Consider the following 496,600-nt stretch of genomic DNA (forward strand, 5'->3'; position numbering starts at 1 on the left):
TTTTTTTTATTTTTTATTTTTTTTGTGGTACTGGGGTTCCTGGAAGCCCTTCTACCTCCGGGCTACACTCCCAGACCTATTTTTACAGTTTTTTAAATTTTGAAACAGGGTCTCCTAAACCAGCACGCGGGGCTGGCTTCGAACCTGCGTGATCCTCCTGTCTCTGCCTCCCAAGCGCGGGGATTACAAGCGTGCGCCACCACGCCCGGCCTAATGGAACCCAGGAGCATTCGATCTCCGAGCAACACCCTCTGCCCTATTTTTTTTATTCTTTATGTTTGAAACAGGGTCTCACTGAGTTGCAGAGGGCCCCACTAAGTAGCTGAGGCTGTCCGCGAACCGCGATCCTCCGGTCTCACCTTTAATTCTTCCTTGTTTCTAATCTACTTTGCTGTGATCGGAGGACACTGGTTCTACGAGGCCGAGCATCCCAGGTCCGCAAGACCGACTTATCGCCTAACAAACATGTAATTGATTTCATGTCTCTGTGCACTTAAGAAGCAAGCATGCGCTCCTAATACTGCTCACAGAATTCTGTAAATATCCCATAGAGCAAGTGTGTCACTTTGTTGTTCAAATCTTCTAAATCCTGACTGATTTTTTATCCGCTTGTTCTGTTGATGATGGAGGGAGGTGCGTTAAGATCACCAGCGTGCGGTGGGTCTGCCAATTTCTTCCTGCAGCAATTTCTTCTGTAAACTGTTTTCTTTATAAAATTAAAGTTATGCTAAAAGGTACAGACAAGTTCAGAATTATGTGCTTCTATTAGCTTGAATGTCACATTATAGCATGATCCTCTTTTTTTTTTTTTTTTTTGGTACTGGGGATTGAAACCGCAAGTGTTCTACCTCCATGCTACACCCTTAGCCCTTTTTATTTCTTTCTATTTTGAAACAAAGTCTCTATAAATTTCTGGGAGTTTTTCTAAGTCGTCAAAGCTAGCCTCAAATGTTCCATCCTCTTGCCTTAGCCTCCCAAGTACTGAGATTGCAAGCATGCACCAGCATTGATTAGAATAGTCTTCCTTTTACACCCAGCGAATCCCTGGACTGCAGTTTTAGATGTGTCTGTTTATTTGTTTATTTTAGTGATCTTGGGACATTCTACCACTGAGCCACGCCCCCAGTCCTTATTTTACTTTTTGTGGTACTAGGAATTGAACCCAGGAACATTTTACCTCTGAGTGAGCTACACCCCTGGCCCTGTTTTATTATTTTTATTTGGAAACAGGATCTCGCTAGGTTGAAGAAAGTCTCGCCGCTTGCTGAGGCTGTCCTTGAAGCTGCGCCATCCTCCTGCCTCAGCCTCCCAAGCACTGAGACGACGCCAGACCTGCGCCGGCACGCCCAGCTTATTTCAATTTTATGTTTTAATGTTGAAACGGGGTCCAAGTTGCTGAGACTGGCCTTGAACCTATGATCCTCCCGTCTCAGCCTCCCAAGCGCTGGGATCAGGGCTGTGCGCCACCACGCCCGCCAGGCGTGTCTTTGTTAAAACTGGAGGTGTGTGGGTGCCTGTGGCTGCCTGGGCGCCGGCTCTGCGGGGCCTCCGGCTGAGGTCGCGTCGACCGCTTCCCGTCTCCCCTTCTCTCTCCACTTTCCTGACGTGTTTGATCTCCTTCCTTTGTACTCTGCCTTGATTGAGAGTTGTGGAGGGGTTTTTTTCCCCCTTCTCCTTCCTTTTTTCTTTTTTAATGTGCTCTTTTGTTCATTAAATATGTATTCGTTCAGGGGGTATTCTCAAAAATGCATTCCTGCTATAGAAAAATATAAAATTGACCAAAATTTTATCCTTCTCCAAAACTTAGTCAAGACCCTGGGGAGCTTTAACAGCAACCAGTGCCTGTGGCCACACGGTCTCCTGTGTCGCTGTCTCTTGTATTTTATTTTTTTATTTTATTCATTTTTTAATTTTTTTGGTGGTACTGTGGTTCCTGGAAGCCCTTCTACCTCCAGGCTACACTCCCAGACCTATTTTTTACATATTTATTTGGAAACAGGGTCTCTTAAGCCAGCGCGGCTGGCTTCGAACCTGCGCGATCCTCCTGTCTCCGCCTCCCAAGCGCGGGGATTACAAGCGTGCGCCACCACGCCCGGCTCTTGTATTGTTTTGAACCCTACTAAGCAAGTATTCCCACTGTGATATGGACGGCCACCGGCCCAGGCATATCTGTATTTGTTGCAAGGTACTTATGGGTCTGCCTGCCTGCCTGCCTGCCTCTCTCCCTTTCTTGTTCTCTCCTTTCTTCTTTCTCTCTTTCTATACCAGGAATTGAACTCTACCACAGATCTGCATCCTCAGCCCTTTATTTATTTTATTTGGAGAATGGCTCTTCCACAGTGGCTGAGGCTGGCCTCGGACCTGGGATCCTGGCTCGACCTCCCAAGTACTGGGACCACAGGTGTGCACTCCCACCCCGGCTGTTACTTCTCTTTACTCGCTGTTCCTCCCAGCACTTCAGACATTCTGTAGTTACATTTCTTCCTCATTTTTACACAATAAAAAGAGCTTTACCAGATACAGTTATATAACTTCAACAACAACTCCTCCTCCTCCTCATCCTCCTCCTCCTCCTCCTCCTCCTCCTTCTTCTTCTTCTTCTTCTTCTTCTTCTTCTTCTTGGTGGTGGTACTGGGGTTCCACCTCTGGGCTACACTCCCAGACACCTATTTTTTCTATTTTTTTTATTTGGAGACAGGGTCTCTTAAGCCAGCGCGGCTGACTTCGAACCTGCGCGATCCTCCTGTCTCCGCCTCCCAAGCATGGGGATTACAAGTGTGCGCCACCACGCCCGGCTATATAACTTTTATTTAACAGTTCTTTTCCATCTAAATTCAAAAATAAGCTGGGCATGGTGGTACATATTTGTAATCCCAGTACTTGGAGGTGGAGGCAGGAGGATTGTAGGTATGAATGAAGACAGCTAGGCAAGTAGTGAGGATCTCAACAACTTAGTGAGACCATTTCGAAATAAAACTAAAATAGGGTTGGGGTTGAGGCTTGGAGGTAGAATGCCCTGAGGTTCAATCCCTAGTGCCACAAAAAAATAAATAATTTTGAAGATAGAGCCAGGTGTGGTGGTGCATACCTATAATCCCAGCACTGAGACAGGAGGCTCCCAGGTTGCAGGCCAGCTGCAGAAATTTAGTGCAACCCTGTTAAAAAAGAATAGAGCCGGGCGTGGTGGCACACGCTTGTAATCCCAGCATTCGGGAGGCCGAGACAGGAGGATCGCGGTTTGTGGACAACCTCAGCTACTTAGTGAGGCCCTTTGCAACTCAGTGAGACCCTGTTTAAAAATAAAGAATAAAAAATAGGGCTGGGGGTGTAGCTCAGAGGTAGAATACCCCTGGGTTCTATCTCCATTACTGCGAAAGAAAGAGGGGGGAGAAGGAGGGAGGGAGAAAGGCTTAGGCTACTTTGGATTAAGGTTGCAGCCCTGTTTGGGGTGAAAGGAGAGAGCTGAAGATATTCTGGCTCTAGGGGTCGGTCTTGCTGACAGCCCGGAAGCTGAGATGGCTTGGATGTAGACGAGTAAACTTTGTTTTAGGATTACAGTGAGGATGGACACTTGGATTACTTCAAGATGAGCTTCCTGATGCCCAAACTAACTAGCAAACAAGAACAATAAACTCAGCAATAAAAAGTACCAAGAAGCCGGGCGTGGTGGCGCACGCTTGTAATCCCCGCGCTTGGAAGGTGGAGAAAGGAGGATCGCGCAGGTTCGAAGCCAGCCGCGCTGGCTTAGGAGACCCTGTTTCTAAATAAAAAGTATAAAATAGGTCTGGGAGTGTAGCTCAGAGGCAAAAGGGCTTCCAGGAACCCCAGTACCACAAAAAATACTACTAATATTAAAAAAGTACCAAGGAGTCAGACGTGGGGGTGCACACCTGTAACCCCAGTACTTGGGAGGCTGAGCTGGGAGGATGGCGGGTTCGTGGCCAGCCTCAGCTACTTAATGAGGCCCTCTGCAACTCAGTGAGACCCTGTTTCAAAATAAAGAATAAAAAATAGGGCTGAGGGTGTAGCTCAGAGATAGAATGTCCTGGGTTCCATCCCCATAAACCATAAAAACAAAGTACTGTGGAAAAGGTTCTGGTGCTCAGGTTTGGGAGAGACGAGGATCCTGTCTGTCTGCAGCTAGATGACATCCTGTCTAAGACCTCTTCTGGCTGCTGTGTGCCTGGTAGATATGGACCGCACTCCAGTTTATACCCAATTATTTGGCATCAGTGACAGTCTATCTACGGTGTTTTTCTTCAATGGGCAGCATATGAAAGTGGATGATGGGTCTCCAGATCGCTCTAAGTTTGTGGGACGTTTCAAAACCAAACCAAAAAATTGGAATGAGAAGTGGGGAAAACATATTGTCCAAATCTCTATCACTCCCAAGAATATCCCCCAATGAGACCTTCACTAGCAAGACATCTAGCACATTCGCTGCTGCAGGAGATGAAGAGCCTGTGTTACACAGTCCCCGAGTCGGGCTGGGTGGTTTTTCTGGGGCCCCTCAGCGCCATGTGCAGTGTCTCAGCTGGAAGAGTTTGACTTGTGTGTTAGACGCGGCCCCTGAGCAGAAGTCTCCTCCCAGGTCGGGGTGCAAGAGCGCCTGCTCCCTGCGGACCTCACGGCTGTCAACACAAAGTGGTCCTCTTCCCCGGGATGACAGTTCCTACTTTATTTTATACCGTGATGTTCTTTATCTCTCAAGATAATACAGATCCAGTTTGCTTTAACTGTGTTTACTGATGCTCGTGTAAAATGGGAAGTCAGTCCCCTAGAGCAGAAATTCTATCTACCCTAGATCCGGGCACGCTCATGCCTGGTCCTCCTTCTGCGCATCCTGCCAACTCTCCCACCCCCAGGCTTTATCATTCCTGCTTCTTTCGGAATAATTAATTCTCTACAGTAAGCAGGCAAATGTGTTTTATTTGTTTTGGGGTTTTTTTGTTTTGTTTTGTTTTGGTTTTTTTGGGTGGTACTGGGGTTCCTGGAAGCCTCCTACCTCCGGGCTACACTCCCAGACCTATTTTATATTTTTGAAACAGGGTCTCTTACGCCAGCGCGGCTGGCTTCCAACCTGCGCGATCCTCCTGTCTCCGCCTCCCAAGTGCGGGGATTACAAGCGTGCGCCACCATGCCCGGCACAAATGTGTTTTATTTTGGAGTCTTTCTTAGACTTTGAACACTCTCGAGAGCCAGCCGTAGTTGCGTACGGCTGGAGCCCCAGCCCCTCGGGAGTCAGCTGGAGGGTCACGTAAGCCCAGGAACTCAAGCCCAGCCGGGCAACAGTGAGACCCCATCTCAAAGCACGCACACAAAAACACACCATCCTGGTGAGGCTGGCCGCGAACTGCGACCCCAGATGCTGGGGTTACAAGTGTGCGCCACCACGCCCGACAAAATGCCACCTTCTTGAGTCTTGCCGAAGTTGAGGACTTTATGAAGAACGCTTGCTCTTCCAGAATCCTCCTGGCACAACGCTGGGCAAGTTACAGCTTCTCTCAGAACTCACGGCAGCTACCAGTACTGAGTTTCTAGAGAGCACAGACCCTGAGCGGCAGGATGGCGAGCCGAGCAGCCTGCGACCCGACTTCTGTGCCAGTGGACGCCCCGTTCTGTTCAGGGCACTTGCCACTCATCACGGCAAGGCCGGCCCCTCTGCCAGGCGCCTCTTTCCAGGGCTGTCTTTCGGGGACGGCTGGCCAAGAGACCTGGGTCTGCCCAATGTGACACAGAAGAAAGGATGTGAGTTCTTTATGTGTCTTTTGCCCATAAAAAGAGAGCCAGTCCAGGAATAAAATAAAACCAAACCAAAACCTTTCACCGCCACCTCTGTCTCCTTTTCTCCACTTTCCACTTTTTTTTTTTTTTTTTTTCAGTACTGGGGATGGAATTCAGGGGCATTCTACCTCTGAGCAAGCAACACTCCCAGCCCTATTTTTTTATTATTATCTTTATTTTTTATTTTGAAACAGGGTCTCACTGAGTTGCAAAGGGCCTCACTAAGTAGCTGAGGCTGGCCACGAACCTGCGCAATCCTCCTCTCTCAACTTCCAGAATGCTGGGATCGCAAGCGTGCGCCACCACGCCCGTCACTTCCTGCTTGTTTTTTTAGTCATGATACACAGCTACTGAAGCCACGTTAGACCCGCGAGGCAGCCAGAATCACCATGAGAAAACAGTATGCCAAGAACAATCAGAAGCCTGGTCCCGCCGGGCGTGGTGGCGCACGTTTATAATCCCCGCGCTTGGGAGACGGAGACAGGAGGATCGCGCAGGTTCGAAGCCAGCTGCGTGCGCTGGCTTAGGAGACCCTGTTTCCAAATAAAAATAGGTCTGGGAGTGTAGCCCGGAGGTAGAAGGGCTTCCAGGAACCCCAGTACCACCAAAAATAAATAAATAAAAAATAATAAAAAAAATAAAAAATAGGTCTGGGAGTGTAGCCCAGACATAGAAGGGCTCACAGGAACCCCAGTACCACCAAAAAAAAAAAAAAAAAAAAAAAAAAAAAAAAAAAAAAAAAGCCTGATCCCTGGAGATGTTACCGAGCCCCTGTGTGAACTCTAAAACTGCCTCCCTTCAGACTCCTATAAAAGAATAAAGCATTTGGGAGGCTGAGACGGGAGGATCACAGGTTCATGGCCAGCCTCAGCTACTTAGTGAGGCCCTCTGCAACTTAGTGGGACCCTGTTTCAAAATAAAGAATAAAATAGCAAGTTAGGCCGGGCGTGGTGGCGCACGCTTGTAATCCCCACGCTTGGGAGGCAGAGACAGGAGGATCGGGCAGGTTCGAAGCCAGCCATGTAGGCTGGTTTAGGAGACCCTGTTTCCAAATAAAAATATAAAATAGGTCTGGGAGTGTAGCCCGGAGGTAGATGGGCTTCCAGGAACCCCAGTATCACCAAAAAAATAAAAAATAAAATAAAATAAAATAAAATAGCAAGCCTCCAGCGTGCTTGGGTCTGCAGTGACCCTGTGCATTCCTACAGTGCTTGCCAGAACAATCTTGAAATGGTTTGAGGCCTTGTCCTGCTCTATCCAGAGCAAGGTTATAGAAATTTCAGACACTTAAAAAAAAAAAAGAAAGAAAATACCAGAGATTCCGGGTGCCACTACGCCCGGCTACAATGCGTGTATATTTAATTATATAAAGATTAATATCACAATAAAAAAATAAAGAACAAATAATAGAACTGGAGGTGTAGCTCAGAGGTAGAATGCCCCTGGGTTCCATCCCCAGTACTGCAATAAATAAATAAATAAATAAATAAATAAATAAATAATAAAAATAGGGTTGGGGGTGTAGCTTGGAGGTAAAATGCTCCTGGGTTCTATCCCCAGTACCACAAAATAAATAATAAACATAAATAAATAAATTATAAAAGGATCAAGCATTCTTTGCCTAAAAATGAAATAAAAAATAAAAAGGTCTAGGGTGTACCTTGGATTCAATACCTAGTACCACAAAAAAAGAAAGAAAGAAAGAAAGAAAGAAAAAAAGAAAGAAAGAAAAAAAGAAAGAAAGAAAGCAAGCCAGGCACGGTGATGCACATGTGTAATCCGATACTGGGAAGTTGAGACAGAAGAATCACAAGTCTGAAGCCAGACCTAGCAATTTAGCAAGACTGTCAGCAACCTAGCAAGACCCTGTTTTAAAACAAAAAGGGCAGCCTAGCATGGTGGCGCACGCTTGTAATCCCCGCGCTTGGGAGGCTGAGATAGGAGGATCGCACAGGTTCGAAGCCAGCCTCAGCTACTTAGTGAGGCTCTCAGCAACTTAGTGAGACCCTGTTTCCAAATAAAGTATAAAATAGGGCTGGGAGTATAGCCCGGAGGTAGAAAGCCCCTAGGTTCCACACAGTATCACACACACCCCAAAATAATAATAATAATAATAATAATAATAATAATAATAATAATAATAATGGGCTGGGGATGTAGAGTGCCCCCGGTTCAAGTGGCACAAAAGTTAATAAATAAATTTAAAGCCGGCCTCTTGTTGCTTGTCTGCTCACCCTTTTGTTCCCGGTGGGAAGTTGGACTTGAGTCTGTGCGATGCCGTGGTCTCTCTCCTGTCTGACTCCCCTGGTGCTGGATTCGTCTGCGCCCTGCCGCCCCCAGTTCATCGGAGTGGCTGCCCAGGGATCAACCTTCTCCTGAGTTTTGCGGCCATATATTTCCAGCTCCACGCCCTCGTCTCAGTCCAAACCCACAGGAGTCAGGCGTCCTGCGGGGCGGCCCTCCACCTGCACGCGTGCACCGGGCCACCGCACCGGCAGGGGGCGCCCCTCCAGCTCACAGGTGTAGCCGGGCCTGAGGAGTCACCCCAGCCCTGACTGGCTCTGCAGGTCTCCAGGAGCCACCCAGGGCACACAGTGCTTCCCGCAGCCTCCGGAGGCAGCCTCCAGGAGCGCAGGTCTCCTCGCAGTGCCTCGAGTTAGTCTGCCATCTTCCTCCTCCTCCTCCTCCTCCTCCTCCTCCTCCTCCTCCTCCTCCTCCTCCTCCTCCTCTTTTCATTATCACCACAGAGCATTCTATCTCTGGGCTACACCCCTAGCCTTTTTATTTTTTATTTTCAAACAGGATCTCACTGAGTTGCTAGGGGTCTCACTAAGTTGCTGAGGCTAGCCTTCAACCTGCGATCCTTCTGTCTCAACCTCCCCAAATTAAGAGTACAGGCATGCACTACCGCACCTCGCTCCTCTGAACTTCTGCATGCCTGGCGCCCTCGGCCTGCAGCTGGCAAGCTCTAGCCCACCTGGACTCCAGAGGGCTGCTCCTGCTCCCCAGGGACCGTGCTGCAGGGCTCGCCCAGGGGACGCAGAAGCCTCTCACCAGCCAGTGGCCGCCTCCCACGAAGGCTGAGCCCTCCCCGCCAGGGCAAACTCCAGCACGTGCTTTTAATCTTTACAGATATCCTCCTGTCCCAGCTCGGTAACCTTTTCATATTTTGTATTCTGTTATCCCCGCTTAATAATGCTTTATATATTTTATAATTTAGTATAAAAATGTGGTGGTCTTGTCTGCTGATAGGGTCCAGATTGCAACTTGAAAGACAGAGGAAATGGCCAGGCTTGTGGGAGCCTGAGACAAGAGGACCACAGGTTCACGGGCAGACTCAGCCACTTAGTGAGACTTGTTTCAAAAATAAAAATGACTGGGGATGCAGCTTGGAGGTAGAATGCTCCTGGGGGGGGGGGGAGAGGAAAGAAAAGAGAGAGAAGAGAGAGGGAGAAGAGAGAGAGAATAGAGAGAGGGAGAAGAGAGAGAGAGAAGAGGAGAGAGAGAGAGAGAGAGAGAGAGAGAGAGAGAGAGAGAGAGAGAGAGAGAGAGAGGCCAATTAAATCCAAAGCAAGCCGGGCGTGGTGGCGCACGCTTGTAATCCCCGCGCTTGGGAGGCGGAGACAGGAGGATCGCGCAGGTTCGAAGCCAGCCGCGCTGGTTTACGAGACCCTGTTTCCAAATAAAAAATATAAAATAGGTCTGGAAGTGTAGCCCGGATGTAGAAGGGCTTCCAGGAACCCCAGTACCACACACACACACACACAAATAATAAATTAAAAAAAATAAAATGGGTTGGGGTGTAGCCCAAAGGTAGAATGCTGGTAGGTTTAATCTCTAGTGCCACAAAACAAACAAACAAACAAACAAACAAAAATAAAAACCAATGAAGGTGTGACTTCCTGTGCCTGGTCCACGTGAGGAGTACCCGCTAGTCCTTTCGCAAGGAGTTTGGAACTCGTGAAGCGCTGGCAAAGTGGATGATCAACAGCTCCTCTTAGATCCACCACAAAAGTGAGGTCACGGGTCAAACACCGCCCCCAAACTGGGGAGCGGCAGCAGGACACAGGGAACCACAGCTTCCTGAGTGGACCCTCGCGGGAGCCCGGCCAGAAGAACAGCCCACCATCCTGGATGCGCGCCAGAGGCCCAAGGCGGAACAGGGCTGAGGCGGCCCAGTCCTGGGCTCCACGCGCTGGGCCCACCTCCAGGGGCTGGGCCAGGTGAGCTCTGGAGGCCCGGGCCCCGTGCTTCAGCAGGCGGAAGGGACGAGGAGCCACTTTAAACTATACCAGCCGGGCATGGTGGTGCACACTTGTAATCCCAGCGTTTGGGGGGCTGAGACAGGAGGATTGTGGACTGAGGACAGCCTCAGCTACTACTTAGGCCCTTTGCAACTCAGTGAGGCCCTGTTTCAAAATAAAGAATAAAAAAATAAGGCGGGGGGTGTAGCTCAGAGGTAGAATGCCCCTGGGTTCCATTCCCAGTACCGCCAAAAAAAAAAAAAAACCCACAAAAAAACTATACCAGACAGTCCTTCTCCTCCTCCTCCTGTACTGGGGAGGATTGACCTAGGGGCATTCTATCTCTGAAGTACATGTCTAAGCCTATATTTATTTATTTACTTATTTTAGTTATTATTATTGTCATTATTTTTGTACCGGGGATTAAACCCAGGAACATTCTACTTCCAAGCTACACCTCTGCCATTATCTTAATAGTACTATTGAGGATTGAATCCAGAGGTGTTTTACCTCTAAGATGTATCCCTAGCACTGTGTGGATTGATTGACAAATTTGATTTTTGGTACTGGGGATTTAGTCCAGGGGCATTCTACCTCTAAGCTACAACTTTAACCCTTCTGATTAATATTATTATTGTTGTTGTTATTGTTGTTATTACTACTATTATAGTACTGAGGACTGAACCCTGCAGCATCCTGCCTTTAAACCACGTCCCCAACCATGTATATGCATTATCATTGTTGTTGTTATTGTTGTTGGTACTAGGGATTGAACCCAGGGGCATTCTACCTCTGAGCTACACCCCAGTCCTTTCATTTGTTATTATTATTAGTATTAATATTATTATTATTATTAGTAGTAGTAATACTGGGGATTGAACCAGGGACATTCTATCTCTGAGCTATACCCTCGGCTCTTTTTTATTCATCACTTTTGGTACTGGGGATTGGACCCAAAAGCATCCTACCTTCAGGTTATACCACAGTTTATTTTATTTATTATTTTGAAACAGGCTCACGAGATCCTAAGTTGCTGAGGGTTTTGCTAAGCTGCTGGAGCTGGCTGCGCACCTGTGATCCCCCTGGCCCAGCCTCCCAAGGCCTGCATCAGGAGCCCGCCTGCCGCAGCCTCGCCGGGGCCCACCTGGGGAAGGTGAGCAGTAGGCTGGAACAGGCCTTCAAGAGGAGGGGATCACGCAGCCGGCATACGGAGAGGGTCTCCTCCTCACTACCCGTCCTTAAACACAAACTAAAACCACGAGATACTTGGAGTAAGACCCTGAGCAACTTAGTGAGACTGCTTCAGAATAAAAGAGGGCTGGGGGAGTAGCTCAGAGGTAGAACGCCCCCGGATTCAATCCTCAGTTACGAATAACACCAAATGACCATAAGACAGGACCCTTCGCTCGTCGGAATGGCGGAGATGGGGGGGGGAACCAGGCACTTCAAGCTGCTCCCGAGGATACGAGGGTACGGGGACGGAGGAACGCCACCCACTCCAGAGGTGCTCAAGCCAGGCCCAGAGGGGACACGGGCGCCCTCTGCCCCAGGGGTTCCCTTTCCAGATGTGTACCTCACAGAGACCCTCACATAGGATTCCCAAAAGACAGGACCAAGCCGGGCGTGGTGGCGCACACCTGTAATCCCAGTACTTGGGAGGCTGAGACAGGAGGATCACAGGTTCAAGGCCAATGCATGGTAACTTATCCAGACCCTGTAAATAAAATAAATAAATAAATAAATAAATAAATAAATAATAAATAAAAATGATAAAAGGGACTGGAGGCGTTGCTCAGTACCAGTACCACCAAACCAAATCAACACGGCAAGAAGCAAGCCAACCCTTCTTCGCCCTGTCCAGCCACTGGCCGCCACCCCAGGGTAACTTCCATCCCTCTCTGTGCGGAGTTCAGTAATTAAGATAGTTCAGCATCAGGACCGGGTTAGACACTGTGACCTAAGAGATAGAATAAAAGCCCGCGTCAGACCCGTTCCATACGTGGAAACCTGATTTATGGCCGTACCAGCTGCTTGGGAAAGGAGACTGTTTAATAAATGCTGTTGAAACAATTTGTTATTCATGTGGAAAAAATGAAATTGAATTTCTGTCTCACATCATAAATAAAAGTCACTTGAGGACGACAACGTGGGAGATGATTTTTGTGTCCTCACTGTGTTGGGAAAGCTTGCTTAAACAAGACGCAAAGAGGGCCGACCGTGAAATGAAAGATCGATACATTTCTCTTTGTTAACACTGAAAACCTTGCTAACCAAGAAACAGGGGAAGAGGGCAGAAGAGCGTGTCACGGGGTGAGCCGAGACGTTTTTCATACATAAATCAGCAGAGGATTAGTATCAGAATATATAAAGAACCACTCCCCAGACCAGTAAAAACAAAACAAAAAATCAGATAATGGAGAAAAATGAGAAGAGAAGACACAAGCAGAAAATAAACAGATAAGCCGGGCGTGGTGGCGCACGCTTGTAATCCCCGCGCTTGGGAGGCTGAAATAGGAGGATCGCGCAGGTTCGAAGCCAGCGTCAGCTACTTAGTGAGGCTCTCAGCAACTTAGTGAGACCCTGTTTCCAAATAAAATAGAAAATAGGTCTGGGAGTATAGCCCGGAGGTAGAAAGCCTCTGGGTTCCACCCCCAGTACCACCAAAAAAAAAAAAAAAGAAAAAGAAAAGAAACAGATAAAGTCAGGCATGCCGGTGTGCGCCTGCGATCCCGGTGTTTGGGAGGCGAGACAGGATTCCAGGTTCGAGGCCAGCCTCAGCAACTTAGATTCTCAGTAATTTAGTGACATCCTGTTTCAAAATAAAAAGCAAATTAGGGCTGGGGGTGTAGCTCCGTGGTGGAGGACTCCTAGGTTTAGTCCCCAGCACCACAAACCCCTAAACAAACCACCTATGAAAAGATATTCAACTCCTATGATTCTCAAGGAAATGCACGTTCAGATCTTGACATCTCCCCAGCAGGACCTCGGACCTCGGGGAGTCTGACAGCACGGTACGGATGTCCATCAACCGCGAGCTCCTGCACCTTGTTGGTGGAGGGGTAAACTGGTCCAGGCACTTTAAAAAATAATATGGTTTCATCTTGGAAAGCTGAATCTTCGCAGGTGCTATGACCTAGCAACTCTACTCATAGTTAAACCCAGGGAAAATGTTTGTACATGAGCTCAAGGAGAGATGTACCAGGATATTCACGACACACTGTTTTTAGTAGCAAAAAAAAAAAAAAAAAAAAAAAAAAAACCCAAAACAAAAAAAAACCCTGGACGCAGCCCAAATGTCCATTTGATGGATGAATGGATGAACACATTTTCTGGTATATTCGTACAGTGGAATTTTACACAGTCATGAAAATAAACTGCAATCCACAAACAATACGGACAAATCTTATAAATATAACATTGAGTGAGAAAAGGTTAAGTTGCCTAGGATTACATAAACTCCAAAGTTAGCCAAACCAAACCATATGTTGCTTAGCATTTTATGTGCGTGACAGATATGAATAACGTTAAAAGAATAACAATGGCCCATACCTGGGATCCCAGTACTTGGGAGGCTGAGACAGGAGGATCGGGCGCCCGAGGCCGGCCTGGGCGGTGTCAGAAGCCCCTGTCTTCAAATAAGACAGATGACCGGGCTAGGGGTGTCGCTCAGTGGTAGAGTTCCCGGGTTCACTCTCCAGCACCGAAACAAACAAGAATAAACCCAGAGACTGCAGGACAGTGGTTGGCTGGGGCTGGAGCGTGGAGCTGGCGAGGAAGGCGCCCCAGCTCCACAGGCCGCACGGGAGGGGGAGACGAGGCGCGCTGGACCCCCACGCCCGCAGCACGGGCCGGAGCGCAGCCACCTAGCTCGGATCACAGTCTCCAGGACACACGCAAAGGACAGCAAGAATGTGGCTTCTCGTAGGCTGGACGCCGTGAGCAGCCCAAGCCCGGCATGTGTGCCTTCGTCTTTCAAGAATGATAACCATGGTTCATCGACAGTGAACAGGCTCCCAGGCGCGTTTAGACTCAGTTCTGCTGAGTTTGATGTTCTGTTCCCCGTCCTCGGCTTTGATATAGCTCTTAAGTTTCCTGAACATTCTCTCTCTTTTTCTGGTACTGGGGATGGAGTCCAGGGGCATTCTACCGCTGAGCAATACCCAATACCCAGCTCCCCCCCCCCCCGCCCACCGCATTACTGGGGATTGAACCCTGGGGCATCTACCTCCAAGCTATACCCCCAGCCCTATTTTTTATTCTGTTTTTTAATTTTGAAACAGGGTCTCGCTAAGTTGCAGAGGGCCTCACAATTTGCTGAGGCTGGCCGTGAACCTGCAATCCTCCTGTCTCCGCCTCCCAAATACTGGGATTACAAGCATGCGCCATCACGCCCGGCTTCCCAGCTCTTTTAAAAAAATTTCTTTTATTTTGAAACAGGGTCTCACTAAGTTGCTGACGCTGGCCTTGAACCTATGATCCTCCTGTCTCGGCTTCTTAAGTACTGTGGTGTGCCGGGCTGGACTACATCTTTAAGGACAGCTCTAGAATGGCTTGCTTTCCAGGAGCCTGCAGAGCCGGCAGAGCCTGTGCCTGGTTTTAGTGCCAGGAATACAAGGTTTGAGCTTGATGTCTCCGACTCAGGGCCGGCCCCATCAGTCCTGGGCACTGTGCTCCACGGCACCCCATTCTGGAGCGCGGGGTCTGCAGCCCACGTGTCCCTCTCAGCCTGGGGGGCTAGGGGTGCTTGGGGTGCTGTGGTAGGGGGCTGCGGGTGGTGTTCTCTCTTTCCTTTACATGGCGTCCCTTGTAAAGGGAGGCAGCGACTACTCCTCCCATCCTTTGGGACACTATGGGGTGCTGTCCTTCCAGCCCGTCGTGTCTCCTCCACCCTCTGTGGGTGTCTAGGGTCTCTGCGCCCCTGTGCTGGCAGCTCCCATTCACCATTTGCCAGCTGCAACAGTATTTCTTTTTCTTTTTTTTTTTTTTTGGTGGTACTGGGGTTCCTGGAAGCCCTCCTTCCTCCGGGCTACACTCCCAGACCTATTTTATACTTTTGAAACAGGGTCTCTTACGCCAGCACGGCTGGCTTCGAACCTGCGCGATCCTCCTGTCTCCGCCTCCCAAGCGCGGGGATTACAAGCGTGCGCCACCACGCCCGGCGCTGCAACAGTATTTCCATTCTTCTCTTGCTTTTGATTTCCTGGAGTCCTTGCCTCGTTCCCCCCAATTTCCAGCTTGCCACACTTCTTTCTCGGGGACCTGGCTTCTCCCCAGATTGTTCCCTTGCTGGGCTGAGTGAAGATACCACGCCTGTTGCCTTGGGTGCTGTGAGGAGGACAGCCCCCCAGCCAAGCCACTCGTGCTGGGTGAGATGCGCAGAGGGGCCAAGACCGGGGCTGCGTGCACCTGAGTGGAAGTTCGGGCTGGCGGGAGCCGGGTCTGTCTGTAGCGGGAGGCTGTGTGTGTCGTGACGGAGGCGCACTGCCCAGCCAGGCTCCACTCACATGATCCCGGGGACAGCGCTGGACGAGCCGGATGTGGAGAACCCAGGTCCCACAAGGAGCGCGCGTCTGGGACTCCACCTCTCTTCTGTGCACATTTCAAGAGCCGCTCACTCCAGGTCAGTCCACAGTGGTAGGAGGATGGAGTCCTTGATGCTGATGAAGCTGAGCAGCCTCTGAAAGAGGAGGGTGAGTGCTCCTGCAGTCGCCCGCGGTGCTCAGCTGCCATCAGACCCGGCCCCAGGCCTGGCCTATCGGGAAAGGAAGATAACTCAGGGTGGAATCAGAGCAGCAGGTAACAGATGCCGGTTCCAAGCTTTGTAGCTGGTCTCAGTGCAGGCAACCCGCACAGCTATTCTTTCTTTTTTATTGAGGTACAAGTTACAGGCAGCTCAACTCGCCTTTTATAGTGTACCACTCTACTGTGCCTTTTGATAAAAGCTTTACATCATGTGCCCACTGCGACCCTGCCCCTGAAGCCCTAGCCTCTCATGCTCTGCGTTCCAGTCTTATAATCATTTCCATGCAGAGTTGATCTGCCGTCGGTCTGCGGCAAAGTAATGCAAACTAGGTGGTTTATTTTTTTAATTTATTTTTATTGGTGCATCGTAATCATATATCACATTGGAATACAAGACTTGAGAGGATATACAAGCACACATCATCCAATTAGCCCTCATCCAGTCCCCGTCCCATTCCCTCCCTCTCCCTTGATCCCATGCTTGTTTGGTGATTAACTTTGATACATTTGTTTATGTACCTCCTGCATTTTAAAGAGGCTCCATCCTCCCCTATTCCATACCCTCTGATTGGTCACCGTAATTGATTCACTATAGGGCCCTTTCTATAGCTCGACCTCTTCCTGTTGCCCCTTTCCTCCTAGTTATTGCTGATTAGGGGAAGCATCTGGTTTTTATTTTCTGCAATATTTCTCTGTGCATGCCACGTTGCAAGTACTGATCCCACTCTTGACGGCCCCAGTAGTGGCCTGGCTACCCGGTGCACTGATCCAGACCTCACTGGCGCAAGCAGCAGCCTTGCCTCAGGGGAGGCTCCGATTCTGGTCTCGCTGGCCCTGACACTGGCCTAACCCCTCAGCTGGCTCCAATCCCGGCCTTGGTGGCCCCAGCACAGGCCTAGCCTCAAGGCAGGCTCCAATCCCGGCCTTGGAGGCCTCAGTAGCGGCCTTGCCTCATGGAAGACTCTGATACTGGCCGCTGGCTCCGGCACCGGCCTAACCCCTTGGCAAGCTCCGATCCCGGCCTCGGAGGCCCCAGCACTGGCCTTGCCTCACGGCAGGCTCCGATGCCGTCCATTGGCCCTGGCACCGGCCTCACCCCTCGGCAGGCTCCGATCCCGGCCTCGAAGATTCCAGCACTGGCCTTGCCTCACAGCAGGCTCCGATCCCGGCCTTGCTGGCCCCGACACCGGCCTAACCCCTTGGCAGGCTCTGATCCCGGCCTCGGAGGCTCCAGCACCAGCCTTGCCTCATGGCAGGCTCCAATCCCAGCTTTGCTGTATCTGTCGCTGGCCTCACCCCTCGGCAGGCTCCAATCTGAGCACCCTCTTCGCTCAGCCATTTGTCCCACGTTCTCAAGGGTGCGTGGTGGTAGTATTTTGCCTCTTGTGTTATTACTTCAAAAGTTCCAGGTGTAATGCATCAGATCTCTGCCTCCCCTGAGTACTGGCCACTGCCAATGCCACTGCCTCCACCATTTCAAATCTTTCCCAAGCTCTTTTTCCACTCTGAATGTTGTCCAGTGTTCCTAAGCATGTGTGACAGTAGCATTCGACATTTGGTATAATTTCTCCAAATAAATAAGGTTGGTAGGATCTGATTTCTGCTTCTCCTGAATACAAGTCTCCATCGCCATCGCAGAGACTGCTTTCAACACCTCCTTTCTCCTAGGTCTTTCGCTAAACTCTCTCCTTATAGGTGATGTCCAAGATTCTTAACAATGTAGAGAAGAAGCAGTCCTCCTTCGTGGGGAATTTTTCCAAAATTTCCAGTTCATTTAGGTAAGTTTTGTCTGCATCTCCAGTATCCTGGCATCCGCCACAGCCTTCTTGACCCCTCTTTTTTCTTTTTCTTTTCCTTTTTTTTTTTTTTTTTTTTAATAAGAGAGGACAGTATGTGTGGTTTGAGGAGGTTGTGGGATCAGGCACTCAGTAGCACTGTGACCTGGGCCTGGTTTTCCCAGGGGTCCAGCGTGTTCCGCACGACTCCGCCTGGGGCCCAGAGTCCTGCGACCGGGGCCTCGGTTCTTCCGGGGTCCGGCGTGCCCCGCCTGACCCCCGCCCGGAACCCAGGGTCTTACGACTGGGCCCGGTTTCTCCAGGGTCTGGCGTGCTCCGCGCAGTCCGGCCCTGGGCCCAGAGTCCTGCGACCCGGGCCCCCAAACTAGGTGGTTTATAAACAACAGAAACACGATGCACAGTTCTGAACACTGGGAAGTTCCTGGGCGTCCAGGACTCTTTTATGTGTAGTACTAGGAATTGATTGAACCCAGCAGTATTCTACCTCTGAGCTTTACCCCCAGTCTATTCATTTATTTATACATTCATTCATTTATTTATATTGTTACTGGGGATTGAACCCAGGGATGTTCTACCTCTGAGCTATACTCCCAGCCCTATTTTATCTTTTTGCAGTACTAGAGATGGAACCCAGGAGCATTCTACCTCCAAGCTATACCCCCCAGCCCTATTTTTAATTCTTTATTTTTATTTTTTATTTTTATTATATTATTATTATATTATTATTATTATTATTATTATTATTATTATTATTATTATCTGGTGGTACTGGGGTTCCTGGAAACCCTTCTACCTCCGGGCTACACTCCCAGACCTATTTTTATATTTTTATTTGGAAACAGTCTCCTAAGGCAGCGCGGCTGGCTTCGAGCCTGCGCAATCCTCCGGTCTCCGCCTCACAAGCACGGGTATTACAAGCATGTGCCACCACACCTGGCTAAATCTTTATTTTGAAACAAGGTCTCACTAAGTTGCAGAGGGCCTCACTAAGTAGCTGAGGTGGTCTGCAAACCACGGTCCCACCCATCCTTATTTTTTAATTCTTCATTTTGAAACAGGATCTTGCAAAGTTGCTGGGACTGTCCTCGAACCTGTGATCCTCCTGTCTCAGCCTCCCAAGTACCGGGATTTACAAGCGTGCACCAGCACGTCTGGCTAAAAGATAATCTTGATGAGAGGAAAGATCCCAACAAGGGGGGATCAGCTCCCTGAGGCGCACCACGGAGCAGCCCGCAGCCAAGAGATGTAAGAGTTTGGAAAGATAGCAAATTATGATTTCTAGCGAAAGCAGAAAAGATTCAAAACAGCACGGGGAGGGTTGTCCAACGCCATGAGACGTGTTTCTGTCCTTATCAACGTGCCTATGTATTATCTTTATCATATAGATACATATCCGTCTGTTTATATGTAAATTATATGTACATGTTTACACATTTCTCTTAAATGTACATATATATAAGCCGGGCGTGGCGTGAACAACTATACAATGTCCCTGCTGAGCTCGCCTGGTGGCCGGCTCTGTGGAGGACAGTGACGGCGCTGCGGTCCTCCCGGAGACTCTGGGGTGGTGGGAGAGGGAGACCATGCTGGACCTCAACCCGACATCCATGTGAAAGGTGGCCAGGCCCCCCACACCTGGGGCTCTGAGCAGTTTGGGCTCCACCTTCGCCGTGTCACAGACAGCGGAGTCCGAGAGGCCCCGAGAGCAGGGAAGCCATGTCTGCAGGGAAGAGCCTGGGCGCTGCAGGCCCGGGCGGGCCGATTCTGCGTGCATGCAGTGCGCACACGTGTGCACGCATGCACATACACGTGAGCCGGGCATACAGGACAGAAAGGTCCAGAAGATTATATATCCAAATTATGCAGAGGTGACCTCGGAGTGGTGGAATCGAAGGTGATTTTCCTTTTCTTCTTAAGACTTTCCTACACTTTCTAATTTTTTGCCATGACTGGGTATGAATATTAGAAGCAAAGACATCCCGGTACATGTTTGTTTTCTGAGTCAAGCCCGCCTGGCTGCCTCTGGGCTCTGGATACGAAGGCTGAGAGTTTCCCGTTCAGCAGCTGCTGTGGGCCGGGCCGGGCAGTGTCACTAGGTGAGGAGGACGCGGTCACCGGGGAGGGGCTGCGGCGCCGGCACACCTCAGCCCCAGCCCTGGGCCTCGGAGAAGCACTGGGTCTCTGGCCAGCTCAGAAGGGGTTAAGATGCCCCGCCAATGCAAATTAGATTTAATTAATCCTTTTCATCAGCTGCAAATATACCTTCTGAACCCTATTAAAAACATGAATATGCAAATTCGACCTTTTTTAATTCTCGTTTTCAAGGACTTGGTGTTGGGGTTTGATTAGTGAATTCTGTTAACAGCTTGTAAACCTGGTACAAAATTTAATTTCTATTTTAAGTTAAAAAAAAAAAAGAGAGCCAAAGGTCCCACAGTGCTGGGTGCTGCTGACAGAGCTAATGTGGGCCTTGGGGTACCCTCCGCTCCCGCAGGCGCCGCTGTCCCCCCACTTCCCAGATGTGGAGACTGAGGAGCAGGAGACCTGGCCGCGGCCACCTGGGGTTGGGGCCAAGCCAATCTGACCCAGGCTCCCAACAGCCAGACCAGCGCTTGCGTGGTGGGGCTCTGGCTCCATCTGGGGGAGGGGGCTTTCCAGGCCCCGGACCTGTCCATGGTGGTCGTCACCCCTTGTCCTTCAGCCCAGAAGGGAGCCAGGCCTGGCTTTGTCACTCGTGTGGGTGACCCGTAAGGATCGCTGCTTCTTTTGGGGTTCTGTTTCTCTTCAGTCAAATGGGGAGAGAGTTCCATGAACACTATTAACAGGTAACATGCTGTTAATAGGGATCCTTTGCACAGCTGGGATGAACCAAGATGGCTGGTGCCTGAGCCTCTGGTGAGCAGACAGCCCCCCCCCCTCCAGGGGCGGCCTCCGGAGCCGCCAAGAGCTTGGGTGTGGCTGGAACCCCTCAGCTGGGCAGAGTGGAAGGACACCTGGATTTCTAGGACTCTACCCCCTAGAAATTGTGAGATGTCTCATGAGCCTTGTACAGAGGTGCACACCAGTGATCCCAGTGCTTGGGAGGCTGAGACAGGAGAATGGTGGCTTGAGGCCAGCCTCAGCAACTTAGCAAGACCCTGGTTCAAAATTAAAAAAAATAAATAAAAAGGGCTGAGGGGTAGCTCGCAGGTAGAAGCCCCTGGGTCAATCCCCAGTACAAGAAAAAGAGTCTCCTTAATGTTTATATTAATCATATGTTGCAATAATAAAAATGTTGGATATATTGGGTTTTATAAATTTATTCATTAAAGTTACTTAATTTCTTTTTTTTTTTTTGCAGGTCTGGGGATGGAACCCAGGGGCATTCAACCTCTGAGCTACACCCCCTGCCCAAATTTTTATTATTTATTTATTGATTTATGTATTTATGTATTTATTTATTTATTTATTTTGGTGGTATTGAGGTTCCTGGAAACCCTTCTACTTCTGGGCTACACTCCCAGACCTATTTTTATATATTTTTTATTTGGAAACAGGGACTTTTAAGCCAACGCGGCTGGCTTCGAACCTGCACGATCCTCCTGTCTCTGCCTCCCAAGCGCGGGGATTACAAGCGTGCGCCACCACGCCCGGCTAAATTTTTATTCTTTATTTTGAAACAGGGTCTCACTGAGTTGCAAAGGGCCTTGCTCAGTAGCTGAGGCTGTCCACAAACCGCGATCCTCCCGTCTCAGCCTCCCGAATGCTGGGATTACAAGCATGTGCCACCACGCCTGGCTTAAAGTTACCTACTTTCAATAACTTCCTGCTTCTTCATGTGGCTACTTAAAAAGTTCAAATTACATATGTGACTCGCATGATATTTCTATCAGACAGCACTGTCCCATGGGTGAGAAGACACTAAACCGACCAAAGTTACTATATATACTACAGTATACGTGCAGTCTATGTATATTATACATAAATTATGCGTTAAACAAAATGTCAGGTACTGAGAAATGTCATAGGGAAGAATAAGGCTGGCCAGGAGCGTGGCGCACACCTGCAGTCCCAGCCCCTCGGGAGGCTGGGGCAGGAGGACAAGCCGAGGTCCGAGGTCCGCCCGAGCAACCACGGGAGGCCCCGCTGCAAAATGAAGGGCGCCAGGGCCGCCCAGAAGAAGGAGAGAAGTTTTGCGAGCAGGGCATTTGCCGAGTTGATCCTGGAACTTAGCTTTTTGTTTGTTTGCTTTAAAAAATAGCGACACAAACGGCTCGAGCTCCGGAAGTTCTGGAGGATGCTGGCGTCTGCGCTTTCACAGGAGAAGCCGGTGTTTCTGTGCGCCACGCTCTCAGGAGCGCCCAAGTGCCGTGGACACAACAAACCCCACGGAACAGATCGGCGGATGCTTGTGTGGCGAATTTCCAAGACATATTGTCAAGTGAGAAAAACCGAGCTGCGGAACAAAACACAGTTATTTTAAAAGCCACGCACACAATCCAATGAAACAAAACCAGGCGTCTTCGCAACGTCCATATGTTCAGCGGGCACACCCGCCCACGAGGTGGGAGAGCGGGAGGGGCCGTGCAGGGGCTTTTTACTCTACGTTTCTCCTGCGCTGTTAAGAGGTTTGCTTTGTTTTACTGTTGAAAATGCATCACAAGTGTGCAGTTGGAGATAAAAACAAGAGAAAAAGAAAACCACCCACACAGTAGACCTAGCCAGGCATGGTGGTCCATGCCCCTAGTCCTAGTACTTGGGAGGCTGAGACAGGAGGATCACAGGTTCAAGGCCAGCCTCAGCAACTCAGCGAGACCCTCAAGCAACTTAGCCAGACTCTATTTCAAAACAGAACACAAGCCGGGCGTGGTGGCGCACGCTTGTAATCCCCGCGCTTGGGAGGCTGAGACAGGAGGACTGCGCAGGTTCGAAGCCAGCCGCGCGCGCTGGCTTAGAAGACCCTGTTTCCAAATAAAAATGTAAAAATAGGTCTGGGAGTGTAGCCCGGAGGTAGAAGGGCTTCCAGGAACCCCAGTACCACCCAAACAAACAAACAAACAAACAAAACAGAACACAAAGAGGGCTGAGGGTACAGCCCAGAGTTAGAGGCCGCCTGGGTCCAATCCCCAGTACCAAATAGATATGTACATTCTAATTAAAATGCTAACGGCCTTCCTAGGGATAGAGGTTGTGAAAACCCAACGGAAGTCTGGGTGAGTCGGTGCCCGGTGTGTAAATCTGTGCAAGGTCCTCTCCCTCTGTGGGCTGAAAGAGAAGTGTAAACAGTCTGTCTGCGTGGTACAAGCGTGTATGAACACACATGTGCACACAGTTGTTCATGTGCATCTGCATGGGCACATGTATGCACACACCTACACGTATACACACAACCACACACGGATGCGCATGTGTGTAGACACAAAACTGTACACACATATGCAACTCACACATGCACAGTCACACAATCATATGGCACATACACGTTCACACACAAACGCATGGATGTATACTCATGTCGCTCTTGCATGTACATGCACACACATCGTGTGTCCACAGTCACATTTGTACACAGGTGTGACACTGTGTACACACTTGTGCCTACACACATGCGTGCACACACTTCTGTTTAGACTCCAGCCCCTGGGCCTCCGAGTCACCTCTCTAAGGCTGTTTCAGGACAGAGGTCCAGCGTCTTACTGGGCCCTGGTGTCCGGGGATGTCAAGCAGGAGGGAAACGGCCGCGTGTGACTCAGAGGCTGCGCTTGCGGCTGGCTGGGCGCGCTGGGTTGGACCTTTCTAGCCTGGGTCTCCGGCCCCGACACCAAGCTGCGGGCGCGATGGAGTGGGGACGGCTCATTTACGGGAAAGAGCCCTGTGAGTCAGGAAGCTTCGATCACATCCCTGCCGCCCGGGCTCTGCTCAAACAGATGCTTCTATTTGAGGGTGGTCCTGAAGATTGAATTTAGACAGTCTCCTTTATTTTTAATTTTGAAACGGTCTTGCTAAGCTACTGAAGGTCTCTCTCAATTGCTAAGGCTGGCTGTGAACCTGTGACCCTCCTATCTCGGGATCACCAGGCCTGGCTATCTGATGGAGACTGGGCCGCAGGGTGGCTCCTGTGACTGGCGTTCCCGAGCAGCCTGGCTGTGGTCCCTTGACAGCACCTTAAGGAGGAGGCGCCACAGAAAACCCAGTAATTTACCCCTTTCCAGAGGGCCTTGTGCTCCACACAGGGCCCTGCCAACGTCCGGCGCTTGCTGGGTGGGCACTGGATGGGCAGCCCGGGTCCCTGGGAGTCCCCGGCAGGCGGCACTGTCCTCCGGCCCAGGGGAGCTGGAGGAGCCTTGGGCTCAGCAAATCCTGTTACATCCTGGCAATTACAGTTTATCGCTGCGGCACTAATCCCTTAAAATTAGTCATTAACGGTTTAAGAACCATTTAGCATCGGGCGCCTACTAAGGAACTGGTGGAGGCTGCGGATCTGGCAGAACTGGAACTCTCTCTGGCCTGGGCTGCAGGGCGGGTGGGAACGCGGCCCACGTGTATCCACTGCGCACTGTTTCGTGTCCGTCCCGCCTGGCAGGTGCGTGAAGAGGATGCAGTGAGCGCCACCGGTGGGTGGACTTGTGCAGCCCCACAGACACACGGACAGAACCTGTGGCCTCCTGCCTGCCCAGACATCGTGAGCCACCCCACAAGCACGCACAGAGGCCTGACAGCGCTCCCCGGGCGGGCCTGCTGGGGACTCTTGGGGGGTAGGCGGGCAGGGGAAGGCCAGCCCCTGGAAATGGAGACATCCAGGGAGGAAGATGGGGAGACTGAGGCAGGAAGGGGATCTAGGCTGGGATGCTGACAGGAGACTACTTGGGGAACGGGTCTTGAGGCCCGTTGAGCTGCCGAGCGTCCACCCGATTCTACAGAAGCTGGGGGTGAGATGCAGGTGGCCAGGTGGCCCAGGCCCAGCCGGCTAGATCTGACCAGGGGCCCTGGCTCGGGGGAGCCCAGGGACATTCCACCACTGAGCTACATTCCCCAGCCCTTTTTATTTTGAAACAGGGTCTAAGTTGCTGAGGCTGGTCTTGAAACTGCGATCGTTCTGTGTTAGGCTTTCAAGGACTGGGGGGGCCGTGTGGGCCACCATGCCCGGTGGCTCTTGAGGTGACAGTATGGCTCTGGGGCAGTTGGTGGGGTTCTGCAGCCATGTGGCCAGGAGGGTCCCTGCCAGGAAGCTATGTCCACAGCGGTGCCTTGGCTCTGGGCAGGGGCAGAGCCGGGACCCTTCCACCCCCAAGTCTGCTGAGTCCCAGGCCTCAGCTTAATCCTATGGATGAATCCATTCCTGCCTGGGTTGGCTGCAGTTCGGCTGTGGCCATGCCTCCCAAGACAGCAGCCTGGGGCGCCATCCGAGCCAGTCCCTGGAACAAGACATGGGCATGTACGCGCACAGGGACACACAGGGACCTGGCGGGAGTCCTCTGCACCTTGTGACTTTGTGTCAGGACTGACCTGGGCATTTTATTACTGCTGCCCACTCCTGGTCTCACAGTGGGAGGGCTGGGTCCAGCAGACACCTTCACCCCCCAGCCTGGCCTACTGCTGGCCCCAGGCTCAGTGGCTTCTCACTGAGGGGTGGGGGGCTAGTAGAAGGGCTGGCTCCCCAACACGCTCCAGCCTGTGGCTCTGGGGCTCCCAAGGGAGGAGAGTGAGCCAGCATGGAGCTGGGGTCTACGCCAGCCTGGCTGGGACAGAGAAAACTTGTTTCTGTCTCTCTACCTGGAACAAAGCTGAGTATACAGCAGGGACTCAATAACTCTCTGTGTCAATCCACTTTGATGCTGGCCTGAGGTCCCCCAACGGGAGGTTTCTTTGCAAGCTGCGGGACCCCTGCCTCTGCTCCATACCGCCAAAGCCGCCTCATCCAGGAGTGAGCCGGCGTGGTCCTGCGCAGCTCCACGGCCTCCCTTGGGGTTCAGTGCTGAGGGGATGGAATGCTGGGGCCCCCTCAGCCCTCTAAGACCCTTGCTAGCTGCATGGGTACCACAGCCAGGTGCTCCCCCTCGTCCCCTGCACGACAGACTTATGAAGGCGCTCCTGGCCCCTCCCTGGGTCCTGGGAACCCTGACTGGGTGGGGCCCCCTGCCCAGGCGCCAAGACCGATGGAACCGAGGGGTCAGGCACCCTGCCAGCCACAGGGAGAGGCCTGGCCAGAGCCTGCAAGAGGGCTTCCTCAGCAGCGCTCCTCACACGGGGCAGGAGCACAGGGTGCGGGCATCACCTGAGTGCTTGCTGTGTGCTGGGGACATACCTTCCACTGCCTGGTAAGGGACCGTGCTGGCTCTGCCGGTGAGGGGGCTCAGAGAGGGTGAGCTGCCTGTCTGAGGTAGGTCAGGGACCAGGCCTTGGGGTGTCTGGCTGCAGGGCCTGTCATCCCCATGACACCCAAGCTTACAAGGGCCCAGCTGCGCAAGGCAGCAACATATTACTGACAAAACCCCTTTCCCCTGACCAGGCTGGCTGCTCCCAGGCTGCTCGACCATGCTCCCCACTTTCCTCCTGGTCCTGACCGAGTGGTGGCTGTCCCTGGTGTCCAGGGGGTAGCAGAAGTGCACCCCATGGCTGGGAGGCAAGCAGGCAGAGCCTCAGATGCAAGAGCCAGGCGAGGGCAGATGAGGGAGAAACTTTATTTCACAAGGCTTCAGGATGGACAGCTCAGCATGTGGGGAGGGGCGGCTGCAGTGGGGACAGCCCAGGAGAGGCCAGGGAGGTGGCTCCGCAGAGCAAGGAGAGCCAGGCCTGACTCCAGAGTGGGATGGGGGAGGGAAACGGGGCCCAGGCAGCCGCAGTCCTCTCCTGGCCCGCGTGGTGATGGAGAGGGAGGGGGCGGGGGAGGTCCAGAGAGGACGAGGCTGAGCAGTTTCACGTGGCCAGGGGGAAGGCAGAGCTGGCCACCGGGCCACGGCCTGGGTCACACCGCGATGCTACCCCGACTGGCCAGGGGGCCGGGTGCACTTGGGGCTGGCAGTCAGCGCTGGGGCCGCGGCGGCCAGCTAGGCGGCGGTCTGGCGGCTGAAGAGGTCAAGGGTGAGCGAGCTGAGGAAGGCCGGGATGCTGTCCTGGCGCAGCAGGTGCAGCTCGATAAGCTCGGGCACCGAGCGCGAGAACTCCGTCTCCAGCAGCTGCATCTTAGAGCCAGAAGGTCCTGTGGCCTGCGGATGAGAGAGACAGGAAGGGCGGTCAGTGCTGGACCCAGGCAGGGCCCCGGATGCCCCTCCGACAACAGAGGGAGAAGAGAGGGCTGAGGTGGACAGCAGAGCCTGGTTCAAGGTCGCCAGCAAAGGGGATTAAGATGCATACCAAGCAGGCCAGGCGCCGGGCTCCCCCAGGCTTTGAGGGAGGGGTCTCCATGGTCTGGACGGGCCGAGGTGAGAAGAGGGGCTGCCACTGGAGCCAGCATTCCAAGCCCCAATCCCATCTCCCTGGCTAGGTGGCTGTGCCCATGGAATGGTGTGGTAGTACCTACCCAAGGCTTGGCCGAGAAACCCCAGCTCGGGGCTGCTGAGTGCACAGGACCCTGGGGAAGCCCAGGTCCCACCCCAGTTCAGAAGATACACCGGACCCTTGTGCTGGGGGCCTCAGGGGGGCGGGCCTTCTGGGGCATCCAGGGGGCTGGTGAATCCTGGGCCCCCACTCCCCTTCTCCAGCCGGTGACCGTGCCTGGAGCCTGAGGACCCCGAGCTCCTTGGCCTAGGGCAAGCCCCAGAAACCTTCCAGACTGCATGGGACCTTCTGCCCTTGGAATGGGTAGCGCCCCCTTGTCTGTGCAGCTGGGGTGTGGGGGAGGGAGGGTGCCAGGCAAGTTTAGTCCTGGCTCCACGGCCTCAGGGTCCCTTCTGCTTCCTCTGTAGCTGGGAGAAGGGCAGGTGGGTCTGTCATCGGTGACAGGGGAGGGGGGTGGCAGCCTCATGAGCCAAGCTGCAGTGGGGACCGGAGGAGGGAAATGGGGCCCGGGCAGGCGCAGTCCTCTCCTCAGCCACGGATGGGGAGACTGAGGCGAGCGAGCTGGGCCTGCCTGGATTACCTGGCAGGTGTGGTCAGTATCCTGGGGTGCAGGCCAGTGGAGAGTCTGGGCTGGGTGGAACAGACAGAGACCCCGTGCCGCCAAGGGGCTCTGAGGCGTTGGGGATTTCTAACGGGGACCAGCAGAGCCGGCACCCCGCCGCCCCTAAGGCTGGGATGAGCACAGGCCACCTGTGGCCCGGGGTGAGCACAGGCCGGGGCAGGCAGAGTGTTCTGTGTTCAGGCCAGCAGGCCGGAGACCCACCCAGGCTTCCCCGCGAACCACACGTCCGCCAAGGAGCGCGCCCAGTGTGCATCCAGGGCCTTACGACTCCACCCCAGAAAGACAAATGACCCAATTAAGAACTGGGCAAGCGGTCTGAATAGAGATTTCTCCCAGCAAGACACAGGGATGGCGAGAAGATGCAAATCGCTCCACACACAGGTCTTGAGGGAAACTTAAAGTCCTGCTGCCGTGAACGCCCACACCACACCCACTAGGGTGGCCGCGGTAACACGCACGCACGCACGTGCTGGCGAGGAGGGGACACGCAGGCACATTTTGCGTTGCTAGTGGAAATATAAGTGATGTAGCTAGCCAGGAGCAGTGGCACACGTCTGTTATCCCAGTCCTGAGACGGAGGATCGCAGGTTTGAGGCCAGCCTCTGTTAACTCAGTTAGAACCTCAGTAACCTAGTGAGACCTTGTTTCAAAATAAAAATTAAGAAGGGTTGGGAAGCTGGGCATTGGTGGCTCACGCTTGTAATCCCAGCATTTGGGAGGCTGAGACAGGAGGATCACAGTTCGCGGCCATCCTCAGCTACTTAGCGCGGCCCTTTGCAACTCAGTGAGACTCTGTTTCAAAATAAAGAATAAAAAATAGGCCTGGGGGTGTAGGTCTAAGGTAGAAGGCCCCTGGGTTCCATCCCCAGCACACACACACACACACACACACACACACACACACACACACACACACACACACACACGGTTGGGGATGTGGTTTGGAGGTAGAACACCCCTGGGTTCAATCCCTAGTACCCCCAAAAATCCTACCTTCCCAGCACCCCGAGTGTGCCCCCTGCCCTGGGGGCTGCATAGGGTGGCCAGCTGCCCCCATGGGTCCCGCAGGTCCCTCTCTGTGTGCACCCGCCAGTCCCAGCCCTGACGGAGGGGGACACCCTTGCCGGCTGGCTGCCCAGCAGGGGTGAGCGTGGCCCTGGGCGGCCCAGACGGGCAGCCCCTCCCCCGCCCGCGGCTCCCTGGCTGCAGCTGGCCGGATGGCCACCTGTCTTCCTCATTATCGGTACTTTCCTTTCTCACCTGGCCCGACCCCAGCCCCCTCCTGCTCCTGCGGCCTGCTAATACATTTAGCCTTGTCATAGTTCAACACAAACCATTTTTAAACAAAAATAAGAGAAACCACTCTGACCTTTTACCAAGAAAATCCTTTCATTTCTGCCTTCTGCTCTTGATTCTGAATGTTTCCCCTAAATGTCAGAGGGGCTGCCTCTCCGGCAGCTGTCGGGGAAGCGGGGAGCCGGCGGGCCGAGTGGGGTGGGAGCAGGTTGAGAACAGGCTCCGGGCCGTCCTCCCAAGGACCCGCGGTGGCAGTGTCCTCCCTGGGGCCCGGACATTCCTTTGTGTATGTGTTTGGTGCTGGGGATGGAACCCAGGGACCTTCTATTTTATTTTTTATAAAGGAAGAGGGTCCTCCTAAATTGCTGAGGCTAGCCTTGAACCTGTGATCCTCCTTTCCTAGTCTCCCAAGTACTGGGATTATATGGGTGCACTAGTACGCCCGACTCATTCTGTTTTGGGGTGTGTGTGTGTGTGTGTGTGTATGTGTGTGTGTTACTAGGGAATGAACCCTGGGGCATTCTATTTCTGAGCTACACCCCCAGCCCTATTTAATTTTGTTTTTTTTGTGTGTGTACTGGGAATTGAACCCAGGGGGATTCTACCTCTGAGCTATACCCCCACCCTATTTTTTTATTCTTTATTTTGAAACAGGGTCTCACTAAGTTGCAGAGGGCCTCACCAAGTAGCTGAGGCTGGCCACAAACCTGTGATCCTTGAGCCGGGTGTGGTGGTGCATGTTTGTAATCCCAGAGCTTGGGAGGCTGAGACAGGAGGACTGCACAGGTTCAAAGCCAGCCTCAGTTACTTAGTGAGGCTCTCAGCAACTTAGTGAGACCCTGTTTCCCGATAAAATATAAAACAGGTCTGGGAGTATAGCCCGGAGGTTGAAAAGCCCCTGGGTTCCACCCCCAGTACCACACACACACACACACACACACACACACCAAAAAAACCCTGTGATCCTTCTGTCTCAGCCTCCCGAGTACTAGGATTACAAGCATACACCACTGGCCCAGCTCATTCTTATTTGAAACAGACACACCCTTAGCTGTTGGCACTGCCTTCGAGGAACCAGCAGAGCTGGACGCCCTGAGTTTCCGGCTCCACGGGCTGCGGCTCACGCAGCATCTCCCTGTGGGCCCGGGAGTGGGTCCTGGCAGCTCTTCTTAGTGCCCGGGGAGAAGGAGGTGCCTCCAACACAGCCCTGCCCTCCGAGCCAGCGCAGAGGAAGGGAAGGGCAGGAGCCATCAGTGCCACCCTCTCACCCTGAGCCCCCAACGAAGGCAGAACCAAGTGTCGGCACAGCGCCAGCCCCCGACAAGCCAGGCCTGGACAGGTCCGAGGCGCAACTTCCACAGATGCCCAGGGCGCTCGGCCCCACTCTCCTGACTCGGTTTCCCCCGGCGTGGCCCCATCCCCCTCCACGCTGGCAGGGGGCCACCTCCCCACTCCGATGCGCCTGAGCAGCCCCGTGACTTATCAGAAAGCGCAGATTGAATTATGCCCCGCCGATCAATCTCTGCTCAGCCTCTGCCGTGTTCAAATGCCACCCGGTCCCCAGGTACCTTGTAAATCACCATAATTAGGGGCTGTTCACTTAAAACGAGAGCGCAATTTTTTAAAAAGCAAATTGCCCAGTAAGACGTGTTGGCTGCGTCTAGAAATATTTATGGGCTGCCTGCGTGTGCCGTCTCTGGCTTCCTCACCCCTCGGTGTTTGGAGAAACAAGCAGTCAGCTCTGTGGCCAGGGGCTGCCCGCGGGAGACTGAGACACCTCCGCCTTAATGAAGACCTTCTGGCAGCTGGGGGCTGCAGTCGGGCCAGACCCGCCTGGCTGGCCTCGGGGCTCCGATGTGCGCCTCTGACTGCAGAGCGGGCGCACCCGAGGCCGCCAGCCCGAGCCCTGGAAGGCCGAGGTCTAGCTGCCGTTAGCACACAGTGGGGCGGCGCAGAAGGGTGGCGGGCAGTGTGCCCACATGCCTCCTGCCACAGGGGCTCATGAAGTGCCGTTCTCACCCCCCCAGGCCTGGCAGTGCCCCTGCTGATGTATACAACAGGCGCTTTAATTGCTCTTTCGGCAGAGGGAGCACTGAACAGGAAATAGTCGAGGTTAGGGCCAGGCGTGGTGGCGCACGCTTGTAATCCCCGCGCTTGGGAGGCTGAGACAGGAGGATCGCACGGGTTCGAAGCCAGCCTCAGCTACTTAGTGAGGCTCTCGGCAACTTAGTGAGACCCTGTTTCCAAATAAAGTATAAAATAGGTCTGGGAGTATAGCCCAGAGGTAGAAAAGCCCGTGGGTTCCACCCCCAGTACAGAGAGAGAGAGAGAGAGAGAGATTCTCCTGAATCCCTCCCTCTGCTGACTGCAGGTGAGGTACTCAGAGGCCCCAGTCAAGAACAAAGCTCCCTAAGGGAGAGCCCCAGGGAGGAGGAGCTGGAGATCAAACCTCAGCAATGTATGGGGTCCCGAACCCTCACTCAAACACGCAGTGCTGAAATAATGCAACCGAATTATAGAACATTCAGGAAACATAACCCTACACTTCTAAGATACTGGGTAGTTATTTTGATATTATTTATAAATGACGGCAGTACTATGGTTGACAAAAAAGTCCCAATTAGCCAGGTGCGGTGGTGCACACCTGTGATCCGAGTACTTGGGAGGCTGAGACAGAAGAGTTGCAGGTGTGAGGCCAGCCTCGGCAACTCAGCGAGACCGGTTCCAAAATTACAAACAAAACGGGCTGTGAGTGCAGCTCTGTGGTAGAGCACCCCTGGGTTCAATCTCCTGCGCTGCTCACACACGCACAAAGACGGATGGTGTTCCAGGAGGACTGACGGAGAGAGACTGCCAGTTCTGGAAAGAACAGGGGAAAACTGCAGGGATCTCGAGGCTTTTAGAAGAAAACCAAGGAATTTCTACAAATACCCAGATGCTCGTGAAGTTAGAACAAAGCTAGATTCCTTGAAAACTACAAAATGCCAACACTGAACCAGGATGAAGTAGATAACCTGAGTAGTTCTATAACTGTCAAATAAATGAATTTGCAATTAAAAAGCTCCTTGGAAAGACCTCTCCAGTCCCACATGGTTTCAACAGAGAATTTTACTGGACGCTTAACTAAGAATTAATATCAATTTCTACGATCTCTTTCAGAGGACAAGAGAGGGAACACATTCTTACTCACTACTAATCCAGTGCTGAACCGGCAAAGTTGGTACACAACACACACACACACACACACACACACACACACACACACACACACAGAGAGAGAAAGAAGCAGACCGCCCTCTCTCGTAAGATGTGAAAATCCTCAACAAATATTAACAAATTGAACCTAGTGATAGATTACAGAGAATGCGATACCATGACCAAATGGAATTTATCTGAGGCCCATAAGGCTAGCTCGGCATCTAAAAATCAGCCAGTTGCAACCCACTGTATAAATTAGTTGAGGAAGACAAACCATGGGATTCCATCAATTGACGCGGACAATGCATTTGATAAAAGCCAGCCGCCATTCATGAGTAAAAACTCAAAGCAGAGTAGGAACCGGGGGGGGGGGGGGATTTCCTCAACTCAATAAAAAGCTTCCACATAAGCCGGGCGTGGTGGCGCACGCTTGTAATCCCCACGCTTGGGAGGCGGAGACAGGAGGATCGCGCTGGTTCAAAGCCAGCCACGCGCGCTGGCTTAGGAGACCCTGTTTCCAAATAAAAATGTAAAAATAGGTCTGGGAGTGTAGCCCGGAGATAGAAGGGCTTCCAGGAACCCCAGTACCACCAAAAAAAAAAAAAAAAAAACTTCCACATATAACCTACAGCCGACATCCAACCCTGGGCAGGAGGCTGGCTGCTCTCTGTGAGATCAGAAGTCAGGCCAGGGTGCCTGTTCTCACCGTTAAGATTCAGCCCGGTCTGGAAGTCCCAGCCAGGGCACCGAGGTAAGAAGAGGAAGCCCTACACAAATAGATTGGAAAGGAAGAGGTAAAACTACCTTTGCTTGCAAATGACACGGTTGTGTGTGCAGAGAATCCCACAGAAAATGCCTGGAAACAGGAGGTGAGTTTGGCAAGGTTGCTGAAAACAAGAGTAATACACACAAATCATATTTTTATAAAGTAATGACAAATGAGTAAAACGCAAAATAAGAAAGGCAATACTATGCCGGGCGTGGTGGCGCACGCTTGTAATCCCCGCGCTTGGGAGGCGGAGACAGGAGGATCGCGCTGGTTTGGAGCCAGCCGCGCTGGTTTAAGAGAGCCTGTTTCCAAATAGAAATATAAAATAGGTCTGGGAGTGTAGCCCGGATGTAGAAGGATTTCCAGGAACCCCAGTACCACAAAAAAAAGAAAGAAAGAAAGAAAGAAAGGCAATACTATTAGTAAAAAAAAAAAAAAGCCTTAGTGATAGCTACAAAATGTTAATAACAGAAATTGAAAGAATAATTGAATGTATATGAATTAGAAGAATTAGAAGGCTCAACGTAGAAAATAGGATTTACTGTAATTCCTATCAACATCTTAGTAAGATTTTTTTTTTTTTTTTGTAGACAGAGACAAGGCTATTCTAAAATTTCTAAGAGAAAGGAAAAGAGTTCCAGGAGAGCCAACCAATTCTGAAAAAGAGGAAGAAAGTGGAGGGATCGCCCTTCCCAACATGAGGACGACTGTAGCTACAGCACAGTACTGGGCAGCTGTGTGTGGGACACGCCTGGGACAGTGGGAGGGGACAGACTCTGACCAGGGGAGAGGACAGAGGAACTCAGCCGACAGCCACACAACGGGCCCTGGCCAAGGGCGTCACGGACACTCAATGAGGAGGGACAATCCTTTCTTTCATTTTTGCAGTACTGGGAACTTGGTGAGACCCTGTTTCAAAATTAAAAATAAAATAGGGCTGGGGATGTTAGAATGCCCCTGGGTTCAATCTCTGGTACTGCAGATACACAAACATAATAACAAAAAATAAAAAAGGAAGAAATCTTTAGGATCTAGGACTAGGCAAAGAGATTTTAGACTTAACACCAACAGCACGATCCATTAAGTAAACTGAAAGTGGATAATCGGGGATCTCACCAACATCAAAAACTTGCGTTGTGAGAGACCTTGTAAACGGGTGAAAAGTCAAGATACAGACTGGAGGAAATGCTGGTAGATGCGGCATCCGACAGAGGACTGGCATTCACCGCCCTTGCGAAGATCCCCGAAGTGAGTGGTATGCTGGGCGCCGAAAAACACACACGTAAGAGAATGCACGAGCGTCACCGCATCTTCGCTTACCTGCTTAGAGAGGCTGGTTCACGCCTGTAATCCCAGGCCTTGGGAGGCTGGGACAGGAGGATCATGGGCTCAAGGCCAGCTTCAACAATTGAGTGAGGCCCTCAACGATTTAACAAGAGCTTTCTAAATGAAAAAATACAGTAAGGTTGGGAAAGTAGCTAAGAGGTAGAATGCCCCTGGGTTCAATCAATGCAAAATGAAATAAAAAATAAGAAGCTACATTTCCAGGGGAGGAAGGCACTAATTATTATTATTATTTTTTTTTTTGGAAAAGCGGCGGTAAGCCAAATAGGTGTTTGAGAATCTACGCAGAGTAGAACGTAGGGCCGCGGGGATTCCCGATTACCGGCCGTCCCTGCCCTGTGCTCTGGTCTCTGCTCTAGTCCCAGGAGGCCTCACTGGGTCAGTGACTGGGGTGCCGCGGCTGCTGTGAGGACGGCAGCCCGTGGGCGCATGGTCAGCGGCTCCGTGCGGGTCCCTGGGCCCTGTCTCGCCCATGTGTCCCCGACATGCTTGCTCATGGAGGCTCCCACTGGTTTTCGTGCAAGGAGTTCCTCCGGGGAGAAGCTGCAGCCGACCAGCGGCCCCAGCCTGGTCCCAGGGGCTGTTCTTCTGCCGCCGGTCTCCGCAGCCCTGAATGCTACGCCTGGCATAAAAACACCCCATTCTGGGAGCAGAAGCACAGGAGGCCCAAGTGCCTTCCTGCCTGCCAGGACAGCACACCCCTCACAAACCCAGGAGGAGGCGGGGAGGCAGCGGAGTCCATGGTAGGGGAGGCCGGGGCAGGGGCTCGGAGCACAGGGCTCCGGTGCGAACGGGCCTGCGTGGTGCCCAGCGTGGGAAGGCCGGGCAGGCTGACAGCAGCTCGGGCTGAGTGGAGACCAGCCGAGCTTGGGAACTCACTTGCCCAGAGGGGCTGGCGCTGAGTGACGGGAGGAGCCAGGCATGGAGAATGATGGAAGCGTGAGGTGGCTGCATCAGCCCCTCTGGAGAAGGTCTGACTGGGGGCCTGTCACTCCTCCATCCTCGATGGTGGCTGGGGAAACCCCGCCGAAGGCCCTGGGGCAGCCAGGAGCTCAGCCACAGGTGAGCTGAGAGTCCGTGGTGGCTGAGCATAGGTTGGGGCTGGAATCTGAGTAGTTCAACGGCGTCGCCATGTCTAGAAGCTGTAAAATGGAGCAGTGCTCAGGCAGAGGGGACCTGGTATGGTGATGGGGGCAGGCCCTCACCTTCCATGACCACAGTGGGGTCAGATGAGCGGCCCTCAGACCCCCGACTCCTCTCCCCAGATCCAGCCAGTCCTCCTGGGCTCCCCAGCAAGGCGGCCTGGTGGAGCTGTCAGGACCCTGTGGTGGCTGCCGTCCACGGTGGGCCAAGATTTGTGTGTGTGTGATGACCACGTGAGCCCCGGGACACCTGTGCAGTTCCAGGTGGAGACAGTGACCCTCTTCTGCAACCATGGCCTGGTGTCCCCCTTCCTGTGGCCACTAGAACCTGTGTCCTAGTGACTCGCCCACCACATCGCTCCTCCCTCAAGGCCCAGGTGGAGCCATGGCTGGGTCCAGGTGTGTTCCCAGCACACACGGCGCAGTGTCTGACCCTGGCTCACATCTCCCATGTGTCCTCAGGGAAGGGGACATGGCCAGTCCCACAGGAGGCCCCGGCAGATGCTGCGCACGAGGGGATGAGCAGGGGACACAGTGGTGACGGGTCAGGAGAGAGAGTACACCCAGAAAGAAGTTTCACAGTACACACTTGTGATCCCCTTAGCAACTCAGTGAGATCTTGTCTCAAAATAAAAAATAAAGCCGAGTGTGGTGGTTCACGCTTGTAATCCCAGCATTCGGGAGGCTGAGACGGGAGGATCGCGGTTCGCGGACAGCCTCAGCTACTTAGTGAGGCCCTCTGCAACTCAGTGAGACCCGGTTTCAAAATAAAGCATAAAAAGTAGGGCTGGGGGTGTAGCTTGGAGGTAGAATGCTCCTGGGTTCCATCCCCAGCACCACACACACAAAAATAAATAAATAAAATTAAAGGGCTGGGAGTGTGGCTCAAAGACAGAATGCCTCAGGGTTTAGTCCCTACTACAATAAAATAAGTATATAAATAAACCAAAAGTTCCACAGAGTGGAAGCAAGCAGAGGCACACGCGGTGGGGGACCGCCCATGCCACTGAACCATGGGAGGAAAGTCCCAATGCCCTGGCGTGCGCTGGTCACGCCACGGCTCTGGGAATTCACTGCCCAGCTAGGGGTGACCTTTCCCTCCAGAGCTGTGTGCCAGGAGGGCAAGGCCGGGCACCTGGCTGTTGCAGATGAATCTCAAACCAGCAATTATTATTATTACCTTCTATTTGTGCAGCGAGCCGCTTGCAGCTGTTCCTGGGGCCACAGGACAGAGGTGAGTGGAGCATGTGCAGTGGGGCGGCCAGAGCCTGCTGGTCCTTTGTAGTGGACATAGTGGCTCAGGGCTTCTGCCAGGTCCCCGATGGGCAGGTACGTTCCCATGACCAAAGATGTGTTAGAAGGTGGGTGAGAAGGGGAGGCGGAGAGAGCTGCCTCTCCTGGGGGCTGGTTCAGCAAGAGGGAAGCCGAGTGGGGAAGACAGTGGGGGCAGAGGGGCCAGGGCTGAGTCTGGGTGGCCAAGGTGGCCAGAGTGCCAAGAACGGGATCAGGACAGAGTCCCTGTGCACATGGGTTAGAGAACCCAGCAGCGTCTGAGCATCTGGAAGCAGGAAAACCCAAGAGGACTAGAGAGAAACCCTGAAAACAGTGCTGCTCACATGAGACTGAAGACAGAGCCGTCTCCCCAGCCATGCCAGAAACCCGATGGCTCACGGGACCTTGGGGAGACACGAAGACGGGCCTCACCTCAGGAGACGGCAAAACGAGCTGCACCTGCCACTCAGTCCTACCTGGCAAATCTTACACCAGGGCTGGAAATCGTCAAACTGCTTCAAGCAACATTTTTTTTTTCAGTACTAGGGATTGAATACAGGGGCATTCTACCTTTGAGCTTCACGCCCAGCCCTATTTTATTTTTTTATTTTGAAACAGGGTCTTTCTAGCTGGGCGTGGTGGTGCATGCTTGTAATCCCAGCATTCGGGGGCGGCTGAGACAGGAGGATCGTGTTCGCGGACAGCCTCAGCTACTTAGTGAGGTCCTCTGCAACTCAGTGAGACCCTGTTTCAAAATAAAGAATAAAAAATTGGGCAGGGGGTGTAGCTCGGAGGTCAAATGCCCCTGGGTTCCATCCCCAGACCTGAAAAAAAAAAAAAAAAGAAATAGGGTCTAAGCTGCCGAGGATCTCACTAAGTTGCTGAGGCTGGCCTCAAACCTGCAATCCTCCTGTCTCAGCCGCATAAATACTGGGATTCAAGACATGCATATCCCATGCCTGGCGCCTCAGAGTGACTTAGAGCATCCCTGAGCGAAACTAAGAATATTTATAGGAATCCAACGACATGCAGCACCCACAACATTCAGCCCATGGTGCGTGGCGCCAAGCGGTCACCAGACTTGAGGAAACGTGACTCACAGCAAAGAGAGAAGTCGATGGACCACGATCAACCCAGAATTGACACTGATGCTAGAATCCGCAGAGGACGGTAAGTTATGTCACACACACACACACACACACACACACACACACACACACACACACAACCCCCCCCCCAAACAAAAAAACCTGAGCCGGGCGTGGTGACGCACGCTTGTCATCCCAGTACTCGAGAGGCTGAGACAAGAGGATTGCAGGTTTGAAGTCAGCCTCAGCTACTTGGTGAGGCCTTCTGCAACCTGGTGAAACCCTGTTTCGCCAGGCGTGGTGGTGCACGCTTGTAATCCCCGCGCTTGGGAGGCTGAGACAGGAGGATCGCGCAGCGGCTTTCAGCAACTTAGTGAGACCCTGTTTCCAAATAAAATATAAAATGGGTCTGGGAGTATAGCCCGGAGCTAGAAAGCCTCTGGGTTCCACCCCCAGTACCACCAAAACAACAACAACAAAAAAAAAAAAAACAACCCTGTTTCAAAATGAAGAATTAAAAAGAAATCTGGGGTTGTAGCTTGGAGGTAGAATGCCTGGGGCTCAATTTCTAGTCCATTAGAGAGAGGGGGGGGGAACCCCCCGAACTGGCCCACAGAGGAAAAGGACAATGTAAGAGGTATGAGGTGCGGGGGGCAGAATGGAGGGCGGATCAGGCATTGCAGAAAAAGGATACTGAGCTTGAAGATATACAAGATAAGCCAGACTTCTTATGCCACAGAGAAAGATAAGGGCATCGGTGGGATGGGGCCGCCATCGGGTGGCCTACCACGTCTGTAGCTGCAGTCCCCAAGGAAAGGCAGAGATGGCTCCACCCACCCTGCCTCCGGGCACCAGCCCGTGCCAGCCTCCTGTGTGGCCAACGGCTGAGGAGGACACGTGGCAGGGGAGGGGGTGCCGCCCTGAGACTCTGAGGCTGCGCTGCGCTTGGGGCTCATCTGTCTCGCGTTCACGTGGAGGCAGCCCCGTGCCGACAGCCGTGCCCGAGCCTGGAGCCTATCGGTCCCCAGAGAGACCCCAGGTGACTGTGGCCAGGGCCCCTGGGCAGAGTCACACTCAGATCCCAGCCCGCAGAAACTGAGGACAGTGCGTCGGCCTGATCCGTGACTCAGCGGTACATAACCAACACGGGGAGTGGAAACATTCTTGAGAAAATAACGGTCCTAAACTTTTTGTTTCGGTGTGTGGTGCTGAGGATGGATGGAACCCAGGGCCATTCTACCTCTGAGCTACATTCCCAGTCCTATTTTATTTTAAACTTTCAAACAGGGTCTCATCTTGCTAAGTTACTGCACACTGGCCTCAAATGTGTGATCCTCTTGTCTCAGCCTCCCAAGTACTGGGATTGCACATGTGTGCCCCCACGCCTGGAAGCTCTAAACTTTTGACATGTGAGGACTATTAGAGACTAAGAGATCTGGGAAATTCCGTGAACCCCAAGTACAAAACACAAATGAAGAAAACTACATTGAAATACATCATAGGCGAACTGCTCAAAACTAGGAATCAAAAATGTAAGCCGGGCGTGGTGGCGCACGCTTGTAATCCCAGCATTTGGGAGGCTGAGACAGGAGGATCAGGTTCACAGCCTCAGCTACTTAGTGAGGCCCTTTGCAACGCAGTGAGACCCTGTTTCAAAATAAAGAGTAAAAAATAGGGCTGGGAGTGTAGCTCGGAGGTAGAATGTCCCTGGGTTCCATCCCCAGCACCACAAAACAAACAAACAAACAAACAAACAAACTTAAAATTAGTCACAAGAAGCCGGGCACAGTGGCACACTCCTGTAATCCCTGTACTTGGGAGACAGGTTTGAGGCCAGCCTTGGCAACTTAGCGATAACCTCAGCAATTTAGTGAGACCCTGTTTTTTGTTTTTTTGGTGGTACTTACTGGGGTTCCTGGAAGCCCTTCTACCTTCGGGCTACAATCCCAGACCTAATTTATACTTTTTTATTTTTGGAAACAGGGTCTCTTAAGCCAGCGCGGCTGGCTTCGAACCAGCGCGATCCTCCTGTCTCTGCCTCCCAAGCGCGGGTATTACAAGCTTGCGCCACCACGCCTGGCTAGTGAAACCCTGTTTTAAATAAAAAAGGGCTGAGGGTGTAGCTCAGAGATAGAATGCCCATGGATTCAAATCCTAGTACCACCAAAACAAACACCTACCAGGGGAAAAAGAGATACCCTCTCTACAGAAGGAGGAAAATAGGGGTGATCACAGATTTTTCACCACAGATGAGTGCATGGGAAGAGTGGAATTAAAAGAAAAGCCTGTCAACCTCAATTTTAGACACAAAGAGGCCGAAAGAATTGATCACCAAGTGACCTGTACTGCAAGAAACGTTGAAGGAAGGAAGTCCTTTGGACAGAAGAAAAACAAAGATGGAAATGAGGTCGACACAGAACACCTGAGCCTCTTCCGTGGCTAACAAAGTCCTGGCTGCGTTTATAGATATGTAAAAAAATGTAAATGACTACTTAAGTCTTTTTAAGAGATAAGTGACTAAGCAGAAAGAGTAACACTGTATTACAGAGCTTTAATATTCTGTTAGGAAAATGTATAACAGGACTAAGACTAAGGCAGGAAAGAGAAAGACGAGTCAGAGTGTAATGTTCTTAACTCTACATGGGGTGTTAAGTCATTTGAAGGTTGACTGTGACAAAGCTTTGTACTGCAATTCCCAATCAACCTGTAAAAGAGCAGGAAAAAATACAGCACAGGGCGTGGTGGCCCACGCCTGTATTGGGAGGCTGGGACAGGAGGATCACAGGATTGTAGACGGGTTCAGCAATTTAGCGAGATCCTGTTTCCAAATAAAAAGCAGAAAGGGCTCAGCTCAGTGTATAGCCTGGAAGTAGAAGCTCCCTGGGTTTGATCCCAGTTCTAACAAACAAACAAACAAACAAACACAAACAAACAAAAAACAGAAGAAACAAAAGAAACTTAACACACTTTTTACAAAGTAAAACCATACGGTCACAGAAAAACCTAATGCACATTTCTCAACAGACACTCTTGGCAAACTAGGATTAGGAGAGGCTTTCCGTGGACTGGAGGAGGATGCCCTGGACCACCGCCCTGACTGCTTCTCCTTCAGACTGGAAACAAGGCAAGGAAGGATGTCCACATATCACTTTTATGTAGCAGTGTTCTGGAAGTTCAGAGACAGACAGAAACAAGAACAGAGAAAGAAAGGAAGGAAGAAAGAAAGAAAGAAGGAAAGAAAGGAAAAAAACAGAAAAAAAGGGCAAAAGCACCAGCTTGGGTAGATAGGAGTATAATTGCCTTTACTCACAGACATCATTGTTTAGATAGAAAATCCAATTAAATATACCAGGAAATTGCTGGAACAAGTACACAAGGTTAGCAAGGTTGCAAAATACAAAGTCCAATATACAAATGAGTTGTTCTGACATACTAGCAATAATAAAAACCAAGTGTGGTGGTGCATGCCTATAATCCTAGTACTCTGGAGGCTGAGACAGGAGGATCGAGGGTTCCAGTGCAGCCTCAGCAAGTAGTGAGACGCTCATCAATCTAGTGGGACCCTGTTTCAGAATAGAAAAACAAAAATAGAAATGGAGGTATCGTTTGGAGGTAGAATGCACCTGGGTTCAAACCCAAGAAACACACACATGTAAAATACGCTGTTTGTTTATTTATTTATTTATTTTTTTTGTGGTACTGGGAGTGGAACCCAGAGGCTTTCTACCTCTGGGCTATACTCCCAGACCTTTTTTATATTTTATTTGGAAACAGGGTCTCACCAAGTTGCTGAGAGCCTCACTAAGTAGCTGAGGTTGGCTTCGAACCCGTGCGATCCTCCTGTCTCAGCCTCCCAAGCGCGGGGATTACAAGCGTGCGCCACCACGCCCAGCTAAATACGCTGTTTAAAATAACATCACAATATGAAATACCTAATAAATGATGCAAAACACCTGCGTGCTGCAAGTGAGAAGATGGCACTGAGGGGGAGTGTTGGGAGATCCATCCCTAAGATGCCAATTCTCCCCCAAATGACCTAGAGAGTCGATGCAGTCCTAATCAAAATCCCAGCGGGCTTTTCGTTTCCACAGAAATTGAAAAGCTGAGTCTCAGTTCATATGGAGATTAAAAAAAGCTAGACTCCGCAAAGAACGCTTCCAAAGAATAAAGCTGGTAGGGCGTGGTGGCACAGAACTGTAATCCCAGTATCTGGGAGGCTGAGGACGCAGGATGGTAGGTTTGAGGCCAGCCTTGGCAACTTAGCGAGACCCTGTTCCAAATAAAAAGAGCTCAGTGGTAGAGTGTCCCTGGGTTCAATCCTCAGCCCCTCCCCCACCCCCCACACCACAGCGGGACAGCTAACACTACCTGAGTTCACAACAGTAATAAAGACACAAATGCAGACAAATCAGTGGAAGATAACAGATGATCCAGGGGCAAACTTGCATTCATGGACGACAGGCTTTTAACAAAGACACAAAGTTAATGTGAAGAATGTTCGTCTCAGCCACAGATGCGGGGCAACTGTACAACAGGGGAGAAAGTCAATACAAACCTCGTACCATATACAAAAATCAACTCAAAACGGATCTCAGACATACATGTAAAATTCCAAACTATAAAACTTCTGGGAGATAAAAAAAAATGAAGAAAATCTTTGTGACCTTGAGGCAGGTGAAGAAAGCCTACTGAGTAAAAGGAAGACCGCTTTAAATTAGACCTAATCAAAATTTAAAACCTCAGCCGGGCGTGGTGGCGCATGCTTGTAATCCCCGCGCTTGGGAGGCGGAGGCAGGAGGATCGCGCGGGTTCGAAGCCAGTCGCACTGGCTTAAGAGACCCTGTTTCCAAAATAAAAAGTATAAAAAATATGTCTGGGAGTGTAGCCGGAAGGTAGAAGGGCTTCCAGGAACCCCAGTACCCCCCCCAAATTTAAAACCTCAAAAGTACCTTCAAAAGACGCATTAGGAAAATGAAAAGACAAGCCACACAACAGGCGTTTTGGGAGATCCGTCATATATATTTTTTCTGGTACTGTAGATCGAACCCAGGGGCATTCTACCTCCAAGCTAGATCCCCAAGCCCTTTTACTTTATTTCTCTTTTGAATTTTGAAAAGAGGTCTCGTTAAGTTGCCAAGGCTGGCCTTGAACATGCGATCCTCCTGTCTCAGGCTCCCAAGTACTAGGATTAAAGGCATGTGCCGGAGCCCAGTTGGAAATGTATACATCAGATAAGGTATTTGTATCCAGGATATACAAAGTGAACAGTAACAAAATGCGCAACTCAATATGATAAGGAGCAAAAGATGTGAGCAGACACTTCCCCCAGGAATGGCAAACAAGCACAGGAACAGGTGGATGCCCAACACCGTTAGTCACTAGGGAAATGCGGATTGCAGTGGAGTGAGAACCGTGCCTCTGATCAGAATGGCTGAGACAGGAACGGTGACCGCACGGGATCCTCCTCAGGGCGAGGGACACTGGCTCTCTCGTCTACTGCCGATGGCACTGTAACTTGGTGCAGCTACCTTGGAAACAAGCCAGCAACTTATAGAAGAGTTAAACATGCACCCATCACATGATCCAGCATTTCCCTTCTACATATGTATGTACCTAATCAAGTGAAAGGAAATATGTGTCCGTACAAAGACTCCATGCGAATGCTCATTGCAAATTTTACTCGCAAGAGTCCAAACATGGAAACAGCCCAAATCTCCATCAACAGCTGGAAGGGCAAGCAAATTGTGGTATATCCATACAATGGAATACTACTTGGTAACAAAGAGGAATAAACTGTGGCTACCTGGAATGACATGGATGGATCTTAAACTAATTATGGTGAGCCGAAGAAGCTCAGAAGAAAGACTGCACACTATGCTGGGCGTGGTGGCGCACACTTGTAATTCCAGTAAAAATAATTTTTTCATGATAAAAAATAAAAAAATAGGGCTGGGTGCCCTGGATGCCCCTGGGATCATTCTCTAGTTCTGCCAAAAAAAAAAAAAAAAAAAAAAAAGAAGAAGAAAGAAAAAGAAAGACTGCTCGTTCTATGATTCCACTCATAGAAAACTCTAGAAAATGTCTATCAGTCTACACTGACAGGAGACAGGAAAGATCAGTGGTTGTATGGGGAAGGGGCGGCTGGACGGGGCAGGAGGGGCCCACAAAGGGGCCCGGGAGCTCTTGGGGGTGATGGTACGTTTGCTACCTCAATTGTGGGGATGCTTTCACAGGGGCCTACACAGTACACAAAACTGCATCCATAAAGCAGCCTACTGAAAAACGCAGCCAAGGCGAAAGTGTGCCTTCCACGGGGCGAGTGGCCTGCGCAGGCCACCCCTGGGAGGTGGGGCAGGCCCTCCCAAGAAGGGAAGCCAGGGCTCCCCCATCCGGGAGTCCATGCAATGCCTGCTTGAAACTTTGCATTCAAGCTTTAAGAGGTTCAGGGCCACTCTGACCCTTCATCGCCCCACACCCACTAGGACGGACATAATCGGAAAGTGATATCCAGCGAGCGTCAGGCACAAGGAGGGTGGGAACCCTCATCACCGCTGTGGGAATCTAAGTTGCTGCGGGAAATGGGTGAGGGCTCCTTTAAGAGTTCAGCCTAAAATTACCATAGAATTTGCGATTGCTCTTCTAGGTTTTTACTCAAGAGAAATGAAGCTGGGTGGAGTGGTGCTACCTGTAATCTTGGGGGGGGGGGCTGAGTCAGGAGGATCACAGGTTCGTGGCCAGCCTCAGCAATTGAGTGAGAATGTCAGCAACTCAGTAAGACTTTGTTTCAAAATAAAAAATGAAGCCGGGCGTGGTGGCGCACGCTTGTAATCCCCGCACTTGGGAGGCAGAGACAGGAGGATCGCGCAGGTTCGAAGCCAGCCACGCGCGCTGGCTTAGGAGACCCTGTTTCCAAATAAAAATGTAAAAATAGGTCTGGGAGTGTAGCCCGGAGGTAGAAGGGCTTCCAGGAACCCCAGTACCACAAAACAAAAACAAAAACAAAAACAAAACCAAAATAAAAAATGAAGCAGGGCTGAGTGCATGGCTCAGAGGTAGAGGGCCCTGGGGTTCAATGTCCAGTATCTCTCTCTCTCTTACACACACACACACACACACACACACACACACACACATGAAAACACATTTACACAAAAGCTTACATGCCCTTGTAAGAGCCACATGGAAGCAACTCAAACGTCCACCAAGTGCTGAATGTCTCAATGCACTGCTCTGTCTGTACAGCAGAACATTATCTGACAGAAAGAAGCAGCACACTGACACCTGCTACGGCGTGGAGAAGCCTGAGAAGCCCGTGCGTGGAAGAAGCCAGCCACAAAAGGCCACATGTGTTCATGATTCTCTCTCTCTGAAATATCCACAATAGGGAAATCTAGAGGCAGGGAGCAGAGTGGCTGCCTCGTGCTGGGGTCAGCAGCGGCTTGGAGTGATGGCCAAGGGGTGCGAGACTGCCTTCTGGGGTGATGAGAACATTCTAGAACGGGCTTCGGTGACGGCTATACAACTCGGTGAATTACATCTCAATAAAGCTGTTTAATGAAAAGGCTTGACCTCCAACCAGGGGCGAAGGTCCTGCCGTCTGTATTCCCCCAGGAGGCGGTGGCTGGGGGGCCAGGCGAGCCCCTGGGGTGGCCGTGGAGCCCCGGATACATCTGTTACCACACAGCCATTCACGGAAAACGGCTGATAAAACACCACGCTACAGGCATCTCGGGACAAGTCTCAGCCACTCGCGAAGGCTTTCATCCTGGGACCTGACATTTGTCACTCTGCCACACAAAGCCCACAGGGGGAGGTCATGGGGGCATCCTCTGTGGCCAAACGCCCATTCTAACCTCCCTGCTCTACGACGGGAACCCTGAGGCCTGCGCAGGGCCCGGGCGCAGAGGGTCCTGCCTTGTCACTAGTGCAGGAGCGGGTCGTCTCCCTGCTGCTCCCCACGTTGCCTTCCTCCCCGCCCGTGCTGGACGCCTGCTGGGCCTGAGGTCCCACGCTGGATGAGACAGAGCGGTCCTGACCTCAGGGAAGGGACCATCCAGAGGCGGGATGGAGGACCCCAGGCCGGAGCGACTGTGGGCCCTGGTGAATCTACATCTTACAGACCACAGACGTGGGCATCTCTGGACCAGGCTGTGGCCTCCCACGGGGCAAGCGGCTGGCGAGGAACGGACGAGGCCGCGGCGGCTCCGGAAGCCTTGCTGCAGGGCGGCTCCGGCTCAGGTGGAGGCATGGGGGTCCTGGGGGACCAGGGGCCCCCAACAATAGCTTGGCTGACTATCCACTATCAAAGCTGCTGGAGCGCGCTACCAGCACCACCAAAGAGCGCATGCTGCTGGTTCTGGGTTAAAAATATCCCCGTGAAGGACACGACTTTCAGAGGAGGATTCGCGGAGCTGGGTGCGGGTGTGTGCTCTGCTCCGCTTTGCGCTGACAGGAGGCGGAGGCGCCCGCCGGGCTGGGCTGTGTGGCACTTCTCAGCAAACAGACTGGGAGTGACTGGTGCCTGCTGGCACCGGGCACAGGACCCGGATGTCTCCCACCCGTTCGGAGCCTCTGTCCCGGCACCTTGCATCGGGCGGCAAGCACACAGCTGAGCAGGGCGGAGGCAGACACCTTAGTTACTCAACGCGGTCCACCCCTGAGCCTTCTGGGCCAGCTGCTTCAAAGACTTTGGTTGACTTTGGTGCAGTTCCTGGCTGGGATGAGCGGCTGGGGCTGGCGGGGTGAACTGGGGCCGGCTCTGCCACGCTCACGCGGCCCCTGGGGCAGCTCCCGAGGAGGGGTTCAGCGTTGCTATTGCTGGAAGGGCCTCAGGCTTAAGGATGACCAGGCTCTTTAAAGCCACTTTTCTCTGCTTTTCTCCATTCCTCAGAGTCCCAGTAGGTGGGAGGCTGAGGCAGGAGAATCACAGGTCTGAGGCTAGTCTCAGCAACTTAGCGAGATCCTCATCCTTGGTGAAACCCTTGTTTCAAAATTAAAAAAAAAAAAAATAAGGCTGGAGATGTAGCCAGAGGTAGCCAGTCCCTGAGCTCCATCTCTGGGGCCCTGGGGTTGGGGTGGAGAAGCCTGTGGGGCGTTCTGACAGCCAAGAGGCGCAGAGCTCTGGGCTCACCTGTGACCGGGCAGGACCCACCTGTTGTTCCAGGCAGGTGACTGCATCCTGCCGGCGTCCCCTTTAAAGTCGGGCTCCCGGGAACCGCAGGCGCTCCCTGGTCAAGGACGTCCCGGCGACCTGGCTGCCCTCGTGTGCCCGCCGCTCACCCCGGCGTCTGCATCATCCGCAAATTGCCTTGTTTTTCATCTTTGGCAGGGCTGAAAATCCGATCATGAAAGGGAATTTTCTTTCTTCTTTTTTAATTAGTACTTGGTAATATCACCAAGCTGTGAGTTTATGGCTTTGTAGATCTTGTGTTTTTGACACTAATTACTCACAAAGGCTTTTAAAGCTGCATTTCAACTCTGCAACTGCCCTGCCGGTAATTAAGCAGGAGAAGGAGAGGCAGAAGAGTCCACGCCTCACACCCGGCCTTTCCCACCTGGGCTTCCCTTCCGCTGGAGCCTGTGCAAACACAGCCGCGCCGGGGCTCTGGCCCTGGGCCCCGAGGCGCCCGCCTCCCGGGCTACAGCCCTCAGACACAGCGCTCCTCTCCAAGCAGGGTCTCCACGGCGGACTCCTGACAGCTGGGAAGCAAGCTGGCGCGCCACAGGGAAGATTCTCCAGCACGGGTGCCTGCTGCCTGCTGCCCGTGGCCTGTGCCACCGCCAGCTGGACACCTTCTGTAGCCAATGCGAAGGAGCACACATCCCCGCACAGACTTGCTGGGCTGACCACGCAAAGCCTCCATCCAGTTGTCCATCCAATAGTGAATGCACACGTACCATGTGTAGCAGCAGGTTCCTGCCTCTGTCCTCCTTGCCTGAGGCTCACCTGGCTCCCAGGTGGGCTGGGACAGGGCAGGCCCTGCGTCAGGGTGGTGCGTGCACACCTGGCCCCCGTCCATGCTTGCCTCTCCGTGGCTCAGGACATACACTGACTTGGGGTGTCCTCCTCCGGCTGGGGAGGCCTTGGCGGCTGGCTGCGGGTAAGTCTAAGATGCCCTGGGAAAAGGCAGATTCATGTATATGGCTCTAGCATAGCTTTCTGGCAAAGTCTACATAGGGTGCCTAAAGTTACCAGAGGCCCCGGCAAGTCCTCTGTTAGATTTCTACTCGAGAGAAACGGTGCGGTGGTGCACACCCATAATCCCAGTACTTGGGAGGCCGAGGCAGGAGGACTGCAGGCTTGGGGCCAGCCTCGGCAACTTAGGGAGACGCTTTCAAAATAAAAATATAAAGCTGGGTGTGGTGGTGCATGCCTGTAATTCTGGAACTTAGGAAGCCGAGACTGGAGGACTGCAGGTTCGAGGTCTGCCTCAGCAACTTAGAATCTTTTTCAAAGAAGACAAATAAAAAAGGGCTGGGGGTTTAGCTTGTCCCTGGGTTCAATTTTCAGTGCAAAAAAAAAAAAAAAAAAAGACAAATTAAAAATTTCCAAACTTCAAAAGCACGGACCCCTCAGGGATCCTCCCGCAGGGCGAGGGCTGGGAGATGAGGGTTTGGTCGTTTTCTACCATGTCCATCGGCGAGTCTCTGATGGCGGTTTCAGGATCTTTCTGAGGGTCTGCTTACTTCCAGCTGCCGTGTCCCCTATGGAGCTGGCTGGCTTTGCTGTGAGCAGGCAGGACAGTGCCTTCCTGGTCTCTCTGTCTGCCAGAGGTTCTCTGGTGATAAGTCAACTGAACAGGAACGCTCCCCCCTCTTGTTGGGGAGCTCAGACAGAGCAGATTCAGGGGATCCCTGCAGGGTCGTCCCACTCAGCACAAGGCCAACGGGAGGGCACCCAGGCTGGGGCGTGAGAGCTACTGTCCCCAGGCACCTTGCTGCGCCCGTGACTCCAGGAGCAGCAGATTTTATGGGCAGGCTGGCCTCTGACTGCGCTAGGGCTTCCTTAAATACAATTGGTTAGTCACAGTTTAATGTTCTTTATTGCAATGCTATTTTGAGATGCAATTAAAACAACTCATTGCCAGGGCGCCTGGCTCCTACTGGGAGCTTTTTTCTTCCTAATATGAAGGAGTCAAAAACAAAGACCGGGGAGGAGACCCAGGCTCAAGGCTCACTTCTCAAGTGACAGGTGTCCAGACCAATCTTCCTGGAGAGAGCCAGGGGCGCGGGGTGGGGAGAGGCCCTGGACTCCACTGGAGAAGCCAAGTCATTTCCCGCCTAGATGGCCTGGTCTCGAGACCCTGAGATGCTCGCAGACTCCCACTAACCCCAGGGAAGCCTCGGCCTCCCGTCAGCCTCTGATTCCTACCAGTTTCGGCCGTGGCCACCGTGTGGCTATGGGTGGCGCGGGGACCGTGGGAAGTCATTTTCTCTAAGGGGTTGTGCGTGTGCCACTGATGGGACCCGGGTGCCGGGAGAGCGGCCAGCGGAGTCTGCTGCTGGAATGTTCATGAACATCAGCGCAATTTCACCACGATTAAACAGCAATTAAAGAAGAAAGCCGGCAATTTCGGACGCGTCTTGGCCGGTGTCACTGAGCTTCCCACGGAGCCGACCCTGCACGGTCCACATCCTGTCACAAGCTGTGTAGATGCGGCGGCCAGGCCAGGGCTGTCAGAGCTCTCCAAGTGCTCTAGGAGCGGGCGTGAAGGCTTTTCCCCGGCCCCCTGACCTGTGGCTGACACGGAGCAAGGTGGCCTTGTGACCTTGCACTCCCCTGTGCACCTGCTTGACAGGGCAGGGAGCAGCCGCCAGGTGGTCAGGAGGCATCTCAGAGAGGCAGGCTCTGGGGAGGGAGCCGGGGCGTCTGCAGCACACCTGAGGTGGGAGGAATGCGCCAGGGCCTGGTTCTAGACCCCGTCCTGCCCAGAGAGCTTCTGCAGAGTTCCACAGAGGGCGAGGGTGGGCACAGCCTCCCCCTTCCCTGGAGGCGGGGTACAGGGCTGGCCCTCCTCTCCCAGGGCTTCTCCAGATGGCCTGGTAGGGTTCAGCTTGCGCTGGCACTGTGGCTGGTGACACACCTGTCTCCACAGACCATCTCAGTGTTCCTAGAGGAGGAGGTTGGGATGCAGGGTTGGTCTCAGGTGATATGGGGCTCAGCCCCACCGGGTACCGTGGGCATGTCACGGCACCTCCTGGGCCTCCGTCTCTCTCTGTACATGGGGGATGACAGCCTGCCCTGTGAGGCTGCTGCAGGATGGTGGAGGGCAGGGATGCTCTGGGCTGGAGCTCGCGCTGGGCACAGGATGCAGCAGCGGCCACGCTGCCTCCATGCTCCCCCCAGGGCAGGGGAGGCGAACTCTGTCTGCAGCGGGGAGAGCGGGAAAGGGCCTCTTCCTCCCTTCCAGGGACCCTTGCGGCCCACGTGCTGACAGCCACTTAACGCCCAGGGTATCGGGTCGTGGTCACGGGAACTCGTGCTCCTCGGCTCCTGTGATGCTGAGGCAGGGCCTCACACTCCAAAGCGAGCCTTGATTGCGTGCACTGTGCAGAATGTTAATGCAGAGGAGGCCACGGCTCTGACCTTGGCCAGTTACACAGACCTGGCCACCTCCCTCAGCTGGCCCGAAACCAAACAGCACACTTAGCTCTCTGGTGCACAGAAAGGAGCCTGCCTTCTGGGAGAAAGGAGATGCCTCTGGCTCTCCGTCCTCAAGTTTTGGACATAGGAGGGCCAGGAAATGATCCTGGCAGGCTAAACATCCCCCACACGTGAAGAGAAGGCTTCTCACACAAGGTAGAGCCGTTTCCTGCCACCTAGCCTGGCTCTTGGCAGGGGCTGGGAGACGCCAGGTTGGCGCCCAGCACCAAGGGGGTTGTGTCACTGCAGAAGTGAGTGCACAGGCAGCCTCAGGCTGTGGCTGAGATCCCAGAGCATCCAGAACTCCAGGGAGCTCCCGCCCCTGCAAGGCAACAAGCCACCGATGCCTTGACTCTCATGGCTGACCCTCCCTCCATTTGCAAAGACACAGCATTCCAGTGGGGGTCAACGGTGTCTGCCATCGAGTTTCAGTGGTGGGCACCCGGGCGGGCAGTGCCAAAGCCAGTGGCAAGGAGCACCCGCACCCCAGGGTTCCCATAAGACTCCCAGGCACCTTCCAGAACCAAAGAGCTGTATGGACCAGGAGCAGCTCTGGAGGCACGGGGAGATCCAGGCTTCATGGAGCTGGCGCAGGAGCTACTGCCTGTCTTCGAGGGGTCATTGGAAGCAGGGGCTCCCCCGGCCTCAGGAAGACATGCCTCAAGCGCCCCTGCAGGTGGAGGAGCCCCTCCCCCCAGCAGCCAAAATGTGTGGGAGGCACCTCATTCTTTGCAAAAAAGCCTCCTCGCCTGATGCAATTTGCGTGTGCAAGATGTGTGAAGTGCATTTTCCATTTCATCAGGACCCTTGCCCGTAAGAAGCTGCTGTTTGCTTTCATGGGGCTCGAGTTGTATTACGGGATTTTCTTCATCTTGCAGTGGGGGATTTCGTGTCCTACTGATAGCGCTGCGTTTTCATTGACCACGTTCCTTTAAAAGAGAAATTTCAAAACATGTTCTGCAGTTGATTTGCTCCTTGGCCCCAAGAATAGAATACTAATCATCTCCTCACATCCGGCAGGTATCTTCCTGTGATTTAATTTCGGAAATGATTTGTTATAGGACTCTTAATGTTCCTATCTTCCCGGAGAGAGGGAAATTGCCCTCCCCCCCACCCGCCCCCACCCCTCCTTCAGGGTTTGCAAAGACCACGTATCTTCTCTAAGTTGAGTTTGTCATTTTCCATTTAGTAAGCACCATTTTCTTTCTGGACACATCTGAATGTGCTGGGATGGCAGGGGCTGCCTGGCTCACGCAGCAGCAGGCTAGACACCCAGCCAGCCCGCAGGGGCCAGGCACCAGGGTCTTGGACAGCGGGCGTGCGGTGGGCCGGTGAGTTAAGAAGCTTTGTTGGTGGGGAGACCAACAAGCTACCAAAAGAGGTGCCATCTGTCCCCCACGACCCAGCTCTGAGTGGGTAGGTACAGGCAAAGCTCTAAAGGAGGCTCCTCTAGACGCCCCAAACCCTGGGATGCCTTTGACATCCTCCAGCCTGTGTCCCCAAAGCACCGGATGGCATATGGCGCCAGAAGCACCTCCGGCTATGGACCACAGACAGGTCACATGACCTTACAACCATAGTTCCCCCGACTGGGAAGTGAGGGATTGCAGGAACCAGCTATTATCACTTCCGTATCCCTGGTGCCTGAACACAACACATACCCAATGAATGCTGTGGGGATTTTTCAGTACTAGAGATAGAACCCAGGGGGCATTCTATCCCCAAAGCACATGCCCAGCCCTATTTTAATTATTTTGTGGCACTGGAAACTGGATGTTCTATCTCTGAGCCACACCACTAGCCCTATTTTAATTTCCTTCGTGTGTGTGTGTGTGTGTGTGTGTGTGTTGAGGACTGAATCCAGGAGCATTTTACCTCTGAGCTACACACCCAGGCCTTTTTAATTTTTATTTTGACAAAGGGTCCTGCTAAGTTGCCGAGGGCCTTGATGCGTTTTGCTGAGGCTGGTCTCAAACCTGTCATCCTTCTGGGCCAGCTTCCAAAGTACTGGGATTACAAGAATGTGCCACTGCGCCCAGCCTGGAACACTGTTTAAATGAATGAATGAACCAGCTCTTTGTGCCGGCTCCCAAGTCAATGCCTAAGCCTGACCTTGCACTCCGGGCAGCTCTGGACCTGTCCCCACAGTGCCAAGAGTGGCTCCCATGTCTGGGTGTAATTGCCTCGCCAGGTGGGAGGTGGCCGGTCTTGTGCTTCCCTCTCAGCCATACAGAAGCACCTCTCCTGCCACTGGCACTGCCGGCTTCACCAGGGCTAACAGTTTCACGAATGCTAAGTGCCATGCTTTAACCTCACGGATTTTTTTAAAGGGGGGAATTGTACCTAGGGGCGATTCTATCTCTGAGCCATATCCCTAGCACTTTTTAATTTTTCATTTTGAAATAGGGTCTTGCAAGCCGAGCATGATGGCGCACACTTGTAATCCCACCATTCGGGAGGCTGAGACCTGAGGATCGAGGTTTGCAGACAGCCTCAGCTACTTAGTAAGGCCCTTTGCAACTCAGTGAGACACTGCTTCAAATATTAAAAGACTAAAAAAATAGCATTAGGGATATAGCTCAGAGGTAGAATGCCCCTGGGTTCCATCCTCAATACCGGAAAGAAAAAAAAAAAAAAAAAAAAAAGGGTCTTACAGCCAGGTGTGATGGGCACACCTGTAATCCCAGTACTTGGGAGGCTGAGAGAGAAGGATCACAGGTCTGAGGCTAGCCTTAGCAACTTAAAGAGACCCTATTTCAAAATGTAAACATAAATGAATGAATAAATAAATAAATAGGCAGTGGTGTGGCTTGGAGACAGAATATCCCTAGGTTCAATTCTCAGCACCAAAATAAATAAATAAACAAATAAATAAATAAATAAATCAGGGTCTTGCTAGGTTGCTGAGGCTGGCCTTGAACCTGTGATCTTCCTGTCTCAGCCTCCCATGTGCAGGTGTGTGTACCACACTATGCCTGGCAGCACCTTACAGATTTTTAAGTCAACTGTGGGGGTCACGAAGGAGCAGCTGCTCGTTGTGAAAAGAGAGAGGCCGGGAGCTCCCCTTGGGGAATGGTGGGCCAGGGCTGGGGCCTGGGCCAGGCTCTCTGTGGCCACCAGTGATGGAGGAGGGGCGCCTCAAGCCAGATGCTCCATGCTCCAACCTGGCGGCCCCTCTCGACTAGTCCGTGCGCCGACCTTAATCCTGCCCTTCCTGCCTGGACATTCTTCACGCCTGTGGCAGCCTGAACAGGGACGCTGCTCCTCAGCCGGTGGTCAGCCAGGGGCGTGCTGGACAGAGGTGTGGGCAGTCTGTTCACACACATGTGGAGATGTCCTGGTGGCTGTGGCTGGACCTCAGACCTCACTCTGCGTGTGTTCTGTCTGGCCTGGAGGGTTGTCTTAGAATCTGAACCACTGCTCTAAAGTCTGAAGACAACTGAAATGGGAGGTTTCTGGCCACTTCGGACACCTCCCCGCTCTCACCTGGTTGCAATGAACACAGCCTCCCTCCAGCCCTAGAACAAGGGCTGCACTGCACACTCTAGCTTCCCCCCCAATACTTGTATTGGTATAATGTAATAATATATCACGGTAAGGTTCACTGTGATACGGACATACACGAGCGTACCAAGGCGCATCTCTCTTCATATGCTCCCCTTCCTTTCTCCTCCCCATCCACGTTAGTGAGATTGGTAGTGAAACCTTCTTGTATAGAAATAGCCTTCCTTGAACCCTTTCCTTCCTCAGCTCTGTGTTCCCCTCCTCCCCGAGCCCTCACTAGCCTACCATTTCCTCTGCACGTGGCTCAAGTCCCTTTTGCTTCCACACGTGAAAGAAAACGTCCAACCTTTGACCTTCTGAGCCTGGCTGATCTCACTTAGCGTAAGATGCTCTATTTCCATCCGTTTCCCACAAATGACGTGAGTTTGCTCTTCTTTAAGGCTGAGTAAGGCTCCATTGTGCGTGTACCACATTCTTGAGAGCCACTGTCTGTGGATGAACACCCAGGTTGGTCCCATAATGTGGCTCTTGTGAGCTGTGCTCTATGGACGTGGATACATGGATGCGCATGCATCTCCATGGTATTCTAACTTCAGTCCCTTTGGAAAGATGCCGAGGAATGGTGTGCCCGGGTCGTACCGTGGCTTGATTCCTAGTCTTTTGAGAACCTCCACACTGGTTGTCATGGGCTCTGTCCTTGTCCTGCAGGCCCCAGAGGAGCTCAAGACGAGGCCGGTGGGAGGATGCTTGCAGAGAGTGCCGGCGAACTATCGTGCATCAGCCCACCAGGCAGTCTTAGGCTCTGCCTGACCCTGAACTCTTGCCCTTGGCAACAGAGGGCCCAGGGCCCCGTCTTGGGGCTGCCTAGGGCTGGGTTTTTGTGGTCTGGGGGGGGGGCAGTGTTGGGGCCTGAGAAGGGGGGGTAGGATGCCGCTTAATTCTGAGTCACTGGGATAAGCTCAGGGACCTTGGAGGTGACCTTGCTGTCTACAGCACCTCAGAGGACACCAGGTCCCCAGAGCAAGAGCCAGGTCACACACAGGACTGCTGCCTGCCAGGGGCGAGTGGGCGGCAAAATCCGGTCCTGACACAGTGGTTAGGCCTCAACAGGACAGTCAACTGCTTACACTTTTTAGTAATGTGAAAATAATACTCTTTATCGTCAATTTGTTGCTCTAGAAAAACATAAAGATGAAGGCAACAAACATCTGGTACCCACTGAGAATCATGTCAAGTGGCTACAGCAGGGACCCCGGTCCCCTCTGGCCCGTGTGTGTGCGTGTGTACACGCAGACACTCTCCCTCACACACAATCACACACCCCCGGGCGACTAGGGTGCATCCTGAGAAATGCACAGTTAGGAGCCTTTGTCGCTGTGCAAACATCCCAGCGTATGTACACACAAGCCGATGATGTCGGAGGCCACGCAACCTTAAGGGGCCACTGTCGCACGCGCAGCCTGTCACTGGCCCAAATGTCACACAGGACTGGATAGACATCTGCGACATTGGCAGCTAGTTCCATGCAACCCCACGTCTGGCATTCTTCCCCTGAGCAGCACTTAAGAAGTACCGCTCTGGGTCAAACGACTCATAATCATCCTTTTTATTAGCAGCAAGATCGTCCAGATGAGGATATGCCACATTTACTCCCCCACCCTCTGGCGTAGATTGCTTATGCCTTTTTAAAGTTCCTCGTGGTGACACGGTCACGGCTCTTCACACTCAAAGATGCCCTGTTACAAAGTGCTGCCCAGGCTTGGACTCTGGGGCCTGGGGCGGAGACGGCGGGTGGCGGAACTCAGCCTGGGCAGGTGGGTGTCAGGGCCTGGCCAAGCCTTGCTGGCTGGGCGCAGTCCTCCTCGGCCCAGGCTGTGTGGACGGGGCCTGTTTGGAAACTGTAGTACCTTGGGCAGTACCATGAGAAGACGTCTCCACCTGGGATAAAGTGGAGTCTGCGCAGAAGAAGCCAAAGGGGCCTGAGGGGTGTGAATAGGAGTGAACAATAAACCCAAGGCTCCCTGCCGAGGGGACAAGAGGGGCCCAGGCAGTGTGGGTGGCAGCAGGACAGTGCCACCACTGCAGGTCCCCCTGCCCTGGACGCCAGTGCTCAGCCCTGGGACACAGAAAGGCTGCCACCGGAGACTGTATAATGTACATACACATACACTGGGGTTGGCCCCAGGGTGCTCTAGCTCTGAGCTATACCCCAGCCCTTTCATTATTTATTTATATTTTTGGTATTAGGATTGAACTCAGGAGCATCCTACCTCTAAGTTAGACTCCCAGCCCTACTTATTTATTTATGTATTTATTTATTTTTGTGGCATTGGGGCTGGAACCCAGGAGCATTCTATCTCTGACCTACACCCCCAGCCTGAATTTTTATTCTTTGTTTTGAAACAGGGTCTCACTGAGTTACAAAGGGCCTCACTAAGTAGCCGAGGCTGTCCATGAACTGCAATCTTCCTGTTTCAGCCTCCCAAATGCTAGGATTACAAGTGTGCGCCACCACGCCCGACTCCCTATTTTATTTATTTTTTTATTTTGAAAGAGTCTAAGTTGCTTGAGTCTTGTTAAGTTGCTGAGACTGGCCTCGAACCTGTGATCCTCCTGTCTCAGCCTCCCAAGCACTGGGATTACAGACATGTACCACTGTGTCCAGCTGAGAGAGATTACTTAATAAAACTAGAGCCCGCTCAGGAGCGGCTGCCTTCCAAGACAAATGAGGAAGGCTGGACAGGCAGCCACCTCTCCTCCCAGGAATAAGCAGCCTCGTTTGATTAGGAAAATATTAGTTAATTTTCTAGCAGAGAATGTGACCTTAAGGGGGAAAATCTAATTTCCGGAACAACTCTGCCAGGCGTGTTCTCTCTGGACTCCCATTTGCCTCGATCTGAGTGGTGGCCGACGAGCAGCGGCCAGCGCAGCGCCTCCCTGGGCCTCCGCCGGGTCCCGGGTCGTGAGGCATCTGTGTAGTGGGCTTGCTGCTGCAGCGTGGGCTACCCTTCCGCCTCCCCCGAGCTGCAAATGTGAACACAGGATGGTGCTAGGAATGGTGACCTTGGCCTGGGGCCAGGTCCAGGGACTCCCAGAATCTACGGACGTCCACACTCTGGGGAGGCATTCCGGGCGACTCAGTAGTAAAGGGACGGGGAGGGCATGTCTCGGGCCTCAGTGAACTGTCTGCCTCTGACACTGGCCACGTCTAGCCTGGGGTCCGGTGGCCGCGCCAACAAGAGAAACTAATACTCGCAGACAGGTGTGGTGGAACACATTTGGGAGGCTGGGAGTGTTTAGGATAGCCCCGGCAACTCGGCAAGACCTGTTTCAAAATACAAAATAGAAAGGGCGGAGGCTGTAGCTCCCACTGTGTGCTGAGGGTAGACTCCCTGTGTGTTCATTCACTAGTCACCCGCCAAAAATAGACATGCTCTTCCAGGTACGGTGCTGCATGCTTGTAACCCCAGTACTTGGGAGGCGGAGACAGGAGGACCACAGTTTCGAGGCCAGCAGGGCACAGTAACTTAGGGAGACCCTGTTTAAAAAAAGAAAGAAAGAAAGAAAGAAATAGGGCTGGTGGTATAGCTCAGTTAGAACTCCCCCTGGGTTCAGTCCCTAGTACCGCAAAAACCCCACAAAACGAACACTCGTGAGTGTGACATGTGCAGATCCCACATGGAGGCCCAAACATGCCTGCAGCTCCTAGGCGGACCAGTTCCACCTGCGAGGGCAGTTACTGCCATCATGTCAAGCCTGGAGCTTCTGAGGCTCGGTCTCCACCTCCCAGCCAGGTGGGGGAAGGGTGGCGGGAGGGGAGGAGTGAGCCCGCCGCGCATGCGCATGTAGACTTCCACCTGCACTGACTCCCTCCGCCTTCCCAGCCAACTCTCAACCCACATGGAGACCAGCACAGGTGAGGACTGACAGGTGTGGGGGGACCGACACTCCTGGGGAGGCAGAGAAAACCAGGGCCACCAAGCCCCGCCTGGCTGCTGCATGGATGGAGATGGGAGAGGGGCTGGAAGAGTCGACGGCACCTGAGTATCAGAAGCACAGACAGAGCCCAGGGCACCTAGGGGAGGCCCCGCCAAGGCTGCTCAGATGCCCAGGGCTCAGCGGCCCCAGGGGAAACCGCCTGCTACCACACTGGCCAGGATGTTCCAGTAGTCACCAGGTGCTGATCACAGTGCCCGGCGCACAGTAAGCACCCAGTAAATGCCAGCTGTCGCCACCGCCACCGCAATTATGCCGAGCTGCCAGCACTAGAGCAGGAACCTGCTCAGTGTGTCCCAGATGAAAGCGCATCTGAAGCCTGGAGACACAGATGCTATCCTGTGAATCGCAGGTGACCAGCACCAGCTGCCCCGAGAAGCAGAAGCTTGAGTGGACCAGTGAGCAGAGACAGGACAGGAGGGTGAGGCCATGCTGGGCGACCACCTATGCTGAGTAGGGCCCATCTTTTCAGGAATGGGGTTCCTGGCCCCCTTCTACACTTGCACATCCTAGAAAGAGTCAGAAAGGAGCAGACGCTGGGGTGGGCCTCCCGGATGCAACGTGGGGATGGGTGGGGCCTCACTTGTCCAGGACAGGGCCAGGTGCACAGAGTCAGAGGCCACCGGCCCAGGCCAGGATCTTCAGTGGTGTCAGAGTGGAGGCTGGGTACCACCAGACTGTGCCCTGGAGAGCCTTTCCATCAGCTATGTGGAGGGTGCCCTCCGAGGCTGAGCTCCCAGGGTGGGATCTGACATTCACCCACCAGCTCCACCGGCGTCCTGGCTGCGGTCGGGCTGGGTACTGTGGGAAACTCCGAGATGCACTAGTGTGCTGTCTAGAGCTGGCAAGCAAGCGAGGGAGGGAGGCCTCAGGGACTGGTGCTTCTCTGGGGAATAGGGCTCCACTGCATTCAGGCAGCGCCAAGCCGAGGTGCTGACTGATGCTGTGGGCACTGAGCAGAGAGGGGTTCCCTGGAGCCACGTTCTCAGGAATGGTGTCAACTTACAGGGCCCCCGACCCCTGGCCTCAAGAAGGCGCCCTGGGAGCCAGGCATGGTGGTGGTAAATGCCTGTACTCCCAGTACGTGGGAGGCTGAGGCAGGAGGATGACAGTTTTGAGGCCAGCTTCAGCAACTTAGCAAGACTCTTAGCAACTAAGCAAGACCTTGTTTCAAAATACAATAGGACTGGGGGTATAGCTTGGAGGTAGGGTACCCCTGGCTTCAATTCCCAGTACTACAAAAAAAGAAAAAAAAAAAGGAGTTTCCCTGGGGCCAATGTAGGGTAATGGAGGTCACTGAGTCCCCTGAAGGAGAGAGGCCCAACCCAGGGCCTGGTCTCTGCCACCGGCAAAACCCAGAGCACCCAGGCGAACTGAGATCCATGAGTAGCTGGCTGGGGGAGGGGCTCGGGAGCAGCCGCCGCCCTCGGGGAGCCCACCTCACCAGACCTGGCCCTGGGGAGTCCACTCTGAGGCCCCAGAGGCTGATGATTCTCCACTCCTTGGGCAGAGACATGGCGGGGGAGGGGGGCAGAGCAGGCCTCTCCTACCCTGGCACTGAGCCCACATTTGAGAGAGGTCCGGGTGACATTATGTGATTTAAAAGTTAATTAAAATGAGTGGTATAAAGTATAACAGCCCCAGGTGTTTACTTCCAAAGAGCATTTGGAAGGGAAAGGGGGGGAAATCTAATAAAAAGCTTTGTGAGGTATAGCATTAGGAAGTAATCACGTCGCTAAATCACCCTGCGTCTGCGGCTGGCTCCTAACGACTCCTGCTGTGGTTCCCTGGCCCCTGCACCCATCGAGCACGCACGCCCTCGCTGCTGCCCTCGGGAGGCCCTGGCGTGGAGGCGCGAGTGAGGCCACAAGGGGCAGAGAGCCTGGTAGGCAGGACACATGACGTGACGGCAGCTCGTGTTCACCTAGCAGACAGTGGAGATTAAGATGTAGATGGACTAGTCCCATACCAAAGCCACCCCTCAAGGTATGCAAGGTCTTTTGTTTGTATTTGTTTTTGGCCCTGGGGATTGAACCCAGGTGTGTGCTACCACCAAGCGACAGCCCTAGCCTCTTTATTTTTAATTTTGAAATAGGGTCTTACTAAGTTGCTGAGGCTGGCCTCCTGTCTCAGCCTCTAAAGTACAGGGTGTGGGCCCTGGTGCCTGGCTAGACAAGGTCTTAGTGCATACTTTGGAGCCAATTTGTGGCTTGCCCTGGCCCCATCCCACCGCGTGCCTGAGCAGCTGGACGTGCACTGCTTTCCTGCCGCAGAGCTGCGCCACTCTCTCGAGGCTCCCTGTTCCCCTGCAGGAAGGTCCAGCTACTTCAGGTCCCCTGGCTTGGCCGGGCTCCTCCCTCCTAGGCCTACCTTCATCCCAGGCCAGTGGCATAACAGCTGGGACTCACCATGAGCAGATGGCCACGGGCACACCTGGGAGCGACCACCTATGGCTTAGCCCCAAGCAGCCAGCGTGGCACGGCAGCCGAGGACGGGGCCGCCTGACAGGACTCAGCTCAGCCCGGTTATCAGAGCCCCCAGAGAACTCTGCCAGGAGCCGGCCCCAAAGTCTATCTTTTGGCACTTCATCAGGTTAATAAATGGCTTTTCCTGCCGGCAGCGGCTCCTCGCCCAACACTCGTGCGTGTGCTGCGGCCCCTCTGCGATTCCTATCGCTCACCATGAAGTGTAATTACCAGCTCCGTCATGGTGCCAGGCACATTTAGTCACTCCGTCTACTCACCGGTGGAGGCCACATCAGTCACCAGTGGCCACCGGCAGGGGGGCCTGCCCTGGCCCTCCACGCTGCCGGGCGCCTCTGAGCGCCTCCCGCAGCTGGGCAGCGCCCGGCACAGCCGCAGCCGCTCAGAGGCCCCTGCAGAGCCACGCAGGCTGGCGGGGGCTGCGATGGACAAGCTCAAAGAGCAGCAGGGTGCCACCAGGGTAGCCCACTCCCCAGCGGGCCCGCGGCAGCCTCTGCCACTAGCGAAGCCCTTCAGCTGCTACAAAACACCACAGGCTGGACAACTTGCAGGGGACAGAAAGGGATTCCTCACAGTTCTGGGACTGGAAATCTGAGGTCAAGGCCAGCAGGTCGCTGTCTGAGGCCTGCTTCCTTGAAGATGGCTCTCTGGGCCCTTCATAAGGGCATGAATCCCACTCGTTAGGGCTCGACCCATCACCTTGTCACCTCCCAAAGGCCCCATCTCCTAACACCTTCATACCGGGGAGCAGGTTTCAGGGGACAGAAACGAGTCCACAGCTCCCTTCCCCACCCCTCCGAAACTATGTCCTTCTTGCACACACAAGACATTCATTCCTCTGGGTGTGGTGGTGTATACTTGTAATCCCAGCACTTGGGAGGTTGAGATAGGAGGATCGCAGGTTTAAGGCTAGCCTCAGAAACTTAGCAAGGCCCTGTTTTAAAAAAAAAATGCTGGGGGCAAGAGTAGCTCCATGACAGAATGCCTGAGGTTTAATACGCAGGACCAAAAGACAACAAAAACCTCACAAAAGCTCAAGATGCATCTACTCCATCCTCAGGCACAGAGACTTCACTTACTTTAGTAATGATTCACAAGTCTCAAGTCCAGAGTCCCAGCTAAATGTCGTCTAAACCAGAAATGGCTGAGACTCAAAACAGTTTAATCCAGTGGCGAGTTCTTTTCCAGCACGAGGAAGTTATGCTTCCGGAATGCAGTGTTTCCAGGCAAGTTTTGTTTCTAAAATGCAATGGTGGAGCAGCCACGGGATGAACGCCCACGCTCCAGAGGGGGAAAGAGGGAAGAAAGGAGCGGCCGTCCTTGAGCAAACCCGGAACCAACAAGGCCAGGTCCACTGGACCTCACAGCCCAAAGTCTGCCCCCTGGCCCCAGGCAGAGGTCGTCTGTCATGAAGGGTGTGGAGGGTTGTGGGACAGCTGAGGTACCCCGATGACCTCTGAACCTTGTTTCAGGTCCAGAGATCTTGTCTTAAAGCACCTGCCAAGGTGGGCATGGTGGGGCACACCTGTAGTCCTAGTACTCGGGAGGCTAGGACAGGAGAATCGCAGGTTCATGACCAGCCTCCTGTCTTGCAACTTAGAAAGGCCCCCAGCAACTTAATCAGGCCCTGTTTTAAAGTAAAAAATAAAAAAGGACTGGGGGTATTGCTCAGAGGTAGAATGTCCCTGGGTTCTCAATATTCAAAAGGGAGAAAGAAAGAAAGAAAGAAAGAAAGAAAGAAAGAAAGAAAGAACTGTCAAACCCAAGAAGTCCAATTTCCTTATGCCCTTTCAGCTGCTTGCCCTCTGCCAAGCTGACTGGTTTCCACTGGGGTCTACACCCACACAGAGCTCCCATCTGTGTGGCTACAACCTCAGTGTCTTCCATACAAAGTTTTACAATAGCGCCATGTTTGGTGGCGCACGCTTGTTATCCCAGTACTTGGGAGGCTGAGACAGGAGGGTCTGAGTTTGCAGCTGGCCTCAGCTACTTAGGCCCTCTGCAACTTAGTGAGACCCTGTTTCAAAATTAAGAATAAAAAAAAGGGCTGAGGGTGTAGCTCAGGAGTAAAGAGCCCCTGGGTTCCATCCTTAGTACAGCAAAATAAATAAATTTAAAAAAGGGCTAGGGGTGTAGCTCAGAGGTAGAGTGCCCCAGGTTCCATTCCCAGTACAACAAAGTTTTACAATAGTGAAAGGCTGAGGATTTCTCCAGTCCTTAAGCTCTGCTTCCTTCTCGTCAGCAGCTGTGCATGTAAGCCGGGCCCTCTGCGCAGGTTCCCTGTGTACAGGGGGAGCCAGGCTGCCCTGTTGACGCTTGGCTCTAAGGAGTGTCAGCCGAACACTTGATCTCACTGTGGCAGGTTCTATGCCCACAAAGCCCTGGGTGCTGACACACTCAGCCAAGGCCCCTGGGCTTTAGGGCAGGGCAGCTTTCCCTCCCTCACCCCAAGGCGGCTCCACATCACTGGTAAAGGCCTCGTGGTCGTCCCCACCGGCGTCTCCACCAACAGCCCGCTCAGGATCGCTTCTCATGAAACATTTCTTTCCCACATCTCCCTTCTGGAATGGGGGTGTTCATCCTGTGCCAGCCCACGTCGCATTTTTTTTTGGGGGGGCACTGGAGATTGAATTCAGGGGCATTCTAGCTCTGAACTGTAGCCCCCACTCTTCTTTTGCTTTTAAACGGTGCCTTGTTAAATTGCTGAGGCTGGCCTCGAACCTGTGTTCGTCCTCTCAGCCTCTCAAATACTGGGATTCTAGGTGTGTGTCACTGCACCAAGCTGAACTTTTCTTTATTAATGACGCTTATCTCTGCTCACACGGAGCTGGGTCGATACAGACGGTGGGTAACAAACAGACAGCAAGCAGACCAAGATGATAAATTATCTGCTCAATAATTAACAAATTAGTCGACAGATGGCTGGGATGTGCTTTGCGCGTGGTGACGCTCTGTGTGCGGGGTGCCCGCCCCTCCCGCGTCTTCTCCAGGAGGCCACGTGGTGGAGTGGGCCCTGCAGGTTCTGTCCCCGCTGCGCTCTGTGGCCTTCCCTGCTGGGTTGGGCAGGGGTGAGGCCTGAGGCAGGGCCACAGGAGGCAGGGTGTCCTCCAGCAAGGCTGGTGTGCGGGGACTGGCTGGTTCTGCCCTGAGGACTTGCTGAGCTGTCCAGGGCGCAGCCCCGGGGATGACCAGTCCCACAGGTGAGCTCCCGTGCTGCCCTTCACAGCCTCAGTAGACCCTGGCTCCGTCTGCACCCATGGCAGCCTCTAGCGGAAGACCGGGGTCTCAGACAAACATGTCAGATGTCACACGGCAGCGAAGGAGGCCTGGTCAGGATCCAGCCTGGGGCTGGAAGTGGGATCAACCCGCTTTAACCAGAGTTGATGTGAGAAGTCCTTTTCCTTCTGTCCCCAGCCTCACCCTGTTTCTACCACGCTCTCAGCCCCACTACCCTCCTCCCAGAAGTGGCATTTAAAACCACCAATGCTCCCTCATGACACTCAGAGGCCACGAGACTTCCTGGGCATCAGAGCATGGTGGCCCTATAGGCTCACAGTAGGCCCAGCTCAGCCTGCCGTGGACAGCAGGCCATCAGCCGAGAAAGCTCATAGGGGGATCCACCCCAGCACCTACCACCACAACCCATACTCCTGTGGTTAGCGCCTGTCAGGTATGTAGGCAGCAGGGGCCTGGCCATAGGTGGATGCCTGTGTACCCCAAGATTCACATGCTGAAACCGTGACCTATGAGTGATGGTCAGGAGATGAGGCCTTTGGAGCGGGAACCGCAGCCTTATAAAAGGGGCCCAAGAGAACTCCCTGTTCCTCCCACCATGGGGGTGGGGCAGGTAAGGAAACCTCGTAGCTACCCAATCTGTGGGCACCTTGGACTTCCAGCATCCAGGACTGTGAACAAGTCCTGTTGTTCATAAGCTGTCCAGTGGGAGATGTCTTATTAGAGCAGCCCAAAGGGACCAAGACAGAAAACTGGTAATTACTCCTCTAAGTACAAGGAGGGAGGCTAAACCAGGAGGATCACAGGTTTGAAGCCAGCCTCAGCAACTTAGTAAGACCCTGTTTCAAAACAAAAAATAAAGTAATAAAGTAGGGCTGGGGTGTAGGTTGGAGGTAGAGCACCCTAGTAAAAAGAAAAAGGAAAAACAGGAGGAAGAGAAGGAAGAAAAGTTCAGTTTTCCACAACTCTGCCCAAGCCCATCCAAGTCGGGGGGAAGCAAGCTCAGACCTCCTGCAGACAAGCCCGGCCCCACTCCACAGGCCTGGCACACAGGTGGTCCTGGACAGTCCCAGTGTTGCTAGAGCTCAGATTGTGGTGGCTGGAGGGAACACAGAACCCCTCGCAGGGTCCCTTTACCCAACGATGAGTGGACCGCGGGACGCTGGCCCCCTCCCTGGAATACCCCCTGGCCTGGCATGCAGTGGCCTTAGGAGTGAGCAGATGCTAAACACCCAGACGGCAGCTCCTTCTCTCCTTCTTTATGGTCACACAGGGCGCCCGGCTGTCTCCAGGCTCTGCAGGTCACGTGACCGGTCACCACTCTGTGGTGCACAGGTGTCCTCCAGCGAGGATTTTGCCGACACCCTCCGAGTGGGCCGTGGAGAAGGAGTGGGACAGGAGAAGCAGAAGCCGGGTCTGGACAGAGCTGCAGTTCCATTTTAGGGCCGGGACTCCCTCTGGGCAGACAGGCCAGCGTCGCTATCATTGCATCTGGGAAAATCTACCCCATCTCAGGTGGGGCCCAAGTTTAAATTTCCCAAGACACAGACTAAGTGTCCTGGCCCCACCCTGCTGTGCCCCTGTGAGGCCTGGGGCAGTTGGTCCTGTCATGGCTCTCGGCCCTGCTGGGCAGCAGTTTTTCATGCAGAGGAGCAAGGGACCCTCTGGCCGCCCCCTGGCAGGGAAGAAGTGTGTGCAGGCCCATGCATATGGCTGAGCTGGCCCAGGACCCTGCCTGGGAGAGGAGGGGGCAGGACGAGCAGTCAGGGGGGATGCACAGGATAATGGCCAGGGCCCTGGGCAGGTCGGGTCACAGTGGGAGCGCACACCCTCCTCCTGGGCTCCCAGCCTCCCTCCATCGCTCGCCTCCTTGGGGTCCAGGAAGGCCAGCGGAGCAAGGACCTCTGGGTCAAGAGAACAGATTCTCAAGCCTACCACACAGCCCTGCCAACGTGTCGCTCCTGCTGTCCTTAGAGATGACGGGGCCATGGACCCGTCACTGGGCCCTGCGCTGCAGCTCTCAGGAGCCGACTGCCCTGCGGAGCCCAGATTCTCTCCCTCGCATACATTAATTATGACAGAGTAAACAACGCTGTTTTGAAAAATGCATGTTTCCGTGTGATTGCTTTTTTTAATTGGTTGGTTTAACATTTGAAATTTGATTTAATTTCCACTTGCTTTTCCTCAGCACGGGGTCGGGCTGTGAGTAGGGGAATCATTTTACCGGAGTGCCACCATTAATGGCGGGCGGGGGTCCCCGTGCACGCACACTGTCTCCCGTGGGTACTGCAGCTCCCTTCTGCAGCCCGAAGGGAGGTACGGGCCACAGTGGGTGGGGCAGCTGCTTCCGAGTACAGACTCCAACGCAATTCTAGCCCACACTGGGCCAGACCAAGGGGGCAAATGACTGGTGTTTCATCTTGGCTCAACCATGCACCAGCCAAGCACCCGGGTCCCCCTTTTTTGGGAATCACTTTCTGTTCTAGGGTAGTGGATGTGGGATGCCAAGGGCCTAGAGTAGAGGGGATGCAGGCCCCAAACCCTTCCAGAGCCTCAGCCTTTATACGCCGTGCCACGGGGAGGATCGTGTGACACGATGCTCCTGCTGCATGAGTGCTCCAGGGATGGGGTGGTCCTCCTGGAGTGCTGAGATGCCCCAAGCGGCTGTGTCCCCACCCCAACTTCCCAAGCCTGTCCCCTGCTGCTGGTGCTGCCCTCACTAGCACCCCCTGACTGCCTACAAGAGGGGTGCCTCAGTTTCCTTCTTTGCACACTGGCATAAGCATCACAGCCTGACAGTCCTCCCCAAGTCTCTGCTCCTATCCCAGTTCAGACCCAGCTCCTAGAAGGATGGGCTCAGGACCATGCTCTGCGGCAGCTGCGCGGTGCCCCTCTTCATGACTCTGCATCCCCGGGCCAGCCCTGAAGCTCCGCGGGGCCGCTGCTTACCGTCCTGACCCCTCAGGCACCAGGACCCCACGCCTCACCCTGCCGGTACAGCCTCGAGTGTCAAGTCAGACGCCGAGCCCCACAGACGCTGGAGTTGACCTCAGGGTCCACGAAGCTTCGGGCTGTTGCAGGCATGCTTTCCACACGAGCTTTCGGGGGACAGACCCAAGCCAAAATCAAGTGCTCCTGACACTGTGTCCCACAATAAGGCCCTGCGGTTGCTGTTCTCCTCTGGGGACCTCAAAGCAGCCTTTTTGAGGCGTGTCAGCAAAGGGGGCACAGGATGCTGGCAGCAGCCCCTGTGGTTCTCCTAGGCGAGAAGCCAGGGAACCCTCCGAGGCTCGGAGGACTCTGCAAGCCCCTTCCCATCTTCAAAGCAAAGGGCAGTATACCACACTGTCAGGGGCCACAGGGCCTCCTGAGGCCTGAGCTGTGGAAACCAGAGTCATGCGATGATCTGTACCTGCCTGGGTGGTCCAGGGACCTACTCTAGTCAGGAGTAAGAGCCCTGGAACACTCATAGGAATTCAGAACAAACACATCCCAGCTTCCGAGTCACCGTGTAGCTTCAGAAGGAGAACTTCGGCTCTTCTACTCTGCTATCGAGTGGTCTAGGGCAGCTTTGTAGTTCCACTTAGAGTTTTGCTGAGGGGAGAGGGGCTCCCAGGGCCTCGTGAGGCCTCCTTCCACCTAGGAGCACTCTGACACGAGTCCGTGCATGCCGTGAGCCGTGTGCACCCACCCAGAACAGCCAGGAGGTGCGTGGACCACTCAACCTTCTTTTCCCCTCTTGGTACTAGAATTTGAACCCGGGAATATTCTACCTCCAAGCTACACCCCTACCCTATTTCTTGTTCTGAAACAGGGTCTTGCTAAGTTGTTGAAAGTTGTGCTCCACTGCTAAGGCTGGCCTCAAACCTGCTATCTTCCTGTTTCAGCCTCCTAAGTACTGGGATTAGAGGCATGCTCCACCATGCCTGGCCACTGGACCATCTAAAAGTGTCATCGGGGCATGGCTGTAGAGCCGGGGGTCAACAATGGACACAACAGAGTTTCTGCCCTCAAGAAGCCTGGAGACCATGGGGCAGAGGCAGAGCCATCTAAGTCCAGAGCTGAGGGGAAAGGGTCAGCCAGCAGGTGGGAGGGAAGCTGTGTTCCAGGCAGAGGGCCGGGCAAACATCCTGGCAGCACCTTGGTGGCCCACCCCCACTTCCACCCCGCCTCCACACTCGGGCTTCACTGGTCTTCCAGAAGCCCCTAGAACTTTCTGGAATGGCCTCCCCGGCTCCTTGCATTTGGCTCCTCTTTACCCTCAGAGTGACTTTCCATGCCCTGGTCCTCACATCCCCACACGTGCGGTGCTGCGCGTACCAGCTATGACAGCGACCCTGGCTTCTGTGTGCTGATCTTGGGCGCGACACGCAGAAGCACGTGTTTCGGGATAGAGTCTGTAAGGGGTCACGGGGACAGGCTCTCTTCCCTGGGCCATGTGGACCCCATCTCCTTCCCCAGGCCACCAACACCCACAATTCTGCCTGACAAAGAACCGCTTCCTGGGAATGGTGCAGTGGCCAAAGCCATGAGTGGCACAGATGTACTGCCAAGCCCCTTGGCCCATCGCCCGGGAAAAGTGATGTCTCGTGGTCTGGACGAAGAAAGGCCACCTGAGTGCACTGCTCAAACACCAACATGCAGGAGGGGCTGGAGGGCCAGGCAGGGCGGGAAGAGGCCCTTCAGGGCGTGGCACGTGAGCGTCGCCAGCCACGGGCCCGTCTGGACCAAGCGTGTCTTCTTCAGGGAGACAAGTCAAAGCAAACAGCACCCTGGGCCTGTCCCCAGACGTTTCCTCCCCGCCTACAGCTGCTGTCATTAACCCCCCGCGAAGAGGACTGTGCGGCCTGCACTGCTATGTGTCACCACAGCAGCTTGCTGTGACACAGGACGAGCCCAGGAGGCTGTGGCTGCAACTAGCAACTGGCTAACAAGGACAGATGCAAGATCCGTGGCAACGTGGCCTGGCCGGCTGCTCCCCGGGGCCCTCTTACTTGTACAGCCTTCAGAGGCAGCACGGACAGAGACGGGACCTGGTGGACGCTCCCCAGGACAGGCAGAAACAGGAGAGACGATGAGGCACCTGGGACCTGTCGTGAGCTGGTGGAGGCAGCAACCATATGGGGGACTCTGCACTTGGAGGCCTGGGACAGGACCGGCCTCAGATAGACTCGCTCTGAGATGCCGCGGGTGGACTGCGGGACTCTGTCCTATGGGAATGTCCAGCAGTGGGTGTGATAGCAGCTGGGTGGGCAGGAGTGGGGCCTGGCTGCCCCCACCGCACCAGGGAGCTCCAGACACAGCACCATGACCCCGCACGTATCCTCTGGGAGGGAGAAGGCCCTAGCTGAGAACTGCTGCCCTAGAGAAGAATAAGGCTCAAGATAGCAACCCTCTGCCCTCCCGCATGTCCCTCTTCCCCAGGTTGTCTGGGAGGGACCCCCAGAGCCAGAGCCTGCAGGATCTGTCCCCAGAGCACCTGGTTTGCAACAGAACCTAGCTTGGAAGTATCTGCGTTGCTTCACTCTGCTGGATGGATTTCTCTGCTCTTTTTCTTTCCTTTCCTTAATTTTTTTCCTTCTCTCCCACCTTTCTCCTCCTTCTTCTTTTAATGGTACTATGGATTGAACCCACAGGTATTCTACCTCTGAGTTACACCTGAGCCCCTTTATTATTATTATTATTATTTTTTATTTTGAAACAGGGTCTTCCTAAGTTGCCGAGGCTAGCCTTGAACCTGAGATCCTCCTGTCTCAGTACAGGGATTACATGTGTGTGTCACTGCACCTGGCTATTTCTCCACATTTCGGAGTGTCAGGATCTTTGTACAATAAAATCAACCAGATCCTCTGGGCAGGGCTTTGCTAAGGAGCTGGCCTGGGCTGGTTTACAAGCAGAGGTCACCGGGTGGCTCTGCCTGCAGGCTATTACTTGGTGTTTTTCTTAAAGTCATTCTCTTTATTAATGTAAATAAACTTGGTGTAAAAGGAAATTTTATATCACCGCCGTAAAATGAAACAAACATTGCTTGCTATAAATAGAGAGTAACTATGAAAATAAATTTAATAGAAACCAAACCAAACCCTCCTCCACTGGCCTGAGGCGGGCTCTGAGCCCAAGGCCTCTCCAGAGCTGCAGTCAAGGGGAACCGCTGGGGTTCAGCCAGGCAAATGGCAGCAGAGTGAGTCCTGGGGTTGGAATAAGCCCTCATTCTGGGGGGAGGGGATTCATGGGAGATAGTCTTGCCATACTCCTCCCTCCCCCATGAGAAGAGGGAGCCCCTGAGACAGTTAGCTTGGTGGGAACCCAGACTGGATGGCCTCATATGAGGCTGCTGCCACAGGGCAGGTTAGCAGAGCCCCCAGATAGGTGATCGCCTGCTTGGCCAATCAGAATGGAGAAGTGGGGAGGGAAGGATGGGGCTGGATATCTAGTTAAAAAAATGGGTCAAGGGTCCATGGAGAGCCCATTAGAGAACAGCAGAGGCAAAGGCGGCTGACGGCAATGCCCACCTTCACCTTGGCCGGCACCTGCCGGATTGTGCCTCTCAAAGGGTGAGCAGGGCTCCAGTCCTGGGGAGGATCTGTCACGGCCCTCACATGGCCTGCCCAGCAGCCCTGCCCCAAGGGAAGCCCGAGGGCACCAGAGCTGCTGCTGCACGACTTAGGAAGTGCTTCTTCTGTGCCCTGCTTAGTAGGACCTGCGTAGTTTATAGCAAGTAGACTACAGACGGCTGCATGGTCCCTGGGGCCAATGTTCTCTGCTACCCTCTCCCACAGGGAAACCCAGCACCCCTGAAGGGCTGTGGGGACTGTGCATTCCTACTGGCTGCACTAGGTACCTAGGGACTATGGGAAGAGAGCCAAGGGAGAACCAGGTATAACCAGATTACAGGCGTGGTCTGTAACCCAAGTACTTGTGAGGCTGAGACAGGAGGATAGGAGGTTCGAGGCCAGTACCAGCAACTTAGTGAGACTCTGTTTCAAAATAATGGGATGGGGTTGTAGCTCAGAAGTAGAATGCCTTGGGTTCAATCCCAAGTAGTATAAACCAAATTAAACAGCAGGGAGGGAGGAAAGGAGGGAAGGAGAGGGAGAGAGAGAGAGAGAGAGAGAGAGAGAGAGAGAGAGAGAGAAGGAAGAAGAGGGGGAGGGGGAGGAGGAGGGGGAGGAGGGAGAGGAGGGGAGGAGGAGGAGGAGGAGGAGGAGGAGGAGGAGGAGGAGGAGGAGACGGCGTCGGCATTGACAGGCTGGCTCAAGGGAAACTCACGGGAGAAAAGAGAAGGGCGCTGGGGCGCAGTGGGGCAGAGGGCCCCAGGAAGGGAAGCTCTTGCCCACAGCCTGCCCGAGCCCAGCAGGGCGAGGCTAGGGGTCTGCCTTTTGGGAGCTCAGGGAGCCTGGAGATCAAAGGCCTGGCCATTCCCTTTGATTGGGCCACGCTCAGAACAGGATGTGTCATTATCCAAATTGCTTCTGGCTTCTGAACACCCCTCCTGCTGGCAGAGTCTTTAAAGGGTGGACTTGAAACGTCCCCAAGACATACCAGTGGCTGGGCAATTTGTAGAAGAACAAATGTTTCTTGGCCCCTCGGAACGAGCTGACTGGGGGAGTCTGATTCAGGATGGACAGTGCCTCTGCTCTCTGGCGTCTGCTTCACCACCAATCCCACGGTTCTTTTCTATTCTTTTGATTCTAGGAATTGAACCCAGAGAAATTCCACCTGTGAGCTATACCCCCAGACCTTTATTTTTCTTGTTTTTTTTTTTTTCTTCTTTTTGATACTGGGGATTGAACCCAGAGGCATTCTACCTCCAAGCTACACTCCAACCCTTTTTTATTTTGAAACAGGTTCTTGCTAAGTGGCTAAGGCTCTCGCTAAATTGCTGGGTCTGGCCTCAAACCTGTCATCCTCAGCCTCCCAAGTAGTGTGGGAATAGAGCGTGTGGCACTGTGCCTGGCTAGGCCTAGGGGTCTTGAGTCCCTGCCCCCATCTTCCTATCAAGCTCCATGACCACGGGTCAGGGCAGCACCCTCACAGCCCGAGGAAGAGCCCCTGCCAAGGCCTGCCCTGTTGGTTTCCAGTGACCCAGCGCGGCCCGCCTGCGCCTCTGGGGAGGCACTGGGTGTCCTCTTGTCTTTCAAGTCGGAGCTGACCTCAAAGGGCAGAGGGCGGGGCCTGCGGACACCTCACCCACTCCCCTTCCCTCCAGTCTCCTCAGAAGAAATTGCTTTAATATTATTTACAAGAGCGGCAGACCAGAGGAGTTGGGGGAAGATGAGTCTTTTTATGACCGGGGAGGAGTGGAAACCCGAGCAGGGAATGTTCAATATTAATACCATCGCCTCGGCGTGGAATCCGGTCTTCTTGGTAACCGGAGGCCGTTCACACAAGCTCCCTGGAGGAATGCCTTCCACAAACTTGGATGTGAACTAATTAAGTTTGCACAGTTAATCAGGACCGGCTGCCTTGGAGACGCAGAACGCACAGACCAGAGGCGGGCTGTGGGGAGCTGTGGAGCAACTGCTCTTTACCTCACGGCAGCCCTCCTGCCTGCAGGCCGGCTCCCCGCCTGGCCTCGGCCTCCTCTGCCGGGGCCCCGCCCCCTTCTGGTTATGGAGGCCCAGGCTGGGACAGAGCCCTGAGCTCATGTGCCTGGGGCCTGGCAGCTTGGCGAGCCAGACAATGGCTCTAGTGCCCTGTTGAAGTCTTAGGGGGCCGATGGTCCAGCCCATCTGTGTGACAAGCAGTGTCCTCCCAGACTGGTCCAGACAGTGCTGCACAGCTGAACAGCCTCATCCTGTGACACAGGGTACCAGGCTTGGTCTGGGCTAGGAATCCAGCTGGTCACGAGGGTCTTCTAAGCTGAGCTCTGGGGAGTCTAGGGGGGTACCATGCCAGGCACGGTCTGTGGCTGAGGACTGGGAGCCAGGTGCCTAGGGTGGGAGGCACCCAGGTGTCTGCTGAACCAGATACCAAGGTGAGAATACGGACACCTGCGCCCAGATGCAGCGGGTCCCTAGCACTCTCACCCCTCAGGACAAGGCTGCCAGGGGGTGGTCCTTTCAGTGCTCGCCTGGGGAATCCCTAAGTGATGGTGACATCATTCTTTTTGATGGTTCTAGGGATTGGATCTAGGCATGTTCTAACTCTGAGCTATATCCTAAGACAGATCTATTTTATTCAGAAACAGGGTTTTGCTCAGTTGCCAGCACATGATGGCCTTGGACCTACCATCCTCCTGTCTTAACTTCCCAAAGTACTGGGCTAGGAGGCGTTGGTGGTATAGTGGTGAGCATAGCTGCCTTCCAAAGTACTGGGCTCCCAAATGATTCTTTGTTTCTTTTTTAAAATGTATTTTGTTTTGGTACTGGGGATTGAACCTGGGGGCATTCTAACTCTAAGCTGCTTTTCACAGTTTTTTTTTTTTTATTTTGAAACAGGATCTTGCTAGGTTGCTGAGGGGCTCACTAAATTGCTGAGGCTGGCTTTGAACCTGCACTACTCCTGTCTCAGCCATTCCAAGTACTATGACTACAGGCATGCGTTCCTGCACCCAGCTCCTAAGTGATTCCTTAAAGCTCTTCCGAGTATCCACTGCTGACTAAGCTGTACCTCGTCTGCCGACGAAGAGAGAGCTGAGTGAGGAAAGGGGCGACAAGCAGTGGAAGAGGCGCTGTTGCGACTGGCTGGGTCTATCCCAGGGGACAGTGGGGGACCCTGAGGGCCGCCACTCAAGAAGCACCAGGATGGCCCCCAACCAGGAGGCAGAGGGTAGCCGTGCCCCAGGAGCAACAGGTACACACACAGGCGGAGTGACGGAGTGAGCGTGCGGAGACAGTGGGAGCCAGGTGTTAAGTGCTTGCTGAAGCCAGCGCTGTGCCGGGCATGTAACCCCTGTCACTCAGCCCCATCTAATGTGACAGCATCCTCCTGAATCTCCACTCACCAGAGGGGAGAAGAGGCTGCAGAGGTAGGAGGCCAGAGAGGAGAAGAGGCTGCTGGAGCAGGAGGCCAGAGAGGAGAAGAGGCTGCAGAGGTAGGAGGCCAGAGAGAAGAGGCTGCAGAGGTGGGAGGCCAAGAGCATCGGCGTGGCATTCAGCAGGACCAGTTGCCTGCCTCCTGCTGGAGTGGGTTAGCCCAGCACTGGGTGGCCCAGTGATGGAGTAGCAGGGCTGGAGCAGACCACAACGGTGGAAGCTTGAGACCCAAGGCCTTGGCCAGCGGGGTGGCAAGGAGAGCCCGGGGCAGACTGGAGCCCGCAGGGCTGGTGGGAGCAGTCAGCACTGCTGACAGCATGGTGTGGTGAAGGGCTTCCTCTGGTCGCTAGAGTAGCCAGGACTGCTGCCAGGGATGAGCAATGCGGCTGGCTCCCGGCACGAGGAGGGAGCGTGAGAGCTGAGGCCAGCGGGTGCTGGCTGCGGCGGGCAGATGGTCCCAGGAGATGCAGAAGGGAGCAGCTTCCTGCATAGAAGCGGGGTGCTGGGCCTGCGCTCCAGACCCTGAGGGGAGCGCCAGCAGTGGTACCTGCTCCTGGAGGCCTCCCGGCAGCTCCCACAACCAGGACGGAGCCTGGGAGCCTGTCTGCTGGGTCCTTTGCAGAGAGAAAAGTGGGAAGCGCGTCTCCTGCAGCATGTCGCCATCCTCGTCTCTGCTGCGCCCAGCACATCTCAGAAAGGCCTGATTGTAATTCTACCTGCTGCTCTAGACCAATTCTCATTCCGGGCACCTCCCTGGCTGAGGCTTCCCGAAGGCAGGAACAGAGGGCGGTGAGGCCATTGTTCCTCTGCCTCTAACCAAGGTTTCCTTCCTCGGGATGGCTAGGAAGGGGACATGAAGGGCGGCCTCGCATCAAAGGGATGGGAGGGCTGGCACGGTGGGCCTAGCTATCAGCTCTGGACATTAACTGGAGCTGAGCGTGTTTGAATGACTTATTAAAAATAGATTACGATGCATTTAAGAGAGTCTCTGCCCAGATAAGGATCACATAATTAAAATATCGTCCTTGCTTGCCTCTCCCTTACCTCTTGTAATGAAGAGCGACACTGGGCTCTAAGAAATCCTGTGTCCCATCTTTCACAGGGCTGCGCGCCGCTTGGAATACAGCAGGAGGGAGGCCGTGAACGCCATCTCCTGATTCATGTGCGTTTGGTTGCTGCTATTTCCGAGACCCAGGGAAGGACCTCGCTGCAACCCACTGAGAGCCCAGTATGAGGCGTGCCTGGGGGCCTCCTACCCGCGGGCACACGTGGCCCCACAGTGGTCCTGAGGGGGTGGCCGATTTGCCCCAGATTGCATGGCAACACGGTTGGGACCCACACTTCGTTTTTAGTTTTGTTTTTTATTTGCTTTTGTTTTGGGGCTAGAGATTGAACCCGGGTATAGCACCTCCAAACTACTCTTTTTATTTTTGAAAGAGTCTTGCTAAGTCGCTGGGGCGAATCTTCAACCCGTGATTTTCCCAAGTACTGGGATTACAGGCACGCACCACTGTCACAGCCCCCAACTCCACCTTTTTCTTCTTCTTTTTTTTTCTTGTGGTACTGGGGGTTGAACCCAGGAACCTTCTGCCTCTGAGTTACACCCCGAGTGATTTTTAATTTTTTATTTTGTGGCAGAGTCTCACTAAATTTTTGAGGGTCTTGCTGAGCTGCTGAGACTGGCCTCAAACTTGCAATCCTCTGGTCTTAGTACTGAGATTATAGGTGTGTGCCACCACACCCGGCTCCAAACTTCCATTCTTTTCTTTTTTCTTTTTTTTGGGTGGTACTGGGGGTGGAACCCAGGGGCTTTTCTACCTCCGGGCTACACTCCCAGACCTATTTTATACTTTATTTGAAAACAGGATCTCACTCAGTTGCTGAGAGCCTCACTAAGTAGCGGAGGCTGGCTTCGAGCCTGTGCGTTCGTCCAGTCTCAGCCTCCCAAGCATGGGGATTACAAGCGTGCGTCACCACGCCTGGCTCCAAACTCTTATTTTCTGACAGCCTGAGTTAGCCAGAACTTTCCCAACTTGTGCAGAGTCACCACAGATATTGTTACTCCCTCCCCAGCTCCTGAGTAGAGGGGCGGCATGGGCTTCTCCAGCCTCTGGTTCTGTCCAGCACCCGCCATCAGCTGTGCCCTCCTTGGGCCAGGACTTCCGAGCTGCGAGCTGCTGGGTGCACTTTCAGGTTTGTCTCTCAGCAGCTGAGGCTGATGGCCGCTCTCCGGGGCGGCCTCCCTCCTGCCTGCAGCCCCCCGTCGATGGTCCATGCATATGAAGAGCTCGGAGCCCTCTCTAGCCTCAGCCAGGAGCAACAGACAAGAACACGAGACCTGGAACCACCAGCGCAGCAGCAGAGGAGGCCCGCTGGCACGCCTGAGGACCTGCGGATTGTCTCTCTCCAGTGTTACACAGACGTCTGAGGCCGACCCGGCAGTCAGCACAGAGCACACGCATGCAGGAGCCCTGCGTCCTGAGCACCGCACCCCTACCCGGTGGTGTCCATTCCTACACTTGGAATGCCGCAGAACGCTGAGAGGTCGAGCGGGCTCGGAGGCTGCAAAGACTCATGGGAGTGAATCCACGTGCAAGGAGCCCAAAGAGAACCGGCCCCGCAGACCTGAGAGCCAGCCGGAAAGGACCCAAGACGGGAGCAGCGTGCGGAGCCCCGCACACGGACGCACACAGGCCGCACAAAGCCGCCTCCTGCCACCGCTCCTGTCATCTGACCCAGGCATGCCTCTTTGTTCTATTTAATTTTGTGGTGCTAGGGATTAAACCCAGTGGCGTGCTACTTCAGAACTATATCCTCAGCCCTTTTTATTGACTGATTTTTATTTTGAGGCAGGGTCTCATTAATTTGCTGAGGGCCTCAATCAGTTGCTGGGGCTGGCTTTACATCTATGATCCTCCTGTCTCAGCCTCCCAAGGCCTGGGATTACAGGTATGTGCCACCCAAGTATGCCTCTTCTGCTTCCGGTCATGTCATTACCACCATCTGCAGGGTCTGCCCAGTGGCTCTTGATGGGCTAATCCCTACACTCCAGTGACTTCCAGGACCCTGAAGGGAAGCACAGCAATGGCGTGCCTGTATTAGATACTGTTCGTGTGTTTCCAGGCCTCTGCCTGTGGGTCCTTGTGGTCCAAGGGCAGGCTGAGGACTGGTCAGTCCTGCTGACAGCTAGTCAGACACACACTCTTTATCGCTGGTGCTTTTGCAGCAGTGAGCCAGGCCTGTATGTTCAGAGATAACACACAGATGCCCGGCTGGCAGCTGAGCACGACCAGCACGTTGTGTAGGAGCCCAGTCGCAGATGGACAGACATCAGGGCTTGTTCTGCAGAGCTGTCCAGCATCCCTGACACGCGCGGGATTCTCCACACCCCCGTGGTGGCACCAGTGGGCAGGTGACATGGTGCTGAGTGTGGTCACCTTGTTCCAGGATGTCTTTTCCTGCAGATAAGAATGGTTCCGTGGGCTACCAAGCAGGATCCGCCAAGACACAACAGACCCGGGCCACAGGCCTGGCTGTGTGACCCCGGTACGCAGGTCCAGCAGCGTGACCCTCCCAGCGCACCCAATAAACAGTGACCTCAGCACATGAGCCCAACAGTGAGTCTGCACCTCCGGACTTTAGACAGGGACCAGCCACGGACACAGTGGTGTGATGCCACCCATGATGTTCGCATGGTAACCAACCCCAACACACCCAATACACAGTGACCAGCCACAGGCACAGTGCTGTGGCCCCCAGTACATGCCCCCAGCAGTATGAACCCCAGCGTGAGGCTCGGTAGTGTGCCGCCTGGGCACAGTCTTCACCCCACAGGGAGGACACAGGGCCTCTGCTCCATCACATGCTGAGGCTGAGCAGCGGCAGCAGCTGCCCACCAGCCTGGCGCTTCCCAAGCTCTCTTCTATGGATGACTCCCCAGGACCCTGCTCCATGCAGGCTGGGAGCCAGCAGGCCTGGGGTGGAGCTGACCTCCACATCCCTGACGACCCCACGGGGAGCTGATGCTGCAGATCCATGGGCAACACGTGGAAAATCCTAAGGCAATGGTGGGAGACACGGTGCTAGCACCCACCTACATAGCTGCTCAGGGTCAGGGGCAGGAAGTCCATCAGGGTGGCTTGTGGGCCACAGATACCCGGGAGACCCTTTAGGGGATTAGCCATCAGCAGTGTGTGTGAGACCTCACATGTGCCCCAAAACTCCCCATGCAGACTGAGCCCCACAGTGTTCACGGAGGACACGTCCTCCTGGGGTCCTGGGCTAGCGTCTCCTGCTGACCACCCAGCACGCACGGCATTCTCCTGTGTGTGCCCGTCCAGTTCCTCTGCTACTCATCTCTCAAGGGCAGGGACCATGTCCTGCATCCCTTAACTCCTGGAGAATTCACAGCCCAGGACTAGGTACACAGAACCGTCCAAAATACTGCGGTCTGCTCCCACCGCGAGCGGCGACAGGCTCTCAACACCCTCCCCTTCCCGCCAGCCTTCGTCACTACGGCGACTTAAAAAACACTGAAAAATGTGACAAGAGTAAATGTAATCATGCTCTAACCTGGTTGTGCCATTAATCTCCCAGCCACCGATGGGTAATTTAATTAGAGTGAGTTTGTAATGAGTTACAATCATCAATTAGCACCATCACAGCGAACACGAGCTGAGGGGAGCCACGAGGACTACGGTCCATCGTGGTAATTAAAGAGCTGGCTCTGCCGTGCGTGGTGGTGCACACCTGTAATCCCAGTACTTGGAAGGCTAAGACAAGAGGATCAGAGGTTCGAGGCTAGCAACTTAGCAAGGACCTTAGCAACTTAGATCTTCTTTTGAAATAAAAAACAACAACAATAAAATAGGGCTGGAGATGTAGCTTAGAGGTGGAATCCACCTGGGTCCAATCCCCAGTACCAAATACACACACACACACACACACACACACACACACACACACACACAGCTCTGTGTATCACTAGGCCTCTATGTGACTTCACTGGGCTATTAGTATGGGGTATGATGTCTAGCAGGCCTAACCTGGCCTCCACCAAGGTGCCCCTGGTGGGGCGAAGAAAGTCAGGCTGACTCCTGAGGGAGCTGGTGGTGCTGCCCTGGAAGGAGCAGGCTCATCATTTCAGGCAGCGATCTACACACACAACACATAGACAGAGGTTTATTTGCCCATGGGTCTGGAGATTTCAGTCCATGTATACATAGTCTGTTTGTGTTGGCTGCCAAGCAGGAGCCGAGGCTACAGGTCTTTAGGGCATGGTGGTGGGGATCAGAGAGAGCAGAGGAGGGGCCCCAGGCCACACTCCTGGGGACCCACCTCCAGCTGAGCCCTGCCGTCAGAGGCCACAGCCCCAGGACCTTCCTCAGAGCATGGCTGCCTCCAGAGCACGAGGCTGGGGGGCCTTTTTACTTTCAAACTATAACACTTGCCCTGCTGGGGTCGTAGGGCTCCCAGACAGCCAGTGATGGAGCCGGTGACCAGCAGAAGGCCCTGTGAAGGCCAAAGTCTCTAAGCCAAAGGGCGCCCTTCATACGCTTTTCTGCCCCCTCTGCCACCTGGTGGTGCTGGGGCAGACCCGGAGCCCAAACTTGGCTGGTGAAATGTTAGACGGAGGTCCAGCCTGGTGATAGGCCTGACTTGAGTCGGCAGCGTGGGAAAGAGCAGGAGGACCTGTGTGGGCAGGTGGGTTGTGGCTCCATCGTGCACACCTGGTTCAGATGCTGCTCAGCACACACCCAGCATGATGAGGCCCTGGGCTGGTGACGACAGAATAGCCTTCCCCCTTCCCCAGTGGTCCAGTGGCCTGGTGTCCCAGCCTGACATCTGCTCTTGCCATCTCAGGACAGACCAGGGGTTCTGGGACTCCATACTTTCCCATGAAGCAGCGGCTCAGAAACCTCTTCATTCCTTGAGGAACTAAGGAGCTGGGTGCAGTGGTGCACACCTGTAATCCCAGTACTTGGAAGGCTAGGACAAGAGGATCGCAGATTCTAAGCCAGCCTTGACAACTTAGTGAGGCTTACTTAAAAAGTAAAGAGGAGGTTGCCGGGCGTGGTGGCACATGCTTGTAATCCCCATGCTTGGGAGGCAGAGACAGGAGGATCGTGCAGGTTCGAAGCCAGCCACGCTGGCTTAAGAGACCCTGTTTCAAAATATAAAAAAATAGGTCTGGGAGTGTAGCCCAGGAGGTAGAAGGGCTTCCAGGAACCCCAGTACCATCACAAAAAAAAAGAGGGCTGGGTGCAGCTCCGAGGCAGAATGCCCTTGGGTTCAATCCCCTACACCAAAAGAAAGAAAAAAAAAAAAGTAAGAAGTAATGAATGCTGCAGACCTTACCCTGGGGAAGGTTACTCACACATCCACTCAGCCACAGAGCTGGCCTGAGCCAGCCTAGGCCATGCAAGTGGGGTGCAGGCAGGGCCCCTCCTGAGACCGAGTGAGAACAGACACCATACCTATCAGCTCAGCACTGGGCAGGGCTTGGGGGCGAGTGGTGGGGCCAGGCTCGGGACCTGGACAGTCTCTCTGCATGCTCCAAAGGAGAACCAAGGCAGCTAGCTGTCACTGATACGATCAAGGGCGGAGAGCAGAGCACCACGCTCTGTGCTCTCAGGGCCTGTGGGGAGGCGAAGGCTGGGACGGAGGGGCTGTGGGAGGATCTTGGCATGGCCTGGGTGGGGAGCAGAAATCAAATACAACAGAACCCAGGCTCTCCTGCCTCAATCTTCAGCCTCTCCACAGAGGGAGAATGGCGTCCAGCAAAGAAAGTGGAGGCGGCCACTGGCTGTCACCAGAGGTCCATGTGACACAGCGGTCACGGCACAAAGAGGGTGAGACCCAGTGCCCCCTGCAGGTGCTTTTGCCTGGGGGAAGGGGGCGCGCATACACACACACACACACACACACACACACACACACACGAACAATGGCACTGCTGTGAAGCAAGGACCAGGCCACCATGCAAAGGACACAGAGGGCTAATGCAGCCAGGAAGGTCAGGGAGGTGTCATGGTTGGGCGCCCTAGCACGTGGCTTGGGGAGCGGGCGGAGGCTGCCCTTCAATCTTGACCATCTCACAGTGTTCTGCTCAGCATGGGGCTAAGTATGGGTCCCATAAGAAAAACTAAAAGAGCCAAATGTAGTGGTACAAGCCTGTAATTCCAATACCTGGGAGGCTGAGATAGGAGGATTGCAGGTTTGAGGCTAGACTCTGCAACTTATCAAGGTTCTCAGCAACAAGATCCTGTTTCAAAAAAAGAAAGAAAGAAAGAAAGAAAAAGAAAAGAAGAAAAGGCTGCCTGGCAGGCAGTGTAGCTTGGAGGTATAATGCCCTTGAGTTAAATTCCCAATACCATATACACAAAATAAATAAAAAAAAGAAGTAAAAAATAAAAAGGGATATCGAGCTGTTCTCACAGATCCGCACTACCTAGAGACGGGCGTCTCTTTATCGATTGCCTGGTGGGCTTAGGAATTGACCCAGGAAGGAAAAACATCTTATAACACAGCACCTGCTCCCTGTTCAATTGGGGCCTTGTGCAGACCAGCGTGGCCCGGGGCCTCCTGCCTGGCACTCATAGCACTCAGCGGTCAGCAGGAGGGAGGGGCAGGCAGAGGGCAGGCCAGGGCGGGCAGGGCTGGAGATACGGATGCCTCTGACCATCGGGAACAAACCCCAGGCTGCCTGTGCCCACTGGAGATTGGGCAGGGCATACTCAGAGCCGGGGCTGAAACTACGGAGACCTAGACTTCCCTCTCCTCTGCAGGACGGGATGAGCAGGACTACCAGGCCAGGTCCTTAGGGCTCGATGCCCCAGGGAAGCCCCTCCAGCAACTCCCTGCCACCCTGAAGTCCCCACAGAGGAGCGCCAGCCCCTGGCCCTGTGGCACGGAGCGGCCTTTAATTGCACTACAGCCCTGCTGCCCATTAAGGTCAGCAGAATGCATGCTCGGGAATTGGCTGGAGCTGCCAAGATTGTGGAAAGCAGGAGCCGGGGACCAGAAGGAAGCGTCCCTCTGTAGGTAGACAGTCTGCCCTGCCTTGGACCAGAAACACTTCTAGAGGCCACTCGGGGAAAGAGGATGTCGCCTTGTGGACAAGCGTTAAATGTGGACTCTGTGCCTCCTCTGCTGGCTGCTGGCCAATGTCCTGTTGGTCAGAACCTTCCAGCACGTGACCAGGGAGGAGCGCAGAGCGGGCAGCTACGCAGGGGAGGGGGCGGGGAGAGGGCAGCATGGCAAGGTTCCCAAGCAAAGACAATCCTGTTATTCTAGGAAAAGCTCCAGCAGGTAAATATGATACTGCTTACGTTCATTATGTGCGCTCCATATAACAGATAGCTCATACAGATGGACAGGCTTGTGTGTCCATCCGTGTTACCTAGAGTGGAACGGGCCAGGCGCATGCGCAGCGGTTACTAAGGGCTGAATTGTGTCCGCAAAATTCAGATGCTGAAGCCCTGTCCCCTACTGTGCCCACGTTTGGAAACAGGAAGTTAAATAAGGGTGGGGCACTGACCCACAGGGCTGGTGTCATTATCGGAAGAGAAAGCCTGTGTGTGTATAAAAACAAAACAAGCCCGGCGTGGTGGCGCCCGCTTGTAATCCCAGCGCTTGGGAGGCTGAGACAGGAGGATCGCACAGGTTCGAAGCCAGCCTCAGCTACTTGGTGAGGCTCTCGGCAACTCAGTGAGACCCTGTTTCCAAATAAAGTATAAAATAGGGCTGGGAGTATAGCCTGGAGGCAGAAAAGCCCCTGGGTTCCACCCCCAGTACCACAAAATAAATAAATAAATAAATAAATAAATAAATAAATAAATAAGGTTGAGGATAGAGCCCAGTGGTAGAGTGCCTAGCAGGTTCAATCCCAGCACCCCCCAAACACATAGTGGGGTCATAGGTGAACTGTGTGTGCAGGCTGCCGGATGGACTTTCCAGCCATGGTCCTGGGAGGCATATGTCAAGCACAACACAATAGTTGCGCTGAGTGGAGGGGACAGATCTGCAAAAGATGAAACCCAGCAAAGAAAGGTTTCCAGCGGCCTGGAAAGGGCCTCTCTGATGCTGCTCTCCATACAAAGCACGAACCCCATGAGGAGCAGCCCCCAGGGGGCACCCAGAACTCGGAGACATTGAGTTCTGACTCACTGGGGATGTAGCTCAGAGGTACAACAGCCTGAGATTCAATCCTCAGGACCAGAAAGAAAATCATTCAGGAAATAAGAGACAAGAATTCCACAAATTTGATTAACTATGAACCCAGAAATCAAAGGAGTTCAACGAACCACAAGCAAGATAAGGGCGAAGAAAATCTCAAAAATCAGCCACAGGAAGAAAGCTCCGTTACAGGCAAGGGACAGAGATGAGATCGCCGGCGGCCTTCTTGTCAGAAGCCATGCAAGTCAGAAAATGAGACCAAGGTCATTAAGATGCTAAGAGAGAGAAGAAAAGACTACCTTGGAGTTCCATCCCCTGTCAAAATGAAGGTGGCTGGGAGGCCGAGACGGGAGGATCTCGGTTCTTTGCAGCCAACCTCAGCTGCTTAGCGAGGCCCTTTGCAACTCAGTGAGACCCTGTTTTCAAAGAAGTGAGACCCTGTTTCCAAAGAAAGAATAAAAAAATAAAGCCGGGCGTGGTGGCGCACGCTTGTAATCCCCGCACTTGGGAGGCAGAGACAGGAGGATCGCGCAGGTTCGAAGCCAGCCGCGCGCGCTGGCTTAGGAGACCCTGTTTCCAAGTAAACATGTAAAAATAGGTCTGGGAGTGTAGCCCGGAGGTAGAAGGGCTTCCAGGAACCCCAGTACCACCAAAAAAAAAAAAAAAAAATAGGGCTGGGGTTGTAGTGCGGAAGTAGAACGCTCCTGGGTTCCATCCCCAGTTCCGGGGGGAAGAAAAAAATTAAGGTGGGAATACAGATCAAATCTACACTGAGATCCCATTTAACTCCAGTGAAGAATGGCAGCCATCAAGAATACAGACAATAATAAATATTATGAGGATTTGGGGAAATAGGAAATACAGTGTTGATGGGATTGTAAATTAGTGCAGCTGCTATGGAGACTGGTATGGAGGATCCTCCAAAGTCTAGGGATAGGAAGCACCACACCCAGCCTCATACACCTCTCCTCAGCTTCTTTCCAGAAGAATTAAAGTCGGAACACTACAGAAATGCATGTACATGCATGTTTATAGCCCCACAATTCACAATAGCCAAATTATGCAACCAACCAGAGAAAGACCAGTAGAATAGTGGGAGGGAGGTGGGGAGAAGAAAAAGGGGGATTAAAAAAAAAAACAAAACAGTTCAGCCGGGCATGGTGGCGCACGCTTGTAATCCCCGCGCTTGGGAGGCGGAGACAGGAGGATCGTGCAGGTTCGAAGCCAGCCTCGCTGGCTTAAGAGACCCTGTTCCCAAATAAATATATAAAATAGGTCTGGGAGTGTAGCCCGGAGGTAGAAGGCCCCTGGGTTCCATCCCTAGTACCAACAAACAACCAACAAACAACCAGTTCAAATAATGCCACATCTCTGAATGAAGGCCGCACTGTGATCTCACTAGCATGAGTGGGGAGGGGCAGGGGAGCGGGGCGATGGGGGAAGCACACTAAGTGCTTGCATGGCTTTTTTTTTTTTTGTACTGGGGTGAAACCCAGGGGCCTTCTACCTCCGAGCTACACCCTTAGCCCTATTTTTTATTCTTTATTTTGAATCAGGGTCTCACTAAGTTGTGGAGAGCCTCACTAAGTAGCGGAGGCTGTCCTCTAACCGTGATCCTCCTGTCTCAGCCTCCCAAATGCTGGGATTACAAGCGTGCGCCACCGCGCCCGGCGTGCATGTGTGTTTGTGTCACTCTGAATCTCCCAAGGATGCGTAATTACAATGCACCAGTAAAAGTTTTTTAAAAGGCTGGGAGTGGTGGTGCACACCTGTGATACCACTTCTTGGGAGGAGAAGACAGGAAGATCGCAGTTTGGAGGCCAGCCTCAGCAACTTAGTGAGATTTTGTTTCAAAATAAAAATTGAGATAGGACTGGGGTGTATAGCTCAGTGTAGAACACCCCTGGGTTTCCCTAGTACCACCCTTCCTCAAAAAAGTATGTAAGAAAAAGATGAAGATGGAAGAAAAACATTTCCAGACAAAGAAAAGCTGAGGAAGTTTGTTGGTAACTGGCTTACAATGTAAGAAATATTAAAGAACTTCTTCACGCAAAAGAAAAATGATACCAGATGGAAATTTTTATCAACACAAAGACAGAAAGTACCAGAAATAATCAATTATGTGTATACATTTAAAAGTAATCTTGAATCATTTAAATTGGAAAGATAATGATTTGATAAAGTCAAAATAACACAAGTATAATAAAATAGCACAAAAAACTAGAAAAATTCAGTTGGCATTTTTTTTTTTTTTGAAGTTGCTAAGGGTCTCGCTAAATTGCTGAGACTGGCTTTGACTCTGAAACCCTCTTGTCTTGGTCTTCTAAGTACTAGGATTGCAGGCGTGCCACCGTAGCCGCCTGGCCACTCCAGCTGCCATTTTCTAGCGTGTTAAGTGGTTATAATATTATTTGAAGGTAGACTGTGAAGCTAATCGTTCATATCATAAACCTAGAGCCGGGGTCGGCAAACTACTGCCCACGGGCCGCTTCTGGACCACTGCCTGCCTTGATAATCAAGTTTCACTGGAACACAGCCAAGGCCACGAATTCATGCGAAGCCAGTGGCTGCACAGAGGAGGGCGGACGCGAGCAGCAGCGTGGCCCAGTGCCCCTGGGTGGCCCCTACCATGGGCCCCGCCTCCCCGGCTGTGAGGGCAGGCACTGCCCCCAAGCCTCTGCCTGGTGCTGCCTATGTGCACCCCTCCTGCCCCATGGGGAAGGTCTGGAAGTAGGTTTGTGGTGCATTTGCAGGTCCAGGGACTGCGCTCACCCTGAGCAGAAGGTGCACTCTGACACCCCTACCTTAACCCTCTGCCATCACAACCATCTTTCTTAAAAGCTCTCAACTAGGTTTGTGCTGCACTCAGGATGAAGAGACAACCCCTGTCCCAGCAGTGTTACAAGGCCTGACAGTCCCAGCCCTGCCTCAGACCTTGCTCCTCCCAAAGCCCCTGGGTGTCAGCCCAGGGCCTTATCTCACTACTGAAGGTGCCAGCTCCCTTGACCACAGGACCTCTGCACGAGCCAGCAGAACCCAAGCTAACTCTTTCCATTGTATCATACTACCTTTCATGGACAGGGCTGCCGACCACTGGAAGGAGACAGTGCATTTGCTTGGGTACAAGCTATCATCTGGTTCAACCCTAGCCTCATTCTGTTTTCTGCAAAGAAATCATGCAACCTCTACTTGAACACCTCCATGACAGGAACTCAGCACTTCCTATGCGCCACGTCAGCCTGTACTTCCCCCATCTGTGCAAACTGTTACCCAAGACCACCCACCTCTCCCTCCTGCACTGGAACCCTGCTGCTGACAGAATACTAGCTCTAGCAGGCCAGCTCCCCAAGGAAGGACCCAGTGGGCACTGCTTGGGAGTATGTGGGCAGAGGGGCCATGTGCAGCAGCACGCCCCGACGTGAGCATGCCAGGGTCCTCACTGGAGTTCTGGCATCTGCTCAGCCTGGCCAGCTCAGCTGAAGGAACGAGGCAGAGTTGAAGATGCATGCATTCTAAGTAGACACTTGAAATTCAGGAAACCGGAACAGCAAAGCCAAATGAGACTGTCTATGCAGTTAGGAGTTAGGAGGGCTCTGGGAACGGGCCTCTGCCGACGGGGGCCAGTGAATGCCCTGTCAGGGGAGGGAAGGGGACAAAAGTGAGCCTCACCTCCCTTTGGCCTCACCCTCTCTGAGCCTCCGGGAGACTGGGAGGTTGTCCTGTAAGCTAACGCTCTTCCTGGCAAGACTGCCTGCGTCATGATCTGGCTGGCCGTACTTCTGCAGCCAGGCCCCTACCACCCAGGTCCGTCATGTGCGGAGGCCGTGGCCTCAGCCTCCAAGGTTCCCTCTGGCTCAATCGGGGACTAAGGTGAGGAACCATGGGCTACGCCATCCCACTGAGACATCCATATGGAGAACCTGTAGTTCTGAGGAGTGCTAAGTTTACCATCACAAATGAGACCAGCTGCTGGCTCCTCTTCCAGAAGCCTGGGGACACGAATCGTGCGAGTTCTCCTCACCAAGGGGGCCTGTTCCCCCAACGCTAAGCTCCTGGCCAGTTGGCAGGGGTGAAGCAGCTTCAGTCGGGAGCAGGGACGGCTCCCAGTACTCCAGGTTAGCAGGCAGTGCAAGACAACTTCAGCACCACAGGTAGGGACAGCTCCCAACACGCTTCAGCACCACAGGTAGGGACAGCTCCCAGAACAGGTCTATTCCAGCTGTTGCCCAGGGCAGGGCGCACCAGAAGGTTGGTGGGGAGATCCAGGGTCAGGCCCACTCAAGAGAGTTCTGTGTGTTCTGGTTCCTTTGCTTCCAGAACTCAACTTGACTCTGTGTGAGTTGAGGGGCTGTCTGAAGATCAGTCTCGGGACACCTGGCCCTCACTTGAAGAATGAAGGGTGGAATGAAGAATGAAGAGGTCTCTGAGGACCCCTGCAGTCTTGCTAACTCTATGGGAACCAAAAGGTGCTAGTCTGCACCTCTGTGGTAAGAACCACAAGAGCTGGGCCCAGTCAAGAGGAGGGCGGGGGCTCAGTGGGAAGAGAGGAAGAGATGAGAGAAAGGTGGCCCTGCGGGGAGCAGCACCGAAGGCACGCACACCAAGCCCACGTCTGCACAGGTCTGGGGCAGCAGGGCCACAGGCAGGTGGGTATGACGGAGACCCCAGGCCTGAGCCCCTGGCCCAGCCACTTATCATTCATGGCGCTGGGGAGTGTCTGCCAACAAGCAGGGTCTGCTGTAGGGCTACAAGAGACCAGAGTGGGAGCAGGGCCTTCAGTCTGAGTGGACACCTGACCCCTCCTAATTCCAGGTCAGCATTGCTGTGGGGCCATCCGGGGCGTAGCGCCACCAGTGGGAGGTCCTGGAAGATGACACCAGGAAGTGTTTCTCTGTCCTTGTGTCCCCTGCTGAGGAAGCTCTGGGGTTGTCAGTGGCCGTGTGGGTGATGCCTGGCTCCTCTGTGCTGGAGGAAAGGCAGAGGGAGAACTGTGGTTACTTCCCCAATATCAATGCCTTGCACACATGGAGGCTCCCTCGGGTCCCACGTCACCCTGTCTCACTTCCTGCCTGCTTACCTGGATTCTGATTTCTCAGAAGGAGGTACCATGAGGGAAGCCCCCCATTAGGCCAGGCAGAGGCCATGTGTGAGCATGGGTCTGGATGTCTGGAGTGTGGACAGGCAGGAACTCAGAGCTAGGAGATGGGGCCACCTCCGCCCCCGATGTGTAGCACCAGGGCCTTCCTAAACGCCCTCCCTTCACAAAAGTAGTCAGGACTCTCCTCCTCTTCTGGGAGACGGCCTTGGTTTGACTTGCCCGACGAGCACCTAACTTTCAGAGTGCCAGGCCTGCACAGGTGTGGCCAGTACCAGGAAAATGAGGTCACCCGAGCTCACTGTGCATCAGCTCCACATCCTCCAGGCACTCGAGAGGTGTGAGTTTGGGCCCGCGCTGTTCCAAGGAAACCGAGGACAGAGTAATTTGTCCCAGGCTGACCTTGCAGCTAGGGCTGACGGAGGTCCATAATATTGCTTTTCTGTGACTGGATAGTCTTTCCCTGTAGGAGTTTCATGACAGGAGCAACAATAAAAATTCAGGAACCCGTCATGTGCCAGTGGGACCCTGTGCAGTGCCAGGCCGGACTGTTGTCATTTAGGGATGGTGGGTGCAGCGGGGATGAGGAGGCAGGGGGCATGGCAACATCTGGGCACACTAGGATGAGGACGAAAGATGCTGGGGCTATTTTTGCTTCCTACAAATGCCACATGAGGGTCGGTCTGACATATAGAAATGCAGAGAGAAGATGTTCTGGGTAATGGGGCAGCTGGAGACAGGCTGGCAAATGGTGGAACATGGGTCAAATCCGCCTCAAGCCTGCTTCTCTGTGGCCTATGATCGAAGAATGGTTTCCACTTTGGAAGGTACCAGGGGCGGGACTCAGGGGCACTCTACCTCTGAACTACACCCCCAGCCCTATTTTACTTTTTGTTTGGAAACAGGGTCTTGTTAGATTACCATACACTAACCTCAAACCTGCACCCCTCCAGTCTCAGCCTCCCAAGTACTGGGATTACAGGCAAATGTCACCACGCTCAGCTCCACATTTTTAAGTTATTAAGAATTCAAAATCTGTTTATAAGCTGGGCATGGAGGTGCATACTTGTAATCCCAGTACTTGGGAGGCTGAGACAGGCAGATCACAGGTTTTCAGCCATCCTCAGCAACTTAGTGAGGCCTGATTTCAAAATAAGAAATGAAATAAGGAGGGAGTATAGCTCACACCCACACCCACACATCTGTTTATAGTAAATTTACTCATGATCTCCACAAACTGGACACCCTCAGTAGGCAACTGACACACGAGCTGTGGTCACCTAGGCAGTAGGGCCACTCATGATGGAAAGACTAGAGCCATGGAGCCAGGAAGACGGAGGCGACCTCACATGTGCACTGCTGAGTGAAACGGCCAGTCCTAAAAGGCAGCAGCGTAGAGCTCCAATGACTGAACATTCTGGAAAAGGCAAAGTGATGGAAATGGGGGTCTGCGGGAGGTGGAGGTGGGGAGCAGGGGGAACGCTGTGGATTTGGGGGCATGAAGGCAGACACGAGTCACTGCTCATTTGTGCAAATCCTGAAAAGGTCTACACCAGGAGGAGCCTTCACATAAGCCACACACTTCACAGTTGAGCATAACATGCTGGTATCCACAGGGGGAAACTGTGCAGTGGGGGAAGAGTGGGAGCCCGGGACTCTAAATTCAGCTCAAATTTTCTATAAACCTAAAACTGTTCTAAAAAAAAAAATGAATGTATTCATTTTTAGTAGGGAGCAGTCATACACACTTACATAATCCTAGTATTTTGGAGGCTGAGTCAGGAGGATAGCAAGTTTAAGGCCATCCTAGGAACAGTGAAACTCTGTCTCAAAATTAAAAATACGAAAAGAGCTGGGGATGCTGTTCAGCGGTAGGATATCCTTAGGTTCAGTCTCCAGTGCTACCAAAAAAAAAAAAAAAAAAAATCAGGTGGTTGGGAGGCTGAGATAGAAGGACTTCTTGAGACTAGTATACAGTAACTTAGGCTACTCCTCAAAATAAAAAATTAAAAGGGCATGGGATAAACCAGGCATGGTGGCACACACCTGTAATACCAGTTCTCGGCAGGCTGAAATAGGAGGATTGCAGGTTTGAGGACAGCCCCATCAACTTAGCAAGATCCTCAGTGACTTAGCAAGACCCTGTTTCAAAATAAAAAAGGACTGGGGATAGAGCTTGAAGGTAGAATGACTCTGAGTCCAATTCCCAATACTACCCAAAAAAGGAGAGGCTGGGGGTGTAGCTCAGTGGTAGAGTGCCTCTGGGTTCAATCCCCGGTACAAAAAAATTACATATGTGTAATTATATAGAGAGATAATTTTTAAATCCCAGAAGGAAAATTTGTGCTCTAAAGAAATGAGATGAAAATTTCAAAGTTCAGTTAAAGTTTTATTGGAACACAGCCTCTCTGTAGTCATGCCTCGTTCATGGCAGCGAGGCCGAGTTCTGCAGACTGCAGGCCCCAGGGTAGAGAATGACGTTCCCACCGTGGCCGCGTAGGTTCAGAACACACACTGGGAAGGAGAGGCAGCGAGAACCACGAGGCAGGCCTCATTTTCCCATGGGGGGACCTGGCTCTTGCCCACCAGCCTCAGGTGTCCTGCACGGTGGGCAGGCTTCAGCAGACACATGGTCCTTTCTGTAAGAGGCATGCTTGAGGAAATACACAGCCCTTCCACAACCTGTTCCGTGGCTGCGACACCCAGGCGTTGCGGCGCACTGCCTAGCGGTGCCCACGCTGCTACGGGTTCCTCTTCCTGCTCCCACACCTGCTGCTCCCGGCAGTCCCTGCGTGGTGGGTGCAGGTGCAGAAGCCCGCACTTCCTCGCCTTCCAGAACAGCAAGGTAGCGGGAGTCCTACAATCCAGTGCAGCATCTATGTGGAGATCGGTCGGGCTGAGGAAGTGTCGCCTACACGTGGGCCTAGGGGTGGGGAGGGCAGGGAGCGGGCCCTGGGGAGGTGGGTCAACGCTGGCAGTCCGTCTTAATGCCACCAGTGCGCCCTGGGTGCAGAGCCCAGTGGGTATGGAGCCATATCTCTACGTGGGGCTGAATCCACAGAACACATTTCCTGCTACCCCACTGCTACCCCATGTGCGGGGAGAAGCAGGAGTCCTGACGGCCGGCAGGTCCTAAAGCCCCCCGCTGGCATGGGGCAGGTTCTTTAGTGCTGCGCCCAGACATTCTACTGCCCCAGGCCCCTCACTGTGTGAGACCCCTCCCTGGGCTCAGGCCTTGGAAGGCGGGAAGCCAAGCTACTTGACAGGGAAGGATGCATAAGTGTCACTGTCGCCATCTCTACTGAGGACGCACTATAGGGCCAAGCGAGGCCAGGCCGGCCACGCTGGGTGGATGTGTGATCTTTACATTTATGAGATCCTCCTTCAGGAAACCCTTCGGCGGATACCACTGCGGTCCCAGTCCCCACCCCTGGAGCCTGCGCATCCACAACACGCAGGCTGCAGCTGTGCTGCACCTGCACTGGTTTATGCAATCCCTGGTCTTATGTCCAGTCTTTGCTCTCTGGCCCTGAACAGATCCTGCAGGCCCCAAGCTATGCTGGGCATGGGATGGTCCCAGACTCAGAGCAAAGGGGGCTGCATCTCACAGTCCTCTCCTTTCCTCTCCTCTCTTCTCTCTCTCTCTTTCCCCCTAATATTGAGGATTCAACCCAGAGGCATTCTACCATTGAGCTACCCCCCAATTCTTTTTATTTTTCATTTTGAAACAGGGTCTCGCTAAGTTGCTGAGGCTGGTCTTGAACCTGTAATTCTCCAGTCTCAGCCTTCCAAGTACTGAGATTACAGGCGTGTGCCACTGTGGCCGGCATGTCAGATTTTGTTACAAGCTGTACCTGCCATGTGTATGCTCTGGCCTAGCGTTCAGCCTCACACGGTCACCGTCACTCTGCTCATTCCTGTGGGAGGAAGTGTTGTGGCGCGCGTGCGTGTGTACGTGTAGGCGTGTCCTTGTGAGCCACAGGGAGTTAGATCAGCAAGGACAGACGGCTCTGTGGATGTCCATGCCATGTGGGGCGGTCCAAAGGCATCGCCTTGCAAGCCCCTTCCTCTGGGCCAGCTGGCGGGGGGAGAGGCAAGGCCTTTCCCAGGGACCACGGAAGACTCTGGGATCTGATTCTTCCAAGGGAGGCAGAGGAGTGGGCAAGACGCCAGGCTCCTGCTGGGAGGAGCCGGAGCTGAGATCTTTTGCTTTCCCCCAAATGGCAGACCCCAGGAAAGCAGCTCCTTCCACCCACACAGCCGCGAAAGGCTGGTCCAGGCTGGGACGGGAGCAAACCCTCAATTATCCCAGCACACATCTGCAGAACCTGCTCGACTGGAAACGGGGCTCAGCTATTTCTAACTCTGCCTCAGACCCCTTCCTGCCTGAAAATTCATTTCTGGGAAAATAAAATAAACGAAAGCAGCTAGGGGCCTGTGGTTTTGTACAGCACTTCCTGCGCCTAATCTATCTGCTACCGCACTGATCTGTGTGTGCCAGCTCCCAGTGGGGCGGAGGGGGTGGAATGAGATGCTGGCCCTAGTGCCACCTGATTGGTCCCTATTTATTTATTTTGGTACTAGGGATTGAAACCCAGTGGTGTTCTACCTCTAAGCTATCGCCCCATCTTTTTAAATTTCTTTTTATTTTGAAAAAGAGTCTCGTTAAGTTGCCGAGGGTCTCACTAACTTGCCTGGGCTGGCCTCAAACCTGCAATCCTGTCTCAGGCTGCCAAGCACTGAGACTAGAGGTGTGCATCACTATGCCTCTGGCTACTTATTATTTACTTATTTAGTGGTAGCCAGGGGTACCCTACTAGTGAACTACATTGCCAACCTTTTTTTTTATATATATATTTTAAGACACAGTCTTGCTAAGTTGTCTAGGCTGGATCCTCTTGCCTCAGCCACCTGAGCCACTGGGATTACAGGTGTGCGCCACCGCACCCAGTTCTGTTTATCTTCCTTCTTGCTCTCCTCCCTTCTGTCTGTCTATCCGGCAGATCCTGGGAGTACCCTTCCATGACCTGGACCTTGACAGGCAAACACACGTCCTCACCCAAGGCCCCAACGCGATCTCTCGTGTCACTGGGCTTGGGGTCCCAGAGGGTACGAAGTGGCCCAAGATGACAGACAGGATGGGACAGACCCAACTCTGGTGTCCCGGTTAAACATTTCCTGCTGGCAGAGTTGCCAATGCCCGACTGTCGCCTCAGTTTCCAGGGGGAGGATTTGCGAAGGCGCCAGCCTGGGGCTCGGAGCAGGACTGAGAGGCATCAATGTACAGAGAGGAGCCTGGTGCCAGGCGGCCTGGGAGGGGACAAGTGCAGGCTGCCTAGAGACCCACAGTGGCCGGGGCTTTAGGCCTCTTCCAGGGGCCCTGTGCTCTCTGCCAGAGAAACCGAGTGCAAACCCCAGCTTCCTCCTCCATGGGCCCTGCCTGCCCAGCCACTGGGGACAACACTGGGAGAATCCCTCTGTGGTCTGCAGGGTTGGAGAGTTGGGCAGGACCTGAGTGTCAGGAGGCAGGGTGCGCCAAAGACCCAAACCCTTACTGGGTCCCAGGGGGCCAGGGGCTGGGTGCACGGCAAGCACCTCATAAGCACAGTCTCCTACCATCCCGCAAGGCTGAGCCTGTGTTTCTCCTGTGACAGGTGAGGCAGCACAGATCAGGCAGGTCTCCTGGCCTGCGTCAGTTGGCATTCGGATGATCTGAGGTCTGAGGTGCTTCCAGTGTGGGATGCTCACGCATGTCCTCCACGACTGGGCAGGTACGCTAAGGTGAAGAGAGGTGGTGTGGGACAGGTGCAGAGGGGGGGCGGGTAAGCGACAGGCAGAGAGGCTTTGGAAGACAGCGGAGCGAGGAGCCCAGCGACGGGGAAGTGACAACTCTGACAACTTCTTGGGCACTGGCCTTGCCACCATCCATGGCACGGGAGCCTGGGCTGGTAGAAGGTGGGGATTCAGCTGGCTGCCCCTCCCTCAGGGCTGCCTCAGACCTCACGGTGTGGGGGCAGCTACCCCAGAGTCAAGGAGAGGAAGGAAGCAGTTTGCAAATCACTGGGCTGGCTCCCCTGAGATGAGTCACCACATCTGGCTCCCTCTGAAGGTCAAGGGACACCGCCCCTCACCAGGCCACTGGCAACATGTGGCACTCACCGGTCACTGCGCAACAAAGCCCCTCCCCAGGCCCAGCCGCTGTCTCGCGGAGCTTGTACGCATTCTAGGATGTGTTGAGTGTTGGGCCGGGGGGCCCCTGCAGCCACATGGTTCCGTAGTAAACGCAGGGACAGCTTCATTGGGCTGCACAGGCAGGGACCCTAGGCACCCCTGGAGGGAAGGTGGCAGCCTCCTGGCCCCTAAGGACTGGAACCGGCCACAACAGGCTGACAGGGCTGTACCAACACACTGACCCGGGCCGGAGCATCAGGATGCTAACAGTGGCTACCTTTGAGAGGCAGGAGCCTAAGTGAACTGCTCTCTTCTTTTGGGTTTTCTGTATTTTCAATAATCTATCAATACAAATGTTTCCCCATCGTCTCCCTGGAGGTAGTTGTCATGAGATCACAATCACTTCACTCAAAGAATCTTCAAGAATCCAGAGAAAACTATGCCTTGTCACTTAAAAATGTCAATACGGTAAGTGATATGTTAACTAGTGACTGTTCTCAAGCACATCTTTATTTGCCTGATCTTTAAAAGAACGCGCATTTCTACAATGCATTAAATTAAACACCCATCAGTGATCCTGAGTTATTCGAAAGCACACAGAATTATACAAAAGCAAAGAAGTACATTTCTGATAGCTTATTTATCTAAAGACTTTGAGCGTTTGAATATTTATTTACTTATTCAAAGGTTTGAGTTTCAAGAAGCATAAAAATCGGATGAACGTGATCTGAGAAGCCTAGATCTAGAAGGCCTGCCATGAAACCGGGGGACAGCAGGCGCCAGGCCTGCAGAGAGGCCCTGACCACCAAGACGGGGAGCATCGTGCAGGGGGAGGAGAGTGAGCCACCCGCCTAAACAAGACGAAGATGGGGAAATGTTTTGTGTTCCACTAAATTCCACTCAATACTTCGGCCACACAGAGGATGGCTGTTGGATAAACATGAGTTTCTACAGATGTGCAGAGACAAGCGGGTTCCGGCGGCTCAGAGAGCGCTGCCACACCTGAGCAGGCCCATGTGCACCCATCTCTGTCTGTCCGGACCTCTGCAGCCACTGCCAGGCAATCCACGCCAGGGCCATGTGCCACAATGGGGTCCCAGGACTGTCCCCATGCACTGAAGGTCAGAATGCCAGGCTGGCGATGAGCTGGCCCTTAGCACCCCAGGTTGCTAGCTGCCTGTGGTCTGTGTGGGGCCACCAACCTACACCAATGTGACAATACTCCACTTCTGCTGCTGGAACCGCTTACCTTAAGGACATGTCACCCCCATGCCTGGATTTGCCCTGGACACAACACATGCACAATCCCACTAGGCCATGCTGCTCCTGCAGCAGTGAGAGGGGTCCGATCTCTGGGAGGCCTGGCCTTCCCGGTCTCAAGCCAGTACTGGCATGGAACTCGCATAGGAAAGCACTGGGCCCACTGTCTGACTCCTCCCACTTGCTGGGACTGGCCCATGTGACTGTGCACTCCGTCCTGGCTTCTTTCTTAGAAGTTGGCCCTTCAGCCCCATCACTGGCTAGCTCTGAAGGTGCCAGGCCTGCCCATGATCACCGTAGTCCTCCAGGATGCTGCTAACTCTGGATAAATTTGGGCACCTAGGCCTCAGAGTGGGGCCAGGTGGAGATGTGAAGACAGGACGCAGGGCAGGTGAGGTCGGAGAGCCAAGCAGAGGTGGCCCGGAGCCATTCAAACCAGGGTTGAAGAGAACATGGCCAGCATGCCCCTTCCCACACTGTGGACCTCGCCTGGGTGACATGAGGCTGCTCCAGCCAAGACACGCCATTTGCCCAATGAGAAGGCCCGTGGCGAGCAGGCCCGTGTGGTGGTGGCAGCGCGAGTCGGTGGGCGGCGAAGCAGGGGCCTACCTTGAAGATGAGGCAGTCGTTCTTGTGCTCAGCGTACTGGGAGGTGAGCCGGTACTGGCTCTCTGTGGTCACATCGATCTGGTAGCCGGTCAGCGTGTAGCAGACCTTGCGGAACTCCTGGATCTTGGTCTGGAAAACTTCTTTGAGCCGCTGGTTCTTCAGCTCGGCGCTCTCTACCTGCTTCCGCAGCTCTGTAGGGAGAGGGTGGGAGTGTGTGAGTTCACCAGCGCACTGGGGATGTGACGGAGACAGGGGCAGGGACATGGAGGAGAGCCAGGGACTAGGGACAGCTGAGGCCAGCACATCAGCAAGCTGTGTGCTGAGAGGACACATCTCAGCATCTGTGTGCTCAGAGGAACCTGAGTGAGCAGGGTGTGGTGGCAAACACCAGCAATTAGAAGGCCGAGACAGGAGGGTTGTTAGGTTTGAGGCCAGCCTCAGCATACTGGGAAAATCTCAGCAACCTAGCAAGACCTTGTTTCAAAACAAAATAGATAATGCCCATGGGGTTCAATCTCCAGTACCAAACAACAACAATAACGACAAAAGGAACCTGAATGAGAAGGAGCAGCTTAGAAGTCGCCTGACTTTCTGGTGAATGACAATAAAGTTACTATATTAAACATCAACCACTCAGAAGAAAACAGTGACTCCGAAGCTAGATGTTGGAGCCAGACGGCCCAGGTTCTGAAGTCTCGACTCTAGACCTGGCCTGGAGCCTTTTAGAATTTTAGTTCTCAGCCTGCAGAGTGACAATGGGAACCACCCACAGCCACCCCAAGTCACCAGTGGGCAGCTCTGGGGACTGGCCACGGCGTGGGGGTGCAACTGCTCCAATGCACTGGCAGATCGCAGGGGAGAGTGTTCTGGAAGAGGAGGCACTTCCTACAGGAGTCCGGGTCTGCAACGGAAGGCCGGGGCCCTCCATGCACCCTCCTCCTGGGTGATGTTGACATGTCAGGCTGTAGCCAAGTCCTTGCCAGGGGCTGGACACCTGCCCGCCAAGCAGGCATGGCATCCAGCACGTGGCAGATGCCGAGAAACAGGAAGGTAACAGGGGCTGGGATCACTTTACGCCGAGGGGTTCCATCTGCCAGCCACCTCTGGATAAGACCACCGGTGAGGAGGGCTTCCCCTCAGCAGGGTCTGGGTAGGCTCCAAGCTCAGCTGCAAGGTGACAGCCAGCCCCACCCAAGCCGTTCTGACAGGGCCATTTAGAGTCCCTACCCCCTGCCATGGTTTACTGCTGCTAAGAGAGCCACAGACTATGCAAAGCCACCGGGAGGACGCACTATTACCATGAATCTCTCACCCAAGGTGCCTTCCGAGTAATTAAACCTTGATTTATCCCCTTGTTAATTACTGAGCCTGGCTCTACTTAAACTTGCCTGGAGCTGTCTTCTGAGCTGGTGCTTCCAGGAGTCCTGCCTGGAGCCCAGGAGGGGGAACCCCGCAGGCCCTGGCCCACTGGCCCCTGGGTTGGCCACACCCAGCTGAGGCCTGCCCTGCCCAAGGTACAAGCTAGGGCTTCCACAAGCCTCCTGCTGTGGTGATGAGAGTTGAGGGTCCTTCCTCAGGCTCAATCACGGCACAGGGCGGCCAGCAACATGGCTGGGTGGAGAGAGAGAGGGGGCTGGTACCAGTTGCAGCAAGTGGTGAGGGGGCACAAGATTTCTGCTCCAAGGAGCCTGACCCCCGGAAGTGCCCAGGGAAAGGTGCCCCCGAGTCGGGATGGAGCGTGAATCCCATGGGACTCCATTCACCAGGCCCGGCACGAGTAGAGAGAGAGAAAAAGCCCAGGCCCACATGCCTGCCGGCTGGTCCACGGGAATAAGAAGGAACATCACAGTACTACAGGTCCAGGGGCGTGTGCAATCTGCCGGGTGGTTTCCTGGAGGAGGAGGGTGGGAATGAAGGCAACCAAGTGGAAACCAGAACCCCCTGAGTGACTGACGGAGAAAAACAGACCCGGGCAGGACCAGCACCCCATCCTGGCTCTGCCGCCTCCACGTCCCCACTCTATCCAGGGTGGCACAGGCAGACAGCTTCAGATACTATCTCAAGAACCTCCCGCCCCCAGCCATCCATAGGGCTTGCGGATATCTGCATCGATGATATGAGCTCAGACCTCCCATGTCACGTGTACAAACTCCCTTTACCACCATGGGGACGAATGTGCTCCCTGTTTTACAGAATCAGGCTCAAAGAGCTTCACCACCTGGCTGCAGGCTCGGAGGGCCAAGGCAGGCTGCTGCTGCCCTTGCTGCCTCTCGTACTGTGGATGCGCAGCCTGCCGCAGAACCTGGTTCTGAGGGAGGAGTGCTGATTCCAGGTGCCGTGGGGGGAGATGCAGCCTGACAAAACCCAGAAAGGCCGTGTGATGGCCATCTACCTGCGGGCCATGGCCCTCTGCCCGCTGGCCCTGCCCTGGCCGCGCCTCCATTCATCATCTGGGCACCTGGCGGACACCGCTGCCTGTAGCTGAGAGCCCCTCCGACAGGATGAAGCTCAGAGCTCTTGATTAATGGAGTAATCGGACTATGAAATCAAAAGGTTAATTGGCAGCTCTGACCCAAGTATTCTTCCCACGGCCCTCGGCCAGTCCTCCCTAAGGTAGAGCGGTCAGCAGGAGCAAGCCCACATACAGAAGGAAAAGCTCACTGACCACACTCCCGAGGCGATATTTCAGCCCTGTCAGGGACCGCACCGCCTTTAATCTATCTCAGATATCCAATGGGGAAAACTCAGTCTCAGTAATAAGTGCGCCTGACCTTGGAGAGGGAAATGGCCCCCTCTGGTGCAGTTGACAGACCCCTGAAGCAGGCTGAGCTCAGGTGCGCAGGAGGCCCATACCCACAGCTGGTCGGTGAGCATCCCCGGGAGAGACGTAGGTGACCGAGTGCAGGGGGAGGTGCCAGCCCACCCCAGGCACCTGCTAACGAGGTCAGCCCATGGGAGGCCACACCTCACAGAGGGGGCCTGGCCCCACTGTACTGGTGTGCGGTGAGGCCCTTCTCACCAAGCAGGTCTTGGGGTGACTGGGGGCGCCTGAGATTGCTCGCTCCCACTCGGGGCACTGCAAAGTCAGTGTTCTGACCTCTCCGCTATTCTTGTAGTTCAACAGCTTACATAAACGCGAATGAATAATTCACACGACGGTCTAGATTAAATAAATAAGAGATGGGTTTCCACCTTGGAAACGTCACTTGTTGTCTTGCCTGTGGCTCTCAGGCAGCCTCATTTTGCGAGACGGGGAGCCAGGCTTCCCCTGGGCTGGGCTCTGCGGGCTCTGGATGGCCTCCTCCCAGACCCAGAAATCAGGAGGCCAGAGGTCCTGGGGCCCGTGGTGATCTCCTCCTGGCCCTGGGGAGGCTGTTTGGTGACATGAATGTGGGACAGCCTAGGTGGCCCTGTCAGAATCATCTAGAAGCTAGAGGGCCCAGCAGCCTTGCCTCTGCGTGCACGTCCAAGGCCATTTGCTGTGCTGGGTAGCAGCACAGACAGCCTGCAACCAAGACCCCAGCTACCGGCAGCCCTACTGCGGGGAACCCCTCTCCCCCAGCCTCTCAGGCCAGGCCCAGGCCCAAGTCCAAGTTCTTGGAGGAGGCCGCTGAGGCCCTCCCAGCCAGGGCTGCTCCCCACACCATTACTGGCCATTTCCACCTGGAACCCAAGCTGTAGCATGGCCTGTGGAGATGGCCATGAGATGCCAGTTGCCACCATCCCCTGGACCTGTGCCCAGCACCTCAGATCCTGTTCCTCCTGACCACCGGCTCCCTCCCTCCTACTGTACTTTGCAGGGGCAGGCCTGGGTCTGAGCGGCTCTCAGCGAGTCCTGGGGAGGACAGCAAGAGGAACGAGTGTGGCAGGTGACAAGTGGGCTGTGGAGAGGAATACGACTGCTTTTCCACGTCCAGAGCCGGGAACCAGGGAGGCAGCAGCTGCTCAGGCTGGGGAGGACTGCAGGTATACCAGGCCTGGTCCCGAGCCCTGCCCTGGAAGCTCGGCCCAGGCCCGCTGGCTGTCCTTGACCATGCCTCGGGAGGTTGTGGGCTAGCTCTGACTTGCCACCTTGCCACCACCTCTTAGCCCCACCCGGCCCCTCCTGGAATGACAGAAGATAGCCGTGAACATCCTGAAGGACACAGGACAAAAATAACCCATACTCTGTCAGGTAAAGGCTAGCGGGGAAGAGCGCTCCTGCTTGAGAGTGGAGATGTCAGGATAAAGGAGCGTTTACGTGCTCAAATCTCTGGAGACCCTGCCCTCAGCCTGAAGTCTGGCTGATGCTCGTGAGGCAGGTAGAGGAAGCGTGAGGCAGGCAGGTGCTTGGAGAGGAGCAGGGGCTCGTGGCCACCCCATGCGCTTGGGCCCTTCACTGATGGAAGGACTGGATGGGGGGGGGCACTATCTCCTTTGGCCTCACACCTGCCCGCATCTGTTTGTGCCTGGTCCTGGGCCATCCTAGCTGTGTCACCTCCGGCTCTCTGCTGGCCACTTTGACAGGCTCTGGGGTCCAGCCTTCCAGCAGGAGGAAGGAAAGACCTGGCACTTTTCTCCTTGGGGTGCTGAGGACCAGGCAGACAAGACAGATGTAGAAACACTTCCAAAAACGCAAATGACAGCTGGATACAGTGGCTCAAGCCTGTAACCACCACTTGGAAGGTTGAGACAGGAGGAGAGCAGGTTGGAGACCCACCTCAGTGACACAGCAAGACCCTCAGAAACTTAGCAAGACCCTGTTTTAAAAAATATGGCTTTTTCCGGGCGTGGTGGCGCACGCTTGTAATCCCCGCGCTTGGGGGATGGAGACAGGAGGATCGTGCAGGTTTGAAGCCAGTTGTGCTGGCTTAAGAGACCCTGTTTCCAAATAAAAAAGTATGAAATACATCTAGGAGTGGCCCCTGGTCCTAAGGCCTCTATGAGGAGAGGCCTCTCGAGCCAGCCCCAGTACCCCCACTCTGGGCCTCTCAAGGAATGCTCCAACAGGTGGGACTGGGTTGACCTATGTCTGTGCTCCAGAACAATTCCAGTCAGAGCTGAGGCACCTGCTGGTCATGCGGGCACTGCGGTGGGTCCCGTAACACTGAGGTGGCTGCGTGGGCAGGGCCTCACTGAGAAGGCCCCAGACGATGCTGCTCCGTGGGCTGAGGCCTGTCCCCACCACAGTCACCCAGCTCTGATCAGGCTCTGCACAGCCGGCCTGGAGGCTGAACCAGGCCACCGGTCCCAGCTTTAAAATCAGTGTGGTCTCTCCTTGTGTGTGCTGTCTTTGCTGTTTTCTTCACAGTATGCACCTTGTCACCAAGAAAGCAACTTGTAACAAGCCTTTGCTTAACAGTTCAAATACTGTTACGTCCACATATGAAAGTTATCACTACCAATCTCGCTAACTTGCGTGGGATCGGGAGGAAGGAGAACAGGGCGGGGCAGGGCGGGAGCACACCAAGTGACCTGCACACTTTGAATCTCGCTGTGTTTTGTAGTTTCAATGCACCAATGAAAGTATAAAAAGAAAAGAAAAGTATAAAAAGATGTGGTGGTACACACCTCTAATCTCAGTATTTGGGAGGCTGAGACAGGAGTGCGAATTCAAGGCTAGCCTCAGCAACAGTCTGTGATTCATGAAAAGGGGGGGGGGGTGCAGGTATGTAGCTCAGAGGCAGAATGCCCCTGGGTTCAAGCCTCAGGGCCACACACACAAAATCAATCCATCATAGTGGATCGGGTTCCAGGAGGTAGAGGACACCGCAGGAGGCAGGTCCTGGGTGAGGAAGGGGGTGACAGGGCGTGCTCTGGAAGGGTTTACCTGGCCCCTGGCCCTTCTCTTCCTCTGTCTCTGCTTCCTGGTCGCCAAGGGGTAAGCAGTCTCTGCTACACCCTTCTGCCATCATGTTCTGCTTCATCTCAGGCCCAGCACAAGGGAGAGAGCTGACCATGGACCCAAACCTCTGAAACCATGAGTGGAAATAAATCCTCCTTCCTCTAAGCTGTTTTGGTCGGGTGTTCTGGCACAACAGTTGATTAACATACCAAGCAACACGGTGCTCCAGGGAGTGTGGTGAGTCACCAGCCACCAGCAGACTCCGCACTGTCACCTGTGTGGACAGCAGCGAGGTCTCCGCAGCCCTGGCCAGCCCCAGCCTCACATCCTTCCCTGAAGGGGCTAGGAAGCCTACCCAGGGACACCCACTCAGATGTCATATGTCCTCCTCCAAAAGAGAACCAACAGGACAGTAAAGAACGACTTCTGATAGGAAAGACGGAAAGAAAACACGGAAAAAAAACACATCTTGGAGAAGAAAGAAGACTCAAACATAACAGCAACAAGCTCTGCCTCACTAGAAGGAGAGAGAAACCAGGCTGGGAGGAGATGATGCTGACAGGAAGAAGGACATACTGTCACAGGTAGAAACCTCTTGATAGAGGATCAGAGGGCAAAGGAAAAACAAAACAAGACAAAAACCAGAAAGTGCCCCCTCATAGGAAATCAAAGGAAGAGAGAACAGCAAAGAGAAATAAGACAAAGCCGAGCATGGTGGTGCACACCTGTAGTTCCAGTACTTGAGAGGCTGAGACAGGAGAATTGAGGGTTCAAGGCCAGCCTCAGCAACTCAGCAAGACACTATTTCACTTTGTTTTTTCTTTGCAGTACTGGGGATGGAACCCAGGGGCATTCTACCTCCGAGTTACACCTCAGCCCTATTTTTTATTCTTTATTTTGAAACAGGGTCTCACTGAATTGCAAAGGGCCTCACTAAGTAGCTGAGGCTGGCCGCGAACCTGGGTCCTCCTGTCTCAGCCTCCCAAATGCTGGGATTACAAGCGTGTGCTACCACGCCCGCCATGCAAGACACTATTTCAAAACAAAAATTAAGAGGGTTGAGGAAATAGTTTGGAGGTAGAATACCCCTTGACTTAATCTCTCCCCCAAAAAGGTACAGGTAGGGGTAGGCTGAGACAGGAGGGTCACAAGTTAGAGACCAGCCTCAGCAACTAAAGAGACCCTGTTTAAAAAAAAAAAATAGGCCTGAGGGTGTAGCATCAAGCCCTGATTTCAACTCCCAGTTCTACACCTGCATGTGTGTGTATGTGCGCGTGCACGCACGTACACACACACGGGGAAGAAGGGAGGAAGAAGATAAGATTCAAGGAGTGCAAATATTCAAATAACAGAATTTCATGAAGAGATTATAGAACATGGGAAGGAAGAAGTTACGGATGGGATCATAAGAAAAACACGAGACTGAAGGGTGAGGATTTCCAGGGCACTGAACTCCCAGCACAGTGAGTGCTGGGGCCAGGCCAGCCGAGCGCTATACACCTCAGGACATGCGCACAGAGCAAAGCAAAAAGCGTCAGAGAGAAGGGAACAAAATGTATCTTCCCAAGGGATGGGGAAGCCAAGCTGGCTCTGGCTGTCACTGACAGCGGTGTTCATAGGCTCCAAACTGAAATGGTGTACTCGCTGCAGGCACAAGTCTGGGCTAGATGAGGGCACCCCAGAGGGTCCTGGACCCTTAGCCTCTGGAAGATGCCAACAAGGGGAGGAAGGACCCAGAAAGAGAGACCTACAGGGATGGTGAAGTTACTGAACCAAGGGTGAGGATGATCGCGGCAGGAAGTGCGGGGAAGGTGCCTGGCGGGCGGCGAGGGTCCCCCAAACCGCCCTCAGAGCGGAATCGGTTCTGATCCTGGGGCCAGGGCCCCCAGAGGGCACAGCTGGGGAGAAGAATCCAGGGCAGAGCTGACAGCCTGCGTGTCTCCAAGCACTGAGAGGAGTCTAACAGCTCCTCCAGCATATCAGACATATCCACATGGAAACCCAAGCAAATGGAAGAACGCAACACAGGTTAATCTAGGACCTCATCCCCCCACCCCGTGCCTCAAATATGAGGAAGGAGGACACCAACACCCATGAAGTCACACACCTCAAAGCCTCAACACTAACCCCACCAGAGGCGCCAGGGTGGCTGTGGAGAGGGAGGACAGTGTGTAGCTGCAAGCATGCTCACACTGGAGAAAGAGCGGACGCTCCACTTCCGCCTAACGCCCTGAGAATGGCTGCAGGGCTGGCTCGCTGAGGATGGATGGGCTGGACGCCATGGGCGTGGGTCCCCCCCAGCAGGGTGCCGAGGGTGCTTCCTGTTCGCCTGTATGCCTGTGGCAGCATGGCAATTTCTACTGAACACTTAGGAGGAAACAATGTAAGCGTGAGTGGAGCCATCCTGAGGAGAAAGGATCAGCAGGGTGAGCTTCCTTGTGCCTGGAAAGGGAGAAGAAAAACCTGCATGTCAAGGCTGGTAGGAGGCGCTCACGCCCACCCTGGCTATGGATAAGGAAGATCTAAGAGTGAGCGCTGGAGCCAGGCATGCGGGGTAATGCACGCCTGGAATCTGGGGTGGTGCACACCTGTAATCCCAGTACTTGGGCAGCTGAAACAGGAGAATCACAGCCTTCGTAACTTAGCAAGACCCAGGTTCTTTAAAAAAAAAAAAAAGGGCTGGGGATATAGCTTGGAGGTAGAACACCCTTGGGCTCAACGACTCCAACAACCCCCCCCAACACACACAATGTAAGCACAGACCTAGGGGCTCAAAAGAGCATCCCTGTAGCCAGGCGTGGTGACCCACGCTTGTAATCCCAGCATTTGGGAGGCGGTGACAGGAGGATCCGGGTTCGTGAACAGCCTCAGCTACTTAGCGAGGCCCTTTGCAACTCAGTGACACCCTGTTTCAAAATAAAGAATAAAAAATAGGGCTGGGGGTGTAGCTCAGAGGTAGAATGCCCCTGGGGCTCCATCCCCAGTACCGAAAAAAAAATAAAAAATAAAAAAGAAGGGTATCCCTGTAAGAGGACAGATGAGGATGCCATGGCACAGGACCTACCCCATGCCTTCCTCCGGGTCTATGGGCAGAAGCCATGGGTGAGGAATCAAAAGCAGGATGAAGACCAGCAGCTCCCTGTATGCCAAACGTCTCAGGCTCCTGAGAAGCTCCCTTTAAGGGACTGGAAGCAGCTTTAGAAATGTCCCTTTGGGGATTTGGGACAGAGCCATTTTTCTTTTTGAAAAGTGAATAAAATCCACTTAACCAATGCTGTGATTTTCAGGCTTTCAAAAAGCCACTAGCAAGACTAATACTTCACTATCAAAAAACGTAGCCCTTGCCAAGCGCGGTGGTACCTGCCTGTAATGCCAGCTACTTGGGATGCTGAGACAGAAAACCTGTGAGTTCGAGGCTAGCCTCAGCAATTTAGCAAGACCCTGTTCCAAAATACAAAATAGAAAGGGCTAGGGGTGTAACTCAGAGGTAAAATTCCTCTGGGTTCAATCTCTAGTACAAAAAACAAACAAGAAAAACAAAAAACCAAAAAACACAGCCCTCTAAGCCCAGGATAAATAAGATAACTTTTTTTTTTTTTTTTTTTTTTTTTGGCAGTACTGGGGATGGAACCCAGGAACATTCTACCTCCAAGCTACACTCCCAGCCCTATTTTTGGTATTTATTTATTTATTTATTTAGGGTCTGGGAATGGAACCCAGGGGCATTCAACCTCTGAGCTACACCCCCTGCCCAATTTCCTTATTTCCTTATTTCCTTCCTTCCTTCCTTCCTTCCTTCCTTCCTTCCTTCCTTCCTTCCTTCCTTCCTTCCTGTGGAACCCTTCTACCTCTGGGCTACACTCCCAGACCTATTTTGCCAGCAAAGCTGGCTTCAAACCTGCGCGATCTTCCTGTCTCTGCCTCCCAAGCGTGGGGATTATAAGGGTGCGCCACCACGCTGGGCTTTCTTCTTTTTTTTTTTTTTTGGTACTGAGGTTCCTGGAAACCCTTCTACCTCTGGGCTACACTCCCAGACATCTATTTTTTATATTTTATTTGGAAACGGGGTCCCTTAAGCCAGCGAGGCCGGCTTCAAACCTGCGTGATCCTCCTGTCTCCGCCTCTCAAGCACGGGGATTACAAGTGTGTGCAACCACACCCGGCCCAGCTTTATTTTTCATTTTGAAACAGGGTCTCACTGAGTTGCAGAGGGCCTAAGTAGCTGAGGCTGTTCGCAAACTACAATTCTACGGTCTCAGCCTCCAGAATGCTGGGATTACAAGCGTGCACCACCATGCTCGGCTTAGATGACTATTTTTAAACTCAGCACCTGCCCGACATCGTGGCAGAGCCGAGTGGCCAGACAGAGGGGTGGGGTCTGGACTCTCCCTAATCCTGGCTGTGTTCCCTGGATATGTTCTACTTTCTATGTTTGTCTTTTGTTCAAGAGCTCCCTGGCAGGTGCCAGCCACAGATGGGGTCGTGGCCTGGGCACTGTGCCCAGGTGGGCTGGCCAAGCTCTTTTTCCTGGGCTTGGTTGGGCAGTTAGATAAGGCTTTTCTCTGCAAAGGGAAGTGTGAACACAGACCCAAAGGAAAGCGCCCAGGGTACACTTGGCTAAGCAGGACCTGCCTCAGGAGAGCCTATCACAAACAGGCAGCCTGGGTGGTTACAGGTGGGGGGATGCGGAGGCCTTCACATCAAGCCACAGCCTGACCTCATGCCAGAGAGGCTGAACCTCGCCCCTTGGGCTGTGGGCCCAGGGAACCTATCCAAGGTGCTGCTCCTGGGTGGAGGCAGGGTTGTTGGGACTGAGGAGTCCCTGGGGTGCTAGCAGGCACTGGGAGGTGCCGGCCCGGCTCAGACCCAAAGCTGAGCTGCACTTCGAGAGGCTGAATTATTCATGACTCACTAACTTCTAAACTATTCCAGTTTTACATTTTTAAATATTTAATAATTAGGCATCAAATATTTATGCAATTTTATTAGCAGCTGTGGAAGGCGGGTGCTGCAGTGGTGGTGACGGCAGGGTCCGCATCCTGCTCCCAATGGCTGTCTACACAGTGGCAAAGAAGAGGTGCCCAGGCAGGCCAGCGGGTGCCCCAGGGAGACTGTGGTGGGTGCAACCCTCAGGGGCCCTGACATGGCCTGGAGCGTCGAGGCCGCCGCCTGCCCGCCCCGGTTTCAAACTCCAGGAGACAAGCCCAAGTGGGCGGCAGGCGCGAGATGTGCTTGTGCCAGCTGGGGCGCCTCCAAGGCCCTCCCTCTCCACGCCCACCAGGCACAGCGCTGGGTGGGACTCCTGTCTCCCCACGGGCTGTCCTCAGCCATAGGTGATGGGCCACCACTACCCACCAGCCGGGCCCCCTGCTGCTCTGAGGGAATGGGGTCGCTTCACTCTGCTGGCACCAGGGCCCCAGACTTGGTCTCCATCTCGAGCCCGCGTTCCCCTGCTGGGCCGGAAATTGCACGTTTTTCACCAGAGAGGAGACGCTCGCCCTGGAATTACATGCAGATGAGCGGCTCCTGTGCCCACCGCCTGGCTGCTGGCAGACGCCCCCTGGGTAAGCTCTGCGTGGCTTTCAAACAGGGCACCTCTGTGTGATTAACTGCTCACTCCAGCAAGCAGCTTGTCAGCTTGCACAAAAATGATTTGAAAAGACACCAGCAATTACAGCCCACCAGATTATGGGGTGGGAGAGTCCCCGGGTGACGAGCGGGCGCTGATATCATATTCACAGGAAGACTCCCTCCCCCATCCCTGAGGACAGAGCAGCCGGTCCCAGGGGATGGCCCTGTGGGGTGCCGGGCTGCACAGACCCCGTGGCACAGTTGGCGAGAGGGACCAGCTGCGCCCCAGTGGAAGGGGATGAAGGCCCCTGGAGTAGGTGGAGCCTCCAGCTGATCCTGCATGGGAGGGATACTGCACTGTGTCGCAGGTGTGGAAACAGATGTTGAGGGTGGGGGTCGGGGGCGCTCAGTATCACCCAGTTCAGGTCTATGGGGTTGGCCAGTCACAGAGACTATATTACTAGTCAAGGGCCACCCCAGCAGCCCCGGTGAGGGAACCTCCCCCAATATCTGCCAGGTGTCAGGCAACAGGGCCATAGCCTGTGCCACCTTGGACGCCATCCCAGGGTCTGAATGGTGGCCAATATTGGTTACCAGGTCTTGGCTCAGAAGGACTCCTTGGTCTACCCAGTAGCGCGGCTCCCTGAAGCTATCTAGGTGGCACTTGACTTCATTTGTGTGTGTGGGGTACTGAGGAACAAACATACGGGCATTTTACCTTCAAGCTACACTCTCAGCCCTTTTTCCTTTTTATTTTTTATTATGAAATAGGGTCGCACTAGCTGGGTGTGGTGGCACAAGCTTGTAATCCTAGTACTTGGGAGGCTGAGACGGGAGGATCGCAGGTTTGTGGCCAGCCTTAGCTACTTAGCGAGGCCTTCTGCAACTTAGTGAGACCCTGTTTCAAAATAAAGAATAAAAGGCCAGGCGTGGTGGCGCACGCTTGTAATCTCAGCATTTGGGAGGCTGAGACAGGAGGATCAGGGTTCGCGGACAGCCTCAGCTACGTAGTGAAGCCCTTTACAACTCAGTGAGACCCTGTTTCAAAATAAGGAATAAAAAAATAGGGCTGGGGACTGGGGATGTAGCTCGGAGGTAGAATGCCCCCTGAGTCCCATCCCCAGTAATACATACACAAAAAGAAAAAATTAGGGTTGGGAGTGTAGTTTGAAGGTAGAATGCCCCTGGGTTCAACCCCTCAGTACTGTAACAAACAAACAAACCCCAAATAGGGTATCACTAAGTTGCTGAGAGTATCACTAAATTACTAAGGCTGGCCTTGAACCTGCAATTCTCCTGTCTCAGCCTACTAGGTACTGGAATTACAGGCGCATGTCACTGGATCTGGCCACCTGACTTCATTTTATGGCTTTATCAGCTGACTCAATGCTAGCCTTCCTCCACCCTCAGCACCCTTCCCAGGGCAGGCCCTCATCTGCCATGTGGCAGCAGGTGCCTGACGGAGGCACGCGCAGCAGTGGGTAAAGGGTGTTGGGTGCATTCCCTCATCATGCTCGGAGGTCACCAAGGAGAAACAGAGAGTCAGAGAAGTTGGCAGCCAACTGTCTGCAGCCCCCATGTGGGTCTGGATGCTGGCTCTGACTATGCTGGTGCTGTCCACCAGGGAGCCTCCACCTGCCAGCCCTGTAGGGCCTCTCTCCTTACCCTGCACCAGCTCCTGGACCTGAACTCCGCAGGGCCTTCTCTGAGTATATTTGCCCTTCCAAGTGACCCCAGCTACAGGTGCCCATGACTACCAGCTGTCACGCCCTGAAACTCCAGGAATGCCCGAGTCCTATATGCCCAACCTCCCACTTCCCAGCCACACCCACACCAAAACTGAGGCCACCAGACTCCTGCAGACACAGGTCTGGTCGGTACTCCACTGAGCACTGAGTTTCCAGGCAGCCCCCCAGCCTCCCCACCTCCACCAATGCTCATGTCCCCCTTCACCAGAGTCCACTGTGCTCCTCCTCAGAAGTACCCGTGGGCCCTTCTTCCATTGGGGGCAAAACCCACACCTCGAGAGCTGGCCAGGCCTTCTGCATAGGAAAGTCACACTGCAGGCAGAAAATGCACTCAATGCTTGCTCTTGGGGCATGTGATTCTCATTCTTTGCCTCCTACCAGGGAACCACCTCCAACAGTAGACTTTGAGACCCAGCTCTGACATCACCCTGAAAACCTACTCCCCTGGACTTCCTCGACCCTCTGAACCCCCAAGCTGGAGCTACACCTTGGGCAGGTGTATAAGCCTCCTTGCCGTGGGCTCACCACCTCCATCACACACATCTCTGGAGGCAGTGGCAGGGCCTCAGCCATCAAACCCCAGCACGCCATGGTGCCTGGGAACTGCAGCCGGAGATCAGCACTGACAGGCAGGCACCAGCGCGTCCACCGTCTCTGTGGGGCCTGGTGGAGGTCTCCGGCATGCGGGCCATGGAAGGGCAGGGACGGGATTCAAGAGCATGGGGCCAATAGGACGGCTTCCTTCTGTCCCAGAAGCAGGAAGGGTAAAGGCCAGGTGGGGACAAGTCCTGGATGGCAAGGGCGCTTGCATTCCAGCTGACTGCTGCTAAGAGGCACTGCGGACAGAAGGAGGGGAAGCCGCCCCGCCAGCAAGTCCTGGAGCACACGACACGAGCTTCCTTTGCAGCCCGGGTCAACTGCACAAGAAATGGCTTCTGACTAGAGACTGGCCAGCCCAAGAGGGACATTTTCTGGGGACATGTCTTGGCTCAAGAAGGCAAGCACAGCCTACCAGCTTCTCTGTTTAGGGGCTGGGACTCGGGAGACTCTAGCAGGGCAGCTGGTGACGGGAGTGAGGGAGGAGGAGGGTCAGAAGCGAGCCACATCTCTGTCAGAGGAAGCTGAGAGAAGAGAACGGCATGATCAGCGACAGCCGCTGGCTGCGAATGAGTCCCTGAGGGTGAGGGTGGCGTCCTTTCTGGGCAGGGCAGCCCCTGGCTGCTACACCATATGTGCTTCTCATTGGTACAATGCAAGGCTGCACCTCAAAGGTGTGAGCTGCGTAGTCAAATACCCAAGAGCAAGCTATGCGCTTTCTCCTGGTGGATGCTAGGGGCCCCTCTGAGAAGTGCTGGATGCTGAGGGGCTGTGCTTTCAGAACACTTCTGGGGAAGGTCCTCTTTGTTCCAGGATGAGCAGAGGGTCTCGGGACCTAGAGAGATGCCATGATCCAGCAATGGGGCCACATGCCTGCCCTTGGCAACAAACAGCTACACCCATAGGTGCAGGAGCCCAGAACTGACCTCTGACCTCACACTGGTCCTGGCTAGCTGCGCACACACCCACGCAAGGCTAGTGCAGCTGGTAAGGTGAGCACTATTGCCAGCCCCACCAGCTGAGGGCGTGCAGTCTACTCAGGACTGCCCAGTAGGGGCACCCATAGAGAGCCTCCCATCTGTTCCTACTCCCCAGCTGGATGGAAGGCCTGGGGCTGCTTCTGGGAATGCACATCACGGCCTCTGGGGAGGATGGGGGAGATCCAGGGAGGGTCTTTAGTGTCACCACCTCAGGACACACAGGAGCCCATCATGTGCACACCCTCCAGAACCAGAAACACCTCGCGAGACAGAACCGTACGCCCCCTACATCATATCACAAAGTGAGATGCAACCCGTAAGAGCACAGCTGCCTGACCCAAGTTTCCAGAAGCTTCCTTCCATAGAAGCACCTAGCAGGCGGCCTGCCGAGAGCAGGACGGGCAGACGCGTCTCGCAGTCCACTGGGCAGGGCGGAAGCGCCAACGGAGCCGGAGCTGGGCTGGGAGTCGTCACATCCACTGGGCTGGGGACGCGTCTGTGTGAGCTCAGGAGCTCTCGATCCACTCTGCGCGCTGGATGTGTTATTAATTTCCGACAGTGGGCTTACAGAAACTAATTCCCTGGAAGGCGAGCTCCCTTTGAGAAGAGGGAAGCCTTTCCAGAGCTCATCTTTTATTGACCGAGTCATTTTCGAGTCAATCTGTCTGCTTTCGGCAAGACAAGAGTTTTAAATCTTCTTTCCTCCTTTTCGGGATGTGGCAGTCTATTAAAATCCACTAACGCATGCAGTGGCCTTGGACTTGAGATGTCACCAATTCTGTAGGTGGCAGATCAAGGAAGAGGCCAGAGAACGGGTGTAGCAGTTGGACGAGCCCGGAGAGAAGGCTCTGGAAGGAGAGCACAGCCGAGGGCGGGCTGGGGTGGGGCAGCGAGAGGGAACTTGAGATCAGTGGGCTTAGGACCCCCCCAGCTCGCCCCAGGTGGAGCAAGGACCAGAAGCCCCAGGGACCAGAGGCAAATCAGCTACGAGGTGGCAAGGAGGAGTGTGCCCGGCCTGCAGAGGGGAGGGGTGCCCAGGCGGGCGCTGAGGGGGAAAGCACTTACAGAAACGGAAAAACAGCAACAAGGTCCTCCTGCGCCCACTGGCTCGGGGCCACCCTGGCATCCTGGGGTCTCTGTGGGGTCAGCAGCCTGGGACTTTGAGGGGCACTCTGGCTCTGGGCTGGGAAAGAGGTCAGGGAGTCCTGGCTTATTACAATTTGAGTGAAGCCAGGCGTGGTGGCACACACCTGTATTCCCAGTACTTGGGAGGCTGAGACAGGAGGATCACAGCCTCAGCAACTTAATGAGACCCTCGGCCACCCCGTGAGAGCCTGTTTCAAAATAAAAAAATAAAAAAGACTTAGGGTGTAGCTCATTGGCAGAGCACCCCTGAGATCAATCTCCAGTACCAAACAACACCACCACCACCAAACAAAATATAACATGAATGAGCCTGTTTCATAGTTTACAATTATGCAGAGCGGGCCCTGTGGTGGCCTCAAAGCTGAGGCTCAGAGGGCGTAAGTGACTGCAGAGGATGTGCAGCCGGAGCGTGGCAAAGCCAGGGCTGAAGTGTGGGTCGCCCGGTTCCGTTAAGCAGAACAGGCGTCGGGCTCCCCAGACCCGTGATCCCCACCACTGGGGATGCTGCTCACACTCCTCCTAGCCCCCGTCAGATCTTGGCGTTTCAGCAAGGTCCACCTGAGGCACTATGGCGGGAGCATGCTTCACACCCTGTTGCCTGCGACACTGGACAAGAGGGCAGGAGGCCCGAGGCCGGCAGATCCATGTGGCTCTGCTCCTCCCCACACAGACCTGCTCCAGGCCATCCCTGTTATACTGTGGCGAAGGATAGGGCAGCATTCTGCCCAGGGCATGGGTATTCTGTGGGAGGCTGAGGATGGACTAGTTTATCCGAAGGAGGAAATTTCAAAAAAGTACAACATTCAGGCTGTGGCATGGGTGTTACTGGCCACTTTTAACCAAATTTCCAATGGGAATCAGGAGCAAAGAGGAGCAGAGCAGAAAGATTTGGAACATTGAAGCTTGGCCAGAATAGGAGCAGCCAAGAAGGACTCAATCGCTGGCACCAATAAAAAAGAAGCCAAGTGCTCTGTGCCCCCTCGAGGGCCCCTCAGAATCAAAAGACCACTGTCATACAGGCTCAGAGATGCAAAAAAAAAAAAAAAAAAAAACCAAAAAAAACCCCACAAATCTTTTTCAAAGACTTTTCAGGACAGAACTTTTCAGAAGAGGACCCCGGGGCGTCTTGCATGTCAGGAATGTTTAAGAGATGGCTTCCCCAGGATTCAGCTGGCAACATACTTCACAGGCTGCTGCAGCCCTTGTTCAAGCAAATCCAGGTATGAACAGCTCCTGCTGGCGATAGACCTTGGCGTCATCCGATGCTGGCTCTGCAGGAGTTAAGGGCTGGTAGCTACCATGCCCAGCTGTAACTTGCTTTTTAATTTTCTACAGGGACTCACAGTCCTGAGTCTGCCTTGGATCTTAGAGGAGAATTTTCACTGGACTTGGAGTAGTGCTGGAACAGTTACTACTCTGGGCTCTTGGTGACTGAACGAATGCCTTTTGCACTGTGGGATGGACATGGCCTTTGGGGACAAGGGGTGGGATGCTGTAGTTTGGATCTTGACTGTCCCCCAGAGGCCCATAGATTGAAGGCTGGTCCTGGGGGGGAGGGGGAGGACCCACGTAGAGGTGGAGCCTGATGGGAAGCACTTAAGCCTTCAAGCACCGTGGGGTTGTGGTCCATCCCTCACTCTTCTTTTGCTCCCCGGTGGTGAAGTGAGTGGTTTTCCTCTTCCACATGCACCTGCTATGATATACTGCCTCACTCAGGCCCAAAGCAATAGACCCAATAAGTCACGGATAAAAACCTCCCAAACTATTACCCCTTCAAAACCTTCTCTCTTTGTAAGCTGATCCTCTCGAGTACTTCATGATAGTGACGGAAAGCTGACTCACGCACCTGGGTTGGACTGCACCTTCCCTCAGGGCAGAGGGCTTTATCGGTCTGTCCACAGATGAGGATGAGGCAGGCACAGTGCTCTGAGTGCTTTATTCTGGGGCACATGAGTGAGGAATGAATCTGTGTCCTTGGCCTAAGGCTGCCTACAGTGGGAACTCGGTAAATGCTGCTGCTGGGACCTGGCAGGAGAGCTCCGTTCTAGAAATCAGATGCAAACTACAGTGAAGGAAAGGAGAGAGAAAATAAAATACGTAAAAGAGGTAGATTTCAAGCTTGACGCAATGGCACATGCTCGTAATCCCTGTACTTAGGAGGCTGGGGCAGGAGGATCACAGGTTCAAGGCCAGCCTCAGCAACTCAGGGAGGCCCTCAGCAACTCAGGGAGACTGTTTAAAAACAATACAAAGGATTGGGGGTATAGCTCAGAGGTACAATGTCCCTGGGTTCAATCCTCAGTACCAAAAGAAAAAAAGGGGGGGGGAAAGAAAAGAAAAAGAAGCAAGAATGGCATTGATAGACTGATTTAGAAATGTACTTGGGAATGCAAAGATTAAAGAGAAGGCTGGAGGATTCACACTGTCTAGCTCCAAGTCTACCAGGAGGAATGTATCCACCGTCAAGACTGGATGGAACTGGAACCCAAATGAGCAAACAGATCGTCAGAACAGAACAGAGACTCCACAAAACCTACATCATCGGTAGGCTTTCAAAAAAGAAACCACAGCACGTCAGTGGTAGAAAGGCAAACCTTTCAACAAAGGATGCTACGATGACCGACACCTAAGTGGAGAAAAATGAAACCAGGCCAGGGGCATCTACCTCCGAGCTCCATCCCCAGCCTCCCCCTCACCCTCGTTTTGGGGAACTCGGGATTGAAGCCAGGGAGGTTCGACCTCTGAGCTACACGCTAGCTTGATTTTTTTATTCTTTATTTTGAAACAGGGTCTCAGTGAGTTGCAAAGGTCCTCACTAAATAGCTGAAGCTGTCCGCAAACTGTGATCCTCCTGTCTCAGCCTCTCAAACGCTGGGATTACAAGCGTGTGCCACCACACCTGGCTTCTCCAGCCTTTTTTACTTTCTTCTTTTTCTTTTCTTCTTCTCCTTCTCCTCCTCCTTCTTTATAGTACAGGGGAGCAAACCTAGGGATAGTCTACCTCTGAGCTACACTCCCATTCCTTTTTTAAAATTTTTATTTTTATTTTGAAATAGGATCTCACTAGGTTACTAAAAATCTAAGTTGCTGAGTCTGCCCTTGAACCTGCAGCCCTCCTGCCTCATCCTCCCAAGTACTGTGATTGCAGGCATGTGCCACAATGCTCAGCCTGTGACTCCGTCTTCTTTTGCCACATCCCAAACTAGCTCAATGGGGATGGCAATACGAACAAGAAGCCTTTTGGGGGAAAAAAAAAAAAATTAAAAGTGTGCTGCTACGCTGGGGTAAGCAAAGGTTTCTTAGGACACAGTACCAACCACAGAAGAAAAAGCTGATAAATTACACTTTGTCAAAATTAAAAACGTTGCTTATCAAAAGAAAACATTAAGAAAATGATTAGAAGACAAACAATCCAATTAAAAACTGGGCAAAGATTTAAGCAGACGTTTCACTGAAGAAGATATATGAATGGTTAATAAGCAATAAAAGTGTGCTCAACATCATTAGTCAGTAGGGGAAGGCGAGCACAATAAGATACCACTTTGCACCCATTAGAACGGCTACAATCAAAAAGACAGATAGAGATGAATTGACGTAGGACGCGAAGCCTCGGGACCCTCCTTTGGGGAATGTAGAGATGGTGTGGCCACTTTGGGAAGCAATTAGGCAGTTTCTTAAAAAGATAAGCAAAATTTTAGCATATAACTCAGAAATCCCACCACTCCCCAGGAGAAATGAAGGCTTCTCTCTCTCTACACACACACACACACACACACACACACACACACACACACACACAGGGTGTCCAAATGTCCTCAGCAGCACCATCCAGAAGAACGGGAAGTCACAGCCACCCAAATGTGCACCAGTCAAGGGATGGAGAGATGGCAGGCCACCCATCCGCTCAGTGGATGCCATCGGCCGCACGAGGGCATGAGCACTGACCCGTGCTCTGCTACGGCTGAACTTTGAAGATACTCTGCTCAGCTAACGAAGCCAAAGCAAAGGCCCATACACTTCAAGACTCCACTCTTACGAAATGTCCAGAAAAGGCAAATCAATCAAGATGAGAGATTGGTGACTGCCGGGCGCTGTGAGTGGGATCAGGGCCTGACTGCCAGCTGCCCAGTGGATGGAGTCCTTCTGGGCCATGAGATGTCCTAAAGTTAAGATCATAGGCTGGCTGCACGGCATTGCGGATTTACTAATATTGCACTATGCACCCAAGAGAGCGGAAAACTGAGAGGTCAGGGTTTTTTTTTTTTTTCTCTTTCTTTTAATTACCCAGGCCTTTTTATTTTTTATTTTGAAACAGAGTCTTGCTAAGTCGCTGACTGAGGCTGGCCTTGAACTTGTGATCCTCCTTTCTCAGCCTCCCATATACTGGGATTACAGGCATGTGCCACCACATCTGGCCAGCGTTCAGTTTTTATTTTTAATTAATTAATTTGTTTATTTCTTGGTGGTACTGGGGTTCTTGGAAGCCCTTCTACCTCCGGGCCACACTCCCATACCTATTTTATTTTGTTTTTGGAAACAGGGTCTCTTAAGCCAGCCCGGCTGGCTTCGAACCTCCGCGATCCTCCTGTCTCTGCGGGGATTACGAGCGTGCGCCACCACGCCTGGCAGCATTCAGTTTTTAAACACGGTAACTCTATAATGCAGAAGTGACACCCAAAAGAATGTGTCATGCACAGTTGGACAAACTTACTTCAGGATTCTATGTAAACTCTAGTCAGGACGGGCCCTATTACCCCAGGACGCCACTTCGACCCTCTGTCAGGACCGGGCCCATCACCTGAGAGCCCCAAGTTGGCCCTGAGCCAGGACTGGGCTCTGTCACCTCGGGGCAGCCATCTAGATTTCGCTTCCCTGTCCCCTGCTCTCCAAGTAGCTCAGCCTAGCACAGGAGCCCAGCTACTCCCAGCCAGCAGGCCTCTGGGGCGGCACGTCATGCTGGGAGGCCTGGGTGGCACCAACGATTCCCCAGCACAAGCACAGCCCCCGGGGACCCACCCTAGCCTCAGGATACCACACAGAAGCGAGCATTTGCTCACAGACTGTGAGAAAGGGCCAGGAAGGCTGGAGGGAGTTGTGGGAAAGTGGGGAGTGCCCCGAGAATGACCTGCACGATTGTAAGGGGAACCCTGGGGGCGGGGACGAAGCTGCCCCCTGGCCACAGAGGCCCTGGAGGGGAGCGGGAGGTGCCCAGGGGCACTGGATTTAGATCTTGCCCCTCTAGGCGGGAGCATTAGCTCACCTTTCAAGGTCTCCCTTTCCTTGCCTGTGAACTGGAGAATAAAAGTCCTCAGGGTAGCGCTGGGGTCTGTCGGGTGGCAAGTGAAATGTTCACCCAAAGCTCCACACGGTGAACAACTGAGCGGCGCCCACTCACCACACAAGACACGTGCTGAACTCCCAAAACCAGCAAGAACCAGGCGGTGCGGCACCAAGGCCGGCCGAGGACTGCCACCTGTCACAGACATCCTTCTCACGTCTGTGGTCTGCCTGGCCCTCCAGGATGGAGAAGCCCACGGCCTCCTTCAGGGCAGAGGCAGGGGTCCCATGACCTTTGATCTCAGCAGTGTCTCAAAGAGCCAGTCATGTGACCAGGCGCCCACGCTCTTTGCTCCCAACAACCCTGGTCATGGTGGAAACCTTCCAATGTGCCGTCTCTGGTCTCCTGGGATGAGGCCACACCCAGGAACAGGAGCTGGGCAGAGAGGGCTGCGTGGGTCAACACGGGCTTCTAGGAGGGGGGGGTCACTGGTGGCATGGCGGCCACTTCCATGGTGGAACTCCTCCAGTTTTGGCTGCCCTGCCGTGGAGTACAGACAACTATGACACGGCCAGGGAAGATGCAGGCTTTTTCACATAGCTTTGTGGCAGCGCAGCACACAGGTGGGCCAGCCACACCCTCAGAGATAAGGACAGACAGGAGGGTGGTGACCCTGGGAGGTGCTTCTGGGCCATACCGCCAGCTGCCTCAGTTTACCTCTCTCTCCCCGCAAGGCAATCCCACAGACCTGAGCTGAAGGGCCGCCATCCCCTCTACGCCATGGGGAGCTCCCGGCGGTGCCTTTACTTCTCCAGCTGGCCTGGACTCTCTGGCATCTGACAGCGGGAAGGTCCCCGGCTGCCGCCCTCCATCCTGGCCGGGGGTTCCAGGGCGAATGTTTGCACACTGTCAGGCACTAAAGAGCTCCCACTTCAATTAATGATTAAGTGAAATCGTACAGAAATCCCTAATTGGGTACTTGGCGTGAGTCGCCCAGCGAAGTTTACACACATGCCAGGAAGGAGAGGAGAACGAGCCTCAGTGAGACAGCCTGCTTGCTCCCGCTGTGCGAGGGGTGGTTGCTCAATGGTCAGGGACCCCACGTGGGCCCCGGGAGCGGGCAGGCTCGGGCCTCTGCTGCAGGGATTCAGAACACCAAACAGAACATGGGGCTCAATCTCAAACACGCCCCAGAGCTAGGGAGGGTGGGAAGCCTCCGTTTAAGCGACACAGAACGGTGACCGTGGAGGGGCTCGGTGTCGAGGGGACAGGCATGTGGGGGTTGGCCTGAGGCTCACGAGGAGGCCTGGGGGGGCAGAGGCAGGGCTGCTCTTGCTCTGGAAGCGGAGCCAGAGGGATAGGAGCCTTCAGGTTCAACAGAGCCTGGAGACACGGTGACCCGGACGGAATCCACTCCAGAGGTGGCACACAGGCTGCCTGCCTCCCCTTGCAGACCAGTCCCTGCTCCTCTGACCCACCCTGCAGTCCTCCGCTCTGCATCCAGGGCTACTCGCAGGTTATGTGACAGGGATGAGCCCAGATGCCCGTAGCACCTTGCCACTTGCTGGAGCTGTACCTCTGCCTGACCCAGCCCTGGCAGCAGTCCCTCCCCACCCTAGCTTTGCTGACTCCCGTGGGGGCTCTGGAACTGGTTCTGGACCCACCTCTCAGAACCGTTCCTTCAACCCCACATATCCTGGGGGCTGGCAGTCCAGGGTGCCTCTCTACGCTGGCCTGGGGACTCCAAGGTCTTGGCTGGGCTTAGATGCGGTAGTGCCTGTTTACAGGGGTGGGGTGGGAGGTAAAGCCGGCCAGAGAAGCAGAGGCAGAGCAGGAGCTGCCTGCTGCTGCCCTGCAGTGCAGCCTCCAAGGCTGGCGGCTAAATTCCCAGATTCCTTTGTGGCTCTAGTTGCGGCCCTGGCAGACGGTTCTGCCCGTTGCCTCCATCACCTGATGGAGAATAACCTGTGAGCACCTGGCCGCCTCTGGTCATCTCACGCTCTCAAGAAGATGCCACATTGATAAAGGTAGTCCTCTCCCAGCAGCTCTTGGCAGTGGGGTGTGTCCCCACGCCCCAGGCCTGTGGTCTGGACTGACTCAGCCAGAATGACAGCCTGTTCCCATCGCGCATGCTGGGGGCCCTGCACAAGCTCATCTGTCTCTCTGACTCCTGAGCAGGTCTCAGCACTCACCGTGCACATCAGGGAGGAAAGCTGAGGCCCCAGAGGCAAGTGTCCCACCCAGGTCACTAGTGATTAAGCGGTGGGTGTCAGTTCAATCCACGCCCCTGGCCTCAGAACACCTGCTCAGCCTCAGTGGCTCCCAGGCCACGGTGCTAGAGGAAGACATTCCTTAGCTTGCAGGTTGCTTCTTAGTCTGCCCTGTTTCTTGACATAGGATCTGGGCTCCCACCACTGAGGCCACATCCGTAAGCCCATGTGCCTGGCCATTGTGTGTGGCTGGAAGAGGGCTCACTGAGGAGTCACTTGTGTTCCCTGCCCATGAGCCCAGCCAAGCTTGTCCCAAACAGGCTGCTGAGCAGGTCCAGGCATCCGAGCAGCCAGTGTGGGCACCATCATGGGACCACATAGTGCCTGGGCTCAAAAGTAAGGCATTATAATGTACCAGGTATGGAGCTCAGCCTCATGTGAGAGCTGCGGAAACCAAGGTCAGGGACTGGAGACTGGTCCCAGGTCACACAGCGAGGCGAGTGTGGAGCTGGGCCCTCAGGCCTTCTGAAGCCAGGCCTTCTGAAGCACACGGCTCTCCCCTCCTCCTCCCTGCCCTACTCATCTTTTTTTTTTTTTTTTTTTTTTTTTTTGTACTAGGGATCGAACCTACTGGCATTCTACTTCTGAGCTATAACCTCAGCCCCTTTTTTTTTTTTTTTAATTTTGAAACAGGGTCTCACTAGCTTATTGCGGGTCCTGCTACGTTGCTGACGGGCCGTGAACCTGCAATCTTCTTTGTTTCAGCCTCCCAAGTATAGGGGTTATAGGCAGATACCACTGTGCCTGGCTTAAAGTCATCATTTCTGAAAATACACAGATAAATGAAATACCTTCCCTCCAATCTGAGAATAGAAGCTGTTATGTGTAAGTGGTAAAGTGCTTGCCTTGCATGCACAAGACCCTGAGTTCAATTCCTAGAACTAAAAAAGAAGAAGAAAAAAAAAAGAGCTTAATAAGCACAAGACAGACACATCATTGAGCCTGTGGGCAAAGAAGGACCATCTGATAAATGGCACCAGGGCAACTGTTTACTGATATGGACAAAGATAAATTTAGAAGATGATCTTACACCACATATCAGTGTAAGAAGATTAAATCTTTAAATATAAAAACAGGGCACAGTGGTGTACACCTATAATCCCAATAACTTTATTTTATTATTATTATTTTTTGGTGGTACTGGGGTTCCTGAAAGCCCTTCTACCTCCGGGCTACACTTCCAGACTTATTTTTTACATTTTTATTTGGAAACAGGGTCTCCTAAGCCAGCGCGCGCGGCTGGCTTCGAACCTGCGCGATCCTCCTGTCTCTGCCTCCCAAGCGCGGGGATTACAAGCGTGTGCCACCACGCCCGGCTAATCATCCCAATAACTTTAAAGCTGAGACAGGAGAATCACAGGTTCCAAGTCAGCCACAGAAATTTAGTCAGACCCTCAGCAAATTAGTGAGATCCTGTTTCAAAACAAAGAATAAAACTGGGCTGAGCGTGTAGCTCAGATGTAGAATACCCCTGGATTCAATCCCTATTACCACAAAATACATCAATAAAACAACCTTTCAATATAAAAAATAAGCCCCCAAACCCCAGAAGAAAAGTTATTTACCAAATTACTAAAGAACTTTCTCTCTCTCTTTCTTTCTTTCTTTCTTTCTTTCTTTCTTTCTTTCTTTCTGGTATTGGGCATGGAATCCAGGGGCATTCTACCTCCGAGTACACTCCCAGTCCTATTTTACATTCTTTTATTTTTGGAGGAGGGTCTCACTGAGTTGCGGAGGTCCTCACTAAGTAGCTGAAGCTGGTATACAAGTGTGTGCCACCTCGCCCAGCACTAAAGAACTTTCTAAGCTTAAAAGTAACAAAACTAATAGGTAGAGCCAAAAATTGTTTAAAACTGTCTGTACAAAATAATCATTTAAGAAACCAGCCGAGCATGGTCGTGCATGCTTGTAATCCAGCATTCGGGAGGCTGGGACAGGAGGATCGTGGTTCGAGGACAGCCTCGGCTACGTGATGAGGCCCTCTGCAACTTAGTGAAACCCTATTTCAAAATAAAGAATAAAGAAATTGGGCCGGGGGTGTAGCTGGAAGATAGAATGCCCCTGGGTTCCACCCAACAAAACAACAAAAAACCCTCTAAAGTTGGGTTTCTATGTAAACAATATAAAAGGAGATAAAGACACAGTGGTCATAATGAGATCATTCTTCATCTTTTTGATATAATCTAGAAAAGAATTATACTGTCCAGTCTGGTCTTGAACTCTTGGGCTCAAGTGATCCTCCATCTTAGCCGTCCAAGTAGCTGGGGCTATCGGTGCACGCCACTGTACCCAGTGATGAGATTTTTTTTTTGTTTTTGTGGTCCTGGGGATTAAACCCAGGGGTATTCAACTATTTTCACTTTTAATTTTGTAACAGGGTATCACTAAGTCATCATGTGATAGCCTGGAACGTGTGGCCCTCCTTTCTCAGCCTCCTAAGTACTAGGATTATAGGCGGGTATCACTGTCTGGTACTATGAGACAATTTCAACAAGAAGAGGTAAAAAAAAAAAAAAGTGTTCCTTATGAGTAACCAAAGAAATGCACATTCAAATGAGATATTTTAATTTAGAATTTAAAAGAATTTAGAAAGCTGAGCATGGCAGGTTATAGGTTTGACAGGAGGGTCACAGGTTCAAGATCAGCCTCAGCAACTTAGCAAGACCCTGTTTCAAAATAAAAAACAGAATAGGGCTGGGGATGTACCTCAGAGGTAGAATGTCCCTGGGTCAATCTCCAGTGCCACACAACCACACCCACAAAAAAACTGTGCAGAAAAACGACACTTTTGGTGAACGTCTCTGTAAGGACTAACACAGGCACAGATTTGTGTTAACGGGCCAAATCAAGATTTGGAACAGGTTCACCGCCCTGAAGAACAATTCCCCATCCCAGCTCCATGGCATGCCTCGGCCCCATGGCGACTAGAGCCACTGACTCCGTAGCGCACGCCTGTCTTGCAGCACGCCATCCCAGCTGCCACCCTGCATGGCTGGGTGTCAGCAGTCTGTGTGCCTGCTGGGCGAGACCCTGCCTGCAATGTGCGCTGGTGTGCATTTTCTCACAGCGGGGCTTCCGTGGGTGACGACGCTGTGGAGACGCGGGGTTCCAGTTCTGAGAAAGATGAAGATCGCAAATCCAACCTCATCTTCTGCATGAACCCTGGGGAGACCAGTGACAGCCGGCTGCAGGCTGCAGAGGAAGAGGCTGAGGCCTGCTGAGGTGCAGTGTTGCCAGGCTGGGTCCAGCTGCTCCCATCTGCACAGGACCTGCGGCTCGGCTCGGGCAGAGCTGGCATCTGCTGAGTACAGCCTTCTAACCTGGAGCACAGCAGGGCCCTTGGTCCATTTACACCTCTGGTCTCCAGCCGCGGCATTTTGTAGCTGTCAGCACAGCGCTGTTAGATTTGTACCTATGTATTCCATTTGGAGGGCAGCGAACAGAAATGGTGCTGGGACTTTAGTTTGGTGGTTTGGCACTGGGGATTGAACCCAGGGGCCTTCTACCTCTGAGCTACAACCTCAGCCCTTTTTATTTTTTGTTTTGAAACAGGGTCTTGCTAAGTTGCTGAGGCTGGCCTCGAACCTGCCATCTTTCTGTCCTGGCCTCCCAAGTACTGGGGTCACAGACATGTGTCATGGCACCCACTCGGCTTGCTTTTGACCCAGGGAAGGCTTTCTCTGTTTTGCACCATCAGTTAAAGGTAGATCCGAGTCTCTCATCTCTTCCTGGTTTGCTGAGTGTCACAAATGAGTGCTGGATTTTGATAAATGCTTTCATGTGATTTTTTCTTTTTTAGATTATATCAGCTGACCTGGGTACAGTGACCCATACCCGTCATCTCAGTATTTGGGAGGCTGAGATGCAAGGATCATAGGTTCTAAGTCAGTCTCAGCAAATTAGTGGTACCCTGTTTAAAAATAAAATATAAAAAGGGCTGAAGGTCAGAGATAAAATGCCCCTGGGTTCAATCCCCAATACTAGCCCCTCAGAAAAAAATCAACTGATGCTTAACACTAAACCAGCCTTGGGTTCCTGGAATAAATAAGTACGTTATGTGGTTTTGGTTTTCTTTTTTAGTCTGATCATCTGCTTTAGAATTAGGTGAGCAGCTGCTTCTTAAAGCGTATTGGGAAGGCTCCTTCTCTTATTTTCTTATTTATTTATTTGGTACTGGGGATTGAACCCAGGGCATTCTACCTCAGAAAACTACACCTCCAGTCCTATTTTATTTTTTATTTTGAAACAAGGTACTGCTAATTTGTTGAGGGCCTCACCAATGAGTTGCTGAGGCTGGCTTCAAACTTGCAATCCTTCTGTCTCAGCCACTCAAGTACTGAGATAACAGGCATGCATATACCCACATCTTATTTTCTTAGAGTTGTGCAGGATTGCTGTTCCTAAGCTGTTTAATAGAATTCACAGGGCCATCCGGGCCTAAAGACTTTTTCTTGCAAGCTTTTTTTTTTTTTTTTTTTTTTTGCGGTACTGGGGTTCCTGGAAGCCCTTCTATCTCCGGGCTACACTCCCAGACCTATTTTATATTTTTTATTTGGAAACAGGGTCTCTTAAGCCAGCGAGGCTGGCTCCGAACCAGCGCGATCCTCCTGTCTCCGCCTCCCAAGCGCGGGGATTACAAGCGTGCGCCACCACGCCCGGCTCTTGCAAGCTTTTTGATCACGGGTTCAGTCTAGTCCTGCGGTCATGCTGAGCCAAAGAGTTTGCTGCTGCCAGCTGTCTGTCTCTGGCTCACCAGGCCTGGACATGGAGGTACCAAAGCTTGGAAAAAGTGGGGTGCAGACAGGAATCAAGGGCAGCTCTCACTTTCAGGCCTGAGACGCAACATGGAGGAATTCAGTCGTGTTTCTTCTTTCTTTGCCAGTATCCTAGCAATCCGGAGGTACTGCTGGACAGACGCCTGGAGCCCCTACAAAGAGTGGGGGCGAATCCCGCTGGTTTCCTTTCTCCACTCTATGGCTGGCGCTGACCATGAGCACTGCCACAGACAGTGGGCCACACACACAGCAGGGCAAGCAGAGGTCTGAGAAGGGAGCTACTGGGTTGTGCAGGAGCAGCAGCGATGAGGCCAGGGGACTTCCCTCAGCTGGGCACGCCAAGGGCTCTGCAAGTGGACACTGGGCGAGCTCACTTCCCAGGACCCAAACTGGCCCACCCAGAGCCCAGTAATGGAAATCGGGAGAAGTACGGCCTGGGCTGGCCACCATCACCAGCAGCAACCAGTGCTCTGCCTAGAGCTTAAAATGACCGCGAATAGTGTAGCATGGCATTCAAAATGCTCAGAATACAACCCAGGGTTAAGCTGCATGTGTGGGTCCAAGAAAATACAGATGCACTAAGAAAAACATGACGACCAAGTAAGATTCACAGATGTTCCAGAAGTCAGTGACAGAAAACACACTTCACTTTTCATGGCCCACTGACAAGTACCACTAGTACAAGTACACCAGGTCTCTGTCAAGGTCTCTGCTCTGTAGCCATCATACACTTACAATGACATATATGAGGCCAACCAGATTTGATTACACAGGGCACATATTTCTGATTCTCCCCACCCCCACCCCGTACTGGGGATTGAACCTAGGGATGCTCTATCACTGAGCTACACCCCCAGCCCCTTTTTAGGTTTTGAAACAGGGTCTCACTAAGTTTTCCCAGGCTTGCCTTGAACTTGCGATCCTCCTGCGTTAGCCTCCAGAGTCACTGGGATTAAAGGCATGTGCCACTGTGCCGGGCACATCTTTCCCATACTTGACTTTGGACTTAGAAATAACGCTGTACAATCGACTTAGTGAGATCCTGTTTTGAGATTTTAAAAAATCAAAAAGGGAGCTGGGCGTGGTGATGCATGCTTGTAACTGCTGTACTTGGGAGGTCGAGACAGGAGTATCGCAGGTTTGCAGCCAGCCTCAACTACTTAGTGAGGCCCTTCACAACTTACTGAGACCCTGTTTCATTCCCAGTACCGCAAAAAAAAAAAAAAATAAAAAATAAATAAATAAATAAATAAAAAATAAATAATTGAAAAGGGATGGGGATGTACCTTGGAGACAGAATGCCCCTGGGTTCCATGAAAAAGAACAAAGAGAAAGAGAAGAAAAAATATCACTGTATGGTCAGTGTCTGGAAATCTCTGCCTGTCATATGGAGGTAAATTGTAAATTGCTGGTGACTACGATTTACTCATCAGAAACCAGGGAGACCAGAAGACAAGCAGAAAGTATTGATTTTTTTTCCTTTTTTTTTTTTTTTTTTTTTGCGGTATTGAGGATGAAACCCAGGGGCATTCTATCCCCGACCTACACCCCCAGCCCTATTTTTTTTTTATTCTTTATTTTGAAACAGGGTCTCACTGAGTTGGAGAGGCCTTACTAAGTAGCCAAGGCTGGCTACGAACCGTGATCCTCCTGTCTCAGCCTCCTGAATTCTGGGATTATAAGCGTGTGCCTCCATGCCTGGTGAGAGTATTGATTTTAAGGAACCAAAAATTCCATGCCCAGCAGAGAAACCTCGCTGCTCTGCTGGGGCTGCCTGGGACCTCAGCTGGTGTCGCCCTGGGGGCCCGCAGAGGTAGGGTACAGGGGCTGGGGCTCAGAGCACAGTAGTAGCGACCACCTCCTCAAAGCAGGTCACAGTGCACCAGGAAGAGTTGTGCAGGACCAGCAGTGAAGAAGCCCACCCCAGCCCCCGGGGCCTCCAGTGATGAAGCCTGCACCCATTTGCCCAACCTGCACCTGTGTATGAGAATTTGTGTATGAGCAGACCTGGAGTGGTGGCTATGCCCCAGGGGGTGCAGGGGACCATGACCTGGGGACAGGCCTGAGTACTAGGCCTGCCTGGCCCTTCTCTGCCACTGTAGCTGGGCTAGCCACCACAACTAGGGCCACAGGAATGGGGTGCAGATGGGTCCCAGTCTGAGAGGGGGTGGTCCAGGAGGAAATGGAGCCAGGAGAAACCCTGCTCTCCCCAACTCAGCACCAGGCGGGAGCAATGAAAACTGAGCTCCAAGCCGGGCCCCCTGAGGGTGCCCTCCTCCCTGGGGCAGAATGGGGGCTGCAGGGAACAGAGCTAAGTGTAGCCACCCCCCTCCCCCTCCCCAGAGACACCCCTGAGATCCACTGTGCCCACACAGTCAGGCAGTGACAAATGTGTTCACCTTCGACGTGTTGCCTTGACAAGACTGTATTGTCTTAATATTAATGCATCATCTAATCAAACTGCAATTAATAATCTCCCCAGCACAGTCTGGATACGCAGGGGCCCAAGCAGGGGACCAGACAGCAGCCTGGGGAGGCTGGGGTCTGGGTTCCTGGAGACAGGGTTATACCCTGGGTCTGGGCCATGCTCTTCTCCAGACCAGGAGAGACTGTCTACCAACCCAGATCTTGGCAGTGACAGGCCTGCTGCCTGCCAAGCCCCTCTGAAGTCCAAACACAGAGGCCTGGGGATCCGGGAACACTGCCGGGCCCGACTATGTCCACAACTCAAAGCTCAGCCTCTACAGAGGCCAGCAATACACCAACTGTCCAGGAGCCAGGACGAGGTGCCTGGGCACTCTGACGAGCTCCCAGGGAGAGAGGCTGCCGGGTGGCTGCCGTGTGGCTGCCGTGTGGCGGCGGTGGGGGCTGCGAGCAGCAGGGATGAGGCACCGAGGCTGGATGCGACCTCTGGGCCGTGGCCTGTGACTTATCTCCTGGGCCTCAGCTTCCTCACTTGCATGTAGTAACAGGTCCAGGTAGGCAGGGTGGCCATAAGGACCAACAGGATGGAGGTAGGTATTCTGCCAGCAGCCGGGAACCAGGTGAGGCCGTGCACAGGGGACCCCTTCGTCATGTCAGGAACCATCTTCCACTCTCTGCGACACACTCGTTTCCAGCCAAGAGCCCCCAAACAGTCTGGGGAGCTGATCTGGCCCAAACAACTGAGCATGTCCCTGGACATCCCCCTAGGTACCACACTGCTAGATGGCAGCTCTGCCACCCTGGTGTCCCCAAGAAGGGAATCCAGGCTGACTCCTCCCACTGTCTGCCAGTGCTGGGTACAGCCAATGTCTTCCTCCCAGATACCTGGTTGGTGCCTGCGACACCTCCAGAGAATGGGAGCCCCTGGACCAGGCTTCTCTGAGTCTGAGAGCTGAGAAAAAGCCTGAGCCTCTATGAAAAGAGCCTTTAGCGCTTTTCTTTTTCAATTTAGACTTTGTTTTCATACAAAACTCACACTTTAAAGATTCTAGTGAAGCCAGGAGACTTGTCAGGAGCAACGTCTCCCACACCTCCCTCCTGCCTTTCCCCTAGGACTTCGGCTTCCACCTCTTCCAGCCACTCAAGCTGGTACTAAACAGCTCTCCATCCTCTAAAAGCACGCTTGGATTGCCTCTGCAGACCTGACAGCCTGGGCCTTATCTGTCGCCTTCTGGCCAGGCAGACAGGCTTTGGCTCTTCTTCCCCCGTGCCCCCTCCCCCACAGACATCCTCTGGCTCTGTCCCGCCAACACACTGGCCCAAGACTCTGCTCAGATCGGGCCTCAGTCCCTTAGGATGGTATAAATGGTCAGAGTTGGGCTACATAGAAAACTCTTGGTTACTTTTTGTTTCTTGAACGGATTTTAGTTGTTCCTGGAGCTCACATTGTCTGGGTTTTCCACTCGTGTAGTTTCTTATGTACTCACTGCTAACTCGATGGCTCTTTGCTAGCCGTCTACACCAGAGCTTTCTAATCTTTTCTGTGGGGCAGAAAACATAAACATGATAAATGCATTTGCCACTCGGGAGGCAGCTACGTGCTGCCAGAGGCAACGGTCCAGGGACCAGGGCACCACGTTTACAGGAACCCACGCTAGCAAGTGACTGGGTAAGACTCTAGTCTGCACCCCCTCTGACCAGTCGCCATTTGCCTCTAAGTCTTCATGCCTGGGGGCCTTCCTCCTGCTTCCAGGATGCCACATCTTCTTTTGTGGTTTATTCCCTCGTTTTATTGGGGCACATCCTCAACTAGCTTCTGGAGAAGGATACATGGGAGGGAAATTCCATCCCATTGGCCTGCAGTGTCACGACGGTGAGGATTGGATGGCCTGCCTGCGCCTCTGCGCAGGACCTCTGAGTGTGTTCTGCTGGGCTATGGGGGCAGCTCCTTGGTCTCTGGGAAATGTCCTTCCCCCTTTCTGTCCCCTGCAATGACCTGCATTTCCTCTGGACCTGCTGAACCAGCCCTCTTATCTTCTCTCTTTTTGTTCTATTTAGAGGAGCTTCCTCAATTTTAATATCTTCTGTTAAGATTTCCATCTAGCTGGGTGTGGTGGCTCATGCCTGTAATATTCCAGTACTTGGGAGGATGAGACAGGAGGATCGCAGGTATGAGGCCAGCCTCAGCAACATAGAGAGACCCTTTTTCAAAATAAAAAGGAGCCGGGCGTGGTGGCGCACGCTTGTAATCCCAGCATTCGGGAGGCTGAGACCGGAGGATCACAGTTCGTGGACAGCCTCAGCTACTTAGTGAGGCCCTCTGCAACTCAGTGAAACCTGGTTTCAAAATAGATAATAAAAAATAGGGCAGGGGGTGTAGCTCGGAGGTCGAAATGCCCCTGGGTTCCATCCCCAGAACCCCCCCCCCCCCAAAAAAAGGCTGGGGGTAAAGCAGCTTGGAGCTAGAACATACCCCTGTGTTTAATCCCCAGCAGCCCCCCCCCCCAAAGAGAAACAGATAAAACAAAACTCAAGACCAAAAACAACTCTTAAGCAAGCGCCCTCGACCTCACCACAGCCATCCACCCGTCCTCAGGGCTGTTTCTTGCGGTCCCTTCCTGGCCCCCAGGGAGTCTCGTGTGAGCGGGGCGGTCCTGTTCGACATGCTGGCTCAGAACCTTCCTTTCTGAGTCTGCCTGGCCGTCAACTGCTCAGGCCCAGTTTTTCCAGATTTCAGATTGCTTTTGCATTCTCACCCTGTGCATTGAGCCGTATGCCAAACAAAACAAAAGACGACTACTACCCATGCTATGACCTCAGGGGCCTGGGGAGGTAGCACATCCTGGAGTCCAGTCGGTCCCCTGCACCCAGGTGCCCACCCTGTGCCACACGCCTCCTTCCCTGTCCTCCTCCAGCCAAGCTCCCAGCAGGCTGCCCACGCCCGGCCTGGGCCTCTGACCCTCACCTGCCAGCTTCCAGGCAGCCTGGGACTTGACTTATCGTCTAAGGTCACCTTTGGGGTGGGGACTCTTGGAATCTCCCAAGGGTGTCACAAAGCCTGTCTTTCAAAAAAAAAAATTTTTTTTTTGTACTAGGGGCATTCTACCTGTCTGAGCTACACTCCCAGACCTTTTCATTTTTATTTTAAAACAGGATCTTGCTAAGTTGCTGAGCGTCTCACTAAGTTGCTTAGGCTGGCTTTGAACCTGCCATTGTCCTGTCTCAGCCTCCCAAGCACTGGGATTAGAGGCATGCACCACCATGCTCGGCCTGGTCTGGATGCTCTGACCCACAGAAAATGGTATGGGACTTAATAAGGGTCCACATGAGTTCTGTAGAGAGATCTCTTAGAACAGCAGTTCTAAGAACCTGAGATTGGAGAGGCCGACTGAGGTATGAAGGGGAGTGTGCGCACAGGGTGTGTGTTACATGTACAAGCTGGGTACGAGGTGAGGGGCAGAGCAGCCATGTACACAGATGCGACCCTGTCAGGTGCTGAGAAACCTGCCTTCCATCCTGTGCACCCTGCAGCCCAACCCCATGGCGGTGCACGAAGCCCCCGCTTCACAGAGGATGCTGATAGACTGGGGACTTGCCAGAGGCTGGGGGGGTCCCAGACATAGCCACAAGGACCTGAGACCAAGACTAGGGACAACAGAAAACAGGCGGTAAAGTTAATAAGCACCTGCTGTGTACCGGGCTCCCCGGGAGGCACTGAGGCAGTCCTCTTGCAGCGCTATTACGGCCTCAGTTTGACAGTGGAGACGCAAGAACTCTGGGAGCTATCATGATGCTAGGAAGGGCAGAGATGGCCGTGCCAACCCCGGGCTGCAGCTCCCAGGGTCGTCGGCTGATATCCCAGTGAGACGCAGAGGCCTCCGAGTGCCAGGCTCTCTGGCACAGCCCCACTATCACACGTGCAGGGCCGCGGACCACGGTCCCCAGGTGCCGTGAGACGCTGTCTCCAGGTTCCCACACGAGGTTAGAAGGAGCAGAAGGCACACATGAAGAGTGACCAGGAGAACGGGAGCAAACATCCTGACACATCGGACAGGCTCTGCGCTGCAGGAGGGACATGAGAGGACAGCCACCCCCTTCCCAGCTCCAGGACCCTCACTGGGGAACGCGAGCGCCTTCACAGCATGACAGATACGTGAAAATGAAGTAGGAGAGGGAAAGGGCTTTGCAGGATGGAAAAGCAACTCAGAAACATGTGAGGCACAAACAGCAGGAGAGCAGCAGCCCACGGCAGCTCCCACCTCAGTGCACAGAGCTGCGGACATGCAAGGGCCGTGCTCAAGGCCACTGCGCAAGGACCAGAAGGCGCAGGCTCCTCCCAGGCCACCCTGAGGTCCTGTGCAGTCTAGCACCGGGTACCCGTGAATACAGAGTGCTGCTGGGTGCCTGGGGGCCCACAGCCTCCCCAGGGACTCAGGTTGCGTGGTGACTCTGGCCTCCCGGGACCTCTCCTTTGCACATCTGGACGTCCACTTCTCTGCATCTGCAGAGCGGACACGGCCGGGACAGGACTTGGTGACCCGGAGGCCCTCCTGGGCCTGATGTGAACGGACTCTAGCTGTCATTTTACCACGTCGGGGGTGACAAGCGCAAATTCCAAGGTTGCTCCCCTGGGTTACAGACTGGAGACGGCGGTGAGAGGTGCTGACTTCGTGGCTGGCCTCCCTCTATCCAACAGTGCAGGCCTCTCCCCCTGGGCTCCGAGAAGTGTACTTAGACCAGTGAAAGATGGTCCCCGCTCTCGTAGAGGACTGGATTTACTCATGATTAATGGGCCACATACAAACTGATAAATGATATTAATTTGTTTTAGGGGGTCTGAAAAGATCTCAGCCGCTTACTACTCCAGTGCCGCCTGAGTTATTTCCTGCTGCCTGCAGCCGTGGATGACTAAGCCCTGTTTGCACGGCCCTGTGGGGAAGCGGCGCGTCTCTGCGGGCAGCGGGGGCCAGCGTGCTCTATCCGCGTGCCTGGCTGCCCAGGCCAGGGCTGGAGCTGCACTGCCCCCGTGTGATGGGTGCTGGGGGCGGGGGTCCGCCCACTGGGTGCCCCAGGCCTGCTGAGGGGGCCTACCTGCCACCTCCTTGGATGAGGGCAGGCTGGCGGCGGCCTCCAGGTCTGCGGGGATGGGGCCCCCTCTCTCCAGGGCGCGCACGAGCCCCCGCAGCCGCTCACATTCCTCCTGCAGCTGGTCCCGGTCCTCGCGCAGGCGCTGCTTGGCCAGGCTGGTGGGGTTCAGGCTCAGGTGCAGCACTTTGGTTTTGCTCTGGTCGTAGTCGCCCTGCGGGACCAAGCACAGCACAGCGTCACCTCAGTCTGGAGACTGGGGATGAAGAGAGAAGAGACGAGGGGCTCATAAGCACTGAGGGCGAGAACTGAGGAGTCAGTTGCTGGTGTGTGTTCTGAGTGTGATGAGGCCTGGCCCACAGAGGCTCACAGCTGGCTGAGTCTCAGCTCTAGGTTCCGCTCTCTGACCCGTAGGGGGATACAGTGTCACCTGCCTGGAAGAGCTACTGAGTTAAGGGGAGAAAACAAATCAGCTGCTGGACACAGTGGTGCACACTTGTAATCCCAATACTTGAGAGGCTGAGACAGGAGGATGGAGAGTTTGAGGCCAGCCTCAGCAACTTAGTGAGGCTCTCATCAACTCAGTGATACCCTGTTTTTAAATAAAAAAATGAAACCGGGCTGGGGGTGTAGCCTGGAGGTAGAATGCCCTGGGGCTCCATCCCCAGTACAAAAACAAACAGGCAAGCAAACAACTCAGCTGGAATAGCCCTGGGGACAGTGTAGGCCCTCTGCACATGAACCCCTGCTAAGCCTCCGCAAATACCAATTCTGAGAACAAATCATGGCTAGGCACAGTGGTGCCTGGCCAGAATCCCAGCAACTCCACTGTAGGGCTTTCCAGTGGCATTGCCCGGGCCCCACAGAGAACAGGCACCCAGGTTGAAGAAAGCCCTGTGACCCTCCCAGGTGCGCCACGGGCCAGGGTGACACCAGCTGTGTGTGCCTGTGGCCCAGGGACACGTTCCACCTGAGGAGCCCGGTGCAACTGGGCCTGGGAGCCCACCCCTCAGGGATCGCGCAGCCCTTGCCTCTGCATGAGACCTGGAGGCTCCGCCCTGCTCCACACACGGCCTTCCCTGACCTCACCTCCCATCGGCCCTGCCAACTGCCTCCTGCCTGCACGTCCCTCTTGCCTCCTAAGCAGCACGGGAAATGACATCCCCTGTCCAGACCAAGGGCTGAATGCTCTCAGGAAAGGGGCCGGGGACACCGGTAAGTCAGATGGCTTGCGCATGGGGCCTGTGCATGGGTGTCCAAGCTGCTGTGGGACAGTGTGGCCTAGTCTGGGCGGTGCCTCTCAGGCACCTCAACATGAGCCCCAACATGACAGGCCTTGGCCAGCCACCCACAGCCCCCAGTCCGTGCCCCCCCAATAGCAGGGGCCCATGAGAGCAGAACAAGATCCCATCCCTGGGCGCCACCCTATGGAACAGAACATCCTGCTGTCACCTCACTCAGCAAACTGCTGGCCTGAAATCCCCAGTGGGGACAGAAACACTGCCGTGGGCCAGAGACTCCTGGGCACACCGGGGTTGCACAGGCCACCTGCAGCGAACAAGCTGGGTTCGCAAATGCTGCTCCAAGGCGGCCTCCCCTGGAGCAAGAAGACAACCTTGGCGGGGAGGTGGGAGCTGTAGGACCAGGACAAGATTCGGTGGCTTTTTATGAGAACCTTGTAAAACCCTAAAGGATGAAGAGACTCCTGGAACCCCAGCTGAGTCACAGACTGTCAGGGCTGAGGGGATTGTTATTTCATCCAATTTCAACAGTCCGGGGAGATAACCACGTGTGTGAAATCCGCCGGTGCGAGCTGACAGTAGATGCCAGGGCCTGTCTTCGGGGACCATGGCAGCCAGGGCTTGTGAAGCTCCCTCACCATATAGAGCATGAGGAGCCAGACCGGGTGCAAGACAGACTAGCCCAGTGCTCCCCAGAGTCAGACTATACCTGGGCTTTGCGAGTGACCTGTCTGTACTACCCAGTTCTGGGGTGGTGACCAGAAAGCAGCCAGGAACGAGCAGGGCTCCATTCCAATGACGTGTTGTAGTCACAGAAATGCAATCAGAAACTCATCTAATTTTCACATGGCCCCCAACTATCCCTCTTTTGATCCTTATTTTAAAATGTAGCCAAGCATGGTGGCACACACCTGTAAAACCAGTACTTTGGAGGGTGAGATAGAAGGGTTTCAGGCTGGTGGCCAGCCTCAGCAACTCAGTGAGACTGTGCAACTGAGACCCTATTTCAAAATAAAAAATAAAATAGGGTTAGGGGTGTAGCTCAGAGGTCGAATGTCTCTAGGTTCAATCCCTAGTACCAAAAACAAACAAACAAAATCTGATGAATTGTTGGAAAAGGGATGATCCTGTTAAATCTACAGGTATCAAGAGAAATGGGCGAGACATCGGAAGGCTGGACCAGGCACAGGGAATGTTGGCTTCCAGATGTCCGTGTGACTGTGCTGGCGGGCTGGGGGTGGAGCTGCAGAAGCCTCCCTCGTGGCTCTGGCTTCTGGTCCTGGGTCACCAGCCCACCCAGGACAGTGTGGCTGACTGTGATGCTGGCCTGGCTGGGCACCTGGGTTTGGTCTGTGCCAAGCTAGCAGGTGCAGGCTGGGACTAAACCCCTGCCTTTGTCCTCGTGAGCACCCAGTACTGGCTGTGTCCTGCTTTCCTTACAGCTGCAGGGGTGACAGGAGAGGCAATGAGCAGGGCCAGTGCTGGGGTAGTGGGTCCCTGCATCCTGGCCTCAGCCTCCAGTGGGAGGCTCAGTGCCTGAGGCCGGCGCGAGCCAGTGGACCTCCTGCTGGCCGTGGCCCTGAGCAAAACTCCGCTCCACAGCTGGGCAGCCTAGTGACCCATCTCAGGAATGCGGAACACTGACACCAAAGCACTTTGTAAAGTTTTGTATACTTATCAACTATTTTCTCTAAGTAGATTTTTTTCTTCTGGAGATTGAACCCAGGAGCTATACCCCTGTTTTACTTTTGAACCATGTTACCAGGATCTACTAAACTTGAACCTGTGTTGCTCTTATCTCAGCCTCCCAGGTACTGAGGTTACAGGCACACACCTGTGCCTGGCTCAGATGGATTTTTTTTCTTTTTGTTTACCTGATGCTGAGAGATTGCAGAGCCCTGGAAAGATGACAGGGGAGCTGGAAAGGGCAGTAGGGGGGGGCAAGCGGGGATTTTCAGGAGGTGGCCTAGTGCCACCCTCCCTCTGCCATGTGCCAGGGGTCAGAGTGGGGCTCCTTGGCAGAGTGACGTGGGGGGAATGGCGAGTGTCTGCCAGGAAATGAAGGTCCTCAGACCTGGCGCTCTCCAGAGGCACCTGCCACAGGAATCTTCCAGAGACCTTGGACAGGCTGAGTGTGGATGCAAGGGGTGCAGGCCAACATGGGCTGGGCTAGTCCTTCTCTAGGTGCCCAGGGCAACCGGCACCCAGGTTTCTAAGGATCACATGACTATCTGCCACCTCACAGTTGGCCAAGCTGAACAGTTAGGTGTTGGGAGGCAGGGGGTGCTGGCCAGCACACACGCCGGGCAGCGAGGCCCGGGCTCTGCTCTACACCCCACCACAGTGCTCCCTGTGCCGCCGCCCTTTCCAGAACAAGGAGGGCCCATTTCTGTGACTCTGCAGCCCCCATGGGAGCCCTGGAGAGGAAGGAGACAGCCAGCCCAGCTGGGGGCCAGTACTCTCAGCCAGGGTGTGCTGCAAAGGGGCCAGAGAAGCAAGAGGCTAACTAGACGCCCCATAGAAACAGGTGCCCAGCTTAAGCCTACTGCAAGGTTCCGGAGAAAACATGGTGGTCCATCACCCCGCAATGCCCCACACCTTCACCTTAGGACAATTTGTTTTAAACACTCTTCATTTATTTGGGACTAGGGATTGAACCCAGGGACACTCTAGTTCTGAGCTGCACCTGCAGCCCCCCCTTTTTATTTTGAAAGAAGGTCTTGCTAAGTTGCTGAGACTGGCCTTGAACCAGTGAACTTCCTGTCTCGGCCTCTAAAGTAGCTGGCATTACAGGCGTTCACCAATACCATATCCAACTTAAACACTTATTTTATTAGCTGTCTCCCCACCAGGTCAGCTCCAGTGTACAGGAACTCTATTTTGTTCAGCGCTGTGCTGCCGAAGCCGAGAATTATGCCTGACACATGGTGTTGGATATGTGTTTGCTGAATAAATGGGTGACAGGAATATAACATTTCCTAAGCCAGAATGGGCTCCCATGGGCTGAGAAAGCAGAATGTCAATTGGCTAAGAAAATATGTGAAGCCAGTCACAGCGATACACACCTGTAATCCCAGTACCTGGGAGGCTGAGACAGCAAGATCACAGGCTTAAGGCTAGTGTGGGGTAATTTAGCAAGACGCTGTGTGCAAATACAAAATAAAAGGGCTGGGGGTGCAGCTCAAAGGGAGAGCACCTCTGGGTTTAACCTCTAGCACCCTCACGTACACACGTAATGTGTTAAGTAAGAAAGAGCCGGCAGGGTGTGGTGGTGCACGCTTGTCATCTCAGCATTTGGGAAGCTAAGACAGAAGGATCGCAGTTCGTGGACAGCCTCAGCTACTTAGTGAGGGCCTTTGCAACTCTGTGAGACCCTGTTTCAAAATAAAGAATGAAAAATAGGGCTGGGAGTGTCACTTGGAGGTAGAATGCCCCTGGGTTCCATCCCCAGGACCACAAAAAAAAAAAAAAGAAATAAAGAGAGAAGAGGAAAAAGAAGAGGAAGAGAGAAGAAAGAAAGAAAGAAAGAAAGAAAGGAAGGAAGAAAGAAAGGAAGGAAGGGAAAAAGAGCCTCCCAGGACAGGGCTTGGCCTCTCCTCCGCTGATGGTTGCAGTCCCTCAGCCGCCTTCCCCCTCACTTGCTGGCCATGGCTCTGCACCAAGCACAGTGGGGGCTCCCAAGGGCGGGGTACTGTGGCTCCCTTTCTAGGGCAGCCTTATGCACAGGCGGCACCAACAGCCCCAACCCCAGAGCCCTCCTCCTTTCATAACCAGCCTGAAGCCCAACAGAAGCAAGATGAAGGAAGGGGCCATCTGTGGATGGGGCCCCCTGGGCCGCAGGGCACACTGCCTGTCCCTACAACACGTTCTTAACTCAGCACCGGGCAGGCACCCTACCGAGCACACATGGGCACCTACTAGAGCACATGTGGGCACCAGAGCTTGGCTCAGGAAGCACAGCTAGGGATAGAAGGTAAACCCTGCCGGTGTCACCGACGGTTAAGGCCAATACAGCTTCAAGATCCTTCCACCGAAACACCTGAGTGCCAGCCAGCCCTGGACACACCAAGGTCCCCGCTCCAAGGAAGAACCAGCAAGAGCGGTGTCCCAGAGATGGGGAGGCCGGGTGGGTGCAGGATGGCCTCCGCAGCCCAGGGTGCCAGGCTGAGGTCCTCCCAAATGCGCCCACTGCCTGCCCCTCCTCGCTGGGGTCTTGGGTCGCCGTGCTCTGAGAGGCCCTGGCAGCTACGTGTTCTCTGCCCCGAAGCAGAAAAACTGGAGAATGAAACCGCCCCACCCCAAGTGGAGGCCACAGGTCCAGCCTGCGCAGCTCTGGTTGCCAGAGGAAGAGAAAATACCCTCCCTGTGCCCAGCCCCGCTCCTTCGGGGCGCACACACCACAGGCTGCGGACCCTGGGGCGTTCGCGGCAACACGGAGGAGAGCTGTGCAGGGGGCTGGTGCCGCTCAGGACGAGCAGATGGGAGAGCGCGGCCGACTCTGTGAAATCTGCTGCGAGATGACAGCGCTGAGGAAGAAAGGGGAAAATGGCTGTAATCTTCTGCTAAAATTTGTCGCCTTGTTTGATTCACAGCTGAGAAAACTGTTGAGACACTGACAAGAATCTCAAAAGGAAAGCTTTGGAACCTTCCTTTGATGTGATGGTGAAATTATTGACTAAACAAAAACATCGTGCTTGCCGGGCGGGCGCTGACGTCTTCCGTTAATGACCGCAGCTAAAGAGGCACGCGGTCAGTGGGCAAGGGGGTCGCTGGGGCAGGTGTCACATTCCAGCCACAAGTCCCTGGTCAAGTCTCCTGCGGCCGGGCTGGTGAGCGGCGCCCACTGAGGAATTTGCTTGGTGGCTCAGGGAACCTGAACTCATATCCCAGGAGTTGGGGGCTCCCCTGGGGCCTGGTGCAGACTCCCTGGGGCTGGGGGTCCCAGGACAGACCCGAGCTCCTCCCGCTTTCTCTCTTTCTTCAAGGCAATGTGAACTTAGACTAGGAGCCACCGATAGTCACCACCCTCAGCATCTGAGAACTGCTGCACCCTAAGTCCTGCAGAAGCCTGGCCAGGCGGGACTGGTGTCTGCTGCATTTTTATTCGTAGACTAAGTTCTGCACCTGACTTGCTAGTTAGGAGTGAGTACGGTGATGTGGATTTTTTTTCTTTCTTTTTTTGTGCTACAAGGGGGATTGAACTCAGGAGTGTTCTACCATCAGCTACACCCCCAACCATTTTTGTTTAATTTTGTTTGTTTGGTGCTAGGGATTCTAACCTCTGAGCTACATCTCTAGTCTTATTTTAATATTTGGAAACAGGGTCCTGCTAAGTCGCTGAGGCTGGCTTTAAATCTGCAATCCTTCGGTCTCAGCCTCCCAAGTCCTGGGGTTACAGGCGTGTGCCACCACACCTGGCTGATTATTTGTTATTTTGAAGCAGGGTCTCGCCAGGTCGCTGTGAGGCTGGTCTTGTACCTGCGATCCCTCTGGGATTACAAGCATGTGCCACTGCCTAGTGGTAAGCTGGGTCTTCCTGGACCTCCCTTCCTTAAGGACCAGAGAGTGAAGGATCCATGAGCGCCAGCCGGGGCCACACGTGGACCTGCTGCTCTACGGAACCCTCCGCCCGCTGCCGCCTCCGTGAAGGAACCGGCTCCGAGGCGTCCTCTCCCAGCATTCCTGCCGGGGAGGTGGCTGCCCCGGGTCCAGCTGTCCCCGGGAAGGTCCCAGGCAGTGAACGGGAGGAAAGGCTGCTTGCCACCCTGTGCCTGACTCGCATACTAAGAGACCCTGCTGGAAAGAGGCAGCAACGCGAGGAGAATTAAAAAGCACAGTTAAATAACCACCGATCCTTATGCATATTTATAAATCACCCGGCCTCAAAACTAAATCAATACCTCTCCTGGCTGAAAGAGACACAGCTCAGCAACAGGGGCGAGGCAGCTCTCAGTGGCTGCTGGGTCGGGGCAGAGCTGGGCTCCGGGGACAGGGAGCAGTCAGAAGTGGGGCCCTGCCAGGTCCTTTACCAGCCACTGTGTGCCCCACTGCTCCGCCAGCCTGTGAAACTTGTCTGCACCCCAAGTTCAGCCTGGGGTCACACCTCTGACCTGCCCTTAGCAGCTCTGAGAGAAAGGCAGGAGGAGAGGGTGTAGGGGGAGGTAAGGGCTCGTGGGGCCCAGCATAGGCTGGGGCTCTTCTCATGTCACCCCTCGGATGACAGTCTAACTAGGTCCTGGTGACCATCTGGATCAGAACACGGGGCAAGCTGGACATTGGGAGGCTGAGACAGGAGGATCACAGGTTCGAGGACAGTCTTACAAACTAAGTGAGACTCTCATCAACCTAGTGAGACCCTGTTTCAAAACAAAAACAAAGAGTGTCTTATTTTCAAGTCACTGCACCACGTCACTTTCTCTGACGTGGCGCTTTAAAATTTCTGTCCCTTCCTTCTGCCTTTGTAATAATAAAAACTGCCTAAGTTTAAACAAACAAAAAACAAGACAAAAACAAAATAAGGTTGGAGGTGTCGACTGGAGACAGAATGCCCCTGAGTTCAATCCCTAGTACCACACACACATAACACACACACACAACATGGGAAGAGAATGTTTACCTATCACTGACCTTATCTGGACCCCAGACCACCAAAATGGGCCTGACAGGCAGAAGAGGGAGACCACCAGGGCCAGAGGGCCGAGGCAGGGCTCAACGCTGGACTCCACTGCCTCGGGAGCCGCTGCCCTGCTCCCTCTCACCTTCTGGCTCAGGTCCTCTGCCCTCCTCCAGCCCTGAGCTGGGAGCTATCAGAGACAAGTCTCGTTCAAAGAGGGACAAGAGGGATGGACAGGTGGCCTTGGGCAGGAGGTTTAGGAAGCCCCTGTGGCCCTCCACTAGTTTACAGGCGGGTAGGCGTCTCCTTCAAGGTTCACTGAGATGGAGATCTGGCTGCACTTCAAGCCTCCAGGAGCACTCCAGCATTCACACGACCAGCCCAACCTACACCTGGCTGCCTGCTTGGGGCAGAAGACGGCCCTGAGAGGGGCAGGAGCAGGCTGCTCTTCTCCTGCACTGAACATCAGAACGGCCTGTGCCAGACACTTATACTGGACCCAAGGAAAAGGACAGACAGCTGCCACCCAGGACAATGCAGAAGTTACGATTAGATATAGCCTGTTCCCTAAAGAGCCCGTGTATTAATTAATGTTGAGCGCTGATATGATTAAATCACGAGAGTCGCGATGGATTTCCCAGGTGGCAACCGAGGCAGGTGGGGTGAGGGTGGAGGCGCATCCCTGGGGGTGTGGCTTAGGAACTGTGTGTGTCTGTGAATGCCCTTGCCTGCTTCCTCTCTGCTTCCTGTCTCTGTGATGTGACAGCGGAGCCTTGTTTTCCCTCTTTCTACCTCCCACCAGGCCCTGGGCTCCACAGACCTGGCCTGACATGGACTCAAGTTCTTGAAATCTCCAAATCTGTGAGCAAACAAATCTTCCTTCCTCTAAGTTGGGTGGTCAGGTTTTTTGGGTCATAGCAGTAAGGATGCTGAGACATCATGGGAACCCAACCCCCCCGCCCTGACAGCAAAGGCTGGCCTTGGAGTACTTCCAAATAGGCACTGCTTTGTGTGCAATTTGAGACTGGCCAAGTCACTCTCTCTCTCTGAGCCTTGATATCCTTGTCTGCAGTGGGCATGCAACTGCGTGGACTGCCAAGTCCTCGAGAAGAGCAACAGGCCAACAGATGTCAGTGTTCACAGTGGCTCTGTGGGGGCACGGGTCCTTCCATGCCAACTTCAAGGCCCATCCCTGACTGCCAGATACGCCTAGGTGGCTGTCACCCAGTTTAACTCCACTTCCATTTCAGCCTTCCCTGAAACGTCTCAGCTCCAAGGGGTGTGGGGAGGCTGGCCTCAGACAAGAACAGGTATAAACCAGGTCCTGGTGACAGAAAGAGGTGACAACCACCCTTACCCAGCCATAGTGGGGGTGGGGGCTCTGGCAGGGAGAGGGTGAGGACAACCAGCACTGCCCTGGGCCCCACAGGTGCCACAGACCTCTCATCCACTTAATACTTCTGAAGCCCTGGTTACCACAGGCTACTGGTGTTTTCTTTCTCATCCTTAGTCAGCAGAAAGATGATTCTGAGTTGAATGTGGCGTTTCACCCCTGTAATCCCAGTACTTGAGAGGCTGAAACAGGAGGATTGCAGGTTTGAGGTCAGCCTCAACAACTTAGGGTGATCCTGTTTTTTTTAAAAAAGGGCTGGGACTATAGCTCAGCACTAGAGTGCTTGCCTCTCGTGTTGTGGTCCTGAGTTCAATTCCCAATGCCACAAAAAAAGAAAACACAAAACAAAGCAAAAATAAACCTTTAAGCTGGGCGTGGTAGAACATGCCTATAATCCTAGTACTTGGGAGCTGAGACAGGAGGATTGCAAGCTCGAGGAAAGCCTCAGCAACTTACTGAGACTCTTAGCAACCTAGCAAGATGCTGTTTCAAAAACAAAACAAAACAAAATAAAAAGGTCTAGGGTATAGCTTAGAGGTATAATGCCCCTGGTTTCAATCCCCAGAATTATACACATGCATAAAGAAAAAAAGTGTGTGTGTGGGGGTATAGCTCAGAGGTAGAAAATCCCTGGGTTTAACCCCTAGTACCAACAACAACAACAACAACAAAAAGACACACAACAAAAAAGCTGGTTCTGGTCCATTTTCCCTCCAAATGGGCTTAGAAAACAGAAGGCTGCCAGAGCCGGCTCAGCCTAATCACTCCCCAGACCAGGGCAGCAGGCACATCCATTGTGGGTGTACTAGGCTATGAGCTACACCAGCACAGCCACAGCAGGGTTTGTGGACAACACCATCCTGGTGGAGGCCATGGACAAGCTCAGGCCAGCGTGCTGCGGCGCGGCCTGGAGGGGCTGCTGGGGGGCCGTCTTTGTCTTCCCCTGTGCCCCTTTCTTCCCCTCCACTGCCAAGGGGAGGTCCCCCCATCTCGCAGGTCACACCTGTAACCATAGTGCTTGGGAGGCTGAGACAGGAGAATCACAGGTTGGAGGCCGGTCTCAGAAACTTAGCAAGACTTTTTTTCTTTCTTTTTTCTTTTTTTTTTTTTGCTTTGCAGTGACTGTTTCAAAATAAAAAGTAAAAGGTTTGGGTGTGTGGCTTGAAGGTAGAACATCCCTGGCTTCAATCCCCAGTGCCAACCAAAAAAAAAAAAAAAAAAAAAAGAATGCCTGGGAGGTGGGGTTAAAGAGACGGGTTGAAAGCCAAGATGTCTAGCCCCAGCCCCACCTTAGAGGGATGGCTGAGACTCCTGGTGGCTTCTGAGAGCTCTGATGCAGTCCTGGCTGGGCAGACACGTGAGCCTGTGGCTGCCACCAACTGCCAATGCTGGGGACCCAGGCCCCAAGCTCCCAAGCTCCACGCTGCATGGCTTTCTGGCCAGGTACGGAGGGAGTCATCCTGACCCACAACTCCTGAAGAAGGTGTGCCCAAGTGGGCATGGGAAAGAGCCTTGCCAAGTGAAGGGAGCCCGACCCCCGCCACTGGGCACCTGAGTGTCTGCCATCGTCCCACACAGCTGGGCCACCTGGCCACCCTCATCAGCGCTCTCCTGACCTCCGCTCTCTCCAGCAGACGAGGACTGAAGCACAGCCAATTACAAGATGCTGTAATCCCTGCGGACTTCTTGGGGCCCTTCAGACGGTGATCTCTACTGGAGGCAGCTTGTAAACAATTTGGAGGGAAGAGATGGAGACAAAACCCTGTTGCAGCTGGGTGTGCTGACGCATGCCTAGAATCCCAGTACTTTGGAGGCTGACACAGGAGGATTGCCAGTTTGGGGCCAGCCCCTTTAACTTCATGAGACTCTCAGCAACTCAGCAAGACCTTGTTTCAAATTTTTAAAGAAAGGGTTGGGTGTGAAGCTTGGAGACAGAATGTCCTCGGTTCAATCCAAGACAGGCAGGCAAGCACACCGGAAAGGAGAAAGTTAGTGTGTGAGAGCTGAGTGGCGGCCATTTGGGGTTGAGGGTGAGCTTGGATGGCCCAGACCACCACCAGGACTATGCCACTCCTCTGCCCTGCATGATTCCCACTGCCTCCACAGTCCCCTCAGCCCCTGCAGGTGGGTTTGCTCTGGTGGGGACTTCAGCAAATGTATGCATGGCACCGTGAGTGAGTGGCTGAGTCCCTGACCAGGTCCTGGCCCAGTGGCCCACATTCCCGCCTTGGCTCCCAGGGCCATCACCAGCCCATGCAGGCCACGCCTGTCTGAGTTTTGCCAGCCAGTACAGCCAGTATTGGGACACATGCCAGAGGCCCCATTCTTTTTTCTTTTTTTATATTGGCAATTGAACCCATTCTACATCCAAGCTATAGCCCCAGCCCTATTTTATTTTTGATTTTGAAGCAGGGTCTTGCTAACTTGCTGACTGTCTCACTAAGTTGCTGAGGCTGTCCTCAAACTTTTGACTCTCTCGTCTCAGCCTCCTAAGTACCGGAACTATAGGCACGTGCCACCACGCCTGGCCAAAATGTCCTTTAAAATCAACACAGCCCCACGAGGGCCTGCTGAAGGCCATGTGAGACGTCTCGTTTCTATTCTGGTGTTCTGTCCACAGTGCTTGAATTGTTTTTGTCCCTGCCAAGCCCAAGTTTTCTAGTCATGGAAACCCCTTCACTTAGGCGGGGCCCCCAGCCTGAGAATGCCGGGCTGCCATTCCTGCCCAGGAGGCTCTGGGAAACCACACGGCCCCTGGAGTGGGACGCCAAGCAGTGCCCTCCATGCACGGCCCTGCTCCTTGCCAGGTCCTGTGGGAAGTCACTCTCCCACAGAGGACAACTGGGCTCAAGGTGGGCATCCACCCAGTCTGCCCCCTCTTCCTGCCCCGCACCACATCCTGTCTCTAAGGCAGCCTGTGATCTGAGGACAAATCCAATTCACCTAAAAGTGAGAATCACAAGTGAGGTTTACCGTGCCTAATTCCAGGGTATTAAAAGTACTGGAAAAGCCGGGCGTGGTGGCGCACGCTTGTAATCCCCGCGCTTGGGAGGCTGAGATGGGAGGATCGCACGGGTTCGAAGCCAGCCTCAGCTACTCAGTGAGGCTCTCGGCAACTTAGTGAGACCCTGTTTCCAAATAAAATATGAAAATAGGTCTGGGAGTATAGCCCAAGTAGAAAACCCCTGGGTTCCAACCCCAGTACCACCAAAAAAAAAAAAAAAAAGTGCTGGAAAAGTTCCTAATGTCTTGAGGACCACATGGAGATAAAGACAGCATGGACGCTGAGACGCCGGGCTGAGTGGCCTGGGGTGCTATCCTACCAGTCACTGCACCACCTGCTTTCTGGGTCTTGAGCTGCCAGGACATGGGAGTCCTGAGCACAAAGGGAAGACACTGCTCCCATGTGACGGTACCTTGGGCATGTGTGACCTCAGGGACCTCCTGTTTCCCCACCCATCTGCGAGCCTGTAACTTCAGGGGCTGGGCCAGCAGACTGGGTCTGAGGGTCCCAGCGCTGGGTCCATGGGGCTGTGCGTGGAGGACACAGCCCAGTGCTCCAGCCACGTGAGGCTGGTGGTCTAGGGTCTGTGCGTGCTCCTCGGGAAGCAACACCCAGGAAGGAGCAGGGGCTCAGCATGCACGGTGCATTCGTTCCTCTCATGAAAAATCAAATGAAATCAGAGCCTGTGGAAATCTCACCACGCAAATGCACATCAGCGAGCTGGCTGTTTTTAGTCTTCAGCGTTAATAAACATGAGCAGCCTGTGCTCACCTCGGTGAGTCTGGGCTTTTTTTTTTTTCTGCTTTGTAAGCGTCTTATTTTACATAAACATTCAGCCAAGCTGGCCTGGGCTACAAGGCTAAGATGAGATGCCGAGCCCAGCTCTGCCCATATCTGGCCCTGAACCCTGGTGCGTGGCCAGAGAGCTGGGCAGGGTGGAGCCAGGATTGGGGCACTCCTGTCCTTGCCCCAAATGTGCAGGTGCCTACAGAATCACCACAAGGATCCACAAGCTGACCAGGCAGCATCTAGTGTTCATGCGTAAACGGCGCTCAGCAAGGAGACGTAACTGAAGATAAGACCCACTGACCTCCAGGCAGTGGCACCACCTGTGATCCCGGTATTTGGGAGGCGAAGACATGGGATTGCAGATTCTAGACCAGATTCAGCCGCCTAGTGAGACTCTCAACAACTTAGCAAGACCCTCTTCCAAAAGAAAAAGAAAAAGGGCCAGAAGTGTAGCTTAGAGATAGAGTTTGACCTCCAATGCTAAAAATAAAAAATTAAAAGACCCACTGGTCGTATAAATGTGTGAAAAGAAGACACCTGGAAATGAATTCACAAGAAAGGTGAAAATGTATCTCTAGTGTATTCTAGTGAGATATGAAAGAGGCTCCTGATAAATGGGTCACCAATGTCTTCATGCAAGAGGGACACATATCACATACTCAATCTCCACAAGTCCATCTTCTCCTTTTTACTTTTTGGTACTCAGATCAAACCCAGGGCATTCTACCTCCGAGCTACACTTCCAGGCCAGCTCCTTTTGTTTTTCATTTTGAAACAAGGTCTCACTAAGTTGCTGAGGCTGGCCTTGACTCTTTGATCCTCCTCTGTCAGCCTCCCAAGTACTGGGATTGTGGTCCCGCACCATTGCACCCAGCACTGAAGTCCATGTTCTTATTAATGCAATCAGGTAAAGACATCAAGTTAGCAGTGGCAGGCGTGGCGCTGCATGCAAGGTCCTGGGTGGCCTGGGGGGAGTCACACACGGAGGCTGGCTGAGGCCTAGGGTGATGCTGGCCAAGAGGCTGGGTGGAGGCCAGCAGGATGCCTGGCTTCCTTCCCTGCAGTTCCAGCTCGGTGGCATGGGCGGGGGTGGGGTGGTGGCTCTCTGGTCCTGACATTCATTACAGGCCTCCAGGAAAGAAATGCAGAGGGGTGAGCTGGGGTGTGAGTGGGAGCACAGCTTGGGGGTGTGAGTGTCTATAAAATGGCTATGTCACCTTCTCACCTTGTGGCAGGTTAGGGGTTTCTGTGGCCTTTGGCATTGCAGAAGCAAGTATGCTTCTCCTCTCGGTGCCCTTGGGATACACCAGTGGGAACACCCAGCAGTTAGGCTGGGGATGGGATACAGGCATAACGCGCTGGCACAGCTCCAGGGCTCGAGGGGCCTGCTTCGAGCCAGGGAGCAGTCTTGGGGACTCACCTACACCCGGGCATCCCCCAGCACCATGGCCTGCAGGGAGCGATGCCCACAGAGTGTTCCAGAAGTGTGTGCAGTGGGCCATGCAGAAGCCAGCTGTCCTGGTCAACAGAAAGGGATCCACAGTGGAACTAGAGATGCCAGAGCTCCTGGGGCTGTTGCCGATTTGGGCTGCTTGAGCAAAGGCTTGGCGGGTGAGGCAGGGGCGGGGAGCAGGGGCTGCCCTGGAGCCACACTCCTGAGAGGAGCCAGCCAGGCTTCAGGAGGGGCCACAGTGTGGGAAGTTCCTGGGGGCTGTGGGGAAGGTGGATCCAGGACACGGGCGGCATCGATGGGGGCAGGCTCCGGATGGATGGAGGTGCGGCTGGGAGACCAGTGCTGCCACCAGTGACGCTCACAGGAGCGGGGACGTCTCCAGGTGCTGGGCGCTTTCTGCTCACAGAAAACCCAGCAGTTTTCTACCCACTCCATTTCCAAAAAAGATATCCTTATTTTAAATGTCACTGGGCAGCTCGTCTGGGATCTTTCCTGAGCAGTACTCAGATGGGCTGGGCAGCGGCGTCACCAATGACCCAGCCCAGCTTCCCCTGGGGAGAGAAGCAGGCCGGCCGGGCAGAGATGTCAGCCCATGGGCCTGAGCTGCAGGGCAGGGGGAAGGAAGACCAGGGGAGGGGTCCTTCGGCCCCTGACCACCAACCTGCCTGAATAAGCACCGTGATTAGGCGCTGCTGCGGAATGGTGGGGGCACGGGCTTCAGAATCCCACAGATGAATTCTGCTTAATTACATGCATGCTCAAGTATTTAGAGAAAGTGTACAGATGTCTGCAATTTACTTTAAAATGCATCAAAAGAATAAAATGGACTGATGGATGGCGGAGGGATGGGTGGAGATGTCACAAAGCAGCCAGCAAAATGGCCCTAGCAGGATGTGAGTGGTGGGTAAACGGGTGTTCGCTGTCATGGCCTCTCCACATCTCTGCATGCTTGAAAATGCTAATAAAAAGCTGGGGGGGGGGAATCCAGTAGGATTGGGTCTGAATGCTGGCTCCAGTCACTCTTGGGTGACACAAGACTCAAGAGAGTCCCAGGGCTTGGCCTGCTCCGTGTCCCCCTGGACGCGTGCTTGCACCAAGTGGGGACACGGCCTGCCCTGCTGGGAAGTCACTGGCAGCCCAGCCAGATCCTCTGAGCCCTGGGTGACCCTGGTTCTAGCACATCAAAACCACACATGTGGGAAGCCACACACCTTACCACTGAGTTAAGACAGTGAATGCCACCCAGGCACAGTGGAGTACACCTGTACCCCAGTACTTGGATGGCTGAGACAGAAAGGAAGGAAGGAAGGAAGGAAGAAAGGAAGGAAAGAAGGAAAGTTCATCCTCCACATGCCAGCTACCCAGAGGCCTCAGTTTCCCATCTCCAGTGGGGCCTCCCCGCACCTGTGACAGCAGCAGTCTGGGCACTGGGCTTGCCAGCCTCCTGGTGGGCTGGTGAGAGCTGCTTGTATGCGAGAGGCCTCAGTACGCCCTTCCTGCCCCCTAGGTGTTAGGCTTATGTCTGCAGGTCACTCCTGGTCAGTGCAAATAGCCAACGACTTTCAGGAAACCAGAATGAAGGCATCCCCATGGTCAGGCTCCATGCAGGCCACAGGCCAGTGCAATGACCTGTCCCCCCTTGGGTATAGGAGCATGCCCACGCACCCAGTACCAAGCGGTAACCGGAGTTCGGCTTCCGCGCCAACCAGCTGTGTACTAATTGCAAAAAGTTCTAACTAGTTGAGCTCCCTCTCCGAGCATATGTTCCCAATTAAGTCACACTGCAGCTGATTTTAATCAGTCTTCCTTGAGGCCCTGACTTGGAGATGCTCTTCTTCTCCAGAGGGAAGAGAAGGGAGATGGTGCTGAACACACACACACACACACACACACACACACACACACACACACACACACACACACACACACACACACGACTGGATGCCAACTGACTTGTGGTCCTTATGTTCCATCCCAGCATCTCAGGACACAGGTCTGGCATCTGTGCAGAGGAAGTCTGGGCACCCAGGAGTGGTCTACAGTCAGGCCACCTGGAGAGGCCTGGCATAGGGCCCAGGATGGCATCAGTGCTCTGAGGCCGCCTCCCAAGGACCTGAGGTGTCCAGGCTTAGACAGAAAGTAGCCTTTGCCCTCAGTGTTAGAAAAGAAAGAAGGCCCGGGCAGATGGACATGGGCGTTTGTTGAGCACCTGCTGTGTGCCAAGGGTGACGGCGAGGCCCTGTCATGTGATCTCCCCAACGTGTGGGCATCACCACCCAATTTTATAAAGGACCTGTAGGGGGTTCAGATGGAAAATCCAGCATGACCAGGTCCACCCAGCATGAACCCGAGCCCTCCACTTTCCACGAGTCTGAATCATCTTCCAACCCACTTACACTCTGCCTAGACTGTGCCCGGACCATCGTCACCTCTGCTCAGAGGAACCGCCCCTTCCACGCCTGCACATAGACAGCGCTTCTTCATACACCGAGTGCACGGGAGACGGGTCTGGCTCTGCATGGGGCAGGATGGAACAGTGGGCGGGATTAGCCAGCCCCGGGAATGCACTTCTCACCGCCCTGGCACGGTGCAGGGGTGGGGGGGGGGGCTGAGAGAGCAGCCCCAGCCCCAGGGTCCATAGCCTGCGGCTGGCACGGGGTCCTCAAGCTGAGGCTGGTGACAGAGTTGGGCTGCCTGGGCCTTGGCCAGCTACCAGGCCGCCCATCCCACGAGGGGGTCGTGGAGGGGCAGGCTTGGAGCATGGGGAGGGGCTGTGTCTTGGCCTTTGCCTGCCTTCCTGAGCAGAGTCGCGAAGCCCCGCTAGCCCGGGGCTGCTGGGGAGGAGGTGGAGGGAGGGCACTCAGGCAGTCACTGGAGGCCTCCTGACGCAGCCGCCAGGTGAGGGAAGAGAGTGAAGCTTCAGGCCTGCGAGCCGCACGTCCTGGAGCAGGTAGAGTAAGGCCGCACAGCCAGGAGCCACTTGGGGACAGGAGTGCTGTGCACCCCACATGACTCTGGAAAATCCACTCCCAAGAGTGTAATTGCAGCTGTTGGAAGCTGCAGGGGAGCCTAGAAGCTTCCGCCGCTTCCAAGGCCAAACCCGCAGCCGCACCTCCATGCCTCAGAGCTTGGTTCCTCCGTGCTGACCCGGGACGGTCATCCCTGCACTCCAGGGCTAGGCTCATGGTCACCACTTGTGGCATGAACGCTTCGCTCCAGGATTACAGGGCCCAGCCGCCTCCTCCTCTCGGCCACGCTGTGGGTATCACTCACACACATGCTCAGCACTCTGTGCAGCCCGAATACATGCAGGGTCCTCACTCCTTCACCGCAGACAGTGAGGAGTGCAGAGCAGGTTCTGGGACCCATGCAGACGGCAGGTATGGCACCCAGAGAGGGGCCAGCCACACCCAATAAATGTCCTCAGGAGCTCAGAGGTCACTAGGACCTCACTGGCCAATCCAGGTGGGCAGAGAGCACTAAGCATCTCCCAGATGTGCCGCCCTGTGACTCCTAGTCAGGGATGCTTATGGTGCACCCGGGGCATTCTGTACCTGCAGGAGGGTGGTACCCCACATCCATCGGGGCTCATATGTGCCCAGCACAGCACTCCTGTGCCTCTTGTCTCATTTACTTTACAATAGCCTCTCCGAGGCACTGGAGGATACTTGTGGAAAGGCCTGGAAGCCCAGCAGGAAAATGAGGATGAGCAATTCTGCTGGGGACATACTGTGTCCAGGACACAGGAGGCTTAGAAGACATCCAGCCACGAACTCAAACCCTGCCCAATCAGCTATGCAGAAAGCCATTTAAGCCGGCATGCAGGCACACACCTATAATCCCAGTGTTTAGGAGGCTGAGACAGGAGGATTGTAGATTCAAGGCCAGCCTCGGCAACTTAGCAAGAACCTCGGTGTTATATACAGAAACCCTGTTTCAAAATAATAATAATAAACCGGGCGTGGTAGCGCACGCTTGTAATCCCCGCGCTTGGGAGGCGGAGACAGGAGGATCGTGCAGGTTCGAAGCCAGCCTTGCTGGCTTAAGAGACCCTGTTGCCAAATAAAAACATAGGTCTGGGAGTATAGCCTGGAGGTAGAGGGTTTCCAGGAACCCCAGTACTACCAAATAATAATAATAATAATAATAATAATAATAACAACAACAATAATAATAGTAATAATTGTGTGTGTGTGTGGGGGGGGGCTAGGGATGTAGCTCAGAGGTAGAACGCCCCTGGTTCAATCCCTAGTATCACACATACACACACACAAGGTATTTTAAAAAATCCACCCAGATTATGTACCACCGCCAGGTGGCTGGAGAGCCACCCAACAACAGTCCTGGCTGAAGACCATGGTCCAGTTAGAACAGCAGAAGAGGATGAGTGAGGAACACAGTCCAGCTGGGGCCCAGAGTCCTCGCTTCATCAGAGTGTCACCTCTCCTGCCATTAGGAATGGGTAGCAGAAGAGAGAACTAAATGCCTCTAAGAGGTGCCAAAATACAACAACTGCCAGTCTAAAAACCAGGTTATCTACAACCTGTGGGTTTCCTGCTCTAAAACAATTTTTTTTAAATTGGGGATTGAACCCAGGGGTGTTCTACCTTTGAACTACATGCCCAGCCCTTCTTCTATTGTTAGGCTTTGAAACAGGGTCTTGCTAAATTGCAGAGAATGGCCTCAAATCTGCAGTCCTCCTGCCTCAGCCCCCCGAGTACTGGGATTACAAGTGTGTGCTGCTGTGCCTGGTTCTGAGAACAATTTAAGTCAGAAGGGCGAAAACTCATAAAAGAGCTGAAACAGTCCACCTTCACATGCACAGGGAATCGGGAGCACAAGGAACACCTCCTGGCTCTCCACCGGTGAGCCGTCCTCACACCTGATGTCCTGGACCCAGGCTTTGTGACCGGCACAGAGCAGGAGGCCGAGGGCACAAGGACCCCCGGATAGTGATGCTGACCAGCGATACAGGCCTGTCGCTCTGCAGGACCCCGTACCCAGCCCCAGCCACGGGAGGGCGGAGAGCTGGAGAAAGCTCCTGATTTAGTTCAGACTGACGAGCCAGCAGGAGGGATATTCTCTGGGCATAGGAACCGGAGACATTAAAACGGAGCGAGGTGGCGGCAGAGCGCATCTCGCCCGCGGCTGCCCCAGCACCCACCTGCAGGACGCGCCGCTCGAGCTGCGTCTCCAGCACCATCTTCTCTTGCTCCAGGCGGCTCCTTTCCCCCTCCAGCTCCTCGACCTTCAACCTGTGGGGAGAGCCAGAGGCGTCATGGCGGCCGCGGCAGCCCACGGGCTGATGAGAAGCTGAAGGTAAGGGCCTCCGCTTTGATCCCAAATGCGCCTATGTAAGAAGTCCAGTGAAGACATGAGAGAGAGAGCGCACAAGCGCACGGGTGCAGGGTGGGCGCGGGGTGGGCGGGCACCCGTGTCAATGGAGGCTGCTGCGGCGGGGAGTGCTGGCTGACCACAGTTTGGCTGGAGGAAGCAGGTAAGAAAAGGCAGGACACCCAGGGCCAGTGTGCCCTGTCCAGTGGGCCAGCCCTGGAGGGTGTGGCCACACAGTGGAGAGGACACAGAAACGGGAAGCCCTCCAAAAGGATGAGAAGACAGAAGTGAATCCTAGTGCAAGTCACTAGGGGCCGACGGCGGGCGCCACAGAGAGAGGAGAGGTGACTGAGGTCCAGAGAGGAGCACCCGCCCGGGCCAGCAGGGAGGGCAGGAACAGCGGAGGCATCGTCTTGGTGTGAGAAGCCGGGTGAGGCTGGTGTGGAGGCGCATTCCTGAAGCCCAGTGCTTGGGAGGCAGAGACAGGAGGCTCACAGGTTTCAGGTCAGCCTCAGCAACTTAGAGACCCCACTTCAGAACAATAAAATAAAACAGAGCTGGCGGTATAGTCAAAGGTAGAGTGCCCTTGGGTTCAGACCCCACTGCCAAAAAAAAAAAAAAAAAGGAAGGAAGGAAGGAAGGAAGGAAGGAAGGAATTATCTGCTTTTGTCTTCATGGTTGGTTGGTTGGTTTGTGGTACTGGAGATTGAACCCAGGAACAATCTACCTCTGAGCTACAACCTCAGCCGTATTTTATTTTTTACTTGGAAACAGGCCTCACTATGTTGTAGAGGGCCTCACTAAGTTGCTGAAGCTGATCTCAAATCTGCGATCCTCTTGTCTCAGCCTCCCAAGTACTATAATCCCAGTACTAGGATTATAGGCATGTGCCACCAAGCCCAACTTATCTTCACAGTATTTGACTGGAAGCATAGTCACGTGGCTTAAAAATCAAAATGTCTGTCCAGGTCCAGTGATGAAACAGCACCAAAAGAACACAGGTGGGATGGACGGTGCCACTGTTCCTCCAGCCTGACAGAGCCCTATAATTCAGGAAGGTCCTGGCTTGCAGGGCGGCCATTATTCTAGGCTGCGACCTGCTCAGGACGTCCTAGAGAATCACAAAGTAGTGGCTGGGCTTGGGGGTGCACGCCTGTAATCCTAGTATTTGGGAGGCTGAGACAGGAAGATCACAGGGCTGAGGCCAGCCCCAGCCGCTCGGCCGCTTAGCCAGACCCTCGATACAGGAGAGGCCCTCAGATCCCAGACCCACCTGAGCCTCTGCAACCAGCAAACCGAGGGCAAGAGAACGCGCTCCCACGGACAGCTCATATTCCTGAGGCACTAACAAACCTTGGCAAATCGACAGAATTGAAATGATAAAGACTATACTCAGAGACCATAGCCAGATAATCAATAACAACAAGGTAACAGGAAGAGCACCAAACATCAGAGAAGATAACACAAATCAAAACAGTATGTTGTTTAAAGAAGATAATTACTGAAATTAGAAAACACCACATATCAAAACTTATGAATGCAGTAAGAACAAGGCTTAGGGGAAATTTGTGTTTATATTAGAAAACAAGTGCTGGCCGGCGGCGGCGCACTCCTGTAGCCCCAGCTTCTTGGGAAGCTGAGGCAGGAGAATGGCAAGTTTGTTTTGTTTTGGTGGTACTGGGGTTCCTGGAAGCCCTTCTACCTCCAGGCTACACTCCCAGACCTATTTTTATTTTTGGAAACAGGGTCTCTTACGCCAGCACGGCTGGCTTCGAACCTGCGCGATCCTCCTGTCTCCGCCTCCCAAGCGCGGGGATTACAAGCGTGCGCCACCACACCCAGCGTGAGAATGGCAAGTTTGAAGCCAGCCCTGGCAGCTTAGCAAGCCCCTGACTCACAATACAAAACTTTAAAAAGGCTGGGGAGTGGAACTCGGTGATGGACATGTGCGTAGCATGCGTGAGGCCTTGGCTTCATCCCCAGTTCTACTCCCTGAAGAAAGGAAGGGGAAAAAAAAAGAAGGAAGGCTACAAGAAAGATCTCAAATCAGTAATCTAAGCGTCCACTTTGAGAAATTAAAAAACAAAAAGGGCTGAAACCAACTCAAAGCAAGATGAAAGAAGGCTACAATAAAAAGCAAAAATCAACTACAGGTTCAAGGCCAGCATGCGGTAACTTTGCAAGACTGGTTCAAAATGAAAAAATAAAATAAAATGGGCTGGAGATGTATCTCAGTGGTAGGCCACCCGTGGGTTCAATCCCTAGTACCACAAGAATGAATGAATGAATAAATAAATAAATAAATAAATACCGTTGTGTGTGTAGCTCAGTGGTAGAATATCCTTGGGTTCAATACTTAGTACCATAAGAAAAAAGCAAAACTCAATAAAATTAAAAACAGAAAAACAATAGAAAAAATTACAGAATCCAAAAACTAGTCTGTAAAACACACCAAATATGTACCACATGTGGTGGTGCACACCCGTAACCCCAGCACTTGGGAGGGAGGAGGATCACAGGCTTGAGGCCAGCCCCAGCAACTTAGTGAGACTCTGTTTTAAAATAAAGAGATTAAAAAGGGGTGGAGATATAGCTCAGAGGTAGAATGCCCTTGGGTTTAGCCTCCAATAAATATATATAGTATATCGTAAGTCCCGGCAAGACAGAAGGAAGGAGAGAGAAAGGGAGGTAGGAAGGAAGGAGAAAGAGAAGATAACTAGTACAAAGTAGTGACATCAGGACTGAAAGACAGGTTCCCACCGCAGATTGCAAATGAAGACACACAATGGCCAACGGGTGTATGAGAAAATGTCCCACATCAGCAATCATCAGAGAACTATAAATTCAACCACAGAGACACTGCCTCGCCCTTTAGAACAGCTATTATCAAAAAGACAAAGAATAACAATGGCTGGTGAAAGATGTAGAGAAAGGGAGCCCTTACGCACTGTTGGTGGGAATGTAAATTAGTATAGCCATTATGGAAAACAGGATGGAAATTCTTCAAAAAAAAAAAATCAAAACCAGAATTACAACATGATCCAGCAGTGTCACTCCTGGGTACATGCCCAAGGGAAAGGAAATCAGAGCAACTCCTGCACTGCCGAGGAGACCCTGCACTTCCGTGTTCATTGCAAGGTGAAGCCCGATGGCCCAGAGATGGACGAATTTCTGGGTAAACAATGATGAGTGAGTGGATAAACAAACAGGATACGTCCCTACAACGTAAGAGTATTCAGCTACAGAAGAAGAAGGGAAGCCCGCCATTTGCAACAACATGGGTGGACCGGAAAGACACGAAGCCAGGCACAGAAAGACAAACATCACACAGTGTCACTTACGTGTGGAACTGAAAGAAAGTGGAACTCACAGGAGCAGGAAGCAGGACTGTGGTCCCCAGGAGCTAGGGTGAGGGCATGAGGACTGGGCAATGGACACAAAATTTCACTTGCACAGCAAGTTCCAGAGCTATGTTGTATATCACGGTGACTGCAGTTAATAACAACCTTGTCATATATGTGAACACTGTTGAGAGGTACAGGCCTATAACCCAGTAACTTGGGAAGCCGAGACAGGAGGATCACAGGTTCAAAGCCAGGCTCAACAAATTAACGAGACTCCCAGCAACTTAGCGAGACCCTGTTTCAAAATAAAAAAGGCTAGAGGTATAGCTCGAAAGTAGAGTGCCCCTGGGTTCAATTCCCAGTAACAAAATCAACAAATAGTTAAATAAATATACTAGAACATACATAGAACATTGCCTGGCAATAAAAAGGAGTGAATGATAGCCAAAGAGATTAATAATAAAGCAGAGAAACTAAATAATACTATCAAACAGTTAGACCTTAAGAAAGAGCAATGCTGGGTGTGGTGGCGCACGCTTGTAATCCCAGCATTCAGGAGGCAGAGAACGGAGGACTGCAGTTCTCGGGCAGCCTCAGCTACTTAGTGAGGCCTTTTGCAACTCAGTGAGACCCTATTTCAAAAGAAAGTAAAGAATAAAAAATAGAACTGGGGGTATAGCTGAGAGGTAGAATGCCCCTGGGTTCAACCCCCAATATCGCAAGAAGAAAGAAAGAAAGAAAGAAAGAAAGAAAGAAAGAAAGAAAGAAAGACAATACGCATTCTTCTCAACTGCACATGGAATCATCTTCAAAATGGATCATAAGACCACAAAACACACTTAGGGTGAGTTTATTAATGAGATGGAGTTAATGCAATGAATGAAATCACCAAAAGAAAACAGAAAGTTCACAAGTAGGTAGAAATTGAACAACACTTTTTCTTTTTTGTCATACTAGGGATTGTACCCAGGAACATTCTACCTCTGAGTTATACCTCAGCCCTATTTTTTATTCTTTATTTTGAAACAGGGTCTCACTAAGTAGCCTTGCGATCCTCCTGTCTCAGCCTCCCAAGTACTGGGATTATAAATAAGCATGCACCACCCCATCTGGCTTGAACAACACCTTTAAATAACAATGGATCAAAGAAGAAACCACCAGGGAAATTTCAAGATGCCTGGAGACAAAAATCAAGAAGGAAGCTTATAGCTGTAAAAGCCTGAGTAAAAAAAAGAAAGGTCTCAGATCAGCAATCTGACAGTGAGCCTTAAGAAAAACTAGAAAAAGAAGAGCAAATTCACTCAAGGCCAGCAAGCAAAGGAAGCGACAGTGGTAAGGGCAGGGACACGCTAACCAGGAGCAGTGAAGGAGCAGAGGGAAATCTACAGGACCCAAAGCTGAGGATTTGAAAGATCTAGACTGAGGAAAGCGCACCCAGACCGATTAATAAAAAGAGGGAGGAGGCCCAAATCAGGCAAGTCAGAAATGAAAGAGGGGCCATTCCTATAGATCTCACCAAAGTAAAAGGATTGTAAGAAAATATGAGAAACAACAGTATATACAAACTGGACAACCTGGATGACACACAAACTGCCAAAACGGATCTAAGAAGAAACAGAAACTCTGAGGAGATCCATAACAAGTCAGGAGACTACACCCGTAATAAAACACTTCCCAGGAATGACCAGAGCATTGGATGGCCCCTCTGATGTCTAACCCGCGCTTCTCCAAATCCTCCAAAACGCTGGTGAGGAGGGAGGGTTTCCTCATTCAGGCTGATGACAGCATTATGCTGACACTGAAGCTGGAGACACAAAGAACGTGAGACCAACAGCCAGGAAGAACGGACACCCAACATTCAACCGCACCACAACAACCTGGGCCTGGCAGCCTCTGGAAGACTTCTCTACCATGATGATGGGAATGTCACCGGAATGCAAGGCTGGCTCAACGTTGTGAAACCAAACTTTGATGGAACGAACCCCATCCGCACGTTCGTCTCAGTTGAGGCAGAAAAAGCATTTCACTAAATTCATCACTCCTTCACCATAAATATACGCAATGAACTAGAAAATACCTCGACAGAATAAGGGAGGAGGGGATCTACAGTTGGTGTCAATCCTCAAAATAAAAGACTAAAGGCTTTCCCCTTCAGGTTAGAAACAAGACAGGAAGACTTGCTTTCATTACTTATATTTAGCACGGCCAGAGCTATTAGGAATACACAGAAATAAAAGGCATGAAGAACGCAAACAAAAGGAGTAAACGGCTCCATTCACAGATGCCATGCCAACACGCCAAAGAATGGAAAAAGGAAAGCAAACAAAACCTCCTGCAGCACGTGGTGGCACCCGCCGGTCACGTCAGTACTTGGGGGGTGGAGACAAGAGGAGTGCAGGCTCCAGGCCAGCCTCAGCAACCGAGTGAAACATTTGGCAATTTAATGAGACCCAGTTTCAAAATAAAGAGGACTGGGTGTGTGGAGCTCGGAGGCAGAAAGCCCCTGGGTTCAAGCCCCAGTACCAGAGCAAAGCAAAAACCCCAGACCACAGAGCTAGGGAACCAAGCAGTGGTGGGAGGGGTAGGAGTGTGTGGGGTGAGCCAGAGAGAAAGCAGGGGGCTTGCATTCCCTGATTGTGCGGTGATTAAAACTCATAAAACCATATACCATAACAAATAAGGCAATGCGCAGGGTGTGATGGCACACATCTGTGATCCCAGTATTTGGGAGGCTGAGACAGGAGGACCACAGGTTCGCACCCAGCCTCAGCTATTTAGTGAGGCCCTCCGCAACTTAGTGAGACCCTGTTTTAAAATAAAGAATATAAAATAAAGCTGGGGGTGTAGCTCTTGGGTTCAATCCCCAGTACTGCAAAAAAAAGAAAAAAATAGAAAAAAGAAAGGTCAATGTTACTACAGAGTAATAGGAAATGTAAAGAAGCTCCTGGGATATGCACTGTACGCTGTGAGGATCATGGGCGTGTGTGTGTGTGTGTGTGTGTGTGTGTGTGTGTGCGCGCGTGCACCTGTCAGACGGTGACTGTGTCCCGGGTGGGGTGGAGAGGGAGGGGTCCTTACTTACTGGTGGTCTTTAGAACTGCAAGCACGTGGTGATGGTGAAGGCTTTTGCTTTTATCATGGACTTCTTTTTATTTTCAGTACTGGAATATGAACCCAAGGAGCATTCTACCGCCGAACTGTACCCCAGCCCCATTTTATTTTTTATTTTGAGATAGGGTCTCACTAAGTTGCTGAGGCTAGCCTCAAACCTGCAATCCTCCTGTCTCAGTCTCCCAAGAACTGATATTATAGACATGTGTCACTGTGCCCAAGTTATCCTGGTTTTATTTTTATTTTTATTTTTTTTATTTTTGGTGGTACTGGGGATAGAACCCTTCTACCTCTGGGCTATACTCCCATATTTTTTTATATTTTATTTGGAAACAGGGTCTCTTAAGCCAGCGAGGCTGGCTTCAAATCTTGATCCTCCTGTCTCTGCCTCCCAAGCGCAGGAATTACAAGTGTGCACCACCACACCTGGAGTTATCCTGGTTTTAAAACTCTGAAGATGGTGCATGTCTTAAGCTCTTTTCCTTCACAGAGAGCTGTCACCAGTCCCCTTCATGCCACACTGCAAACACTGCAAAGGGCGCCCTTCATTGTATAAAAAGCAAGCCTCCATAAAGTGAGCTGGTTTATTTATTTATTTAATTGTGGTAATCGGTATTGAACCTAGGGGCATTCTCTCTCTCAGGTACTTCCCAACCCTTTTTGGTTATTTTTGTGGTACTGGGGATGGAACCTAGGGGCATTGTACCTCTGAGCTACAACCCCCAGTCCTGTTTTTTGTTTTTTGTTTTTTTTAGTATTTTTATTTATTTATTTATTTTGAAACAGGGTCTCACTGAGTTAGGAAGGGCCTTGCTAAGTAGCTGAGGCTGTCCGCGAACCCCGATCATCCAGTCTCCGCCTCCCGAATGCGGAGATAACAAGCGTGCGCCACCACACCCGGCTTCTACCTTCAATTTTTACCCAGCCCTTTTTATTTTGACACAGGGTCTTGCTAAGTTGCTGACACTAGCCTTGAACCTGCGATTCTCTGGCCTCAGCATCCAAAGCACTGGGATTATAGGCATGTGCCACCACGCCCAACAGTGAGCATCTTTAGAACCCTTCCCGGGATCCTGCGAGAATTCCCTGTGAGAATGCAGAGCATCACAGTGCAGGCTCTGGCCCACGATAAGCGTGAAATAAACATTGGCAGCCTTTCGCTACCGTCTCGCTGCCGGCTGCTACTCCTGGAGGAGGCCCACGCCTGCCAGGCCCAAGTCTCCAAAGAGTGCCAGGCCAAGAGAACAGACCAGAAGACAGCAATCCCGAGGGCTCCCCACTGAAGCCACGGGGAGGACACCCACCCAGGCAAAACATGTTCAGGCGGCTGCCTGGAGCCAGGCTCCTAATGAATCAAGAGCATCCTCCAGCGGGGGCGAGCACTGCGGAGTGCCACGCTGTCCAACAAGGGGGGTGAATGTCTCCAGCGCCTGGGGATGCCAGGGTGGGCTGGGGCCCGGCCAGCACACCCACGGGACTCGGCAGACGATGAGTGTGGCTGGGAAAGGAGGGGCCTCTGGCGTGTGACTAACATTGTTGGCACAGCCGCGCCAGCCTCTGGAATTACTGGAAGTCTACCCAGTTGCTAAATCCACAGACAACATTAGGATTTGCTAGAGCTGCTATTTGACAGCAGAGAATAACGCACCTAGATTTGTTCCACTTGAGAGGGCGCAGCGGCTGCCGCTTCAGTCTGCACTGACGCTTCGGCTTTCTGTGCCGAGGCGATGAGATGGGAAGGGGTGTGCAACCCACACGCTACGGACCCACGCGGCTGCCTCGTGTGCAGCGCAGAGGCCTAGGTCAGCGCGCACGTGTGCCAACCCACCGGCTGCCTTGTGGCCAGCTGGCTGGCCCTCAAGTCTGCTCCGTCTTCCTCTAAACCACTTCACAAGCTGTGCCTCACTGGGTTTCATAAAAAACCTGAAGGAAAGGCACTTCAAGCTCAGGAGAGAGGAACAGGAGAAATGGTTTGCCATTTTTTTTTTTTTTTTTTTTAGTACTGGGATAGAACCTAGGAGCATTCTACCTGTAGGCTACACCCTCAGACATTTTTATTTTGAAACAATCTTGCTAAGTTGCTGAGTGTCTCACTAAATTGCCAAGGTTGGCCTTGAACCTGCATTCCTCCAGTCTCAGCCTCCCAAGTACTGATTACCAGTGTATACTACTATACCTGGCTTCAAAGGTAAAACACTGATACTCATGACTATGGCTATGGCTATAAGTCAGTGCTTTACTGGAGAGGGAAGCCAGTGTAGTACAGAAAGAAAAAGAAAGAAAGGAAGGAAGGAAGGCAGGCAGGCAGGCAGGCAGAAAGGAAGGTAGGAAGGAAGGAAGGAAGGAAGGATGGATGCAAGAAGAAAAATAAATGAAAGATGTATGCAGGCGCCACTGCACCTGGATGGATCTCTTCTCCAGGACTCCACATATCTAGAGTGTAAAAGGAAATAAGAAAGTCTGGGAAGATCCCAGCCCATGGCCTCTGCTTGCTGAGAGGCATGGGGTGCTGGTCAGAGGAGATGACAAAACACTCCAAGAAAAATGCAGCAGCCCTGAGCCAGTAAGCTCATACAGAAACACGGAGCAAAGGTGCCTGGCTGACATGCTAGACGCACGTCTGGCCCAGCGGTTGCTTCTGCAATTTTCTAAAAGATACTTGTCTATGCCCTTCCACACACTGCTGCCCACAGGTCCCTGGCTGCCTCTGGAGCTGCGCGGGCCAAGGGGACAGGCCTGTTGCTTCACACTGCTGGCAGCAAAGGCAGGTCTCAGCAGATGCTCTGACAGGAGTGTGCGCTCTCTCCTGAGCACAGATGTCAGTGCTGGCCCAGAAAAGGATGCTGATGGTAGAGAAGGCCCCGCGTGGCAGTGATGGGTGTCTCTCCAGAGACACCCAAGTGGACAGAGTGTGACTGAGAAACAGATGCCCTCCAGAGAAGGGGTTCCAGCAGACTCCCACTGCACAGGGACTGGTGTGTGGGGCGGCCCGGGAACCCAAGCGAGGGGTGTACCTGAGCGTGTCCACCTCCTCTCTGCAGAACGGGAAGTTTGGCTCGGCAGCGGGGGGCTGGGACTTAAGCATCTTCAGCTCCATCTCCAGCTATGAGAAAACACAAGGTAAAAGGTCAGCAAGCACGGGGATTCTGCAGGCCCTTGCCCAGCAACACCCAAGCATCCCTCTGGTAGGAGCCTAACCTTATGCTAAGAGGGGGGGCTGTTTTCCTGGGAATTCCAGAAGCCGAAAGCTCCAGGCCAGAAGGCATTCTAACCTGTACGAGCAAAGCCTTTTTTCTTTCTTAGCATTTGTGCCTTCAGATTAGTTATCAAGACACACAGTCCTTTTAGGAAGGCAGAGAAGAAATATCAAAATCTCTGTGGTAAGCTGGATGTGGTGGTACATACCAGTAAGCCCAGGATTTGGGAGGCAGAGACAGGAGAAGCACAGGTTTGAGGCCAGCCCCCCAAAACTTAGACCTTGTTCCAAAAGAAGAAAAGAAGCCTGGCATGGTGGTGCATGTCTGTAATCTCAGTACTTGGGAGGCTGAGACAGGAAGATCACAGGTTTGAGGCCAACCTCAGCAACTTAGCAAGACCCTATTTCAAAATCGAAAGAAAAAAAAAAAAGGCTGGGGTGCAGCTTGGAGGTAGAATGCTCCTGGGTTCAATCTCCAATACAAAAAAATAAACAAAACAAAATAAAAAAAAGTGAAAGGGCTGGGGATGTAACTTGGAGGTAAAATGGCCCTAGGTTCAACCTCTAGTACCAGAAATAAAAATAAATAAATAATCTCTGGGGCAAAAAAGGACACAGTAAGTTAAAAAAAAAACAACAACATTTTAAATTTACCACTATTGTGACTGAGCAGTATTTATTTTGCTTCTTGTGATTCCCCTACAGAACGCAGGAGCCGCCTGCCTGGACCTGCGCCGGCAGGCCTGGGTTGGTGGGGGGGTGGTCTGGAGCAGATGGGCAGAGCCAGACAGCTTGCAGGCTCCAGAGAGACGGGCACTGTCAATGGACAGCCACTGTCCAGAGGGCTTCCCAAGCACCAGGGCGCACACCACAGCCAGCCCTACTCCCGACGGTTGCATCCCTCCTTCCAACCAGACATGGGCGCACTCAGCAGACCCAGCGCTGCCAGTGCTGGCAGCTGTGAAAGCACACGAAGCCCGGCCAGGGATGTCAGGCAGCGTGGTCGCAGCTCAGGCCAGCCCTCGGGCCTCCTCATCTCCCATGCCCTGCCAGACCCGGCCCCTTGACCTTGACCTCCCAGACTCCAGAGCTAAACATGAAATAACCTTGTTTTCATGATAAAATCTCTGGCTTTGGGCACGTTGTCATACCACATAAGACGGCCAAGGGCTGTATGTTTTAACGTGATTCTGGCATCCATTCCTCGTCTGTTCACACGGACATTCACTAGCACGGCTCCTCTGGTGTGCATTCACGTGAACCACAGGATTGTGCAATCTTTGGCAGCTGTGGATACGGGGCACAGGGATCACTTCCAACGAGTCCTCCGTCCTTTCTCATCACTCTGTGTCATATCATATACTTTGCAGGTGTCTATATTCTGAGATCTGGCGGTTTCCCCTCATCTGGCTGTGTCTGATGCACGTTCCGTTCTGTTTATTAGGGGGGGGGGCAGCAAGGCAGCAAAGGACTTCTTTGTGACAACTTCACTCTACAGTAAGTGGCCTGTTTGGAATTCCTACCTCAGACAGGCACCATGGCACATGCCTATACTCCCAGTACTGGGGAGGCTGAGACAGGAGGATTGCAGGTACGGGGCCAGCATCTGTAACCTCGTAAGACCCTCAGCAACTAAACAAGACCCTGTTTCAAAACAAAACAATGTGCTCGCTTCGGCAGCACATATACTAAAAACAAAACAAAATAAAAAGATCTGAAGATATAGAGGTAGAATGAACCTGGGTTCAATTTAAAAATAAGATTTCTATTTCTTCTCGAGTCTGTTGACGAATAACTTTCTAGGAAAATATAACTTCTTTTGGTTGTTTTTATTTATTCAAAAGTGTAGAAATGCAGGAAGAAAAGTCTTCCCCAGCCTGAGGTTTTAGTTAAGGAAGCCCTTCCCTATATTAGAATTAAGGGAGTAGGATATAGAAATAGGGCATAATGTAGGATGTTAGAATATAAGGTTAGGATAAGAATGTAGCAGTTTGTGTAAGCAATGAATTGAGTAAACGGGGCGAACTTCTTTCTTCTGTTATAATCTGCTTAAAATCCTGGCTTCTGTATACTATGGCTTAGGCACCGGAGATAGTGTGGCCTTTGTCTTAGATATGGGTGGTATGTAGAGAATGTTGGGAGCTTGTAAAAGTTTATCTGTCGGGCAAACATTTGCCAGCTAGGGGCGGCTCCTGAAGCACGGGCCCACATCCCCCATAGGGAAGATAAGGAGACCCTTGGCGGGCAATGACGTAGGGAGGCAGCTCTGTGAAACCATTTGCTATAATTCAAATGTATGTGTGATTGCTTTTAAAATTATTGGTTGTACCTGTTTACCAGTTTATTTGATTGGATGTATCTTTGGCTATCTTTGGCGGGCTCTGACGGGCTCCTCTTTGGCGGGCTCTGACGTATGTACCCACTCCCTACTCCGGCGATAAAGTCAGAGCTGTCCGGAGGCTGGGGGTCGGCCCTCGACCGAACTCCCTCGACTGGTGAGTGACGTCTGGGTTTCGACCCCTGGCTAGCCAGGAAAGAGCCGCAGCACAATAAACCCTGCTTGATATTACATCTCTTGTGTGTCCTTCATTATTTGGGTCGGTGGGCGAATCTCGAACTCTTCAAAAGGAGCTGCTCTAAACTTGATGTGGTAGTACACACTTATAATCCCAGTACTTGGGAGGCTGAGACAAGAGTATCACAGGTCCAAAACCAGGCTCAGCAATTTAGTGAGTCCCTTAGCAACTTAGACCTTGTTTCAAAATAAAAAATAAAAAGCGTTGGGTATATAGATCAGGGGTAGAAATGCCCCTAGATCTGGGGTTCAATCCCCAGTACCAAAAATTTAAAAATTAAGAAAAAAAAAAAAAACACGCAAAAGGGGTAAGAGCTAAGCCCTGGGCACAGGGCTCGAGAGCCTTCTCTGCACAGCCACACGGAAGCCACGGCGCAGAGGCCTGGACGCCCGCGTGCTCTCTCGCATCCCACGCCGGCAACTTCAAAGTAATGAGTCCTGCTTTTTATTTTGGGTGATGATGTCATTAATTTTTTACTAGAATCGTGAATAATTCATCTATTTTACTGGCGTCATTTCAAACAACAGGCATCGGAACTCATTCATTAGTTGCACTATTTTTGCTCTCGGATTAACTTTGTCCTTTATGGATTTCTAGCTTTTATCCTACTGAGATTTTTGTTCGAAGTTTTTTGTTGTTGTTGTTGGTGGTGGTGGTGGTGGGTTTTGTACTAGGGATATTTTTGTACCCAGGGGCATTCTACCTCCAAGCTACACCTCCAGCCCTCTGAATTATTTTCTTTTATTTTTGTAAACAGAGTCTCACTAACCTGCAATCCTCCTGTCTCAGTCTCCCAAGTACTGGGATTGCAGGCGTGCGGCCACTGTGCGCGGCTGGGGTTTCTTTTGCTGCGTCTCTCTGACTTCTGCAGCTGGAGGTTAGTCCATGTATATTCATGGTTTCTTGTCCCGTGGTATAAATTCTTAGACTGTGAATTTAGATGTTTCCACTGGCTCTGATGAGGAGTGCCTTCAATACAATTGTTTTCTAGATTCTATGCGCTTCTGAATTGCATTTCTTCTTTGAACCAAGAATTAAGACAAGAGTGTTTTGTTTTGTTTGGCTTTGTTTTGTTTCTGAGTTTCCAAGCATTAGCCCCTCTTTCTTTTTCTACTTTTGATCTCAGTTTCAAATTGCATGGCATTGCCATCAGAGAAGGCATTATTGGCTCCATTTATTTGGATTCACAAAGGTCTATAAAGGGTATAAAGCTTTATTACCTAATATGTGACTAATCTCTGTGAATGTTTTCTACGAGCACTCTGTAAAGAGTGTATTCTCCAGTTCTGGGAAGAAGGAACACACATCTACACTTGCTACACCGTGGATTAGGAAGTTAAGTCCTGGGTTACTGGTGTCCGACAACTCCCCCCTACGACTCCGCATCCTGCAGGCTCCTGGACAGCAGCGCTGTACCCGGGCACACCGAGTCCACCTGCGCCTCCAGCACTGAGACACGCCCACCCTGTTTTCTACAGCTCCTGAGGCCTGAATTCACACTTGGCCACCGTACAGATGAGAGACTGCTTCTGTGTTTATGACTGCTGGATGGCCTTTGCAGCCTGCGTGTTTCAACTTTTCAGTTTTCTTTTGTAATTTACCAGAGTCATTTCCTTTTAGTAGAAGAGTTTAGTCCACGAAACAAGGTCTCATTATATCGCCCAGGTTGGCGTCGAACGTGCGATCCTCCTGTTTCAGCCTCACGAGTGCTAGGATTACAGGCAGGTGTCATCACACCTGGCTATTCTCGCTCTCAGCCTAGATTTCATTTTCCTTTCTTTCCCCACCCCCTTTCCTTCTTCTTCCGTTTTTTGAGGGGCGGTTAAATGCAAGGGCATTCTACTTCTCAGCTACTCCCCTAGCCTTATTTTACTTTTTTGTTTGGTAACAGGGTCCTGTTAAGTTGCTGAGGCTAGCCTTGAAACTGTGATCCTCCTTTCTCATCCTCCCAAGCACTGGGATTACTGGCTCACACCACCATGCCTGGCTAGCTCGTTATATTTTGATAAATGTGTGTATTTATTTCTGTGATAGTCTGCTCTTGTAGTTTCTGTTCTATAGTTTTGAAAACTACGCCTTTCTGTGGCGCTCTGCTCTTGTTGCCTGTTTTGTGTGTAGTCTCTTGACAGGTCAGTCTGTACTCGGTGCACAGGTTGCTTTGCTAACACTCGGCTCATATCACGCCCGTGCTTTCCTGAGTTAGCCTGGACTGATCCCATGTCCTGGTCAGTGTCTGACTCGAGGCGCCTCGGCGTGGAAGAGCATTCGAGCCAGTGGACGGAGAAGCCCGCCCTCTCCAGCATGGCCGGTATCATCCAGCCCCTGGAGAGCGGAGGGAACAAGGGGCGGAGGAGGCGAGGAGCCCCCTTCCTGCCGCGCAGCCTGAGCGGGGCCATCTCAGCTCGCCTCCTGCGTGCGGGTGGGGCTTCCCACCACCAGCTCCCCAGACCTCCGGCTTCAGACTCAGAATACATTTCTCCACTGGTTTTTCTTGGTCTCTAACTTGTAGATGAAGATTGTGGAACTTGTGGGCCTCCATAATCACATGAGCCAATCCCATTGTAATCCAGCAGTCTGTCAATGCCTCTGGGTAGACAGATGGACAGACGGGTCACTTCTACTGGCTCTGCTCCTCTGGAGAATACGAGTACAATTAAATTCACTCCAGCAACTGGACGCCGTATTTATACCCTGGAGCCTATGTGTTCATCTTTAGCTAGGAATGCTGAGAAGCCATTCTTAAGTTTTTCCACCTCTTCTATCTCAACACTGTCTACTAAACATATAAATCCCACATTAAAAAAAAAGGCTTAGTGCATACCTATCTTTCCAATATTTGGGAGGCTAAGACAGGAGAATCACAGGTTCTAGGCCAGCCTCTACAACTTAGCAAGGCCCTGTTTCAAAATGAACAGGGCTGAGGGTGGAGCTCAGAGGTAGAGAGCCCCTAGGTTCGACCCCCAGCACTAGTACAAATAAATAAATCAATCCTACACCACCAGAACATACGGCATTTGCACAGCTGCCCTCTCGCTTGCTTGCCGCTCTCTCGCCTGGCCTGTTCCGCTCTGCGGCCGTTTCTCCGGGTGGCTCCTCCAGTTCACCTTCCCCGCCTCCTCTCTGCCCCAAGGCTGCGGGCACCTGCAGCCTGCAGCCTTCTTCTCGGGCTTCACGGCCACTTGTGGGGCACACGCACTCGGCGGGGATAACTAACTTTCATTTCTTGGGAAAATGAGTGGATACGCTCTTCATCTGCTCCAGGTCTGTTTCTTTTTCGGTGAACTTTTCTGTCCTGTTTTTCCTATTCCTAATTCTGGGAATGTCTTCCTTTTCTTCTCCTTTGGTCTCATAAACCCGGGCCAAGAGGCTTCTGTTGCTCATCACGGAAGGTGACTTTAGCAGATCCAGCTTCGCGCACGAAGTCAAGCTAGGGGGTGGAAAAGGCTGTTTTCTTTGCTCCAATCCAATGGTTCTGTCGCGAATTCAGTCCATCGCTACTTCTCTCCGGCGGAACAGAGGGGATGCCATGAGCTCTCCTCTGAGCAAACTGTGCTTCCCCGCAGGGCAGGACCCCTCAGACAGGCCCCTGTTGCGCCGTGAGCCACAAGTCTGGGGACCCAGCTCCACGCCAGGGCTGCAGACTGGGCTCAGCACTTCGTGGCCGGCTCCTTCCTGCTGCACCACGCCCGGCTTCGCGCTTCCTCCGTGTGGGCCATCTGCCTCCTGCTCAGGGATTGGGTTTAGCTCTATTTCTGCTTTGCCAAAATTTTAGCTTGCCATTTTGGTTTTCATTCTTGTTATTTCTGGATGGTTTCCGGGAAAGAAGTGGGAAGTGCTGACTTATGCCACAATGTTCAAAGCAAACATCAAGCCCTTCAATTTCAATTTGTAAACTTAGACTCATAACTAACACATGCTGGACTATATTCTCACTGGGCCAATTCCCAGCTCTTCTGAGCTTGCGCCTGATGCCCCTCCCAGGCTCCAGCCTGACACGCCCACAGGCCCACCTGCTCGGGCCTGGCCCACTCCTCAGGCCCGCAGTGCAGGGCAGCGGCCATCACAGCACACCTGTGGGTCAGCCCGCCTCCTGCCCAGCTCCCAGATGCACCGGGACGCCGGCCCCTCCCAGGAGCCGAGCTTGCTCAACTTGTGCACACGAACATGGTCTCTCTCTCACACACAAACGTATACTGAGGAAGAAGCCAGCGGTACTTTACCACCGAGCTACATCCCTAGTCCTTTATTTTTTATTTTGAAACAAGGTGCAACTAAGTTGTTGAGGCTGGCCTTGAACTTGCACTCCTCGTGTCTCAGCCTCTGAAGTACCGAGATTATAGGCATGCGTCACTGAGCCTGGCTTAAATGTGTGTGTGTGTGTGTGTGTGTGTGTGTGCGCGCGCGCGCGCGCGCGCGTTTATGTTTCTGGGGAATTGAACCCATAGGCATTCTATCTCCTAGCCACACCCCAAGCCATATTTTATTTGAAAACTGGGTCCCACCGTGTTCCTGAGGCTGTGTTCCTCAAACTTTAGTGTGTGGGGAGGGAGAGTTCTGGGGACTGAACCCAGGGACAGTCTACCTCTGAGATACATACCCAGGCCTATTTTATTTTTTATTTGGACACGGGGTCTCACTAAGTTGAGGATGTTGGCCTTGAACCCGTAACTTCCTGTCTTATCCTCCTAAGTCCTGCAATTACAGGGGCGCACACCCTATACCCAGCTTGAACATACCAGATTTTAAAGGGAGGGTGAGCCTAGACAGGGTGCTGGAGATGGAGGAGGGAGGCTCCCAGGCACCTGGCAGAGAGCTCTCAGCACTCAGCTCTCAGCACTCACTGCCAACAGCCACGGGCTCTGCGGGCTGCACCACCACCCAAGGAAGCCTTGAGCAGCCACGGCCCCTCCTACCTGGCCCTTGATCACCGAGATTAAACAACAAGCTGAGGCTCCCCGGGGTAGAAGAGGTGGCGACAGGGCTGGCTGGACACCACACCTGGGCAGGTGGGCACAGGGGAAACATAGGTCCCTGTGACCACTCACAGGCAGATGTGTCTCCATTCCTAACCCGCAGGTAAGAACCCTTGTCCACAGGTTTCAACCTGGAGTGGAAACCTGGAACACAGCTTCTAGCCCCGAGCAGGGCGGGGCGAAGGCTGACCCTATCAGCCCACACCCGCACCCTCACCCACAAGCACCTGCAGCCTCACACACTCACACTCATGCACTCACACACCCACCATCTCCCACTGCCTCCCACACGCTTGCTGAGTGTGGCTGCGGCTTGTGTCTCCCCCTTGGGGACCCGGTCCCCCTCACACTGGGAGGGACAGGCCCGGGGACCTGCCCTCACTCTGCAGGCTGGCCAGGCCCTGCTCTGTGCCAGAGCATCCCTTCCTGACAACGAGAGCTAATCCACAGCGCTATTAGTTGGCCAAAAAGAAGGGCTGGGAAAATGGGAAATGCATTAATATTGCAGCCTGCAACTACCTATTTCATACTTCACTGAGAAAAACCTGTGTTTAGAGTCGGGTTTAAAAGAATGAGAACACAAGGGCTAATTGGATCGTGTCTTCTGAGAGACCCTGCAGACTGCCTTGAACCACGAAGCCCCATTCTAGCACTCACCGCCCAGCAAAAGGGACTCCAAACAAAACGATTTTCTCAGGGCTGGGCTTGCCTGCGGCTGAGCACGGGGAGGGGATGGGGGCGATGCACGTGCCGCCAGGTGAGCGTGGACAGGGTACGAGGGACAGGGTCACTGCCTGCTGCTGCTGCTGCTGCAATGTTTTGTCTCTTGTTTCATTTATGCTGGGCATAGTAGTGCACACCTGTCAGCCCAGGGTTGAGACGGGAGGATCGTAGTTTTGAGGCCAGCCTCAACAGTTTAGTGAGATGCTGTCTCAAAATAAAAAAAATAAAATAGGGCTAGGTTGTAGTTCAGTGGTAGAATGACCCTGAGATCAATCTCCAATACTACAATTTAATAAAAAATAGGAGCTGAGCCTGGTGGTGCATGCTTGTAATCCCAGCCTTTTGGGAGGCTGAGACAGGAGGATTGTGCAGGTTCAAAGCCAGGCTCAGCTACTTAGTGAGGCCCTTTGCAACCCACTGAGATCCTGTTTCAAAATAAAGAATAAAAAATAGGGCTGGAGGTGTCGCTCGGAGGTAGAATGCCCCTGGGTTCCATTCCCAGTAGCATAAAAAATAAGTAAGTAAGTAAATAAATAAATAAATAAATGGTAGGATCGGGGATCGCTGTCCAATTCCAATCTCTGACGCTAACGTACAAATTGGCATTCCTTTCTCTGGCTCAATCTCCTAGATTAAGAGGTGCAATTACCAACACAGCACCTTCTCCAAAGGAATGGAAGGCTGGGGGAGAAGGACTGGCAGGCACAGCCTTTGGGAAAAGGCCAGCCTGGCAGCAGCGAGCCCCTTAACTGGCCGTGCTCAAGCATGGATGGGGACAGCTGTGCTGGTGGTCTCTCCCAGGTGCCCCGCGGCTGCGGAAGACCATGGCTCCGCGTGAGCGGGCTGCGGGGAGAGAGCGGAGCTCAGTCAGTTTAGGAGGCAGCGCAGGCACCAACGTGCTGCGCTGCTGGGCTCAACGCCCCTGGCTGCTGGCCTGCAGGACGGTGTGGCCATCACAGGCCTGGCTGGAGGTGTGAGAAGGGAGACGCTCAGACCTATGGAGGGCCCTGTGAGCCAGCCGGGCTGTGCTCTGAGGGCCACCAAAACACTGAAGTCACAACATCCTGGCCCCACCGCTTGCATACAAGGCTCTCGGAACCTCTGCTTTCTGGATTTCCTAATCCGGGTCAGAACAGCCACGACACAAGATTGCTAAATGAAGAAACCAGATGACACGCCGGCAAGGCAGGCAGAAGAACACATCTGCCAAAATCCGTGGCCGTTACACTCGCGGCCACAGGAGGAGCTGGCAAATCGTATTGGTGATAAAAAGTCCATTATTTGGAAATATAAAGAACTCTTAAAGCTCAACAATAGAAAGACAGCCCAACTTAAAAATGGGCAAAGGACCTGAACAGACATTTCTTCAAAGAAAATCTACAAATGTCACTAAGCGCATGTGGAGAAACAGCGTCGCGAGCCCTCGGTGACCCGTGGCGAAACACCACTGCACACCCATGAGGCGGAAGAGGTCTAGGCGGCATGCAACGGGCGAATGGATCACAAACCAGGGTATACGCACACGCGGAATCTTGCTCAGCCGTAAAGAACAAAATGGTGTCATTTGCAGGAAAATAGATGGAGCTAGAGAGTATTATGCTACATGAGATCAGCCAGGTTCAGAAAGCAAAGGGCGATGGAGTTTGTTCTCATATTTGGGACCTAGAGAGAATAAAGAGATACCAGTAGACTAGAAGAAAGGGATTTGGAGAGGGCTTGGGGAGGCGAAAAGAGAATTGCTGAAGGAAAGCGTTTAAATAATGCCATGTGCGTATATGAAGGGACGGGTACCGTTTCAGTGTCTTGTACAGGGAGTGGGGTGGATCGAGGCAAGCGCGCCAAGTGCCGTGCGCGTGCACGTGCCTATCACTCTGGGATGTATAATTGCAATGCAGATAAGTGCATATTAAAATAAATAAGAACAAGCAGATACCAAGTGTTGCTGCCACTTCTCCAATCGCTGGTGTTTACATCTTTTTAAATTTTTTTTCTGTTAGTCAGGAGGTTGGAGGCTTATCGATTCTGTTGATCTCACAGACCGGGATTCTACCCTCATACATAGAATTCAATGCTAAGCATGAGTGATATGAAAACAGCTGAATTTCAGATGGAGACGTAGGGCCAGGAGGGTCCAGACACCTGGGGAAGGGGACCCTAACACTCCAGACGCAGCTCCCCCAGCAGCTGGAGATGGCACAGCTCAGAAGGCAGCACAACCCAGCACCAGTTCAGTCAGGCTGCACCAACACACAAGGCGTGGCCCTGCAGCGCCCTCCCTCACTGCGGCCGGGCCCCGAAGCCCACGCGGTGTTCTCTGTCCACAGGCCCCCACTTTCTGCGCAGGCCTGGATGCCAGCTCTGCTCTGAGCCCCAAAGCTTCATGGAACTTTAATGCTAATGGTGCCTGTGGCCAACTCCCCAGCATGACAGACCTTTAAATAGGGACCGTGCATCTCGGTTATACTTGAGGATGTACAGCTTGGTCCCGGAGGCCATCCCTAACTCCACAAAGTAATAACCAGGGGAGGAGCTGGGTAACTCGTTCTCCCCACTCCTCAACGTCAATTCTAATTAACATGGCCTCTGCTGGGCCCTGGAGCAGGCATACTAATCCATGCACACACCCATACAGTCTCATCCTTCATCCACTCGGTGACCATGAGTCTTATTTTATTTCATTTTATTTCGTGCTGGGATTGAACCCAGAGACATTCTACCTCGGAGCTATTGCCCCAGCCGTTTTTATTTTTATTTTGAAATACAGTCTTCCTGAGTTTCTGAGGCCATCTTTGAACCTGTGACCCTCCTGCTTCAGCCTCCCAAGTACTGGGATTACAGGTGTGCGCCTCCATACCTGGTTCCCATGAGTCTTTATCTATGCCGCGCACCACTGCCGAGGACAGTAGTGCTGAGGTTCAGGCCTTAGAGGCTCTGGGGCCGGGAATGGTCTCCAAGGCCCAGGCTGGGCAGATGTCTCAGGTTTCCAAGAGGTGATGCTGAGACAAGCGTGGGAAGCCCAGCCAGAAGCCGCATTCTGCTCACCTCCAGACCCACTGACACCCAGGAAGGGCTCTGGAATGGCTGCTGCGTTTTGGTGAGGGGAGGGAGGGTCAGTTGGCTGTGCCCTCAACACCACGTCCATGCCAAGCTAGAGCAAGACACCAGGTGCCAGAGGCTGTGTGGCCAGCAATGGCTTGCCCAGCTACCTCCTGCTAAGCACAGCCGGTCACTTGCGCTGGGAAACGGGTGGAGTGTGCAGCCAAGTGGGGTTCCTACCCCACAAGGCCAGCTCCTCGGGTGACCACAGAGGAGCGCCGCCGAGCTCCAGCGCGACGGTGCTGTGTTGTCAGGGCTGGAGGGGCCCGTGTAGTCACACAGCAGCTGGCAGGGAAGTGCTGAGACAACTGTGCCTTCATTCTGAGGCAGAGGGGACAAGGAGGACCTGAGGGGAGGATTTGGAGGAATCCAGCATTTCAGATGTAAAACATGAAAATAAAGCCAAAACAACGCAGGTACCGCAGTACCTAGAAGCAGTACCAGCAGCTGCTGCTACCTGGCACGTGGAAGAGCACCAAGGCACTTTAATGGGGGGGTCTGCCCCCCTAAAACCAGCTCTCCCTGGGCATACGCCTGGCCCATCTACCCCCACAGACCCTCCAGAGGAGATGCTCTGGGCCTGGCGGGCCATGTCTGTGCACACGTACTTCTGCCAGCCCTGGAACTTAGGGGACCAATGAGGCCTCCTTTGCAGGGCAGGAGACAATAAGCCAGTCAGAAATCCTTGAACCCACCTGGACGAGGTGGTGCATGCCTTAAATCCCAGTGCTTGGGAGGCTGAGCAGGAAGATCACAGTTTCGAGGCCAGCCTCAACAACTCAGCAAGACCCTTAGTGACTTAGTAAGACTCTGTTTCAAAAAAAAAAAAAAAAAATCTATATAAAGGGCTGGGGGTATAGTTTGGAGGCAGAAGACCCTTGTGTTCAATTCGCAGTGCCAATCAATCAGCAAATAAAATAAAAAGTCAAACCTACAGGAAGACTACCTGAATGAGCTGAGCCTAGTGGCCCATACCTGTAACCCCAGCGCTTGGGAGGCAGAGACAGGAAGATTGCAGGTTAGAAACCAGCCCCAGAAATTTAGTAAGACCTTGTTTCAAAATAGAAAATAAAATAGGGCTGGGGTATAGCTTGGAGGTGCACCTGGATCCCACTCCCAGTGCAAAGCAAAACAAAACAAGCCTTTGAGACCAGTGAGAGCTGCAGCCCCTCTCTTACAGGGCCTGCCAGGGCCTCATTGATACTTCCTGCCTGCTGGGTGCTGGATAAAGAAACCTGCCTGGAAGAAATGACCTAGCAGGAGGTCTCTGCAAAGGCCCTTCCCCTCCACGCAGCCACTCCAATCCGGGCTCCCTTGGTGCCCTGCGGGACTTTACAGGTACAGCTTATGCTGGCAGGGGCTTTCTAGAGCTTGGAGGCAGCTGACACGGGCAAACAGGTGGCCCCCTGCTCCCTGGCTGGGGGGAAGCCCTCCGGGCATGCACATCCCCCAGAGGAGCAGGGCAGCTGCAGAGGCAGGACAGAAAGGTACCCCAGGGAAAGAGCCAAACGGCAAACTCTGGCTGTCCAAGAAGGGGAGCTTGCCCCAGTTCCTGGCCCACACCCACCTTCTCCCCTGGATACCCTCAGGGGTGCTCAGGATGGTGAGTGGGGCTGTGGGTTTGAGCAGCATGGCGGGGCTGAAGCTCTGGCATGGCCCAGCAGAAAACCAGTAGCTGGGACCTAGTGGGCCACTGCAAAGGTGTGGTGTTTACATACAGAAATGGACCCACGAGAACCGGGATAAAGGCAAGACTTTCCCCTTTGTGGAATTACTCCCATTACTTTTTTTGGGGGTTGGGGGGACTAGGGATTGAACCCAGGGTCATTCTACTTCTGATATATATATATATATATATATATATATATATACCCCTATATAGCCCTATTTTGTTTTTTCTTTTGAAATGAATTCTCTAAATTGCCAAGGCTGGCCTCAAACCTGCAATCCTCCCACCTCAGCCTCCTAAGTACTGGGATTAGAGGTGTGAGCCACCCCAGGCAGCAACGCCGCCCATTTTAGAGCAGAACGAGGCTGGCCAGGCCCCTCATCTGCTGAGGCCCAGGCCCTGCGGGGGGACGGACCCTCCACAGCGCTTCCTGAAAGCGAGGAGCAGGGCGAGGAAGACGCATAGGGGAAACGGGAACCGAGGGAAATTCCCGCTCTTCAGTGCCTCTTACACAGAAAATAAATCTTCAATTCTCCCTCTTGCATGGATATAAAGTATTCAAGGACTTTTTTTTATAGTTGTAATCAAAACCCTCGTTTCTTCAGCCATTTACGGCTGCCTCTAATAGGGCGAGGCGTGTTAATGACCATGACTATGGCCTAGGACTTCTTTCCTTGTGATATTAATTGCAGCAAAAGAAAAAAGCATGATCCTTGCATATGCTTTCTAATTAGTACGGACTGCTAATTTATAACAAAAAGTCAAATGGCCTTTGCTTTGTCGTCTGCAATTAGATAGAGATGTTTAAAGCGCTCCTTTCCCCCGGCGACGCAGGGTGAGAAGTAGCAAGGCGCCCATGTCACCTCTTTCCAGGGCCCGGGTGCCCCTTGCCAGTCGGCATCCTCGCACAGACGTCTCTGCCTCAGGGACTGGGGCCTCGGAGGCAGAGCTGCCACGCCCCAAGCCCTGCCGGTCCCACAGAGGACTCTGTGGCTGTGTCGGGACAAAGAGCTGGTCAGACAGGATGGGTAGGGAGCACCCGCATCACTTTCTGTGGTTTTACTTGTGGTCCCAGGAGAGAGGGGCTCTGGTGTAGCCCGAGGAGGGGAGAGCCGGGCCTGCGCTGCAGAGGGGATGCTGTGGCTGATGCTGTAGACCAGGACCGAGGCGGTGAGACAAAGCTGCTGAGCTTCCAGGGCCTCCTCTAAGGGCATGGGGGACCAGGCTGACCACGCACGTCAGCTTCATCCCCGAGAGCCACTACTGAAGGGACCCCAGGTCAGAACAAAAGAGCAAGGCCAGGACACTAAAAGCCCCAGAAGGGGTCGAGCTAGCCAGCAGCAAAAAGACCTAGAACAGGAAGAGAGAGTCCACAAAGAGTCTGCCCATGCTGGCTGGGGTGGTGCACTCCTGTAGCCCCAGTACCTGGAAGCCGAGTCAGGAAGATCGCAGGTTTGAGGCCAGCTTCAGAAACTTAGAGGACCCTCAACAACTTAGTGATACTCTGTTTCAAAGTAAAAAATGCTGGGGCACACACACACACACACACACACACACACACACACGGTGTGCCCATGAGCCAGGGTCTGGAGGAGGAAGAAGGACACAGAATATTCTGTGAGCCAGTTACTAGTTCACATGGGGACCACCTGCTATATGTGGCTACTTAAAGTAATGAAAATTGAGCAACCAATTAGAATGTCAGTTTTTCAGCTGGCCTAGCCATAGTAACCCAAACGCCCAGAGAACCCAGTGCTGGCCGGAACAGACAGAGCACATTTCCGTGGGGCACAGCGTTTCATGAGGTGGTGGACTGCCTGGGCTGGGGTCCACGGCTCAGGGGGAAAGCTCCCTGAACAGGTTTAGTGGGGTCAGGAGGCCCCTGCAGGTGAGGAGCCTGGGGCCATCCACAGGCCTTGGGAAATGGAGGCGGAGTGAGGATTTGAACACAGCTCACTGGGCCCGGGGTCCCCGCTCCACCACGAAGCTCGCCGAGGTGAGGATGCGGGCCGGCTCGGCCAGCAGACACCCTGGGCCCAGGTGTGCTGGCGGGAAGGACAGAGGCCCCCGAGTCCTGGCGCAACACGCCAGCCACTCCCCCGCCCCTAGGCACTGCCACCTCCTATTACTCTCTTAACTGGGAAAGAGAAGAGAGAAGTGAGGCCAACAAGAAGAAATAAGATATAGATTAGGCAATCAGAGGCAGAGACAAAAATCTAAACCTAAAACACGCCCGAAATAAACCTCCACAGTCTCCCACAGCGCCAGTCTCCCAGCCCCCTGCATGGGAGGGGCAGTGGTTGGGGGATGGCTGGCTGAGCTCAGGGACCAGGCCCTGCAACCTCCACACAACCCCACAGGGTGGGAGGACCACCACTCTTCAGCCAAAGCTCTGGCTGGGCAGCGTCCCCAAGGCGCCAAAGCCTGGGGGAGGGTCTCTGCATGAAGGCTGGGTGTAGGGCCTAGCATGGGGCTTCCCGACCTGGCTGACACCAGTCACCTGGGGAGAGGCAAAATCATTCCTCTGTGTGGGCCCCCAAGCACTCAGCCCATCTCTGCAGACAGCCTGATGCCGGCACTTCACTGATCCCAGGAGTTTCAAATACGGAACAGAAAGTGTGCGAGCAGAGCTGAAAAGAACCAACCGAGCCCGCAGAGCACCCTCCCAGCACACCACAGCCCCCGACACGACAGAGGGTCCCCGCCAGGCCAGGGCCCCAGGAGCTGCCAGCACCTATCCTGGCCTGAGGGCTCGGGACCAGCCTGTCCTCCCGCCTCCGAGAAGGACCCAGAGCCAGCAGCTTCTCCAAGGCCACATGGAGACAGGAAAAGGGAGGAGTCAGGGTCAAGGCACCCATGCTACCAAGGAAAAATGGAGAGTCCAAACGCAAGGCCAGCCGTGGGCGACGGCGAGCTGCCCAGCTGTAAAGCCACTGGCTGCCGTGCTTAGCACTCACTGCGAATTCCTCTTGGCCTCGTGTACATCATGAACACAAGGCCCTGGGGCAGAGTTCGATTCAGGTCAACACCCAGGAAACCATGCATGGTGACACACAGAACATCAGGGTCTCCCCAGGGCTCGGCAAATGGATGCACGGGTCCTCAAAGAACACCCCCACCCAACCCTCACCCATGGCTTCCCGAAGTCAACCAGAAACAGGCCCTTGATGACGGAGCCTGCAGGCTCAGTTAATGAGGACAAGTCACAGAGGTTCCACAGGAGGGGAGGCGAGAGGCAGGGCTGCCCTGTGGCCCTGAGCACAGTGGGTGGTGGCCAGAGTAGAGGAGGAGGCTCCACAGACTGGAGGGGCATGCTCCTACAAGGAGAGCGGGAGAGGCCCTGCAGACTGCGGAGAGAGGTGACCTGCAGGGAGAGCAGGAAGGGCGGGTGGGAAGCCCTGCAGACCCGTGGAGGGAGGTGCACTTGCAGGGAGAATGGGGAGGAGGCCCCGCAGACTGTGAAGTTGCTGCCTGGGACCTACCAGACGACTGAGGGAAGGCGCCCTGCAGGCTGGAGAGAGGTGGGCCAGACCCTCCACACACTGGACCTGCTCCTGCCACCACCAGCCTCACGTTCCCTGGGACTCCTGGATCCCCTTGCAGGCCAGCTGTGGGCCCCCATCCCTGCTTCCCCGGCCTCCCCACCACAGCTCAGATCACCAGGGTCTCAGCTCAAGACTCCTCTGAAAGAGGCTTCACCCAGCTGACATCTTGCTGTTTACTTTCCTCATTCGCAGTCTGACCCCTGCGGTGACAGGCAAAGGGGCCAGGAGGACAGAAACCTGTGTAGCTGGCTGCAGCATCCCCAGAGAGGACCAGAAGGCCCTTCAGCGCTTCTGAGAGGACGGCGAACACGCCGAGCCTCTGCGCAGCTCCCAGGCACATCTCTGGCCCTGCCTGGCCCCGCACCTATTTCCCAGCCCATCAGGACTCAACTCAGGTCCCCAGGGCTCCTTCTGCTCCTCATGGCTCACGTAGGCCTCATGTCTGTGGCATCACATGTCTTTGAGCCCCCCCTGGTGCACACACAGGGCAAGTGAAGGCACCCGACAGGCCCAGAACCGAGAGTCCCCTCCAGCCCACACCCCTTCCACTCTCTGCATTGTTCCTGACAACAGAAAAGGGCAGCGGGGGCCACGGACTCATACTGAAGGACGAGTCCTGACAGGTACAGGACTAAAGTTGCTGCCTGGGACCCAGGACCCAAGGTGGCCTAGGCCCCAGGCTGGCCTCTGCCGCAGGGTGCCAGGCCAGTACCATTCAGAACTCACCATGTCAGCTCTCTGCTTCTGGCCCCCCAGCTCCTCCAGGGCTTGTGACAGCTGAGCCTGCAAGACAGAAGGGAGAGGGTCAGGGCCGGAGTAGTGCTCCTCCCAGGGCACTGCCTTCAGTCTCCCCTCCTGTGGAGGCCAGCAGCCAAGAGGCCAGGCCATCCAGGGCTGAGCTGCCGCCCCCATAGGCAGGGTACCTGTTTGGAGAAGGTAACCGAGTGGATAGCCCATCAGCCTCCCAAATGCGAGTGCTCAGGTGTAAACGGAGACAAAAGTCCTGGGGATGGGACGCTTGGTACCTCTGGGTGATGGAGGAGGGAACCGTCTGACAGGCTCACATTCTACAAGAGCTGGCTGAGGTGGCTGTACTGACACAGCCACCTCTGAGAAGGACCTTGGAGAGGCAGGTTCCATTGCCCTTTCTGTTCCCCAGGAGCACCTAGCCTGTCCTCCTCTGAGGGCAGAGAAGCGAGGGAACAAGTGAGCCCAGGGTGGCTGTGCTGGCCAACTTCTGACCAAGAGCCCCACAAGCATCGCTTCTGTGCCGCAGCCTTGGGGCCACTCTCAGCTGAGAAGAGTATCTTTGGGCTGCCTGGCCTAGCTGGAGCCATCCAGCGACAGGGAACCTGCAAGCTGAGAGACCCAGGAAGCTTCCAAGACACCTGTTGGAGGCCACGAGGGAGTAAACAGAGGCGGAACTCCAGAGCAGCAGGGGGACCCCAGAGTCCAGGTGCGGTGAACCTGCCCCAGTGGCACAGCGCCCGCCTTCCCCAGGTCCATGGGCATGGCCGATCTCCAGAGTCACCTGGGGAATCCTGCCGAGTGCTTCAGCAGGCCAGGAGCGGATCACACAATGAGAACAGGTCACAGCCCCCTGGGGCCCTGTCTGGGTTGCCTCTGTGGGTAGAAAGTGACATGTGGCCTGCAAGGGAACACCCCCAACCCCCACCCGGAAATGACCACCCTGCGCTCAGACCATAACTCCACCACACCAGCAGGCAGAATGCACACAAACATGTCAACAGAGGATGCAGTCGCTCTCAGGGTCAGGGAAACGGCCCATCCAGGAGTGGGACAGACTCCTCTACCCGCAGTCTGCGAGAGGCGAGACTGACTCCCACGCAGCTGGCCTCCGGGAGGCCACACCAGCTGGACCTTCCCCTGGAGACCCACAGCCACAGGTGCCCTGTGGCCCTGGAGGGCAGCCCAGCACCTCCGAAGGCTCCTGAGCACCACACCGTCCTCCTGCCTCTTGGAAGGTGGCTTTCTTACTGATCCTACCATTCACTCATTTGTTCATTTACTGGTGATGGGGATTGAACCCAGGGATATTCTACCTCTGAGCTACACCCCCAGCCCTTTAAAATTTTTATTTTGAAATAAGGTCTCATTAAGTTTCTGTGGCTGGTTTTGAACTTGCAACACTCTTGTCTCAGCCTCCCAGATACTGGGATTATAGGTGTGTGCTACCATACCAAGTTTAGAGCAACTCCTACGTGGCCAAAGGCCTCACTAAATTGCCAACGTGGCCAAAGGCCTCACTAAATTGCCAAGACTGGCCTCCTATCTCCGCCTCCCAAGTATTGGGATTCCAGGCATACACCACCATGCCTGGCCTGATCCTACTTTAGGAAAAAATTATTTTATATACTAATATTAATATATTTATAATTAATAATTATATTTTATATTTTATTATTTCCATATTTTCTATTTTATTAACATTTATAAATATTACTAAAGCCGATAAGTCGAGCCCTGTAGACTCCGAACCCAAGGAATAGTTAGTAGCCAGTGGATGGGATTTGAGCCCAGCTCTGCTCTGACCCTGGGGTGCTACCCAGCCTGCCATTCTCCAAGTCAAGTGAGGCAGGGCCAGAGCCCCACCGTCTGCACCCTTCCATGCTGCCCGCAGAGGATGCCACCAGGCACTGGCACCCCTGCCTCCTGATCGGTCTAGAGCACACACGGAACACCTACAAAAGAGTACGAAAAAGTAAACGTGACAGAAAAGTGGGCAAGGGCGCAGACAGACATCTTCCAGAAAAGGAAATGTACGCGGCCTGCAAACACACAGAAAGGTAATTAACATGGGTAGTAATTAGAAAAATGCAAATCAGGACCAACAAGGGACTATCCCTTTGCGACCATTTGGTTGGCAAAAATTGAGAACTCTGGCAATAAAACAAGGAGAGGAAAGGATGTAAATCAGTGGAGTCCTGTCTGTGTTAACAGTGGGAATGAAAACTATTTTGGAAGATGGTAGTTCTTTCAAGGTTAACAGCCGTATAATCTATACTCAGGATCCCACCCCTGAGTACTCAGCCACCTTTTTTTTTTCCTTGAACCCAAGGGCATCCTACCACTAAGCAATATCTCTAGCCCCTTTATTCATATATATATATACACAAATATATATGAATGTTAACATATTTATATATAAGCATATAATATATAATATATGGATATCTGTCAATATTAAACATGTATTTAATATATTCATATATATTAAAATATTTATTTATTGGTACTGGACACTGGGTCAAGGGGTATTAAACCTCCAAACTATACTTCCAACCCTTTAAAAAATTTTTTTTTATTTATACTTTGGTACTAGGGATTGAATCCAGGGGAATTCTACCTCCAAGCTATACCCCAGGCCTTTTTTTTTTTTTTTTTTTGAAACAGGTCTCCCTAAGTTGCTGGAGCTAACCTCGAACCTGTGATCCTCCTGTCTCACCCCTATGTGCCACTGTGCCTGGCTCAACCCTAGGTACATATTCAAAGGAAGGTGAAACACGCTCTGGCTGCCCTGGCTCTGCCCACTGGCCTCTAAAGGACAGTGAGCAGCAGCTGCCTTATGACCGTGGGGACCGCATCTGAAAGATGAACAGGGCACCGCTGGGACTCCACGGGCACCTGATCAAACATCAGCATCGGCAGATGCCAGAAAGCTTCCCCAAAGGGGCCATGTTTCATCATTTCTACCAACTCCACACAGAGCTGTGCCTTGAAAGGACAGTCAAGCAGAATCAAGCCCTCCTGTATGCACTGTTCACTCCCTAGCGCCCGGCATGGATCAGCTGTGCAACCCTGGAGAGTCTCCTGAGCACCTGGCCTGGGTGAGACGAGGAGTCTGTCAGGGGGAAGGAGACCTGGGTCTATTGTGGCCCTGCCTATGACCTTCACTGGGACCCTCTCAGTCCTGGGTCTGAGATCCGCACACCTGGACAGCGAATCCCTTCTGCGGACTAGTCCCAGGCTTCGTTCACTAGAGACTGGAGCAATGGGCCCAACAGCCCAGTGGAGTCTATGTTCTTATAGCCGAGAGGCAACTCCCAGCAGTCACTGGGTCCCTCCCAGAGGGACAGACAGGGCAAGGCCTCTCCTGCTGCCCAAGCAGTGTGCCCCTAGCAACGGCTAGGCCTGTGAAGTGGCGGGACAGCAGAGTTAACAGCCTGGGTCTCACCATACTGCCCCAGAGCTGAGGCCAGGGCGGCAAGGCCAGCAGTTGGTGGCAGAAGGGCCCAGGGCCCAGTCACTGCCTGGATCTCCTGGTGGCACAGGTGGCACTGTGTCCTGCTGATTTTGCAGTGACTTCAGGAGACAGAGCCAGCCAGGCAGCCCATCTGCTTCTGCCCTCCCACAGAGCCAGGCTGCCTTCTAAGCAGAAAGCTGCTGCCACGGTGTCTCAGCCCGCCAGCTGCCCCTCGTGTGCCCACAGCTGGCCCACACACCTGAGCCAGTGGCCTGGTGCAGGCGGTCACGCGTCAGGTCCATTCTGTTCATGTTGTACAAGCTCCGGGCTCTGCCGAAGATATCACTGCCATGAAGAAAGCAAGACCTAGCCAGGCATGGTGGCACACACCTGTGATCCCAATACTTGGGAGACTGAGATAGGAGGATCCCAAGTTCAAAGCCAGCCCTAGCAACTTCATGAGACTCTCAGCAATGTAGCAAAACCCTGGTTCCAAATAAAAAATAAATAGGGCTGGGAATTAAGCTCAGAGGTGGGGGGGGAGGGGAGAATGAAAGGAAGGGAGGCAGGGAGGAAAAAAGAAAGAAAATAAGACCTAACCTCAAGGCTGCCCTGGAGGAGAGGAGGACAGGGCCAGAGACGAGGTTGCCGGAACCCTCAGAGCTGGCTCACAGACTGGGGAGCAGGGCGACAGTCTCTAATTAGTTTCTACAGGGGTAGTCAAGCAGAGTCTCTGGGGCAACGTGATTGGGTGGTTAGGACAGCACCCCTGCAGAAACAGGCACGGCCAGCCGGGCCCAGAGGCTGTGTGTGCTCGGACACGAGCCCTGGACACACACACAGTTTGCAACCGTAGACGCTGCACGGAGACCTCCGCAGAGCTATTTTTATCCTGAAGTGCGAAGTAGCTGTCTGATGATCTAGCACCCCTGCCAGCTGCAGCAGGCCCAGGACGCGACAGGAGGACGTGCAGGTGGGCTCGAGCCAGGAAAGGACGCCACAGAGCCCCAAAAGGCGCTGGCAGCAGCTTCTGCCCAACTGCGGATGGCTCGGCTGGGCGGACCCTGAGAGCAGAGTGCGAGCGCCATGTGGCGGCTGCAGCCCACCCAGGCAGGCCCAAGGTCACTGTTGACACAGAAGAGGAGGAGACACAAGCCCCAGGACCACTGACCTCCCTAGTCCAACTTACACGGGCTTATGACTATGTGCGTCAAAAAGGAGGAGAAGAGTCAGTCATAGTGGTGCACGCCTATGATCCCAGTACTTGGGAGGCTGAGACAGGAGCATCACAAGTTTGAGGCCAGCCCTAGCAACTTAGTGAGACTCTCGGAAACTTAGCAAGACCATGTTTTTAGGGCTGGGGTTGTAGGTGGAGGTAGAACACCCCCTGGGTTCAATCTTCAGTATGAGAGAGACAGACAGACAGACAGACAGACAGACACAAGGAAGGGAGGGAGGGAATTGTTACTGGGAATTGAACCTGGGGGCATTCTACTTCTAAGCTAGAGTCTAAAACTTATTTTTCTTAATTTTAAAATAGTTTTACTAATTTGCTGAGACTGGCTTCGAACTATCATACCCCTGACTCAGCCTCCCAAGTGCTGGGATTACAGGTGCCAGCCATCATCACGTCTGGCTAACACCTGACAATTTCTGTAATTTTGATGACCTCCTTCTCAGAGCATTATTTTTTCTCATTCTTTTTCTTTTTATTTCTTTTATTTTATTTATTTTCTCTCATATCTCTTTTAGCTTTTGTACTGAGAACTGAAGCCAGGAGCATTCTGCCTCTGCGCCATACCCAGTCCTTTATCAATTTATTTTTATTCTGAAACAGTCTCTCTAAAGCTGTTGAGGATTTTGCTAAGTTGCTGAGGCTGGACTCCAGCCAACCTCCTTTCTCTGCCTCCCTAGCACCTGATTCCCAGGGCATTATTTACTCCATCTCTAAGACAGACATACAGTCCCTGCCTCTCGGGGTGTTGTGAGAGTCGACAAGAACCTAACACGACTAGTCACAACAGTGTCCAGCAGCCCTGGTGTCCTCGCCAAGAGGTGGCGTGGGGGGCCGCCCTCCGCCTGTGGAGCAGGACCTGCGACCTGCACGCAGACCTCCCACGCTCCGTGCGGTTCCCCTCCTGAGCAGAGAGAGCCTCTGTCCCCGGGCTCTGGTGTCTTCTACCTCACACTGCCCGGAAGGTCATACGTGTGGCCCAGCATGGAGGCCGCTCTCGGCCGGAGGCCCCTGCTACGTTCTGAGTTGTTTCAAGGTCTCCCGTCACGCTTCTGTGTGCTCTGCACGGTGCCGTCTCCCAAGTTCTCCACGTAGCAGAACAGGGAATAAACAGGACAAAGGAGAAAGGAGAGCACTTGGCTGGGTCAGCGGCGTCACGGGGAGGGAGGCGGGCAGGACAGGAGAGGTCTATTTTTCCTAAGCTGGAAGTCAGAAATGACTCCAGCCCCACTGCAATCTGAAATTGGGATTTTCCACATATCATCACGCAGCCAGTGGCACTATAATCTGTTTTAATTAAATAAACTGGAAACACAGATCGGGCCGATGTATGGAATGAAGGTGCCAAAAGCTTGTATTTATAGTTCCGTCGACAGAGGATTCATGACATCTGCTACTAGCTTCTGCAGCCGCTTTATTAAATGGAATAAATAAAATCCGTGCAAAATGGCACAAACTCATCAGAGACGGGCTGCTGGGATTCTCCCAACTCGACGCTCTAGTTTGTTTTGCTGAAATGTTTTTGCCCACGTTAGAGCTGACGGAGGAAGCTAAATGGGTGGGAAGAGACGGGCTGAGAGAGGAGGGGACGCCAACTCCCCGCAGTGGTCTGTCTGCCTGTGGCCGCCCAGGCCTGGAGCCGGCACCTGCCCTGTGCCTGCCAGGCCTCCCCAAGGAGCAAGGCCTGCTGCCCCTGGGTGAGAGGAAACGGGAGCTTGGGGTTGAGGGGTGGGGTGGGGAGAGGGACAGAGAAAAGCAATCAGACATGAGGAGAGAACAGAAAGAAAGAAAGAAAGAAAGAAGGGAGAAAGACTGCAAACAGAAGAAATGAAGTGGGAGAGGTGAGAGAGGCAGTGAGCGCTGGGGGAGAGCAGCTCTGCACCCATGAGGACACCCCGGATCCCGCCCGTAAGCAGCATCCTTCACCCACTTCTTTGAAGCCCTCCTCCTGGACCACAATACTGTGGAGTGGGGGCACAGGACCTGTTCCTTGACAGCAGATCCCCACATGCACATCAGCCACACTATGGCGGTGTGTGTGTGTGTGTGTGTGTGTGTGTGTGTGTGTGTGTGTGTGTTACTGACGATGGAACTATAGAACCCAGGAGCATTCTACCTCTCGGCTATACCTCCAGCCCTTTTTATTTATTACCCTGAAATAGTCTCCTTAAGTTTCTGTGTGCTGGCTCCAACCTGCAATCCTCGTCTTAGCCTCCCAAGTACAAGGGTGCGCCACCAAGCCTGGCTCCTCCGGCTCCCACGTACTGTGGGAGCCCCTTGCAAACCGCCTGCGCCTTGAAAGGCACTGGCACCTCAGCCACAGTGGCATTCGTCCATCCGGGAGGCTCAGGGCCCTTCAAAGCATGAGTTCCATGAAGTCACTTGACTTTTTTTTTTAACCATGGGTCAATATAGGAGCCTCAACTAATAATCTCCTGACACGCAACTTAGAGCAGCTTTTGCTTTTTTTTTTGTTTTTTGTTGTTGTTGTTTGTTTGTTTGTTTGTTTTGTTACCAGAGATTGAACTCAGGGACATTCTAGCTCTGAGCTATACTCTCAGTCTAGTTTTTTTTTTATTGCTATTCTTTATTTTGAAACTGGATCTTGCTAAATTGCTAAGAGTCTTGCTGAGTTACTGAGGCTGGCCTCAATTCTGCAATCCACCTGTCTCAGCCTTCCAATCTCAGAAGATTACAGGTATGATGGTACACCATGCCTGGCTCAGAGCAGCTTTTAAAGCTCTTCAGGTGTGGGTGGTTTCCAGAGCTTGTGATATAGGAAACGCTACTATTTAATAAATAACTGAAATAACCCACTCACTAAACCCACCCAAAAGCGGCAGCCCTGCACCAATGGCCATCAGCGAACTGTGGGGTGAAGTGCGCTGAGCCTTCTCAGGACTGCACGGTCCCACTGCTACCCAGCAGCACACTCTGAGAAGCCACCCAAGCGGCGTGCACGCCCTGCCCTCTGGGCTGTCTCTGAAGGCTGAGCGGCGGGTAGGAGAGAGGGCACCTAAGAGCTCCTTCCTCTGTGGGCTCTATGCTTCCAAAGTTGCCTAGGCAACCATACCTGAAGCCAAGCTCAGAAGGGGCCCTGCAGGTCGGGCCCAGGCCTCCATGGAATGCAGTCTCTGCCCGGAGAGGGTGCAGGCCGGCAGCTCGGGAGTGGATGTACCTCGGGCACTTTCCTGTCTTCCTAATGTCTACGTCATATTTCCTCGTAGAAATGTCCCACCCCTGTAATCCCAGAACTTGGGAGTCAGAGACAGGAGATCACAGGTTGGAGGCCAGCCTCAGCAACTTAGTGAGGCCCTAGTTCAAAATAAAAAATAAAAAAGGCTGGTAGTAAAATGTACTTGGGTTCAATTCCCAGGAGACAGACAGTCTCAGTCTCAGTCTCTGTCTCTCTCTCTCTCTCTCAAAAGTCCTACCTTCCACAAACTATAGGAAAACAGCTGGCCACCTATGTGTTGCTCTGCACGTGGTGTTTCTCTGGTGGTGCCCGATGCTGAAAGAAGAGACCCCCCCAGTCCCCACAGCACTCATGCTGCCTCACCCCTAGCCTGCTCCTAGCAGCTGATCAGCCCTCTTGGAGGATGAGGCCATCACCAGAAAGTGAGCAAATGCAGAGCCCAGGAAGTTCAGATATCTACAGAGTCCTGACACCTCACCTGGTCAGTGCTAAGTCAGCAGGAACTGCCCTGCTGAGGGGTGGCAGCCACCAAGTAACTGGTAGGTGCCTCTCAGGAGCCATGCTGGGCCAGGCAGGGGCCTAACTGGGAGCTCCTCTAGCCTGGCCCACCTCCCATGAGATGCAGCCCAGATGGCTCCTTCCACCAGACTCCCCAGGAACAGCTCCTCCCTCTGCAAGCACAGGGTCTGGCACCTGACTCAGCACCACTGCACAGGCCGGGTCAGAGGGTGATGGACCCAGGGGATCAGGAAGAGAGAGAACAGGGGGTGGGGGAAGGGCAGCCTTCTCTCCTGCACAGGCTTCCAGATGGGACAGGGAAGGAGACAGGGGTCCACTGGACGAGCAAGAGAAAGCAAGGCCAAGAAGAAACCCACTCTCCACTCTCTGGAGGCTCTTCCCCAGCCCTGGGCCTTCAAACCTGTCCACCCCACCCCAAGCCACAGGCCTCTCTGCTGCCACCTAGTGGAGTAAGGAGGCGCACAGATTCCCACCCAGCATGGATAAAGACACCGGACGGGACCACTGCTTCTCTATTCCCACGGGCTAGGGTGCTGCCACCCTGGGCTCTACTCCCGTCCCCAGGGAGCAGCACGGCCAGGGAGGAAAGTTTCCACTAGGGAAACCTGTGCTCCACTAGGAGGAACCCTGAGGAAGACCAAGTGCCCAGCCAGAACAAGTGGCCACTCCAAACTGCAAGGAGCCGGAGGCACTATTACTGGCTCCAGGCACAGGAGGGCCTGGCCAGGAGGGCTGGGAGGTGCGCAGAGCCACTGTCCACCAGGGGCATCATCTGCTGGTCTCCATTCCAACACAACCGTGGGCCTGGTGCAGCCTGGGTCCAGAGGAGGGAGGCCTCTGGGGGGCCCATGGGGCCTAAGCACAGGAGGGATGGCCAGATCAGGGACCCAGGCTCCACAGCCCCGCCTGTCCCAGAATGCCCACTGGGCCCCTCAATGCCAGCAGGTATGGCTGGTGCTGGTACCAGCGGATCGGACTCTAGCTGGGCCTCCGAGCCCCATACCCACCAGTCTGCTCGTGGCTCTAGGAGCCAGGCAAGAAGTAGGGCAACCTGCCCTTGCTCGTCCCATGATACAAAGGGAGGAGGAAAGTCCCCCACTGCCCCCCAGGAGCAGGGCAGTGGCTGAGGCCCACCACACTGCCCCAGTGAGGCGCAAGGCAAGCGTTATCTGGTCGCCCCGGTCACGCGACATGGAACACCAGAACATACGGCGCTGGCTGTGCCCAAATGCTGGGCTCGTAATGACCTGCGTCGAGCGCATATGGCCAGCACAGACGGGGATCTCTCAATGTGAAAAATGGCAGGGACGACGGAAGGTGTCAGGGGGCGCTCCCCGCAAATCTTCATTAATGTTTCATATGGCGCCAAATGTGTTGTAATAAGATGGCTATTAACGCAATCGGATTCACGATGATTTCGCTCCGTGCGGCCAGAGATAACCTTTCAGAGGAGGATGGTGGATCTGTAAGCAGCAGTAGCGTCAGCGGACCTCAGACTGAAGTGTCAGCACAGGGCCCAAGGACCTCCCTCACCAAGGGTGCCAGTGAGCACTGTCCCCCAGGTGGGGACACAGCGCGGAGCCCCAGGGGGCCTTGGCGTAAGCACGAGGCTGAAAGGATGCTAGGACATCCTGGGTCACAGCCTCCCTTGGCAGAGCTGGCCATTCTCACCCAGGTCAATTCCAGACCCAAGCCTCTACAGCCCGTGCCCACTTCACCGCAGGGTGACCTGAACCTTCTTAGGTATGGCTCAGGAGAAGCTTCCTCTTCTCCCTGGGCTCACCAGCCCCCAGGACAACCTGTGCCTGTAGCTCCTGGCCCCTACCCCACAGGAGCCTCCTCCGCCTCATGGCACCTCCCAACATCAGCCAGTGGGTGTTTATTAGTAAACGTCAGTTCCAAAGGGTGTGGAGCCCTGCCGGACGCTCACTGGAATGAGCCTGGGCCAGGGAGAGCCCGCTACGCTTCCTGGGGAGTAACCGTGGTCACAGGGTAGGTGCCTCTGCCCTGCTAGGCCCTGGCCATCTGTCCTGTGGGACGTCACAGGTGATCAGATACTAGGTGAATGAGGAGTCAGGGGCCTGCACGTGTGATGGGCTATGGTACCTGTCTTCATCTCCAGCACACTGTGGGTACAGGCCCAGTGTGATGACTGCGAGCACCAAGGTCTCAGGGCTGGTGGGCTGCAGGCCAACAGGCAGCGGGGCCATGCAGAGCATGTGCCGTGGCCTGCGGACCTCCAGCATCAGCCCTACAGCTCAGGGACCTGGGCACGGCCCTGGACCCCTCTGGGCCTCCGCTTCGGCCTCAGGAAAACCAGAATAACAACAGCACCTGCTTCTAGGGATAGAAGCAAAGGGCCGGTGCAGAGCAGAGCAGGTGCCGGCAGGGTCAGCCACTGTGGCATCAACCATGACGCCCCACCCCATGTCCACGGGACAGGGACCACGCCACACCCGAAGGACTGTGCTGTCCCTACCAAGAACTGCAGTGAACCCCTTCTCTTCTCCCTGGGAAGACACATTTCTCACTCTGGCTGTTTTCCTGGGGAGCCCTGTCCTGCTGGAGGGAGTGGGATGTAGGCCCCTGCCAGGGTCCTATCACACATGGCCACACACTGAGCCTGGAGCCCACAGTGCCAGAGGAGCCGGCTACATGCTCTAAGACACACTTCCCTCATTCACAGTTCACCAGAGGAGGGCTCGGGGACATCACACAGGGCACGTGAGGTGACATGGTGTCCGCGGCAAGAAAAACAGACACTATGGCTGAGGCTGCCCTCTACCTGGACCCTGCAGCTCCCCCAAGAAAGGGACACAGGCGAGGAGAACCTGCCCGGCCAGGGTCACCGCACGCAGGGTGTCGGGCCTGAGTCCTCTCCGTGCGCCAGGCCACCTATGAGGCACCTGGAGACAGCACTATTCAGGGGAGGCCATGCCTCCTGCCGGCCTGCGCCACCTGCCTGGGCGAGGCTGTGTGGGTCCCTCTGACTGCCCGATGCCATCACCCATGCAAAGTGACCAGCCCTGGCCATCCGGATCCTCCCGCGATCCCGGTCCGGGGAGGACGGCCATTGCCCACCGCCCGCAGAGCGCACTCACCTCCATCTCTGCGCTGTGGGCGTGCACCTTTTGCACCATGTCCTCCGCCTCCCGCAGCCGACGAGTCAGCTGAGGCGAGTACTCGGCCTGCGTCAGCTCGCTGTCGTAGGACCCCAGGATGGCGCGCATGCCGTCCCGCTCCTGTGGGCAGAGGACGCTGGTCAGGGACCGAGGTGCAGGGGGTTGTGATGGGCTCAGAGGAACAAGGAGACAGGAACCTGGGGGGCTCCCTCAGGGACACCTCAGAGACTTCAAGGACACAGACCCACCTCCAAAGAGCCCACCCCAGAGAGCCGCCGGACCCAAGAACCCACCCTGGTCTCGGTGCTCACTCAGCCTGTGCTGGGTTAAATAACCCCTTGCCATGACGTCTGACCAGACCTCTGACCGTCATACGTGGAGCAAGGACAGGAGCCGGCAGTCTGGTGGGGGACAGGGCAGTGGCCCATCTGAGCAGGGTCACCGCAGACCCACTGGGACTGGAAGCAGCGTGCTCTGTCCAGCTGGCCCCAAGCTTCTGAGTGAAAGGCCGGGGCGCCCCCTAAAAGCACTGTGGTCCCAGCGAGTGCCTCATCACAGACGCCTGAGGTCGCCAGGGTATCACCGTACCACCAGCCACACCCAGCACCCTGCCTCCTGTTGGCATAAAATGGGAGTCTGTGAAGCAGCAGCCCAGGTGTTCTGAGTGACAGGCTGACCGCAGGCAGGAGGAATTCTCAGAGCTGTAACAAAGATTACTGCTCATTTATTCCCTGCTAGAAATGCTAATAAAGGTTGACAGTATCAGCCAGGAAGTCAGGGCCCTGGGAGATGTGGGTGGTGCCTTCCCCGGTCACGGTCACGATTGGGGCAGATCCCTCCATCAGATGCCGGACTGAAGGCAAAGCCTTGCCCTAAGCCAGCAGGGAGGCCTGTGGAGACAGAATATGCCCCTGGGTCCAGAGTGAGCTGCCACAGAGGGCCAAGAAGGGCAGCGACCTTGCTGGGGAAGCCTGGTCCTCCCTTATGGATGCCTGCTGCTTGGGGGCTGGCTACCTAGCTCTCCTCCTCTCTTTAGAGCACAGGGCTGTTCAGTCCTTCTGGTCCCAGACACTGCACCTCCGTGGAAGAGCTCACCCCCAAAGTCCCAGGCCCAGGCTGAGGATTCCTCCACCTGGTCGGCCTCTCCCCAGCCTGGTGGGTTATACAACTATAGACAACAAAGCCCTCCTTCAGAAGCCCAGGAGTGTCCGAGTGCAGATTCTCCACCTCCTGTGCATGCAAAAACCTGAGCTCTTGCACGACGTGTGTCCAGATCCTGCAGGTTGGGCGTGCCTGATTCTAAGTGGGACCGCAGACATTCTGCTGGTGTGCTCCGGGGCCTTCGCCCCACTTCTGGAAGCAGCTTTAAGGATTCTGGAACCCAGGGCAAAAGGGACGGCTTCTCTAAGCCCCCAGCTCAAACACCAGCTCTGCCTGGAGGCTGGCTACCTAGTTGTCTTGAGTCTTAGCTCCTTTCTTAGTAAAAAAGGGTCATTAAGGATGCTGTGCAGATCAATACTGTCATGGAGAAAGTGTCCAGCGAGATACCCTGTAAACAACTGCTGCTCACAAAGTGACAGGAGAGTGTGAGAGTGTGTGTGTGTGTGTGTGTGTGTGTGTGTGTGTGTGTGTGTCTGTGCGCACACACGTGATACTGGAGATTGAACCCAGAAGCATTCTACCTAAGACACACGCCTAGCCCTTTATATTTTTTGTTTGTTTGTTTTGAAACAGGGTCTCACTAGGTTGCTGAGGGTCTCAATAAGTGCCAGTCTCAAACTTGCCTCAATCCCATTGTTTCAGCCTCCAAAGTACTAGGATTACAGGCATGCTCCCAGCCAGAATTGTGATAATGTTGGTAATACTAGCCAGTTATGGAGCCAGGAAGCAGGTTCTATGTACTCACTGGTATATTCTATTCCCAACACACACACATCCTGCGGAAGGAGAAGGAGGAAAGGTCTGACCAGCCCTGCACAACCTCAGTGTCCCCGGTGCAGGCAGACCCTGCAGCTCATCTGGGCGGGTCCTGCTGGCCAGGGATACTGAGGTTGTGCAGGGCTGGTCAGACCTTTCCTCCCTCTCCTTCCCCCGGCTCAAAGGATTTATCTGTGGCTCCGATGGCCACCTGCTCAGTCAGACCACCTGGGGAGCAAAAGAAGGGTCCAGACCATCCGTGCCAAGGCCCCCTTCCTCTTGGTATTCTCTTAGCTTGTGCTGCGCGGGCTGAAGGCCTGCCATGTCCCCCAGGAGAAACCAACCAGCAGGTCAGGGGCTCCCAGCACCAGACGTCTCCCACCCTGCTCTCCTTGGCCCTTGCCTTGTGGGGGAGCCCAGCAGTGCCAGGACACAAAAAACCCTGCCTTCTTCCTGGGTGGATGGAGCCCCCGGAGCCTCGGGCTGCTTTGTCTGGCCTCTCCTCCCTCACAAGCAAGAGACGTGGTTGTCACCCCGGCGTGGTCTCTGTAATTAGTCGACGACAAAAAATTCAATAAGTGAGAAATTAAAGTTACAAATCCAACTGGAACTGGTCACATATCTGGGGAAAATTTGTTTCCCTGGGAAGGTTTATGGAGTGTCATAATTTTATTGAAATCCTATATCTTCCCATTGACTTTTATCGTCTCAAGCTGGTTACCCGAGTTATCATTACCAGGGTGTCGAGGCCGCGCGGGGGCCGGGGCGGGGGATCTCCTATTATAAACAAGCTGCAATTGTCTCCTTTATTGACCAATAAATCTCCAAACTGCTGCCCTACACGATGGTTCTCTTCTATTACGTCTCCGGGCAAGCAATGGCTGGCAATGGCAAGTTTGTTGCTTGTACCTTTTCGAGAAATTGTTTTGTCATTAGCAGAAGAGCAGGCGCTGTGCTGGTGTGATTTGGTAACGACTTTTTAATGACTGATTCCACTTGTGGTAAAGTTCGCTTCATTTCCACTCGAGCAAATGCAGGCGATTCATCGCTGCACAAACAGGCACCCGGGCTGTGCCCACGGAAGGCTTCAAGACTGCGTGAGAGGTACCAAACAAAGTGATGTTTTCCACTGGGTGCTTCTCCAGGTACAGAACAGTCCTGCTTGTGAGCAATGGAGTTCGCGCATCATGGAATTAACGGCAATGAGAAGATAACAGAGACCGCTCGCCCACAAAGTCAGCTGAGGAGCTGGGGCCTCTGGACCCACCTGAGCCCAGCAGAGGGGGCGTGAAGGGCACCCCCATGCCTGTGGTGAGTGCTCAGCGGCTCGGCTTATCCCTGGGTCCACTGTGACGAAGAAACAAAGGGAGAGCCAGGCTGAGGCAGGAGGAGCTCAGGTTTGAAGCCAGCCTTATTAGCAACAACCTAGCAGACCCCGTTTCAAAACAAAAATATAAAAAATGGCTGAGGGTGTAGCTTGCAGGCAGACTGCTTCTGGGTATGTTCCTCAGCACTAGACAATCAATCAATGGAGGGACGAATGAGGCTGGGAGTATACCTCAGAGTGTCTCTGGGTTAAATTCCAGTACCAAAAATACCAAAACAAACAAACAACAACAACAAAAACAAACAAACAAACACACACTGGAGGAAACTGAGAGTGCAGAGCAGAGTGCACAGTGGGGGAAAGAGCCGATCATAAAACGGGGAAGAATTCCAAAACCAAGTCCAGGTGTGTGTGGGGGGGGTCCCCAAAGGGGAAACTGAGGCACAGGCCACAGAATCACCAGTCCCCAGGCATCCAAACCCACGGCCTGAGCCCGGTGCCTGGGCCTCTCGACAATCCCTCCTCCCACAGCAACAGGCTGGCCCTGCGGAACCTGCCCTGGAGCAGCAAGGCCAGCAGAGGCCACAGGTGTCCATCACTGGACAGACAGCAGCAAACAGGGGGCACAGGCATCGGGCAGGCGCTGCGAGCCCTGGGAGGCGGGGAACTGGGGCTCAGGCAGTGGCGTGGGAGAGCCGAGAAGAACCCAGAGGCCAGCGCCGCTCTCACGCCAAGGAGTATGAACCAGTGTGGCGGCGCATGCCTGTAATCACAGTATTTGATAAGCTGGGGCAAGAGGATCGCAGATTAAAATAAAAAATTAAATAGGGCTGGGAGTAATAGTTTGGAGGTTGACTGCCCCTGGGTTCAATCTCCAATAGTTTAAAAACACACACACCTAGAAAACAGTGGGATAAAAGTCAGATGGGTGGAGGGGTACAAAGCAGAGTCTGAGCCCAGCACCACTCATTCCTGCCCATGAGATCCAATCTCTCCTCACAACTCTGCCTTAACACCGCCTCCTTCATGGCCCCTCAGGCCCAGTTCCACTGAGGAACTAAATCTTTATTTATTTAATTAATTAATTAATTTATTTATTTATTTTTAGTGGTACAGGAATTGAACCCAAGAGTGTAGCTCAGAGGTATACTTTTTTATTTTGAGGCACGGTTTCAAATTGTTGATGCTGGCTGCTACACTCAGAGATATACTTTTTTATTTTGAGGCACGGTTTCAAATTGTTGATGCTGGCCTCAATCCTGTGATCCTCTTGTCTCAGCCTCCCAAGTACTGGGTTTACAGCCACGTACCACCATGTCCAACTAAGGAATCTTAAACGGCTAAGAGGCAGCTCAGGAAGCCTGTCCCGGACAGCAAAGATCCTGCGGGCCCCATGCCACACCCCACGGTGCTGAGTTCTGGGAAGTTTCTCCTGTGGGAAATGACAGGCCCCTCCTCACTGTAGCAAGCACCTGGCCTCGACCTGCGACCCTGCGGCATGCCCTGCTGCCTGCTTCCCCGCACCCCTACCCAGAGCCTGCACCCACTCACCCGTGGCCCTCGCCTCCCCACCTCAAACAATTCTGGGCTCATGGGGGCCTGACCAAGGACCAGAGGGAGGATTCTCCTCCTAGATTGTGGGGCTGCTACCAAGGCATGGAAGAAAGACTTCTGTCTGCTCCAGGCCTCCCTGCAGGCAAAGGAAAGGGCTCAGGGCTTAGGGCTCTGGGCCAAGAGGCAACGCTGCTGGAGAAAGAAAAAGTCCCAGGCAGGTGACAGAATAGAGACAGAACACAGGGAAGGTGGCAGCTTCTCTGCAGAGAGCACATGTCACAAGTGCATGAATGTCTGTCGCGTATGTGCCGGTGTGTGCGGTACGTCTTCGCCACTCCAGGCCCTGGGTGTTCTACTACCCAAAGGTGGCTGGTATGTTATAGGAGCCCACATGGGCCCACCTTACTGCTGCCCCAGAGCCCACCCGGCATGGCACCAGGGTGCAGTCTCCCAGAAGAACCCTGCAACCACCAGGCGCCCTGGGAGCCCAGTCCAGTCTCTTCCATGGCTAACCAGCCCGCTGGGTTCTGCGAAGCCAGGAGAGGTGCGGAGAAGGACGCACAGGCCTCCCTCCGGCAGGGGCCCAAGCCAGGCCTGCAGCACTAGAGTGACACTAGGTGGGGACAGGTGACCACAGCAGGGGCATGGAGAAAAAGTGCCAGAGGACACAGCCTGGTGACAAAGAGAACCTTTGTGTCAGAGTAACACAGACAACGGCCACCTGCCAGTCTGCAGGGGGGCTTTTTAAGGGAGAGGGGATACTCAGATTTGAATCCTGGGGCATTCTACTTCTGAGACATAACTCAGAAGGTCTTATTATTTTTTTTATTTTGAAACAAGGTCTCCCTGGATTGCTGAGGCTGGCTTTAACCTGAGATCCTCCTGTCTCAGCTTCCCAAGTATTAGATTACAGATACCTGTCACCACACCCAGCTTCCAAAAAGGCTCTTTGATTCTGAGTTCTTGAGGACAAGTCTCATAATACACTGAGAGTCCCTTAGGAAAAGAAAGACACTGGCCCCGGCCATGCAGCAGCAGAGGACGGCCAGGGAAGGCCTCGTGCAGCCGCGCCTGATGAGCCAGCCGGAGGGCTGCTGTCTGGGGACAGGGCAAGCGTCCTACCTTGGCCAGGACCAGGCAGAGCAGAAGAGTAGAGAAGCCATAGCCCTCAGCCTGGGAGATTAGCCTCAAGGAACGCACCCACGCAGCAACGCGGGGAATACAAGGAGGCCGGCCACGTCTCCAGTCCCCACGGGAACAGAGGTGTTGGCACGGGGTAGACCACCGCTCTGCGGCCTGCTGTCCATACAGTGACATGTGGTGTGTGGGCCAGCTCTCACAGCACAGAGGCACAGTGGGACCAAATTTTGGCTGGATGTTAACTTGCTGTGTGACCTTGGAGAAAACAATCGGCCTCTCTGGGCCTGCTATTCGACTGTGAACTGGAAGAGGTGATGCGCCTGGTCTTCCTGAAGCTCACCCACAGCCCCACGTGTGAGGCTCCAGCACAGAGCAGCACTCACTGGGTGCACGGTCAGTGCTGGTTACGGTGGCTGTCACTTCTGTCCTCACAGCCCTCCCTACAGCTTTTTTTTTTTTTCTACGCTAAACTTCCTGGAAGACAGTATCAAGCTCCCCTAAGACAGGGCACGTGAGATAGGCCCACTTCATGATTGCTTAAATAGAAAGACAGGCCAAGATCACAAGCTGCCATCCAGTCCCGGGTCCCTTCCAATCTCCAGGAGGCAGGGGACACCCCAGAGACAGCTGGGCGGGGCAGTCCCGGCAGGCAGGGCGCCCGGCCCCTCTGGGAGAGCAGGACGGCCCTTCCCTCTCTCTCTCTCGCTTTCACTGCTCCCGCCTCTGCTGCAGGCCTGCCGGTCTGACTCACCCGCGGCAGCCCACTCTTTCCCATGCTGCTGAAAGGCCTCTGCGGCGGCCGCAGGATGCTGAGCGCTCTCTGCGGGATCTCCTCCAGTTCTTCCGCCGCCCCCTCGCTCTCACCTGCTCCGCTACCTCCATTCAACTCTTAGTCACTCCACAAGCTTTTCAGAAGAAGAGGAGATTATGATCGCCAACAGCTGTTCCGGGCACCTCCCATCACACGGAGTCCCACTGGCTGAAGGGACCCAAGGGGAAGCTTGAGCCGGACTCTCTGCGGGGTGCCAAGCCCTCAGTCCCCAGCTGTGGAGACTGGTCCACAGGGTCTGCGGCAGTAGGACGGGCAGCAGCATCCAGAGCCGGCCCAGAAAACAGAGTGCAGTGGGGCAAGACACCCCACAGGAGCCTCCCCAAACGAGGAGGAGCACAGTCCTCTTGAGGGCCACGGAGAGCAAGGACCCACAGACTGGCACGGCGATGGTAAGCCACAGAGGACTGGTGCTAGGGACAGCGCTGAAATCTGAGGATGCCGCCAAACAGCTGTGCGGCCTGGGGCAGGTGTCCTGGCCTCTCTGGACTCACCCTTTCTGTGCAGATGTGGCATGCCCTCACAAGGCAAGGCAGGACTACCGAGTGTACATAGAGCCATGCCTGCAGCCGCAGGCTCAGGAAGGGCTGTCCCAGATAGAGAGGGACAGGGGACCCCCCCAGCCCTCAACAAGCGACTTTCCTTTTTGACAACTGACCATGTGTGTGGGGGACAGGGGGGTACTGGGTTTTGAACCCAGGGCATTCTACCTCTGAGCTACAACCCCAGCCCTATTTTTTTTTTTAACTTTTTAGTATGAATCAGAGTCTCACTACGTTGTGGAGAACCTCACTAAGTAGCTGAGGCTGGCTGCAAACCTGTGATCCTCCTGTCTCAGCCTTCCAAGTACTGAGATTACAAGCGTGCGCCACCACGCCCGGCTGACTTCTTATGATTACATTTCTCTAGGGCAAACTCAATGCTATTCACATCAGGATGGCTTTAATGCCACAAATCCCTTCCACGGTCCTTGCTCGACCGTCTGCACCGAGGCATGCACAGAGCCCCGAGAAAGGACCTTGGGTGCTTCATAAAACTCTTGGGAAGAGTCTGTCTAGACACCACAGAGGGGCAAGAGCCCCGCCAGCACCCTGGGCGAAGGAGGAGCCGCCTGGCTGAGGCCTTGAAGTGTGGGGAGTCACAGAGCAGACGAAGGAACATGCTCACGGGCTGGCAGACCTGGCCCCTGAAACCCTGAGACCCACTGGCTGCACAGGAAAGAGTCACCTGGAACTGTTCCCATGACCAGGTGGGGTCCCGACACTGACCGCTCTGCGAGGCCAGGAAGGTGCAAACACAAGGACAGGAGGCCACTGAGCCTGCGCCAGGGCCACACCTCACACACCCCTAATGCGCACCTGGCCCCTCAGCACCACAGCCAGGCCCCTCCCTGCGCCTGTCAGCCGAGTCGAACTGCAAGTTGCGGTTAACTTGGCCAAGGCTGCTCACAGCGGCGCGTGGGGCAGCCACAGGGCAGGGGGGGAGCCACGCCCACAGGCGGGCAGACTCCGCCCCAACCAGGCATGGGCAGAGCACGAGACCCGCTGGCTCTGTAGGAAGAGCCAGGTCCCGGCCGTGCCTTCTGCGGGCCCGAGGCTGCAGATGGCAGGGGAAGGTTTCCGGCAAGGCAACCAGTTCCGTTAAAGATAAGCAAAGGCCAGGTACCCTGGTGCACACCTATAATCCCAGTATCTGGGAAGCTGAGACAGGAAGGTCACTGACTCAAGGCCAGCCTCAGGAACTCTGTGAGAGCCTATTTCAAAACAAAAAGGGCTGGGGGTGGAGACACCATGGTTCAATCCCTAATACCCCCCAAATACAACACACACACACACACACACACACGCACACACACACACAGAGCATTTTAGGAAGATATAATACCTTGAACTGTTCCACTACGGAATAAAGACATGGAAAGAAAAAAAAAATACAGTGTGTCGGGGCAGAAGCAAAAACTCCTATAAATTCAAAAGGAAGCAAAAAATAAAAAGGGACAAGTAAAAAAAAAATTGGACAACACATCTGGGTGTGGTAGTGCACAGTTCTAGCTTAGTACCTGGGGGTCTGAGATAGAACCACAGGTCCGAGGCTGACCTCTGAATCTTAGTGAGGCCCTCAGCAACCTAGTGAGACCCTGTTTCATAAGGAAGAAAAAGAAAACAGGGCCAGGGGTATTGCTCAGAAGTAGAACGTCCCCGCATTCAAGCCTCCGGTACCACAAAAAGGCGGGTGGGGAGAACAGCATACACTATTAAACAAGATGAATTAAAATAAACCAGAGAAAAGATGCGAACGGACTAGACATTGTGATTAAACAACAAGAATGCTCATGCTGTATAAGGAAAATGATGATCAGCTGTAGACTATTTACGGGAAACAGAACCACAGAGAAATTCAGAGAATACGTTAAAAAAAAGGAACCAAAGAAAGCGGGAGCTGTGTCCCTCTTTACCAAAACACAATGTAATGCAAAAGCCTCCGCAGACAGAGGCTCAGAATGCAACCACCAAGGGCTCGATTTGCCAGAGCTATCTGGGAGGATTAAACTTGTAAGACTGAAATGCCAGCTGGGTATGGTGAGGCACACCTGTAATCCTAGTACTTGGGAGGCCGAGACAGGAGGATCACAGGCTTGAGGCCAGCCTTATCAACAGAGAGACCCTGTTTCAAAATAAAAAAAGGAGTGTAGCTTGGAGGTAGAACAACCCTGAGTTCAATCCCCAGTACTGGGGGTGAAAAAAAAAAAAGCAGCAGCCAGCCTGAAATATTAAAAAAAAAAAACACAGTATCTCTAATAGCCATTGATATAATGAGCAAATGAAGAGGAGTAAGAAGTAAAAACTCTGAGAAGTACTGTTAAAAAATCTGACCAAGCCGGGAGTGCACACTTGTAGTTCCAGTACTTGGGAGGCTAAAACAGGAGGATTGCATGTTCAAGGCCAGCCTCGGCAAGCTGTGAGGCTCTCGTCAACCTAGTGAGACCCTGCTTCAGAATAAAAATAAAATAGGGCTGGGGGGTGTAGCTCAGACGTAGCACATCCCTTGCTTTAATCCCAATACCAAAAAAATAAAACAAAAAATAATAAAGTTAAAAGGCCTAGAGGTGTAGCTCAGAGGTAAAAGGCCGCAGCTTCAATCCCCAAAACAGCAAATACCCCAGAAAAAAAAAATTAATTCACCTGGTTCTTTGTATTCTCTTTAAACATAGCTACAAGAAAATGTAAAATCAAGCCAGGTCGGGCATAGTGGTACACGCCTATAATCCTAATACTTGGGAGGCTAAATCAGGAGGATCATAGGTTCAAGGCCAGCCTCAGCAACTTAGTGATACCCTCAGCAAGTTAATGGGACCACTTCAAAAAATAAAATAAAAAAGCGTTAGGGATATAATTGGGAGGTATAGAGCCCCAGGTTCAATCCCCAGTATCCCCCTAAATATAATCTGCTCTAAAAGGTATTTAGACAGCCACCCGAGTGGCATACTGTTTTGAAAGCACAAAGAACATTTATAAAACTTAGCAAATGCTGTGACATAAGACATGTCATAACAAACTTCAAAGGAAAATCATACAGAACTAATTCTTAAATAAAAAAACGACTAGGCTGGTGTTACGATTTGGATCTGAAATATCCCCCAACGGCTCTTGTGTTGAAAGCCAGGCAGGGTGGTGCACAGCTGTACTCTCAGCACGTGGAAGGCAGAGGCGGGAGGATCGCGGGTTTGAGGCCAGCCTCAGCAACTTTGTGAGGCCCTATTTCAGCATCAAAAGAGCGGGGTGTGGCTCGGAAGTAAATGCCTGGGTTCCAGGCCCAGAGCCACACACGTGAAAGCTCTCGCGTGGACAGCGCGGCCCCCGCGGCAGGGTTCAGAGGCGCTGTTTCCGGGCAGCGCTGGGATCGGAGGCTCCGGCCTCGGCAGCGGGCCTGCGTGGAGGAAGGAGACCCGGGCACGGGCCCTGGACCGGCTGTCTTCTCCCGGGGCCTCTCCCCCGCCTCCCGCTTCCCGGTGTGATGAGCTGAGCACCGTTCCTCCGCCGAGGCCTTCCGCCAGGATCCTCCGCCTTAGCTTAGGCCCGGGACAACGGGGTCGGCGGCCATGGAACAGGACCTCTGAAACCTCGACCCAGATGAACCTCGCCTCCCCTGGGCTGTTCTCGGGGACTTCGGTCACGGTGACAGAAAGCTGACAAATCCAGTGGATTTGTGAAGTTTAAGACACTTCGAGTAACAGCAGGTAGAATAAAACATATGGTAGTGTGATAACGACAATGTCCACTAAAACTACGGTGTCCTTCATGGAGATCCCTTGACCTTTTCTGCATTTTGTACAACAAATAGGCAAGTTTTGTGTGTGTGTGTGTGTGTGTGTGTGTGTGTGTGTGTGTATGTGTGTGTGTTTGTGTTGTTGGGGATGGAGCCCAGAGGCTTTCTACCTCCGGGCTATACTCCCAGACCTTTTTTATATTTTATTTGGAAACAGGGTCTCACTAAGTTGCTGAGAGCCTCACTAAGCAGCTGAGGCTGGCTTCGAACCTGCGCAATCCTCCTGTCTCAGCCTCCCAAGCGCGGGGATTACAAGCGTGCGCCACCACGCCCGGCTCGAGTTTTTTTTTTTTTTTTTAATTAAAAAAAATGGTCATGGTCTATACTGCATACATCTAAACACATGCTGTGCACACATATCCATGTTATACATGTGCTACATGGCCCTACACAAAGGTACCTACGCTTCCCAACAAACACGTACCCCTCGACAGACACACTCCCTTGCACACATAAACATATTCTATATCTGAGCTACACCCCGGTGCTATTTCATTTTTTATTTTGAAATAGGGTTTTGCTAAGTTGTTGAGGCTGGCCTCAAACCTGCAATCCTCTTGTCTCAGCCTCCAAGTATGAGGATTAAAGGCTTATGTCACCACACCTGGCTGCTGCGTTTGGTTAAACCGAACATTTCTAGATTTAGTTGCTTTCCTCTCTTACACATCTTTTCTTAAAAACTTCAAATGAGGGTGTATTCATTTCGAGTCACCCCCCCATGCCATTTTGGCATGGGGCTGTATTTCTATTTTCTGTATTTCAATCTTTTAATAAGCTTCTTTAAATCTTCACACACACAAAAAAAAACTTCAAAGATATCTGGGCATGGTGGTGCACGCTTGTAATCCCTGCACTTGGGAGGCTGAGACAGGAGGATCACACGGGTTCAAAGCCAGCCTCAGCTACTGAGTGAGGCTCTCAGCAACTTAGTGAGACCCTGTTTCCAAATAAATATAAAATAGGTCTGGGAGTATAGCCCAGAGGTAGAAGGCCCCTGGGTTTCACCCCCAGGACCACAAAAATAAAAAATGAAATTTCAAAAGATTACCCAAGAGTATGGCCACACAATGTGCAGGACCAATGTATGGTAGTGTGAACAGCTAGCTCCACAGCCCTTTACACATTTTTAAAGTTAATTATCCTGCTACTTTCAGCTCTTAGTTGTTTTTTTTTGGGGGGGGGTTGGGTGGTACTGGGGTTCTTGGAAGCCCTTCTGCCTCTGGGCTACACTCCCAGACCTATTTTTTATTTATTTATTTTTTTAATTTGGAAACAGGGTCTCTTAAACCAGCGCAGCTGGCTTTGAAGCTGTGCAATCCTCCAGTCTCCGCCTCCCAAGCGTGGGGAATGGGATTACAAGCGTGCGCCACCACGCCCGGCTAGCTCTTAGGTTTTTGTTTTCTTCTCCTTTTTGGGGGGAGGGGGTACTGGGATTGAAACCAGGGACATTCTACCTCTGAGCTACATTCCCCAGCCCTATTTTTATTCTTTATTTTGAAACAGGGTCTCACTGAGTTGCAGAGGGCCTCGCTAAGTAGCTAAACCTGTGATCCTCCTGTCTCCGCCTCCCAAATACTGGAATTACAAGCATGCACTACCATGCCCTGCTGCAGCTCTTATCTAATTACACATCAACTAACAAATTTCCTCATAAGTGCTTTATTCTTTCATCCTAATAGTTGTGCATAGATGTGTGTTTAATGAAACCTTATCTCAAAACAAGGCAAAGGACTGGAGACACAGCTCAGCTGTAGAGTGCATCTCTGTTCAATGGACAGTAACACAGAGACGGAGTTTTTAGAGAAAATGGACTAGCTTAGAAAAACTAAAGAAAAATCTCAAGTCTAAAAACTAATCCAAGAAATGAACCCTCAAGTTTAAAAATCCCCTCAACAAGAAAACGCTAGACCCAGAGGCCTTCGTGGCACATTCCACTAAATCCTTTAGGAAGAAAGAGCGCCGATCATACACAGAGCGTTACAAAGCGGTTCCCAGCTCTAAGAAAAACCTCAGTGCCAAAACGCAAGGAGGATGCGACGGGAGAGAAACGAGCGGCCCGCTCTCCAACAGCCACAGACACACAATCCTCCGAGTTCACCGACAAACCTTGTCCAACATGACATTCAAAGCAAGACTCGCAGGCCAGGTTTGCTTATTCCTGGAATTAAGTTTCACATAATATTTGAAAATCACCTAATTTAATTGGCATTAACAAATAAAGAAGAAAAACCACATGATCATCTCCAGAAAAGCATGAGATTGAAATTCATTATCTATTCACAACTGAAAACAATAAAACCAGAACCCTCCCCCACCCCAAAATAAAATAAAATAAAATAAATCCCTCTGAGCAAATGAAGCAGGTAGCACTTGTTTGAGTCGGTAGATTCCCTCAGGTGGGCGCCCGATCTCTAGCTGTGAGGTGTTGACAGCTCGTCTGCCGAGGCCGGGAAGGAAGGAAACGTCTCCCTTCAACATGTCTGTCCCGAGCGAGGGAATACAGCAAGAAAAGACAGGCAGGGTAGAAAAACTGAGAATCCAAGGGATCCTAATAGATGAAAACTGTGAGCAAAAATAATCCAATATAACCTACAAATGAATTATTAAAACAAGTTAGCTTAGTAATATTGAGGGACCAAGGCCAATATCAAAGTTCAATTATATTTCTACCTGACAGCGCAAATGGCTAGAAATGAAATTTTGGAAAAGATGACATCTCTAATATGAAGAAAAACCCTAACAGATGGCTACACGGAACATTTGATGGAACATTATTGAGAGAAAATAAAGACCACTCACACGTGGCATACGGTATGTCCGTGAACTAGAAGATCAATACTGCGGCGACGTCACTGAATGCATACGTTCCCAATAAAACCCCAGCAGGAGCCGGGCGTGGTGGCGCACGCTTGTAATCCCAGCACTTGGGAGTCTGAGACAGGAGGATCGCGGTTCGTAGCCAGCCTCAGCTACTTAGTGAGGCCTTCTGCGACTCAGTGAGACCCTGTTTCCAAATAAAGAATAAAAAATAGGGCTGGGAGTGTCACTCAGAGGTAGAATGCCCCTGGGTTCCAAACCCAGTACTGCAAAAACAAACAAACCAACAAACAAACAAAAACAGCAGGCTGGGCCATGAGCTGTGTATAAAAGAAAGACCCTCGACAGCAATGGCAACCCTGCAGGGGCAGAGAGGGCCCACTTTATCCAATAAGAGGACTTGCAAAAGTTACAAGTTACCCGGGGTGGTGGCGCATGCTTGCAATCTCAGTACTTGGGAAGATGAAACAGCAGGACTGCAGGTTCGAGGCCAGCCTCAGAAACTTAGCGAGGCTGATGTAGCTTGTAGATAATGCACCTGGGCTCCATCCCCCAGGCCGAAAGAAGAGAGAACTGCACACAGCAATGCAATTGTGAGCAAAAGAAGACTAACGCAAAAGATTATTTGCTGCATGATTCTAATTACAGAAAGTTTAAAAAAAGGCAAGGCTAAGTGGTGTTGGCTCCGGGGGTGGCAAGGAGCTTTGAGATCCTGGGCACGCTTTGTTTCTGGGTCCTGGAGGGGCCACAGATGCACAGACCTCATCTCAGCTCCCAGAAGGTACTCGAGAAGGGCGTTTTCTGTACCTGTGTTGGGCTCCAAAAGACAATGAAGTGATAAACATTTTTTTGGGGGGGGGGTGGTACTGGGGTTCCTGGAAGCCCTTCTACCTCCGGGCTACACTCCCAGACCTATTTTTACAATTTTATTTGGAAACAGGGTCTCCTTGAACCTGCGCGATCCTCCTGTCTCTGCCTCCCAAGCGCGGGGATTACAAGCGTGTGTCATCACGCCTGGCAAGTGATAAACATTTTTAAAAGGTGTCTGTGCCCGGCACTGTGGTGCACACTTGTAATCCCTGCGCTTGGGAGGCAGAGACAGGAGGATTGCGCAGATTCGAAGCCAGCCTCGCTGGCTTAAGAAACCCTGTTTCAAAAAAAAAGAAAAAAGAAAAAAGAAAAAAATATATATATATAGGTCTGGGAGTGTAGCTCAGAGGTAGGGAAAAAAAAAAGAGGTGTCTGTGGTTTAGAAGCATGCTATGGCTGCAGTCATGTTTACAAAAAGATTCAAAGACCAGCTTCCTGCTCCACCACCCAGCCTAGACCCTCAGCTCCAGACCCCTGAAAAGACAGGATGCCTAGCTTCACGGAAGCATGCCGATCCAGAGAGGGCCCGGGAGAGGAGGGAGGTGGGGCAGCGTGGTCCATGCCAAGGTGAGAAAATGGGAGCCAAGAGGGTTCTGGGCCGGGAGTGGTGATCAGAGGTGATAATCTGAGAAACATCAATCAAGGGGCTGCGATTACGATGACATGACGGTGGGGGCCAGGAGGGACGAAGCAGAATCGCCTGGGCGTGGTGGCACATGCCTGTCACCAAGTACTCGAGAGGCTGAGACATGAGAACCGCAGGTTCAAGTTCAACTTATTGAGGCTCTGTTTCCAAATTAAAAGGGTTGGGGGTGCCGGGTGTGGTGGCGCACGCTTGTCATCCCAGCACTCGGGAGGCTGAGACCGGAGGATCGCGGTTCGCGGACAGCCTCAGCTACCTAGTGAGGCCTCTGCAACTCAGTGAGACCCAGTTTCAAAATAAAGAATAAAAAATGGGGCAGGGGGTATAGCTCGGAGGTCGAATGCCCCTGGGTTCCACTCCCAGACCAGGGGAAAAAAAAAAAAAAAAAAAAAAAAAGGGTTGGGAGTATAGGTTGCAGGTAGAATGCTCCTGGGTTTGATTCCCCAGTAGTGGAGGCGGGCAATGCTACTGCCAGTGAGTTCTGAAGACACTGGGCTCTTGATAGATGTAAAACCCTCAGACGGCAGACACCCTGGGATTCTCCAAGGGGGATGTGGGGAGTGAATCCAACTCTGGCAAGTGGCCCAAATCACTAACTGGACAGCCACGGTTCAAGCCCAGTCCTGTTTCTGCAGGGGACCTCAGCTAGTTTGAGGGACCGAGAAACACTGGTTTCGGCAAGAGACCAGCTCCTCCGCAAGGCCCGCTCAGCAAAAGCTGTGCGAGGACGGCCCCAGTGACGGTGTGAACGCAGGGTTCAGGCGATTGTCTCTAGTGACCGAAGTGCCCAGAGTCATCAAAGCTCATTAACTGCAGTTAATTGGGCAAGGCCAGTTCCATTGATGATGGCTGAGTTAGAGGATCGTTTTAGGAGAATGCCGTCCTATTAATTTCTGTAGGGTAACCTGAACAAAGTGCTAACAAAGTGTTACCAAGTGCATTTCTTGCTTCACTTCTTTCATAAGTAGATAAGGCTAATTTGGAATTAACACTCCTTTTGCTGAGACCAATTAGAGCCTATCAACAAGGTCTTCTGATCCGCCTTGTGTGCTTAATTTCTGGATGAACCAGGTCTCCCAGGAAGGCAGCCCAACCCTCTAAAAGCAGGGGGCACTATGCCGGGCCTACGACCCCAGCACTTGGGAGGCTGACAGGAGGAGCAAAGGTTTGAGGACAGTCTTCAACTTAGCGAGGCTCTCAACAACTTAGCCAGACTCTGCTTCTAAATAAATAAAAAGGCTAGGAGTGTAGCTCAGAGGTAGAATGTCCTGTATTTAATCCCCAGTATCTGCCCCCCCCCAAAAAAAAAATCAGTGAGTGCTAGCAACCTGCGCTGAATAAAACATTTTTCAAACAAATCAGACATCACTCTATCTGGGGAAATTAAGAACTGTGAGGAATTTTAACCTTTTTTTTTTTTTGTGTGTGTGTGTGTGTGTGTGTGTGTGTGTGGTGCTGGAGAGTGAAGCCAGAGACATTCTACCTCTGAGCCATTCTCCCAGCCCTACTTTATCTTTTATTTTGAAAACAGGGTCTCGCTACCTTGCTAAGGGTCTTACTAAGGGCTAGCCTCAAACCTCCAATCTTTCTCTTGGCCTCCCAAGTACTGGGGTTACAGATGTGCGCCACCATACCTGGCCGAACTTTCTTACTGGCTTGTGGTGATGGGTGTCATTCTCCTTGTTCTGAAAGGCCGTCCTGGCAGGTCAGTGGGTGACCGCAGCAGGGTTCTTTCTTGGGCCTCGCCAAGGGCTTTGCCATCCCACCTCCGCTACCCACCACCACAGCCTAGTTGGGTACCTGGTGCCACTCCCTCGACACCCTTCACCGTTTTAATTCTCGCCCCCTTAATTTTCAAAGTTTCATCGTGAGATGATCTTATCTGGCCAATAAACTAAGCATTCTGTTCAGCTAAGCTCCATTTGCCAGGGCCCCAGCTCCAGCGGACGACACACAGGAGGAGCAGTCTAGCTCCTGGCTGCATCTGCACTGACTAAGGCAGCCGCTCATTCATGATTGGGGGTGGGTGGGTGGGTGTCGGGGGCTTTTCCCTGCCCAGTTCTGCTCCCCGGCCTCCAGTCGCTGTCTGAGTCACCGTGGCCCGCTCTGCCCCAGCTCCATGCTGTCCTGCCCGCCCCGCCGCCCCACCACCGCCCACATCTAGCTAGAGGGACAGAAGGACGAGCATGCTGTTCCGCGCTTCTCACCAGCAGGCCACGTTCTTGCAATTTCAACCTCCTGATAAAAAGCTCTACAACACCTATTGTAGGAGGAGTGGGAATCAATTGAGATTTCCCGAAGCAATTTTACTTAGACTTCACACTGCTCTATTACAAATTCCATTTCATTTATGTTAGTTGTATAATACAATCCCAGCACCCACCCTGCGCTTCCTCACAGCAGCCGTTCCTCACCCCTGGGTGGCTGATGACGTCGGCGTCGCGTTAAGAACCGGTGCTCCTGAGATGAGGAGATCAGCCAGGGGGCTGCCAAGGCCACCCTGTCGGGGGAGCCGCACCAGCAGGCCCCTCCCTGGGGTCCTGCCAGGGAGGAAGAGGTGACACAAAAGTGGTCTGCAATGTGTCCCCACTGCAAAGGTGCAGAGACCATGGGCTGCAACAGGCCCACACTAGCATGGTACTGCTTAGGCACCATTTACCCAACAGATCACCGGAAGGAGAGTTCGGACCAGGCCCACGCTGCTGCAGAGTCCAAGCCCTCAATGCACAGCCCGAGCCCTTCAGCCTCTGCTAGATGCTGTTCCCTCTTCAGACCTCAGTTTCCCTATCACCAAAGCAGAGATTGAGATGGAAGGGCTGGTCTACTATGGCTCTGTGTCACGATGCCGTGATGTCTAAGCAATCACTACACCAGGGCAACACTTCAGCCTGTGTCACGCATGCGCTTTCCACCATAGGCTCCACCTGGGCGGGCACACCCGACCCCCAACCCAGGGCCCAGAGAGCAACGGGCACTCAGTAAGTACCAGTGCAACTGAAAAATGAATGACACGCTCAATCGGCCTTCAGGACACCTCAGGAGGCAGGTCTCAGCAGCAGCAGGGCCACACTCAGCTTGAGGCTACAGCCTGAGCTCTTGGGATCACTCTGAAAAGCAGGATGGGCATTCTGATGACAAAGGGCTCAGTAAAACAAAGGGGCATCCCAGCTGACCACAAGACAGAAAAGGGCAGCAGGGACCCCAACAACTTCATTCACTACAGCTATGCAAACTCCGGTTGAAGTAGATGTGGTACTACTCAGATAACTACTGAGTTGCAAAGGCCTGATCTCAACTCTGGAGCCAGGTGCCCATGGGGCTTGGCTCCCCACCTTGCATGTAGCGCAGCTCCCAGAGCTGAAGGGCTGGCTTTGGCCTGTTTCCCTTTGGAGACTGGCGGGCTGAGAGAAGCCAGAAATCAGCACAAGAAGGACACAACTTGCTATTTTCAGTAAGGCTAGAAGAAAGCCAGGGGCTGATTCAGAACAGACAGGGAGCTCAGCCTGGGCTCCAGCTCATGGTCAGTGCTGTGGGCTCCCAACAAGGAAGAGGCTGGCTCTGCAGGAAGAGTCAAGTGAGACAGAGTAAGCTCTCCAAGACCTCGCTCTGGGGAGAGAGCTACATGGAAACATTTAAAAAAGAAACAAAAATCCCAGGCATAGCGTGGCCTATGTTGGTAATCCTAGTACTTGGGAGGCTGAGACAGGAGCATCACAGGCTCGAGGACACCCTTAGCAACTTGGTAAGACCTTCAGCAACTTATCAAGACGCTGTTTCAAAATAAAAAATAAAATAGGGATAAAAGTGTAGCTTGGAGTAGAATGGCCCCGGGTTCAATACCCAGTACAATAAAAAAAAAAAAAAAAAAGAGTCTCTGGACAAAACATCTGGTTAACTTAGAAAGCTGCACCCTCCCTGAGCACTACCTTTCTGACAGAAGAGAAAGGGTACCGTGTGCACGACACCATTGAAACGTGAAGACCTCACGTGTCTGCCTATGCCCAGAACGACAGTTAACACTCAGTGGCCACGGTGGGCCATCTCCTCGCAGAGGGGCAGACAACTGAGATGCAGGAGGGTGAACAACACCCCAAGGAGGGCCCAGCCCACCTTAGCCCAGCATGCAGATGCAAGCCCCAGCTGGACAGCCCTTGCGTTGGCTGCTCCGCTGGATTGAAACCCACAGGAAACACAAGTGAGTTCTCAATGGCCCTCAAGGCCATGACTCCAAGCACAGGCCCAATAGGGATAAGAAAGAGAAGCTGAGGCAGGAGAATCCCAGGTTCAAGGCCAGCCTCAGAACATACAAAGTAAAAAGGACAGGGGAGTGTTGCTTGGAGATAGAATGCCCCTGAATTCAATCTCCAGTATATATAAAAAAAAAAAATAGTATGCTGACCAGCCACCTGCCGATGAACTATAGCTTCAAACATCAAGACCCCAAAATCTGTTTCATCCTTGTAGACAAAGCGCCCAGTCTCTCAGCGCTTCTCCTCACACACAAATGTACATGTATCCGACTAAAATTCTGTAGAAACCCACACTGTCACTGAGGCTCCTCCGGGCTCCATGTAGCAGTAAATCAAAGGCCTGAACCTACGACTGTCTGGGCGGAGGCTGCAGCCAAGAGCTGCCCCTGGAGAAACCTGTACTCCCCTAGGCACATCCCAGGGACTGAGGCTCCCTGGAGCCATGCACACGGAGCAGCTATCTAAGCAGCTACTCCGGTGAAAACACATGCCCTGGCTGGCAAATGAGACCCGGGTACATGTTGGAAGTGTACCTAGAAACCAGAAGGCAAGTGTGCCTCGAGTGGGGACCAACCTGGCGGGAGGCTGTCAATGGAACCCAGCCCACTCCACACTCACCTTCTCGCAGCCAGCACGCTCAGGAGCAGCCTCCTGGGCTCCCCTGCCTGCTCTCGGCACCATTCACCTTTGAGGGCAGCAGAGTGAACACAAAGAGCCAGGCATGGTGGTGCATGCCTGTCATCCCAGTATTTGGGATGCTGAGACAGAAGGATTGCATGTTCGAGGATGACTCTAGTAACTCAGTAAGGCCCACAGCAAAATGACCCTATTTCTTCTTCTTTTTTTTTTTTTTTGTTTATTTTTGTAGGGGGGAGGTACTGGGGATTGAAGCCAAGAGCATTCAATCTCTGGACTATACTCCAAGCCTTGTTTTATTCTTTATTTTGAAACAGGGTCTCACTCAGCTGCAGAAGGCCTCACCAAGTTGCTGAGGCTGGCTGTGAACCTGTGATCTTCTTGTCTCAGTCTTCCAAGTACTGGCATGTGCCACTACGCCTGGTTTGCAGCACCTTATTCCAACATAAAAAAATAAGAAGGGCTGGGATGTACCTCCAAGAGAGAATGCCCCTGGTTCTATAAGGGAAAGACACACACACACACACACACACACACATACACACACACAGTTGCAGCTATTTTCCAGACTGGTTGCCCATTTTACACACACACACACACACACACACACACACACACACACACACACAGTTGCAGCTATTTTCCAGACTGGTTGCCCATTTTACACACACACACACACACACACACACACACACACACACACACACACACACACACAGTTGCAGCTATTTTCCAGACTGGTTGCCCACTTTACATCCCCACCAGCAACAGACAAGAAATCCACTCTCCTAGTCCTTGCTGGCACTGGGTGTCACTGTGGTTACCAGGTGACGTCCCCTGGGTTCGACTGTGCATTCCCACCCTGCCAATGATGCCAACGCCCTTGCAGGTACTTATCTGGCACATGTGTATGTTCTCTGCCAAAAATGTCTGTAAATGTTTCTGTTCATTTTGTAATTGGGTTTTGTCTCTGTGTTTTTACTACTGAGTTTTGAGAGCTCTTTATGTATTATAGATTAAGAGTCTTTTGTCAGATACATGGCTTGCAAATATTTCTTCTAATTTTGTACTTTGTTGTTTCATCTCTTAACAGGGTCTTTTACAGAGCAAAAGTCTCTAATTTTGATGAAATCCAATTAGTCGGTGTTTCCATTATAGATCATGCTTTTGATGTCTAGCCTAGGAATTCTGCCTAGATTGTGATACTTTCTCTTATTTCTCAATGAAAGTTTTATGATGTTATATTGCACATTAAAGACTGCGAGTGAATTTTTGTGTAAGGTGTGTTTTCCTTTGCCCATCGATGTCCAGATGCTCCAAGCACCATTTATCTAAAAGGCTAGTTTTGCCGGGCATTGTGGTACACGCTTGCAATTCCAGCGCTTGGGAGGCTGAGGCAGGAGGATCGCACGGGTTCGAAGCCAGCCTCAGCTACTTAGTGAGGCTCTCGGCAACTTAGTGAGACCCTGTTTCCAAATAAAGTATAAAATAGGTCTGGGAGTATAGCCCGGGAGTAGAAAAGCCCCTGAATTCCACCCCCAGTACCACCCAAAAAAAAAAAAAAAAAAGGCTAGTCTTTTCTGCTGAACTGCTTTTGCACATTTCTTAAATATCAGTTGACCCAAAGCAAGCAGGGAAAAAAATGATAAGAGCAAAAGTAAATGAAATAGAGAAAAGAAACACAGGAAGGAAAATCAGCCCAATCATAAATTGGTCCTGTGAAAAGACTAATAAAGCTGGGTGTGGCTGTGCACACCTGTGTTCCCATTACCCGAGAGACTGAGAGAGGAAGGATAACAGGTTTGATGCTAGCCTCGTCATCTTAGAGAGGTCCTCAGCAACTTAGTGAGACCCTGTTTAAAAAATAAATAAATAGGGCTGGTGGTATAGCTTAGAGGTAGAACGCCACTGGGTTTAAGCCCCAGTACCACACACACCAAAAAACAATAATAATATTAATAATAACTAAATAAATAATAACTGACAATAAAATCGACAAGAACTATTCTATTAGGTAGAACAACCAAGAAAATTCAGCTTACTGCCAGGTATGGTGGTGCACACTTATAACCCCAGTGCTTAGGAGGCTGAGACAGGAGGATCACGGGTTCGCAGCCAGCCTCAGTAACATCATGAGGTCCTCTGCAAGTCAGTGAAACCCCTTTTCCAAATAAAATAATAATAAAAATAGTTCTAGAGGTATAGCTCAGAGGTAGAATTCCCCTGAGTTCAATCCCCAGTGCCATATCAAAGGAAAAAAAAAATGAAAGAAAGAAAATTCAGCTTACCGAATCACTGAGCACAGGAAAGGAGACACTACTACAGACCTCACAGAAAAGATCATAAAGGAATATTACAAACACCTGGATGCTAAACACTAGAAATCCAGGGGGAAAGAAACAATTTTCTAGAGAAATAAAGTCCCAAAACTACGATAAATAGGAACTCTAAACGGACCTAGACAGCAGATATAGAAACTAAGCAAGAAACAAGAAGCTTCCGGGCACCCCTGAGGTGCCCCACCCTTGCCCTGATGGAGTTCCCAACAGTGCGGTGCCATAGACTTTCCTGCCAAGGACGGCACTTTGGTCCCCTTTTCCCTCTGGGATCTCTGCTCTGTCTCTTAAGTTCTCTGCGCCTTCCTCTGTTCCCTCCATTCTATCACCAGCCTCACTAACTAAATCTGCATTCCCATGTCTTGAGTTATTGCAACGTTTCTGGCCCTACGGGACACTGCTTCCCTCGTCCTCCAGCTACAGAGCTGGCACCTCTTGGCTTTCTCTTCTTAAGCTGCTGGCATCTCTAGGCTGCATTTCCTCAGCTCCATGCCTGAGAGGGAACAGGAGAGTCTGTCGTATGTTCTGCCAGGGTCTCCAGACTCCACCTGTCAGAGGATTTTCATGTTTACTTTTTTTTTTTTTTGTGGTACTGGGGTTCCTGGATGCCCTTCTGCCTCCAGGCTACACTCCCAGACCTATTTTTACATTTTCATTTTGGAAACAGGGTCTCCTAAGCCAGCGCGCGCGGCTGGCTTCGAACCTGCGCGATCCTCCTGTCTCTGCCTCCCAAGTGCGGGGATTATAAGCGTGCGCCACCACGCCCGGCTTCATGTTTACTTTATAAATAGGGTCCAGAGTTTGTACTTGTGCTTAAGGAACTAGGAAAAATATGCCTACTATCCCTTCCTGCAAACAGCATTTGCTGTTCTTTAAGAGAGGTCCTTCGGGAAGTGATGGCTATTGGGTGCAGGGCACCACAGCCTGGCTCTGTGGACACCACACGTGTCCACAGAGCACATGGCACATGCAAGTCCGTCTAAGCCAGAGACCTGACTAGCTCTCAAAGTCTTTCTTTTTCTTTTCCTTTGTTTTTTTTTGGGGGGGAGGAGTACTAGGGATTGAACTCAGGGAAACTGGTTATACCTCTGAACTATACCCTGGCTCTTCACTCATTTGTTTGTTTGTTTGTTTATGTATGTATTTATTTATTTATTGTGGTACTGGGGATTGAATCCAGGGGCATTCTACTTCTGAACTACAGCCCCAGCCTTTTTATTTTCTGTTTTGAAACAGGGTACCATTAGGCTCCTCAGGCTGGCCTGGAACCTGTGCTCTTCCTGTCTCAGCCTCCCACGTACTGGACGGCAGGCATGGGCCACCATGCCCAGCTCTCCAAGCCCTTTGTTATTTTGAAACAGGGTCGCTAAGTTGCTGGGGCTCTCACCAAGTTTCTGAGACTGGCCTTGAACACTCAATCCTCCTGCCTCAGCCTCCCAAGTATTGAGATTGACAGGTATGTGCTACTGAGCCAGGCCTCTGGAAGGCTTTCTGAGGCCAAGGTAAAAGCCCCACACACATACCTGGCCCCCAGCTCCTGCCTGAATAGGCTCAGGGCTCAAGAGAACTCTGTGTGTGTATGTGCATGCATGTGGTGTGTGTGTGTGTGTGTGTGTGTGTGTGTGTGTGTGTGAGCGCGCACGCGTGCATATGTACATGCATGATAGTGGAGATTTAACCCAAGGGCATTCTACTTCTGAGGTACGCCCCCCCAAACCCTTTTCTATTATTTGTTTTGAAATACGGTCTTGCTAGGAGAGTCTCACCAAGTTACTGAGGCTGTCCTCAAATCTGCAATTCCCCTGTCTCAGCCTCCCAAGTACTGTGATTACAGGTGTGCACCACCTTTTCCAAATAAAATAATAATAAAAATAGTTCTAGAGGTATAGCTCAGAGGTAGAATTCCCCTGAGTTCAATCCCCAGTGCCATATCAAAGGGAAAAAAAAAGGGGGCTAGCTCAAGAGAACTTGCCCTTTGTTCTAGACAACACCTGAGGACAAGACCCTGACCTCTCCCTCTTTCTTACAGCACTTACTAAAAAAGAAACCAGCTTACAATAATGCATCCTCCTTTTATGTGCTGAGATGGATGTGCATGTAGCCCTCTCTTATGGCTAAGAGCATTTCTTTGAAATGCAACCACCAGGAGGCAGGGGCCGCTGTCTCTTGTTTCAGTGAGTGGGAGGGCAGAAGCCTAACTTCTGGGACTGCCGGCCAGCAGGCACAGTCAGCCAGTCCCACTGACAGGGCCGACGATTCCTCACTTCCTGACTCCAACAGGGCACCAATTCCCTCTTCTCCCTTGAAAAGGGCCAGCCGCTGCTGCGTGGATCAAAACACGGCTCGGCTCTTCCCGCCGGTCAGGAGTAAGGGAATAAAGCCTCCCTTCTCCACGGTCACCAACGTCCGGCTGCGAACCCTCCAACATGCTTTACAAAAGCGACACTCAACATACGTTGAGCGAGCCCGGAGTTTGGAAGACAAGAGTGCGGAGTACAGAACTCCACCCGAGGAACTCCCAGGTGACCTGGGTTCCTTCCAAGACCCAGAGTGCCAGCCCTCATCAGGGTGGCCCACAGCAGAAGGGCCAATCTGCCATTGGGAGGCCAAGCTGAGGCCAGGGAGAGAATGTCTCTAGAGCAGCAACAAGGGATTGCTGGCTACTGAGAATGAAAAGACAAGCGGGCACAGAGTGCGCCTGACAGCCACCCCCAGCTCCTCATGCTCTCAGCATTCCGACATCATGGCTTCTCGACCCCTGCAGCTACAGGACAGCATCCGTGGTCACCTACTCACTCAACAAACACTTGGTTTGCTGACCTTCCGCCTAAGGCTGCTGTTCCAATCAGTCTTTTCTTCTTGAGGACAGGGTGCTCTGGGCCAGAGGACACAGCCACAACTGACCCATCCAGCTGACACCTACCCTTACCCAGGAGGACAGGCATGTGGGAAAGACAGCCCCAGACCTGGAAAGTTTGCTTCCTCCTCTGGGCGTCCTCTTTATTTACAAAATTGCTTATGCAAAGATATTACCATGCATAATGTGTTCAATTATGCAGTGTAAGATACAGCCTTAATGGAGAGATTTCAAGTCCGCCACGTAGACACTTCGGGAAGCACAGGGTGGGTGGGGACGGGGGGGGGGCTGCTGCGCCGCAGACTTCCAAACGTGTGTGCGCAGGGACGGAGCTTAGCCTCATCTACTTTCCCCACTGCTTTCCGGCAGCGGCAGCGCGAGGCCCGCCGCTGACACCTTCCTTGGCCTCCGTGGCAGGTCAGCATTTGCATGTAAATAGCTGACAGATACAAGGAAATGAAAGCAAGGAAGAGCCATTTAATTAACTTTAATCCTCTGAAAATCCACAGCCATCCTTTCTGAAGTCCAATCTCCTCAGGAGGCCCTGGGCTCAGGATGAGGGGCCCTAATGGCTGGCTGGAGAGGGACAGGCACTGTGTCATGACCAGCCCCTGGCAGCCTATGAGGCCCTGACATAAAGTCTGGGGTTGCATACTTGCCGGGGGCCTATCTTCGCCCCTCCTGAGCCTTGCAGGGTTTTGAAGGTGGGCGGCACTGCCCAGGCCTCTGACCAAGCCCTAGGGAGCTGAAAGGTCCGGGTTCCTGTCCAGCTCCAGCTCTCCGACACCAGCGCTACCCAAGACAGAAAGAGGCCAAGGGGACAAGGCCACTGCGTCTGTCCTGGAAGAGGCCGCCCTCATCATCCTGCAGGCAGTGGTGGGTTCAAGAACAAGCTGAGCAGACGGGATCTAGCACAGCTAGCTGAGCGGCGGGCAGGGAGTGGGGCAGGGCCGCTGAGACAGGCACAGACGGCAGTGTGGCAACCGTGGTGACCAGGAGCAGGGTAGGGAGGCGGGGAGAGCAGCAAGGCAAGGAGCTGCCGGACCAAGCCCTCTCAACAGGCCGCAGGGCAGGGACTGGAGTTTATGGAGGGACACACAGCAGAACACGCTCCTGAGATACCACCACAGCCGCCCTGCTCAAGGGGGACTCCCGTTGGTACCTCTGATCCTGCAGCATCCAGAGGAAGTGCACCTGCAGTCCTCAGTACCTCTGAGGATAAAGCTGTGAGAACTCGACCGCTTTCCACGGCAGCGACTGCACAGCCAGGACACGTGGCTCACGAGGAGCCAAGGAGCACCTACCAAAGGGCCCAGGCCAGAAGCCAGGGAAGGAGCCAGAGCTGCCCGTGAGCATGCTGGAAATGGTCTCTGCAAACAAGATCCCTGAGCCAGGCATGGTAGCACCCAGTACCTAAGAGACTGAGACAGGAGGATCACAGGTTTGAGGCCAGCCTCAGCAACTAAGGAAGACCCTTAGCAATGAAGCAAAACCCTGTTTCAAAATAAGGGGCCAAGGGAGTTGCTTGAAGGCAGACCACTGTTTGAATCCCTAGCATATATATATATATATATATATATATATATATATATATATATATATACATACACATATGTACATACATACACACACAACCCATGGCTTCTGCATCCCAATGCAACTGAGCATATGATCAGACCATAAGTCAGGTCAAGGAACACGGTTTAGTGGCTTCAAACCAGTGCTGGGCATGGAGGCCGGGGCTCAGGTCCAAACTCGTTCTAAGCCACTGGGCACCTTAGGCAGGCAGGCACCTTCTTCCTCCCGAGCAGCAAGAGGCTGTGCAGTGCCCGCTTCCCCTTGGCTCAGCTATGCTGGGCTCAAATAGGATGAAAAGAGGTGAGCTGGGAACTCCCACTTCCGCACAAGAAGGACCAGCGAGAAGGTTTGGACCTTCCAGGTGTAGACATCAACCCTGAAGTCCCTGGACTATAGGGCGGGCCAGAGGAGCCCGGGAAGGACAGCACCCACAGGAACCGAGCATCTGTACCAAAGGAGCTGCTGCTTCCAGGAGCTGGCAGTTACGCGGAAGGATGCCCTGTCCAACCCGAGTGACTGCGCTCCGGGGTCAAGGAGCGTGGGCCTGGCCTCTGGATCTTTGCACTGAGGCATCGGGCTACAGGCTCTGAACTGTACCATGAGATCATCGGGCCCCTCCCAAGGGTCACTACTTGAAAAAAGAAAGCACCCCCTCCCCAGCACGCTCTTACGCATGCTTCTCCTGTCAGCCTAGGACTTTGCCTTTATATAACACCGGCCCTCTCGGCACTGCGCAGAGGCTAAATGAGGCTGGCTCCTGCAGGAATAAATCACGCTCTTATAACCAGCAATATTTCTTTAACCGGAGGTTAATAAAAATCACCGACGAAGGCTAACCAGTGGGTCTAATTTATTTAGAGACTTTCATAAGGCTGTGGATAAAGCCCTTTATGAAAGCTTATTACAGCGCTAGAGGAAGCCCCAGAAAAGCGACAGTCACTTAGTGGGATTTGCAAGCCCCAGAGCAAAGTGAAAAATTTAACAGGGCCCTCAACAGAAGGAGAGAAGAGAGCGAAATGGGAGCCAATTTGTCCCCTGACGAGCTCAGTCTCAGCCAAGGCCACTTCAGGGACTTGTCCCAGAGAGAGGTCCAAAAGCAGGTCCTGACGGTAGCCAATTACAAGCCCACCTTGGGGCATGAGGAACCCAGGCAGTAATCAAGGCCACGCTCTCCTACGTCCCCATAGGAGACCAAACTATCATAGCCCCAGTGTCACCTGGCCAACCACGGCTATAGTTTGCTCTTCCCTATTGAACAGGACAGGGCAAGGCCTGGGAGGGGTGTCCCATGTGAACCCAGGCTGTAGAACTGGCACCATCAACTGAGGTGCTGGAGGTCCACACCAGGCACTGTCCCCAGATCTGGGACCCTCTCTTCCCAGTCCTGCATGCAACCATGTCCCGAGCTCTTCTCAAATGGGGCGGAAAGGGGACTAGGCCAGGAAGCTTGTCTTTTCCACCACAAGAATGCAAGACCACCTATCTCAACTGCAGAACCAGCTGGCCGGAGCTAGAAATGCATGCCCCCTCAGAGGCCCCAAGCATGCTCACAGCCACACCAGACGTACTGGCTGCATACAGCCCCCTCCTTGTCCAGAAGATGAGGAGGAGAAAGATGCTGTCAGCATGCTGGAAACATCTAGTCTAAAAGCTCTGAAAGAAGCCTGGCATGGTGGCACACTCCTATAATCCCAGCACTTGGGAGGCTGAGACAGAAGAATTACAGGTATGAGGCAGCCTCGGCAACTTAGTGAGGCCCTCAGGTATTTAGCAAGACCTTATTCCAAAAGGGGGGGGGGGGGCTGGGTACCTTAGAGGGTTCAATCCCCAGTACCAAAAAGTAATAAATAAATAAATGTCTGAAAGAGCTATGGAAGGAGAGGATGCAGAAACTAAATTTCTCTGGCATTTTTCCAGAGACAGTCCTGTACGTGGAGAGTGTCTATACAGACTGTTGGGTCATCTTTCAGAAACGACGAGCCCTATGTGGCTCTGGCACATCCAGCCTCGCTCTGCATGCCTTCCGCACGCTAACCCCAGACTTCGTAGAAGGCCACATTTCTACGTGCTGCTCAAGTGGGGAGCAAGTTCCTCTGACCTGGACCACGGACTCCACATCCCACCTCCAGCCCCTCATACTCCCAGATTCCACAAGCACCTCTGGTCTCTGGACCTGGCCAGGTAAACGACCCCTAAGTCCTCAGGCCTTTTGGGCAAGTATCAGGTCCAGGTCCTCCCCAGCTCTCCAGACACAGCAAAAGCAAGCCACTGTGAGCATTGTGGAGAGAGACCCGTGGCTGTGTCATACGGCACAGACTGACAGCTGGCCCTGTGACAGCACTGTACACCTGGAGCATGCTGGCAAAGCTTTGGTCGGACAGGATTTTCTCTCTTCCTCCCTGGTTTCTTTTTCTTTTTTTTTTTTTTGTATGTGTGTGGTACTGGGAATTGAACCCAGGGGTGCCTTCCGTTTAAGTTATTCCCCCAAAGCTATTTTAATTGTTAATTTAGAAACAGAGTCTGACTAAGTTGCTGAGACTGGCCTTGAACCGGCAATCCTCTTGTCTCAGCCTCCCAAGTACTGGGATGGCAGGTGTGCACCCCTGTGCCCAGTTCCTCCCTGATGTTTTATTGGGGGCAGTCAGGGTCTTTGTGGGCGAAGGTAACCGAAAGAACATCAACTCCAAGCTGCTGTTGGACTGCTTTCCACTTGATGATGGATGATATTTAATACCCTCCACTTGAAGCACCCTGGGTCTGTAAATACTGATCCTGTTTTATTGCTATTTAATCACTATTACAATGGTGAGGGCCGGTCCGCCTCAACTGGGCTTAATGTTCCATGAGGGTCTCGTGGGAAAAGCAGCCAAACCGCATAAAACTAGATTTTGAGAATGAAAATACACTAGCTACTGTACACACGCACATACAGTGCACGCATGTGCACGTGCATACAGCCCGCGCTCACCCGTGCATCCTCACGCACACGCCATCCTGGGACGCCCTCCTCCAGGACATGAGAGGGCACTGACAGAGTGGAAGGAAGGAGCTGCCACCTGGAGCCACGGGCACCTGCCTGGGAGCCACCTACATGCCAGGCAAGCTCCTCAACCTTGGCCCGCTGCAAGTCCCTCCTCTGTAGAAACGGGACTTGGCAAGTTCTAGTCAGACAGACAGACAGACTAAAACGTGTGTGTGTGTGTGTGTGTGTGTGTGTGTGTGTGTGTGTGTGTGTGTGCGCGCGCGTGCGCTACTGGGGATTGAACTCAAGGGTATTCTGCCTCTGAGCAATATCCCTAGCACTATTTTCTGTTTTATTTTGAAGTAGGTTTTCCCTTAGTTGCTGAGGTTACTTACTAAGCTGCTGAGGTTGTGCTCAAACCTATGATCCTCCTGTCTCAGCTTCTCAAGTACTGGGATTATAGGCGCACACCGCTACGAGCGGCTTAGCCGTGGCTTCAACATGATTTTGAGTGGGATTATTATAACAACATTAATGGAAACAGGTCAGTGCGGTGAGTGCCAGCATTGTGGTTGCCTTGGCTGGGGCCCCAACGTGTGGCTGGGCCTCTGCAGCAACAGAATCTGGCTAGAAATGTGATTCCACACCTACAGAGACCACAGTGAGCCACTCGACGGGCCCTGGAAGGTCTCATCCTCCTGCAGGGCAGGACTCTCAGAAGCTCAGAGGTGGTGGGACAGAGACTGCCACGCACTGTGGTCAGGGACCTTGCTAGATTATGAGCACAGGAACCTCCCCACATGTTGGCACGGGAACCACCCTGACTGTGGGCCTAGGCCCATCCCACACCATGGTACAGGGCTCCCCCACCCATGGAGCCAGGTGCAATGGCACACCACTGTAATACCAGTACTGAGGAGGCTGAGACAGGAGTATTGAAGGTTTGAGGCTAGTCTCAGCAACTTACCGAAACCCTGCTTCACTAAGGGCTGGGAGATACAGGTAGAACGCTCCTGGGTTCAATCTCTAGTACCAGAAAACAACAACAACATAGGATTCTTGGGTACCCATCAGTGAAACTCGACGGGTGCTAAGGAACAGCTGCCCAGTAATGCCACAAGTGCTGATGTGGGCACCGGCCAGCCAAGGGCAGACACACCTGCTCCCAGGACAGCAGGGGCGACGGGTGGCATCTTCAGCATCTTTGAAACAGTCTCCGTGAGGAGCCTGGCTGCGGTTCAAGCACCACCAGGACGCTGTGGCTATTTTTGGAGCGCAGCTCGAGAGGCTCCTTGGCAGGGAACCATGCCTTTGAGCACGACCATCAATTTTCACCTGCAGCCAGTGCCTTTCCTTTCAGGATCAAGGTTATTCAAAGATTTGGATTTCTTCGAAATTGTGTTAAAAAGGGAACAGGTCTCCACTGAAGATGAGAGGGGATTTTACAGCATGAGCAAGGTCAATGCAGGCTAACACGAACCAGAAACGGGGGGCAAGGGCTCTAAGCTGGTCCTCCACACCCAGGAGGTCCCGCGTGCCCCCGCAGCCAGGCAAATGCTACCTGTACTGGGTAGACAGCCTGGCCCAGGTGCTGCACCCCCCCCCCCGAGTACCTGGTCAGGCCTGCTACTCTCTGCTTGGTCTCTTCTGTAAGATTAGAGTCCCTGGCTTGGGAATTCCACAGCCCTGTGCCAGTAAACACAGCAGGCTTCTCCACCAATGACCAAGTGATGCTAGGGTGCCCAGAGAGGAAGGGATAGGCCAGGGGCATGATGATGCTGGAGGAGGTGGCAGGCTTGGGCTCAGGCTCTGAGGAATGCACATAGCTCTATAAATGAGACTGGCGATGTTTGAATGTGGTATTTTAGACACTCGGAATTCATGCAACCAGGCGCGGTGGTGCACTCCTGTAACCCCAGTACTTCAGAGGCTGAGACGGGAGTATTGCAGGTTTGAGGCCAACCTCAGCAATTCAGCCAGACTCTCAGCAACCTAGCAAGCCCGTTTCCAAGTAAAAAAATAAAAGTAGGAGTGTAGCTCAGAGGTAGAAAGCCCCAAGGTTTAATCCCTTCTACTATGAAATAAAAATAAAGACAAAAAATGTCATGAATGAAAGTATAAAAACTGCCCCTGAAGACAGGACCTGCCCTGCACTTGTAAGATTCGCTCCACTGCTCCGCCCCAGCCCTGGTCCCCTGTGTCAGAGCCACAGGTGGGCTAACACCACCAGCATGATGGCGTGGCCTGCTATACTAAGCACTTCCCCTGGAGAAATCTTTCTGAAAACGAAAAAGACCCAGTGTCCTTGGGGACAGCCGTTGGGAAGGGATACACCGAGGAAGAGAAGAGCAAGGGGGAAAGAGGCCGTTCACGCAGGGAGGACACCTCCAAACACTGTCTCCCCAGAGCACGAGCCACAGCAGGCTCCCCACGCCAGATGCATCCGGTGACCTCAGAGAAGGATGCGCAAAGGCAAGAACAGTGCACGCTGCTTCCCACCCAGCCCACCCCCTCAGCTGTGCGCCTTTCACTGTTAGGAAAGTTAAGAGACAATTAACACCACTGTCCATGTTGCTAATTGTAAGCCATGGCATCAAAACCAGATTCGCCTGTATCTGCTACCTGTTAAGAGCACTTTCAGATGTCCTCAAGACCCCATGAGCCGGCAGCCACGGGGCCACCCGTCTCGGGAGCCAGGGGCGGTACCCGCGCACCGAGCGCAGCGGAGGCAGAGGGGGCAGCCCTCACTGCAGGCCAGGGTGCCCGGCCCTGCATGACCTCGGCAGGTGGCCCTCTCTGCACCTCGGCTCTTTACCCCGGAGATGAAGAAGCCCGACGCTATCAGAGATTTACTACTCCAGTGCTTCCTGCATGAGAAGACAAGGGAGGAAAGGTCCCTGCCCTCCCCCAGGGGACAGAGGCCTGACAAGAGGGCAGGGCAGGCCTGGTGAGCCAGAGCTGGGAGGGAGGGGTGAAGCCAGGAGTGGCCAGAAGTGCGGGCAGAGGTGGCACATGGCAGCGGAGAGTGAGCTGAGCGGAGAGGCCCTGTTCCCTCGCGGCACTGTCTAGCTAGGATATGAGGGCACAGGAATTCCGGGGCACCCCAGCCAGACAGGGTGCAGGGTTGGAACAGTACCGAGGTATGAAGCAACTATATAGTGGCACCCACATGCTAAAGGCACCCACAAGCAGAGGCCGGAGACCTGGGCCCTGTGGCCTGTGCAATGGCGACGCTCCTCAAGGCTACCTGGTGACCATGAGAGGAGGACATGGGCCATCACTCTCAGCAGCAGAAAATGGGAAGAGCTGAAACGGGGCCTCCCTCAGAAAGCTTTGACTACAGACAGCTGCCGCCTCCAGGCCGAGACCCATCAGAAAGGTCTGGTCTCAGAGAAAGCACTGAGGAGCTATTACAGTTCCTGACAACTCTCACACCTTTAAGACTGCTGGGGGGAGAGAGAGTACAGTGTGGGGTCCACTGCTACTCCTACCCATATCTCCCTGCGGGGCCTGGCAGGCCTCAGCTGGCCCAGAAGGGCACAGGGAGCCCTGCCGTGGGCGGGCAGCTGGGCCAGCCAGGATCTTTCCTGGGGGTGAATCAAAGTTATCAAGAAGCTGCGCTTGGTGGCACAAACCTCTAACCCCAGGACTTGGGAGGCTGAGACAGGAGGATCGCGGGTTGAAGATCAGCCTCGGCAACTTAGTGAGACTTTGTTTCCAAATAAAAACATAAAATAGGGGCTGGGGTGTAGCTCAGAGGTAGAATGCCCCTGGCCTCAATAATCAGTACCAAAAAAAAGTGATCAAATGTAAAGATGGGCCCACTGGATCCAGCAGGAGGCAGCCTTCAGCCTCTGCCCACCCAGAGGCACGGAGGGAGCGCTTAGAGGACACAACCCGGCCAGGCCAGCACCGCCTCATAAGCAGCGAGCTCTAAAGTGGGCCCCTCCTGCCGCTCTACTGTGGCCGGCTCCCCCTGCAGGAAGAGGCCCGCAAGCACCTCTCCCACACGCCCACAAACCCTATCTTAATAACCATCTTCAAACTGGAAAGGGATAAAAAGCATTTTGTTTTATTTCAGCTTATTTCTTAAAATTGCTTTTCTCCCCAGAAAAAAATTTTTGTTTCCTGCCATGACCCAGTTCTAGCTGGCCGCTCGGTGGGACAACACAATAATGTGGTGACTTGGTTGGCGTTCTAGTATCTGCAAAGGGCACCTTCCCACAGCACAACAGGTGCGCCCTTCCTAATGGACACCACAGGGAACCCCGGCCTGGAAAGGCCCAAGCAGTGACCCACAGGGAACAGGAAGTTGTGGCTCAGGGCACAGAGGGACCCGCTCACCGCGGAAGCCAAGGGCCAGTGCCAAGCAGAATGCCCTGGATCTGCAACCATGGCTGGGATGTATACTAGCTTCCTCCGGGTAGTCTACCGATGCCAGCCAGAAGCAGAAGGACATGCCACATAAGAAGCAAGCAGGCATCCAGGTGTGGTGGGGCATGCCTGTTGTCCTAGTACTTGGGAGCCTGAGCCAGGAGGATCGCGGGTTGGAGGCTAGCCTCAGCAACTTACGGGAACCCTCAGCAACTTAGCTAGACCTTGTTGCAAAATAAAAAATAAAATAAGGCTGAAGGTATAGTTCAGAGGTAGAATGCCTCTGGGTTCAATCCCTAGTACCAAAAGAAAAAAAAGAAAAAAGAAAAAGTCATCACTAATACTGGAAGAGTAAATACTGAATCATTGCTGTAGGGGAACCATGGGGTCGAGTTCCTGATAGACTCAGCCTTGGTTCTCATCAACTGATCAACACATAACCTTCAACATACTGTTGAAGCCAGGTATGATGGCACATGCATATAATCCCAGTGCTTGGGAGGCTGAGACAGAAGGATCACAGGTTCGATGCCAGCCTTAGCAACTTAGTGAGACCCTCAGTAACTTACCCTGTTTCAAAAACAAATGGGTGCCAGGTGTGGTGGCATATACTTGCAATTCCAGTACTTGGGAGGTTGAGACAGGGGAATCACAGGATTGGCAGCCAGCCTCAGCTACTTAGGCCCTCCGCGGTTTAGTGAGATCCTGTTTCAAGGTAAAGAATAAAAAAATAGGGCTGGGGATGTAGCTCAGTGGTACAATCCCCCTGGGTTCAATCTCTAGTACAGCAAAAATTAAATTAAATTAAAGAGTTAGGGCATAGCTCGGAGGGAGAATACTCTGGGGGTCAATCCCAAGTACCAGAAAAAGAAAGGGGAGAGGGGAGGACAGACAGACAGATAGACAGACAGACAGACAGACTTGGGATTCCTGTACCATCATCACAATTTCCTAGTACTCCAGGACTGCTCCAAAAACAAACCCCTCTTGGCCGTGGTCTAACCTTAGAGAGACTTCCACACACCATTCCCTCTTCTAGCAAGCCCCTCCCCAGCTTCCCTGAGGGTCAGCAGGGCCATTTTTAAAACAGGTTGCACACCTCCCCCTCTGAGGACACACCCCCCCTTCCAGAAGCCTAACCTCATCCCACACACACAACTAGAAAAGGCTTATCCTCACCTCCACCACACACACACACACACACACACACACACACACACACACACCTAGAAAAGGGCCCTGGAGCTCAGCGCTTGTTTCCACCAGTACCCACACGTGCAGCAGATGCTGGACAAGAATTTGTGGGATGAGAAATCTAATAAGCAAGTGAGTGAAGGAGTCTGGGTCTTCCTTTCAGCTTCCCAATCTGCCTACACGACACGCCTGGAACATGCCAGAGCCTGCTTGAAGGTCGGCTTTCCCAGGGAGAGTTACAGAGAATATTCTGAACTAAAGAAAAACAAAAATAGCCCACATCAAAATTCATGGGGCAGGTATTGGTGATACAAAATCCTTTACAACAACAAATGGGGGAGGACTTCACAAATTCAGCAGGGAGCACCCGCACGCGATCCGGCACGCCCAGCAACAAACCCCTGAAGCTTCTAGAAAATCGCACGAGGTGGAGCGATGGAGCACCCTAGGGCCAGGTCACAGGCTCCGGGAAGGCTGACACGCTCGGATCATTCCCAGAATATGGGGCATCACGGAAATATAGTTACATCACAGTTGCTGGAGACAGGGTCAACTCACAAGGTCGACTGCAACCAGCAGACTGAAGATAAGAGTCTCATAAGACGCAATTAAAAACCATCCCGAGCCGGCGTGGTGGGGCATGCCTGTCACCCCAGCACTCAAAAGGCTGAGACGGAAGGACCCGAGGCTTGAAGTCAGCCTCTGCAACTTAGTGAGACCCTTTTGCAAAACAGAAATAAAGCCAGTCATGGTGGTGCATGTTCTTAATCCCAGGACTTGGGATTGGGAGGCTAAAACGAGAATCGCAGGTTCGCGGCCAGCCTCAGCTACTTAGTGAGGCCCTCTACAATTTAGTGAGACGCTGTTTCAAAATAAAGAATAAAAAATAGGGCTGGGGGTATAGTTCAGAGGTAGATACCTCTGGGTTTATTTTACCACATAAATAAATAAATATATTTTATAAATACACACACACACACACACACACACACACACACACACAGAGAGAGAGAGATGGCTAGGGGTAGCTTAGAGGAAGGATACCCTTGTATTCAAACCCCAGTATGAAAAAAAAATTTTTTTAATAAAAATAAGCTTGGCATGGTGGTACGTGCCTGTAATCCCAGTAGCTGGGAGGCAAAACAGGAGGGCCACAGGTTTGAGGCTGGCCTTAGAAATTTAGCGAGCCTCTCTTCCACAAATAAGATTAAATAGAGCTAGGGGTGTAGCTCAGCAGTAGAGTGCCCCTGAGTTCAATCCCTGGTACCACAAAAAAGTAAAACCTATCTCAAGTAAAAAATACCAAAAAAATCTAATATGCCTTCTAGTCTAAAGCCATTAAACTTACTAAAGTCAAAGGCCATCCCAGTAAATAGAGGACATATAAGATTCATGATTTAGAAGATGGAATGATGTTAAGATGTTATTTCTCCCCCAAAATGATTTGTAAGTTTATTACCATCCTGATCATATCCCAGCAGATTGGTCTGGGGGCATGAACAGACTCTGCATTAAGGATAGGCAGAGAGCCAGAGCGGCCATCGTGAAGGGAAACAAGAGATTTGGAGATTTCCCTAGGAGATAGCCAAATGTATCCTGAAGCCGGGCGTGCCGGTGCGTGCCTGTCAGCCTGGTACTTAGAAGGCTGAGATAGGAGGAGCTCTGGTCTGTGGCCAGCCGCAGCAACTTAGTGAGGCCCTCTGCAACTCAGTGAGACCCTGTTTCCAAATAAAAATAAAATAAGGCTAGGGGTATAGCTCAGAGGCAGAATGCCCCTGGGTTCCCTCCCTATTACCAAAAAAAAAAAAAAAAAAAAAAAGGAAGGAAGGAAGGAAGGAGGAGAGGGAGAAAGGAAGGAAGGAAGGAAGATAGAAAAAGAAAAGAGAGAGACTAAAGAAAAAGGGCTGGGGGTGTGTAGCTCAGAGGTAGACCGCATCTAGGTTGAATCTCCAGTAACACAAAGAAGGGAGGCAGGGAAGAAGGGAGGAAGGGAGGGAGGGAGGGAGGGAAGAAGGGAGGACTAGAGATGTAGCTGGGAGGTGGAATGCCCTTTGGTTCAATTTCTACTACAAAAATACATAAATAAGTAAGACACACATTGATGCAAAGCAAAACACAGATTAGGAGAGTCCCAGCAGTACCTAACTTGAATGGAAGGGCTGTGACTAGAACAGAGAATTCCTGCACCTTGTTGAGAACCAGAGGCAGAAGGTGCTGAGCCCTGGCGTGAACCAAGAGGAGCCAGATACCTCCAGCCTCCGGCCAGCCCGCAAGTGTGCCCCGCTGCTCTGGCAAACAGACAGCAGCAGGTGGTCTCCACGGAAACTGAGGGCGCGGCACACCCAGCCTGCCCTGCTGAGTGGTCCGAGAGGAAGCCAAGGATGTGTGCGTGTAAAGTGCTCAGAGCAGCAGCATCTAGAACTCCCTAAACTACAGAAAACCTGGAGGTCTTTACAACCCAAGTATGAAAAAATATATTTAATATTTACACAGTGGAAAGTTCAGAGCAATTAAGAAAATTAGCCCTTTTCCCTTTCCTCTGAAAACACTTGCTGGCAGCACCTGAGGCTGCAGCATCTCTGGTTACCCCAATATAACTCCCAGGCTAAAGAGATTCATCCATCAGAAAAATGGTTAAACACTGGTTATTACTCTATTTTTGTTACAATAAGATTAGAGACAAGAGCTGGATGTGGTGACACATGTCTGTCATCCCAGCACTTGGGAGGTTGAGACAGAAGGATCACAGACTAGAGGCCAGCCTCAGCAACCTAGTGAGACCCGGTAGAGGTAGACCGCCCCTAAATACCATCCCCAGCTGCACACACACACACACACACACACACACACACAAAAATGACTACAGACAAGTTCTGCCTAAAAATTACTCCAAGAATAGTTTTTATATTTTATTTTCACATTGAAAACCAGATTTGCTGCTTCAGTCTCAAAGCCCATGTTTATGGAAAATGAAATAAATGCAGCAGCAAGGCTGCACTTTCTTTTTCTTTTCTTTTTTTTTTTTTTTTTTTTTTTTTTTTTTTGTGTGTGTGTGTGTGTGGTACTGGGGATGGAACCCAGGGCATTCTACCTCTGAGCAAAACTCCCAGCCCAATTTTTTTTTTTTTTTTGAAACAGGGTCTCACTGAGTTTTAGAGGGCCTCACTAAGAAGCTGAGGCTGTCCTCAAACCCAAGTCCTCCTGTCTCAGCCTCCTGAATGCTGGGATTACAAGCGTGCGCCACCACGCCCGGCTTTGCACTTTTTTTTCTAAACAGGAGAGGGGTTGGAAAACTCCAGGCACACACAACACACGCCTCGCCCATGAATCTCACACAGACAATGCTGACTAACAAAAACCAAGCACAAACCAGCACGGCCGGGGTGCTCTCCTTTACCGCATCCATACCAGTGAATTAAAGTCGGCCAGGGGCTCCGGGGAGCAAGGCTGCGGTAGAGAAAGCACTGGGGCCCGGGGCTGCCAGCCACATGCCCTGTGATCTGAATGGTGCACACAGACTTCAACACAAGCACTGCTTGGAAGAAAACACCTGTGATGGAGCTGAGGCAGAATAGAGACCAGTACACGGAGTCACGTTCCTGAAGATTCCACTGCACCGCCGGAGCTGGCAAAACCAGAAAAAGCTAACTGTGCACCCAGAGGAGAATGGACATTTTTGGAGGCAATGGTGGGGCTCCTGGAAAAGCACAGGCTAAGCTGGACCTCCTTAGGATGGTCTCCAAAGTGTACTCAGGAGGCTAAGGCAGGAGGATCAGAGGTTCCAGGCCAGCCACAGCAACTTAATGAGGCCCTCGGCAATGTAGCGAGAACCTGTTTTCAAATTTTAAAACGTAGCATGCCCTGGTATTAGAATGCCCCTGGGTTCAATCCCCAGTACCCACCCCCAAAAAAGCTCCCAATGCCGGGTAAACTCAAGTGGGTATTCTACTCGTCAGAGACTCTGAAAATGAATGAATTGCATCAATAAGGACCAAAGTTATGGTTCCATTTTTAGAAAACCCAGACGCAGAGTCAGGCGAGGCGATTCAAGCCTCCAATCGCAGTGCCTGAGAGGCTGAACCTGGAGAAGGGCAGGTTCGAGGCCAGCCTTAGCAACTTAGCGAAACCTTGTTTCACACTCAAAAGGGCTGGGATGTAGCTCCGAGGCAGAACAGCAGAACACCGCTGAGTTCACTCCCCCATAACAGGAGAAAAAAAATACACACATTTAAAAAAAAAAAGTTTGACCACCGTTTAAGGATCTGGACACATGATGCACGAGGTGAAACTGGAAAACACCCAGACGCGAGGCAGGTGGGCCAGAGGCTCCTCAGCAGAGCTGGCTTGCTGTTTCTGAGGCCGGGGACTGACCAGAGAAGAGTCTGTTTTATACTCGCCCGCTTGTTTTTCACAAGTACGTGTGTCACAAGAGAAAGGATGAAAGGTTGGTAGACAGAGGCGGTGGTGGCCCTACCCGATTCCACTCCGGCTGCCAGGGTTGCTGCTTGACTCTAGGACTCGTGGATCTGGGATCTGACAGCCACGAAGCCAACCACTGCCGCCGAGCTCACCCGGAGGGGCAACCTCGCCCAGCGCCAGGAAAAGCTCTGGCTGAGCTGGGCCGCCCCGTCCCCAACGTGTGAGTTCCCGACAATGGACAGAATCCATTTCTCCTTTGCGTGCACAACTTACGGCAGTTCAAAGGTGTCTTAAGATGTGACTTCCTTGCACTAGTTCAGAGGAGGGATAAAAATAACTTGTTCACAAACAAAAACATTCCAGAACGTGGACCACCTAATCCCGACCACACACAGCAGCAGCAGCAGCAGCAGCTCAGCGGCGCCCAAGGGGCCCTGCATCTCCTCAAGGCCACACCCACCCCTGCAGGGCCCAGGGGCAAACACAGTAGGGCGTGGTGCCTGTTTCCTGCTCCATTCCTTCCAGGACAGCACTCACTCACTCACCCACTCATTCATTCATTCATTCATTTTTGAGGTACTCAGATTGAACAGAGGAAGCTCTACAGCTTAGCTACATCCCCAGCCCTTTTGATTTATTTTGCAACAGTCTCACTGAGTTACTGCATGCTCGCCTTGCAATCCTATCTCAGCTTCCCGAGTATTGGGATGACCTGTGTGCACCACAGTGCCTGGCTCAGGTAGGCACAGCAGACATTTCAGCTACTCCAACCCAGAATGGCCTGTGGTCTCCAGCTCTCATGGGATCAGGCTGCCTCCCCTCTCCTTCTGTCCTGACAACACCTGGATTTCTTCCTCCACGTGCAGAGGATGATGACACTTTGGGAAGGAGTGGCGGGATCTCACTGAGCCACAGACCCGGAAGAACTGCAGAGGTCCAAAGGTCTGTCCTCTGCGTGTTATGCACAGAGGAGGCCTGAACGCTCCAGCATGCCGGCCGGCACCCAGAAGGCGCTGGGACACAGCAGGGACTGGGGTCACGTCTGCTCCTGACCACTGAGGCCTGCGCCTCCTGCAGCTGGCGGAGAAAGGAATCCAGGACAGGGGAGGCCTGCTTGTGCTTCCTGCCGTGGCGACCTCCACCCAACCTCCAGACATTTCTCATGTAGCAGCAGCACTGGCCATCTGCTGACCACTCTTCCTTTTTTTTTTTTTTTCTTTCTTTTTGGTACTGAGAATCGAACCCAGGGGCATTCTACCTCAAAGCTACATCCCCAGCCCTTTTTAAATTTTTATTTTGAAACAGGGTCTTGCTAAGTTGCTGGGGCTGGCCTCAAACCCAAGATCCTCCTAGCTCAGCCTCCCAACTACTGGGATTACAGGCGCGTGCTGGCATGCCCAGGTGCTGACCAGTCTTATGTACGCCTTGGCCCTCCTCTGAGATCAACACCGGCCACACCGTGCACTGCACACAAGGCACCACCCTAAGCTCGGCACCTCCCTGGCCTCTGGGGATGAACCGTGTGCAGAGGGGCCTCTGCTGGAATGGGGCTGCAGGAAGCAGTGCCACTTACCACAGCAGCCTCCCAGATCAGTGGTCTTGAACTGTGGGAGATCAGTAACGTCTGCGAAGAGTTCTCTAGCTTACAGAGGCTATTTGATAGAAATGCATGCTCTGGTCCTCCCAGCAAGCAAGAAGGACAAGAAGGGAAGGGTCATGATGATCGCTCTCATCTCCAGAGCAGCTGACTCGGGCCACTGTACTCAAGGCAGCATGGCAGAGAGTCAGACCTGAGACACTACCCAGAATGCACAACCCCATGCTCACTGGCACTCTGGAACACACCGTTGGATTCCACAGGGGTCACAGGGCAGGATGTCGCCATGACAACCAAGCCATGTGTCTGTAGCCACCATGTAAGTAAGCTGCTGATGGAGGCCAGGGGCCCCATCAGCTGCACCACAGGCAGTGTTCTCCAGGACCTGTGTCCCCGTGCCTGCTCGCTCAGGACCCGAGGTGGAGTTAGGTAGAAAAAAAAGGGGGATTTTATGTCACTAAAAAACTATTTCATGCTGGGTGTGGTGGCGCACATCTGAAATCCCCAGTATGTAAGAGGCTGAGACAAGCGGATTGTGGGTTCAAGGCCAGCCTCAGCACTTTAACAAGACCCTCAGCAACTTAGTAAGACCCTGTTTTAAAGTTAAATAAATAAAAGGGTATAGCTCAGAGGTAAGCTGCTCTTGGGTTAAACCCCTAGTACTAAAGAAGATTTCTTGCTGAAAGTTAGCTTTCCCTGCTTATATTCTATAAATAAGAATCTGCAACCATGTTGTGGCATATTAGGGCAAACTGGAAATAGCTCATTTCAAATAAGAAAATGGTTTGTGTTCACCCAGTTCTAGAAGCCAATTTTCAATTGCTTAAAATAGTCATGATATTTTACCAAGGTAATTATACTCTTAGCTATCAGTAACAATTAACTCCTTAGACTGGAGCCGCTTAATAAAGGTCTCAAAATAAAATTGCACATTCCAAGCACTGTATACTTAAATGTCAAGCATACAAACAGGCCCCTTGGAGGAGAGGCAGAAGCTTAGAGCTATCAGTCAGCTCCACTAAGGGCTGGATCCGGAGCCCCATGGAGGGCAGCGCTCTACCCTGGAGAGGTGGGCTGGGGATGCAGGGAGGCAGAAACCCCTCCCCAGCAAGACCAGGGGAAGACTGGCCAGCAAAAGATGCTGAGTAGCCAGATTTGGTGGCACCTGCCTGTAATCCTGGGAGGCTGAGGCAGGAGGATTGCAGTTTCAAGGACAGCTTCAGCAATTTAGGGAGACTTTCAGCGACCTAGAGAGATCCTGTTTCAAAACAAAAAATAAAAAGGTCTGGGGTGTAACTCCGAGGTAGAATGCCCCTGGGTTCAACCCCCCCCACCCAGTACCAAAAAAAAAAAAATCGGAAGATAATGAGGCCCTTGGCAACCTCCTGGGAACAGTGCAGGGAGCGCTCCCAGTCACAGACAAGCCAGGCTAGGTCTGACGTGCCCAGGCCGGGGTCCTCAGGAGGTGCGTAGCTACAGCAGATGCCACCTGGGCGAGCCGCTGCGTGATGAAGTACGCTATGCCTCTCCCTGGACCTGCCTGATGAACAGCCGCAGCACGCTGGCTGGCAAGACAGATCCCTGCATCCCGAGCCCAGGGACCGCGCAGCGATTGGTATCGATCCATTGCACCACGCCTTGGGGGGACAGTTGGTACAAATAATCAGTCAGTGTGGGGCAATCAATACCCACCTTCCCGCTAACTCAGAGTGACGCCTGTGAACACAGCGAGGGTCAGGGAGGCCAACTTGCACGAGAAAGCCATCAGCTTCTCTTCTGCTAAGCAGAGGAGAAAATGGAAATTTCCTGCCTTGGGAGCTCCAGGTGCGAATGTCAAGGACAGAAACTCGCCAAGAGGCAGCCAGGCCGGGGCTTCGGGAAGCCTGAAGGACTCAGCTGGACAGCAGGAGCTCAGGCTCAGCAGGGGCCGAGATGATGCCCCGCACGTGCCGGCGTGAGCGCTTTCTCACCGTGACTGGTCTCAACTGGAATCAGTGTCTGAACAGCCACTGAAACCAAATACGACATAGAGCGCGGTCACATGGAGCCACAGGCCACCGGCCCTCAAGAACAGCGGGGAACACACAGATTCACACATGTGAACTCCGTATACACAACCACTGTGCTGGTGCCCTGCCTGACCCCTCCCCCAACAGCAGGATGACCACAGCCACGGCGCGACAGTGGCTCCTCTCCTGGCTGGTGGCTCGTGCTCCCCAACCCTCCACCAACGGACCCTCTCCCTCGACTGCCCCGGCTGTGGCAAGCATCAGAGTTTTCAAAACAAGGCCACTGCTGGGCGTGGTGGTGCACGCTTGTAATCCCCGCGCTTGGGAGGCAGAGACAGGAGGATCACTCAGGTTCGAAGCCAGCCATGCTGGCCTAAGAGACCCTGTTTCCAAGTAAAAATATAAAAAAATGGTCTGGGAGTGTATCCCGGAGGTAGAAGGGCTTCCAGGAACCCCAGTACCACACACACACACACAAAAAAAAAAAAAAAAAAAAAAAAACAAGGCCCCTGTACATTTCCATCCTTGCACACTGGCATCGTTGGGCCCGATGACATCTGTTCAGAGATGTCCACGCCTTGCTCCCTGGGAGACACAGGAACTTTGCAGATGCAATTATGGTAACAACCCGTCAAATCAGGAGATTACCACGGATTATCTGGACAAGCCAGTCTAACTCCAGAGGGCTGTGACAGAAAGAGAAGCTGGAAGCCAGGCCTGGGGACCACAGAACAAATAAAGCGACTTTCTGTAGGCTACTGTATCCACCTTTAATCCAGTATTTGGGACGCTGACACAGGAGGATTGCAGGTTTGAGGCTAGCCTCAGCCACTTAGTGAGACTATTTTTTCTTTTCTTCTCCCCCCTCCCCTCCCCTTCCTCTCCCCTCCCCCTCCCCCTCCCCCTCCTCCCCTCCTCCTTCTCCTTCTCCTTCTCCTTCTCCTTCTTCTTCTTCTTTTTGGTAGTGGGAATTGAATCCAGGACACACTACCTCTGAGATATACTCCCAGCTCTTTCTTTTTAGAAACAGGGTCTTGCTAAGTTGCTGAGGCTGACCTTGAACCTACAGTCCTTCTGTCTCAGTCTCCCAAATACAGAATTGTAGGCATGCACTGCTGCACATAGCATATATATATATATATATATATATATATATATATATATATATATAAAATTTTTTAAAATATGGTGTATATATATATAAACTTTTTTTTGAAATATGGTCTAAATTTGCTAAGGGTCTCACTAAGTTACTGTGCTCTGGCCTCCAACCTGCAAGTCTCCCGTCTCAGCCTCTCAAGTTCTGGGATTGTAGGCAAGGACCACCATACCCTGCTTAAAGACATTTTTGACTCACTGTATTTTTTTTCAGCTTGGGATGGGTTGATCAGGACATGACCCCGCCCTATGTCAAGAAACATCTGTAGTCATGTAAAACACAGCCACCAGGGGCACAAATGACAGGTACAAGAGGCCTCTGAATAATCTTTGCAATTTCCTGCAGATCTATATTTCAAAATAAAACTAAAACACCTTCAGCTGAGTCACCAGCGGGGCTACAGGTTCACAGGCAGGTAAACACACAGAGGAAGCCAGGCCTCCCACTGCTGGGCTTTTACAGGAAGGAGGCGAGTAGCTCACAGGGGGCTGGACAAGAGCAAGTGGGGGCTCCACTGTGAACTCGGGGCTGTGACCAGGTGGTCCCACACAGCGCGTGCGCATTAATGAAAGCACGCGCGCACACACACACACACACACACACACACACATCTCCCTGCTGTTGTGACTGTAAGGGCCTCAGGTCAACAGTACCCAAGTAACAAGAGACACAACCTAGACCCCAGACTCACTTTCTGACACCACTGAGCCAGGTGCGCCTTGCACTGCCAGAAGGAGGACAGGGCCTAAAACTAACAAAACTCACACACAAGTGGGCACACGTGTCAAAGGGATCCAGGACTGAAAGACCCCCAGGGCTGCATCCACAGAATAAAGTAGCAGTGAAGTAAACTCAAAATAAATACCAAGTCCATCTGATATAGACAAATAAATGGGGAGCACAGATAACCCGCCCATGCTGAAGAATTCCAAGTACTTTGTGTCAAACCCTGCCCTCAAGGAGGGGCCACTGACTTCCCGCCTGGTGGGTGTGGATGGAGCACAGTGACCTCCTTAAGCACGAGGGAGAAACAGGACGTCACAGGACCCAGCCAGCGCTCAAGGCATCATTAGCAGCAGCAAGTCACACCGACACAGTGTGTCCCTGGTACTGTGTGACGAGTGGAATTTCACCTCTTCAGTCCTCCTCCAAACCCACAAGCCCCCAGGTAACTGTGGGAAAAACACCAGGCAAGTCCCAAAAGAGGAGCCTGCCTCAAAACTGTTCAGCTCACCAGAAACAAAGCCTGAGCTACGGTACTGGCCAGGAGGAGCCCAAGGAGCCATGGGTACCAAATGTCATGCAGTGCCTCAGACAGGATGCTGGGAGAGAAAAGGACCTGGCCTATGAACTGAGTGGCTACAGAAATACTGATTATAGTTAACAATAATGCATCAATGCTGATTGGTTAATTGTATCAAACGGGCCACACAACTGCGAACTTAAAAATGGCAGATGTCAGACATAAGGGAACGCTGAACTATCTTTATAATATTTCTGCAAATCAAAAACTGTTTTTGCCAGCACAATGGTGTATATCTGTAATCCCAGTACTTGGGAGGTTGAGACAAGAGGACGGCAGGTTTCGGTCCAGCCTTGGCAACTGAGCAAGATCCTGTTTCAAAAAGAAAAAAAAGAAGAAGAAGAAAAGGTTTGGGGAATAGCTCAGAAGTAGAATGCCTCTGGGATCAACCTCCAGTACTAAAAAAATAACAAAGAAAGCCCAAAAACTGTTCTAAATATTAAAACAGTAGAGGTAAGCAGGTGCACACACACACACACACACACACACACACACACACACACACACACACAGAGCTTGGCTAAGCAGGTACACATACATAAAGCCTGGAACATACACTGTGCCCTGAGAATTGCCCTAAGCTGTCTTGTACATACCATATACATGACTGAGCATCACACGGCTTGTAAGGGGTGGCACACTGCTGGGATGGGATGCCAGAGCAGTTGGCAGGTGAGGTCGACTCACCGAGGGACTCGGGATCATGTCAAGAGGACGCTGAGAGACGGTTTTGAGATCACGGGGCAAGTTTTAGCTCCCAGCCCCGACCTCGCACTCTTCATCACACAAGGAGGCTGAGCCTCCAGGTTGTGGGACGCAGCGCATCCTCCACCTAAAGACTGCCTAGTTGCTGGGTGTGGTGGCACACGCCTGAAACTGCAGTACTTGGAAGGTTGAAAAGGAGGATCCTAAGTTTGAGGCTAGCCTCGGCAATTTAGCGAGACCCTGTTTCAAAATAAAGAGGGTTGGGTTGTAGCTCCTGGCATAAAAAAATTGCCCACTACCCCAACTACACAGCCTTGCTCCCCATCTGATCTCAGAGCCCCCACAAGGCCTGGCACTGTGTGGGCAGCCATGCCCGTGGCTGCTGGACCAGGGCTTCCGTCTTGGCCTGTTCCAGGTGTCTACAGGCTGTCATTAGCGGCAGCTTTATGACAGCCTTCTTTCCTCTTGTCGTGGGTCTGTATAGGAAAAGGCCAGCTCTTCATAATGCTTTTGTAAACAGTAAATCGGTCAGGTCTTTGCTAAAATCTCAGCCCAGACAACAGCTAGCTCCGTGTCATTACTGCGTTCTCTGTTATGACTGGCCAGCGTGTGCCCTGAGTGTTACTGCCGCCTTTTTCCCACCACGAGGGCCCTGACCGCATATCTGCATCACAGGCATCTCCTGCCAACACCAGCAGACGCATGACAGACATTTTGAGAAGACTGGAATATGAGTGAGGCCCGGGCAGAGCAGGCCACAGAGCAAGAGCCAAGGATCTTCTCTGCTAAGGAGCTGCCCGTGAGGATGCTCTGGGAATCTGACCTCTCTACAGTCCACCTCCAAGGGCAGGGTCTCGAATCAGCGTCTGGGGCCTGCAGAAAAGGGTCGGCCTCAGGACTGGAGATGCAACTCAGTGGCAGAGTGCTTGCCTAGCAAGTGTGAGGCCCTGGGTTCAACTCCCAGGACTGCAAAAAAAGAAGGTGGGGAGCGGGTGGTAGCCTCTACACAGGTCCTGCAAAGGCCTGTGTGTTGCCAGGACAATGCGAGGCCTCCTTTTAAGAGACTGCTAGGTATTGCCAAGGAATGCACAGAGGCAGCCATGAAACAGCAGTGTAAAAGGACTGAAAACAATTTATTTTCTACAAGCTTTGAAAGCAGGAGGTCAAAGAGAGAGAGAGCCCAGTTTTCAAAAGACACAATTGAGGGCAGCCAGACAATCATCGTCAGAGGCTGCAGCTTCTGGTACTTGCCAGGGGCACCATCTTTCTCAGGGCAGAGGAGCTGGTGACACATTGCCCCCACCCCTCCACTCAACATCAGTGAGAGAACAGGTGGGGAGTCTGCCCGGCAAGCTGGACACTCCACGCTTACCTACAGAGCGCCTGGGGAGAGATTTGGCATTTTCCTTCTTTGTCTTCTGAAGTTTCAGTGCCCATGTTTATTTTCTTTTTCTTGGGGGTGTGGAAGGAACTAGAAATTGAGCCCAGTTGCGTTCTACCTCTGAGCTACACCCGCATTTCTTTTTATTTCTATTTCTTTTATTCCTTTTGGAAAAGGGTCTTGCTAAGATGCTACGGGTCTCCTTAAATTGCTGGGATTGGCCTTGAAGCTATGAGCCTCCTCTCAGCTTCCCAAGTACTAGGTGTGCATACAGGGCCCATGGCAATGCTTTCTATAACACTCACCCAAAACCACTCATGGCCAAGCAACCTCAGCTTAGCACGCCAGATACTGGAATCCCTTCAGGCCAGAACAATAAAAGAGAATAAAGCATAAGAGCCAGTCCTCACTGCTGGACTAGAAATAAGACCGTGTTCTGCCCCATACACACAGAAATAGATGACCCTCCACATTTGAAAGTCCAAGGTAAACCCACTTTGAGTTCTGCACACACTGGCAATGATGGGCAGGGGGCCGGCCTGGGCGCCGGGCCTCGAGGGCGCTGACTCCTGTGGGGGCCCCTGCAAAGGGCGGCCACCTATTACTCAACAAGCTCCACCAGGCTGTGGCCCCAGGCCAGGGCACACAGAGCCTGGAGAGGTACTGAGGAAAGCAGGAGCTGCAGGGTCTAGGGGATGGAGGAGCCTGTTTCTGGCAATGCAAGGAGCCTCCCAGCGATGCAGGATGAGAGCATACGGCCTAGCCAAACAGCCAGGACACCTCCCCGGGGAGGAAGAGAACGGGTTCACAGGCAGTTGCACGCTGCTCTGTTGGAGACGTGAAGGTATAGACCGCCGGCAGCAGAAAAGCAGTAGAGCTCTTAGTAGAGGTCTGGAAGAAAGCAGGGTGCCCGAGAGCAAGGTCTAGGCGTACACGTGGAGGGACAGGCCTGGGACCCTTCAGTGAACTGATACCTTGGTCAGCAGCAGGACGCGCTTCTGGAGCCGCCGGGCCAGCGCCTCGTGGGTCTCGCGCTTCTTCCTCTCCTCCAGCAACTGACTGCTGACCTGCCGGACCTCCTCCTGGAGCTGCTGCTGGGCCTTCTCCAGCCCCCGGGCACTGCACAAGGAAGCCAAAAGGGCGGTGATGAGGCCTGGTGTGACCACCCCCCAGGGCCCCCCCGGGATGAGCCCTCCGCGGCGAGCCCCACCAGGACAGCCTAAAATAGCACCGCACGTGCAACCACCTCGCCTCATTTCCTCACTCCTGAATAGCTACTTAACGCCTTTCAGGAGTTTCTGGATTTCAAATAGACACCCAGGGTGATCCCGGCACACACGGCAGGAGCGGGAGGGAAGTGCGACTCCACACACAATGGGAAAAATTGTCAGCCACACAGCGCTTCGGGATGGGACTTCTGAATGAGCTGAATTGCCAGCGCAAGCACTTCCCATGTGAATCACAGTTGGCGCAGATGTGCGGCGTGGAGGGGGCTGCACGCCCGCCGCTGCGGGCCCGTCCTGAAGACTTTCTGCACAGCGAAAACCTAGCCGTGCACTGGGCCTGCGGTGAGGGGCCAGACACCAGGACATGGCCAGGCTGCACCCTCTCCCTGCCAGCCCTGAAGCTGGCTGAGGTTTCCCGTTCATAGACTCCCCTTCCCCCTCTTTTTGTCACCGGGGGGGTGAACTCAGGGGTGTTCTACCACTGAGCTACACCCCAGCCCTTCTTATTTTTCATTTTGAAACACAATCCCGCTGAGTTGTTGAGGCTGGTGTCTCAGTCTTCCAAGTAATGGGATTATATAGGCGGGTGCCACCACCCCCAGCTTCCATCACATTTTCTTTTTCTTTCTTTTTTTGCGGCACTGGGAATTGAACCCAGGGGCATTCTACCTCCAAGCGACACCCTCAGCTCTATTTTTTATTCTTTAGTTTGAAACAGGGTCTCACTGAGTTGCAAAGGGCCTCACTAAGTAGCTGAGGCTGTCTGTGAACCGCGATCCTCCTGTCTCAGCCTCCCAAATGCTGGGATTACAAGCGTGCGCCACCATGCCGGGCTCTCCATCACTTTTTTCAATATTCCCTTTCCTTCTGCGTTCCCCACCGCCTCTGCCTTGGCTGCTTCTCCCCTAAGTCTTAATACCTCCCTTCCATTTCTCAATGGTCCGGCCTCTGGCACCACATCTTTTTAACCCCAGGCTGACCTCCAAAACCAGCCTCAGAGCAGGCCAAGGCCACACGTTCTCCTGCCAGGCCCGCCCTGTGCAAGCTCTGCGCCCGCTGGTCCTGCAGAAGCCAGCATGGAGGCCCCCGCAGGCATACTCAGCACCCGGGGCAAGAAAAAAACGGACGGAACTAGAGAATATTATGCTAAGAGACCAGCCAGCTGCAGAAAGGCAAGGGTCATGTTTTCTCTCATTTGAGAAAGCTAGAGTGAAAACAGGAGATAAGAGGGACTTCAGAAAAAGGAAGAGAGGGACCGGGAGAATAGCAGAAGGGGATGGGGAGTGGGAGGTGGAGAGGGGAGAAAGGAGGTTTGATGGGATGGACATACAGGAAGGTATTACCACCGATCTCGCTAATCCATGCAGAGACCGGGGGAGTGGGGTGGATCAGAAGGGAGACATCCCAAGTGCCGCGTGCGTACACGTTAGCGTCACTTTGAACCTCACTATGGTATATAATTACTATGCACCAATAAAAGTTTTTTTTTTTTTTTGGTGGGTCTGGGGATGGAACCCAGGGACATTTTACCTCCGAGCTACACCCCCCCCCTGCCCTATTTTTTATTCTTTATTTTGAAACCGGGTCTCACTGAGTTGCAGAGGGCCTCACTAAGTAGCTGAGGCTGTCCGCAAACCGCGATCCTCCAGGTCTCAGCCTCCCGAATGCTGGGATTACAAGCATGCGTCACCACGCCCAGCTTCCAATAAAAGTATTTTGGGGAAGAAGCATGTGGATGGCTTCCTGTCCATGACCCCCAAACTCCTCTACCCGCATGAACACTCCCAGGAGGGGCATGGTGAGGGACAGAAAGGTGCCGCTCCGATGGAAGGGGAAGGTGTGGTCAGGACCGGCCCACCGGGACGGCGCCCTGTGGCTGCGGACGCAACAATGGCAGGCACACGGGGTTCGTGCTATTCTGTAGCAGAAATGTTCTTCCACAGGGAATCCTAACTACACCTCAAAAACAAAACATAAGCAGGATATCAGGATTCTGTCGCAAGGTGACACTTGCAACACTCTTGTGAGGTTCCGATGAGAACAAGGCTGCTCCAAAAATACGGAAATTCAGGCTGGGGGCCGTGGAGGACGGGTGCGGGCTTCGAGCATCCCTGGCTGCCGATGATTTCTATTTGCTTTGATTACATGATTCTAAGAAAACCTCAACTCAAGGACGGCAGATAACGCTGACAAAGGTGGTCTCCACTGTGAATTTTTTTCTACTTCCTATCTGAGCGGACACAGAGTTTTCTAAATTACAATTCAGTAAAATGCTTTTAAGGAGCTGAAGTATAATTTGCGAGTGGATGTGGATCCAACGCCTGTGGAACTTTAGGAGGGAGCCGGGAGCGGGCCCTGGTGCAGCCAGATGTGGCAGGGAGTCCTGGTCCAGGCTGGGTGGGTCAGGACACAGCACACGTCTTCCAGACCAGGGAAGCCGGGGTTCCAGGACCAATGCCACTGGCGGTCATGCGGCGTGCCACCTTGGAAAGTTCGACGCTAATATTTAATCCAAATTCGAAACCAGCCTGCTGCCACCTGCCCCCTCTAGGTGCTCCATAACCAAAAACATCAAATAAAACAAGTGCAAATATTCATTGGAAACGGGCATATTAAGAGGCTATTTTGAGTTCCGGTTCAATTTAAAACTATTCATAGACCAATTTAATAATCAAGAACTGTGAAATCGACTCTTGAATCGTTGAATTCAGGTGGGGAGGTTCAGGAGCGCTTCAAATCACTGCTCCAAAGTGGGTAATTTAATTAGAAGAATGGCAGCGCTCGCTTTGCTGAAGAGCTATGCACGGCGGTGAGAACGTGGCAGTGCCACCTTTAAGGTGACGGGGCTCGGTGCGCCGCTGGGCGGGACCGAGGGTCGGGGGCCACCCTGCGAGGCTGCCCTGAGCACGCACGCGCGGGTGGAGGCAGCAAGAAGACCGACGGCCCTGGGCCCTTTATTTGGGGAGCATGGCCTCCTCGGATCTGTCTGGGGGTCACCCCAGGGCCAAGACCTTCTCCTCCTCCTCACCCATCGCAGGTGCAAACACTAGAACTGCTGTCCTTCTGGGGTGCTGACGACCTGTGTTCCATGCAGTAGAGCCAGTAAGCGAGAGCGGGCACCGGGAACCCTGGCTCCAAATCTGAGCCAGCTACCAACTCATGCCATGCAGCTGGGCTTTGGCAACCTCAGGGAGGAGAGGGCACCAGGCGTGGCGATGCCCAACCCACGGCCTCCGCCCACATCTAAGGTGCACGAGCTGTGGGCTCCACAGAGCCCTTGGGAGAAGACAGAACCTTCCAGGGGCGTGTGTTCCTGGGCCACGGTGGAGAAGTTCCAGGTTACAAGGAAAACCCTTTCTCAACAGCAAAATGCATCTCATCAAGGGAGGAAGAGAAGAAATAAAACCAGAGGAACACACAGTGCAGTAGGAGATCCCAGACGGCAGGGAAGAGAGCAGCGGGGCAGGGACAGCCCAAAGTAGCCAAGACAAGCCTGCTCCAAGAGCCACCGACCTGGGAGCACTCAGGGCCCCCATATCCATTCGGGCAGTTGCCACAGAAAGATGGAGTTCAGGTTCCCAAGTTCTCCAAAGGAAAACGCAGGCTCAAAAATCCAACTTATAGATGTGCATGGCGGTGCACACCTATAATCCCAGTGCTTGGGAGGCTGAGACAAGAGGATGGCAGGTTTGAGGTCAGCCTCAGCGAGTAGTCAGACTCTCACCAACCTAGCGAGACCTTTTTTCAAAATAAAAATAAAATAGGCCTGGTGGCCTTGGGTTCAATCTCCAGTTACCATAAACAGAAAAATCTATTTCCACCTTGAGCATGTGACAAAGTTTAACCCCAGTGCCATAGGAGGACCATAGGTTTGAGGCCAGCCTCAGCAACTTTGTGACCTGTTTCAGAAGTAGATCACCCCTGGGTTCAATCCTCAGTAACACACACACACACACATGCATGCACGTACGCACGCATAAACACACACACACACACACACACTCTAAACTGACAGCAAAAGAAACAACCCTAAGACATCCAGGAGGAATCAACTGCAGGAGGCAGGTACGATTCCTTGAGCTGTGGGACAAATAGGAGAGGCTGAAATAATGAAAATGTGGAAACTCAAAGAAGGTCCCATGAAACAGGGCACTGCTAGTGTCTGAGCTGGGTGTGCCTGGGCCTTGCAGAGGGCCCAGTCTACACACGCTGGTGCTTCTGAGTGGACACTGCGCACTGGATTCGGCCACTGTGGGGTGGTGAGAAAGCATCAGGAAGAGGAGACAGAGGCCACACTCAGAGCAGGCCATGGGCTGGGCCTGCCTCCTCCTCCACCTGGCCAGGTCTCCAGAGCACGCCCAAGCGCCCACTGCAGGCCGACAAAGGCACCGGCCGGTGGGCTGAGGAGAGCTGCAGGTCACAGCACTGCAAGGCTGACGGAGCTGGAGCTGACAGATGAGGACTGATGGTGTCAGGAGGCAGAGAATAAAACAAGGAAGTGCTTTACGGCACCAGGAGGCACTGTGGGAGGAACAGAATGCCTAGGGGCATGCAGTGAGGACAGGTGCCACGTGTGGACAGTCGAAGAAGGGTGGGAGAGAGGCGGCATCCACACCAGGAAGTTCCCAGAGCAGCAGTGCTGTGGAAGGAGAAGGCAGCGAGAGGACTCGGCTGCCAGGAGGCCTGGGGGTTGTCAGAGGGATTCATGAGGGGGTTGTCAGGAGGAGGAGCCATGCAAATGGCTCAAGAGGATGAAAGGGCCAGATACCGAGGCACCTGCCTGTAACCGCAGTACCTGGGAGGCTAAGACAAGAGGATCGCACATTCAAAGCCAGCCTCAAAAACTCAGCAAGACCCCCCGCTTCAAATTATAGAGGGCTGGCGGCATACCTGGCAGGTAGATGCCCCTGGGTCCCACTTCCAGCACTGCCCCCCCAAAAAAGTGGATGAGGAGCAAAAACAGGAAGCACAGGCAGCCTTTGCAAAGGTTTGCTGAGCAGCAGAGGGAGACCAGTCGGCAGGAGGAGACAGAGTCAAGAAGTGCCAGTTCATTTACCAAATGAAAAAGAGAACTGGGCATGGTGGTACATGCCTATAATACCAGCACTTGGGAGGCTAAGACAAGTGGATCATAGGTTCGAGGCCGGGCCCAACAACTCAGCGAGATCCTCAACAATTTAGTGAGATCTTGTTTCAAAATAAAATAAAGTAGGGCCAGGGGTATAACTCAGAGGCAGAATGTTCCTGGGTTCAATCTGATGAATGAATGATTAAACAGAATGAACGAATGAATTTATTTTTTAAAAATGAAAAAGTGTGAAAGTATGTTGGCATGATCAAGAGGCAGGTCCAGTGGAGGGGGGCAGAGCGTACAGAGAAGGGGTGATTTAGGTGAAGCTTCCGAGCAGCAGCGAGGACTGAAATATGCCGTCCAACCCGAGGCCAGCCTCCCACCACACATGGCCTGCACTGCTTCCCGGCAGGCAGCCCAAAGGCTCTCGAGACTCAAACTAATGCCAGTGAATGGCCCTCCGCACCCCAGGATGAAGACGGGCGGACGTGCCACCTTGGGCTGAAAGGCTCTGTGCTCTGCCCCAAGGGCCCCATGAGATCCTCCCTGGCTCTGAAGCACTTGGGTGGCCACATCCCAGAACACTGATCCGCGCCAGCTCCCAGGCTGCTCCTTCCCCTCGGGAGGTTCTCTGTTCACTCTCAGCCTTTCTTTTGAAGGGAAGAAGAGAAAGCTCATAAAAAATTAAACCTCTAGCACAGTACCAAGCTGAACTCCGAGGTCAGCAGCGTTTCCGTGGACCGTCGGGAGTTCAAAACGAAGCTCTTGGTGATTCAAGGCGAAGCTGGGCATGTTTATCGATCGCTGCCTTTTTGAGGCAGCATCTGCTGAGAAAAACAAGTCTGAGCTTTTGAGAACCCATCTTTGTAGGTGACGGGCCACTGCGGTCCTCTTTAATGAAGTCTTCATTGGAAACCCGGCCTAAGAATATCTACTTGCAAGAAACAAGGAAAAGGACGTGAAACGCCCCGGAGCAGCAGGAGACATTTTAACGACCTTCTCTGAGACACGGCTGGCTTCCAGGCTTCCCGCGCTCGACCCCGCATCTCCCACTCCAGCCCAGCCACCAAGTACACGTACACACCGGGCAAGGAAAGCGCCCTGTGCAAACAGGTACCCAGAGATTCCCAGACAACGAGGCCACCGTAAGAGCCTGGCTCTGAGAAGGAGCACACAGATCTGGCCGTGTATCCTGGACACTCAGGTTGAACAAGGGGCTGCACACAGAGTCACAATGTTGTGTAAACACAAAGAATATAAAAGTGTCTCAGCAGCCATGCCCAGGCTCAAATCCCAACAAGAACTCTAAGCTAAGCAACCCCTTGTGCTGTTGACTGAATGTTTCTGTCCCCCCATTCATACATTGAACCCTAATTCCTCAACGTGATGGAACTGGAGGTGGGGCCCTGGGCAATTATGTCACAGGGCCAGAGTCCTCATGATGGGATGGGTGAATGTCCTTATAAGAGGACCCAGGGAGTTGCCTCTCCATGTCTGCTCTATGAGGATACAAGGAAACCAGAAGGCGGCGCTCACCAGGCACGGGATCTGTTGGCACAGACCTCTTCTGCTCCAAGATTGTGAAAAAGGAATACTTGCTGTTTAAGAGTTCCAGGATGTAGCCAGGTGTGGTGGCACATGCCTGTAATCCTGGTGCTTGGGAGCCTGAGACAGGGGGACTGCAGATTCAAGGCCAACCTCAGCAACTTAGGGAGGATCTTAGCAACCTAGCAAGATCCTACTTCAAAAACAAAAAAAAATAAAATAGGACTGGGGGTGAAGCTTGGAGGTAGATTGCCCCTGGGTTCAATCTCCAACACCACCACCAAATAAATAAAAATAAAAGTAGGCACAGGGTGGGATGGGAGTAGGCACAGGGTGGGATGGGGGTAGTCCAGAGGTAAAAATGCCCCTATATTCAATTCACAGTAACACACACACACACACACACACACACACACACACACACACACATCAGTCCCAGACTGTGGCATGTGGCAATTTTGTGACAGAGACCCAAACTCCACTATGACAGCCTTCTCATCCATAACACATGGTCAAGAGTTGACATGCACCCAGGAGGCTCTATAAGAAGCTTTCTGATGGCTGCCCATAGCATCTCCCTAGCAGCAGTGCCCAGCTGTGGGTGGTCTCCAACAGGTTGTTGTTGTGTGCACATGTTTTCTGTAATCACTCTTTTGCATCAAAGTAGGAACATATTAATAAAACTCTATTCAAACTGTTGCAAAATCCCTAAAAGCAGCTTTATTCTTAGCTGAAAAACACAAATCAAAACCCATTAACAGGGCTGTGATGTAGCTCAGTGGTAGAGAGCCCGCCTAGCACGCAGGAGAGCTGTGGGTTCAATCCCCAGCACTGCGAAAACAAACTCACTAACACAAATGATTTTTTTAATTATTATTATTTTTTTTTTTTTTTTTTTGGTGGTACTGGGGGTGGAACCCAGGAGCTTTTCTACCTCCAGGCTCTACTCCCAGACCTATTTTCTATTTTATTTGGAAACAGGGTCTCAATAAGTTGCTGAGCGCCTCACTAAGTAGCTGAGGCTGGCTTTAAACCTGTGTGATCTTCTATCTCAGCCTCCCAAGTGCGGGGATTATAAGCGTGCGTCACCACGCCCGGTTCTAACACAAATGATTTTTAACCTCCTCTTTACAGATGAGTAGACGCAGATGCACGCAGCTGAGCTACCTGTGAGGCCAGCACCCCCACTGGGAAACAGGCCACACTGCCTGCCCTCCACGGCCCACCAGTGCTGTGCCTGGAGCGGCCCTCAGCGCTGACGGAGGGCAGCCTGAGTCAGGCCAGCAGCCACCACCAACAGGGCCGAGTTATGTGTCTGTCTCAGGCATGAGAGGCCTGGGGCCCCAGAGCCTCGCCAGGAGGAAAGCCTACCTCTGTGGCCGGGTCCTCAATGCTGGGTCTGCTGAGACACTGTCACCACATGGCTCCCACTGCGCAGAGAAGCAAGTGTAGCTCCCAAGGACCCTCCATGAGCTAAAGAAAACTCCACAAGTCTTCTTGTCCACTGAGTAAAGGAGTCAAACTGGGGACGACCACAGGCAGGATGGGTGGAGTTATAGTCCCAAGAGTGGGCAACAGGGTGAAGGCCAGCTGGTCCCACCAAGGAACTGGACCTGAATTACACGCCAAGCATGTGTGTGTGCATGTGTGTGTGCACGCGCGTGTGTGCGCATGTGTGTGTGCGCGTGCGTGCATGCATGTGTGTGCGTGTGTGCACGTGTGCGTGTGTGTGTGCGCATGCGTGTGTGTGCATGCGTGCGTGTGTGCGCATGCGTACGTGTGTGCATGTGTGTGAGCATGTGCGTGTGTGCATTTGTGTGTGCGCGTGCGTGTGTGCATGTGCGCGCGTGCGTGTGTGCATGTGCGTGTGTGCACGCGTGCTTGTGTGCACGTGTGTGTGTGCATGTGTGTTGTGTGCGTGCGTGTGTGTGTGTGTGCGTGTTGCTATAGATTTGAACACAGGACATTCTCCCTCTGAGCTACATCCCCAGCCCTATTTTTTCATTCTTTTTTTTTAATACTAGAGGTAGAACCCAGGGGCATTCTACCTCCAAGCTACACTCCCAACTCTTTTTTGTTGTTGTTGTTGGTACTGAGGATTGAACCCAGGGGCATTCTACCTCTGAGCTACACCTCTAGCCCGATTTTTTTTCCTTCCTTCCTTCCTTCCTTCCTTCCTTCCTTCCTTCCTTATTTTGCGGTACTGAGAATTGAACCCAGGGGAATTTTACCTCGGAGCTATACCCCCAACTCAATTTTTTACTCTTTATTTTGAAACAGGGTCTCACTAAGTTGCAGAGGTCCTCACTAAATAGCTGAGGTTGGCCTGGAACCCAGATCCTCCTGCCTCAGCCTCCCAAGTACTAGGATTACAAGTGTGAGCCACCATTTGAAACAGGGTCTCACTGAGTTGCACAGGTCCTCACTAAGTAGCTGAGGCTATCTGCAAACCACGATCCTCCTGTCTCAGTCTCCCAAATGCTGGGATTACAAGTGTGCACCACTACACCTGACTGTTTATTCCTTCTTTTAAAACAAAGTTGCAGCCGGGTATGGTGGCGCACGCTTGTAATCCCCGCGCTTGGGAGGCAGAGACAGGAGGATCGCGCAGGTTCAAAGCCAGCCGCGCTGGCTTAAGAGACCCTGTTTCCAAATAAAAAAGTATAAAAAATAGATCTGGAAGTGTAGCCTGGAGGTAGAAGGGCTTCCAGGAACCCCAGTACCACCATCAAAAAAAAAAAAAAAAAAAAAAAAAACCTGCAGAGGGCCTCGGTAACCCTGTAATCCTTCCATCTCAACCTCCCAAGTACTGGGATTACAAGTGTGCACCCCTCCTGAGCGCAGAAGACAGCGCTACCCATGCCGTCAGGGTGGGCACTGACAGACAGAGGATGTCAGGGTTTCACGAGACAGCAGGCCGGCCAGCAGTTCACCAGGATGGGGTGCTATGATGCTCTAGGGCAGCGGCTGAGCCCCAAAGAGCCCTGTCTGCCAGCTCTGAAAGGGACAAAGCAGAGCAAACAGTGTCAGCAAAGGGGTTGGGGTGGGGGCTAGAGATTGCCAAGGACTCTCCTCATCCCTGCACTGAGAAAGGACTACAAGAAGAGAGGAAGAGGAGCATGTCCAGTGCGGGGGGCTGCGTGGGGAAGGGGGCCGCACTGTTTTCTGGCAGACAACAGCGACGAGAGACAGTGGCTAGGTGTCCAAGTGACTAGAAATCCAATGCTCCACGCTTCACCAGGTGGAAAGACTACTTGGTGAGGGTCTCCCCTGTAAGGGACCACTACAGGCTGGCTTGCCACTCCGGTGGCACTCCACAGAGAGGGGGGACTTTGTTAGTGGCCAGACCCAGGGAGACTGGATTTCCTTGTGAACCTGGGCTTATTTGTGAAAGGTGTGGCCTACAAGAGAACAATGAGTGGGTAGGGGGCTAAAGGTCCCACACAATATATAAAGAGGCAGCAGATCACCGGGCACAGTGGCACACCTGTAATCCCAGTACTTGGGAGGCTGAGACAAGAGGAATACAGGTTCAAGGATAGCCTCAGCAATGTAGTGAGGCCCTCAGCAAAATTACTAAGACCCTGTTTCAAAATAAAAAATAAAAAGGGCTGAGGGCGTGGCTCAGAGGAAGACTGCCCCTGGATTCATCCTCCAGTACCAAAATAGTACGAGGCAGCGATCACACCCTGCCGGGGCGGGCAGGCACCAATTCCCACCCAGCCTGGGAAGGAGTAAGTGGCCACAGTACTTCCTTCGTGTCTGTCCAGTGGAATCTACCAGCTAGCAGTTGGCTCCCTTTTCTCCAGCTGTCCCCATGAATGGTTTAATTTCTAAGATACTGTCAACAAAGACAGAAAATATTACAACAGCTAGCACAGAGCAGCTCTCAGTGCCATGGGCAGCAGGGGTCAAAGGCCCGGGCCTGCCCTGCAGGAGGAGCTGGCAGAGAAGAAGGCGAGGCCGCAGCCCTCAGGCCATGCAGACAGCTGCCCCAGAGATAGCCACACCAACGCACGCCCAGGCCACGTGCTCCCTCATGCCCGTTTCAACACCAGGCTGGAGGGAGGCCAGGATCCTGTGGGCCACGGCCCAGGGCAGGGGAGCCCGTCACCCCACAAGAACACTCCCAGTAGAAAGGCCTGGAGGGAGGCACAAGGGATGTGGAGAGTGAAGGCCCAGAGCCTGACCGTGCGCCCCCTGAGCGGTGCTTGAGATAGCCAAAACCTGCCCAGGTCAGCACAGGTGCAGGTGGCCAGAGGGAGCCAGGAAAGGGTGCCGGGGGGTGGGGCAGGGACCAAAGCAAGGACTCCGGACGCCCAGGCAGGAAACCATCGCCCAGCCTGTGTGGAGAGGGGAGGATCCAGCCAGGACCCTCTGGTCCTCAAATCCTCCCGCTCCCTGAAGGGCCTCCCTGACCTACCTCCCCAGCACATCAAGGGTGTAGCAGAGTCCAGATGGACTTCACCCTGAGGCCAGGCGTGGCTCCAGGCTCTGGCATGATTGCTGCCACGGTCTCCCAGTGGCCTCATGACTGCCACCTCTGCCCTGCAAGACCACCACTCACCTCCCAACCAGCAAATCCACCCTAAAATGTACTCTCCACAGCCTGCCTCCCTGGGCCCGCCACGCTTCCTGTCCCTGCCGCTCTGCACACTCCACGCTCCTGCAGCTAGGACCTTCAGCACACCGCACAGGCGACTGGAGAGCTCTCGCAGCTGCCGGGGGGCATCATGTGGACATGCGTTATCAGACCACCACCTTCCCGCCGCTACCTCGGCTAAGCCACCTTCATCACTCCATCCTGTGGCTCGATTCTTGTCCCCTGCATCATGACTCACTGCACTAATGTGTGTTTGTCTGTTTAGCACCTTCCTCCCTTCCCCTCCCACATGCCAGGAAGGTAGAGGCGGTATCTGTTCAACTCCCGACTCTGCTCCCAAGTACTGGCGCTCAGCGGCTCTTCAACAAATCCCTGCCGCTCAGCTTCATAAAGACAAGGAGCCATCTGTAAGAAGTGGGATTCCAAAAGTGTGGCCTGCAGCAGTGCAGAGTACTAGGCTGCTCCTGGACACGCCAGGGGGAAGAGACAGGTCCCTGGGCCACAAGGGAAGGGGAAGAACAGTAGGTATTGGGACGGTCACAGTCTATCTGGGTTACTGGCTACTTCTGGTGGCTCCAACAAATACACAATAGGAAAGCGGGTAGCATTCTGTCCCTGTGCAGTGGGCAGGGCCCAGGGGCTGGCAGCAGTACAGGAAGACGGTTCCCTGCAGACAGTCCACCAATTCACCAATTCTGATAGCGCCATCTGCCAGGACAATCGCCCATGCCACGTGCTTATGCTCCCCGAGCACTAGAAATGCACACGGAGCCGCGTTCCCAGCACCCTGTCAACGATGGTTAAGATTTCAGATGGAGCACAAACCCATTTCAGAACACTCTCCCAGAAGGCAATGGTTTCCAGAAGGGCAGAGACAGCACGGCACTGCTGTCAGGCTCGGAAACCCTTTTCCTGCCCAGGAAGGCCAGGGAGGCAGACCCACTCTTGCCTGTGAGTGGACCTGGCCGGCCGTGGCAGCTCAGTGATGCAGAGGTGGCATGTGGCAGAGGCAGGACCCCACATCTCAGATACTCCTGAAGGGAAAATCGGCAGCTGCTTCTGGGGACAAGCATGGGGGCATGGCCCTAGGACTCCCTGGGGCAGAGGTCCCGCAAACAGGCACAAAGCCACCACCCCCACCTGACCAGGCGCCACATTGGACTAAATTTCCCCCTCAATGCCACTAATGTCCGCCCTACCTAACGGGCTTCGTGGAGCTTGGCAAACCACATAGGTAAAGTACAAAGCACGTAAGCATTTAGCAAGCACTGGTCCCTTCTGGTACTCGGCTTTAATGGGATGGACAAATCCATCTTTGTCCAGCCGGGGCGGGGGGCGGGGGGGGAGGCCCCGGCCGTGCCTGAAAGGCTCCCTGGTAATAAGCTGGAAGAGATGTACATCACGAACTACTTCTCTGAGTCTGCCAGGTCTGATGGTGGCAGCAGAGAAGGTCAGCGGCGGGGATCTCCTGCTGCCCTCGCTGCTGGGCAGAGCCCTCCAGGTTAAAGGATGCCACTGGGCACGCTGTCATGTGGTCCCCACAAGAACACGTGTGCATCTCAGAGGGGAGCACAGCCACACTCAGGACTCACGCCTGGAGCCGTCTCCCCGTGTGGACACTCCCACGTGTCCAGCCCCAGCCCACACACTCCAACCAGGTGGCGGCGGCACACAGGCTTTGGATCCCAGGGCTAGAAGACGGGGACCACAGCCACGGGAGGGAGCAAGTGGCGTCGTTCCTGGCACCTTGAGCCCAGACACAGACTCAGAGCAGTGAGCTCCCCTAGAGCCCTTGACGCCTGGATACAGCCTGGCATGCAGCTGTCTTTATTTATGCCATCCAATTCCCATCTTAAATGCCTCCAAGTTTCATTACACATTTCTCTGGAAAAAATATACAAATCCAAACAGCAGAAACAAAATCAGAGAATGAGAAGAGCAAAGACTGAAATAATTACCAATCAGCGGCATGGCCGAGGGAGCAGGCTTCGACGCTGCGGTCTGGCCTCCCGGTCACTGCTCCCAAGCCGCTTCTGATGAGCCCTCTGTTCCTAACATCTCATCAATTCAAATCACCAGATTCAATTTGCATTCTCAGATAAACAGAGGCCACACAGTAAATACTCTCATCTGACCTTGAAATGTGAGAAGGAAAAAACGCCCCTAGCAATTTCAATTCAATCCCAACCATAATGCATAATCCAATTGAGCCAGTCCATTATCAACCTGTAATCCCACGGTGGGGCTACCTCCCAAGCCGGGGCACCAAGCAGCAGCAGCAGCAGCAGCAGCAGCAGCAGCAGCAGCAGCAGGACAGGGAGGTCACCCCAACCTGCTGGGACTCGGGAACTCAGAGAGACCAGAGGGCAGATGGCTCCTCGCACCTGGTTTTATTTTTTCTTTTTTGTGGTACTGAGGATTGAACCCAGGGGCTTCTACCTCCAAGCTACATCCCCAAGCTCTTTTTATTTTTTATTTTGAGACAAGGTCTTGCCAAGTTGCTGAGGGTCTAAGTTGCCCAGACTGGGCTCAAACCTGTGATCCTCCGCTCTCAGCTTCCTAAATACCAGGATTACAGTTGTGCGCCACTGCACCTGGCTCCCTCAATCTTTACTGATAATTGCCACGTACCATTTAGCCTGATTTGGGGGAGAGGGGGTTGACAGAAACAACAGTCCATCTGTCCAAAGCTATGGCTGACGCAAACATGCATAGTACGTGCCCTGGACCCACCCAGCCTCAACTTCTCAGAGGCCAGGAAAGGAACGCTCGTGCATGTGTCGTCTCAGCCTTAACAAGCATGGGAGTGAGTCTAACTAAGCACACAGCGCCACCTTAGAATGCACAGAAGGAAGACCTGGAGAGTCACGCAGCCGACAAGCAGCGGAGCCGGGCAGCAAGCCTAGCTGAGAGGCCCTGTTCTTTTCCATACAGCAGTAGTTGGCAAACAGCTTCTGCCTGCTATTGTAAATAAAGTTTTATTGAAATGTAGCTATACCTATTGTTGACATATTATACATAGCTGTGACAAACTATGGCCTGAAAAGCCCAAAATATTTACTATTGTGCCTTTTACAGAGAGAGGTTATCAACTGCTGGCCTTCACACCAAAGTTAAGAATTTAGAAACACCAGCATGGCGAGGGGGTGGTACTGAAACAGAGACATGAGCTCCCACCTCACTGAGGTCCCATCACTGTACCACCAGGCTCCCCCAACACGAGAGCTGGCAGCTACAGATGCTCCTGCAGGCCTCGCCCAGCAAACACATGAACTGCAACCCCCACCCCCACCCCCAAATAACCCTGTTAATCCACTGGCCCCTCTTACCTGGCACCTCACCTCCACATTGACACCACCCCCCCACCCCCGGTACTGGGGATTGAACCCAGGGGCATTCTACTTCTGAGCTTCATCTCTAGCTCGGTCTGTCTGTCTGTCTGTCTGTCTGTTTGGAAACAGGGTCTTACTATGAGAATCTTGCTATTGCTGAGACTGGCCTCAAACCTGCAACCCCCCGTCTCAGCCTCCCAAGTATGGGGATTACAGGTGTACACCACCACACGCAGCTGACATCTTCTTGTAAGAATCCCAACAAGACACCAGGGAGCCCCAACTCTACAGGTCAGGGACTCAGAGGGCAGCTCTGGGCCCTGACTCCAAGTTAACTGCCTGCAGGCAGCACTGCCACCAGAACACACGGAGGGGCAGCTCAGGGAAGCGCAAGGTCCCCTTCCTCACTCTCCATGAGGGCCTGTGTGGGGGAGCAGGCTGTCATCTCCAGCAGGCACTGGGCCAGCTCCCTACCAAGGGAGATGGGCTTTCACTTCCTTTCCAGTGAAAGCCACAGGTGCTCAGGAGTATGGCACCCCAGGGGCATCACACCCAAGGGCCACGGCTGGGATGTGACCTATGATTTGGCACGCTGCATCCTGGGTTCGTTAGCACTCTGCTTTCTCCCCAAACTCTCCTGTCTCCCAGCCTGTAAAGGTTCAGAGGTGGTGTCTGCCCTGCATGGCACCCCCTCACCCTCCCAGCCAACAAACCCACCCTAAACTGTACTTTTCACACCTGCCTTCCCGGGGCCCCTGACTCCCAGAGGATGGCCATAGGAGGACAGGGATGAAACTGAACCCAGGGAGAAAGAACCATCCAGGAGGACCCAGGGACTCAGCAAGGGCTGCAGAAACAGCAAGAGACAGAGGAACAGACGGCCACGCAAGGGTAGAAAGGGTACACATGGGGGACTCTGGCTCTTACCAGACAAAAAGCACGTGGACAGCAGTCACCACGTAGAGCCAATGTCTCTGACTCCTTTTCCAAATGGTCCAAATGAAAAAGTCCATCAAGTTCCCCCAAAAGAGACTTTCAAAGACACAAAGCTCTGATGACCCATTATCAATCCCACTCGCCGTGTGTGTGTGTGTGTGTGTGTGTGTGTGTGTGTGTGTGTGTGTGTGTTTGATGGAGATTGAATTTAGGGGTATTCTACCTCTGAACTATACGCCCAGCCCCCCCCCTTTTGGTGGTACTGGGGTTCCTGGAAACCCTTTTACCTCCGGGCTACACTCCCCAGACCTATGTCATAATTTTTATTTGGAAACAGGGTCTCGTAAACCAGCAAAGCTGGCTTCGAACCTGCGCGATCCTCCTGTCTCCGCCTCCCAAGCACGGGGATTACAAGCGTGCGCCACCACGCCCGGCTCCCCCAGCCTTTTTTACTTTTTATTTTAAAACAGGGTCTTGCAAGGTTGCTGAAGGTCTTGAGGGTCTTGTTAGGTTGCTGAGGCTGGTCTCAATCTTGTGATCCTCCCGTCTCCTCTTCCTATGTACAGGGATTACAGGTATGCATCACCATGCTTGGCAATGCTTCTCAAATTCTAAAACCACCACAGTGTGGAGTAAGTGGTCTCCTTGTGATGAGTCCTACATGCAAGAAAGAGCCTGTGGCAGTGCGTGGGGTGTGGAGAGGAAAGGGAAGGGGGCCTGCTCTGAGGGTGGGGGGGCCACACTGTGAACTCCTTCTCTGAGCCAGGACCTGCCCTGTGCACAGGAGGCAGGAGGGCCAGCTTCCCATGCCAGTGCAGTCCAGGGCCCCTTCCTCTAACCTTCCCATTCCTTTTTGGTCAGCAACCCTGAACCTCCTCTGTATGCTGCTTGAGCTGTGACACATGCCTGGGGACTGGCATAGTCCTGGGAGATCTCGTGCACAAAAGCCCCAGAATTGGGCAGTATAAGGAGGTGCTTATGGAGGGTCGAGGCAATGAGCCCCATCACGGACCAGACCTGATCTTCATCCCCCAAGGATTCGTGAGCTGGAATCTTGGTCTCCATGTGATGGTGGGACCTCAAGAGGCGGCCTAACCTGGTGTGGTTCATCCCTTTAATCCCCGTACTTGGGAGGCTCAGATAGGGTTGCTGGTTCGAGACCAGCCTCAGCAATTTAGTGGGACTCTCAGCAACATAGCAAGACCCTGTATCAAAATAAAAAGAAAATAGGGCTGAGGGTGTAGCTCAGAGGTAGAATGCCCTTGGGTTCAATCCTCGGTATCAAAAGAAGCAGAGGAGGGGGAGAAGGACAACGACGACGATGACAGCTAGCGGGAGTCCTTAGGTCAACTGGAGTAAGAGGACTGCGGGGCTCCCAGCTCTCAGGCTCTGCTTCCTGGCTCAGACCTAAGTACTTTTATTTTGCAGTGTGCTCCCACAATGATGTGCTAACCTGACCCAAGACCCAAAGCCATGGAACTGTGTATTCGTGAACTGAAATGTCTCAAATTTGAGCTAAATAAACCTTTGCTTTTTATAAGCTAGTTGCCTCGGGGTTTTCATTACAGTGACACAGAGCTGACTAATTTACACAGAAACATGGAGGAGGAGGAAGGACGAGGCCATGGGACAATGCATATGAGACCATGGACAAGCCTGAGTAAGTGCGTGCAGATAGAATACAGGAAGGAGAGGCCGGGCGTGGTGGCGCACGCTTGTAATCCCCGCGCTTGGGAGGCAGAGACAGGAGGATCGCGCAGGTTCGAAGCCAGCCGCGCGTGCTAGCTTAGGAGACCCTGTTTCCAAATTAAAAAAAAAAATGTAAAAATGGGTTTGGGAGTGTAGCCTGGAGGTAGAAGGGCTTCCAGGAACCCCAGTACCACCAAAAAAAAAAAAAAAAAGAAAAGAAAGAAAAGAAAAAAAAGAAAGAAAAAGAATACAGGAAGGAGGGAAGGGGACTAGAGAGGCTCGACCGGGATTCCTGTCAAGCAGCAGCTCCAGACAGCACCCGGGAGGTCATCTGAAGCGGGTCAGCACAGAGGTGGGCCAACATCTTCAAGCCTCCAGGCCTGAGTCTGCAGACAAGCAAAGGGATGGCAGGTCACACTGTAGACCAGGTCGAGAAAAGCTCCAAGGAGTGAGGACACGGTGTTTAATTGAGATTGTGAGTCAAATCGGACAAGCAGTTAAGAGATGAGACAGAATAATCTCCGCAACATCTCTCTCTTTGGAATCACCCAACAGCCCAATTAGCGGCTCTGACGCTGAGGTTCCCGGCACCCACGCGATCGATGGCAGCACGCTGGCCAGTGAGGCCGGGCTGCCTGCGCTCGGCATGGCCTTCGATCAACACCTGTGCTCCATTATAATCCTTCAGCTACTTTGGCAGCGCCTGATTAACAAAGCCCATTCCGCCTGTTTATTCATTCTCCCATTGATTTCGCTGTCCTCGACCCAAAGCCAAAAAGTCAATACCTGGTTGGGGGAAAGCACCTTCCCAGGGCCTCCGCTGTCTCCCCCGGGCAAAGAGCATCCCTGGTCCCTGTCAATCAGGGGTGCATGGGACTCCCAAGGGGTCGACCTTTCTCTGTCGGGGGGGACATCATGGGTGACCAGAGATGACAGATTCGAAACACTGTCAATGATTAATAAAGAAACGTCTCCTGAAGATTCCCTGTGCCGAAAAATCAAAACAAAAAGAGAAAATGAGACTTTTTTTTCAAACTCCTCCGCTCCCTTCCACTATTTTTAGTGCACGCCGGGAGCGGAGGGAGGCATCTGCTGACCGATGGCTATGTCAACACGGCCACTCATTTATTAATCTCACTTCCTCTCACCCCAGGCTCGGGCTTGGAGAGTTGACACTTGGCTTGAGAAATGCCAGCTCTAAGCAGTTTATTTCCTCTTGAACTTTAAGAACTGACTGAGACAGAAGTGACCTTTAAAAGGCAGGGTTAGCGCTTGTCGGAACTGGCGCGGCACTTCTCTGCGCACACAGCACGAGAGGGGCCGGGCGAACGCCTGTGCGCAGCCAGTGACCCACGCGAGGGGACGCACTGTGGCCGGCGGGTCAGCGGAGGAGGCCCATGATGGCTGGGGTGGAGGCCATCAACGCTAAGATGGACGAACACGTCCTGTCTCCCAGGGTGAAAGCTGGAGAGACTGAGCATCGCAGCACGTGGTGCGGTCAAGCCTGCCGCCACTGCTTGCTAGTGGTAAGCAAGACAGACATGGAGAAGGCCAACATCTGCTTCTCATATTCTTCCCCAGCCTCCCAGAAATGTATGCCGGTCAGTTCTCTAGTGTCCACTGGGAATGCTCTTACAGCCTTAGGACCTCTGTGCCCCGAGGAACTCTGCAGGGCCTCTAGTGACAAGGGGCAGGGGTGGCACAAGGCACATTGTTGGTTTTAGAGACGGGGTGTGGACTCTGCTGTACCTAAGATCTGTTGGTCCCCCTGGATGCAGTGTGAGTGGAAAGGCCCACTTCAATGACAGTCACTGACCGGAGCAGCCCTCGTCTTCACTGTTAGTTAATGAACATCATGATACCTGTGTGGCCAAAAGGTGCTTTGTGGTCAGTATTGGGCAAGGGTAGGAGACCAGTTGTGGGTTTTCAACATTACCCGGAAGATTCTGATCAAAATTCAGGAAAAAAAAAAATTTAGATGGTTTTAAATACAGTGTAGGAAAATCAAGGTCGCTGTGACCGAGCATACCTATTTCATTTTCTGAAAGTCGATGGAGGATGGAAGAGGCTGGACAGAGGATGACCATGGCGACTTAGGAGCCAGCCGCAAGTGTGCCAAGTGTGTGCCGTGGCCCCAGTGTAGGTGAGGAAGAGGCCTGGGTGGTCTCCATTTACTGGAAGAGGTTAGGGATCTCTCGCCAGCTCTGAAGGAAGTGGTAGGAGCAGGGCAGGCCCCGGGGACTCGAGGACTGCGCCCCAGGCCTCCCGCACACCCACCTCGGAGGTGACGCGGCGGCGCAGTGAGAGCAGGCTGCTGTGGAGCGGATACCCTGCCAGCCCCATCTGCTGAGTGCAGATTAGAGGCAGGAACCGCAGCTCCGGGAGAGAACAAGGAGAAAACACATTTCCTGGGCTATTGTACGAACTTCCATCGCCGCTCACCCTCGCAGCCACTCAATGGGTAATTCACCACCAGGTTAATAACTGTCTTGGAAGACACTCAGAATTCACTGCAGGCCTTTGAACATCCTCAAAACTCCTGTCATCAGGCCCCAGACGGCGCTGGGAGCCAGGGGCTGCCCAAGGGGTGGGGACGCAGGCAAACACTGGCCTCGGGGAAGACCACAAGGACGGTGCCTCCATCTCCAGGCAAAGGGCCTCATGTTTGTTTTCCATCTGGTACTAGGGATGGGACCCAGGGGCATTCCACCTCCGAGCTACGCCCCCAGCCCTATTTTTTATTCTTTTATCTTGAAACAGGGTCTCGCTGAGTTGCAAAGGGCCTCACTAAATGGCTGGGGCTGACTGCAAACCGCGATCCTCCTGTCTCAGCCTCCCAATGCTGAGATTATAAGCCTGCACCACCACATCTGGCTCAAAGGGCCTCTGTTAATACGAGGGGTTGAACCCACAGGCATTCTACCTCTGAGCTACACCCCCAACAACATTATTTTATTTGTTGAATTCTGGGGTAGTGGGGATTGAATCCAGAAGCATTCTGCCTCCCAGCTATACTCCAGCCCTTTCTATTTTGAAACAGGGTCTTGCTAAGTTGATAAGTCTAGTTTCCAACCTGTGATTTTCCTTCCCCAGCCCCCCAGGTTTTGGGATTATAGGCATGTACCACCATACCCCTTTTTTTTTCCTCTCTCTGTGTGTGTGTGTGTGTGTGGGTGTGTGTGTGTGTGTGTGTGTGTTACTAGGGATTGAACCCAGGGGCATTCTACAGCCCCGCCTCTTTTTATTTTTTATTTGAAAATAAGGTTTTACTCAGTTGCTTGAAGGCCTCACTAATTTGCTGAGGCTGACCTCACACCTGCGATCCTCCTCTCAGTTTCCCAAGTACTGGGATTATAGGCATGTTCCACCATGGCCAGCAGAGGCCAAGTTTCTGAAAAACACATTCTCCACTGTCACTACCTCCTGGACACTTGAGATACCTTGAAATCCTCCTTTATTTTTTATTGTTTTTTATTTTTAGTGTGTGTGTGTGTGTGTGTGTGTGTGTGTGTGTGTGTAGAGCTTGGACCCAGGGGCATTCTACCTCTGAGTTACACCCCAGCCCTATTTTATTTTGAAACAAGCTCTTACTAGGTCTTATTACTACCTCAGGCTGTCCTCAAACTTGTGATCCTCTTGTCTCAGCCTCCCAAGTACTGGGATTACAAGCGCGCACCACCACTCCCAGCTGTAATCCTCCTTTCTTAAATGCATGTCCTGTCACTTGCATCTGCCTCCTGCCCTGAGCTGAGTGTGATGATCACCCCCTGAGCTTCAGGGTCAGGGACTTCCTCAGAGGGCAGCCTTCACCTCTCACATCAGGGGCTCTGAAGAACAAAAGTGAAAGGGGCCAGCCAGGCGTGGTGGCCCATGCTTGTAATCCCGGCACTTGGGAGGCTGAGACAGGAGGATCACAGTTCACAGACAGCCTCAGCTACTGCTTAGTGAGGCCCTTTGCAACTCAGTGAGACCCTGTTTCAAAATAAAGAATTTAAAAAAATAGGGCTGAGGGTATAGCTTGGAAATTGTCCCTGGGTTCCATCCCCAGTACAAAGAAAGAAAGAGAAAGAAAGAAGGAAAGAAAGAAAGAAAGAAAGAAAGAAAGAAAGAAAGAAAGAAAGAGAGAGAGAGAGAGAGAAAGAAAGAAAGAAAGAAAGAAAGAAAGAAAGAAAGAAAGGGGCTCACCTACAACAGTGCCCAAGCCTCAGGGAGCAACTTCATCCCATCACTAGGGGAACACACAGCAGAAGCCAAGCCAGGAAATATTTCCCGAAACCACGTCTGCCAGAGTTTGCTTGTGGACTTGGCCCTCCAGCTTCCAGAAGTGTGAGACACGGATCTCTGTGGTCTATAAGCTGCCCGAGCCGTGACATTTGTTACTGCAGCAGAAGAGACTAAGACGCACAGCTCATATCAAAAGACAGTCTTGGCGGATCAATGATTTTAGACATGAAAGATAGAACCATAAAAGGGGAAGATATGAAAGGAAATTTTAATGATCTAGGAGAGAGAAAGCCTTTCTACATCCACACAAAAACAAAACCAAAACAGAAGCGCTGAAAGCAAAGGCTGCCGTACCCAACTACAAAAGAATTAAAAGCTGACGTGTGGAAGGAAACTGTAACCAAACAGGGAAAATGTCAAGTTGGGAAGCTGTGTTTTCAGGCACAGGGCTAATTTCCTCAAGCTATTAAGGGTTCCTCTAAAAACTCGTTTTTAAAGTGACAGAATACCCGGCAAAGATTATGAAGAGATAGGGGAAAACCCCACCTAACTAACAGTGCACTGAGAACACATCCCAAGCATCTGAAGAGCCCATGCACACGGGGATGGCCCTTCACCTGACCTGTTAGTAGGAAAATACAATCAAAGCCACAAGGGGACGGCACCTCATGCCTAGCTGGCGAAACCAGGTGGTGCCGCCCAGCGCTGGTGAAGCCTGGGAGAAGCTGGGGTTCTCATGCTGCAGGCGAGAAGGTTCCGGGGGGCCTCTCAGAACCGGCCATCCTCACAGGGTTAACCCAGAGCAACTCAGTTTCCAGGCATGTAGGCACAAGGCAAGCGCGTGAGTCTCCAGAATGCACATCCATGCCACCCTCGCTCGTGACAGTCAGATTCCAGAAATGACTCAAACATCTCTGAGCAAGGGGACACCGGATACACACCCCGTGGTCATGTGCGGCACGGACACAACTCCGCCATAGAAGGACACAAGCCACCAGTGTTCCAACTTCGAAACAGACTGGCTCCCTCTGCCCGCTGGGCTCCAGGGTGAGCCTCACAGTGGAGGCCTCCTCAGGCTGGCCCTCTTTTTCCTCTAGGATATATGCCTCTTGAGTTCAAGATCAGGCAGGACCCATTACAGCAAAAGAGGTCCCATCCCAACTGGCCTCCAATAAGGACATGGGCAGCTTGGTTCGGGGGTGCTGGCCACGCTCTATGAATGACACAGTGGGCATGGCGGACAAGGGGCCTCCTACCTCCCCATTTGTGTAACTCCAACTTCAGTAAGTATGGTTGTATAGAAAACATACCAGTATACCATTGTGACCCAACATTTTTACCTAACAAAACCCAAAAGGGAAGAGGATTGGGTGCGGTGGTACACGCTTGTAACCCCAGCATTTTACAGGCTGAGACAGGAGGATTGCAGGTTTGAGACCAACACATGGTAATTGAGCCAGACCCTGTTTCTAAATAAAAATGGCTGTGCATAGAGCTCAGAGATAGAATACCACTGGATTCAATTCCTAGTACCACAAAAAATAAATAAAGGCTTTCAGGTGGGTGGAGTGGCACATACTATAATCTCAGAACTTGGGAGGCTGAGACAAGGGTTGCAGGTTCAAATCCAGCACAAAATAACTTGGAAAATCCCTGTTTCAAATTAAAACATAAGCTGGGTGTGGCGGCGCACACTTGTAATCTCAGTACTAGTACTCGTGAGGCTGAGACACAAAGATCATTGGCTCGAGGCTAGCCTCAGCAACTTAGTGAGGCCCTCCTCAATTTATTAAAACTCTGTTTACAAATAAGAAATAAAATTGGGCTGGGGGTATAATTTGGAGGTAGAATGCCTCTGGATTCAATCCTCAATACCAAAAATAAATCAATGAAAAGGACTGGGGGTATAACTTAGTGAGAGAGCACTCGATTCAAACCCCAGAACCAACATCAACAACAACAAAAAGGGCAGAAGATATACTGCTATAAACAGGATGTAAAGAAAAAAATATGAATGCCAAGGATAGTAGTGCACGCCTATAATCCTGATAACTGGGATGCTGAGATAGTAGGATCGAAGCCTCAGCAACTTAGCAAGACTGTTGCAAAACTTTTTTTTTTTTTTTTTTTTTTTTTTTTTTTTTTGGTCCTGGGGATGGAACCCAGAGGCTTTCTATCTCTGGGCTACACTTCCAACCTATTTTATATTTTATTTATTTTATTTTTGTGGGTCTGGGGATGGAACCCAGAGGCATTTGACCTCCAAGCTACACCCCCTGCCCAATTTTTTATTCTTTATTTTGAAACAGGGTCTCGCTAAGTTGCAGAGGGCCTCACTAAGTAGCTGAGGCTATCCGTGAACCGCGATCTCAGTCTCCCAAATGCTGGGATTACGAGCATGCGCCACCATGCCCGGCTATATTTTATTTAGAAACAGGTTCTCACTAAGTTGCTGAGAGCCTCACTACGTAGCTGAGGCTGGCTTCGAACCTGCATGGTCCTCCTGTCTCCGCCTCCCAAGTACTGGGATTACAAGCGTGCACCATCACACCCAGCTGTTGCAAAACATTAAAAAAATATATTTTTTAAGCAGACATGTAGCTCAAAAGTAGAATGCCCCTAGAATAAATCTCCAGCACCAAAAAGTAAAGAAAGAAATAAATTAGTTCTCATAACTAATGGAACTAATGGTACCAGCTTCCTCCCATCACCCAAGCATGGAACACAGTTCCTCGTTCCTATGCGGGCGCCCACCATGCTGGGGACCTGGCACTGCCACCCAGTGTGTGAGTCCACCATCCCTTCCTGCAGCGCCAGGACTCTGGAAACACACTCACGCAGCCTTGCTCACAGGCTGGCGAGGACAGGGCATCAGTTAGGCGGGCAGCTAACATTCTCTTTCTCCTCCTCCAAACGCATCAAATCAAAGTCAGGTGCAGAAAAAGAACTCCGCCCTTGGTAAAGAATCATTAAGAGTATTGACACAACCTCACTCGTGCCAGAGCCACAGAACTAACAAAGTCCTCCGAACATGGTAATTAAGGAGAAGAGCTGCCAGCGTCCGCTAATGAGAGACTCCAGACAAATCGCTCCATCAGTGACGAGAAGCAGGACCAAGACCAAACGGGCACAGCCGAGACCCATCACGCAGCTGACGGCACCATGCCGGCCGCCTGGGGGAGGCCATTACAAATGTCGCCATGCAGGCTGATGGAGCGGACCTGGATGCCTCTATGTGTTCTATCTCCTCGGATGGCATGCAAAGGGTGTAAAGAATGGAGGGCCCAGAGGGCAGGGGAGAGCGCAGCTGGGACCTCTGGGCAGAGGACACAGACCAAAAAGAAAACGAATCTCTGGATCTTGAGAAGAGCGGGGAGGAAATGGGTACACACTCGGAAACTGGCACGGGACAGCAATGGACTTCTGCCCTTCCAGAGCTCCGCCCGAGGCGGCAGGGCGGGGTGGGGCTGACCACCAGCGTGTGCCACCAGGATTCTGAGGTGTCGCTGCTGCTCTGTGTCATGGCCGCTGCCGTGGACGCTCAGCGTTTGTCCAGACCCTCAAACTGCACATTGCAGGGTTTCACTACCAGTGAATGAAAGTTAACCAAGATGTGGGAAGCACAAGTGATGTCTGAAAACATTTTATACACCTAGCTTTGCAAGGTCATGATAATAAAGTCCAGCGGCTGTGGCCTTTGCCACCTGTGTGGGACAGAGAAAGGAGGGTTGGGCATCTCTTTGCTGTAAGAGCAAGGATGTCCCCAGCCAAGAGAGGGAAGCTGGACACAAATGGGAAGGAGGGTGTGTGTGTGTGTGTGTGTGTGTGTGTGTGTGTGTGTGTTTTCAGAGATTCTGCCTGTCTACAGAGAGCGGCTTCGTGGAAAAGGGGCCGGGCCCCTCGGCACCCAAACCAACACAAAGCGAGCACACTGCCATGTGAGCAGAAACCTGGATCCTACTGAGAAGCGGCGAGAGGCCCAATGCCAGCCACGTCAATACAGTGTAGAACCAAGTGTGCATCCCCTCGGCCCGCACGCAATCCTTTGTTTTCTTTCTTTGGTACTGGGGATTGAACCCAGGGGCATTCTATGTTTGAGCGATACCCCCATCCCTGTTTATTTTTTATTTTGAAACAGAACAAGATCTTGCTAAGTTGTTGAGGTTAGCCTCGAGCCTGCAGTCCTCCTGGCTCAGCCGCCCAAGTACTGGGATTCTAGGCATGGGCTAAGGAGCCTGGCTCTTCACAGGATCCCAGGACCCTCAAGAGCAGGCCACCCCGTGATTCCCACTGACAAAAGGAAGGGCACGGGTATGAAAGTACAGGGATGCCAACTAACTTGGCCAGAATCACAATGATGGACTGATTGATGGTAAATGCAGAGACAGTGATTTGAACCCCAACCATGTAACTCCCAAGCCGGTCCTATGGTATTGATTGATTCTCAAATATGACAAACCCCCTCACCATTTTTGGGAGGGGTGGTAATGGGGACTGAACTCAGGGGTATTCTACCTCTGAGGCACTCCCCAGCCTCATTTTGTTTTTTATTTTGAAACCATCTTGTTAAATTGCTGGGGCTGGCCTTGAACCTGGAATCCGCCTGTCTCCGCCTCCTAGGTACTGGGATTTATAGGCCTTTGCCATCATGACCAGTTCCCCAGGGTTTTTTTTGTTTTGTTTTGTTTTGGGTGGTACTAGGGAATGAACTCAGGCATTCTACCTTCAAGCTACGAGTACGCCCCAGTCTGGTTTTTTTTTGTTGCTATGGTTTGTTCTGCTTTTTGGAAACAGGATCTCACTAACTTCTTGAAAGCCTCACTAAGTTGCTGAGGCTGGCCTTGAACTTGTGACTCTTCTGATCAGTCTCCTAAATACTGAGATTTACAGGCATGCACCCCCATGTCATGTCCCTCTCCCGGTTCTTTAAGTCTTAGTTCCACTGGCAGTTAAGGGAAAAACAACAACCACAGCTTATGGGGAGAAAAAGATGAACTTAATATCCTACCTCTGAGTCCTGGCATTTTAAGTAAAAAATCAACAAAAGTTGCCCGTTTCCTCTAACTGGTCACATTTCCCAGCTGCAGGAAGATCTACGGCCAGGACTCTAGGAGACAGTGGGAACAACGTGGCCCCGTCCTAAGGAGGCTGACTGGACTTCACTGAAGCTTTTCTCCCCTTTAAAAAGGTGAGAGTAGGCGGGCGTGGTGGCGCATGCTTGTAATCCCCGGGCTTGGGAGGCGGAGACAGGAGGATCACGCGCAGGGTCCGAGCCCTGGCTTAAGAGACCCTGTTTCCAAATAAAAATATAAAATAGGTCTGGGAGTGTAGCCCGGAGGTAGAAAGGTTTCCAGGAACCCCAGTACCACCAAAAAAGAAAAAAAGAAAAAGAAAAAGGTGGGTGTGGTGGCTCACACAGGACTTGGGAGGCTGAAACAGGAGGATTGCAGGTTCAAGGACAACCTCAGCAAATTAGCAAGACCCTGTTTCAAAATAAAAAATAAAAGAGGGTGGGGGGCGGGGGGGGGGGACATAGCTCAGTGGTAAAACAACACTGGGTTTAATCCCCAGTACAAAAAAAAGTTGTTGAGGGTTTTGTTGTTGTTGTTATTGTTGTTGTTGTAGGGTGTGTGTGTGCGTGTGTGTATGTGTACCACACATAAGCCAACTAGACATTGAATGCATGGCCTTATACCTGCTAAGCACACAATCTTACCACACTGAGCTATATTTCCAGTCCAAAAAGTTATTTTAAAGAAATGCTTAATTTGGAAAATGTTCACAAAAGATTAGACAAAATAAGAAGACTCACCAAATAGTGCATAATATTACATTTTTCCTAAAAACTACATCAGGAAAACACATTCTCTCTTTAAACATATGTATGTATATAAATGTCAGGCAGACTCTAAGCCAACACATTCACAGTGGCTTTTCACTGGGCAGAAGGATTATGGGAAACCTTTATTCTCATCTTTTCTGTTTGTTTCCTCTACATTGTCAAATGTTCTAAATGAAACTGGATTCCTTTTGTAATCAGACCCAAAAAAGGTTATTCAAATGAAACGCTGACATCCTGTCGCTTCCTTTCCCTTCCTCCCAGGTGTGCGGATACAGCTGCAGAACGGGGAGAAAGCAGATACGGCAAACCTGGCGAGGACCACGGACGCCCAAGGACGGCGACGGCGCTCGCTCCCTTCTCCCCTGAAGCCAGGCGGAACTGTCAGTAAATGCGCTCTCTGCTACCCAAGGCACACGGAGCCAGCGGGGGCGAGGCCCCGGGGACAGGGCAGAGGGGAGAAGGCTGGGCCCGAGCTGGCCCGCCCACAAACTGATCCCAAGGTGGGGCAATGTGGGCAGACGAGGGTGGAAACAAAAAATACCCCAAATTCTAAATGCCGCCATGGGGTCACCTCCAGGCCTGCAGGACTCAAGGACAACAAGAGCCCGCAGCAGTGCAGGGGCAGAACCGGACCTGCCAGGAGCAGCAGAGATGCCCACCAGGGGCAAAGCCAGGCTCAGCGCCCAGCTACGTGGCCTTGCTGGGCAGGCAGGGGCCTGGCCCCAGGAAGGTGCCGAGCAACAACTCTCACCCTGGATCTGTATAGGCCCCACATCAACACCTGCAGTGCTGGGCGCTGCCGACGGCCCCCAAGCAGAGGAGAGGAGGAGCGACCTGAGCACAACAGAGGGCCTATGACAGCACACGGGACACCGAGAAGAGCCCGCGCTGGGTGGCCAGGGCTCCTGGCGGAGGCGTGCCATCAAGCTGTCTGGACCAGGGCTAGTGATGCCAAGACTGAGGCTGGAGCGGGACTGGCACGCCGAGAAAGCAAGGACAGAGGCTCCTGCAGATAAAACCTGCAATGCCGAGCCAGGTGTGGTAGAGCACACCTGTAATCCCAGTACTTGAGTCTAAGACAGGAGGATCAGAGGTTTGAGGCCAACCTCAGAAACTTAGACCCTCCGCAACTCAGAGATCCTGTTTCAAAAAAGCTTTAGCCGGAGCGTGGTGGCGCACACTTGTAATCCCAGCGCTTGGGGGGCTGAGACGAGAGGATCGTACAGGTTCGAAGCCAGCCTCAGCTACTTAGTGAGGCTCTCGGCAACTTAGACTCTGTTTCCAAATAAAGTATAAAATGTATAAAATAGGTCTGGGAGTATAGCCCAGAGAAAGAAAAGCCCCTGGGTTCCACCCTCAGGATTATAAAAAAAAATTATAAAATAAATAAAAAAATAAAAAATAAAAAAATAAAAAATATTATAAAAAAAATTTTATAAAAAAAATTTAAAAAAATATTATAAAAAATAAGTAAATAAAAATAAAAAAGGCTGGGGTGTAGCTCGATGGAAAAAAAGCCCCTAAATTCAATCCCCAGTACAAAACAAAAAACAAAACCCACAGCCCTGTTATAAAACAATCAAAACAGTAACCCACTCTGATGCTAGAAGCCAGGCCACATCTTCCAGGAAGAGGGTGGGGTGCTGGGAGGGACTCCAGGACTGTTGTACCTTTCCTGACGGGTCACCATGACACAGGTGTGTCCCCTGGTCACCCACACCTGCTACATTTCTTGTACCCGCTATGCTTCCTACAACTGCTACACTTCAGTAAAACATTAGGAAAATAGTTGACGCCCAAAACTGAAATGACATAAACAGTGAAACATTCTACAAAATAAAACCTTTTTGGAAAGACTTTCAAAAAAAGAGAAAAAGGAGCAGGCACGGTGGTACACACCTGTAACCCCAGTAACTTGAGAGGCTGAGACAGGAGGAGTGCAGGTTCGAGGCCAGCCTCAGAAACTTAGCAAGATCCTCTTTCAAAACAAAAATATTTTAAAAGGGCTGTGGATGTAGTTCAGAGGTAAAATACCCCTGGGTTCGATCCTTAGCAATAAAAGAAACAGACAAATAAAAAGCAGGGACTCGGGGAATGGAGGAGAGATGGGAATAACACTAAAGAAAACAGACAGATGAGGCAGAAAGACTCACGGACGGCAGCCACACCTGGCAGAGCGAGGCAGAATGTGCCACTGAGATCACGGGCCAGCCGAGTGGGAGACACACAGAGGTGCACCCATGTGCACCTCCATTCACACGTGCGCGCGCATGCACACACACACACTCACACTCACTCACAATCACACACCAGACTGAGCTGCAGGTGACCAGGGCTAAGTGAAGGGACAGGAAGCACAGGAGTCCCCCTTACTTGCAGGGATATGTCCCGAGAGCCCCAGCAGATGCTGGCACCACAGAGAATCCAGACCCCCGTGGTTTTTCCTGTATAAACATACCTATGACTAAATTTTTGTTTTTGTTTTTGTTTTTGTGGTACTGGGGTTCCTGGAAGCCCTTCTACCTCCGGGCTACACTCCCAGACCTATTTTTACATTTTTATTTGGAAACAGGGTCTCCTAAGCCAGCGCGCGCGGCTGGCTTCGAACCTGCGCGATCCTCCTGTCTCTGCCTCCCAAGCGCGGGGAGTACAAGCGTGTGCCACCACACCCGGCCTCCTATGACTAAATTTAATGTTTAAGCCAGGCACAGTAAGTGACTGCCAGCAATAACTAATAATAAAATAGAACAAGTAAAGTGACACACTGTACTAAAAGTTACATGATGTGACGGGGAGCGGCGCCGGGGGGGGGGGGGGGCAGCGCAGGACGGAGCACCGTGACTGTGACGCACTGTGGCGGTGTCTTATGCAGTTTGAGGTGCAAATGCAAAGCCAGCATGGATTTCTTTTCCTTCTTCGCCATTTCACAAATAGAAGACTCATTCCTGGCACAGATCTCGGCAACCTCAGTATATGTGATTCTCTCTATATTAAGTCCAACACTACGGCTTCTTTCTTTGGCATATCCGAATCACTGCCCTTGCCCGTGGGAACACTAGTGAGCAAAGTTAAGTATGACTTGATGGCAGGCACCGCGATGCTCTGATGATCAATCTGATCCCTAGACGGCTGCTAAGTGGCCTATAGGTGAATATCATATACAGCAGGGCCGCTCTGGATGACAATTTACTTCCGGGGCAGGACAGAATGAGATTTATGCTGGCCTCGGTGGTTAACTTATTCTGTAGTTTTCCATTTATATTTTTGAACTGCAGTGACTGCAGGTAAGTGAGACCAGACAGAGCAAAACCGTGGATCAAGGGGGACATCTGTATCTACAGGACATTAGTTGACAGCTCAAAGTAAGGATCCAGGCTGCTAGCGTCAGGCTGGTGGAGAACCTGGGAGAGTAGGCAAAGACACGGTAGTAAGACAGAGTCCCTCCTGAGTGAGTCAGGACTGCTGACAGCCCATTCCTCCAAGACTAAACAGATCTGAGTGTGTCCTGAAGTGCTCAGACCCCAGACAGGAGGAAGCAAGTGTAGCTTGCTGAGCAGGCAGGGGAGAAGGCCATCACAGAGCAGCCGCCAAGAGACCTGCCGCCACGTGGGTGTCCTAGAGGGCCCGACAAGGGTTCCCAGGAGAAAAGGCACTTGCCACCTGGTGACTGAGTTGTACAGCCCAGTTCTAGGCACAGAGAATCAGAGAATCCTTGCTGAATCTGAACCTGGCTCTGGTTTTTACTCTGAGGTCACATCTTTTCCTAATCTCTCTCTCTCTCTCTCTCTCTCTCTCTCTCTCTCTCTCTCTCTCTCTCTCTCTCTCTCTTCTCCCTCTCCTCTCCCCTCCCCTCCCCCCTCCTCTTCCTCCCCCTCCTCCCCCTCCTCCCCCTCCTCCTCTTCCTCCTTTCCTCCTCCTCCTCCTCCTCCTCCTCCTCCTCCTCCTCCTCCTCCTTCTTCTTCTTCTCTCTCTCTCTCTCTCTCTCTCTCTCTCTCTCTCTCACTCACTCACTCAGGGTTCTGCACTCACTGCCCTCCTGGGGCCCCAGTGCCCTGAGCACCATTCCAGCCTTTGGTCGTATTCAGAGCGCCCGAGAGGCAGGGTGGGGCACAGGAGCACACAGCCTGCTCTACATGATCACCAAGGGCCCCTGCACACTGCTGTGGCACCACAGAGCTCCAGAGACAGGGCCACTGGCCTGGACTCTACCTCAGAGAACCTTCTTGCGTGTCTCAGGTGAACCAGTCAACTCGGATTCTGCCAAGGAGCCCAGCGCTGGACACCAGGGGACGGGCCAGCGTGAGGCTGCCTCTGCCTTCTGCTGGCACAAGCAGGGCGGAGGGCGCAGAGCCCCAGCAAAGCAGCGAACAGCGCTCAGGTCCTTGCTGCTCAGCTTGCCCTTGGGCAAGGCCACTTCTCTTTCTGAGCCTCAGGATTCTCAAATATACGCTGGGAAGTCTTCACCCCTGGAATAACCTGGCCTGGGCAGGCTGGTTAGCAGCAGAGACCCTGACACGGCCAGAGGGAGGAGACCTCAATCTCAGCCACTCCTCTCTGCTTCCAGCCCAGTTGCCCAAGTACTGATCTCCGTGGCTGAGTATATGGCAACCTGCCACTTTGTACATACAGATGTGGGCATGTATGTTGTGTGTGTGTGTGTGTGTGTGTGTGTGTGTGTGTGTGTGTGTGTGTCCGTCCGTCCTTTTTGTTCTTATTTGTGTGTGATACTGAAGATTGAATCCAGGGGCATTCTATCTCTGAGATACAACCCAGCTCTGTCTTATTTTTTGAACTGAAAGAGGGTCTAAGTTGTGGAGAGTGTCGCTACGTTGCTGAGGCTGGTGGTGTGAACCTATGATCCTCTTGTCTCAGTATCCCAAGTACTGGGATTACAAGTGTGAGCCACCGCGCTTGTCTTATGTCTTTTATCAACATATTTTTATCCGTGCATTGCAACTATACATCACGGTGAAGGTGGACATCATAGTGAAGTAACACAGACATCACTCGGTGTATTTCCCTCCATATTCCACCCATTACCCTCTCTTCCCTCCCCACACGTGTCAGTGAGATTGGTAGTGATATACATATATATAAACACAAAATTATTTGATATATTCCCTTCCTCGTGCCTACTTTTATCCTCCCCCAACTCCCTTCAACCATTCTCTCCCCTCATTTATCTGAAGTCCCTTTTGTTTCCTATTTTCTATCTATCACATATGAGAGAAAACATATAATCCTTGACTTTCTGCGACTGGCTGATCTCATTTAGCACAGTATGTTTCAGTTCCATCCATTTTCCTGCCAATGACATAACGCTGTTCCACATGGCTCCGTAAACTCCAGCTGTGTGTGTGTGCTGTGTTATCTGTTGAAGGACACCTAGGTTGGTTCCATATTTGGGGCATTTTGCGTTGTGCTGCTATGGACATGGGTACAGATGTACCACTGGAGTATTCTAACCCATCACCCCACCTGGGGTCCTACTGTCCCCCGGGACTGAGCCCAAGATGAGACAGAACGAAAGAAGAAAGGCCAAATAAGAGGCTTGGAAGAGGCACCATCTGAACTGGATGTGGGGCTGAGCTGGAGCTTGAGAAGCAGGCAGTAGAAATGGCCAGAAGAGAACAGAATGTTTGCAGAGGATGGACGGAGAGAACAACAGTAAGAGGGGACTGAGCACGTGGCGGGCGTGTGAGCGGCCTCCCAGGAACTAAGGAGGCCCTCCCTTCTCGCGCGTGGTCATGTAGACGCTGCTCAGCACGCCAGTGTCAAGAGGGCACACCAACGTGCGGCCCAGGACGTGTGGGGCCAAGGCCGCCCTCTCACCTGACGCTGTCCTCCGTGGCACTGGACCACAGTTGGGAATTCTGCCAACTCGCAGCGGTCCTTGAAGAAGAGCCATCTCCCCTCGCGCGCTTGCCACCCCCGCTTCATCAGTATTCAACGGCGACAGACTCCCCTCTTCTGCTGCCTTTTGTGCAATAGAGATAACTAACATTTCTAATCTCTGCTATCTCCCAGCTGTGAATGTTCAAGCATTTTTCCCTTTTTATTTAAAAAAATGAAATCTCATTTTAGATTTGCAAAAGTGACAGGCACAGATCCTTACTATACTAACAATCTGCCACCCAGAGGCCAGGCGGGAGCTGCGGGCGGAAGCAGGAGCTGAGGACTGAAGGGAGAGGCCCACTCATCCTCCCTTCCAGCCCGTCAGCTGCGTCAGCGGGCGTACTCCTCCAGGAGCAGAGGCGGCTGGACCACCACCGCAGGTGAACAGCCTCCCCACAGGCTACAGGCCTCTGGGGCCTGCATCGGCCATGTCCCTGACCCCAGCACCAGCCTCGGGCAGGGAGGGGGTCACCTCCCACAAGCCATCACTCTGTGCACCAAATAAGGAGATAATAAGAGAACATCCAGAGGACATAGGCGTCATGTGGGCTCTCCAACCATTCACATGTCCCACCTCCAAGTTGGCAGCAAGATCTCTGCAGGGAGGGGAAGCCTGCCTGCCCTCCCTCCCTCCCTCCCTCCCTTCCTTCTTCTTTCTTCTTTCTTTCTTTTTTTTTTTTTTTTGGTACTAGGGGTGGAACCCAGAGGCTTTCTATCTCCAGTCTATACTCCCGGACCTATTTTATACTTTATTTGGAGACAGGGTCTCACTAAGTTGCTGAGAGCCTAAGTAGCCGAGGCTGGCTTCAAACCTGTGCGATCCTCCTGTCTCAGCCTCCAAGCGCTGGGATTATAGGCATGAGACACTGTGCCTGGCACGGGAGGTCATTTCTTACACTTCAACCTCAGCCACACAAAGCCTAACATGAACTGGGGGACACGGGTGCTAACACTGGGCCGTCGGCGGGTTAGCACAAGAGGGCAAAGCTAACCCCAGGTGACTAATGAAGCTGTAGAGATGACGCTCACAGGTTTGCAAAGGCAATCCCCAGGGACCCCAGAAGATTTCCGGTCAGGGCTGTCGGAGGGCGGCCAGTTCTGAGCTGAGTGGTGCCTCTACCCTGGGCTCTGGCATGTCTCTGGAGATCCGTGAGAGGAGGAGGCAGCATTTCAGATATGCCCTTCCTGACAAATTAAAGAGCATGTCACAGCAGGCACTTTTTTTGCTTTTGTTTTGTTTGGGGTTTGGTATTGGGGATTGAACCCCAGGACATTCTACTTTCATGCAACACCCCACCCCTTTTTTTCTTTTGAAACAGGGTCTTGCCGAGTTGCTAAGGCTCTTTGAGCCTGTGCGCCTCCAGTCTCTGCCCCCCATGTACTGGGATTACAGGTGTGCACCACTGTGCAACAGAGGGGTACGTTTGAGTGTGAACCACCTGTTTCCCAGGGGATGGTGAGGCTCATCAGCTGGGCCTGACAGCCCTGAGGTCTCAGCGGAGGACGTGGTATGGCTTCCTGCTTGACTCCTCCCGTCCCCTGCCTCACAGCTCTCTCTGTCTCTCTTCAAAGTGCAGGCTTCTGTACTCTATGCCCAGACCCCAGAGGGCAGAGCAGCTGTCCGAGGGCCAGCATCCAGGGTACACTCCAGGCTGCAGGATTCTGGTTACAACACAGAAAACTCCTTAGAGACAGCAGAGCCCAGAGCTGAAGGCGGCGAGCAGGTGGGAAGCTGAGCGCGCCTGAGCGTCAGTCCTGGCTGCACATCACAACTTCATCTGGGCAACTCGTTCTGTTTTTATTATCATTTTAAAATAACGAATCTGGCCCTGGGGTATTCGGAGGGAGGGGAAGGAAGGGCTCAGGGCCCACCGGAAGCTTGGTGGCTGTGGACGGGCCACGGCGGTCACCTGCCTGGGTGGGTGGAGCCTCAGCACCGCCCCAGGCTTACCTTCCCTGTCCAGACTCGTCTGACAACTTGACATTGGTGTTGAAGTTTTATCATTTATGTAACAGCTCAGTTATTAACGAAGTCTCATTTGCACGTGTCAGAGGAAGAGAAAAATCACCTAATTAACTACTTTCCCGTCAGCAGTGGGAAGGGGGTTGGGCTGCCAATTTGTTTCCTCGGCATTCTCCCTGCCTTTGGAAGCTGCTCCCCTTAAATGAGAAAGATTCGTAATTCTTGGTCATAAGGGACTGGAGAAATTCTCCCAATTATGGGAATGCTAAATGCACCAACTTGAATGTTGTCATTTTGCTATGTGGTCTGCCGTCAAGGGGAGACACGTTCACAATTAACCTGCATCCAGGAGATGGATACTCGTTCTTCCAAAAGAAGCTGGACACCCAGTCACTGAAATGTAGGGGTGAACAGAAACGCTTTCTTCTGCTAATTTACCAGAGTGAGTCACGTGCACTGTGCTTCTCCACGAGGCCACTGGATCTGCACAAACAGGGCCACGGCTGCTTTGGTCACTACTGCAGCCTGAGTCGGCACGATACTAACACCTGAAAAATGTGCTGGACAAGAATGACAGAGAACATGGGCTTTGTGCTCAGAGCTGATTCTTCCAGGAACAGTGAGCGGATGACACCTCCTGGCTGATCTCTGCCCCCCACCCTCCCGTCTAATGCACGACTGAGAGTCTGCCCATAGGACAAGACTTAAATAAGGTGGGATGGAGCGATGGCAGCATGATGCCTGGCCACAAGAGGGGGCCTCTTGGTAGAGAGCAAGCCTTTTCTCTATGTCCATCAGCAGCTCAACCCTGACGCCACTGTCACCACCACCATCCCCACTATCAACCCTGCCATCATCTGTTAAGGCTTGGCTCCCTAGAGGAGCTCGGTTATGTTCAGAGGTGAGAAGATTAAGTCAGGATGGTTCTCAGCTCATCAGTGAATGAATCCATTGTAATGGATTTTCTGGGTGGTAACATGGGCAGGTGGAGTGTGGCTGAAGAAGGGGTCCCTGGAGGTGTGGCCCCAGGGACTATGCATGTGTCCTTGTTGCTCTCTTCTCTTGTTTCTGCTCCATGTTGGGAGAGCAGGGCATCTTCACCACTGTCTCCATTGTCATCGTCCTCACCATCACCACCATCAGCATCCTCACCACCTCCACCACCATTGTTATTACTAATGCCATCTTCACCACCATCAACACTGTCATCATCATCCTTACCACCATCACCATCCTCACCATCACCACCATCAGCATCCTCACCACCTCCATCACCATTATTACTATTGCCATCTTCACCACCATCAACACTGTCATCATCATCCTTACCACCATCACCATCCTCACCATCACCACCATCAGCATCCTCACCACCTCCACCACCATTGTTATTACTATTGCCATCTTCACCACCATCAACACCATCATCAACACTGTCATCATCCTTACCACCATCAGCATCCTCACCACCTCCACCACCATTGTTATTACTATTGCCATCTTCACCACCATCAACACTGCCGTCATCATCCTTACCACCATCACCACTATTGTTCCACTGTTACCATTTTCATCACCACCTTCACCACCATCAACACTGTCATCATCACCCTTATCACCAGCACCACCATCATCACCGCTGTCACCATCCTCACCACCATAAACAGCATCACCACCATCCTTATCACCATCCTGACCACTCACCATCACGATGATTGTCATCATCCTCACCATCCATCATGACCATGCTACATCACGGCCACTGTCTCCACCATCACCATCCTCCCCACCATGCTCATCTTCACCGCCATCCGCCTTACCACCTGGTCTCACCATTGTCACCACCACCACACCCATCTTCACTACCACATCAGCACAATCATGGACACTTGCATTCCAGAGACACGTTCTGAAGATGGCATCTCCATCTGTGCCCTCCTCGATCTGAGGCAGGCTGAGGGTGCAGAAAGACCCTCCTCCTTATTAACGGAAGACAAGTGTACAGAACCCATTCACAGAGCTGCACGCCTTCTAACACATCAGCTCCTCAAAAGGAAGGCAATGCCTCACGTTTCCAGGACAAATGCTGGCTTTCATCTGCGTGTCTACCTGGTCACACTCCTGCTTGGGGCTCTTGTGTTCTGACTCGCGTCTCTGCACTTGATTTCACACCTCCCAGAGGACCTGGCTCTGGACCTTGGCTCAGTGCCAACTCCCTCCCGGAGGACATGCTCAGTGAAGGCAGGGAACATCTGTGGTAGGCAGAAATGCTTGATATTTCTGACTGAGGACACGAGTGGCCGAGTGGGTAAGAGGAGAAGGAGATGGGGAAGAGATGGACCACGTTCAAGAGGCTGTGCAGCCCAGCATGGTGGAACACACTTGTAATCCTGGCACCTAGGAGGCTCAGACAAGAGGGTCACAGGTTTGCTAACAGCCACAGCATCTTAGTGAGGCCCTCCACAACTTAGTGAGGCCCTGCTCCAAATAAAAAATAAAATAGGGCTGACGGTGTTACTCAGAGGTAGAATGTCCCTGGGATCAGTCCCCTAGAACCACCAGAAAAAAAAAAAAGAAAGAAAAAAGAAAAAAGAAAAAATGCTCCTCTCAGCAGGGCATGGTGAAGCAGACCTATAATCTCAGTACTTGGGAAGCTGAAACAGGAGGATCATAGGTTCTAGGACAGCTACAGCAAGTAGTGAGACCCTGTTTCAAAATAAAACTGGGCAGGGGCTATAGCTCAGAGGTAGAAAACCCTTGGTTCCAATCCAGGGTACCAAAAAAAAAAAAAAAAGAGGGTGCCCTCCCTACAGGTCTCATAAAGCAAGGGCTCACCGCCTCCCACGGTACGTGAAACAGGTCAGGGCAGCGGGAGCAGGACAGGCAGCATGGCACAGCTCCCCACCAGGTGGACCTGAAGGCCCCGAATGAGTTCCGTGACTCCAGCCCCTTGCAGGAGCTGCACACCCCAGACAGACATACAGACTGGGCCCCAGGGACCACCAAGAAGAGACAGTAAGAGGCATGCAGATGGGCTGCCTGGTCCCACCCTGGCTGCCACACTGATGGCAGGCACTGCCCCTCATGTCCAGGGCCAACAGAAAGCTCAAGGCAGACTGGCGGTGTCACACCGTGGTAGGGGAAGGGAGGGGGGAAACCACCACACATCCCTACCTCTGCTCACAGGTCATAAAACGCCTCCACCTCACAGAAAGAGAAAAGGGACCCCCATAGAGAGAGCGTGACACACAGCCAGCGTCTAAAATCAGCCTCTGCAGCCTGAGCAAGGGCGTCTCCAGCCAGAGGGCAGTCAGATCAGAGCCCTGCAGGCAACTGCACTGACAGGCAACACAAGGTTCCTTAGGTCTGATAGCCAGAAAGCCAGACTGAAACCGATGCAACCAGGTCTCCACATTGGGGACCAGGACGGGGACAGAGCAGAGCCAACCACCACCCAGAGGCACTTGGAGACCCACCTGCAGAGGTGGAGCCAGCGGCCTGAGCGAGACCACCCAGGCCAAGAAGGCAGATGGACCCACTCCCCAGAGACGTACAGGGCGGCAGCCTCTAGGCACCAGCCCGTGGAGAGAGCCAGTCACAGGCGACGAGCTGACAGACCAGGGTCAGTCTGCCACGTGGAGGGGCCTGTTGCTTGAGACCCTCAGTCATACGTCAGATACACAAGTGCCTCTTGGAGGCAGCGCTGGCACTCGGTGACACAGACACCACACCGTTCCTCCAGGAGAGGGCTGGGACTTGAGACAAGGAACGTGGGCAGCGAGGAGGGCCACGGGACATGCTGTCTGCGGCAAAAGCTCCCCTTGCAGCCGGCTTTCTGGTTTAAATGAATTTACTCCTCGTTAAATTCTTAACCTGAAAACATAACTGTTTTGTGCTGACATGCCTCATTTTGACACCCCTAATGCCTCCTCTGCGAAAGGCGTCACCGCCAAATCCCACTTTAATTACCCGAGCTTGGGTCACATGAATCATCTCAGCTCCCGGCAGGCCAGGCCTGCGGCTGCTCTGCTTCCAACACAAGATGCAAATGGCAGGAGTCGTCCCCAGGCTCTGGGACCACCTGAGCCCGGGAAAGGGACTGCACAACCTCCCAAGTATTCAAACAATGGTGATGGGCGAGAACAGGTGCCAAGCGCAAGAGAAAGGGAGGGAGGGACCCTTCAGAAAGGTCACCCGGTGGTGAGAAGCCAACCCGGGCCCCGCAGCCTGGGGGGGCCTCACTGTCTCTCTGAGACCACACACTTGCTGCAGCAGTGGCAGAGCGCAGACAGGGACGGGAGGTCTCTGACAACAGCTACTGACAAAGGGAACAAGCAGATGTGATAGCCAGCAAGGACCCAGAAGAGATAAGCCTGAGCAGGGAGGCAGGTGGGGCCACCTAACGCACAGGGAAGGAGGCCCGCCACGCAGCAGGGCCCCAGCCCCTTCCAAGGCCTGGTGCTGGGAGCTGGGTCCTCTGTTCCAGAACACCTGCAGCTCCTCTCTGCAGGATCAGTGGCCTTGGGTAGAAGGTGAGTTGCCCAGGCCTCTCCCCTGAGGTCTACGTGTCACTCTCTCACTCTGATCCGTCCCTGCTGGCACTGCTCCTTGGACCGTTACCAAGGTGGTGACATTTGCTCGCGTCCCATCCCGGGGACATCGTTAGGCCTCTGGTGAACACCTGTGCAGCCTTGTGGGATCTCCTGAGCACGTGGCCCCAGACTAACGCTCCAAAGGATGGACTGCTGGGCACCCCTCTGCCAGGAAGGGAGGCGAGAAGGCACAGCACGCCCGCCCTGCCCCTCTCCAGATCACCGCCAGTTGGATGACAAGCGGGCCTTCACCTGTGCCCTTGGTGAGCTCATGCAAGAAGTCTGGCGCCATGTTTTGGAGAGGAGGAGTCCTTCTTTGTAGCCATTAGGTACCCAAACGAAACCAAAAAAAGAAGGGTGTCTGTGGTCCCCTTCTGTAGTTAACAAGGGATGGCAGCTGACCTTCACTCTGTCAGGGAACACCTCAATCATGACTTCTCTGGCCCCGGCTGGGCTCTCTCAGCTGGGGAGATGCTCACTCTTGCAGCCCACAACAGGCTCTCGATGCAGTCTCTACCTGGAGTCGGGATGAAGTGTGCCAGCCCTCCCCACGAGCCCTGTCTGACTGGAAGAGGTGGCCAGTGCAGGAGGCTGAGCATCCTCTCCAAGGGCCGGCCGGCACTGCGGTCCCTGGTGGGAGGCCCAGGCCCCAGGGCTGGTTCCTGGGGAAGAAAAGGGCCCCGTGCACATACCATCATGCTCAGTGCCTGGCGAGCTGCAACACCCAGTTCCCTGGACAGCTAGAAACGTTAGGGAATCGCAGAGCACCTGGAAGCCTAAACGGAGGCCGGGCCCAAGTCCCTCACACTGAAGGCAAGGCTGGGCTCATACCCAGCGGGGTGAGTCTCTGGGAAGGGACAAGTCACAGGGAGTAAGCTTAAGCTACAAGGCAGTGGCTGGTGGCAGGAAACCCTGAGGAGACAGTCCTGGGGATGAGCAAGAGACGCGGAGGACCACCTAGTCAATATAGCAACGGTCTCTGTTCCTCTGCCACAACCCCTGAACTTCCAACAGCCTCCACTGTGGCCCGTGTTCACACACACCCATCAGTGGCTTTCTCTCCAGCCTAAAACATGTGTGTTTCTCCAGGTTTTACTCTTTTTTTTTTTTTTTTTTTTTTTTTTGTACTGGGGATTGAATCCAGGGGCATTTCTACCTCTGAGCTATAACCTCAGCCCTGTTTTATTTTTTATTTTCAAGCAGAGTCTCACTAACTGCTGAAGATCTTGCTAAATTGCTGAGACTGACCTCAAATCTGCAATCCTCCTGTCTCAGCCTCCCAAGTAATGGGGATTACAGGTATGCACCATCACATCTGGCTGGGATTGCTCCTCTTAATACTGATCTAAATCACGTCATGGCCATATTTCCAGTCTCTACAAGGCCAGCCGCCGCGGTCACCCCAGTGCTGGCTGCTTCCTTGAGTCGCTCGCTCGCTGCTCAGACAGGACCTGCCCGCGGCCCCTCTGTGGTCCAGCATCCTCCTCACACCCTACTCTTTCTCAGCACCCAGGTACTTCTTACACAGTACTTTCCACAAGGTTTGTCCCTTTTTTTCTCTCTCTCTTTGCAGTGCTGGGGATTAAATCCAGAGTCTCGCACATGCTAAACACACACTCTCCCACTGAGCTACACCCTAACCCTTTCCCAAACTGCCTTTTGCATTTTTCTGTATTCTCTCCTTAGAAAACAGGAGAGGTGGGGTGGAGGATGGATGGACGGACGGGAACGGTGCTGGGTGAAAACACATCATCTCGGCGGCTGCCCCAGGACTGCAATCGGCACCTGTGGGTTTCGGGTTGATGCTTCTACCGGACACCGCCCAGGTTGGAGTACCAGCCACACAGCAGCCCTCCACGCACCATGGCGACAGCAGCCAGGCCTGGGGCTCTCGGACTAGGCACCACCCAGGTGGGCAGAAATCACCAATTTTAAAACACGCTGGCAAAACCCCAAAGTGGATCTGTTTAAGATACAAGCAAGCACCGGGGATTTTCATTATTTACAACGACATCTCCGCTGAGACAGAACAAACTTGGGGCTGCAGCGGATCCGCTGGGTGGGCCTGGAGTCCGCCCTGCGCGGCTATTCAGCCTCCCTCTCCTGGGCGCACCAGGCTAATTGGCATTTCATCCCGCATTGTGTCTCAGAAAGGAACAAGGTGCAATTATGGCGGTGCGCGCGCTCCGGCACTGCTTTAATTCATGTCTTTCATCGCCGCGTCAGAATGAGCACAGATGTTCCATTGGAGGACAGGGAGGATGATGAGCGGCTTTCAAATGACACTTTTTTAGTTTAAAACTTTATTTAAGATAAAAAGTTATTTAAGTGGAATTTACACACAGTGTTTTCTCCCTTTGTTTTACTCGCTCCGGGGCATTAACTTTCAAAGGCTGGTTCCGCTTAATTTGATTTTTCATTTTCAAATGAACATCTGTGTTTAGGTCTAAAAAGCTCTTTGTTTAAGCATACAGAGCCAGAAAGGGTCCGCACAAAGCCTCCTCTATCAACACTTGATTACCAGGAAGGCCCGCTTCACTGGGGGCCAGGGCTCGCAGGGCGGTGCGTCTGCCTCGCCTCATGCGCGAGCTCGCGCTCTCTCTGGCATCTACGGAACTTTGTCTCCGTCCGTGCTGGGCACTGCAAAGGGGCCCCCAGGGTAACTGCTCAGCCCCAGCGTCTCCTTCCTAGGTAGAGACTTGGCAGAGATGGCTGACAGAGTGGATCCCCCCAAAACCAATTTCCAATTCTTCCAACCAAATTCTTTTTTTTTGGGGGGGGGTGGTACTGGGGTTCCTGGAAGCCCTTCTACCTCTGGCTACATTCCCACGGGCTACACTCCCAGACCTATTTTTATACTTTTTTTTAGTGTGGAAACAGGGTCTCTTAAGCCAGTGCGCGGGGCTGGCTTCAAACCTGCGCGATCCTCCTGTCTCTGCCTCCCAAGCGCGGGGATTACAAGCGTGCGCCACCACGCCCGGCTCTTCCAACCAAATTCTAATTCTTCCTTCCAAGAGCACAAGCCTCTGAGCAGCTCCCGGGAGATGCAGGGCCACCATAGGCAAGTGCCCACAAACTTCCAGTCACTTCTCAGGTGTTCCAGGGCCCACCGTGCCCTTCCGTGACCCAGAGCCCCCAGCTCCTGAGTATTCTGAGTCACTTTTTATTTGGGGGGGGGGGGTGTTGAGCCCAAGGCCACTGTACCTCTGAGCTAAACCCCAGCCATATTTTATTTTGTTTTTTTGTTGTTGTTGGGTTTTTTGTTTTTTTTTTTGCGGGTCTGGGGATGGAACCCAGGGGCATTCGACCTCCAAGCTACACCACCTGCCCTAATTTTTATTCTTTATTTTGAAACTGGGTCTCACTGAGTTGCAGAGGGCCTCACTAAGTAGCTGAGGCTGTCCGCGAACTGTGATCCTCCGGGTCTCAGCCTCCCGCATCCTGGGATTACAAGCGTGCGCCACCATGCCAGGCTTTATTTTTTATTTTGAAACAGTCTCACTAAGCTGCTAAGGGTCTTGCTAAGTTGCTGAGGCTTTCCTCAAACCTTCAAACTTTCTGTCTCAGCCTCCCAAGTACTGGGATTACGGGTCCACCAGAGGACAAGCCTGGTGGCCTCAAGGGCCCCCATCACCTTGTATCTCCCACCTGGATGGGGAAGTCTGGGAGACAATCTCCCATTTCTGTTCCTCCTTCTGAAATCCAGCAGACCTCAAAAGTCAGGTGAGAGCCAGGTGTGGTGGCACACACCTGTAATCCTAGTACTTTGGAGGCTGAGACAGGAGCATTCCAAGTTGAAAGTCAGCTTCAGCAACTTAGCAAGATCTTGTTTCAAAATTAAAAAATAAAATAGGTTTGGAGGTGTGGCTCAGAGGTAAAATGCCCTTGGGTTTAATCCCTAGTACCACACAAAAAAATGAAAGTCCAGTGGTCAAGCTGGGCATGGTGGCACACGTTTGTAATCCCAGTACCTGGGAAGCTGAGACAGGAGGATTTCAGGTTTGCGGCCAGCCTCAGCTACTTAGTGGGGCCCTCCACAACAAAAGACCTTGTTTCAAAATAAAAACTAAAATTCGGGCTGGGAGTATTGCTTGGAGGTAGAATGCCCCTGAGTTCAAGCCCCAGTAACACACACACACACACACACACACACACGTCCGGTGGGCAACTTCCTAGACCTCAGCTTCCTCCTGCTCATGTGGATAATACCTAACCTGCCCTGCCCAAGAGACCACGGAGGCCCACATAGAATCTGGGGCAGACAACGATGGTAGGACACACACACACCACAGCCAGAATACTCCTACCTCGCCACACAGGGAGCAACGCTGCCCCCTGCAGGCCATGACGACCTACCCAGAAGGACCTTAGGCACAGGGTCTCAAGGTCTCTAAACACCAGAGCTCATAGGCAGGAAGGCCCCGAGGCAGTGCGCATTTCCTGCTCCCCCAAGGACCCACAATGTGTTTGCTTCAGCTGCTCTGGAATCAATCAGAACACTTTCCTACAACCACCACTGGTTAGCGCGGGACGTTTAGCACACAGCCCACTGCGGCTGTGTGGGTCTAAATAGTTTTAAACACTTCTGTGTTTTTTATGGCACTATATTTAGAAACCTCTAAATAAAACCCACAGAGAACGTTGCAATAATATACATTTTTTAAACTCACTAATTGAATGTTGCCATTACAAGTGCTATTTTGGACCATCTGCTAAATATGTAATTTAGAAATTAAGATTCATATCTTACAGGATACTAATTATCCTCTGAATCCATGTGGGGACTTTTTGAGCACACACTAGGAGTCCCACAGATGGCAACGATATCCACCTCAGTCCCAAGGCCGGATGTCAAGCAGCCAAGAGGACCAGCATGGACACCGCTCAACCACAAAGCCAAAGCCTCGGCGCGGCGGCGGCAGCAGGGACATCAGGAGGCCACACACCTTCCAGGCCCTACACTCCGCAATCTGAACTCAACAGAGGTGGAAATTTCTGTGAGCTAACCCACAGCCTATTTTCCCAAGGCTTCCTCCATCCCTCCATCTTGCAGAAGTCTAAGACCTACCCTATGCCCGGGCACCAGGGCCTCAAAGATTCCTAAAGGCTCCTTCAGCTGCCAATCCATGAGACACTCAGACACCATCCTCCTGTGCCACTGCCCCCTCCCCCGGTCCTGTGGCACTTGGTACGCACAGCTCCGACTAAGAATAGAGACCGACTCTGTTCCCAACACAGCCTGACCTCTCACTCCAGCGACCCCATGTCCCTCACAGGAACCATGCCCCACGGGCACAGCAGACCACCATAGGGGCCTTGTGACTCTCCCCGTCACCTCCCTTCCTGTGAACCCTCAGCTCTAATGATGCAGTCTGCAGGCAGGTGTGGCACAGGCCTGCGATCCCAGTGCCTGGGAGGCTGAGACAGAAGGATAGGGGGTTTGAGGCCAGTCTCAGCACCTCAGAGAGACCTATGGGTTCAACTCCCGGTACCAAAAAAAACAGAAAGATGCAGGCTGAGGGTGTTTCCTTCTGCGGCCAACACTACAGCTCTGAGCCACAGTGACTGGAACAATTCCTAGGAGCAGCTCCACAGGCAACCTAGAAGCCTCCTCTTCTGTGCTCAATGTAGGGAAGTGGCTTTTTGTCCCAAAGGAGGGGGACAAAAAATTAAAGTCCAGTGGTCAAGCTGGGCACGGTGGCACACGTTTGTAATCCCAGGACCTGGGAAGCTCACTCCAAATGCGATTCACGATGCAGAAGGACCTGTCACTTGAGACTACTAAGATGCTTCCGGATCCCACGATCAGTTCCCTGATCGATAAATCCCACTTGTGTACCACGCCACGCCACCTCCATGACTCCCCAGGCTGGAGCAGTCCATCCTGTGCCCGTAAGACAGGCCTCCCACGCTTCACGATGCAGAAGCGCTGCCCCCAGTTTTCTCTTACTCGAGAGGGTAAGAAAGCCAGGAAAGTCATGAGACAAGTGGATGTTCCTCATCCCAAGGCATGTTTGGCCCTTGAGTTTTTACCTTCATTCAATTCTTAAGTCCTACATACAACTGAAAGGCGGGGGGGGGGGCAAAATCAGAAAGCAGCACAGTCGGTATAATGCACATAGGGCACACAGACTGTCCCTGGAGGAAACAAGAAAACCAAAGACAAGTTAAGCGTGGTGACGCACGACTGTACTCTTAGTACTTGAGAGGCTGAGACAGGAGGACAGCAGGTTGGAGGCCAGCCTTGGCAACTTAGCAAGGCCCGCCACGACTCAGTGAGACCCTATTTCAAAGTAAAAAGGGCTGGGGGTGCAGCTCAGAGACAGAGCGTCCCCGGATTCAACCATCGGCACCAAAACAAAACAACAGAGAAGCAGAAAGAAAACACAGAAGAGCAGAGGCGCATCAACAGGAAGGGAAGACAGAGACCCACCGCGCGCAGGTCAGGCCTTGCTGCACGGCGGTGGCCATCCCAAAGATGAGGACTCGGAGGCTCGGAGAGGTGCGGTCAGGAGCCCCTGCCACCCACGGTTCAGAGCCACCAACACCCCGTGTCCCTCCCGCCTCCCCCCCCTCCTTCCAGGGGCTGGCTCTGAAGCCCCATCTCAAACGCCTACACCTCCAGGTACCGGGAGCGGCGGAGCCCACTGCTGCGCAGTAATTACCCTGCTCCAGTGAGCAATCGACGCCGCTCTGAACTTGGGACGATGTCCCCTAAAGTCAAGAGAGAACTGAAATAAATGAAAAAGAAAGCCCAGGGAGGCAAGGAAGATAAACAGCTGTGGGGCCGTTGAAGTCTATTGAAGGGAAGGAGACAAAACCCAAACCTCGCGGCTGAGATTAGATCAGGACGCACAGGACTCGGGTGGAGGCGGCAGGCTGCCTCACAAGGGCTGTCAGAGAAACGAAGCTCCGGCAGAGAGCTGGCAGGGCTCAGAGGCAGCACACCTGGAAAGCCACATGCCGCACACACCCCTGTAGCAACTGCTAGACGCGACACACGGGACCCAGCTCAAGAGAGGACCTGGAGGGGCTGGGGTTCCCACCCAGCAACGCAAACGCAAGCGGCACACCCACGCCGGAAACTGGTCTGCAATTTCTCATAAAGTTAAAATGCATCAGGACCCAGCAATCCCACTCCTAAGTGTCTAAATATGAAAGGTTGAAACCAGGCGCGGTGGTGCACACCTGTAATCCCAGCACTTGGGAGTCTGAGACGGGAGGATTGCGGTTCGTAGCCAGCCTCGGCTACTTAGTGAGGCCCTCTGCGACTCAGTGAGACCCTGCTTCAAAATAAAAAGTAAGAGCCGGGCGTGGTGGCGCACGCTTGTAATCCCCGCGCTCGGGAGGCGGAGACAGGAGGATCGCGCTGGTTCAAAGCCAGCCTTAAGAGACCCTGTTTCCAAATAAAAATATAAAATAGGTCTGGGAGTGTAGCCGGAGGTAGACGGGCTTCCAGGAACCCCAGTACCACCAAAAAATAAATAAATAAATAAATAAACAAAAAATAAAAAGTAAAATAGGGCGAGGGAGTCAGAGGCAGGCTGCCCCTGGGTTCGATCCCTAGAACCAAAAAAGGGGAGAAAGTGGGCAAAGGAAGATATACGTTTAGAGCATCCCGTGGGTCCCTAAGAAAACGTTCAAATCGAATGAGGACAGGTGGAAAGGGCGACAAAGGCGACTGACCGCCACACAGCTGGACCGGAGCCATGGAGGAGGACGGGAATACCTGGTTAAATACATAAGTGGGAGAAGGGACATTCCTCCTCGTCAAAGAATGCCAATTAATAAATGCAGAAGAAATAAGGCAGACAGAAAGTCACCACTGTAACTTCCCCGTGATAATTATCAGCGGCGAGATCCACTACGAGTGCCGAAAACTGGTGGGTACGATTTCAAGAAGAAATAGGTTATTTGCATAGTCTCAAAAAAATCTCCCCCGAGATACTCATTAATTACAAAGGAAACAAACCTGACCTTACGATGGCTATTCATAGCAGACAATGCCTCTACCAAGGGACCAGGGGGATGCCATCATTGACGAGGCAGTGACAGACACTACCTCTACCAAGGGACCGGGGAACATCACCAGTGACAAGACAGAGACATGCCCTCCCTGTGCATGACACGCAGAGAAGGCCGCAGCATCGCTTCCGGGGTTTTCTGTCCAAAAAGGCGCAGCCTCCACCTAAAACACGAAAGAATGTCAGACACGCTCCCTCTGAGAGACGTTCTACAAAATGTCTGGCCAGTGTTACTCAAGTGTCACAAGAGACAGAGGAAGATCAGAGACGCCCCAGATTGCAGACTGATGGGGGGGGGGGCGCAATGTGATGGGAAATCCTGGCCCAGCTCCTAGAACAAAGAAAGGACCCGCGAGCCAGGTGCGGGAACTCATGCCTGTCAGCCCAGTACTTGGGAGGCGAAGACAGGAGGATTGTGGGTTCAATGCCAGCCTCAGCAACTTAGCAACAAGATCCTATTTCAAAATAGAAGATAAAAACGGCTGGGGTGTAGCTCAGAGGTAGAATGCCTCTGCGTCCAATCCTCGGTGCTAGAAAAGGGAGTGAGAATAGTAGTAGGAAGACTGGCAAAACCTGAAAAGACCCTGAGGCTGCTGGTGCCGCACGATGACCTGTGTCGGCCATGGTGCCCACATCCAGGCCGTGTCCCCTCCAGGTGTGCACCTCCAGCCAGCACCCGCACCCTGGCTGTGCTGCAGGAGGCCACATGGGAATTGGAACCGTAGAGCGTGGGCCTGGCCCTGGTGCTTAGTCAAGTCTCTTATCCCAAACGTTCCTAGGGCTCCTCACGGAGAACGTGAGAACCGTGACAGTCACAGAGAGGACCACATGGCATCCACAGACCAGAACATCCACACGTAAACATCAGCTGGGGCCACTGGGGCCGGGCAGGGCGCAGCATGGGCCTGGAGGAGAAGCTATCCGTTGGGGTGTGTTTGGCGCTCCACCTCTGGGCAGACCTGAAGTGCAGAGGCCCACAGCCCGCGGTCAGCCTCTCTGGGCCTGGCTGCCTGTGTTCACATAAGCTGTCAGCCTAAGGAAAGAGCTTCCACGTACGGTTGCTTCACAGCTTCCACGTACGGGTTGCTTCACAGACACCTGTGCTGCCGACTAAGGCCAACGGGCCATGCCACAACCACAGGTTCCCAGGGCTGTGGCCAAGCACCGGCCTCCTGCGGCTGCGTTGACTTTGCCTCAGTCCTGTCCAAGCCTCTCCCTGCCCTCTCCACTCTCCCTGTTTAGAAAATCAAAACAAGTAGCTGAAGAAGGGCCCTTCCTTGCTGGTTCTCAGCACGGGAGCTCTGGGGCCGCAGGGCACAGGCCTCCATTCCACAGCCCTCCAGGTAGAAGCGCACACAGTCAGGCATGAGGGGAGGGCCTCCCACTTGCACCTTGGGCAGGGTCCCCTCTGGCACACGCATTTCAAGTGGGCAAAGCTGGAAGAGGCCACAGAAGTGGTCCTCGGCTTCTCAAGCCTGGACAGTGCTCTCAGGCTCCCTAACTTTGTGGGAACAGAGCAAGCCCAAGCTCCAGCCCCTGCACAGAAGCCGGAGGTGCCCAGCCCTTGACTCGGCTGCAAAAGGGCAGGAGCTGGAGATTTGAGAGGCTGTCTGCACTGAGCAATGGTGCACTCCAAGACCCACCCAAGGTACTGCTGGAGCACGCTCTTACCCCCATCTCCATTCAGTCCCCACATCCCCCAGCCACACTGTCCCTGCGGACTCCAGAGACAATGGCCTTCTCCTCAGTACCCTCCTCCCCGGCATCCAAGACCCTGCAAGCCTCAGGTCTCATGCCCCTTCCATGAGCCTGGCTAAGAGCTCCTGGTTCCCTGGGGCTGCCTCACATCTGCTCACTCCTCTACCTCCTGAGAGGAACCTGGGTGCAGGAGCCCCAAATTAGTCTCTCCTGCCCAAGGACCATGTCCTGCTGTGCTGGCTCTCTCCTGGGGGCTGGGGGGGCAACGTATGTCTCCACGCCCCTACTCCTCCAGGAGACCCTCTCCTCTCCAGCTCTGCCCCTACCCCCAGCCAGGTTTCTTTGGGCCATTCCTTATAGCCTTCCTGGCTCCAAGCCACCACTCTCCCATTTATTTTCCCACTGGTCATCTTGCACGCCACCTCATATCCTGGAGTGTGTACCAAACCACACTTTTCCCCACCCCCAATACTGAGGATTAGGCCCATGACCACTGAGCTACACAACCAATCCTTTTATACTTTGAGACAGAATCTCATTAAGTGTCCAAGCTGGCATCAAGCCTGTGATCCTCCTGCCTCAGACCCCCAAGTCGCTGGAATTACAGGTGTGCATAATCACACTTGGCTATTGGCTGGTTGATTGATTGATTTTGGTGGTACTGGGGACTGAGCCAGGGCCTTGGCCATGCTAGGCAAGCACTCTCTCCCTGAGGTTCACCACCAGCCCGCCACCAAGCCACACTCTTCAATAGGGTACAGTTCTGTACAACTCCCTTGCTCAAACACTGGCTTCCTGCTACAGTGACAAGGAAGCTGTCTAGGAGAGAGGCAGGCTCTGGGCAGGTGGAGTGCCACACCCTTGCCCAGTCTCCCCACAGCCACAAGGTCCTCCAAGACAGCCTGGTGCTGAGCACCGACAGCCAGGACAGCGGGAGAGAACCCCCGTCCAGTCTCAGGCAGGTGCCTCCAACGCCTCTAGGACGGCATGTGGGAACAGACTGCACTGGGTCCCTGCGTCCTCTGCGGGAGGAACAGGGGAGGGCCAGACGCAGAGAAGCCAGCCCAAGGAGGCCCAGCCAGGAAGACAGGACAGTCTGTCATGCCACTTGGATCTCACTGGAGAGCTAGATTTGGAGTGCAATGGTCCACACAGACTGCAGACACAGCGTCCGGGGCTCACACGGGCATGATCATACCGCCTCCGGGGGCTTCAAGGAAGTCCAAGGACGGTGACAGCGGGGCTCCTGCAGGAGCATCCATGCCCCAGCTCCAGGGATGCTCCAGACCCAGGCTTCCAGGACAAAACTGGATGGGACTGCCGTGAGGACCCTTCCAGCTCTGAGATGCCTGACAGACTCCTCCCCAGTAGCTGACCGACTCCCTGTCTCCACCGTGCTGAGAGGACCAGGCCACACAAGGCATCTGTACCTCCAACTGGAGCCTCACACCTACTCGCTGCCTGCCATGCCCAGACCCCTGCTGGCCCCGCCACACAGAGACAAGAGCAAGAGAAAGCTGTGGACCCACCCTACGCCATTCAGCCCAGAGCAGCTGAGGGCTCCCCTGCCTGGAGCCTCCCTGGAGGGGGATGGCACAATTTCACAGCTCCATGCGGGCAGCTCATTAGCAGATGCATTGATCTTGCTTCTCAGGGTAAGCGTCTCTGAGCTCCATGTGGAGGGAGCAGGCACAGAATTAGGGCTGTCCTAGAACTTTTGCCGGAAACAGGCCATCAAGAGCCCAAGGACATCCGCCACCAGCACCAGAGCCACAGAAGCTGTGGCAGAAGCACGGCACACGGGCCATCTGCGGAAAGGACATCAGAGTGATACTTCCCCAAAACGCAAAGACCATCTCCACTTGCCCTCCTTGCTGCCTGCAGCCCATCCTTGGCTCACTCTGGACTGGCACACAGCCTGGCACGGGTAAGAATGGCCTATGCGGATAGACAGATGTGTGTGGACAGACACCTGAGGGAGTGGCAGCCAAGTCACAGACACACAGATCAAGATGGGGAAAGTCCAGGTATCCCCCGTCATTAAGAGTGCTGTGCTACCTGGGCATGGTGGCATATGACTTGGGAGGCTAAGACTGGAGGATCTCAGGTTCAAGGCCAACCTCAGCAGCTTAGCAAGACCTTTAGCAACTTAGCAAAACCTGTTCCAAAACGAAAAATAAAATAAGGCTCAGAGGCAGAACACCCCTGGGGTCAATCCCCAGTAAGCCCCCCACCCCCCCACACACACATACACATAAAGTGGTATGCTGCCAGTGAGACTAGAAGGAGAGGGACATGTGGCCCTTGGCTTATGCTATCCTTCACATAAATGGTGGACTGACTTCCATAGGCTTGGTTTTAAGTTAAATAAATAAGAAAGAGAGAAGAGGTATACACACATTTAACTGCAACTGGATGTTCTTGGTTGTTTCCCCCTCAACATGAGGGGTTGGTAAAGGGGACACATGTGTCTCTCCTAGCTCTGAGCCACACTCTTAGGTCAGAGTTGTAATCCCCAAGTGGAGGCCTCCTGAGCCTGCCTCGTCAGTAAGAATGCAACCCAGCGAAGCCAGAACCATACAGCCTCTGCACACCCAGCAGGGCCGGCAGTGCACCACACTCACAGCACAGCGTGCACAGGTGCTGTGTTGAGCGAAAGCGCCACCCACTGGGGGCTTACCACTCACATGACTTGCTGCGTACTATGCCTCAAAATGGTTTAATTAATATTTTCCAGCCAGGTGCGGTGGTGCACACCTATAATCCCAGCTCTTGGAAGGTTGAGACAGGAGGACCGCAGACTAGAAGCCAGTCTCAGTTACTTAGTGAGACTCTCTCAGCAGCTTAGACTGTTTCAAAATAAAAAACAAAAAGGGCTGGGGGTGGAGCCGGGCGTGGTGGTGCACTCTTTTATTCCCAGGGTTTGGGAGGCTGAGACAGGAGGATCGCACAGGTTCAAAGCCAGCCGCAGCTACTTAGTGAGGCTCTCAGCAACTTAGTGAGACCCTGTTTACAAAAAAAGTATAAAATATGTTGGGGAGTGTAGTCTGAAGGTATAAAAGGCCCTGGGTTTCACCCCTAGTGCCACACACACAAAAAAAGTGGTGGAGACTGAGTGCCAAGGATGGCTCCCAGTGCTGGAGGAGAGTGGCGCCTGTGTGCCGAGGGACGTCTGGGTGCCACCTGCACAGGAGAAGATGCAGACACTTGCTCAAAGCCAAACTCAAATGTTCTGACCCCAGAACTGGGACACTAAGGTGGGCGGACCCTGTCTGTGTCCACCCAGCACTCTGATCTCGGGGCCCACTGCCCAGTCACCCAGTTTTCTGGTGGGACTATCTTCCACTGACCCTGCAGGCCACAAGGCTAAGTGCACAAAAAGATGACACCTGTCCCCCTCCACTGAAACAAGTCCACAGGACAGCGAGAGAGCTCAGCTAGTCCGGTGGCCAAATGAAAGTCGACACACTAGAGCCCAGGATAGCCATACGGCGTCACGGGCGGACATAGATGGGGCACAGAAGGCACAGGAGCCTGCTCCGAGGCCGGCTCAAGGGTGCCCGCACCCTCTGTGATATGTGAGGTGGCCGCTGTGGTGCTTCTCTCTCTGACAAGCAGAGGTGGGCCACCTGGGCACCGGGTAGCCCTGGACACTCAGAAGCAGGGAGAAGGACAGCACCCAGGAGTCTGGCTCCTTCGAGGACACATGGGGGAGTGACTCCAAACCCCGGGAGGGGCAGAAGCCTCAGCAGAGTGACAACTCCACCGGAAGACTGATGGGGACTGGGGACGAGGAAGCTGGTCTTGAGGCAATTAAGCGTACTTCGGAGTGGGCTTGGCAGACGGTGCCAGATCGATAGACTCCCTCCAGTGCGCGCCCCTGCAGGTAAGGAATCAATCAGGAGAAGGCCTCCCAACCTGTTCCCGCTGAGCAAAGAATCAAAGCTGTTTACCATCCAGGCCCAGAAATGAATAAATAAAGCCACCAATTAGTCAGCACCCTTTGTCTCTCTAGCAAGAGCTTTTAGTTACTTCAAAAAAGCCGGTGCCCTGCAAGGCCTTCCATTAAGGCACAAAGGCATGCTCCGGGCTCCGGAGGAGAAAGAGGCAGGGTGGGAGCAGAGAGACCCTGGGTATGGCCTGCAGCCGCAGCTGCTCTGGGCAGCCAGGTACAGATTCTCAGGAGCCAAGAAGAAGGTGCCGCAGAAACCCCCAGCTCTCACACGTCATTCTAAACCCCTGGCAATCTGACAGCCCGGCAGTTCCAGAAACCGGCTTTCTGCCCCTAAAAGCTCAGTATCCATCCAACTCAGAGCCTGTTCCTATGCTCAGCTTCTCATTCAGCCCCCACGCCTGTGATCTCCTCTAGCCCGCCCCTTGGCAAAGTAGGGAGCCAGCAATCAGGCAAAATAGCAGCACACCTGCCCTGCCAGGATGGTCCCTTGGGAGACCTGCACCAGTCCCTCTCACCCAAGAGGACACCAGAAAGCTGACACACGCCCTTACCTGGGACTGAGGTCTCTACTGCAAGGATGCCAGTGGATGAGTCCAGAGCCACACAGGGGCTTACGATGACAAGACCCAATGCTGCAGAGCCAGACGTCATGGCGGGGTCTTGTCACCCCCAAATCCCAGCAGCAATGCAGCTGGGACAAAATCATAGGCAACACACACAGGGCAGGCTGCACGACACCAGTGCCAAGACCCCTCAGCTGATCCTGAGAAGGGAACCGCCGGGGCTGCTGATGGCCCCCACCTTTCCACACCCAGGGGCCAGGCTCCTAAGCCCTCTGGCTTCAGCAAAATAGACACAAGGAGATGAGCAGGAATTATGGGTTCAGCCCCCAGTGAAGAACAGATGCCCCAGGCAGAAGCACCAACCACCACTGGGGACGGAGAGGGAAGATGATGGAGGGGACAGAGAGCACAGAGACTCAGGAGCAGAGCCACGGGGAAGGTCTGCAGCCTTGAGGGACACACAGGAAGGAGCTGCCCTAGGAACCAACCAGAAACAGATGGCACCAGGGCATGGGGGCAGAATACAGAGGGCCTCCTGCCCCTGTTCTACTCAGGGCCTATCTGGCAGGGGACATCGGTTGGGGCAGCACCAACACCCACAGCAGCACCTGCCCCATCCCTCACTCAAGAAACCTCCATTCACTCGCTTTGGGCATGGGAGCCATGGCAGACACAAGAGTAAGGGCCAGCACCTCTGAATTTCTTTGGGACAATGCAGGAGGCACTTTACCAGAGGCACCTAAGGTAGAGGAGCACCGGAGCCAGGCATGGTGGCACACACTTGTAATCCTAGTACTTGGAAGGCTGAGACAGGAGGATTGCAGGTTCACAGCCAGCTTTAGCTATTTAGTGAAGCTATCTGCAACTTAGTGCGATCCTATTTCTAAATATATTTTTTTAAATCAGGCTGGGAGCCAGGTGTATGTAATTCCAGTATTTGGGAGGCTGAGACAAGAGGATCACAGGTTTGCAGCCAGCCTCAGCTACTTAGTGAGGCCCTCTGCAACTTAGTGAGACCCTGTTTCAAAATTAAGAATAAAAAGTAGGGCTTGGGAGGGGGGTGTGGCGCAGAGGTAGAATGCCCCTGGGTTCAACCCCCAGTTCTGGGGGAAAATAAATCAGGCTGGGGATGTCGCTCAGAGGTAGAATGTCCCTGGGTTCAATCCCCAGTATCACAAAAAAGGAAGGGCACAAGGATGGTGCCTGGGAACCAGGGGGGCCCTGGGCTTGAGGAAAGAAACGCAGAGGAAGAGCACAGACCCAGACGGTGGGCAGGTGTCCTGAGAAGGAGCGAGGGCGCCCTCATGCAGCATGCGCTGAGGGCGAGTGGGGCCCGAGCAGGAGCAGATACCTGCACCTGCGAGGCCAGTCCCAGGTGCTTCCCATGAGCCGCGCAACCAGTTCAGCAAGCACACCACATGAACCAACAAGTCCAGTCCTCACAGGCCCCAGGCACGCATGAAACAGAGCAAGGGCCGGCCACAGCAAACACTCGCAGCCAGGGAAGGCCAGTCAAAGCAAAGACCCAACAGCAAACGGAGGCTGAGCAGGGGGCGAGCCACAGGGAGAAGGAAGACACAGGGCTGTGAGGAGTCACAAAGGGCCCACTGTAGTACAAGTCGCCTCCTAGTCGGCCGAGTGACCCTCGGTGCTCCCAGCAAATCCTGGACTCGAGGAGGGCAACTGCAGGGCAGACGCCAACACCGCAGAGAGCTCCGGTTCCTGCAGAGACCAGTGGGGGAGATCAGGCACCCCCTGCCTGGCTGGCCCTGCCGGCAAGAGCCAAGCCCCGGCCACCCTGTGACAGTCCTTCATCCTATCCACTGGTACCATGTGACAGTTAACATTTCAGAAAACCAGGCAATTATGCCCTCCCCAGCCTGTGAAATGAGGCTCCACCTGTACTTTTAAGACAAGATTTTTGACATGGAGTTTCAAACACCCTCTGCATATGTATGAGTTCTCATCTGTCTGCATGAGCCCAGGGACAGGCCTGGCTCACTCGATTCCCACACCGCACAGAGCACCTATCTGTCAAGGCAAGGGCTCGAGATTGCTGAATGTTCCCAAACCGGGGACGATGATTAGCCGCTGGCCCTCTTTTTGGAAGGAAGAGGACGCACACTCAGGAGGAGTCCAGGGGCTAAGTAGCACTTCTCCAGAACTATCTCAAGACTGGACTGAGGCCGCTTACATCTCCAATAATGACCTCCCGGGGTCTTTGAAAAAGATGAAGACAGCAGGGAAAAAGACTCCTTGACATTTGTCCAGCTTTGCAGTCTCAGGCAAACAGGCTACCTGTAAAGCCAGCTCAAAGCATCTGCTTAAAAGCGAGCAGCTCCCAGCTTCGCGGAGAGCAGCCAATTAGAGCACGCTGCCGTCCTTTTGCCGCCTGACATTTACGGTGCCGTGGAGGAAAAAAGCAGGCGGTGGTCAGCAGGTCTTGGGACAAGGAAAGACTCATGTGTTGTTGTTGTTCATAAGTAAGCTGCCCCCGGGCAGCAGAGCCCTGGACGCAGGCCCAAAGACTGCTCTCGCTAACACTTTTTTATTTTGTTTTTTTGTACTGGGGATTAATCCAGAGGCGTTTCTACTTCATCAGAGCTTCGCTCTCTGCCCTATTTTATTTATTTATTATTTTTAACAGGCTCTTCTTAAGTTATTGAGGGCCTTGAACCTACAGTCCTCAATCTTCTTGTCTTGGCCTTCTATGTACTGGGATCACAGATGAATGCCACCATGCCTGGCTCCTTTTATTTATTTATTTATTGATTTGGTGGTACTGGGGTTCCTGGAAGCCCTTCTACCTCCGGGCTACACTCCCAGACCTATTTTTTTTTTTTACTTTTTTATTTGGAAACAGGCTCTCTTAAAGCCAGCACACGCGGCTGGCTTCGAACCTGCGCGATCCTCCTGTCTCCGCCTCCCAAGCGCAGGGATTACAAGCGTGTGCCACCACACCCGGCTTCCTTTTTTAATTTTAAAACAGGTTCTCACCAGGGCATAGTGGCGCACGCTTGTAAACCCCGCGCTTGGGAGGCAGAGACAGGAGGATAGTGCAGGTTCAAAGCCAGCCACGCTGGCTTAAGAGACCCTGTTCCCAAATAAAAATATTAAAAAAAAAAAATAGGTCTGGGAGTGTAGCCCGGAAGTAGAAAGGCTTCCAGGAACCCCAGTACCACCAAAAAAAAACAAAAAAAACAAAAAAAAAAACAGGTTCTCAGTAAGTTGCTCAGAGTCTTGATAAATTGCTGAGCCTGGCCTTGAACCTGCGATTCTCCTGTCTTAGCCTCCCAAGAACTGAGATTACAAATGTGTACCACAGTGCCTGGCTCCTTACCGGCCACTTCCAACCACAGCATGGCAAGGTCAGCACCACAGGGTCCTCACCACTAAGTTCCTGCAAAGACCTAGCAAGATGGCAGCAGAACTGGATGCTGGAAACGGGAACAGACACCTACAAGGGCTATGGTACAACCACATACTAGAAATGCCTACTAGAAGCCACCCAGGGGCTTCCAAGTCACCAATCAAAGTAGAAAACTCAACCTATAAGAGGATCAGGAAACAGGCAGCTTCAAATAAAAACACAGGTGCTACAGAGACCTGCCACGGTATGGCAGAGGTGGGTGCTTACCCCCGAGGGTGAGCTCCTGCTGAGCACCAGACCAAGGACCAAGGTCCATGACCACCACAGCAAGACCTGCTTCCCTCTCAGTGGGGGAAGAACAGGGCGAGCAGAGCCCTGACCCATAAACCAGGCCCCGGACACAGAGGCGTGCACTGAGCAGCCCCAGAAACAGAACGTGCCTGGTGCCTCTGGGTGGTCCCTCCAGGGCTCTGCTGTGCCCGGCACACCTCAGCACCTGGCTCAGAAAACTCTCGGTGTGAGAGCCTTGGGAAGGCCCCCCAGCATGGCTGCTCTCCTCACCCCCAGGGCTGAGCATGCAGGTGGAACCCGCTCCTCCTGCGAGGAAGTGGTTTGGCCAACACTCGGGCAGTTTTTAGGCTGTCATCAGCCACATAGAGCCATGCACTTGGCAAGGCAGGCGTCCAGCAACCCACCGTCCCTGCCGTTGGCTGGGCTTCCTCAGAAACCAGACCTCAGAACAGATGAGCCAATTCACCCTGCCCAGCAAAGCAGCCGTGCACCCCTGAGGCACTTCCAACAGCAGTGAGTTAGAACTAAGGACCTGTCACAAGCAAGCTGGCGGCGTGAGGGACTGTGCTCGAGAGCCACGTAACGGGCACAACACACCAAGGGCCTGCCCAGGGAAGCAGGAGCATGCACACAGGGCGGGGACACCCAAGTGCTCCTGAAGAAGGGCCCCCGAATCCCCACCCAGACCAGCACAGGGAAATACACACGCCTGCAGCAGTTGCTCCTGCAGGGCCCAGGTCCTTTGCAGCTGAGGAAACACTAGGCTGGAATCACCTCCCCAGGCCTCCTGCAGCAAGAGACAGACAGGCCAGCAGTTCTGCAGCCTTCAGCAGAAGGGAGGAAAGGCGTCTGGGGTGGCTGCGGAAGGACACCTGAGCGTACAGCACCTGGGCAAGAAAAGGGGTGGTGGGGGCTGGAGGTGAGGCTGAGGCAGTCCTGATGCTTGTCAGAATCTAGGGGCCATCCTGAGAGCAACAGAGAGACAGCTCATAGAGGGCCTTCAGCCTCACTGGGAGGAAACAGCTGGACGGCCCCGGGCAGGGCTGAAACTAGGAGGATGGGCCAAGCTCCACTCGGTGCTGGTGGAGGAAGGAGACAGAAACCACCCTCAGGGTCTAGCTTAGGAAGGGAGAGGACAGCAGCACTGCTCTGTAGAGTTCACAGTCAGGGTCACAGTCCAGGAAAAAGAGCAAGTACAGCCTCCAACCATGACAAGAATCTGAGGCCCACAGTGGCCCTGGGTCTACACCCTCACTCCCACTGAACAGCACTTGCTCCAGGGAAGTGCCGGAGAGCCGGCTGATCACCAGGGGTTTCCGTGCTAAATTTTCAGAGCTGAGATCGGGCAAAAGGCCTCTGGAGACAATGAAGTCTGTGGGTGCTGGGTCCCCACATGTGCATGCTACAGGACAGTGGGAATAGACAACCCAGAAGCTGGTCCGAACTATTATCTGCCACATGGCCTTGGGCAAGAGACTCTGACTCACACCCGAGGGAAAAGACAGTGCTGACCTCTTAGAACCCCATGAGACCCAGAGGACCAAATGTGAGGTGCTGCTACAAAGCGGGCACCCAGCAAACCGAAGGCTTCCTAAATCATAGCCGTGGTTCAAAGCATGTACGGAGACTACTCCAGTTCATAATAAATTCACTCTATCTTGGGCCCGCTGAGTACTTCTCCAGCTGCGGAAGCCATTGCCCCAGATTATTTCCCAATCAATTTGGCTCTCGCAAAACTCGATAATTATTCCATTTCGCAGGGTTCTTTATAGTTCTCTGGTCTCCGACTAATTGTTTCACATTTCGGTCACTGAACTGCATTTGTCATCGGCTGCTCAATCACCTCGCATGGCACCAAATGGCTCTGTTTAAAACCTGGCAGCCATCCGTGGTGCGCAGCACTGGTCACTCGGCCAGGAGGCCATGCCATCAGGGGACCAGGCAGCCTGGCCTCGTCAAACAAGAAGCTCGTTAGCTGAGGAGCCCCAAAAACCACGAGACATGAAGACTGTCTTGAGAAGATGACCCTTCAGGAGAGCCCCGGACAGCCTGCTTCTACAACAGACACCTCTGGTGGGAACCATCTAATCAGGACTCCTTGGCAGACAGCACGTGGGCATGCCTCTCTTCAAACATGTGCACAGGGACTAGTGAGAACCACCAATAACACACCATTAATTTCTGTCAAAGAGAGCTGAGGGTTTGGCCTGGCACCTTGGCCACTGCCGGGTCTCCAGCACAAAAACTGGGTCAGGTACAGCCAAGAGTCACCCAGCAGGATCAATGAAACCAATACTCTCTGCCAATGCCCGGCCCTCCCACCTCTGAAGGCCCTCTCTGTCTTGAGACTGGCAGCAGCTGGACTTGCCCTCTGGATTCCCTGCAGAACCCCCAGCTATACATGGCTTCCCAGGGCCCAGGAGCAGGAGACCCAGCCACGGAAGGCTGAATCTCTGCTCCAGCCTCCACTCTCCCACAAAATAGGGAGGTTTACAAAGGTTACAAAGTCTATAAAAAAGTCTACCAGGAGGGGAGATGGGCACTCCTAGCTTCCCAATAGAGGGCAGCGTGCTCAGAATGCCTGGATTATTAGGGAGCCAGCTGCCGAGCCCCATCATATGACCAGAGTGGAGCAGTTCATCAACCCTACCTAGGCAGGCTCCAGGGGAGGCTGTGATGGAAACAGAGATGAGGGGCCCTGCAAAAAGAGACTTGGATTTGTGGCTGGCAACTCTTGGACCTTTTCTCCAGGCCCAGAGCCAGTGGGCCCTCAGTGCAACAGCCACTGAGAGCCAGGTCGGGAACAGTGAGGTGACCGTGTTGGCAGGACTCTCCGAGACACTCAAGCCACGCTGCTGGAGACACCAGGCTGGGACAGCCAGGAGGTGGGGAAAGCAGGGGACACAGGACAAAGGCCTGGAAGCGGTGTTCACCTGCCACTGGGGAAGGGCTGAGCAGATATCTGGCCCTGTGGAAAGCCTCTTGTAACAGGTAGGGAAAGAAAGGTTTATCTCTGCGGGACCATGTCATGCAGACGGGTCAAGCGCTGCTTCCAACGGCTCCTTGGGGCTCCCCGCTGATGCCCACTGCTGCCTGGCAACATCCCTTCTTTGTGCATTTGAATCTATCACCTGCTGGTGACAGGATTCTGAGGGGAACTGGCGACTCTCAAACAGAACCATGCACAAAACCTCCCAATGCTGGCCCTGGGCACTTCCTCCTAGGAAGGGAGGACATGTGGTGATCCGTCCCTCCAGAGGCCACCATCTGAGGGAAGGTGGCAGGCCAACCGTCATCTCCTTGCCGAGAGGAAGACAAGCAAAACAGACATGTGGCTGGACCTGCTGGCTTCACGCCTCTGCCCGCAGATCAGAAAACAACTGTAGTTATATCTGCACACATGCGAGGCAGCCTGAGCAGCTCAATCCAAGGAGCACGGCTGACGGCCTCCCCCGGGGTCCTGTCTGGACACGAGGACGGTGCTCAGTGCCGCCACGACTGTCAGAGGGGCAGACAGGCAGGCAGAAGGCCGATGGGCACAGAGGGACTCGGCGCCTGCAGGAACCCACTGCCAGGAGGGCCCTGATGAGTCTGGAAGGCTGTGCGTTTGGTGCCCGGCAGCAAGTGAAGGAAAGGCTTCCCGAGAGGAAGGGCGCGCCTCGGGATGGTCTTGTGGATAAGTACACGCCACCTGGCTACGGCCTGCCGGCCTCAGAAGCACCTTCTCTGTGTCAAGGGACAGGCCTCCCCACACGAGACCTCGAGAGGTCTGTATGTCTCCCTGCCAACTGCCGGCCTCCAACGCCAACTCAGTCCCCATCTGAGACACCAGCATCGCGCCACGAGCCCAGCAGCAGGTGCCCTCCCCCCTACCAGTGCAGTGGACGCCTGAATGTATTTGCCCTAAGCTCCCCAGGGCTGACCATGGCCACAGCCTGCTGGAGGCCATGCAGCTAGCAGGGCCCAGTTGGCAGCTGGCATCATGGGTTCCCTGCGCTGTCTCCAAGCTCCCAGAGGATGCTACCACCTGCCTCTGCCTGCAGAGCCAGGGCTTTTCTAGAGAAGGACCTGAACAGACAGTAACGAAACCTGAGGCTCTTGTGCCGGGGACTGGAATGCCAAATGCAGCACGGAATCCAGGAGGTCAAATTCTCTCCCTGGAAACTAATTTTGTATGTGGTGGGGTGGGGGTGATACCTAAGGATGGAATCCGGGGACATTCCACCTCCGAGCTACATCCTCGGCCCTTTCATTTTTTGCTTTTTGAAACAGGGTCTCACTAGGTTGCTGAGAATCTCGCTACAGTGTTGAGACTATCCTCAAACCTATGATCCTTCTATCTCAGCCTCCCAAACCCTGGGATTATAAGCATATGCCACCAAGCCCAGTTTGGAAACTAATCTTTGAGGGTATCTTTAAATGAACATTAAGATATGTTATGCAGCAAATTATAAGAAAGTCACAAATTCTTAAGATAGATCATGAGCCGGGCATAATGACGCAAGCCTATAATCCCAGGACTTGGGAGGCTGAGACAGAGGATCACAGATTCAAAAACAGCCTCAGCAGCTTTTTAAGACTGTTTCAAAATTTACAAATAAAAGGGCTGGGGGTATGGGTTGGAGGTAGATGTCGCTGGGTTCAATTCCCAGTACCAAAAAAAAAAAGTAGATCACAAACTGCTGCAAAGGGTCACCCCTGGGGCAGCTACCCTGGATTACAGTCCCACCCCCTCAGGTGACTGGCTGGGAGCAGCAAAGGAGTCCACTGAGAAGACCAAGCAGCTCTGACCTGTGCCGTGCATTTATCCCACCACTTACCGAGGCCACAGAGGGGCCTGACCAGTTCAACGGGGCATTAGTGGGTTCTCTCAGCCCAGAACTCCGTCCACCTCTGACAGCCTCTCTCTCCTAGAATTCTTCGGGGCCACTGGGAGAGCAAACTGAAGAGTGTGGGGCTAAGAAGTGACTCCAGAGGCAGAAGTGGGCCTCTGCCTTGCAATCCACGCACACCCGTGTTCCTGGTGTTTGCCCTCAACAGAGCCTTCGTGGGGCAAACAGCACATCAGCTCCTTTGGGTGCTGCTGGCCAGCCAGCCACTGCGGCACAGCAAGCAAGGGGCATCCCAGAACGCTCCCCAGGAACCCCAGCCTACATGCTTAGAGACGGACAGGACGAGAGTTCCAAGGTCTGGCAAGGCACAGGCCCCTCATTTCTCCAGCTTTTTATGAGAGGCTGTATTAAAGATGGTTTAAACACAATAAAATCTGTTCAATTTATGGCAAGGAAATATGGAAAGGCAGTAAAATTAGCAGAGCAGAGAAATGAGAGGATACCAAACATCCTTGGCTCTCCAACAGAAACAGACAAGGAGATTATTAAATGGAAGGAATTTAAACCCAATTTAAAATTCAAAGTATCATTTCTCCTTTCCCGCTGAGCGGGTCCCAGGAGACAGGCTCCCCGCCTGGGCATTGCCAGCGTCCTCCCTGAGGCCCCCAACTCGCTTCCCCCCATGTGCCCATCAGAGGCTGGTCTGGGCCTCCCTGCCTGCACCGCTGTGCTCACAGGCTGCCGTCCGGTGACTGCAGGCCACTCGGGTGCACCCTCCTGGGCCTGCCCACTTTCAGGTGGTCCCAGCTCCAGCTTCCTACCCTAGCTCCTCTGGTCCAGGTGGGACTGAAAATACGACAAAGGTGGTAGCTCCCCGCCCTGGTCTCTCCAGTCACAAAATGGGGTCTGGGTCCCAGGTCTGACTCAGCATTTCTAAAGCGATGCCGAGGAAGGGACTGGCTGGTGCTGACTTAGCCAATGGGTCTCAGTACTGGAACCGACTACACGCCTGACCAAGGTCCACGCAGCCCTTCCACCCCTCCACGCAGCCAGAGAAATTCCGAAGGGTCAGGAGACAGGACCACCTGTGGGCCACAGTCTCAAGAATCTGACCCCGGAGTTAACTCTTCCTCTAGCTTCATCTTACTTGGTAACTTGTTAACTTTGTTTTATCTTAACAATCATTATTGTCTGGAGCCATTTTAGGTTTATAGAAAAACTGAATAGGAGCTAGAGTCAGTCTGTCTGTCTGTCTGTCTGTCTGTCTCTCTCTCTCTCTCTCTCTCTCTCTCACACACACACACACACACACACACACACACACACACTACATACTAGGAATTGAACCCACGGGCATCCTACCTCTGAGCCACACCCCCAGTCCTTTTTATTTTGCATTCTGAAACAAGGTCAGGCTGAGTGGCTGAGGGTCTCCGTAAGTTGCTGAGACTGGCCTTGAACCTTCAATCCCTACTACTGCAGCCTCCCAAGTACTGAGATTACAGGTATGCACCACTGTGCCAGCGACAGAGTCCTCTTTGCCCCTCACCCCCAGTTCGCTTATCCCATTATGAAGGCCCTGCCTTGGTGCCAGCATGCTTTACAGTTATGAGACAACATGGGTAGCTGTTACTGAAGTCACATCCACAGCTAACATTGAGGTCCACATTCTAGAATGCGGTGTTACACATTTTAGGGGTTTGGCAAAGGTATAATGACACGTCCCACCATTAGAGTAACATACAGAGTAGTTTCACTGCCCTGAAATTCCTGTGTGCTCCACCCATTCACCCTTCCTTCCCCTTAAACCCTGACAACCAGTGATCCTTTACTGTCGCCATATTTTTGCCTTTTCAAGAATGTCTTATCGTTGGAATCGTATAGCATACAGCCTTTTCACAGCGTCGTCTTTACTTAGCAATAAACATTTAAAATTCCTCGTGTCTTTTCATGGCTCGATGGCTCGTTTCATTTTAGCGCTGGACGACGCTCCGCTGTCTGGGCGCGACACAGCTTACTTATCCATTCACCTACTGAAGGACATCTCGATTGCTTCCAGGTTCTGGCAGTTATGAATAAAACTGCTATAAACACTTGTGTGCAGGTTTCTGTGCGGACATAAGTTTTCAACTCATTTGGATAAATGCCATAGGGTGCAATTGCTGAATCAAACGGAGAAAGTATGTTTAGTTCTCTAAAAAACTGCCAAACCGCCTTCCAAAGAGGCTGCGCCATTCTGCACTCCACCAGTGATGAATGAGAACTCCTCCTCATCCACACCCTCCCCAGCACTTGGCTCGGTCAGTGCTCCACATGCAGCCATTTTAACAGGTGCACGGCGCCATCTCCTTTTCATTTGTGATGCTCTTGGCGACATGTGACGCAGGGCAGATTTCAGCTACTCACTGCCCATCTGAATATGTTCACTGATCAGCTGGATTTATGGTGGCATTGTAAGAGCCTTTTTTTTTTTTCATATTTTGGGTAACAGTCCTTTATGAGACAAGTTTCGGGGTAGGGGTTGTTTTATGTTTTATGGTATTAGGGATTGAACCCGGGGGCAGTCTATCCCCCCGAGCTTCACCTCCGGTCCTGTTTTATTTGTTATTTGGAAACAGGGTCTCTCTAGGTTACTGAGAGCCTCACTAAGTTGCTGAGCCGACTTCAAAACTGTGATCCTCCTATCTCAGCCTCTCAAGCACTAGGATTAGAGGCATGTGCCAGCACGCTCAGCATAAAGCTTTTTTCAGGGCAGGGTGGAGACTGAACCCAGGACCCAGCACATGCAAGGCAAGTGACACACCACCGCGCTATATTTCCCGCCATAGGTTTGTTTGCTTGGTATTGAATGGGATTAACCTCAGGGGCATTCTACCTCTGAGCTAAACCCCCAGCCCTATTTTAATTTTTTATTTTGAACCGGGGTCTGGCTAAAATTGCTGAAGCCAACTTCAAACCCTGCCATCCTCCAGATGAGACAAGTCTTTGTGAATATTTTCTCCCAGATTGTGACTTTTTACTATTTTCATTCTCTTGGCAGTGTCTTTGGCAGGGCAGAAATTTTTAAATTTAATGAAGTCCAATTTACCAATTATTTCTTTCAGGGATCAACCCTTTGGTATTATATATTAGAAGTCATCACCAACCTGAATATCAGTTGACTTTCTGTGTTCCGAGGCTGACAGGAACCAGCCCTGCTGTAAAATAAGAAGCTACCTATCTGGCATGTAGGGTTAGCGCAAGGACCCGTGACAGGCATGTGCAGGAACTGCTGGTACCAGGCGGGGTTCAATAAATCTGTGTTCCTACTCTCTCTTTGCAGCCTCATAATAGGATCTAGAGACCCCTAGAGGTGCGTGACACCAACGGGAACCTGCACTGTGGGTACTGATGCCGGCAATACACAAGCCCTCTGTGCTGAAGCACAGGCAGACCCTGGGCCAGGAGCCCAGCAGACCAGGGGCTGCCAGGCACTCCACAGAGGGAGGGGCTGGGCCCAGCTCTGCTAGTTTATCGCCTGAACTCCTGGGACCGAGACCACAGACTGGCTTAGTGCTTTGCCAAGCAATAAAGACGAACGTACTCAGACTGCCTGACACCACCAGAGAATTGCCTTCCACGCCTGTACATCGAGAATCAATACATGTGTTTCCCTGGGCTTGTTCACAGAAGAGCCAGCAGCACTGAGCGTCATAGCTGAGAGGGAAGCTCTCTAGCAGGCTTATGAAGTTGGGAAGTTCCAGGGAACTTGACACAGGGTTCCTAAGAGGCCGCTGACCGGTTTCTGACCATGTCCTGGGCTCCACAGTGCGGCGCTAAAACCAGGTGGCCCGGGACACCCGCACCCTTGGCCTCCCGCGACTGCTCTGGCCCACGCCGCTGGGGTGCAGCTGCTTTCTCAAGGCTGGGCCTCCGGTGACCCTTCAAAATGAACAAAGAAGCCGAGCTCAGGCACCGGAAGAATCCAGACACCAACCAATATAGTTCTTCTGGACCTCCAACAGCAAAAAGCAACATTCAGACGTTGATCGTTGTGGCTTTTTCCAAAATGTTAGGTCAAATCTACATTCTACTATCACCTTCAGGGGCTAAAAGACAGAACTGATCCTAGAATCCTCTTCTCAGATACCAAGGCTCTCTGGAAGCTCTTATCTTTTCTATGTTTGCTTGCTGTTTTCTGGTTTTGTTTGTTCGTTTGTTTGGGGGTTTGGGGTACTGGGAATTGGATCCAGAGACATTCTACCTCCAGCTACATTCCCAGACTTTTTTATTTTCAAACGGAGTCTCATTAAATTGCTGAGAGTCTTGCTAATGAGGCTGGCATTGAACCTGCAATCCTCCTGTCTTAGCCTCCCAAGTACTGGGATTACAAGAATGTGCCACCATGCCTGGGGACTTTTAATATAGTTAAAGTTCTCATTCTGCTGGATATGGTAATACACACCTGAGGTCAGAAGATCACAAGTTTGAGGCCAGTCTCAGCAATATGGTGAGACCCTGTTTCAAAATATAAGTAAAGTGGGCAGGGGAGTATAGCTCAGAGGCAGATTTCTGGGTTCAATATCCTGTATCCTCCCCCCCCCAAAAAAAAATCTCATTCTGTCTTTCATGGCTTCCAAGGTGTTGAGGGTTACTAAGAAAAGCCTCTCTGCGATAATAAAAAAAAAAAAATTGGCATGCCAACTGCAGTGGCACAAACCTATAAGCCCAGTGCCTGGGAGGCTGAATGAGGAGGAACACTGATCGAGGTCACTGCACGGTAACTTAGCAAGATCTTATTTCAAAATAAAAAGGGCAGAGGGTACAGCTGAGAGGTACAATGACACTTGGGTTCAATCACCAATACCACAAAAGTACTACTAGTAAAATAATAATTTGTGTTTAAAAACAAAACATAGAACGAATATCAGGGAAGATCTATATTCTTAGTCTGATTCCATCGATGACCCAGGTAGAATCTCTTCCCTGCTCTGGACCTTGGTCCCCAGGGTTCTCTGAGGACTTTCCCAGTTCCCTGCCCATTACTCGGACACTAAAGAGTTCTATACCTGCACCCCTGAACACACCTGCCACCAGCCAGGAGATCCTGGCTTGCTTCTGCAGGTTCAAGACCCTCACCTCCTGCTCTGAAGTTCTTAGTTGCTCCTCAGACCTGTGCTTGACCCACAAGACCCAAAGCCAGAAGCCGCCCACAGGTGCCCCTTCCTTGGCCAATACCCCAGAAGCAAGGCTGAGCCAGTGCCCAGATGTAAAGGGAGGGTAACACTAGCAGCTGCCAGGCTATGTCCCGACCAGTGACCTTCAGAAGGACCCTGCAGGGAAGGGTAGTAAGCGCCTCTCCCCTGTACAGAAGGGGGACCAAAGTGTGGCTGGCAGGTGACTGGTCCTTCAAAATCCCAGCTGGGGGCAGCAAGCCCAGGCGCACCTAAGGCCAGTGCAGGAACATTTAGCAATGAAGACACCTCTGGCAACAGCCATGAGGAGGAGGGAGACCTTAGGCTCCACCATTTTCAAATGATAAGGCTTATCTGTCTTGGACATTTCCTCCAAGAGAAGGAAAATGGGTGACATGGGTGACAGCCGCCCCCCCCCAAGGTTCCAGCATGGGCGAGGTCTACACAGAGAGAAAACCTGAGTCTCGATGAGGCCCAGAGCCTGGCTGCAGGCAGGAAACAGTGTGGCTAGCACCACCAGCCTATGCATGCTGGGCAGGGCGGTGCAATGACCCAGGACACACTGGCTTCTGGGATGGTCTCCTATAGCAACTGCAGCTGAACTAACCACTCAGTAAGTGACTGCACTGGGGGATGAATTTTTTTTTTTCCAGTGCTTGAATAAAAGGGGGAGTTTCACATTTTATCCACTTCCACGTCCCTTCACAATAAGAACTTATTTTAAAAGCCATGAATATGTAAATGCCATTTTAAATATGGAAATGCAAAACATGCAAAGCAACAGTCTGGGTGTGAAATATTAATGGCATCTCGCCTTGCTGGAGACAGAGGACAGGAGCTGGCTGAGGTGGCAGGTTCAGGAACTCTGGCTACTCTGATCCCAGGACGGCAGAGGGTGGATCCTGGGCAGTCACAGAAGAGCAGCATCCCTGCCCTACAGAACATGCATGCCCACCCACCCGCCCACAGCATGCAGGCCCAACCTTGGCCCACAGCTGGCCTTCACCCCACCCCTAGAAGGGCGACTCATCCCAACAGCCCTTTCCCCCATCCCGCACGGCCCTGCAGGCAGGACATGCGTGCCAGGCCATCGTGACCATGAAACCTGGCAACATTTGCTCATGAGCCCACACCTTGTTCTAGAACCAAGGACAAGATCAACTCTCTCATAGGGGGGTCCCCGGCTTGATCTCGGGCCTAAAAGCAGAAAGCTGCAGGATGAAAAATGAGGATGGCTTTACTAGGTCCCGGGGCCAAGCTGGGGGCAGCGTAAGAGTGGGCAGCACAAGTCAGGGAGGATTAAAAACAGACCCAGGGAGGCACTTGTGACAGATGCCCAATCACCTACAGGTCTTTCAGCTTCCCCCCCCCCTTCCTTCTTTCTCTCCCCTTAATTGACCACAAAATTTATGGGCTGGGTACCAACACCCCTGCTGGGAGGCCATGCAAAGAGACTCTGCAAGGAGAGAACAGAAGTGGCTTCAAAATGCTGCAGGCACCATCTCACGTCCAAATCTGGGCACTGCAGGCCGGTGCCAGCGCCCTCCAGGCTGCTCCACAATGATGCCCGAGGAAGGCCTGCTTCTACCATGCTGCCAGGGATTAGGACAGTGCTGCGTGTTCACTTTTCCTGCTAAAAGCCCCAGGTAAGAAGAAAAAGGAGCCTCAAAGGACAAGCCGGCTTGAGCAGATACACCAGGATCCCCAGGGTGTGCCAGCACAGCATAGCTGGGCGACAGCCATGCCTAGGCCTCCAGGTGGTCACGTCCCACAGAAGGGCCTGCTCCACATGTCCCCTGAGTAATACAGCTTTGGCCACTCAGTGTACTGAGGGGCCCTTACGAATGCATGTGGGTGCCAACTAGCAGGTGCAGTTCCTGGGCCACTGGACTCCCAGTACCTCAGCAGCAGCTCACAGGGTCTGTCCCACAGCAGAGGAAACCAATCCAAAGAAAGACGACTTCCCCAAAGACACACACTAATGAGGTAAGATGACAAGAGCTGCCTCCTAAGGAGGCTGGGCATAGTGCTGTAAGGCCACACTCTAACCCCACTGGCAGCCATTCAGAAGAAAGTGGCTGGGGGCCCAGGATCACAAGAGCTAACTCAAGAGCCACAGCTTCTAAAAAATGTTCCTTGAGCTCTCTGTAGCCAGAACAGAAGCACGCCTGTCCCACCGAACAGGCTTTACACTGCTGCAGCACGCAGTGCACACATGTGCCCATGTGTTTGTGCGCATACATACCCCAATCCTTCCCCTCAAACAGTTTATCTGCATCTCAGGCCTCCTCCCCGTGTGCCCGGCACATGGCCGCATTCAATCCAGGCAAACATATCAGTGACTGACACTCTGGAGCCATCGCCTCAAAGCCCTGACGGAGCAAGACACTGGCCCCTCCTCTGGGCACAGCCACACACCTGAGCAGAAGCAGCTCCTAGGTGCATCTGAGAAGTTGAACCCGTCACCGAGGCAGAGAGCGAAGCGGAAGAGCGTGATCTTTAGTGGGACACTGTGCTAAGAAGTCTAGGCAGGCAGGGGTGGCTGAGAGCTGACCAGTGCTGCCAGTAGAACAGAAGCCACGACAGGCAGTGGAACACGAGGCACCAACTCGCTGACCTCAGCTGCTACTGCAACCTGACAGAGTAGACAGCCAACAGCTGAGGGGGAGGAGGAAGAGCAGTGGAAGAAGAAAGATGAAGAGCCGGGCGTGGAGGCGCACGCTAGTAATCCCAGCGCTTGGGAGGCTGAGACAGAGGGATGGCACAGGTTCGAAGCCGGCCTCAGCTACTTATGAGGCTCTCAGCAACTTAGTGAGACCCTGTTTCCAAATAAATTATAAAATAGGGCTGCAGTGTAGTGGCCCGGAGGTAGAAAGCCCCTGGGTTCCATCTCCAGTACCACAAAAAAAAAAAAAAAAAAGAGATGAAAAGAGATGGATGATCCAGGCATGGTGGCGCATGCTTGTAATCCCAGCATTTGGGAGGCTGAGCTAGGATTGTGGTTCATGGACAGCCTCAGCTACTTAGTGAGGCCCTTTGCAACTCAGTGAGACCCTGTTTCAAAATAAAGAATAAAAAATAGGGCAGAGGGTATAGCCTGGAAGTAAAATACCCCTGCATTCCATCCCTAGTAACACACACACACACACACACACACACACACACACACAAAAAAAAAAAAACAGATCGATGATCCTACTTTAAAAAGACAAGCCATTCCAGGCATGGTGGCGCACACTTGTAATCCCTGTGCTTGGGAGGCAGAGACAAGCGAATCGCACAGGTTCAAAGCCAGCCGCGCTGGCTTAAGAGACCCTGTTTCCAAATAAAAATATAAAAACAGGTCTGGAAGTGTAGCCCGGAGGTAGAAGGGCTTCCAGGAACCGCAGTACCACCAAAAATAAATAAATAAATATAAATAAATAAATAAAAAGACAAACCAGCAGCCAGACATTGTGGCACACACTTGTAATCCCAGCATTCCGGAGGCTGAGACCGAAGGATCACACAGTTCACGGATAGCCTCAGCTTCTTAGCAAGGCCCTTGGCAACTCAAGGAGACCCTGCTTCAAAAATAAAAAGACTAAAAAGTAGGGCTGGGGGGTATAGCTTAGAGATACAATGCCCCTAAATTCCATCCCCAGTATTCCAAAAAAATAAAAAATAAATTAAAAGTAGGGGCTGAGGGTGTAGCTCAGAAGTAGAATGCCCCCTGGGTTCCATCCCCAGTACAGCAAAAAAAAAAAAAAAAAAAAAAGTAAGTAAGTAAGTAAGTAAATAAATAAATGAAAAGGTGAGCCCGGCTAGGCACAATGGCACATGCCTGTAATCCCAGTGACTCAGGCTGAGACAGGAGGATCACAAGTTTCAGCTCTGCCTGCGTAACTTAATAAGACTCTGTCTCAAAATACAAAAGAGGCTGAGGATGTATCATGGTAGTAGAACCCCTTGGGTTCAATGCCCAAAACCATTAAAAAAAAAAAAAAAAAAAAAAAAAAAAAAAGCAGGCCTCATAGGAACCCACAGGGCCACCCCCACTCTCAGGAACCTAATTGGACGTCTTGAGGAGAGAAGACATTTGCTTACTCACTCGGCAAATACCTCTTGGGCATGGATTAGTCACCAGGCACACAGTGACCAAAGTCCACGCAAGCTCACTGAATCCACACTCTAACTGGGAGAAACGCGCAGTGAAAATAAAGTAAGTAGACAAATGGCTTGACAAGGGCGATGAAGAACAGCAGGTCAGGAGGAAGGGCACCTGGTGATGGCGACAGCCCCACAGGGGACGAAGGTCTCGAGCAAGCTGACGTCTGCACAGAGACCTGAAGAAGGCAAGCAAGGACAAAATCCCCACGTCAGGGACAGGCCTGGCACGTCCTAGAACAGGGTGACCCTCGCAGATCAGGATGGCAGAGGGATGAGCAGGAGAGGGGGAGGTCGCAGGGCTGGAATGCGTTAGAGGACAGGGTGGGGGAAGTGACTTGAGAGATTCCACCCCACCCCCAGCACAAACCGGCCAGGGCTGGCACGAGGAGGGCCCCTCTGCACAGCGTTCCCAAGTGACAGAGTCATCCAGCTTGACTGTGGATGTGATGGAGTCAAGGAAGGGGCAGAGTTCAAGTCCTGCACACCTCGCAGAACAAGTGACACGCGGCGAGTCACCCACTCGCTCCTCACTGAATACCATGGTGCGCCTCGACTACAAAGCTGCCAGAGCCACAGTGAATAGTCTGGTCCCCACTCCAAGAGAGACAGGTTAGACAAACATACAATGAAATCAAACTTAATTACATAATGTGAGTTCTAATGGGAAGCCTCATTTAGACGGGGTCTGCAGAGGCCACCAAAGGAAGTGCAAATTAAGCCAAGAACTGAAGTGGGGAAAGTACTAATCAGGGGAGATGGTCAGGAAGGCAAGGGCTGGGGTGGGGCGGGGTGTCCAGAGACTGAGGAGGTGGCGCAGAGGGGGAGAAAGCAAGATGCCAGGAGTCAGCAGCAAGAGGAGGCAGTGTACACACCCTGGAGGGAGTCCACACACATCCCAGGACCACGAGTGCCATGGAGAGCTTGGTGTGGGGACGACAGGCTGCAGCTTGTGTTTTAAAGGTTCCACAAATGCTGCATGAAAAGTGGGAAGGAGGGAGGGCAAGTGGAGAAAATAGTGACAAGGATTTCTGTCAACCAAAGGAAAGGCGGAGACGGAAGACTGGCATGTGTTCTCCAGGTAGAGCATACGCTTCCATCAAGACATGAGGTGGACTGTGGGCCGGGGACCCATGGAGACCAGACCATCGATGCAGACAGAGGGGACCACAGGCCCAGAGCCTGAAAGGATGAGTTGCCAGGGACCTCTGGGGGCCAGGCCATCAATGCAGAGGGGACTGTGGGTTCAGGCCATCAATGCAGAGGGGACCGTGGGTTCTGGACCATCAATGCAGACAGAGAACACCATGGGCCATCAGCCTAGGAGGAGAGGGTATAGGCAACCCATGGGACTGGGCCAGAAATGTACACAGAGAGGACCACAGGCCCCAGGTCTAGAAGAACTGGGTTCCAGGGACTCATGAGGACTAGGCCATCAATATAGACAAAGGGGACCATGGGTTTCGCACTTGGAAGGAGGGGATACCAAAGACCTGTGGGGACCAGGCCATCGATGCAGACAGAGGGGACCATGTGCCCTGAGCCTGGAAGGACAGGGTGCTAGGGACCCGTGGGAACGGGGCTGCTACAAAGGCAATGGCATGGGACAGCATCTCTCTGAGGCAGGGGCTTTCAGTAAACAACTCCATCCATTCAACATCTGTCAAGCAGAGGCCAGGCCTATGTGGGGTATAAGAAATACAGAAAGCCCCATACTCCTGACCTCTGCACTGAAGCAACAAGAGGGGAGTGTGACCTCATGGGCTACCGTCAACACACTCCATAAGGAGGCTGGGCAATCGCCAGGACAGGGATGGGTATGAGTGCACTGAGCGAGGGGTTGAGAGGGAGCCGGGTCTGCTGGTTACTTCCTTCCCACGTCCTGGAGGCAGGGAGGGCATCCCAGGAAGGATGCTCCTTCCTGGGCCTCAACGCACTGGGACGCACAACCAGCACCCCCTGCGGGAGCTCGGCCTAGCCTCACGCCATCCAGGACTGGTGCTGAGCACTAGGTGAGCAGGCCCCACCATGTCCCTAAAACACTCTGGGGAAGGCAGCATGGAGGACACGTGAAGACAGCCCATCAGGCACGGCTGGCTCAAGGCCTGCTGCCAAAACCTATTCACATGGAGCAGCACCAAAAGACAAATGGACGTGCGAGGCCTCTGTCCACATCCCCAGCAACCCAAGGGGCTGGATCATGCTGAGACAGTAAGTGGCTAAGACGAGCATGAGAACTAGCAGGGCGCAGCTGTGGGAGGCGGTCCAGCCAGGGCAGGGCCAGATGCGCCATTGCTTAGTCTTTTCGTGTGTGTGTGTGTGTGTGTGTGTGTGTGTGTGTGTGTGTGTGTACACACGCACACGCTCAAGACTAAACCCAGGAAGCTTTATCTCCAAGGTATGTCCCATGTCCTTTTCATTTTTTTAATTTTGAAACGGGTCTCCCTAAGTCACTGAGGGTATTGCAAGTTGCAACGGCTGGCCTCAAACTTGTAATCCTCTTGTCTCAGCCTCCCAAGTACTTGAATTACAGGTGTGCACCCTCCTTTGCTCTTGTTCACTATATCTCCCATAGCAAATCCTGTCATTTGCCCCTCTGACATGAACCCATCACCCACCCCTCACCACAGCCACTGACTACATACAAGACTTACCTTCTCCCCCATGGTGCCTACTAGGAACTCCAAGAGCCACACCCTGAAAGCTCTCAGGAACCGTTCTTCCCAGTTCCTCAAACACTGAAGAGAAGGACAAGAGATGACTATGGTCACTAGCCAACTGCCAGCGTACTGTGTGGGCACCATCGGGATCCTTTAAAAGCGGTTCACTTCATCCTCATAGCCCCGTTGAAGCTGTCACTGCTATCCCCATCTGACAGGCGAGGCTCGGAAAAGCTAATTAAATTGTCCAAGGACAAAGCCTTATTGGATGGTGAAGCCAAGATTTGAACCCAGACAGCCTGTGTGCAGAGCCAGCAGGAGCTGGTGGACGTGGTCACCAGCAGTGTGGGTACAGCACGACAGCCACTCGGATGCTTAGAGCACACATCCCAGCATCATGAATCTCCACCTGTCACTGGCCTTGCTGGCCTCTGGACGGCTCGAGAGCGCTGTAACTCATGCAGACACTGGCAGACAAAGGCGACAAGACCTCATTATACTCTAAGACAGTTTAAGAGGACAGCCTAAGTGTCTTTGGACAAAGAGCAGCTGAAGAGCCACATTAAAAATTATGAGTATAGCTGGACGGGGTGCTGCACACCTGTAATCCCAGTACTTGGGAAGCTGAAATAGGAGGATGGCAGGTTCAAAGCTAGCCTCAGCAACTGAGTGAGAATTGGTTTCAAAATTAACAAAAAAAAAAAAAAAATCAAACAGGGCTAGGGAAGTAGCTTGGAGGTAGAATGCCCCTGGGTTCAATCCTCAGTACCAAAAAAAAAAAAGAATTATGACCATGAAGTCAGGCAGAATGATGCAAGACCATAATCCCTGAACTCAGGAAGTTCAGGCCTCCCACAGATTGCAAATTTAAGGCCAGTGCATGGTAATTTAGCAAGACCATGTTTCCAAATAAAATAAGCTAAACAGGTAGTTCAGAGGTGGAAACCCCATCCCCACCCCAGGTTTCAATCTCCAGTGCCATCAAAATAAAATAAAATAAAATAAAAACTATGACTGCAATGTGGATCTTAAGTTACTCTTGGGCGTGGTGACAGAATCAAGCATGTGGTGGCCTCTGCAATGTGGACGGCAGTGATGACTCCTCTCCTGCTTCCTCTAGAGTCCCTTAGCTAAACAGTAACATCTCCTCCACATGGGGCAGGCCTGACAAAAGCCGCCCCAGAGGCAATAGCCCAGCCCAGCCCAAATCTGTGGACATCCAGGAACGATCAGGTACTTTGGCGCTTGTCATCCTATGTGGCAGGCAAAGGGCTCCTGTACCCAGAGGCAGCAAAACAAACTGCAGCCATGGGAGCAGGCCAGAGTGAGCACAGTTGTGGTTTGAGCAGGCAGCACTTGAAGAGTGAATGTCCAGAGAGCTCATTAGCCCCAAGGGCCTGGCCCGGCCAGCTGGAGAGGCTGCAGTAGGCGAGCGGGCAAGGACGACGTGAGCACGTCACCCGCGGCTTCTCTCCACTGGGCTCTACGGCTGGCTCTGCCTTCGGTCATCATCAGGAGAGTGACCGAGGCATCAGAGAAGCTGGACAGCACCGAATGCACAGGCAGGATTCATGACCCCAGGCCTCTGCTGAGGCAGAGAAACCAGAAAAAGGGGCCTGAAGAGCAGCTGTAGGTGCCGGCAGGGACCTGAGCTCCACCCTTGAGTGTAGCGCGTTAGATCCGGAGATAGACAGGCTGTGTCAAGTCCAGTCTGGGCTACTTCCTAACACGTCAATGCAGCACTCGAGTTCCTCTTCTGCAAAATGGAGTCTCAAGCATGCCCACCCAGGAGCTTCTATAAGGTTGAGTCAGAGGCTGCGCGGAAGCACTTGGCACGGGCAAGTGCCCATCGATACTGATTGCTCTCTAATCGCCCTCATTGTCATCGTGATTACAAATGGGGAAACGCAACCCTGGTCCCCGACAAGTCCTGAGAGGCCCGGCCCCCACCATCACTCTCCAAACCCGTATTTCCAGCAAAGCAGAGAACGCTCAAACAGCACGGTCCCTCAGACTCCCTGCACAAGCCTGCCAATCTTGGTTCTTAAACATTGCCCAGAACATGGGTAGGCAGCCTGTCACCCTTCAGGGTACATACCATGACAGCGTGGCCATAGACCAGGCCTTCTGCCCCTCCGGCAGAGCAAGGGCAATGGTCAGGGGTGTGCATGCAGTGGGATGCCCAGACACTAACAGGCCCCTGCAAGTGCAGAGGGGCTCCTCGAGAGAGAGAGAGAGAGCAGGGGACGCCTTGGCTTCGTCCATAAACAGAACAACCCGTCCTGTCCTCAGCCCCACAACCAGGAAGAATGTGATCAGACTCAAAAAGCAAAACCATGGTGAGGACAGCAAACAGAGCCAGGCTCCCCGCACTGTAATCAGATTCCACCTGGAAGTGAAGAGGGTTTGGAGCAGGCCCAGACACACATTTATATCCATGATGGATGGCGCCTCTTGAGCCATCCAAGGATGAGAAGATAAAGAAAAGCAGAGGGCCTGGCCTCACAGTGGGAACACCCCCTCACGGATGAATGCCAACAGGTGGCGCTCCCGCTTGAATGACTTCCTATTTGGCACATTATGAGCTGTCCTTTAAGCCCCGGACTGAGACTCCACCCTGACCCCTGGCTGCACAGCCAACCAAAGGACCCTGCTTATCACACTGCCAGATGCCAACTGCACAATCCTTAAAACCGTCTAGAGAGACACATGCTCTCCCTCTAGAGATAAGGAAATTCACTTGAGTGAATCTACGAAAAGCTACCCGTTCCTTCCTGCCTGCTAAAAGTAGCATTTCCCTTCATCTCCCCACATGTGAAAGGGCCCAGGAGTTTCCTGACTCCAAAATGCCAGCCACGATCAGGAGGGACACAAGACCCACCAACAGGCTTCCAGCCTCCAGATTATGGGACCAAAACACTAAGAATGATCATTTCACAGTGGCAACAGCTGTGATTCCAGCTTCTCAGGCGGCTGGGGCAGAAAGTTCAAGACCAGCCTGGACAATCTGTCAAGACCCTGTTCCAAAATAAAAATTTTAAAAGGGTCTCTGGGCAGGGTGCGGGGGTACGTGCTTATAATCCCAGTACTTGGGAGGCTGAAATAGGAGGATCACAGGTCCGCAGCCAGCCTCAGCAACCTGGAGAAACCCTCTGCAAATTAGCAAAACCCTGTTTCGAAATAAAAAATAAGCTAGGCATTGTGGTGCACACTTGTAATCCCAGTACTTTGGGAGGCTGAGACAGGAGGATTGCTTTTTGTTTTTTTTGCAGGGGGGGGGGAGTACTAGGGGTGGAACCCTAGGGGCTTTTCTACCTCCGGGCTATACTTTCAGACCTATTTTATATTTTATTTGGAAACAGGGTCTCACTAAGTTGCTGAGAGCCTCACCAAGTAGCTGAGGCTGGATTCAAACCTGTGCGATCCTCCTGTCTCAGCCTTCCGAGCACTGGGATTACAAACGTGTGCCACCACACCCAGCTAGGATTTCAGTTTCAAAGTTTTCAAACTTAGTGAGGCCCTCTGTAACTTAGTGAAACCCTGTTTCTAAATAAGAAGTGAAATTGGGCTGAGGGTTTAGCTCAGAGGTAGAATGCCTCTGGGTTCAATACCCAGTGCCACAAAAAAATAAAAAATAAAATTGCACTAGAGATGTAGCTCAGAGTTAAAATGCCCCTGAGTTCCTTTCTTTCTTTCTTTCTTTCTTTCTTTCTTTCTTTCTTTCTTTCTTTCTTTCGTGGGTCTGGGGATGGAACCCAGGGGCATTCTACCTCCAAGCTATACCTTCAGCCCTATTTTTTATTCTTTATTTTGAAACTGGGTCTCACTAGGTTGCAAAGGGCCTAACTAAGTAGCTGAAGCTGTCCTTGAACCTTGATCCTCCGATCCTCTGATCTCAGCCTCCCGAATGCTGGGATTACAAGTGCGGGCCACCACACACGGCTTCCCTGAGTTCATTTCTCAGTACCAGAAAAAAATAAAAAAATAGAGCCGGGTGGCATGCTTGTAATCCCAGCACAGGGCTGGGGGTACAGCTTGGAGGTAGAATGCCCCTGGTTCCATCCCCAGTACCGCAAAAAAATAAAAAATTAAAATTAAAAAAAGGAGCTGTGGCTGCAGCTCAGTGACAGAGATCCTCCCTAGCATGTGTGAAGCCCTGGGTTCCATCCCCAACCTTGTTTAAAAAAAATTTAAAAAAATTTAAAAAGCGTGGGGGAAGCTGGGCATAGTGGTACACATCTGTAATCTCAAGCCTCAGCAACTTAGTGAGACCTTCAGCAAGACTTGCTTGAGAATAAGAAATAAAAAGGGCTGCAGGTAGAGTACTTGGAGGGGCTTGGAGGTAGAATGCCCCTTGGTTCAATCCCCCCCCCAACCAAACAAAAACAAAAACAACAAAAGAAAGAGGCCGGTGGGGTTCACAACCCACAGGCAGAGGCGGTGTTGCAGAGCGCCCCTTCCTGGGCCTCTCCAGGTGGACACTGGTCCTGCTGCCCCGGGTCAGAGCAGAAGCACCTGGCTGGCTGGCTGGCTGGCTGGCTGAAGGAGAATGCAGGCATGTTTCCTCCGCCTTAACAGTCCACTCCATTTCATAGAGTAAAACGGAGAGGATCACCCGGCAAAAGGTCCAAGCTTCAATTCCAAATCGCTTTTCATGCCCGCCTCATCTGACAGTGGCTTTGAAAGCAAAAGGCAATCTTTATCATTTGAGCTTTTTAAAGTAAATTGATGTGATTATGCCCAACATAACCAAATGTTCCTAAAAGCCAATTTTCAAAGTGACATCAGCTCCCCAAAAAGAAGCCCTTCCTTCTGGCTACTGATAAATTATTAAAACACTGTCTCCATAGGAGGACAGACCAAGGCTGGACACTGACAGCACACAGGCCGGCTCTGCGCTCTCCTCGCACATCCCCATCCAGTGGTCGGTTGCCAGGACGCCTGGGGCTCTTGCAGCAGTCACTAATGCACAGCTTTGCCTTGTGGCCCTGCTCACTGCAGAAGCCCAACCCCAGAGAGCAGGAGCACAAACTAGACAACCTGTGGCCCATTGCAGCAGCCCCGTCCTCTCTGCCAGGCTCTGGCCTGGGGCAGGCACAAGGGCACAGCTTTGACCAGTGACGGGGATCTGCTGAGTGCAGTCCTGGAAAAGGCTTCCTTGTTCCAGGAAAGGTTCAAGAAAGAGATCTCTCGGTTGGATGCAGTGGCACACACCTGTAATCCCAGTACCAGGGAGGCTGAGACAGGTGGATTGCAGGTTCAAGACCAGCCTCAGCAACTTACCAAGGCCCCCTACAACTTAGCAAGACCCTGTTTCAAAACAAAAAATAAAACAGGGCCGGGGGTGTAGCTAAGAGGTAGAATACACCTGGGTTCAATTTCCAGTAACACACACAAAAAAAAAATAAAAATAAATAAAAATAAAATATAAATAAAAATCAAATAAGGCAGGGGGTATAACTCAGAGATGGAATGTCCCTGGATTCAATGGAAGAGGGAGACAAAGAGGGACGTGTCTCTGAACATGACACCCACACCTTACCCGGGCAGACACCTCAAAGTCACAGGAAACTGGCCTGAGCAGCCAGCCAAGGACGAGCGGACTCTAAAGAGAAGCGCAGGCGCATCTGGTCAGCACTAACACCTATGGGATCATCTGCATTACAGACCTTTTACCGTCCATAAGGACCTTTGCTAGCTCAGACCTTGCTCACAAGATGACCAGGACAGGCACCTAGAGAGTTCAGGATAAGGAAAGGAAGGAACTCTCAGCCTCACTCACCAGCCTGGGGGTGGGGGGAAACCTGGAGACTAAGTCACAGAAACCCTCCACGGACAAGATGTGGGAGCTCCCAGGGTACGGAGCACATCAGGTGCTAGGAGGACGGCACACCTGGCGAAGGCAGGGCGGCTCAGCACACTTGCCCATACCTTCCCCTGTGCGCCCTTCGAGGGCACCTGGCTATGACTGAGCTGGGTCCTCCAGGAGTCATGAGTAAGACCTTTCCTGAGATCTAGCAAGCCATCAGACCTGAAGAAGGGGTTGTGGGCCCCCTAAACTTGTAGTTGGACAGAGTGTGAGTGACCTGGGGACCTGACAATTCCAACTGGCATCTCAGTGGCTGCATCCTTATGGGATCGCACCCTGGAACGTGCTAACTCCAGGCAGTTGAGCTGAACTCTAAGACCCCAGCTGGTGCAAAGTGGGAGAAGGGTGTTGGAAATGACACCACACATTTAGCGTCAGGAAGAAAAACCTAACACCAGGCACTGGTGAAGTCCTGCGGTCACCCACCTCTAGACCTCCTGCTACACCACCAAAGAATCTGCTCGGTGCTCACGCCAGCTGGGTGAGATTTTTGTCACTTGCAGACAAAGGCATCAGATGGTTGAAATATTCGCTGAGTCTTCCCTGAGGGTTCAAGTCTACACACACACACACACACATGCACCCCAGAGGACTGGGTTTCTACACCAGGACAGGGTCATTCAGAATCCACACCCTGCTGGAAAGACGAGGATGCTCTGGACCCAAGCAGGGACTCCAAGTCAGAAAGCCGACCACCAGGAACTCAGAGGCGACTCAGCACGCTGTCAGAATCTCTCAGTGCCCCAAGCTTCCTCTCTGCCACACAGTGTGCCCTCGCTCCACACCATCTCAGACCAGGCCAGATCCAACGATGAAGAGCAGCCGTCCCTGAGTGCCACAGCTGTGCGTGATCTGAGTGTGCTCCCCAGGGCGGCAAGGGTACGAGAAGGTGGGCCCCGCGGGAGGTGCTCAGATCATCACGTGTGCGGCCTAGGAAGGGCCCGAGCGACGTCAGAATGCTTGGCCAGTTCTCACGAGGGCAGTCATGAGAGCAGCACACCCGATCCCTCTCTCTCCCTAATGCTCCCTTGCACGAATACACCTTGCCAGAGCCAAGCTGAGGTTGGCTTTATGCCCTTCCATCTCAAAACCTATGAGCTAAATAAACCTCTTTACTTTAAAAAGCACCCGAACTCGGGTACTTCACTACAGCAATGAAAAACAGATTCCAAGTGAGCCCAGAGGGTCCCACTCTACCTCATCCTACCTGCCCAGATGAAATGCATCCCCACGGGCACCAGAGGCACCTACCTGCTAGCGATGGTGCTGTTCTTCTCCTTCAGGGCAAGCTCTCGCTGCTGCAGCTCAACAACAAATCTGGAAAGGTCTTCTGGAGTCCTAAGGGATAAAGAAGGCACGCTCAGTTCCAGCTGTCCCCAGAGGTGGGCCTAATTCCCGGGAGTAGCCGCTGCTGACAACTCAGGGACTGGATGAGTTCAGTGTGAGGGCCCACATGCCGGGCAGGGAGCCCTCGCCACCACCCACTCCAACCACAGCCCGTCGCTGGCCACGCAACATTGGTAGGCTACCTTCACAAGCCTTTACTTTACTGCCCCGTCCCAACAGAGACAACGCGTAACAGGGCCGCCCTGCCAAGGAAACAAGGTTCACAAAGCACTGCCCGGGGCCTGGCACAGAGACGGTGCTCAGCAGCCCTGCACGCAGGAGCACAGTGAAGAGTAGAAATGTGTATCCCCACACGTCATAGCTTCCTCAACTCTTCCCGATCATCTCAGTTAATGCACAGCACCCTTTTTTTTTTTTAAATGTTTTCATCTTTCAATGAGGAAAGAGAGACCCAAAGATGCTGCTGGCTATACAAAGTCTGCTCATCTCATGCGTGCAACTGAACTCAATCCGTATGGTTTTTCTGTTTGTTTGTTTGGTTGGTTGGTATATGTGTGATACTAAGGGTTGAGCTCAGGAGGCACTCTACCACTGTGCGCCCTTTTTTATTGGGGGGGGGGGACTACGAATTGGACCCGGGAACATTTTACCTCGTAGCTATCCTCTCGGCCCTTTTTAGTTTTTATTTTGAGACAGGATCTCTCTAAGTAGCTGAAGGTCTCACTAAATTGCTACGGCTAGTCTCGAATCTGCAATCCTTCAGCCTCAGCCTCACCAGCACTGGGATTAAGGGTGTGCACCACCATGCCTGGCTCCTGGGGGCATAGGGATAGGGGTGCTGGAGATTGAACCATGGGTGTTCTATCTCTGATCATTTTATGTTTTACTTTAAAACAGGGTCTCACTAAGCCCTTGAGGCTGGCCTTGAATGTATAATCCTCCTGGCATTACAGGCATGCACCACCATGCCCGGCTTCTTGTGAACTTACAATGAGAATTCACTTATTACACCTATAACTTTGAAGAAACACTACAAAAAATGAAGGAAAACCACACAGCCCAGCAAGGTAACAAGGTAAGACAAGCTACTGGAAGCGCTCAGCCTGAGGAGCAGGTAGCTGGTTCAAGAGCAAGCACCGACCACACACTGCCCAGCCCAGCACAAGCCCAGACAACTGCCGCAGGGCAAAGGGCACGTGGAAAAGGAGGATTCCGGGATGAAGCCCAGTCCTGCGGAAGACAGCGCAGAGCTCGGCCGCCTGTGCCGAGCTCCGCGTAAGCAGCAGAGCCCTCCCGAGCTGTGGGATCAGGCAGGATTTCTTCAGGCACAGCCTCAGCCACGTCTCAAAGCAAAGACCAGAAGCCCGCATACCTCCAACTGGCAAGAAGAGTGTTTATTTTCCGGGAGCCTCCTGACCTCTGTGTGGTTAAAGCTACTCAGAGATGCTCACCCGGGGCGCTCCGGGGAGTAGCTAAGTGCTTGGAACTAGAAGGAATCACGCCAAGTGCCATTACAGCCCAAAAATAACACCGCCGGTCCATTCGGAAACTTGCACTTCGCAACTACAAAGTGGGAGGCATTCGGGGCCTCGGGAGCCTCCGACACAGAGATGACAGGAGAGTGACAGCTCCAACTGCAGCCCAAGCTGTGACATCTGCTGCAGAAGCCCCGGCTTCAGCTGCACCGCCTTTCACATTCTAACTGGGGGCTTTCAGGGAAAAAGTCTTTTTTGTTCCATCCGCAGCTGAATTTTGACTCAAACTCAGCTGCGTGTAGAATAGCAGAGGGTTGTGGGGATCGAGCCCACCGATTTATTTCTGTGGCAAAGGCAGTTCCAGCCACAGCTATTTTGAGGCCCTAATAGCAGATGCCATCGCTCTCTGAAGCCCTAAGTGCCAGTTTCACTGAGTCTGAAAGACACCAGATCCAGAGAATGCCAGTCTAAAATGAATGATACGGCAACAGCCACAAAACCAACCGACCATCGAGAAACCTGCAGCTTTTCTCCCAAGGTGCTATTTGTCCCAAAGAATAGGAACCTACAGCACCTATGACCGCCGTCCAACTCTGCAGGGCCTGGGCTTCGGCCAAGGCCCGACCTGAAAGAAGGGAACAGATCCCAAGTGGGATGGGTTTTCGTGAACAGTATTTCAAAATGGGAAAACATTACACAGCAAAAACGTATGCTAAAAGCCGAAAGAATGGCAAGTACTCATGGCTGCCAGTCCCTTCAGGCAGCCCAGACGTCAGACATCGTATGTGTGTGTGTGGGGGGGGGGGGGGATTGAACTCAGGGGCATTCTACCTCTGAGCTACATGCCCAGCCCAGCCCAGCCGTCAGACGTCATGTGTGTGTGTATGTGTGTGTGTGTGTGTGTGTGTGTGTGTGTGTGAGAGAGAGAGAGAGAGAGAGAGAGAGAGAGAGAGAGAGAGAGAGAGAGAGAATGAATATGAATGGGGATTGAACTCAGGGGCATTCTACCTCTGAGCTACACGCCCAGGCCTATTTTTTATTCTTTCTTTTGAAACAAGGTCTAAGTTGTAGAGGGCCTCACTAAGTAGCTGAGGCTGGCTGCAAACTGTGATCCTCCTGTCTCAGCCTCCCAAGTACCAGACTTTCCTTACTAATAACAAACTGCTTGGGAGTGGGGACGCAGGCTTCCCTGGACTGACAGCCACACAGTCTGGTGTGCAGTGCCCAGCATGGGCAAGGCGAAGACAAACCAAACAGTCCGTGCTGCGCAGCAGCCTCGTGTCACCTGGCCAGAACGCTGGCAAGGCCACCTGCAGGGGCCTGAGGCCATTGAGGAGGAAGTCGGAGACTCTGATCCCGAGGTCACAGCAACCAGGCTTCAGGGGCCTCACGGAGGCATCAGTCCATCTCACCAGGGGAGCTGGGGCTGCTCTTTGCCATCCCGGCCATTCCTGCGCCTTCCACAGCTGCCCATCCCCCATACTTCTCTCCAAACCCACCCACAGACCAGGCCTCAGCAGGGAATGACCTGGCAGGCCCTGGTCCCCAGGCCACCCTTCCCAGAGTCAAAAATGGAAACAAAGAGCCGGGCATAAGTGGCTCACACCTGTAATTCCAGTACTTGGGAGGCTGAGACAAGAGGATCACAGGTTCAAGGCCAGACCTAGCAACTTTGTGAGACCCTGTTTCAAAATTAAAAATAAAAAGGGCTAGGGATGTAGCTTGTAGGGAGATGCCCTGGGTAAAATCCCCATTAACAAATAAATTAAATAAATAAATAAACAAACAAAGAAAGAAATAAACAAAACAAAACTGGCCATCCTGTCACAGAGACCCCACGCCACCACTCCCTCCACACGGCTCTCCTGGGTGGCCGTATAGCAAGCTCCTCCGGGGTGGTTATCCTTGTGCTCCCTCAACTACGATGAACCCTCCACCAGGGCAGGGGACGTTCTATACTCCAATCTGCCTTCTGGCTGGCATAATTACAGGCTTCCAAAAACACGTGCGGAACAAACAAACCTTTATGCCTCTCCAGAACCATACTAGCCAGCCGAGTTCTGCCAGTGTGAACTCAGACCACTGGACTGAAAGCTCAGCGTTGCAGGTTAAAGGAATTACAGTCTACCTGTACAACAGAATCTTGTGGAAGATCAGGAGAAAAGAACGGAGACGCTTTCTATATGAGGAGGAGGAGGAGGATCTCCAAAATGCACTGCTAAATAAAAATACAAGTAGCAACCAGGCGTCATGACGTATACCTCTAATCCTAGAGACGCTGGAGGCTGAGACCAGAGGATCAGAAATTGGCAGTCAGCCTGGGTAGTGAGACTGTCTCAAAATGTAAAATTAAAAGGGCTGCGAGGATCACGGGTTCAAAGATAGACGCGGCAATGTAGCAAGATTCTTGGCAACCTGGGGAGACCCTGTTTCAAAAAACAAAAAGAGAGCTAGGGATGGTGGCTCACACTTGTAACCTCAGTATTTAGGCTGAGACAGGAGACTCACAGGTTCAAGGACAGCCTTAGCAAGTAATGAGACTCTCAGTAACCTAGAAAGACAAACAAACCAGAAAAAAATTAAAAAGGGCTGGGGGGGGGGGGCGAGTAGCTTGAAAGCAGAACGCCCCTAGGTTCAATCCCTAGTACCACATACTGTTAATTAATTAAATGGTCGGAGGGTATAACTCAGAGGTAGCATGCCTCTGAGTTCAATCCCCAGACCCCAAAAAAGGTGGGGCGCTAGGGATGGAGCCCAGTGATACAACACCTCTGGGTTCAATTCTCAATACCCACATGCACAATTTAAAAAAATACAATTAGCAGACAGTAACTATACTATGTTTTTTTCTTTTATACTATGTATGTATCTCATGCATGGCTGTATCAGCTTATGCAAGCCTTAAAAATGTCTAAAGAATAGCCAGGCGTGGTGGTGCACGCTTGTAATCCCCGCGCTTGGGAGGCAAAGACAGGAGGATCACGCAGGTTCGAAGCCAGCCGTGCGCGCTGGCTTAGGAGACCCTGTTTCCAAACAAAAATGTAAAAATAGGTCTGGGAGTGGAGCCCGGAGGTAGAAGGGCTTCCAGGAACCCCAGTACCACCAAAAAAAAAAAAAAAAAAAAAAAGTCTAAAGGATAAAGAAGAAAGTAAGAAACAGTGGCTTCCTCAGGGACAGGAGGAGAACTGGCAGAGACTGACTTCTGATACTTTTAAATATTTTGTACCAAGGAAATACAATAGGTATTCAATAAATAATTTTTCACAGCTCAGCACTATAACCTTATACTGCAGAATGAGATATTGCATAAAAAATTTATAAAAAGAAAAAAAATTATTCCCATAATAAATTAATGCACAGAAATCTACAACCATTTATAACAAAATAATCATTCTTAAATGGTGTTCAGTTATGTACCTATAACAAAGGAAATAATCTGCATTATAAAAGAGGCAATAATGTATTAGTGAAAGGCTTCTACAGAAAATAATCAAGACTGGCAATAGATTCCAACATTGGTTAAAAGGGGCATTGAATATTATGTATATCTTAAACATTTGAACTTAAAACATAAAAATGCATGATAATTCCTTAAGCTAGAAATTTCTTCTTCAATTATAGGTCTACTAACAAGAGTTTCATCTGATAGTTTTAAACCATATCCAGAACACATAATTTGTGATTTTTTTTTAGCATTCGCACAGGCGAGCACACACACACATTCTCTCCCTCCCTCCCTCCCTCCCTCCACCCCCTCTCTCTCTGTCTCCCTCACTCACTCTCTTTCTCTCCCTTTCCTTTCCTCTTTTTTTCCTTTTGGTATTGGGGATTGGACCTAGGGGCTTCTACTTCTACTTCTGAGCTAAATCTCTAGCCTTTTCTTTTTTTTTTTTTATTTTGAAACAGAATCTCACTGCGTTGCTGAGGCTGGCCTCAGATCTGATTCTCCTGCCTCAGCTTCCCACACACTGGGATGATAGGAGCGGGCCACCGTGCCCAGCTTAGCTTTGTTTCTTTAAAGTGGACACCTGCAATCTTCCCAGATTTTACAACGTTTCCTCTTAATCTTTCACAGTCATTTTGCCTGATTTAACAGTAATTTCTCAACAATTTTCCTTTGAGAGTTTCCAAAGCATTCGACTTTATCTTCAAAAGGCACTGCTTTCTTTACACATTTATTTTTCATCAACTTCCATAATACTTAAGTGTAAGATGAATGGCCAGGCATAGTGGCACATGACTGTAATCACAGGACTTGGGAGGCTGAGACAGGAGAACTGCAGGTTTGTGGCCAGTCTTGGCAACTTAGCAAGACTGTTTCAAAATTAAAAATAAATAAATAAATAAATAAATAAATAAATAAATAAATAAATAAAAGGCTGGGGGGTATAGCTCAGAAGTAGAGTGCCCCTGGGTTCCATTACCAGTACCACAAAATAAACAAGTAAAATAAAATAAAGTATATGATAACAACAGCACATGCCATAGCCTCAGCAGGCAAGCTCAGGAGTGACCAGGACCTCCTGGTACCGGTACAGGAGCAAGCACCAAACTGTCCCACATGGATGCCAGTGCCGGGGTGGGGGACAGCATGGATCCAGGGAGACCACGCCTGGAAGAACCTGCTCGTGCTCTGAGCTTGAAGATGGGTCTGAGGATGACCTCCTATATTCTTGTGTCTGTGCGTGTGTGTGATATTGGGGATTGTTCTACCCTGAGCTGCAACCCCAGCCCTATTTTATTTTATATTTTTGAAACAGGGTTCTGTTTACTCTGCATTGGCCTGGAACCTGCAATCCTCCTGTCTCCGCTACCACGCCCGCCCAGCTCACTTGTAATTTTTTAGAAGTTCAAACTGTATCATACATGGAAAAACCTGTCTTTAAAGAACACGAGTAGCAGGGTGTAGTGGTGTACGCCTATGATCCCCAATATTTGGGAGGCTGAGACAGGAGGAGGATCGCCAGTTTGCAGACAGCCTCAGCAACTTGTGAGGCCTTCTGCAACTTACTGAGACCCTGTTTCAAAATAAAGAATAAAATAGGGCTGGAGTAGCTTGGAGGTAAAATACCCCTGGGTTCAATCCCCAGTACTGAAAAAAAAAAATACACATGCTGCTGGAGCATGCTTGTCGTCCCAGTATGCGGAAAGCTAAGTCAGGAGGATCACAGTTTCAAGGCTAGTCTTAGCAACTTTGTGAGACCTTCAGCACTGCAGAGAGACCCTGTTTCAAAACTTAAAGATAAATAAATAAATTAAATAATGCTGGGAATGTGGCTTAAAGGTAAAATGCCTCTGGGTTCAATACCTGGTAATACAAAACAAAACAAAACACTTCCCAATGGCCCACTACTCTATGAGATTCTCAGGAGCTGTCAGAATTTTCCAGAGCAAGACTGGGGAGGCGCTTGGCCAGGCCCTTCTGGAGCCGGGACCCGGCTCCCTTCACACGCGCACGCCGGGATGCTGTGAGTACGGGCAGCAGGCATTACAGAGAACAGGTGCGTGCAGAGGCCACACTCTCATTTTCTCAAAGCAGACCCTGCAAAGCAGCCGAAGTATAAAGGCCACAGAGTTAACATCTCAGATCCGAAGTCAGGCCGGTGCTCCGATTCCAGCTCCACCGGCCATCGACTTCTTGACCCCAGATGTATCAGCAGACCTCTGCAAAGCCCAACCTCTCCTCAGGAAAGGGAAGTCAGGAGGGCGCGGCAAGCAAGGCCCAGCAAGCATCAGAAGGCTGCTGCGATCCGCTACGCCCTTGTGAACCGCAGGCGACACTCCAGGGACCAGCACGAAGAAGACCCCAGGCCCAGCCAGACGACAGAGCGCGACTCCTGGCCTCCAGCATGCATTCCCTGGAAGGAGGCCGACAGGGACTAGCATTCCACTCTGCACTCGGTGCCTGTGATATGAGCTGCCAAACAGATACACAACGTAGTAACAGAAAGAGCACTCCTGTGTCCCCTGGCCGGGCTCCAGAGGAGACAGACACAGCGATTCTGGACACCTTCAGGCACTGACCCAAAAAGTGCTGCTGATGGAAAGTGCAGAGAGGTCAGAGAACCAGGCTGGGTTGGCCAGGCTCCAATCAGATCCTGGCCCAGGCGCGGCTTCCTGATCTGTGAAATAGGAATATCAGCGCCCAGCCTGACCACATGGAGGACACCCGGCCATGGCCGGGCCTTTGTGATGGCTCCTGGTATTGCTACCAGAGGTCTCCAGGGTAGGGCCAAACACTGGCTCCCACCCAAAACCCCGATGGGCCATTTGGGCCTGACAGAGGGCAGGCCTACTAATTCCTAGGTCACAAAAAAATGAAGGGAATAAGTCCTTTTTTGGGGTGGGGGGGCGGGCTGGAGATTGAATTCAGAAGTGTTCTACAACCAAGCTACGCGCCCAGCCCTTTGAATTTTATATTTTGAAGCAGGGTCTCACTAAGTTGTTGAGCGTCTCACTACATTAATGAGGCTGGCCTCAAGCCTACAACCCTCCTATCTCAGCCTCCCTGAGATTACAGGCATGTACCACCACACTCAGCTGAGGGTAAATCTATTAAACAACAAAACCAAAGTCTAAAACCACAAAGAGAAGCAGGAAAAGGTGGATGGGTTGTAGGGAAAACATACAGTTGATTCAAAAACAAATTAACTCTTTCTTGAAACGTACAGGGAAGGGAACACCTGACTCATGAACCCACTCCTGGAATCGGGTGTATGTGGCAATCTCCAGTCGCTCAACAGTAAAGACGAGGCCCAGGCCCTGCAGAGTCTGTGCCAACAGAACACGGAGCACCAGGACTCTGAAGATTGCTTCCTGTGGGTGCCCACAGTCACTGTGACAAACTGAACAGGCACTCCCGGGCGAGCACAGCGACAACAAGCAAGCAGAGAGGGGACAGAGCAACGTGACTGGGGTACTCACTCCAGACAGGCTGCTCAGAAACAGTCTCTGAAAAGGTGACACCAGGACACAGACCCAGAGACCGGGGGGGAGGGGGGGTATTTTTTTTGGGGGGTGGGGTACTGGGAATGGAACCCAGGGGCCTTCTACCTCCAGGCTACACTCTCAGACCTATTTTATATTTTATTTGGAAACAGGGTCTCTAAAGCCAGCTGAGGTTGGCTTCGAACCTGCGCAATCCTCCTGTCTCAGCCTCCCAACCGTGGGAATTACAAGCGTGTGCCACCACGCCCGGCCTGAATTTTTTATTTTGACGGTACTGGGGATTGAATCCAGGGGCATTCTACCACAAAGCAGAGACCCATAGCTTTTTTTTTTCCCCCTGCACTACTGAGGATGGAACCCAGAGGCATTCTACCTCCAAGCTATACCCCAGCCCTATTTTTTATTCTTTATTTTGAAACAGGGTCTCACTAAGTTGCAGAGGTCTCACTAAGTAGCTGAGGTTGGCTGCAAACCATGATCCTCCAGGCTCAACCTCCCAAGTACTGGGATTACAAGCGTGAGCTACTACACCCAGCTTTGTATTATTATTATTATTATTATTAATATTATTATTATGTTTTGAAACCGGGTCTCTCTAGATTGCTGAAAGTCTTGCTATGTTGCCGAAGCTGTCCTCAAACCTGTGATCTTCCTATCTCAGCCTCCCAAGTACTAAGATTACACCCAACCTCAAGTCAAGAATTTATAGACGTGCTAGGTCAAGTAACCCTGAGCCGTGGCTGCCGGGCAGCTGGGAGATTTCCACATGAAGAAACTTCCTGGAGCAATAACATGTGTTCCCTGGATGGTGGCCTGCATCACACTTGTCAAGATTCAAGATTCTCGGGACCACACGCCACACCTGCATGCCTTGCAGCTTGCAAACGCATAGGCACACACACTGACCCGGCTCTGGGAATACCTGCGCCATCAGCCTGAAGCCACAGCTGACAACAGAGGCTCAGGGAAGACATGCCCTGGAAAAGCCAGGCCAGTATGCTTGCCACCGCCACGCCCACTGGGCCTGTGGCCACCGGGATGCCACCTCTGCAGAGCTGGAGAACTGGGCACTGCAGAGCAGGAGGCAACAAGCGGTCAGCATAGGAGGGGGAAGAGCAAATTCTATACACATGTGGTTTCTTTCTCTTTCTCTCTCTCTCTAACCCCCCTTCTTTTTTTTTCTTTTTCTTTTTCTTTTCTTTTTTCTTTTTTCTTTTTTTTTTTTTTTTGTATTACTGGGTGTGGAACCCAGAGGCTTTTCTACCTCCATGCTATACTTCCAGACCTATTTTCTATTTTATTTGGAGACAGGGTCTCACTAAGTTGCTGAGAGCCTCACTCAGTAGCTGAGGCTGGCTTTGAACCTGTAATATCCTCCTGTCTCAGCCTCCCAAGTGCTAGGATTACAAGCACTTGCCACCATGCCCGGCCCTTCTTCTTCTTCTTTTTTTTTTTTAATTAGTATTGAGGATTGATTTCAGGAGCATTCCACCTCCAAGCTAAACCCCAGTCCTTTTTATTTTGAAATAGGTCTTGCTATAAGTTACTGGAGGCCTCACTAAGTTGCTGAGGCTGGCCTTGAACCTTAGATCCTCCTATCTCAGGCTCCCAAGTACTGGGACTACAGGTGCACACCACCACGCCCAGATCCCCGGGTGAGTTTCTCAATGAACCAGCGTGGTAGCCTCGGCATAATGTTACAACAGCGTGGGCTTTGGCTCTGCGGGGGTGGAACGGAGTGGGAGAACAGGATCTCTGTCCCGCGGCAAGCTCCCCAAAAGCGAACAACAAACTGAGCCAGGGCGCCGGAGGCAGAGGCCAGTCAGGTCACGTGGGGACCTCGGTGAGGAGTGGCAGGAGGAGGCAGCTGCAGCCTGTCGCTCACTAGATCGACTCTGCCAAGAACTGCTGCCCCACACCACCCAGGCTTCAAGACGTCCAGATCGGACTCTGCTGTCCAAAGCCGGCGGGTGCAGCTTAACCGCTCCAGGGACACGAGCTATGTGGGTCCCCAGACACATGTAAATAAAATGAAGAAATTTCAAATTTACAGTTGCTGCCTTCGAATTCCTTCTCCCAGCTCAGGAAGGATTAAAAGGACTTCAAAGCAGCCCGGTCCCAATTAAGCCAGTGTGGCCACCGCAGGGATGCTGGAACATTCCTCTGATTACCAAGAGGCGCTCTTTGAACTGTGCGCGCTAAAAAAAGCTCTCAGAACCTCTCAAACAAATGCTGTAATTTATCTCCCGCTTCCCTCGCTCTTTGGAAAAGTTGATCCTCTGAATGCTTTAAACATTCAAAAAGCAGCTGGATAATGGCCCCAAGCAGAACTTCAGGGAGAAGCTTAGAACAGGAGTGGGGATGTGGGTCCAACTGCACACAGCAGGCCCAGCTTCCAGAAGGAGCACGGGCTGGCCGGAGTCCACGACGGCGCGCGTCACGCTGATGTGAGACCAGCGTGGCTGAGCTAGAAGAACGGTCTGAGCAGGACACGGATTCTCCCCTCCACTCAGCCGAGCGACTGTGGCGCTCAGGTGTTTTGTTTTGTTTTGTTTTGTTTCTCTCTTCTTGGTACTGGAAATTGAATCCAGGGGCATTTTTACCTCCAAGATATAGCCCCCCAGACCTATTTTATTTTTGATTTGGAAACAGGGTCTCACTAAGTTGCAGAGTGCCTCGCTACGTTGCCGAGGCTGGTTTTGAACCTGCGATCCTCCTGTCTCGGTCTCCCAAGTACTGGGATTACAGGCATGCACCACCGCGCCCGGCTGGTGACGCAGATTTTACAGAGAAGAGACTCAGGAAAAAGCAACCAGCAGGTAGAAGCTGGCCCTGGAGAAAGAACACAGCCACCAACACCTGAACGCCATGCACTTAACAAAGCACCTGTCCAGAAACTACCAGCACTGCTGGACACGCCAGTCAACAGAAGCAGCGGAGCCCTCCCTCCTGCTCACAGGGCCAGGGTGCCTGGGAAAGGACCCCCATGAGTCCTGAGTGAGAGGCCACCCACCATGGACAGAGGCACCCAAGGACCCGTACATGCTAGGTGGGACAAGACAGCCAGTGCAGTGGCATCTTGCTCTGGGCAAAAGACACGTGTTATTGGAAGTGGGCTTGGGAGTCGGTTGGGGAAACCAACCCAGACTGGCCACAGAAATGCCAGGTCACCATTCCCAACTGCCCCACTCCTGACCATAACTTTTCATGCCTATAATCCAGGCATGGTGGTGCACACCTGTAACCCCAGTACGTGGGAGGCTGAGACAGGAGGATTGCAGGATTGAGGCCAGCTTCATCAACTTAGCAAGACCCTGTTCCAAAGTAAGTAATTAAAAGGGCTGGGGGTATAACTCAGAAATAGAATGCCCTGGGTTCAACCCTCAGTGAAAGGAAGAAAGGAAGAATAAAAGAATGAAAGAAAACGCCCATAATAAAGGTAGCACTCCCTTGCCCACCTACCCTGCCTAGGTGGACATCCGGGGGAGAAGGAAGATCACGAAGAACAGTGAATTAAAAACCAGGTCAATCTGGCTTCTGGAGAAACAATCAAAGCAACACGCACACAAAGGACTTTGACGGATACAGGATCTCAGATGGGGCCGTCACCGGAAGGATGCGCGCGCTCTCTCTCTCTCTCTCTCTCTCTCTCTCTCTTTTTTGTGGTACTGGGGATGGAACCCAGGGCTTTCTACTTCCGGGCTATACTCCCAGACCCATTTTCTATTTTATTTGGAAACAGGGTCTCACTGAGTTGCCGAGAGCCTCACTAAGTAGCTGAGGCTGGCTTCGAACCTGCGCGATCCTCCTGTCTCAGCCTCCCAAGCGCGGGGCTTACAAGCGTGCGCCACCACGCCCGGCTAGGATGCTCTCTTTTGAACTTGCCCAGCAAGAAAGGGGGAGAAAAGGTCTCAGCACTTTGGACGAGAAGAGCCACATACATGCTGGCCTGGGCTGTGATCCCAGCCTGGTCCCCAGCTTGCTGTGTGGCCCTGGGCTACTTACTTAACCTTTCTGAACTGTGGTTTACCCATCCTTAAGTCAGAGGAATGAACGAGGAGGCCTCATCCTGATTTGTGGTTCTCTTTGCAAAATGAAAATCAGTTTAAGAATCTCTTCCCTCTGATTATGTGAATGATGTGAGAAGGCAAGCGCTGTGTGAAGATGTGAGGAAAGAGGCCAGGCAGATGCTGCAAAAAGGAAAGTCCCCAAGGTGGAGCGTAGGAGGCGGCCACCAGGAGGGCTGAGAGAGACAGCAACCGGGAGGAGGGCGAGGCAGACAGCGCGGGCCAGCAGACTCCAGTTTTATCCTAAGTGTGATGATAATAAGCCACCAGATGGATGTTGCAGGCAGGAGAAAGGCAGCTCGGATCTGTGGACACGTTCTAGGACGTGTTTTCAAAGGAGATACGCACAGTCAGGCCTGGTGACGCACACCTGTAATCCAGTGCTTGGGAGGTGGAAACAGGAAGATCACAGCTTCAAAGCCAATCTCGGCAACTGAGCAAGGCCACATCAACAGAGTGAAACTTAAAGACGGGCTAGGGGTATAGTAAAGAAGGAGAAGGCCCCTGCCTTCAATCCCCAGCATTACATAAACAAATAAATGAATAAATAAATAACCCGGGTGTGGTGGCGCACACTTGTAATCCCAACATGTGGGAGACTGAGACCAGAGGATCGTGGTTCACGGATGGCCTCAGCTACTTAGTGAGGCTCTATGCAACTCAGTGAGACCCGGTTTCAAAATAGGCAGGGGGTGTAGCTAGGAGATAGAATGCCCTGGGCTCCATCCCCAGTACCACAAATAAATAAATAAATAAATAAATAAATAAATAAATAAATAAATAAATAAATGTCCAGGGGTATAGCTCAGAGGTAGAATGACACTGGGTTCAATCCCCAATGCCACCCCAAAAAAAAGGAAAAAAAAAAAAGAAGTTATATAAAGAATAGGATGGAAAAGAGCGCTAGGGAGAAGACGACTCCAATACTTACTTGAGGAGAAACAGCAGCCATGACCCTCACTGAACATCCCCAGATCAGTGTGGCCGCCGTCCCCATTTCACAGATAAAAACGGCAGCAACAGGCTGGACACGATAGTATACGCCGGTAATCCCAGTACTTGAGAGGCTGAGACAGGAGGATCATAGGTTCGAGACCAGCCTCAGCAGTGCAGCAAGACTCTCAGCAACTTAGTGAGACCCTGTTTCAAAATGAAAAGGGAAGCCGGGCGCGGTGGCGCACGCTTGTAATCCCAGCATTCGGGAGGCTGAGGCAGGAGGATCGCGGTTCGCGGACGGCCTCAGCTACTTAGCGACGGCCTTTGTAACTCAGTGAGACCCTGTTTCAAAGTAAAGAATAAAAAATGGGGCTGGGGGTATAAGTTGGAGGTAGAATGTTCTGGGTTCCATTCCTAGTACAGCAAAAATAAATAAATAAATAAATAAACAAACAAACAAATAAATAGGGCTAGGGGTATAGATAGCTCAAAGGTAGAATGCCCCTGGGATCAATTCCTAGGACCACCCCCACACAATGTAGTCTGAAAATTATTTTCCTACAAACTCTAGGACGCATTGCTGTAGTCTCCAATATTGATGCTCAGTAGGACGAAACCAACTAGTGCCCAATGGGTATGTGGTCCAGTCTTACCCTTCTGAAAAGGGACCAGATTGGGACTCTGGCCATCAGCCACAGCTGCACACCAGTGTGCCTTGGTCAGGCCCTGTCACTGGACTCTGGACTCATCCACTGGACTGGGTGTGTTCAATCTAAAACATCCTTTTAGATTTTTTTTTTTTTTTTTTTTTTTTTTTTGGTGGTAATGGTGTTGCCAGGGGATTGAACCCAGGAGAATTCTACCTCCAAGTCACTTACACTCCCACCCCTATTTTATTTTTTATTTGAGAATAGGGTCTTGCTAAGTTGCTACGAGTTTGGCTATACTGCAGAAGCTGGCCTTGAGCAACAGGTTCGATCCTCCTGTCTCAGCCTCCCAAGCCCTGTGCTTACAGGTGTGTGCCACCACGCCCGGCCTGCGTCTCTGCAATGTCCTTCCTATCTCTCTGCTGTACTTTCTGAATATGGTCCGCAGGGACCGATCCTCAGATTTTGTTTTTCTCACTCAATCATCTTTTTGCTTTCTGGGAGATTACCTCAACTTTCCCAACCCTTGCATTGATTTTTCTCCCATATCTACTCAGTGTTAATTTCCCAGAGCTCTCCTGGTTCACTGAATGTTCTTTCACAGAATTCTTTTCTTGTTAAAATACCTACTTTTATTTCTCAGGGGATGTTTATGAGAGGTTTTTTCCTTGAAGTTTTATCCTTGCATAATTTTAATTTCCTCTAAGTTCCTTTATCTCTGGTCTACATCTTTTACCTTAGCAGCTCCCCAGACCTGGAGTGAGTCTGCCTGAGTGGCTGGGACTAGTCAGCCTTGCGCTTCACCAAAGAAAGAGCTGAGAGGTCTCGGGGTTCGGCGCCCTCCTCCTCCTCTCTATGGCCAAGGTCTGCAGACCTGGATGATGATCTGCCTGCCAAGCTTCTGTGCCACATGGGTAATGGCAGTAAGGGTCATGCACAAGCTCACCTTACCACTCGACCTCCGGTAAGGCAGGCCACCCTCAAAAGCACCGGCATGGGGCTGCGGCATCACCCGCTACCTTAGGTCTTCGCTGAGCCGAGCTGGGGAGGGCCCTGGGCACTCGCTGCCTGGCTTCCAAGCTAACCAAGTCTATTACAAATCACTGCCGCCAGTCTGCAGGTGTATGATGCCGCAGCTCCTACGCTATGTGAAAAATCAGCGGCATAAATCAAGCCGGCTCTTTGCTTTGGCCTCCCTCAGATGAGCGTTCAGTGTCCTCAAGGCAGAGAAGTCCATCAGCAACTCTTCAGTCTACGTTCTGCCTTCCAAAACACAGGCACAGCTGTATCTTCACTCTCTCCCTATTCACGTGAGTGTCTGACTTTCAAAACAAACTCCTCCGTGCACGAAGACGGAAAGTAGATCTATATATCCGATGCACCATCTCTACCTGGTAAGCTTCAGCTTAACCTGGACCATTCTCCATGTCCCCAATCTGGTTTAAGAAAGAAATCGGGCAGCATGACTTAATGTTTCACTAGTAAGCCGTATTGCTGAGGCTTGAGTGATGATTGCCCCAGTAAAGGCTCACACTGCACTGGACAAAGCCTGGGTATTCCCACCACATGAGCTACGTCATCTTCCTCTAAAGCCAGCATCCCAAACACCCGCAACCACATCGTAAGTGCGCAAAAGAAGCCCAAAGCCACAGGCAGTCACACATGCCTATAATCACAGCACGCGGGAGGCTGAGGCAGGAGGATCACAGGTTCAAGGCCAGGGCACAATAACTTAGCAAGAACCTGTTTCAAAATTTAAAATAAGCCAGGTGTGACGGCACATGCATGTAATATCAGTACTTGGGAGGCTGAGACAGGAGGATCACAGGTTTGCAGATCACCTCAGCTACTTTGTGAGGCCCTCAGCAACTTAGGCCTGGGATATAGGTCAGAGGTAGAATACCCCTATGTTCAATCCCCAGTACCACACCAAAAAAATTAAAAATAAAATAGGGCTGCAGGTGTAGCTCGGAGAGAGAATGCCCCTTGGGTTCAATCCCCAGTACTGCAAAATAATAATAATGTTGATGATAAATAAACCCAAACAAGAAAATACAGATAAAAGTTAAAAACAAATGAAATAAAGTATAATTATATATAAATTATATATATATACATATATATATATATATATATATATATATATATATATATATATATATATATATAAATGGCCGGGCATGATGGTGCACGCTTGTAATCCCAGCATTTGGGAGGGTGACACAGGAGGATCGCAGTTCATGAACAGCCACAGCTACTTAGTGAGGTCCTTTGCAACTCAGTGAGAGCTGGTTTCAAAATAAATAAATAATAATAATAATAGGGCTGGGTGCAGCTCAGAGGCAGAATGCCCCTGGGTTCCATCCTCAGTACCGCTAAAAATATAATGGAAAGAATCAATAACGTCAAAACTTAATTTTTTGAAAAGTCTAATAAGGCTGACAAATCTGGAGATGGTCAGATACAGAAGGTACAATGGCCGGGAGCAGGATGGAAAAGAGGGTAGTCATCGTAGACCCAATCCAGACAGACACCCTGTAAATGCAAAATGAAACCGGGAGTGGCAGCACAGGCTTATAATTCCAGCTCTTATAACTCTCAGCTTGAGAGGCTGACACATGGGAGAATCACAGGTTCAGGGCCATCTTCATCAATTTAGCAAGGCCCTCAGCAATGTAGCGCGACTTTGTTTCAAAAGAACAATAAAATGGAGCCGGGGTGAAGCTCAGAGGTAAAATGCCCAATCACCAGCACCACTCATACATACAAAATGAAACATGAAGAAAGGGAAGTCCAAGAACTGTTAAGACAGGTTAATTCTATCTAGAAGGACTGGAGGATGGGTTAAGATGTTTTTACTTTCACCTGGCACGGTGCACAAGTCTGTAATCCTAGTAATTGGGAGGCTGAGACTGGAAGTCAAGGTTCAAGGCCAGCATATGGTAATTTAGGGAGACTCTTTCAAAATATAAAATAAAAAAGACTGAGGGTGTAGCTCAGAGATAGAACACTCCTGGGTTCAATCCCCAGTACTAAAAAAATAAAAATGAGTAGTTACTTTCGGTATTATACCTTCCTCTAATGTTTGAAAAAAAAAAAATCCACCAGCACTATTGCATTTTAAAGTTAAGGATGCCCTGCATGTCAGAATTATAGGCCATTGTTATTTTCTTCCTTTTAAGAAGTCTATTATCTTCTTTAAACTGTCTACATTTGAAATGGAAAAAAAAAAAGCATCTGTAAAACATATAATAGCCAAGTAGAGAATGCATTGCCAAGTTCACGAGCAAGAACCACTACCCTTCAACACCCTCCTGGGGGCAGGTGCTGGCCAGAGAGCACCACAAGAAAAAGAAAAAAAAAAGACAGAATGATGGAAAACAAATAAAGCTGTGTGTATTTGCAAATGGCACTATTGTTTACACAGAAAGACCTAAGGTACCTAAAGATGAAGTTAAAAACAAATTGAGCAGTCATATGACACTAAGTCAATATACAAAAATACAACATTGTTTCTCATATTATACTAGAAGCAGATATCAGTAAAAGTGACATTTTTGTATATTTATTTATTTATTTATTTATTTTTATTGCAGGTCTAGGAATGGAACCCAGGGGCATTCTACCTCCAAGCTATACCCCCAGCCCTATTTTTTATTCTTTATTTTGAAACAGGTCTCTCTCACACACATACACACACACACGCTAAAACCAGGCATGGGCACACCTCTGTAATCCCAGTTCAAAGAAAGCCTCAACAACTCTTTGAAACTTTCAGCAACCTAGGGAGATGCTGTTTCTAAAAATAAAAAATAAAAAAGGGGCTGGGGGTGTGGCGGGCGTGGTGGCGCACACTTGTAATCCCTGCGCTTGGGAGGCGGAGACAGGAGGATCGCGCAGGTTGGAAGCCAGCCGCGCTGGCTTAAGAGACCCTGTTTCCAAATTTAAAATATATATATATGTAATATATATATACATATATATATATTACTATATATATATTACATATATATATTACTGTGTGTGTGTGTGTGTGTGTGTGTGTGTGTGTGTGTGTGTCTGGAAGTGTAGCTCGGAGGTAGAAGGGTTTCCAAGAACCCCAGTACCACAAAAAAAAAATTGGGGGGGACTGGGGTTATAGCTTGGAGGTAGCTGTGTTCAGACTACAGTACCACAAAAATTAATTAATTAAAATTTTAAAAGTTGTGAGATCAGAAGAGATGGCAGCCTTCTCAAGGTTGGATGTGCATGGGCAAAATGGTATAAATACACATTCCAGAAACTGTGGACTCCAGCTGGAATCCTTGGAAGTCTGTGAACGCCTTCAAGTTCCATGATACACTTGAATCTCAGAGAAAGCACTGCGCAAAATCCTCAGCAAACAGCCTGGCCAAGGTTCTGTGTGTCCGGGACCTGCCCACACTTGCACAGTGACTCCGCTGGCAACACCGAGGTAGAGGTGACGCTTCAGTCATTAGCCCTTGTCTGCATCCAGCCGCTTCAGGCTGCCCCTCGGACTTGCCCAGGGCATTCTGGGAAAATAAAAAGGTCTGGAAGGTGTTCCAGACTTGCTGAATCTCTTTGTTGGATACGCTTTGGGATGTTCCTGGAATATTTTGTCTCAAGATTATGTGCTATATACCTCAAGGCTGTTTTATCTGTAAAAATTCTATTCACTGGGCGCGGTGGCGCACACTGGGAATCCCAGTACCTGAGAGCCTGAGAGAGAAGGATCACAGGTCTCAGGCCAACCTCAGCAAATTAGCGAGACCTTGTTTCAAAATAAAAAAATAAATGGGGCTTTGGGGGAGGGGGTAGAGGTAGAACGTCCCTGGGTTAAATTCCCAGCACTCAAAAAAAAAAAAAAAAATTATGTTCATCTATTTTGAGGAATCCGATGTTAACACCTAGCAATTTCTTTGAAAAAGGCTTAATCTGTATCCTTACTGATATTATGTCTAATTCTTTAATTGCCTTTTTATCTTTGTTTTGGATGCCGCAGAAACAACCTAATTTCCTTGTCATTTGTATCATCCTTGTGATAAAGCTACATGAGACATTTCACATTGGAAAATGATCAGCAATGAGGCCAGGAGTGGTGGTGCATGCCTGTAATTCCAGTACCTGGAAGGCTGAGACAGGAGAAATGCAGGTTTGAGGCCAACCTCCGCAACTTGGAAAGACCCTATTTCCAAATAAAAAATGAAATAGGGCTGTGGGTGTAGCTCAGAGGTAGAACACCCCTGGGTTCAATCTCAGAACCACAAAAACATCACCATTTCATTGGCAAGGAGGTGCATGCCTACAATCCCAGTACTTGGGAGGCTGAGACCAGAAGATCACAGGTTCAAGGTTGGCCTCAGCAACACAGCAAGACCCCCCAGCAACTTCGTGAGATCCTATTTCAAACAATAAATAAAAGGGCTGGAGGTGTAGCTCAGAGGTAGAATGACCCTGGGTTCAATTCCCACTGCCATCAAAAAAAAAAAAAAAAGAATTAACTACACAGAACTGAGTGAACTAAAGAGGGAAATTTTATTGAGGTCACTGGGGATGCTGGTTTTATATTCTATTTTCTAGACGCATAAAGAAGCAATTATGCTTTCTTCTGAAGCCTTTTAACCTACAAAAATGTAGTGAGCTCACTTTGGTAAAAAATAAAATGAATGGTTTCTGACCCTGATAACATCCCAATATCCAGAAACCACTCTGAGTTCTGCTTACTTTTCATGGTGGTAGAATTACTTGTATAGCTGGAAGAAGGATCCCTCCTCCTTTCAACTGCATACAACTGGACAAATTACACACCCTCTGCTTCACCCCCACTGTCATCTGAGGACAATGCTTATTCAATAAAACATGGCAAACTACTGTAAGGACCCAAGCACGAGCCTGGCGTGGTGGCAGGACTGTAATTCCACTACTTGGGAGGCTGAGACGGGAGGATGAGCATTTTGAGACCAGCCCCAGCAAGTTAGTAAGATTCTTTTCGGCCTAGCAAGACCCTATTCCGAACCAAAAAATAAGAAGAGCTGGAGGTGTAGTGCAGAGGTAGACTGCCTCTGGGTTCAATCCTTTGTACCACATTAAAACACACACACTGCCGGGCGTGGTGGCGCACGCTTGTAATCCCCGCGCTTGGGAGGCGGAGACAGGAGGATCGCGCTGGTTCGGAACCAGCCTCGCTGGCTTAAGAGACCCTGTTTCCACATAAAGTTAAAAAAAAAATAGGTCTGGGAGTGTAGCCCGTGGGAGTGTAGCCTGGAGGTAGAAGGGCTTCCAGAAACCCCAGTACCACCAAAACACACACACACACACACACACACACACACACACACACACACGGCTGTATTTAGGAAGCCACTATCAACAATATCCTCCCAGGAAAAAGAGCCTAATACCTGGCTTCCAGGATTCCACCCTTATGGGTTGCTCCCTGGAAGGCCAGGAAACTTTTGGAATTTAGGGGACAGGAGGAAGAGGGTAATTCACCCAAATATGTAGGTGTGGCAGATGAACTGTGGTAGAAAGGCTGTTGGATTTGGGCCCCTAGCCTTGATAGTGCACACGACAGTGGCTTATTTATTAATTTGTTTTTCTTCTTGGTACCAGGGGACTAAACACAGAGGCATTCTACGTCTGAGTTACACTCCCAGCCTTTTTTAAATTATTTATTTATTTTTGTTGTGGGTTTTTTTTTTTAAAGTACTGGGGGTGGAACCCAGGGGCATTCTATCTCCATGCTACACCCCCAGCCCTATTTTTTATTCTTTATTTTGAAACAGGGTCTCATTGAGTTGCAAAGGGCCTCACTAAGTAATATCTGAGACTGTCTTTCAACTGTGAACCTCCTGTCTCAGCCTCCTAAATGCTGGGATTACAAGCGTGCGCCACCACGCCTGGCTCTTATTTTGTATTGAAACAGGGTCTAGCTAAGGTGCTGATTCTGGCCTCAAACCTACAATCCTCCTATTTCGGCATTCCAAACACTAGTAACTACAGGCATGTGCCACTGTGCGTAAGTATAACAGTGGCTTTTAAAAGACCAATCTGAGATTCCTTACAAACATTTCTACAAGTCAGTTTTTGTTTTGTTTTGTTTTTTGGTGGTACTGGGGGTGGAACCCAGAGGCTTTCTACCTCTGGGCTATACTCCCAGACCTATTTCATACTTTATTTGAAAACAGGGTCTCACTAAGTTGCTGAGGCTGGCTTTGAACCTGTGAGATCCTCCTGTCTCAGCCTCCCAAACGCTGGGATTACAAGTGTGCGCCACCATACCCGGCATACAAGTCAGTTTTTTAACTAATCATGAATACACTGCCCTAGTATTTTTCAAAGGAAAATAAAAGGTCTATGTGGTTTGTTAGTACTTTTAATGAACCTACATAAATAATCAGGTCAAATCTATTGATAAGCCTGGTGCGGTGACACACACCTGTAATCCCAGTTTTTAGAAAGCTGAGTAAGGAGGAACATAGGTTCAAGGACAGCCTCAGCAACTTACTGAGGCCCTTGGCAACTTAGTTTCAAAATAAAAAACAGGGCTGGGGTTGTAGCTCATGGTAGAACATCCCGAGGATCAATCCACAGTACCACAAGGAAAAAACATCTATTGATAAAAAGCCTTACTCTGTGGTCAAGAGTGATCTGTCCATGGGTTTGCTATAACCACAAGGAGGAAAGCAAAATAAAAATCTTACTTGGAGGAAAAAAGATGAACTGGTTATCTTATCTGGCTTGTATATGAAGCTTCCAACTTCCATCACCTGTATGCACTTTACAGCTTGGTAAGTTGAAGAGAATGGTAAATGATTTGTGTCCAAAAAAAAACACACACAAACTCCATCCAGTAGAATGCAGATGCTTACAGGGCTGAGAACACTGACCAGTTTCCCCAGTCTGACATCCAGTCATAAATTTTGGTGCTAGGAATTCTCCTTTGGACCACTGGTAAGACTATGCTAGCTTCCTCATTCGTTAATAAGTAAAATACTTGACAACCTGCAAGCAAACAAAGATACCTAGAAGACCTATATTTAAAATTACAAGACTGCTGAGAAACAAATAGAAAGATAAACCATGTTCCATACCTGGAAGAGGCTGGGCGTGGTGGCACATGCTTGTAATCCCAGCATTCGGGAGGCTGAGGCCAGAGGAACCTGTGATCCTCCTATGTCAGCCTCCCAAGTCCTGGGATTACAGGCAGGTGCCACCATGCCTGGCTCCCTTCACCCTTTTTTTATTTCTGTTCTATACCGAATAATCTCAAATGATCTTTGAGATTGCAGATTCCTTCCTCTGCTGCTCAAATATACTGCTGAGTTTATCTAGGGAATAGACAGTGAACTGCAGAAGTTTTACCTGATTCTTTTTTATAATTCTTTTATTGATATTTTCTATTGGCTGCTTTTCCCCTCTCCATATGAGTAGTATTATCTTGGTTCTTTGCAAGTCTCCATTTTTTTTTTTTTATGGTATTGGGTGGTGGAACCCAGAGGCTTTCTACCTCCAGGCTATACTTCCAGACCTATTTTTATACTTTATTTGGAAACAGGGTCTCACTAAGTTGCTGAGAGCCTCACTAAGTAGCTGAGGCTGGCTTTGGACCTGTGAGATCCTCCTGTCTCAGCCTCCCAAGCGCGGGGATTACAAGCGTGTGCCACCCATGCCCGGCTCAAAATTTTTGTGTTTACTCTAGAAATCAGATTCTCTGCCCTCCTCTGAGCTTATGGCTAGGACTTCTGGTTGTAGTCACTGTATAAGCCTTCTGATTGTTTTGAACTGACTCTGTAACATTAGTATCTTTGTCATGTGTGGCCACTGAAGTCTCTACTCAGTTTAGCTGTAAATATATATATATATATATAAATTACAGCCACAGTGAGATACCACTTCCTATCCACTGAGATCACTATAATCAAAAAGCAGATAATAACAACTGTTGAAGAGAACATGGACAAACTGGAACCCTCCTGCACTCCTGGGAATATACAATGTTGCAGCCACTGTGGGAAAGTCAGGCAGTTCCTCAGAAAGTTAAATATACTTACCACATGGCCCAGCAATTTTACTCCTAGGGATATAATCAAGAAAACTGAAAACAAAACTGGGCATGGTGGCACACGCCTGTAATCCCAGTACTTGGAAGGCTGAGCCAGGAGGACAGCGGGTTTGAGGACAGCCTCAACAAGTAGTGAGACGCTCCTCAATCTAGCAAGACCCTATTAAAAAAAAAAAAAATTTTTTTATTAAAAGAACTGGAGCTTTAGCATAGAAGTATTATGTCCCTGGGTTCAAAAAAAAAAAAAAACTGGAAACACATGATCATACAAAACTTATATACATGAATGTTCAGAGCAGCATTGGCCATAATAGCCAAAAGGTGAAACATCCATCGCATGGTCAATGGATAAACCCAACCTGGTATATCTAAGGATGAGTATCCCTCAGCCATTCATTCATTCATTCATTCATTCATTTATTGGTGGTACTGGGGCTCCTGGAAACCCTTCTACCTCCGGGCTACACTCCCAGACCTATTTTTATACTTTTTTATGTGAAAACAGGGTCTCTTAAGCCAGCGCGGCTGGCTTCGAACCTGCGCGAGCCTCCTGTCTCCGCCTCCCAAGCACAGGATTTACAAGCATGCGCCACCACACCTGGCACCCTCAGCCATTTAAATAAAAAATTTTAAAAAAAGGCAGGCCTGCTCCGAGGCCGGGATCGGAGCCTGCCGAGGGGTTAGGCCAGTGCTGGGGCCAGCGAGGCAGGGATCGGAGCCTGCCGCGAGGCAAGGCCGGTGCTGGGGCCTCAGAGGCCGGGATCGGGGCCTGCCAAGGGGTTAGGCCAGTGCTGGGGCCAACGGCCAGCATCGGAGCCTTCCGTGAGGCAAGGCCGTTATTGAGGCCTCCAAGGCCAGGATCGGAGCCTGCCGAGGGGTTAGGCCGGTGCTGGGGCCAGTGAGGCTGGGATCGGAGCCTGCTGTGAGGAAGGCCAATGCTGGGGCCTCCGAGGCCGGGATCAGAGCCTGCTGAGGGGTTAGGCCGGTGCCGGGGCCACTGGCCGGCATCAGAGCCTTCCGTGCGGCAAGGCCACTACTGAGGCCTCCGAGGCCTGGATCAGAGCCTGCCGAGGGGTTAGGCCAATGCCAGGGCCATCGGCTAACATCGGAGCCTGCCGTGAGGCAAGGCCAGTGCTGGGGCCTCCGAGGCCGGGATCGGAGCCAGCTGAGGGGTTAGGCCAGTGTCAGGGCCAGCAAGGCCAGAACCGGGGCCTCCCATGAGGCAAGGCTGCTGCTTGAGCCAGCGAGGTCTGATCAGTCCACCGGGTAGCCAAGCCACAACTGGGGCCGTCAAGAGTGGGATCGGTATTTGCAACGCGGCATGCACAGAGAAATATCGCAGAAAATTAAACCCAGATGCTTCCCCTAATCAGCAATAACTAGAAGGAAACGGGCAACAGGAAGTGGTCAAGCTATAGAAAGGGCCCTATAGTGAAGCAATTAAGGTGACCAATCAGAGGGTATGGAATAGGGGAGGATGGAGCCTCTTTAAAAAGCAGGAGGTACATAAACAAATGTATCAAAGTTAATCACCAAACAAGCATGGGATCGAGGGAGGGGGAAGGAATGGGATGGGGGCTGGATGAGGGCTAATTGGATGATGTGTGCTTGTATATCCTCAAGTCTTATATTCCAATGTGATGTATGATTACAATGCACCAATAAAAATAAATTTTAAAAAAAGGCAGGCCTGATCCACACTAGAGCATGGATGAGCCTAGAAATGTCATGCTGCATCAAAGGCGCCATACCTTGTAAGACTTCACACACACACACACACACACACACACACACACACACACACACACGGAACATCTGCAGCAAGCATCCACTGAGATGGAGGCCAGATGAGTGGTTGCCAGGGGCTGAAGGAAGGGAAGGGGCGTGGGGGGAGTGTGCGTGCGTGCGTGTGTGTGTGTGTGTGTGTGTGTGTGTGTTACTGTGGACTGATCCCAGGAGTGTTCTACCTCCATGTTATACCCCAAACCTATTTTATTTGTTAATTCTGAAACAGGGTCTCACTAAGTTGCAGAGGGTCGCACTAAGTTGCTGAGACTGGCCTCCAACCTGCAATCCTGTCTCGGCCTCCCAAATCCTGGGATTATAAGCATGCACCACTACACCCAATTGGGAATATCTTCTATATGTATGTGTTGTGTCATACTGGGGATTGAACCCAGGAAGCATTCTACCTCAAAGCTATACCCTCAATTTTTTTTTTAATGTGTCTAGTACTAGAAATTGAACCCAGGGGCATTCTACCTCCAAGCTTTACCCAAGCCCTATCTTTTTTTTTTTTTTTTTTTTTTGGTGGTACTGGGGGTGGAACCCAGAGGCTTTCTACCTGCAGGATATACTCCCAGTCTTATTTTAAATTTTATTTGGAAACAGAGTCTCACTAAGTTGCTGAGAGCCTCACTAAATAGCTGAGGCTGGCTTCGAACCTATGCGATCCTCCTGTCTCAGCCTCCCAAGCGTGGGGATTAGAAGCTTGCACCACCACGCCTGGCATATATATATATATATATATATATATATATATATATATATATATATTTTTTTTTTCTTTTTTTTTTTTAAATAGGGTCTTGCTCAGTTGCTGAGGCTAACCTCGAACCTGCAATCCTTCTGTCTCAGCCTCCCAAATACTGGGAAAACAGATTTTTATATTTGAAACAAAGCTTTATTAAGTTGCTGAGACTGGTCTCAAACCTGTGATCCTCCTGTATCAGCCTCTCAAGTACTGAAATTACAGCAGTGGCATGCCACCACATCTGGCTGGCTGCTTCTTAATGAGTGATCATACACTTACTAAAAAACCCAGCTCAGAAGAAATAAAGACGCAGGTACATAAGAGACTCGATGTGAATTTGTTTGTTTGGTTTTTTGTGGTACTGGGGATGGAACACAGGGGCAGTCTACCTCCAAGTTACACCCCCTCCCCTATTTTTTATTCTCTGTTTTGAAACAGGGTCTCACTAAGTTGCAGAGGGCCTCACTAAGTAGCTGAGGCTGGCTGCGAACCTGCGATTCTCCTGTCTCAGCCTCCCAAATGCTGGGATTACAAGCGTGCGCCACTCTGCCCACCTAGATGTGAATCAATAGCAGCAACTTTTGACATTCATAATAGCCAGGAAATGGAAACAATACAGAAGTCCACAAACAAGAAATGGGTAAACTGACATAAGGATTCCAGGTTCAAGGCCAGCTTCAACAACTCAGCAACTTAGTGAGACCCAGTTTTAAAATAAAATATGGAGGTGAGGGTAGGTAGCTCAGAGGTAGAATACTCCTGGTTTCAATCCCCAGTACCAAAAATAACAGGGCTTCAGGTGGGTTCAATCTCCAGTACATAAAAAAAAAAAAAAACGAAAGGCAAGGTTTGGTGGCGCATGCTTGCAATCACAGTACTTGGGAGGCTGAGACAGGAGGATTGCAGGTTCGTGGCCAGCCTCAGAAACTTAGGGTGACGCTGTTTCAAAATAAAAAATAAAAGGGGCTAGGGGCACAGCTCTGAGGTAGAATGCTCCTGGGTTCCATCCCAGTACCACACACACATACACACACACACAAAAAAAAGAACCACTGATATGCCCACAAAAGATGGCTGAATCTCAGAAGATGGGGGTAAGAGCAATGCCAGCAGGAAGAGGGGGACACAAGAGAGACACCAGGTACAAGCTCTAATAACACCTCCAAGAGCTGGCGCTGGGCTGCGCGGCGCAGACCAGCCCCAGGCGAGAGGCGGTGGCTGTGAAAGGGTGACCGCAGTGCCATTCTGTTTATTTACAGTTCCAGACTGGAAAAAACTAATCCGTGGTAACAGAAATCAGAACAGCCTCTGTCTCCAGGGGACAGAGCAGCCTGGAAGGAACAGGAAGGACGCTGAGGTAAGGGAACGTTCTGTGACCTGCCTGAGGAGGCCTTCTCAAGGAGGCAGCACTTGCTGAATCAGAAACTTCCCAGCACAGGATTATCATCTCCATTCAAAAATCTAGACAGAAAGCCAGGCACCGCAGCATGCCTGCACTTGGAGGCTGAGGCAGGAGGGTCGCCTTGGCCCAGGCGTTCTAGACCACACTGGACAACACAAGACCCTGTTCCAAAAATAAATAAATAACTATGGGCCAGGAGAGGTGGCGCGTGCCTGTAACCCGGGAGGATTGCAAATTGGAAGCCAGCATATGGTAACATGGCAAGACCCTGTTTCAAAGTAAAAAATATTTTTAAAAAAATAGCTGGGAGTGTCACTTGCAGATAAAATGGCCCCAGTTCCAACCCCAGCCCCAAAAATCAATAAAATACTTACATGTATATGTGTGTATATACTGTATTTACACACACACACACACACACACACACACACACACACACACCCCATACATACACAACTCGACAAGAGCCCAAAACCCAACCAAAACTTACACAAGACAAAGGCTGGAAAACCACTTCACAGCAGCACAGCAGAAGACTGAAAAAGGTCAAATAAGCCCTTGAGGAGGAGTTCGGCAGCACCAGCGGCCATGGCAACCACTGGAGGAGGACCACAGAGCCACGGCCTCGCGGGGAAGGCTGAGGAAGGAAGGTATGGCCGCCCAGGGTGGGGAGAACCAGATTCACAGGTGCTAGTGGCAGAAGGACAGAGGAGCAGTCACTCCGGAAAAAGGTTCAGCGACTTTTTACAAAGTTAAAATGGTTTATATTTTAACTTTGAGTACTTGAGAGGCTGAGACAGAAGGATCACAGGTTTGAAGCCAGCCTCAGAAACCTAATGAGACTCTACCTCAAAATAAAAAGTAAAATCAAGCCAAGCATGGTGGCACACGCTTGGAATCCCAGCACTTGGGAGGCTGAGGCAGGAGGATCATAGGTTTGAGGCTAGCCTTGGAAACTTGGTGAGACCCTGACTCAAAATAAAAAATAAATCCAGGCTGGAGGTACAACTCAGGGGTAGAATGCCCTTTGGTCAACCCCTAGAATGACCAAAAAAAAAAAAAAAGCAAACAAAAATAGTTAAAATGCATTTACCACATAGTCCACAAATCCTGCTTCTATGTGTTTTTTTTTTTTCCAAGAGAAAGGAAGACAGAAAGGCATGAACACAAATGTTCATAGAAGCTTCAGCTGTAAAAGTGAAAAAAATGGATTTAAAAGTTATGGTATATCCATTCACCATAAAAAAGAGAAACCATGGGAACAGGCAGCAACATGGCCGACAGTTGCTGAGAAAACACCACATAGGTGATAAAAATAGCCCAACCTGGGTGACAACATGCTGTGTGGTCCCATTTCCGTGTCATCTAGACAGAACTACAACGAGGGACTGGCTGGGCAAAGGAGAACGGGGCCATCGGCTCCTCACGGCGCTATGAAACCAAGGCAGGCAGTATACAGCCAGCGCCACCCTCTGACACCTGTGCTCGAGCTGGGCGTGGGGACGGGCACAGGCCTGCCAGCCCAGTACTTAGGACAGAGGACTGCAGGTTCCAGGCCAGCTTTAGTAACTTAGCAAGAGCCTCAGCAACTTAATAAGACCTTTTTTCAAAATAAAAATAAAACAGGGCCGGGCGTGGTGGCGCACACTCGGTAATCCCCGCGCTTGGGAGGCGGAGACAGGAGGATCGCGCAGGTTCGAAGCCAGCCGCGCGCGCTGGCTTAGGAGACCCTGTTTCCAAATAAAAATGTAAAAATAGGTCTGGGAGCGTAGCCCGGAGGTAGAAGGGCTTCCAGGAACCCCAGAACCACCAAAATAAAAATAAAAAATAAAAAAATAAAATAAAACAGGACGAAGGTATAGCTCACTGTACACAACAGCATAGAGTGGTCTTATTTTTATTTAATAACACGAATGTTACCCACAAGCAGGTTGGAGGCAGCCTGTTCACTACAAGTCTATATTTGGGCCCAAAGAGACACAGCAGAGAGACAATCAGACATCTCCTTCCCCTCCTTAAAGACCAAAGCTCTGGCCAAGCATGGTGGCACACACACCTGCAATCCCAAGATTTGGGAGGCTGAAACAGGAGGATTGCAGGTTAGAGGCGAGCCTCAGCAAGATAGCAAGACCCTGTTTCAAAAAATAAAATAAAAAGGAATGGGGATGTAGCTTGGAGGTAGAATACCCTGGATTCAATCCCCAGTACAATTTAAAAAAAAAAAAAAAAAAAAAGCGCCACTCTGAATACAGAAACAGGAGGCAGGGACCGTGCGCTGCCTAAGCAGGCAGAGACGCAAAGAGAAAACAAGAAAAGCTGAGCCTCCTCAGGCTCTGAGTTGTCAGGAATCAAGTTTGAAAACAATGATTTTCAAGGAAGGGTGGGGAGAAGGGCGGCCTTCCTCCCAACCTCCCTCTTGCTCCCCAACTAACGTCATGCCCCAAGGAAGAGAGAGAAAAGGATGTCATTAATAAATTTATTTCAACTCTCTTTTCAATGGTGCTGAAAAGTATATGCAAATCCATCCGTAATTAGGTTTAAAAATTCCATTTCATGGGATAATCAGACTTCAAAAAACTCAATTTTAGTTTTAATCAGATTTTAACAAGGATATTAAGTCCATTTCGTTCAGAAGAGGGAAAAACTGTGAATTTAACACAAGATGTATTCGAGCTTAGCCCTGGGAGATAATTAAATAAAATTAATTTGGCAAGGGTTGTCAGTAAATGGAAACGCTGCAAACAGTAGTTCGTGTTTTTGAAGGAAACAAAAGCGACTCTTACTGTACAAATAGACGTGACACTCGCCATTCTCCGAGGGCGATGTGCAACCTGTTCCCGGGGCAGGAGGACTGGGAAGGCTCCCCCGACCCTCGGCTGCAGAGCCCTGGGTGGCCTGGGGAAGAGACGTGGGAATTGGGGCTGCTCGCGCCCTCTGGGAGAGCCCAGGTGCACCACCCAGGCCTGAGCAGGCCTGCAGAGAGAAGGCCCACCCATAGGTGCAGGGATGCCCCTGCAGCTGGATGTGCACCCCAGGCACCCACCGCCCAACCCAGAGGGGTGGGACAGGAGCTCTGCAGCAGCTCCAAGAGCCCACCAGCTACTAGGAGAAATGATTCCCTCCCATAGGGCTTTCCTGGGCCTCGAGCCTGCAGGGTCCTCCCGCTCTCAGCACCCAGGGCCTGGCCCCACACCACAGTGCGATGCCAGCTGTTGGTACACAAACCACATATTCCTATTCTCTACTACAGCTCAAGCTGCACAGCTGCCATGTCACATTGTACGCTCTTAATAAACACTCATGGAACAGAACAGATATGGTTACCATACCTGTTCCTGGGAACTCAGCTACCAGACAGGAGACGAGACAGAAACGAGTGGTCCTCAAACCTGGAGCCAACTGCCAAGAACTTCAGCTCTCCGTGGCAGGGGGACATCCTTCACATGACTCCAGGCCCCTGCGTGAGACCTCACTGGCCGCGCAAGACCAGTCAGAGCAGGTGCCAGGGCGCCAAGCCCACCACTGGGCCCACTGCCAGTGTCGCGATCAGCCAAGGACACCCTGCCAGCAGATTCTCCCGAGCCAAGAGAGGGAAAAAAGGAATCAGGATCCTGGGTATCAGGATCAGAACTCTGCAAGGGAAACAAAAGCTACCCAGAAAGAGGAGAGGCTTGGGAGGCTGAGAGAGAAGGATCGTAGGTTTGAAGCCAGCCTCGGCAACCTATTGAGACCCTGTTTCCAAATAAAAAAAATAAAATAGAGCTGAGGAGTAGTCTACAGGTAGACACCCCTGGGACCCATCCTCAGTAACACACACACACACACACACACACACACACACACACACACACACACAGAGGGGGCAAGGACTGGTGGCCCTGTTCTGCATCACAGGGCTGAGTAACTGACAGAAAATGTATAATCCATACAGCCTTGAAATTTTACTACCTGGTCCTTAACAGAAAAAAAGAAATAGCCAGCCTCCATCTAAACCCATCCCATCCCATCACAGGTGGCCACTCTTTGGTCACAAAAATGCGAAAAGAAAATCGAGCCTACGAAACAGATGAAATAAGAAAGAGAATCAAGGCAATTTGCGGAAAACTCAGTAGCGACCCCTACTGGGATGTTTGTGACACTGCGGCTAAGCGGCAGTAAACAATAAAAAATGCACCAGCAACAGTAAGAAATGCCAGGAACAGCTATCAGTGTCTCTCTTCTCAACTCTAATTTCCTCATAAGTCGATAAAATAGAAGCTTTGATTCAAAGGAAACTACTCTAAAACCAACAAGCTACAACTTGTCTATTCTAAAAGATGGTAGATACCTGCATTTTGTAATTGCAATCCCAATAAAAGGCAAAATACTCCCGAGACCCAAGTGCAATAAACTCTAGCAATACAGAAAAAGTAAAAACCAGAAAGGGCAAATGGGAATACAGAGAACTGCGTGTCTAAATGTCTTCCACACAGACTCATAAACAATTCCCATCAGTTCAGAGGCAGACAAACGGCGGTGCGCTGAAAAATTAACTGAGGTGGAAGCCTGCCCCCCACCCCCCGCTGTGGGAGGGCTGTTTGGTTCCACGGAACTGAAGAGGAGTTTGCACGCAATAAAAAATTAATTGCTAATCTTCTACCTCAGCCGCCTCCGCGAACAAGACGGTATTGTGTTGCTGCCGCGGAAGTTAAACGCTTCCTCTCCCAAGTACTGACTCTCGCTCTGGCGTGCAGCCTCCTGCGCTGAGGAGCGAGCCCAGGCCCTGCCAGGAGTTGCTCGGCGAGATGCAAAGGCAGCCTGGCAGGCTCCCTCTGGCAAGGTGCGGCTGCGCCTGCAGGTCTGCCGTCAGCTGGTGGGCTTCCTGCCACACGTGCTGAGTTCTGCTCAGACTAACCGAATGGGCGGCCCCCAGCAGAAGCCTAATCGTGCCAGCATCAGGCTGATCAGCCCACAAAGACTCAGGACCAGCTGCACAGCGCCATGTGGCCAGCAGATGGATGGAGGTTACCGAGGGCAGAGCCCACCACGCTCCAGAACCAGCCGGGCTGCCCAGCACCAGCATGACAGCCTTCCTTGGTCAATGACCCTGGGCCAGCCAGTCCCTCTCAGCCCCTATGGCCCACCCATAGCAAGTGGAAAGGTCAGAGCTGACCTCCCTCGGCCCATTGAGTTCTAAGAGCAGACAGACACTAATTAGTTCCAGTCTCCCTAGAGCCACCACCCCATGAATAAAGCCAGTCTGCGGCAGGAAAGACCCTATTAGGCACAGGGCATTCTCCTGGAAGATACCTGTTTCCAGACCAGAGAAAATGCCTGGCATTCACTGCCACCAATGTCATCGAGTTGAGACATAACAGGATGTCCCCAATCAAGCAAGTCACCATGGCTTCCTCCAGCTCACAGGCCGGAGTGGAAACCCCTCATTCTCACCGTTTAGAGCATGTCTCTCCCACTATGTGGGAGACCGTGGACTGGGACCATGCCCTGCTCATCACCGTATCTATAGGGCCTGCCCAAGACCTAGCAGATGGCAGGAACCGACACAAATTGTGTACAGAATGAGAAAACAGGTGGGTCTTCTAAAACCACAGTTCTAGCCAGGTGTGGTGGTGCACGCTTGTAATCCCTGCGCTTGGGAGGCTGAGACAGGAGGATCGCGTAGGTTTGAAGCCAGCCTCAGCTACTTAGTGAGGCTCTCAGCAACTTAGTGGGACCCTGTTTTCAAATAAAATATAAAATAGGTCTGGGAGTATAACCCGGAGGTATAAAGCCTCTGGGTTCCAGCCCCAGTACCACCAAAAAATAAAATAAAATAAAATAATAAAAAATAAAGAAATAAAACCACAGTTCTGGATGAACTTGATGGTACATGCTTATTAACCCTAGTACTTGGAAGGCTGAGATAGGATGGCAGGTTTGAGGTCAGCCTCTGCAACTAAGCAAGACCTTGTTTCAAAATAAAAAGGACTGAGCCAGATGTGATGACTCATGTCTGTAATCCCAGTGCTTGGGAGGCTGAGACAGGAGAATCGCAGGTTCAAGGACAAAATTAGCAAGTAGTGAGACTCTTATCAGCCTAGCAAGATTTTGTTTCCAAATAAAAATAAAATAGAGCTGGGAGTGTAGCTTGGAAGTAGAATGCCCCTGGGTTCAATCTCCAGTACCACAAAAAAAATTTTTTTTTAATTTAAAAAGGACTGGATCTATAGTTTTGAAGTAGAATGCTCCTGGGTTCAATCCCCAGTGCCATAAAAATAATAATAATAATTTTTTTTTTTTTGGTGGTACTAGGGTTCCTGGAAGTCCTTCTACCTCCGGGCTACACTCCCAGACCTATTTTATATTTTTGAAACAGGGTCTCTTACACCAGCGCGGCTGGCTTTGAACCTGCGCGATCCTCCTGTCTCCGCCTCCCAAGCGCAGGGATTACAAGCATGCGCCACCATGCCCAGCTCTAATAATTTTAAGAATAAAAAGAACTGTAGCTGTAAATTAAAGTAAAATGCTCCTGGGTTCAATTCCCTGTACCAACAAAAGAAACAAACCACAATTCTGTCAATAACGGGGGAGAATTCTGAACAAACACACAACACCAGGGGCAGCCTGCCTCGGCCCCTCAGTCCTCACCACAACCCAACTAACACACCACTCCTGCCCGCCCCAGCACATCTGACGTGCGCCGCCACCTGTCCACCCCAGGCCACAGGGCTGCCGCACCTGCAGTGAGTCTGGACAGCCCAGGGCATGTAGGGCGGGGCCCAGCCAAGCGGGGCCAGGGAGAGGCTTCTGTACACACAGGGCGCACACTAGACCCTCCAGTCATTCCCAGTTACCTGCAGGCGGAAGTCCAAACTCACCAAAGGACCCATATCACCTTCCAGATTGTACCCCTTCTGCTCTGCCATGTCCCTACATGCACTGCAGTTAGAACCATTCTCTCTCTCTCTCTCTCTCTCTCTCTCTCTCTCTCTCTCTCTCTGCACTGGGGATTTAACTCAGGGACATTCTACCTCCAAGCTATACCCCCACAACCCCAGCCCCTTTTACAATTTGTTTTCTAACAGGGTCTTATTAAGTTGCAGAGGGCCTCCCTAAGTTGCTGAGGCTGGCCTCCAACCTGCAATCTTCCCGTCTCAGCCTCCCAAGTATTGGGTTTACAGATGACCAGCACTGCGCCCCGCTCCTCCTCTTCTCTCTTGCTCCAGGCAATGAAGGCGAGTGGTTTTGCTCCTCCTCGTACTCCCACCATGACAGGCTGCCTCACCACAGGCCCAAAGCAACAGGGTCAGCTGATCATGGACTGGAACCTTCAAAACTATGAGCCAGCCAGGCATGGTCATGCATGCCTCCCATCTCAGTACTTGGTGGGCAAGACAGGAGAATCACAGGTTCGAGACCAGCCTCAACAACTTAGCAAGGCTCTCGGCAACTTAGCAAGGCAGCCAGCAGTATATATATATATATATATATATATATATATATATATATATATATATATGTATGTATGCAGGGTCTGCGTGGAGCGCAGCATGAATGAAGACCCCAGCATCACTCACACATACCTGGCGCTCTGGTGTGAGGGGAGGACCAGCACTCTGCTGCATCCACATAACAGATGAAACATCACAAAGGGAAGGGTGGAGAACAGCAGGAGGCCACTGGACACCCGCAGCCTCCCACAAGCCGATGCCTACCGCCCGTCATTTAAGTGGTAACTTTACTTCACTTGCATTGACCCGAACCTGCTCTCCTAGATAAAGCTCTGTACAAAGGGCTCTGCTTGAAAGATGCCCGGCCCACAGCACCAGTTCTCCACGGGTCTCAGAGGTCAGCCCGCCCCTGCCCCCACCACACCTCTGGACTGTCTCAGGACAGGCAGAGCTCGTTTCCCAGGGAGAAGCCGCTCGGGCAGAATGGGGCCTGGGCGCTCCAGATTCTGAGAGTTTCAATACAAGGGAGCCCATGCTCTGGACCAAGAACTGAGGCCAGCCTGCCTGGCGTGGAAGGCAGCACAGACAGGCCAGCTAGGCCTGTCTGTTACTGTTTTGGGACAGTTGTGGGGGACACTTTTTGGTACTGGAGATTGAACCTAGAGGTATCTTGCCTCCAACCTATACCTCCAGCCCTATTTTCTTTTTCTTTTTTTTTTTATTTTATTTTATTGTTTGTTTGTTTGGTGGTACTAGGGTTCCTGGAAGCCCTTCTACCTCTGGGCTACCCTCCCAGACCTATTTTATACTTTCTTTATTTAGAAACAGGGTCTCTTAAGCCAGCACAGCTGGCTTTGAACCTGCGCGATCCTCCTGTCTCCACCTCCCAAGCACGGGGATTACAAGCTTGCGCCACCACACCCGGCTTTATTTTTCATTTTGAATCAGGGTCTCCATAAAGTTGCTGAAGCTGGCCTTGAACCTGCAATGCTCCAGCCTCAGCCTCCCAAGTACTGAGATTACAGGCGTGTGCCACTGTGCCCATGTAGGGTTTGTAGTTGTTTTTTTTTATTTTTGTTGTTGTTTGCTTGTTTTTGCAGTACTGGGGATTGAACCCAGGGGCATTCCACTGCCAATCTACATACACCCACAGCCCTATTTTTTATTCTTTATTTTGAAACAGGGTCTCAGTAAGTTGCAGAGGGCCTTATTAAGTAGCTGAGGCTTGTCACAAGCCTGTGATCCTCAGGTCTCAGCCTCCCAAATACTAAGATTGCCAGTGTGACCACCACGCCCAGCTGGGATTGTAGTTTTGACAATCCCAGGAATGATGGAGGATCGCTTGGAATGACACAGGCCCTGTGACCTCAGGCTACCCTCAGGGCCTCAAGGCTAATGTCCAAGGCTGTCTGGTGCAGAAGCCCAGGCCTAAACACCTCCAAATCATTCTCTGGAGCCTGCCTGAGACGATGGTGCTTAGAAGGCTACGGGGGTGCTGGCAGCTGCTTCTGCACAAGGCAGGCAGACATAGGCTGCCTCAGTTCCTGCTCAAGCCGTGCTCAGCAGCCTCACCCTCCGGTGTCTCAGCATGAGCCAGCCCCCCTAGTGCTCAGCTCCAGGGCTCTCCCCCACTCCCCTGGGGCTTCTGGATGACAAAAAGGTGACAGAACCCCAGTGGGTGCCTGCCAAGTCAGAACCAAGCTGGAGCTGGGATGGTGGCACACACCCGTGATCCCAGGACTTGGGAGGCTGAGACAGGAGGGTGGCAGGTTAAGGCTAGCCTTGGCAACTTAGCGAGACCCTGTTTCAAAATGAAACCTAACAAGGGCTGGGGGTGTACCTCTGAGGTAGAAACACCTTGGGCTCAATCTCCAGTACCAAAAAGAAAAGAAAAGAAAACCAAGATGGATGACAAGGGATGCAAACACCAGTCAAGCTCACGAACCTTCCCAAGCACCATTTGAGCTCCTGGCACTGATGGACCCAGCGCCCAGGTAATTACAAACCATGAGCACAGAAACCTGCAGAACGACAGCGTCCAGGCCAGTCAGTTAGCGCCTTCCACAGGAGACCCCTCGCTCCCCCTCGCTGTCCTCTTAATTGGCCTGCACGTCAGGGAAGCCAGTCCCCAACACTTAGATGACTGGGCTGGTCATCTGGCCAGCCTACAAACGCTTCTGGGAAAATGTCCAGGTCAGCGCTTGCAGGCTCCCAACTTTGCTTCCAGGTGACAGTCAGCAGTTTGAGGTGGGCACAGCTGGCAGGCTTCAGAGGCAGCAGAAACCTCCTGTCTTCCATCTCCCAGCACCAGCATCCTCCACGCCCTCCCGATGCCCACCAAGCCCCACGTTCCCCGGCAGGTACAATGCCCACCAGCAGATCTGAACAAGGCCAGGCTCGGGCACAAAGGCACAGGCCAGGAGCCGAACCCTAGAGCATCTCCGCCACGGGCAAATTATTCTCTCCATAAAGCTAGTGCGGGCTACAGAGGGACCCGACACTCACTCGCTGCCTTCTTAATAAGGCTCTCCCCTCAGTAAGAATTGCTAAGTCAAATTTTTTAAAAGCCAAGCCGCCGAGGAGGCCCGCTGCCCTCGCTTTTCTGTGACTCACTGCACCTCCGCTAGACCCTTCCAAAGCACACTAGCCCAATTAGGCGATGACGCGCGCGCACACCATGATTGAAATGTACAGAGGCGCAGCGTTTCTGAGGGCCAATTTGGCGCTAGCTATCAATTTCAAATGCGCATACGTTTTGAACTAAAAAAATTCAGCTTTAAGAATTTATCCAAGCAACGCAGCTTGGATAAAGCTGATTGGGGGAAAAGCTTGAAATCACCTAACTGTCCCTCAACAGGGGACGGAAGGAAGTGTCACTCAGATGGCACTAGTGCCCCAAGTCCCAAACTGATAGAGGCCCGTACAGAGTACTGCGCTGCTCTTCAAATAATGCAGTACAACTAGCTCTGCCAGTGCAGAAAGACTGTCAGAAACCCGAGCAAAAAAGGCTGCTCACCAAAACGTGACGTGAGCCCATTGGAAAAGGAGGGCGACAGAAAGGCTCACATGTGTGCACGCTTCTAGAAAGACCAGCAACTTAGCCACTGCCTGGGTAAATGAACTGAGCGAACACCAGTTCCACCGCCTGTGACTGGCAGCCCTGAACAGAAGATCATGTCCCCAGGCCAGGAAGCTGTGATGCAGGGCAACGGGGGATTCGCCTGTGTGTGTGTGTGTGTGTGTGTGTGTGTGTGTGTGTGTGTGTGTGTGTCGGGGTGAAGGCCACATCTGGCTTCCCATCTTATCCACTGGAGTTTACCACCTACGTGACTGTTTTTGTTTTTAGTCACACATGAAATTACCTGACCTTCTACAGCCCCTGCCTGGCCTGCCCAGTACGGCTCCCCACAGTACTAGTGTCCCAAGTCCCAGAGACCCCCACAAACTGGTAGAGCCGAGGCAAGCTAGGGCCGGGGCATGGGCTCCTTCCCAAAACGAAGGCTGGCTCTAAATGGCCCTGACCCTCTCCCCAGTCCAGTCCAAGTCACCTCTGAGGGCCTTTCAACTGTATGTACACAGATCAGCTTTTTCGAGGTATATCTTACACCCCATGTAACACACCCCTTTTACAGGTGAAGCTCAGGCCGGCGGTGGCGTACCTACCACCTCTGCTAAGCCGGCGCATTTCCACCATCATCGTGACACGCCCTTGTGCCCTTGACCCTACACTCAAGGAAACGACTTGCTTTCTGTCAAGCAAACTGGAAAATGCAACATACCACATACTGAGGTGAAACAGTCTGTGTTTTTTTTTTTAATAAAAATTTTCATAAAGTTAAAAAATATATAAGGTTGATTTAAAAAAATGTTAAAGGCTGGGGGGTGCAGCTCAAAGGTAAAATGCCCTGGGTTCAATCCCTAGGATCATCAAAACGAGGTGTTTTTTGGTTTTTTTTTTCAAGTAAACGGGAGTCACACGGTACACACTACAGTCCCTTCCCTCGCCCACACACTCACTCATGGTTCTGCAGCCGTCTGGCCGCCCTCCTGAGCAGTGCCTCGCTATGGGTGCAGCACGGTGCTCACCTCCACCTGACACACGCGCTGCTTCCACGTGGGGCCACTACAAAGGCGCCGGCCCCCCTTGTACACGTCTTTGTGAAGATGGCTTTCTTTTCTCTTGTGTAGGAATCTAGGAGCAGCATCGCTGGGTCCTGCTCTCGGTGCTCAAAACGCTGCCAAAACATTTCCGATTGTCCCGCCATCTACTCCCCAGAGCAACGTGTGTGAGACCAGGCTGGCCGCGTCTCCGCCAACAGCGGGGAGGGCCGGCGTTTTTACTCTCAGCCATTTCTCTTTGGCGCGCAGCGGTACTTCAACAAGCCTAATAGGCGTTCCCCTAATGACAAACACTACTGAGCATTTCTTGGTTGTCCTTAATTACCATGCATACATATTCTTATAGAAAGGATCCGTTCCAGCAGGCGTCGTGGTGCACGCCTGGAATCCCAGTACCTAGGCGGCTAAGGCAGGAGGGCTGCAAGTTTGAGGACAGCCTGAGCAAATTAGCAAGACTCTGTCTCAAAATAAAAAATAAAAAGGGCTGGGTGCGGTAGAGCTCAGTAGGAGAATATCCCTGGGTTCAATCTCTAATAACACACATGCACACACTCTGCTCAATCTTGTTTTCTTTTTCATCTCATCATTTTAATAGCTTGTACAAATTCTTTACATATTCTGGATACATGTCTCCAATCAGATGCATGCATTAAAAATATTTTTATCCTAGTCTATGGTCTGCTTTTTCACCATGTTTTTAATGAGAGAAAGGGGTTTTATTTATTTTATTTGAGTATGTGTGTGAGTGTGTGTGTGTGTGCATATGTGTGGTACTAGGGATCCAACTCAAAGTTCGTTCGACCCCTGAGCTACACTCCCAGTCTGATTTTTTAATCTTGAAACAAAGTCTAAGTCACCAAGGCTGGCCTGGAACCTGTGATCAACCTGTCTCAGCCTCCCAAGCGCTGGGATCACCGGCAGGCATCACTGGGCCTGGCTCGGCTTTTAATTCTAATGAAGTCTAATTTATCGAAATGTTCGTATGTAACTCGGTCTCTGTGTGTCCTAACAACTCTTTGCCAAACACGGGCTTCCAGGACTTCTAGGTTTGATACCCAGGTCTATGTCCCATTCTGTGTCCGTTGTGTATCTGGTTTGTGGTGAGCATGGAAACGCATCGGCACAGATGTCCCGTTGTTTTGCCACCATTTGTTGAACAGATTATCTCTCTCCCCCTGAATTACCTTGACACTTTTGACAAAAATCAATTGGCACTATATTCTTGAATTATTTCTGCACTTTCCACTCTGTCCATTGATTTACCCGTCATTCCTTACACCAATAGCGTGCTGTCTTAATGCACTTTGAAGCTTGTCTTGAAATTGGCCAGTATAAGCCAATTTGTGCTTTTTTCAAAATTGTTATGGCTACCCTAGGTCCTGTATGTTTCAATACAGACTTCAGAAATCAGTTTGCTACCAAAACAGCCTGCTGGGACTCCGTGTTGAACGCATGGATTATTCTGACAGAACGACCACCTTAACAATATGGGACCTTCCAACTCATCTACGTGGCTCCACCATGACACCGTGAAACGTATTTGGCCTTTCCACTGCCTCCTAAAATTACTGAAATTTAGCAAGTGATAGAGGTCTTTTGTATGCTAATCTTATTATGGCTGGTGATTTGCAACCCAGAAAAGCTTCAGGATGGGGCTAGTTACCAGAAAAAAAGGGCAAGAGGACTGACATTCTGAGCCTCTAGAAAATAGGACAGGGGCTGAGCCGGGCGTGGTGGCGCACGCTTGTAACCCCAGCATTTGGGAGGCTGAGACAGAAGGCTCACAGTTCGCGGCCAACCTCAGCTACTTAGTGAGGTCTTTTGCAACTCAGTGAGACCCTGTTTCAAAATAAAGAATAAAGAAATAGGGCTGAAGGTGTAGCTCAGAGGTAGAATGCCCCTGGATCCCATCCCCTGTACCACAAAAAAAAAAAAAAAAAGGAAAGAAGGAAAGAAAAGAAAAGAAAAGGAGAGGGGCTAAAGGTTGGGTTGACCACAAGAGCCAATGACATAACCGATGGTACCTATGGAAAGAAGCCTCTATAAAACCCCAAAGGAACAGGGTCCAGAACCTCCAGACAGCTAAACATCTGCAAGTGTGTTCCTGGAGGGCAGCACCCAGGGAGGGCCTCATCCCTCCATCTTGCCCTGTGCACCTCTGCACCTGGAGTAAACCTGTATTCTTTCTAATATCCTTGAAAACCAAAAGGTAAATGCAATCAAGAGTTTCTCTGAGTTCTGTGAGCCACCCTAGCAAATTAATGCAATCTAAGAACAGGGTAGGTTGGAAGTGAAGGTGAGCCGGGCGTGGTGGCACGTGCCTGTAATCCCTGCACTTGAGGCTAAAATAGGAGAATGCAGGTTCAAGGCTAGCCTCAGCACTTCAGCAACACCCTCACCAACTTAGCAAGACCCAGTTTCCAAACAAATAAAGGGTTGGGGTTGTAGAACATCCCTGGGTTCAATCCCCATCACCAGAGAGAGAGACAGAGACAGAGAAACAGACGTGTGTGGAAACAAAGGTGACACTCTGGATCTGGCGCCTGAAGTGGAGCCCACCTTGCAGGTCTGAGCCTTTAACCTGTGCAGTGAGGTCCCACGCTACCTCCAAATGAAGACCATCTGAACAGAACTGGAAGGCGCGCAGCGGGCAGCCGCTGGAGAGCTGTGTGCCGCGAGGGCACCACAGCTGGTGTCGGAAGGCTGAGCCCACGAGTGGCTGAGAGCGGAGGGGAGAGAGTTTATTTTTTCCTATTTTATTAGGTCATTTTTAATTACTGTCAGCTGCATCTCATGGGTTTCAGAGCACAGATCTTAAACATACTTTGTTAAATTTATCCCTGAGTCTTTTGTGTGCTTTTGGTTTTGGCGTTTTTATTATTTTTGCAGTGCTGGGGATGGAACCCAGGGCCTTGCACATGGTAGTCAAGCACTCTACCACTGAACTCCAGTCCCGGCCCTTTTTTCTGCAAGGAGGGGAAAGGAGGCTATACTAGGGACTGAGCCCACAGGCATTCAACCTCTGAGTTACACCTCTAGCCCACTTTTTTTTTTTTTTTTTTTGAAACAAAGTCTTGCTAAATTGCTGAGGCTGGCCTCAAATCTAAGATCCTCCTGTCTCCGCCTTTCAGATGCTAAGGTTATAGGCATTGACCTTTTCTTTTTTTTTTTTTTTAAGACGGTGTGTTGCTAAGTAGCCCAGGCTGCTTAGTGAGGCCCTCTGCAACTTAGTGAGACCCTGTTTCAAAAATAAAGAATAAAAATAGGGCAGGGGGTGTAGCTCAGAGGTCAAATGCTCCTGGGTTTCATCCCCAAACCCACAAAAAATAAAATAAAAAATTATAAATAAATAAATAAATAAATAGCCCAGCTGGCCTCAAAACTAATGATTCTCCTGCCTCAGCCTCCCAGACAGCTGGGATTACAGGTGTGTACCACTGCACTAAATAAGTGTTTTTGTGCTTTTTGATGCTATTATAAATAGTACAGTTTTTTTTTGGGGGGGGGGGTGGTACTGGGGTCCCTGGAAGCCCTTCTACCTCCGGGCTACACTCCCAGACCTATTTTATGCTTTTTTATTTTTGGAAACAGGGTCTCTTAAGCCAGCGCGGCTGGCTTCAAACCTGCGCGATCCTCCTGTCTCCGCCTCCCAAGCGCGGGGATTACAAGCGTGCGCCACCACGCCCGGCTAAATAGTACATTTTTGCAATGGTTCATTTGCTAGTACACAGAAATAAGTTCTAATTTTGTATATTATCCTTTGACCCTGTTGGCCTCTCTAGTCCACCTAGCTTTTTATTCCTACCTGAGGAAATCTTAACACAAATAATTGTTATGTCCAAAGGGACAGTCTTACTTCTTCTATCCAGTCTACTCATCTTTTCCTTTTCTTCTCTGACTGCACAGATGAGGACGTTTATTACAATATGAAGAGGCTGACAAGGACACACCGCCTTACTCTGTCCCCAGCACCAGCTTCGCCATCGCCACCGCCGTCACTCTCATTCTGCAGAGACACGTTTTATCTGGTTGTGGAACTTGCCTTCTTTTCCTGGCTTGTCAGAGTTTGCAATCCTAAATGAGTGTTAAATTTTCACCGACGCTGTTTCTGCTCCTCTCCTGAGCTGCTCGTGTGCCCCACCTTCCCTCTGTTAAGGGAGTTAATTCTCTAGAGAGCAGCACCATGTGGCTGCAGGATGAACCCCACTCACTCTCCCTCCATCTTTCCTACCAGCCTGTCCCTGCGATTGCTCCAGTGCCCCCAGGCCAGGCCCCGGGACCAAGTTCACCATGTTGCCCTGTCCAAGCTCCCTCACCTACCCCGTGCTGTGCCAAATCCTTCAGGAAACTCCCAAGGCACCTAAGGATTATGAGATTCACACGCTCCCCAGAGCCAGTGCCCCCCAGAACACAGGGCTCATCACCCCCTGCCACAGCATCTCCCCCACACACTGTCCTCCCATCCTCCCCTCTCTCCCTCCCATGGCTCTCCCAGTCACGAGACGAGTCAGGATGAGCAGGCATGTCTAGCCCCACTGCAGGCGGCCCTGTGCACAGGACACATCAGGATGGACAGGCCTGCCTAGCCCTGGCAATCCTGTGCACTAGACAGATCAGGATAGACAGGACTGTCTGACCCCGGCCTAGGTGGCCCTACAATCTGGACACATAAGGACAGACTGGCCTGCCTGGGCCCTGCCTGAGTGACCCCATACACAGAACACATCAAGATGGATGGGCCTGCCTGCCCATGGCAAAACCATGCACTGACATATCAAGATAGACAGGCCTGTCTGGCCCTGGGCCCAGGTGGCCCTGTACACTGGACACATAGGCTAGGTGAGCCTGCCTGTCCCCTCCCTGGATTACCCTCTACACTGGACATATCACAGGTGGGCAGGCCCATGTACCCCTGGGCCACACAACCCTGTGCACTGGACATATCATGGCCTGACAGACAAGGAATCTTGGTCCAAGGGTCTTTGCCTAGTTTACACTGGCAAACTCACCTTAGCCAACTCACCCATCTGACCCTCCAGTATCTCTGGGCTTCTCAGACATAAGAAATCCCAAGTCAGGGAGAGGGTGGCCACTGTCTCACTGTGGGGAACTTGGTGTCAGGACAAGAGCACTGTTCCCAACCTAGAGCTGAGGCCACGGAGCCCCGTTCTCAGAAGAGAACTCATGCTGCGAATGTCTGCTCTAAACACCAGAAGCACACAGACCCCGGAGCACTGAAGACCTCGAGAGGCTGGTCAAGGGCAGCTCGGGCACCAGCCAAGCAAAAGCAGCTGCCTGCCCATGCAAAGAAGAAAGGAACTGGACCACGGACCCTTCTCACCCTAAACCCCTGGTGTCGGCGAGGAAGTCCCTGTGGGAGGGCAGTTGGCCCAAGGACAGCCCACAGAGCGCTCACTAGGCTTCTCGATCGAAGCCCATCACCGCGGGGGTGGCGCCATCTAGTGGTGACCACTCCCGGAAACCCACAAAGCCTGGTCAAAGAGCCCTCAAATCATGGCAAGACCTCAGCCTAAAGATCAAAGGAAGCGGACGTGGTGGCCATACCTGTAATCCCAGTACTTGTGAGGCTGAGACAGAAGGAATGCAGGTTTGAGGACAGCTTCAGCAACTTAGTGAGACCCTGTTTCAAAACTAAAATATGTATCTAAAAAAATAGTATAGCGGAGAGATAGAACATACTTAGGTTCAATCCCCAGTACCGCAAAAAAAAAAATTAGAATAATAATAATAATAATAATAATAAAGGTCAAAGGAGTCCAAACTACATCCCCAAACACCCAAGTGTCTACCTCCAGGGCACTTGATCAGTAGGAACTGGCTGGCTGTCTCAGGTCCCTGACCTGGAACGCAGTCACATGTGTCTTTGTGTGAATGCACAAATGTGCAAAGTGCAGGTGCTCCTGAGGAACACGAGGAGTGATGCCCAGGCTCCCAAGAGGCCACAAGCCCACAGCAGCCCGAGACGGCCCGCCACAGCAGATGAAGCATGGCTCAGAAAACCTGCCCCACACAGAAGCCTGCCACCAACGAGTCTCCAGGGGCCATGGCCCTCCCATGGGGAAGACGGTGCCTTCCAAAAGGGACAGTAACACTGTAAGACACTTGCAAAGACTTGGTCTCACTTTATCTTTACAAACATAGGGCAGGAAAAGCACTGCGCTCCTTTTAAGGAGCCCCACGTGGTGGAGCCACCCAGAGAGGGCCTCACCAGCTGGGGAGGGAGGGATTCCCTTTCCTAGGTGAAGACACACAGCCCCACGAGTGCCCACTCCTTCCAGCCCTGGGTGGGCAGCAGGCTCAAACAGCCCCCTCCTGGGCCTGGCACCAGACGACAGGGAGAATACAGCACGTCCAGAGTGTGGCCACCCAAGGACCAGTAGGCCCTTATGCTGGCCATTCCCACAACAGGGCCCTCAAACAAGAGGGAACAGGTCCCAAGGGCTCAAGGAGCCACTGGACATTCCAACCCTGTCATGAAGCCTGCACCACCTTTGCTTGGCAGGCCCAATGGACACTGGTGCTGTTTGGCAGACTGGGCATGCCAGCACTCTGAGTCGACTGGGCACAAGGGACCTCTTATCTCCATCAAGAGAAAGAAATTGCAGGGGCTTCTCATCTGACCGAGTAGTCACAGGAGACAAGACACCCTTCCAGTAGCAAATGAGTCCAGAGAACCAGGGGAAGCACCGGGAATCAGGCCATACCAGGCCAGCCCTGAATGAGCCTGGATTCTGCAGGTGGTGCTCAAGAAGAAACAGCATGAACCGGCCATGGTGGTGCACACCTGTAATCCCAGTACTTGGGAGGCTGAGAACAGAGGATCACAGGTTCACAGCTCTGCTCAGCTACTTGGTGAGGCCCTCCACAACTTAGTGAGACCCTGTTTCAAAAAAAAAAAAAAAATACAGCTGGAGGTGTAGATCAGAGGTAGAATGCCCCTGAGTTTCATCCCCAGTACTGAAAAAGAAGAAGAAGGAGGACAGGGAGGAGGAGGAGGAGGAGGAGGAGGAGGAGGAGGAGGAGGAAGAGGAGGAGGAGGAAGCAATGCCTGTAATCTCAGCATTGTGGAGGCTGAGACAGGAGGATCATAGGTTTGAAGCCAGCCTCGGCAACTTAGCAAGACCTCAGCAACTTAATGAGACTCTCTTCCAAATAAAAAATAAAAAGGGCTGGTGGTGTAACTCAGCAGAATACCTCTGGGTTCAATCCTCAGTAACAGAAAAAAAGAAAAAGAAAACCATGGCTTAGTCTGTCCTCTGTGACTTAGCATGGCAAAGAGAAATTCAAGAAGCATCATCAAGTGACGGAGAACTGAAACAATACTGCTGATCAGAAGGTGGCGGATTCCAGAGCCAGCAGTCGACGGTGTAATTACAGGAGAAGACAGCTCGGTAAGAGTCTCAATCCTGGCCTCGCTTCCCAGAGCAGCAGGAAAGACAATCAGGAAGCTGCAAGTCTTACATTCCCTCGAGCAAAGAGAACAAAAGGCTCCTTAAACCCACAGCCTGTCCCCCAGCTCCAGTGGCTCATGCAAAAGGCTCCGTCCACACCCTCCCTGAGACGACCTGGAGTGCTCCAAGCAGCTGAGAGGAGGCCTGGACCACGCCAGGAGGCAGCCAGTCTGCAGGGGTCACAGCATCACAGCAGCTAAAGGGCAGACTGCATCTAAACCACTGCAGGAGAGGATGAGCCGTGGCCTCCAAGAGGTGACAGGACAGGAGACAGATGGGATCAGTAATTGGAACGGCCCTGACCTGTGTGTTAGAACATGATGCCCAGAGCCGGGTGCGGAGGTGCACACCTGTAATCTCTGCAGTTGAGAGACTGAGACAAGTTCAAGGCCAGCCTCAAGAGTGTTGCAAAACCCTAACTGAGACCCTGTTTCAAAATAAGAAATAAAAAGGGCTGGGGATGTAGCTCAGAGGGAGAATGCTCATGGATTCAGTCCCTACTACCAAAAAAATTAGAACAAGACACCCAGCAGCTCTGGCTTAAGGCCCACTGTGCACCCCTAAACCCACCTGCTAGCAATGAAACTGGTACAAAGCAGCTACATAGGCTGTTACAGGGACCCGAGCAGAACCAGATCCTCCACATAACTGATTTTTTTAACCCTAAATCCAGATCATCCCCATTGGTTACAAACACCCAAAAGAAATATTTTCTCCCAAAAGCAATTACTTCCTTGGCATATACAGTTCTCTAACCAAGTCCAACAATGCAGGGTGAGGGGATAGCTGCCCTGCTCCACCGTGGACCGTCTAGTTTCCAACAAGGAGAGTAACTCAATTCCATTTTCTTCCTCCTGCTGCAAAAGTGTATCACTAAACCTAGGCAGCATGGACAGAAGCTCCCAGCCCACAGAGAAGCCAGACAGAAGACAAGGAGACAGAGCTGCCTGCAGGAAGCGGAGCCACACAGAGGGGTGGGGACGGGGACAGCGCCCGCCTACCTGAGGTCCAATCCCATGGTCTGGTCCAGGCTCTCCCAGCTTCGCAGCTTCGCCAGCAGCCTCTGAAAAACATTTAAAGCCAGGTCCCCATCACCACCTGCCAGATGACAGCAAGTCCCCCCGTCTTAGTTAGACAAGGGTCTGCCTTCATCTCAGAGCTCAGATGCAACCACGTTCCAGATCTGCCCCAAGCTGTATGTTTCAAGCTAATTCCTTCTTGGACCTTTTTTTTATCCCCCCCCCCCCCACCTTTGGTACTAGGGATTGAACCTAGGGCCTTTCTACCTTCAAGCTACACCCCCAGGCCTTTTTATTGTCTTATTTTGAAACAGGGTGTCACTAAGTTGCTGAAGAGCTTGTTAAGCTCCGGAGGCTGGCCTGGAACCTGCAATCCTCGTCTTAGCCACCCAAGTACCAGGATTACAAGTGCGCACACCACCCCTGAGCTGGCCCCTAAATTTGAGTGTGAATCCCAGCAAGCTACAAGAAAGATGAAGGCATAAGGGTCCCACCGTGGCCAACCTGAAGGTGTAGACCTGGGCACTCCAGCCCCAAGGACCCATCTTACCCTCTACTTCCAGGAACCTCTCAGGATACCAAGCCCTAGGCACAGGGACCCAGACCTCCAACCACAGGGTGACTGCTACCAATAAGTCACAATGGGGAAGAAACCCCACATGGGCTGCACCTCGCCCTTCCTCACAGACACCGTGCGCCCTTCCCACTCTCCTCACCTATGCCAGCTCCCACTGGCCACTGAAACAAACTGTACAAACTCACTAGCCTCACGAAAGCTCAGTCTCCTACAGTGCTTTAGCTCAGAAATCAAACTGGGTCTCCCTGAGCTAGCATAAAGCCGTGGGCCAGCTGCGCTCCCTCTGGAGGCTCTAGAGAGGACCTGTCTTCTGCCTTTCCCAGCTTCGAGAGGTGCCATATCCCCCACCTCAGCCAAAGAGCCAGGAAGGGCTGGGCAAGTCCTCCTGGGCCACATGCCCCTCCTATCGCCCCAGGATCAGGATCCTCCCTGTTGCAGGTCAGCTGACTAGCAAGCCTGACCCCTTGTCACCGGCCTTCACAGGTTCTGAGATTGGACGCGGACCTCCTCGCAGGCCGTCATTCCGCCCACCACACCACCACGGCAGCAGTCACGTGTTGAGTGACTAGTGGCCCCGTGTGATGGGCATGCCCAGGGTCCTCCAGAAGGACAGAGGACAGCCCCGCAGGCACAGCTTGCTGCCTGGGCCCTCACCTCCTTCTCCAATTCCAGGTCAACCAGAGCCTCCTGCATCTTCTCCTGGCGGCCCAGCTTCCTCTGCAGGCCTTCCAGCTCCTCGGTGAGCAGCCCGTTGGTCTCCCTCATCTCTCTGCAGACCAGAAAGTCACTCACACAGCCACATACGCTGGGGACGAACCCGGGGGGCCAAGAGTATGGGGCACCCGCTGCCTGAACCCCACCCCAGCTAGAGCACTCAGCCGCACCCCAGGTTCCTCACCTCAGGTGAGCATTCTCCTCCCGCAGCCGCTTGAGCTCCCGCTCTATCCTGGGGAGCCGCAGCAGCTCGGACTTCATGTTCCTAACAACAGCAGCATCCTGCTCTTGCAGGCAGAGCTTCTGCTCCAGGTCCTGAGGAAGGCAGGAAGAAAAGGAAGGGAAGTGAGGGGCCAGGAGATCGTGAAGGAACAAGCACACCCCTCTGCTAAGCAGAGAAGCCAGTCCACAGAGGCACACGAGAGGGTTCCAACTGCTGGACAGTGGAGACGGCAGAACCAGGGGCAGATAAGAAGGTCATTAGCCAGGCACAGTGGCACACATCTATAATCCCAGCACTTGGGAGGCTGAGACAAAAGTGTCCCAGGTTCCAGGCCAACCTCTGCAACTTAGTGAGATCCTACTTCAAAATAAAAAATAAGCCGGGCGTGGTGGCTCATGCTTGTAATCCCAGCGCTTGGGAGGCTGAGACATGAGGATCGCACAGGTTCGAAGCCAGCCTCAGCTACTTAGTGAGGCTCTCAGCAACTTAGTGAGACCCTGCTTCCAAATAAAGTATAAAACTAGGTCTAGGAGTATAGCCCGGAGGTAGAAAAGCCCCTGGGTTCCACCCCCAGTACCAAAAAAATAAAAATAAATAAATAATTAAAAAAAATAAAAAGAGCCAGGTGTGGTAGCGCACGCTTGTAATCCCCACGCTTGGGAGGCAGAGACAGGAGGATCGCACAGGTTCGAAGCCAGCCACGCGCGCTGGCTTAGGAGACCCTGTTTCCAAATTAAAAAAAAAAAAAAAAATGTAAAAATAGGTCTGGGAGTGTAGGCCGGAGGTAGAATGGCTTCCAGGAACCCCAGCACCACCAAAAAAATAAAAAATAAAAAATAAAATAAAATAAAAAGAGAGCCAGGCGTGGGGGGCACACGCTTGTAATCCCAGCATTCAGGAGGCTGAGACTGGAGGATCGCGGTTCACCGACAGCCTCAGCTACCTAGCGAGGCCCTCTGCAACTCAGTGAGACCCTGCTTCAAACATAATGAATAAAAAATAGGGCAGAGGGTGTAGCTCGGAGGTCAAATGCCCCTGGGTTCCATCCCCAAATTCAATAAATAAATAAATATTAAAAAAATAAAAATAAATGTGCACAATGGTGCACAACTGTAATCCTGGCACTTGCAAGGCTGAGATGAGAGGAGGGCAGGTTTAAAACTAGCTTCAACAGCCGGGCGTGGTGGCGCACACTTGTAATTCCTGCGCTTGGGAGGCAGAGACAGGAAGATGGCGTGGTCCGAAGCCAGCCATGGAGAGGACTCTGAGGCACCGGGAAGCAGCATGACCTGACCTGGCAGCAGAGGAGCCTGGCTTGAAGACCCAGCTCAGTCTTGCTCTGGCTGTGCGACTATAGACAGGGTTTCAGCCTCTCTGGGCCTCCTTGGTACCATCTTCAATGTCCATGTTTTTCCCTGGTTTCCCTGGTTTCCCTGGGTTTCTAGTGGGTCTTTCTCCACTAAGATGTGAGCTTTCCAGGAGCAAAAATGGCCTCTCACCCACTGTGGCATCCTGGCACCCAGCACAGTGCCAGGCACACAGGAGACAGCTCCTGCCCACAAACGCCATGAGGACACTCCCAGCTCACAAGGGCTGAGGCCAGGCCATGACGTCGTGGGACACCCATGTGGCCCAGCACAAAGCAACGCACCTTCACCTTCTGCTCGTGGTCTTCTCGTGCTTCTTGGCTCGCCTGGAGTTCCTGAATTTTCTGATTAGCTTCTTGCCATTTTCTGTTGAAAGAAGGGTACATGACTAGGGGAACGGCCCACTGTTCCCCCAGCCAGAGCTCCCAGCATGGACCCACATGCTTGCCCGCTGTGGCAGGGGACTCCCAGGTCCTGGTGCAGCTGAGCAGGGCTCTGGGGCCTTGGACTCCTCATCTGGATGGGGGGTTGGGCGAGACTGGACCATGTGCAGCACCATGCAGCTCTCCGTGCACTGCTGCCCCCCACAGCATCTGCCCACCCTGGGTAGACACCACAGCATCCCACTCTAGCCTGACAGGTCCTCTCCCCCAGGGGGCAGACACCTCAGACATCAGCTGCCAAGAGAAAAGGACTACTCCTCAGAAGAGAATCCAAAGCCTCCTGACCGTGCTGCCAGCCAGGCATTCACAAGGCAGTGCCTTCTTTACTGTGCACTTGTGCCTGGAATGGCCTTTGCCATCCTCCTGCCCACCTGTCCCCAGAGGACCTCCTGTTCATCTTTTCTTTCTTTCTTTCCTCTTTTTTTTTTTTTTTTTTTTTTTGTGGTACTGGGGATGGAACCCAGAAGCATTCTACCTCCAAAGGACACTGCCAACCCTATTTTTTATTTTTGTGGGGTTTTCTTTTTATTTCCTTTTTTTTTTTTTTTTTTTTTTTGGTGGTACTGGGGTTCCTGGAAACACTTCTACCTCCGGGCTACACTCATAGTCCTATTTTATATTTTTTATTTGGAAACAGGATCTCTCAAGCCAGCACAGCTGGCTTCAAACCTGCGCAATCCTCCTGTCTCCGCCTCCCAAGCACGGGGATTACAAGCATGCGCCACCACACCCGGCGTGATTCTTTTATTTTTGAAACAGGGTCTCACTGAGTTGCAAAGGGTCTCACTAAATAGCTGAGGCTGGCTGCGAACCATGATCCTCCTGTCTCAGCCTCCCAAATGCTGAGATTACAAGAGTGTGCCACCACGCCCGGCTCTGCTCATCTTTCAAAACCTAGCTCAGGCCAGGCATGGTGGCTCATGCTTGTAATCCCAGTACTTGGGAGGCTAAGACAGGAGGATTGCACAGGTTCGAAACCAGACTCAGCTACTTAGTGAGGCTCTCAGCAACTTAGTGAGACCCAGTTTCCAAATAAAATATAAAATAGGTCTGGGAGTGTAGCCCAGAGATAGAAAGCCCCTGGATTCCATCCCCAGCACCACAAAAACAAACAAACAAAAAAAAAAAAACACCTTAGCTCAGAACTGAGCATGGGCCAGGTGTGGTGGTACCTGCCTATAATCCCAGGACCTGGGAAGCTGAGGTAGGAGGATCGCAAGTTTGAGGACAGCCTCAGCAACTTAGTGAAACCCTGTTTCAAAAAAATAAATAAGAAAAATAGGGTTAGGGGTGAATGCCGCTGGGTTCAATCCTCAGTACCAAAAACAAAGAACCAGGCATGGTGGTACACTACTATAATCCCAGTATTTGGGAGGCTGAGAAAGAAGGACCCCAAGTTCCAAGTTCAAGGCCAGCCCTAACAATTTAGTGAGACTTCAGGAATTTACCAAGATCCTATTTCAAGAGAAACAGACAGAAAGGCTGGGGATGTAACTGGAAGGGAGGATGCCGCTCGCCTGTGCTGCAGTTCAAGCTGCTCCTTCAGCTCCTGCTTCTCAGACTCCAGGTTCTTCACCTGCACTTCCTGGTCCATCACGTTCCACTGCAGCTCCGACACTCGCCCCTTCAACATGCCGATGGTCTGAAAGCAGAGAGACGCGGAGAGGCTCACCGAGGCCGAGTCCACACACAGATGCGAGACAGAGGCAAAAGAGCCACCCTGGGAAGGGATGGAGCAGCTCCCCTGGGGAGCTCGAGTCTGGTGGACAAGGCAGACGCCCTCAGAGGAAAACCAGCCCAGGGCCCTGCCTCCTGCTCCTCAAGCTCACACACAGATGTGGGTCACAGCCAGGCCACCCAGGAAAGATGGTCCCGCTCAGGGGCTCCCGGAGCAAAAGCTGCCGTCAGCCAGGACGGTGGCCTCCATGTCTGGTCCCCGCACCCAGTGTCCTTGCCACCAGACATCCACCACAGCCCTCCCTCCGCCCCTGGCCCTCCTCATGCTCTCAGCCTGAACGCCTGTGCCTTTCATCTCTTTCTTTTGTTGTTGTTCTTGTTAGTACTGGGGATCAAACCCAGAGTCATTCTACCTCTGAGCTAAATCCCCAGGCTCTTTTTTTTTTTTTTTTTTTAATTCCCACTGCGTTTCTTACAATCCTCCTGTCTCAGGCTCCCAAGTACTGGGATGACAGGCACGTACCACCTCACTGTCGGAACTCCTTATCTAACCATGCTCACCCACCATTCCAGAAGTATGAAAAGACACAGAACTCCCAGGCCTGTGAGTGGGACTGAAACCTGCCAGGAGGCTGTGGTGCTCAGAAGAGTAGGCATTCTCAAAATAAAGCCCACACGGCCCATCCAACAGCCTCCAGGATGGACCTCAAGTCCCCGATACCATCGAACAACCAGGTGAAAGAGCTACCACCCTCCACTATGATAGCTCCTAACTTATCAACCTCCCTTATAGCTTTCCTAGGGGAAAGAGCAGGCTGGGGGCAAACACAAAAGGCCAGCCTATGTAGACGTGTCATATTGAACTGGGCATGGTGGCGTACGCCTGTAACCCCAGTACTTGGGAGGCTGGGAGCGGTTGGTGGCCAGTCTCAGCTATTTAGTGAGGCCCTCCACAACACAGTGAGACCCTGTTTCAAAATAAAAGATAAAGTAGGGCTGGGGATATAGCTGAGGTAGAATGCCCCTGGGTTCAATCCCCAGCACCAAAAAAAAAAAAAAAAAAAAAAAAAAAAAGCTGGGCACAGTGACACTTCCCTGTAATCCTAGTACTTGAGGGATGGGGGAGCTAAGACAGGAGGCTCACAGGTTTGAGAGTAACCTCAGAATTTAGCAAGACCCTTGGCAACTTAGCAAGACTGTATTTCCAAATAAAAAGGGCTGGGGATATAGTTTAGAGGAAGAATGCTCCTGGGTTCAATCCCCAGTACAAAAAAAGGTGTCACATAATTTGGGTGTGATGGAACACACCTATAATCCAGTACTTGGAAGACTGCTACAGGAGGACTGCAAGTTCAAAGCCAGTCTCAGCAACTTAGTGCACCCCTGTTTCAAAATAAAAAATAAAATAGGGATGGGGGTATGGCTCAGAGGTAGAATGCCCCTGGGTTCCATTTCCAGTACCACGATTAAAAAAAAAAAAAAAAAAGTCCCGCCGGGCGTGGTGGTGCACGCTTGTAATCCCCACGCTTGGGAGGCGGAGACAGGCGGAGACAGGAGGATCGCGCAGGTCAGCCATGCTGGCTTAAGAGACCCTGTTTCCAAAAATAAAAAACTATAAAATAGGTCTGGGAGTGTAGCCCAGAGGTAGAAGGACTTCCAGGAACCCCAGTACCTAAATAAATAAATAAATAAATAAATAATAGAGCTAGGGGTTTAGCTTGGAGGTAGAATGCCCCTGGGTTCCATCTCCAGTACCAAAAAAAAAAAAAAAAAAGAGAGAGAGAGAGTACATCAAAAAGGCTACGGGGCCTGGCGTGGTGGTGCACGCTTGTAATCCCAGCATTCGGGAGGTGGAGACCAGAGGATTGGTTCGCAGACAGCCTCAGCTACTTAGCAAGGCCCTTCACAACTCAGTGAGACCCTGTTTCAAAAATAAAAAGACTTAAAAAAAAATAGGGCTGGGGGTGTAGCTCAGGGTACAATGCCCCTGGGTTCCATCTCTAGTACCACAAAAAAAAAAAAAAAAAAAAAAAAAAGTCTAAGGGTTTAGCTGAGGCAAAAGTAGAGTGTTCCTGGGTTCAATCCCCAGTATCAAAAAAACCCCATGTCCAAGCTAGGTATGGTGGCACACGCCTATAATCTCAGTACTTGGGAGGCTGAGAGAAAAAGATGCAGGTTCAAGGACAGCCTCTGCAAGTAGTGAGACTCTCAACAACCTAGGGAGACCCTGTTTCCAAATAAAAACTACAATCGGGCTGGAGGTGTAACTTGAAAGTAGAATGCTTCTGGGTTCAATCCCCAATAAAAAAAAAATATATATATATATATATATATAATATACTATATGAGATAGTATATAATATATAAAATATTATATAATATATATTATATAATACATAAAATATTATATAATAAATATATACACATACACACATGTCCAACAATGCACACGCCCTTCAAAACATCTTGCTGCGTTCAGTAAAAATGCCTTGGGCACCATGCACTATTCTGGCCACAGCTGCCCTGATGAAGAATAAGCATCATGGGAAAGTCAGACAATCAGCAAGAAGACAGATAGAGGAGAGAACTTCCAAGTGGCAGGTGGTATAAATTGGACAGAGCAGAATGCAGTCGACGGGAGGGGCTCGCGACTCTGGCCTGAGTGACAGGGAGGGCTTCTCTGAGGGGCCACTCTTCACCGACGGGTGTGTGTGGCTCCCCTCTGCCATGGAACGGCGATAGGGCACACAAGGCACCCACGTGGGACCCACCGCACAGGTGAGCCCACGCAACAGTGGCACCAGCTTCTCTGGAAGCTGGTCACACCTTCTCTCCTGCCAACACTCACTTCAGAAGACAGATGTGGGAACAACTTTAACATGTTCCCTGGCGCCACCAAGGCAAAAATAATCTGCAGCCCGTGCCTAAGGAGAAAGAGGTACAGAAACAGAATACCAATGACGTGACATGGCCTCCGGCGCTTCATCTACTTCCTCTGGCACCTGTGATCTTGAGCGCCGCAGAAGACGGACAGAGAAGGTCAGAGGAGCCCAGGGCCCACCAACAACAGCACCTGGGCTGTCTCAAACACAGCCATCACTGGGACCAGAGTTCACATGCGCCCTAGTTCAAAGGCATTCTCTAATGCTGAGAGCTGCTAACAGACCTGGCTGATAATCAAAGAAATGCAAATCTAGAGGCACCTACTTACATCTTTTGCAAAAAAAAAAAAAAAAAAAAAAAAAGGATTTCCAGAACATACCACCATCCATAATAGGGAAGGGTGCGACGACAGGAGACACTCCACGGTGGCTGTTAGCACGACTCAGCAACCGGCAGCAACAGCGAGAGAGGTGTGACTGTGGCTGCCACCCTGCTCCTAGGCTCTAGCCAAACAAAGAAATGACAGAAACAAACAGGCTGCGTGCAGAGCCACCTGCCACAGAGATATCAGAGGACAAGAAAACAAGTCGCTTGAAAATGACAAGAGATGGATTAGCCGCCGTTAGAGCTGGACAGAGAATGTCCCCTGGAAAAACTCATGTATTGGCAAAGCAAACATGGTTAGAGGTGAAACACTTGACTCATGAGGGTCCTGATCTCATCAGTGGATGAACACACTGACGGACTGAGAATCCCAGTGGAACCGACTGGGTGGTGACGTGGCCAGGGAGAGCATGGCTGGAGGAGATATGACATAGGAGTGTGGCCGTGGGGACTACAGATGGCGCTTGTCCCCTGCGCCCAGCCTCCTCTGCAATGTGAGAGGAGCAGCGTGCCTCCACCGCCCTGCCACGACACCAGCCTTGTGGACTGGACCCTCCCAAACCGTGAGCCCCACACACCTCCCTCCTCTAAGCGTTGTGTGTCCGGTGTTTAGATCACAGCAGTGTGAGCGCTGGCTGGGACAGCCAATCGTTAAGATGCGTAATTGTGAATACCAACTTACTAAGAACCACAGAATGGAAAATTAACTTTTTTACTATGATTACAGCCCTGCAAAAGGCATAGATGCACATGTGAGAAATGTAATTTGGAAATGAGGATGAGCCAGAGACAGTGTCACATGCCTATAATCCCAGTTCTTAGGAGGCAGAGAAAAGAGGATCATAGGCTTGAGGCCAGCCTCAGCAACAACCATTAACAACTTTAGTGAGACTCTGTTGCAACATAAAATGCAAAAAAGGCTAGGGGGTGTACCTTGGCGGTAGGATACCCCTGGGTTCAATCACCAGTATTCCCCAAAAATTAAAAATTAAGTCACGTCGGTGCTACCCCGGTAGAGTTGGGAGGCCACTCATTCTTTTTCCCTGGAAAATGGCTAAGGGCAAGGGGCGCCCCACCAGAGCCTGGGCTCCGGCCTGCGCTCACCTCGCTGGCTGCGGCCAGGCCGTCCTCCTGCTCCCGCAGCTGCTGGCTGGCGGTGTCCAGGCTCTGCTTGCACAGCTTGTGGCGCTCCAGCTGTTCCTGCATCTTCTCCTCCGCCTCGGCCTCCCGCTCCTGAAGCTGCCGGATGCGCGCCAGGAGCTCCTGGTTGCGGTCGACCTCGCGCTATGGAAAGAGCTTGGCCTGAGTGAGATGCGACCCCCAGAGGCCTTCGAGGGAGGAACACAACACCCCTTGCTCACATGGGCCGCACAGGCCCACAGTGAGCCAGGTGGAGCCAGGCATGGTGGCAATCACAGTACTCGGGAGGCTGAGACAGGAGGATCACAGGTTCAGGGACAGAATAGGCATCAGAGCAAGATCCTATCGCAAAATAAAATATAAAATGGGATGGGGATGTAGCGCAGTGGGAGAATGTCCCTGGGTTCAATCCTCAGTGGCACACACACAAAAAAAATATTAGGAACAAATTGGTATTAACCCACTTGTGATCCCAGCATTTGGGAGGCTGAGACAGAAGGATCGTGGTTTGCAGACACCTTCAACTACTTAGTGAGGCCCTCTGCAACTCAGTGAGACCCTGTTTCAAAAATATAAAAAAGACTAAAAAATTGGGCTGGTGGTGTGGCCCGGAGGTACAATGCCCCTGGGTTCCAACCCCAGTACTGCCAAAAAAAAAAAAAAAAAAAAAAAAAAAAAAATTGTTATTTACAGCTAGGCTTGATGGTGCATGTCTGTAATCCCACTACTTAGGAGGCCAAGACAGGAGATTCACAGGTTCAAGGCCAGCCTCAGCAACTGAGCAAGACCCTTGGCAACTTAGCAAGACCCAATTTCAAAATAAAAAATTAAAGGAGCTGGGAATGTAGTTCAAATATAGAATGCCCCTGCATTCAATCCCTAGTACCAAAACACAAATAAATACAAGAGTCAGAAGGGAACATCAGCCAAGTCACCAGCAAAACCAAGAGGAATCAGACCCCAAGCCAGATATGGGGCACATCCTATAATCCTAGTACTTGGGAGGCTTAGACAGGAGGATCACAGGTTCAAAGCCAAAAGCCAGCCTCAGCAACTCAGCAAGGTCCTCAGAAATTTAATGAGAACCTGTTTCAGGAGCCGGGCGTGGTGGCGCACGCTTGTAATCCCCGCGCTTGGGAGGCTGAGACAGGAGGATCGCATGGGTTTGAAGCCAGTCTCAGCTACTGAGTGAGGCTCTCAGCAACTTAGTGAGACCCTGTTTCCAAATAAAATACAAAATAGGTCTGGAAGTATAGCCTGGAGGTAGAAAGCCTCTGAGTTCCACCCCCAGTACCACCAAAAAAATAAAAATAAAAATAAACTCAGAACCTGTTTCAAAATAAAAAATAAGAAAAGAGCCAGGTGTGGTGGCGCACGCTTGTAATCCCCACACTTGGGAGATGGAGACAGGAGGATCGCGCAGGTTCGAAGCCAGCCGCGCTGGCTTAAGAGACCCTGCTTCCAAATAAAAAAAATATATAAAAATAGGTCTGGGAGTGTAGCCCGGAGGTAGAAGGGTTTCCAGGAACCCCAGTACCACCAAAAATAAATAAATAAATAAATAAATAAAATAAGGCTGGGTTACAGCTTAGAGGTAGAATGCCCCTGGATTCAATCCTCAGTAACAAAAAAGAAAAATAAATAAACGGAACCCATACCGAAGCCAGTGTTCCTGGGCACAGCATGCTGGCTCCCACTGAAAGAAACTAGGGCCCCCAGAGGACACTCAGCACGGATCACACACTTGCTCATTACACTGTCTGCTCTCAGTGACAGTCTTTGCAGGGAGGAGACGGAGCGTGGAAAATCTAAAATTCAGAATCGACCTTGGAAGGAAACCGAGCTTTTGCAACACCAGCAGATCGTGTCTAACCACAATCAGGCCATCGAGGTTTTTTTTTTTTTTTTTTTCATTTTTCCTATTTTGTGGTACTGAGGATAGAACTCAGAGGCATTCAACCTCCAAGCTATACCCCCAGCCCTTTTTTAGTTTTTATTTTGAAACAAGGTCTTGCTAAGTTGCTGAGGCTGGCCTGGGACCTGCAATCCTCTAGTCTCAGCCTCCTACAGACTGGGATTAAAAGCATGTGCCCCCATGACCAGCTCAGACCATTATTAGATATTCAGTGCTCCCCCAGGGGAGCGGGGACAGGTAGCATGGACATCAGCCTGCCGTGCTGTGCCCAGATCTGCCAGCAGTGCGCATGGCCCCACGCAGCCCTTCAGACACCGCATGTCATTGACCTCGGGGAAGCCACGTGGCTCGTGCATGTGAGAAAGGGACAGAACTAGAACACAGGCTCAGACCTCCTGACTGGGATGAGCACAGGGACCTGAAAGGTCACCGTCGGCCAGGGAGAAGGGACCACCAAGCAGGAGCCCAGTCCCAGGAGGAAGGCGGCAAGTGGTTATCTAGCGCCTGGCGTTCTGGCGACCCCTCAACATGCTGCCACGGAGAAGCTGCCTGCACAAGATCCCCCTAGGGCCATCAGGAATATCCATGGCTAGTCTTACTCATGTGAAGATTATGTCACCCTTGTCCAGACAACTCCAGCCCAAACCAAAGAAGAGTTTAATAAAAGCACAGATGGGGCCAGGCACAATGGCACTTGCCTATAATCCCAGTACTTGGGAGACTGAGACAGCAGGATTATAGGTTCGAAGCCAGCCTCAGCAACTTAGCGTAACCCTGTTTCAAAATCTAAAAAATGGTCTGGGGATGTGGCTCAGATATAGAATGCTCCTAAAATCATCCTCACTACTAATCTTTTTTAGAAAAGACAAGGGTGGGGGTAAAAATAGAAAGGCTGTGGTCTCCTGGAGGAAAGGCAGAACCACACTTCAAAAGGATTCAAGAGGCCAGGCGTGGTGGCACACGCTTGTAATCCCCGCGCTTGGGAGGCTGAGACAGGAGGATCGCACAGGTTCGAAGCCAGCCTCAGCTACTGAGTGAGGCTCTCAGCAACTTAGTGAGACCCTGTTTCCAAATAAAATATAAAAAAGGTCTGGGAGTAATGCCCGGAGGTAGAAAGCCTCTGGGTTCCGCCCCCAGTACCACCAAAAAAAAAAAGGATTCAAGAGGACACAAATACAGCCTCAAAATAGCCAGAGGATCTTCTGTAAGGCAGAATAATCATGTTCTATTAGGGGAGGAGAGTATACCTCAGTGGTAAAGACCATGTTTGTCATGCACAAAGTCCTGGGTTTGATCCCAAGTACCCAAAAGAAAGAAAGAAATGGTAGTCAGCAGAGGGCGCTGTCAGCACTGTCAGAGCTAAAATGCTCTCTCCACTGATACCACCAGGCTGAAGCAGGGATGGGGTTCAGGCAGTAATAGTAGTCTCACACTACTCGGTATTTGCAGGTAGAAGGATCGCCTTTCCTGTCTTACTCACCTACCACCAAACTGGCAGTCCCTGAAAAAAACAGTGTAGATGCCCAAGACTCCAAGGGTCAATCTGAAAACTACTGGTCCCCAAGGTTCCTAGGGCCACACTCAGCATGCCTGTGGCAGGGCCTTCCAGGCCTCTGTCTCGAGAGCTCAGGGGCCAGGCCCCACCTCAGACATCCTGCATCCTGTATCCCTGGGCTTCCCCAAGAAAGGTCCTTCATAGAACCTGCACTTGCTCAAATGTTCTTGGAGTACCCAAAAGGCAGGTCACCTGTGCTAGACACCAGACCCAGGGTGGGTGGCCAGGCAGGGAAATCTGCCCAAATGCCAGAGCCCTTCCTTCTGCCAGAGAGCCAGGGCCATGGCGCCAACAGAACATTTCATATATCCAAGGGCCCCTAGCGCCACCTACCCAGCCCTAACAATGGGCATTTTAAAGTCTTGGCTCACTGAGCCCAGACAACACACCACAGGGCAGGAATCTGCATTCCAGACTCCAACAAGGCCAAGAAGCAGCACACCGGGAAGTCAGTTACCTGCAGAGGGAAAAGTGTGGAATGTACACTTGTAATCCCAGTACTTGGGAGGCTGAGATAGATAGGAGGGTCACAGGTTCAAGGCCAGCCTCAGCAACTTTGCAAAACCCTCAGCAACTTAGAGGGATCCTGTTTTCTTTGTTTTTGTTTTTTGGTTTTGTTTTGTTGCGGGTCTGGGGATGGAACCCAGGGGCACTTGACCTCCGAGCCATACCCTCAGCCCTAGTTTTATTCTTTATTTCTGAAACAGGGTCTCATTGAGTTGCAAAGGACCTCACTAAGTAGCTGAGGCTGTCCGTGAACCACGATCCTCCTGTCTCAACTTCTCGAATACTGGGATTACAAGCCTGCACCAACACGCCCAGCTGGGACCCTGTTTAAAACGAAAAAAATAAAATAGGGCAGAGGGTGTAGTTCAAAGGTAGAACACCCTTGGGTTCAATCCCCAGTATTGCAAAAAAAAAAAAAAACAGTGTGTGAATGTGCACAGGGGACAAGCATGGGGCCCACAGCCACCCCCAGGGGAGGGGCAGAGGGGCCAGAGGGGCTTTTCTGATCCGATGCACTGTCCGAAACTTGGCAGCCCTTCCACAGCTGATCAGCGCTTACTGAAAACCTTGGCAAAGTGCTGTTAATCAAAGCGACACAAGCAGAAGGCTCTTCCACTGCACCTCATCCAAGCTGCCAGACTGCTTTCCCTGCTGCCCCGGAAAGCCTGCACCGAGTGCAGCAGCCAAACGGGCACTTTGCTGTGGGCCCGCAGTCACCCCAGCAAGACTCCCAGGCAAGCGGGGCACATTCCAGGTCTATCGCCCCATGCCACCTGGTATGGCCAGATCTGTGTTCCAATTCTCCCAGAGGAAAGATAAAAACAAAGAGACCTAACAGAGGTGAGTCTGCCAGCACCATGTCCCTACTGAGCCGCAAATACCAGGAGAGGTCCCCTTTGGTGGCTGTCCCCATTTCCGACCATCCTCTTCCAGCATCACTGACATCTGACCCACAACACCAGGTGGCCTCAGAGAAATGACCTGGCAATCTGTGTGAATCCATGTGCAGAGCGCTTGGGCTGCCCCTGGCTGATTTCTTACAGCCTGGTAGGTGCTGCAGCCAGCCTGTGCCTCCCAGTGCCGCCTGGACAGCCCCACCTAAACCCACCTCATAGTTCCTGGCGCTGGTGGTGGCAGCCCTCTCCAGCTCCACTCGGGCCCTCTTGTGGCTCAGCTCCATCTGCATCTTCTCCCGCTCCACCTGGATGACGTAGGACTTGGAGCGGATCTGCTCCGCTCTTTCCTCCAACTGAGCAGGTCGTACCCAAAGAGAAAGAGAATCGTCAGTAGCCGCATCAAACAGGGTGAGTGGCTCGACTCAACACACACACTCCCTGAGCACCACTCCCAGCAGGCCCAAAGAAGCCTGGGTCCCGAGCTGGGACACAGGTGGAAGGCAGAGGGCAAAGAAAAGATTAAGAGAATGAAAAGAGAGTCGGGCACGGTGGCACACACCTGTGATTCCAGGATTTGGGAGGCTGAGACTGGAGGATCAGAGCTCTGAGACCAGCCTTAGCAACTTAGTAAGAAACTGTTTCAGAAATATAAAAAGGACTGGAGTGTAGCTCAGAGGCAGAACAAAGGTTCAATTACCAGGACCACAAAAAGAGAAAGAGTAATGAAAAGAGGAAGATGACAGAGAGTGTGCTTGTCTTAGGAAAAAAGACAGTTTTCTGTAACTATGTAACAGAGTAACAAATTGCTACAAATATGGCAACTATAAGCACAAGACACCACCTTTTATCCAAGGGTTCTGCAGGATAGAAGTCCAAACTCCTAGACTGGGTTCTTTGATCAGGGTCTCCCAAGACTAAAATTAAGGCAGCCCGCAGGACCCTCTGGCTGACAAGCAGAAGAACAAGGTCACTTCTCTGCGGCTGCCAGCACCTGGAGGTGAAGCTGCCCAAGGGAGTCTGATCTCAGTCTCTGATGTCTGAACTAAAGAGCGTGTGTGCATGCGTGCGTGTGTGTGTCTGTGTGTGTGTTTAATTGGAGATTGAACCCAGGGACGTTCTACCTCCAGGCTACACCCCCAGCCCTATTTTATTTTAATATTGAAACAGGGTCTTGGTAGGATGATGAGCGTCTCACTACTTACTGAGACTGTCCTCGAACCTGTGATTCTCCTGTCTCAGCCTCTCAAGTACTTAAGCCACCATCCCCAGCTCTCAAGACTTTTTGAAAGGCTCAGGTGATTACGTGAGGCCCACCCAGGGAATCAGGGAATCTCCCTATATTAAAGTCAACTGATTGGAGATCTTAATCCTGCAAAGTCCCACTGGTATAACACCTAACTCGAGCTTTGACTAAGTAACCAGAAGAAAGCAGAAGAGGTCTACCAGAGGCCTGGAACTTGGGAGCCAACTTTGAAGTCACAGGTGATTCAAACCCAAGGGCTCCAGGGGCCATGCCAAACCGTCTCATGGAGTCACAAACTGCACCTGGGCCAGAGCCTGGCTGGACAGCTGCCCAACCTCTCCTGAGCACTAAACGTATGCAGAATCTCAAGCTGCCCCCCACGCTTGCTGCATCAAAACCGCCTCTGATGCCTTCTCAGGAGTCTCTCAAACACTTTGAAGTCTGTGGTTCCCCAGGGGACATTTGGCACTGTCTGGAGACACTTCTGACTGTCACAGAGGGGAGCTAGGATGTGTCTGCCACTAACACTCAGGAGCAGAAGCTAGAGATGTTGCTAAACATTCTAGAGTACACAGGAAAGTCCTTCAAAAGAAAGAAGAACCCAGCCGGGCGCGGTGGCACACGCTTGTAATCCCCGCGCTTGGGAGGCGGAGACAGGAGGATCACGCAGGTTCGAAGCCAGCTGCGAGGGCTTAAGAGACCCTGTTTCCAAATAAAAAAGTAAAAAAAAAAAATAGGTCTGAGAGTGTAGCCCGGAGGTAGAAGGGCTTCCAGGAACCCCAGTACCACCAAAAAAAAAGAAAGAAAGAAGAATCCAGCCTCACGCTGACAGCACCCAGGCCGGGCCCCAGCTAGGGGAAGGCATCTCCTCTGTCCCTCCCACTAGGCATCTTTGTTGACTTGTTCCTGCTACATTTCAAAGCTCACCTGTTGGCACTTGGGGTTCTGAAGCCCACCCTTACACTCACTAGCCTTCCTGGTCTCAAGTCTATGTCTCTCAGAGCCTCTTCAGCTGCAGGGCACCTCCGCACAGAGACCAGGAGCCTGCAACACGCTTGACCAGGTCCTCACCTTCCTGGGACACTGGTTGTACCTGGTTGTGTTTCAGGACTGATGTAAAATTCTCCTTCATGCCTGAACACAGGTGCAACGGAGAGCATAGAATACACTTCCAATGAAAACAAGGGCTAAAAAGAGGAAAAGGGCCAGGAATAGTGGCACATGCCTGTAATCCCAGTGCTTGCAAGGCTGAGACAGAAGGATTTCGGGTTTGAGGTCAGCCTCAACAACTCAGGAAGACTCTCAGCAGCCTAATGAGACCCTGCTTCAAAACAAAAAATAAAAAGGGCTGAAGGTATAGCTCAAAGGGGGTGTGCCTGGTTTAATCTCCAAATAACATTAAAAATTAAAATAAATAAAAGGCTGGGCATGTATCTCAGAAGTAAAATGCCCATGGGATCAACTGCCTCTTTCAAAATGAAATAAAAATAAAGAAGGCAGGCCTTCAGCCAGGATGTTTCAGGGCAGGCCCTGACCCCCAGCTATTGCCTCAAAATGAATGAATGCCCAGGATGAGGAAAACCAGCTGGCTTCTAGGCTTAGCTACTCCTGACCTACCTCAACTATCTGTAGTTTGACCAGGAGCCATATGGAACTTGAGTGGACTTGAACTGAGTCCAGGTGTCTTCACCCAGACACTCCATCCCAGCACGAGCCACCCACCTGAGTTATACAAACTATAGGCTCTATCTGAGCTGAGGTGTCTTTAGCCAGAGCCCAACCCCTTCCCAGCACATACCGCTCACATGAGCGACACAGAACTTGAACAGGATCTGCGCCCTGATGTCTACCCGGACACCCCATCCCAGCACGAGCCCCTTACCTGCATGCTCTGCTGGTACTGCATCTGCAGAGAGCTCGGGGCAGAGGTGGACATATCCAGGCCAGATCCTCCCTCCACGCGCTGAGAAATGAAGTTGTTCAGAGACCTCAGGGTGGACAGGACGGTAGTGTTCTCCCCCAGGTCTTCCATGGCCACCTTCTTTCTGGGAGATGAAAAAGGGTCAGAGCCAGCCTTCCCACATGCTGAACGGTGTCACCATCAGTAGGGCCTCTGGACAGTCCACTCCCCTAATGCACTCTCAGAGCCTACAGCCACGTTTTGCAGAGGTAACTGGGAGCCCACACTGCTGGTTTACCAGAGAGAAAATGAGACATAAAAACATGCCAACATTTCCGGGCGTGGTGGCGCACGCTTGTAATCCCCGCGCTGGGGAGGCTGAGACAGGAGGATGGCACAGTTTCAAAGCCAGACTCAGCTACTTAGTGAGGCTCTCAGCAGCTTAGTGAGATCCTGTTTCCAAATAAAATATAAAATAGGTCTGGGAGCATGGCCAGGAGGTAGAAAAGGCCCTGGGTTTCACCCCAGTACCACACACACACAAAAAAAAAACATACCAGCACTTGGTGCAGTGCACACCTATAACCCTAGCTGCTTGGGAGGCTAAGGTAGGATTTCAAGTTCAAGGCCAGCCTGGGCAACTTAGCAAGACTCTGTCTCAAAATAAAAAGGGCTGGGATGTAGCCCAGTGGTAGAATGCTTGCTTAGCATGCACAAACCCCTAGGCTCAATCCCTAGTACCTCCAAAAAACAAATAAGAAATATGCCACTAATCACAGCCACCACGCCACTGACTGAGCGCTGGGTGCCAAACTTACTAAGCTCCCCAGGAAAAGTGCTCAGCAGCCCAACAGCACATATCTCACGGACATACTCACAGTATGTCTCGCTTCTGGGAATCACGAACAAAGCATGTAGCCAGGTGTGGTGGCACACACCTGTAATCCTAGGACATGAGAAGCCGAGACAAGAGGATCGCAGGTTCAAGGCCAGCCTCAGCAACTTGGCAAGACCCAGTTTCAAAATAAAAATAAAGGGGTGGGGCAGGAGTGGCTTAGAGGTAGAATGCTCCAGAGTTCAATCCCAGTATCACACATAAGAAACACAGCACGCAACTGCACCATACGAGCGATGGTGGGCACAGAAATGCCAGTGATTAGACCTCAATGGCCATTCTGGAAAGTGCTACTGCGCCAACCAGGTGCCAGAGAGAGGTATCCCACATTTACCCAGCACCCAGACTTCTTGAACCTCTGTTTCCTCACCTGTAAACCCACTTGGGTAATAACCTACTTGCAAAGTAGTTGTGAGGACTACAGTCACCGGGCACCTTTAGCCTTCAGTTGGCAGAGGCGTGACCTGCCTCACTTGAGAACAGGACCCTGCTAGTACGTTTACACGCAACAGCTCCGCCTTCACAATAGGTCAGTGAATTGGGTCTTCTTGTAGATTTCACACATGATAAAACTGAGGCCTTACAAGGCACAGGAGACCAGAACCCGGTTCTGCCTGGCTCTGAAGTCAGCAGAAGTTCCACAAGCTTGAGTGTGAGGGGGCTACATCCCTAACACCTATGCTTATTCCTATTTTATTCCTGTTTCATGCTGCCCAGCCAAGAGGCACATTTAGAGCCAAAAGACTTGAACTCCTACAGGTACATACAGTTTCTATCCTTAGGAAGAGGCAGCTCCACTTGTTTTCTCTTAAATATCAGGTTAAAAACACACACAAACCCCTTTGTGTGTGTGTGTTACTGGGGATGGAACCCAGGGGCCTTCTATCTCCGGGCTACACTCCCAGACCTATTTTATATATTATTTGGAAACAGGGTCTCTTAAACCAGCTGAGGCTGGCTTCGAACCTGGCGATCCTCCTGTCTCAGCTTCCCAAGCACAGGAATTACAAGCGTGCGCCACCACACCCAGCTCAAAACCCCCCCCCCGCCTTTTTTTTAAAGGACTGAGTGGGGGCTCATAATCCCAGGTACTCTGGAGGCTGAGGAAGGAGGATCTGGAGTCTGAGGCCAGCCTGGGCAATACAGCAAGACACTGGAAGAAGGAAAAAATAGGAGGAAGAGGAGGAAAAAGAGAAGTAGGCGGAGGAGAAGAGTTGTTGTTAAGACTCTTAGGCTGGTAATCCCAGCATTTGGGAGGCTGAGACAGGAGGATCATGGTTCACAGGCAGCCTCACCTACTACTTAGTGAAGCCCTTTGCAACTCAATGAGACCCTATTTGAAAATAAAGAATAAAAAATAGGGCTGGGGGGTGTAGCTTGGAGATAGAATGCCCCTGGGTTCCATCCCCAGTACCACACACACACACAAAAAAAAAAAAAATCTTAGTTTACTTCTGAGTTTCCCATGCACTCCTCTCACACACATTGCAGAGCAAAAGAAAGTAGGAAGTCAGGGCAGAGTGGGCCCTCTCGGGGCTGAGATTCTGGCAGACCCAGGATGTATAACAGGAAGCAGCAGAGCTCTGCCCTCCAAGCCCATATCCTTCCAATTGCCCAGTTCAGACCAGAGCCCCATTAATTTAAGTTCCTTTCTCCAGATGCCATCCCCTGAGAACTGACCCACTAATACACTAGAATGAAAAGAACACTGCTTGTCAACTTCCTGGAACCAGGCTGCTGCACCATTCGCTCTCTGCTGAAACTCAAACCTTCCAGCCCTGGGGTCACTGGACCCCAAGTGCCCTGGACAGTGACTGAGCTACACATCAAAATAACATTAGCCTGCAGGCCTTGGAGACAGGACAGCTGCAGAAAATTAAAGTGACCAAGCTCACCACTCTGATCTGGTGAGCCTGCCTTTTCCCAACATGCTTCCATCCACTAGCCCCAGGAGTAAGTCTCTGAGCACTGCTCCCTCCATTAAAACCCACTAAAATCGGAAGCAGCAGTAAAGACCATGCCCGCGCTGCCTGCACCACCGTGGCAGGCTGAGAGAGGGGAGCAGGATAGGAAGCCAACCCTCAGACAGCAGCCACTGGACACCACTACTCTGCCACACCCTGTCCAGTTCAAGCTGCTCTGCCTGGGGCCTCTGGCCACAGTATGCTCAGGGAAACCTGGAGTGGCCAGGAAGCAAGAGGGCCATCCAGGTGTTCTCTGCGGAGGAAAGCTGCACAGACCCTGGCCAGGAAGGCAGGGATGGGGACCTGCCTTAGAAAGAGGGCGGGCAGGGCCAGGGGGTCTACAGGGTGGGGCGCCTCACAGATCCTGCCAGGAGGGCAGGGACAGGGACCTGGCTTAAACCAAGCAATGGCTGATCTGGGGGTTCACCGGGTCTGAGCATCACGCAGACCCAGGCCAGGAGAACCAGGGACAGGGACCTGGCTGAGACAGAGGCGGGACAGATCTGGGTGTTCTCCAGGGAAAGGAGCCACGCAGACCTAGGGCAAAAGAATCCGGGCAGGGGCCTGCCTTCGAGCAAGGGCAGGCCTGGGGGTCTCCAGGCAACAGAGCCGCGCAGACCCAGCCAGGAGAGGAAGGACAGGGACCTCTTAGACCTGGCGAGGGCAGGTCAGCCGCGCAGATCCCCGTCCAGGACTGCAAGACCCGCGGCGCGAAAAGGGGATCGGGGGTCCTGATGGCGCGGGGATCGGAGGAGGGGGCGGCGCCCGGGCACCATCGCGGGTCAGCCCGAAGACAGGCCCTAGCCCCCCGGCCCGGCACGCACCCGGACCCGGCTCTCCGCACCGCCCCCCCGAGCCGGCCGCGCTCACCCCAGCCAGTAACTCCAGCTTGCCGCCGCCGCCGCTCGGATCTCCCTCCGCTCCGCCCCGCCCACTTATCGCGAGACCCGCGCCTGCGCCGTCGCGAGACCCGGTGGGAGCCGGCCGTAAAGAACCGAGTCTGCGCGCGGCGAGTCTGCGCGCCGCACGTCCTTAGGCTCAAAGTCCCGACCCAGAACCGCCCGCCCACCCTGAGAGGCGCCGCGGGGAGTAAAGCTCGGAGCCAAAGGCATCGGGATGAGGGCCGGGCCCGGCTGCCCCGCCAGCGCCCCACTGGACGCGCCGCCACTACGGCTATCGCTCGAGCCGTAATGTGTGGAATAGCACCGCCCACGGTGGCCTCCTAGGATCAGACTTCTTTGCAGTTGCTTTCCAAACTCTTGCTACTAGCATAGTCTTTGCTTAAATTAAAATACGTTTTCTTCTTCTCTGGAAATGCACAGTATTTATGCCTCTAGGCTACTTCCCCGGTGTTCTGCCCGCTCTCGGAGCGCGGGGTCCTGCGCTGAGCGGTTTTCAATGGAATAAAGATGGGACCTGAGCAAGGTGACGTTTCTCACCCTAAAACATGGAGCTTCCGGAGAGCCTTTCTCTTTTACGAATTCTCCTACCCTCCTCCCTCAAACACCTTGCCCCAAGTTGGGAAAATGAGGTTCCCAAAGGTCTGCAGCAAAGTTTACTTTTCTCAGAGGACAGAGGACTTCCAAGTTTGTCTGCCCCGGTAATGGAATGGGGTGGGGTGGGAGAGGGGACGAATCCCGTGGAGGTATGGCAGAAGATCTTGCGACCAAAATAAAATGGCAAATAAAAGAAACCTCGCCAGCAGCTCACTTCAGAAATCTGGAGGAGGAGCCGGGTGTGGTGGCGCACGCTTGTAATCCCCACGCGCTTGGGAGGCAGAGACAGGAGGATCGCGCAGGTTCGAAGCCAGCCGCGCACGCTGGCTTAGGAGACCCTGTTTCCAAATTTAAAAAATGTAAAAATAGGTCTGGGAGTGTAGCCCGGAGGTAGAAGGGCTTTCAGGAACCCAGTACCACAAGAAAGAAAGAAAGAAAGAAAGAAAGAAAGAAAGAAAGAAAGAAAGAAAGATCTGGAGGAACCAGGCATGATGGCGCTGGCCTCTAGTTCCAGTATGTGGGAGACTGAGACAGGAGGATCACAGGTTTGAGAACAGCCTCGCAACACAAGACCCTCAGCAACTTAGTGAGATCCTATTTCAAAATAACAAATAAAAAGGGATGGGGTGTAGCTCAGAGGTAGAAAGCCTCTGGATTCGACGAAAGGAAGGAAATAAATAAATCTGAAGGCCCCGGCACCCAGATGGTCACTCAAGGGTGTCCAGTCTCTCCCTTGTCCTTGGCATGGCATCACTGTTAGTCAACAGACTCCTCCACAGGGATGCACTCCTCCAGGTGGTGTTGAAGAAACCAGTCGAGTTTTGAAAAGGCAAAAGTTAAAATTGTGAAAATTATGTCCTCTTATAAAGCTGCATGGCGTTCCTGGGAGAATGAAAGAAAAATGAATGAACACACCTCCTCACTGTTGCCTTTGCAATTACTATCACAGTCTTGGGAGGTTGGCGAATTATACCACTACGCTTCCAGCAAAACCCAAAGCATAATCATTCCCTGCATAAATTCATACCAAATGCTTCTAATTGTTCTAGGAATTCTTGATGCTTGAAGAATGGACGTATTTCCAGATTATCCAGCAGAGAGATGGGAATTAATCCCCAGACGAAAATAATATTTTCCTACTTTGCCCTCGACAGCCAAAATAACAACTGGGAACCTGTATATTGTGTTCTGAGAGCAACAGAGAAAACCTGTTTCTCTGGAGTATGTTATGATTCTGCAAGCTGAAGAAATTCCACAAAGGCATATGTGGGTACGTCCATCTCTGCCTCGGGAATCCGCTTTTACTCTCCTTTATTACAGGGAGAAGACTTATCTCCACAAGAGGGTCCCCGAGGAGAAAGAGGGGAACTGAACTCAGGCCTAGGGGCAGTCTTTGAGATACATGATAAAAAAGAATTTTTACATGTGTCAGTGGAAGCATAGAGATTTATTTATTGAGGAAACCAAGCAGTGTACATCCAAAGAAGAATTTGAGCTGACTACAGTCATGTTTCAGAACTAAGGCATAGCCCTTCGTTTTTTCATTTCCTTTTTTTTTGTTTGTTTGTTTTTTTTAATACTGGGGACTGAATCCAGGGGCATTCTACCCCTGAGCTACACCTCCAGCCCTATTTTTCTCTTTGGAATCACTAAATTGCTGAGGCTGACTTCCAACCTGCAATCCTCCTGTCTCAGCCTCCCAGGTACTGGGATTACAGTTGTGTGGCACCATGTCTGGCAGAAATAAGGTCTTATTCAGAAGCTCCATATACTTTTCCAGGCCTGTCTCTCCCTAAGCTACTCTCTCGCCCAAGCCTATTGCTCTCAAATTCCTGAGAAATCTGTAAATCCTAAAGTTAACCAAAAATTCACTTACTTAATAGGTACTATCACTATCCCCTACCAAATCAGTGAGAGATAAGACCTTGAGAATCTATAACTGGGTACTTCTCAATGTCACCTGCTGATCAGAAAATGGAGACTAAGTCGAGGATCTGGGAAATGGCAGACTGCCTGGTGATAGCTGGACCAAAGCCACCCTCATATACCTTCTCACGCTCATCCTTTAAAAGTTTCCTTTAAAGCCGGGCATGGTGGCACATGCTTATAATTCCAGCACTTGGGAGGCCGAGATAGGATCGTACGGGTTCGAAGCCAGCCTCAGCTACTTAGTGAGGCTCTCAGCAACTTAGCGAGACCCTATTTCCAAGTAAAATATAAAATAGGTCTGGGAGTATAGCCCAGAGGTAGGAAAGCCGCTGGGTTCCACCCCCAGTACCACCAAAAAGGTGGCAAATGCTTATAATCCCAGTACTTGGGAGCCTGAGACAAGAGGGTCGTGGGTTCACAAACAGCTTCAGCTACTTAGTGGGCCCTCTGCAACTTAGTGAGACCCTGTTTCAAAATAAAGAATAAAAATAGGCCTGGGGCGGGGGGGGGGGACAGATCGAAGGTAGAATGCCCCTGGGCTCAACCCCCAGTACCACACACAAAAAAAATTAAATTAAATTAAAGCCGGGTGTGGTGGCGCACGCTTGTAATCCCCGCGCTTGGGAGGCAGAGACAGGAGGATCGCGCAGGTTCGAAGCCAGCCGCGCTGGTTTAGGAGACCCTGTTTCCAAAAATAAAATAGGTCTGGGAGTGTAGCCCGGAGATAGACGGGCTTCCAGGAACTCCAGTACCACCAAAAAAAATTAATTAATTAATTAATTAATTAAATTAAAAGGCTATGCCAGGCATGATAGCATATAAATAAATAAAATTTTTATTTTACTTTTTATTCCCTTCTCTTTTTCTACATAGATCTTCTATCATGTTACTATACATGTCTGTCTGTTACTATACATCTTTCAATCTCCCCATCTTTCTCCTGATAACATTCTCTAAAATATCATGATATAAAAGGCTAGTTGTAGTCATTTTTCATGGCAACTAAATATAGTTTCAAAAAACAAGGAGGCCCCAGGATCCTGCTCATCTCCCGATCACAGCTCGGCTCCCTGCCACTTCTCAGGAAAGCAGTCGTGCCTTGTTCAGGGTTCAAGGGCGCAGTGCCACGGGAGCACTGCAGGAGGGCCTCTCACCGAGTCCCAGGGCCCTTCCTACTGTGAAACTGTGTGGCCAAGAGGTACACCTCTGACGATTCCTTCCTGCTGGCCTCAGGTTTTATAGTCCTCGTGTTCTGGAATTCCCGAGACAGTCTCTTCTGGAACCCCTGGCTTTGACTTCCAGCCCAGGTTTTACAGAGCAGCGTGCCCCCAGGGTGCAGGATGTCGGAAACCATGCCCAGAAGGGACAGGCAGAGGCTGATGAGCTTGTCGTGATCCAGGTTCCGGATCCCCGTGGCATTTGGGGCCATGTCGCTCAGAATCACATCTGCCCTCCCGCCAGGAAGCAGTTCTAGGATTCTCTGGACAGTGCTTGGGTCAGTCACATCAGCGGGGCACAGAAAAGTTGCTCCTTCCAAGGGTGTTATGTGAAGAAGATCTACTCCAAGCACAAAGCCAACAGGAGAGCGTGGATCTATGAAAGAAACAGTGGATGTGTTATTTATAACTTGAATCATTCCACAGAAATAGATGCCACAAAACCTGAACATCGGGACTGAGGAAATGAACTAAAGTGCAAATATAAATACGTGGACATGAGGCCTTGTCCCACTGTCTAAGCATCCTATGAAAATACGTGGTGGGAGAGGGGTGACTCTTCACTTGGCAGGTGAGGAAACTAAGGCCAGAGAGGAAGTGGCTATCCCAGGCATCCTCGGGACAGGCAGAGCTGTGGCCACAGCTGGAACATTCCTCCGCCCATCTTGCTATGGCACTTCCTGGGACTCCTTGCTCTCTGTGGAAGGATTCTCTTTAGTGCTTTTCTTTTTGCTTTTTTTGTGTGTGGTAGTGGGGATTGAACCCAGAGGTACTCTACCACTGAGCCATACCACCACCCCTTTATTATTATTATTATTATTATTATTAATTATTACTATTATTATCAAATTTTTTTGGCAGTACTAGGGTTGGAACTCAGGAGCATTCTACCTCCAATGTCTGCCACAGCCCTATTTTTTATTCTTTATTTTGAAACAGGGTCTCACTGAATTGCAAAGGGCCTCACTAAGTAGCTGAGGCTGTCCACAAACCCAGATCCTACTGTCTCCGCCTCCCAATTACTGGATTACAAGTGCGTGCTACCACATCCGGCTTATCCTCCTCCTCATCATTATTATTTTTATTATTTGCAGTACTGGGGATGGAACCCAAAGGTGTTGTACTTCTAAGCAACATCCTAGCTGTGTGTGTGTGTGTGTGTGTGTGTGTGTGTGTGTGTATTTTTTATTTATTTTTTTTTTTTTGGTGGTACTTGGGTTCCTGGAAACCCTTCTATCTCCAGACTATACTCCCAGACCTATTTTTTTAAATATGGAAACAGGGTCTCTTAAGCCAGCGCAGGTGGCTTCAAACCTGCACGATCCTCCTGTCTCTGCCTCCCAAGCGTGGGGATTACAAGCGTGCACCACCACGCCCAGCACCCTACCTGTATTTTTTATTCTTTATTTTGCAACAGGATCTTACTGAGTTGCAAAGGGCCTCACTAAGTAGCTGAGGCTGTCCAAGAACCGTGATCCTCCTGTCTCAGCCTCCCAAATGCTGGGATGAAAAGCGTGCACCACCATGCCCAGCCCTTTTTATTATTTTGACACAGTGTCTGGATAGGTTCCCCAGACTGGCCTTGAACTTGCAACCCTCCTGCCTCAGCCTCCTAAGTATCTGGGCTTATAGGTGTACACCAATGGGCCTAGCCTTAGTAGTCTTTTTGATGAGCCAAAACAAAAAATTAGTCATTAGTACATAAAGCACCATTTTCCAGCTTAATCCAATTCTTTTCTATATCAAACCAACAAGCCAATAAGTAGGTAAAACAGACAGATACAAAATGAGGTGCAAAAACTGACACCTTAGCCAGGCATAGTAACACACACCTGTAATTCCAGTACTTGGGAGGCCAAGACAGGAGGATCACAGCTTCAAGGCCAGCCTCAGCAACTTAGCAAGGCCCTCAGCAATTTAGTGAGACCCTGTTTTAAAATAAAAATAAAAAGGGCTGAGGCAAGACAGGTGTGGTGGTGCACGCTTGTAATACTAGTACTAAGGAGGCTGAAACAGGAGGATTCATGGCAAACCTCAGCAACTTAGTGAGGCCCTCCATAACATAGTGAGACCCTGTTTCAAAATAAAATAAACAAAATAATGCTGGGTGGGGCATGTAGCTCAGAGTTAGAATGCCCCTGAGTTTAATCCCCAGAACCACACACAAAAATAATAAATAAAGGGCTAGAGTTGTAGCTCGTAGATAGAATGCTCCTGAATTTAATCAATGCTCCTGAATTTAATCTCCAGTGCCAAAAAAAAACAAACCCTGACACCTTGCCCAATTTGAGGGACAATATATATATATATATATATATATATATATATATATATATATATATATATTCTCATATGCCAAAATGAACTCTGAAAGGATGTACAGCAACACATTAGTATTATATCTAGGTGGTGTGATTTGAGATGATTTTCACTATACTCCTCTGCTTTTTCTTTTATTTTGAAACTCAGTGTCCTATTTTATCATTATTACTATTAAACAATCAACTCAGAAGTATGTGCCTTCAGAAAGAGGCTCAACTAAGCCATATATGGTGGCACACACTTATAATCACAGTACTTGGGAGCCTGAGACAGGAGGATAGCAAGTTTGAGGACAGCCTCAGCAACTTAGTGAGACTCTCAGTAACCTAGCAAGACCCTGTTTCAAAAACAAAACAAAACAAAATCAAAAAGGGCCAGTGGTAACCAGGTGTGCACACACTTGTAATCCCAGCACTTGGGAGGCTGAGACAGGAGGACTGCAGTTCAAGGACAGCCTCAGCTACTAGCTTCTTAGTGGGACCCTTTACAACTCAGCAAGACCCTGTTTCAAAATAAAAAATAAAAAATAGGACCAGGGCTGTAGCTCAGAGGTAGAATGCCCCTGAGTTCCATCCCCAGTACTGCAAAAAAAAAAAAGTGGGGGTCCAGTGGTGTAGCTGGGAGTTGAAATGCCCCTAGGTTCAACCCCCAGCAGCAAGAAAAAAAAAAAAAAAAAGAAAAGTGGTTCAACTGCTGTGTCTTCAGCAAAGGTAAACTCACTTTCACCCCTCTGATTCCTGGTGACCAGAAAGCACAGACACAGCACAGCAGCACACACCTGTAACCCCAGGACTTGAGAGAGGAGGGTCACAGGTTCGAAGCCCTCGGCAACTTACCAAGACCCTGTTTCAAAATAAAATAGGGCTGGTGGTATAGCTGAGGTAGAGTGTCCCTGGGTTTAATCTCTAGTACCACTAAAAAATAAAATGCAGGGGGGAAGAGGAAAAATCTCTAAAACACACAATGTACTTAAACATATCGAAGTCAACCACTAAGCCGAGCAAGGGAGGGAGGGACGGGGGAGGGAATGGGGTGGGAATTAGGTAGGGGTTAAATCAGTGATGTGTGCATGTCTGTACACACAAGCTTTTTACCCCAATATGATGTATGAAAATAATGCACCAAGAAAAATTAAAAATAAAAATAAAAAATAAAAAAATCAATATATTTTAATTGATCAATAAAAATAAAATAAAATAAAATGCAGACAGTCGTATGGAGACCCCACCTGTGCCTCTGGCATTGACACTCTGCACGGCCACCTGACTCCAGGCCCCAGGAGCTGCCCCACAGTCCAACACCCGCAGGCCAGGCCTCAGGATCTGATGTCTCTCATTCATCTCCAGAAGCTTGAATGCGCTCCGGCAGCGATAGTTCTCCATCTTTGCAGCCTTCACAAATGGGTCCTTCAAATGCCGTGTCAGCCACAGGTGCTCAGCACCTGTCCGGCCCTTAAAGTGACATCCTGCAGTGTGGAACCACTGGCGCTGGAGGGCAGTGCACACCAGCTTCAAGGACCTAGGGAGGGGAAAAGGAGCAAGCAGGTGGCCACCCCATGATCAGCAGGTGAAAAGCAAGGAGGCCCCCTTGGTTTGCACACTCATTTTTAGAGATACCAGAAAGGCCCCAGAGGAGAGGTCAAGGCTGGCAGCCAGAGAGAAGCCTCACAGGCTGAATTCCATCCCCCCAAATTCATGTTTACCAGGACCTCAAAAAACATCTATAGTTAAAAACAGGGTTTGTGTGCCGGGCGTGGTGGCGCACGCTTGTAATCCCCGCGCTTGGGAGGCAGAGACAGGAGGATCACGCAGGTTCAGAGCCAGCCTTGCTGGCTTAAGGGACCCTGTTTCCAAATAAAAAAAACATAAAAAATAGGTCTGGGAGTATAGCCCAGAGGTAGAAGGGCTTCCAGGAACCCCAGTACCACCAAAAATTAAAAATAAAAATAAAAATAAAAACAGGGTTTGTGCCGGGTGGTGATGCACGCTTGTAATCCCTGCACTTGGGAGGCTGAGACAGGAGGATCACACAGGTTCGAAGCCTCAGCTACTTAGTGAGGCTCTCTGCAATAAAGTATAAAAAATGAGTATGAGAGTATAGCCTGGAGGTAGAAAAGCTCCTGGGTTCTATCCTCAGTAAAGCACACACACACAAACAGGGTTTGTTGTTGTTGTTGGTTGTTGTTTGTTGTTGATGGTTGGTTGGTTGGTTGGTTTTGTTTTAGTACTGGAGATTGAACCCAGGGGCATTCTACTTCCCAGATATACTCTAGCCCTATTTATCTTTTGAAAGAGGGTATCACTGAGTTGAGGAGGGTCTCACTAAGTTGCAGGGATTGGCCTCAAACTTGAGATCTTCCTGTCTCAGCCTCCCAAGTACTGACATTTCAAGAGCGCGCCAAGACACCTGACTTGACACAGAGTCTTTAAAAGAATTATTATGAGCCGAGCGTAGTGGCACACGCTTGTAATCCCAGCATTCGGGAGGCTGAGACAGGAGGATAGCGGTTCGTGGACAGCCTCAACTACTTAGTGAGGCCCTCTGCAACTCAGTGAGACCCGGTTTCAAAATAATAAAAAAAAAATTAGGGCAGGGGGTGTGGCTCAGAGGTCGAATGCCCTTGGGTTCCATCCCCAGACCCGCAAACAAAATAAATAAATAAAAATTTTAAAATGATTATGATAAAATGAGATAACTGGGATGAGCCCGCACCCAATATGACTGGTGTCATTATAAGTAAAGAAGAATAGGACAGACATATATAGAGAGATAAACACATGTCTTCATGTCTTCACAGGGAGAAGGCGGCATCCACAAGCCACAGAGAGGCCACAGGAGGAGCCAGCCCTGCCCACACCTTGATCTCAGACTTTAAATTTTAGCAGTAAATGTCTATGCTTAAGCCACCTGGTCTGTAGAGCTTCATCACAGCAACCACAGCCACCGGCACTGCAGACAAGTCTGCCCTTTAGCAGGAAAGTGCTCTTCCAATCCCCATCCCACCCAGGTTTCTCCAGAAGAAAAACACACATCAGTGAGAGTTACTTTGTTATCTTCCCCAGTACCGGTTAACAGTACGATAAAACAAAGAAAAGAAATATACTTTTCTTGTCTGGCACAAATTTTCATTATGCTCTAAGAAACTCCCTGAAAACCCCAGGAGGACAGATCCCTGCATCGGCCACCTCTCGCTACAGGTCTCCAGTACATGGCCTGGCCTGACACATATCTTCAGCATGTGTAGATGGCTGAGGGACAATTTCCAAGGTTCTTTCGTCCAAGTACACTTCTAAACAGTTCATGACAGCCTACAGTAGCTGGGCGTGCCAGGAGCTATATAGATACAGCTCTCCTCTCTGAACTCTGAAGACAGTCTTACAAAAAAGTTCTACATCCATTTCTCTAATGGAAAAAAAAAAGTCCTCATTTATCCCCAGGGCTCTAAGGTCACAGCCCCTTCAACACCAAAGAGGGCTGACACCGCGCCCTGGGGTCCCCGCTCTCTCCCAGCCTCCCCCTGCCCTTCTCCAGGTCTCAACCTGCAGCGCCCCGCCTGCCTCGCTACAGGGAGGCACCGCAGACCCCGCCGAGGCTTAGGGGAGCCCAGGCGGGGGCTGAGTCCCCCGGCCACGGCTCGGCCTCTCAGCCTGAATGCCAAGCCCGAGGCGGGTCCGAGAAAAGTGGGGGCTCCAACCACTCCTCCCTCCCGGCATGCATGCAACAAGTGCCCCCCATAGGTACAGAATAAGTACAGCCCTTGCTCACCCGGCCATTGGTGCCCACAGCGTCCTCGGCGCGCCGCCGGAAGTCCCGCCACACTTCCGGTACAGTGCCCGCCCACTATGGCCCGGAAGCGGCGCGTGGGTATGGACCGCAGGCGGGAACTCGAGACCTCCGCGAGAGCCGGGAGACTAGAGGGACCCTGGTAGGACCCAGTAGCTGAATGACCAGGGGAGCCGGGAGCCGGGGAGAGACCGGGGGGGGCCGAGGAGAAGCGGGGAGACCAAGGGAGTTAGGGAGAGACCGAGGGAGAGGGGAGCTTCAGCTTTCTCTCCTCTGAAATGGAGAGAGCAGATCTTGACTGGTGTAGTTGTTGGGTCTGTTAGTGGGATAACGTGAGAATAACTGTAATTGGCCTCGCGTCCTTGGGTTCAGCATCTGGCGATTCAACCAGCCGATCGAAAATAATCAGAAAAAAGCCGGGCGTGGTGGCGCACGCTTGTAATCCCAGCATTCGGGAGGCTGAGACCTGGAGGATCGCGGTTCGCGGACAGCCTCAGCTACTTAGTGAGGCCCTCTGCAACTCAGTGAGACCCGGTTTCAAAATAAAGAATAAAAAATAGGGCAGAGGGTGTAGCTCGGAGGTCAAATGCCCCTGGGTTCCATCCCCAGACCCGCAAAAAAAAAAAAAAAAAAAAAAAAAATCAGAAAAAATAATTGTATCCGTACTCAATATGCAGACTTTTTTCTTATTCCCTAAATAATACAACATAGCAATGATGTAAGTGGTATTTTCATTGTATATTAGGTATTACAAGTCATCTAGAAATGATTTAAAGTATACCAGAGCCGAGCATGGTGGCACATGTGTGTACTCCCAGTATTGGGAAGCTGAGACTGGAGGACTGCTGGTTCTAGGCCAGCCTCAGCAATTTAGGAAGGCCCTCAGCAACTTAATGACAACCTGTTTCAAATTTTAAAAAATTAAAAGGGCTGGGAGTGTAACTCAGAGATTGAATGCCTCTGGGTTCAATCCCCAATGCCAAAAAGGGGGGGGGGGAATACTGAAGGGTATGTGTAGTTACATGCTAATAAGCCATTTTACTTAAGGGTTATGACCTTCTTCTGATTTGAGATTAGAACCAATCTCCCAGAGATACAGAAAAATGGATGTCTACAGTCAGTGTTTAATACATGATTACTGCTCATCATCACAGTTACTTTGGAAACCAGCCCCTGGGCTCAACAAGGTCAGTGTCAGGACAGAAGACACAGGCTTCATGGGAAGCCCAGCCACAAACCCATTTCCCCTGCTTGGCCAGCCCCACCACCAGGATCCAGCCTCAGGTCCCTTTTCTCAGACACCATGACTTCCTAGGAGGATCCTTGATTCTGAATCTTGCTGTGGCCAGGTGTGGTCCCAGGCCAGGACAGGGACAGAGCAATAGGAAGCTTGGTTTGACTCCTACAGAATTTTTCCAGGTCCTTTCTCCAATAGGGCCCCTGACAAAGGCACCCCCCCCCCCTTAGATCTTTCTCAGGCTCACAAACACCTGTTGGGATGGAGGGGCCCTTGTGACTTGCAGTGTCCTCTCAGTGCCAGGTCCCACTGCAGTAACAATAAGAGCAGAGTAAATGGGTTACAAAGTCCTGTCACAGGAGGGAAGCCCCGTGAGGCCACTGTAGGACCTGTCCCTCTCCAGAGCTAAGCATCTCCTAGGACTCAAAGGCTTGCTTCTGTAGAGAGCCTGAGGTCAGGTTTCAGTAGGCTGGAAGGAGCCACTGCTAATGAAGAGGCCAAGGCTAAAGCGTGGCATGAGGGCCATTGGATAGCTGCATGGTTATCCACTGGTGCCAGGTGGGCATTAGGACCATCTCCCCTCCTATGCATACAGTCTTGTGGTTCCTAGGTTAGATGCAAGAGTAAGAAGAGCCTCCCTTGGGAATGTCCTCTGAGAGTGCTAAGGAAGATGGGGTCCTTCTCTGACCTGATAGATCAGCGCTGGTCAGCAAAGGGCCTGGCGCTGAGGCCTCTGGGTTCTGAGGGCCAGGCCCGTTTCTGTCCCCAAATAATCCTCTGTTCAAAGGCAGATTTACACCTGCCACCGAACAATTCACATCCCAGACCTGGGAAACTGTCCCCAGGTTTGCCCTCCTGCTTCCCAGAGCACATTTCCTTTCTACCCGGCCGCTGCAGCACGCATGGCTCACGCACACCCGTCCTCTCGTCTTCCTCCCAGACCCCAGCGGAACCATGGGTGCCTCCAGGCTCTATACCTTGGTGCTGGTGCTGCAGCCGCAGCGCGTTCTCCTGGGCATGAAGAAGAGAGGCTTCGGCGCTGGTCGCTGGAATGGCTTCGGGGGCAAAGTACAAGAAGGAGAGACCATCGAGGATGGGGCCAAGAGGTGAGGAAGGGGCAGGGCTGAGGACTGGGGCTAAAGAGTCATGCCCCTGGTTTTACCATTGGGATCTGCGACCCAAACCAGGTACTTAACCCTTCAGCCTCTGTTTCTTTATCTGTAAGAGGAGAATGATAACAGTGGTATTAGGAGTGTTGTGGAGATGGTGAGAGACTACTACGATGTAGAGGACTTAGATCTGCCTGACGCGCGTGAGTACTGAACATATAAGCTGTTCCCATGCGGCCATGGCTCCGTTAGGATGTGTTTGGCATGCCACTGTATATTTGGGCTTAAGTTGACCAATCCTGACTTCCTTGTGCACGGCTACAGGGTTAGCTTTCATCTGAAACCTTCTGCTCACTTAGTCCTCCAGCCAGCTTCCCATGGGAGGGTACTGAAGCCCGGAGAGGTTGAGCAGCTTGCAGGTGTCAACTGCTGTGTCCTCTCCTGTTCCTCTAAAGCTGGTGAGGATAAGTGATGTGAACAGTGCAAGTATCATAAAGCCCTCCACTATAGGTTCCCAAACTGGGTGACACCGCCCCCCCAGGAGATGCTAAAAAGAAATACAGATACATAAAAGAACACAAATTTGAATCGGGTGTAGTGGCGCACGCTTGTAATCCCATCATTCAGGAGGCTGAGACAGGAGGATCGCGGTTCGCAGCCAGCCTCAGCTACTTAGTGAGGTCCTTTGTAACTCGGTGAGACCCCGGTTCAAAAATAAAGAATAAAAATAGGGCTGGGGGTGTAGCTCAGAGGTAGAATGCCCCTGGGTTCCACCTCCAGTACCACACACACACACACACACACACACACACACACACACACAAAATGAACACAAATTTGTCACTGCATATATATATATATATATATTTTTTTTTTCCCCCTTAAAGAAGGTAGATATTGGCTGGGTACGGTGGTACACACTTGTAATCCCAGTACTTGGGAGGCTGAGACAGAGGATCACAGGTTTGAAGCCAGCCTCAGCAACTTAGTGAGACCCTGTTTCCAAATAAAAATAATTAAACAGGGATATAAAAATGCCCTGGGTTTAATCCCCAGCAACACACACATACACACAAGAAGGTAGATAACCAGGAGGGCACTGGATAATTCTTTTTTCTGAAAAAGACTGTACATGATATAAGTTTGGGAACTTCTACACACAAACTTTAACTCATGTCATTGTTGGTCTTATTCTGAAACAAGTTGGCACACTTAAAGGCACTGGAGAGGAAAACAAAAGCTTGATCCTGGTGGGGAAGGAATCTGGGATGCAGCAGCCCAGCTTTCAGTTTATGTCAGCCCACAATAAGAAATGTCTTCCACTCCAGTAGAGCACACACACGCAGGTGAACATCTCCAGCTAAAGTAATGACAACCTCACTTCATGGAGATGTGATTTATCTCCTCTTTTTGTGTGTGTGTGTGTGTGTGTGTGTATGTGTGTGTGTATGTGTGTGTGGTGTACTAGGAATGGAACCCAGGGGTATTCTATCTCCAAGCTACAACCCTGGTCCTATTTTTTTAGTCTTTATTTATTTTTATTTATTTATTTATTTTGGTGGTACTGGGATGGAACCATTCTAACTCCGGGCTACACTCCCAGCCCTATTTTATATTTTTATTTGGAAACAGGGTCTCTTAAGCCAGGTGAGGCTGGCTTCGAACCTGCGCAATCCTCCTGTCTCTGCCTCCCAAGCGCGGGGGATTACAGCGTGCACCACCACGCCCGCCTCTTTTTTATTTTTTGAAGCAGGGTCTCACTGAGTTGCAAAGGGCCTCGCTAAGTAGCTGAGGCTGTCCTAAAATCCCAATCCTCCAGTCTCTGCCTCCAGAATGCTGGGATTACAAGCCTGCACCACCACGCCCGGCCTCTCTTTTGTTTTTGTTTTTGTTTTTTAATCACCAGGTTGGGTATACTCGAATGAGTCATCCCCTCCATGCCAGTCTGGTATGGAGCTGTATTTCTATTTTCTGTATTTCTATCTTTCTAATAAACTTCTTTAAATCTTCAAAACATTAATAAATAAATAAATAAATCGCCAGGTTGATTTCGCAGTGCATAGCAGGGTCACAGCCCTCATTTTAGAGTCCTACATAAAACATCCACACACAGGTTGGGGACCCAGGGTTACTACCAAACTGATACACTTTGGCAGGTTGCAGTGTGCAGCCTGGCCTGTGCCAAGATGACACAGATGGGAAGGAAAGACTTGTCTGATGAGAGGCAGCATCCGGCCTGCGGCTGCCCGCCCGCTCTGCTCTGGACAGCCGGGGTGTTTCCAGGAGGGAGCCTAGTGCGGGGAGTGAGCGCTGCCATGGACACGCAGTCCCTGTCCTTGCGGGCTGGAGTGTGGCTCTCCTGGTGAGTAGTCAGGCTGCAGTAGTGCCAAGGGTTTCTCAAAGTCGTTGCACTGACATAAACTCCCACCAGGGGGGGTTGGATTCTGCTTCCTCAAATCCTCAGCAACACTGATTCGTCTCCTTCCTTTCAGCCATGCTGGTGGGTGGGACATCTCATGGTTTTAGTTTGCTTGCCCTAATTAATGAGTGATGAAACTGAGCGCTTTCTGAGTGCCTGTGGCCTCCTGCACATTATCCCCTGCAAAATGTCCACAGGCTTTTTGTCCTTTAATGAGGTTGCATTTTTCTTACTGATATGTAGTTACTATTACACACTTTAGATGTCATTTGTAGCTTGCTTTTTCTTTTTCCTTTTGTGGTACTGGAGATTGAACCCAGAAGCATTCTACCTCCGAGCTACACCTACAGCCCCATTTTTTATTTTTTTATGTTGAAACAGGGTCTCACTAACTTGCGGTGGGCCCAAGTAGCTGAAGCTGAGGCTGGCAGTGAACCTGCAATTCTCCTGTCTCAGCCTCCCAAGTACTGGGATTACAAGCATGCACCACCAAGCCTTTTAATAGCTTTACTTGTTTACTTTTTGTAGTAGTGGGGATTGAATCCAGGGGCATTCTACTTCCAAACTATACCCCAAGCACTTTTTTCTTTCTTTCCTTTTTTTTTTTTTTTTTTTTTGGTGGTACTGAGGATGGAACCCAGAGACTTTCTATCTCAGGCTATACTCCCAGACCTATTTTTTATTTTTCATTTGGAAACAGGGTCTCACTAAGTTGCTGAGGCTGGCTTCGAACCTGTGCGGTCCGCCTGTCTCCGCTCCCTAGCGCTGGGATTACAAGCGCGCGCCACCATACCCAGCTCCAAGCCCTTTTTTGTTACTTGTTTTTGAAACAGGGTCTCAGCAGATTACTGAGAGTTACTGAAATTACTGAGACTCTCAGTAACCTTCTGAGAGTCTCACTACATTGCTGAGGCTGCTCTTGAACCTGCAATCCTCCTATCTTGGCCTCCCAAATACTGGGATTACAGTTATGTTTTTTTACCACACCTAGCTTAATTTAAGTTAAACGTTCTCTTTCTCTCTTCCTCTCTCTTTTGTTTGAGTGGTGGTGGTATGAGAGATTGAACCCTGGGGCATTCTATCTCTGCTGCACCCCTAGTCTTTTTTTGTTTGTCTTTTGTTTCGAAACAGGATTGTGGTAGGTTGCTGAGAGTCTTAACTACTTGCTAAGGCTGCCCTCAAACCTGTAATCCTCCTGTCTCAGCCCCCCCCCCAAGTACTGGGATTAAAGGCATGTGCCACCACACCCAGCTGCACTTTATATCTTTTTAATGCAACCCACATAAACCTTTTTTCTTTATGGTTAGAATTTTTGGCATTCTTTGAAGTGATTAGCCAATCCCGAGCTTAAGAAGATATTCTTCTAAGTTTTCTCCTAAAAGTTTTTGAAATGGAGTCTTACCTTTAAGGCACTCCACTGCATTTTATCTCTCTAATGCAGCGCTTTGCACTTTCTGTCCCTTCTTTCTACTTTTGTAATAATAAAAACTGCTCAAGCCTAAAAAAAAAGTTTTAGAAATGTAGATCTATAGCTGGGCGTGGTGACTTACACTTGTAATCCCAGCATTTGGGAGGCTGAGACAGGAGGATCAAGGTTCAAGGACAGCTTCAGCTACTACTTAGTGAGGCTCTTTACAACTTAATGAGACCCTGTTGCAAAATAAAGAAGAAAAGATAGGGCTGGGGGTATAGCTTGGAGATAGAATGCCTGAGTTCCATCCCCAGTACAAAAAAAGTAGATCTATGACTTATATGGAATAATGCATCAATAAAAAAATTAAAATATATATGTATATATATATATATATATGCCGGGCGGAGTGGCGCACGCTTGTAATCCCCACGCTTGGGAGGTGGAGACAGGAGGATCGCGCAGGTTCGAAGCCAGCCACTCTGGCTTAAGAGACCCTGTTTCCAATTTTAAAAATATATTAAAAAATAGGTCTGGGAGTGTAGCCCGGAGGTAGAAGGGCTTCCAGGAACCCCAGTGCCACCAAAAGAAAAAAAAAAAAAAAAAAAAAAAAATATATATATATATATATATATATATATATATCACCCATATGGAGTTGAGCTTTTTATGAACAGTAAGACAGGGGATGGGGATCGATATTGAGCTTTTCCTCGTAAGCTATCTGGTTGGCACGACATGGCTTACTTGAAAGACCATGCTGCCCCTGCACGGCTCCACCTTTGTCTCAGGTGAAAGATTATATGGCATGAAGGCAGGTCTGCTTCATTTCCCCTACTTGGGGCACCTGCACAGGGCAGGCCTTCCCTAGGCACTAGATGGGAGGGCAGATGGACACACAGACTCCACAGGGCCGACCAGCTGCTGGCCGGCCCTGTGGAGTCTGAGACAGAGACAGGGCAGCCCCGAGCCCACAGGCACACGCCTTCATCCTGCTCTCACCACAGTGGCAGGATGCTGTGTGATCAGTGGCTGTGTAAAGGCCACCTTCCTTAAGTGAGTCTGCTCCAGTGTGGCTGAAGGCCGCCCCAGTGCTCCTGAGCAGAGCTCGACACTGCACTCTGGGCCTCCCTGGGAGCTGCCCCCACGGCCCCAGCCCCTTCTCCACACCTTGGCGTCCTCAAGGGCATGGCTCCCCACCAACACTGTCCTGTGGCCACAGTGCAGGCGTGGTTCCCATGCTTCACAGACTCGGAGGTTGTGTAAGGCAGACAGGCTTCGCCCTTAGTCTGAGGTCAGAAGTTCGGCAGAGCCATGTGCTACCCACCAGGCTGATAGGAGGTTTTTTTTTTTCCTCTTTTGTGGTACTGCAACTGAAGCCAGAGACTTTCTACCTCCAAGCTACACCCCTAGCCCTATTCTATTTGTATTTTAAAACAAGGTCTCACTAGGTTGATGAGTCTCACTACCTGCTAAGGCTGTCCTCAAACCTGTGATCCTCCTGTCTCAGCCTCCCAAGTACTGGGATTACAAGCATACGCCACCACGCCTGGCTTTACCCACTGGGTTTAGACCCATGAGCCTTGTGGACATTTTGGCACCATGCTGGTTCTGTTACAGATTGAGAGAATATGGTGGTGGAAATTGTTCCCCAGGAACCCCCGCGAGGGTCCCGGACACACTTTTCCCCAACCCATAACAAAAACCAAAAACGACCCCAAACAGAAGAAAAACCATGGATTCTTATCCTAAGCTAAGAATAAATATGCATAGCTTGGACAGTTGCTGAAGATATAAAGTTTATTAGAAAGATAGAAACACAGAAAATAGAAATACAGCCCCATGCCAAAATGGCATGGGGGGGGTGACTCAAAATGAATACACTAAAAGAATTACACGTGACTCAGCCTTTTATACCCATGACCTTCATCTTGTTTGCATGTCTCTGATGTAGTGACCATCCCTGTAAGGTACCTCCCCCCAATAAGGTGTGGTGAGGTGTCTACTTTCATGAAGGTCGACCCTTCCTACCATCTTAGCTGGCTTATCGTGTAGATCTGTCTTTAGATAGAGAAAGGCCTAGTTCTCCTCTCCTATTGACTTGCTAATTACATGTAGCTAAGTCAATCTAAGTTTCAAAAGCTGTCTGCTTCCTGACCAAAGCCAAGCCTTTCTCTCTCCAGGTCTGCCGCCATTTTGACAAGTTATTTTTGAAATATATTAATAATCAGAGCTTTCTCAAATCTTCCTAGGCCATTCCAAATACTGGCACAGGTTCCTTTATTTTTATTTTTGTGGTTCTGGGGATTGAACCCAAGGGCATTCTGCCTCTGAGCTATACCCCTAGCCCTTTTTTTTTTTTTTTTTTTTACTATGAAACAAGATCTCACTAAGTGTTGAGACTGGCCTACAAGCTGTGATCCTCCTGTACCCCTCCCAAATAACAGGATTCAGGGCTACGCTACCTACATTCAGCTGACCACACAGTTTGTTTTGTTTTGTGTGTGTGTGGTACTGGGGGTGGAACCCAGGGGCTTTTCTACCTCTGGGCTGTACTCCCAGACCTATTTTTTATACTTTATTTGGAAACAGGGTCTCACTAAGTTGCTGAGAGCCTCACTAAGTAGCTGAGACTGGTTTTGAACCTGTGTGATCCTCCTGTCTCAGGACCACGCAGTTTTCTAAGAGCCTCTGGTCGGCTCTGAGATTTTCTCTGGGCACCAGCCCAGGATATAGTGAGTAGGATGTGGTTTGGGAAGGGACACCCTTTGACACATGCTTGTGCCCCTGCCCTGCACAAGAGAGGGGCATTCAGAGCAGCAAAGTGCTAGAGTTCCCCAGTCTTTCTATGGCACAAGAACGAAAAGCCCTGAAGCAGACAGGCTGACACACGGGGGTCCCAGACCCTAGGACTCCAGCTGCAAGCAGCCTCGCTCACCTGGGTGCCAACCCAGGCCTCCTATGCACACCTGAATGGAGCTGCTCCTCGGGAGACCTCAGTGCCCAGGAGCCTCCTCTCCCTGGAGCACAGCTGCCCTTTTGGTTCCCTTTGGAGCACCTCCCCCTCATTCCCCTGCAGGGGGCAGTATGTGGCCCTGGGGGGAGCCGTTGAGTACGATTATCCAGCACTAGGGCTGTCCTCCTCTGCCTGGTCACAGGCAGACAGGCGCTGGGGCCTGGAGTTTGTAGGATGAGTGTATCAGGCCTCAGGGTTGGACCTTAGGTGGATGACATGAGCTGATTTTTCTAGCCAGCACCTACAGCCCATCCCCAGGGCGGGGAAGTCAGGACCAGAGTTGTAGAGGGAACCAGGAGTACAAGCCCCAGGGCCGCCCACCCCGCCTCCCATCCACCTCGGAGGATGCTTTCTGCTCTGTATTTGTGTTTAATTCATTGCTCATCCTGTTCTCCATCTGCCATCTGAATCACAGATACAACCAGACTCTTTAGCAAAACTAACAGGGTCGTCTCCGGCTGTCTAATTATCCCAGCCTGTGAAATGGAGCTTTCGCTGTCACTGAGATTATTGATATTGCAAGCACTGCCACAGACTGGGGGAGGATTAACCAAAATCAGTCAAAACATTACATCCACAGATGACACTTTTTAAAGGGAGATCTGCCAGCCTGCTGTCAGAAAGGCGGGTGAGGCCCCCTTTAGGGTTTCCATTACTTGTATGTATTGGTACGGAGGACTGAATCCAGAGGCATTCTACCACTGAGCTACAACCCTAGCCCCCCCCCTTTTTTTTTTTTAATTGTGAAACAGAATCTTGCTAAGTTGCTGAGGTTGGCCTCAAACTTACGATCCTCTTGTCTCCGCCTTCTAAGTACTGGGATTGCTGGCATGCACCACCATGCCTGGATTCCATTACATTTAATTGGGCAGCCAGGGCTCACACCCCCCCAGTGAAAACACAATCTTCTTTTTTAGGTCAAGTCCAGTTTTAATTAACCACCTCGGTGGATGTGCTGATCTGGGCTGTGCATATGAAACAAGCAGGCGGAGCGTCCTCTCCAGCCCTTACAAGAGTCCAAGCCAAGACCATTTAACACAACACGTGTGTGTTTTGCAAATGAACAAAGTCTCTTTCTGACTACTTGGCACAGGCAGAAAGAAACCATATATTGTCTTCCTGATATGACTTGTATACCAACACTAAAAAAGCCAGGTAAGTTGGCACATGCCTGTAATCCCAGTATTTGAGAGGCTGAGACAAGAGGATCGCAGGTTCAAAATCCGCCTCAGCAAGTAGTGAGACACTCAACAACCTAGCAAGACCCTGTTTGAAAATAAAAATAAAATAGGGCTGGGGGTGTAACTTGGAGGTAGAATGTCCCTGGGTTCACTCCTTGGTACAAAAAAAAAAAAAAAAAAAAAAAAAACTTTATTATCTACAACTACAAATAGTCGGGCATACTGCTTTTTTTTTTTTTTTTTTTTTTTTGGCCGGTCCGGGAATGGAACCCAGGGGCATTCAACCTCTGAGCTATAGCCCCTGCCCTAATTTGAAACAAGGTCTCACTGAGTTGAAGAGGGCCTCACTAAGTAGCTGAGGCTGTCCACGAACCATGATCCTCCAGTCTCAGCCACCCAAATGCTGAAATTACAAGGGTGTGCCACCACGCCCAGCTAGACAGACATATTACTTATAGAAACTAACTTTAGGGGAGTGGGGAAGTGAGATACGTCCACCAAAAGGGGGGCAGGCAGAGTGCTGCAGCCTTGTGTGCCCCAGAGTCCCGAGCACAGAGCAGCTCTTCAGGAAGTGTCTGCTGAGGGGGGCAAGCACCACGTGCACTCAGGCACAGAGTTGATAGTACAGGTATGCAAGCCTAGGTGCTCAGCACAGCGTTTTCTACTGCCCAGATGTTGAGCTCTTCTTGTTAGTAATATGTAACCTTTGAGTAACCTGGGCTTCTCGAGGGGAGGGTGCTCTATATCCCCCTCTCCTTGAGAATGCACAGTAGCCCTGCCTGATCTTGAAGCCTTTGCAAAAGAGCAAGACTCAAAATCACTGAAACAGCACCACACACTTCTTTCTGAGTGGTGGGTTTGTGGGGTCTACTAGGTTGTCTATGATAAACGTGTGTGTGTGTGTGTATGTGTTACTAGGGATGGAACCCAGGAGCATTCTATCTCTGAGCTACACCCTCAGCCCTATTTTTTATTCTTTTGAAACAGGGCCTACGTTGCATAAGGTCTCACTAAATAGCCGAGGCTAGCCATGAGCCTGTGATCCTCCTGTCTCACCCTCCCAAGTACTGGAATTACAAGCGTGCACCACCACACCTGGCTATAATTTTTCAAATGACAACCCTCAGCCCAGTGGGCACAGGCACCATGCTCTGGCTGACATCCTCTCCTGTCCACAGGGAGCTGCAGGAGGAGAGCGGTCTGACAGTGGACACACTGCACAGGGTGGGCCACCTCATGTTTGAGTTTGTAGGCAACCCCGAGCTGATGGATGTGCACGTCTTCTACACCAACAGCGTTCAGGGGACTCCCATGGAGAGTGATGGTGAGTTTCCCAGCTCTGTTCTAAGGCCTGGGAGGGGAGCCAGGCCCCAGCAAGTATGGCCTCAGCCTGCCTACCTACTTCATGTGGAGGCTCTGGGCGCAGGCTGGGCCTCCAAACTGGGACCACTGCATAAAATGAGAAAAATAGTCATGAAGGTTAAGTATACAAGTAAATCAAGTCCCTCACATAGAATTGTTCTTTGATTCCTCATGCAAAATCGGTTTAAATCCGCGTTAACGGCCAGGTGTGGCGGCACATGCTTGTAATCCCAGTACTTGGGAGTCAGGCAGGATTGTAGGCTTGCTGCCAGCCTCAGCAACTTAGTGAGACCATTTCAAAAATAAAACTTTGCTGGGCATGGTGGCACACGCTTGTAATCCCTGCGCTTGGGAAGCAGAGACAGGAGGATCACGCAGGTTCGAAGCCAGCCGCGCTGACTTAAGAGACCCTGTTTCCAAATTAAAAAATATATAAAATAGGTCTGGAAGTGTAGCCCTAAGGTAGAAGGGCTTCCAGGAACCCCAGTACCACCAAAAAAAAAACAAAAAAAAAACTTTAAAAATAAAACTAAGAGAGAGCTGGGGATGCAGTTCAGAGGTAGAATACCTCGAGGTTCATTTTCCAATACCACACGCACAAAAAAATTAACAGGCTGGGCACACACCTGTAATCCCAGTACTTAGAATGCTGAGACAGGACGATCACAGGTTCATAGCCAGCCTCGGATCCTGTTTTAGAAGAAACATTATAGCTTGGGAGGCTGCATTATAGCTCAAAAAGTAGAACACCCCTGAATCCAATCCCCAGAACCACACACACAAAGAGCTGGGAGTGTAGTGAGAGGGAGAGTGCTCCGTGGTTCAGTTGCCAGTACCTCTGAGAGGCAGAGACAGAGACACACTCTGCATTAACACCAGTGTTCTTTCACCCCCGGGTATAGAAATGCGCCCTCAATGGTTCCATCTGGACCAGATCCCCTTCAGTGACATGTGGCCCGATGACAGCTACTGGTTCCCACTCCTGCTTCAGAAGAAGAAGTTCCACGGGTACTTCAAGTTCCAGGGTCAGGATACCATCCTGGACTACTCGCTGCGCGAGGTGGACGAGGTCTAGCACCAGATCTGCCAGGCCACCACCGGGGATTGGCTGCTGGGCAGCCACAAACTATAGGTCCAACTGCGCAGCTGCGCTCACAGTGCCAGCACTCAGGGCGTACTTCTTCTGTTTGGAGGAGACTGGATGGAAAGGAAAATAAAGGTCTTCACCTTCTGTGTGTGTCACTACAGATTGAACCCAGCAGCATTGTATTTGTTTTTTATTCTCAAACAGTCTAACTTGCTGAGGGCCTTACTTAAGTTTCTGTGATCCTCCCATCACAGATTCCCAAGTACTGGGATTACAGGTGTGCTGCACCACCACACCCCTCGATCCTTGAATGGACTTCACTAGGCGCATGTCAGACAGAGATGGAAAAAGGGAAGAGATGGGTGGAGGAGCTCAGGTGCCAGTGCTGCAGGCCACGGGTGCCCAGAAGGCATGTTGCCCTCTCACCCCAACTGGTTTTTGGGGTTTTTTTTGCGGTACTGGGGATGGAACCCAGGGGCATTCGACCTCCAAGCTGCACCCCCAGCCCTATTTGTTATTCTTTATTTTGAAACAGGGTCTCACTGAGTTGCAGAGGGCCTCACGAAGTAGCTGAGGCTGTCCACGAACCGCGATCCTCCGGTCTCAGCCTCCCGAATGCTGGGATTACAAGTGTGCGCCACCACGCCCGGCTCTCTACCCTGTTTTGATTCTTTCCCTTTCACAGTGAGGATGCTACATACAGCACAGTCAAGAGCCAGGGTCAAAGCACAATGCATCACCAGCTAGTCCCTTCCCCTGCCCGACAAAAATGGGCCATTCTCTTCCCCACTGGGACCACTGGGAAGAAGGTGGGAGAGCCAGACCACCATTGCACAAAGAACCTACAACGTTACCCAACTTTCAGATACATTTAGTGATTTGTTTAGAGGTTTGTGAATAAAGTTACAAAACATAGCCGGGTATGTGGCGCACGCTTGTAATCCCAGCATTTGGGAGGCTGAGACAGGAGGATCATGGTTCACGGCCAGCCTCAGCTACTTAGGCCCTTTGCAACTCAGTGAGACCCTGTTTCAAAATAAAGAATGAAAATAGGGCTAGGGGTGTAGCTCAGAGGTAGAATGCCCTTGGGTCCCATCCCCAGTGCCGCAAAAAGGAAAAAAAATTGCAGAACAGAGGTCATCTGTAAACAGTTCCAGTTTATTGGGTATAGTAACTAATTCCTGCAGCAGCATAAAGTGCTTCGTACATAGAACCGTTTCCCGCAAAGCAGGAGGAAAGGCCTCAACACTGAACAATCCTGGCCACACTGGCTCAGAGTCCCAGGCGCCCCCACGGGACCTCCTGAAGCCCGCCTTCCCTTCCTGTGTGGCCTCCGCGGCCTGGCACAATGCCACTGAGTGAGCTGGACAAGGCTGGGTGGGCCTGACAAAACACTCCGTTCACAACTCCAGCTCTGCAGTCCCCTCCTGCTGCTGAACATGCTAAGGCTGAAGCCTTGGTCCCACTCAGCCTTCCTGCCCCAGAATCGGGCCTGGCCACCCTTCTACCAGGCCAGGCGTGGCCAGGGTAGGAGTACACAGGCTGGGTAGCCAAACAGCCAGAGCAGGGTGTAGGAAGCCTTGGTCCCCTACCACCGTGGAGGGGACCACTCCACCTGGAACTGGGAGTGGAAAAATGAAGGTGGCCTCTGCGGTCCCAGCAAAGCTCTCCTACTGCTCTTCAAGCACCTAGGGGTGGGAGAGGGTGGGTGGAAAGGGATGGAAACTCCCATCTAAACAGACAGATCCCCCGCTATCTGTGGGCCCCACTCCATGGCTCCCAAGGCATGGGCACCACAGCAGGACAGACAGGCTGTCCTCCTCACACCTCCCCTCTCCTCCCACTACACACCCCAGCCCTTGGCCCCCAAAACATGGCAAAAAGACCTTGAGACCCCTTGCAGCAGAAGGCACCAGGAAAGTGACCTTATAACACCCTCAGAAAAGTTAATTTTTTCTTTATTTTTGTAGTGCTGGGGATTAAACTCGGGGACATTCTACCTCTGAACTATACCCCCATCCCTATTTTATTTTTTATTGGGAAACAAGGTCTGAGTTGTAGTAGCTGAGGCTGGCTGCAAACCCACAATCCTCCTGTCTTAGCCTTCCAATTACTGGGATTACAAGTGTGCACCGACATGCTGGGCAGAAAAATTAATTTTGAAGACTTGGTGCCAGGCTCCTCAGTGGCCTGTATGAGGAATGCAAATGTCACCCCTAGAGACACAGACCCTGACCCCAGTGAATGCCCACAGCCTCCAGTCCCACAGCCAGCGGGTGGCCCCACACTGTGCCCAGGGCTTCCGAGTCTAGCAGTGCTGCTGCAGGCAGGGCAGGAAAGGCCTCCGGGGGTCAGGCGTTACAGCGCAAGTGTACCACGGTATGGAGGGAACAGTCCTGCGAGTGGCAGGTCCACACGATGACTCAGAACTTGTTTCCACATGGTCACAGGCTGTGCCTTCCAGTAGCCCTGTGGCAGCACAGGCAGACTCCACAGCCACCACCTCACAGCACTGTGTTCTCCCAGGGGGTCCCACGAAGCTTTATGCTGGATCCTGGGGGCCCTGAATTTCCAGTCTGAGGGTAAAGACAGCCCACCCACAGGGTGCCCAGTGAGCTGGGGCCTCCCTCTGTGAGCTGCATAGATGCCCCCACACCCCTACGGAGGGTCAAGTCCTATGCTGAACTGAGAGGCATAGTGTCTAGCAGGCATCCTGGGAGGGAGGAATTTCAGAAACCCTGTGGGCCTGTCAGACTCTCTTCCCATGTTGCCTCCCTAGGCAGTGAGGACAGGGGTCAATGAAGCCTGAGGGGAAGCAGACCCTGTGTGTGGGAGCAGCAACACACCCAGGCCTCCCATAGAGCTCTGAGAACAGCTTTCTTCAACCTGAAGAAGGCAGTGGCTGCAGAGCAAATGGATAGGAGGGAGGCTGGGAGGAGGGTTACAGCTGCCCAAAGAAGGAACATTTAAAGGGGGTTGAGCCCAGCCCCAAAGACACTTCCCTCCAAAGACCCAGCTAAACACAACATCCCCCCTCTGCACCTGATCCGCCAGCACCTGTCCTCTGCCCCACCCTTTCAGCCCCAGTGGGCTATGACAGGGAAAACACCAGCTGTTTTAAGCCTGCAGACACACAGGAGCCCCGCGCACATCATCTCAGGATAGAGACGTGCTTTTGTCCGATACACTCAGGACCACAGTGTGTGCTGGAGGAGGCTGACTGGAGACACCTGGCCCGAGGTCAGCCCCACACCAGAGCTCTGCAGGTACCCACCGGAGCATCCCTGGGGGATGCCCCCTAGGACATCAAACACTGAGCACCCAGTGACCTGCACTGGCAGGTGACCCCACCTTACTTCCCATCCTGTGCGTGCGAGACAGTGATGCTGCCAACCTGGAGCCGGCCCTGGTCAACAGTCTGACCTCTCACTGTCAGAGACTGGCCATCTCCTCACCCAGTGGCCACCTGGCCACAGGACAGCCCTGCCCTCCCTCGACTCTGCTCAGTTGATCCCCAAGGCTAGCCTGGGTGGTTCTAGCACCAAGGTCCCCTCTTCACTCCCCAGGCTGTGGAAATGACCCTCAGCTCCCCAACTCTGGGCATCATGAGAAACCCATCCCAGAGCATGCCAACCTCTCACCACCAGGCTAGCAGCCACAGGGCAGGCAGGTGGGGGGCAGGCACAGGCCTCCATCAGGAGGAAAAGGAGCAAAGACAACGGCTATGCCCACTGGCCAGGTGAGCATGAGCACCTCTGCTTTGCCTACCAGGGCCCCATGGGGCGGCAGCAGCCATCTGAAGGGAATCAGCCAGGGACACGCGTTTGGAAAGAGGCTTTAGTGAGGCCGCGGGGAGCCGTGCCGCGGACCTCAGGCACTAGTGAGGACACATGCCATCCTGTGGGGACCGTGGCGGCGTCAGCGCACTCTGTGGTCCAGCAAAGAGGCAGGTGAGCTTCGGCTTCAAGTCATCCCACACCTTGCTCATCTGCAGAGAGAGGAAACAGGATGGGCAGGACAGGACAGGACTCACACCACCCACCCCACGCCAGCTCCAATTCTATTACCACCTCCCCCAGGTCGTGACCACGGTGCTACAGCAGCTCATGCCGATCTTGAGAAAGCTCGATCGGGGGACCTGCAAAGGCATAGATCCCCCATGAAGTATGTCTAGCATTCCCTTCTTCAAAAAATTATTTTAGGATTATTTGGATCAATATGAATAATTGGAATCTTATGTATAAGCATTATAACTAAAATTGATGGGCAGCGGCTTGTGAGAGACTCAGGCAGCAAAGATTTTTTTCCCAAGGATAAAGTTTGGGCCAAAGATTAAGTTCAAACTGACTTTAGTTTGGGCCAATATATATGATTAAGTTCAAGTTGGCCTTGTGAAGTGAGACAAAGCATACTTTCTGATTATTTAAATGTCTGATACCCTGCCCTGAAGTCTGTAAAAAGACTTTCTGTCCTTGAAGTTCCTGTTTTCATGACTATAAAGATTGTAACAAATCCTGAAAGAAAAGAAGTAAGAAAAGAGTAAGAGAGAAGCTGGAGAAGCTTCCATCAGAATAAAGTTCGAGAAGCTGCCATCTGGTCTCGTGTGTCAGTGTCTTCTCTCTCACGACCTCGACTCTCCTCTCACCAGCACACGAACCTCGACTATTGCTAGGGCTGGACCCCGGCACCACAGAGCTTCTGTAAGAAATGAGGGCGAGTTGGCCCTTCTCACTCCTTCATGGGGGGCCCATCCTCTAGGTCCACAGGTGTTCATCCCCTGTCCCCTGCACACAGGACCAAAGGGCCTAAAGTCTGCTAGCTGTGGGATCTAGCGGATTGTTTTGTGTGGGGTACTAGAGGCTGAACCCAAGGGCATTCTACCTCTGAGCTATACCTCCAGCCCTGCTATTTTTTTTATTTTGAGACAGGGCCTAAGTTGCTGAGGCTGTCCTTCAACCTCCAATCTTCCTATCTCAGCCTCCCAAGTACTGGGATTACAGGCATGGGCCACTGTGCCTGGCTACTGACATGATATTTTAGAAGCATGGCTATTAGGCTACTCCCAGCAGCATCCCCTACAGCTCTGGGAGCACTGGCCTTCTGAGTGGCCCAGCAGGTCAAACACCAGCACAAACATCCCCCAGGTGAGCAAACCATGAACAGAAATACAATGTGGCTGTGGCCACTGCCCAGGCACTTCCACATCCAGATCTGACAGGCACAAGGTAGGCGTGTGGCTGGGACGGGCTCTGTGGTGTGCGGATCGTGCAGTAACAGACAAGCCGCGCCAGCCCTGGGTACGTGCCGCTGAGGTTCAGTCTCAGCTCGACAGGGCAGAGTATTGCTGAGTCACTGATGACAGAGCAATCTCCCAGGATCTGGGAGGCAACAAGACACCCAGATGGGATGCAGCCCCGCCCCGCTGGTCACACAGTCTCACTGTTATCGCCTGAACCTCTATGCTTCATGACCCTCACCCCAGCCCCAGGCAGGTCTAAGCCACTGCAGGTCTAAGTTCATGTGACACGCTGCTTTCTGGCCCCCACGTAGCAGCACTGGCCTTTCTTCTTTCCCCAGGATCTAGACTAGCCTCTGCCAGGTGTGAGTCTCTGCTCCACACCAGTCTACTGCTCCGTCTCCCTGGTGACAGTAACGCTGTAATCCAGCCGGTACCCAACACGCCAGAGCCTGGCCAGCTGCTGTCAAGCAATAAGCACTGCATTAGCCTGTCACCCACTACCAACGCCCAAGCAGAATGGGAACCTGCCACCGTTGTACTTTATGCCATTTTCAGGTGGGAAACTGAGCCACGTAGGTCAGAAGAAGTCAAATCCCAGTACTTGGGAGGTTGAGACAGAAGAATCACAGGTTCAAGACCAGCCTCAGCAATTTAGCAAAACTCTCAACAACCTAGTAAGACCCTGTTTCAAAACAAAAAACAAAAAATAAAAAAAGGAGAGCTGGGTATACCTCGGAGGTAGGATACCTCTGGGTTCAATTCCCAATACCAAAACAAAACAAAAGAGGTCTTAAAAGTTATTCAGAAGGTACCTAAGAATGGAGGTTATTAATTCAGAGTCTGGGCTCCTCCCCTGCCTCAAAAGGCTGGAGGTGGCCGCAGGCAAATGTGTCCCTCTCAGGAGGGACATTATGGGGCAATTATGGTACCAGTGCTGGCAAGAGGCATCAATGGTCACTTGCAAAGGAAGCCAGGCCAGAAAATATCAGAAAGCATAGGGCCAGAGTGGTGCATGCCCGTAATTCCAGTACTTGGGAGGCTGAGACAGGAGGATTGCAGGTTCACAGCCAGCCTCAACTACTTAGTGAGGTCCTGTGCAACTTAGTAGACCCAGTTTCAAAATAAAGGATAAAAAATAGGGCTGGGGGTACTACTTGGAGGTAGAATGCCCCTGGGCTCAATCCCCAGTACCTCAACACGCACACACAAAAAAAGGAATAAAAAAGAAAGCAGAGGGCATGGGGACTACGTCAGGGCTAGGAAAGAGGAACTGGACAGCATCATGTGTTAAGTCAGCCTCAGCCCTGGCCAGACACGCAGCATTCTAGACCATTCAGAGAAGGACAGACACGCCATTGCTGAAATGAGCAAAGAGGAGTCATGCGTCTAGACCACGCAAGCAGAGCTGAGGATCCCCACAGTCAGCAATGTCTCTGATGACTAATGGTGTGCTTCTCCAAGACTGAGGAGCCGGGCGGGGACAGGCTGCACTTGTAATCCCCATGCTTGGGAGCCAGAGACAGGAGGATCACACAGGTTCAAAGCGAGCCTCAGCTACTTAGTGAGGCTCTCAGGAACTTAGTTGAGACCCTGTTTCCAAATAAAATATAAAATAGGTCTGTGAGTATAGCCTGAAGGTAGAAAGCCCCTGGGTTCCACCCCCAGTACCACCAAAAAAAAAAAAAAAAAAAAAAAAACCAAGGAGCCAGCAACTGGAAGCTGACCAGAGTTTCCAGAAAAAAAGTTTAGTCCATGTTTTTCTGTGATTTTTGTTGGGTTTTACAACAAAAACTAAACCCAGGGACTAAACCTAGGGTCATTATACTGTTGTGTTACATTCCATATTTTTTTTTTCTTTTTGGTGGTATTGGGGATTGAATCCAGAGGCATTCTACTTCTAAGCTATACCCTCACACCAATTTTATGCCTTATTTGGAAACAAAGTCTCACTAGGTTGCTGAGAGGCTCACTAAGTTGCTGTGGCTGGCTTCAAACCTGTGATCCTCCTGCCTCAGCCTCCCAAGTACTGGTATTATAAGCATGCACCATTGCGTTGGCTTTTTTTGGTTTTATGTGTTTTTGCAAAACTTGGGATTGAACCCAGAGGCATTTTACCTTCGAGCTATACCCCAGCCCTATTTTTATTCTTTATTTTGAAACAGGGTCTCACTAAATTGAGAAGGGCCTCACTAAGTAGCTGAAGTTGGCCACAAACTTGCAATCCTCCTGTCTCAGCCTCCCAAGTACTAGATAACAAGTTTGCACCACCACATCCAGCTTTTTATTTTTAAATTAGTATTGGGGGATTGAACCCAAGGGCCTTCTACTTCAGAGCTACACTCCCAGCCCTTTTTATTTTTACTTTCAAACAGGGTCTTGCTAAGCTGCTGAGGCTGGCCTCAAACCTGTGATCCTTCTATCTCAGACTCTCAAGTACTAGGATTACAGGCAAGTGCCACCACATCTGGCTTTTTTGTGTGTGTGTTTTTTTATATTGTGTGTGTGTGTGTGTGTGTGTGTGTGTGTGTGTGTGTGTGTTTGCAGCACTAGGAATGGAATGGAACCCAGGGGCATTGTACCTCTGAGCTACACCCCCAGCCCTATTTTTTAGTCTTTATTTTTATTTTTATTTTTATTTGGTGGTACTGGGGTTCCTGGAAGCCCTTCTACCTCCGGGCTACGCTCCCAGACCTATTTTATATTTTTGAAACAGGGTCTCTTACGCCAGCGCGGCTGGCTTTGAACCTGTGCGATCCTCCTGTCTCCGCCTCCCAAGCGCGGGGATTACAAGCGTGCGCCACCACACCCGGCTTGTCTTTTTATTTTTGACAACAGGTCTCACTGAGTTGCGAAGGGCCTCACTACGTAGCTGAGGCTGTCCACAAACCACAATCCTCCCATCTCAGCCTCCCGAATGCGGTCTCAGCCTCATTCAGGATTACAAGCATGCACCACCATGCCTGGCTGTTTTAATTTCAAAGGAAAAATCTCAATAAACGTCAATCCTCCTGCCTCAGCCTCCTGAGTAGCTAGGATTACAGGTGGGTGACGGTGAACCATCAAAAAACCAGTTGATGGTTTTTTATTGGGTTTTGGGGTGGTTTTTTTTGGTGCTCAGTATTGAACCCAAGAGGCAGTCTACCTACCTCCAAGCTACACCTCCAGGCCATTTTTTTATTTTATTTTTAAACAGGGTCTCGCTAAGTTGCTAAAGCTGACCTCAAAACAGCGATCCCTATGTCTCAGTCTAGCAAGTACTGGGATTACAGGCATGCACCAGCACACCCAGCTTGATGGTATTCTTAACCACTCAAACCTGATTCCCACCACTCCTCCTCTCAGTCATAGGGTTAAGGGATTCTACATGCTTTTCCTCTGTCTTCTCAAATTCTTCCAGAGGGCAATGAATTGCTTCTTTCTGGTCTCTATTCCTCCCTCCACCGAGGACCATGAAGAAAATTTCACAATTATCAGTCTGGCCTATGAGAGACTAGTAGATCTGAACAAGAGCTATGCTTTAATATCCACATGTATCCCAACTCCACTATTGGTCCTAAGTGATTTCCCAGGCTCACTAGCTGCAGGGGCTGCAGGCTCAAAGGAAGAGCAGATGGAAAGAGGAAGGCGCTGGCCAGGACAGGAGGAGGGGCAAGAGGGCCTCACCTCTTTGTGCCCTTGGATCTGAGAGTTGACGAAGGCCCCGAGGATGTGGGAAGTGAGAGGCAGGTAGACGTGGATGAGCTGTGTCTCCTGGTGCAGGCAGTACAGGGAAAAGTAGTTCCGGAGCTCCATGGTCTGAATCACATTCTCTTGCTGCAAGAAACAGAGCCTCCCTGTGCAACTGGCCTGGCAGACGCCTGAGAGAAGGCGCACCAAGGCGCACCGCAGGCACTCTCCCTGAGCCTAGAGGCTCAGTCCTTCCCTTGCAACCACAGGCGAGACTCCAGGGGAACACAGGGCCAGGGACACGGGCACCATGAGTGAGGAAACACATCACTCAGGGCCCCGGGGCAGCTCTCCCACCTCCACCAGGCCCCAGCTGGGCACACTGGCACGGACCTTCCACAAGCTCCTCCAGCCAACCAAGAGTTCACAAGGACAGCTCCGAGTGCCAGCAGGGCCAGGGATGCAGGCGCTCCCCGAGCCCGCCTACCTCCACGATGCGGGACTCCAGCTGCTCCACGGACTCCGGCTCGCGGTTCTGCACAGCGGCGCTCATCATCTGCCTCTTCATCAGGCCGTACTTGTGCAGCGCCCGCTGGTGCTTGTGCAGCACGCCCTTCTCGTGCCGCTCACAAAGGTCCTGCAGGGAGGGAGGCGCCTTCGCCCACTGGCTCTTGAGGTCCTCAGCAGCCAACCCAGAGGGACCCAGAGCCTAGGGACACCCTGGAGCCCCTCCAGCAGAACCACTTAGGCTCTCCCACCTCCCAACAGGAAAAAGCACCACTAGTGGACAGCAGAGGAGGCCAGGACACGGTGGGATGGCTGGGGTGTGCAGACTGGCAGCCAAGGGCTAAAAGTGGAAGCTACTGGGGCCCTTCCAAAGGACTGCTTTTTCTCTTCAGAAAATGACTGCACACGCTTGTGCTCTCTCAGGAAACGGTGAAGAAGCAGAGCAGTTCAGGGGCCAGACCCTGCTCAGATGCAATCAGATGCACACTAGTGTGCATGGGGGCGACTGCACGGGTGACCCCCAAGCTCCAAACTCAAAACCTACATTTAAAAACCTTGGTTTAAAAGGGGAATATACCCCAGACCCCTGAGAGAGTTCTGAACTTTAAATACCACTCAATTCCAGAGAGCCAGTGACCTACCAACAGGAGTGCAGGCAGCCCCCAAAGGAAAACATACTGGCCTTAACCAGAAGGACCCTCAACAACCATAGCAGAAAACTCCTGAGAAATAAGAGCCACAGAACCAGCACAAGGACTTTAGAGGCCCCTGCTCCCACCCCACTCAACAGAGAATCCTTTCTACAACATTCCCCATAAGCACTAAGCCAGGTATCACTGAGCTCCACAGTAGGATGGATTTCTGTCTAAACACAGCAACCATCATAGATGCTTCAACATTTAGAAAGCTTCCCTGTTCTAGATTCTAGCCTCCTAGAATCTCCACCCATTCTTGGGGAAATTCTCTTTGTGCTGAGCCAAACCCCCAGATACCTAAAGAGAGCGCATGCGCGCGCGCACGCACAGTCCCCAAAGCTTCTCACACCCAGGACAATCATCTCCCACTTTCGACTGAGGAGGCCTGCTGAGGCAAGGACCAAGGAACCCCGAGCAGCCCAAGGGGAAAACAGCAAGACACAGAAGGCCTGTTCACCCTCCCCGGGCAGTCCTTCTCCAGAGCTCTACCCGGACCAAGCAGCAACTGAGACTCACTTTGTAGGACTGGAGCAAATCCAGGAAAAGGTTCAGCTTCTCTACCACATCATTCTCCTCCTGTTTGCCCTAGGGAACAAGAGTGAGTTAATCAAAAACAGGGCCAACCAGGACCCTGCCAGGGGGCTCACACCCACCACAGCCTGCACCACCAGCCCTTGCAGAAGGGCCCTCTTCCCTACCAGGCAGCACCTCAAGAACAAGCCAAGATGCTGGGAAGCCCACGGTCCCGATGGGGACAGGGCGGCCACCCTCTCTGCTCTAGCAATTCAACACCACTGTGTCTTCCATCTAGCTTTCCAAACCCATCTACACATTGCCGGCCGTGGTGGCACAAGCTTGTAATCCCTGTGCTTGGGAGGCGGAGACAGGAGGATCACGCTGGTTCAAAGCCAGCCTTGCTGGCTTAAGAGACCCTGTTTCCAAATAAAAAGCATAAAATAGGTCTGGGAGTGTAGCCTGGAGGTAGAAGGGCTTCCAGGAACCCCAGTACCACCAAAAAAAAAAAAAAAACCCATCTACCCATCTACACAGCTACACACACACACACCACTCCCAGTAGCGCTGCCCAGTACTACAAAAAAGGGTTTCACTGGACGCTATTAAGTGTGTCCAAAGGGGACTAAGCAGGAGAGTTACTGCTGGGAACAGGGGACACTGCCTGAGCAGTACTAACAGGGAAAGACCGTCGGTGTAGGAAGGGGAAGAGAGGGGAGAGGAGGCATAACTACAGGAAAGACTTGCAGTAGAGGCTCACGTCGAGATAAGCGAGCAGAGATGTTCTGAGGCATCCGCTCACATGGGAGGATAAGCAGGGGTGTGCACAGAAGGCCAGAGAGGAAAGAGGGCAGCAGACGGGGGCTCCTCTTCACTAAACTCATGGGTCTATGCAGAAGCAGCACAGGGATTGCGACAGACAGACAGGTGCACATGAGCCCACAGCAGCATAGGCAGCCCCGTGAGGGAAACGGGCACCTGGCAATGATGGGGAAAGCCAGGCTCTTGGACTCGGCCACAGCATCCAGGGACACGTCACCATTCAGAGACAGCATACACACAGAAGCAGACTCTGCCGCGACCCCGTGGCCGCCTCATGTGCGCCGCCCGCGTGCACACAGCCCCAACAGCTCATTCCCATGACCTCAGCACTCCAGCCACAGCAGGCAGAGAAGCCCTGCATGGGCCTGGGTGCCAGGAACAGTGCAGCATGAGGTGGCAGAGGACCGGGAAGAAGCAAAGAGGTTTCATAGGAACTAGGAGCGGGATCTGCGGCCTCCCCAGAGGAGCCGGATATGCCCCTCCCACCCCCGAGGCCTTGGTGTGCTGAGTGAGAAGTTCCCAGTCACTTAAACCCACACCTGCAGCTAATCCAGATCTAGCCCATAAGTTCCAGGAAAATAACACATGTGGTAAGGGGTTTTAATTTTTTCCTTCTCTCTCTCTCTTGGCACTGGGGATTGAATCCAGGGGCATTCTACCTCAGAGCTGCATCTCTAGCTCTATTGTATTTTACTTACTTAGAATTTATTTATTTATTTTGTACTGGATTTAACCCAGGGGCATTCTACCTCTGAGCTACACCTCCAATCCTATTTTATTTTGAAACAGGGTTTCACTAAATTACAGAGGGCCTCGCTAACCTGCTGTGGCTGGCGGTGAACCTGGGATCCTTCTGTCTCAGCTTCCCCAATACTGGGTTATTTATTTTTTTGTTTTGAAACAGAATCTCACTAGGTTGCTGAAAGTCTCACTAAGTTTGCTGGGGCTGGTGTCAAACCTGCAATCCTCCTGTCTCAGCCTCCCAAGTATTGGGATTATGGGTGTGCACAAACAGCTGTAATCCCAGTACTTGGGAGCTGAATCCATAGGATCCCAGGTTCAAGCTCAGCGTAGTAACATAGCCAAGACCCTTTTCACTTTTTTTTTTTTTTTTTGGCGGTACCGGGGATTGAACCTAGGGGTATTGTACCTCTGAGCTACACCCCCGGCCCTATTTTTAGTCTTTTTTTTTTTTTTAATTTTTGAAAGTGTCTCACTGAGTTGCAAAGGCCCTAGCTATGTAGCAGAGGCTGTTCATAAACCATGATCCTCCATTCTCTGCCTACGGAATGCTGGGATTACAAGTGTGCACCACCACACCTGGCTTGACCCTCTGCAATTTAGTGAGACCTTGTTTCAAAAAAAAAAAAAAAAATACCCGGGCGTGGTGGCACACGCTTGTAAATCCCCGCGCTTGGGAGGCGGAAACAGGAGGATCGCGCAGGTTTGAAGCCAGCCTCACTGGCTTAAGAGACCCTGTTTCTAAATAAAAATATAAAATAGGTCTGGGAGTGTAGCCCAGAGATAGAAGGGTTCCATCCCCAGTAACACACACACACACACACACACACACACACACACACACACACACAGCTGGCCATGGTGGTTCATGTCTATATTACCAGTACTTGAGAAGCTGAGATAAGAGGATCGCAGGTTTGCAGCCAGCCTTAAAAACTTAGCAAGGCCCTCACCAACTTAGACTCTGTTTCAAAATAAAAAATAGAATAGGGTTAGGGGTATATAGCTCAGACATAGAATGCCCCTGGGTTCAATCCCTAGAACCACAAATATAATAATAATAACAAAAAAAAAAAAATAAGGACTACGAGTATAGTTTGAAGGTAGAATGCCCTTAATTTCTATCTCCAATACCACAAAAAAGGAAAAGGAAAAGAATACCATTTGGACACAGGTGCCCTGTAGCCAACCAGGCAGAGGCTTCTTCCTTGGTCCATTAGGAGAGGAGGGTGGGAGTCCTCTGCATCTCTCATTTGTCACCAAGCCCCATATGTGGTTCAGCACATGAGCCCTCAAACCATGAATGTGTATGTCTTTAAGTAAGCACACGACCCTGTCGGCCTAGAGAATCACCCTGCCTCGGACCTCCCTTGTCTTTCTGAGGTTGCATTATCTACAGCTCATAGGTATGGGGAGAATAAAGCTAGTGTGACTAAAAATAGAATTGGGAAAATTCTATTTATTCCCAGGAGGCCTTTAATTGCAGAGCAAGGGTGAGGTGGAATTTTAGCTGTATCTGGATCAAAGTCCTGGTCAGTGGCTTGATACAATTTCATGTAAGAATTCTCTTAGTTTCATTACAACCAACATCAGGGAGAAATATTCAGGAAGCAGTACTTCTCCAGAAATTAAACGTCAAAACAGAACTTGGGAAATATCAGAGAACTATAGAGCTAAGAAGAACCTCAAACTACAAACTTCCCCAAATCAGAAGCCCAGGACTGCCAGGTATGGTGGCGCATGCTTGTAATCCCAGCAATTGGGAAGGTGAGACAGGAAGATCGAGGTTCGTAGATAGCCTCAGCAACTCAGCAAGACCCTGTTTCAAAATAAAGAATAAAAAAATAGTGCGCTGGGCATGGTGGTGCACGCTTGTAATCCCCACGCTTGGAAAGTGGAGACAGGAGGATCCGCAGGTTAGAAGCCAGCCTTGCTGGCTTAAGAGACCCTGTTTCTAAAACAAACAAACTATATATATATATATAATAGGTCTGGAAGTGTAGCCTGGAGGTAGAAGGGATCTATCACCAGTACCACGAAAAAAAAACAAAAATAAGACTGGGGGTGTATCTTGGAGGTAGAATGCCCCTGGGTTCCGTCCCCAGTACCACAGGGGGAAAAAAAAGAAGCCAGGCCTTTCCTCCCTCTTCCTCTTCTAGGATGAGTTTGGTATTGCAAACCTAGCCCTGGAAATTTTCACTCTGTGCACTGCAGAGCCCCAGGGATGACCGGCACCCACTGAGGCCACCTGCTGTGTGGCGAGGGCCGGGGTCCCTGAGACAGGAAGAACTTCCTATTTCTGTTACTGGGAATTGAACCCAGGGGCATTCTGCCTCCAAAAGAGTCTGCTAAGTTGCTGAGACTGGCCTCCAACCTGCGATCCTCCTTTCCCAAATACTGGGATAACAGGCATGGGCCACACACCTAACTGAATGGCTGTATTTTATATACAAGCTTGGAAGAAAATGTTTGATGGATTAAAAAAATTGTTCAATTAAATAATATATATATGCACACATATACATTATCCATATACATGTATATGGATATATATGTGTCTATGTATACACACACACACACACACACACACACACACACACTTTTTTGTGTATGATACTGGGAATTGAACCCAGAAGCATCCTACCTCCAAGTTTTTAAAAATTTTGAAACAGGGTCTCAATAAGTTGCTGAGAGCCTCACTAATTTATTGAGGCTATCCTTAAACCTGTGATCCTCCTGTCTCAGCCTCCCAAGTACTGGGGTTACAGGCACTCACCACCACACCCCGCTTACCCACATATATATATATATTTTTGGGGGGATTTGGGGGTGGAACCCAGGGGCTTTTCTACCTCCAGGCTATACTCCCTGACCTATTTTATACTGCATTTGGAAACAGGGTCTAAGTTGCTGAAGCCTCACTAAGTAGCTGAGGTTGGCTTTGAACCTGTGTGATCATCCTTTCTCAGCTTCCCAAGTGCTGGGATTACAAGCGTGCACCACCACGCCCAGCTCTACCCTTTTATTTTATTTTTTTAATGAATTTTTTTTTTAGGTACTGGGCTTTCTACCTCCAAGCTGCATCCCCAAGCCCTATTTTTTTATTCTTTATTTTGAAACCAGGTCTCGCTGAGTTGCAAAGGGCCTCACTAAGTAGTTGAGGCTGTTCAAGAACTGCAATCCTCCGGCCTCAACCTCCCAAATGCTGGGATTACAAGCGTGCACCCTACACCCGGCTCCCTCTCTACCCTTTTATATTTAGCTGATAGAAAAACTGAGGCCTAGCCGGGCGTGGTGGCGCACGCTTGTAAATCCCCGCACTTGGGAGGCAGAGACAGGAGGATCGCGCAGGTTCGAAGCCAGCCGCGCACGTTGGCTTAGGAGACCCTGTTTCCAAATATAAAAATGTAAAAATAGGTCTGGGAGTGTAGCCCGGAGGTAGAAGGGCTTCCAGGAACCCCAGTACCACCAAAAAAAAAAAACAAAAAAAAAACTGAGGCCTAGACACCAAGATAACTGAATTAAGGTCATGGCATAGGTGCTGCTAATCACAGGTCCCTATCCTGAGCTCCTGAACTTTCCATCCAGTCACATTTCTTACACCTCGTTCTAGGTCCTCTCCATCATAGAAAATGGGCAACCACAGGCCTGGCCAAAATACAGACCCAGTGCTAATCAAGAGACACCAACATATCCTTAAACTCAGTTTCTTTTCTTTTTTTTTTTTTTTTTTTTTTTTTTTGGTGGTACTGGGGGTGGAACCCAGAGGCTTTCTACCTCCGGGCTATACTCCCAGACCTTTTTTTATATTTTATTTTGAAACAGGGTCTCACTAAGTTGCTGAGAGCCTCACTAAGTAGCTGAAGCTGCCTTCGAACCTGTGCGATCCTCCTGTCTCAGCCTCCCAAGCGCGGGGATTACAAGCGTGCGCCACCACGCCCGGCCTTAAACTCATTTTCTAAAAGGAATACATGCACACTGGGAGGAGAAGAAGAAAACCCAGGACTTTCCACATCAGAAAGGAGATCAAGGTTCCTTCTTCAGTGTGGAAACATGGGCACCTGAGCACCCGCCTCCAGGGAGAAAAGCCCCCAAATTCCCAGCAGGCAGATCTGAAGAGCCTCTGGTCTCAGGCAGGAGCAAAGCTTCAACAAGGACATCGATTTACTTAAAACTGCTACTAGCAACTTAAAGATCATTTCCTGTAAATTCGATACAAGCTTTCACCCTTAAAATTAAATAGCAGTTTTATTACATAAAAGTCCCAGGTGAACTTTTAAATTTGATGATAAACACTCTATCTTTAAAGTAATCCCCAATGACTACCAGATTATTTAGCAGATTTCTAAAAACAACTCCTGCCTGTACAACAGAGGTACTTCCCGAGAGTACGAGTGTCAGGATGGAAGGAGGGAGTCCCACGGGGTGCTGGGAACTTAGTAATTATCCTGAGCTAAGTTACCATGTCAAATACTAGTTGACTTGAGTAGCACAATGGGATCTATCTGGTCCGCCCAGAAGAATGCTTGCACATACAAGATGACAATCTCAAGACTAGATCTACCTCTTACTCTCAGCAAAGTCAAAGCTCAAGAGAGCAGAATCCAATCTGCTTCTGCCACAGGCAGCTCTCTCCAAAGCATAAATGGCTTGTGGGGAGCCAGCTGGAACAGATGGGGACAAGTGGTTTCCACCTAGAAACAGGTGCTGGTTCGGTAGATGCTCAGCACTCGAGCTGGACTAAGGTGGCGATGCTCCCCGCCCGGGCACGGAATGTTCTGGGGACGGATGCCCGCGGAGAGCAGGAGCACTCACCTGCTGCGCGGCTTTGTCGGCCAGCAACGCGAACTCCACAGACAGGCCCTTCAGAGCCTGCTTCAGGGAGCCCCAGGTGCTGAGGTGCAGGGTGGCCCAGGAGGGCAGCGGGGTCGTGTCAGAGCCTAACGCACTGCAGGAAGTGAAACACAGGACAGGAGAAGTTACCTGCGAGCCCCTGGCTGGCCTCAACCCCACGCCTACGAGGTCTGTACAGACTCTGGGAGGTGGCGGGGTGGTGGGATCTGGGGCCCCACTCCAGACTGAACCAGTCACTTCTCTTCCCAGCAGGACCCCGGGCAGTCATGTGCGAGGGAAAAGGGGTCCTGCCACACGCCTAGAGGAGAGGACATGCTGCAAGCCACGGGCTGCTCCTTCCTGAGATGAATCCTGACACGACAGATCTGATGAGCATTCTGTGTTTCAGGAACCCACACTGCTCCCCTAAATTCTGCAGCATTTTTCTCCTAAATATGCCCCCACTTGCCCCGCCCACTTTTTGTATTTTGGGGGGTAGAAGTGGTGATTAAACCCAAAGCATTCTATCTTCAAGCTACCCCCCGCCCCCGGCCCTTTTTGTTTTTCATTTTGAAATCGGGTCTAGCTAAACTCCTGAGAATCTCACTAAGTTGCTACGGCTGGCCTCAAACCTGCAATCCTCCTGTCTCAGCCTCCCAAGTACTGGGATTATAGGTATGCACCACCAAGCCTGGCTGCCCGTTCTCCTTCCCTTCTATTGTGAAACAGGTGAGGATGACGGTTACTATGGAAATTGTAACCTGCCCAGAGCCTGCTACCATCTTAGAACCCCCACCACATCTGCCCACAGACCCCAAAGACCACCTGCCTTAGCTCCTTCCCGAATATGAGAAGATCAGCAGCATTGTCGATGGCCCTTGCGGCCATCCGCTCGGCCCTGTCCCGCAGTTTGTAGAAGCTGTTGTAGATGTTTCGAATTAGCTCCCGGCTCATAGCAAACTGGGTCTGGATGTCAGCGGGGAGGAAATCCTGACAGGGACAAGAGAGAGACTGTGGGTGGCCCTGCTGCTCAGAGGATAGGGCCTCATCTCCGAGATATGCAGAACCCTGTTCCAGGGCATCCGAAAAAGGATTGATTGAGAAAAGTATACAGGGATCTTGGGATGATTCCTGCCCACAGAAGAGGCAACACGAGTTATCATTAAGTGTTAAATTATTGTTGAAGCCGGGTGTGGTGGTACACACCCGTAATCTCAGTACTTGGGAGGCTGAGACAGGAGGACTGCAGATTCAAGGTCAGTCTCAGCTATTCAGGCCCTCCACAATTTAGTGAAACCCTGTTTCAAAATAAAGAATAAAAAATAGGGCTGGGGTCAGAGGTAGAATGCCTCTGGGTTCAATCCTCAGTACCACCAATAAAATAACATTACTATTTCTCTGATTAACAAGGAAAGAAATATGCGAAATTAGAAAAATACCTTGGCCCTAGTAGCCAGCTTACAGTTCATGAATTCATCTCCAACACACTGGGCTGCTTCCTTTAGCTTATTCTGCACATCCTGCAAAAGAAAGAGACAACTGCACCCTCTTCCGTGGCCACGCATGCTACATGAGCCGACAAGTAAAAGTAGGACATAGCCAGGCGTGGTGGCGCACGCTTGTAATCCCAGCATTCGAGAGGCAGAGACCAGAGGATCGTGGTTTGCAGACAGCCTCAGCTACTTAGTGAGGCCCTTCACAAGTCAGCAAGACCCTATTTCAAAAATAAAAGAATAAAAAAAATTTAAATAAATTTAAAAAAATTAAAGACTAGCCGGACGTGGTGGTGCACACACTTGTAATCCCCGTGCTTGAGAGGCGGAGACAGGAAGACAGGTTTGAAGCCAGTCTCGCTGGCTTAAGAGACCCTGTTTCCAAGTAAAAATATTAAAAAATAGGTCTGAGAGTGTAGCCCGGAGGTAGAAGGGTTTCCAGGAACCCCAGTACTACAAAATAATAATAATAATAATAAAACACTAAAAATAGGGCTGGGGGTGCCGCTCAGAAGTACAATGCCCCTGGGTTCCATCCCCAGTATTGCCCAAAAAAAAAAAAAAAATAGGACATAGTCCCTTCTCAAGAGAAGCCTGCATCCATCCATTTGTTTCTCCTCAATATTTCACAACCTCCCTGCTGCCCTTGGATTTTCTTTCATTGAACTGTAGGAAAGCCTGTCTTAAGGACAGGAACATGACCAAGTGAAGTCTCTCTCCAGAAATGTGGCATTAGGGACAGCACTGATGCTGAGACGGACAGCATCGCATCCAACTGCTAGGTTCCCAATGGAGCCGAGAAGGGGCACTGAAGTTTCTTCTTCGTTTGCACAGACCTGAGGGCTGGGAAGCCCAGAGCCCCAGGACAGCTGGCAGGCAGAGGACAGTAGTGCTCTAGCCCGGCCAAGAGCCTGGAGAGGCCTCTTTAGCAAAGACAAACTTCAAATAAGGAGTCACCAGGAAAGGAGAAGCTAATACACAGCTATCACGGCTAAGGAATTCTAGGGCTTCCAAGATGCTTCAAGAAGCACCTCACTGGGCATGGTGGCTCACTGTAATCTCAGTATTTGGGAGGCTGAGACAGGAGGATCACAGATTCAAGGCCAACTCTCAGCAACATGGCAAGACACTGTTTCAAAATAAAAAAATAAAATAGGACTGAGGATACGTATAGCTCAGAAGTAGAATGGCTCTGGGTTCAATCCTCAATACCACCCCCATTCATACACATATACACACACACACACATGCACACACAAACACACACATAGACCCTATGGTGGCACATGCCTGTAATCTCAGTACGTGTAAGGCTGAGACAGTAGGGTTACAGGTTCAAGGCCAGCTCAGCAACTTAGTGAGGCCCTCCACAACTTAGAGAAATCCTGTTTCAAAAAAATAAAAATAAAAATAGGGCTGAGAGTTTAGCTCAGAAGTAGAATGCCCCTGAGTTCCAGCCCCAGTACTACTACTACTAATACTAATACTACTACTAATAATAATAATATAAAATTTAAAAAAATTAAAAGTTCTAGGGTGAAGAAGAAACAAACAAAACAAACACAGCCAGACGTGGTGGCGCACGCTTGTAATCCCAACGCTTGGGAGGCTAAGACAGAGGATCCGGGTTCATGGCCAACTTCAGCTACTTAGTGAGGCCTTCTGCAATTTAGTAAGACCCTATTTCAAAAATAAAGAAGAAAAAGTTGGACTGGTGGTATAGTTCAAAGGTAGAATACCCCTGGATTCAATCCCTAGCACCACAAAAAGATAAAAAAGGGTTGGGGTACAGCTCCGAATATAATGTTCCTGGGTAAAATTCCCAGTACCCCACCAAATAAATAAAGTAAATGCCTTCTAGGCACCCAAACAAAGACAAACAAGAGAACAAAAGCAGAGTCGAGAATGAAAATAAGAGTTGGGCATGGTGGCACATGCTTATAATCCCAGCATTCAGGAGGCCGAGGCAGGAGGATCACGGTTCGTGGACAGACTCAGCTACTTAGTGAGGCCTTCCACAACTTAGTGAGACCCTGTTTCAAGAATAAGCCAGGCATGGTGGCGCACGGGCTTGGGAGGCTGAGATAGGAGGATCCTGCAGGTTCCAAGTCAGCTACTTAGTGAGGTAAAAGTAGGACAGCCTCAACTACTTAGAGTGAAGCTCTTGGCAACTTAGTGAGACCCTGTTTCCAAATAAAGTATAAAAACTAGGTCTGAGAGTGCAGCCTGGAATTAGAAAGCCTCTGGGTTCCACCCCCAGTTCCACAAAAAAATAAAAATAAAAAAAGAATAAAAAAATAGGGCAGAGGATGTAGCTTGGAGGTCGAATGTCCCTGGATTCCATCCCCAGACCCACCAAAAAAAGAAAGAAAGAAAGAAAGAAAGAAAGAAAGAAAGAAAGAAAGAAAGAAAGAAAGAAAGAAAGAAAGAAAGGAAAATGAAAACAACCCAAGTGTGGAGGTATGCGCCTATAATCCCAGTACTTGGGAGGCTGAGACAGGTGACTCTCACAAGTTCAAGGCCAGCCCAAAAAATGTAGTGAGATCCTCAGCAACTCAGTGAGACTGTTTCAAAATTTAAAAAAAAAAACAAAAAAAAAAAAAAACAAATTTAAAGGGCTAAGGTTATAACTTGGAGATAGAATGCCCCAGGGTTCACCCCTCCCTGTACCAAAACAATGAATGAAACAGGAGCTTCAGGAGCCTCAGACCCAGCCCACCCAGTCCCACAGGACACACTTACTGAGCCGCTGAAGGAGAGGAAGAGCTTGAGGATGGCGTCCTCAGAGAATGGGGGATGCCGGGCCACCAGGTTAATGAAGCGCTTCAGGGCCCTCCTTCGGCCCTCGATGAATTCCCTGTCCGCTGAAAAAGATTGTGGAGTCACTAAACAGAGTCAGCGCTTGCCAAAACTCCACTGTGAGCAGGTCCCCAGAGCATCTCAGGTCAGAGGGCTTGGGAGCTACAGAGGTGTCAGAGCCTCACCTCCACTCCCACACCTGGGTTCAGGAACTGCCAAGGAAAACCACCATCTATGGGTTCTAGTCAACTACTGAGAGCCAGGTCTCATCTGATTTCCCTGCGCCGTGTGTGTGTGTGTGTGTGTGTGTGTGTGTGTGTGTGTGTGTGTGTGTGTTGCTGAGGGTGGAACCCAAGAACTTTCTATCCTTTGGAAACAGTTTCACTAAGTTGACTTCAAACCTGTGATCCTTCTGTCTCAGCCTCCCAAGTACTGTGATTATAGACATAATGTGTCACACACCTGGCATTTCTTTTTTCTTTTTTTTGGAACAGAGTCTCACTATGTTGCCCAGACTGACTGTCATCAAACTCCAGGAATCAAGTGACTCTTCTTCCTCAGCCTCCTAAGTAGCTGGCACGTGCCACTATACCTGGCTTCTTTCTGAGAACCAAGTCTTGATTTCTCACTTTGATAACTTACATAGGAAGCATCTCCTAATGACGTTTTCTGGCAATTCTTTTGATGAATAAATAGGTTCTGTGATGCTGATAAATAAACACAGCTCAGTTTTCCTATTCATATCACCTATATCTTTACTCTGTAATGGAGCCAATTATTAAATGCTTTCATTTGGAGCAGGGCCCCGTGACACATGCCTGCAATCCCAATACTTGGGAGCGTATACTTGAGGTGAGACTCTCGGCAAGTTAGCGAGACCCTATTTCAAAATAAAATAAGCCGAGCCAGGCGTGGTGGCACACTCTTGTAATCCCCAAGCTTGGGAGGCTTACAGTTTAGGGGATTACAGGAGGATTGCGCAGAGACCCTGTTTCCAAATAAAAAATATAAAATGTAAAATAGGTCTGGGAGTGTTGCCCGGAGGTAGAAGGCCCCTGGGTTCCATCCCCAGTACCACCAAAAAATAAATATATTTAAGCCAAGCATGGTGGTACATACTTGTAATCCCAGTACTTTAGAGGCTGAGAAAGGAGGATCAAAGGCTCAAAGACAGCCTCAGCAACTTATTTAGGTTCTCAGCAACTTAGTGAGACACTGTTTCCAAATAAAAAAATAAAATAGGTCTGGGGGTGTAGACTGAAGATAAAGGTCCCTGAATTTCATCCCCAGTACCACTGAATGAATGAATGGATGAATGAATGAATGTTTGTTCTAGGGGTGTAACTCGAAGATAGAATGCCCCTGGTTCAACCCACAGTACCAAAAAAAAAAAAAAAGGAAGGTCAGGCGTGGTGGCGCACACTTGTAATCTCAGCATTCGGGAGGCCAAGACCAGAGGGTTCCAGTTTGCTTAGCAAGGCCCTTCACAACTGAGACCCTGTTTCAAAAACTAAAAAGACTAAAAACTAGGGCTTGGGGTGTAGCGCAGAGATACAGTGCCCCTGGGTTCCATCCCCAGTACCACCAAAAAAAAAAAAACAGCTGGATGTTGTAGTGCATACTTGTAATCTCAGTACTTGGGAGGCTGAGACAGGATCACAGGTTCGCAGCCAGCCTCAGCAACTTAGTGAGGCCCTATTCAACTTAGTGAAACCCTGTTTCAAAATAAAGAATAAAAAGAATACTTAAATTTGACCACAAATAGAAATTGTCTCTAACATGGTATAAGTCATGTGAGACCCTCAGCAACTTAGCAAGACCCCATTTCAAAATAAAAAGTAAAAAAGCCTGCCAGACATGGTGGTACACACCTGTAATCCCAGTACTTGAGAGGCTGACATAGGAGGATTGCAGGTTCAAGGACAGCTTCGGCAACTTAGCAAGACCCTCCACAATTTAGTAAAATGCTGTTTCAAAATAAAAAAGTAAAATAGGGCTGGGGTTATAGCTCTATAGACGTAGAATGTCCCTAGGTTCTATTCCCAGTACCAAAAAAAAAGAAAGAAAGAAAGAAAGAAAAACCCTGTAAGTTATTGAAACTTCAGTGAGACAAGTCCCACCTCCACCCTCAAGACGGTGAGGTCTCCTCAGTAGAATGCTGCCCTTTGGAAATTAGTCATGTGAGCTTGCACACAGCTTCCAGGTCCTAAACCCTGACACGGTATATCTGATGTTGGATGTTAGCAAGCATCACGTCCCTGCATGCATCTTCTGATCTTCACTGCCCTTAGCATTCCTTATACCATCAAACGTGACCGGCACAGTCTGTCCCACAGTGCACAAAGGCCGAGAACATGATGTTATCAGATATTGAGCTACACAGTGGCCAGCGGGAGGCAAAGGTTCTCGTGTTCATGTTGAAGGATTTCAGAATGGGGGAAGCTGGGCCACAGTGTAATCCTCAAGCTTTTCTCCAGCCAAGTTCATTGCTGTTTTGGGATGGCTAAAAATGGCAGAGTATGGACTGGTTGAGGCAAGCAACTGGGCACAAAGGCACACACTTGTAATCCCAGTACTTGGGAGGCTGAGGCAGGACGATGGCATGTTGAAAGCCAGCCTTGGCAACTTAGCAAGACCTTGTCTCAAAATAAAATAAAAGGGCTGGAGGTGTAGCTCAGTGGTAGAGTGCTCACGGGCACAATCCCCAGTACCACACACACACAAAAGGAAAGAATACAAGTGGACCAGTTGGCTCTCAGCACTCACCTATCATCAAGATATATGCAGATTTGGAGACAAGAGCTGTGGGAAGAACGACCAGTGAGATCCAGGTATGGCACCTGAAGATCCCTGAACCCCAGAGCACTGCAAGAAACAGGCCAGTGGAGAAAGGGCCTGCAGGTTATCTGGACCTTCCACCTCGCTGGCGGCAATTCTCAGCAGCAGCAATAGAGACAGGGCAGCCAGCTGCAGCGCCATCTCCTCTAAGATGCAGATCACATTTCCTACCTTACCTCTGCTTCTGTCCTCTGCCATGAATTCTGCTACTGCTACCCTGGCACCTACTGCTCAGGTTCACAAGGCTCTGCCAATGCAGGAGAATCTGACTGCCAGCCACATAAACAAACAGAGCTCCTGGCCACTGCCACTCAGGAGCTCTAGAAGTCTGGGCTGTCTGAGCTTGTTTCTGGTTTTATTTAGTTTGTTTCTGTTTCAGTTTTCTGGTACTAGGGATTTGAACTCAGGAGCATTCTACCTCCAAGTTATACACCAAGTCCTATTTTGGTTTTTACTTGGAATCTAGGTCTAAGTTGATGACAGCCTCAATAAATTGCTAAAGCTGGCTTCATACCTGCGATCCTCCTGTCCCAGGCTCCCAAGTGGGATTGCAAGTATGTACCACCATGCCTGCCTTTTATTTTTTTGTGGTACTCAGCATCAAATTCAGTGGTGTTCTACCTCCGAGCCATACCTCTGGCCCTACTTTATTTTTTACTTGGAAACAGGGTCTCAATAAATTGATGACAGCCTCACTAAATTCTTAAGCTGGCTTCAAACCTGCTATCCTCCTGTCCCAGGCTCCCAAGTGGGATTATAAGTATGCACCACCATGCCTGGCTTGTTTTTGTTTTTGTTGTTGTTGTTGTTGTTGTTGTTGTTGTTGTTTTTGTGGTACTCAGGATTAAATACAGTGGCGTTCTACCTCCAAGCCATACCCCTGACCCTACTTTATTTTTTTATTTGGAAACAGGGTCTCACCACTAAGTTTCTGAGGTTTTCACTAGGTTGGTAAGGCTGGCTTTGAACCTGCAATCCTTCTGTTTCAGCCTCCCAAGTGCTGGGACTATAGGCATGCAACATCATACCCAGCCAGGACCCTGAGTCTGAGAGCAGACCCACGCTCCTTCTCTCCTACCCATACAATGAGGGTCCTCCTGACATGTCAATCCCTTCCACCCAGCCACAAGGCTCCAGTGTGCTAAGGGTTCTGGGTGATGGTCTCCCTCCCTGCACTAGACCTGGGCTCATCCTCAACTATGACCTTGGGATGGCCAATGGGCTTATACACACCACAGACCTGCTGCCAACCTCCTCCTGACCTCAAGACAAGGCTGGCATCCCTGTCTGCCACAGGACCCATCGCTGAGCCATTCCTGTGGGTGGACTGGCTCCCACCCGTCCCAGCTTCCCCAAGCCCAGCTTTACCTCCCAGCACTCTCTTGGGTGGCAGAGCTGGCACCATGCGATAGGGGAACTTGTGTAGCAGCATTTCATGGAAGACCACAAAGTCATTGTACCTCCTGTACACAGAGGACTTGAAGCGCTACAAAAGAAAGGTTTAGAGCTCAGACTGGAAATCAGAAACCATAGCCTCTCACCATTTTCCTTTCCTCTCCCTCCATCGTGCAACAAAGCCCATGGAAATAACATTCCCGAATCCTTTATAATCTTTTACCTTTTACCAAAAGGGGGATCCTACAATTCAAAATGCATGTGTGTGCGTGTGTGTGTCACACACACACACACACACACACACACACACACCCAGGGGAATAAACCCAAGGGCGTTCTATCTATGTTATTTTTTGTTTTGAAACAGGATCTAAGTTTCTGAGGGCCTCGCTAAATTGCTGAGGCTGGTCTAAACCTGCAATCCTTCTGTCTTAGCTTCCTAAGTACTGGAATTACAGGCGTGCACCATTGCACCTCGCTGGAAATACAACTGTTACTGTGGGCAGCTCTTTTTCTTGGCAAGACTTTTTACAGGTGTGTTACTCTAAGGTGGGTGCCCATTCTATGCCTAAGAGATAGCATAAGGCTAGGGATATGGCTCAGGGGTAGAGGGCTTGCCTAGTATACATGAGGCCCTGGGTATAATCCCTGACACCGCAAAAAATAAATAAATATTTCACTGGGCACTGTGGCACATACCTATAACCCCAGTGCTTAAGAGGCTGAGACAGGAGAATCCCAGGATATAGGGCATCCTCGACAACTTAGCAAGACCCTCGGCAACTTAGCAAGAACCTGCTTCAAAATAAAAAATAAAAAGGGTTTGGGGTATAACTTGGGAGGTAGAATGCCCCTGGGTTCGATCCCCAGTATTTAAAAAAAAAAAAAAAAAAAAAAAAAGGCAGCACAGGAATCACACTCTTTGCCTCACTGGCACCAACACGAGCCTCACTACTGTCTGAGAACAGACCAAGCCCTGAACATGACAGACAGGACACACGTGACTCACACTCTTCAGCCTTCAAACTGCACCAGAACTGCCATGCTGATCAGGCTGAGCACCCCACTCACTAGAGTCACTCACCTGGACCTGACAACTCGCACAAGAAACGCGTGTGAGCAGAAAATTTCAAAACCAAGTTCACGATATTGTCAAAATATACGAAGTCCCGTGTCTCCATCTCTACTCAGGATACACCTGCATCGTGACTGCCTGTACTCCACAGATGCACACAACAGAGGAAACCTGCGCTCAGCAGGCTCCCCACGCCCCACAGTTAGTAGGCAATTTAAGCAAACTCAGGCAACAGAAGCAAAAAAGACTCTCCTCCTAGCCAGGCATGGTGCCACACCTACAATCCCGGTCCTTGGGAGGCTAAGACAGGAGGGTTGCAGGTTCAAGGCTAGCCTCAGCAATTGAGCCAGACCCTGTTTCAAAACTTTTAAAAAGCCGGGCATGGTGGCGCACGCTTATAATCCCCGCGCTTGGGAGGCAGAGACAAGAGGATCGTGCAGGTTCAAAGCCAGCCTCGCTGGCTTCAGAGACCCTGTTTCCAAATAAAATATAAAAAATATGTTTGTGAGTGTAGCCCAGAGGTGGAAGGGTTCCATCCCCAGTACCACCACAAAAAAAAAAACAAAAAAAAAACTTTTAAAAATAATAATAAAATGTAAAGGGCTGGGGATGTAGCTGAGAGGTAGAATGTTCCTGGGTTCAATTCTCAGTACAAAAATAAATAAATAAAGCCGGGTGTGGTGGCGCACGCTTGTAATCCCAGCATTCGGAGGCTGAGACTGGAAGATCATGGTTCGCAGACAGCCTCAGCTACTTAGTGAGGCCCTCCGCAACTTAGTGAGACCCTGTTTCAAACATAAAGAATAAAAAATAAGGCAGAGGGTGTAGCTCGGAGGTCAAATGTCCCTGGGTTACATCCCCAAACCCGCAAAAATAAATAAATAAATAATACCCCCACAATCTACCCTAACTGAACTAAGACACTGAAAAATAGCAGACATAGGGCAGAAAGACCAACAGTGCTAATGTCACAAAGCGCCACAAGCTGGAGCACCAAGCCTGCTGTCACACTGGTGCACCTGATGAATCCAGACGTTGTGTGTGCCCCGGCGGCAGAGAGACAGTGTTGTTAAAGGGATTAGGTGGACACATGCCAATCCCACCTACAAAGCCAATTCAGTATTTGGAATCCATACTCCAGTGTTGACATCCTAACCCTCAGGGATTCCAATGATTGCAAAACTACCACCAGGCCTGCCTGTGTCCGGGATTTGCACGCTGAGGACTACCTGTAAGAGATTCCTGAGAAACAGGATTCCAAAGCACTGTGATAAGGAGGTTGTACGGGATGACAGGGCCACGTGGCTGGGCCAGAGTCAGATGTGGGGGCCAGCATGCATGCAGAAGTCCAGCTCGACCATGCCAGCAGGTTTGGGACTGCTCCTCTGAGCCAGGCACATGGACTTTCTCCCCACACCACCCTGCCTAAGACTTGCCCTAGTTCTCCCTCCCGCAGACACCCACAACACACACATCTTGCCAGTTACCTGGCTGGAAACCTCATATTCCACATGCTTCAGGAAGAGGCCTTTCTTCTCCGGGATGAGCTCCACCTGCACGGTGTCCCTGGCCAGCAGCTCCTGCAAGGTGTAGGACAGCAGCAACGGGTTTCCTTGCGGCATCTGCATTCGACTAGGGTCCAGGTCCCTCCGCTCAATGATCTGGGGTGTTGGTGAGTCTACAGGAGAAAAGGCAAATGCCCGAAAGACAGCTGCTCAGAAAGTGGAGGCTCCCTGGACCCTATGCTCACTCAGCACTTGGACTCTGCCCACACCACGCAGCCAGACCCCACCCCCGGCCAGGCCACCTTCATTCTTCACTCTGCGAAGCTGGCACTGAGGGGCATGTCCCAAAAGAACCACTACCTGAGAGGCGGAGGCTCCACCTGCCTGTGAATCAGCACGTAAGCCACATAGCTACAACCAGTCAAATCTAGTCTTCAACTAGGGTCCAGAAAGCCAAGTGAAATATTTACAAACTATGTGAAAAAAGAGTCCTGTTCCCTAGACTCAAGAAGGGATTCAAATACAGGAAACTGGTGTGTAATTCTTTTTTTTTTTTTTTTCCAGTACTGAGGATGGAGCTCAGGGGCATTCTACCTCCAAGCTACACCCCTAGCCCTATTTTTTATTCTTTATTTTTGAAACAGGGTCTCGCTGAGTTGCAAAGGGCCTCACTAAGTAGCTGAGGCTGTCCAAGAACCACGATCCTCCTGTCTCAGCCTCCCGAATGCTGGGATTACAAGCGTGTGCCACCACGCCCGGCCTGGTATGTAATTCTGACATGTCCCAATGTCTCTATAATTAATACACATTGCACTCAAAGGCCAAATAACTACATTAATTTGGAAAACAAAAACAACAACAACAAATACTACCTGCCTGCTTGTAGATAGCTCATATAAACCAAATAACTAAACTATAGCCTCTTTATGGACAAGTTGGCCATACATTATTCACAAAGCACAAAAGCCAGGAAGAAACGATTCAGAGAGATCTGATGCCTAACAGCCTGCAACAAAACAAAACAAGCACTCAAGGAAATCATGTTTAAAAGTAGTTTGGATGCCAGGTGTGGTGGTGCACGCTTGCAATCCCAGTATTTGGGAGGCTGAGACAGGAGGATCGCAGGTTCACAGCCAGCCTCAGCTGCTTACTGAGGCCCTCTGCAACTTACTAAGACCCTCTTTCAAAATAAAGAATAAAATAGGGCTGGGGGTGTAGCTCAGAGGTAAAATGATCCCTGAGTTCAATCCCCAGTATCACACACACACACACACACACACACACACACACACACACACAGAGTCAGTGTTTAGAGCAAGGGTATAGTGGCACACACCTGTAATTCCAGTATCTGGGAGGCTGAAACAGAAGGATTGCAGGTTCAAAGCCAGCCTCAGGAACTTAACAAGATCCAGTTTTTGGTTTTGTTCTTTCTTTCTTTATTTATTTATTTATTTATTTGCAGTACTAGGGATTGAACCCAGGAACATTCTACCTCCGAGATACACTGCCGGCCTTAATTTTTACTCTTTACTTTGAAATAGAGTTTGATTAAGTTCTGCTGGCCCTCACTAAGTACCTGAGGCTGGCCACAAACCTGCAATCCTCTTGTCTCAGACTCCTAATTACTAAAATTACAAGAGTGTGCCACCACGCCCAGCAAAATCCAGTTTCAAGCCAGGTATTATGGTGCACGCTTATAATCTCACTATTTAGTAAGACTCTCCACAATTTAGTGAAGACCCTGTTTCAAAATAAAGAATTAAAAACAGGGCTGTGGTTGTAGCTCGGAGGTATAATGTCCCTGGGTTCCATCCCTAATACTGCAAAAAAAAAAAAAAAAAAAATCCAGTTTCAACATAAAAAATAAAAATGACTAGGGTTATAGCACGGAGGTAGAATGCCCTGGGTTTGATCTCCAATACCAAAGATAAATTAATAAACACATAAATAAATAAATAGTCTATTTGAAGCCAGGTATTGTTGTGTGTGCCTTATAATCCCAGTACTTGGGAGAATGAGACAAAAGGATCAAGTTTCGAGGGCAGCCTCAGTAATTTAGTGAGACTCTCAGCAATCTAGCAAGACCCTCTTCCAAACAAATTTTTTAAAAGGGCTGGGGGTGTAGCTCAGAGGTAGAATGCCACTGGGTTTAACCCCCAATACCACACACACACACAAAAAGAAATCAGTTTGAGCCAAGTATAGTGGTGCATGCCTGAAATCCCAGGACTTGGGAGGCTAAGACAGGAGAATCATAGGTTCAAATCAGTCCAGTAACTTAGTGAGACCATGTTTTGAAATAATAAAAATCCCTGAGTGCTAGTACACACCCGTAATTCCAATACTTGGGAAGCTGAGACAGGAGGATTGCAGGTTTGAGACAAGCCTTAGCAAATTAGCGAGACTCTCAGCAACTTAGTGAAACTCTATCTCAAAGAAAAAAGAATATATATATATTTTTTAAAGGGCTAGGGGAGCCGAGCATGGTGGCGCACGCTTGTAATCCCAGCATTTGGGAGGTTGAGACAGGAGGATCCCAGTTTGCAGACAGCCTCAAGCTACTTACTGAGGCCCTTTGCAACTCAGTGAGACCCTGTTTCAAAATAAAAAATAAAAAAATTGGGCTGGGGATGTAGCTTGGAGGTTAAATGCCCCTGGGTCCCATCCCCAGTACCACAAAAAAAAATAAATAAATAAAATCAAAAGGGCTGGGGCATAGCTCAGAGGAAGAATGTCCCTGCATTCAATCCTCTGTACCACATTAGAAAAAAAATGAAATATTGACTTAACATAAAAGAAGATAGCAATGGTGAAAGAAAACTAAAGAATAAGAGAGAAAAGACAACGGAGAGACACAGAGATCTCCATTTAGGTTTTTTTTAAGAAAGGTGATATTTTCTCTTACTAATTATATAATATTAATTTTTTAGGATTTTCTTGATTATCAAAATAAGGTAATCTCCCAAGACAGCATGCGAACTCAGTAATGATTACCAATGATCACATGCTGGTGAAGAATCTGAACTTTGATCGCATGAGAATCTAAAAGTCAGAACTTAAAAACACATTTTAAAGCAAAGACGCTGCTCCTATGCTTAGCTGCTCTTAAATATCATAGTGACTCTCTAGGAAGCTCCAGTCCCAATCACAAGGAAGTATGCTTCCAAACACCAATTAACTAAATGAAGATGTCCATATTTGCAAAACAAACTCTAAGAAAAAAAATGGAAGAAAAGATCTCTTTGGATGGCTACACTGTCACATGATGAGCCACAAACTAGAAAGCGCAGAAACACAAGAAGAAAATTTCTGGTTTCCTTGGGAATAATTGTTACAGACTTTGATGGCATTTTCAAACGGACACCCTCTTCAAGGTACATGGTCCCATGCCTAGAGGATGCACTGTCCACTGTCCACCAGCCTGGCTCCCACACAAAAAGCTGATTAAATGAAACCAGGTACAGTGGCACAACGTGTAATCCTAGTACCTGGGAGGCTAAGACAGAAAGATTGCAGGTTCAAAGCCAGCCTCAGCAACTTAATGAGATCCTAGGCAATTTAGAAAGCTCCTGTTTCAAAAGAAAAAGGAAAAAGGGGGGGGGGGGGGCAAGGGGTGTAGCCCAAAGGTCGAATGCCCCTGAGTTCAATCCCTAGTAATAACAACAACAACTAAAAGCCAGGTATGGTAGCACACACTTGTAATCCCACTACTTGGGAGGTTAAGACAGGAGGATCACAGGTTTGAGACCATCCTCAACCACTTAGTGAGGCCCTCCGCAACTTAGTGAGACCCTGTTTCAAAGTAAAAGAACAAAATAGGGCTGGGGGTGTAGCTCAGAGGTAGAAGCCCCTAGATTCCATCACCAGTACAAAAAAAAAAAAAAAATTAAAGGGGACTGAAAGCCAGGTGTGGTGGTACATGCCTGTAATCCCAGTACTTGAGAGTCTGAGACAGGAGGGTCAGGTTTGAGTATAGCCTCAGCAAGTAGCTAAACTCTCATCAACCTAGGGAGATGCTATTTCCAAATAAAATTAAAATAGGACTGGGAAGTGTAGCTCAGAGATAGAATGCCCCTGGGCTCAATCCCCAATACCACACAAACGGGGAACTGGGAATATAGTTCAGAGGAAGTAGAATATCTCTGGGTTCAGTCCCCACTACCAAATTAAAAAAAAAAAAAAAAAGCAGATTAATTGAGACCCAGCTTGGCCACACCATGAAAGGCTGTGGACAAAGGATGGGCTCTGATGTGGAGAGGTTTGGAGTGGAATCCGCCAGCATCGTTTCCCAGCTTTGTGGGCTAGCCAGCAGCCACCTCTGGCATTTACAATCCATAAAATGGCTCTAAGTGCTCTTACCATCCTGGCCCAGCCAGCACCTTCTGAGCCTGGAATATAGCAACAACTCCTCACAAGCCTCTTGTATGTCAGTCCCTCCCTGCTCCAACCCTTCTGGCACAACTCTTTTACTGTGATGTTCTCAGCTTTCAAGCAGACAGCTTCAGAACTAAATGAGACAGTCAAGCTGAAAACAAGCAAAAAAAAAAAAAAAAAAAAAATTCAATAAATGTCCCCGACTTCCTTCCAGATATATTATGCTCCATCCAAAAAGATTTTGTAAATTCACCAACTAAAACAGAGATTACTACCCATCCAACAGGTTTGCAGAGGTTATCTGCTTCCCAGGCTGGCCACAAATGAACACCTCCACGTGCCGCACACAAGGTTCACACTCCACTCCTCCCTGGGTACTCTCCATGCTGTGAGCAGAGGTGCTGGGGGTGTTGGGCAGGGGCAGGTGTCAAGGAACCAGGCATGGTGGTGGGAGACACATCATGCCCAAAGCAACACTGTGACCCCTTCACAACACACAGAGAAATGGCCAATGAGCAATTTTTTTTTTTCCAGTACGGGGGAGTGGACCCAGGGGCACTCTATTTCCAAAGTACACACCTTTTTCATTCTTTATTTTGAAACAGGGTCTCCCTAAATAGCAGAAGGCCTCACTAAGTAGCTGAGGCTGGCCATGAACCTGCAATCCTCCTGTCTCAGCCTCCTGAGTACAAGGATTACAGTATGAGCCACCATGCCCAGCCAATGAGTGATATTTAAGATATTTTGTGATTGTCCTAGTCAGTTATCCACAAATCAGAAAATAATGAAACTTCTAACACATGCATGTGCGCACATACACACAAATGCATGCACGCTCCCTTCCTCACATTCTTCCAACACAATTTTTACACAGTAATCTCAGAGTCCCAAGCTTTAGGAAGTAAACAGGATTTGTCAGCAAGCCATGCTGTAGCACATGCCACCCTCTAAGCAAACCTTTTGCAAATGCTGTTATATGCAGTAGTGATGGGCCGGAAGGCTCTCTGCACAGCGCACGGGGACAGACACAGGTCCTCACTCAGCACAGCTGCCGTCCACTGCTTCTGCCACCCAGAGGCCAGGCCTAGTCCAGCCTGACCCCAACACTACTTCACGGGACCCAGTGGAGGGGCTACACGAAACATTTGGTGACACCCCCATCCATGCAGCCTAGTCCCATGCAGGTTCCCCCCACACTGGCAGACAGCTGTTGGCTATGTAAAGTACTTTTAGAGTCATTACAAGACATCTGGCATTCTCAGGCAGGGAGCAAGATTCCTACTGTTCTGAATGTGTCTTCTGATGAACTGAAGTTCAGCTCTCTACCACTGAGGGAGGCTGCCCACCTCGGCTGCCACTTCACCAAATGTGGGGATGGCGAAGGCCAACCAGAGATGACACAGCCACAGGGCATGAGTCACCAAACTGAGCCTGCATCAGAATCACCTGGCAGTAGTCAAACACAGTGGCACACCTATAATCCCAGTACTTGGGAGACTGAGACAGGAGGATCACAGGTTCAAGGCCAGAGTACACTTAGTAAGACCCTGTTTAAAATTAAATAGGGTGCCAGATATGGTGCCACACACCTTGAAATCTAGTACTTAGGATGTTGAACCAGGAGGATCACAGGTTCAAGGCCAGACTCAGCAAATTAGCAAGGACCTCCACAATTTAGTAAGACCCTGTTTCGAAATAAAAAATAAGTTGGGCATGGTGACACACACTTGTAATCCCAGTACTTGAGAGGCTGAGACAGGAGGATCACAGGTTCATGGCCAGCTTCATCTACTTAGTGAGGCCCTCTGCAACATAAGGAGACCCTATTTCAAAATAAAGAATAAGCCGGGCGTGGTGGCACACGCTTGTAATCTCCACGCTTGGGAGGCAGAAGACAGGAGGATCACGCAGGTTCGAGGCCAGCCTCGCTTGCTTAAGAGACCCCTGTTTCCAAATAAAAATATAAAATAGGTCTGGGAGTGTAGCCCAGAGATAGAAGGGTTTCCAGGAACCCCAGTACCACCAAAAATAAATAAGTAAATAAATAAATAAATAGATAGATAAATAAATAAATAATAAAAATAGGGCTGGGGCATAGTGCGGAGGTAGCGTGTTTCTAGGTTTAATCCCCAGTACTCCCCAAAATAAGTAAATAAAATAAAAAATAGTGCTGGGGGGTATAGCTTCGAGGCAGAATGTCCCTGGGTTCAATCCCAGTACAAAAACGAAGAAGAAGAAGGGCTAGGAATATATCTAAGAGTTAAAATGTCCTAGGGTTCAATCCCCAGTAACACACGCACACACACACACACACACAACACACACTCACACACACACATTCACACACACAATGACCTGGCAAGCTTGTTCAAACACAGATGGATAAACTGGGTGTTGTGGTGCATGCCTGTAATTCCAGTATTTGGGAGGCTGAGACAAGATCTAAGGTTCAAGGAAAGACTGAGCAGCATAGTGAGACCCTCAGCAACCTAGAGAGACCCTATTTCAAAATGAACAATAAAAATGACTAGGCCTAGCCAGCCACAGTGGGACATGCCTGTAATCCCAGTGCTTGGGAGGCTGAGACAGGAGGATCGCAGGTTCAAGGACAGCCTCAGGCAAGTAGTGAGATGCTCATTAACCTAGTGAGACCCTGTTTCAAATAAAAAATAAAATACAATAGGGCTGAGGGTATAGCTGAGGGGTAGAATGCCTCTGGGTTCAATGTCTAGCAAAGTCACAGATGGCTGATACCACCCCAAGTTTCCCAACCAGGAGGTCTGGGTGGGGCCTGAGAATGTGCACCTCTCTCAGGATTCCAGCCAGTTTAGGAGCCACTGCACAGGGAGCAGAGAGAAGAAATTCAGAGCCTTGCCTAGACGCATGTTCAACATATCACAGCACCCGGGGACTCCAAAGTGCTGCTGCCGCTCAAGTGAACAATGGCATTGCAGAGCACAATTCTTCCCACTGAAATAAAGGACAGCCAGAAGATGTCCACAGCTTTCAACGAGAATATTCCTCACAAAACCGCTTCAACTTTGATTCAAAACTCCTCTAAGCAACATTCTTGAGCAAGTTCTTAGGAAACGGAAGCAGAAGTCTCTTCCTTACCATGCTCCAGCCTTGGAAATAGGAATTCAGCAGCTCTGTGGCCAGGGGACACCAGGACATGCCTCAAATGCGGGAAGCAGGGCTGCTATCCGTGGGTCACAGGCTCTAGCCACAGTCTTCCTGTGGCCAGGGCAGTCCCCAGCCACTGTGTCAGAGGGGCGAAACTTCTATAGCCTCCATCTCATTCATCTCATTAACCCTAAGAGAATTTTTTCTTTTAATAATTCACTCTATGTAACTTTTTCTTCTTTTTTTGTGGTACTGGGGATTGAACCCAGGAACATTCTACCTTTGAGCTACACCCCCAGCCCTATTTGTGTGTGTGTGTGTGTGTGTGTGTGTGTGTGTTGCTGCGGGTGGAACCCAGGGGCTTTTCTACCTCTGGGCTATACTCCCAGACCTATTTTATACTTTATTTGGAAACAGGGTCTCACTAAGTAGCTGAGGCTGGCTTTGAACCTGTTTAACCCTCTGTCTCAGCCTTCCAAATCCTGGGATTATAAGCGTGGGCCACTATGCCAGGCTACATTATTTCTTAAAATAATGACACTTTTTTTTTTTTTTTTTTTGACAGTACCAGAGATGGACTGGGGATGGAACCCAGGGGCATTCTACCTCCACTACACTCCCAGCCCTATTTTTTATTCTTTATTTCAAAACAGAGTTTCTCTGAGTTGCAAAGGGCTTCACTAAGTAGCTGAGGCTGTCTTTGAACTGAACTGTGATGCTCCTGTCTCAGCCTCCCGAGCACTGCGATTACAAGTGTGCGCCACCACACCCAGCTCACCCCCAGCCCTATTTTATTTAATTTTTTTCAGTACTGGGATAGAACCCAGGGGCATTCTATCCCTGAGCTACAACCCCACTCTATTTTTTATTGACTTTTATTTTTGAAACAGTGTCTCACTAAGTTGAAGAGGGCCTCACTAAGTAGCTGAGGCTGGCCACGAACCTGTAATCCTCCTGTCTCAGACTCCCAATTACTGGGATTACAAACGTGTGCCACCATGCCCAGTTTATTTTTTATTTTAATAAAGGGCCTAAGTTGTGGAGGGACCAAGTATTGGGATAACAAGCATGCACCACCACACCCAGCTCTATGTAACATAACATGATATTTTAGAAAAAAAAAAACCACTGTAACCCTATAATCTGTAAAGGGTCCATTTTAATTTTTGCTATTACTTCCCATGCCAAAAGGCTATGGCATATGAACTATTTTTCAAATATCAAACATGTTTTTACATAGCCACAGAACCACACTTTTCTTTAAATTTTCTGGAAAACAAGAAAATGCCTAAAATCCCACTAAAACAATCACTGTTTATATTGCTTTTCTCATTAGATCCTTTTTGTGATATACGTTTGGTTTTTATTGTTTTGTTTTCTGGCTTTTTTTTGTTGTTACTGGTGGTGGTGGTAGTATTGGGGGGGGGGGCGGTGTTGGTGGTACTAAGGACTGATCCTAGGAGCGTTCTACCTCTGAGATACACCCCAAAGTCATTTTGATTTTTATTCTGAAACAGGGTTTCACTAAATTACAGAGGGCTGGCCTCAAACCTGAGATTCTCCTATTTCAGCTTTCCAAGTACTAGGATTTACAGGTATGCCCTATTTTACTTTTTATTTCGAAACAGACTTTTGCTAAATTAGAATGTGCTTTGCCTTTTGTTTTGTTTTTGTATTTGTTTGTTTGTTTGTTTTGGTTCTGGAGATTGGACTCAAGGGTATTCTATCTCTGAGCTATACTCCCACCCCTATTTCATTCTTTTACTTTGAAACATGGGCTTGCTAGTTTGATGAGAGTCTCACTACTTGCTGAAGCTGTCCTGAAACCTGGAGTTCTGTCTCAGCCTCCCAAGTACTGGGATTATAAACCTGCAACACCATGCCTGGCTTGCTATTTTTTATTTTTATTTTTTTATTTTTTTGCGGGTCTGGGGATGGAACCCAGAGGCATTTGACCTCCGAGCTACAGCCCCTGCCCTATTTTTTATTCTTATTTTGAAACTGGGTCTCACTAAGTTGCAGAGGGCCTCACTAAGTAGCTGAGGCTGTCTGAGAACCGCGATCCTCCGGTCTCAGCCTCACGAATGCTGGGATTACAAGCGTGCGCCACCACGCCCGGCAAGCTATTTTTTATTATATATATATATATATATATTTTTTTTTTTTTTTTTTTTTTTTTTTTTTTTGCGGGTCTTGGGATGGATCCCAGGGGCATTCAACCTCCGAGCTACAACCCTTGCCCCATTTTTTTTATTCTTTAGTTCTGAAACCAGGTCTCACTGAGTTGCAGAGGGCCTAAGTAGTTGAGGCTGTTGGTGAACCACAATCCTCCAATCTCAGCCTCCTGAATGCAGGGATTATAAATGTACAGCACCGCGCCCAGCTTATATTAAAATATATATATATATGCCGGGCGTGGTGCTAGCACACACTTGTAATCCCAGTGCTTGGGAGTTTGAGACAGGAGGGTCGCAAAGGTTCGAAGCCAGCCTCAGCTACTTAGTGAGGCTCTCGGCAATTTAGTGAGACCCCATTTCTAATAAAATATAAAAATAGGGCCAGGCGTGGTGGTGCACTCTTGTAATCCCCGCGCTTGGGAGGCGAAGACAAGAGGATCGCACAGGTTCGAAGCCAGCCTTGCTGGCTTAAGAGACTCTGTTACCAAATTTTAAAAAAAAAGTATAAAATAGGTCTGGAAGTGTAGCCCGGAGGTAGAAGGGTTTCCAGGAACCCCAGTACCACCAAAATATATATATGTCTGGGAGTGTAGCCCAGAGGTAGAAAGCCCCTGGGTTCCATCCCCAGTACCACCAAAAAAAAAAAAAAAAAATCAATAAAATGTTACTGTTGCATGTCGGCCCTTTCCTATACCAAAGAACAGCCATCCTAGAGTTGATGTAGCCATTCGCCAGGCAGATCTCTATGTAGTAAAGGTATTCAAATATTACATTTAATTATGCATAATAAATACATATAATTATTTTCTTGTTCCTATTGAATTTTCTTTTTCCTGTTGAATTTTCAAACTATGTATGTATACTGATATAGAGTGTACATACATACCCATGCCATTTGCTCTGTGAGCTACTACATGTGTACACCAGTATTAAGAGCCCAGATGAGGCTGGGTGTGGTGGCACACGCCCCAGTACACGGGAGGCTGACACAGAAGAATGACAGGTTCAAGGCTGGGGTGTAGCTCATAGGTTAAGTAGAATGCCCCTAGGCTCAATCCCCAGTACCACAAAAAATAAATAAAATAAAAATAAAAAGGGCTAGCCAGGCAGGCTGGTGCACACTAGAAATCCCAGTATGTGGGAGGCTGAGACAAGAGGATCACAAGTCCCAGGACAGCCTCAGCAACTACTGAGCTTCATCAACTTAGTGAGACAGTGTTTCAAAATAAAAATAATATAGGGCCTGGGATGTCACTTTTAGGTAGAATCTCCAGTACCACAAGAAGTAAAATAAAAAGGGCTGGGGAATCCGAGCATGGTGGGTCTGAGACAAGAGGATCACAGGTATGGAACCAGCTTCAGCAATGTAGGGAGACCCACAGCAACTTAATGAGAGGAGACCCTGTTAAAAAAAAAAAACAGACTGGGTTATAGCTCAGAAATAAAATGCCCCTGAGGTCAACCTCCAGTATGAAAAGGGGGAAAGGGGACTGAGGATAGAGTTCAGTGGCAGACACCTCTGGGTTCAATTCATAGTGTCACAAAAAATAAACAAACAAATATAAGTGGAAGCCTGGCAAGAGGGTGCACACTCATAATCCCAGTACTTAGGAGGCTGAGGCAGAGATCATAGGTTCAAGCCTGGGTTCAGCAATTTAATGAGGCCCTCAGCAACTAGCGAGACACTCTTTCAAAAAAATAAATAAAGCTGGGTGTGGTGGTACACGCTTATAACCCCAGTACTTGGGAGGCTGAGACAAGAGGATTACAAGTTTGAGGACAGCCTCAGCTACTTAAGTGAGGCCCTCTTCAACTTAGTGAGACTCTGATTCAAAATAAAGAATAAAAAATAGTGCTGGGGATGTATCTCAGATATAGAATATCCCTGGGTTCCATCCCCAGTACCTCAAAAATAAGTATATAAAGCCAGGTGTGGTGGCACACAAGTGCAATCCCAGTCCTTGGGAGGCTGAGACAGGAGGATCACAAGATGGAAGACAGCCTCAGCAACTTAGTGAGACACTCTTTCAAAACTAAAATATAGCCGGATGTGGTGGTGCATGCTTATAAACTCAGCATTCGGGAGGCTGAGACAGGAGGATCTGAGTTTTCAGACAGTCTCAGCTATTTAGTGAGGCAACTCAGTGAGACCCTGTTTCAAAATAAAGAATAAAAGAAACAGGGCTAGGGGTGTAGCTCGGAGGTAGTTCCATCCCCCATACCATCAAAAAAAAAAAAAAAAACTAAAATATATACTTGGGAAGGCTTAGACAGGAGGATCAGAGATTCAAGGATGGCCTCAACAACAGGGAGGCTCTCAGCAACCTATGAGACCTTGTTTCAGAATAAAAAAATTAAAAGGGCCAAGAGCGTAGCTCAGAGTTAGAATGCCCCTGGGGTCAATCACCAGAATAAATAAGTAAATAAATAAGAGCTGAGGTGTAGCTCAGAGGTAGAACGTCCTGGATTCAATCCCCAGTACCCACACACATACATACACACTACCACAAGTAGAGTCACAGTGCTTCTGTTGGAATCTCCTCCCACCATGTGATGCTTGAAAGATCCACCAAGTCATGTGTGTGGCTGCAACGGTCCCTTCTCTGCTCTGCATTCTGCGGCCTGGCTGTGCCCACTCTTCATCCATCCCCCACTGCTGCTGGGATCTGCATGGCTGCAGGGTCTGCTACGACACAGGGCACTACTGCGAGCCTTCTAACACATGTCTTTGGGTAGACATATGCACGCATTCTTGTTGTATCCGACACACAGCCAAAAGTGAAATTGCTGGATCACGGGATTAGCATATGTTCAGTTTAGTAAATATTTCCAGTTTCCCAAAATGACTGAGCCAGTTTATATTCCCAGCAGCAAGAGCTCCAGCTGCTTCGCGCTCAGGCCAATGCTCGGTGTTTTCTGTCTTTTTTCCTCCCCTCAGTCTGGGAAACCTCTTAACAGTTACAACCAGTTAATTCAAGGTGTTTTTTGTTTTCTCTTCTCGATCTTTTCCCTTTTACATTACAACCACTGCTTTGTCTCTCTGTGAAGTTGAGATATCTCCCTCTGGTAAAAGATCTGAGATACAGAGGAGCGTCACTCAACCATTCGCCTGTCAAGTGCTCTCTGCAACCACAAACACCATGGGGAATATCCTCAGACCCAGGACGTTCTGTTGCATGGTAACGAGCGAGTCTTAGGATCGATTCAAAAAAAGAGAATTCCTTTTTTTTTTTTTTTTTTTTTTGTCTTCCAGTACTGGGGATAGAACACATATGCTAGGGCAAGTACTCACTGAGCTGCACCCCCAGGCCCTGAGTGGCTTTTCTTTTTTGAAACAGGGCCTAGCTCAATTGCTGAGGCGGTCCTGGAACCTGTAATCCTCGTGTCTCAGCCTCACAAATTCTGGGATTACAAGCACGCACCAACATGTCCGGCTTCTGAATGGCTTTAAAGGCCCATTGGGAGAATGTCAAACCCCTAATAGGAAAGTGTTAATCAAGACTATCCTCAGAAACACTTTTTAAAAGCCTGGCACAGCAGTGCATGCCTGTAATCCCAATACTTGGGAGGCTGAGCCAAGAGGATTGCAGGTTCAAAGCCAGTCTTAGTAACTTAGCAAGGATCAGAGAGAGACCCTGTTTCCAAATAAAAAATAAAATCAATCTGGGGGTGTAGCTCAGAGGTAGAATTCCCCTGGATTCAATCCCCAACACCACACACACACACACACACACACACACACACACACAAGTATCTTCATGGAAGATAAAGGACAGTCCCTCGAGAAAACACACACACACACACACACACACACGTATCTTCTTCACGGAGGATAAAAGACAGTCCCTTGGGAAAACATATCCAGCAAGGCTTCCAGAAATCCAGAAACTCACCTCCATCCCCAAAATATTTTTTTCCCACCCCAACCAGTAAGCAAACTTTGCGCAATTTCCCCGTCCACCTCCCTTCAGCTACACTGGTTCCCAGGCTGTTCCTCAAACCCAGCAAGTAGCCATGGCACCAACTGCCTGAGGATGCTCTCCTCCCAGATGGCTGCCACTCCTCCTTCCACACCTCCTTCAAATCGTGCTCACGCATCACTGTCTCCAGGACACTCTGCACAGTGACTCCTATAACTCACCTCACATCTCTCCCCACCCCAGGTCCTACCCCAGCTCTTATATTTCCCCATCATGTTCTAACATACACCATTTACGCATTACCTCCACTGAACCGTCCATCCCCTTCTAACAGAACATAAACTCCACAGGAGCGGGTCTTTGTGTTGACTTTGTTCACAATCAGTATCTCACAGATCAAGAAGAGTGCCCCACTGGGCATGGCAACACGTGCCTGTAATCCCAGCTACTCAGGAGGCTGAAGCAGGAGGATCAGAATTTCAAGGCCAGCCTGGGAAACTCAGTGAGACCCTGACTAAAAAGTGGAGGGGGAGCTAGGAATATAGCTCAGTGGTAAAGTGCCCCTGGGTTCAATCCCCACTACCACACACATACACACAAAAAGTGCCCATCACGTAGCTCAATAAGTACATGTTGAATGCATGAATGCAATCTAACCCATGAACAGGAAAGCCACATAACTTAATCAAAGACTGGTATAGTTGCTTGGGCATGGTGGCCACCGCAGGCCCCCACAGCACCAGCAGATCTCATTTGAGGTGTCCTCCTCTCCACCCGTATTGGGAACCGTGCCTCAGTGAGCTACAGCCAGGAGGAAAGCTGCTGACACAGAGAGGACAGTCATTCACAGACACTGCCCACCGAACCCTGGAGGATGCCTCATGTGGCAGTGTCTCCCCCTCCCTCCCTCTGCCAATGCACAGCTGTTATCTATTTCCCCAAAAGAATATAAGGAAGAGCTCTGATAATGTGAAAATGTAGTGTACCATATGGACAGCTGACCTGCACACTGAGAGGAGAAAGTTGCTTGTCTTCCTGAATTCTCACCTCTAAGCAAAGCATCAATAAATGATTTCATGAGCTCCCTCCAAGCCTACTTACTCACTGGTACTTACTAGCTGAGGATGTCTGAGCCGAATCCCCTCTGGCCTCCATACTAATTTCAGCACCACTCCAACAAAGACATGCTTCCCAATCCCTGGTGGAGACTCTTAATCTCCCTTCAGGCTCTCATGATTGGCTTGTATCTCCTTTTTGAGCACCAGTCAATCTACCTCATTTATGGCTTCCTCCCACATCACAGGAAGATGCTTTAGAGACTTTTAATTCCTAAATACCATCTAACAAGGGAGTAACACACAGCATTTTTCCATAAAAAGGGTTTTTTTGATGGCCAACTAGGTACCCACACCCAAAAGAATGAAGCCAACCCCTACCTCACACCATACACAAGAACTAATCAAAAATGGGACACAGACCTAAATGTAAGAGCTAATCCATAAGAAACTTAGCAGGAAACACAGAAGTTAATCTTTATGAGGCTGGGTTAGGCAAAGCCTTCGTAGGTATGACATAAACACAAGCAAAGAACAAAATAGATAAACTGGACATTATCAAAACTAAAACTGCTGCCAGGAGCCAGGCGTGGTGGTGCACACTTGTAATCCCACCATTCAGGAGGTTGAGACCGGAGGATCGCGGTTCACAGAGAGCCTCAGCTACTTTTTTTTTTTTTTTTTTTTTTTGGTACTGGAGTTCCTGGAAGCCCTTCTACCTCCAGGCTACACTCTCAGACTTATTTTATATTTTTTTAATTTGGAAACAGGGTCTCTTAAGCCAACGAGGCTGGATCCAAACCAGTGTGATCGTCCTGTCTCGGCCTCCCAAGCGCAGGGATTACAAGCGTGCGCCATCACACCTGGCTCAGCCTCAGCTACTTAGTGAGGCCCTCTGCAACTCAGTGAGACCCAGTTTCAAAATAAAGAATAAAAAATAGGGCAGGGGGTGTAGCTTGAAGGTCGAATGCCCCTGGGTTCCATCCCCAGACCTGCCAAAAAAAAAAAAAAAACAAAAAACTGCTGCCAGGCATGGTGGTGCACACTTATAATCCCAGCATTTGGGAGGCTGAGACAGGAGGAATGCAGTTCACGGACAGCCTCAGCTACTTAGTGAGGCCCTTTGCAACTCAGTGAGACCCTGTCTCAAAATAAGAATAAAAAAATGGAGTTGGGGGTATAGCTCGGAGGTAGAATACCCTTGAGTTCCATTCCCAGTACAAGGAAAAAAAAAATTAAAACTGCTGTGCTATAGAAGACACCATCAAGGATGTGAAAAGACAACCCTGACAAGCATGGTGGCACATACCTGTAATCCCAGGTGCTCAGGAGGTTGAAGCATGAAGATTACAAATTCAAGGCCAGCCTGGGCAACTTAACCAGACGGTCTGAAAATTAAAAATGGCTGGGGATATAGTTCAGCTCAGTGATAGAGTACCCCTGGGTTCAATCTCCAATACCTCAAAATACAATAAATATGTAAATAAGTAAGTAAATAAATATATAAATAAATAGGAGCGAGGCCAGGCATGGTGGTGCATGATTGTAACCCCAGCATTTGGGAGGCTGAGACAGGAGGATCCGGGTTTGCAGACGGCCTCAGCTACTTAGCTGGGCCCTTTGCAACTCAGTGAGACCATGCCCCACCACACGCGGCTCCACAAATTATATTTTAAAGATATATAAGGGATTTAGATTGGCATTTCCTCCAAAGAATGTATACAAATAGCCAAGAGGCACATGAAAAGATGTCCGGGCACAGTGAGATGCCACTTCGCACCTAAAAAAATGGCTATCATCACAAATACAAGCAACAACAAGCACTGGGGAAGGTGTGGAGAAATCAGATGGCAGGAAGGTGAGACAGCGCGGGCTGCTCTGAAAAACAGTCTAGCTGTTACTCAGAAGGTTAAATACAGGTTACCATCTGCCCCAGCAATTCCACTCCTCAGTATTTACCCAAAAGAAATGAAAACATCTGTCCACACAAAACTTGCGTCCACATGTGAATATTCACAGCAGTAGTAATAACCAAAACATGGAAGAAACTCAAATGCCCGGCCTATCAACAGAGGAATGGAAGATAAAATGTGGCTTATACATACAAGGAAATATCATTTGGCAGTAAAAATAAATAGAAGCAGAGTGAGGTGGTACAATCTTGTAATCCCAGTACTTGGGAGGCTAAGACAGGAGGATCACAGGTTCAAGGCCAGCCTCAGATACTCAGCAAGACCCTCTGCAATTCAGCAAGACCCTGTTTCAAAATAAAGAATAAGAAGCCGGGCGTGGTGGCACACGCTTGTAATCCCAGCATTTGGGAAGCTGATACCGGAAGATCGAGGTTTGAGGACTGCCTCGGCTACTTAGTGAGGCCCTTCACAACTTAGTGAGACTCTGTTTCAAATTAAAGAATAAAAAATAGGGCAAGGGGTGTATCTCAGAGGTCAAATGCCCCTGGGTTCCATCCTCAGACTCGCAAAATAAAATAAAGAATAAAAAATAGGACTGGAGATATAACTTGGATGTAGAATGCTTCTGGGTTCAATCCTTGGTACCACTAATAAAATAAGAAGCACCAAGTGTGGTGGTGCACCCTTGTAATCCCAGCATTTGGGAGGCTGAGACAGAAGGATGGAGGTAAGCAGACAGCCTCTGCTACTTATTGAGGCTCTTTACAACTCTGTGTGAGACATTGTTTCAAAATAAAGAATAAAAAATGGAGTTGGGGGTATAGCTCGGAGATAGAATGCCCCTGAGTTCCATTCCCAGTGCCTTAAAAAAATAAAATAAAATAAGAAACAGAAGTATTAATATATGCCACCACATGGATGAACCTTGAAAACTAAGTAAATGAAGCCAGTCACCAAAGACCACATATTAATATTATATGGTTTTATTTATATGAAATTCCCAGAACAGACAAATCTAGAAATAGAGAGCAGTGGTTCCCTGGGGCTGAGGGTAAGAAGAAACAGGGTGACTGCTAAGGTAGAGGGTTCTTTCTGGGCTGAAGAAAATGTTTTAAGTTGACTGTGTTGATGGTTACACAACTCTGTAACTATATTAAAACCATTAATTTGAGCTGGGAGTGATGGCACAGGTTTATAATCCCAGTACTTAGAAGGCTGAGACAAGAGGTTCAAGGCCAGCCTTGGCAACTTTGCCAAGACCCTGTTTCAAAATTAAAATTAGGCCTGGGGGTGTAGCTCAGAGATAGAATGCTCCTGAGTTCAAAAGAAACCAAACCACTGCTAGGCGTGGTGAACATGCTGGTGATCCCAGTACTTGGGAGGCTGAGACAGGAGGACCACAGGTTTAAGGTCAGTGCAATAACTTTTAGTGAGACTCTGTTTCAAAATAAAACATAAACCGGGCATGATAGTGCACATTTGTAATCCCAGTACTTGGGAGGCTGACACAGGAGGATTGCTGGTTAGAAGCCAGTTTTGGCAACTTAGTGAGATCCTGTTTCCAAATAAAAAATAAGATAGGTCTGAGGGTACAGCCTGGAAGTAGAAGGCTCCTGGGTTCCATCCCCAGTACCGTAAGTAAGTAAGCAGATGATAGACAGACAGACAGACAGACAGATAGATAGATAGATAGATAGATAGATAGGGCTAGGAGTATCACTCAAAGGCAGATGCTCCTAGATTCAATCTCCAATGTCACCAAAAAAAAAAAAAAAAAAAGGAATCAAACCATTATCAGTCACAAACAGACCGTGGAGTGGCCTAAGACCCAGGGAACTTCGTGTCACACACACACACACACACACACACACTCTGCCATTTTCAGACTAGGAGGCAGCTAGTCCTCTCCAAGGAAGTACAAGGACCAGACCACAAGGGAGGGGAGAAAAAAAATCACTGGTTTGCCTAAGACATCACAAAACTGAAATGCAGGGCTGAAAACACGCCCCTCTCAGATGACTTCCTCTGACTCAAACCAAGAGGCCAGAAGCACCAGCAAATGGCTACCAGACCTCGCTTCCCCCAGAGCCCCAAGCGGCTTCTGAAAGGGCCCATTCAGCTCCAGGCTACGCCTCAAAAGCCTCCAGGGCCTCTTGCTTGGGGAATGTTTAGACATGAGGAGGCCCAATAATTTTTTCCAGGGTTTAAAGGAAAAATTATTTTGGCCACTTTCGAGAAACCTTGGAATAACTGACGAGATCCAATCCATTTTTGGTTTTCAGCGTTGGGGTTTTTTCCCCCCACCCACCTCCTAACATTGACTGGTTCCGTCTGAAAGTGACTCAGGTTTTTCTAGGATCTTCTGACACGGAAGTGAAAATATTCCAAAATATCTGACAGGACCATTTCTCCTTCTAGTGGGGACAAAATGGAGACTTCTCCATTAGCAATCACGTTATTGACCTCCATCAGGAGGCCAAGCAGCACTCGACGGGACCAGCCAAGTGCGATACAGCTGAGCCCACTTAAGACACCACACATGGGTCCAGGTAAGGACCAGGGCAAGCTCCCTGCCTTCCACTGCCTGAGGGGCCCCAACAGGGAATGGCAACTGACCAGAACCCTGAAGCCTTGGAAGTCAGTGCAAACAAACTGGGAACCTAAAAGGCTCCTGCCAGGCACAGTGGCACACACCCGTAAGCCTAGTGCTTGGGAGGATGAGACAAGCGGATCACGGGTTTGAGGCCAGCCTCAGCAACTTAGACCCCCTTTCAAAATAAAAGTTCTAGGGATGTAGCATACCCTACACAGAGCTAGAATGTCCCTGGGTGTAAATTAAACAAATAAAAAGGCTCCTCTTTCACAGTAAGAGAAATAGCTTCTCCTCCACATCGAAATCTTTACTGAATCCAAGACACTTCATTTTCCATGCAAAGGCAGTTAGATCCTTATCTGGCCCCTAGACACCCCAAAACTCCAAGATGAGCTGACTAGGGTACTCTGAATGTGCGTGCGTGTGTGTGTGTGTGTGTGTGTGTGTGTGTGTGTGTGTGTTGTACTAGGGATTGAAGCCAGGGGTATTCTACCTCTGAGGTATACCTCTAGCCCTTTTTATTTTTATTTATTTTATTATTAATTTATTTATTGTGGTACCAGGGATGGAACCCAGGGGCATTCGACCTCCAAGCTACATCCCCAGCCCTATTTTTTATCCTTTATTTTGAAACAGGCTCTCACTAAGTTGCAGAGGGCCTCACTAAGTAGCTGAGGCTGTCTGCAAACCACAATCCTCCTGTCTTAGCCTCTCAAATGCTGGGATTACAAATGTGCGCCACCACGCCTGGCTATTTTTATTTTTCTATTTTGACACAGGGTCTCACTAAATTAGTGCATGCTGGCCTCAAACCTCCAATCCTCCTGCCTCAGCCTTCCAAGTCCTGGAATGACAAGCATGCAACCACATCACCCAGCTTGAATATCTTAAATGATTTGAGGGGAACTCAGCCAGTGCCTCCCAAAATTCATGCAGTCGTTTGCTCAGAGGAGCTGGTGACCCAAGGAGATCTGCTCTGCTCGCGACTCAGCTGGAGACCAACTCTGCCCTGACCAAGCCACGTGTTTTGCTAAATATACTGCAGAACAGAAGCCCAAATGCCAAGTAGAGGAGTAACTGTGGGTGACTGCTCCCCCTCAGAAAGCCATGCTGAAGTCACATGTGCTTTTATCATGTCCCCTCTATCCCGATAAAGCACATCCCCAGAGGCCCCCAGTACTTGGGAGGCTGAGACAGGAGGATCCCAGGTTCCCAGCCAGCCTCAACTACTTAGAGAGGTCCTCTGCAACTCAGTGAGACACTGTTTCAAAATAAAGAATGAAAAATAGGGTTGGGGGTATGGCTGAGAGGTAGAATGCCCCTGGGTTCAATCCCCAGTTCAGAGAGAGAGAGGGAGGGAGAGGGAGAGGGAGAGGGAGAAGAGAAGAGGAAAGAAGAGGAGAGAAAGCACATCCTCATTCCAAGAAAAGAAGCGTACGTCACAAAGGCCTTGGCCGTAAGTATGAGAAAGCCCGATGCCAGTACTTCGCCATCGGAAAGGCTACTAAAGAGGGAAGTTGCGTGCCAGCGAAGGCGGATGAGTGGTCACGGGCAAGCCTAAAGGAGGCCCCTAAGGCGGGTGCATGGCGTCACAGGGCTGCTAGGAGGTTTAACCATTTTCCAGGTAAGGAACCAAAGGGAGTCCACACCATATGACTGGACTGAGTCAGGTGCAAGGCCAGCTCCCACTGTACTTGCTGCTCAGCAAAGAACAAGAGCTCTAACCTGTGGCACCAACAAGCCAGGGTTGCAAGTGCTTGGACTTGCTGCTGCCCCCAGGGAAAGCACTCACCTACACGGACAGAAGAACTCTGAATTTTGCAGAACCTTCCACCAGTCCCTCTTTCTCATCCCCCCCAACCAGTGCTTAAGCTCCAACTGCATACAGAGGCCTGGCCTTCCTTTCTCCCTTGCTTCTGACCATGGGTCCTCAACTACTATTCAGGACTCAGACTGGCTGGGCATGGTGGTGCATTGCCTGTGATCCCAGATATTCAGGAGGTTAAGAAGGGACAAACTGCTGGGTGTGGTGGCACACACCAGTAATGCCAGTACTTGAAAGGCTGAGACAGGAGGATCAGAGGTTTGAGGCCAGCCTCAGCAACTAAGGCCCTTCACAACTTAGTGAGATCCTGTTTCAAAATAAAATGTAAGGGCCGGGCATAGTGGTGCACGCTTGTAATCCCGGCGATTGGGAGGCTGAGACAGGAGGATCACACAGGTCCGAAGCCAGCCTCAGCTACTTAGTGAGGCTCTCAGCAACTTAGTGAGACCCTGTTTCCAAATAAAATATAAAATAGTTCTGGGAGTATAGCCCAGAGGTAGAAAGCCCCTGGGTTCCATCCCCAGTACCACCAAAAATAATAATAATAATAATAATAATAATAATAATAATAATAACAACAACAACAACAATAAGAGCCACACTTGTAATCCCAGTGCTTGCTTGGGAGGCTGAGACAGGAGGATCACACAGGTTCAAAGCCAGCCTTGGCTACTGAGTTCCATCCCCAGTACCACCAAAAATGAATTTTAAAAAATAAGAAAAGGACAATAAGAAAAGGACAGCCTCGGCAACATAGTGAGATCCTGTTTCGAATTAAAATATTAAAAGCGGGGCGTGGTGGCACACACTTGTAATCCCAGCATTCGGGAGGCTGAGACCTGAGGATCGCGGTTCGCGGACAGCCTCAGCTACTTAGTGAGGCCCTCTGCAACTCAGTGAGACCCGGTTTCAAAATAAAGAATAAAAAAAAAAAAAAAACAGGGAAGGGGGGGTAGCTTGGAGGTCAAATGCCCCTGGGTTCCATCCCCAGACCCCCCCAAATTAAAATATTAAAAAAATAGGGTTAGGGGTATATCTCAGGGGTAGAACACCCCAGGATTCAATACCCAGTACTAAAAACTTTAAATAAAATTAAATCTCTTTCTGACTCGACATGGTGGTGTGCAGCTATAATCCTTGGAGGCTGAGGAAGAAAGATCACAGGTTTGAGGCCAGCCTCAGCAACTCCATAAGGTTCTCAGCAACTAGGAGAGACCCTGCTTCAAAATTAAAAAATAAGACAGAGCTGGGGTTATAGCTCAGAGGTAGAATGCCTTTAGGGTTAATCTTCAGCACCACTACTCCCCCCTCAAAAACAAAAACAAAAAAAAACTTCTGGTGCAGGACTCCAATAGGAAATCTGGAAATACAATTCTTGAAAGACAAGACCCACCCCAGCCTGGCCTAGAACTCCTCAGGAGCCACTGGGTGAAGTTTCAGTGCTGAAGGTAATTATTAGCCGCTGCACAAAGTCAGAACTCATCCAAGCCCTCTTCATGCAGACTGCCCTTGCGAAGGGATGCTTTCAACAGCAGGGAGGTTCCTGCCATCTCCTTGCTTCTCGGAGGAGCCAACACAGACTAGAGGGTGGCACTAAGGGAATCCAACAGCCCTACAGCCTGGCGTGGTAGCACACGCTTGTGATCCCAGTACTTGGGAGGTTGAGACAGAAGGATCACAGGTTCAAGGACAGCCTCAGCAACTAGTGAAATTCTCATTAACCTAGCGAGACTCTGTTTCAAAATAAAAATAATAAAGGGTAAGGGGCATAGCTCAGAGGAAGAATGTCCCTGGGCTCAATCCCCAGTAACACACACACACACACACACACACACACACACACACAAAATAGCCCTACAAAACTTTTTTTTTATAGTACTGGAGTTTGAACATTTGACCTCCGAGTTACAACCCCTGCCCTATTTTTTATTCTTTATTTTGAAACAGGGTCTCACTAAATTGCAGAGGGCCTCACTAGGTGGCTGAGGCTGTCCGCAAACCGCTATCCTCTGGTCTCAGCCTCCCAAATGCTGAGATTACAAGCGTGCACCACCATGCCCGGCATTTGAAACAGGGTCTCACTGAGTTGCAGAGGGCCTCACTAAGTAGCTGATGCTGTCTGCGAACCGTGATCCTCTGGTCTCAGCCCCCTGAATGCTGGGATTACTAGCGTGCGCCACCATGCCCAGCTTATTTCTTGTTTTGAAACAGGGTTGCACTACATTTGAGGCTGTCCTCGAATCTGTGATCCTCCTGTCTTTACCTCCCAAGTACTAGAATTACACCAAACCTGGATTTTTTTTTTTTTTTCCTTTATTGAAACAGGGTCCATTTAAGTTGCTTGGGTGTTGCTAAATTGTTGAGGCTGGCCTTGAATCTTCAACCCTCCTGTCTCACCTTCCAGAGTACTGGAATATAAATGTGCACCACTGAACCCAGCTACAAAACTATTTTTAAAACAGGACACCCCTCCCCACGCCCTGGTTCCATCCTCAGTACAAAAAAAAAAAAAAAATAGGACCCCTTACCTGGTCTGGTGGCATGCACTGTAATCCTGGTAATTGGGAGGCTAAGACAGAAGGATCACAGACTCAGGGCCAGCCTCAGCAATGTAAAGAGGCCATCCACAACTTATTGAGACCCTGTTTCAAAATAAAAAAAATAAGCACGGTAGCACATGCTTGTAATCTCAGTACTTGGGAGGCTGAGACAGGAGGATCCCAGGTTTGCCACCAGCCTCAGCTACTTAGTGAGGCCCTCTGCAACTTAGTGAGACACTGTTTCATATTAAATAATAAAAAATAGGGCTAGGGATATAACTTGGAGGTAGAATGTCCCTGGGTTCCATCCCCAGAACCACAAAAATAACTAAATGAATAAAAATTGAAACAGGACTGGGAGTGTAGATCAGAGGTATCATGGTCCTTTTTTTTTTTTTTTTTTTTTTTTTTTTTCCCAGTACTAGGGACTGAACTCAGGGGCATGACACCTCTGAGCTATACTCCAGCCTTATTTTATTTTTTATTTTGAAACAGAGTCTAACTAAATTGTGGAAGGCCTCACAAAGTTGCTTAGGCTGGCTTTGAACCTGCAATCTTCCTGTCTCCGCTCCCCAACTAGGATTACAAGCCTACATCACTTCACCCAGCTTAAACAGGACCCCTTCCATGCACCTACATTTGCTTACTGTCTCGTGTTATCAAATATAAAAACTTTTTTTGTATTGTGATATATGTTACACACATACTTGAAAGCAGTATAGCTGGGCAAGGTGACAAACATCTATAACCCCAGTGCTTGGGAGGCAGGCACTCTCATCAACCTAGTGAGACCCTGTTTCTAAATAAAAAATAAAATTGGGCTGGGGGTATAGCTCGAAGGTAGAATGCCTCTGGGTTCAACCCTCAGTATCAAAAAGAAAAAAAGAAAGAGGTATAAAATTTCTGTGGAATCCTAAAGGTGGATTACTTGCCTAGCATGCACAAGGCCCTAGCTCAATACCCAGCACTACAAAATAAGGAAATCAACCTAGAGGCATTTGAACAAAATTATATTTCAATCACATTGTAACCATCATCCTGGTTAGAAATTATATTACCACTGGCTCCCAAGAAACTGCCCTTACACTGTATCCTTTATAGATAAGACCCCCTTTCTCCTTCCAGACAACCACTGACCTAATTTTTATGGTATTTTCTTTGCCTTTCATTTATACTTTTATCACCCACATAAGCATTCCCACAAATAAATTTGTCTGAACATTACAAAAACTGGAGTTGCACACTATGTTTTATTTTTGTTTTTGTTTAGGGTACTGGGGATTGAACCAAGGGCGGTCTACCTCTGAGCTACACCCTCTAGTCCTTTTATTTTTTATTTTGAGACTGGGTGGGCCTCACTAAGTTAATGCACACTGGCCTTTAACTTGAGATCCTCCTGCCTCAGTCTCCCAAATACTGGGAGTACAGGTGTATACCACTGTGTCCAGTGACAGTGTTTTTTGTTTTTGTTTTTGTTTTCCTGGCGTATGGTTTATTAGCATTCTCACTATGGAATAAAGGACCTGGTCTCAGACTTATATAAGGTTAGAGAACAGAACCTCTCTCATGTCATCTAAGGACATCCCTCCAGCTCTAAAAGCTTAATAATTGTGTTTGCTAATATTCTGAATCAACATATACAACTGATAATGACTTAGGAACCTTCAAGGCCCTGTTTCAAAAATAAAAAGAGAGCCGGGCATGGTGGCACACATTTGTAATTCCAGCATTTGGGAGGCTTTGACAGGAGGTTCTCGAACAGCCTCAGCTATTTAGTGAGGCCCTTTGCAACTCAATGAGACCCTGTTTCAAAATAAAGAATAAAAAATAGGGCTGAGGGTGTAGCTCAGAATGCTCCAGGGTTCCATCCCCAGAAGTGCAAAATAAATAAATAAATGAATAAGCAAATAAATAAATGAAAAACAAACAAACAAACAAACAAATAAATAAATAAATAGAAAGAAGTTGGGCATGGTAGAGCATGCTCATAATCCCAGTACTGGGGAGGCTGAGACAGGAACATCGCAGGTTTACAGCCAGCATTAGCTACTTAGAGAGGCCCTCCATAACTTAGTGAGACCCTGTTTCAAAAATAAAGAATAAACAAAAAATAGGGCTGGAAATATATCTTGAAGGTAGACTGGCCCTAGGTTCAATCCTCAGTACAGTAAAAAAAATAAATAAAAAGTAAAATAAAATAAAAAATAAAAAGGGCTGGGGATGTAGCTCAGAGGTAGAATACCTTGGGTTCAATACTCCTCACCCCCCAAAAAAGTCAAATGAAGACAATTTTTTTATATTAAAGAATCAGTTCTAGAAAATGCAAGAACATCTTTAGGTCAAATTTTATAACACTAGCACTTTACAAATACAAATACTAGACGGGCGTGGTGGCGCACGCTTGTAATCCCAGCATTCGGGAGGCTGAGACCAGAGGATCGCGGTTCACAGACAGCCTCAGCTACTTAGTGAGGCCCTGTGCAACTCAGTGAGACCAGTTTCAAAATAAAGAATAAAAAATAGGGCAGGGGCTGTAGCTCGGAGGTCAAATGCCCTTGGGTTCCATCCCCAGACCCGAAAAAAAAAAAAAAAAATTACATTCCTTGCTACATGATTCTGCAGATATGCAATAGAAAATTTATAAAACTACTTAGCAGTGCAGAAAAATATCTTCTGGAAGGAAGAGACTGTAAAAACATATATCCGGGACACGGCATCCAGAACTACATAACAAGCACTCACACAGGAAAAAAAGGAAATGCCCCAAGTGCCCCAAGACTATGTAAATGTGGGAGGATGATGGGCGAGGCGTCCTTACAAAATGCTTGCACTTGTGGTTATATGATTTTTATAAGAACATTTTTTCAAAGCACCAATTCACGTATTGCAATAAAATTATGCTGGGCCTCCCAGGCGTGGTGGCACACTCCTCTAATCCCAGGACTAGGGAAGCTGAGACAGGAGGATTCCAGGTTTCTGGCCAACCTCAGCAGCATAGTGAGATTCTGGGCAACTTAGACCTTATTTCCAAATAAAAAATAAAAAGGGCGGAAGGTGTAGCTCAGAGGTAGAATGCCCCTGGATTCAATGCGCAGGGCTTCAAAAAATTTTTCTTCTTTTAAATTGTACTGGAAGCCGGGCGTGGTGGCGCACGCTTGTAATCCCAGCATTCGGGAAGCTGAGACCAGAGGATCGCGGTTCGGGGACAGCCTCAGCTACTTAGTGAGGCCCTCCGCAACTCAGTGAGACCCGGTTTCAAAATAAAGAATAAAAAATAGGGCAGGGGGTGTAGCTCGAAGGTCAAATGCCCCTGGGTTCCACCCCCAGACCCACAAAAAAATAAAAAATAAAAAATAAAAAATAAAAATAAAAATAAAAATAAACTGTACTGGGCCTGATTATAACTCATTCATTAGACTCCTAGTGGGCAACACTTAACCAACGCAAACCAGGCTTTGGAAGCCTGCTGGATGGAAAATAATGTAATCTTATTTGTTCAGAGATATTACCAACCTCAACTTGCTCTACTCCATATGAAACTATTTCCATAAGGAAAAGGAAATTCCACTAGGAAAATATGCAAAGCTTGATTTCTGAGGGCAATGAAGCTCCTGTGGTTGAGCCCTACCTATAATCTTCAAGGTGGTGGGCAGAGCCTTGGGCTCGGGCAACAACACAACAGGTGCTGGGCAGCTGTGCCCTCTGCCCACCAGTGCAACTGCCCTGTAGTCTCTCCCCACCACCCCACACACAGGAAAGCAAAACAACTCTTTTTTGTTACATTTTTCTCAAGAAAGAAAAAAATATATTACCAAAACAGAATTCCCCCACCCAGAAAACATCACTTTCTTGTTAACCACAAATTCTGGCAAAATCTGTTCCACATAATAGTGATTCAGTTAGTTCCTCTTTCTTCAAGTTGACACGTTTTTACCTTGCAAATATGTGTCTGTCTGTCTCTCTCTCTCTCTCTCTCTCTCTCTCTCTCTCTCTCTCTCTCTCTCTGTGTGTGTGTGTGTGTAAGAGGAAGAAAAAAGTTTAAAGACCAAAAATTTAAACTTTAAAAATATTTGCACTTATCGAACTAAATAATGATGCTATCTTTTAAAAAATGTATGGCACACATTTATAATTAATACTTGGGAGGCTGAGATGGGAGGATCACAGGTTCAAAGAGAGCCTTAACAACTTAGTAAAGCTCTCAGCAACTTAGTGAGACCTTGTTTCCAATTAAAAAACAAAATAGGAAGCCGGGTATGGTGGCATAAGATTGTAATCCCAATACTTGGAAGGCTGAGACAGAAGGATGGTGGTTCACCCAACAGCTTCAGCTACTCAGTGAGGCCCTCTGCAACTCAGTGAGACCTTGTTTCAAAATAAAGAATGAAAAATAGGGCTGGGGGTGTGGCTCCGATGTAGAATACCCCTAGGTTTAATCGCCATTATGCAAAAAAAAAAAATTACAATAAAATGTGTAGCTAGGCGTGGTGGCACATGCTTATAATTCCCGCACTTGGGAGGCTGAGACAGGAGGATTGCACAGGCTCGAAGCCAGCCTCAGCTACTTAGTGAGGCTCTCAGCAACTTAGTGAGAACCTGTTTCCAAATAAAATATAAAATAGGTCTGGGAGTGTAGCCTGGAGGTAGAAAGCCCCTGGGTTTCACCCCCAGTACCACCAAAAAAAAAAAAAAAAAGTGTAAAATAGAGGGAGAGGAATGCACCAAATTCCATCCCCCCTTAATTAGAACAGTGTGTGTGTGTGTGTGTGTGTGTGTGTGTGTGCGCGCGCGCACGCGCGCGCGAGCAGTACTGGGGATGGAACCCAGGGGCATTCTACCTCAGAGCTACATCCCCAGCTCTATTTTTTATTCTTTATTTTGAAACAGGGTCTCACTGAGTCGCAAAGGGCCTCACTAAGTAGCTGAGGCTGGCTGCAAACTTTGCGACCATTCTGTCTCAGCCTCCGGAATGCTGCGATTACGAGTGTGTGCGACCTCGCCCGACAAAACAGTCATCTGAGGTATAATTTAATCACTGTAAACTGCATAAATCTTAGGTGACAGCTCAATGATTTTTAACAAATGTAAATAATACACAGAGAAGAAGAAAAACAACATGGGCAAGGAACTGCAAGTCAGGGGTGTCGGAGCCTGGGTGCAGCAGGAAGAGAAGGTGGGACTGGCTGCGTGGTATCTGGGTGGCAATGAAGGTCTGGGCCTGGATCACAGAAAACACCAGAGCTTCCCGCTGAATGGAATGTATGGAATGCCATCAAAGGAGCCACAGAACACAAGCAAAGCCCGATTCCCCCAGGTTCCCAAGAATAATTTAAGTCCCAAGGACTGTGTGAAGAGTTAAGATACCCAGTAGTAACTTGCAGCACGTATTGTTATTTGTGTATTATGCACTTGCAGAAGACCAGATTAAATGATCAAGCACATACCATGCTCGCTTGTTGCAACTTTAAATCAGAGTCACTGAGTTTTATCATCTCAGAATGGCCCCTTGGCCCCTTGGACTTTTTTTTTTTTTTTTTAATGTAGCCTTGCTTATCCTGCACTGTCAAGGAACAGGGTGCTACATTCATCTTGCTATTATGAGTTACAATTTCAGCATAAAATCCTTAGTGGCAAGTATCCAAAATACAAAATAACTGCTACAAACTAGTAAGAAAGAAAGAAAGAAAAAAAACCCAGCCCCTTAAGAACAAAGACATAAACAGTCAAGTCAGAGAGAGCCTATACATGAAAGAAATAATACAAGAAAAGAAACTAGACCTCACTACTAAAGAAATGCAAAATAAACAAAAATCTTAACTTTTCTACACCTGAAGGGAGGTTTTAAAAATGGGCACACCTGTAATCCCAGTATTTGGAAGGTCAAAACAGGAAGATCACAGGTTCAAAGACCAGCCTCAGCAATTCAGCAAGCCCCTCTTTCAAAATAAAAATTAGCCATGTAAGGTAGAGCACACCTGTAATCCCAGTACTTGGGAGGCTGGGATGGGAGAGGATCACAAGTTAGAGACCAGCCTCAGCTGCATATGGAAACCCTGTTTCAAAGTAGAAAAAAAAAAAAAGGGCTGGGGCGGTATAGCTCAGAAGTAAAATGCTCTTGGGTTCAATCCCCAGTACCATAAAATAAAATTGATACAATAAATAAAATAAAGTAGAAAACAGGCATGTTGGTACATATGCTTATAGTCCCAGACCTTAGGAGGCTGAGATGAGAAGATTGCTTGTTCAAAGCCAGCTTCAGCAATTTAGTGAGAGCCTAACTCAAAATAAAAAATAGGGCAGAGGATGGAACTCAGAGGTAGAACACCCCTGAGTTCAATCCCCAATACCATAAAAATAAATAAATAAATAAATAAATAAATAGGGACGGGGGTGTAGCTCAAAGGTAGAATGCCCCTGGGTTCAACCCCCAGTACCAAGCCGGATGTGGTGGCACACGCTTGTAATCCCAGTACTTGGGAGGCTGAGACAGGAGGATTGCAGGTTAACAGCCAGCCTCTGCTACTTAGTGAGGCCCTCCGCAAATTAGTGAGACCCTGTTTCAAAATAAATAAAAAGTAGGGCTGGGGGGGATGTAGCTCGGAGGTAGAATGCCCCTGGGTTCAATCCCCAGTTCTACCATAAAAAATAAAAAAAATAAAAAATAAAAAAATTCCCAGTACCAGTAATAAAAATAGCTGAAAATAGTGGCACAAAGCTGTAATCCTAGTACTTGGGAAGCTGAGACAGGAAGACCGCCATTCAAAGACAGCCTCAGTAACTTAGTAAGGCTCTTAGCAAGACCGTTTTTAAATAAAAAGAAATAAAATAGAACTGAGGGTTCTGAGAAGGCCCCTGGGTTCCACCCTCAGTACCAAATAAAAAAATAGAAAATAAAAATGAAAATAAAAAGCCAGGTATGGTGGCGCACACTTGTAATCCCAGCATTCGGGAAGCAGAGACTGGAGGATTGGGTTTGTGAACAGCCTCAGCTACTTAGTGAGGTCTTTCGCAATTCAGTGAGACTCTGTTTCAAAAATAAGAAAGACTAAAAAATAGGGCCGGGGGTGTAGCTCAGAGGTACAATGCCCCCTGGGTTCCATCCCTGGTACCACAAAAAAAAAAAAAAAAAAAAAGAGAGAGAAAGAGAATAAAAACTAATAAAATTGGCATTTAATGATGATGAGATTACAGGGAATTATCCTTTTAATGCATTGCTGGTACAGGTATAAAATGGCAAAAGCCACCATGACAAAACAAAAAATGTGCAAGCCCTATGATTCACCAATTCTGCTCCTACAATGTATTCTAGTGGCAGGCAAAATAACAGAACCCAAAGATAATCCCCAGAACCTGTGACTATGTTAGTTTTACCTGGGGAAAGGGAATTCAGATCGCAGTGAGAATGAGAATGCTAATGTGCTGGGCTAAAAACAGGGAGATGATTCTGCATTATCTGGGTAGACCTAAAGTGATCACAAAGATCCTTAAAAGTGGAAAAAAGAAAAGCCAGGCGTGGTGGCACAAACTTGTAATCCCAGCATTTGGGAGGCTGAAACGTTCAAGGACTGCCTCAGCTGTGAGGCCCCTTGCAACTCAGTGAGACCCAGTTTCAAAATGAGAATTAAAAAATAGGGCTGAGGGTGTAACTCAGGGGTAGAATGCCCCTGGGTTCCATCCCCAGGACCAAACAAAAAAATAAATAAGGAGCCGGGCGTGGTGGCGCACGCTTGTAATCCCCGCGCTTGGGAGGCAGAGACAGGAGGATCGCGCAGGTTCGAAGCCAGGCGCATGCGCTGGCTTAAGAGACCCTGTTTCCAAATAAAAATACAAAATAGGTGTCTGGGAGTGGAGCCCGGAGGTAGAAGGGCTTCCAGGAACCCCAGAACCACCAAATAAATAAATAAATAAATAAATAAATAAATAAATAAATAAGGAATTAAAAAAAAATAGGACTGGGGGTGTGGTTCGGAGGGAGAATGCCCCTGGGTTCCATCCCTGGTGCCGCAGGTAAAGAAAAAGAAAAAGGAAAAAGTGGAAAAAGGAGAACCAGAGAGGAGGCAACAGGAGAGAGATTGAGCCCAAGGTTGCAGGGAAAAGGGGACCGACAGGCAACAAATGCAGGCACCTCCAGAAACTGGAAAGGCCAGGAAATTCTCCTTTCAACCCTCCAGAAGGAATGCAGCTCTGCCTATACTTGATTTTGACCCAATGAAATTTATTTTCCAACACTGACCTCCAGAACCATGAAATGATAGGTTTGTATTGTTTAAGCCACTAACAACTGCAATAGTAAACAGATACACGACCTTAGAGAAACAGGCTGTACATACACAAGAAGCATGTATTTCTGAGCATATTGACATATAAAAAATAAAACAATAACAGCTGGGTGTGGTGGCACATGCTTATAATCCCAGTATTTGGGAGGCTGAGACAGGAGGATCTGGGTTCAAGGACAGCCTCAGCTACCTAGTGAGGCCCTCTGCAACTCAGTGAGACCCTGTTTCAAAATAAGGAATAAAAAAACAGGGCTAGGAGTGTGGCTTGGAGGTAGAATGACTCTGGATTCCATCTCCATTACTGCAAAAAAAAAAAAAAAATAGAGCTGGAGGTGTAGCTCAGGGTAAAATGTTCCTGGGTTCGACCCCCAGTACCACAAAAATAAAAAAATAACGAAAAGGTGCACCCCACCGGGTGTGGTGGCATACCTATAATCCCAGTGTTTGGGACGCTGAGACAGAAGGATGGAGGGTTTGTGACAGCTTCAGCTACTTAGTGAGGCCCTCTGCAACTTAGTGAGACCTTGTTTCAAAAGAATAAAAAATAGGGCTGGGGTGTAGCTCAGAAGTAGAATGCCCCTGGGTTCCACTTCCAGTACCACAAAATGTAAAAAAAATAACGCATCCCAAACTGATAGCACTGATTACCTCTCTGGCAAAGGGGGTAGGTGACTACAATTGAATAGGAATTTTACTTCATCTATAATGGTGTGTGTGTGTGTGTGTGTGTGTGTGTGTACGCGCACAGTACTGGTGATTGAACTCGGGCATTCTACCTCTGAGCTACACTTTCAGTTTTATTTATTTATTTTTATTTATTTATTTTTTTTTTTGCGGGTCTGGGGATGGAACCCAGAGGCATTTGACCTCCGAGCTACACCCCCTGCCCTATTTTTTATTCTTTATTTTGAAACAGGGTCTCACTGAGTTACGAAGGGCCTCACTGAGTAGCTGAGGTTGTCTATGAACTGCGATCCTCTGGTCTCAGCCTCCCAAATGCTGGGATTACAAGCGTGTGCCACAACACCCAGCTTATTTTATTTTTTATTTGGAAACAGGGTCTCAATAAATTGCTGCTGCTGGCTTTGAACAAGCAATCCTCCCATCTCAGTCTTCCAAGAACTGGGATTACAGGTGTGTGCCACAACACCCTCCTATCCTACCTTTTTTTTTTTTTTAAAGAAAATGTCAGCGGGGCGTGGTGGTGCATGCTTGTAATCCCAGCATTCGGGAGGCTGAGACCAGAGCATGGCAATGAGCATGGCAGTGAACATGGAGGTTTGTGGACAGCCTCAGATACTTAGTAAGGCTCTGCAACTCGGTGAGACCCTGTTTCAAAACAAAGAATAAAAATTAGAGAAGGGGGTATAGCTCGAAGGTAGAATGCCCCTGGGTTCCATCCCCAGACCTGCAAAAAAAAAAAAAAAAAAGAAAAAGAAAAGAAAAGAAAATGTCAATGTCAGGTGTAGCACACACCTGTAATCTCACTCAGTATTTGGGAGGCTGAGACAGGAGGATCAGTGGCTGGAGGCCTGCCTTAGCAACTTAACAAACCCATTTTAAAATAAAAAGGGCCTGTGGGCAGAGCTGAGAGGCAGAATACCCCTGAGTTCAATCTCTAGTACTAGGGAGAAGTGGGGGGGGGGTGGTTGTGAAGGAAGGAAAATAAATGTATTTATCCATGTATTGCATAATTGCAGGTTAAGTTTTTAAGTAAGGTGTGGTAGCACACACCTGTAATCCCAGTACTTAAGAAACAGAGACAGGAGGATTACAGGTTAAAGGCCAGTGCTCAGTAACTTAACAATACCCTGTTTCAAAATAAATAGGGCTGGGGGTGTAGTTTGGTGGTAGAATGCCCCTGGTTTCAACTCCAAGTATCTCAAAAACGCACACACACCCCATTGGTTTTTGGTTTGGGGCTTTTTTGGTACTGGGGATGGAATCCAGGGAACTTCTATCTCCAAGCTATACTCCCAGACCTATTTTTATATTTTTACTTGGGAACAGGGTCTCACCAAGTTGCTGAGAGTCTCACTAAGTAACTGAGTCTGGATTCGAACTTGCACAATCCTCCTCTCTCAGCCTTCCAAGTACTGGGATTACAAGCGTGCGCCACTATGCCCAGCATCAGTTAATTTTTTAAGAAAGGAGTTACCCGAGAGCATTCACAGCTTAAGCTTCAGATGAAAACTACCATGAGCATGAAAAATTATTTTTCTGGCAATCCTGAAGGCACTACAAAGAGAGAGACCTCACAGTGCTCACATGAATACTACCAGTGGCTCTGACTATGTGAACAAGACAGAAAAATTTCCTGTACACATGTAAGCCAAACTACAACTCTGGGAAGTCAAACTTTGTGATCTGTGAAACACATGCATATTGTCTCTGGACCAAATTTATTTCCAAATGGTTAGGTTTTTTGACCCCAGTCCACCCAGCCTAGGTCCCCACAAAGACTCACCACTCTGGGAGAGTCACTCACCTCTGGGTTACCTTTCCCAAAGTGAAAATGGTTTACTAGAGCCGGGCATGGTGGCGCACGCTTGTAATCCCAGCATTCGGGAGGCTGAGACCTGGAGAATCGTGGTTCGCGCACAGCCTCAGCTACTTAGTGAGGTCCTCTGCAACTCAGTGAGACCCGATTTCAAAATAAAGAATAAAAAAACAATAGGGCAGGGGGTGTAGCTCGGAGGCAGAATGCCCCTGGGTTCCATCCCCAGACCCGCAAAAAAAAAAAAAAAAAAAAAAAAAAAAAAAAATGGTTTACTACACCACTTCACCTCCCTGCGAGGATACCAACAAGGTGGCAAATTAAATGACCCAGAAGGCTGTGAATCCCACTTTTAGACTCAACCAGCTGTTTTGTGAATCTAAAGCAGCACTAGCCAGGCAAAGTGCACATGCATCTGCGCTTTCAATCCTAGAACTTGGGAGGCTAAGACAGAAGGAACACAGGTTCGAGGACAGCCTCAGCAATTTAGTGAGGCTTTCAGCAACCTAGTGAGACCCTGTTTCCAAATAAGCATTAAAATCAGTCTGGGGGTATAGGGCAGTTAGAATGCCTCTGGGTTCAATTCCCAATACCTTAAAAAAAAAAAAAATCTGAAGCACTACATTGCACATTGCAACATGGCTAGTGGATAACGTTAACATTGCTGATAAAAATCACACACACACACACACACACACACACACACACACACACACACGAGCAAGGCAAACTACCTGTGGAAATTCCAGGTAAAGTCAAACGGAGGGGAAGGCGGCTCTGGAGAGTCCAGAGCTCAGGCTGCCAGCAAATCACACCAGAAAGACAACCTTTAGGTGAGTCCTGTATGAAACATTTATAGCACTCCCTATACTTGCAAAGCAAGCTCAGAACCACCACCACCACCAATCCCCTCTGGCCACTCTGAGTAGCTTTACAAATCGGGTAGAATCGACATTCCAGTCCAGTCACAGCCTCGCGTTCGGAAGTGAATCAGGGAAGGGGTCCAGCCTAGGGCCTTGGTATCAATGGGTCCAGGCTGGGCTTCCAACATGTGACCTCCAGAACACGATGTTCTACCCAAGAGGCGTTGTCACATGCTTCCCCTTACCCAGACACAAGCCAGAGGAAAAACTAAAGACCAATCTGGAGAGGCATTCTGCCTAGATGTGCGGTCTTTCCACCAGTTGACGCAGTCAAATGCAACCATGCCCTCCCTCCCCGGATTTCGGCGCCACTCCCCCCACCCCACCCCCCGCCCCGGAGCTCGCGGGGAACGAGCCCGCCGCCCCGCCCTCCAGAACTCATCTGGACCACCATCACCTCCTCGGCGACGCCTGCCAACCCCGCCTCGGGTCCCGCCAAGGCCAGTGCCCCTCACCAGGAGCCACCTACCACGTCTCCACAGAGGGGAGGGCACAGGAAGGACACTCGAATCGAGGGGCGCCCCGCCACGCTCGCACCTACACCCCGACGCCGGCCGCGCCTCTGCACGCTGGGAGGACACCGGGGCGCCGCGGGAACCCCTCCCTGCCACCGCCGGCCCGGGCTGGGCACCGAGCGCGGGGACGCCGCCGCGGCCCGGGCCGCGATGGGGAGGGCGGGACCCGGGAAGGTCCCCAGAAGCCGGGACGCGGGCTCGCGGGCCAGGCAGGGGTGGCCCCGGACAGGTGGCCCCGGGCGCGGGAAGGAGCGCGGAAAAGGCCGCGAGCGGGAAGCCGCGGAGCCCGCGGAGGGCCTGGGCTCGCGCCGAGGAGCCGCGGCCGCCAGCGCCGTACCTGCCGCCCGGGGATCCGCCTCCTCGTCAGCCTCCACCTCAGCTGCCGCCCTGACTGCCGCCGCGGGCAGCGGGTCCATCGCGCGGCCAGTCATGTGAGCCCGCGCGCACACGTGACTTCCTCCCGCGCCCGCCGCCCGCCCGCTCGCATCCCGCCCACCGTTGTCCCCGCCCCCGTGGGCGTGGCCCTCCCCTCGCCCTGCCCCGTCTCACCCAATCGAGGCGAGGCCACGCCCCTCGGGTGGCGCGCCACGCCCACGGCCCGCCCCGGCCAGCCCCAGCCACGTGGCCGGGCGCGGCGGGCAATCTCCTACCTGCGGGCGCGCTGAGACTCCGCGGCTGCAGCCCGCTCGGCGCGCTCGGTCACCCCGATCGCCCAGTCGGTCGCCCATTGCTCGGTACTCGCTTATACATTTGCTCACATTCACTCGCCCGCCAATCACCCGCATATTCTCATTCTTTTTTGTGTGTGTGGTACTGGGGATGGAACCCAGGGGCTTTCTACCTCTGAGCTACACTCCCAGACCTGTTTTATATTTTATTTGGAGACAAGGTCCCACGGAGTTGCTGAGAGCCTCACTAAGTAGCTGAGGCTGGCTTCAAACCTCCGCGACCCTCCTGTCTCAGCCTCCCAAGAGCTGGGATTGCAAGCGTACGCCACCATGCCCTGTGGCATTCTCATTCTTCACTCCCCTTCTCCCACTCGTAGGTCCCCCTCGTTCACCCGCCTACCATCCCACCAGCTGCTCACCAGCGCGCACAGTCTGCAGGCTGCCACCTGGAGGCCGGGCAGGCTCTGCGCTGACGCTGAGCTCCCGCGGATGCTCTGGAGCTTTTAGGACCTGAGCCCCACTGCTGGCCCTTGGGAGCAAGTATCCTGACTATTCCCAGAAAGGAGAAAGACTGTGGTAAAAGCAAGAGGGAGAGGTGTCAAACAGCTGTAAACGTCCTGCTCTTGCTGGAACCAAAAGCGCAGGAGAATGACTGCAGAGAGATCTCTACCACCTGCCCCTGATGCCCAGCCACGCCAAGGGAGCAGGTTGATAACTGATGTCAGACGCCACGGCCAAGGACCTAGGAGGGATCTGCTGCTGCTGGACTCTGCCTCAGTACTTACGTTCCCGTGTACCCTAGCAGCTAGAATAATATCTGCCATACAGAAGAAGCTCATATGTTTGAAGTTTGAACAGAATTACGTATGTGGATGTTTTACTGGGACCGAACTCAGGAGTATTCTACAACAGAGATATGCTCTCAACCCTTTTATTTTATTTTTTTTGAAATTGTCTTGTTGCCGAGGCTTCAAACCTCCAATCCTGATGTCTCAGCCTTCCAGTTACTGAAATTACATTCGCCTCTAAAAAATACTTTTTTTTTAATTTTTGGTACTGAGTATTGGCCCAGGAGCATTCTACCTCCGAGCTATACCTGCAGCCCTTTTTAATTTTTATTTTGATACAAGGTCTCATTAAATTGCTGAGGTTGGCTTTACTCCTCTTGTCTCAGCCTCCCAAGTACTAGAATCACAAGCATGTGCAACCACATTCAGCTTTGTTTTTTTGTTTTGTTTTTGGATATATGTACTGGGGTTTGAATCCAGAGGCATTGTACCTCCAAGTTATACCCCCCACCAGGCCGATTTTATTTGGAAACAGGGTCTCACTAAGTTGTGGAGGGCCTCACTAAATGGCAGAGGCTGGCTTCAAACCTACAATCCTCCTGCATCAACCATTGAAGTATTGGGATTACAAGTGTGCGCCATCATGCCTGGCTCATACTCAGCTTTAATACTTTGTAGGCCAGGCATGGTTGGCACATGCTTGTAATCCCAGCATTTGGGAGGCTGAGACAGGAGAATTGCGGTTCAAGGACAGCCTCAGCTACTTAGTGAGACCATTTGCAACTCAGACCCTGTTTCAAAATAAAGAATAAAAAATAGGGTTGGGAATAGGCCGGGCGTGGTGACACATGCTTGTAATCCCAGCATTTGGGAGGCTGAGACCTGAGGATCGCGGTTCACAGACAGCCTCAGCTACTTAGTGAGGCCCTCTGCAACTCAGTGAAGCCCGGTTTCAAAATAAAGAATAAAAAAATAGGGCAGGGAGTATAGCTTGAAGGTTGAATGTTCCTGAGTTTTATCCCCAGACCCACACAAAAAAAATTTGAGTTGGGGGTGTAGCTTGGAGGTAGAATGCCCCTGGGTTCCATCCCCAGTACTGAAAATAATAATAATAATAATAATAATAATAATAATAACCGGGTTTGGTGGCGCAGGCTTATAATCCCCTTGCTTGGGAGGCAGAGACAGGAGGATCGAGCAGGTTTGAGCCAGCTGTTCTGGCTCAAGAGACCCTGTTTCCAAAAGTAAAATAGGTCTGGGAGTATAGCCCGGAGGTAGAAGGGCTTCCAGGAACCCCAGTACCACCAAAATTAATAATAATAATAATAATAATAATAATAATAATAATAATAATAATAATAATAATAATAATACTTTGTGTGTAGCTGGGCATGGTGACACACACCGGTAATCCCAGTACTTGGGAGGCTAAGACAGGAGGATCACAAGTTTGAGGACAATCTCAGCTTAAATAGTGAGACTCTCATCAACATAGGAAGACCTTGTTTCCAAATAAAAATAAAAAAAAAATAGGGCTGTGGGTGTAGCTCAGAGTAGAATGGCCCTGGGTTCAATCCCCAAGCCACAAAAAAATTTTTAAAAAAACAACAACATTTATGCCCTCCACAACTTAGACCCTGTTTCCAAATAAGAAATAAAATCAGGCTGGAGGTTTAGCTTGGAGGTAGAATGCCTTTAGGTTCAATCCCCAGAACCACAAAAAAAGTGTGTGTGTGTGTGTGTGTGTGTGTGTGTGTGTGTGTGTGAGAGAGAGAGAGAGAGAGAGAGAGAGAGAGAGAGAGAGAGAGTGTGTCTGACTAGGAATTGAACCCAGGAGCATTCTACCTCTGATCTACATCCCTAGCCCTGTTTGTTCATATGTTTGAAAACAAAGATCTCTCTGGATTCATGAGACTTTCCCTAAGTTGCAGAAGCTGGCTTCAAACTTGTGATCCTCCTACCTCAGCCTCCCAAGTACTGGGATTATAGGTGTGCACTACCATACCCTGCTTAATAATACATTTTTAAGTTTTGAGTGGGTGGTCTTCAGTTCTCTCCCCCAACACACATGCGCTTAGGACACCTTGTTGCCCCAGCATACCAGGACATCCATCATCTATGCAAGCAGGTACAATCGATGATGCGCTCCCCACCATAACCTCTGAAGTAATGCTCCTCTTCTGCAGATGGACACAAAGGAGCTTCCCCAAGTCACAGTGGACACCGCGGGATCCTGTGACCCTCCACCCCGCCTGTGTCCACTTCCTGCCACCACCCTGGGCTTCCTTTCAGCTGTTGTTGCCAAGATATGATGTACTCAGCACTTTCCTGGACCCTACCGCACATGCTCCGCTGGCTTCCTGGTATTATTTGGTACATATCTTTGTCTCCTACTAGTTTATAAGATCTTTATCCTATTTTTTTTTATTTTTTTATTTTTTGGAGGTACTGGGGGTGGAATCCAGAGGCTTTCTACCTCCGGGCTAAACTCCCAGACCTTTTTTTTCTATTTTATTTGGAAACAGAGTCTCACTAAGTTGCTGAGAGCCTCACTAAGTAGCTGAGGCTGGCTTCGAACCTGCGCGATCCTCCTGTCTCAGCCTCCCAAGCGCGGGGATTACAAGCGTGTGCCACCAAACCCGGCTTTATTCTATTTTTTTGAGACAAGGTCTTGTGATGCCCAGGCTGGCCTTGAACTTATGGGCTCAAGCCATCCTCCTACCTAAACCTATGGAGCAGCAGGGACCATCAGCACTCAGCACCACGTCCAACTCTAGATCTTTATTAAATATCTGAAAGTTCATCGCACTCTGAAAACTCTAAAGCCTTATACAAATGTAAACTTACATGTGGTTCAAAAATAAAGAATAGCCATCGTCGTGGCACACACTTGTAATCCCCACGCTTGGGAGGCGGAGAAAGGAGGATCGCACAGGTTCAAAGCCAGACACGCTGCCTTAAGAGACCCTGTTTCCAAATAACAAAAGCCTAAAAAATAGGTCTGGGAGTGTAGCCCAGAGGTAGAAGGGCTTCCAAGAACCCCAGTACCACCACCAAATAAAAAAATAAAATAAAATTTAGAAGTAAAAGACAGAAGCCTTTTTCTATAAAAAGAACTGAAAACTGGACCTCACAGAAATTTCAAAAGTTCTGAATTTCCATCTCAATAAGAAATGACAAAAGAAAAGCCGGGCGTGGTGGCGCACACTTGTAATCCCAGCATATGGGAGACTGAGACTGGAGGATTGTGGTTTGAGGACAGCCTCAGCTACTACTTAGTGAGGCCCTTTGCAACTCAGTGAGCCCCTGTATCAAAGAATAAAAAAATAGGTTTAGGGGTGTAGCTCGGAGATAGAATGACTCTGGGTTCCATCCCCAGTACAGCAAAAAGAAGGAGGAGGAGGAGGAGGAGGAGGAGGAGGAGGAGGAGGAGGAGGAGGAGGAGGAGGAGGAGAAGTCAAAAAAAGAAACGACAAAAGAACCAGGCTCAGTGATACACACCTATAATCCCAGTACTTGGGAGCCTGAGACAGGAGATCACAGGCTCAAGACCAGCCTCGGTAATCTAGCGAGACTCTCTGCAGCCTAACAAGAATCTGTTTCAAAACAAAAACTGAGCTGGGCACGTGGTGATGCACGCTTGTAATCCCAGCATTTGGGAGGCTGAGACCGGAGGATTGCGCAGTTTTGAAGCCAGCCTCAGCTACTTAGTGAGGCCCCTTGGAACTCAGTGAGACCCTGTTTCAAAATAAAGAATAAAAAATAGGGCTGGAGGTGTCGCTCGCAGGTAGAATTCCCCTGGGTTCCCTCCCCAGTACCTCAATCAATCAATCAATCAATCAATCAATAAGGCTGGGTATAACTGGGAGGTAGAATACCCCTGGGTTCAATCCCAGGTACTGCAAAAAAAGAATTAAAAAGGGCTGGAGATATAGCTTGGAGGTAGAATGCTTCTGGGTTCAATCCCCAAAACCATGAAGAAAGCAGGAAAGAAAGAAAGAAGAAAGAAAGAAAGAAAGAAAGAAAGAAAGAAAGAAAGAAAGAAAGAAGAGGGAGGGGGGGAGGGAGGAAGGAAGGAAGAAAGGAAGGAAGGAAGGAAATAGCAAAATCTGTGCGTGGTGACTCACACTTGTAATCCCAGCACTTGGGAGGCTGAGACAGGAGGAGCACAGGTTCACAGCCAGCCTCAGCAACTTAGTGAAGCCCTCCACAACTCAGTGAGACCATTTCAAAATAAAGAATAAGCCGGAAGTGGTGGCGCACGCTTGTAATCCCAGCATTCGGGAGGCTGAGACCGGAGAATCGCGGTTTGTGGACAGCCTCAGCTACTTCGTGAGGCCCTCTGCAACTTAGTGAGACCCGGTTTCAAAATAAAGAATAAAAATAGGGCAGGGGGTGTAGCTCAGAGGTAGAATGCCCCTGGGTTTCATCCCCAGACCTGCAAAATAAATAAATAAATAAAAAGAATAAAAAATAGGGCTGAGAATATAGCTCGGAGGTAGAATGGCCCTGGGTTCCATCCCCAGTACCACAGAAAGAAAGAAAGAAAGAGAGAAAGAAAGAAAGAAAGAAAGAGAGGGAGGGAGGGAGGGGGAGGGAAGGGAGGGAGGGAGGGAGGAAGGGAAGGAGGGAGGGAGGGAAAGAAAGCTGCTGGACATAGTGGTACACAGCTGTAATCCCAGTTCTTGGGAGGCTGAGATAGAAGGATCACAAGCTGGAGGCCAGTCTTGGCAATTTACTGATACTGTGTTTCAAATAAAAACAAAAAGGGCTGGGAGTGCACATGGTATATGAGCATCCCTGAGTTCAATTCCCAGGAGTATACATGTACACACACACCCAGTGCACAAGGCACAGGCTATGAGAAAATATATCCTGCACATATACCTTACAAAAGACACTTACAGAATCTATAAGGAGTTCTTAAATTCAATATTAAGAAGACACACAAGCCAGGCATAGGCATACACCTGTAATTGCAGTACTTGGGAGGCTAGAACAGAAGGACCGCAGTCTCAAAACTAGCTTCAGAAAATAAGTGAGGCTCTCAGAACCTCAGGGAGACCCTGTTTCCAAATAAAAAATTAAATAGGGCCAGTAATGTAGCTTGAAGGTAGAATGTCCCTGGGCTCAATCCCCAGAACTACAAAACAAAGAGAGAAAAAAAGAAGACAGCCGACTAGCTGGGCATGGTGGCACACACCTGTGATCTCATCGTTAGGATGCTGAGACAGGAGAAGCACAGGTTTGAAGCTGATGGGGACTGATGGGGATTGAGCCTATACTGATTGCTAGTAAGGGCAGTATTCGTTTCTAATAAGAACACGTTTTTATACCTAGGCAAAACAATAAAATGCTTTTCTTTTCTCTGTCTTTAAGCTGTCAGCCAAGGGCTGCAGCCAGGATTGACCTTGGTCAGCTAAAAGTTGGCTGTTAGCCCAGCTGAACACTGAATGTTAAAACACTAACACCTACACTTAGAAAAATAATTATATAGATTCTCACAATAGTTTAGACTAAAGTTAAAAGATGAAAAAGCATGCTATATTACCCAATATTAATTACTAATTATGCACAATAATTATAGCTCCAAACCTCCATACATTAAAAGACTATATTTCTGTGTCTTTCTTTTCTTTTTATAAAACACATTTTAAACATAATAAGTAACTTCTAACAGACAGAGAGAGGAAAAGGCTGAGAACTCACCAAGGACACAGGTGGACAATACATGCCTTAAACTTCAAAACAGGCATGTACCATGTAGCCCCTGACCTTGCTACCAAATAACACATTTTGATCAGTGATCTCACAGAAAAGGCTTACACAGCAAAGATAACTGGTGGGCCTACGCCTGCATTTGGAGAAAAGAGGACTATTGGTTAAGCAGGATGGGAGAAAAAAATAATGAATTCTTATAAAAAATGTTATGTGTTGCCGGGCGTGGTGGCGCACGCTTGTAATCCCCGCGCTTGGGAGGCTGAGACAGGAGGATCGCGCAGGTTCAAAGCCAGCCTCAGCTGGCTTAAGAGACTCTGTTTCCAAATAAAACATAAAATAGGTCTGGGAGTGTAGCCCGGAGGTAGAAGGCCCAGTGTTCCATCCCCGGTACCACACACACACACAAAATGTTATGTGTTCAGAGACCTCAGTATCTTAGTTTTAAGGCACTCCAGTGCGTTTCTCCGATGTATTTCTTTGATTGTTCCCCCCCCCCTTTTACCTGTAATAATAAAACTTTGCTTAAGCTTGCAGCAGTGTAGTTCTGGTTACTTTTTCTAAACTAGCTAAGAACAAGAACCCGCAGCGACATTTCAAATTCTTATAGAAGCCAGTCTCAGAAACTTAGCAAAACTCCCTTTCAAAATAAAACAGGATCGAGGCAGAGTGGCACACGCTTGTAATCCCAGTACTTGGGAGGTTGAGACAGGAGGATTGTGGTTAGTGGCCAACCTCAGCTACTTAGTGAGGCCCTTTACAACTCAGTGAGACCCTATTTCAAAGTGAAGAATAAAAATAGGGCCAGGTGTGGTGGCGCACGCTTGGGAGGCTGAGACAGGAGGATCGCACAGGTTCGAAGCCAGCCTCAGCTAGTTAGTGAGGCTCTCAGCACCTTAGTGAGACCCTGTTTCCAAGTAAAAATATAAAATAGGTCTGGGAATGTAGCCCAGAGGTAGAAGGGCCCTGAGTTGGGGAGGAGGGTCCCAGAAGTCCCTAGCTCAAGGTCAAAGCCTACCTTAGGGCTGGGAGCGCCCATTTCCCCCGCCTCAGCTCGCTTCTGCAGAGACCTTCTGCGCACATCCCTCTGCCATGCTCCTAAAGTTGCCATTCTCACTCTAGGAGACAATTCCCTCATCGCTTCTGGCAATGGCTTTGTGAATTAAAACCACCGCTGACATCTTTCCTCCACATTTTCAGGAACTGTGGAGGGCGGGATGATGGAGAACTTCTCCAGTGTGATTCTGATCATGGCCTTCTCCAACGCGTTTGAGCTGGAAATCGGCTGCTGGGCTGGGCCACCAGGAGCTCGCGCACCCGCCTCCGCCTCCGCCTCCGGGAGACCTGGCCTTCAGAGGTAAGGAGCTGAACAAGACCTGCTGCCTGAACGGCGGCACCTGCATCCTGGGGTCCTTTTGCGCCTGCCACCCCTCCTTCTACGGACGCAACTGTGAGTACGACGTGCACAGAGAGAACTGCGGGTCCCTGCGGCATGGCACCTGGCTGCCCAGGAGGTGTTCCCTGTGCAAGTGCTGGCGCGGCCAGCTCCGCTGCTTCCCCCAGGCCTTTGTGCCTGGTTGTGAGGGCCATGTGATAGACGAACACGTCCCGGCTTCCATGACTGCAGAATTCACGCCGTCTGCATGTGCCACGTTCCTGCTTGCTGGCATCTGCCTTTCTGTATGGAGTTACTATTAACCAATATTTCCCCTTTTGGGGAAATACAAGTTTAGGGTGCTACGCAAATTTCATGACCAGTGAAAGCCACTACTCTGATGTCTTAAGTAAAAGATGATCATCTGTCAGTTGTAAAATAGTGCACAATGCTTCCTTAAAGCACCAACTACTTCTTTCCTCTGCTGCTGTCCCCACAAAAGTCAACCCTTCCTACCTTGTGCCCAAGTTCTGTTCCCTGATAAATGTAATGCTAGAAAGTTAAAAAAAAAAAAAAAAAGAAGGGCCCTGAGTTCCATCCCAGTGCCAAAAAAAAAAAAAAAAAAAAAAAAAAAAAGGGCTGGGAGTGTAGCTGAGAGGTAGAATGTCCCCAGGTTCCATCCCCAGTACTGCAAAAAAAAAAAAAAGGAAAATCAAGCATTTGGGAGACTGAGATAGGAGAATTGGGGTTCACGGCCAGCTTCACCTACTTATGACTGAGTGAGGCCCTTTGCAATTCAGTGAGACCCTGTTTCAAAATAAAGAATAAAGGCTGGGCGTGGTGGCGCACACTTATAATGCCCGCGCTCGGGAGGCTGAGACAGGAGGATCCCGCAGGTTCAAAGCCAGCCTCAGCTACTGAGTGAGGCTCTCAGCAACTTAGTGAGACTCTGTTTCCAAATAAAATATAAACTAGATCTGGGAGTATAGCCCAGAGGTAGAAAACCTCTGGGTTTCACTTCCAGTGCCACCAAAAAATATAATAATAATATATTTTAAAATAAAGAATAAAAAAATAGGGCTGGGGGATGTAGCTCGGAGGTAGAATGCCCCTGGGTTCCATCCCCAATTAAAAAAAAAAAAAAAAAACCTGATAGCTTGGTTGCAGCTTAAACAAATCTTTATTTACAAAGTCGGTAGGAAATAGAAAAGGATGAGAACAGCAGTATGCCTGGAAGACACGCTGGAGAGCTCAAAAATGGAACCCTGCCCCCCTCTCTGACTCTGGCCCTTAAATACAGGGTTTTTATTGGTACATTCTTCTCAGCATTATCAAGACAATGGGCTTCCTAACTTATTTCCTAGCCAGGTAGGTGGTGCCTTGTTTTTTTAAGTACAGGGGTTAATAATCTATCTTTTTCTACCTCTGTCTCTTTCTTTCTTTCTTTCTTTCTTTCTTTCTTTCTTTCTTTCTTTTTGTGAGTCTTGGGATGGAACCCAGGGGCATTCGACCTCTGAGCTACACCCCCAGCCCAATTTTTTATTCTTTATTTTGAAACAGGGTCTCACTGATGAGGAGATAGAAAGGAAATAGGCAGATAGGGAAAAGGCCTTGGTAGAAAAAAGTTAATTTCCCGAGTTTCCTGAGGGGCGACAAATGCCTGAAACTCCAAAGGCTCAGAGATAAGAAGGCCAGAGCTTCACAAAGCCATCCTGAGTTTCCTAATCAACAAACCCACCGAGCAAGTCTGGCATTCCTGAAAGGAGACCCTTCAAAGGACTTGCAAATGCCCTATGCAAATTCTCCTTGGAATCCCAAAAGTCACCCTAACCACAAACAGACTTGCAAGCGGTCAGGCATCGGCCAGTCAGATGGCAAAAGGCGGACTTTCCTGCTCGGAGCCCCTCCCCTTTTGGGGAGCTGTTCTCTCTCTCGCAGGTCAGGTCGTGTTGGCCCTGAGAGAAGGCAGAGTGCATCTGAGGGCACGTGGACTCTCGAGTAGTGACCTGAGGGCCTCTGCTGGACATCATGGCTGACCAGGCCTAGGGGTGACCTGTACCTCTTTTCTGGCAGATCGCGTGGACTCTGGGAGAAAGTAGTTTGCAACTGATGGGCACTTGGCTCCGGCGACACTCGGGTAGTGACCCTGAAGGCAGCTACTGGACCCCGGAGTTCTCTATTCCGGATGGACTCCGGAAGAAAGCAGCCTGCACCTGAAGACAATTCGGCTTGGGCTACTCTCAAGTATTGTCCTGAAGGCAGCTGCTGGACCCAGAGTTCCAGCCCCTTTGGGGGTGTTCAGCCACCCTTGCCCCCTTCCCTGCTGCTTCCAATAAACCTTTTACTCCCCTTCCTGAGGTCTCGCCGGGGTTTTCTCTCAAGAAACCCCCCTTTTAACTGAGTTGCAAAGGACCTCACTAAGTAGCTGAGGCTGGCCTTGAACCTCAATCCTCCTGTCTCAGCCTCCCAAATGCTGGGATTACGAGCCTGTGTCTTTTTCTACCTCTGTTGTATCAAGCTGTATTGATTACGTATCGATTATGGGTGCTTTGGAGTAACACCTAGAGTTTACATTTCACGTACCAAGGCTGGGTCACAAAAGAAAAGGAGGAAAACAGAGACACTAATTGCAGACAGTGCAGCTGTGTGTAATCTCTAAGAGCAAGGCATGAGGCTCTTGCTACCTTTATGGCTTTAAGATGTGCCAGGCAGTCACTGTGATCTTAAGGCTTTTGATTGTTTCTATATATTTTTAAGGTTAAAGGCTTTAATTGCCTCTACGTTCTTACTATGGGTTAACATCAAGGCAAAGGAGAGGGGAGGAGGAGTTGTAAAGTGTAACAAGCAAAGCTGTGTTTTTCCGGGCCTGTGTAGTAGCATTCAGGCTCTGACTGCCTTTTACATTTTTATTGGAAATCAATACCAGAGCAATTTTCGAATACCGGCACAATAGCCCTTGAATAACTCAAATTGGTGCCAGGCGGAGCACTTCCATTGCCTGCTCTCAAAACAAAATCAGTTCATTTTTTTTTTTTTTTTGTCTTAGTTTGTGTATTTTCTGTAACTTGAAATAAACTTTGGGGTTTTTCTTTTTTTTTTTTTTTTTTTTTTTTTGGTGGTACTGGGGTTCCTGGAAACCCTTCTACTTCCGGGCTACACTCCCAGACCTATTTTTATACTTTTTTGATTTGGAAACAGGGTCTCTTAAGCCAGCACGGCTGGCTTCGAACCTTCACGATCCTCCTGTCTCCGCCTCCCAAGCACGGGGATTATAAGCCTGTGCCACCACGCCCGGCAAACTTTGGGTATTTTTGTTTGTTTTGATTGGTTGGTTGGTTGGTTGGAATGTTTTTGTTTGTTTGTTTGTTTGTTTGTTTCCAGTACTGGGGATGGAATCCAGGGGCATTCTACCTCAGAGCTACAGCTCCAGCCCTATTTTTTATTTTTTATTTTTTTGGTGGTACTGGGGATGGAACCCTTCTACCTCCAGGCTACACTCCCAGACCTATTTTATTTTATTTTATTTATTTATTTATTTATTTGTGGTACTGGGGTTCCTGGAAACCCTTCTACTTCCGGGCTACACTCCCAGACCTATTTTTTATAGTTTTTTGATTTGGTGGTACTGGGGTTCCTGGAAGCCCTTCTACCTCCGGCTACACTCCCACGGGCTATATTTCCAGACCTATTTTTATACTTTTTTATGTGGAAAAAGGGTCTCTTAAGCCATCATGGCTAGCTTCGAACCTGCGCGATTCTCCGGTCTCCACCTCCCAAGCGCGGGGATTACAAGCGTGCACCACCATGCCCGGCTACATTTGTGCTTTTATTTATTTATTATTTATTTATTTATTTATTTTTTGCAGGACTAAGGGATTGAACCCAGAGGCTTTCTACCTCCAAACTACATCCCCAACAATATATATATATATATATATATATATATATATATATATATATATATTTTTTTTTTTTTTTTTTTTTTTTTTTTTTGGTACTGGGGATGGAACCCAGGGGCATTCTACCTCCAAGCTACACCCCCAGATCCAAAAGGATCTTCACCATTGTTCTGGTCAGCCCTATTTTTTATTCTTTATTTTGAAACAGGGTCTCACTAAATTGTGTGGGCAGGGGGACTTCACTAAGTAGCTGAGGCTGTCTGCAAACAGTGATCCTCCAGTCTCAGCCTCCCAAATATTGGAAATACAAGTATGCAGCACTACGCCTGGCTTTTTTTTTTTTTTTAACTTTTAAAAAGTTAAACACCAGCCTGGCGTGGTGGCACACACTTGTAATCCCAGCATCAGAGAGGCTGAGATTGGAGGATCATGGTTTGCGGACAGCCTCAGCTACTTAGTGAGGTCCTCTGCAACTTAGTGAGAACCTGTTTCAAAAATATATGTAGCCGGGCATGGTGGTACATGCTTGTAATCTTTGTGCTTCGGAGGCAGAGACAGGAGGATCGCACAGGTTCGAAGCCAGCCTCAACTACTTAGTGAGGCTCTCAGCTACTTAGTGAGACCTTGTTTCCAAATAAAATATAAAATAATATATAAAATAGGTCTGGGAGTATAGCCCAGAGGTAGAAAGCCCCTGGGTTCCACCACCAGTACCACCGAAAAAAAAAAAAAAATGTATCTATCTATCTATATGGCAGGAGGTGTAGCTCAGAGGTAGAATACCCCTGGGTTCCATCCCCAGACCTGAAAAATAAATAAATAAACAAACAAACAAACACACCAGCTGTGTGTGGTGGTGCACACTTGTAATCCCAGCAATTGGGAGGCTGAGACAGGAGGATCATGGTTTGCAGACAGCCTCAGCTACTTAGTGAGGCCCTTTGCAACTCAGTGAGACCCGGTTTCAAAATAAAGAATAAAAAATAGAGCTGGAGGTGTAGCTTGGAGGTAGAATGTCCCTGGGTTCAAGCTCCAGTACCGCAAAAACAACAACAACAACAACAACAACAACAACAACAACAACAAAAACTAAACCTAGGCTTACCCTATGAACCAGCAATTCTACTCTTAACATATTCGATATCCAAAATAAATAAAACCATATTTACACAAAAAGACTTGTGCAAGTATATTCCTAACAGTGCCATTTTTGATAGCCAGAGACTGGAAACAATCCAGATGTTCGTTAAAGCAAGATGGCTAAACAAATTGTTATGCTTTCATACAGTAGATACTACTCAGCAATAAAAAGGAATATATAATAGCAAGGTTGAACCTCAGAAACATTAGGCTAAGTGAATGAAGCCAGCCAGACATAAGATAAACACATGCTCACCATTGTTCTGGTCAGCATCCTCACAGCCATAATCCAAGGACTTGACTGTGGTTGTAACAGCACTGTGGGCTCTTTCCCTCTGTGCAACTAGAATGTGTACGTTGAATAGGGAAATTAAAACTAATAGCTTGGTGCAGCATTAATAATTTTTTTTGGTGGTACTGGGGTTCCTGGAAGCCCTTCTATCTCTGGGCTACACTCCCAGACCTATTTTATACTTTTATTTGGAAACAGGGTCTCCTAAGCCAGCGCAGCTGGCTTCGAACCTGCCCCATCCTCCTGTCTCCGCCTCCCAAGCGCGGGGATTACAAGCGTGCGCCACCACGCCCGGCTAAATACATATTTTTATTGATATGTTTTTACCAGTTTTACCTAGGCAATGGGCCAGTATCTTATTTTTTTAGGTAGTTGATGCCTTTTTGTCCCTAGACAGGGCAAGGGTCAATAATGTATTTTGTTTCCACCACCATTGTATTGGGCTGTATTGGTTGCTTGTCAACTATGGGTGCTAAGCAGCACATAGAGCTTACTTTTCCTATACCCAGGCCAGGTCACAAAGAAGAGGAGGTAAACAGAGAGGTGCTAATTGCCTCTATGTATTTTTTCCTTTTCTTTTTTTTTTTTTTTTCTTTTTGCAGTACTAGGGATGGAGCCCAGGGGCATTCTACCTCCAAGCTACACTCCCAGCCCTATTTTTTATTCTTTATTTTGAAGCAGGGTCTCACTGAGTTGCAAAGGGCCTCACTAAATAGCTGAGACTAGCCATGAATCGCCATCCTCCTGTCTCAGCCTCCCAAATGCTGGGATTACAAGCGTGCGCCACCACGCCCGGCTTCATTGCCTCTTTGTATTTCTAAGGCCAAAGGCTTCAATTGTGTCTAGGGCTTCTAAGGTCTTAATTTCCTTTACATTTTTTTTTTTTAAGTACTGGGGATAGAACCCAGAGGCTTTCTACCTCCAAGCTACATCCCCAGCCCCACACACACACACACACACACACACACACACACACACACACACACACACATATATATATATATGTATATTTGGTACTGGGGGTGGAACCCAGGGGCCTTTTTTTTTTTTTTTTTAACCTCTGGGCTATATTACCAGACCTATTTTATATTTCACTTGGAAACAGGGTCTCAATAAGTTGCTGAAAGCCTCACTAAGTAGCTGAGGCTGGCTTCGAACCTGTGTGATCCTCCTGTCTCAGCGCCGGGATTACAAGCATGCGCCACCACGCCTGGCCCAGCCCTATTTTTTATTCTTTATTTTGACACAGTTGTAAAGGGCTTCACTAAGTAGTAGCCGAGGCTGTCTGAGAACTGTGATCCTCCCTCTCAGTCTTCCAAGTACTGGGATTTCCTTTACATTCTTATACGTTAATCATTAGAACAAAAGGCAGAAAGAGAGGGGAGCTCTGCAGTGTAACAGCTGCTGTCCCTCCCTGCCTGAGTGCTTGTGTAGCACCCGGACTCTGCCTTTTACATTTTGGAAATTAATACCGGAGCAATTCCAACAATAGTGGCACACTGACCACGTAACTTACAGGAAAGATTTATTTTCCTATGGCTTCAGTCTCAGTTCCATATGAGGCTGGGGACCACAGATCTCTGGACATGGCAGCAGGAGGTGGGTAGAAGGACAGCACACCCACCGTGCTCCCCACATCATGGAGGCCAGAAGCAAGAGAGAGAGCAGGGAGAGCAGGAACCGTTTATATGATCCCCAAGGCCACACCCTAGGGACCACCCCCAGCCACAATTTACTGGCCTGGGTCATCACCCAGATAAATCCATTAAAACAGATTTGTCCACTACTGAGATTACAACCCTCATGATTCAATTACATCAGCTTTAAACATTAATAAATGATACACTTAATATTTAACTATAATAAACATCACAGCCTACTGTGGAAGAAGGCCTGGAGGAATTTCATGGGGTGATGGAAATATTCTCTCTATATATTTTTTGGGAGTACTGGGAATTGAACCCAGGGGATTCTACCTCCGAACTACATCTCCAGGCCTATTTTTTATTCTTTTTATTTATTTTATTTATTTTTTGGGGGTTGCGGTACTGGGGGTGGAACCCAGGGACTTTCTACTTCCAGGCTACACCCCAGCCCTATTTTATAATATATTTGGAAACTGGGTCTCACGAAGTTGCTGAGAGCCTCACTAAGTAGCTGAGGCTGGCTTTGAACCTGTGCAATCCTCCTGTCTCAGCCTCCCAAGTGCGGGGATTATAAGCATGCGCCACCACGCCCGGCTCCTATTCTTTTTATTTTGAAACAGGGTCTCACTAATTTGTTGAAAGCTTCACTAAGTAGCTGAGGCTGGCTGTGAACCCAGATCCTCCTGTCTCAGTCTTCTAAGTACTGGGATTACAGGCGTGCACCACCATGCCCGCCGGCTTATTCTTTATTTTGAAAGAAGGTCTCACTGAGTTTCAAAGGGCCTCACTAAGTAGCTGAGGCTGTCTGCAAACCACAATTCTCCTGTCTCAGCCTCCCAAATTCTGGGATTACAAGCTTGCACCACCCCACCTGGTGGTTCTATATCCTGATAAGGGTATCAGCTACACTGGTGTATGCACTGGTTAAAATTCTTTGATCTTGAGCCGGGCCTGGTAGCACATGTTTGTAATCCCAGTACTTGGGAGTCTGAGACTGGAACCTGCGGGATCCTCCTGTCTCTGCCTCCCAAGCGCGGGGATTACAAGCGTGCGCCACCACGCCCGGCCTTACTAATCAGAATTTAAGACAAGAAAACTATTGCTTAAAGGGAAAGGTTTAATGTGTGTGTGTGTGTGTGTGTGTGTGTGTGTGTGTGTGTGTGTGTGTGTTTTACTGGGGATTAAAACTAAGGTCAGTCTACCTCTGCACTCCATCCCTAGCCCTTTTAATTTTTTATTTTGAAACATCCCACTAAGTTGCCAAGGCTGGTCTCAAACCTGTAATCCTTTTGTCTCATTCTCCCAAATACTGGGATTACAGGTATGTACCACCCTGCCTGACTCCAAGATATGTTTTGTTTGTGTGGAGAAACTTATAATACTTTATGAAGCCGGGCGTGGTGGCACACGCTTGTAATCCCAGCATTCGGGAGCCTGAGACCGGAGGATCGTGGTTCATAGACAGCCTCAGCTACTTAGTGAGGCCCTCTGCAACTCAGTAGACCCAGTTTCAAAATAAGAATAAAAAAGCCGGGCGTGGTGGCGCACGCTTATAATCCCCGCGCTTGGGAGGCGGAGACAGGAGGATCTTGGGAGGCGGAGACAGGAGGATCGTGCAGGTTCGAAGCCAGCCGCGCGCGCTGGCTTAGGAGACCCTGTTTCCAAATAAAAATGTAAAAATAGGTCTGGGAGTGTAGCCCGGAGGTAGAAGGGCTTCCAGGAATCCCAGTACCACAAAAAAAAAAAAAAAAAGAATAAAAAATAAGGCAGGGGGTGTAGCTCAGAGGTTGAACGCCCCTGGGTTCCATCCCTAGACCCGCAAAAAATAAATAAATAAATAAAATAAAATAAAACTTTATGAAAATATGTAAATAAGGAAATTAAAACTAGAACTTGTTCATAGATAAGAAGATTCATTATACTAAAAATGTGAACTGTCCCCATTGTATAAAATTAATGTAATTTCAGTTAAAAAAAAAAGTTACATCAGGAAATTATCAAGCTAATTCTAAATTCATGTAGAAGAATTAAAAATTCAAGATTAGCCAAAGCAATTTTGAAGAAGAAAGATAAAGGGAGTTTTCTCTACCAGATATCAGAAATTATTAAACTATACTATTTAAAACAGGCAGAATTAGATATATAAGAACAGATAAATAAGAACACATAAATTTCTTTTTCTTTTTTCTTTTCTTCTTTTTTTGGTACTGAGGATTAAATTTAGGGGCACTCTATCTTCATGATACACCTTAGCCCATTTTTTAAAAATTTGAAATAGGCCTTCCCCCGTGAATCAATTTAGCAGACCCTCAGCAACTTAGTAAGACTTTATTTTATTTTCATATTTATTTATTTTTGTTTATTTATTTGTTTGTTTGCATGTTGTGGTACTGAGGGTGGAATCGAAGGGCATTCTACCTCCAAGCTACACAGCCAGCCCTATTTTTTATTCTTCTTCTTTTTTTTTTTTTTTTTTTTTTGGTGGTACTGGGGTTCCCGGAAGCCCTTCTACCTTCGGGCTACACTCCCAGACCTATTTTTACATTTTTTATTTGGAAACAGGGTCTCCTAAGCCAGTGCGCGCGGCTGGCTTCGAACCTGCGCGATCCTCCTGTCTCTGCCTCCCAAGCGCGGGGATTACAAGCATGCGCCACCACGCCCGGCTTTTGAAACAGGGTCTCACTGAGTTGTAAAGGGCCTCACTAAGTAGCTGAGGCTGGCCGCTAACTGTGATCCTCCTGTAGCAAATACTGGGATTACAAATGTGTGCCACCACACCTGGCTTTGAGACCTTATTTTAAAACTGAAAATATAAAAGACTAGGAGTGTAGCTCAGAGGTAAACTGAGCCTGAAATAAGTCCCAAAACTGGCCAGGTTTGGTGGCGCACTCTTGTAATCCCTGCACTTGGGAGGCTGAGACAGGAGGATCACACAGGTTCAAAGCCAGCCTCAGCTACTTAGTGAGATCTTGTGTCCTAATAAAGTATAAAATAGGTCTGAGAGTATAGCCCCGAGGTAGAAAAGCCCCTGGGTTCCACCTGCAGTGCCACAAACAAACAAACAAACAAAAATAAACCCCAACAGTAACACACACAGAGAATTTTTTTTTTTTTTTCGGTACTGGGAATTGAACCTGTACTGGTATTGGGAAGAGGGTTTGAAATGTATTAAGGTATAAGTATTGGGAAAAGAGTTCCAATTTTAAAAATATATCCTTTATACTAAGAAGGCCAGGGCTAGCAGAAAGGAGGGACTTGTAATTTACATTTCTAAAGGGAAGGAAAGGAAGCCTGAGAGGCTCCTTTACATTTCTGAAAGAGAAACAAATGGCCTAAGGGAAATCTGAAGAAATCCCAGATACCGGAGAAACAATTTCACACTAGAGATAGGGCTAGCATATCTACAGATCAAAGGACCTTCCTCGGACTTAGACAGGATAAAAACTCAAGTAAACTGGAGGTCTTTGGCATTTTCGTTCGAATTGCCCCCCTGTGTCTGCTCCAGCACAGGGCTTTAACTATCTCTATATTTCTATCTTTTAATAAACTTCTTTAAATCTGCAGCAGCTGTCCAAGCGATGAATACTTATTCTTAGCTTAGGACAAGAATCCACGGTTTTTCTGTTTGTCTCTGTGTGTCTGGTGGTGGGGGGGGATTATTTCACACCACACACCTTCTCCCCCCCCAACTTATCCCCTGCAACAGAACCCAGGGGCATTCTACTTCCAAGCTACACCCCCAGCCCTGTATTTCTTTATTTTGAAACAGGGTCTCATTGAGTTGCAAAGGGCCTCACTAAGTAGCTCAGGCTGGCCGAGAACTTGCAATCCTCTTGTCTCAGCCTCCCGAATGCTGGGATTGCAAGTGTGTACTACCACACCTGGCTTCGATTATTTTTATACTGTTTTCCTCCTCTGCTTCCAGTCTTTTGGTAGTTACTCTGAAAATATTTGTTTGCTTGTTTTTTTTTTGTTTGTTTGTTTTGTTTGTTTTGTTTTGTGGTACTGGGCTTCCTGGAAGCCCTTCTACCTCCGGGCTACACTCCCAGACCTTTTTTTTTTGAAACAGGGTCTCTTAAGCCAGAGAAGCTGGCTCCGAACCTGCACAATCCTACTGTCTCTGCCTCCCAAGCGCAGGGATTACAAGCGTGCGCCACCACGCCCAGACTGCTTGTTTGTTTTAACAGTAGGGATTGAGCCTGGGTGTTCTAGCACTGAGCTACATCCACAGCCCTTTTGTGTGTGTGTATGTGTGTATATTACTGTGGCTTGAACCCAGAGGCATTCTGCCTCTGGGCTACACCCTCCAACCATTTTTATTTTTTGTTGAAAGAGTCAAGCTGGAGTGGCATACATTTGTAATCCCAGCTTTTGGGAGGCTGACATAAGAAGATGGCAAGTTCACAGCCAGCCTCAGCAACTTGTGAGGCCCTCTGTAATGTAATGAGACCCTGTGGGGTTTTGTTTGTTTGTTTGTTTTGTTTTGTTTTGTTGCGGGTCTGGGGATGGAACCCATGGGCATTCAACCTCTGAGCTACACCCCCACCCTATTTTTTATTCTTTATTTTGAAACAGGGTTTCACTAAGTTATGGACAGCCTCGCTAAGTAACTGAGGCTGTCCAGGACTGCGATCCTCCAGTCTCAGCCTCCCAAAAGCTGGGATTACAAGCATGCACCACCACGCCCTGCTAGGCTCTGTTTGTTTGTTTGTTTGTTTGTTTTGGTGATAGTGGGGTTCCTGGGAGCCCTTCTATTTCTGGGCTACACTCCCAGACCTATTTTTAGACCCTGTTTTAAAATAAGGAATAAAAATCAGGCTGGGGGTGTAGCTCAGAAATAGAACAACCCTGGATTCAATCCCCAGTACTACAAGAAAGAAAGAAAAGAAAGAAAGAAAGAGAGAGAGAGAGAGAGAGAGAGAGAGAGAGAGAGAGAGAGAAGGAGGGAAAAGTAAGAGGGTCTTACTAGGTTGCTGAGTCTCACTATATTGCTGAGGCTTCTTCAAACTTTTGATCCTCCTGTTTCAGACTCCCATTTACACTTGTAATCCCCGTGCTTGGGAGGCGGAGACAGGAGGATCATACAGGTTCGAAGGTTCGAAGCCAGCCTTACTGGTTTAAGAGACCCTGTTTCCAAATAAAAAAGTATAAAATAGGTCTGGGAGTGTAGCCTGGAGGTAGAAGGTTTCTAGGAACCCCAATACCACCATAAAAACCACTAAAAAACAAACAAACAACAACCAGGAATTAAATCCAGGGGTATTCT

At 51.1% G+C, this 496,600-nt stretch overlaps 5 protein-coding genes across 5 annotated transcripts; 2 read left to right on the plus strand and 3 right to left on the minus strand.

Moving 5' to 3' along the window:
• Positions 1-26,474: 26,474 nt before the first annotated feature.
• Positions 26,475-385,657, minus strand: MAD1L1 (mitotic arrest deficient 1 like 1). The gene is made up of 17 exons (XM_080704077.1): positions 385,505-385,657; positions 382,592-382,732; positions 377,471-377,650; positions 372,940-373,064; positions 371,264-371,345; positions 369,574-369,704; positions 369,330-369,444; positions 368,081-368,142; positions 320,891-320,977; positions 239,114-239,258; positions 189,936-190,076; positions 178,408-178,464; positions 160,918-161,006; positions 151,279-151,369; positions 131,628-131,835; positions 95,924-96,114; positions 26,475-26,751 (listed from the first exon to the last, which is right to left on the minus strand). The coding sequence occupies exons 1-17, from the start codon at positions 385,652-385,654 to the stop codon at positions 26,593-26,595; spliced, it is 2,154 nt and encodes a 717-aa protein (XP_080560203.1). The 5' UTR covers positions 385,655-385,657; the 3' UTR covers positions 26,475-26,592.
• Positions 385,658-392,956: 7,299 nt separating this feature from the next.
• MRM2 (mitochondrial rRNA methyltransferase 2) lies at positions 392,957-399,118 on the minus strand (the record flags this gene model as incomplete). Its single annotated transcript, XM_080703817.1, has 3 exons — positions 392,957-393,399; positions 396,574-396,863; positions 399,111-399,118. The coding sequence occupies 3 exons, from the start codon at positions 399,116-399,118 to the stop codon at positions 392,957-392,959; spliced, it is 741 nt and encodes a 246-aa protein (XP_080559943.1).
• A 2,201-nt stretch (positions 399,119-401,319) lies between these two features.
• On the plus strand, positions 401,320-411,938 carry NUDT1 (nudix hydrolase 1; the record flags this gene model as incomplete). The annotated part of the gene is made up of 3 exons (XM_080704701.1): positions 401,320-401,471; positions 410,680-410,825; positions 411,766-411,938. The coding sequence occupies 3 exons, from the start codon at positions 401,320-401,322 to the stop codon at positions 411,936-411,938; spliced, it is 471 nt and encodes a 156-aa protein (XP_080560827.1).
• Positions 411,939-415,827: 3,889 nt separating this feature from the next.
• Positions 415,828-476,239, minus strand: SNX8 (sorting nexin 8; the record flags this gene model as incomplete). Its single annotated transcript, XM_080704279.1, has 11 exons — positions 415,828-415,938; positions 420,853-421,002; positions 421,343-421,492; positions 422,574-422,642; positions 428,949-429,081; positions 429,796-429,956; positions 430,406-430,486; positions 433,202-433,323; positions 437,465-437,582; positions 440,054-440,244; positions 476,146-476,239. The coding sequence occupies 11 exons, from the start codon at positions 476,237-476,239 to the stop codon at positions 415,828-415,830; spliced, it is 1,380 nt and encodes a 459-aa protein (XP_080560405.1).
• A 7,963-nt stretch (positions 476,240-484,202) lies between these two features.
• On the plus strand, positions 484,203-484,680 carry LOC308269348 (putative protein CRIPTO3; the record flags this gene model as incomplete). The annotated part of the gene is given in 2 exon segments (XM_080704702.1): positions 484,203-484,265; positions 484,267-484,680. Coding segments are annotated over 2 exon segments (477 nt in total).
• Positions 484,681-496,600: the final 11,920 nt, after the last annotated feature.

Source organism: Muscardinus avellanarius, assembly GCF_963383645.1.
Source record: "Muscardinus avellanarius genome assembly, chromosome: 10".
Taxonomy (NCBI): Eukaryota; Metazoa; Chordata; class Mammalia; order Rodentia; family Gliridae; genus Muscardinus; species Muscardinus avellanarius.

Coding starts and splice junctions, on each gene's coding strand:
- MAD1L1 (XM_080704077.1), bottom strand. CDS start 385,654: ATGGAAGACCTGGGGGAGAACACTACCGTCCTGTCCACCCTGAGGTCT. Junction 369,705..371,263: donor ACCACGAGCAGAAGGTGAAG/GTGCGTTGCTTT, acceptor TGCCTTCCTCAG/GACCTGGAGCAGAAGCTCTG. Junction 368,143..369,329: donor ACCTGGAATTGGAGAAGGAG/GTGAGGGCCCAG, acceptor AATGTTTTTCAG/AGGCTGCTGGCGAAGCTGCG.